At 43.3% G+C, this 576716-nt stretch overlaps 2 protein-coding genes and 1 pseudogene across 13 annotated transcripts; all 3 read left to right on the top strand.

Moving 5' to 3' along the window:
* Positions 1-18110: 18110 nt before the first annotated feature.
* Positions 18111-18994, top strand: LOC124075603 (uncharacterized protein C4orf17-like; annotated as a pseudogene).
* A 97720-nt stretch (positions 18995-116714) lies between these two features.
* On the top strand, positions 116715-189787 carry E2f3 (E2F transcription factor 3). 5 transcript variants are annotated; one of them, XM_046419118.2, is made up of 7 exons: positions 116723-117413; positions 178457-178568; positions 179792-179993; positions 181062-181220; positions 184105-184219; positions 185137-185272; positions 186264-189787. In XM_046419118.2, the coding sequence occupies exons 1-7, from the start codon at positions 117039-117041 to the stop codon at positions 186524-186526; spliced, it is 1362 nt and encodes a 453-aa protein (XP_046275074.1). In that variant the 5' UTR covers positions 116723-117038; the 3' UTR covers positions 186527-189787. The 5 variants fall into 5 exon arrangements, with proteins under 5 accessions (XP_046275075.1, XP_046275074.1, XP_046275073.1 ...); XM_046419117.2 differs by having other exon boundaries at positions 116727-117413; positions 179774-179993; XM_058571221.1 differs by lacking the exon at positions 116723-117413 and adding an exon at positions 118268-118595.
* A 40679-nt stretch (positions 189788-230466) lies between these two features.
* LOC124075612 (threonylcarbamoyladenosine tRNA methylthiotransferase) lies at positions 230467-573361 on the top strand (the record flags this gene model as incomplete). 8 transcript variants are annotated; one of them, XM_046419129.2, is given in 10 exon segments in its annotated part: positions 230468-230557; positions 231436-231479; positions 239793-239964; positions 241593-241705; positions 327032-327116; positions 401207-401303; positions 414188-414236; positions 427412-427532; positions 484725-484828; positions 573195-573361. In XM_046419129.2, coding segments are annotated over 8 exon segments (903 nt in total), but the record flags the coding sequence as incomplete, so codon positions are not given.
* Positions 573362-576716: the final 3355 nt, after the last annotated feature.

Below are 576716 nucleotides of genomic sequence, written 5' to 3'. Positions count from 1 at the left end.
GGGGTAACTAGAGGGAAAGCAGGTCCATCGGGAAGCTTATGGAAAGGTGTGAGCTTTGCACACCAGGGGACATGGTGGATAGAGAGGGCTGGGGGGACTACCCAATGTCCCTGGGAGATGAGAGCTCACGGGATCCAGAGGGACCTTACATCCTCTCCCAGCCCTATAGCTGCCATGACGGCCTTCCTCTGCGTCTCCATATACCTCACCCTCCACCCCTAAGGGGGACCTAGGGTAAGACAGACCCCTCCAGAACTGATTAGGAAGGTGGGGGTGAGTGAGTCAGCTTTTATCACTGTAAATATGCCCGAAGCAATTGATTTGTTTATCTTGGCTCACGGTTTTGAAGGTTGCAGTCGGTGACCAAGTGGTGCCCTTGTTTTGAGCCTCTGGTGAAGGCTGCTCCTCATGGGAGGAAAGGATGGTGGAGAAATCAGCTCATCTCATTAACCAGGAGGCAAAAGAAAGGGAAAGGAAGAGACTGGGGTCCCACAACACCCCTTGTGGACAAGTCCCCAATAACCTAAAACCTCCCATTATGGCCCACCTCTAAAAGGTTGTACCACCTCCCGAGCACTTCCTTGGAGACCAAGCCATTAACCCACAGACCTTTGGTGACTTTCAGTGTCCAAGCTATAGCGCCGCCTGTAGCATCAGACACCTGAGTTCAAATCCTGGCTCCACCACTTACTATGAAACTTTTTTTTTCAAGTTTTTTGAACATTTTTTTTTTCTTTTCTGATGCTGGTCATCAAACCCTGGGCAAGCACACAGTCTACCAGTGAACTACACCACCAGCCCTACTTGAAGTTGTGTGAATCAGTTTCCTATTTAAATAAGGAAGAAAGGATCCGGTGATTCCTGCAGCGAAATGGTTAGCACAGTAACTCTCACTAGAAGCAGTCAGTATCTCACAGCAGACCTGAAGAACCCGCCTCTCTGTTTTACACAGCTATCTGATGTGGCGTCCATCTGCTGCTAGAAGGAACCGGGAGTGACCATACAACCAACCAGCTGGGCAGCGCTGTCCAGTCACAGAATTTTAGAGATGGGCTAAAAGCGTCACGAGAGCTCTGAATGGCTTCTAATGTGCCTTCCTCTAACCATGTCCTTCAGGTAGGGCCTCTGCTGCTCCGTGTGCTGCTCACATCCAAACCACACTGGGAGACAGAAGGAGGACATTCGGGTCTGGAGATGAGGGGTCCCCCAAAGCTCCCATGTTGAGGCTGGAGTGTTCAGAGGTGCCATGATCAGATACAAGGGCTGTACCTGGCCAGTCCACCCTCCTTGGAATGGACTGGATGGTGGTGACCACAGTGGGCAGGCGGCTGTGGCTGGAGGGGAGGGTCCCTGGGGTGTGCCCTGGAAGGGTGCATCCTCCCTGAGGCACCTTCCCCCTCCCTCTCTCTGCTTCCTGGCCACCAACCAGCTGGGCAGTGCTGTCCAGTCACAGAATTTTAGAGATGGGCTAACAGCATCCTGAGAGCCCTGAGCGGTTTCTAATGTGCCTTCCCCTGACCATGACCCTCAGGTAGGGCCTCTGCTGCTCTACTGCTGCTCCTTCCGCCATGAGGCTCTGCCTCACTGGGGCCCAGAGCAGCGGGCTCAGCTGACCGTGAGCTCAACCTCCAAAACCATGTGCCAAAACCGACTTTTCCTCCTCCAAGTTGTACTCGTCTGGTATTTTGGTCACAGCAACAAAACCCTGATGAACACGAGGACAAACTTTGGTCACGACATGGTCAGACGTCCTCCACTGGGGCCAGGCATTGGACCCTTTGCCTCTGAAACACTGGCCTTTCTTCCTGGCACCTCTGAAAATCTAAACGTGACATTTCACAATGTGACAGTTCCCCACCAGCTGGGCGGGCCCAGCACCTTTCCTAAACCCTTGGAAAGGGCTCTCTTGGGTCCTGTGGTAGCCATATCTCCCCAAAGCAACCGGCCAATGCCCAGCAGGGAGGGGACGTGCTCCAAGGGGAGATGGCCCCACGGGCCTGTGGCCTGTTCCACCGCCCTCCTGCCCTCCTGCCCTCCTGCCGTGAGCGAGCCTCCAGGGTGCTGTAGGGAGGTCCTGGGGCCTCAGACTCCCCACTCCTCCACCAGCCCCCTCCCGGCCTCGTGAGTCGTCTGGAAGTTCCAGCCACTCTGCGTGCCATTTCTGTGGTGAGATGTCCCCCTGTTAAGTCAAAACCACGACCCCAGGGTGCACATGTGGCTCATGAAATGGCCAGGTTTGGGGAAGCCGCATTTCAAATAGACCATAAAGCAGAGAGAGAGGAAAACAACAGGCTCCCGCCACCACCCTGCCATGTCACCGTCCTCCAGTTCCCTCATGTTTTCTTCAGACGTTTGAAAGAAAGCATGTTGTCACAGATATGGTTCTGAAAGGTGCAGCTATTATTTTTTAACTTTAAACTTAAAATACCTGGTTTGTGAGCACAGAAGTCATACTTTGAAAACAGTATTAAAAGGCAAAAGGAAATTTTTTTTTTTATGGTCCATGGCCTTTAATTACTTTCAAAGGGCCAAGTTTTCCTTCTCGCTTATGGTACCATTTTTTCTTTTTCAAAGATACTCAAATCCAGAGTTAGGATTGTGTTATAGTATAAACAGAAATTCTAAATTGGCTTTGAAATTCCTTCTTCCTTTAATCTAAATTATTAAAGTTGAAAATGCCCCAAGACATTATGGAGGTCTGTGTAATTTCACAAGTTAAGATAATTGATTTTGTATTTTATTTCCCCCACAGAGTAGCCATTTAAGATTGAAAAATAACTAAGTGCTAAAATAAATAAACAAATGAATAAATAATAAGATAAATAACCAAAAAGCCCCTCTTTATATCTCCTGCTCAGTTGAATCTCTTCTTATTCAACTCATTTTTTATTCCTTTCCATCAAATCTGAACGTTTTCTTAACTACCGATTTACTCAAATTTTTTAAATATTTATTTTTTAGTTATAGGTGGACACAATATCTGTATCTTATTTTTATGTGGTGCTGAGGATTGAACCCAGTGCCTCACTCATGCTAGGCGAACGCTCTACCTCTGAGCCACAACCCCAGCCCCAATTTACTCAAATTTACACAACTCAGGATGAAAACCCATCACACTTATAATGATGTTATTTTCTTGTTATAAACTAAACTTTGGTTCATATCTGAATTTTTATATCCTCTAAGACTGATCATCTAGAAGTTTGGAAATGTTTATCATTCTCCAAGGACCCATATGGAAAATCTAGACTTCCCTTTAAGTCACAAATTAAAATTATTCTTTGATAAATAAAAAACATTTCCATAGCAAAGGAAGACAGTGAAGGTGCTACTTTGGTGATGACCTGACCTTACGCACTCAGCTGTCTGTGGCCAGAGATTTTCCAACCATGTACTCAAACAATGTGAGTTGAGAGTATTTTTAAGTATTTTAAAAAATTTTAACGAAGGCTGTATTAAACATGTACAGACTTTTCCTTGTCATTATCCCCTAACAACACAGGAGAGCAACTCGTTACACAGCATTCGATGGTATTTGATATTATCAGTAATTTAAAGATGGTTAAAGTACCCAGGAATATATGTAACTTATATGCTAATACAATGACATTTCATGTAAGGTACTTGAGCATCCATAAATTTTGAGTATGCACCAAGAATCCTGGAACCGAGAGGGATACCTCCCCCCTCAAAAAACTCAAAACAATAGTCAAGCTGGACATGGCGGCACACGCCTGTGATCCCAGCAGCTGGGGAGGGTGAGACGGGAGGATCGTGAGTTCAAAGTCAGCCTCAGCAACGTCGAGGTGCTGAGCAACTCAGTGAGACCCCGTCTCTAAATAAAACACAAAATAGGGCTGGGGATGTGGCTCAGTGGTTGAGTGCCCCTGAGTTCAATCCCTGGTACCAAAAAACAAAACACAAAACAACAACAAAACAATAGTCAAGGTGATCTTGAGCAAAAAGAAAAAAAGCATCACCATTACATGATTTCAAAGCATATTACAGAGCTATAATAATTAAAATAGCATGGAATTGGCATAAAAACAGACACCTAGACCAATGGAACAGAGCAGAGATCCCGCACAAATCAACACTTTCACAGTCAATTGAACCCCGACGAAGGGGCAAAGAGCACACAATGGAACAAGGGTGGTCTTCTCAATAAAGGGCACTGGGGAAAGTGGGTCCTCACAGGCCAGAGAGTGACACTGGACCCCCATCTCACACCTACACAAAACGTTCAAGAACTGAAACTTAAGACCTGAAGCTATAGAACTATACCACATTGGTGTGGGCAACGACTGTTTGGATTTGACCCCCAGAGCTCAGGCAATAAAAGCAAAAAGAGACAAACGGATCACAGTACACTAAAAAGCTTCTGCAGAGCCAAGGAGACAAGAGTCAAGGGACAACCTGTAGACTGGGAGAAAATATTTGCAAGTCGTACATCTGTTAAGGGGTTGGTATTCAAAAACGTGTAAGAAACTTACTTGTAACAAAACAAATAGCCTGATTTAAAAGTGAGCTAAGGACCTACATAGACATCACTCAGAACAAACAAATATCCAACAGTTTAAAAAAAAAAAAGTTCGACATCATGAATCATTAAAGAAATGCAAATTAAAACCATAATAAGTATCACCTCACACCTGTGAGCATGGCCATTATCAAGAAGACAACCTATAACAAATGCTGGGGATCAAAGGAACCCCCTGTGCGCTGTTGATAGGAACATCAATCAGTCCATGGTATGAAGGCTCCTCAGCAAATCAAGGAGAGGAGTGAAGATGTATCTCAGTGGGTAAGCATGCGCTTAGCATATGTGAGGTCCTGAGTTCCAAATCCCAGCACCAAAAAGCAATCTAAAACCAGAGTTACAATATGTCCCAGCTGTCCCACTTCCAAAATGCGCCCAACATGTTTGAAAAGCTGCTTGAAGTCCTTGCTCCCTACAGCATCATTGACAATAGCAAGTATCAACGCCGTGTCTGCATAAAGACAGTGTATGTTTACACAATGGATACTATTCAGCCTTGAGAAAGAAGGACGTTTTGTCACTCACAGTGACATGGATGAACCTGTAGGTCAGTATGCTAAGTGAAAAAAAAATGCCAGTCATAGAGAGACACCATGTGTCCTCAGTTACAGGTGGAACTAAAACAATCCAACTCACAGGAGCAGAAATTGAAGTGGTCTCCAGATGCTGGGGCAGGAGGAATGGGGAGAGACCCAGCAAACGCGGACACGAAGTTTCAGTGTCATGGGGGAAGTAAGTTTTTTGAGGTCTATTGCACAGCCACATGACGTGAGTTAATAACACCACATTTGGTATTTTAAAATTGCTGAGAGTAAATTTTCAAGTGTTCTTGCCACAGTAAATGACAAGCATTTGATGTGATAGATTCGGTAATCAGCTTGATGTAATCATTCCACGTTGTGTACATACATCATAACCTCACTCTGTACCCCATAATGATGTGCAATTAAAATTTGTCAATATGGAACAAAATTTTAAAAAAACAAATTAGTCTTTGATAAATCCTTCTCTAAGGAAATCACCATCAGCACGCAATCTCTTTCCCCACCTAGAGGTCAAAGAGTAAAACAACTCTTCCTTCCCAGAGTTCTTCTAGAGTGAACCTTCTGAAGTGAATCCCCCGGCCCCCAGAAGCCGTCTTGCTATGTTGCCCAGGCTAGCCTCAAACACCTGGAATCAAGTGACCCTCCTGCCTCCGCTTCCTGAGTAGCTGGGACCTCGGATGCACACCACCACACCACACAGGTTCTTAAACCTGCTGACTTCACACAGTAATTCTGTTTTCCTAGCACAGGAATTCCTATGACAGTTTCTACTTCTTTCGGTTATTTAGTACATTCTATCTTGTTTTCATAGTAGACAAAACAAAAATCGTACATGATTTTTCCTGGAGGGGACATTTGCTCATAAAAAGATGGGAGATTCAGATTCCAATCCAGGTTCTGCTACAGACTGACCAGCTGGGCAACCCTGAGCAAGTCATTGACCCTCTCTGGTCCTTCCTTTTCTCATTAGTGAAATTGAAAAGTCATGTGTATAATCTTTAAGATCTCCTTTAGCTTGGTGATTTAGAAAATCACCAATGTATGTAATGTATATAGATATGTAATTTCTGTATACATGCAATATAATGTATATAATGTATGAATTATATACATTATATCATCTCGGGGTTGAATAATGCTATAATTTTCTTGTCCTTTTTAATTGCAACACAGTTGCAGTGTTTCTGTTTTCTACCCTATAAAAACAAGAATTTTTTTTTAAATCCATGCACATTCAGAGAAACGTTTTTAATTGCCTTTACATGTGGTACCACCCATTGAGCATGTTTTCAACATAGTTTTGCTGAATGAATGAGTGAACGATGCTTTAGTGGATGTTTGCCAAAAGTTCCAAGAATAATAGTTCATATTCCCTTGTAGGTTTGATTCTTTCCAGAAAGCTCGCTTAGATTTTTTTTTCTCCTACCAAAATTGGCCTTGAGTCACTGATATGATTCATAACTTTAAAAAATAGGTTGAACCTGAAATTACCCTGGCAGGAAATGAGCTAAGGAGCAGAGATCAAGTGAAAGGGAGAGGCCCCCTCGCAAAAAAAAACAAAAATCGAGAAACAAGAAGAAGAGGTCATTCTTCATTTCATTTTCTAGCTCCTGATACGAAGTAAGTGAGGAAATGTCAACAAGGAGTTGATTCTCATTTCTTTGACTACGTTGGTTCAAATAGTAAAATCAAATGAAAGAACAGAACAATCACATCTCCGGGATGCACAAGGCGCATTCCCAGGTGTGGTGGCCTCCCCACTCCACCCCCGGGTGAGTCACTCGGCGGGAGGGAAGCAGAAGACAACCGAGTTCTGTGGGCGAGGCCTGGTGCGCAGGGAACCAGGCCGGGCCTTGGGCCCCCCTGCAGATCCACTAATGCCAGACAGGAGAGCCGGTGGGAATAGCAGGGCCGTGGCCGTGGGAGGGCAGGTTACCCAGCGCAACCGGCCTGGCTGGCCTCCTTGGGAAGGGGAGCCATGGTGGAGGAGCAAGATGCCCAGGTGGCCTGAGGGGCCAGGACCGACAGGGCCAGGCCATGACGTGTTTGAAGGAGGCCCCTAAAGCAGTAGAGAGTTGTTCCAGCCTCCTGCACCCGTGTCCTCCCTGCAGCCCAAGCTCCCAGGAGTGTGTGGCTCCCAGCCAGGAAGCTGCCTGCCTCAGCCGGGGGCTTTCCCAGGGGTAACGGCATGTCCTTGTGTTTGGGCCAAAGCGCATAAAAGTCACGGTTCTAGAAAGGTACACAGGGCACCCTGGGAGCAGATGACCCAGTGAGAGGGTTGGGGGGCTTCAGCCCTTAGTTGGTGCGAGGCACCTCCCGGGGTGTGGGTGAGAAGGCTCCCTGCCCTGCACTTTGGGGGCCAGGGGGCCCACGCAACTCACTCTCCTGGGCCATGCTCCACGGACACAGCTACTCAGAGCTCTCCCTACTGGGTCACACTCCATGGACCCAAGAACTCCCCTCCCAAGTGGCCTCCGGGCCTCCTCCAGGTCCCACTCTAGCCTCTTCTCTTCTGGACAGAAGAGCTAGAGTAACCTCCCGGCCCTGCAGGGGGCATGGGCGGCTGTGGGAAGGTGGTGGGGGTTCACAGAGCTTGTCCATGCAGAGCTTAGGGTGCCCCCACGCTGGTCATGGGCAGAGAGGCCTCTGAGGTCCAGGATGGAGCCCATGCAGGGAGAGAAGAGTGGCGGCTGGGGTAGGCTGGGGCTGGACCAGCCTCTCCTGCCATCCTTCGCTAGTGGGCAGTATCAGGTAGTCCAGGAATCCCCAATTGGACCTTGCCTGCCAAGTGTCTTGTCACTATCAAAGGATAGACCAAATGTCACCAATAAGCTATGAACGTGGCTTATGCTCTTAGATCACCGAAGTGTGAGCCTACCTTTGTACTCTTGCCTTGGCCCTGGAAAATGCTGGAAGTGGGTGTCACACGGTGTATTTCAATCCATGTTTGGTTATTTACGGCCCTCATGGTGACAGATTTGAATTTGGTCGGTTTCAATTTGGTCAAATTCAATCAGGAAAGATTGGGTGTTTGCTGCCTACCGATTTTTCAGTCTGTCAAAGAGATTGTTATGTTTCCGTATCCTGGAGCAAGGTTTAGCCCGGTGTCGATAATTCATGACAATTTCAGAAGAGGGGCTATAGTTTTTGGTATAAAGAAAAATGAAGGTGTCAGGTTGAATTATGGTTTCAAGAAGTGACTCTAATGACAGCTTCTCATTTGACTTAAATTTCTACACAGTCTTCCTAAGTATCTTCATTAAAGGACTTGGTGAGGAGGAGTATTAAGCAAATTAATGAATTTTCTGTATTTCAGTTTATGTTAGAGAGAACGCTATCACAATATTTAAGCAAGTTTAATTCTAAAAATATTTTAATGGAGCTGAAAAAATGGCATTTGTTATTACTATGGCAACTGTCCGGGGCTGCTAAGCTCCCTTGTCTCGCTGCCCCACACATCATCAAAACACCACATTGACACCAAAGTCCCATTAAATGCATCCGACACAGACAGGACCGGTTTTGCAGTCTGCCCCCGACACGGGCAAATGGGCCTGGTTGCCAGGGAAGCTCATCTTCAAAGGCTCCTGCTTTTGCTCTGGACCCGACGGCAATCACGGGGAATAGTGTCATTGCAAAATGCCAGTTGCCATGGATAAAGTGTTTCGAAGGTCTTGGAGAGGAGCAGAACATCTTTTACTCTTCTTGGTTTCATCCTCCATATTGATTTGGGTTTTGTGCTTTCCAGAAACAGGGCTGGTGTCCCACCGTCTTGTTGGTTTTACTGGTGCAAGGCCCAGAGGTAAGACTGAGTTCACTCACTCTCCAGCGAGACTCAGCACATCAGGATGATTCTTGGTGTCCTTCCTCACTCCTCCCCTTCCCAAGGAGCCGAGCCCCGGGCATCACCCTGTGGGTCTGCCCTGGCGCTGCTCGCCCTGCCCCTGCCCACCATCCTTGGTGTTGTCACCAGTGGCTCTTTGCTCTCAACCACGTTAGTTCCTTGGAGAAGCTGGACAACGGAATCTGGAGTGGGCACTGCACTCTGACCACAGAGAAATGAGTCCACTGACTTTCTCTGACAGCAGGGTGTGGCATCATCTCTAGAATTCGCCCACGGAGCAGCGGGTAGCCGTCCAGTGTGGGCATGTGGGCGGGCCTGGCTCCCACACCTCCAGGAACCTGAACTTGAGGAGCACGGTGCTTTGTGTCATTGAGTGAGAAAGACACTCAGCCTGGGGTGGAAAGAGAGAGGGCAGCTGCACGGTCCCCTTGAGCCTCCCCAGGGAGCCTCGCCAGCTTATCATGAGTGGGGAGTGTCCCCTAGTGCCGAGTGCACGCGCGATGGCATGGAGTGCGTCCCCACTTCGTGGGTCCTCTCTGCAGCTTTATTTTAGTGACATCTAAGTTAGGTCCTCTCCCAGGCTTGTCCTTACAGCTTTATCTGGAATAAGTCATCTAATCCTATCAACCACCCCATGGAATTGGCACGGTTGTTATTTTAATTTCATAAACAGGGACAGTGATACCTAGGAAGAGTTCTTAGCTAATAAATGAAAGGGTACAATTTGACCCCGGGCTGACTACACACACACAATCCTCCCCCGGACCCCCCAGGTAACTGTCCCTCTCTCCTCCTCCTCCGTAGGGTGTTAGGAATGGCCAAGGTGGTGACTGTCCAACACAACAGTACCTGGTCCTGTCTGTGTGGCCACCCAGGACAGAACCTGCCCCCTCTGGCCCACAGAGGTAGCATGACCCAGGCTGCCTACCTGGCACACAGCTGTACTGAGGCAAGGTATCGACTCATACTAAGTATTTTCAGCACAAGCCACTTCCTGACCACGGTGATAGTCCAAGAGGCGGGCATAAAAATCCAGTCTGGACAGTGTGAGCCGAGTCCTCCCCTAGGAACTTCCCAACCCGGCCTCATGAGCACTTCTCCCGTCTGGTGACACCTTTCAGCAGGTGACACTTGCTGAAGGTCACTCTGTTAGCAGAGAAGGAAGCTTAAGTGAAGCAGAGGAGAGTGAGGGAGCGAGGCAGAGAGGACAGGGACAAGACGAGTGGCAGAGGAGAGAAGGACGGGGAGGGGAGGAGAGAGCGCCAGCAACCATCAGGTCCTTGGTTCCAGTCCTGGGACTCAGTGGCTCTGGATCCTGCTAGTGCCCCCCCCCTTTTTAAATATACATTTATTAGTTGCAGACGGACACAATATCTTTATTCCTTTATTTTGCTTCTGTGGTGCTGAGGATGGAACCCAGGGCCTCACACATGCCAGGTGAGCGCGCTGCCACTGAGCCCCAGCCCAGCCCCCGCCAGTGGCCTCTCAGGCTTCTCTGCTGCTCTCCAGATGAACCCCTCGTTCTGTCCCCCAGTGTGGCTGGGTTTCGGCCCAATCTCCTGTCCCCCACACTCCTCTCGTCATGTGGCTCCTCCGTCCCCGTCCTGGTTCTGAGCCGTCTTCTGAGGTGCTTCTGCTTTCCCGCTGACCATGCGCCAGGCCGGCCCACAGCCTGCCCAGCCCGCGTCCGTCCACGGCACACCTTCTGCGTTCCGGTCTGTGTATTGCAGAAGAGCCTCCGGTCATTCGTTCCTCAAGCTCTCAAGGGCTAGGTTCTTGACCTAGGCACTCACCTTTCCCTTGCCGTCTCTTTAGGTGCCTCCATTTCACAGCTGTTGCAGAAATGGAAGGAGACGCAGAACTACAGAAGGGGCTCCAGGCTTGGGGACCTTCCCCACCTGGGATGAAAAGCTGGACTCCTTGTCACTCAGCAGAAAATGCGTCAATTGCAGGTGGGATGCAGGCCACCTTAGTGGCCTGTCCTCTGAGTGACAGTCTCTTGCTGTGACAACTAGGGTTAAAATCCAGCTACTGTCTTCCTCTTGGGAGTTCCTTTCTTAAATATTTAATCCCCACCAGATGTGACCACACCGTTGGCCTAAAGAGCAGCTGGTGACTGAGAGAGAGGCAGGTCTCCTCTCCCTCGGCTTCTACTCTGCCCCTAAACACAGACAGGAAAATCAAAGCACTTGAAAGTGTAAATGAGTCAGGAGATGAGTCACCATTGAGGGCGGCAAAGATGGGAGTGGCGCTGAGCCTTTCTTGTGTCACTGCGCTCCACGCTTTGAATTAAACCTTAAATCCCCTTGGCTGGTCCCGCCTTTTTCTCTGTGGCTTTGTGTCTGGTCCACCTCCAGCCTCCTCCTCCTTACGAGGACCACATCTGTGATGGCGTCCAGGGCTGTAACCGTGAGCTGTCTCCCTCCCAGCCCTTAGACCTGCCACTCACTCAGCCCTGTCCTTACCTGTTTCTTCATGCAGTCAACAGGCACCAGGAGCCCACCCTGTTCAAACCCTAAGGGGACTCCGCCCTAGGGTGGTAGAGAGAGATTCATAAGTGCTGAGGGCTGATAAGCTGATGGTGGCTGTTATGGTTTAGCTGTGGTGTCCCCCAAAAGCTCAGGTGTGACAATGCAAGAAGGTTCAGAGGAGAAATGCCTGGTTGTGAGAGCCCGAACCCAATCAGTGATTCGATCCCCTGATGGGATTAGCCACTAACGGGTGATGGGTGTGGCTGGGGAGGTGGGACTTGGGGGCGTGGCTTTGGGGGACATATTTTTTATCTGGAGAGTAGGAACTCTCTGCCTCCTGATGGTGTGAGCCGCCTCCCTCTGCCGCCCTCTCCCTCCGTGATGTCCAGCCTCACTCAAGCCCCGAGGAATGGAGCCGGCCTTCCATGGACGGAGCCGGACTCTTCCTCCTCTACAGCTTTGCTCATCAGGTCCTTCAGTCACAGCAGCCAAAGAGCTGACTGCCCGAAAGATCCGCGGGGGAGCAGAAGGCGAGTGCTATTTTTACAGGCTAGTCAAGGAGCCCGAGCTGGCCGGCTCCTTGTCATTGTCACAAGGACTGCCATGACCGACTTCCGGACAGAATCAAGGATTCGGGCTCACGGTGGTGAAGCTTTCGTCTTGTGCTCGACGGCCCCATTGCTTCTGGGCCTGCAGCGAGGGAGCCATCGTGGCGAGGGCACGCTGGGGAGGAGGACACTTACCTCCTGGTGACTGGGAAGAAAGCCCAGAGGCCTGGGTCCACAGTCCCCTCCAAGGGCACAGCTCCATGATTCAAACCTCCCATTAGGCTCCACCCCCTAAAGGTTCTACCCCTTTTCAATGGCTCCAAGCTGGGGACAAAGCCTTAACCCACGGGCTTTTGGGGACATTCCAGGTCCAACCTCCAGCAAAGGCCCTGATGACAATGTGACCTCTGGACAGAGGCACCAGCCAGTGGGGGAGTCACTGTGTGTGGATAAGGAGTCCAGGGAGGACTCGGGCTTCTCCTTCCTGTGAGATGGGGCCCCGGGTGGGGATTGAGCAGCAGTGTGACCTGCACTGAGTCGCATGTTAGCAAACCGCACTGGCTGTCGAGCGGAGAGTGGACTGGTTCAGAGTGACGAGCAGGGGCAGGGCCAGGCGGAGGCCACCACCCAGCTCAGGAGGCAGGTGGAGGTCACTGCACAGGTCATGAGAAGTAGCAAGGCCTGGTGACACTGGAGGTGGACCAGTGGGATTGACGATGGAGGGGAAAACCATGCGTGGGTGATTCTGCTAAGAGGATAAACCACAGCCAGGCATGGTGGCAGCCAGGCATGGTGGCTCCCCGGCAGCTGCGGAGGCTGAGGCAGGAGGACTGTGAGTTCAAAGCCAGCCTCAGAAAAAGTGAGGCGCTAAGCAACTCAGTGAGACCCTGTCTCTAAATAAAATACAAAATAGAGTTGGGGATGTGGCTCAGTGATCAAGTGCCCTGAGTTTAATCCCCTGTACATCCCCCAAAATGTTAATGACCATGGTGGGGGCTTGTATAACCCAGGCGAGCACAGGCAAAATGTGCCCAGAGTGGCTAAACCTATGTCCCCCACAGAATACAAACTCTCTTAGCCCCATGATCCTGAATTTCCTTGCCTCCAAGACTGGGAAGAAAAATAAACCTTTTTACTTCATAAATACCTAGTCTTTTGTTATAGAAACACAAAACAGACTGAGATAAACTCTGTTCAACTCTATGTTCTGAGCTTCTGGGAAAGATCCAAGAATATAAAAGGTGCTCAATAAGTGTAAGTTGAATCAAATTGGGTAAATAGTAAAAGGCTTTACAGAAGGGCTTTTGAGCCAAGACTCAAAGGGTAAAAGGGGTCTTCCTGGTGTCAAATGGCCCTTAGGCAAGATTTATCAACCATCCTGAAACCTCTCCTCATCCCCAGAACAAAATGACCTTTACTTAACAGAAACTTGGAAATGGGGAGGAGGATTTAAGTCCTAGGTCACAAGTTCTGAGATCCTTCCATCAGGAAGGATCCAAATACGTGTTAGGAGAATATGTTTTCCTTCAGGATTAGATGGAAGTCCTCAACAAAAGCCAGAAGCATAAGTCACAGAGGAAAAAGTTGATTCCGTCTCTTGTGTGCCTCAAGCAGAGTGACAAGATGCAGAAAGGGGAAATATTTAGACTATGAAAAGGGTTCTTCAAAGATTATTATAAATTAATTAGAAAAAACAACCTCATAGAAAATGGACAAAGAGTATAAACTGTGGTTACCCCAAAGTTAATTACAAATGACAAATAAACACGAAAAGATGCTCAATTATTAGCAATTAGGCAGAAGCAAACTAAAATAATATGCACATGTCACCTCCCACCTCTACCTAGACAGACACCAGTCTAACGGTGCTCTGCGTAGACAAGGGATCCAGCCGCAGAAAGGGACTCCTTGTCACTGATAGCCTGTTCCAAGTGCTCTGGAGCCCGATTCTGCAGTTCCTGGGAAAGCTGAACACGCCATCCCCGTGGCCCAACAGTCTTACACTTAGCTATGTTACCAAGAGACATTTTAGAAATATTGCACAAAGAAACAACACCAAAATCATCCTTAACGACATGAATGAACATTAATCTGTGATACCCTAATCATCCATTCACAGTTAAATGTATAAATCAATCATAGTTTCTGTTTATAGAAGGATATTCTAAACAGTCATTTCACTGAAAAATTCCCAGGTAATGGACTAATTACAAAACAAAAACTTTTAAAACGTATTGCTCTGTGGTGAAAAGTAAAATAAATACCTAGTGGTACCCTCTACTCCCTACAGCAGAAAATAAAAGGAAAACGTTTCTAAAACCAGAGTGGTGTGTGAATACAGACGCTGGAACTTCCTTGGGGGCAAATGCTAATTCTAGAAATGTCAGCTGCATGGGAGCAATATGCTCAGCCATGGTCCCCCCAGAGGTGATTACAGGTCTCTGAGCCTGGCATTCCCACGTGCTCATAAATCTAGGTCCTTGCAAGGGCCTTGTTCTTTGAGAAAGTATCAACTAGAAGCAAAGCTCCCTGGCCATATAGAAAAGAAGGCAAACCGGAAATCTATCTCTACCAGTGAATCTGGGGGGCGGGGAGTCTCTTATGACAATTTGTAACTTTATTCACATGTGGATGTGAGCTTTGAAATTAAATATTGTTGCAATGGCTCAATCCCCAGGTTTGAAAATTAAATTAAAATAGTCCCCAATTATCATTACCCCCCAGGGCCAAAACCAAACCCATGAAAACCCTCTTTGGAGGAAAACATTCTTATCTCAGGCCTCCCAGGATTCCCATAGATCCAGTTCTTCCAAATACGAGTCCACAACCAATAGTCCTAAGCTCCTGAGGGAGGAAACCCCATAATAAGGTCCTGGAAGCAACGTAAAAAGGAGTTAGAGGGTTGGGTTGTGGTAGAGCACTTGCCTAGCACGTGCGAGGCACTGAGTTTGTCCTCAGAACCACATAAAAATAAATCAATAAAATAAAGGGATTGTGTCCATCTACAACTAAAAACAATATTAAGAAAAAAAAAAGAAGTTAGAGTTGCTGGTGACTTCATGTGCTGGAAGGATGAGACACCGCCGTACTGTCAGAGTTTCAGATAGCTGCATAAAATGTTTAAAGACATAAAAGTTGGAATTTGAAGATGTGGAGGGAGAAAGCCCCATTTCAATACAGCTAGAGAGATCTGAAAAATAACCTCACAGAAATTCAAGAAAAGATGTTGACTGTTGAAAGAAGAAAAAACTAAGTAGGCACATAAAAAGCAGTAATGACGGTTGAAAAGAGAATTAGTAAATTGGTAGATAGGCACGAAGAAATGTCCCATAATTTGGCCCAAAGTAAAAGCAAATGGAAAATGTGGAAGAAAGGTTCAGAAATGGGCAGTTTAGAGAAAGAGAACCTAAAATACATGCAATAAGAGCTCTGAAGAAGAGAATTGAAATTACAGAACTTTCTCTTGAAGAAAAATTAACTAAGAAATTTTTTAGAATGAATAAAAAGTTTAAATTCTTCAATTTGGGAAAAAAATACAAATACATCTATACCTGAACACAATGTGGCAAAAATTCAGAGCACCAAAAAACAGAGAAGCTAGCTGGAAAAAAGCATTCGTCTTGCCGGGGGGAATGTAAAGTGGTAGAGTCACTTTAGAAAATCCACATTTTGTAAAGCTAAACTTACCTTTACCAGAAGGCACTCCTGGATATTTACTCAACAGAAATGAAAACTGGGGCTGGGAATGTAGCTCAGTTGTGGATACCATGCTGAGCCTGTGCAAGGGCCAGGGCTTAATCTTCAGAAAAAGAAAAAGAAAGAAAGGCAAAGGAGAGAGAAATAAGGAAGAAACAATGAATTAAGACATACATCTTAAATATTTCTATCAAGTATTTTAAGAATTTTATTCACAATCACCAAAAACTTTATAGAAACAGCCTAAATGTCTTTCAGCTGAAAAACAGATACACACCTTGTGCAATTCATACAATCAGAAAGGATTTGTCAATAAAGGGAAACAGAATACACTTCTACAGTCACACACAACTGGTTAAGGATGAATCTCAAAACATGACACTAAACCAAAGAAGCCCAACTCAAGGCATATACATAGTACAACATAGTACAATTCCCTTTAAATAATATTTATGAAAAAACAAAACTGTAGACAAAACGGTATTTTGCAGGGCCTGGTAACAGGGGAGAAAAATTGACTGCAAATGAGTAATTTTGTGGTGACAAAAATATCCTATATTTTACTTTGTAAAAATTCATAGAGCTGTACATCTAACACCAGTGTATTCTACTGAAGGTATGAATTAAGACATACTTTGACAATCTAAGTTTGTTTTTCAATGTTTAAAAAAGAGGAGGAAAAGCATCCAAAGATAAATGACAGATCATCATGAAGAAATTAAAATTACCTTTCACCGAGCATTAACAGGGACATGAAAGCCCAAGATCTGCAGACCTGCTCTGCCAGCAAAATTGGTGAAAATTGTTTAAAAGAAAAAGATGATGATTTCCTCTGGGAATGGACCCAAGAACATGGAGTAAATGAAGAACATTTCACTTAGGAAAATCAACTAAAACTCAGAAAGCAAGAATGTGGAATTTGAGCAGAGACCCCCTTTGTACTCCAGCTCAGCAAGCTGAGATCAGTCAAGCTGAGATAGTGTGGTTCAGCCAAGATCACAGGACTCCCGCTCCTCAGGTCCCAGTCAGAGGCCTGTCTTCCCAGAAGTGGGCTGTCAGCACTTCTCATGCTCCTCCCAACCACTCTGTTGGTGAGACCAAGTTCCAGAGAGGAGTGGCTGAGAAGTGAGAGTTGCCTTCTCCCATCCAATCTCCACCTGTGGGTGAGGGCTCCACCTTGGGTATGGCATTGCTGGGAATACTGGGACTGGTTTTCCTTGTCCCAGGTTAGGAAGTAGTGGGACCACTACCTCCTCCCTATCAAGAACACAGATCCTAAGGAGGTGTGTCACTCAGAGAGAAACATGGCATCTTTTCAAACCCCATCCCCAGAGCTAGGTTCAGAGATTTACCTGGGGAGAGAAGCAGGTAAATATATAGAGAGATTGAGGTAGAGGTGTATATCTCCTATTATCTTCCCAAAGGAACAGACTTTATTTACAACAGAATGTAGAGAAGTTCAAGTCTAAGTATGCTCAAAAACAGTGTGAAATGTAATTGGAAGGAAGTTGTTAGATTAACTGGATCTATAGCCTGAACTACAGTTCATATGTTTTCCTCGGAGAACTGGAAAGAGAGCTGGGAGAAGCCTGCTCAGACTCAGAACAAATCTTGAACACTGACCTCAGAAACTTTTCTTTAAAAAAATAAAACTGGGTTTGATTTATTCAGTCTGTGGAGCAGTATATGACCCAGGACATTGTAGGAAAGAATAAATCAGCCAGAAATGAGAATTTAATAGCTAATGGTCATTCATTTTAGGGTGACTGTGTGCATAATCAAAGCTGAGCCCCCAGGGAAAGCATCACAGTCTTAGCACCAGGGAAGAGGTTAAAAATTGCTCCAAAATAATCCAGTTAATCAATAAACAAAGAAAGAATTAAATAATAACAAGCCCTGGAGTATGGAGAGTATCAGTACTAAGAATATAACAATAACATCTAAAAAGCCCAGTTCCAACAAAAAACTACATGACATGCAAAGACATATAACACCATGATTTATATACTGTAAAGAAGAAATCAACAGAAGTGTCTGGGGGAAGAGCATCCAGACTTAGCAAAACCTTCAATGTAGCCATTATAAATTTGTTTGAAGCACTAAAGAAAACCAAGACTAAAAAATAAAGTATGGTGATAATATTATGACAAAAAAACACATGAAAATTCTAGAGTTGAAAAGTACAATAACTGAAATGAAAAATTCAGCAGAGGAGCTCAACAGAAACTTGAACTGGTTTTAAAAAAAAGAAAAGAAAATAATTAGCAAACTTAATGAAACATCAACCTAGATTATGCAATCCAAAGGCAGAGATTTTAAAACTCAATAAATGTGAGCCCTCTGCTTCCTGCTTGCCATGTCCTGTGCTGCTGTCCTCCACACCTTTCCACCATGATGTTCTGCCTCACCTCAGGTCTACGGCAATGGAGTCAGCCATCTATGGATTGAGACCTCTGAAACTGTTTGAATAACATTCTTATTTGTACTGTGAATGACCGTGAGATTGAACTCAGAACATAGTGAGGCATTAGCCAGTTTAACCCCTTAGAGAAGGATGAGATACCCCTTGCAAAATGTATGACCCACCCCAACAGTGCAGCTCTGGAGAGTCCTGTTAGAGGATTGTCACTAGCCCCAAACAATGTCAAAATGCCCCTATGACCTCGTTTAGAGCCCAGCAGGAAAATCAGAGTGCTTCAAAGTTTCCAGTGAGAATCCCTTCTTAATTAAAAAGGAAGAAATCAAGGCTAAAAATCCACCATCACCTCCAACTGCATCCTCTACTGCTGGCTCCCATTCTTCAGAGGGGATAAGAACCAAAACTGACATCAAAGAGAACACCATTTGCCTACCAAACTATCCAGATTAATAAAGAAAAATCCTATTAAAGCTCGGTGGTATTTTATGCATTGTTTCTCTTGCAGAAGTTACACAGTGGCTGCTTCATGCAAAGAAAAAGAAAAAGAAGGGGTCTCAGCTTTGATTCATTCTGAGTGGGCTGAGAGGAACTTGTTGATCCTCCCCAGAAGAAACACCTCTGTGGAACCAGCAGCAGAGACTGGGAAGCCACTCCCAGTTAAATCGTCCCCAAATTCAGATGCAAAGTGAGAAGTGCTGATTGGAGCTAAGATAGATAGCAACCAACCAGGGGCTGAGCACCGGGCCTCATTGTTTATAGAAGAAGCAAGATGAAAATATCTGTTGCAGAACATTTCAGCAAACCAAAGAGTCCTCTCATGTCTAATGGTCAGGACAGAGGGTCAGCAAAACCAATGTCAGCAAGGAGAATACAGCAAAAATACAATCTCTGTCCTCAAAGACTATTTTATGCTTTAACATACCAAAGGTAGAAACTGTAGACTGGAATAATTCTTTCATTTCAACATCAAATTATTATTTTTAAATCAAGCAGTCCTCTTTATGGCGCACACATGTAAATCTCAAAACACCTGTATAAAAGGCCACAAATAAATATTAATGAAAATGATTTTAAAAATCAAGAAAGGTCGATAGATAGGCATTATTTTCTTTAGTTTCCAGATAAATGTAGGCCACCCCTAAACACACTGACTTGAGTGTAATGGGAGTACCAAATGTAGGGCAGAGAAAGGAATTTTTAAAATACTTTGAAGGAATAATGACAGAAAATTTCCCAACTAATTGAAAAACAATAATCTACACATCCATTTAGGAATCTCAGTAAACTCCAATAAGACTGATGACCAGAGATCCACCAACAGACACATCATGGTGAAGTTACTGAACTCTCAAAGATAAGGATAAAATCCTGAAAGCAACAAGAGAAAATTCCTTCATTGATTATAAGGGAAGAGCAATAAGATCAACATCTGACTTCTGAGGAGAAATGATGGAGGCCACAGAGCAGTGGAAGACATATTCTAAGTGCATAAAGGGGAAAGCCCTCAATCCAGAATCCTACCTCCTGGCTCTGGGGGTGCAGAGACCAATGGGGCAGGTGTGAGTCCCTGTGTTTCACCTCCAGCACAGGGGAAGGGGCAGTCTTTTAAAAGAAAGAAAGGAAAGGAAAGAATCATCCATACAGTAAGGTTATCTTTTCATAATGAAAGCAAAATAAAAGCATCCACAGATGATCAAAAATTGAGTATTTGATAGCCTTATAAGAAACACTAAAGGAAATTCTTCAGAGTAAAAGCAAGTGGTTCCAGATCATAATTGGAATCCATTTGGAAAACAAAGGGCAATATTAACACTAATTATGCAATTATAAAAAAAAACAGTGAAAACAGCGCGATGCGTATTTTTCTTCCCCACCCCCTAAATTGATCTATAAAGCAATCACACATGATGACATACAGAATACACTGTTGAGGCTGTAACATGGGTGAAAGCAACACATTCACCAAGAACAGCACAAAGAGGTGGGTGGTAACAAAGCTGTCCCAGGATGAGGAAATGGCTCCAGATGGTAACTCAACTGCACAAGAACAAGAGAAACATGTCAGAAAGGAAAATGTGCTCCTGAGAGCACCACCAGTGACAACCAAACTCACCATAACAAAAGCTGTAGACACATGCTTGTCATGACTTCTTTCCTCAGCTTCCTTAAAATGCAAAGCATCATATGAAATAAGAATTATAATAATATATTGTTAGGTTCATAACATTTATAAACATAATGTGTGAAACAGTGGTACCACAAAATAGGAAAAGGGAATGAGCATAAAGATAAGTAGCAATCATCACCCTAAATCACACTAGAATTAAATGCACAGGTACATGAAAGCTGATTCTGGCAAGGTAGAAATATATATATGATAAGCCCTAGAGGAACTCTTGAAGATGTAAAAACTGTAACGAGACAATTAAGTGAAGGGAATTCAGTGGACGAGGGTAGACCTCTCAACAAATAGCACTGAAGCAGCTGGACCTCCACATGCAAATAAATAAGCAAAATGTATCTAAACACAGACTTTATAACTTTCACGAAAAAATGACTTAAAATGGATCTGAGACCTAACTGTAAAATGCAAAACTGTAAAACAAGGTCGCGTTATGTTTATTTGGATAAATTGTGATTTGACAACTGATTTAAATAAAATATTTGCTTCACTTAAAAAATGCAAAACTATAAAACTCCTTGAAGAAAACATTGGAGGAAATCTAAGTGGCCCAGGATCTGGTGATGATTTCTTCAGGTACAATGACAAAAGGATGTTCTAGGAAAGAAAAAGAAGAAGAAGGAGAAAGAGGAGGAGGAGGAGGAGCTGAGTCAAAGAAGAAATCAAAAGGGATGTTAGAAAATATTTGAAAGTGAATGAAGGGAGACACAGTGCCCCAAACCTACCACGAGATGCTGCTAAGGCCACACTTAGGGGAAGAGCTGTTATCACAAACACATATAAGAAAGAGAAAGATGGTAACTCCACAACCTAACCTTCTACCTAAGACACAGAGTAAGAAGAACAAAGTAAACCTAAAACTAGCAGAAGGAAGAAAATATTCAAGGGTAGAGAGAAGTTAGTGAATAGCAAATATAAGAACAGGAGAGAAAAATCAATGAAACCAGAAACAGGTTCCTTAAACATCTCAGTATATTAACAAATCTTAAGCTACATTGAAAAAGAAAATAGAGAATTAAACTACTAGAAATTAAAGGCATTACAAGTATAGAAAACTAAATAATACCACCTCCTGAGCATGGATACAAAACTCTTCAGCCAAGTACCAGCAAACCAAGTTCAATATCATAGAAAGGAATGATACTCCACAGCTAGGTGGGACTATCCCAGGAATGCCAAGTGGGTTTCACATGCAAACCTCAGTTAATTTAAACACACACACACACACACACACACACACACACAGAATAAAAAGCAAAACTCACAAGGTCATCTCAACAGATGCAGAGAAGGTGTTTGCAAATCCAAAACTGTTTTGTGATTAAAAATAGAAGAAAATTTACACAAACACATAAATGGCATCTACAAAAACAGCTAAAATTACATTTGATGATGAAAGACTGATGGTTTCCTCCTAAGGTCAAGCAGAGGAAAAGATGTCTATTCTTACCGCTTCTATTCCACATGGAACCACCATGCAATTAAGCAAGAAAATAAATAAATTTAGGTTGGAAAAAAAAAGAAGTAAAACTATCTCTTTTCACAGTTGATATGATCTCATATATAGAAAAAAAATCACAATATTCCATTAAAAACATTATAACTAACAAATTAATTTAGCAAGCACAGGATATAAGATCAAAACACAAAAACCAGTTGTGTTTCTATAGGCTCGTGATGGACAACATAAAACTGTAATTAAGAATTCCATTTTGGGGGCTGGGGATGTGGCTCAGTGGTACAGTGCCTGGCAAGCACAAGGCCCTGGGGTTGACCCCCTCCCCTACAAAAAAGAATTCTTTTTACAACAGCATCAAAAAGAAAAAAGAAACAACAGAAGAGGCACAGAATACTCCGAAACTACAGAACAGTGCTGAAAAAATGGAAGAATATGGAACTAAATGAAACTTCTGAGGTTCATGGATTGGAAGATTGAATGGGTGACAGCAACAGTCCTCAAGTTGATCTATAGATTCTCAGCAATATCTGTCAGATCCCCAGCAAATTTCTTTATAGAAATTGATAAACTGGGCTGGGTTTGCGGCTTAGTGGTAGAGCGCTTGCCTAGCATGTGCAAGGCCCTGGGTTCAGTCCTCAGCACCACATAAAGATAAATAAATAAAATAAAGATATTGTGTTCAACTACAACTAAAAAATAAAAATTAAAAAAAAAGAAATTGACAAACTGATTCCAAAATTCATATGGAATTACAAATAACTCAGAATAGCCAAACAATCTTAAAAAAAAGAACAAAGTTGGCACATTCAAATTTTCTCATTTCGAAATGTACTACACAGTAATCAGTCCATGGAATGAAATTGAGAATCCAGAAATAAAAGCAGATACCTAAGGCCAGATGATTTTTGAAAAGGATGCCAGGATCACTCAATACGGTTTCTTTAACAGATAACTCAGCCCCTACTGGGTGGCCATTGGCACAAGAACATCATGGAACCCGGGTCTCACACCACACACAAAGTCAGCTCACAATGGATAATGGGTGTGGCTGCTGTAAGACTTTTATAGCTAAGAAAACCAAAGCACAAGCTGGGCGCAGTGGCACACGCCTATGATCGGAGCACTGGGGAGGCTGAGGCAGGTGGATGGCAAGTTCAAAGTCATCCTCAGCAATTTAGCAAGGCCCTGAGCAACTCAGTGAGACCCTGTTTCAAAATAAAATAGAAAAAGGGCTGGGGATGTGGCTCCGTGGTCCTGTGGCCCTGAGTTCAATCCCTGGTACCACAAAAAATAAAAGATAAAAAAGCCAGGTAATGACAAGGGCTGGTGAGGGTGTGTAGGAACTGGGACCTGTACACTGCTGGCAGGAAAGGAAAATTGGGAGGCCACTTTGGAAATCAGCCTGGTAATTTCAATGACTACACACAGAGTAACCACGGAACCCCGAAATTCTACTCCTAGGCATATATATCCAAGAGGAGTGGAAACGTGCCCACACAAAACCTTGCACACAGAAGTTGATAGCAGCTGTATTCATAGTAGCCAAAAGGTGGAAACCACCCAGACGTGAACCAACGGATGAACGGATAAGGGAAAATGTGCTATATCCTTCCTATGGAATATTATTTGGCCAGAAAAAGAAATGAAGCCCCAGTACATGCCGCAGCATGGACAAAGCTTGAAATCATCAGGAAGCCAAAGCAGCCCAGCACAAAAGGCCACATATTGTACCACTACATCTATAAGAAATGTCCAGAAGAGGCAAGTCACAGATACACAGTGGCTGGACCACGGCCAAAGGCTGGGGAAAGAAGAACGAATGGGGGAAAAGAGTGTCCTTGGGCTGCCAGATGCGACTACTGCAAACGAGATGGCTTAAAACAACAGAAATCTGCAGTCCTAGGGAACCAGAGGCTACAGGTTTAGAACCTAAGGCTTCAGCCCGGTGACCTTCCCTGGCGGTTCCTGGGGAAAGTCTTCCACGTCTCTTCCCACTGCGATCGCCCCTGGCAGTTCTTGGTTCTTGGCATCCCTTGGCTTGTAGCCACCTCTATCACCAGCTGGCCAGGCTGGCCATAGGAACTGGGTTCAAAGGAGTTGGCTGTATCAATAACTAAGAAATCGGCCAAGAAACCACTCCGCACGTGAGCATAAGTTTCTAAGGCAGGACGGCTCGGTGACCCATGGTCAGCTCCAGCACTAGAAGGAGCAAGAGAGCAGGCACACCCCAAACCTTCTATTTACTGGGGAAAAGACATTCGAGAAAGTTCCACCCAAATAAGGCAAGGGAATTAGTTTTGGGGGGTGCCCATCCCCATTAGGTAACGCCCAGGTAGGGCTTGAAGCAGGCTCCCGTAAAGGCCACTTGCCCAGCACAGCTTTTGCGTGCCTGCCAGACGGGTACCCTCATCGCCCCAGGCCAGGGGAGCAAGCTCAGCCCAGGAGCAACAGGTGGCTTCCCACGCACATCCGCACATCCGTCCCACCCAGCTCTCTCTTCTCTGTGTGTCCTCTCCTCTTCCTATAAGGACAGTCATCACTGGGTTAGGGACCCATGCCAATCCAGCACCACTTCATCTTAACCAACTACACGTTCAAATTCGTTATTTCCAAATTCAGTCACATTCGGTGTGCACAGTGGCCGAGTGAAATCAGAGTCAGAACAATGAAAGATCTTGGAGTTCTGAAGTCCAGCCTGAAGACACTGATTCATGTTGGACTTTGTAAGTTAAATATGCAGGAAAATATCTCAAAAGAGTCAAGAGGGCACAACTTCCTAGCTAATTGAGCAAAACCTTGGGAGGAAAAGAAAAAGGGAAACTCAATTGATCCAAGACAACACTAGGAAGGAGGAGAGCACCGATGTAGTGGGAAGATCAGAAAGGAGAGAGAGAGAGAGAGAGAAGAAAAATTTCAAATGCATCAGAAATATATTTTAGTAGCGAAAAGCTTCCATTTAAAATAGAGTTCACCATATTAGATTAAAAGCAAATCCAGCTAAATGCTACTTAAAGATACGTATTTAAAGATACAGAGAGAATCATAAGCTCTGACCCCAAACTGTAGATCCAAATGTGTTTCAAAGTAGATGAATTTTCATTTAAAGGTTACACAGGCCACGAGTCGTCCCTTATGTCACACCCACTGTAGGACTTGAGGTGGCATCCCATAATGAACGGTGATACATTAAGGAGAATAACTAAAGACTGTGGTCTCACACCAGCCCAGAGTAGGGTTTGCTGCCAAAAGAATTATAAAAATAACGTTTTGTTTTCAGAATGCTACGGTTTTCAGAATTCCAGATAGGGGATTATAGACCTGAACCAGGCAAACATTCACCAAAAGAGAGTGGACGTGCCTGTGGCAACATCAGAGAAAACAGATTCTCAGGCAAACTTCATGATTAGGGGTTGCCAAATAATGACTTTTCAGAAAAAAAAGTTTCAACTAACCTGAAAGATACAACAATCCTAAATTTATACCTTCCAAGCAAATAAAGAAAAATTGCTAGCACCAGGAGGCAGATTGAGTGTACCCATGGAGTAACTTTCAACTCCTTACCTCTTGGCCATTGGTGTTGCAGTACGAGTCTTTCCCTCCCAACCACATCCTGGTACCGCAGCAGAGTGGGTGGAGCAGCAGAGGGAAGAGGGATTCACCCAGGCCCTAAGTGGCGGCTGGGGGCAAGGACCTCACATGGCACCTCCTCTGTGCCACGTGGCCAACAGAGTGGGGATTGTGTCTTCTTTTGCAAACAGAGATTAAGTAACGTGCCCAAAGCCACAGTCTTCACTGTCAGAGGCTAGATTTAAACTCAGTTCTGTTTGACTCCAAAGATCCAAGACCTTTCACAAACTAAGCATAAGACATTGTCCCTTGATTAGTGAAATTAAAATGGCAGCCATTATGCAGAATGAATTGAAGCCATGACTATATACACATTTGGTTATTTTCCAGGGGGATATATTATCAAGGGTCTATGCATGATGGGACAGCTTTTAAGGACTTAGCCAAGTGTCCTCTTCACCTCACACTGTACCTCCCCCTGCCCCACCATAAGACAGCTTCTAAATGAAATGAACCCACAATCCCCAAACCTTTGATATTTCTCAGCCTTAAGCACACACTATATTTTTACAAAAAAAAAAATCTAGCTGCTTGGGAAGGGAATGACGTTGAGATTTTTAACTGTGAAGCCTTTCTAAAGCTACTTAATTTTTTCTGCTCTCATTTACTAATTATCCTCCACAAACTAGGAAGAGAAAAAGAATTACAACTAAAATTGGTCGCAGTAACAGCAGTTGGCATAAAAAATATACAAAGAATAAAATCTAGAAATAACAGCAACATATTTTCCCCTGTGCTTGGAGAACATTGGAGGCTGCTGAATGGTGGAAGTGTACAGCCAGAGCTTGTCTCGGGGCTGTCCCAGAGCGCCTGACAAAGCCCTGTCTCACAAAGAGCCCTGGAGCAAGATGGAGACCTGCAGAGTCCCCAGGAGCCACCAGAGGGCGGTCATCAAAAGCGAGAGAAAGGTCACCCTGCCCCACGCATGGACCGGAAGAGCCAATCCAGGTCCTAGGGGGTTGGGAGTATTTTTGTCATCAGAACTGCTGCTACAAGTAGAAAAACCGAGATCTAGATTCAGATTCCCCCCCACCCCAAACTACTTTTGTGTTGTTAATCCCCTCTGGTTAGGGAATTCTTAGAGATCTTTATATAAAGAATAACAAATTGTCCAATCTATACAGAGAAATAGAAACCAAGCAATGACTCCGTAAGACAATCCCTGTAAGCACCAGCATGAAGTGGGTTTTATTTTAAGCAGACTTTACACCCTCCCCCAAAATAAAGGAGAATAAAAGGACTTCAAACTGCATTCACCTTTGTAAAGATGCGATTTTAAACTTTGGATTCCTCATGAACTATAGAGAAGTGAAGATGTTTTGAGTTCAAATTTCACTTTCATTATCTTTCCTGGGTGTTCGAACATCACAGTTCACTTCCAGCCCCTGTCCCTTCCTATGGTCAGTGCTGGGTTTCTTTTGGGTCACTTCACGTGACTTCCATGGCAGGTCCACCCAGGAAGTCTGATCTATTCATAGTCAATAAACTAGGAATCCGCTGGCTCTCCAGCTGCCAATCAAGCCCGAGCAGGGGCTGTTCCCAGGCTCTGGGGGCTGAGTTCTGAATGCCAGCTCCACTTCTCACAGCCTACATGGGTCCGTCTCATTCTGTCTCAGTCTGCACCCCAGTTTCCTTCTCTGTAAATTGGGAACTTACCCATAACACTCATCCGCAAGGCAACCATGAGGATGCCAACACGTCAAGGATGTAAGCACATGGCCAGGGGTGTGGTCTGAGCACACACTCGGGAGTGTCAATCATAGAACCTGGCCTCTACATCTAGCTGCTACTGTAGGTGCTTGGATGTATGGATGACCAGAAGAGCTAAGGTCCCTCCCCCTGGGGGCGTGCATTGGGGGGTGGGGAGACAGACCATGAATAACCTGCCTTCTAGGTGAGGTGGAGCTGGAGTCCCAAGTGGAGAGGGTGTGAGGTGCCACAGGGCTTCTGGGGAAGGGCATTCCAGGCAGAGGGAACCCCCAGGAAGCTCTACAGCAGGTGATTCCTGGCCTCTCTTAGGAACAGCCGAGGAGCCCAGAGCAACTGGCGTGAAGAGCCATCTCCCACCAGATGGTCCCTTCTCACTCCAAACCGCACAGGGCCCAGGACAAGCAGGGTTTCCCCTGAGAATTTTGACACTTCTGAGAAGTTTGTCCTCTTTATGAACAGTAAATTCTTCCAAGATCATAACTTTGAAAATACTGGTATTATTACTACTACTACTACTACTACTACTACTACTACTACTACTACCACCGCCAGGGATTGAACTCGGACATTCGACCACTGAGCTACATCCCCAGCCCTGTTTTGTATTTTACTTAGAGACAGGGTCTCACTGAGTTGCTTAGCGCCTCACTTTTGCTGAGGCTGGCTTTGAACTCACGATCCTCCTGCCTCAGCTTCCCCAGCCTCTGGGATCATAGGCATGTGCCACCGCGCTCAGTGGAAATCACTGTTTTAATCCTTCTCTACTTTATTCCTTCTGTGGGTCTTTGTTCTGTCTTTGCAGGATTGGGTTGAACCCAGGTCCTCGCTCTGCCACTGAGCTGTGGCCCCCACCCTTTGTTTCAGTGTCTTGGGATTTATCCTTCTCTTTCCATTCCCACGGCCATGACACAGATAGATTGGGACCTGGCCTTGAGACTGAACAACATATGGTGCCCTTCTTTATAAGTAGCCACATTGTGTAAAACTAACAAAAACAGGATTCCTCAGGTTTAAGTGCCCCTGATTTGTCCCTGAGTATGTGCCTCAGCTGCCAACCAGGTTCCAAAACCGCCATCCTCCTGTCTGTGTTCTTATTAGTCTCCTCACTTCTAAGCTGGTGTGATTGTGTCTTAAATAGTCCCCCTCTTTGGTACCTCTCAGCCATAATCTAAACAACACAAAACCTTCTCCAGAAATGCTTAGCATGAAAGATAATAAATGTAAACACTTAACACATGTTGGATTGATTGGAAAAGAAACTTGAAAGTAAAAGTGAAACTCACAGTGTCAGGTTCTCTCGGCTGAGAACCTACTGATTTTTTTAATCACACTGCATAACTTACATAAAAACGCACTCTGTTGTGCATACATCTCCTGATTTTGACAAACGCATGTGGTCGTGTAACTATGACCATTATCAAGAGACAGAGCGGTCCTACCCCATGCCCTGTCCCTTTGCAACTAACCCCTCCTCCTGCCTCCAGAGCCATTACTCTGCTTTCTGTTAGGGCAGGGTTTCCTGTTCTGTACGTCATTATGGGATCATCCACTGCATGGCCTTTTGAGTCTGGCTTCTTTCATTTACATAACGCATTTGAAAAATTCCCCGTGTTGCCGCATATATCTCAACGGCTTGTTCTTTTTGCCGAGTAGCATTCCACTCTGTGGATGGGTGTCAGTTTGCTTTTTCATTCATCAGGAAAACTCCTGGGTTGTTTCCAATTCAGGGCAATTATGTATAAAGCTACTATAATTATTCATGTCCAGGTTGTTATAGGAACATATGTTTTCATTTTCCTTGGTAAATACATAGATGTGAAATTGTTGGATCATGAGGTATGCTTAACTTTTTAAGAAAATACCAAACTGTTTTCCAAAATGGCCATAACCATCCTACATTCCCACCAATTCCAGCTGTTATACGTCTTCACCAGCACTAGCTATTATCAGTTTTTAATCATATATATATATATATATATATATATATATATATATATATATATATATATATATAGTACCAGGGATTGAACTCAGGGCCACTCGACAACTGAGCCACATCCCCAGCCCTTTTTTGTATTTTATTTACAGACAGGATCTTACTGAGCTGCTTCCTAAGCCCACAGGCTTGGGCCACCGTGCATGGCTCCACACCCCCCCCCTAACTTTTTTTTATACCAATTCTAATAAGTAGATTTCATCACAGTTTGAATTTGCACTTGACTGATAACAATGCTGGGCATCTTTTCATGTGATCAATTAGCATCTGTATAGTGTTTTTGATGAAGTATCTATTCGAATCTTTTGCCACTTTTAATTTGATTGTTTCTTATTATGGAATTTTGAAAATTTTTCATATATTCTGGATACGTGTCCTTTATCAAATACATGTTTTGGAAATACTTCCTCCTACTCTGTGACTTGCCAGGTTGTTCTTCTCAGGTCTTTTGGTCCCAGCAATGAAACAGCCGACTAAAACAAAAACCAAAATCTACATATGATAGAATCCATGTTGGTGTGCAATTCTATGAGTCTTAATGAATGCTTACGTTCTTTAACGCATGTACAAGATTCTTCTACAAAACTCTCTGTTCCCAAATCCTAAAGATCTCTCAGATTCCCCTATTGGTCAGACCCCTCTCCTGACCCCAACCTCTGGCAACTTGTTTTCTGTCCCTATAGTTTTTCCATTTTCAATATCTCAAAAGAGAAAATCCAGTAAAATGTGATCTTTTGAGATTGGCTTCCTTCATTTAGCATAATTCACATAAGATATGGACATACCATTGCTTTCTGAAGAATGCCTAAGTTGTTTCCGGTTCTTGGTAATGAGGATCTTAGGGGAAATAAATGCAGTCTTCATGTGAGTCAGTGTTTAACATCCGACATTGTTGAAGACAATGGATTCATGCAACACTGTTAAGTTTGAGAAAGTCAGTGAAGAAGAGTCATTGGGAACGTGAAGATAAAGGTCCTGTGGGTCCAGCTCGATTGGGGACAATACCCTCATAGGAAATAAGACCAACCAAAAAATCAGCCAGAAGGCAACCCGGGCGGACTCTGGGCCTTGGCTTGCATTCGAGCTCAGGAAGTGGAGAACTATTGGTAGCATTATGAACCCACAACCACTTTAGATATTTTATATACTCTTTATAATTTCTCCTTCCTACTTCTCAAAGAGCATCCTAGTGAAGAGCTATTTGCACCATGACAACTAAAAAATAAATAAAAAATAAATCAGAGAGAACGTTCAGAAGTCATACCCAGAAAGACATCATGACAAGAATCAGGGGAGAAAGTGTGATGACAAGAATCAGGGGAGAAAGTGTGATGACACTCTTGTTGAGTCCCTGGGCTTCCTGTGGTCCAAGACCAAAAAAGTGATCATTTTTATTCTTTTGATCATCAATTGAAAGAACATTAATTTTTTAGAAGCAAAGTTTTTCCCATCAACAATCCCCAGATAAATGTGTCATATGATTTCTTATGTAAGAAATCTACAGGAAATATTGCTAGAGTTTGGATACGAGGCATCCCCCAAAAGCTCATGGGTGAGACAATGCAAGAATTTTCTGAGCAAATGATTGGATTGTGAAAGTTGTACCCTAGTCAGCGCATTAATCCACCGCTATGGATTAACTGGGTGGTGACTGTAGGCAGGCAGGGTGTGGCTGGAGCAGGCAGGTCCCTGGGGGTGTGCCTTTGGTTTATATTTGTCCCTGGTGAGGGAGTGCTCTCTGCCTCCTGTTGCCAGGTCCTGAGCGGCTCTCCTCCACCACGCCCTTTCCCATGATGCTCCACTTCACCTCAAGCCCAAAGCCATGGAGTCAGCCATCCAGCGACTGAGACCTCAGAAACTGTGAGCATGAAATAAAATGTGCCTCCTCCAGGTTGTTCTGCTCAGGTCTTTTGGTCACAGCAATGAAACAGCTGACTAAAACAAATATCAAATAGCATCCTAAAAAATAAAACCAGTTTCTCAAGAGATGCAACAAATCTCTTCATGTGAAAAATTATTGTGTCCACTTTCAACGTAATCTAGGGGTAGATAATATACAGAAGTTTGGTGTATTCCCACTCAGTTTTCCAATGGTCAGTGGTACTCACTTGGATCAAAGTCACCTGGAGCTACTTGATAAACAAACAATTGCACTATCTCCGAATAACTGAATCAAAACTTGGCGTTGAGGGGAGCAGTGTTCACAGCTCATGAATCTGGTACACAGAGGTTTGAGACCCACCTGTACGGAAAAGTAGGGCTGCTTTTAGGTCATGCAATAATGCAGAAACAGAAGTGGAAAGATCTAGGAAAATGAATAATTCACATGTCCTGGAAGCCACCGCTCTGGATATTAATTGCTTCTGTTGTGTGTTTGGCAGCCCATTAACTGCTGGGTTCTTTGGTAAGTACCTGGGGTGCAGACCTTCGGTATTATTGACTGAACCTTGATCATATAAATACTTTGAAGTGTGTACGTCTACTAAGGAAGCTTTACTGTTGCTCATCTCTTTAAAAAAAAATTCCCATAAGCAAATTAATAAAGAAAATAAGAGAATGCATAACATTCTCAAGTCTTTTTGCACAACCTACTTTAAGTATGTTAGCACGCTGGGTGTCTGTGTTTATGCAGCCTGTCGCAAATGAGACATAAACACAGTCCCGGGGCCCTTGACAGGAAAGCACCTTGCCTGCAGTCTGAGTTTATGTATGTTCCTGAAAGTAATACTCTGCGGTCCTTTAAAAATACCCTCTGGTGTAGAGTGAGCTCCCCTGTTGCTGAAGCATTCCTGTGGATGTTTCTTGAATCTCCTTATTACACCAGGAGATCGCTAGAGGATTTGACAATTTTCTACTTAAAAGCAGGATAAATAGATGAGGTTAACCGGTGAGAAATAAGTGGAAGTTTCAAGTCAAGAAAACTGCACTTAAGCTTAGCTCCGTTGCATACTCCAAGATCTTAAATGCACATCCTTCCTGGGAGAAGATGTGGGCCTGTATAGCAAGCTTCATGGGCATTATCTGCCTCTGGCAGTGAATAGCATTTGTTAAGCCCCTGTGGAGATGTGTGAAGTGCTATATATGTTACAAAGCATCTTAGAAGAGATTATATTTTAGAGGGGTAAATAAACACCACATTCACATTGAAAGGCACATTGAAATACCTTGTGTTTCCAAAAGGCAATAAAAATAGGGAGAAGATTTCCACTGAAAACCACATAATACTGAACTTTAAATCCATATCAGAATGTGCAAGGAAAATTATCAACCACCTCCACTGTTTGCTTTGGGAAAGATAGAAAAACAGAATATGTGAACATTGTATTTGACTTACTGATTAGAACTAAACTCACATCACTAACCTAACCCTTTTGTCTTGTGGGTTAATGTATTCTGGGTATAGATTTCCCATCCTGCAGAAACCATCCCTTCTTTCCCCCACTCCCACTTTTAGATTTCAAAGCATGTATTCCCTAGAGGGATTTCGTGATCTGCATTCTCATTCCCACCCTATACTGTATTATATATACATAGAAATATGTACTTCATGTTTTTGGTCCCTGAAGAACTTTGGTTTGGCTGGATGCCCTAACACTCCATTTCTTTTCAATCATGCAGTTGACAATAGCTGGAAGTTCTCTTAGAGTACCCCAGTTTTTAAACATTAAATATTTTAGACTCATTCCAAGCCATTTCCTTTTCTAGTCCTTGACTCTTTCTTGAAATGACCCCTTTTAGTTCAGCCAAATGTAAACAAAACTGAATTTTAGCTCTGCTCTTATAAGAGCTGTGTTTAGACTATGATTTGCTCCGGACCAGTGCTTTTCAAAGGGGAAATCTTGATCTCTGGGGAATCCTTGAAGGTGAAAGATGCCAGGGATGGGAAGCCAGGATTTAAAAATACATATTTGCTCATCATAACTTACGTTGGAATAAGAAATGACATTTAGATGGAAGCAAAATGCATCTAAGCACAGTAGGCCACTTACATAAATTCAAACATGCAAAATTATCCTGCAATTCATTAAAATAACTATTTGAACCTGCCATCTTATTTCAAAATGGATTTTTATTGCATGATTCCCTTTATAAGAAATGTCCAGAATAGGCAAATCTATAGATACAGAGAGTGGGTTGGTGATTGCCTGGGGCTGGGGGGTGGGGAGGGAATGCATCGCTGTTAATGGGTAGGGGGTTTCTTTGGAGAGATGGTCTAAAATTAGAAAGTGATGATTGTTGCATAACTTTGTAAATATACTAACAGGCAGAGCAGTATACATTTTGAAAGGGTAAACTTCGTGGCATGTGCATTATATCCAATAAAGCCAGTTGTATTTTTTTAAAAATGGGCTTACATAATTCCCATCAGCCAATAGGAAAAATGATATTGCAATAGAAAATGAGCAAAGGTTGGGCAGCGGGAAGTCACCAAGGAAGAAGCCAAATGAAGCAAAGGAGGATAGAAACAGACACAGTCTCAGAGGTGGAGGGCAAATTCAAACCAAAGCAAGCTATTTCAAACCCATTCTATGGGAGAAATTATAATAACGTCAAATGATAGCAGGATGTGAGGAGGAAAATCTCCGATGTAGCTGGTGGAAATGAAAATTAAAATGGCACTTTTGGAGAACAACTTGGCAGCTCCTCTAAATTTTACGTACGCATTCCCTATGACCCAGCCTCCTGTCTCCCAGCATACTCTCCCGTGTGATAGATGCACAGGTACATCCCTTGACATTATTTGTAATTGAGAAAAATGGAAACTACCCACATATCTCACAAAACAAAAAGGGATGGAGAATTAATGCAATGGAATATTATATAGCACCAAAATAAGTAAATTAGATCCACATGCAAAAAATAGCATACTTACAAAACATATGTCACATGACTTTTCTAAAGGGAGGAAAGGGTCCCACTAGGCACAGAGTGAGGTTTGGCTCACCTGCTAGAGCTGGGTCACAGTGTGACTTTAAACATTTAGCAGCCAGTGCAAAGATGGAAATGTTATTAATTACAGAATAAATGTGATATTAAAACATACAACTATTTCTGATACTAAGATCAGAGAGATTTTTTTCCTACAGGGCTTTTATAAAGATTTCACCATGGAAAGTAGGTAATAATCAACATCCTCAGCATCATTCTGTCCTCTGGATGATCATTCTGTCCTATGGATTCTCATTTCTGCAAAGAGGCATCCAAGTGCTACATTCTCTAAGCATCTGAATTTACCTGAAGATGCCTTTTTAAGAACAAGAGTTAGAAACTGCAGTACTCAAGGTATCTGTCTGCCCTTGGTGAGACATTCTCCTTAGAGGAGTTCTGGCCAACGGAAGTTTCCGTGATGATCAATCTGTCCTGGGTCTGCGCTGCCCAGCATGATTGGCGGTCAGTAGCCACAGGTGGCTCCTACAGAGCGCTTGAAATGTGGCAAGGGAGATGGAAGAACTGAACTTAAGCCGTGCTTGACTTTAACTGATTTTCCTTTAATGGCCAGGTGTGGCTGGTGGTGACCCCTTGTGCAGGATGACTGTGGCAGGCCACGGGTTCCCCTACTGTCGGTGACCCGCGTTAGGTTCTTCTTTTTGGTGGGGAACAAGTTTTAATCTGTAACTCATATTTTAAAGTGCTGTGTCTGGAGGGATGGATACATTCTTCGTCCTTCTTTGTTCATTTATTCAATAGATTCTCTTCCACCTGAGAGGTCTGAGGACCTGCTAGGCACAGCGCTCAAGAGAAACGCTCAAGAAAAACCTGACTAGTCCACAGCAGCACTGAACCATGAGAAACGAGGGGGATAACCAGGCTGGGTGGTGGCACCCGCAGGCCCCACCTGACCTCAGCTCCGTGGGACAGAGCCCTCTTGGAGAATGAAGGTCAAGGGCAAATCAGCTGGACTAGAGGTGGGTGGTTCTGGCATGGCCTATTCTAGGAATTTAAAGAAATCTACTACAATGTAGACAGTGGGAGTGGGGAGAGAGTGGAGAATTCGTAAAGATGAGATCGATGCAGGATCTTGTTTCTTTCTTTTTTCTGATGCAATATTGCACATGTTTAGAGAGTGCAATGGTGTTTTGTTACTTTCAAACATGGCATTATGGTCAGATCAAGATATTTGCTTATCTATCATCACAAACACTGACCATTTCTTTATGGCGAGAATATTCAAAATTAAATTCTCTCTTCTGGCTACTTTGAAGTATGTGACACGATGTTGTTAACTATAATCACCTTTCTGTGTAAAAGAGATGTTACTCCTGTGGGGGTGTGACTCGGTACCCCTTAACCAATCTTTTACTGTCCCTACTTCCCTGCCACTTTTCCCAGCCTCTGGTGACCTCCACTCCTCTCTGCACTCTTAAATCATGAGCTATTTGTCTTTCTGGGCCTGACTTATTTTCATGTAGCATAAGATCCTCCACACCCCAGATGTCAGGATTTCATTCTTTTATATGGCAGAGCAGTACTCCGCTGTGCCTAGTGCCGTGCCTTCTTCGTCTGTTGACCCACTGATACAGGTGTGTGCAGTCCGTGTTTATAGCGCTGCAATAAACATGGTGGTGGTGATATCTTTTCAACATACTGATTATATTTCCTCTGGGTACGTGCCCGGTAGTGGGATTTCTTGATATCTTGGTGTTCTTGCCTGTTCTATTTTAATTTTTTGAGGAACATCCATACAGTTTTTCATAGCGGCTGGACCGATTTAAATTTCCGTCAACAGTGCATAAGATTTCCCAGTTCTCCACATGCCCCGTCCCCAGTATTTCTTTTTTCCTTTTGATAATAACCATTCTGGTGAGAACGTGGTTTTGATTGGCATTCCCGATGATGAGGGATGCTGAGTATTTCTTCATCTCCTGAGGCGTCTGTTGAGGTCCTTTGCCCGTGTTGCTCAGGCCAGCCCCAAACTTCTGGACTCAAGCTATCTTCCTACCTCAGTCTCCCTCACAGCTGGGACTCCATACGTGTAGCACCACATCTGGGTTTTCTTTGCCCATTTTCAAAACTGTATTATTTGGGATTTTGTAGCTTGTTATACATTCTGGATTTTAATGCTTTTTTAGATGCATAAATTTGTGAATATTTTCCAGAGACTGACTCTTCACTCTGTTGATTGTTTCTTTAGCTGTGCAGATGCTTTTTAGTCTGATGCAAAACCGTTTGTCTGTTTTTGCTCTTGTTGTCTGAAATGCAGCAAATTTGAACCTTACTAAACTGACTCTAGACTTTGTCCTGAGGGCAATAGGAAGCCACGGAAAATTTTTAAGCAAAGAAGTAGATTCTTGTTATCTCATCTTTCAAAATAAATCCACCAGAATTACATGACCCAGCCATCTGACTTCTGGGTATATATATCCCAGAGAATTGAAAGCAGAGTTTCAAAGAGATACTTGTACATCATAGCAGCATTGTTAAATGGACACAAGTGAAATGTCCATCAGTGGATGAAGAAACAAATGTGGTGCATACATCTAACGGAATATTATTCAGCCTTAAGTAAGACGCAATGACATTCCAACACGCCAAAACACAGATGAGCCTTGAGAATATTATGCTAACTGGAAGGAGCCCATCATAAAGGAACAAATACCATGTGACTCCACTTACATGAGGCACCAAAAGTTGTCATATTTATAGAAAGAAAGTAGAACGTTTGTTTCTAGGGCCTGGGGGGGAGGGACAAATGGGGAGCTTGTGTTTGATGATACAGAACTTCAGTTTAGAAAGATGAAAAGGTTCTAGAAATAGGTGGTGGTGGTGTGAATGTAATGCCAGTGGAGTGTCTGGGAGGTGAAGGTGTGAATCTGTCTCTTCCCAGGACAAGAAATACAATGAAATAAGTCCACGGTCATCTCCTGCTGGAACTGTGAATCAGCCTCCTCACCCATCTCCCCGCAGCCGCTCTCGGGCCCTTACAGTTTATTTCCCACGCAGCAGAGAGCTTGGTCATTTGGAAACATGAGTCCGGTCTCCTTTATTCTGCTGGAGAATAAAGATGTGACCTCCAAGGCAGGTTCAGATTTAAAACTACTGAAAAGCACAGCCATTGCTACCTTACGAGCTGGCTTTCGGGGCGGCCAAGACCTGGCATGGTGGTCTTGCTGGGCCTCCCTGCCTCCGCCTCCCTTCGGTCTCTCTGGCTCCCTCCCCTCCGGCTCCCCTGGCCTCTGTGAGCACAGAACAAGCTCCCACGTGAGGGCCTCTTGCCCTGGAACATTCTCCCTCTGATGGTCATCTAGTTTGCCTCCTCCCTCATCCTGCACAAACACCCCCCCCCCCAGCCTCAACCCCAACCACCCACCTAGAAACCTCCCTTCCTCGTCTTTCTTCGGGGCACATTTCTCTACCTATCATTGGTATAACCCACTTGCTCACTTATTTATTGCCTGTCTCTCCACATTGGAAGCCCTGTGAAGGCAGGGACTGTGCATTGCCACTACCGAATCCCGGGGAACGTCCACCGTACCTGGCATGGGGAACATTCGATCATAGGTAATGAATGGAGGATCGTTAAATTTGCATCTCAGAAGGGTCATGAAAATGGGAGACACCAGGTAGGTGGCTGCTGTCCCAATCACACAGAGTTGGGCCAGGCAGGTTAGTGGCAAAGGCTGCACAGGGATTTCCAGAGACCCAGGGACATTTAGAAGAGATAAGCAGGAGGCTGGGTGGAGGGTCCATTCATAGAATTAGAAAACTCAGGAGCAGGAGAAGCAGGTTTGCCCAAGATGAACTGAATTTTAAACTCCTTCAGCAGGCCGTCTGAGAGATCTGGGCAAGAAATGCAGATTTAACAGCTCATAAACATGATCTTGGTGGAAATGCTGATAACTGTTGAGTAGTTAGTTGGAAGTTCTACATCTGAATGAGTATTTGAACATACGTATTCAATGTTGCCAATTAATTTCAGATTTGTGGGCTTTTGTGGTCTGCCAAGCTGGTCATATTTTAAAATCTATATATAGAATAAAAACTTAAACTTCCATCTTAAAAAGAAAAGATAATACTATTCTTTCTCTTTTCTATTGTGATGACCAACTTTAATTATGATATCCAAACTTTGGGCCAGATATTCTTTAGTTCATTTAGGTAAATATGTAGATCAGTATTCCGCCTTTATGGAAACATCATTATCTTCTCTACTAAAAGAGCTCTCGGGTTGGAGGGTTAGCTCAGTGCTAGAGCATGTGCTCGGCATACGTGAAGCCCTGGGTTCAACCCTCAGTACTAACATCATCATCATCATCATCATCATCATCATCATCATCATAATAATAGAAATAAATAAGGTCTCCTAATTAACTTAATCATTTCACACATAAGAAATAAAATCCCAGAAACATTAATGACCTGCCTAAGGTCATATGATTGGATAGAGGCAGCCCCTGCTCCATTCCTAAGCAGCTCCTGACGATGTGTACACGGCTGCATATTATTTCAGCATATCCTCAGAAGGACTCCTTCAAAACCGCTTATCAGTGCTGCACTGCCATTGACCGGGGCTCCCCGGCTCCCCTGCAGCTACCCATCTGCTTCACGCAGCGAAGCTCTTGTCAGACACTGAGTCTTCCCTCTTCATTACCTTTCAGCAAAATTTGACTCACTGTCAAATATGCAGTGGAACTGCTGGAGAATAAAGATGTGACCTCCAAGGCAGGTTCAGATTTAAAACTACTGAAAGGCACAGCCATTGCTACCTTACGAGCTCAAGCCAGACCTTTGATGCCCCTCGAAGGCTGATCTTTGGGCATGAGTTTCTTGCGTGCTATCAGAGGGTGTCCCTACAGACCAACACGTAGTGATGGCTTTCAGCCATGACAATCTTATCTTAAAGGCAGGGTGATCTCAATCGTGGTGGTCGACCACCAGAGCTGGTAATTTGTCCCAGACCCTAATTGTGATAGACCCTCTCAATGGCTGTCCCCAGAGTCTTCAAAGCCTCTCCACCAGCCTTCCTGCTGGAGACCGGCAGCTGAATACAGCCAAACGACCCAGGTCAGGACCATGAGCAGAAGAAAGCAAGTGCTTGAATGTGGACACGGCCCTCTCCCCCTTCCCTCCTCCCTTGGACAAGATGGCTCCAGGTATAGCAACCATCCTGCAGCCAGGAAGGAAAGGCCGAGGGAGGCCCTGGGGTTGTCTGACTGCTAAAATGAAACCTACCAACTTTAAATCCCTTCCCATGTGAGAAATTATTCCCTTCTTATTTAAGCTGCTGGAGATGTATTATCTGTTTTCCATAACTACCTACCACTCAATTAATGAAATAAACTCAAGTGGAAAGGGATGGGGGTGGGATGGGGACCGTCAAAATATTTGTGGGTGGGGTCCAGGTATATATTTACACTTGAGCATCTCTAACCCAAAACTCTGAAAGCCAAAATGCTCCAAAATCTGAAACTCTTTGATCATTGATGCATAGAAAATTCCACACCTGTGGACTAGTTTCAGTCAAATTGCAGGCACACTAAAAATATTCTACAAATCACCTTCAAGCTATGAATTTCGGGTTTAGACTTTGGTCTCATCCCCAAGATATCTCAATGTGTACAGACAAATACTACAAATCTAAAATCTGAAACACTCTGGATCAGGGATACACATATATAATATATATATAAAAGATCTTTAACATAACTTACATATACATATGTGTATGTATATATATGTATGTATTATATAAATATTAGTCTTTATTATAATTTATATATGTGTGTATGTGTATATATGTATGTATATGCATGTACACACACACAAACACACACACACACACACATTTTAAGGGCCCCCAACACTTGCCCTTGTAATTGGAAACTGCTTGTGTAAGCTTTTCTTAACAATCAATCCAGTTTTGTTTCATTTATACAGCCATGATCAACGATTGAAAAAAAAAAGAAAGAAAGAAACCAAGAAAGTTACTGTCAGGAGATCACTTCCACAGCCATGTAAAGTTTTGTAATTTGGTGACCTCTGCATATCACCCAAACATTGCAGATAATACCCCAGGAGCATGAAATTATGCAAACTAATAGAGCCTTCCTTAGAGAATGTGTGAGGCCCTCCGGGGCTGCGCCCACGTGACCACGTGTTTGGAGATTAGGGGAAATCTGCTTTGCCCAGCCAGGCCTCGGGTGCCAGAGCCTGTCCTCGTGTAACCTTGGAACGGCCCACTCCCTCGTCTGTGCTGCGTGTGGGGCTTCAGCTGACGAAGCAGTTGCAAGCCCTGGGCTCTGTTGCTATTAGCGCCTTGGCCAGATCTCTGTAAACCATCTGCTGGCTTTCCCTGCATCCACAATTCTGCAGAGATCACGGTTCAGTCTGTTCTATGGCCCCCAGGCCAAGGCTCCCTGATCGACAGTGTTCATCAATGCCAAAGTCAAGACTCACCCACAACAGGTTATTTCTTAGATTCTTTGTGCCTCCCCAACTCCCCTTTTTACAAATAACATTGATAGTAGGCCTCTGAAATCCAGAGGCATTTCCTTAGTTCTCAACCTGCAGGAAACGTGTGGGGGGGTGCGTATCCTGAACCATATCTTGTTGTCCTTCTTGGACTGACCACTAGCTCATGGTGAGATGGGTGAGTCCACCTTTCCTGGCTGTAGGAGAACATCCTTGGTATCCTCAGAGCTTCCTCTTCTCCCAGCCACCACCCCTTGTCTCCCTGACTGCACAGAAGAACCCCCTCTGGGAAACCCGACCTCCCCAGCCAGTCACCTGCCACTTTGGAGAATGTGGCCTTTCGTAGCAAGCTACCCAGACTTCAGGTTTCCTTCTGTCTGGACACTGGCTCTTTAGCAACCCCCACCCAAGTCCAAAGGAATGAGCTGGTCGGGCTAATGCAGGCCCCAGCGGCCAACTGCTGGGAGACTCCATGCCATGCCAACCCCGAGCCAGTCTAGACAGCCTGCCTGCATCACGGGCCCCCTCACCGCGGCCCCCTCCTGTGGGATGATTCGATTACTCTAGCACTTAAAAATAGCAAAATAAAAATAAATACAATCTGTACATGTTTTATTTGTCCTCTTCCCACTATCAGCTATTTCTTAAACCCAGACATTTGTTGTTTTTGTTGTTATTGTTGTTGTTGTTCATCATATGAGTAGAAAATGGTGTCTTCTGTGGTTTCAATGTCGCTTTCTAAACTCATGTTGAGGTCAACTGCCACTGTAAACCTTGAGAGGCCACTGGTCATAAGGGCTCGGCCTTCAAGAACGGATTATTGTCATCATCGTGAGAGTGGATTAGCTCTTGGGGGAGTTTGGCCCCTCTCCTTCTCCCTCTCTCTTCCCTGCATTCCCTGGGATGCATTCTGCCAGGTTACGATACAACAAGAAGGCCCTCGCCAGGTAGTGGCCCCTGATCTAGACTTCCCAGCCTTGAGAACTGTAGGTCAAATAGATCTTTGCTGTTTATGCTTTACCTAATCTGTGGGATTTTGTTATAGTAGTAGAAAATGGACTAAGAGTGTTCATGTTCATGGTGGTGGAAATCCTGAATGCTCACCAATTGGCTGAGCTCTCCTGCACCACCATGACCACACAGAAATGAGCCAGAACACAGTGCACTGGGTCACTCTTTTGGGATCAGTGGCTCTGAAGTGTTTGGGGCTGGTCTCCTACAGCATGAATGTTCTCTACTCTGACCTAGACTATACTTCTGTTTCATGAATGAATTTCCTTGTTTATTCTGTTTAATACAGATGAAACATCACCTGATTATTCTCTCATTAAATGCATCATTAGACTCTCCCACTAATTCTGCAAATTATTCTTTTCAGTGGTGTGTGGAAGCTTGCAGAATAATAATAAAGATAATTAATAAGTGACGTGTTGATGTATTTGTCCTGTTGCAGAGGCTTCTGAAGGAAAAAGCATAACAACAACTACCACAATCTTTTGGGTACTTAAGGCTGGTGTCATAACTAATTTCATGAATCTTTATAATAATCAAAATCTCCTCTCACACCTTCTGCCAGAGTTTTTGGGTCCTGCTAAAAGTGCCTCTAAAATCATGGGAAGTAGGTTCAAAGTAATTTAAGAGAACAAACTTTACACCTTTGCAAAAATAGCCCGCTGGGAATTATGGGTGTCAATTCCAAACCCTGGCAGACTGCCTGGTGTGAATTTCACCTGCTACTTGTTAGTACCCCAGGGCTTGATGCAGGGCAGGCTGGGAAGAAAACAGGAGACTTGCGGAAATATAATTAGAAGGGGACTCCTTGTCCCATGAGGTTTCTAAAAATTTCCTTCCTGCTCTCTGTAGAATGGGCCCCCAGCCTTCAAACGCCACCTGATAGAAGCAGCCTAAGAGCCACTGGCACATGCATTCCTGTCTGCCGTGCAAAGCTAGCACATGCCCCTCGCGCTGACCTGGATGTTGTGTTTTAAACCAACTTGTAAATAAATGCATTACCAGCATCTGCAGCCTTGGCTGGAGGTTTCACCTCCGCGGCTGTTTGTCACGTGCCGGCAGGTGCCGAGGTGCGCGTGGGTCCTAGTCTAGGCGCCCTCATCTCCGCGTATCTCCCTGGTGAGTCCTCAGGAGAGGCCTCTACTCTTCCAGGTGTGAAACCAGCACCATGACAACCTCACACATTAGGCATCTTGTCGCGGGGAATGGCCTCAGCCACGTGGCATCTGTGTCTGTGTCCCAGCACTTGCCTGTACCTGCAAGACCCACATGGAGATTTGCGCTGGAGGTGGGGGAGGTCCTGCTTCTCTGTCTCTCTAGCAGCCGCTTTTCCTACTCCTGCTGCTATGCTGTCCCCCACTTCTACTAACCTCCATCTGGCTGCCAACTTCTTCCCACAGACCAGATGGATGACAGCCCAGCACAGCGCAGCCTGAGTGAGGGTCACCCACTGGCTCTGTATGTCCTTCCTGTGTTTGGGTGAAACTGGAATCTTTGGACATCATAAAATGATGATTACCTTTTGCAGTGGTGTGTGTTCAAAGGTCAAGAAGAAATAAAGGAAGGAGAGTCTTTTCCAGTTTCTCTTTTCAACCTTCTGAGTCCCCTCCACCCAGGGGGGCTACGGAGTGAACTTGTAAAAGAAGTAATTTTGCATCGATCGCCTGCTAATCTGGAAACACGAAATAGGGGGAGTGGTAGGGCTTTAATTTAATTAGCTCAGGCTTACCCTGTTCCTGCAGGGCCTGCCTTGTTAGGTCAATGATACCGTCACCTGCTTGGGGATTAGAAAGAAAGTGGCAGCAGAGGAATAAAACCGGGGCTCTCCAGCGCCAGCCCACAGGCAGATTTCCTTACTTCTACTTGTAAAGGGATCTGGGCTCAGTATTATTTTTAAGACCAACTTTAAAAGCAAGGATCTTATCATTGCTCCTCGGAAAACCTTTAAGAAGAAATACACGTACCAATACGGTACTTGGAGGCAGGGTTGCGTGAAAAAGGCGGAGCCGTCGCCCACAGACCCACAGGGAAGTCCTTGCTCTGCTACTCACCCTCTATGTGACCTGGGACAAGCTACCAAGCCTCGGTTTCCTCATCCACAAAAGAAGAGTGAGGAGTTGTTGTGAGGAGTAAGTGGCATTGCCTACATAAAAGAGGCAAAACATAAATAATGGTGCAGAGCCTGGCTTCGCTTACAAGGTGGGTGACTTTTGACAAATTATGCAACCTCTGGGCTGCTGTAGATTCAAAGAGACTCAATTGCAAGGGTGAGCAAGCTTTTCCTTAAAGGGTAAGATAGCAAATATTTTGGTCACAACTTCTCGACTCTGTGTGGTTGCATGAAAGCAGCCACAGACCTGCACATCTGTGCTGCAGTCAAATTCTGCTTACAAAACCAGGTGATTAAAAAAACAAAAACCAGGTGATGGGTCGTATTCTGTCTGTGGCCCATAATGTGCTGATTCCTGTTGTAGTAGATGATTGATAAGTGATAAAACTCTAGCAAGAAATAGAAGCTTTTAAAATTAAGGCCATTGATAAAAGACGAGAGGTAAAGGGAAGGCACTGATGGACTCAATCTTGGTCTAGACCACTGTAAATTTTCCCACCATCACTCCATGTGAGAGCTCCATGTGGATCCCACAAACATCAGTGCAAATCACCTCCTTCTGACAATATCCATTGTAAAAAGTTGGCATTTCTGGCAAAGAGAGAGAGAGAGAGAGAGAGAGAGATCAAGAACGAAGACAAAAAGGCAAGCTTCCAAAACACCAAGCGAATCTAAATGTTTTTATCACAAAAATCAAAAATAATTACCAAACAGTCGGGGACAGCAAAATCACAGGCATCAAGTTATGCACTGTGGAGGACTTGGCCACGTCCCCCAAGACCTCAAAGCAAGAAGAAATGATCTCATGTCCTCTAGGCTGTGCACTTGTTGTTTGTTGCTGGGCTGAGGATGAAATCCAGGGTGCTCTACCGTGGAGCCACATCCCCAGCTCTTTTATTTGTTTGTTTGTTTGTTTATTTGGGGAGGAGATGGAGGCCTCACTAAGTTGCAGAGGCTGGCCTCAAACTCGCAATCCTAGTGCCTCAGCCTCCTGAGTTACTGGGATTGCAGACATGTGCCACTGTGCCCAGCCATGACCTTTTCAAGAATAGAATTGATGTAGCATTGATGATGTTCTTAAGAAACAAAAATCAAAGCTAAATTGCAGTGGTTTTTAAGATTGCAAAAAACGAACAGCACACCGAAAATACAGAACAAGAAGATCCAACCTAAAGATAATAGGGACACTAAAACAGATTAGGCCATACAGAGAAGCACTGGGTGTCAACACGGCTCATCGTCAACCCAATATCCACTCTTGTTATTGTGAGGGAACCGCGTGGAAGAGAGCTTCATGCTGAGAATAGAAGAGTGGGAAAATAGAAGGGAACCGGGCTGTCCGTGGGAATCATGATGGGTCGCATCACAGAGATGCCAGGCCAGCCCAGAACACCTGGCTCCACATGCTTCCTGCCATGTGAGAAAAACAAACTATATTTACCAAATTCAATTTAGTTTTTCTTACACGGAGCTGAATACGATCCTGAACTGATCATATGCTATCAAGCTGTAGATTAAAGAATGCCCCACTATTTTGCACACAACTTATTAAGGAAAAAAATAGCAATGATGCTTCAACACAATGCAAGGTGGTCCTATTAGCTTGGTGGTCATTTGCCATTTGCCCCCCTCTCTCTTCCCAGACCATTTTTCTCTGCTCCGGGCCCTCCCTCAGGCCATGAGACTGGACCACATTTGACTTCCTTGCTTTGAAATGTCATCAATCTGTTCTAAAGGATCCCAGAGGAATGATAAACGAGGCATTCACACAGTCTCAGGGACTAAACCAAATCTACCTGTGTGCACCTTCTTGTTTTAGGTCCCCAAAAGCAGCGTGTGGCTTTGACTTCTCAAGGTCTCCGTGTGGTCATGTGGCCTGAGTTTTACACAACAGCACCTGAGCGCAAGGGTAAAGGGAGCTGAAACCGAGCCCAGCTCTGATCTTTTGGCAACATGGCTGTTACCAAAAGGAGGGAGGGAAGCCTGCTGTGACTCATCTGATTGGCACAAAGGCCCAGTGCGGGATGGCTACAGCCCTGGCACTGAGGATGTGGTGGACAAAGGGAAGAGGGTTCCTGACAGGGTTGCTCCTGCAGTCCCAAGGGGAAGAAAGACGAAGGACAATGGGGTGTGAAGTGGAGGAGGAGATGCTCTGGAACCCAAGGCAGGGACAGGGGCTGGACCCTCCTGTGTGCAGGTGACTGGGTGAAGGGACAGTTTGGGGACGAGGAGCATGGCAGGAAGAAGAGGGCTGGTAGCCTGGGTGAATGAAGGGAACATGTGATTGAGGAAGGAGTGACTCTACAAGAAGATTGTGGGGAGGGACTTTTAAAAATGGGGCAAGAACACATTGATGGGCCGAGGTGAGAAGAGGTAGGTTGTGTGGACCCTGATGAGCCTCAGCCTGAGGCAAACGGAGACCTGTGCAGGATTTCAGCCAGGAGAAGGCAGGATTGAGCTTGTGTTCCCCAAAACAGGGTGGAGAGGGGATGAGAGGTGTGGGCTGGGAATCTTTCGCAGAGCCCAGGTGTGACATCGTGGTAGGCAGGGTTGGTGGCACAGAAGTCAGAGAGGAGTGAGTGGGCTGGAGAAATATCTAGAGGGCGTAACTGAGGAAAACTACGCATGACTCATGTGGAGAGAAAGGAATGGGTCAGAGGAGCAGACAGCCGAGAGAAACGAGGAGCACAGAGATGGCCAGGTCGTGAACTGAACTCGGGGAAGAACATGCACGACTTGGGGGGAGCTGCTTCTGCTTCTCACCCCTGAGCTGAGACACTCTTCCCAGCCACCCCACCCCCGGCCTCCTGACCTGTTCTTCTCCTCCGCTCTTCCCCTCTCCCATGCTCTCTACCTCTCCCGAGTCCAAGGCCCCAAACTTTAGGTAGTCACCTCTCAGCACAAGACAGAAACAGGAAAAAAAAAAGTTTTAGGTTTTAAATTGGTGCATTATAATGATACATAATAGCGGGATTCGTTGTGATATAGTCACACAGGCACATAACGTAATTTGGTCAACTTCGTTCCCACACCTGCCCCATTTTTCCTTCCTTCTTCCCTCCCCAGATACCCAGACCTCTCCTCGATTGGTCTCATAATCCTCTTTTACTTTTTTCCTCCCTAAAAAAGAAAACATCTGGTCCTTGACTTTCTGAGTCTGGTTTATTTTACCTACCTTGATATTCTCTGGTTCCCTGCATTTTCCTGCAGATGACATCATTTCATTCCTTAATGGCTAAAACTCCATTGTGTATACACACCGCTTTTTCTCTTTATCCACCCATCTGTTGACAGACCCCTAGGCTGGTTCCATGACTTGGCCATTGGGAGCTGAGCTGATGTGTGGGTATGCATCACGATAGTTATGCTGACTTTAGTTCTTTGGGATAAATACCAATAAAAATACATGAATGAGAAGGATTAACAAGTAACAAGGATTAACACTTCCCAGAGAAGACACTTAACACGAAGGCATTGAGCAAAGCATTTCGTACCAGAGTCTGAAGCATTGCTGCCATTGGATCTTGTCCACTAGACTGGACATTCCCTACGGTGATGGACGAATAGCCACCTTGCCTCTGCTGAGTGAAAATGGCCTCTAGTGGGCTCCTTGTCAGAAGACAGCGAGAGGGCATTTGAAAGACAGATTCTAACTTCTCTCCTTAGAGCCACCAAGGGTTCTGATCCCCTGATATACCCATCACAACACAGTGAAAATAAATCCGTGGTCTTCTCCTGGCTTTGCCTGCAGAACCCCTTTGTGTTAAGGATGGGCAACACCTGAGATGGGGATTGGTGGAGGAATTGCACCTGCCCTAGAGGAGGGAGGAACACAGAACAGGGCAGGAGGGAAGAGCCGGACAAGGGGTGGTCTCAGCCTGAGCCTAGCTTCATCCAGAGCTTTGGGACTGCTGGCACCAACTGGCTACAGAGACTGAGTTGTGACTCCCAGGGGAGACAGCTCCATGCCAAGGGCAGTTCTATGGATTAAGAACAGCGGTGGGTCAGAAGCAGCTAGAATTCACAGCACAGGGGTGGGCACACCAGGCTTGGGAAAGGGAACCTGACAGAGAAGCAATGGCTTTCTTCAAATCAAACACACACACACACACACACACACACACACACACACACACACTGCTGCCAGATGGTTCTGCCCATACCTCTGCCCCTGAGGCAGCTTCATAAAATACCTTTTGATTCTTAGGAGCTGGGTGTGGTGGTGCACACCTGTAATCCCAGTGACTCAGGAGGCTGAGGCAGGAGGATCACAAGTTCAAGGCCAACCTGGGCAGATTACTGAGGCCCTAAGCAATTTAGAGAGACCCTGTCTCAAAATAAGCAGGGCTGGGGATGTAGCTCAATGATACAACGTCCCTGGGTTCAATCCCTAATGCCTACTCCTCCCCTCCCCCCACCAAAAAAACCCCAAACATCTTTTGACCCCTTATCCCCCCATTAAGAGAGAAAGTTCACCAGTTTATATGAGAAATGTATAGGAGTAAGCTCTGTGTTTAAATACTTAGTGTTCAAAAATCTTATCAAAATAGATAAGATCGTCATCTCAAAAGGAAATCAAGAGTTTAAAGCATACTGTTAAACTCCTCAAATGCAGGAAGAAAGAAGAGCTAAAATAAAGACATATTTGATAAGAAAATGAAAAAAAAAGTACTAGCTCAATTACCAAGCCCAACACATGCTAAGTACTTAATAAAGATTCATTGGGGGCTCAGGGCATCGCTCAGTGATAAAGTACTTGATTCAATTTTCAGCATTAAAAAAAAATCAGTTGAATGGAATTGAACTGAATATCCCCTAAAACATCATATGCCAAATGTTTAACTTCTTGAATTTTTATAAAAACACCCAACACCTAAAGAGATAAGCAAACCAAATGTGAAGCACCGGTTTGCTAGGTCATTCCCCAGCCTTCCCTGCCAACGAAAACGCCCTTCCATGAAAATCACTCCTCAGTTGCAGAACGCACATTAAGGCTTGGGGGGGGGGGGACACATTTGCATATTTTTAAACTGCTATTTCCCAAGCATAGGATTCCAGAATTCCCTTAACTGATTATAAAATTGTAAATATGCTATTGTGGATTAAATTGTGACCCCCTCAAAATTCATGTGCTGAACTCCTAACCCCCCCCCAAAAAAAACTCACCATGTGGCTGGCCATCTTGGGGGGAAAGGTCTCTAAGAGGGAATCGAGTTAAAATAAGGTCACTGGGGTGGGCCCTAATGACCAATGTCCTCCTAAAGAGGGGGGAAATGTGGACACAGAGACACATGGAAGGAAGATGATGTGCAGAGAGGCTTGGGCACAAGAAGCCACCCACAAACCCGGGAGAGTCTGGAAGAGCTCCCTGCCCCACTCCAGAGACTCCCACCCTCCTGGCCCGGCTCTAGACCTCCAGCCTCCAGAACTGCAGACGGGTTCCTGCTCTTTCATGGCCTGGTGGGAGCCCCACTGTGGCAGCAGCCCCACAAAACCAGAGCCCAGGGCCACGGCTGGGAAACCCCGAGGGAGCGTGGCAGCCCTTCTGTCTGGGTGGTGAGGAGTTGCCAGATGGAAATGGAGATGAAGACAGGCTTTGTGGGGTGAGAAAGTTCTAGCAAACAAGGGACCAAGAACAACGAGCCCTGCACGAGGAAGAAACAGGCGGAAACAGAATGAAATTTGAAATGTCAGTGTTCCACGCGACAAATCAAGAGGATCTGTATTTAATGAAGAAAGTATCAAGCTGATGAGTGAAATAAATTAGGTAGAATTAACAGACATGTAGAATCCTAGAAGTTAAAAGACATTTTTTTCCAGTGAAATATCGTCAAAAGTATCCACCAGATAAGGTAAAAGAAATGTCTTCATAGGAAGAAAAAAAAGACAGAGATTCTACCTGATATAGTCCCAAAGTAAGAGGAGAACTGGACAAAGAAGAAAAAAATCAGGGCTGGGGTCGAAGCCCAGTGGTGGAGTGCTTGCCTCGCACGTGAGAGGTACTGAGTTGGATCCTCAGCACTGTCCAGAGCCACAGTCAAGTCGGAATGACTCTTGGCATTTTGCCAGAGGGAATGGTTGAAAGGTGATGCCAGCGAGCCATTGAGATGATGATGGTTATGTTAAGCTGTGTATTCAATTGTAGATAGACCTTTACTGTCAGGCAATAGGGCGCCCACTACTTTGGAGTTCCCGTAGAGTTCTCCTGGGGTTGGGGAGAGTGCGCACGGAGCCCAGTGGAAGGAAAGAGGGTTCCCAGGGAGTGTGTGTGGAGTGCTGGTGGAGTTCAAGCAATAAAGAGTTGCTGTTTGAACATACAAGTGCTTCGTGGCGGCTCGGTTATTTGTGCCCAGCCAGACTGTGGCACAGCACCACATATAAATAAATAAATAAAATGAAGGTCCATCAACAACTAAAAGACATATTTTAAAAAGCTATTAAGAACAAAACCAGAACTCATTAAACATTTAAACTAAGGCCTTGGAATGTAGTTCTGTGGTAGAGCATGTACTTAGTATGTACGAGGCTCTGGGTTCCATCCCCATCACCAAAAAAATGAGGAGGGGGCGCACTGGGGATCAACTCAGGGGCACTTGACCACTGAGCCACATCCCCACCTGTATTTTGTATTCTATCTAGAGTCAAGGTCTCACTGAGTTGCTTAGCTCAGAGCCACTGGGATTACAGGCACGTACCACCGCGCCTGGTTAAAAGTTTTTTAAATTAATCTCTTAAACAATAATCTTCATCACAAAAGAAATCTTCCAGTGAGAGGGGTAGCAAATAAGTATGGGAGGTGGGGTGAGGAGGGGGCTTCAGCTTTTTATGTATAAACATCCATTTCTCTTGAAGACTGCAAGTAAATATATGAAGATACTGGCTAATTCTGGATTGTGGTATATGGATAGCTTGTCTTATTTTTTGTACTTTTCTGTATTTTTAAAATTTCTCAAAGTTAATAAGAATGGGGGTGAGGATGGGAACTCTGTACCTGTAGAAGTTATGTTATAATGGACTAATTCCCAACCAGATACTAAACTTTTTATAGAAAATATTTCTAAAACTTTATCAACAATGAGTGGATGGACTTGCTCTCTATATAATATGAAATTATCTATTTTATTGAAATTGAAATGACAGCAAAAAAGAAAAAGAAATCTGCCATAAAATCCCAATATGTTCTTTTTAAAAAAATCCCAAGATATTGTAGAAAGTATATTCACATTATATAATGTACATACATGATTGACAAGATATAAAGTTGTACATAGAGCTCATTCATAATTATGTAAACAATAAAGAAGTAAATGCATCAAAACAACAAAAGTTGTCCTTGGGTTGTGGAGCTGAGGCATAATTTTTCTTATTTTATGAATCTTCTAAACTACTGGCTTTTTAAAAAAAAAGAAAGTCATTAAGAGAAAGTAGGAAAAGGAGAACTAATAAATTAAGCTTAAGCAAAAAGTAGAGGAAAAAAACAAAAACAAAACTAGAATCATCGACAAGAGATCCCCTGACAGTCTTTTAAAGTGTTAATCATTGAAATGAAAGGAGAACCCAGATTCATAATGGGAAAAGCTATTATCATTGAAACCAACATTTTTTTTTATTTCACTGAAATGGAGAAATAAATTTTCAATTGTATGTTAAAACACTTGATAATCAAATTGAAATGGATGAGTTTTCAAAAACGTAAAATATAAGCACTAACAGAGCTGACAGAAATGCAGGCCTTGCTCCCACACGAGGGGACCTTGAAAGATAGCTCACCAGGGTTTTGTTTTTATGTTTGAGTACCAGGAATTGAACCCAGGGGCATCTAACTACTGAGCACATCTCCAGTCTTTCTTCTTTTTTTTTATTATTGTTCTAATTTGTTATGTATGACAGTAGAATGCATTACAATTCATTTTATACTTACAGAGCACAATTTTTCATGTCTCTGGTTGTATACAAAGTAGATTCACACCATCATGTCTTCTTACATGTATTTAGGGGAATGATGTCCATCTCATTCTACCCCCATCTTTCCTACCCCCACACCCCCACCCTTCACCTCCCTCCCCTTGGTTCTATCTAGAATTCATCTAACCCTCCCATGCTCCCCCGCCAAACCCCATTATGAATCAGCATCTTTATATCAGAGAAGTCATTCAACATTTGGTTTTGGGGGATTGGATAACTTCACTTAGCATTATATTCTCCAACTCCATCCATTTACTTGCAAATGCCATGATTTTATTCTCTTTTAATGCTGAGTAATATTCCATTGTGTATATATACCACAATTTCTTTATCCATTCATCTACTGAAGGGCATCTAGGTTGGTTCCACAATTTTGCTGTTGTGAATTGTGCTGCTATAAATACTGATGTGGCTGTGTCCCTGTAGTATGCTGTTTTAAGTCCTTTGGGTATAGACCAAGGAGTGAGATAGCTGGGTCAAATGGTGGTTCCATTCCCAGATTTCCTAGGAATCTCCATACTGCTTTCCATATTGGCTGCATCAATTTGCAGTCCCACCAGCAATGTATGAGTGTGCCTTTCCCCCCACATCCTCTCCAACACTTATTGTTGTTTGTCTTCAGCATAGTTGCCATTCTGACTGGATTGAGATGAAATCTTAGAGTAGTTTTGATTTGCATTTCTCTACTTGCTAGAGAGGTTGAACATTTTTTCACATATTTGTTGATTGATTGTATATCCTCTTCTGAGAAGTGTCTGTTTAGTTCCTTGGCCCATTTATTGATTATTGATTATTTTTTGTTTGTTTATTTAGCTTTTTGAGTTCTTTATATATCCTAAAGACTGGTGCTCTATTCTGATGTGCATGTGGTAAAAATTTGCTCCCAAAAATGTAGGCTCTCTATTCACCTGATTGTTTCTTTTGCTGAGAAGAAGTCTTTAGTTTGAATCCATCCCATTTATTGATTCTTGATTTTAATTATTGTGCTATAGGAGTCTTATTAAGGAAGTCGGGGCCTAATCTGACATGATGGAGATTTGGACCTACTTTTTCTTCTATTAGATTCAGGGTCTCTGGTTTAATTCTTAGGTCCTTGATCCACTTTGAGTTGAGTTTTTAGCATGGTGAGAGACAGAGGTTTGATTTCATTTTGTTGCATATGGATTTCCTATTTTCCCGGCACCATTTGTTGAAGAGGCTATCTTTTCTCCAATGTATGTTTTTGGCACCTTTGTCTAATCTAAGATAACTGTAGTTATGTGAGGTTGTCTCTGTGTCCGCTATTCTGTACCATTGATCTATAAATCTATTTTGGTGCCAATACCATGCTGTTTTTGTTACTATTGCTCTGTATTATAGTTTAAGGTCTGCTATAGTGATGCCACCTATTTCACTCTTCTTGCAAAAATTGCTTTAGCTATTCTGGGTCTCTTATTTTTCCAGATGAATTTCATGACTGCTTTTTCTATTTCTATGAGGAATGTCATGGGGAATTTGATTGGGATTGCATTAAATCTGTATAGTGCTTTTGGTAGTATGATCATTTTGACAGTTAATTCTGCCTATCCAAGAACAAGGTAGATCTTTCTATCTTCTAAGGTTTTCTTTGATTTCTTTCTTTAGCCTTCTGTAGTTTTTATTGTAGAGGTCTTTCACCTCTTTCATTAAGTTTATTCTAAAGTATTTTTTGAGGCTATTATAAATGGATAAGTGTTTCTCATTTCTCTTTCAGAGGATTTGTCACTGATATGCAGAAATGCCTTTGATTTAATTGGGTGTTGATTTTATAATCCTGCTACCTTGCTGAATTCATTCACTATTTCTAGAAGTTTCTTGTGGAATTTTTTTGTCTTGTAGGTATAGAATCATATCATCAGCAAATAGTGCTAATTTAAATTCTTCTTTTTCTATATGTATCCCTTTGATTTCTTTCTTCTGCCTAATTGCTCTGGCCAGTGTTTCAAGAACTATGCTGAATAGAAGTGGTGAAAGAGGGCATCCCTGCCTTGTTCCAGTTCTTAGAGGGAATGCTTTTAATTTTTATCCATTTAAAATGATGTTGGCCTGGGGTTTGACATAGATAACCTTTATGATGTTGAGATATGTTCCTGTTATCCCTACTTTTTCTAATGTTTCGAACATAAAGTGGTGCTGTATTTTGTCAAATGTTTTTTCTGCATCTATTGAGATGATTATATGATTCTTATCATTAAGTCTATTGATGTAATTAATTACATTTATTGATTTCCATATGTTGAACCAACCTTGCATCCCTGGGATGAACCCCACTTGATCGTGGTGCACTATCTTTTTGATATGCTTTTGTATTTGATTTGCCAGAATTTTATTGAGAATTTTTGCATCTATGTTCATTAGAGATATTGGTCTGAAGTTTTCTTTCTTTGATGTGTCTTTGCCTGGGTTTGAAATCAGGGTGATACTGGCCTCATAGAATGAATTTGGAAGTGCTCCCTCTTTTTCGATTTCACAAAATAATTTGAGGAGTATTGGGGTTAGTTCCTCTTTTAAGGTCTTGTAGAACTCAGCTGTGTATCCATCCAGTCCTGGGCTTTTCTTGGTTGGTAGGCTTCTGATGGCGTCTTCTATTTCATTGCTTGAAATTGTGTATATCATTCTGATTCAATTTGGGCAAATCATATGACTCTAGAAATTTGTTGATGCCTTCAATATTTTCTATTTTATTGGAGTACAAGTTTTCATACTAATTTCTAATTATCTTCTGTATTTCTGTGTTTTTGTAGTATGAATCGTGATATTTCCTTTTTCATCACGTTAGTAATTTGAGTTTTTTCTCTCCTTCTCTTCATTAGCATGGCTAAGGGTTTGTCAATTGTATTTATGTTTTCAAAGAACCAACTTTTCATTTTGTCAATTTTTTTAATTGTTTCTTTTGTTTCAATTTGGTGATTTCAGCTCTGATTTTAATTATTTCCTGTCTCCTACTAATTTTGGTGTTGATTTGTTCTTTTTCTAGGGCTTTGAGATGTAATGTTAGGTCATTTATTTGTTGACTTTTTCTTCTTTTAAGGAATGAACTCCATGCAATGAACTTTCCTCTTAGAACTGCTTTCATAGTGTCCCAGAGATTTTGACATGTTGTATCTGTGTTCTCATTTACCTCTAAGAATTTTTTAATCTCCTCTTTGATGTCTTTTGCAACCCATTTTTCATTCAGTAACATATTATTTAGTCTCCAGGTGTTGGAGTAGTTTTTATTTATTTTATCATTGATTTCTAATTTCATTCCATTATGATCTGATAGAATGCAGGGTTGTATCTCTATTTTTTTGTATTTGCTAAGAATTTCTTTGTGGCATATTAGATGGTATATTTTAAAGAAGGGTCCATGTGTTGCTGAGAAGAAATCGTATTTGCTCTTTGAAGGATGAAATAAATATTCTATATATGTCAGTTAATTCTAAGTTATCGATTGTATTATTGAGTTCTATAGTTTCTTTGTTCAGTGGTGAAAGAGGTGTGTTTTCACCCAGAATTATTATGTTATAGTCTATTTGACCCTTGAACTTGAGAAAAGTTTGTTTGATGAATGTAGAGGCTCCATTGTTTGGAGCCTGCATATTTATAATTGTTGTCTTGTTGGTGTATGGTTCCCTTGAGCAGTATAAAGTGTCCTTCCTTATGCCTTTTGATTAACTTTGGCTTGAAATCTACTTTATTTGATATGAGGATGGAAACCCCTGCTTGTTTCTGCAGTCTATGTAGGTGGTATGATTTTTCCCAACCTTTCACCTTCAGTCTGTGGATGTCTTTTCCTATGAGATGAGTCTCTTGGAGGCAGCATATTGTTGGGTCTTTTTCTTTTTTAATCCAGTCTGCTAGTCTACATCTTTTGACTGGTGAATTTAGGTCATTAACATTCAGGGTTATTATTGAGACATGATTTGTATTCCCAGCCATTTTTGTTTATTTTTTATATTTAACTTGACTTGGTTTCACCTTTGATTAGTTTTTCCTTTAGTGAATACCTCCCTCTGCTGATTTTCATTTCCTCTTCATGGAATATTTTACCAAGAATGTTCTGTAGTGCAGGCTTTCTAGTTGTAAATTCTTTTAACTTTTGTTTCTCATGGAAGGCTTTTATTTCATCTTCAAATCTAAAGCTTAGTTTTGCTGAATATAAGATTCTTGGTTGGCATCTATTTTCTTTCAGAGCTTGGTATATATATGTTCTTCCATGATCTCCTGGTTTTGAGGGTCTGGGTTGAAAAATCTGCTGAGATACGAATTGGTCTCATCCTATATGTGATCTGATTTCTTTCTCTTGTGGCCTTTAAGATGCTATCCTTATTTTGTATGCCAGGCATTTTCATTATAATGTGCCTTGGTGTAGGTCTGTTGTAATTTTGTACATTTGGTGTCCTGTAAGCCTCTTGTATTTGGTTTTCCAATTTGTTCTTCATGTTTGGGAAATTTTCTGATATTATCTCACTGAAGAGATTGTGCATTCCTTTGGTTTGAAACTCTGTGCCTCCCTCTATCCAAATAACTCTTAGATTGGGTCTTTTGATGCTGTCCCATAATTCTTGGCTGTTCTGTTCATGGTTTGTAATTATCTTCACTGTGTGATCGACTTTATTTTCCAGATTGTATACTTTGTCTTCATTATCTGATGTTCTGTCTTCCAAGTGATCTAGTCTGTTGGTGATGTTTTATATTAAGTTTTTTATTTGGTTTATTGTTTCCTTCATTTCAAGGATTTATGATTTTTTTTTCAGAGTCTCTATCTCTTTCTTGAAGTAATCTTTTTCTATCTGTATTTGCTCCCTTATCTGTGTGTGTGTGTGTGTGTGTGTATGATCAATACCTCCCTCTGCTGATTTTGCTGTATTTTCTCTCTTATCTCCTTGTTGGAGAGATCAATTTTTGCCTGTATTTGCTCGTTTAGGTCATTCTTTAGTTCACAGATCATTTTAACTATGAACCTTCTGAGCTCCTCCGCTGACATTTCATCAACTCCGCTGCCCATGGCTTCTGTTATTACCGTGTCCTGGTTGGTTTGGGCACTTTCCTCCCTTGTTTTCTCCTGTTGTCTATGGGGTTTCCTTCCTTGCAGTGTGGATCTGAGGTATTACAGTTTCTACCCTATAATCTTGTAGTATCCTTGCAGATTATCTGTACCTCACCTTGGTGTTGGGCTTCCAAACCCTGATGGTGTCCCACATGGATGCTACTGGAACTAAAGGTGGTGGCGCCAATAGCAGAGGTGACTGGAGATAGCAGTGGAGGTGCCCCAAGATGGATGCAACGCCTGTCAGAGGTGGGGCTGAAAGGGTGGGCCTTACACTGGCTTTGGGACGCCTGCTCCAAGATGCAGATGCTTCTAGGCCCTGCCTGCTGTCCCAAGGTAGAGGCTACTGCAGGGAAAGGCTATGGGGATGGCTGCAGTGTCTCAAGATGAAGGGGGTTAGGCCTGGTCTCCCAGGTGGTGTGGGTGGGGTGATTGGGGTGGACCTGGGCCTATCCTGGGCCTGGGCTCCTGCGCAGGTCGGTGGAGGCGGATCTAGGCCAGGCCCTGAACTCCGGCAGGTAGGCAAGATGGACCTGGGTCTACTCTCTAGTTTTTATTTTGAGTCAGGGTCTCCTGAAATTGCTGAGGGCCTCACTAAGTTGCTGAGGCTGGCTTTGAACTCATGATCCTCCTGCCTCAGCCCCCCGCCCTGCCCCCCCCTCCCCAGGCACTGGTTTTGCAGGCGCTCACCAGGTTTTCTAGGGACTTCTCTACACCATGCCCAGGGCCACCAGCAACCCTGGCAACCTCACCCTGCAGAAAAAAAGCTCATTATTATCATAGGCTTGTTGTAGGATAAAGAAAGCTAATTAGCTAGAGGAAAACAAAAGGAAGGAGCTTGTCCCTGCTGAATCTGCAGGTCTTTCAAATAACAAAAATTATATCAGACATTGATTGTTTCAGAAAACTGAAAAATACAATGTGTTTCTGAAATGATTTGATAAGCTAAGTATGGAATAGTTTTCCAAGCCTAAGGCCCATATCAAAAAAGAAAATTATGATTATCAGTCTAGACACAAAGGAAGAAAGAAAAGAGAAAGAAAGAAAAAAGCAAGAAAACAAAGGGAGAAAGGAAGAAAGAAAAAATAAAATCATTCCAAACACTTAAGAATAAATCATCACCCACAGTCAGGTAAGGTCTGTTCCAGGAACGCAAGGCTGATAATCCAATGTTGAAATAAAACATTACGGAGACAATGCTTCTGATTAACAAGACAGAAAAAAGCTGTATAATTACATGAACAAGTGCAAAGAAAGTACCTATTAAATACGAATGTTTTCTTGATTAAGACTCTAGGCACTCTTTCTTAGTAGTGTGTGTTTAAACCTGACAGTGACGACCACACTTAGCACAGAACACTGGAAAAGTTCAGCTTCCAAGTAGGAATCTGTCACCAGAGCCTCTGTGGTTATCCTGTGTGGTGTCACATCGGGGCTTCCTGAGCTGATGGAGAGCCCACCAGCGTGGTGAATGCTCCTAAAACCCGCTGCACTTTCTGTAAGAAGGGTGCAAGCACCAGCCCACCAAGTGACGCAGTACCTGAAGGGCAGGGTTCTCCATGTACCCAGGGCAAGTGGCTCGGTACACAAAGCAGGTGGGACAGGAAGCAGGTGGCTGTCATGGGCAGACCAAGCCGACCTTCCAGGAAAAGTCTGAAGGTACAGAGGAGGTTGGGCTGCAGCTGGGGTTGCTGACGATGCTGGCCATGGAGAGGTGAGCAGCTTGAACCGCGGGGTTGGGGGGAGTAGGGAAAGGGCGGGTGAGCCAGTCCTGGGCTTCACCATCTGTTATATTATGATGTTGATAAAGTCTTGAGGTGATGTTCACTTCAAATAAATAGACATGCATTCATACATAGGCAGTCACGTAGTTAAATATATGTGAATATACTTACATGTTACTAGAAAAAATGTCCATCATTATTTATAATAAAGAGTTGCAAATATGGAAGGAAAAAAATACTGTATCACTTTTGACAAGATATTTCGAATGAGTTCCACGAAGAAGCAGGTTAGAGAGAAGAGTCGTATATTCTAATAGGAGTAGTTGTTCGTTTCAGAAACCAACAAACAATGAGAACCAAGAGAATACAAACAGGGAAAGGGACATCAAGCAACTATTATTACTGGGATAACTGGGTATTAATATCAAGAAATATGTTATTACCTTATATCATACAATGCAATAAAATCTGCTCTTAGAACTAGAAGCAATAAGGCAATATCATTCTAAACATGGAAGGTCAACAGTCACTGTGCCAGTCAGCTTTCTGTCACTATAACAAATGCCTCAGATAATCAACTTATAAAGAAAAACATTTTATTTGGCTTAGAGTTTCGGAGATTTGAATCTATAGTCCTTGGCCCCCTTGCTTTCAGGCCTGTGGTGAGGCAGCTCACAGGAGTCCGTGGAGAAAAAGCACTTACCTCCCAGCAGAGAAGGGAAAGCAGGAACATCAGGGGCAGGTACCCATGACCTAAGATGTTTCCATAGCCCCACATCTTTTAAGATCCCATCACTTCCCAATGGTGTCAATTTGGGGACCAAGACTTTAACACATAGGCTTTTGGGGACACTTAAAATCTAAATGATAGCAGTCACTATTATCAAAATACCAAAGGAGATGAATGGGTAGCATGAGAAAACAGAGTGACACAATACATACTAACTCACAGCCTCACCGTTGACTATGGAAATCAAGCTTTAAATGCTGGTGAGGATGTGAAGAAAAAGGCACACTCATACACGGCTGGTGGGACTGCAAATTGGTGCCACCACTATGGAAAGCCATAGTGTGGAGATTCCTCAGAAAACTGGGAATGGAACCACCATTTGACCCAGCTGTCCCACTCCTCTGTTTATTCCAAAAGGACTTAAAATCAGCTTACTGTAGTGACGCAGCCACGTCAATGTTCATAGCAGCTCAATTCACAATAGCTAGACGATGGAGCCAACCTAGGTGTCCCTCAATAGATGAATGGATAAAGAAAATGTGGTATATATATATAGTCAATGGACTCAGCTTTAAAGAAGAGTAAAATCATGGCATTTGCCAGTAAATGGTTGGAGTTGGAGAATATCATGCTAAGCACAATAAGCCAGTCCCACAGAACCAAAGGCCGAATTAGCGGATGCTAATTCACAATAAGGTGGGGGGCACTAGGGAAGAATAGTGGTACCTTAGATTAGGTAGAGGGAAGTGAAAGGAGGGTAGGGGAGGAAAGGGGGGGACAGGAAGGACAGTAGAATGAAACAGACATTAATACTTTATGTATATATGTGACTTCATGACCAACGTGAGTCTGCAACATGTGCATCAGAAAAATGAGAAATTATATCCCATCTATGTATGATATATCAAAGTGCATAAATGCATTCTACTGTCAGGTCTAACTAATTAAAACAAATAAAAAAATTAAAATAAATAAATAACCCTAGGATCAACCTTTTAAATCAGGGTGTTAAAGTCAATTGAAATAGATACCAGGGGCCTGGGGGTGTGGCTCAGAGGCAGAGCGCTTACCTGGTAGGTGGGATGCCCTGGGTTGAATCCTCAGTACAGCGTATAAATAAATAAATAAAATAAAGGTATATCGACGACTAAAAAAATATTAAAAGAAAGAAATAGATAGCGGGCCTGAAGAACCCGTGATCAGACAAAGCCAGTCTGCCTCCTAAGTGCCCCTAACCTGGCAAGGCTTTGCCAATAGAAGCTAAACATCACTGGAGCTACTTCACGTAAACCCCTAAGTTAAAGAAAAGCAGAGCTTAAGCTCAACCAATCAGAAGCAGCCAAAAAATATGTCATTACATAACTAGGAGCTTTCCACGGGATGGAAGGCAGCTTTATAGCTGTAGCCAATCACATGTCTTTGTGCTACCCCCAAATTCACTGTTCAAGTCTGACCTTGGTGCTTCTATGACGGAGCCCAAACCCTCTTTGAGTTTGATGCTCCCCAAATTACAAATTACTACGTGTTCAGATAAATGCTCTAAATCTTATTGTGCTTGACGATACCTCTCAACAAGCTGAAATTGATTTATGTCATAAGAGTGCAGTATGTTGGGACTGTGAACACGGAAGTGAACAGACAATATTGGTGAGCTATAAAGCAATGTGCCTTTCCAGGAAGCAACAGGGCAATATTGGAAAGCATTATAAAAATGTTTTGCATACTGACAAGATAATCATAGTTAGGATGTAGAGTCTCATTCTCCCCAAACTCCAAATTTCATACTTTTTTCCCCTCTGTGGTGCTGGGGATTGAACCCAGGGCCTTCTACATGTTAGGCAAGCGCCCTACCAACTGAGCTATAGCCCCAGACCTTCCAAACTCCAATTTTAAAAACAATTTATATAAGAATGTTCGTGGCAGCCCATTAACAGCAAGATGTTAGAAATAGCCCAAAGGTTGAACAGTAGGTGATGCTTATGCAGATGAGAGTCAAGGCCATGAGGAGTCACTCTTTTCTGCCTGATGACTGTGAGTGACAACTGTCTCAGTGAATGACAGCTCCAGCCACCCAGGCACCAACAGAGAAACCTGACACTCCTTCCTTCACTCGTTTCCACCCTTCCCCATTTGTTAGCTTCCTGCTTGGCCTGTGTCTTCCTGCCCTCACTGGTTTTCCACAGTGGTGCCAGACTGCTCATTCTGAAGTGAGGCTCTAGGTCCACCTAAAATTCTATAATGCCCTCCTTCCTCTCCATAACTGTCCCTAAAAGCAAAATCCAAAGAGCATGGCACCCAAAGTCCACCAGGCCTGACCCACCTCCAGGGTCAGAAGCTCTGGACTATCTTCAGGTATTTACAGCCCTGTGTGCACCTGGGCTGCCCGCGTGCCCTCTAGTCCTCCTGACTAATGCTCTCACCTCTCAGCCTTAACTCGGGCATCGAGTCCTCACAAATCCTTCCTGGGGCAGCCGGGTGGAAAGGCACGCCCTCCACTCGGATCCACCAACATATATGACCTTGTTCATTTCCTCTGGATTTTTCCTTGAAGTGGGAGCACCCCACCTGGCCAGTTAAAGGTAATTCAGACTCTTTAGGTTTAAAACTGCTACTTTCAGGGAGGAAGGGCAGGCTCTAGTTTCCCACAAGGCCCGAAGTTCTAACTCTTCTTCCCTTTCAAAGGAGCTCAGGCACCCCAGCGCTTCCCAAGAGGGTGTTTGGAGGCAGGAGGACACGCTCCTCAGTGTAGGGAGGTGGCAGCTTGCGTTTCCTTACTGGCTCTGCTGCCATGTCACTTGCCTAATCAGGCTTCTGGTTATGCCACACTGGTAACCGCCAAGGCCTGGTTGTCTGCCTTGGCAATTAGTCACAATTAGACACCACGATGATACCAGGTGCAGAAACCCTTGGCCTCTGGCACCTGTGGTTGAGAATCCCAGATTCTGAAGGCCCCCCCATTCTGAGCCCAGGAGTCTTTTCCAGTCCCCTCCTGTTTCAGCCCTGTCCTCGCCCTGCACTGACCCCGTGGAGCCTCTAATCTTCTCAGGGCCAAGTGCAGGCTGCAGGATCCTGGTGCACCCTCTCACCCCCGAACAGTCAGATCAGACCCACCCTCTGCCAATGCTGCCTACTGTCCTGGAACCTGGTGGCACATAATCAAGGGATAAGTTGTCCCCCAACATGCCCAAGGATACACAGAATCTGCCTCCAGGATTCTTGGTGCCCACAATGCTACCCAAGTGTTCCCCACCCTTCCCCAACCCTGAAGGTGGAGTCGAACACTCAGGACTAAACTCTTACTGTCCCCTCCCCTCTCCTGGGCACCTCCTTCAGGCGCAGGAATGGATTCCACAGCTCCTTTCCTGATCCACAGGACTTCTTCTACATCAGAGCTTCTCAAATTGACAGCCTCCCTGTCCGTAGAAATCCCTCCGGCACCTTATTAAAATGCAGATTCCAATACAGTGGTCTGGAATGAGGCCTGAGTGCATTTCCAGCAAGTTCCCACGCGGTAGCACCGCGGCTGGTCAGTGACCACTCTTTGAGAAGCAAGGCTGATCAGTCCTCGTCCTTCAGCGGATCATCTTTGCCTCCCCTACCCCCACTTCCAGAGAACAATAATAGCTGACAAGGTGCAGAAAAAGAAAAATAGCTGAGCGATGGGGAAATGCCAGGAGTTTGTACAAAGTGACCTCAGTGACGTGGACCACCGCCTGGGTTCCCACCTCCACGGCACCACACTGTCTCGTGGGGACTGCTTCTGCACCGTGCACATTTCAGTCGCTGCCCCGTATTTGATTACATGTGTTTCTCCCTAAATATACCATGATTTTCTTGAAAGCATAGAGCAGAATTCCCAAACTGGTGGCGACAGGCCGCATATGGCCCCACAGATGTTTTGTTTTACCCTCGCAGTGTTTTAAAATATATGAATCGGTTGCTGAATGTAAAGCACTGATTCTCAGCCCCAACTGCACATTAAAACCACCTGGGAGGCTCTCCCCAGAACGTCCACGTCTGGGACCCACCCTCTTAGCGATTTTCTTTAATCTGTCTAGGAAGGGTCCTAGACATCAATACTTGATTTTGATTTTTTTTTTTTAATTCTAGAGCAGTCATAAGCTTACAGAATGATTGAAAGGATGGGATAGGGTGTTGCCTGCACCTCATATTCAGTTCCCCTCCCGTTGGTGTCTCCCGCTAGCGTGGTACATTTGCCACGATCAATGAGCCAGTGCCGCACATTGTTATTAACTAATGCCATGCCTAATTCAGCACTTCTTGGTTTTCCCCGAGTTATTTCTGCCTGTTGCGGAATCCCACCCAGGACAGCACATCGTATTTAGCTATGTATTCTCCATGGGCTCTTCCTGGTTGACAGAGTTTCTTAGATTGGGCTTTGGTAACCGTGACAGTCCTGGGGAGGACTGGCAGGTATTTGCAGAATGGCCTTCAGTTGGATTCATTTGATTCTTCTCATGATAAGACTGGGGTTTGCATCAATTTTTTTTTTAAAGATTCCAGTAATTCTAACACATCCAGTTAGTGCTTCAAAACCATTTGTTTTAAGATAAATGTGAAGAGTTTGCATGAAAGTTCAGATTCTAGCTTCTGTTAGCGTGGGGAGATCTGACCGTGTTGAGACTTGGGTCTTTCCTGGAAAGGACTGGCTGAAGTGCAGGGCTTGCCCGCGGTGGAGGATGAGCTCAGGGGGCAGAGCACAGGCCTAGAGTAAGAAAGGGCCTGGTTTCAACCCCGGTTTTTCACAACCCACTTCCCTGTTGGCCCTCATCATCCTGGCCTCTGAAATTTCACCCCTGTACAGTCCTTAACATCCTAATCGCTCACACATAGTATCCAACATAGTCCTTATACGAGCATGCACTTGAAAATCGTTCATTAAATGGAAAAATGAATTTATAATGAAATGGATGCATAGTGGCAGTAAATGGCAAATCTGCGGATTAAATGATCAGGTTAAAATATTGGGGTAAATATTGCAGATTAGCTTACTCAACTTCATTCCAATCCACTTCTGTATAATTCAAGCCTCAAAAACTAAAAACTTCATTTCCCAGACTCCTCTGCAGGTGGTTCCCTCTGAGAAAGTGAGTTCCAACAGGCTCACCTCTCCAGAGCTGGAGGGAGGCAGGCAGAAGGGGCCCAGGGGTGGAGACATTTGGTTATTCTGCGATCAGCAGCGTCCTGGTTGGTGGGGAGGGATGAGGTTCTGGGCCTGGAAGCCACCTTGGCAACCCACCTCGGCCAACAGGCAGCCCTGCAGGTGGCTCTGGAAGTTGTCCCTTGAAGCTTGGCCTCCACAGGTCTGCCCTATGGGTCTTACCAATTGTTGTAGGCAGCTTTTTTGCTGCTGTGATTAAAAGATCTAACCGGAACAATTGTAAAGGAGGAAAATTTATTTGGGGGTTCAAGGTTTCAGAGGTCTTAGTCCATCGAAGGCTGGCTGCATTCCTCAAGGCTCAAGGTGAGGCTGAACATCATGGCGGAGGAGTGTAGCAGAGGGAAACGGCTCAAATGATGATCAGGAAGCAGAGGGAGAGGTCTCCACTTGCTGGATACAAATATATATCCAAAGCCATGTCCCCAGTGCCCGCTTCCTCCAGCCACACCCTACCTTCCTTCAGCTGACCACTCAGTTAATCCCATCCGGGGATTAATTCACTGATTGGGTTAAGACTCTCAGAACACAACCATTTCTCCTCTGAACCTTCTTGCATTGTCTCACACCTGAGCTTTTGAGGGACACCTCACATCCCAACCATAACACCAACATTTCTCCTTAACCTTACAAGTTCTGTTAAATTCCTATACTCGTCTCAAGTGAAACGATAATTGCACAGAAGCTGCCGATTACCTACCCAATAGCTATTCTCTTCTCTCATTTCAATATTGGGGAGGTGTTTAGCTTTTCTGTTCTTTCTTGGGGGTTGGAGGAATGGGGTCTCTCTAAGTTGCCCAAGCTGGACTTGAACTCCTAGGCTGAAGCCATCCCTGTGCCTCAACCTCCCAAGAAGCTGAAACTACAGATGCATGCCCGTGCACCTGGCTGGTATGTCACACCTTAAAATCATGGGCTCTACTTCCCTATCCCATTGTGAAATGGAGGTCAGCAAAAGGAAATGGAAGATTTTAAACTTCTAGGAAAGCTCTTCACAGGGGTCCACTCAACTAGCGAGCACTTACCTGCCCTTCCAACTGGGTGAGATGTTTTTAGCTCAGGAAGGTATCTGCTGAGGATGGAAGAGAACACTGAGGACAGAGAGAGGAAGAGCAGGTGGGATATTGATGCGACAGAAAAGCAACATCATCTTGAAGCTACTGTCATCTTGGGGGAAGGAGTTTCAGTTTGCAAAAATTTAAAGAAGTGTTTCATTAATAGGCATATAAATGTAGCAGAATATCCAGCTGAAAATTAAGCTCTTTGAATGTTTTGTTCAGCTCTAGCAAAACAAGGGCCCAGGTACACACCTGTAAACCCAGAGACTTTGGAGGCTCAGGCAGAAGGATGGCAAGTTTGAGGCTAGCCTCAGCAACTTAGTAAGACCCTTTCTCAAAATCAAAAGTGAACTGGAGATGCAGGTCAGTGGTAAGGCACCCTTGGGTTTAACCCCTTCTGCCACAAAACACACAAGCAAAAACCACCAGAAGGTTCATTTGGCTTTTACCTGCACAGTCTAATCTCCTTTGACTCATTATCAAGAATATCTCAAGCTGGGTGCAGTGGTGTACACCTGTAATCCCAGCAGCTCGGGAGGCCGAGGCAGGAGGATCATGAGTTTAAAGCCAGCCTCAGCAACAGAGAGGCACTAAGCAACTCAGTGAGTTGCTTAGTCTCTTAAAAAAAATACAAAATACAAAATAAGGCTGGGGATGTGGCTCAGTGGTCAAGTGCCCCTGAGGTCAATATCTGATACACCCCCCACAAAAAAAAATAATATCTCAGCCTGCATCTTCAGAGCTGGCTTAAGTTTATGGATGCTTAATCCGGGTAGCCAAGGAGGGAGGGTGAGGAATAGCCATGTCATCTGGCACAGAGACTCGCAATCTACTCAGGTTTTCAGAAATCAGACAGAGCCCTGGGGGACACTCGGGGGAGAGAAGGCAGGCTGGGCTCTGGGTTCGTTTGTTTCCGCAGTCCCTCCTACATCTTTGTTGTGTGTCTCCTCTGTGACAGGCACCATGCACTGTGCGGAGCAATGAATCAAAGATCAGGTTCCTGCCTTCAGGGAGCTTCCACAGACTTCTAGGGGGACCTCTCCAAGGACAGTTCGGTAACAATGTGTCACCAAATCAGCAAAGTGGAGGGGACCATGCCCTGAAACTGGCAAGACCTGTCCCCGGACCTCAGCCAGTGAAGCTGCTGACGCCTGGGAGGCAGCCCCTCACCCTCTTAGGAAGGCTCCCTCTCCCCGCCACCTGTCACTCTAATCTGCCCTCCCTCCTGTGATCCCAGCGGACGCCTGCCCCACCAGCTCCCTGTTGCTTTGTAAGTGGGAACAGGAGCTCCTCCCCTCGCAATCTGGGGAGAGAAGGGAGAAAATTGGGGTGCACTAGGCTTGGAGCAGAAGTGGAGGTCTGGCTAATCCTTATACTCTCTGGTCTTGGGAAGGAGCACCGAAGTCAAACAGGATGCGAACGCTGATCATAGCCCTTCACCGTCCACTCCTTCAGGTCAGGACAAACCGCCGGCTCGACAAGCAACATGACAAGCGCTGGATCCCGTTCATTTCTCATAGAAATCCTGGGAGCGAGGTCTGGTCATGTTCATTTCACACATGAGATGATCAGTGTGCAGAGCAGGTCATTATCTTGATTAGGTGCATTAAGAAATCAAAACAGAGGCTTCTGATTCTACAGCCACATCTTTCTACCTCCCTTTTCTGCCTCCCCTGAGCTGGTCTGCTGTCCTAGAGAATTCTGCCAGTCTTTACCCTGCAAGCCATGCAACACAAAACAGCCTCAGCAGCCCTCCACACAAGCTGTCCCTGAAAGCTGACCTCGGCTGCCTGGCATGGAGGAGGACACAGGAGCCAGCGAAACTAGGAATTTGGCGCTTTTCAGTAGATCTTCCTGAAGAGTACGTCTAGCGCTAAGGAATACTTAACGGTGCAATGAGTACAGATGTCTCAGCGGTCTCCATCTCCTTCATGACCTCTCTGCACACTGGAAGGGCCCTCCGTCAAGGACTGCTTCCTAAACCAGGAAAACCTTGTCCTGCCATTTCCCCTGCTTGGTCTGTGACAGTGCCGTCTTCAGCACTATCCACCAGTTAGTGGAAACGCACAGACAGGGGAAACTGGAGAAGAAAAGGGGTTGCCAGAAGTGTTTTCCAGACCACTGGGTCCTCCTAGAACTGATTAGCTGGAGGCATGTGAGGAACAGAGACTGTATGTCTTATGGTCAGTAGGAGTATAAGCTCGTCACCAACTGTCACCCTCCCGGGCTCAGAAGGCTACTCCCCCAGACGGAATGCATCTCTTGCTCTTCCCACATCGAACCAGGAACTCGTGTCTGTGATCTGCCCCCACCACACTGTTGGATGCCTTTGGTTGGTCTGTCTACCACTCAGAATCAGGAGAGCTGTCTTTCCATCTCGGTCTCCGTATCAAAACTCAGTGTTAATGGCAGAAGACATAAAAACTCATGCAAACTGGCTTCGGCTGAGGGGGAGGAGAAGGAAACCTATTGTCTCTCTGAGCACTTCAGGGCTAGTGCCACATTGATCTAGCCTGGATCTTGCAGCTCTGACATCATTTTCAAAACTCTGGGTTTGTTTGTTTTTTTCAATCTCAGTTCTGCTTCCTGCAGGATGGGTTTTATTTTAGGTGCTACGTGGTGGCTCCTGGCCGTTCCAGGCTCATTTCATCCCTTCTGTTAGCAATCTCAGGAGAAAAATATCTTTCTGGTACTTCCCACTTGAGTCCTGGATTCATTTGGGTTTGAGGAACCTCCGTCACCTCTGAAGGAGTCCCCTCTACAGGGGGAATTCAGTGCAGCCATTGGCCAGCCCTGAGTCACCGGTTCCATTCTAGAACTGGGAGTGGAGTGAACGCCACACAGTGGGAGCTCAGAAGTCTTTATTCAAGGCCGGGCGCGGTGTGCACACCTGTGAAACCCAGCGGCTCAGGAGGCTGAGGCAGGAGGATCGCGAGTTCAAAGCCAGCCTCAGCAACAGGGAGGAGCTAAGCAACTCAGTGAGACCCTGTCTCTAAATAAAATACAAAATAGGGCTGGGATGTGGCTCAGTGGTTGAGTTCAACCCTCACTAGACCCCACCACCGCCACCAAAAAAAGTCTTTATTCACGTGCTCTTGGGACAGACCTGGGCTTGAACTTGGCTCTAGGCACCCATCTTGGCTTGTTGTCCTCTGTGTCTCCAATGCCGCGAGGTCACCTGCACGGGGCGAAGTCCTGTTTCCCAGCATGTCTTCTGCTTTCCAGTCATGGTTGGTCTACCCTCTTTCATCCCAGACTCAGTAGATGGCAGGCCAGTCTCCTCTCCCCTGGGCTAGAGAGCTCGGCGGGACCTGAGCATGGCGGTGAGGCGCGAATCGGGCCGATTGCCTTCTACATCAGGATGAAGGACAGAAAGTAAACTCAGTTTCCAGCTCTTTCTTGATAATACAGTTGCTCTTTAACTTAGTTATCCTGCGGATCCCCATTCCATCCTCTTTCCAAGCAACCCATGGTCTCTTTTCCAAGTTTATCTGGATGATACCCTCAGAATTAACCCAGTGCCCTTGCAAGATGGTTGATGCTGCGCTGGGAAATTTTCATCTCACTCTTTCACCAGTTGAGCCCTGAAAAGAGTGTCAGCAGCTAAGCCCCATCTGGCATCTATGAGAAGGTGCCCTTGTTTTCAGGACATTTTAGAGAGAGTCTTCCACAACTCCCAGAAGAACTTGGAGTTGACCGAATCTTCTAATGGCATAAAACTCTTCGGTGAAGTCAGCACAACAAGGTACTGGCAATCCGCTTTATTTTCCTACAATAATGAATTGATTTTTCCAATTTTTTTCTATCTTTCCTCTTAATCAATATTCTCACTAAGAATTTATATAACAATAATAAGTTGTGCGCCACAAGATAAAATATCCAATTTCCTATTTTCAAAACCCATATCCTCTTAAATACATCTGAAATTTAAGACACGGAATTTAGGTAGGTATTCCAGTTCAGGCTTCATTTATAATCCTTGGGGGGTGACTGATTAACTTTTGATTCCTTATGCATTCCAAACAAGAACTACAATAAAAGAGAATGGAAGTCATCATCCAGAACAGGGAACTCGCTGAGAACCTGCAGATCTGTCTTAGAATATTGCTTTAGCAAAGTCTGGTTAGAGAAAACTGAAAGTGAAATCCAGCATGGCTTAGAATGAGAGGAGGAACCGTATCTATCCTGCAGTGGATTTCTTTATAGCATTTTGTAATCCTTATCTTGGTGATCTTTATAACAACAAGGAGAGTCAGGTAGGTGGCTCAATAACTCCATTTTACAGATAAAGAAATTGAGTCATGGAATAATTGCATTTCTCAAAGTCTCATACATCAGAGATAAAGCTGAGAGTCAAATCCAATCCTTTAATTATCAGTCAGTCGAGAATGGCACTAACTCACATTTTTAGAAGCTGAGACCTAACCAGCTTGCTTATTAACCTTTATTCTCCATGTTGTTATTTTTCTGTCTTCCTCGTAATCCTGTTCTTGTTTTCTTCCCACATGTCAATTCTTTTTCTGACACCTGATTTTTTTTTCTAATCCTTAGTTGCTTCTCAGTATAAATCAATTTCCTGTTTGTGTTTCTGAAGCTCACGAAGACATTTATTTTACCAGCTAAAAGACATGTGCTCAAATCCTCATAACACAGATTGTATTGCAGTCAAGTTACTAAATGGAGCATGAAGCACTGCAGAAATCAAAGTGCAAAGGTGTTTGGGAGCCCGGTGTAGAAGTTTTACCTTCTCCACTCCTGACTTCCGGGGCGGGGCGGGGGTGTATGCCATCTGTCCATCCCTGATGTAAGTCTAAAATTGACAAATTGACTTTCTTTTTTCAGCCAATATTAAATAACTATTATTTTTCCTGGAGAATAACTTCCTTGAGGTGCTATAGCAAGATATCTTTGCAATGCCTGTGCGTGCCTAGGTGACAGAAAAGTTGAGTCTCTGGTTTTTTAAATATGCTTTTGACAGGAAATAAGTAAAATGTTCAGAATGCCTCCCATGACTGGCCCTCCGTTTCCAGCTCTTTCTTGATCATAACGGTTGCTCTTTAACTTAGTGCAGTTTCTGAAAAAGGAAGCATTTCCTCAGGGTGCATTGCCTTGTAGGACACTGAACTGATCCAGCCACGGTCTCCCTGATCAAAAATGTACTGTTTACAATTGAATACAGACAGTGAAGGAGTGATATGTGAGCTGGCCTTTGATTGACAGTAGAGGCTTCTGAGAGATGTGGATTCAGAGCTCAGCTCTACTGCCTTGGACTTCCTTGCCTGAACCCTCACCTATAAAACAGTGCTGGTGACACCCACTTCCCAGCGTCGTGAGGAAGCTGAAATAAGAAGATCTACACAAAGTGCTTATTATGTGCCAGGAGTAGCGATTATTTAAAAACAGACCGTGTTGTATACCCTGATCGTATTTAATGTTTGTCGTTGAAAACGTAAATTTAAGTAAAGCTATAAATTTCTCTGGGTACATGAGAATATGCAAGGCAATTTATCCCCAATGACGAGTGGTAGCTTGAACTCTGCACTCTGTCCTGACCATTTTACATAATTGTAGACATCAAGCATAACACAGCAGCCCCTGGCTTGTCTGCTTATAATTTGAATGAATACAGCCAGGCCCTTTCTCGGGCCTGTGTGTAGTTCAGCTTTACGCTAACATAAGAAATGAGAGAATTGATTTTCCATCTTCCCAGAAGGAAGGAAGGAGGGTTCTTCCCACTTCCTCTCAGGTCACAGAAAGGTGCTGTGCCTCCTTGAAGAGTAGAACGCTGAGCTTGTGACCTTTCAAGAAATAGAAAACCTTTGCAGATGTGAATGGAATTGAATTTAGCTAGTTTTTCAAATAGTCTGATTTGAAGCTCCAGGCAAATTGCCCCCCCCCCCAAGAAAGAAAAAACTCTCACCACAAGTTGAGCATAATTGGAGCTTGTCACACGCCCTTGGACACCACTGTAGCCATAAGATGGCTGAGTCACAGGAGCTTGGAGGTAACTCAAACATAGCTTCTCTTCCACCCCCTTTGCGGTCTGGAATATGTGTAAATGAGCAGGAAAGCCCGGGGCCCATGTGCACGGCCTCCCGACCAACGTGGTAGCTGGAGTCGCTGCTAGCTGGGCTTTGCTCTCAGTCCTCTGCTTATTTCTTGAGGCACACTCTGCTGCAGGGCAGCGAGCCCCCAGGATGCACTGCAGGTTGGATCAGGGTCCTCAGGGCGTGAATGGAGCTCATCGGGGCCTCCACTTCCTGCGTGAAAGGGGCCAATGTCATACTGCTCCATCAAGTAGCAATTGACTGCAATCACACCCATAACCATCTAGAAGCCACTGACCCACCCGCCTGTGGACCAGCAGTGCCATCAAAGCGCCATCAGCTTCCCTAGGAAGCAAGTCAACAGAATCCCGCAGTGTTGGGGAGAGGGGCGGTCCTGCTAGAGGAAGACTCCTGACTGTTACTGAGAATAGCAAAGCCAAGTATGCATTCGGAATGAGGAAGGAAGAGTAAGGATCGGGAATGAAGCAGGGAGCAGAAATCAAACATGAGATAATGCTGGTTAGCTATTATTATAATACCTTTATTTTAATACCACGAAGTGTACTGATGTGTCCGTGAGGGCCAAAAATGTCCATCAGTATGTCTTAGGTAACGACTTTGATCACATGACTGAGTTTGAGGTGGTTGGAAGCACATTCATAGCATTTAAATTCTTCCTGTCTTTTAATGCCCAAGTTAAGTCCCAGGGCCTCTGAAGGCCTACACCACAAGAAGAATCTCTCCTTCCTCTGATCCTGCATTCTAGATATCACAAAGATCAGAATACTTATACTTCTTAAAGGTTTCATACTCTTTAAAGCCAGAATAGTCTTTATTGAGGATAAACATTTTGTAGAAACCAATATGAGGCCCAGATATAAGAAGAGGGATTTGGTTGATGTGGCCTCCTGGGCCTAGCCTGAGGAACCCTCGGGTACCCTGTTTGTATCATTTACTTGGCAGTTAATCCTACATTGTCCTATGTTTTCCCTGATTCTTGGAGATTTGCTAACTCCATCACAAATCTCTAGAAGGCTAAGGTTCAAATGAAAAACAATAGAAACAGCAAACGCTGGAAATCGGGAGACGGAAGTTCTGGGTCTGGTCTGACTGCTAGTCAGAGCTTGTGTATAAAACCACACCAGGGGCTGGGATTGTGGCTCAGTGGTGGAGCGCTCGCCTAGCACGGGCGGGACCCGGGTTCGATCCTCAGCACCACATACAAATAAAGGCATTGTGTTGTGTCCATCTACACCTAAAAAATGAGTTAAAAAACACACACACACCAGGAGCTGAACTAGGCAGCTGAACTAGACAGCATACAAGAATCAGGACCAGCCAGGTGTGGTGGCACACGTCTGTAACCCCAGCAGCTCCGAAGGCTGAGGCAGGAGGATCGCAAGTTCAAAGCCAGCCTCAGTAAAAGCAAGGCGCTAAGCAACTCAGCGAGACCTGTCTCTAAACACAATACAGACTAGGGCGGGGGATGTGGCTCAGTGGTCGAGTGCCCCTGAGCTCAATTCCTGGTACCAAAAAAACAAAAAAACAAGAATCAGGACCATACTTTCCAGTTTCCCATGACAGTCCTAAATCAAATAACTTGATGGTTTTAGGAACCTCCTGCTCTCCATCCGGATGATCTCTCTATCCGTGAGGCCTATTTTGACTCCTGATGCTGTGTGTGCTGGGATCAGCATGGGCAAAGGACATAATAAGTGCTCAGTCCGTGTTAAACGAGTTCAAGATAAGACAGTCATCGCCCTAAAGGAGCCTGAAACCCAAGGGAGGAGGTGACTTACAAAAATGAAGCTTCTAGAAATCAATGCAAATCAGCGCATGGTGGAGGCAGGTGGTTGCGAGACACGTGAGAAGAGCCCAGGGAGACACCATGCTTCTGGAACCACAGGCTGTCGCCATTCCCATCAGGGCACGTTGGATTTTGAACTCAGAACCAGGGAGAGAGGGCGGGTGAGGAGCAGCCAGGCCCCAGGGAGACCAGCTCCTGGAACACAGGGATGCAGTCTGGGGTGGTGGAGTTAGGAGGTGGAGAGTGTCACGGAGACGGGGCCCAGCTGGTGTCTGGCCAGCTGGAACCCTCCACGGAGCGAGGCAATGGGTGGTGATTCAGGCAGACAGTTGGTGTCAGTGGGTCCATATGTGGATGGGCCAAGAGCAGGGTGGGCAGCACAGTAGGAGAAAGCAGGCACTGGGTCTGGGGAACCCCGCACAGCCCCCAGACCTGAGTCCCGGTGGCTCAGCCAGGCACTGTCTGAGAGGTGGGTGGATGCGGATGCAAAGCTGGGCTCTGTGATCGCGGCATCCTAGGACCTCCGTCGGGGGTGAGCACCGAAAGAGAGAGCTCAAAATTGGCAGTGACCACGCAAGAGGGATTCATCTGGCTTTTGGCCCAGCCTCAGGGAGAAGAGTCAGCTGTCCAAACCACAGATAGGGCCTGCCGTGGGCGGGGGCCAGCATTCAAATCTCCAGCAGGAGAGGCGGGAGTCTGGGGAAACCTCCAGCGCAAAACTCGTAGGAGCTGGAGTAGGTCGCTGGGCATGGCTGTCTCACCCCGGGCGGCAGTTCCCGTGAGCCAGGGCAGAGACGGGGAGTCAAGTCAAATCTCGGACAGCAAACCCAAAGCCAGGTCATAAATCAAGAGTTTGATTAAGAGTAATTGGGGTTAAAAAACTCAATGGGAGATCATGAGGCTGGGGGGGGGAGTGCAGAATGGACAATCAGGACACAGAGGTTACCTCCCGGGGCAGTTTCATAGCCGTCAAAGCAACATAGGTTTATGATGTGGACCTTCTATGCAGCAGGACTTCATGGGCGGATGGACAGGCTCTTCAGCCCCTTGAAGGGGGCTGGCAGAGGACGAGGAAATGACGCACCACCATCCAGGAAGGGGCCATGAACGTAGCAAAGCAGGAGTGGGGATCCTGGTTCTGGGAAAGCCTGGCCACTGGACACAAGACTCCATCTAGCTGCTGGAGGGACCAGGTCTAACCCCCAGGGAGAGGAAATGGGTGAGCCCCCGATGGATGTGAAAGTCTCAGCAAAGTAAACCCAGGTCAGGGCAGAGCCTAAGTCCCAGTGGTAAAGGTCAGGATCCGAGACAGAACCCAGTCATGTAGACAGGGCGCAGGTGTGGGGGGGAGGCAGGGCGCAGGTGTGAGGGGGAGGCAGGAAGGCGGAGCCTGTGGGGCCACCTCAAGAGTCCTGGACATTGACCAGGGACAGCAGGACTTTGGGGCAGCAGAATTGGACCTGCAGTCTGGACTCAGACTAATTGGGGTTTTCACCTTTATTCTACCACTTAATGGCTGAGTTAATTAACTGGTCTCTGAATTGTGTATGCCTCATCTGAAGACGGGGCTGAGAACACAGACTTGGCAGGGTCACTGTGGCGAGTAAATGGTGTAATGAGTAGGAAGCACCAAGCTTGGAGCCTGGCTCTGGCATGGATGCCCCATAAACAGAACTATTACCATCACTGAGACTGCATCCAAACCTCCTGGGCAGGGAGGGGGCGGGTGGAGCCTGAAGACCCTGCCAGGCTGGTCTGGATCCCAGGAACTGGACGAGGCTGGGCCCGAGGGCAGAATACTGGAGCAGGCTGAGGTATCCAGGTCTCGGAGAGGGCGTGGTCTACAGAGAAGCCAGGGCTGTGTTCCTAAAACAGAAGGTCAAGTTCAGAGAAGGATCACACTTCTGAGAAGTGCTGACTTACTGGCCTTCTCTTCCCGATCACGGAACACCGAGCTACAGGCCGGGTCACCCACCTTTGCAGGAAGAAGGAAGAGAAATGGAATTAGGAAACCAACCAGCCCGACACTGAGAGCCAGTGGATCCTGTCACTCCAAAATTGTCCCTCTCCTGAATTCGGGGGGATGCCGTCTCAGGTTCCAATATTCTATGTTCATTTCTTTGAATTAAATACTGTTGGTCCCCCGTATCCTCTGTGCCACCACCAACAGCAGATCAAAAATATTTTTTGAAAATTGCATCGTACTGAACACGTACCAACTTTTTTCTTGTGATTATTCCCTGAGATGCAGTGTAGTGACTCTTTACTATGTGATATTTACATTTTCTTAGGTGTTTTAAGCCATCGGGAGGGAATTTAAAGCCTGGGGAAGTGGGCAGAGGTTCTATGCCAAATTGTACTATTTTATAAGGGACTGAGCACGGAGAACCTTCGAGTCATGGAGATTCTGGAACCGATCTCCCCGGGGACCCTGGGAAGTGACCGTGTTCTTCTCTCCAGGCATAACTGTTGGGTGGTCAGTGTTGCAGGTTGTGGACCACAGTGGTCCCTCGTGGTTCCTAAATCCGGGCCTTGATTGCTGAAATGCCTGCCATATACCCAGAGGATACGTGTGAGCCTTGACCTTCCCCAGACGCACATCAGTGGTACCCGAGGAGACGGGGCATCTGCAGAACCAGGAGTGTGGGGAAGGATTGGGAAGAGGCGGGAGCTCCCAGGGGACTTCCCTGCTGTGACATCAGGGCTTCAGACGCTGCAGCTCATACATCAGTTCTCTGCGGCACAGAGCGTGCTGGGCAGTGCGGGAACAGCCCCTGGCTGGCAGGAAGATGCTCTTGGAGGGAGGGGAAGGACCAGCCCTCATAAGTCCCCTCCTGGGCCACACCTCTGACGGGACCTGTGGTCTCCAGACTTCCCCTCCAAGCCCTGGGTGTGAGGTGGCCTGGGCCCCAGGGCTGCCCTGAGTCGCAGGTGCTGCTGTCCAGCGAGGGCGCCTGAGCCAGGAGTGGCTCCTGGGCCCTTGAGAAGGGGCCGCTCGGAGCTGAGATGACGGCAGGTGTCAGATACACGCCAGACTCCAGACCCGCTCAAAACGGCACACACAGCGTCTCTTTATTAGCTGTCTACCTTCCTCACCTGCTGAAATGACCGTGTCGAGGTAGGTGGGGTGAAGTGAAATATGAAAATGAACTCCACCAATATTTTTTGGAGGGGTGATGGTTTTATTTCAATGTGACCATTACAAAAATTTCTGAATTTTAATGTGGCTCACATGATATTTCTGTCAGACATCTCTAGTTAAGACAAATGGATGAGTGAGTTTTGCCCAGGGAGCCCCGAGGACTGGCCTCCCCCGCTGTGACTTATCAGCCTGGTGGGTAACTGACCTTCGATCAGTCACCAAAAGTCAGCTCATCTGGGGAGAGGAAGGGGGTGGCTCCAAGGATACTTGGGCAATCCCTTTGTGCCTGCTGTGGGGAAGTCTGTCTCTCTTCTCATCAGACAGAACGACACACAGGCCCCTGAGAACGTCTCCTAGACCCTCTCTCCCCATGGCCACCTCTCGGGCCTGTCTGGTGTTTCCCTGCTTGGTGGGTCCCCAGCTCTGTGCAGTCCTGCTCATGTGCTCGAGCCCCATCTCAAAACTAAGAATCACCCCTGAACTAGATCAGCAAAGGCGCTCACTTCACCTCATTTCTTATTCATTCAACAAACACAAGGTATTCAGATGGCATCTACTACATGCTCAGGGGAAAGAGAGGAGCTAATAATACAGACCTGAAAAGCTTGCTCCACTGGGTCCCCAGACCCCCTTGGCCTCCTCCCTGTCCTCCCTCCAGTCGCTGTTCGGCTGGCTCCTAGTTGCCCTCGGTCCCACCTCATCAACCCCCCAGATGTCACTTTTCTGGTGACTGTAAACACTATCTGTCCCCTGGCAATGCCAGGACTTCCCCAGGACCATCCCCGTTAGACCCCAAACTCGTATCCAGCCCCTCGTCGACATTTCCCCTGGCACGCCTAGTAGGCAGAACGCAACGCACCCACAACCAAACCAGCTTCTCCTTTGAAGTTTGGTCCAACTTGGTCCAGGGAGACCCACGCTTCTGGTTGTTTAGGGGACAACAAAAATCTGGGAACCGCCCTTGACTGCTCCTTCTCTACGTCCCACCTCTAATCTGCCAGAAAATTCCATCAGCTCTACTTCAAAGTTTATCCAGGTTTCTCCTCTCATTCACGCCACGGTCATCTCACATGGGGGGCATTGCAAGGGCTTGCGAGGCGTCTCCCGGGTGCTGCAGCCCTTGCCTTCCCAGACGGCCTGTTCCTGAGCCTTGGAGTTTGCTCTGCCCCCACCCCAAGACTTCCCTCCTACCTCGTGGCTTCCTTCGCGTTGGGGCTTCCTTCCTTCACGTCGCACTCCGACATGGTCTCTTTGAGGAGGCCATCCCTGGCCCCTCATGACGGGGTCCCCGGCCGTGCCTTTCCGCCAGCCTAACCTGCTGCACTTTTCTTCCAGGGCTTCCTCTCCCACCTCCCACCTCCGGCTGGAACGTGAGATCCCTGCCGACAGGGAGCACACCTCTCCTCTTCTCTGCTGTTTTCCAGTTTGGGCACAGTGCCGGGCACACTGTAAGTGCTCATTAAGTGCTTACTGCATGCGCAAAGGCAAAGAAATGGCTCTCCTTTGTGAAGATGATGAGAAGCCCACAGTAAGCAAGTGAAAAAAACTGTGTGTTAAAAACCGTAACGAGAGGAGTGAGTGAGCAGGCCGCAGGCCGCAGTGGAAAGCCTCCTTTAAGCAGATTTTCCACCTTCATTTTGGGATTAGAGGGAAGAGATGGGGCTGGCCCTGCAAATAGGGACAGGCCACAGGCAGCGGGGAGCACATCAGGAACACACCCCTGAGGCAGGACTGAGCTCGGCCCATCAAAGGATTGAAAGGGGGCTGTTGGGAAATGAGGAAAGAGACACGTGCAGTGCTGAAGAGGTACTTAGGGGACCTGGTTGGCGGGTCCTTTAGATTTATCTACAGCCCTATCCAAGGTTAGACCTGTGAGTGGCAGGTGGAGAGGAGAATCTGAGATGCTGTCCAGAGGTGGGATTTGGAGATCTGGACCATTGGTTTAAGCTGCTGAGTGGTTTCAATGTCGGAGCCAGAGATGGAGTGTCTACAGCAGGATGAGGACAGATCGGACCTCCTACAAACCAGCTGCCTAGATACTACTTCCTGTAACACCACAGCTTTGCCCTGCTGTCAGAACCAGCCCTCAGCTGCCCAAGCTCTCCTGTTATTTGTTCCCTCTTTAATTCTATAGCCAGTCTGCTCTCTCACTACCACAAAAATCACCTGACCTATCCAGCCCCTCTTCCCTCCACCTTCATAGCGGCCCCAGGGCCTTTGTATGTGCCGGTTCCTTTCAAAGACCCATTCTGTGCCTCATCTGCATCTCCAAAGCACAGCTCTAGTCCTAACACAACCAGTAGATCAGACTTATAGGCCTGGGTCATGTGTAAAATTTGTTTCATTACTGTGGTAGGGTAAATCTTACCCCCCTCCCTCAAAGATTGCCTCGTTGTACTCTCCAGATCCTGTAGATGTGATTTTCTATGGCACAAAGGGGCTTTGATACAGGGAGGTCATTCTGGATCATCTAGGTGAGTCCTAAATGCAACCCCACGTGTCCTTATGAGAGAGAGGCAAAGAACACACAAATAGGAAAGAAGGCAACGTGGTCCCGGGGACGGAGACCAGAGTGACGCAGCCCCAGCCCAGGACCCCCAGAGGCCAGGAATGGTGAGGGACAGCATCCCCCGCAGAGCCTGCAGAGACAGGAGTGTGGCCCCATGGACACCCTGATGGCAGCCTTGAGGCCTCCGGAGCAGTCAGGGAGTAGACTCCCATTGCCCCAAGCCACCAGGCTGTGGTCCTAGGTTGCACCAAGCACAGGTCACTCACACCTGCTCCCTGGCATCGTGTCCCTGCATGTCACCTTTAGTGCTCCCCTGCTGGCTTTCCTGGTGAGCTGCTGGGACTTCCTGTGCCCCTTCCCTTCTTCCTGTTGCACCCGCTGTACCCACTGCACATATTTTCACAGGTGGATGCAGGTATTTCATTCCTCCTCTTCTCTTCATCCTCCAGACAGATATATTCAGCTCTCTCCAGGACAGTCATTGCACACGGTCAGGGGCCAGAGGTGCCAGCCGGGGGCCAGCTCGGCCTTCCCCGGGGAGGCCCCAGGTGTGCACGGGTGGGCAGCTTTAGCTGGCTGGTTCTTCAAGTTTTGGACTTTACACTTTCCTGGGTCCTGGAATTGTGATGGCTAAAGGCAGGAAACGGGGTCTCCGGGCATTTTTAGAGTCTGGGCTTCGGGGGCCTGAAGTGTAAGGGAAGAGCTGATTGGGCTTCATGGCCGCCCGGCACCCGGGGATGACACACAGAATCACCAGGTTTTGAGCCTGAGGCACTGGGGAAATCGTAGCCGTTTACAGAAACGGAGGAAGGAGGAGGCACTGAAGGTATCAGAGAACAGCGTGGATTCCTTCATTGGCATATTGAGTTTTAGCCAAGTGGAAATGACCGCATAAAGATCATGTCCTAAAGGAAGCTGCCTCCACCCCATCTCCAAACCTGGTGCTTCCAGAATCTTCTGGTTATGTCTTTATCAGAACTGATGAGCTTGGATCACGGGTACAGGTCTTTTCTGACCATCTGTGGGCTCCTCAGGGAAGAGATCATGCCTTATTGTATCTCCACCCTCAGCATATACTACCTGGCACCTAGAAGATGCTCAATAAACACGTTTTAAGTGAATTAGGAACACGACGGAGTTCAGGCAGGAGTTCTCAGTTGCAGATAGAGTCTGGAGTGGGCTCACAGGTAAGAGTTGAAGCCATGATAAATAGCACCACCGAGGGAGATGACAGTTTGATCTATCGTCCACCCATGTTCCACAGCCATGGGAGGTTGTTGTAGCTAAGTAGATTTTAAAACTTTGACCTAATATTCAAGTGTCAGGGATCATGATAATTGAATAAGGAAGAAGATGGGAGTCTGAAACTGCCGTCTCTCCAGGGCTGAAACTGAAAGTCGTTCTTCTTAGGCAGCCAGTTCAAGGTTCACTCACCACTATCAGTGTTGTCACGAAACATTATAATAAGCATCAGTCAACGGCTTAAAGACTCACTGCACGTGCCGCACCCAACTTCTGGGTACTTGTCATTACATCTGGTGCCATATCAAAAGTCTGCTCCAGTGGGAAACTCCAGAGGGAGATCTTAGATATCATTATTTCTAAAAAGCTGCCAAAGGCATGGAAGGTCCTTACAGATGCAGTTTGAGTACCACTACAGGACCCTCTCCCTTGTATTTCCAGCCAGGGGCAGAGTCACATTCTTCTGAGTGAGAGAGAGAGAACAATCCCAGCTGTTTCAGACCCTGTGCTTAACTTCATAACCTCGACCTCTAATGGGGTCTCCCTTGGAACTTTATGACAGGTTGATTGAACCTCAATCAAGATCCTGCTCCCTGTCACTGCCATGGCTGCCTCTACCCTGAGCTATCGACTCAATCCACATTTACTGAGCTACTACTTAGTGAGAGCCCTGGGCTGGGCACCCAGGAGACACAGGGGTGAACGAGACACGGTGCCTTATTTTGCAGCAGGCCACAGTCCTGGAGGGGCTGACAACCTCAGCACCAAGTTTGCCATCTCTTATTGGGCTGAGACGGTAAATATTCAAATTACTTGTCTGAAGCCGTCACGGCTCTATCTACAATCTTGAGCGTGAGGAATACTGACTCACCTGGTCTCCCGTGTCGCAGCCACGTCCTGCACAACACTAATCCAGACGTGGTCTTCGGGGGACCCTTGTTCTGGTTTCTCCTCTTCTGAGCGGCTCTTTGCAGGGCTCAGGAAGACAGGTTGTCTCCCACAGAAACGTGGAACATGCCTTGATGACCGTGGGTAGCTCTTGTTTCTTTCGCTGTAGAATCTCTTTTTCACATTCTCATTACTTGACTTCTGACAGTTCAGCTCGGAGCTGCCCTGGAACTTTGGGCCACTGAAGTTCAGCATTCCTGAGTGTGACTCTCCTGTCCCCAGGACTCTGCCAAGGACCTTGGCAAAGACTCCATGGTGCAGAGTTAACACCATTCACGTTTCCTTCTTGCTCCTTCTTCACGAGAGAGACAATTCTTGCGCGTCTCAACTACTGTCAAGGCTCCGAGCCAAGCATTTAAGAACTGGAGGGGGCTGGAGGGACAGGTTCAGGGGTAGGGCCCTCCCAGGAAGGCACAAGACCCTGGCTTCCATCCTCAGCACCTCAGGAAAAATAATAATAATAATAATATGATAATAATAATCAAGTGAAACTAAGCTTTCATACAGACACCTCTCTACCCCAACCTTTAAGAAGAATGATGTCCAAAGAAAATCAGCTATTTCTCTGAGACATTATTTTACATGATTCTGTCCTATGACTTGAAGGTAATGATACTGAACTTGTGTGTGTGTGTGTGTGTCTATGAAGTTGTCCCTCAGTATCTGCGGGGTGTTGATTCTGGGATGAAACATGAAAATCCATGGACACTCAAATCCATACGTAAAATGCCATGGTATTTGCAATTAAAAAAATGCACATCCTCTTCAATATTTTACATCATCTCGAGATTACTTACAATAATACCTAGTGCAATGTGAATGTTGGGTGAATAGTTGTTAGACTGTATTGTTTAGGAATAAGGACAACACGGAAGTATGTACACGTTGAGGACAAACAAAAACTTTTTCTGAATATTTCAATCCACGTTTGGTGGAACCCACAGACACAGAGACCACAGACAAGAAGAGCAGGCCGCATGTGCGTGGGGGCCCGTGGGTGTGGGGGTGTCTCCTCACGCCTGCATATGCAGTGGGTATAAACCCGTAATTTCAGACTTAGTGGTTATTTTCAGAAACTGCACCCGCAATTAAAGCAGTCTGCAACCCAGCAGGAGGTGCTTGGACTGCATCGCACAGACTTCCAGACTCACACTGGACGTGTGGTCCATTCAGGAGTACATCAGCATGTCTGTCCTCCACGGGTGGGCTGGAGCAGTCCTGTCACCTGTCTGCCCCTTTTACAAATGGGAGCGACAACACCTGCCCTCCTGAACTTCCAAGGGGGCTCCGAGGCACACATATGATGTGGGTGGCGAAACCTCCTCTAAGGGAAGGGGGGTGTGGTTGACATTCTCCAGAGGGCCTCCCCCGCATGGGGTCCTTCCCCATCTCCAGACCAGCAGGCAGCTTAGCCACCGGGTTGCTGGGGCCGGACTTCTTTGTGTCTTTATACAAAAATTACTTGTCATCTGAGACCAGTAGCTACTCCACTCAGTTCTGGTGCTTGGGTCTCCGTTCCTTATGCCATGAGTGCTTTATCAAATGTCACGTGCACCAGGCACAGCGACAGGCCTTGGAGATCCTAAGACAGATCATTTCCAGTCCTCGGGAATAAAGTGCTCGGAACCTGGCAGAAAAAAACAGATTCGTAAATATAATGCAGCTTTACAGGTGCGCCTGAGGCACGTGTGACCAGCAGAGCGCCCAGAGGAGGGACAGGTGGAATCTGACCCTGGTGGGAGGGTGACAAACCCTGGTCGTCTCCCTAGCAAATGTTCCTTGCCTTTGCCCCCTCACCTCCCACTAAGTAGTCTTAAAGGTCAGCTGTCCTCCCCACCCTTCCCAGCCACTCGGCATGTATGTGTGACATGGGTGTGGTCACTGAGATGTAAGAACAGGTTCACTTCAGGAAAGCAACAACATACAGTCAATAGACTGTCTGTCAAAGAGAACCACGGCTGTGTCTCCCCACCCCGTGCGCAGGTCTAACAGTGTAATCCTAAAACTCCTCGCAGGATGAGAAGAGGACAATGTCCATCTTCCTCTTCCCCAGATCCTGGAGTGAGCTTTATCATCCTCTTAAATAGTACGCTAAGGTGGACCCAACACCAAGGGTGACATCTGAGGCTAGATCATGAAAATGCTATGTGTTTCCACCTGTGCTTTGGAAAACTGAGTCTGGCAGTGAGCAGCCATGCTGTGAGGAAGCCCAACCCTGCCGATGCCCTGACACCACAGGGAGGGGCCATGGGCAGATGTGCAGCCAACAGACAACGTCGCCCATCAGAGCCGCGAGGGCGGGTGGCTCTCAGTGGCTGTGGCACCAGCCATCAAGTCCCCCAATCTTCAAGTCTCCCTAGCTGAGACCAGGACATTGCAGAGCACCGTCAACCTCTGCACAAATCCCTGTGCCTCAGAATCCGTGGGCATTACGGGACGGTTGTTTTGTGCACTTAGCTTTGGGGTGATCTGCCTCACTTAGTTATAACTGGGTTCTAGATAGGACTGGCACTGTCCTCTCAACCTTCTTCCATCCTTGACTCTAGGAGCTGGGCAGGTAGGCCATGGGGGCATCTTATACCCACCTGGTGGAAGCACACTGCTGGCTTCCCTGTTGTTGATTCGCTGATCCAACACACACAACTGCCCACCTCCAGACCTCTTGGAATGAAACCAAAAAATAAGCATTTAAATCCCTGCGTGCCATGATTTTCTGCTGCTTGCACTTAGACGCAATCCTGTCGCATACAGCTGGCCCCTACTGGAAGGGTTTGGTGGATTTGAGAGAGGGTAAAATTCCATTTTAAAATGTTGACGATGCCTATGCAGAGTAAGAGGAGAGGTTGCAATGGTTGCCTAGTCTTCTAAGACGTTTGGCTGTGAACTAAATGAGGAAAATGAATTGGTAGCTAGAGGGATCCTAAGGGCAAATTTTATGGACTTTGAGGATCTGGCAGAGCGAAAAGGATTGAGAAAGAAGATCCGCAGTCTCTGTGGCAGGGGCTCCTGCGTTGCTCCTTTCTAACCAGCAAGTCCCAGGGACGGTCTTGGTTTTTTTTAATTTATTTATTTTTTAGTTGTAGATGGACACAATACTTTTATTTTGTTCATTTCGTTTTATGTGGTGCTGGGGATCAAACCCAGGGCCTCACACATGCTAGTCAAGTGCTCTACCACTGAGCTACAACCCCAGCCCTGGACTTGGGGATTTTTAAAGCAGAACTTTCATTTTATTAATATTTAAATTTTTGAATTTTCATGTGCGTACTTATTTATACTTATTAAGTTTTTCTATGGGCTTGTGACTTGTACAGTTGCAGGAGGCCCTGGGTAGAGAGGAACCCCACATTTGATTTAATGCTGTGTGTCACTGTCCTGAAATTGATAATTTTGAATGAGGAGCTCATGTTTTTATTTTGCATAGAGTTCCATAAATAATACTCAATTTAGCCCCAAAATTCCCAGCTCCCATTTATGTGCCATGCTTAGAAACAACCTTGGCTTTGATTATCAATCGCTTTTTGTCTTAAGGCCACTATATTTTTTCTGTTTTTTTTTTTTTTTTGTTCACATGACCTTTGGGCTCCTTAAATTTATTCTATAAATTTATGCAAACCAGCATGGCCATTATTGTTAGAAGCCTATATTGTTTGGATTTCTAATAATGTGGCATATGTTGTCATATTATATACATATACACGTCCTCAGGTGGGTACGAAGACAGTGGCCTTATCCATCTGGGAAGTCTCCCAGCCCTGTATCCTGAGCCATATGGTGAGCCCAGCTAGATTCCCGAATCTCCTTACTGAGGCCCGTGTGTCTCTGGCCAGCGCCTGCGTTACAATAGCCAATTGCACTAGCAGACCTGAAAATTCATTCCTCTAAAACTATGCCACACGTCACCCAGATGACTGGGCAGCTCAGTGGCCCACTGATGACTAACCCTTCCACATGACCAACAGGAATATCCCCTCCACAGTAATCACGGCCTCTCCCATCCAGCCTTCCCACAGCCCAGAACTACAATCTTGCCTAGAGAGTGATCTTGATGTCAGTCTCTGGGATACACTTCATGAGGCAAAGCTTGGTGTGAGCTCTCTAAACAACGCAGAGGGGGCTGACTGTGGGTGCCCGGCTCCTCTCCTCTCAGTATCCAGAACAGGACACGGGTAGCTCAAAAGATCAAGCCAGCCAGGGTCTACTGATCACTACTGATGTGAATGAGCAGAGCAGCCTCTCTGTTCTCCTCCGTGTTCAGCCTGCCAGGACCTTGAACTCCACCGGTTGCTCCTCACGGAGGTGGCACAAGTGGGACGACAGAAGGTTCTGGACAGCTGTCACAGTCAGCCGTCAGGTGTGGGCCATTCTACAGATGAGGGTCCCAGAGGCAGAGTTCATGCTCTTTGTACATAAGAGCAAAGTGGTCGGGCTCTGGCCAGCGGGGCTGTGTTAGTCCTACCGAGAGTGAAAACCAGGAATGGGGACAGGAAGTCCTTTGGGCCACCTATGGTGAGGGTTTGGCTGGACAGAGAGAGGGACTTCAATGGATGTCCATGGGTGGTCTATGGCTCCATCTTCCCCAGAAATAAGATAGTGGACCAACGTCCCTCGTCCTCCCCACACAGGGCAGTGAGCCACCAGTGAACACCACCTGCCCTTGCTCTGAGTAGCTGTAGGCTTGGGTGAAGCTGATGCTATTTCCAGCAGAGAGGGATGTATGCGGTGGGTTGGGGACAGCACAGGCAGGAACTTATCACCCCTTCACTTCTCCCTGTGCTAGGGGACGTGTGGGACGGTGTCCGCCTCTACCTTTGTTACCAGGGCTCAGTGACTTTTTTTCTTTTTCATTCTTGTGGTCAACATAATGTTTGGAACTTAAAATTTAAAAAAAAAAGACTTCCTTTTTTTTAAGAGTAATTTTTAGTTAGCAGCAAAATTGAGTGAAAAGCACGGGGTCCCTATATACCTGTTGTCCCCCACTCTCAACACCTCCTGAGATAGCAGGACACCAGTCACAACTGATTAACTCACACTGACCCATCATTATAGCCAAGGCCACAGTTTATACCAAGTTCATCCTTGGCGTTGTACATTTTGTGAATTCAGAAAAGGCGTGACATGGATCCACAGTGACAGCACCATCAGAGCAGTCTTGCTGCCCTAAAGGTCCCCTGAGCTATGCGGTTCATCCCTCCCTGCCCTGACCTCTGGAAACCACCTTCTGTTTACCTGTGATCCGCACAGGGCTGATGTAAACCAGGATGCCCTACACTTGGGATCACATAGTGTGGAGCCATTTGAGACTGGCTTCTGTCACCGAGTAATTCAAGTTTCCTCGGTGACTTTTGTGGCTTCATATTCATTTCTTTTTACCACTGAGTAGAATCCCATTGTACAGGGGCGCCACAGTGGACCTGTCAATCACCTGCTCTGGGCATCTTGGTTCCAAGTTATGCCAATTGTGAATAAAACTCGGGAACCATTTTTTAAAATCGAATCTTAGCATTGTTTCTTAATTACAAATGGAAAAATAGTATCCGAAAACCAAAAAGTAGAAAGTGGGATTCTCCCCACCCAGAGGAAAAGCCCTGGGTGTCTGGTAGCGTCTTCAGGGCCCCCTCCCTTCTGTGTCTGGAGGAGAGAGAAGCCAGATAAAGGCTGTGTAGCTTGGCAGCCTGAGGTCATTGTGGCCCAGATATCTGGGGGAAGCATGTGACCCACAGGTCCAGCTTTTTTAAATGTCCCTTTTCTTCTCCCACCCATGGTCTCCCACATGACGGCTCAGCTCTGACTTCTCAAAACCCCTCGGAAAGCACCCTCCTCTGACCCTATCCAAGGTGCCTTGACTTTCTTCTCCTTCTTTCTTTTCAATTCTCATAAAAAAAAAAAAAGTCCAAAGAATTTTGTCTGGCAAGGTCAGTCCTTCCACAAAGAATGGGAAAGAAAAAGAAATCTGGTGGGCAGAGTGGAATTCTCTTTCACAGGTGGAGAGAGGGAAAAGCTGAGATCACACACACTGGTGATTGTTTTCTTGTCTTATATGTGTATTTAAAAAAAAGAATGTCTGTTCTACAGTGAATAGTTTTTTACATAATAATTTGAATGGTTTTATAGTATTCCATTGTATAAAGTACAGTTTATTTAACCAAGCCGCTAGTTTATTTTCAACTTTAACATATATAGGAAGGCCTATGACAGATCCCATCATTCCCTAAATATTTGCATGTATCTTCAATTACTAACTTAGGGTAAAGCTCCAAAAGTGGGGATTCTGGTGCATTAGTTAGGATATTTTTTGGTTACGCTTGTGACCAAAAATTATCCTAACACTTGAAATAATGGAGGAGTCTATTGATTCTGTAGATGAAGTCAGGGCTGGCATGGTGATTTTTGTCCCATGTTGTCAAGGACCAAGATTCTTCCCTTATCATGGTTCTGCAACACTGTTACCTCCTGTCTGGTCATCACATCTCTATTCCTGGTGGCAGGAAGGGACAGAGGGATCAAGGGACCACGCGTCTGCTCTCTCAGGACTCAACATATTACTTACACTGCTTTTGTTCTCACCCCATGGACCAGAACTTACATGGGTCCATTCCTAGCTGCAAGGAAAGGAGGGAGGTCATCTTTATTTGGGCAGCCTGGTTAAAAATCCTACACCATGGAAGAGAAAACTAATAAGACTCTTTATACCTATTACCTTATCAGTCCACAAAAAAGACTAGCGATTTACACTTCAGTCACCCTTGACAACACAGGATACTCTAAAATATCTTGCCAAATTAGTAAGTCAAGAAAACCATCACCCTGATTTGTCTTACAGTTTCTTAATTTCTCCTTATGTTTACATCATTCTTTTTCCCACTGAAACACTTCTCAGAAGCGCAGGTGATTCTGAGCACAGGGTTATGTGGGAGGGGCAGATTTCAAGGTTGGAGACCCTCATCGGGTGCATGCCAGTGTGCCCACCAGTGTGCCCAGGGCTGTGCTGCTGCCCAGTCCTCACCCTGGTTCTAGGGTGGGCCCCTTCCTTCCACCACATGTGGACCTACTGTTGCCAAAGATACCAGCTGTTGGGATTTCATATTTCAATGTTCAAATGTCATGGGGTGGCGCCTCCCTCAAAGCTTAGGGGCAAATACTCAGAACTTGAGAGGACTGTTCTAACTCCAGCTAGATCAAGTTCAGTGTTGTCATTGCTCACTTAGTGTTGCAGGCCACCCAGGACCACCAGCCCAACGTCAGACTGGACAGCCTGATCCACATCCACGAAACGCCTGCCCCGTCTCGGAGACGGCTCCTGTATCCATCAGGAAGACTGAGATTTACTGAGGTAGCAAACACTCTCAAATCCCAGTGGCCTAAAACAACTAAGTGGCTTTTTTTTTCATGCTTATGTTATTGTCTATCTTGGGCCCCTGTGGGACAGGGGTCTATCCCAGGTCACCCTGACTAATGGACCCAGCATTCCAGAGCCTCACCAGGGCAAGTTATGCACTCAGTGATACAGACTTGTGTGCAGAAGAAGCGTGTGTTACTCCCGCTCACATCTTATTGGCCAATTCTTTGGCTGTCCCTAATTTTAAAGCAGCGAAGTACAATTTCACTAAGTGCCCGGAAAGAGGACAGAGAGAGCCTTGGGAGTCGCACTCATGATCACCACCCTGTACCCCCATGGAATGGGGCCTGCAGGTCTCAGGAGGAAGGGTTCTGCAGAGTCATCTCACGCGGCTTTCTTCGGAGTCTGGGCACACTCTCCCTGGTCCTCACCAGCCTGCAGGCTCCGCGCCTATTTGACTTGCTTTGAATCTCTAACACCTGCCACATGGCTTGGCCTATGGTAATGGGTCAGCAAACATTTATTGAATGGGGAAAGAGACAGGGGATGCTGTCCCTGGAATAGCCGTGATATAAAAGGAAGAGGAGGCTGAAATGCATCAGATCAAACTATTGGGAAGGGTGGTCAGTGCCTAGGCAGTCCCCATCACCACATGGAAGGAGCCAGAAGTAGCAAGTACACCTTCCACAACCAGGGGGTGTGGGTGAAGTGGTGGGTGGCTGGCTGGCTGGGGTGGAAGGACAGTGGCCCGCTACTCTCCTTGTCACACCCACACAGCCTTCACTCACACACACTCTCAGGGGACCAAGTCCATACATGGGTCAACCAGAGTCCCAGTTGTCACCTGAGGCTTTCCACACACGTACCCCCAGTGCTAGCTGTGGACAATACATCATCCATTCTAAAAGGGGGCGTGGACCAGCCTAAAAGAAAAATAACAGAGGCCTGAAGCTTCCACCGTTTAACTCTTCACAGGCAAGAGGAGAAAGCGAATTCATTTGATCTTTTACCTTGTTATTCTTTTAAGCTAAACAAGTCATACGGTTATATCTGTAAAGATGTTTTTGTTGCAAGCTCAAAGGCTCACTTAAACCAAAGGTAAAACAAATAGAAGAAATGGAGTCACCCAAAAACCAGAGGAATTTCTAAAACCGTCAAGAAAGATAAAAACGAGAGAAATTCCAAGGGTCCCTTTCAACACTACGAACTTAAGACTGCCACCCATCCATGTGTGCCTGTGTCAAAATTCTGACCACAGGAGAGTGTCTGATTCACTGGGTTCACATGGGCATATGTTCACCTTTATGCTAAGTGGGGAGGGAACACAGGAGACGAGAAGGGAGGAATTCTCCTAGTTCACTGGACATCCAGAGCCACATGGACGGGAGATAGCTCAGTTACCCAAAGGAAGGGAGACTGATCAGAACAAAGGTAACAGAAGTTTATGACCTGTGCTTGCATTTGTTAAAAGAAAAGAAAATAAGGGGGCTGGGGATGTGGCCCAAGTGGTAGAGTGCTCGCCTAGCATGCGTGAGGCACTGGGTTCGATTCTCAGCACCACATAAAAATAAACAATGATATTGTGTCCATCTAATAACTAAAAAATGAATATTTTTTTTTAAAAAAAGAAAAGAAGTCTAAGTATACAGGAAGAAAATTGAAGTCACCTACATTCCTCCACATTCATGGTTTGGTATACAGCACACCAGTCATTTCTCTAATTGTGTATAACTTTTTCCAGCATAAATTGAGTTATACTGTATATCCTGCATTATAATTGCATTATAGTTTGTCTTTTTAAAACTTAAAAATATTTTATAAAAACTACAAGTGACAGGATCACAATATAATTCAGGGAGGGGAGACCCAAATGCAAAGATAGTGACCAGTAAACTAGTTGATCAACACTAGAGTGAGAAGTCCCGAGTCTTGATTTCTAGAACTGGAGACCTATCCACAAATAGCACCTACTGTGGTCTGATTCAACATCTGTCTATCTGTATCTATTTATGCACGTGGCCGTCCATCACCTAGCTAGCTACTTCCTTCCCAGAGGTACCGTGCTACATAACGCTCTCCTAACAAACACCCCTGAAGTGCAAGAAGCTTAATAAGTGTGTTTCTCTGTCCTATTACCTGTCAGTGCAGGTGGGAAGACTCAGCTCGTGTAGGCACTTGGGAGCCAGGATAAAGCAGGCTCCATTCCAACCCAGAAGAGGGTCAGAATATGGCAAAGTACCTGCTCCTTAATGCCGCGCCCCGAGGGGGTAGATTCTTACTTCCACTCACAATGTATTGGCCAAAGTAAGTCTCGAGGTCAGACCAACTGCAAAGTGGCAATCATCCCAGGCAACCTCAGGGCTCCCCTGGAAGAATTAGAGTAATTGCTAATGGCCAGGGTGACACTTTGTTGGTTTGTTGGAGTTTGTAAACAATGTCGTAGTAGGAATTGGGTTGGAATGGAGAGGAAAATCTTTCCCAATTTGAAAATCCTTTAAGAGGATCAAATGTTTTAACCATATTAGTCAGAGTTTGCATCATAACCCTTTTCCATTTCTACCTCAAACTCTATTCCATCCCTGCCCCTAATCCCCAGATCATACAATACCAAATAAACCAGAAAGTAAGGAAGTAGACAGCTGGTGCCAGTGTCTTGCGTGCTAGGTGAAGTGGCAATGTGCTAAAAGGCCTTGTGGCGTTCATTCTGTTGGATATGGGTAGTTTTGATGGTTTAAATAGTTCTAGAAGGCTGTATGGGAGAACTGAATGTTAACATCAGGGTGTCATCAGGAGTAATTTAGACCAAGAAACTCTTATGAAAATAAACTCAGGAATAACATACAGCTCTGGCACCAGGTTATTTAAAATGTTGCCTAATGAAATCAACTAACAAAATGTTTGAGATCTTTCTTAAAAAGTAGTATATTACATAAATTATAGGAAAACTATATCCATAGTTTAAAGATTAAATTTACTGATGGGTACAGGTATGGTGGTGCACACCTAAATTCCAGCTATTCAGGAAATTGAGGCAGGAGGATCGCAAGTTTGAGGCCAGCCTGGGCAATTTAGATTCTGTCTCAAAGCAAAATTTTTTAGAAAGGCCAGGGGTGTAGCTCAATGGTACAGCACTTCCTAGCATATACAAGAACTTGATAGTTGTTTTTAACCAAAGATATCTTAGCTTTAAGAAAAGAACAAGAGAATACATCATCATAGAGCAATTGAAACAAAGTCACATTGGTTATCCATTGGAGCCAAAGTATATATAGTAGTCCCTTGGCATCCATCCACAAGATCCATGTAGATAAAAAGATCCACAGAAGCCCAAGTCCCTTGTATAAAATGGTACAGTACTTCCAGTACTTCCATATGACCTGCAACATCCTCCCATATAGTCTGAATAATTTCCAAATGACTTATAATAACTAATACAAGGTAAATGTTATGTAAATAGTCATTGTACTATGTTATTTAGGGTATAATGACCCAAAAAAATTCTATGTATGTTCAGTACAGATACAATTTTTTTAGGGGGGGGGGTGGTCCCAAGGGTTGAACCTAGGGGTGCTTAACCACTGAGCCACATCCCCAGCCCTTTTTATTTTTTTATTTTGAGACAGGTCTTGCTAAGTTGGTTAGGCCTCACTAAGTTTATGAGACTGGCCTTGAACTTGGGATCCTCCTGCCTCAGCCTTCCGAGTTGCTGGGATTACAGGTGTTTGCCACCACATCCAAATCCAGATATTTTTTGATGCAAAGTTGGTTGACTCCCTGGATGCAGGCCCCACAGATATGAAGCACCACCTGTAACTATCTGTCCAGGTTGGAGGCTGAGATGGAAAGCCAGGTAGCTGGCAGGGTCCTGTTGGAGGTCACGGACCTGGGGTAGACAGGCTTCAGGTGACTCTGGGGAGGCTAGACACAGATGCTAGAACCAGCTTCATCCACTCACCTGTGAGCATGCCCTTGGCAATGAGGAGTGAGATGGGAAAGGTGGATGACAGTTCGCAACCCTAGGAAGGCAGAGTGGCGTAGGCACAGCAGAGGACTCCCTGGGGCTCAGGGAGGTGGGCGGAGGTCAGGACAGAGGACAAGGTGGGGAGAAGAAGAGTAGACACAGCCAAGGCTGAAGAGCAGAGTCTGTTGTGGAGGAAAGCTCCTGGCTGGGCTGGGGACTGGGGTTTAGCTGCTTCTCTTCAGTCAGCAGCCGGGGAGGAGACACGGGGCTGTGACACACACACCTGGTCCAGACCTCGCCTACCCGGGCTGAGAGCCATTCTCCTGTCCTGCAGCGGAGGGGCCGGCTGAGGAAAAGCTATGAACAGGGCAAAACTGGGTCCATGAAAACACTGCAAGTCCAGCTCCCCGTCAGCCTCGTCCATCCCCTCTTTTGGAGTCCAGGGGTATCCGTTTGGTGATCCTGCGATGGTCTGAATCTTTGTAGTCCCCCAAATTCACATACTGAAGTCCTAACCCTAAGGGGAAGGCTTTTGGGAGGTGGTGAGGTCATGAACAGGGAGTCCTCGTGAATGAGATTGGTGCCCTTATAAAAGAAGCCCAAAGGAAGACTCAGCACCCCTTCCACTGTGAGGACACCCCAGAATGAGCCTAGAGCCAGAAGGTGGGCTGTCACCCAAATCTGCTAGCTGTGATCTTGGACTTCCCAGTCTTCAGAATTGTGAGAAATAAATTTTTATCATGTGTGAGCTACCCAGTTTATGGCATTTTGTTATAGTCACCCAGTGGATTCAGTTCAGGTTTTTATCATGTCAATTTCAATTCAATGTAATAAGCAAAATGGTTAAGAGCAACTGTTTTTTTTTGATGCAACAAATATATTGAACTATTTTTTTTTTGGTACCAAGTATTGAATTCAGGGGCACTCGACCATTGGGCCAAATCCCCAGCCTTATTTTGTATTTTATTTAGAGACAGGGTCTCACTGAGTTGCTTAGCATCTCTCCATTTCTGGGGCTGGCTTTGAACTTGTAATCCTCCTGCCTCATCTGCTGGGATTATAGGCGTGTGCCATGGAGCCTAGCTAAATATGTTGAACTTTTTATAAATTTTTGTCCTAATCACAAAAGTAATAATGTGAATTGTAGAAATTTGGGGGAGAATAGAAACCTATAAAGAAAATATTTTATTGACCTTAATCTGTCTAGAGATGTTCACTGTTAATATTTGAATATTTCCTTCTTGTCTCTGTCTACACAATTTTTAATAATTCAGATTTTAAGACATTTTAGATCATGTTATACCTAATATGAACCCTACATTTATCATTTAATTTAAAAATAAAAACACTTTCCTATGTATTAAAAAAATTCTTAGCCAAGCATGGTGGTACGTCGTTGCAAGCATGAAGCCATCCATGGGCACTCAGCAAGACTCCGTCTCAAAAAATATTCTTTCTGACATCAATTAAATGGCTTTATGATATCTTCATGGTTTGCCAACATTTATCTATTCATTTTCGTATTCTTGGTCATTAAGCTTACTTCTAGAATTTTATAATTACAAATTCTACTAAAATAACATTTTGGCATTAAGTTTTATTCTTCTCCCCCGCCACACACACTTTGGTGCTAGGGTCTCTGCATGCCCAGACCCTGCTCTACCACTCACCTGCACCCCTAGCTTTTCCCCCTTGTGGATTATTTATTTTATTATGATAAATTCCTACAAGTAAAATCTCTGGATCAAAAAAAAAAGTAAATATGATAGTTTATGAAACTGACCCCAAAATTCCTTGACACTCTTCCCATGGAGGGTGGGGTCTATTTTCCGTACTCTGGAATCCAGGCAGGCTCCTGGCAGCCCCCATGATGGAGTGAGCAGGCCCAACGCTCAGTGGACTCTGAACCTGAAGGGCTGGCTCTGGACCTCTGAGCTGCCGCGGAAACCACGGCCAGGCCGCCATGCTGCCAGGAAGCCAAGCCACCTGGGGGCCACATAAGGCATGGGGGCTGGCGCACAGGGGTCCTTGTCTTTGGGTCATACCAGTCCTGGCACCGGACTGAGTGAACAAGCCTTGCTTCAGAAGGCTCCAACCCCAGAGGCCGAGCAGCCCCAGGCTCCAAGCCTTACCAGCGGATGCACTAGGAACTGTGGGCAGAGGCGGGCTGCCCCTGCTCTAGCTTGCCCAAATCCCTAAGCCACCCAATCTGTGTCCATATGAAACGGTCGGGTTAAGCCAAGCTTCTGCGTAATTTCCCATGCAGCAATGGTAACTGCAGCAGACCCTTTCAGGTTCTTGATCGTCCCTGTCAAATTGTTGCCCGAGCACCTGGTCGCAATTTGGCTTCCCACCTGGAGTCCACCAGCACTCCCATCTCACTGCACTTGATCACACTGGCACATTCCAGGGTGCATCTAGTTTGATTTTTAAAACTTTTATTACAGAAAATGAATATTCATAAAAAGGAGATACTAGTATAATGAATGTCCACGTACCCGTCACCCAGTTTCAATATGGCTGCTTGTTTAATCTGTCACTCTTCCTGATGCTCCTTCTCTTTCTATCAGCAGGACTGTTAGGTTAGATACTAAACAAATGACAAGGAAAAAAGAAAAGAAGACAAGGGTCTGGGGATAGCAGAGTTGGTAGAGAGCTTGACTTGCGTTCACAAGGCCCCGGGTTCAATCCCCAGCACCACACACACAAAAAAGGACTAGCTGTCACAAACTAAATGGGCACAATGAGGCAAGCACCACTCTAAACACGCCATGCAAAGAACTTGGTTATGCTTCACAGGAACCCTAAGAAGTAGAGAAAATTCGTGCTTATCATCCCATTTTACAGATGGGAAAAAGAAATACAGGAAAATAAGGAATTTGCTCAGGTTTTCACAGAAAGCCAGGAAATGGTAGAGACAGAAATTGGACTCAGGCAATCTGGCTCTAAAATCTACGCTGATCATCACTCCACACATCACTGCTCTTGAGGGAGACCTGTTTCTGTGGCTGGTTTTTGCAAATTAGCTTGTGTGGCACATGGAAGCAATTCCCTACTCTACCATTACCTTGGTTATTGGGATGATATTAGAAAGCTGGAAATAAAGTATGATACCATTTGATCAGATGGTTCAAGGGAAATTATGGCTGACTGATGTGCAAAGCCTTGTAAGGAAACAGCCACCCCACCCCTCAAAAGAATCATAGCATAATAAGGTCAGGGTTTCTACTTCATGGGGAGTAGGGTCTCATCCACAGTAAAAGGAAAAAAATACAACTTCTAGATTAATATGGAGAAATGAGTCTGCCTCATAGCGAATTCCTAAGGAAATACAGAAAAAAAGTAAAAGCAAGTCCTTCAACATTGACCAGCAGTCGTCCAATGAGGAAAGGGCTATCATCCAACCTCCAAAGGGTGGTCCAGGAAGAAGAGCCTGTGGAGCTCAGCAGAGCAGCTTCTTGGAGGACCTCCAACCCCAACTTCTTTTCTAATGCTTCACAAAGGCTTGAACATTGTCATCAATATTCTAAAAATCCAAAGCCCCACTCTTTGTGGTCATCCTCATCTTTTCTGTTCTCTGCTTGCACTGAATAAAAATGGCTGCCGGATGTCAATCAAATGGAGGGAAGACCATGGCAGAGAAGCTCCAGGGCCACACTCTTGACTGGAGAGGGGTGCCAAAGCCTGGGAGATGGGGTGCCCCAGGAGGAACCGACCCTGAGCTGGAAATCAGCACCGAGCTCCTGGAGGGCGCACACGGCCTAGAGAAGCCCCCTGCCACATACAGGGGGCAGAGAAACAGCAAACGCCAAGCACACACATCACAGCAGTTTGGGGAAAACAACTGGTCCCCAGTAAGGTGGGAAGGCAGTCACGAAGTCACCCACACTCCATCAGAGCAAACGGGGGGTTTGACAGAGCTGCCCGAACTTGAGCAAGATGCAAAGAACCAGCCCTGGCAAGGAGGCAGCGGAGCCTGGTGCCTGTGGGGCTGGGGGTGGAGCCGGGGGCGGAAGGAACTCAGCCCAACAAAAGACAAACACTGGCGGCCAGGAGAGGCAGGAATTGCCCTTAGCACGTGGCAAGGACAAGGCAGAGCCACCCTGGGATCAGGGCTTTCAAGTGAGAACCACCACAGGGGAGACGCGCAGGAGAAGATGGAGAGCGAGGGAACAGCCCCAGGGGACTCCCTGGGACACCTCTGCAGGACTGGGGGAGTCGGCTCCTGATTTAGGAACCCTTCCAAACAGCCCCTCAAGCACCACAATGAGCAGGGCTTGCAACTCCTTTGGGGCCTCACTCATTCCAGCCTCCAGCAACCCCAAGAGATAGATGCCACTGTCCTCCTTTTTAGGGGACAAGGAAGCTTGCCAGAGAGCCCAAGACTCTTGAGGCCATCTATGCCCCCTGGCTGTCCTGTACTCAAAAAGATGTTTAATTCCCCCTCCAGAGGTGGACCACCCACCAGGTTTACCGGGTAGATAGGAACTAACCACAGGCTGCCCTGCCCCGGCTGAGTCCCTGTATCCTCCCTGCCATCCGTATCTCCAGAAAGGAGCTAGGAGGAGGGAAGGCAGCTCCCATCCAGCTACACTTTCTTTTGCTAGCAAGCTGTATTTTGCGTGTAGATAACCCCTTGAAATTAATCTGATCTCTGCTAAGTGTTAAGATCTTTCTTTTAGGTAAATGAAAATCCCTTCACCAACAGGTTTAGCTTCCCAGGCTGTAGACTACACCCATACATAAAACACCCACACGGGCACACACAGCTTGCAGCCGTGTTTTAACACACACATAATTATGACTCACAAATAAGCATGGCTGGAGCAGAAAGCACTCAACTACAAGTCACGTAAGCATGGAGGCCATCCGTTTTCCACCCGAGCAGGACTGACATGGCGCAGCGTGGCCTGGAGATTGGATTAACAGAAGACAGAGAGGGCCATTTGTTGTAATGAATTCCTGGAGGTGGGAATCTGCCTCGTAATCACTGTTCCGCTGTGGGGATGTAATCGTCCACCAATCAACAATAAACCCAGCCCTAAGCTCAAATGCTGCTTCTATAAAGGCTTCTGGCCGGCAAACCCAGGACTCCAGAAGCTCTCTCTGGACTTCATACCTTGTCTTCTAGAGTTGACCATCCTTCAGCGATCCCATTCCCACTGGGAATGATGGTGCACTTGGATAACTTCAAAAAACATCAAAATGTATCAAACTCTTCACATCAAAGATGAGAAAGAGGAGCAAAGCCCAGACCTCCACTGAGAAGCGTGGAGAAGCACAGCATGCCTATATAAGGCCTCCACATTACCCTCCTCCCTGCTCAGCCCCCTGTCTTAATTGCTCTTTGGTCCTTGTCTACATTTTTTGATGGACGGATGTGTACAAAACTTGCAGGAATAGGAGAGACACAGAGAGAGGAAGTTGATCATGGCCCTACTTCCAATGACGTATTCTTTATAATAATTATTTTATATTGTTAACATCGTTACTTCTTTGTGGCACATCTACCTGTTGGCACATGTAAAGATGTTAACTGGGAAGAGAAGAAGGCAGAGAGAACCAGAGATCTCACATGGAGGTGACAGAGGGCCACAGTGGCCCAGGTACAAGTCACTCTTGGAGGGATGTAGCCTGGCCCAGAGGATAGTTTCACATCTCGGGAGACTCTGGAGGCTGGCCTCAGGCACTCTCCTGTGCTCAGAGTTCATTTTGAGCAAGTCAATAAGCACTACACTGGTTAGGAGCATCGGAGGTGCATGAGATTTTGGGGTGTGCATATATTTAGGGGACAGAAGAAGGAGGAACACCAGGGGAAGAATCAGGAAGCAAGAAAGGAAAGTTTCAAGGAGAAGGAATTCAAAGTGCCCAAACCTTAGGCTCCTTGGATCTTTTGACTCTTTTTTTTTTTTTTTTTTAAATCCTTTCCAGATTCTATGCCTCCCCCTCCCGCTCTCTCCCCACTACTATCTGACTTTGGTCTTCCTAAAGAGTCCTTTCCTCTCTCTCAACCCCTCCCTGAGTGATTCCATCTATAGTCACGTGCCAGATAAGGACACCTGGGTGGTGACGGTGGTGTATGTGATGGTGCCATAGGATGATATCTCCTGGTGACGTCGTAGCCATCTCGGTGCAGGCACAGTCCATGAGGGAGGAGCAGTGACAAAATTGACTAAACATGCATCCCTCCAACGTGCCCCCCTGCACTGCCTCCCCTGCACTCTGGCTCTCTGCCTCTTCCTCCTGCCTGGACCTCTCTCTTCCTGCATTTAAGCCTTTGGGGGGTTGGGGGAAAGCCTTGCTAAGCGATTTCATCCAGATGTTCCGCAGTCCCAACGGAATTTCATTCTCCTGTTGATCTGCACCTCTTCTCTGGACGCGCTATGGGCTAGAGACCTGGGAGCATCTTTGAAGATTCCTCGCTGCCTCAACCCTCACGTCCAATCCCTGAGACCCGAACACCTTTGCCTCCTGAACAGTTCCAAGTTCGTCCTCCCTCTTCAGCCAGGTTCCAGCCTCACGGTCCCCCTTTCCTCTGCCGCCTCTCTGGTTGTTGGTCTCCCCATCCCCAGTCCTGCCTCCCCTAAGTCCATTCTCCCCATGTCCCCAGGGTCATCTGAAGCACAGCTCATCATTTCACCCTGCTGCCTATGTTTAGTGCAGTCAGACATTGAGCTTTTTGAGGACCCGCTGGCCACCATCCCTCTGCGGATCCACTCTACCTCTCTCTCCTGTGGTGCAGGAGGCTGTGCAGGAACCACACCAATGAGCTTCCTCTCGGCAAGGGGAGGAAGGTCAGGGTGTTTGTCCCCAGCTCCCTCCTTGCTCGGTGGCCACTGACTGACCGTGCCATGGACGTAGCTCCCACTCTGACAGGGAGCATCGCCATGCAGCTTGCCGGTCCTTCTTGACCTCCTGCGTTCCAGGGGTAAATTAAGGAGAAAGGGAGTTTGGTATTTGCAATGTGAGGGAAGGTTGGAACAAGTGATATGAGAAATGGGATAAGGAAGATAAAGAAAAAGAACTGTCACTCAGCAGGGTAAGCTGAGTTGGTGTTATTGTTTGTTTACATTTGCAATTATTTCTTGTGCACAGGGCAGCAGTACTCTGGCTTGGATGCAGGAACAAAATTTAAATCAACATTGACTAAACACTCGTGTGGACCAGGCAGTGTGCTAGGATCTGGAGACAGAGTAATGAAAGAGAAACAACTTCTAGCCTCAAAAGTTCATAGCATGGAGGGGAAGATAAACACATATGCAGATTTCACCACCTGCTAAGCACCGTGACAACTGTGTGGAGAAGACCAGCAGCCATGGGAAGGCTCCTGCAACCCCGCCTGAGGGGAGAAGGAGGAAGAAGTCCAGAAGGACTTCCCGAGGAGGGGAGCACTTGGAGGTGCCCAGAAGGAGTCAGCCAGATTGAGCTGGGGCTGAGGATAGTGAGGGGACGGGAAGGTCCAAGGGTCAAAGGACAGAGACTCATACACCAAGGCCAAGGTCCAAATTATGGCCTACTTGGGAAAAAAAAAATCCATTAAAAAATTTTTTTTTAGTTGTTGATAGACCTTTATTCTGTTTATTTATACCCGCTGCTGAGAATCAAACCCAGCGCCTCACACACACCAGGCAAGTGCGCTAGCACTGAGCCTCAGCCCCAGCCCCCTGTTACTGTTTTTTATTCAGTGTTTTTTAATTTCAGAAGATAACATTGAAATATTTTTACAAATAATTCAAAGAAACAAAAAGAAGTTTTCAGAGTAAAAATAGAAAGTCTGTTTTCACTCACTATCAATCTCCTCCAGTCCCGAGCCACAAATGACGCTGGAAGCCAGGCAGATTTCCTCAATTCCCTTCTCTGTGGGATGGGAGAGTATTTGGTTGTATTAATCACTACGATTTTGTATTTAATACTTTTCCTTTTGTTTTTGTGTGTTTTTCAGATGGTCGTTGTTCGTGTTTAGTCGTACCCCACCACAGGCACAGTCAGGAAGGCGGGGTCAGGAGGCACTGGGTAAGGGCGCTGGACAGGTGACTCACAGGCCAAGCTTTGAATTCCAGAGACTCTGGGACAAATCAACGTACCCTTAGTTACCAGATCTTGGTGTTATAGATCAAAATCAAAGCCCTGAAATATTTACAACTGAAAATTTATGGCATGAACAGTAGTTTGGGAATAAAATATGAAGAGAAATGTTCTCTCTGATAAGTGGATGCTGATCAATACTCAGGGAGGGGATTGGAAAAATGGAGGAACTGTGATTGGGCGAAGGGGAAGGAGGGGTGTGATCCAAGGAGTGTTCAACCCTCGTCCTCACCCGAGGCCCACTGTGTGCTGGGCTGGGCTCCTCTGCCCAGGCTGTAGAGTTGTCAAGCTGGATTTTCTCAGTCTGCCCAGTGTGCGCACCAAGACTTGCTTTCCTCCACCACCACCTTCCCGTCTCCTGGTCCACGTGGAGGACCTCCATCTTGGAGGTCTGTGAAGGACCAGGGCAGGAATAGGAGCCTCATCTGCCAGGGAACCAATGGCTGCCAGCTGCTGCCATTCACCAAAGGGCAGCTAGACCAACAGCTAAGGCATTCAAGTGGCTGCAGAACCTCTGTGGACATTGTCTTTGTCCCTTAGGCCACCTGGTGCTCCAACGCAGGAAGATGACTGTCTTCTCTTCTGTCGCCATGGTTACTGCCAGTCCTGCCCCTCACTCCCAGTTGCACAGATTTCCTGGCATGTACTGTCCCACTAAGTGCACCAAGTACATTGCCCTACGTCCTCTTCCTGTCTAGTTTCTGGAGCAAGAAAATTGAGGTCTTCATTTTTTTTTTTTTTTGAGTTGTTAAAAATTTTATTTATGTATTCTAATTGGGTATGTATGACAGCAGAATGCACTTTGATTCATTGTACACAATTGCAGCACATTGTACACAATTCTGGTGCCACTTTTCATGTCTCTGTACGCGACGTAGTGGCACCACATGTGCAGTCACACATGTACCTAGGGTGATGATGTCCATCTCATTCCATCATCTTTCCTGTCCCTGTTCTTCCTAACAGCGTGAGAGTGTCAGGGATCTGAGTGTCAGCAGAATCCACTCTAGCTAGTTTCAAAAGAAATGGGTGTACAACCAGAAATATGAAAAATTGAGGTCTATATGTATAATGTGAATTGTAATGTATTCTGTTGACATATATAACAAATTAAACTTTTTAAATGGATTTATTATTGTTACCTAAGATTACAGATTTGTTTTTTTTTTCTCTTTGTTTCATCTGTGGTGGGGATTGGACCCAGGGATGCTCTCCCATGGAACTACATTACCGCAGTATGGCTGGGCACAAAATCACGAGCCACTCAAGCAGGAACAAATTTTATTTCCAAAAACTCCCGCGAATGCCATGCACGCGGCCTTCTCCCAGGACACACTACCCCAACAGGAAATCCCTCCTCCGGAATTCCACTTCCCCAACCAATGGGAACTCTCCGGGAGTCCCGAAGTAGCAGGCGGACAGCAGGGGTCTAATCTCCAATTGAATGCACAATCTAAACATAATCATTATCATCTCAATGGCTTGCTGGTGTCACCTTTCAACCAAAAATGCCATGCATCATTCCTACTTGGCTATGGCTCTCAGCACTACATCCCCAACCTTTTAAATTTTTTTAAATTTTAAGACAGGGTCCCTCTAAATTGTCCAGGCTGGCCTGGAACTTGGCATCCTCCTGCCTCAGACTCCAAAGTAGCTGGGATTAGCATGCATCACCATACCCTGCTTAGCTTGCAGAATTTCTAAGAGGGTCAGAAGTAAATTTGGTGGCCACACAGCTAGATTTAATTTCATCAGGAAAAATATCTAACCATACAGACCCTTTCCAACACTGGGAAACTTCTCAGCTCCTTCCAAGATCACTGGACACCAAACACTTGTGCCTCCATACAAGGGCCTGGGAGGGATGGTTCACCACCTCGGGACCCTAGCTCTGTGGGCTGCCAGCTCATGCATTCACTTCTCCTTCCAAGTGTCTGGTAGAAGCTTCTTACCAAGGAGTCTAAAAAGCAGCTCTACCTTTCTAACCTCCAAGACACAACCCAGAAGGCATATTCTACTATAACCAAACCCTATGCATATGTCTTTTTCCCCCTATGCATTCAAAAAAATGTTGTGTTCTCACTAGGATTGAAATAAAGTAGAGGAATAATTTTATAAGCATCTCATTTTTTTTCCAAATTGGCCCTTTTATTTTGTCCAGAAATTTAGGCAGGGCTGAGCTATGAGTAAGAATTGAGTATGCCTGAGAGACTCTAGCTGCGATGAGAATGAAGAACAGGACTAGAAACTGGTAAAGATTTAACATGGCCCAACCAAGACAGCTGGTCACCTGTTCACAGAGATGTGTCAGGGGAGGACATCAATGGCACAGTCCACCAGCATTGCTCTTACTGCTTCTGGGAAGTGCATCCCCTGTGGCCACTCCATACCCATGGCCACTATAGGACCTGTCTTCTTCATTGCTGTCTTTACAATCTTGCATGACTACGTGTCCCTGGCCAAAAATGATCACACTGATCTAGGGGTGGCCACATGACCCCGGTTAAGACAATCAATGCCTCCACTGGAGTCTTATTGGAATCTAGAAGATGAAAAATGAGAGAGCCATTGGCAGCCCTGTCCCTTGCCACTTAGAGGAAGCCAGTCTGCATTGAAAAGAAATAAAGCCAACCAAAGAGGGAAGCCAAGGTCATAGTTAGAGTTCCAGTGGTGTCTGAGCTCCTCGTTCAATAACCCCTGAGACCTACCCTTATTACAGGCTTTTCACAACTTGCTCTAAATGGTGTCTCAGACACCATCAGTTTAAAAAAGCACCATCATGTTACATATGTGCTTAGGTAAAATACACTTGCAGTGAAACTGGGATGTGCCACCAGTTGTTAGGCACATTTTATGTCAGCGATATTGAAAAGAAATGTAACGAAGATCTATCATCTGTCTATCTATCTATCTATTTTTTAGTTGTGTATGGACTCAATGCCTTTATTTGTTTTTATGTGGTGCTAGGATCTAACCCAGCGCCTCACTTGCGAGGTAAGTGCTCTATCACTGAGCTACAACCCCAGCCCTGTAACGCAGATTTTAAAATCAATGAAATAGAATTGTTATTCTAAGCCAATCTGAGTTGGCTCGCCGTGACTTACAATCACAGGAATGGCTAATGTATTACGGACTTGCGTATGTGAATATGATGCAGAGAAAATTTCCAACCTGGGAATGGGATAATGTGAAAAAGACATGGCAGTAAGTACTTCTTAAGGGAACAAATGTCTCACAGAAGAATTATTAAGACCATAAATTACCCTGAAAGTAATTGGGACCGCCAGCATCCTCATCGGCTCCAGTATTACTTAGAAGCATCTAGTGATCCATCTCAAGGTGAAGAACTAATGATAGGAACGAGAGTTTCAAGCAGGTTAATCAAGATATTTTCCTATAATTATGAAACATAAAATTTTGAGTTTTAGAGAATATACTTGAGCATCTTCTCCTGAGTAGTGAAGTCCTCAGAATCCATCATCCAAATAACATTCAATTGTATTATAATAATTAGTGATGAAAGGATGATTCGAACTAAAGAAAGCTTGGGAACACTACAAATAAGCTCACTCTTCTTTGGTAACTGAACAATTTGGAAATTAGGATTTACCTCGGCCAGGGCAGGTAAAGGGCCTTGTCTGAAAAACTGCAGACAGGGCTAACTGCTAAAGGTAGAGAGGACTCAGGTGGCCCGACGGGGACTTTCTCTGGTCAGGTAAGACCGTGCTGTAGCCCACTTTTGCTTTCAGTTTGGCCCTGGTCTTGCTTCTGCTGTAACATGAGCTGTGAACTCATGCAGCCTGCCAGATGGCGGTGGGAATCCATTAGTTATGCATCACACATCCTGATCAAAACCAAAAGAAATCATGCTCAGATTGAGAAGAGCTGCTTGGGAGTGCTGCAATGATTAGAATTTTCTGTATTTCTACAGAAAATTTCACACAATCATTGTCCATAAATAAACTCATTCTTATGATATATGGACCCAAATCTGGGATAAATTTCAGAGGAACTCCTCACACGGTTTGGGTCATGATGTACATGTTCCCATGATATTAAAGAACACCATAGAGATGATGCCCTTTCAAGGTTATCTAGAAAAGTCTGAGAACCAGAGTATGAACTAATACATTAAATGTTGTGCCTTTCAGAGAAGGTCCATTCCTTAGTAGGTATCGGGGAGAAAACAGAGGAATTTAGTTACCAGGGAAGCTTATTAGAATCTTCTGGAGAGACCCAGGTTGATGAAAATAAATGGGAAAAATACTGTGTGGATATTGCTAATGAGGAAGCTTCCAAATAGCATTTTGATAAAAGGGCTGAGCGGCCCAAAGTGCATAAAATAACATTAAATGACATCAAGTTTATGATCTTTCAAGTAGAACAGTAGATGCGTTCATGGTTCAACAAAACCATGAGGTTGGAGCGTAATCTATATTATCAGGTTTCTGCTAACTTAGAAGACATTTATGGAAGGGCTTGTTCTAGTTACTCTCCTAAAAAAAAAAAAAAAAGAAAAAAGACCTTTCTTTTTGATGCTTAAGCAGAGCAGACCACTGTAAACCTGCCGGTGGAAGCCAGTTCAAGTTCTGCTTTAAATTCTTTTTTTTTTTTTGACAAGAAGCAGATTAATAAATACTTCTGGTCCTCAGTTTCCCGGTGTATAAACTTAGAGTGAAAATGCCTGTCCCCTTCCGTCCACTGGGATGCTGTGATGGAAAATGAGACTCAGAGAGACACTTCAAGGCGGGGAGGTTTCTAGGATGAAAAGAACAAAACGTTTCTTTCTTCCTTATCCCCACGTTTTCTGAGAAAGCAAGACCAGGTCAACAGACGTTGGTTGAGCATCTATGTTAACTCTGGCAATCCTTAGAGGCAAAGTCAGCTCTGAGGGCTGACTTTTTTTTTCTTTCTTTCTTTCTGGGAGACCACAAACGTATCATTGCAGTGACAGAGGTAGAAAAATTACTGCTGAAATCTCAGGGGAACACCAACTCCAGCTGTGAAGGACGCGACATGAATAGTCCGCGAGCCCAGGGAGCATCTCGGGCCTGTGCCCTGTGGACCCTGAGAGCCGGTTTCCAAGGCCAGCTCTGCATCAGAATCACCGAGGAAGCTTCCCAAGGATACCAGACCCTGTGCCTCTCCTCAGACCCAGTGATCAAAACTGGTGACAAAGGAGGCAGGATGTCACTGGACTTCCCCTCTGGACTTGTGTCCAAGTAGCTCTGTTCAGCAAGGGTTGTTTGAACAGAGAATCCAACATCTAAAGCAAAACAAAAAAACTTTGATTTTTTGAAACACCACAGGTCGAATGGGTGTTCTCACAGACCATGAATTTTTCTAGAGTTTTGTTCATTCAACAAATGAAATTTATTGTGCGCCTGCTGGGGCCCTGGGATGTCAGCAATGAAAAGGACAAAGTCTCAGCTCTTGTGAAACTGTCACCAGCATGCTCTGGACATAAAAAAGCCCCTGGCCTATTTTTCTTTTCCTTTCTTTTGTAGGTTTTATTCTTTAATTGAACCAGAAGTTCTTCCAATAATTCCACACATTCCTTCTTAACCTGCCCCTTCCGGCCACCTTCTCTTCCCTGCAGAAAGCCACTTGTGCTCATTCACAAACACGGATCCTAACGCTGGATGGTCTGAAGCGCATCAGCCCTGCACAGTGTGGTGGGTTCGGGAGCGTCTGGGTAACACATGTGGCTCCCTGGCCTCGTTTCCTTCTGTTTTCTATTCAACATGACAGGTAGGAAATGCGTCCCGGGGCAGGATGTTTACATACCTGGGGTGGATATGGTTTGATGGGCAACGCAGACATAATCAATCAATAGACAAATATTTACTAAGGCATGTCTAAAGGTAGGAAATGGTATCCCCGTTGTAGGGAATGGCATGGAACCTCCAGTTTGAAGGTCACCTCCTTTGGTAATCTGAGAAGAGGAAAAGAAAGGCTTTCAAAGGTGATGGACAAATGATCTCCTGTTGCAGTCCAAAGCTAAAAGAATGACGACACAGGGAGCAACTTTTCCATTAGGTTCTGTTTCTCTCTTTCACTCTTTCTCTTCCTTTCTTCTCTCCTCCCTACCCCTTCCTCCCCTGCCCCCTTGTTAGTCAGCTTTTCATGGCTGCAACAAAATACCTGGGAAAATCAACTTCGAGGAGGAAATATTTGTTCTGGTTCAGGGTTCCAGAGTCCGTGGTTGGCTGGCTCCACTGCTTTGGGCCCGAGATGAGGCAGAACATCATGGCAGAGGGTGTGACGGAGAAGAGCTGCTCAGCTCATGGCAACTGGGAAGCAGAGAGAAGAGACCAGGGACAAGAAATGACCTTCAGGACATGGCTCCAGGGACCTTCCTCCCTCAACCAGGTCCCACCTCCTACAGTTTTACACCTCCCTGTAGTCCATCAGCTATCGTGGATTGACCCACTGATGAGGTTGGAGCCTCAGGGTCCAGTCACTTTCCCAAAGCCCCACCTCGGAACATGGCTACAACGGGGAGATTCTAGTCTCCAACCTAGCACTCTGCCCAAGAGCAGGACCAGTGGGACCGGGAGGACTGAGCTTCTCACAGTTCCTGATGGCATTCTCACCATTTGGGGCAGGAAAAAAATCAGGTCAACTCCAGATAAAACCAACTGGAAGGAAAGATGGCCCCGTGCACCCTTTCTTCATTTCTCCCCTTATTCCCTTCCCTTCCTCTTCAGCCTCTGCTCCGTCGTCCTGCTCCTGGAACTCCCTCCTTGCCAGGGTCTGAGGATGCCGATTTCAGCTTCCTCCCCTGCCTCCAGACATCGACAGAGTGGATGCAGCTGCTCTTTGGTGGGAGGACCTTCCTCCCTCCTGCTCCAGAATGTCCCCCCTGAAGCTGGCTGGTCAGAGGCAGAGGATGATCTTTTCAAATAAAGTCTCTCCAATGGGTTTGGCTCATAATCCCAAAAGACACAATAATCCCAAATGCCATGATCCCCAGTGTTGAAATCCTGAAAGACCCAAATCTCTAAAGCTAAATATATTGCAATCCCAAAAGATAGACCCAGAATGTTGAAATCCTGAAGGCCCAAGTCCCAAGAATCATCGTTCTGACTGGGAGGGATGCAAAGTCATATAAAAGGCAAAGTCACAGAGAGACAGATTCTTGGGAAGGGATTAGTGTATTAGGGTTGTCATTGGTGCTGTGAATTCAGGCAACTGCTTAAGATAATGGCCAGTCAGAAACCAAATTTTCAAATGGTTGGGCTATACTTGTACAATCTCTAGCTCACAACCACTCATCATGGAGCAGTGAGGGTTTGAGGATCACAGAAGGAAAAACATAGGTTAAAAAGACAAGGAATCCCCCTGCCGACTTGTTCAGTCATACGCTACTTCTGCCCTTCGCACGTAGCACTGTGCAACGTCTTCATCAGAGAACAAAAAGAATTCAACAAGCTCAGCGACCTTCTGAACCAAAGATGCTTGCTGATAGAGAGCTTCCTCCAGGGTTACAAAACACATTAAATGGTGAACTATTCTTGGTTAGTGATTTAACAGTTGAAGGAGATAGATTTCTGCTCACCGCTAAATCCTAACATAGTCAAACTCGTGCATGCTTCACCTTGGCTAATGGATGGCACCTGTAAGACTGTCCCCCACTCTTTTTCTTTCACTAACTATATATGATTCATGTCCCCATTGGACCTAAAAAATCTAGAATTTATTTGCACATTTATGTACTGATGACTCGAAAGTTCACAGTACTATATACATGTTTATCTGGATATTTGGTGGACTTTGTGGAAGACAATAGATTTAAACTGGATACCTGAACCATAATGACAGATATGGAATTGGGTCCAATCAAGGTTTCTAAAGTGAATTTCAAATTGTTACCAGTCAAGTTTGTTTTTTTCCATTCATCCCAATGTATTTGGCAGAAAATTCACATGAGTGGATCGGCCACTTGATTTGGCATAGAGGCTGAAAACTAGAGTTTAAAAATGCATCATTTGTCTGCATTGGCATTCTTTCCAACTGGTGAAATTCCAGGAGCTTTTAATGAATTAAAGCCACATTTTCCTTAAGAAGCAGCAAAGTTACTGACTGGTTCAAATATAATTATGTGCACAGTAGGATAAGAAGGCAAGGCGATCTTGATGGTCCACCACCAGTATTGTTCCTACCAAATATGTGGTCTGTGTATAACTGTGTGTGGAACGAATTTGCACGCCCCCCAAAACCTAGAAGTGTGGCAGAGAAGATGGAAACACATAATAGATAATTGTCACATTGGTAGCCAGCAAATCATACAAGAATTTCAAAAAGAGCCACACATGTAGAACAGTGCCCTAAAAAGAAAGGTTGACAGAGACTTGGAAAGATAGTTAATGGTTGCGGCTGGGCACGGTGACACACACTTGTAATCCCAATGGCTCAGGAGGCTGAGGCAGGAGGATTGCCAAGTTCAAAGCCAGCCTCAGCAACAGTGAGATGCTAAGCAACTCAGTGAGACCCTGTCTCTAAATAAAATACAAAATAGGGCTGGTTGAACACCCCTGGTTTCTATTCCCAGCACCCCCCCCCCAAAAAAAAGCCAGGCTTCCTGCAGCTGCCCACTGTCTGAGGCTGTAATACACTTTCTCATATGTTGAATTCTCTTGTTTGCTTTTTCTTTTCATTTTTCTTTACTTAGTGCCCCCCCCCAAATTGTTAGCTTTAGTTTTCACAGTGTGCTAGGCCATGCATTTCCATCTCCACATCACTTTTAGCATTGAAGTGTAATTGTGGACAGACTTTTGAGTCCTAACTGGTTTTGTTTTTATCTGTTTCCTGGTGAGTATAGTTCAGTTGCTCATGCCGTCACATATGGGGGTCTGTGATCACTAGCTAGGGTTTTGCTTGCAAAATTATTACTGCCCATTTTATTATGTAAAGTGATATCTGAAATGTCCTTTCATGTTTTTACATTTCTCAAATAAAACTCCTTTTAAACAATGTAAATCAATGTCTTTGAAATAATTTTCTACATTTTTTTCCCAGAACTATATTTTTGGGCTCTTGATCTTTGTGGATTTTAGATTTTAGAGATTTTGATATTTTGGATTTCAGCATTTGGGATTGCATCTTTTGGAATCAGGCCCCAAACCATTAGTGGAAACAGTGAGAGTATATATTTGAAACTCAGATAAAAACGACTGGATTAGAAATAAACACTCAAACAGCCTGTAGATTTATGCTTTCAGTGTACTAGCCCACATGTGATTAAAATAAAATAAAGAAATATCTTCATTTTTAATTTTTTTAGTATTTATTTTTTAGTTTTAGCTGACCACAATACCTCTATTTTATTACTCATATTACCTGGTGCTGAGGATCGAACCCAGGGCCCCGCACGTGCTAGGCGAGCATTCTACGACTGAGTCACAACCCAGCCCCTCATGTGTGGTTTTAAATAAGCTAAACAGAACTTTAAAATTCAGTTCACTAGCCATACTAGTTATGATTTCCTGTGCTCATCAGCCACATGTAGTTAATGGCTACCATATTCGATGGTATGGAATTATGGATCATTTTCACTATTGAAGGAAGTTCTATTGGACAAACATCACATAAAGTATAGTTGGAGCTGAGTAAGAACAAGGTTGTCTAGGAAGTTTCCCAAGAAGTTAAACATAGAACTACAATATGACCCACAAATCCCTCTCCTGGGTATGCATCCAGAAGGACTGAGAGCAGGGGTTTATTTGTACTCCAGCGATCATAGCATCATTCACAACAGCCAAAGGTGGAAACAACCCAGTGTCAGGAATAAACAGATAAGCAGAACATGCCCGATACGTATATAATGAACACTATTCTGCCATAAAATGGAGCAGAATTTTGACATATTTTGTTACACGAAAGGACTAAGATTGCATGATCCCACTTATATGAGGTACCTGGAAAAATCAAATTCATGGATCAGAAACTATAATAGTGGATACAGATGACGGGGAGAAGCTGGCATGGGGAGCTATTGTTTAATGGGAACACAGTTTCCCTGAGGGATAATGAAAAATCTGGGGGTACGAATAGTTGTGATGCTCACATGATATTGTGAATGTATTTAATTGTACACTGACAAATGGTTAAAATAATAAATGTTACCTCAAATGCATTTAGCCATGAGGGAAAAAAGGTGATCCATGGAAAATGTCTAGAAAAAGAGAAGGAAGAAGAGCTTTTAAAGGAAATAAAGAAGAAAATGAAAACGAGATCCAGAAAGCCCGAGGAGTCAAAAGAGAACCAAGAGGGAGTGCTGTCAAGGAAACCAAGGTAGAAAAGAAAACATAATTTTCTACCCACAGGCCCTTTTAGGATACGCTGCCAACAACGTTCCCTGTTTAAAACCCACAAGAAAGAGGTACAGCAAGACGCCCAAATATGAAAAGGTAGCGTGTTCCTCTGCTTCCTGCTATTCCAATTCTCTTTGCAATCACTGCCTCAGTGAACCCAGGACCCCGACTCCCTTCTCATCTTCAAGTCACTTTTGCAAGTGCTGAGAATCTGGAGAGAAAACAGCTCCTAATTCTCCTCTCTGTAATGCTTGCAGAAAAATCTGCCTGTGTGCCGTTATTCCAATAGGAACCCAACAGTGGGTTCAAAAATCAATGTTTTAGAGGAAAAGAAAGGTAAACCTGAAGATGGCCATAAGATAAAGCCCCAGAAAACTAACCACATAAAAATGAGCAGCAGACGAGCTGTGCCTTGTGCAGGAAATGGGAGGAATCGCAGTGGACTGCACCCAGGAGCGCACAACCTTCCCCACCCAGACCAGGAGGTTAAGTGACCACCGTCCCTTGAGTTGAAAATACTGTAATCAGTTACTTCATATTTCATGATTTGAAATGATAATAATGTGTTCCCTCACATTTTGCAGCCCGTGGAATAGATCCTTCTGGAGTCGCCAGCACTCCTCTCTCCTGGCTGCTGGTGGCTGCCGGCAATCCCTTGTTTCGGATGTTCACACTTCTGCCCCAGCCCCCATTTTCACTTGGCCTTTTCTGTGTTTCTCCTTTTCTCTTCTTTTATAAGGGCTCTTGACATTGGATTTAGGGTCCATCCTAAATCTCCTTTTGCTATCCTAAACCAACTGTTCCACAAAGACCCCCTAAGTAAGGTGAAATTCATAACTTCTGATGGATGTATCGTGTGTGCGTGTGTGTGAGTGTGTGTGTGTGTGTGTGTGTGTGTGTGTGTGTGTGTGTGAGAGAGAGTGGGGGGACATTCAGCCCATTACATTCTCCAAGATACATTGTAGCATAAATAAAAGGGATGGCTGAGAAACCATTGACCAGAGAGACTTGCAAGACTTCTCAACATTTTTTAAATGGGCCAGACTAAATTAGGACTCCTAGAGATGCATGCCCAGGGGATGATGACTGGAAGAAACACAAGGGGGTGAAGGCTATAAATGTCAAGCTAGTACTTACTTTTGGTGGGAGGAAGGGGTTGTGCTCAGGATGGGGTTTATGAAAAGAAGTTCAAGGGGGCAGGGAAAGTTCTATTTTTGTACCTGGCTGCTCATTACAAGGATGTTCATCTTATAATAACCCATGAAGCCATATATTTATTTGGTTTGGTTTTATTTATCTGTATTTTAGGAATCTGTTTCAAAACAACAAGGAAATGCATCCTTTGATGTAATAACTTTCTTTTCCACCTGGTATATTTTGTCTGAATCACATTTCTTGTTAACTGAACAAGAACTTTAGCAAAAGAGGCAACTCCCAGTCACAGTACAACCTGAACAAACCCTTCTGTTAATAATGGTGACATGGGTTGCATAAAAGGGAGTGTTCTATACCACAGTTGCCAAAGAAGCCAATTTGTAGTGCAGAGACTCTACATGGAGGTGTTTCTCAAAGTGTGTTCTGTAGGCCACCTGCATCGAAGTTACCCTGCTCAGAATGCAGATTCCTGGATCCCAACCAGAGAATGGACTCCAAAGCTGGGATCCCAAACATTGCTATATGCCAGAAGTCCATCTCAGGTTTATTGAAAAACATGGAAGCTCTATCCAAACAGGACCTTCCTAGTCAAAGAACTGAAGACAAAAAATTCCACACTGGTATCTAGACCACTGTCTACAATAACTATAATGGTCAATTTTCTAGGATATGCTCTTAGAAATTTTGTTATTAGTGTTTGATGTGGTAATGACTTAAGAATATGCTCCTCTTTTTTCCAAACCAGGAAGATGAAACAGAGAATGTCATTTCATTGTGGGCAACTAACTGAATTGCCATATAAAAGCCTTAAGCTCTTAAACTAGTTTTCTCCACATCTTAAAATTTAAAGCTACATACTCTAAATCTGATGTGGCAAACAGATTTGACTAAGCTAAATGAAAGGCACAATTTAAACTCTTGTTATACTTATGTTCAGTTTCCTTAATCACCTAGAATATAATTTTTCCATCTGACGATTTAATATTGAGTTATCACAGAACTGCTGAATGGGATTGTTTCTTGGGAGAAATTTCTATAGACCTTATGGACGTTGGCAAAATTATATTTCTAAATTGAAAATGAAGACTTTCAGAGAAGATTGTTATACCAAACTTTATTTAGGTATCTTTCTATCTATCTCTGTCCCTGGTCCCTTCCTCCCCCACCCCCTCCACTTTCCGGCTGCTATTAGCTGAGCAGCTTTTCCCTGCCACACCCCTCCACCTGATGTTCTGTCTCATCTCGGATGCAGAGTGCTGGAGTTGGCGGACTATGGACTCTGAATCCATGAGCCAAAATACACTTTTTCTGTACTACGTTGTTCTCATCAGGTATTTTGGTCACAGAGACAAAAAGCTAACACACACACACACACACACTCTGGGGTGGCAATTCTAGTTGTAGCAATGGGAAATAACAGGAAGAAGTCAAAAGTTAGATGAAGGCCTGATCCTCAGTCTCTGGTGCTCAAAAAGAATCACCTAGAAGGGCTTGTGAAATGCAGACTCTTGTGCCCTCCCTCAAAGGATTCTGATTCAGCAGGTGGGAGCTCATGCATTTTCACAGGCTTCTTAGGTGAATCTGCATTTTCCCCTCAGCAGGTCATACTTAGGAAAATCAACAGTGTCTATATCTCAGATTAGCAATTTGTATCATTGGTGTCCAGCAAGGAGGGTATCTTGTTTCAATAAAAATGAAGTGAGCAGGAGTTGAGAGGTTTGAAGATTCAGGTAGGCAGGATAACAGGCTGTGTTGGTTTTCTAGGCTGCCATGCAAATCACCACAAACGTGGTAGCATAAAATAACAGTCATGCATTCTATCACAGCTCTGCAGGCCAGAAGTCCAAAATCAAGGTGTTGGCAGGGCTCTGCTCTCTCCAGAGGCTCTAGCAGAGAATCCGTTCCTCACCTCTTCCACCTTCTGATGGCTTGTACCTGCTCACTCCGATTTCTGCCTCTATGTTTCTCCTCCTCTCTGGGTGTCTGTTTTAAGGACACTGTCATTGGGCTTAGAACTCACTGTGAGATAATTCAGAATAATCTTATCTTGAGATTCTTAGCTATTCCCAAATAATATCACAGTCTCCACTTATGAAGATTAAAATGTAGACATATATTTTTGGGGGCCCCATTCTACCAACAAAACAGGGTAATTCTTGGATAACAAGCTATCAGGGCAAAAGGAGAGAGGCTCTATCTCTAGCACTACAGGAATTCTTTTAAGGGGAAGTAAGGAACACTGAGACTTAGGAAGCAGACAGAAGCTGGCCACTAACAGACTAGCAGGTTGGAGTGGGATGAACAGCAGAACTGACTTTTGTTATTATCCTGAGTTTCTGAATCAGGGTTCTCTAATCCCTACTAACGGGGACATGACTGCACTCCTAGTCTGGGACAAAGCTAAGCTGCTCCAGCAAGTAGACATCCAGGGGCTCTAGGAAGATTAAAAACTGGGAGTCAGAATGAACTACAAAGAGCTGCAAAATATGATTGCACAAATAAGCAGAATCATAAAGCGCCACCTCTTATTGAATACCTGCTACTTGACTGACACTTTACACTTATTATTGCTTCTTTTCAACACAACCTTGCAATATGGGTATTGCAATGTGAGTTCCCATTTAACCTATGAGAAAAGAGGCTTTTAAAGATTAAAGCTACATAGAAAGTAGGTGGCAGGGCTAGAATAGAAACCCAGACCATTCTGACTCAAAAGCCCATTCTCTTTACATGCTACCTCTGGACAAATAGCCTATCTCACATTTTAGCATGTTATCTTCCAATACCTCCTCTTGTCTCTTGGAATGCCTCCCTTCTCCTCCTCACCCTGGAGTTCACAGACACAAAATGCCGAAGCATCTGTTTTTTTCTACCAAAGACCCTACTTTCAAAACATTGCTAAACCAGAATCACGAGTATGGCTCTGGATTGTGAATGCTTGCTTTCTTGCGGCTGTTATACTTTTATTACTGCAATCACTTATGGAGAACCCAAGTTTTCACAAGGTTGGGGTCCCAGGAGTGTTTCTAATATAAGATGCAGGTCTATAACTGTATGAGTGGCACCATCCCTTCTCCATAACTCCCCCCCCCCCTTCCACTGACTGCATACTTCAGTGATATTATGCAGATGATAAGTACAAGCAGCTACACTACTGTAGTGGAAAGCGACACTGATGGAATGCGATAAAGGATGTGCTATTATACCCCTAGCTCAACCAGGAATTCAAGTCTTTGAATACCACCGTTATCTGCCCTGAAGATAGAATCAGTCCTATCAGTGTCAACAAATGTTTGCATCCTAGGCCATCAATCTTCTGCTTGTTAAATCCAAAACCAAAATATTCCTGAGCCTGGTGCAGGGTTTAATAGTACTTTTAATTCATCCAGTATCAGAAAAGGGAACACAACTGATGTATTAAGGAGCCTTAGCCTGAACTGACCTATGTGGTCTGGCCCTTCCTAGGACTGAGTATATGAGTTTGGGGAAAATAATAATAATGGTGAAAAGGCTCAAGATATTGCCATCTTCTTCCTCATGTGTGCACAATTTCAGCTGCTTTACAGGATTCTCGGTGGCTGGAACTGTAAATGATGACGTGGTCTTCACATTTAGGCCTCTCCCCACATTCCTGCAGGGGTCCCTGTTCCCGCTCAGCCTCACAAGAGGCTTCAATTTTAAGACCCTTGAAAACTTGCACCAGTACAGAAGTCAGCTTGATAATCATTTACAATATTTCCCTACTGACAATTTCTAGTTTACTGAAAGAAAAAAAAATATTTCTTAAAGTATTTCGGAATGGGTTTGGGTCACCGTTTTGCTTTCGGTGGGGGAACTTCCTAGGAAACCAAGGGTGTGGAGTGCTGGTGCCGGCGGCGGCTTTCGTGGGGAGCACCACGTCATCATGAAAGCGTGTACTTCTTGGGATTACTGCTGGGGGGATTAGAAGCCTGCAGATCAGTTCTAGGTTAGCCCTGATTAAATGCTCTGGGTGTTTCTGGGCCAGAGGAGTTGCCTGTTGGGATCCAACCAATACGGTGGTAAGATTTCATTTGACAAAGAGTTAATTTTTTACTTAAAACAGATCTAGGCTAACAACGAAGCGAGCAGGAATGATCTGGAATGGAAGCTAAATGGTGCCCACAATCGCGTCAGCCGAACCTTCTGCCCCCACGATTCTGTCTGCCCATATGCTTCTGTCTATCAGCCTCGCCTCGGGTTCAGCTCTCGCTGCGGCATTGGTTGGATTTCAGGAAGGGGAAACCCCACGATTTAAAGGGCTCGGTTCCCACCTGCCAGGCATCGTCCGCATGGTCAGACTTGCCTTTGGCACATATTTGGGAGAATCTCTTGCAGTTTTTCATCGATTACACTGACCGGTCAAAGGAAAGAGAGTTCCCGAAACTGTCCCCTTGGTCACCTTGAATATTTCCAAAAGCGAAACTTGGGCTCCACACTAGATTCACACTGAGTCTGCGGGGTGCGGAGTCCCTGCCCAGGTCAGCAGAGCCGGCCCGGCGGGCGGGGACAGGGGCGGGGCCTGGACCAGGCGTGGTCTTCCGTGGGAGAGAAGGGAAGACTTTGCCCCACCCCCTAAAAACTCTCCTCTGTTCCCCACCAATCAGAGCGACCTATGCAAATAGAGCCCCTGTCGCCCCGGTAACCATGATGCACGGCAGCCAATCGAAACCAACTACTCGCGGCCTTGCTCCACGATTGGGACTGAGGTAAGGAGGTAGAGACCCAATGGGCTGTGGGAACGATCCTCCGCGGGTTGAGGGGCGGGGATATGCAAATATGGTTTGAAAAGCCGGCGGGAAATCCGAGTTTCGCGGGAGGACCTTGGCGCGTAAACCGTATCCCTTCATTCATTGTCAGCAGCAGCTTCCTGGAGCCATTTTTCAGCTGCCGGCCGCAGCACCCGGGCTGCCGCCGCCGCTCAATCCGTTGCATCGGCTGCCCCCGACGCCTCCATCCCCCCTCGGGGCCTGATATCCTTGCGGCCGGGACCCTCCTCTCTCCAGAGCCCCGATTATTTTTGGCTCCCGGGGCTTGTGCGGTGCGGAAAAATAAAAAGAAAAGAGAGAGAGGGGGCTCGGAAGCGTCGGGCGGGGAGGAGAGAAGGAGAGACTTGGAAACTCCGACTGCAAATAATAAAGAAATTGAAAGCAATACGTTAATATTCCATAACACTAAAAAGAGCAGGAGCGAGAGATGAGAAAGGGGATCCAGCCCGCCCTGGAGCAGTATCTGGTGACCGCCGGGGGTGGGGAGGGGGCGGCTGTCGTCGCCGCCGCCGCTGCAGCCTCCATGGACAAAAGGGCACTGCTAGCCAGCCCAGGCTTCGCCGCCGCCGCCGCCCCGGGCGTATACATCCAGATCCTCACCACGAACACTTCCACCACCTCCTGTTCCTCCTCCCTCCAAAGTGGCACGGTCGCCGCCGGCCCCCTACTCCCCAGTGCCCCCGGCGCGGAGCAGACCGCCGGCAGCCTCCTCTACACCACGCCGCACGGACCCTCCAGCAGAGCCGGGTTGCTGCAGCAGCCACCAGCGCTAGGACGCGGCGGCGGCGGCGGCTGCCCTCCGGTAATACCCTCCCTCCCCACCGTCCCCAGCCCAGGCGGGAGGTGGGCTCGCCCCGCGTGGGGTGGTGGGCGCGCTGCGGGCCGCCTGGGCGAGCGCGAGGCCGAGCGCCGTGGGCCTCGGAGGCTGCCCCTCCAAGGCGGGCTCATTGTTAGACTCGTGTGCTTCCCCCAGCCCTGGGAGGACGAGGGGTCTCGGCCTGGCGCGCGGGGCAGCGGGGACCGGCTTGGCGCGAACCACATCAAACACTCCAAAACTTTTCGCGGCCCCCCCTTCTTTTCCTGCACTTTCCCCTACCCCCACCCTCCCCTCCCCTCCAACTCGAAGCTTCCTCTTTCTCGGGCGTAGGAAGGGGTCACGCCCCGGATGGAGAAGGGGTGGGGGAGGGAGTAGTGAACTGGGGAGTCGGGGACCCCAGCGGGTGGGAACTGGGGCACGGTTGGGGTGCTTGACCCCCGCCGGCCTCGGAGGCCCGAGCCCGGCCGGGGGTCCCTGCGGCGCGCGCCGAGCGCAGGGGGTTCCCCCGCTGCGCTCGCTTGACACATTTGGGATCTGGAACTCTGCGCAACAAAGGGGCTGGGGAGGCGGCGGGGAGCCGGGGCCGGGGGAGGTCGGGCTGGCCGCCGGGTGCGGGCCGGGGCGTGGGCTGTCTGGGCTGAGGGCAGGGGGCTGGGGCTGGGGCTCCGGCCTGGGCGCATCCTGGCTGCGGCGGCGGCGCCCGCGTGGCCGGAGCGCCCGGGCCTTCCACGCCGGGCCCGGGCCTGCCCTTGACCCGCCTCTCCCCTTGCCCCTTCCTTCCCCGCCCTGTCCCCCTCCCCGCTCCCCGGCGACGGAGGGCGGGGGCAGCTGGGTTCCCGTCCCGCCGCCTGGGTCTGTCCCTCTCTCCGGGACCCGCCGGTGACGTTTCGCACACGTGCGCGGAGGACGCGCCTGTGACTGGGGAGGAGGCGGCGGCTGGAGGGGGAGAGGGGGCACCCACTTCCTCCTGCTCGCCGGCTCCCTGGCCTGGGACGGTCCCGGCGCCCTCGCACCCGCCCCCGGCACCGCCACCTCCCTCCGCTCCCCACCCCCGGCGCCCGCCCGCGCCCGGCGCCGCCGGTCTTCGGCCCTCGGGCCCCCTCTCCAGCCGGCCCCCCACCTCCCCCCGGAGCCAGGCGGGTTTCGGAAATGCCCTTACAGCAGCAGGTTAGTGACCGGACGGCCCGGGCCGCCGCCGCCGCGGGGCACCGAGTCCTGGTGGGGGCTGAAGCCGCGAGGGTAGGCGGGTGAGCGGGGTTTTGGAGTGGGAACGGGGGGTTGGGTGCTTGAGGGAAATGAGTAAGCAAGAAAAATCTAACTAAGTAAATGCCCCGGCCTCCGGTCCTAGGAACCCCGGGGCGGGAGTGGCCGCCCCGGGGGGTGGGTATGGTGTTTACGTGGATTTTTTGTGGGGGGCCAATGGATGGGCGATTGAAAACCGGAGGGGCTCCTCGCCAATGGCCGAGTTGAGCTCTGTTTTCTGTCTTCCTTCCCTTGTGCTGGAGGGGGAGGGGGCGGGTCAGAGGGTAGGGTGTCTGTAGGGTTCCCAGGCCACCCGCCACCCCCTCCCTTTGTCCCTGTAATTTATAAAGCGCCTTTGAGAGATGATTTAGGTCAGTATGCGGCTTCTTTTTTTGTTGGTACTAGAAAGAAGTATGGCCCGGAGGTCTAACCCTTTTTCCTTTTCTCTCCTTCATTCCCTTCCTCCATGCCTCCTGGTCTGCACCCTCGTGGTGAGCCTTGGCCCCGTGAGGCTAGAACCGAACCAGGCTCCTTAGATAAATGGTTGCTTGATCATACCGGTAGTGGACCTCACCTTGTCTTAGCTCCAAATGGGTTCATTTTTTGCAGAATCCAGGTTTTGCGGGGGTCTGTAAGAAAGTCTGCACACGGGCAGCACTTTGGGAAATGGGGTGGGTGTGGGAATAATTGCAATTTTTATTTTTCCCTTGTTCCTAATTTCTCCCCGGGTTCCATCTGAAGTGCTTTCCAGTACCAGAGATACTTGCCGGGGATGTGTGATACAGTCTCAGTCAAAAAAGCTCATCTTTTCTTTTAGTGACTAGGGTCTGCCAGCAGGGGGGAAGCAGAGTACAGTACCTGCTTACTCTACAGTATTTCTGTGCTGGGTTTTCAGTTCCAAGAATATTCCACGGTTTTATTGGCATTAAATGTCTTGCTATTTGACCTAAACATGCTTGGACATATTTTAAACATATTTCCCCCTACACAGTTCTGTTACTACATCATAAACCTAACCTGAAACAAACAGCTTATTGACATACTTCTTGGATCAGATTGAGATTTATGGGTGGTCGTTTTGATAATGGGAAATTGTGAAACCACTAAATAACTTTTTTTTTTCAAATCTTAGAATGCTAGTTGGACCACGGACTGACTGAATTTTTATGTAGTTTGCTGTTTTTAAGTATTTAAAGTATAAAAATTTGCCTTCACCACCTTCCAAGGTATTTCAGAACTTTATCTCCATTGTGGAGGGGTTATTATTCCAAGAATATATGTTCGTTAGAATTTGTACCACACAATAATTTTTCATTCCATGAATAAATGTACACAATTCAACTTATGAATATTCAGAAGCAGTTTTGTATAAGATTGCAGTGCTGAATAGTTGGTTAGTCTGTGTTTTAATTGCTGGATCTTCTGGGAGTGTTAGGAAGTCAGTGCATATAAAGTCCTAAACACTACACGTAAAGTTTGATTTCTTTTTTTCTTATCATAATTTTATCAGACTTCTATTTCAGTGTTGAAATTTGTTGATATTCTTTCCCTAAGCAGGAGCTACCGGATGGGATAGCTAAGTGATTGTGAATAGCCAGGCCCACCAAAATACTTTCTGTCCAAGAAGAGCTTGAGAATTCTTCATATGGCCAGAGCTGCAGATCCATCTGGTTTTGATTCCAACTTCTGTCTCAAGAACATCTAAGAACTTAACCAGGAACAAATTCCTCACCTTTTTTAATGGGAGAGAAATAGATGAGGGAGGCTTACTGGCACAGCCTCCTGTCATTTACAAGGTGTCTGGTTTAGGCAAATAGCTTAATCTCTCAAAACTAGTTTCCTTTTCTGTAAAATAAGGACAATAACAATACTAACTTCAAGGTTGTTTTAAAGAACTAAATGTGGGATAATGCATTTAAAATAGCACAGTGTCTGGCAAAGAGTAGATTTCTATAACATTATTCAGACATGTAATTTTTTTCCTAACAGTGAAATGGTATAAGACCACATGCCTACTGCCCCTTTGTTTACATGTGAACAGAATAGTTGAAAGTTTTCTAAAGTGGCATGTAACTGATTTATACCTAAATAATTTTAGGTTTTTAAGGAAATAAAACATGGTCATCCTAGCAATGGATAAAACAGGGATATTTCAGTAAGGCATGCCTGTGGTAGAGGTGGTGGTATTGAGCTTCCTGAGTGTTTACTTTGGGCTGTGACAAATTTAGGTCAACTCATCCTCTACTTTTAATACCTGGGTTCCTGCTTCCCATGATTCCATGGGCCTGCCAACTTAGGATGCAGTTTATGCTTAGTGGCCTTTGTGAGAACTGAACTTTCAACCTTTACCACTTTCACTACATAAATCCAGTCTTAGATTTGGAGCTGTTGGAAATTGACGAACTCCAAAGAAACCTCAAGTCAGAAGTGCTCTTTACTGGAGCAGACGGGCTTCATCATTTTCTGCCTCTTCATTTTTCTAGAAAGAAGCTGATAATATTTCATTCTTCCAGAAAATTTGGGATCTATTAATGCAAGAGCCAGTGGCCTGTCATATCAGATTTAATTTAATCCAACCATAGCAACCTGCTGATTATACTTTGGGAAAGAACTCTCGATGCTTGAAATGTTCATCTGAGAAGGGTCTATTTCAGCAGGGTCTCTTTTCCTGCACGAGTATAAAAGAAGAAAAATGCCGGGCCCCTGTGGTTCTGTACTCAATAATCTTGCTGCTGAGATACAAGGTTGATGCCAAGTTTAAGCTGACAGAGAATTTTTAGTCACTACATACCCCAAAATGGAAGTTTTAATATAACCCGTGGCCCAGACTCGGGGCAGTACCAATGACTTCACTATAACCGGTCCCAGGCGCCTCTGGTCATCCTAGGAACAAAGCGCCCTCCACCGGGGCACCCAGCAGGGCAACTCCAGCCTGAGAGCAGGAAAGGAGTTTTTGTTTTTCTATAAATTGCCACCTTGTGTAATACTTGGAAAGGTAGATTCCAAGATTAATGTGGGGCTGTGTAAAGCTAACTTGAAAACAGAAAATAATACTCTAAGCTGAGATGTGAATAAATAACAACACCTGGAGGCTGAGGGGGGAGGCCTGTGGTTTCTCGAATCTGAGGCAGTAGTTTTCCTTTAACTCCTCTCTCCACTGCCATCCTCAAGATGCACCACCCACACCCTAACCCCCTTTCCAGGGACTTGGAACCATTTGGCAAATGGCTTCATATACACAGGTTTATTTTCTGGCTGGTTTTCTAACTTAACCTGATTTATAAATATCCCATGTGTATGACCACTCACATCCGCTTTCCCAAGCTAACCAACTCCCAATCCCTTTTAACCATCTACTTTCTCATAATAGTTAGGATAGGTGAAAATCAGTTGCCTGCACTCAGCAGATCAAGCCCCTCAGAGAAACTACTCCAAAGAGTGCAAGGTAGAAGGGTGGACTTCAGTTCTTATCAGATTCTGTTTCATTTTGTTTCTTAAAGAGGGGGACTTCTCTGAATTCTTGAAGGTACTAAGTACGTGGTTTAGTGCATATTTTCATGCTTGTTAGCAGTTAAAAATAGTGTTTCAGGGGCTGTATTTACCATTGCTAAAGAGCTTTCTTTTCTGCTAATCATTTTTCATGGGACCAAGAAGGGAAGATAACTGGGAAAGCAGTAAATATAGGAAACCACTAATGTATCTCCTTCCTCCTCCCTTGGTCCTGTCTGCCTTCTAAGAGTGACTGAGGAAATGTATCTCTCACGAAGGAAAGTTATGCAATGGAAGGTACAAAAAGCACCCACTGAGGTGGGGGCCCTGAAACTGGCGACTAGGGGCGGGGCCAACAGGGATGACCTAGTGGGTTTTACTTCAGTGGGAAGGAAGTCGGTTTTATTTTCTGGATAAGACTTGCTTGACACACTCCCCTATGGTGTATAAGGATGTGTTCTCAGTCTCCTTCCACCCCAAACTTAATGAAGGTTGGAAGGTCTCTGGCCGCCACAGCTGTCTACACTGTAACTTTGGCAAAGTGGTGGGACCCATGGGTGCCCTGATGGGATCCCCAGCACTGCCTGCACTGGGCTTTGTAAACTAAGGCAGGGGGTGTTAATTCAGCTGGAGCTTTATAGCAGTGAGAACTGACAGCTGATAGAATTTGGGAGGGAATACAAAGAATAATTGGCTTTCCGTGGCAGTAGCACACCTGTCTGGGGCCGTTTGTAGTGTCCAGAAAACGATCTGACAACTGGACAGTCCCTAAGAACAGTACTTGAGGTTAGCATAAGCAACACTTAGTACTCGCCATGGTGAGAAGTCCTCATCACCCCGTCCCCTTCTCTTGCAGGTGAGGAAGTTAAATGCAGTCAAATTGCTTGCTCAAGGTCACTAGTCAGCTTGTGGCAAAGCCAGAACTGAAACGGAACACTTGCATTCTTAGAAGAAGCCTCATGTGCCAAGAGAGGGTGAACCATGTCATAGGGGCCCTATATGGGAAAATTACAATGTCTAGAACACATTTCAGATTTCTGTCGGGATTGGTTACATTTCTTTAATGAGCACATAAAAAAAAGTGTCCTTTGAACAATTGAGTATAGATTGACAACTTATTCCCAATGATACAGAATAAGCAAGGTGACTTTAGATGTTACATGAAAGTGAAGTTAAAATATGAAAGGAATGAGTTGACTTCTAAAGTAATAGTAGTATTTTTGAATTTTTGATATTTGCACATTTGGTTATTTTCTATGGACGTGACACGTCTGCAGCCCCCAAAGTAAGGAATATTCTTGACAGAGAATAGAACCTAAAAGGATTTGTGAAGCTCTTGGAGAGGGATGCAGCACAGCTCTGGCCTTGGAGGTTTTGACAGAGCATGGACCTCCTGAGTGACTGCCCTCCTCCCAGGGGTGACACTGACTCTCTTCCTATGTGGTTGGCTTCGGGAAGATTTCTGCTTTAACAAAGTGGCTGATGAGTTAACTCTTGCAGAGAACATCATTATCCCCTAAAATCCAGAACTAATTTCCTTAAAATGCCCTATTTTGCTTGTGGAACTAACTGGGAAAGCTTACAACAGAGTTGCTTCAAGCCCTGAAGCTTGAAAGTGAAACAGTCCAACATGCAGTTCACTGCCCAGTTAGGGACAGGGATCTGTGGCTTCTAATTCACAGGCCCAAAGGCGCCCTGCACAGATAGGGCCTGGCAGCCAGTAAGGTCACGTAGCTATTGATGAGAGTGTGGTTGCCAGGGAGGCTGATTTCCTCTGGAAGACTTGGAATCTAGAGGCTGTGTGAGGGAGCACAGTTAAAGGCTCTTGGCCTTCCCAATCAGCTCTGGCCTGGCCACCCTGGAGAGCAGTGTGGCTCCTTAGCATGCTCTTGACTAACTACTGTGAGAGGCTTCTTCCTGTCCAGCTCTTCATGATCTGGATGTGTGGAGGATCTGCACTCAGGGCCGCCTCCTCTGCCTGACGCCAAGGAATATAAGAGAGATGGTGTCCCCTCTGCGCCCTTCTGCATCCAGCAGTCCCTTGGAGAGAGAAGGCTGGCGTATAAAAGGCAGAGGGAGTGACAGCTGAGTTAAGGTCTGGTGATGGCCCTGCAGTGAGTGGGCTCTCATTCTGCCTTCACTTACCAGTTGAGACTTTGGGCAAAAGACAGCCACGTGTCTTCATTTCCTCGCCTGTCTCTCCTTGTGGGGCCCAGGGAGAAGAGTAAGTGGGGTCTCACCGAGGAGGGGCTCAGACCAGTGCCCAGCCTGGGAGTTCCATGGATAGAAGGTGAATGTGCACCGGGGCCATCGGTTGCTTGTCTTGGGATTTATTTGCTTAATGAAGCTTTCGTGTGTTTTTCAGTCCTGAATGGCACCTCTAAAAGTGGGGGCAACGGGAGGGGGCCCTGTAACCACGGATTTGCCTGATGGTCCTTGGGATTTAGGGTCTTTGTATTTCTTTACAAGCTGTCCATTGACTTGGGAGAAAAACAGAATAAGCTGCTTCTTGTGATAGTGCTATCAGTGGAGATGGTGTCGTGAATGGAGCCTTTTTCCCTGTGACTCGATGTGCTAATAAATGGCACTCTTGACATAATTTCACCTCTGTGCTGTAGATGCCAGGGCGCAGAGCCCCTGGACCCTGGCACTCATGGAGTCCCCACTGTGTCTGTCTCTCTCCAGGGGCATGGACCTACCTCTAGGCCTCTTTCCCTCCCTCTGCCTGGCTTGAAAGGGTGAGACTTGCAGCCTTCTGTGAATGCTTCCGGAGCTACTGCATTAATCACCGGGTTTCCTGCGGTGGAGGAAGAGCAGCCTCACCTCCTCGGCTTGGGTGCTGGTTCTGGTTCTGGTTCGTGGCTGAGGTTGTCCTCCAGCGCATCTGCTCAGGGGTCTCTCCTCCCACTCCGCATCACACCCTTGCTGTTCTCCTTCCCCCTGTACCTTGAAGGCCACTTTACAGAACCTGAGTCCCATGCACAGAGCCCTGGCTTCCCTGGCTAGCAACTGGTGCCTGGCATCCTAATCTTGGGTGCTCGTGACTCACTCCTCCAACCCGAGCCCTCCCAGTAGCCACCTGGCCTTTCCCTCGCTCCGCGGTACCCTCTGTGTTGTCACCTTGCAGCTGCTTCAGGAGAGGGGCTCCTGCTAGGCATGCTTGGGTCCTGTTGGGGACACATGGAGGCTGTCCGCCCACAGTAGTTGACGCTGTATTTGGGGAGCTGAGCTTAAACACAAGTTGATGTGTGAGCAAGACTGAACAGGAGTCCAGAGAGAACAAGACCCATCTAGTCCTAGGTGTATGGTGTATGGTGTCCACAGGAAGCACAGAGCAGCAGTCACCAGGCTCCCGCTGGGCCATGCAATGGGAGGCCACTGCTCCCTTGGCTGTCAATCTTAGAGCACATCAGGGTGCACATTAGGATCTCCTGGGGTGCTTTGAAAAAATGCTGATAACTGGCACTTCACCCTGACTCTTTAGAATCTCTGAGGGGTACATACAGGGATTTTAATGTCCCACATGGTTTTAATGTGCTTTCTCCATTCGAACCTCTGAGCTAGGCAGAGAGGAGGCTGGGGACAGTTCCTGGCTGGGGAAACAGCCGGTGGTAGAAAGTCGGCTAGTGTAAGGAGGGAAGAATTGGACTGCAGTCACCATGTGAGAGTAGCAAGACCATTAGGACATGTGGGTGAAACTGGTCTAGAGTAGGAGTGGCCTTCATTTAAGGGCCAGGCAGGAAGTACGTGGGGTGGGGGGAGTCTGTGCTTGCACAAAGAAGAAATGGAGCTATCAGTGGGGTCTGCAGGACCTGACCCAGGGGGGTCTGCAGGACCTGACCCAGGCCATGGCTGCCAGAGGGGAAGGCAGGCCCTGTGTGTTGCCAGATTTTCAACCTTCTCAAAATGCCAGAAATCTACCAGTTCTAAAATGTTGGCTCAATTAAAAAGGAAAATGTGCAGGCCAAACAAAATAGGTCTCTAGGCCAGATTTGGCTCAAGGGCCGCCACTCGGCAGTCTCTGGTCTGGGATAATAATAGCTGATGTTTATTGAGTGTCCACATGCGTGGAGGGCCCTGGACCGAGCGCACGTTATCCACATAACAACCCATGAAGTGGGTATTATCGCCATCCTTGTTTGACACCGGAGGAAACAGACAGCTAGGGGTTAAGGGGCTGGCCCAGGGCCCTCCTAATAAGTGGGACAACCAAATTAAACCCGGGAAGTCTGGCTGCAAGGTCTCAGCTTATTCTCTTGTCATCTTCTGGTTTCTGGCCTTGTGTTAAGTATGCAGTAAGAGCCCAAGATACTTGTCAGAAAGAATAATCCAGTGTTTTCCAAGTTCCCCTGATGCAGGGTGAGGATCAGCTATCTGAGACTGAAAAGAAAGGTTTCAGGTTTGGGATTTTTTTGGGGGGGGCGGGGGGGGGGGGGGGGGGGGTGTTGGAATATTTGCATATGCATAATGAGTATTTGCATATGCATAATGAGAATCTTCTGGTGGGACTTGAGTCAGCCTCAATTGCATTTGTGTTTCCTACACAAATAGCTTAGATACATAGCTTGCAGGTCATTTTTATACTGTACTTTTAATAATTTTGTGCTTGAAACAAGTTTCATGATGTGAGAGTTTTACTTATAGGGACATGATAGCACTGAGTTTCTGATTCTAGAGCATTCCGTGGTTTTGAATTAGGTATGCTCAACCAGTAATGGGAGTTGCCTGCGGGCCTTGTTCCAGATGTAGATTTCCAGGCTCCATGCTGAGCCATCAACCTGGTCTGAAACCCTGGAGAGCGCCCCGCAGGTGTTTGAGCACAGGTACAGGTTCTTGAATGGGACTGTGCCGGCCAGGGCGGAGCCTCCTCAGAATCCATGCACCTGCAGCTCCTCTAAACGCTTCCTTGGTTGTGGAGAACAGACCTGTCCCCAGGGACCCAGGGCTACTGCCCTCCCTTGTGGTACCCACTTGATCTCCAGGACATCTCCAAGCACAGCACCCAAAGATGAGTTACTCAAAACCCAAAGGGGTGAATCGAGAAGGGACCCCGAGAGGTACATGCCCTGCCTGGAGAGATTTAGTCCCCTAAGCCATGGGTAGCCTTTCCCTTCTTTTGGATCCAGGTCTACCTGAACCCAGGTGACCAAGAGGACAGAGAGCCAGAAATGTGACTGGGAAGAGAACTGGGGCATGTCATTTGGAGTGTGGGTGCTATGGAGCTGGTGAGCCTGGAAGCGGATGGCAGCGCGAGGGTGTGAAGAGGCCAGGTGGGTGTGAAGCCTGGGTGAGGGAGAGGAGTGGGAGATCCTGTCTCCCAAGATGCTCATTTGCTGAGGCGGAAGAATGGACGAGGCGGAGCTGGGCTCAGTGCGCTGTGCAGTGGGATTTGTTAGATGGGGGTAAGGGATTGGTTGTGACACTGTGGCCCAACAGGGTTTCTGAGGGCCTGGGGCTGAGGCCTGGAGGTTTTAGTGGAAGTCCTAGTGGACAGGAGCAGAACTGATCTCCCTGTGTCCAGGGGAATGAATGTGGTGCCACAGAAACCCTTCATCATTGTCTCCTCTTCCTCTGTAATAAGAAAAGGAGACAAATTCAACAGGTGGATTTTGGGAGATCGATACTGTCAGGGCTCCCAGAGACGAACCACCAGATGTTATTTATTGCATGATTTACCAGGTCTGTGCCTGGCTCCTAGCTGCTCTGACAAAGCCCTAGTTTGCAACCTCTCAAAGCCTGTGCCAGCTGGAGATGCTGTGCATAAAGGAAGGTCACGTAATTATGTCCCAAACCAAGATGGCCCTTTTTACTATAATTTCCTATGCACTGAGTTTGCTGATTAAAAAAAAAAAAAGAAAAAAATATATAAAAATTTATTTTTTTAAGCTCTATCATATTAAAGTTTAAAAATGAGAGTCTGAATACTCTTCTGGAGGAGACAGTCATGTCAATTCTAAATATCCTTATAATTGATTGTTAAAGATGTAACTGTTGAGGCCTCTCCGCGGCCCTCCTGGAATTGGCTGATTTTGTTGCTATATTGCATAGTGACACTTGTGACACCCACACTAATAATGGAGTAAAGTTTCCAGCCTTTCACGTTGCTTTCCCTGTTGGTGTCTCAGACATGCTAGTTCTGGGGGTGGTCTTCAGGGTGCAAGTTTTCAGTCTGGAGACCCAGGGCAGCTTGATGGCATACAGAAAGAGCATGGGACTTGCAGATGTGCCTCTGAAATTGTGCTCTGCTACTTACCACTATGTGACCTTTCACAAATTACATCTGTGACACCAACCAGAAATAATGACCCTGTCCTCTTCACAGCTGGAAAGATTAAATGAGATAGTGTTTACAGGAAATGCACTTTGTGTTCCTTGCTGCCCCCCAACCACCACCATCCACACCCCAGGGTGAGAAGTGGTGAGTGTGGATGGACTCTAAACTCAGGATTTTTACTTTCTTCAACCGTTGGACAACAGTTATTGAACACTCACTTTGTACATTTGTGAAAACTAGTTCCTGGTACCGGGGAGGATTCAGGGTGACTCAGTTGTCCTCTGGCCCTCAAGGAGTTATCTGGAGACAGGAGATGAAACATGTTCTCTAATAATTAAGGTAAGATAGAAGGCAATGCGGACCATAAGGAAACAGCAGTGAACTTTCTTAAGCATTGAGCTTGGGAGAGGACAAAGGAGGTTTCAGGAGGTGTTGATTGACAGCAGGGTTTCAGCTCCATTGATGTCTGGTGTTTCTTTGTGGTGGAGGGCTGACCTGTGCATTTAGGATGTCTGGCTGCATGCCTGACTTCACTTAGATGCCAGGGCACCCCGAGCTAGAACAATTGCAGCCATCTCCAGGCACTGCCAAAAATCCTCTGGGGCAGAACCACCACTGATTGGGAACCCCCGAACTAGACCTTGAGGAAAGGTCAGAAGTAGGAACTACGTAAGCATCTGCTAAATACAGTGTACGTGTAAAGCTTAAATTATTATAAATTTTAAGAACAAATGGTTTCCTGTAGCTGGGTTTGATTACTGAACTGCCCCAGAGCCCCAGGGAACCCCAGAGCTGTGATTCGCTGCGCCCACTCTTGGAGGACAGTGCAGAGAACCTGTGCTCTTTGTGGCCAGCTGAAGCTCTGTCCTTTTTATGGTTGGACATAATATTAATGGGAAGCAAGAAACCTCTCTATAACTTGGAGAAGAAAAGATCAAAGTCTGCAATCCAGGGAATGAAGTTTTGCATTTATCATTGACTTGCCGGGGTCACTGAGAGAGACCTTCTGCTCAGGAGCATCCCAGCTTGGTTCTTCATGCTGGCTTCACCACTGGGTAGCTTGATGACCTGGGCACATCACTGGCCCTCTGAGCTGTTTTCTCTCCAGTTCGAGGCGAGTCCCTGCCCTGCGGGGTTATGATGAGGGTTGGGAGCAGTAGTGCCCATTGGTGCCGGCTCAGCCTGGCCCTGCGCTAGGCACTCGGATGCCAGTGAGGACTTTGCAAATAGTATTGGGCACCAGGTGTACACCTCCTCCCTCCTGGGTGCAAGGGACTGGGTTAGGACAGACAGAATTCCCTGCCATTGTGTGGTTTTGTCATCATTGATCGAGATTTTGCTGTCTAATAGATACCCAGTCTGGTCTTTGCTGGGGTCTGGTCGGGTTGTTCTTGTTACTGTTGTCACAGCAGTGGGTTTAAAATGTGTTCCCTCAGACCAGCAGCATCACTCGGGAGCCTGTTAGCAGTGGAAGCTTCCAGGTGGGACCCCAGGCCTATGGAGTCAGAAGCCCTGGTGGTGCGGCCAGCGTGTGGTCTAACAAGCCCCGGGTCATTCTGATGCACCAGGTGTGACAGCCTTGGGGAAAGAAAGGCCCAAGGCTTAGATTGGGCTGAGTGCTGTGTGCAACCCTGTGTAGCACTCCTGCCAGGTTCCAAGCAGGGCTGTGTCCAGACGCCCAAGCCGGCAGCACCTCTTGATCTCCCCTGGGCTGGCCCTTCCTCCTGAACGTGGGAGGGGATCCCAGTCGCACAGCCTGGGTGTCAGAAACTCTCAGCCTTGGCTTTCTGTCACCCGATGAATGCGGAAACTGCCTCTTCTACCCCTTTTCTCCAAGGAATTTGGATATGTTTGTTTGACAGTCAGTTTGCTTCTTTTAATTCCTTTAAATTGTCCTTATCTAGTGCCATTAAAAACCTTTGATTCCGGGGCTGGGGTTGTGGCTCAGTGGTAGAGTGCTTGCCTAGCACGTGTAAGGCACTGGGTTCAATTCTCAGTACCACATAAAAATAAATAAAATAAAGGTTTAAAAGAAAAAAGAAGAATGCTTAAAAAAAAATCTTTGATTCTGTGATCGAATTGCCCCTGAGACTGGGAGGCTTATCTGGAGATGAAGCCGTGCCTCTCCTTGCCTGTCCGGGCTTTGGTCTTTAAGGATCCTGTGAGGAGTAGGTGGAGTGGTAGACCAGGGGAGGGCATCCAGCAGGAACAGGGCTTGGAGTGGTTGGTGCCTTTCCTGCCCCGTGCAGATCGTTGTTAAGACCCGGGAAGGCATCACGTAGGCACCACGGTTCCCTCTGGAAGAACTTTGGGATTATTCAGAGTTTGAGTGAGTATGAATAGCCACCCTATGAGCTAGAACCGAAGCTATAGAATCCGAAGCCTAGACGGATTAGAAATTCTGTGGACAAAGAAATACAAAATCAAATAAACTTAAAAGCATAAAATTATAAAAAAGTTCCTGGATATCTTTCATGATGATGGATTAAAAAAGAAAAAAAAAAATAGAAAACTCATATCAGATTGGTAGAAATACTTTTCTTTGCTCTAGCCCCAAACCTGGGTTCAGTTGTAAGTAACTTTTCCATTCAGCGCCACCACTTAATTTGCAAACACTGATTATTAGAGCCACATTCAAAGAGTGTCCGGACCGTTTGTAGCTCCTTCTGAAAGAAGACTGCGTCCTCAGGAGGCTTGAGGGGTTTTAAGGCTCTGCTGTGGTCCAGGTTTGTGTTGATTCTCTAAAAATGCCTCCCTAGGTACGGATGGGCATTTCCTCTTTCTCTGTCCACATTCAGCCCAAATGGCTTCTGGTTGCGCGACAGTTGTAAGTTGCCTGTTGTGGTTGATGGTGCTCTAGAGGTTGGGAAGGCAGGTGGCAGAGCTCATTTCTTCTTCCTGCCTTGCTTCACAGTGTTGGGATGAGCTTCTCTCACCCCGGTTTTCAGTTCTCTATTTAGTAAGGGTGGCCTGGGTGTGGCCCAGGACACCGCTCCCCCCCAATCTGGCCTGACTCAGCGGCTGCCATCCTGTCCAAAACCAGCTGTGGGAACCCACATGTAGCCTTCCCTCTGACTTGGGGAGTACAAGAAACCGGAATCTTAGAGCAACTCTGGCCGCTGAGTTTCATAAATACTTGTCAGAAGGTTCTAGTAAGGTCGTGTCACATTTGACAGTAACAGGTGGCCAAAGGTTGAGCTCTTCTGAGTTCTACTCTTTGTTTCCTGTCAAGGAAGAGTCTTGGTGCAGGTAGGTCTCTGGCAATGTCTACACCTTAGCGAGACCTCCCTGGAATAGCAAAGCCTTCAATTTTGCAGGTTCTGAATTCAGATCTGCTGCTTTGGAAGACTGCTTTGTGGTAGGTGGTTCTGAGGGCTGATAAACTTATTCATTCATCCCGAGAAATATAACTGTCAGGTGGAACTGCAGAAATTGGTATTATGAACAGAGTCAGAATAAGTGAGTGGCACGATCCCATTAGACTCCTCCGGCTGTGACGATGGCTCTCTTTGGAGTGGACCTGCCCAGGGGGGACACTGCGGTTAAGGAACGCATGGACATTACCGTTTACTTGGGTGTCCAGTTCCGTGGCTGGCAGGAACTGACTTTGTCTCCTCTCTTTAGAGAAGGTACTTATGGTTAGCATATGCTTATTTAATTTTTTAAATCAAAGAACACGAAGTGGAATGGAAATTAAAACACCTTCTTCATTCCCTCCTAGTCCTGCTGCCTTCCCAGAGGTAACCACAATGAAAGCTTGGCCTCTTCGAATCCATTTGCAAATGTATATTTTATGTAAAAGTACAGATGGTTTTAGAATGCAGGAGGAGGGGTGGTGGCTTGCGGGTCTGGCTGGGCAGGTAGGGGGCCTAACTCCACATCAGTGTGTTGGTGCTCAGGAGTCTGTGTGGGTGTGCCCAGATGTGCTCAGTCATTTCCCCTCTGACGGTCCTCTGATAGGGCTGACTTTAACTGTTTTGAACATTTCTACATTAGACAGCCATGAATAGTCACGTGTCACCTGGTGATGAGGACACATCCTGCGCGAGGGGTCATTGGGCAATACAGCAGTAGAGATGGTGGCAATACAGTAGAGATGGTGGATTGCGGGTTTGACTCCATAAGCCTAGGTGCTGTAGGTGGGCGGCCTCTTGATGCCTCAAGACCCCGTAAACAGGAGATGCATGAAACTGCAGCTGCCACAACGTGGCATACGGTTGGTTCTATGGTCTGCATTTTTTTTTATAAGTTGAAGGAGTATGTTCTAAAATAATGATAAAAGCATCATATGGCTACTGTGTCAATTGCATTGTCTTGTTCATTTTCTGGTACTGGGGACTGAACCTGGGGTACTTAGCCACATTTTATTTTTTATTTCAAGACAGGGTCTCACTAAGTTGCTTAGGCCTCACTAAGTTGCTGAGGCTGGCTGTGAACTTGTGATCTTCCAGCCTCAGCCTCTTGAGCTGTTGGGATTACACGTTGTCGTTTTATTATCAAGTATTACATTCTGTCTGAAGTTGTGCATGATGTATAAACTTTTAAACTGGCTATGCAGTAGGTTTGTTTACACGGGCATCTGACAAAGATGAGTAATGCTGTCTTAGGGTGGCCACACTGTCACTAGGTGATAGTGCCTTTTCACCTCCTTATTACATTACGAGACCAAGGCTGTATATGTGGTTGTTACTGGTTGAAACTTCGTTAGATGGCATATGACTGTATATATTTTTGGTGCTTGTGTGTATTTCTGGAGGCTGTATATATATATATATATATATATATATATATATTTTTTCCATTGCTGGGGATGGAACCCAGGGCCTTGGCGTGTGCTAAGCAGGCACGCTAGCACTGAGCCACACCCCAGCCCTGCGTGTTGCACTTTTGTGTCTTCAACACATATGCTAAAGTGCAGGTAGATTGGTAATAGGGAGGGCCAAACTGTCCCCAGGGGAGGGCTGAACCAGCACAGGGCCTCTTTTTGGCACTTTTGCCAGTGGTGGTTTTGTTGGTGATGCGAGGCGGGATCTCGTGTTTGTGTTTTCTTCATTATTCCTGTTGCTGCCGCCACTGCTGTCGCTGCTACTGGCGACATTGCTATTGAATGTTGATAAATGTCCAATAGTTTTAAGCACTTTATGTGAAGTTCACCAATTTAAACTCCACTGTCCCTATGAAGTGGGTGTGATTATTGTCATCTTTTATAGGTAATGAAAGATAATAGGTAAGTAAATTAAAAAGCGTCTTGCTTCCATTTGCATTTCTCTGTTTTCTGTTGGCAAGGCTATTTATAGTTTTCTTATTGAGTTATTGCAACCTTCAGTGAATTGTAGGTACTGGGCTTTCTGTGGTGTACATGTGTAGTAAAGATTTTTCCCCTAGCTTGCCATTTCTCGTATAATTTTGTATATGATGTGTTTCTCTCTGTAGAAGGTTGTATTCATTCCATAGATATAATTACACCATTTTCAGTTCATGGGTTTGATGGCTTGCTTTGAAAAAAACTTTCCTAATCCCCAAAGTAGTATAGCAATGTTCTCCTGTATTTTCTTCTTGACCTCATGATTCTATTATTTTGACCTTTAACTTCCTTGGAAGGGTGTGTGTGGGTTTCAAAGATCTGACTTCATGGTTTTCCCATTTACAAGAGTGCTCTTACCGAATGGTGCAGGCCACTCTTCAATTCCAAATGCCACTTTTCACCATATTAAAGTGCGTGTGCTTGCGTGTGTATGCGTGTGCTTGCGTGTGTGCATGTGTGCTTGTGAGTGTCTACAACTCACTGCTTCAAGTAGAGTAGCTCTATAAACAGGGAAAATCCACCTCCTCATACTATTTTTTCAGTGAAGTTATAGTTTTCATTAATATACTTTCTTGTATTTTTACAGAGTGGGGCTCCCTCTCTCCCATCCTGTGTGAATGTAGGGTAATAAGGAGGTTAAGAACTGCCTGCACTTAGAGGGTATTTTCCTGCACTGGGAATGGCAGTAAGCATTTTGTGTGTACTATTCCTCTACTAGGGCAACCCTAGAGGACTGATGCCAACGTCCCGGTCTGTAGATGAGGACAAGGAGGCCACTTGTTGATGCATGTGTCCAAAGCTGCACTTCTGAACATGGTGGCCAGGATTCCAGATCGAGTCCGGGTGATTCTTGAACTTTGACCACTGTGCTTGATTCAGGAGCCTCGTGGCACTTGTGTTCCTGGACATGGAGTCTTCTCCTAGGACACAGACAGGCCCCAGGGTGGGTGATCGGGGTTGCTCCATGTCCTGTGGCAGTGAGTGGCATTAGCAGAGTTAGGTTTGCCTTGGGTAACAGACAACCTAACAAGACCTCTGCTACATTAGACAGCTTTCTACATTAGACAGCCATGAATGGTCACGTGTCACCTGGTGATGAGGACACATCCTGCGCAAGGGGTCATTGGGCAATACAGCAGTAGAGATGGTGGCTTGCGGGCTTGACTCTGTAAGTCTAGGTGCTATAGGTGGGTGGCCTCTCGATGCCTCAAGACCCTGTAAACAGGAGATGCATGAGATTGCAGCCGCCACAACATGGCATACAGTTCTTTGGTCTGCATTTTTTTAATAAGTCGAAGGAGTATGTTCTAAAATAATGATAAAAGCATCATATAGTTACTATGTCGATTGCATTGTCTTGTTCATTTTCTGGTACTGGGGACTGAACCTGGGGTACTTAGCCACATCTGCATCCTTTTTATTTTTTATTTCAAGACAGAGTAACATGGGGCTGGGGATGTGGCTCAAGCGGTAGCGCGCTCGCCTGGCATGCGTGCGGCCCGGGTCCGATCCTCAGCACCACATACAAATAAAGATGTTGTGTCCGCCGAAAACTAAAAAATAAATATTAAAAAATTCTCTCTCTCTCTCTCCCTCCCCCCCCCTTTAAAAAAAAAAAAAAGACAAGAGTCTCACTAAGTTGCTTAGGACCTCACTAAGTTGCTGAGGCTGGCTTTGAACTTGTGATCCTCCTGAGCCGCTGGGACTTACACATCAGGGCAGCAAGACATGAAAACTAGCCTTGCCGAGGAGGCTTGCTCAGACTTAGGATATGAGTCCAGGTGGGACTCCGATGTGAAATTCAAGTGGCGCAGGAGAGAGGTTGATCAGGTGCTGCTTCGTATGCAGAGGCTGCTGAACCCTCTGTGGCCCTGTTAGGAAGGTGGGTCTAGGTGTGGTTTGCAAGACAGCCAGCCCTCCATGTCTGTAAGTTCCATATCTGTGGATTCAACCCACAGGATACAAAATGTTATCAAAACACTGTGTGTACTAAAGGGGCACAGACCTTTTTCATTTCATTAATACAGGTAGCAGCTGCCACCATGGCATTCACATTGTATCGGGTACTGTAAGTGATGCAGAATGATTGCAGGTGCCCAGGAGGAAGCAGGCAGGCAACGGCTACACCATTTTACACAGGGATTGAGCATCCTTGGATTTGGGTGCTCTGCGTGGTGGGGTGGTCCTGTGACCCATCTCCCAGCCCAGACACTGAGCAGGGAGCTCCCTGGCAGAAGCCACACCCACCCTGCCCCAGGAGTTTTCTACCACCTTGAAGAAAACGCAGCACGTGTTAGTGGTCTAGTGGAGGAAGAGGTCCCCGGAGACCCAGAGTCTCCAGCTCTGCTGGGGAGGTGCCTTTAAGCCGGGGCATTATTCCTGTGTATTTAAATCAATCATCCCGACCTCTAAGCCTCTTCCCCTCAGGTGGTTGCCTCTTGATTTAGATTCTCTCTGGTGCCTTCGCTTGATTCTTAGGGACGAACATCAGGAAAGTAATTTTCTTTGGAGGACTTTGAAGGCTGCCTCCCCAACAGAAGGCCCACTGAGCTCCCACCAGGAGCCTTAGAAAACTAATCCTATTTATTAGTAGTAGTATATTGATTTTGTGTGTAAAATGGACCCAGAGGCCTGTGACAATGAGTCCATTTGAAATTATAATTTAAAATATCTAACAGAATAGCTGTGCGGAAATACTACTCTAGAATATAAATGATTAGACGCTTAGTGAATTTCTTGTGGTCAAATAATTAATTGGCAAGTTTGTTTTCATATACTAAGTCCTTTAATGTACCTTTTCTTCCACAATTGCTGGTATAAGTTAGGGGAATTAAATCTTAGAGGCCTTTATAAACATATGGTTGTGTTTTGCTGTTCATTTATTTATCGGCCTCCATCACCCGATCTTGTCTTGTACAATAGAAGACACCTGATCGAAGACTTCTCACTTCTCATGCATGACTACAATCTTAGTTTTGTGAAAGCCTAGAAGGTTTCCTTCTAGAATGAAGGGTAAGTGGATAATTATTTTGTCGTTTATTTAGCGTGTTTCTTCCTGGCCGGGATGCCTGCTCCATCCCCAGCCCTCCCCACTGATGGTGCCTGTCTGGTCACCTGGTGTCACTTTGGGTTTGTGGCTACACGGCAGCCCAGGCTGCATGGGGAGTGACCGCTGGTGCCTGTGACCCTGAAGTCTTGGCCTGGCCTCGGCCAGCAGGCTTTCCCTCCTGCCCAGGCCTTAAACTTGAACTCAGCTCACTGTTCTCAGCTTTTCTCTACGTTTCTTTAAAAACAGACTTGGGCTTCTTCCTTTCCACGCCCCCCCATTACAACTGCCCGGCACCCTGGCTTTTTCCATTCTTGACAAATGATCTGTCCACTGTAACTGTAGCCCTGCTGTGCTGATATCTGTTGAAATTAGACCTAGAATCTAAATGTGGCTTCATGAAACTATGGGTGAGACATTTTTCTCTTCAAATAGTCACATCTGTTGGCGCCCAGAGTCACCTATCAGCAGCTTCTCCACGGGGACTTTGGGGGAAGACAGTGGGGGTGCTGTGTCCGAAACTCCTCTAGAATCAAAAGTTCTACATGTGGCAGTTTCGCCTGTTGGGGTTTGGTTTGGTTTTGCATCTCTGGTGAGGTAGAGAGTTTCCCCCCTGCTGCCTGCCTCCCCCATGGATCGAGCCGACTCCGACCCAATTGCATTTCTTATCATGTCATAGGAATCGTGACCCCTCCCTGTGTCTGCTCCTAGAGCTACTTCTTCCCCCAATGAGGCTTTGAAACCCGAAGATTGTTTCATTTGTGCTTTCTTGACTGAGTCACTAGAGCACTTCGTCTGTGGCCCCTTTTCTCTTAGAAGTTCAGAACAGTAGTTTGGTTCTGAAAGTGCTAATACAAAATGCAGGTCCGTGACAACTGTGAGTTGGTCTGAGCTGTACGCAGGCCAGACGGCGCGGCACCCAGGGAACTGGAGCCTGCTCCAAGCCACAGGCACTCACTGAGGCCATTGAGTTCTTGGGGACGCTGGGGAAGTTTTGCTGCCCAAGTGGCCGGTAATTCTGCTACTGGGTGCTGGGACTCTGGTCCCTGTCCTTCCACACCTAAGTGAACCGCACTGTGAGGCACTGTTATTTCCAAGTTAAACAGCATCAAACATTTAGTGATCCCTGCGCCACACACACACACACACACACACACACACACTCACACACACACACTCAGGTGAGGGGTGTGGCTAAGGGCTTGGACTTTGGAATGGATTGAGTTTAAAATCTCAAAAGCTGGGAAAGCTCAGGGCAAGTTATTTCACTTTCCTGGACCTGAGTGTCCTCAGCCGGAACATGGGGCAGTTAATGACCTACCTCTCGGCTGAAGGGTTGGGCCAAGTGAGCGCCCCTCTGGAACACACAGGGTGCAAAAGGTTGGCTCCTCCTGTGTGCAGTGCGCATCCGGAGAGTAGGGCCGAGACACAGCTTTTCTTATATAAAGAGAACAAAAGGCACCATTAGGAGATAGACCTATTTATTTTAATCATCCTGTAAGTATATTTAGGACAGTTTTGGTCAGTGCGGATTTGGTGCAAATTTTGTTGTTTCCTTGTTATTTTAAGCTACCCTGCAATTGTGTTTTTAAATATTTCTGAGAGCTCAGAACTATATAATTGCCAGGGCAGATCCAAGTCATTAAAGCCCTCTTGGGTCAGTGGTTTTCCAGTGGGGACACTATGTGCTCCAAGTGATTTGGCGACGTCTGGAGACCTGTTTGGTTGTGGTGATAGGGACGGGAGGTGCTGTTGGCATCTCAATGGGAGAGCCCAGGGAGGATGTTGAGCATCCTGCGATGCACAGGTCAGTCCCTCCCTAAAACAGCCAGCTGACCCCAAGTGTCAATGCCCTGTCCCCTTTATCTGCAGTTTCACTTTTCCCAGTTCCAGTTCCCTTCATTCCAGAAACAGATGGAAAACTCCAGAAATAAACAGTAAGCTTTCAGGCGCACACCGCTGGAGTAGTGTCATGGATTCTCTTGTCTTCCTGTGGCCTGCCCCTGCTGCCCACCCATTGGTCGCTCCGTGGCCACTCCAGTCACTACCCCAACCATCAGCTCTGCGACGCGTGCTCCTGTTAGAGTAGCCCAGGTTTCAGTTAATGGGCTCAGAGCACAGAAGTGGCACTGCTGACAGTCTGGATTTGCCCAAGAGAAGCTGTAGAGTGCTTCCTGTGAGTGAAAAGGTGAAAGTTGCCTGCTCAGTAAAGGGGGGAAAGTGTGCTGAGGTTACTAAGATCCACAGTAAGAGTGGATCTTCTGTCTGTGAAACTGTGAAGAAGGAAAAAAATCTGTGCTGGTTTTGCTGTCGCACCTCAGACTGCAAAAGTCCTGCCGCAGCGCGTGGGTAGTGATCTGATTAGAAGGAAAAGACACGGGCCTGGTGGCGCGTGCTGGGAGGCTGAGGCAGAAGGATCATCATCAGCCACGGTGAGGAGCTAGGCAACTTAGTGAGACCCTGTCTCTAAATTAAAAAGGCTAGGAAAGTGGCTCGGTGGTTTAGCACCCTGAGTCTAATCCCTGATACCAAAAAAAAAAAGGAGGAGGAGGAAAAGGCGTTGGAGTTGGGGGTGGACCATGAGAAAAGAGCACATGTCCTGACTGATGACCATGTGTTGCCCCAGAAGACATCGAGCTCATAGGATGACTTCAGCCAGGGATCCCCGGAAACCAGTAATGCCCAGACATTGGCTGCCAGTAAGGGTGGTTACAGACTCAGGGGTAGACTGGGACACAGAGAGAACATTCCCATAGCTAACTGTTAATACCTGTTCTATTTAATATCGGATACTGTAAACTGTTTCATAGGCTTCTGTGTATAGGAAAATCATAGCGTATACAGGGTTCGATTCCATCTTTGTTTTTAAATGTCCACGGGGGTCTTGGGACGTATCCCCCAGGATACAGGCCCGCTGTGGTGCGGAGGTTAAGAAGCCGGACTCAGGTGGTCTTCCTTGCAGGCAATCTTTGCCTAATATCACTGGAAAATCTAGGACCATTTCTCAAACTGAGGGGAGGAGGAAGACGGAGAGTAAGCCATTTCTCTTCTCCTATGTAGTTTGAAGTATATAAAAGTCTGAGATCAAATCAGAAATCTTTCTCCACAGTTTTTTTCCCAGGATCATAACCCACACTGATGTTTTAGTTTCTGTAAGTGCTAAACAGTGGAGGCTCTACAAATGAAATGTGTTTCTTACTACATTTTAATTGCTCTTTTCTATACAAATAATACATGGCTTTTGTTCTTATAAATTGATTCCTGGGGGAATTTTAATATTAGTTTTTAAGCAATTTAATTTCTTTCAAATTGAACTACCCCAGCTGCAATGAACCATCAGTTATGAAATGCGTGTGTCCTCTATGTTAAGAGGGTAGGGTATGCTAATCAATCCTGCTTAGAGCATTTTGCAGTTAATTGAATTTAAAACAGAAAGTCTTATTGTAAATGTAAATTCTTTTAAATTCTAATTTTGCTGATTTTTCTTCTATTCTGAAATATTGATAGGGTTGCCAGATATAAAATATAGTACACTGAGTTCAATTTGAATTTCAGATAAACAACAAATAACCTTTTCAGTATAAGTAGTACCATCCAATGTTTAGGATAAACCTATTGAAAAAATTTTTGTTATTTGTCTGAAATTCCGATGTAATGTTCCGTGTTTTTAGTTGCCACATCACCCTAAAAATAGGACTCGGCATAATTGGGAAACCCCGGGAAACCCCACTCCTGTGGGATATCTCCCTGCACAACTGTATGTCAGATGTTGTACTTCACACCAGGCTTAAGCAGTAACTCTCAGAGAACTGGTTGCCATACAGAAGGAAATGAGTTTCAGAAGGTAAAGTAGAAAATTTGTTTTTCAGTCATATTTATTTGTCTTAAAGTGTAACTCCAGTAAACTAAAACTCAGTGATCTGATGTGACATTCAGAAGTGCCATGTTTGACCTGTCACCTTCATTCCAGAGGGATAGCTGGGAGGGAGAGAATCCTTTTTACAGGTGGGGTTCCTGGGGCTTACCTAGAACTTCAGCAAAGTGATCAGACGCCTCCCCCAGCTCTTCCTAAGGGGGAGAATTGACTCTAGAGCTGAGGACCAGGTAGCAAGTGGGACAGGTTGATGGCAGTATGATTGGATCAGCGTTGGAAACTAGAAGAACAACAACAAACACCCAAGCAATGAAAAGCCCATTTAAGGCACAGATTTCTCCAGAATGCTGACGGGGGTGTGCCAGAGAGCGGCTCTCTTCAGGTCCTCGCAGTGACCCAGGACACCGGGATCATCTTTGGGGAGGAAGTCAGCTGTCGCTGGAGGCCAGCACCCCACCTTATGGTACAGAGGAGCTCATTGCAGATTCTGGCTGCCGTCAGCCACCTTAGAGACGGTTGGCCCCTGAAGTGTGGCTTTCCGCCCACAGGCCCGCCCAGGGAGCTGAGGGTGGCCTCCCTGAGGGTTGTTCCTTCGGGCATCACCACCCCGTGTGGTGCCACCGCACACCCACAGCAGCCTGGGTCAGGAGTGGCTGTCCCAGGGACAGCCTCACCAGGGGGAATGGGAGCCATTGAAGAGATGACCCTGGCGCCCCTGGACAGTTCGGCGGGGCATGCAGGGTGCTTCCTGGGAAGCCCCTGTTACCTGTGGTCCTGGCCTTGTTCAGAAACCCCTAGTGACCAACCCCTGCCTCTCAGGATCACTCCACTACCCGCACCCAGGTCCTCCTCGTGGTCTCTGCTCTTGGTGACATTTCAGTGTAGACACCTCTTCTCTAGGGAAGCAGTAGGGCTGCTGTGCAGAACACTGAGTAGGTGGCCCAGGCAGCAGAAATTTATTTTCTCACTGTCCCGGAGGCTGCAAGTCCAGAATCAGGGTGTGGCAGGGTCAGCCTCTCTCCTTGGCCTTTGGAAGGCTGTCTGCCTCCCCATGGCCCTCCCTCTGGCCACACATGGCCTGCACTCTCCTTCTCTTGTGAATCCACATTGGATTGGGGGCCATCCTGATGGCCTCAGTTTAACTCAGCCAGCTCTTTAGAGGCCCTGTGTCCAAACACAGTCACATTCTGGGGCACTGGGGTCTAGGATCCAGTGTGAGGATCCGGGGAGGGCACACTCGGCCCACAGCACCCGTGAAGAAGAACTTGATCTAAAACATCAGCTCCTCCAACATGATTGCTTGGCCTCCAGATTGCATTGCTTCCACAACCTTTCTGAAGTCTGTCTCCAGGGCCTTGGGGAGGCGGGTCTGTCGCATTAGTTGGCCATCTCCCCCAAGTCTGGCGAGCGGCCTCGGCAGCTCCCGCTGCCCCATGCGTCCTGGAGAAGTCCTGGACCCTCGCAGGCCCAGAGCGGCTTTGGTCACGTGAGAAGACAAGACCATGAGGCGTGTGTCATATGAGGACAGTTCCGGCCTGTGTGACACAAGCAGTATGACACGGACTAGCAGAGATGAAGCGGGGAGTGCTTCAGGGTGAAGCTGTCACCGAGGCGGTGGTTGAGTGAGATGACGTGGAACAACTTCTGCCCTGAGTACTCGGCCACACCAGTGGCCTGGAGGGTGGAATGCGGGCAGTGGAGGCAGGGGGTGGGTGGGGAGAAATGCAGGGTCTACTTGGGAGGTGAGGAGCCTTGCACAGGGTGCCTGGCGTGTGGGGAACAGCAGGGACCCGGGGTGCAGAGAGGTTGGGAAGGTAGCAGGAAGGAGGAGGGCCAGGCCGGTCAGCAGCTGCCCATCTTCCTGCCCAGCCCTCTGCATGGCCCAGGTGCTGCCCGGATGGCCGGCCCAGTCTCCCCACTGTGTCTTGGTGCCCTGTCATCCCGGCTCCGCCATCACCTCAGAATACCCCTGCTGCCCTCCACTCTGTGACCACTGCCCTGCGTCCAGGTCTTCTTTTCTAATCTTTCACCACTGTTGGACGTCAGACTCATGTTCACCCGGCACCTCAGTGTCACCAGACACGGGTGATGTGTGAATGAGGAACTCGACTGGCCTTGGATTTGGAAGTTCCTTGAAGCTGCCTGAGCCACTTCCCCATGTCTTTTTTTTTTTAATGCAGACTCCTTGTGTACGGCTTAGTTAAATTCACCTATTTGCCGATGAGATCTCAGGAATCGAAAATGAGCCAGACCTTACCTGGGTCACAGACCAGTTCCATAGTCCAGGTTCTTAACATGGATCCCTGGGTAGAATTAAAGATATTCTTTTACTACCCTGTAACTGGGATTTAGCGTTTCCTTCCACGCACGATGAATGTCAGCGGTAACCCCCAGAATTTTGACATCATCACCCATAGAAATATAGGTGTTTTCATCGCATATTATGCTTGGCTACAGGGATCTTGACATTCTGCTCACGCTCATTGTGACTTCCTAACCACAGTAATTTTTTAAAATGTTGTTTATATTCATCGTGATTTCAAAACTACAGTTTTTGACCTGCGACTGAATCTTTTTTTTTTTTTTTTTGGTACCAGGGATAGAACTCAGGGGCTCTCAACCACTGAGCCACATCTCCAGCCCTATTTTGTAGTTTATTTAGAGATAGGGTCTCACTGAGTTGCTTAGTGCCTTGCAGTTTTGAACTTTCATTAAGGCTTTGAACTTACAATTCTCCTGTCTCAGCCTCCCAAGCCGCTAGGATTACAGGCGTGCACCACTGCGCCCAGCAGCAACTGAATCTTTTTATTTGTGTACTGAGACACAATATCACTGCATCATAAATTTCTGAACTGTGAAGAGGTGGATGTCAGTACAGAGGGTTTCTTTGGAATCCTGTGTATTTTATTTTAGATATATGAAAATGTCAGGCTGAGAAGGGCCCAGAGTCCCCACCAGAAGCCAAAGGGGAGTCTATGCACAGAAAGGCTGAGAGCCCTGGTGGAATCTGGATAAGAGAGGCCCTGTCACCTGTGTCACGTGTCCTAACCGATGGCCGTCGATCTCTAGCAGAATATAGCCCCATCCATGCTCTGGGTCTCCCATATTTGTTAATTTCAGGGTGGCCCTTTTGAGAAAGGCCCTTCTTGGAGGTTGGTTGGAAGAGGACTCATCAGACTGTGAGAGGACATAGCAGGGTTTGATTGAGCAGGAAAATCCTGGGACAGCCCTCCCTGGTGGGAGGGACAGGGCTTTCCAGATGATCTTTTGGTTAAGACTTTAATTAAAAACAGCCTAGATTCACTTGTGGCAAAAATTTATTAAAGGAAAATAACCACAAGCAAATCATGTTATTGTTTAAAAAAAGAAGTGCCCCTGTAAGAGTCAGAGGCTTGAATTCTGGAGAACTTCACATGGGCTGGGGGAGCCAAGAAGCTATGGACTGGTTGCTTAACATCTGTGTGATCAGGGGGTGGATCAACCTCTCAGACCTGGGAATCTCTCAATTGAAGATGCTAGAATTTGTGGCTTCCATGTGTAACCTGATACTGAGGTGTGAGAAGAAAGATGGATAGTACCCCTCGGCTTCTTCTCTGCTGTGCTAAATCTCAAACCACGGGCAGCATCTAAATGTAACTGGATTTTTCACCCTTGCTGAACATATCTTGTTTGTTCTTTCTCTGTGAACTATGGAGAGAAGTAGGTTTCTCTTAAAATACTTTTAAAATAACTGGTGTACAGTTGTGCTTTGCTTTCTTAAGGACCAGAAGGGGGCTGGACAGCTGAATGCCCACCCCCCTTGCTGGTTCCCTGCCTGTGCCTTCTGATGCTCCTGACCACCCTTGGTGTGGATGAGCACCAGGGGCAGCACCACAGGCAACCCCGCGCAGAGACAGCTTGGCAGATGGAGGGGGCTGGGAACTGAGAGAGGGACCAGCTCCAGGCCTTGTCATCGGGGAGAAGGGCTCAGGAGCACAGGGCCAGAACCCTTGGCACCAGCCCCAGTTGCAAATGGGTGTGGCCCCGGACGGGTGAGGTCCTGCTAGATTATTAGGCATACTTCATGTTGATTTCTATCTGCAGTTGTTCTTTGAAGTCATTTGGAGGTACATCCCTCTTACAGAGGAAGGACTAGAGGCCCCGGTGGGTTGCAACGTGCCCAGAGTTGTGTGAGACCAGGAGTCCACCCGGGTTTCCTGTCCGGAGACTTCACGAGTATTGCTAGGCCTTTTGATTTGAGAGTGGGACCAGACCACTTTAGAATAATGAGGCGTGGAGGAGGTTACCAAGCCAATTCGTTAACGTTTTTCAAAAAGAGGGAACAATAAGCATTACTAAAATTAATTGAATTATTGAACACACCATAATTAAAGAGCTGCAGGAGGTAAGAATGGCTCTTTTTGTTATAAGAGTAGTACTACTAGTAGTGGTAGTGACCATTATTATTATGGCTCTTTCCTGGCTTCTTGTCCCTCCCTACCTCCTGGGAAAAGAATTTTTCCAAACTAAGACACTAAAGGATTTTCTTCATGAGGGTTACTCGGCTTAACTCTTAGTGTATTTATGTTGGAGTGGAGATTCTAAATTTTCCTCCTTTACCTCGTGTGCTGGATGATTTCCCACATTAGAAGCCCCTTAATATTTCCGAGCAGGCTGGGAGCAGTGGCTCTCGCCTGTAATCCCAGTGGCTCAGAGGCTGAGGCAGGAGGATTGCAAGTTCAAAGTCAGCTTCAGCAACTTAGTGCAGCCCTAAACAATTTAGCTAGGTCACGTCTCAAAATAACGTATTAAAAGGAGGTGGGGGGCTGGGGATGTGGTTAAGTGCCCCAGCCCTTCCTGCGTCTCCCCAAAAGCTTGCCAGGCAGGGTTAGAAAGCGTAAAGACAAACGGCCACACTCCTTGTGATAAAGCTGCGGAATTCCAGTGAGTTTCTAATGTGAAGAGTTTTGTAAAGTTGGGTCCGTTTAGGGAGCAGGAATGTTTTCCATAGGTGAGCACAGCCTTCATGGAATTCTAGGCAGCTCAGGTGGGCAGTGATTTGAGCAAAATTCAAAAGCTTTGGAAATGGCATCCATTCGAAAGGAATGGTTCTTGTCTCTCGGTCCAGGGCAGGACTAGTCTGTCGTCTTACTCCAATATCCTTGATCTGTGCAAAGGTGTAAAGATGGGCTGATGCCCATCAGGTTTGGGATGGCACTAAGCAATGTAATAAACACAGAAAACATTAAATCCTTCCCAAACGAGTTTCTCCTGAAGAGCTAATGTATTGTCTTCCTGATTGCATTGGGTGAAAGTTATTGGAAAGTGTTTTAGAACCAAGCTTTCATTTAGTTAAGGAGGATGGAAGGTCACTGAATTGGAGAGGCGTCTGGCGTCCAGAAGAGGAAGAAAACTAACAAGCCCCCTTCCAAGTACCCGTGAACAGGAAAACCTGAAGCCACCAAGTCTCATAATCTGCTTAATGTGGAAGGGACATGGGTGAAGTTCCTTGCCTGGGATCAGGTAGGGCCGTTGGGAAGCAGCCTTCTTCATTTCCACCTTCCCCAGCCTCAAGCTGCTCGGTGGGAAGATTTATTTTGTGACATGTGTGACTCTAAGACTATTCGTGATGGTGAGTACCACAGGTTTGCCTGGGTAACGTGATATTTTTTATTTGCTTTAAGTTAACTTTAGCCTTAGGCATGGTGGGACGGAAAGGGCAGGAAGCTTGGATCAGAAGACCTGGGTTCAAGTTTCACTTTGACTTGATTTTTGCCTGAGCAGATCGGAGGGCTCTGTTTTCTTAATCCATGAAATGGGACAGACACTCCTCTCGCCAGCTCACCTTGCACAGTCTTCTGAGGTTTTGTGAAAAGTATGAAGTGCTCTGTCAGCCAGAGGGTGTCAGTCTCATGTCTTTGGTGACAGGCTACAAGGACAAACTTGTTTCTAAATTCTAGCTACTCTATTTGCATGATCTTGCACATTCCCGGTACATTTTTACTCAGTACATTACCTTTTAGGATGTCTTGGTGTAGAGCGCTGTAGTATCTCTCTCCGGCGTGGCTGTGTCAGAAGCAGGTACACTTAAAACATCGCTTCCAGCTCATTTTTGGGCCCCGGGGCGTATTTGCAGCTTTTGATGACTATATTCAGTGTGTGAAAGCCGTGTCCTGTAAGAGCACAGGGCACTTAGGCAGGTGTTAAAATTCGTACTGTGAAAACCCTGCTGGTCCTTCAGGGGGGTCAAGGATCCAGGATGGCTTGTGGTGCAGCCACCCCCTTGGAATAGCCCACCCAGGTGTGGCCTGGCCGCACATCAAAAGGGGACTTGGCAGCTACCCTGTTCAGCTCTCCCATGAGCATACCCAGTCTGGACGATTGGGGTAGCAGAGTGAATTTTTAGGCATGAATTATCTGGTTAAGTTAGCCAGATAATTGCCACATGTCTCCTTTGCGCTCTGCTTCGAAGACCCCAGCCTGAACAATCGACTTCTCTTGACTCAAGCAAGCAAGTGCTCGTGTCCATTTTCAAAGGGAAGCAAGTGCCTGTTAGAGTGGTGTCGTAATGGAGCTGTTCTTGTTGCTGATTCAAAGGTTCCACCCCCCCTTGCCAAGATGAGAACCCACTACCAATGCTGACTTGGGGTTACCCTTCTTGACTCTGAGGAATGAAGGACAGGGGATTGGGAAGCTGATGGTAAGGAGGTTTTGTAGAATGGTCAAAACTTATCTCATATTCTTACCAAATATTTTTCTACTAATTTTCCTAACCAAATGGAAACTCCAGCTGTATAAATAATGATTTTTGTTTGAAAATATTTCTTCCCTTGTTTTTAAAGCCATCGGGGGAATTACATTATAAATAAGTAGCAGCAACAAACTGCTTTGCCAATGTGAAGCAGAATGCAAACTTACTTGCATTGTAATCTGAGTTGCAGGGTGCAGAGGCCAGTGTGGACACGGGTGGACGAAGCTAGCTGCCCCTCAGGGAGGAGAGCCATGCGCAGATGTTGCTTTGCTCACCCCTTTATTCACTGGTGCACTCGTCCATTTCTCTCTGATCTGATTTTCATTCTGCAGTTCTTTCCATGTGCTCTTAACAAGTGCGATGGCACGTCCCCAGCACCCATCTTTTCCCCTGTCACTTTTTCTTTAAAAAAAAAAGAAAAAGTAACTTACATCTCATTTAGCTCTCAAACCTCATCCTATTTAAGATTATGTAATGAGAGACTGGGGATAGAGCTCAGTTGGTAGAGTGCTTGCCTCGCATGCACAAGGCCCTGGGCTCAATCCCCTGCACCACATGCACACATACAAAATTGGCAAATCTTTTTTTTTTTTTTTTAATTTTTTTTTTAATTTTTTTATTGGTTGTTCAAAACATTATAAAGCTCTTGACATATCATATTTCATACATTAGATTCAAGTTGGTTATGAACTCCCAATTTTACCCCAAATACAGATTGCAGAATCACATCGGTTACACATCCACATTTTTACATAATGCCCTATTAGTAACTGTTGTATTCTGCTACCTTTCCTATCCTCTACCATCCCCCCTCCCTCCCCTCCCATCTTCTCTCTCTACCCCATCCACTGTAATTCATATCTCTCCTTGTTTAAAATTGGCAAATCTTACTGTATGTTAATTGTACCTCAATGAAATCAACAAAAAAATTGTTTAAAAAAAAGTTTATATAATGAATACTTACATTTATGACGAGTATGGATCCTTCTCTTCCTTTAGGGTTGTGTTTTGGTTATAAACTCCAGTGGGGAAAACAAGGGTACCTCCTCTGGCCAGGGTACCATACCCAGCACCCCCTTACCTCCCACACAGAAACCACCAGTGTCACGTGCCCTCTGACCCCTTTACTGCTGTGCTCCTCACTGAATAGCCAGGCTTTACCCAAGTTATTGAACCGCAACTTTCTTCACGTTTTGATCTCAGCTTTTCAATGAGGGGGTTGTTTTTACTATAATCTTCATTCCACAAACACTGAGCCAACACATTTCACGACAGGTGCCTTACAACCAACTCAGTTAATTGGGACAATTACTTAACTCAGTTGTCCAGAAATGTTGTGACAACTTCGGTCAGTAGTGTCAGCATCAGCTTACTTTGAACATGTTTCCAGAACGTTCCAAAGCATACAAGATGCTATGGGAATTTTTACCTTAGTCCTAATCTACTTCCAGACTAGGCGGTTGTCACTATAGAAATGTACCCATTGGTCCAAAGAGAGAGGGGAAAGTCCCCCTTCCTGTCCTGTGCAGAGGCCTCGTGGTGTCTGTGGAGGAAGGCCTTTTAACTTGGGCTGGGTCTCGTCCTCAACCCACTGGGTGTTTTCTTTCCATAAAGATCTCAAGTGATGACAGTTACCGTCTTTGACGAACTCGTGGAGAATGACCTGTTTTCCTTTGAAGGGGGGGTCAGGCTGGAGCGGGCAGTGGGGTATGGGCACCCAGGACTGTAAGCCTGTGCCGTGCCTCGGCTCTCCAGGTTTGAGCCCACCGTGGCTGGGACTGAACTCAGAGGACGTCTCAAATGAAGGAACGCACAGATGGATTAAGGAGGGGAAAGTGGGCAGGGTGGGGCAGAGACACCGCCGACCAGCGTGTGCAGGTGGGCAGCTCCCACCCTTCAGGGGTCTTTATTTTACTCATTGTGGAAAGCGGACATTCCATGTGAGTTAGCGGTGTGGCCCTTGGGGGCGCCCAGCCCAACAGCACTAGGTACACTTCTGTGTCATGAGCCATCATCACCATTTCCAGAACTTGTCGCCATCTAACAGGAGCAGCCCTTCCTTTCCGCCGGGCCCTGGTGACCTGTTCTGCTCTCTCCTGAACTTGACGACTCAGAGAGGAACCTAGAGCCTTGTCTCCCACGTGGCTTGCTGCTCTGAGCCCAGTGCTCTGCCCTCACCGTGTCCCAGCGTGTATCAGGATCCCCTTCCCCCTGTGACTTAATAGTGTCCCACTGCATGTGACCCCGCTGTGCTTCTCCACCCTGGGGTGGGTGGGCCCTGGGAGCCTCCACCTTCTGACTGTCCTGAGTGATGCTGCGGCACGTGTCGGAGGAGAGGGCCTGAGTCCCTGCTTCAGTTCCTGTCCCCACCATGCTGGCCGCGTCATTGCTGTGTTCAGCCCTTTGAGGACCTGCGGAGCTGCTCCCCATTTTACATCCTGCTGGCCGCACTGGGAGGGCAGGGGCGGGGCTGTTTTGACCCCCCTGGATGCCTCCCCCTGGTTTGCTGACCAGGCTTCACCCTCATGCATCCCCGCGTGTCCTGGACTCTTGCTCCTGGGCGAGTCTGCCTGCCGGTCAGGGCCTTGGCTGGAGAAAGGAGCAGGTTTGTTTTGTCACTGACCTGGCTGGATGTGCTGGGCAGGCGCTGGGGACTGTGTCCTTAGTGTCCACGGGGCCCTGGTGACTGCTTCTGCCTCCTAATAGCTGCAGCTTCACCTCAACTAAAAATCGATCCACTTCTGCTTTCCAGTGAGCGGCTCTTCCCGTGTCAGGTGTCATTTCACCATTATCCTGGTAACTTGGGTCCTTCTTAGTCCCAACGCCAGGCTTAGAGTGCAGGGAGGGTCTGCAGCAGGCCACGCTGATGGCTGCTGACCGTCATGCAGTAGCGGGAAGAGGAGCCAGGCTGGGAGGTGCTGGAAGTGCTCCTGGGTGTCCCTCACAGCGGGGCTCTGGTCCTCACTGGCCATCGCAGACGAAGCCTTCACTGAACACCTGATCATCGTTTTTATAGACGCCTCAAATCCTTGTTGGTGGTTTATTTATATATTTTTTAACCTTTGAAACCTCGGGTACAGCAGGTGGCTCGCGGTCACTGCCATCTTCTTTTGGTAGATAAGGAAACCGAAGCAGGTCTGTCAACAAGGAAAGCTGGACCTGCCCCGGAATCGCTGGCAGGACATGGGGAGGAGTGGTGCCCGGTGCTGCCACCCTGGGCAGAGCACAGGTGGGAACGGGAATGTCTGACTTGCTTCCTGGGCCTGACTCCCTGGACCCTCAAAGTCCACGCGGTCCCCGTCAACGCATTCCTTTGCTCTTGGTTGGGTTCCTGGGTTCGATTGGTGCGTTCCAACTCAGGACTTTCCCTACCTTACTCTTTGCAAGGTCATGCTGTTTCCGTCGGAAATTCCCAGTTTGGGATTAGTAATGACATTTTTTGAGAACCGTGGTGCTCAGTAGCCTTTAGAAACGGCAAGAGCTGCCCGCGTGCCTGTCGCACGTCTTCCTCAGACTAAACGTCATTTCACGTGAATTATCCGGTTAATGGTTTGGTTTTCAGATCAAGCACTTTATCACTTTTGAGCATTGCCAAGCTCTTCAGGGGAAAGACTGACTTGTCATTGTCCCCGTGGTGTCCTGTACATTGTGGGAACCGTCCACATGTGTAGGATGAGTTACTTGCTTATGTGCCTGGAGACTCCTACCAGTCCATTCTCATGAAGTAAACTTCCTTTCCATCCTTGAGAAGTCCATCTCTCATGGCAGCTGGAGTGGACGCCTTCGACAAGTTCTGTCTGTTGCTTGCTCGTTCCTTCAGAAAACAGGAGTACACAGGATCTAGCAGGATTCCTAGTGGACCCTGGAAAAACATTAGTGTCCTCTCTACTGAGATTGGGGGTGGTCACTCTCATCTCAGCCACTGGGGGTGCCTGGATCTGGAAGGACAGGCAGGAGAGTGGCGTGGGCCCTGACCTTGCTCTACAGCCCCATTTAGAAGCAGGATCCTTGGAAATGAGATGTTAATGTCAAAAACACACAAGCAAACAAACAGAGAAAGCCTATTTTCTTAACCATTTGATTCAAGAGTTTGGTATTAAGTCTTGGAAAAGGCTTCGAGTTGATCCAATGGTCCTGGAAAGTCCCCCTGAGTCATGGCTGGGTGTGGTGGGACTGGGATCTGGGGCTCGGACTCTCTGGGCTTAGTTCTGAGGCTGGGTGCCCCAAAGCAGTGGCCAGACTGAAAGAGTCGTAGGTGCCCGGTGCATCTTAAGCGAGGCTGTGTTGGCCTCGATGCTTCTTGGCCCTTGGACAATTTATCTTCTAGGTCTCAAGTTCCTCCTCAAGGGAGAGGGGAGCGGGGCATGATGTGTTGTCCTTCTGCATAAGAATCCCTGGTGACAGCAGCACCCAGCCTTAAAAACACAAGTGCCCACCTCATCCTCCTCCCAGGAAAGCAAGCCCTTGGAGGGTCGTTGTCCTCAGCGTCCATGGTTACAGGACCCCCCTCTGGTACTACAGTCCACATGCTGTGGCTTGTATCTGCTGTCCCTACAGACCACTTGCTAAAGCTTGGTTGCCGGTCTGTGGCACTAGAGAGGTGGTGGAATTTGAGGAGATGGGATCTAGTGGGGTCTTGCTTATGTGCCTGGAGACTCCTACCAGTCCATTAGGTCGCCAGGGGCCCCCAATGGGGATTTGGGAACCAGCCCTTGCTTTCTCAGCTGCCAGAAGGTGGAAAGCTTTGCTACCCTGCCCTCCCCACCATGCCTGGCCACTCACCACAGGCCCAAAGTGTGGGGCCAGTGCCCATGGACTGAGCCCATGAGCCAAAATAAGCCTTCCTCCTCACAAGTCGACCACCCCAGGCATTTTGTCACGGCAGCAGGAGGCTGACGACACACCACAGATGATCAAGCCCCTTGTATAAAGTGGCACGATGTTCACGCAACCTACATGCTTTTGGTTATCTCTGGATTACTTCTAACTGTACTCTGATTGAGGCGGTGTTACACTGTGTGGCTCAGGGAATGTTGATTAGGAAGAGTCTGAACCTGTTGGATACAGACACCTGTTTCCCAAGTATTTTCAATCCTCCGTTGGCTGAATGCTTGGATGCGGACAGTCTCCATGTTTCAAACGTGCATTTTCCCTCATTTGTACATGGGAGTCATAACATGGGCCTCTACGTTTGTGAGTGAGACTGCGGTGCCTCTTGTAATCAGTGCCTCCTTTCAGCGAGGGAATGCATTTTCACTCTTGGGGCACTACAAATTGGGCGTTAGAAGGGCGCTCTCCGCTTGGCCACGTTCTAGCTGACGTTCAGTTTCTCCTCGGTGACTTAGAAGTTTGGGGAAGGTGAAATGACGCAGGTCAGCACAGCAACCTGACTTACGGTGGCAGCTCAGTTTGTGTTAACTCTAATTCTTTTCATTGAATGATTTCACGAGAAGCTTTGGGACCGCCCTTGAAGGGGTTAGGGGTGCCAGGGGGCGGGCCTTGTATGTGACTCCAGTAGGTGGCTCTGGAGGTCAGAATCGCTGCTAACTCCACCGTAAAATGCCCGTTCCCAGACTAGGAAATGGAAAGCGAGATTTGTGATCCACCCTCGTATCATGTTTGATTGGAGCGACAGCTCGACATGGAGAGGGAGTCAGAGAGTTTAGAAGTAAAAACATGTGGTCTTAACAAAAGCCGCTGGCCCGCCACTGCCTTGCTGCTCTAGGTAGGGAGTGCAGCCGCCCTGGGCCCAGTGACGATCGCCTCTTTTTAATTGTCAAGTTAGATCAACGCACGAGCTTGTGTCTTGTCAGGGAAACCAGGCAGGAGCCTAGAGGAGGAAGCAAGCTCCATGTTGCCCTGTCCAGTCACACTGAAGGGGACAGTGCCCAGCCAATGCTCGTGGTAGCAGGTGTGGGGGACAGGCGTGGCCTCTCCTGAGAGGTCTCCTGCCCAAGGGACAGATGAGCTGAGCACTACTGAGTTACAGGGCGTGTGTGTATGGGAGAGATACAGAGAGAGCCGCTAGGTCTTGCCATTTTGCTTTTTATGACTGCATTCATAACCCCAAGCCACTGTGTTCTCTGCCTGGGCCTCTGCACTTGAGCAGGTGTGGGAAGCAGTGCCACGGCCCCAGACTGAGACCCGTAGCAGTCCAGGCAGGTTCCTCCCACCGCCCGGAACGGCACTGATTTGTACCCATCTGGCGTCGAGGTAATGGCTGGGATGAAATAGTTTGTGTCTGCGTTGTGCTGTCCCATGCAGAGACCCCTGTACACTCAGGGATCGGATGTAAAGGATCGGGCCATGAAGCCGTTTGCCCGCGAGCTGGGTCACAATGCATTCCTTCATCCTAGACAATCAGCAGCAGTCACTGCCATAGTTTATTCTCGCCAGTCACCGGGTTTTCCAATGACAGCAGGCTGTCAGAATCGCAGCCTGGGTTTCAGCACAGAGGGCTGGGGAAGACCATCCTGAGGCTCGTCTGGTGAGGAGGCCCAGAGAGGAGAGGTGACTGGCCCAGGGACGCCGTGAGTGAGAGCCTGCCCGGGCCTGGAGGTGGTACGTGACCACCGCATTTCCACTGTATTTCCTGGTGACACGTGGATAGGCTTTTACTCAATTCATTCCTGGGGCTGATGGAAAGGTCTTTGCCCCTGCCTATCCCCAGCCTTTCTCCAGGTAGGTGACCCCGGCAGTTAGGAGCTGGCCAAGGCACTGTGAATGCCAGTGTGGAAAGGGCTCTTTCTGCTTTGGTCCATGCAGAGCCTAGAAACAGCTCCAGAGAGATGACCATCAGCTCTCCAAGGAGCGTGGTGTCGCTGGGCCTGCTGCCTTGTTGCTGGTCTGTGCTCCTGGAGGCTCCTGGGGCTGGGGTCAGCGTAGGAGCACCTGCACCTGCTGGCTTGCTCTTGGGCCCTTTGCATGACAGTCCTAGAGATGGGCCTCTGGTGCCTTGTCACATCCTGGAGCAGGTCATGTGTTCATCTTTATTTTATGTGACATGTGACATCTGAACGTGGGAGACACTTTTAAAAATAGGATCTTTTGGGGGATATTTGAAAACCAGCATAGGGACGAAGAACCTGGTCCCCTGCCTCGTGTGATCCTTATTGTATTTTAGGTCCTACGCTAGGGGGGTTTCCTCATTTGAATTGAGTAAGAGACAGGTCTGAGCTGAGGGGAAGGGTAGATTGCATTTCTTGTCGGATCTGGGGTATTTTATATTCCTGAAGTGGATCACTGGGTGCCTACGTTGATTGTCTGTTAAAACAAGGCTGGGGGTACCCCACGGTGGAGAACTCCGTGTCAGACATCTGAGCTTCACTTAAAAGCACCGACTACAAAGAAATGTGAATTCATGGGCTTAATTGGAAGAGAGTATTTATAGAGATTGAATGATCCAGTAAATGGTAAAAGCCTGGCTTCCTTCATCTGCACAGACCTGCTGTAGTAACCGCGGTTCTGGACAGCCCTGCCTGGGAAGTGGAGTTTGCCGTCTGATTTCTTCCCTCCTGGAGGCCTGCGACTGGTAACCCTGTCACTTGACTCGTGTTTGCTACGTACTTTTTTTTTTTTTTTTTTTTTTAACTTTGGATTGTACAAAAAACATATGTAAAGAAAAAAATGTTGATGTAACTGGTTTTCTCATTTTTATATAGTTCCATAATTTGATTTCAATAACTACTATAAAGATACTTACAAGAGTTCACACTTTGACAAATTTTGCTGTCTGACCTGCTCCCATCCACCTGGGTCCTCCCCTGACTTTTAACAGGTCACACTTCATTAAGTTCTCATAGGTTTTATTCCACTGTTCACATGAATTCAAAAATTGATATTTCTTATTTTCTTCTTACTTAGAGAAGATGACAGCTAGATGTTATTGGGTACTTTGTTTGATTTTTCCAGGTGACTGTAGAGGTTTTTTTTCATATCTTTAAAGACCGTTCGGAATTTTGTTTTGTATGGATGGCCTAGAGTCATTAAACCAGTCCCTCTGAACAGACTCTTTGGTTTTCTTTGCTTTCTTCTGTTACAGAGTTGCAACTTAGTGTGGTGTGTAGATGTACCTTTAAGGTAGTCCTGTGAGGGTCGTGTCGGGGCTTGGGCTGGCGGCATGTACACCGGCACCTGTGACCATTGCCCTTCCTGTGGATTCTTTCATTTTGCACTTGTAGGAGGGCTTCACTAACAGAGTGAGTCAGCACGCATTTGGGGGTTTTGCCAATCTCAGATGCAAAATACATTGTGTCAATATGTTCTAGATTTGCATACTTAAAAAATGCATGGGGCTGGGGCTGGGGCTCAGCGCTAGAGCACTTGCCTAGCCATGTGTGAGGCACTGGGTTCCATCGTCACACCACATTTAAAAAAAAAAATAAAGGTATTGTGTCCATCTCCAGCTAAAAAAGAAATTCTTTTTTTAGAACTATGTCCACTTGCCCCGCCCCCCTTCCCATGCTGGGTGTTCTGTACTGGCTTTCCTCTCCTGCTGGTTTGCTGGTCTTTTTGTTGAACTGGAAGAGGAGCTCTCAGTCTAATCTCCAGTGTTTCCCCGGTTTATCATTTTCTTTAGACTTTGAGGTTTTGGTTTGCCTCTGCAGAAGTTAATTTTTATGTAGCATTGTCTCATTCATTCTTTTATTCTTTTGGCTTCCGGGTTTCAGGTCACAGAAGCACCTTCCACTGTCCCCCTCCACACACACATAGAAGATTGGATTCCTTTTCCTTCAGAATTCTATTACTGTTATTTTTACTGAAGTATTTGTTCCCTTTAAGTTGATCCTGCTACTCTGTAAACTGTGGGTTCAACTTTCTTTCCAGATGGCCACCCAGTTGCCCTAAGTAGTTAGTCAGAAAGCCCATTTCTACCCCCACTTAAATGCCACCATTATAACACTTTGTAAAAGAAAAATAGCCAGTGTCCCTCGTAAAACAAGAAGTCATGGGTCAACAATTTTTGGAAAGAACGCTAAGGTCCTTCTCTAACTTAAGACGCCTCTTGCACTCTCGTCTCCGAGGGTAGTGTGTGTTCCTGAAGTTAACTGGACCCACCTGTGAGTTCCTCCCTAGGGAGATGACAGAATTTTGCATCTTGGCGTAAATCCCAAGATTCACCTTAAGACAGTATCTCACTCCACTCGGAGTAGCCATGTCTATCACAAAGCGTGAAGCTGGGTGTGAACATCTCTTGGTATTTATTCAGGGATCGTGCCTTCTGTGAGCTCTGCAGATGAGGGAGGGTTCTGTGTGACCCCCACACCAGCAGCATCGACGTCAGCTGGGAACTTATCCAAGATGCAGACTCTCCTCTTTGACCTCCAGAGTCAGAGCCCTAGTGCGGACAGGCCCCGCAAACCTGAATTGAACTCCAGATCATTCTGGGTGTGCTCCACCTTGAGCCCCAGGACCTTGGAAGTTACCTTTAATTTTGTAATGGCACGTCGCAGCCCTCTAGCACTGCCTTCTGAGTGGATAGGATTTGTCCTTATTTTCTTGACATGTAAAAATGTAAAGATTACCAGGAAACGACAGTATCTGTTCTTTGACACTGGCATTCTTAGAGTAGGAAAGGTCTATGGGTTTTTTCACAAAAGTCACTAGTGCTTGGACTAGTACATGTTCCATCCAAATTTCTGCGGACTGGATCGGTATTTTCCTTTGTCATATAATTAAAAACCAGCAAAACTGGTTTCTATAATATGCTAGGAAGTTTTGCAGCATTGGAGACTTGTCTCACCCCACAAAAGCATCATTGTTCCTCCCCATCCCTTTTCCCTCTGCCGTTAAAAATAATTTGATACCAGAACAGAATCCGTGTTAACCTCTGCCTGTTAGTCCCACCAGAATGGGACTTAACATTTGGTGGGGAAAGGCAGAGAACCCAAACACAGTGGTCACCTCTGACCCTAATCGCCAGCCCGGGTTCAGTTTTTCAGGACATTAAAACTCCTGATGGCTTTGAAACTTTGGGACACAGGGATGGGTATTTTATTTTATTTTTTTAATTCTTCTCATTGATTCCAATAACTTTTTTTTTTTTAAACTAGAGACTGGAGGCAGAGTAAGGAACTTGGCCAACTTTCAGATCCTTCCCTGAGCCTCAGTTTCTTCATTGGTACAAAGTGAAGGAGGACTAGAAAATTCCCTGGAATGCTTCCCAGGGCTTGAATGCCAAGCTTTGAGAACCAGGACTTGTGCATTTGATTTAAAATAGCTTGGTTATTATAACAAGGACCCAAAGTACCACATGCAAAACCGGTCCTGAATGCCAGCCCAATCCAAACAAGAAGCGCGTAGTTGAGTTAGCAACTTGCCTGAAGCTTACATCAGCCCCTTGCGGATGCCTTTCTTGTCTTTTGAAGAACCCACGTTGCAGAACGTTTCCATCCGCATCCTCCGTATTTCCTTGTAATAGTCTTGCTGATGGGTTTTGTTGGCTGCAAGCAAAGCGATAAAATGCCAACGGCCATCTGTGCCAGGGGAGGTCAGGGCTGGACTTTCCAACTTGGCTCCGTTTGGATGCAGTTAGCAGATTGATCCGAACTTCTTTGAGCCTCTGCTGTCGGCAGCTCCTGGGACAGCAGTGCGCTCCCCCACAGCAGCACTGGGTGTCCCCCTCACAGGGTCCGTGGTTTTATTCACTGGTTGTGCGCAGTCTTCCCTGTGGTGAGTTCTATGTAGTTGGCTAAAGGGAAGATGGGCACTGGGTGAAAACCTGACGTCCTGGTTCTCCCCAGACAGGCTCTGCTCATCATAAAGCCAACATTCTTTCACATGGGCCCTGAGGCAGGAGTGGCCCAGCCACCTTGACGAGGGTGCTGGTGCCGGTGCCATTTGGTCCTGAGCTGTGTGGTAACAGGGTGGGGAAATACTCGACTTTCATCCCTTTTACAACTCCAGCCACTTCTAGAACCCAGCCCTGGGGAATCGCGGCTTGAACTTCAGGCTGTTCCTGAAGTTGAAGGAGCTGGGGGAGGTGCTGTGTGTGGCTACAGACTGAGCCCAAGTCAGGAGCCTCTGGGTGCTCTTCAGTGTTCTTAGGATTCTGTGACGGTCGTTGAAGTACATTTTCCTTACTTTGTGTTCCCAACATGATCTGGGCAAAGTTTCTGGCCAGTCTTGGGGTATGGCTCAGTGGTAGAGCGCCTGCCCAGCATGTGAGAGACCCTGGACCTGGTCCCCAGCACTGTGCAAAAAAAAAAAAAAAAAGTTTCTGGCGAATTAGTGCTTGCCGAGTTCTGGTCAGTCTTACTGAGATGGAAAGCATAAAGAAAAAAAGCGGGAAACTCGTTAACTTCTTAGCATGCGAGGCTTCAGGCAGCGTGACGGGCACTCAAGCCCTGGAAAGCATTCCAGGGAATTTTCTAGTCCTCCTTCACTTTGTGCAAATGAAGAAACTGAGGCTCAGGGAGGGCTCTGTAAGTTGGCCAAGTTCCTTACCATTCTTCCAGTCTTGGTTTAAAAAAAGTATTAACTTATATTTTGCAAACTGACAAGAAGAATTATACGCTAATACCCATGGAAACGACATGCTTTTGAATGTCTCTGCCCTAGGTGTATCCACCTGTGTAGACCAGTCTGAGGGCATCAGCAAGGGCATTTCCTAACCTGGAATGTGGTTCACACGGTCCTGTCTCTTCCTCTTGCGTTTTATGAAACGATGTGACAGCCTACATGCTCGTGCACACATCCCACTGAGCAACGTTACACACAGGTGCAAACACAAGCATATTTTGGGGGAAAAAAAAAAGAGATGTCTGCCGCAGTCCGGCTGCAGCAAAATAACTGGGGGGTGACGTGACGAGGAACTTGTGTAGATTGATACAGCAGGAGTGGGAGCCGTTTATTGCAGGACAGGAGCAGTATTCATACATTCCACACAGCTTATCTAATTAGCATAAACTAGATACAGCAGTCAACCAATAAGGAATCTCCACACTTAATGGCTCGCTGGCGTTACTTCACAAACCACTCCCTCTGCAAAATTCCAGGCGCCATCCTGACTTGTTTACAGATCCTAACAGATGTCAGTCTATTGGTTGAGGAAAAAAAAAAGACCAAAGTCATTAGCCATATATCTAATAAAATTCTTGGCCTTTTTTAATTAGGTGGTTGTAATGTATAAATAATGTTCTCAGATCTGTGAACTTTGTGGCAACCATGAAGTTTCGTTTACCACCAAGATAAGTGATTTGTAGCTTTAAAAATAGCCTGATAGTTACTTTACGTTTCTAATGACTCGCTGCGGAAAGTTAAGTTGGTAGTGGGCATCCCCAGATGAATTTCTAGGTAAGAGCACTTGCAGAGTTCTTTGAAGGTCATTTGGGGTCAGCCATCAATGAAGTGCGTTTCAGGGTGATGAGCTCACTTGGGCACAGGTGAGCGGTTCCAACTGAGAACCAGAGGAAGAAGCTGTAGGAGGATCTCATGGAGGCAGCTTCAGAGATGATGGGAGTGTTTCTCCTCCGCACCTGCCTTGTCTACATCTAGAAATAAGTATAGCCGAGGGAGAGACTGTTTTGCCACTTGTGAGGTTCCGCTAGCGTACTTTCTGAGGTCCTTAGCTCTCTCTTCAGCCTCCCGACTAGCAAGCAGCTCTCTGTTGAGCAGCATCTAATAACTGGAACTATTGTAGGATGGTGAAGAGATTATCAGGTGCTACCTTCACGCATGCCAGTAATCCTAGCTACTTGGGAGGATGAAGCAGGAGGATGGCAAATTTGAGGCAAGCCTCAGCAATTTAGGGAGACCCTGTTTCAAAATAAAATTTTAAAAAGCACCTTCGATGCTGGATAGAGCAAGTGTTCTAGACAAACTTCTGGTTTGCTGTTGATTTTATCATTAGTGTAACTTCTATCATTGGCCCTTTCCTAGGAAACACTGTTGCATTGTTTTTTCTCCAAAATTCATTTGAAAACGTTTTTGTCTGTACATGTTCATCAACTTCAATATCATCAGAGCTAGGGATCACTTGGCTTCCTGTCTACATTTTCCAAACGTTTTTTTCTTAGTGTGTTTTCAAGATTTTTTTTTATGTGCATTTGAAAAATGAGCATGGTTTCATACGTGTTCATTAGCGATCGTGGCCAGAGGCCTTTTTCTTTGGTTTTTCTTCTGACCCTCAAAGGTAGTGGCTCATTATGAAGAAGGAAAAGAAAGATCACAAAGACCTTGTCCTGATCCCTTCGTGGTGAGAGGCTTCTGAGCCCTAATCTCTATCAAAGTGTTTGCCCGCATTAGTGTAATGGAGTTCAAGTCCCACTCGTGTGGCCATTCCCTGGGAGTCGCAAAGTTACAAAATGTGAGCGGAGAATTTTGACTCCTTTCAAGGAATCATGCGTTTCCTGCTTTGATGGCTGTGTTCTTTGGCCCAGAAGATCTAAAAGAAGATCCATTTGTTGCGTCCTCAGATAGAGGGGTCTTGAGGTCCTCCTCCAGCAGGAATCTGCCCCCAGAGGCTTCTGCACTTCCTCAGCCTGTAAGAGAAACTCGGGTGGAGTCAGAGGTCACTTTGTGTTCTTCGTTGGATGTCGTTTTTCAGGAGAGCTGAGTTTGCATCCTGGAGCCCAGCTTGTCTCAGTGTAGCTCACCTTCCAGGGGTCCCCGTTCTGTCCTCTGCCGAGATAGCACAGCAGCTGGTAGGTCTGTTGGTCACACTGCCAGGGTCAGTGGAGCGGGGCCAGGGTCTTTCTCTGGAAGTTATTGGGAAAAGCAATTGGAGTGATGGAGATCCTATGCCTTCGCCCCACTCTGGGTGTTCCAGGATGGTTCTCCCAGGTCACGTTTGCTTAACTCTGCAGGTGCCTTTGGGGACCACATGAAGTGGGGTCTGCGGGAGATTGCCCACGGTAGTTTGCTCTTTAGGGACAAAACCAGGAAGAACTTCAGTGGGAGGAGGAGCAGCAGGGATGACAATGTAGGGATCTTCTGCAGAGACGTATTGATCCAGAACCCTGGTGCCAGCTGTGCCAACCGAGAACCACTCTGCCTTGGGGAAGAGAATGTTCCCGAGCTCCGGTTACCAACATGTTATGTCACTGCTCATAAATAGTCAATGCATCTGAGGATTGACATCTTGACTGCATTGATATTTTTTTTAAATAAAAAGAAAATTTTATCTTAACAAATCAAAGATTTTTTTCCTCTAAACTAATAGAATCAATATGAAAGTACCCAGTAAGCATCAGGTACTTTTTAGTTTCCTTTCTGAAGATTCGGGGTTACCTAGCTATGTGCAGGGACGATACTGAGGGGGAGTCCAGTGGTCCCACACCGGAGGCAGCCATTGCCCCCCGTCTTGCTCCTGCTTCACTAGATGCTGCTGACAGTTTCCATGGAGGCCATCCAGAGCTGGGCTGTCCAGTGGCCCTGCCTGCCTTCCCTCTCCCTCACCTTAATTTCTGGTTCCTCTAATATTTCGTAACCTCTCTGGTTACTTTCTTTCAATGTGTGTTTCCTCCGTGCATTTTTTTTTTTTTTTTTTTTTTTTGGTACTAGGAATTGAACCCAGGAGCACTTAACCACTGAGCCACATCCCTGGCCCTTTTGTTATTTTGAGACTGGGTCTGCTGAGTTTCTTAGGGCCTTGCTAAATTACCGAGGCTGGCTGGCTTTGAACTGTGTTCCTCCTGCCTCAGCCTCCCAAGCCTGTGGGCTTATACGTGCGCGCCACCACACCCTGTTCACGAGTTTTCAAAATGAATGACAACAATAATATATTTTCACATACATTCCACTAATTTCCTTGCCCTCCTCATGGGTGGGCTTCCTTCTTAGCCCTGTTCTGTGTGTTTGGACCATGGTCGTTTTTGAATTTTGTTTGCATTCTGGGCGTGGAACCCAGGGCCTCACACAGGCTTGGCAAGGCCTCTACACAGAGGTACAGCCCCAGCCCCTCTGCCTTTGTGTTTATGTGTGAAACTGCACTGCACATAGCTAGCACTTGATTTTTTTTTTTCTTTTTTCCTTGCTAGGTAAAACAGAGATTTACTTTAGCCAAAGAATACCAGATCTACATAATATTCTGTAATAGGAGAGCATATATAGAATGGTTTATGTAACCATTCCCTTACTAATGAGCAAGTCATTTGGATGGTTTTTAACTTTAACTGCACGGGCCTCTGTCTACGTATTTCTTAGTACCAACTTCATTTCTCCCCTCCTTCCCTTTGTACTATTGTGGACGTGCCTTTTACTGAAACATATGTTGTGATCTCCACAATACAACTTACTATGTATATTTTTAGAGAGTTGTCTTTTAAGGAGATTCAAATACCAGGGGGAGAAAACTTACATACCTACCCCATGTAGTTACCATTTCTGATGCTCTGAATTCTTTCTTGTAGATCTATATTTTCATCTTCCATCATTTCCCACTACTCAAAAGACTTCCCTCAATGTTTCTTCTAGTGCAGGCCTGCTGGTGAAGAATTCTCTGCAAATGTCTTATTTTGCCTTTGGGTTTTAAAAGATATTTTTGCAAGGCATGGGATTCCAGTTTGACAGTGCTCTGCAGTACTTGTAAAGGTGTTGTTCTACTGGCTTCCTGGTAACATTGTTGCAAATTAGAATGTGCTGTCATCTTTGTTTCCTTATTTGTAAAAGTTTTGTCTTTGTCATGGTTTTGAGCAAGGCTTGATGTAACTTTCTTTCTGTTGGTTTGGTTTTGGATTCCTGGAGCTTCTTGGACCTGTAGGTTTATATTAGCCGTGTCTCCACTAAAAATCTTGAAATATGAGATGCAATTACTTAAACTTTTTTTATGTCCTTGTGTACTAAGTCTAATGTTGTATTGTTTTTTGAGCAGGTTTCAGTTGATTGATTGATTATTCTCGTGAATATGGGTATATTTTTTATGACCATATTGAAAGGCTGCTAGTCATTGTTGGATACCAGCCTTGTCTTTCTATAAATATTTTTCCCGCCTTTTTTTTTATTGGTGCATTGTAGTTGTACATAGTGATAGGATTTGCTGTTACACATTCTACACACACACACACACACACACAATAGAACAGGGTTTGACTTATTTTGCTCAACATGAAGGACTCATTTACCTGAAATGCCATAATTTCATTTTTTCTTTATGGCTAGATAAAATTCCATTGTGTACATATGCCACGTTTTCTTTATCCATTCACCCAAGGATGGACACTTAGGCTGCTTCTGTAGTTTGGCTGTTGTGAATTGTGGTGTTGCGAGCACGGGTGTGCATGGATCACTGTATGTAACATGTGACTTTCATTCTTCAGGATACATACTGGGGAGTGGCAGAGCTGGTCAGACCGTGGTTTCATGCCTAGTCTTTAGAGGAACCTCCATGCTGATTTCCATAGCAGTTATACTAATTCACAGTCCCACCAACAGTGTAAGAGTATTCCTTGTTCTCCACATCCTCTTCAACACTTTATTATTGTTTGTATTCTTGATGACTGCCATTCAGACTGGTGCAAGATTAAATCTGTGTACTTTTGATGTGCATTTCTCTATTAATGATATTGAAAATTTTTTCATGTCTTTGTTGGCCATTTGTATTTCTTCTTTTGAGAAGTGTCTTTAATTCATTTGTCCATTTATTAATTGGGTTATTTGATTTTTGTGTGTGTATGTGTAAAGTTCTTTGAGCTGTTTATATTTTCTAGATAGTACAAATATTTTCTCCCATTCTGTAGGTTCTGTCTTCACATTTCCAATTGTTTCCTTTGCTGTGCAGAAGCTTTTTAGTTTGATGCTGTACCATTTATTAACTCTTGGCATTCTTTTCTGAGCTTTATGGGTCCTGTGTCTGTATGCTGGAGTGTGGACTCTACCATTATCTTCTAGGTATTGCATAGCTTCTGGTCTAATTCCAAGGTCTTTGATCCACTTTGAGGTTTTTTTGTTTTTGTGCAGGGTGAGACCTGAGGCCTGGGGGCTGGTTTTATTCTACATATGGATAACCAGTTGCCCTGGCACCTTTGTTTAAAAGGCTTTCTTTTTGCCAATCTGTTTGTGGCACCTTTGTCAAGGATCGGGTGATTGCAGGTGTGTGGGTGTGTCTCTGTGTCTTCTATTCTGCACCAATGCCTTATGTCTGTTTTATGCGGTACTGTGCAGTTTTTGTTACCATAGCTCTGTGGTATAGTTTAAAGTCAGGTATCATGATGTCTCCAGCATTACTTTTTTGGCTTAAAATTCCTTTGGCTATTCTGGGTCTTTTTTGTCCTTCCAGATGAATTTTTAGGACTGATTTTTCTAGTTCTGTGAAGAATGTCATTGGTGTCTTGATGGGGATTGCATTGAATCTGTGTGTTGATTTTGATAGTGTGCCTATTTTAACAATATTAGTTCTGCGTGTCCATGAACATGGAAGACCTTTCCATCTTCTGAGGTCTTCCTCAATTTCTTCAGTGTTCTATAGTTTTCTTTGTAGAGGTCTTTCACCTCCTTGGTTAGATTCATTTCTAGGGTTTTGTTTGTTTTTTTGAGAACTATTGTGAATTAAACTGTTTTCCTGACTTCTTTCTCAGCAGATTGGTTGTTGGTATATAGGAAAGGCATTGATTTTTTTTTGTATACTGATTTTCGTAACCTGCTGCTTTGTCATTTTTTTTTTTAAATTAGCTCTAGCAGTCTTCTGGTGGATTTTTCGGACCTCCTAGATATAGGATCGTATCATCTAGCACTCTATTAAATAGGAGTGGTGAGAGTAGACATCCTTGTCTTGTCCCATATTTTAAAGAAATGTTTTCAGTTTTTCCCTGTAAACATTCTTGAGTGTCATTCCGACCTGCTGTTAGGAACCACTTGATGTTAGATTTATTCTGGGCTCTCTCGCCTCCCTGAAGGGCCAGCACCCTCCCAGCACTTTGACCTGTCTTGTGGTTCTTTTCTGGTCTGGGTGCAGTTCCTGTCCCTGCAGGAGCTCTGAGCTCCCAGGCTGAAGCGGTCTGCTGTGCCCAGTGCCCTGCGGGATCCTCGAGGTCCCAACAGCTCTCCAGGGTCCTCTCTTCCTCCCGGTACTCTGTGGGTCTAGCCATGTTGACCTGCCCAGACTCTGATCTCACTCCTCAGCTCAAGAGGTTTTCCAGCTCCGCCACAGTTGCTCCTCACGGTGCTGCAGCCTGGAAACTCCAGCCTCCAAAGCCGGGATTCCAAATACCGGAATAGAGTTTGCCACTAAGTGAAGGTTGAGTGAGCAGGAAAACAGCACCCTGGGCCCTCAGGTCATTGTGTAAGTATTGTATGTCCCTGGCATGGGGTAGGACGGCAGATCCCAACTTCCTGTCTTTTATCTTCCCTAAAGCAACATTGGACTCTCTAAAAGTTCTCTGTTCATACGTCTTCCAAAGGTATCATTACTTCTTGGAGTTCATTTTTTACGCCCCTGCCACAGGGGATAGTCTGCAAAACTGTGTCCACCAGGACAGAGATACCTGCCCTTTTGAGCCACACTGGTGATTACCCGCATGTGCTTTGCTGAGGTTTAATGCACGAGTCCTGTGCGTAAGCCATTCAGGAACTCCATGCTGAAGCATGCGCCATGAGCGGCTCTGGGTTAGCTTCAGAAATCTCCTGCTGCGTCAAGAACTCCTCACTGAAGGAGCCGGGCTTGGTGGTGCTCATCTGCAATCTCAGCTACTCCGGAGGCTGAAGCAGGAGGACTACAAGTTTGAAGGCAGCCTGGGTAACTTAGCGAGACCCGGTCTCAAAATAAAAACTGAAAGAGTCTGGGGGATGTGATTCAGTGGCGAAGGCCCCTGAGTTCAATCCCCAGCATAAGGAAGGAGAGAGGCGGGAAAGTCTCAATGGAAAAAGAGCTTGCTGAAAGTCAGTGTGCTGGTGCCAGAATGGAGCAGTTCAATAGCTCCTCTAAAATAGAGCTGTCAGCCCGTAGTAGGACCTGTTCACAGCTCCTCGTTGTACCCAAACTACCATTTTAGCTCTGAATGGGCGAGGACATACAAAGGAGTCCACTCATTGTTCTCTGCAGGATTGGGTCCAGCTCTTCAAAGGGATTGCTCAGTGTTGCTTTTATTTTTAGTCCATGTTTCTGGTCCTCAAAGGACTAAGCATGACAGGGACTTGTAATTCCAATACCTGAAAAAGTGATTGGCTTTCTCGCTTTATAGAATTCTAGAATTGGGTATGAGCAGCTCGGTAAGCTCTCAGGAACACTAAACCAGCTGGAGAAGGACTTTGTCCCCAGAGTCCACAGACTGGTCCGAGGGCCACATGTGGCCTGCTGCCTGTGTTGAAGGTTTTGTGGGAACGTGGCCAGCCCACTAGTTGACACCCCAGTCTGTTCTTGCTACACGGAGGAGCTACAGCGCCGTCTTACCAGGCCCCACTTATTTACTACCTTTCCCTTTATGGAAAATGTTGCCAACTCCTGGGCCCTCGTCCTGGAGATGAAGCAAGATAAAAGACCGAAAATCAGGGCTCAGAAGGCAAGTGCCGACAGCCTGAGTAGCGCCCGGCTAGGAGCGCTGAGCACTGGGGCAGGGGCGGGCAGCGCTGGGGCCCCCGCTTTCCTGACCACCCGCCTGGGCTCTTGGGTTGAGATGCCTGGAGGAATCTCACAATCCATTTTATAGTTAATATCTACATATTAAAGGTTAGCAGCAATTTTAGAGAAATGACACCATACAAATCTGATAATAAGAGTACATTTTAAACCCACTTTTAAGTAACCAGTTTAAGTGCACAGTTTGTCCTGCAGTTTCTGGAAAAGCATATGAAATTTAGGCATCAGATGATGAAGCTCCAGGGTCCTATGGGGTATTTCATTCCTGGGCCACTCTGATATCGAAACCACGGACCCACAGGTGCAAAAAGGGTCATCATGACATTTTCAGATATTTTTTACTTTTTAAAATATTATTTATTTTTTTAAATATTTATTTCTTAGGTGTAGATGGACACAACACAATTCCTTTATTTTTATGTAGTGCTAAGGATCGAACCCTGGTCCCGCCCGTGCTAGATGAGCGCTCTACCGCTGAGCCACAATCCCAGCCCAATATTTATTTTTTAGTTATAGGTGGACACATATCTTTATTTCATTTTTATGTGGTGCTGAGGTTCGAACCAGTGCCTCATGTTTGCTAGGCGAGCACTCAACCTCTGAGCCACAATCCCAGCCCCAGAGGTTTTTACTTTTTAAGATCAATATTCAGTTGTTAGGGTAAAGATAGGTAGGAGAGATATTAGCAATTATTTCATGCAAAAAAAAAGTGTCTCTCTATGTAAATTCATTTATTAGTATAAAGTGCCTCCGAAGTTCCTTACCTGTAGTGGGCAGTTGGTGTGATTGGCTGATGAATGAGACTCAGAGGGATGCCTCTGCTTCGGAAAAGCAGCTTGCTATACATGCTGCGTCTTTTCCCTAGAGACCCCATGAAAAAAATAATAATTTTTTTTTCTTTTTTTTAATCTTTGGAAACAAGAGATTAAGTGAACAAGGTTCTTCTACAGATCTCTGGGACACCAAAAATAGATGCAGGAAACATTGAGTAGAACATTGGGAGCTGTGGCCACAGTGTCCATCTGTCCTGGAGAGTCATGGAAGCTCTGGGGTAGAGCCAAGGGCACGAGGGGCCTTGTGGAGGTCCTTATGGAGAATAAATGTTCAGCATCTAAGAGTTTTTCCCTCCAAGACGTAATTGTTGAGAAATCTGCAAATAAGGAGATTGGTTGCATTCTGGCCTTGAAGGACACCACCCCAACTTGAACTGTCCTCTTTCGGGCACTTTAAAAGTATATAGACTGACAAGACTTGTCCACATTCATATAGCTGCTGGTTGTCATTGTACTGCTTTATCTTTATATATAAACAGACAGGAAGCATGACTTGACGATTGTTAAGACAGGGAAAGACGGGGAAACCTGCTCTCCACTCCCCTCTCGCACTGTGAGAATCGTGTTCACGTTTCATAAATCCTGTTCCTTTAAGCTTTAAAAAGATAGGGAAAGATGACTGGAGACAAAGTAGATTAAAAGGAAACAAAACACTTGCATTTTTTTTCAAGTGTTTGAAAAAAATCCAATCAGTGTGAACAGAAAGAAGATACTTTTTTCATGAAACAAGAACAGGGTGTATAGAAATAGCTCAGTCATCGAGCAAAGCAGCTGCCCTTGAGGACTAAATATCTAACTGCCTAAAATAAAAAGGGGGAAACCAAATTTGATGTTAAGACAAATAACTAGTACAAGAAGACCAGGAAATAGACCAAAGAAAATTAGGAATTCCTGACAGATTAGATAGACAATAAGAGAGAATGATTTACAATATAAATATTGCTCATAGCTGAAGGCCAAGAGGGCCCATGTGTTCTTCACACAGTGGGAAATAATGCTTATCTTTGACACCTGTAGTAAATTTTTACTGTAAATGTTAGGCCTAGAAGCTTCTAGAGACATTTAAAATCAGGGCTGGGGATGTAGCTCAGTGGTAGAGCACTTGCCTAGAATGCACAAGGCCATGGGTTTGATGCCCATCACCAAAAAAGCAAAAAAGCAAGAAATGTCCATATGGCTTCCAGAGAATGCAAATGCAGTGGGTTTCTCATCTTCACTAAGTATAAAACCAGTGGAGCAAACGCCCTCTGCATCTGAGGCCGCTGATTTGCAGCCTCGAATTCCCAGTCAGACTACTAAGTGTGAAGTGATAATAATAAGGACTGAAGATTTGTCTTCCATACTACTGTTCGGATGTGTCCTAGGAAGGCAGCTGATTCACCGTGGGGTCAGGAAGCCGAGTCTGTTGCAAGCAACAGGCACCAACTCTGGCTCATTAAGGCAGAAAAGGGATTTATTGAAAGGCGGCAGATCACTCCCAGGATCAGCGGGAAGACGAGAGCCCTGCCTGGAGACCGGGCAGGAGTGAGAACCTCCGAGGCTGGGCCCAGCTTCCACAGCCCACTGCCACCCCAAGCTTTCTCCACTGCTGTGCTTTGCAGGAGCAACGCCAGGTCCAGGGCCACTCTGGGGCTGTGCCGGGCCCACCCGGGTAGTAGGCCTGGCTGAGCTTCCAGGAAGCTGGCGAGAGGGGGTTTCCAGCCCTATGGGGGTGGGCTTGCCCTCCACAAAGGTGGGTGAAGTGGAGGTTTTCCAGTCTTAGGAGAAAAGGCTCAGACACTGGACAGTCAAGTGACAAATGTCCACCCCAGGCGTCAACCCTGTGAGCTGTGAAGGGAGATGGCAGAATGGCAGGCGCACACAGGCCTGGGAACAGCTGGCCAGGAGCAGCAGGAAACGTGGGGACCTCATGGAATCTCTGAAAAGGAGGGGAGTTGGAAGAGCTGGAGGGTGTGGTGGAGCCAACGAGCAGCAAAGAATTGGAAACACCACGGAGAACAAGAAAGGCGATGCGACTCCCGTGCATTGTTCCCCTCTGTACAATCGTGGGCAGCACGGGCTTCTCATTATTCTGACATGATGATGTGGCTCAGGAGAAAGGGAGGAGGGGAGGTGTGGGTGATGTTGCTGAAGGACAGCTGCACATCATAATCCAAGCAGCGGAATCAAGAAATACCCGGCCAGGCGCAGAGGCGCACACCAGTAATCTCAGCAGTTTGGGAGACTGAGGCAGGAGGACTGCGAGTTCAAAGCCAGCCTCGGCAACTTAGCAAGGTCCTGAGTAACTCAGTGAGACCCTGTCACTAAATAAATTACAGAAAAGGGCTGGGGATGTGGCTCAGTGGTTGTGCACCCTGGATTTACTCCCTAGTACCAAAAAAGAAAAGAAATGTCTATGTGAGCATATTACTTAGGGACACAGAGGAAGCCACCAGGAGAAATGGCAATATTAGTTCCTCTGGGAACATGGCCATTGTAAGTCCTCTGAGATGGCCCAGCTTTTAAAAAACGGGTCAGCCTAGCATGGTGGTGCACACCTGTAATCCCAGCAACTCTGGAGGCTGAGGCAGGAGGATCAAAAGTTTGAGACCAGCCTCAGCAACTTAAACAAGACCCTGTCTTAAAATAAAAATGGCTGGCGTTGTAACTCAGTGGTAGAGCACCTCTGGGTTCAATGCCTAGTTTGATGATCTGCTTCCCGCAAATCATTTCCATCGATTTATGTTTAAACTATATTAAATGATTCTTATACATTGCAGAAAGGAAGACACTGGTTTATAAGTGAATGGTTTCTTTTCCTTTAGAAACCTACCTACCTTTCTCTCTCTCCCCCCGCCCCACCACCCCAAATTAGCCCACATGTAGAATTTATAGTGACATTAAAATGCCCTAGTTAATAAGTCAAGAGAAGAAAAATGACCGCACGTGGGATCCACCCCAGTAACCTGAGTGAGAAACGGTGGGGAGGGCTAGCTGCTGCCTCCTGAGCTCGGGGCTGGCTCTTCCTCGTGGTTTGGTTGGGGACAGGTGCCTCACCCAGGAGCTCACAGGTGCTGCCCGTGGGGAGATTCTGAACCCAGCCTCTCACAGAAGAAGGCTCAGAGAAGACCTGAGGTCTCGCCTGGGGAACTCACCTCTGCTAGTTGGCCCTGGGAGTGCAGTCTGGAGCTTGGCGTGTAGGGGACCGTGAGATGTCCCCACCTTCGTCCTGGTGTGCCAGGGCCCCTTGCTGCCCACGAGGACCCCCACTCCAGGCCTCTCCCAGGTCTCTGTGCTCGGTGCAGGCACAGCCCGTGAGATGACCCTGCTTCACTCCCTCCTGCAGGACAGAGCCGACTGCCATCAGAGGCCCAGCTCCAGCCTCGCCACCTCCTGCGTCCTCTTTGATAAGCAGGGACCACTGTGCTTATCAAGGGACCACTGTGTGCCCATCCAGGGCCTGGCACACAGCAGCACTTACAAAACATTTGAATGGGATGAAAAATGGCAGATTGAGCTGGCATGAGGTCCCATCTAGAAACTAGGTATTCTTGAAATCCCATGCCCTTGCCCAGTGCATGAAGTCCAAGTGCCACCCTGCCGCGGTGGAGTCCCCTCCTGTGGATCCTTTCCCTGGTGGGCTCACCCTGTCCTCGCTCTCTATTTTTCTTTTCTTTTCCTTCTTCTGTTCAAAGTACTCCATCTCATCTTTGACTTTGAAACAAACTATATCATCTGTTCAGTTCTAGCCTGGCCCAGATCTCCTATTCACTGGGGAAAGGGAATTTATTTTAGCTTTGGTCTGTTAACACACGGTAGGCCGTGCCTTGTTCTTGATCTAATGTTTTTCCTAGGGCTCAGCTGCGGGGTGGATAAGGATGACTTGGGTTCCACCCTGACGCAAGGATGCCCTTTCTGTTACATGTCCCATCCGTTTTAAACCTGCACACACTGAGTGGTACCTAAACCTTTCGACAGTCCAAGAAATAAGCCAGCAGACTTCTTTTGCTTAACCCCAAATGGAAATGATTTTTGCTTTTCTTGTTATGCACTTAGCCCACGTTTACTTTAAAATGATTTTGAAGTATGAAAAGGTAAGAAGAAAGTGAAATCACCATAAGCCTACCACTCAAAGATTAATGCTTTCATACTATTTGGTGTAGTATCGGTCTTCAGATACTTGGTTTCTATGCATATAATTTCCCCCACCAAAAAATTGTTTCACTATTCACAGCTACTTAAAAAAAAAACTTGCATATGTAGATGTACATCATTATTAATTACATAACATTCCATTATATAAATGTACAATGACTTAGGGAATTTTTCTTCTGAGATTGGGCATTTAACTTAGACGTATGTGGAAAAATACAGATATTCAAGTAACTGCTGTTTTTAATAGACAAACTCTAGAAACAATGTGAATGTTCAGGACATACTCTGGAATTGTTAGTTTGAGTGATATAGATTTAATGTATATAAATGGACATGATACTTTTAAAATGCAATAAAATGTTTCAAGATTATCAAAATGAAGTTGTCATCCATATTTAATTTTACTTCCCAGAGATAACATGGCCATCATTACTTAACGTTCTATGTGGATCCTTCCAGAATTCTTTCCTCTATGGATATGTGGAAAATTTATTATGAGATTTACAGTTTTTACCCCCAGAGGATCATTTTTTTACATATCTTTTTCCACCTTTAAGTCAGCAACTTTAAATTTTCCTCTGTATGCTTTTTAAAAATCTTTCCAAGTCTTAAGTAGAGATTAACTCCAACATACACACACGTACACACACATCTGTTCCCTGAAGGTGGGTAATGTTGGAGCCTTGTGGTTTACCCATCAAAGAACTCCAGGAATTCCTTGGTTCATACAAACTGAATAAGAGATACGACTCCATGATGCCCTGTGTAAGGCTCTGGGGAATCTGAGCCACTTAAGACCCGGGCCTGAGGTCTGACAGGAGACCTGGAGCATGTGTCATTGTGAAATCATGCAGCGGAAGCCTCGACACAGCCATAAAGCAGAGGAGGGACTTCTCGATGAGACCAAGGAAGTCACGGCCACTGACAAATGCTGAACAGACCACAGTTCAGATGCTGGTCCTTGTCACTTGTTAACTGAATCCTCAGGTAAATCCTGAACCTCTCTCTGGCTCGGTGCAAGATGTGTACATACGCCACAGAGTCATATGAATATTTACAGGGAAATGGTTATAGTAGAGGAGTTTTGAATTTCCATTAGTATATTTATGGTTAAGTAAAGGGACCAAGTGTTGAATCAAAGCAGCATTCTATGAAAAGTAAGGTCCTTCTGTATGTACCAACAGGCATTAAACCCTTGAGATGGGTTATTTGGTGGAATAGTATGTGGCTTGCTACCATTTGTGTGAACCTTTGTTTGAAAACTCGTGGTGTTAGATGTCTGTGTACATACTTACATTAACATAGACAATCAGAAAGAATAGCCAAGTATCTTAGTGATACCTATCTTTGAAAAAGGGAGCTAGAGATCGGGAATAAGAGCAACACTCTCTTTCCATGGATACCCATTCTTGCTACTTAAACTGTCATGTTCATTTATGGTATAAAAAAGTCTTGTTTTTTTTTTTTAATTATGAATGCATTTTTTTTCAAATTCTTTGTAAACACGGTATCAATTTTATATAGCTTTCCAAATGTTTTTATATAGCAATTTTCCGCAATCATCTTTTCAGTAAGGTTTTTTTGTTTGTTTTTTGTTTTGATATTGGGGATTGAACCCAGGGGCGCTTAACCACTGAGCTACATCCCCAACCCTTTTTTATATTTTTATTTTGAGACAGGGTCTAGCTAAGTTGCTTAGGGCCTCACTAAGTTGCTGAGGCTGGCCTTGAACTTGCAATCCTCTTGCCTCAGCCTCCCAGGTCGCTGGGCAGGAAGTGGTTTGCAATATAGACTTGAGCAACTGTACTTGCCAGCGCTGGGTCTTGGCAGATTGTTTTAGATGCTCTAGAGGATAGTTTTCTCCTGAATAGGAAGTAATAATAACAACAACAATCTCATGGAGTTGCCTGAGAATGAGATAATCCGGTGGAAAGCAGTTAACGTGATGCGTGGTGGTAAGCACTCAGTGTTGTGTAGTAATGAACACTAACAGTCCATATCCGTCAGGACTCTTGATCACAAGTGGGAGTGACCTCGCTCACTTGCCTCGTGCCCCCAAAGGGAATTACAAGTATACTGTCCACCTTGGGGCTGCGTGGAGCACCTCTCTCGGGCATTGGGCCAGCCTCTCTTGGGCTCTGAGCGAGGCTTTTCTTCTGTGTTGACTCAGTCTCCAAGTGGCTTCAAGCTTCCATCTTACCAGCATTTTCTGGCAAAAAGAAGCCAGTGGTTCTGACACAGTCCCAGGCTCGACTGGATGATGGTGTGCTGGTTATGGGCCCCTCCGTGGACCAGACGCTCGGGCTGTGCGACTGGTGCCTCCACATCACCGTACTCGCCTCTGCAGCCTTGGCGGCAAGGCTCATCCTGAAATGCTGAGCAGTCGCGGGCCTTTTGCCCTTAGTCTGGAGAGTCAGAAGCCTCCTGAACTCGATGCTGCAGAAGAGTCACCTCCCCAAATGAAAAACTAGGAGCAACAAATGCCCGGCAGGCAGAAGCCAGGTGTCGCCCTCACCCATGCAGCAGGGCCTGTCAGGACAGGGGCCAAGGTTCCAAAGTCAGCACGAGCCTCGTTTACAGTAAAAGTTGCCCTTGAAATTACTGCAGGAAGGTGCCCTGGGAGCTCTTCATATCCAGTCTCTACTGCTCATGGGACTAAGTAGCACCAGACAGATCACTTACGTGCTTACAAGAGTGCCTCTTGTAAGAATATCGAGGGACAAGACACCATCAGTACTCACAGTCAGCTCAGAAGACCTCTGTGACCAATTGTGGGGATGGTGTCCCTGACACCCAGTGGGCCAGCAGCTCTGCAGTGGTGTCCTCTGGTTCAGCTCAGTCCTGACTCTCTACCTGGAGGTACTGTCGGGTCCCACAGGTGGAGGCTCAGTCCCAAAAGACTGACCCCTCTCCCAAGGCAACCACAGGCCCTGGGTTGCTGGCCCAGGGTTGCTGGCCCAGGCTTCTGACCAAACAACTATAAATCAGGGTTTTGTGAGCTTTCTTCAGGGTACAACTGCCATGGTCTAGCAACACACAGAACTCAGAAATACTTAATTGACTGTTTCTTATAAAGACATTGTGAAGGAAATAAATGAAGAGATGCACAGGGTGAGACGGGAGGACCGTGGATGGAGTTCCTCCGTCTCCAGCTGTACCACCCTCCAGGACCCTCCCTGTGGGCAGCCACCCAGGCTCTGCGAATTCCGTCTTTTCAAGTTTGTGGAGGCTTCATTACTCAGGCGTGATTGTTTAAGCTCTTGCCACTGGTGATCAATTCAACCTTCAGCCCCATCCACATCACCACCTTGGGGTTGGGGATGGGGCCAGAAGTCCCAACCCTCAGTCATGGTTTGGTCTTCCTGGTGACCAGCCATCTGTCAACTCATTAACATATTTTTTAAAAATCACTTTGAAGAGTCCAAGAGTTTTAGGATTTGTGTGCCAGAAAACTAGACGAAGAACAAATGCATGTCACCACATCACAACTCTCCATTCTCACATTCTGGGCAAGCAAAAGTTGATATTTCCATGGGCTCTGCTGCTCAGCCCAGAGCCGGGCAGCGTAGGCAGAGACCACCTGAACTATTGAAATCCTGCCACCTCATCCGTGTGTGCTTGGATCTGCTGAGCACTGAGACGATCCTGCTCCACCGTATGTCAGTGCTCAGCCTGTCCCCCAAAGGGACTTCAGTCAGCGCACCCCGTTCAGACCCAGGACCCAGGTAGCCTGCAGCCCTCAAGTCCAGGTCAGCCTCCCCGTCCACGAAGCAGCGGAGGGAAAATAAAGGACGACCCTCCAGAGAACATCACTCACCTGCCGTCGTTGCTCACATTCTCAACGAGCACCAGCCACTGGGCGGAGATGGGCCTGGTTATGGAGCCACTGTGGTCGCCCCGGTTCTCCCCCGGGAAGGACTTCCAGGGCTGCCCTTCTTTCACGCCTCATTTAGTTCCCGTGTGCACTTATGGGTGGGCCTAGTGATTGATTCCCTCGAGAGCCTGGGACCTCAAGGGCCTTTCTTTTCTGAACTTAATGATTCTCTGGCAGTGAATCTGGTGTTTAGGTTTAGGTTTGGTCATCTCATCTGGATGCTTAGTCACCAAATCACACCTGGAGTCTAGCCATGGTCCTTGAAGTTCCCAGCCTCTGAGCAGCAGACCTCTGGGCATGTCCCTAGCCTGTGGCTTCATGCGTCTGTGAGCCTCAAGTCAATTTGAACCACTAGTGTGGGATGGAGGGAGAGACTGACAGGGGCGGTTCTTGAACTGTGGGCTTGGTGGAGAATATAGTTCCAGGGGCCCAGGATTTCTAGGTCTCAAATCCTCTGCCAACTCTGTCCGTCTTCTATTGACTGTAGCTTGGGCAAAGGATAAGCTGCGTGTCCTCTTGGATCGCCTTCTTCAGAGAAGAAAAGACTTCCATAGCGAAGCCATTGATTCACTTTTAGGTGGTATGGCCACTGAGCACGGGAAGGGACCCCCACAGTCCACTGCTCTCCCCAGGCCTGCCAGCTCCCCTCGCAGCCCCGCCTGCCTGGCTCAGTCTGTGCAGCCGCCGTCCAGGTTCCATCTCAAAGCTGATGCAAAAAGGAGACTTTGGGGGCTGGGGATGTAGCTCAGTTGGTAGAGAGCTTGCCTCGTATGCACAAGGCCCTCCGTTCAATCCCCAGCACCACAAAGACAAAAGGAAGATTTTGTTGGCCATACAACTGCAACTGGGGAAGACCAGCAGTCACCCCACGTACGGCCCTAGCCCCGTGCTCAATCCCAGCCTGGAATGGCCTTCCATCTCCACTCTGCCTCCCCTGCGGGCTCCCTTCCCAGGTAGCCTCTGGCTCCTGGCTTATCAGCCCTACTGGAAAGGACACAACTGCTTGCCAGTGGTTCCAGGAAAATTCCTGGGGTTGTCCCTTGTTCACCCAGCCTTGGCCACGTGCCATTCACCAGGGGAGGGACAGGATGGAGCACAGTGATTAGCCAAGCCTGGGTCACTGTGTGCAGGTGATCTGGCTTGATGGGGAAGGTCAGCCCCAAAACAAAGCCGGAGTGTTTGCCAGGCCACCCAAAACAATAGTGCCCCCCGACCCCAGGATTCATGGCAGAGCTGGGAGGGCACAATGACGTGGAGAAAGCAGCTTGCTGGGCTGGGACAGAGCTCAGCAACAGCACTTACCTCACGCTCAAGTGTTCAATCCCTAGCACGGCCCCCTGCCCCCAAAATAAGAAAGCAGATTACCAAATTGCCCTTATATAGAGATAGCTTCATAGCTCGGCACTGTCCAGATCTAGTGGACAGAGAATTTGTGCCACAAATGGAGGCCACAGGGCAACATGTAGGAACCAGGTGAAGTAATCACTAGTAGGGCTGTACTTGCTTAATAATGTTATAAAGCCAAAGTTCATTTTAATGTGGAATCAATGTCACGTTATGGAGATTGTACTGTTTTTTTTTTTTTTTTTTTTGCAAAATGTCTACCACTAAACCACATCCCCAGCTCCTGTGTCCCTTTTTTGTACCATGTCTTTGGAATCCAGCGTGTATTTTACACTCACCGCCCATGTGGATTCAGATGAGCTAGTGGCAGGGGTTGCTAGAGAGGACAGTAAGGTTTAGTTGGTCATTTTTTCATTCGGGAGCTGGATATCTCATCTTCTTGTAAGTCATTACTGTTCTTCCGTATCATGTGGAGTGATTAGAAGTGTCTTCCCCACAATGAGCCCAAGTACGCCATTTCCACACTGGGGCTGGTTGGAGCCACTTGGGTCGGAACACACATCCTGGCTGTGCAGTTGGTACCTAACAGTCACCTGTTAGTCATCGGTAAGCACCAGGAAGACAGGGACTCTCATCAGTCTTGCTTACCTCTGTACCCTAAGCACAGTTCCCAGTGCATAGGAGACACTGCCCAGATATTTAAAAGTGGAATAGAATTAAGTTAAAAACGTAGGGCTTCTCATTTGCCAGGCTCAGTGATAAACCGGAGAAAGTAACCCTGGTTTGAAGCCCACGGTTGCATATTTGCAGTATTTGTTTTTCTGATGCTGGACCGTTTGTAGTCTGTGGCTAGTTGTGTTACCACTCAATCACTCTTTTGATGAATAAATAGAGAATGATTGAATGCCTACAGAAACCCAGGCTCTGTGCCAAGCACTGGGTATACAAAGATAAATGGGAAACAGTCTCTGCCTTAAAATGAAAAACAGATAAGTACAGTAACTTCTGCAGTAAAACCAATAAGTGTTACGATACAAATAAACCGTGTTTGGGGAGCATACTGAAGGGGGTCCAAGTCAGGCCAGAGCCTGTGATGTTCGTAGCCTCCAGCCCCATTCCTGGGACGGATATTGAATTAGTTGCTCAGTGAGCCAAGGGGCACCTGAACTGTTGACGAGGGTTGCCAGTTCTGCCCATCGAGAGAACGCACGATCGCTGCGGGTGCAGAGAGCGCTCTGTGCGGCCTGGCCCCTGGAGGCAGCCCGGAGGGCTGAGAGCTGGCAGAGCCTGCAGCATTTGGCAGGGCAGAGCGCGGGCAGCCTTCTGTGGCCGTTGGTGTGACTGGTGACGATCACTGCACTCTCTCACTACAGGCGAAGCGAAGGCTGGAGCTGGGAGACAGCGGCCATCAGTACCTCTCAGATGGTTTGAAAACCCCCAAGGGCAAAGGAAGAGCCGCACTGCGAAGTCCAGACAGTCCAAAAAGTAAGGGTTCTTCCCCATCCTTCCTCTTCTCCTCAGTGTGGGGTCCCAACTGCAGAGCTTGTGGCTGGAAGGTGGCAAGGGGTGGAAAATTCTGGCATGATTGGTTCATTTTCCTCTCTTTCTGAGCCTGTCCAGACTGACTACATTGCCTGCAGAACCTACGTTCACTGTAGCACACCAGTACTGACTCGGGGTGGGGAGACTTCTCTAGCAGAAGGCAGTTTGACTCTCCCCTCGGAGACAGGCTTTTGGCCTATCTTTGTTCTATAATCAAATTTTATTTTAACTTCCCTTGATGGGCATTACTGCAGACGCCGAGACTAGCTGGGTGTCGATGAACTGTGCCTGTCAGTCATGTCTGTGCCGACCTCCATCTCGGCCTCCCACGTGGTGCAGAAGAATCGATTGCACCCAATACACTGCCGCCAGTTCCCATTTCCATCAAACACTGTCATCATTTCTTTGGGGAGAGAAAGAAGCCAGTCGGTTAGAAATAGCCAAGTAGCCCCTTTACAAATTATTGGCATTATTTAACGTGAGAGCTACTTTACCCTTTATTCTGTAGCTGCAGTCTGTGCTTTAGGCCGTCCGCAGCGTGCACCCACTGCTGAACATAAACCTCGGTCCTGCACCTATACCATGATAAAGACAATATTCAGTAAGGAAATTCCATTTGCAAGAGATGGAGAGAGTCGATGAAAGACTTTTCCCGGTGTTCTTCATCAACATTTGAGAAATGTTTCAAATACTCCACACACACACCAGAGCCAGCAAGGCCAGTTGACATGTGTCTGTTTGAGACCCTGTCCTGGAGAAAGGGTGGCCCTGTCCCTCGGGTTCAGCCCACAGGTGCAATTCCCAGAGACTACAGAGTTTTTTCACTCACTTAACAGATCGTTTTGAGCACCTACTGTGTGTGAGATGCTTCATTAGATCCAGGGAGTGGGGTAAGCCAAAGTAGAAGCCACTTTAAAAAGTCCAGGGAAAGTCTATGATCACACACAGGAATTTATCAGCTCTCCTTTTTCTAATAAAGCAGTCACATAGCTTTCTGTAACCCCACCCCCAGCCCCAACAAGAGCTTTGCTTCAGATGCTAATCCTTGGGCTGCAGCGGGACGTGGGCTTGCTGAACTGCAGAGAAACCCTTCATTTCTTTACCTCTCCCCCTATCCCCCACCCGTTCGGGTTTTGTTTTTCTTTAAGCTCCAAAATCTCCCTCAGAAAAAACGCGGTATGATACGTCCCTGGGTCTGCTCACCAAGAAGTTCATTCAGCTGCTGAGCCAGTCTCCCGACGGGGTCCTGGACCTGAACAAGGCAGCGGAGGTGCTGAAGGTCCAGAAGAGGAGGATCTACGACATCACCAACGTGCTGGAGGGCATCCACCTCATCAAGAAGAAGTCCAAGAACAACGTGCAGTGGATGTGAGTAGCCCCCCGCTCCCAGCTCCTCCCTCCTCTCTTCCTGGGCAGAAGTTCAAAGTCTTGTGCACGCACAGCTCCCGTCCCGATACTGTCAGGGGTAGAAGGATTTCCGCTTGAATTGCACCAAGCGAGGGACCCTGGGTCCAGGAGGCAGTTGTTAATGGAACACTGTTCCTCTGTCACATTGAGGTCTGCCTCTTGCGTGTGTGATCAGATAGAGCTCACACGTGTCTCTAAGAGGATTTGGAGATTAGGGCTGTACAACCACACTGTCACGTAGTGTGTGTCCCCTGGTTCTGGTGGGCCGACTCCCATTCTGTATAGATTAAGCGAGACACACCTGTCCCAGTCTCTTCTGTAAAGAAGGATGGTGGCCCTTGTCCCCAGTACGCCCACACGTCCGTCATCCGTGAATCCTGGGCAGAGCCTCTTATCAGCCAGTTTTTTGTAATTACAGCTTTGAACTGTCACAGCACATCAGCAGGAATAAATCTGTTTTAGGGTGGCTTCGAAAAAATAGATTTCACGCATTATAAGATGAATAGATGACCTTTTGGTGCTTTTTGGAATCGGATGATCTGGTGACCCATTTTGACCTGTGCTTTAGAGAAACCTGTTGAGTGCTGGCCTTTGTTCCTACAGATACTTAGCACATCTCTTTCCCTTACCTTCTTTTTAGCTGCTGGTGTAAGACCCCCAGAAATTACCTGGGTCTTCTGTGCTTATGGATGATGTTTTTTTGAATTTCGAACCATTCCATCTTACCGTCTGTCTTTTTATGCTTTTTTCCCTCATTCTCTCCCAGGAGGCCTGTAGTGGGTGGGGACAGTTGGGAGCCAGGTGGCTGCATTCTTTTTGCCCTCTGAACTTCTGCCTCTTCACCTAATCTCTATGGTATGAGGAGCGCAGGGCTGTGTTTATGAAAACCATATCTCAGGTTCTCACTTTAACGATTGGTTAACGAGCACTGTGATCTCCTGTGGTAAGAGGGGACATTGACCCGAAGGACCAACTCTCCCTGTCCTCTCTCTCCTGAGTAGCCACAAAGAGTCTGTGTTTGGGTTTTAGGGGCTGCAGTCTGTCTGAGGACGGGGGCATGCTGGCCCAGTGTCAAGGCCTGTCCAAAGAAGTGACCGAGCTCAGTCAGGAAGAGAAGAAATTAGATGAACTGATCCAAAGCTGCACCCTGGACCTCAAACTGTTAACCGAGGATTCAGAGAATCAAAGATATCCTTTGTGCCGCCGGCTCACGGGGCTGTGCCCTCTGGACTCTCTCCAGAGTTCACAGTCTGACTTATGCATAAGGTAGATTTTACTGTGGTTTTGTGCAATGAGTGTGTATGCATGTGTCTGTACACCCTTGTGTGTGCAAACTCTCTTAGCTTTGCCTCCAAAGTCAGTGTTTATGGTAAGATAGTCATCCGACTGGATCCTGTCATTATCTATTTTGATAGCCAAGAGGGAACTGTTTTTTAAAGCATTATATTCATGTGTGGCTGGAACATATGGATACGCTCATAGCGTCATGCCACACTATTAAAAGATACGTAAAGTGTCAGTATTAATATTAATGACAACACTCAGCAGATTCGTCTTTGGCTTCCCAGATTTTTGGTGGGTGTTAGCTGTCACTGTTGGGGTTCTCACATTCTATTTTCTTTCCATCAGACATTGTAGCAATTAGAGTTTGGTGCATCTCTCCGCTTGGGCTATAGTGGAAGGGTTTGGAAGAGAATAGAAAAATTGTACTCTAACCCTGAAAGTGCATTATGCTGATTCCAAGAACTGATTTCACAAGCACCCCAAGACCTGAGAAATCTCAACTTGCCTGTTCCTCTTCAAACATTAGTCCTCAGAAATAAAAATATGAGAAGCCAATTCTTATTTTCAACTTACTGACACTTTTTTTGACTGTCAAAGGAAAACTTGTTCTTCATCATCTGACCACAAACAAAATAAGGGAGTTTGCTTCATTATGTCGACAAGATTTGCCAATATTCTCGGTGATCAGATAAAAACAACAATTCATATGTTACCTCATCCCTATAACTTTAGGTTCAATCTTCTGATGACTCCACATTTATCTTTGCTAGAAAATAAAATGTGTCCTGCCCATATTCATCTAGGGTCTCATTTCTAGCAGACCCTGTTTTGGAGGATCTGGGGACATTCATTTTTCAATCCAGGCAGGTTTTTTTTTTTTTTTTTTAACTTGCAACTGTTCACTTCCTGTTGACCAAAGGATTGACCTTGCTGGCTGATCATTTGTGAGTTGGAGAAGAGGGGTGATGGTTTGAAGCCCCAGGGTGACGAGTGGGTTTAGGGAGAGACCAGTAGTGAGTTTCACTCCTTGTTCAGTCGGGCACCCCGCTGGGCAGTGCTCTGTGGCTGCACCTGATTGGCAGCTTTCTGGAACATGTGGCCTGTACCACTGTCACCTATGTTCGCCTTCTCTGGGGCCTTTATTGCAGAAAATAAAAGCTTCCTTGCAGGGGACGGCTCACCCGAGAAGCAGATTCGGGAGGGAGCCACAAAGGAAGCACTTTCAAGTTTGGAAGATTAGAAAATGTGTTTGCACAATTTATTTCAGTTCGCCATTCATTTCCCAATTTGGAGCAGCTTGTTCACAAATGTGTTGAAAGTTTTCTTCCTGCATCATGTTGAGTAATTGTAGATGAATTTTCATTTTAATAAGTTCTCGTCACCTTGCTTTCTGACAGTGGGCTGTAGCGTGGGAGCCTGGTTGTTGGCTTCCCTGGGGCTCTCAGAAAGGACCAGAACAGTCTGGTCTTCTACAAAGGCCCCATTTGGCTTCCTTGGTGGGATAGTGATGACCCAACACCCAGACTCTTGAAAGGGCAGTCACCATCCAGCTCACACTGACCCTCCTACTGTTCGAACTGCTGAGAGTTGAAGAGGAGGGTCCATGATAATTGTCCCCACGTGCGAGTGCAGATTTTATGTGGCTGTGCTTCTTTCCGGGACATGGACGCATACTTCCTTCAGTGTATGAGAAGCTACAGTTCTCAGGGACACCATTTGCCCAGGCTCCCTAAGGCCCCAACATAGGTTGGATCACAGACACTATTAGCTATATTGCCTGCAGAAATGCTTTACTTGATTTTGCTGTTTTATCCTTCCCATATTTTGTGGGTTTATATAAGAAGAAATTGGCTAAATACACTGTACATTAATTATGTTCCTCCATGTCCCTTACACAGAAAGCCATGCAGCCTGTTCTCTGACAGTGCCAGGTAAAAGTAAGTGCCGTATTTTGTCACCATGTCTCTTGAGGCTTGGCTTCCAGGACACTTAAAAAGATTTGTGCAATATTCAGAAGTTTCTCCCAGGAGTAGTGAAATTTTCCTCCGTCAGTGTTTCTCCAATTCATTCAGGTTGTGAGCACCTGGGAGCTGCTCCCTCCTTATGAACACTGAAATATCTGTAGAGTTCATAATATCACACAAAGGATAATTTTTCTAACAGAAATAATGAGACTTATCTGTAGGTAATATATAATCACAACCAGCCCAGGTGCACTTAAGAAAACAAGCCGTCTGCCTGAGCAGCGTTCGGAGTTGTGACACTGATAACGTTTGCTACTTATTCATTCACTTGGTGGCTGCTGACACTTACTAATAGCATATAGAAGTGATTGGAGCTCCAAAAACATCATGATTGGTAGACCTTAAATTTTTCCTGCAATTTGGGATCAGCCATCATTCAATTTGAGTGACAGAATACTTTATTAGAGTTCATGGAATACCCTTGGCCAAAGGGACCTGGCTTTGAAATCCCTGACCTAAATGAGTTTTGATTTTTTATTTGATGATTTAACTCTTCTGTTTCTGTGTTTATTGTAATACTTGAAATAGCCATAGACTTTTTTGAGAAATGGGCAGGGTAAAGTATACATTTCTTTTGTTGTCTACAACTTCAACCAATAAAGATTCATTGGAGGAGCCCCATATATTGAAGATTCGCAAGAAGAGACATATATATTCTTCCAAGTCACACAGTGGTTTGAATTTTTTCCATGTGTCTGTTTGTCATATTTCATGATGGCTGTGTTCGAGGCAATTAGACGGAAGATTTCCTTAACGCTCACTACGTTAGCTTATGTTACATATCAAGATATTCGAAAAATTAGTGGCCTTAAAGACCAAACTGTTATAGTTGTGAAAGCCCCTCCAGAAACAAGACTTGAAGTGCCTGATTCAATAGAGGTAAGGAGCCAGCATCTGTGTGCTTCTGCAGAGGGACCTCTGCGGGGCCTGGTGCTCAAGAACCAGTGACTCTGGTTGGCGTCTGCCCCTGCTGAGCACATGACAGTTCCTTCCCGTTTATTTTGCTTAACCCTAAATTTAAAAACATTTTAACAGTTCACTGTTTGTTAAATATCCAAAAAGTGTATTTTCAACCTAGCGGGACATTTAAGTAGCGCTGTTAGGCACCTTGTCCCTTCCTGCTTTCTTGTTCACAGTCGACTCTCTGCTGGTTCTGATCAGTTAGAACCACTCGGGAAATTCTACATCGATTCCCCTGTGCGTGGGCCCCCACCATGAACAGAGATACACGTGTTTTCAAGTATCTCCGTAACCTAGCACATTTTAAGATTTTTTTTAAAAATTATTCATAGTTTTAAAGAACTTAAACATGACTTTGGGGAAATGGAAAGATTTAAGAAAGTAGGGAGTATATTTTTGTGATTGCTTTTGGATATTCTTTGATAATATAGACCTAAACTATAAGACAATATAGACCTAAACTAAAGAGACTGTGGTCTAAGTGCCAGATGGTGCCTGGCTTTGGATTCGTGAGTCGTGCACCCTCTGTGCCGGCTGTTGGCTCCTGAACTCTGCCGCTGTAACATGAAAACAGCCACAAACGACTGGAACCATCTTGATTCAGTTCCAGTAAAATTTTATTTGCATGGCTAGTCGGGGGTTGGGATTCGGCCCTCAGGCTGTAGCCCACTGGCCCTGCTCTAGCGGTTGACAGTTGTCCCTGGAGTTAGACCACCATTGAAGACCCAAAAAGAACCATGAATGTTACCCTCACAGTCCACTCGTAGATGAAAATGGCTAAAGTCTTCATTTCTCAAAGAGCTTCTGGGTTGAACTTCTCCCACTTCTGTTCCCAGAGCCTACAAATACATTTGGCAAGTACCCAAGGACCCATTGAGGTTTACTTGTGTCCAGAAGAGACTGAAACCCACAGTCCAATGAAAGCAAACAACCAAGACCACAATGGGAATATCCCTAAACCCACTTCCAAAGGTAAAGACCCCTTTTGTCTTTTGGAAACAATGTTAAGAATGAAGGTAACTAGAAGGATCCTGTGTGGGAACTTCTCCTGTTACTAAGGGAGAAGTTTTTAAAAGTCAGGCTGTTTACAGTTCAAGATAATGACCTTGGGCACATGGCTCCTCCTCTGCTACCAGAGTCCCTCGGGCTTCTGTATCAGCAGAACCATTTCCTCAGCGCTCTGGGGGCTGCTGAAGTGAGGACTAGGTCATGCCACTCTTGGAGGGCATCAGCTACACCTGGCCAGGCACCTTTGAACCCTGTACAGAGACTCAGGGACGTGAAAATGTGTGGACAGAAGAGGCTTGGCTGTTTTTGTCTTATCTCCCTCCCGTGGTGGGGACAGGATATGGGGGAAAAAATGAACCGATCTTCTCCTTCCCCCTCTGTGGCTAGGACAAAGCTTTTTGCATTTTTCAGCTTGGGAATATGTATTTAATTTTCTCCCCTACCGTCTCCCAATATAGCAGCAAAAATAGGAGTGATTTCAGTGAATTGGTCTGATTTAATACTGAGCAAATACACGGCACCCGAGCTGGTAAAACAGAAGACCACCCTTTCCACCATGGAGATTCCAAATGGATGTGTCTTATTCTATGCAATATCTCTAATAAGCTGGTCGTTCAAAAAAGAAGTTAAAATTAGTGAATTCCTCCTAGGGAGCCGACTTTTAACTGTGTATGTTTTGTTTTTCTCAAAACAATGAGTAGGTACTGGAGAGAAGTCTTTGAACTCGTTAGCCTCCAGTCTTTGAAGCTGCTGGGTTCTTGTTTTCTGACAGTGGGTGTTTGAAAGGATGAGTCAGGCTAGGATACACTCTTCCATGCCTGTTAGCATAAAAGGTGATCCGAACCAGAAAGCCATCCTGGGGCGAGCAGAGCGACGGTGACCTACTCATTCTTCCAGAAAAATGAATTTGATCTTTCTCCTAACTCTTTGTTTACACCAATTGTTTCCCTTTCAGACTTGGCTTCAAACAACTCAGGACATAGCGATTGCTCGGTTTCTATGGCAAACCTCTCTCCCTTGGCCTCCCCCGCCAACCTCTTACAGCAGACTGAGGACCAGATTCCTTCCAACCTGGAAGGACCCTTTGTGAACTTGCTGCCCCCCCTGCTCCAAGAGGACTACCTGCTGAGCCTGGGCGAGGAAGAAGGCATCAGCGATCTCTTCGACGCTTATGATTTGGAAAAGCTCCCGCTGGTGGAAGACTTCATGTGTAGTTGATCATGCTTTGTGTGGACTCTCCTGATAGACCGATATTTTTTTATCATGGAACCAGAGCGTCTGTCATGCAGTGTTGACCCTTCCCACTTTCTTCCTCTAAGAGAGTATCATGAAGTAAACTACAAACTTCGGAACAAAGCTGACATTTTAATGAATTTTTTTTTTAATTGTCTAAGCGCACAGTTGCAGGCTCCCTTGGGAAAGCCCTGCCTTGTCCCAGGCTCCAAAATCTCCTGGACGAGTCAACAAGTGAGAAAATGTGCAATCAGGTGTCTCTCACCTGTCCTCTTCCTCTCCCCATCCCTCTGCCCGCCCCCCCCCCCCATTGGCTTGCTGTGCCTGACGGATGGGCTGTAGAATGGGGTCTGGCCACCTGGCCCGCTGGGAAACAGCAATCTTCCTTAACAGCATTTCAAGCCGTGCCTTCTCTGCAGAATGCATGTCTTTGGGGTCTGCTAATCTGGAATGGAACTGCAGCCAATGCAAACTTGAAGTTATGCAAAAGTATGAAATGGATTTCTTCAGCTCTTCTTAGGAATATTTAAATTACTGTCATAATTCAGTTTAAGCTATGGACTGTGTGTCCCACCAGGAGGTCGCGAGATCCTCCGCAGCCTCTCGGATGAAGAACCTGTTCTCAGAGTACTTGATGCAGACACAGAAGCTCTTGGAGCTCTGGCACTCGAAGCTGCTGTGGGTTTTCCTGCCTCCACACACCACTCCCACCCCCGTCCCCAGCGTATTGTGAGTTTCCAGTTGATTTGTAGCAGATGCCTACTTAGGTGTTCTTTGTGGATTGTTCTAGACTTTTGATATTTTTTAGCTGCCACTGAAGCATTCCTGTGGCACCCATCACCATTCAGTTTAATTGTTTACTTTGAAGCAGTTTTTGCAAATTCGTATTTCTTTAGCAGAGGGAGAGAACCTCTATGATCAGAGCACGTGAGCCTGTGTGACCTGAGGTCCACCAGCCTCTGCAGGAAGCATCGTCCCATCTTGCTTCCTTTCCCGGGAGGGGAGCCCAGGGCACGTCGGCCCTGGAGCTCGCTGACACGCGAGGCTGTGGGGAAGGACAGCAGGTCAGACGACGAAGCAGTCCCAGGGAGCAGCAGGCATGGACCCCTCCGTCCTTGGGCTTCCCGGGCCCCTGTGCCCGGGGAAAGGGCTCTTATGCCACACTCAGGGAGACCACTTCTCAGGGTGGGGTCAGATGGAGAGGCCTCTGGGGGGAAGGCATCCCGGGAGCGGCCTGCTGCAGGGCCCTTCCGTCAGCTGGTGAGATGGGGCCCCGCTGTCGGGTGGATGGTCCTGGCCGAAACCTGCACCCCTTCTCCATGAAGGAGTGAGCTGGATGAAGGGGCGCAGGAGGGTGGGAAACCCGGCGCTGGAGGCCAGGGCGCCTCCCTCTACTCCTCAGGAACGGTGTCCCAATCACAGGCCTCCTGTCACTGCACATCCTACCAGTCATGTACGTCCCAGATGGCCTTCCTGGGGACAGGTGGCCGTGGCCGCCCTGTCCTGGGAGTGTGGCACAGTACCTCAAATCCATCCTTGGATGCAAGGGCTGCGGAAATGAGGGGTCTTGAGAAATAAACCTCCAAGCCAACAGCTGAATGGAAACGCCGTGTGCCCGGTCCGCCCTTGGGCACATGGTGGGCACTCGACGCGTCCAACCGAATCGAAAATGTCCCTTAGGAAAACCTTTTCCAAAACCACAAGAACCCCGGCCAGTTTACTCTAGGTAGATTTCCCCAATATGCAAAGTGGTGGTGGGGTCGAGACAGACGACACCAGCACTTTAAGCTCTGTGTGTGGGTATGCGTGGTGTGTGTTTGGGAAGAAAAACCAAGGTGCAGACTCTCTTCCTCTCTCCTCCTCAGCCTCCATCCCCGGCCTCCCTCACACACACTGGACTTGGTACGGAACAGCCGTGTGGTCCGAGATGCAGCATGGGGTGGAGGAGGGCGGGGACTCTGTGTTAAGTGCCTACTGGAAATGCACTGTGGGGATTTTCCTGTGCGGGAAACCGTTGATGCCAAGCGTTCCCCATTTCCCGTGTCTGTGTCCTCCGGTTAGCTGCCTCTGCCTCCGGCTTTGTGTGATTCTCCTCGCCAGCTGCACAGAGCTGATCTTTTTCCCCAAAGTCTAAAGACTGAGCTCCCCCGGCTGGGTTGTTGTGTGTTTTGTTGACTTTCTCGTTGAACCTCTTCGTAATGTAATGCCGTATTTATTGTTTAAAAAAAAAATGAAAGGAATACTAATAAGTCTTAAAAGTTCCTTCATGCATAAGATTTTTCCCAGTTATGGGGCTTGCCTGGTGTACGTTCATGAGACGTCCATCCTGTCTTTCTGTTTGCATTAACCCCTTTCTTTTCACATAGTATCTGGCACACAAAGTGGGTTGGTACTACAGTATTTGTGTTCCTTTTAAGTACTGAGTATGCAGGTTTCCTGGTACCATTGAGTTGCTGCTACTAAAGCTCACACACGAAATGGCTAAGAGTAATGAGTGCGGATTATGACTGCGTGAGCCTTAGAAACTAGAGTGTACAGCGGGCGACACATGAGCTGTCAAACAGTGTTAGGTGTGTGTTCATATGTACAGACTTGTGCATAGCAATCGCTTTATTTAAGTGGACATGTAGTCGACTCACCTTTTTCATTATTTAGCAATTTTGTACAAAAAAAAATAGCAATTAATTTGTAAACACTGCCAGAATATTTTCTAGCTGGTTTGTAATTTTTTAAGAGTGTGACCTTGTTTTCGTTTTTCGTTGTGGTTCTTGTTTTCGTTTTTGTCGTCCGTGTAGATCTGTAAATAGAACCGCAGTATTTAAAGCTTTAGCTTTCAGGAAAGAGGAGGGAAGACCTCTGCGTGCCTGGCGGGCCGAGTGGGCAGCGCAGCGGCAGGAAGGGGCCTCCCGGAGCCGGTCAGGTGGCACGCGTCAGGGTGAGGGGGCTTCTTCCTATGGGGTACGCGATTTTGTAAAAAAAGGAAGTATTTCTCCCAAGATTGGGAGTAGGCAACCTACTAATCAGTTTAGCTTTGTGTTGTACCCTAGTTTAAAAAAGAAAGTATGTAATATAATGTAAAAAAAAAAAAAAACCAAACAACAACAACAAAAAGCTTTTATGATGGATTTTGTAAATAGATTTGTTACAGGGCGACCTGTTCTCTAGCTGTGATCTTACCACTTCAAATGGATGTAATTTGAATAAATTTTGTATGGTAAAGGATCAATAAAATGATTTTTTTTAAGAGTTGAGACTTGTGGATGGCTTTTCTTAGTATTGTCTTGTGCTCCTGAACCACCGTAACTTTTAAACTCATTCTTTACAAAGCCAGGGACCGGTGGGCAGAGGTTTTCCACCAAGTGCCTGGCCCTTCACCAGGACCCTGCGGTGTCAGGCACCCATGGGGGACTCTGCTTCTGAGCAGCAGACCTCGCCTTGTCCCCGCGGCCTGTCTGTGGAACCCACTCCCCAGGGGGATTTTTGCACTGAGAAAATGACAACAGGTCAAGTTTATCCTCTCGTAAGGAGCGTGAAGCCAATACATTTTAGTTCTCAAGTCTGGGAATTACCCCCCCTGCACTCGATTCTGCATTTCTTATAGTACCTCTGAGTAGATCAGGATGCTTGACTGCGGGTCCCAGGGTTGACTCCGAGTTTGTCATCCAGAGCCTCAACGTGCTGTGACTGTTCACCCGGAAAATCCATGTAGCAGGAATGAAGTTCATAACGAAAACATTGCCTGCTCCTGACCTTCAGCCTGGAGGTGACCTGCTCTCGTTGGCCCTGTGCTGACCTCCAGTCCTGTCACTTTCCAGACACGCATAAGCCTGTGTCCGTGGACATGTGTGTTTTAACATGGTTTCCTTCCACTCTGCGTCCTGGGAAGCCACATGTTAGTATCTTGTTCATGCTCTTAAAGGCTGCATAACCATCCCAGTGGTTGAAACCTGTGCCATCATTACCCACGTGGTCTCCTGTTTTGAGAGACATCTTTATTATTTCACTATAAGAAATAATATAGAAGGTTTGTGGGATGGCTGGCATATGCCAGGAACTTTTTATTTTTAATATAGTAGGTACAAAATTTACCATTATGATGTTGAATACATGAATAATATTGTACAAGCATCACCTCCAGGGCCAGAATTATTTCCTCGCCCCAAAAGGAAACCTTGTACCCATTAAGCAATGGCTCTCTTTCCTGGCTACTGGCAGTCGATAATTCGTTTTCTCTCCCTCTGGATTTGCCTATTCTGGGTTTTCCTTATGAAAGAAATAATACAATATGTGACCTTTTGTGTCTGGTTTTATAGCTTACTGATTTCAAGGTTCATCCGCATCAATACCTCATCCTTTTTCATGCCCAAATAATAATCCATCTGTTCATCCATCTTCAGCTGATGGGCATCTGTGTTGCTTCCACCCCTAGACTAGAAGAACGCCAGGGACCATTTTAAGTGCTTTCTGTGAGTCCTCAGTATTTTTCAAAGCCTGCATTACTACTTCATACTATATACCTGTTATCTCTCTCCTACATAAGCTCAGTGAGGAGAGGTTCTTATATTCAGTGTTGTGACCTCAGTTCCTAGAACGGTGCCTGGCATGGAATGAACATTTAATGAATATTTACATGGGATATTCCTATTTTGCCAATGAGTGCTCTGGGGTTTAAAAAATGACTGGGGTGCGGGGAGCTGTCCAAAGGCAGCACACAGGGACGCAGACGTAGTGGGCACTGAGGCTTTTCCCTGTGTGCTTTCCTGCTCTTCCCCCACACTTTGCATTTCAGTTATAGTTCTGGGAAGAGTTCTGTTTGCCCCGTTTGGAAGCCCGAAATCTGTCATCCTACCCAGCGATCTGCACGTCGGATCAGCAGGTGTTCAAGCCCATAGTCAAGCCAGTGATAAAAACTGACAACAGAAAAACACAAAAGCAATACAAAGTCCTTCTTCCGGGTGGTCTGCCCACGGGGGACAAGGCTGGCAAACAAAAGAGAATCGTCCACCCTGGAAAGCAGTTGAAAAATTGGACAGGGTGAATTTGAGCTGATCACATAGGGCTGCGTTCTTCAGCAAGATGGATGCAGGGCTGGGATGGGTCAGTATCCTAAGAACTCAGCCTACTTGAGTATTGTTTAGAAATGGGCTCTGTGCAGAGGGAAGTTTGGGAAGCAGTTCTCAGCAATCAAGGCAGAAAGTAAGATTCTTTGGGGAAAGTTAATTGCGTTTCCTCCTCCGCAGTCCATGAAGGGAAAGACTTGTTCACCTATTCCGCTGTTCAGTCGCTCTTCGAACATGAAGTTTTGACTATATGTCGGGCACTGCTCTAGGTGCTGGGTTCCAAATTTAAAAAGGCATCCTTCCTGTCAGAGAGGAAGTTTGCATTACCTGGGGGAGAAACGAGTTGAGCTAAGAGAAGCAAATACGGATGTCTTGAATGACCGACTTCTCTTTCTGATGCCATTGGCCAAGACCTGGGAGGACAGGTGGGCGGATGCAGCCTTGCCGCTGGAGGCGCCCTGGAGCACCAGAGGGTGCTGCAGGAGCTCTGAGCCACTCCCAAGCTCAGACTTGCACACCTGGAGGCAGGAGCTGTCGCAGAAGATTCCGGGGTGGGCATGACCCCATGGAAGAAACCACTAGATCCGTTCCCTGGGATCCAGAGAGGAGGGAGCCCCAACCTAGCACTAGGCTCCAACGCTGATGGGAAGGCAAACGACAGGACTGAGTTGTGGGTCAAGCATCCGGAAGTCGGGAGGAGGCCCAGGATGTTAACAAGAGGCCCGACAGCGACTGCCCGGAACCGCCAGCTGGAGTCCATCAGAAGTCACAGTAACAGGCCAGCGGGGGGTTACAAAGAACAAGCCGAGCGCAGTGGCCTGAGCCTCCACCCTGGAGACCAAGGCAGGGGGATCCCAGGTTCAAGGCTAGCCTCTGCGACTAAGCAAGGCCCAGTTTCCAACTAAAACAATAGAAAGGGCTGAGTGTGCCCCTCAGAAGTAGAACGTCCAAGTTCAAAAAATACCAAGAGCAGCAGCCTTTGACCAGGCCCTTACATCTGGATCTCAAAGTCGGAGGGATGTGAGGTGTTCCCAAGTTCTGTCGGAAAGCCGGGGAGGCTGGGTGGTGGCTCAGTGGCGGAGCGCTTGTCTGGCCTGTGTGAGGCACGGGGTTCGGTTCTCAGCACCACATCTAAATAGATGAATAAAATAAAGGTCCATCAACTAAAAAAAAAAAAGGCTGGGGCGTTCCCGACAGTGACGTGTCTGGGACGTGCCGTGGGGGTAAATCCCCAGCTGGCCCGTGTTGTCAGGGACTTGCCGTGGACGCAGCTTGGGAACCCAGGATTGCTTCTGCTAGGCCGCCCCAGGACTTGGGCCTGTGCCCTCACAGAATATGTCAAGCTTTGCCTAGCCCAAGGACAGGGCCTCTCTGTCCTTGTCACATTAGCTACCGAGCCTGACTTGACATGGATCCGGGAGACAGAGCCACAGGAACTAAACCCAGGGGACTGAGAGGAACCAGCAAAACAGGGTCTGGCGTTCCCATCCCGACTGCGGCTGCCATGATCACGGAGTCCCAGAGTCTGAGTGGGAACAACCTCACATTCCACAACGGGCCTTTTTTTCTTTTTCCTTTTTTCCATCCAGGAGAGGTGCGCAGACCCCTCGTTCAACACTCTTCTGCTGCATCTCCAAAGGCTGCTGGTCCTCTGCTCAAGCCTGCTCACCGGAACCCTGCCTCCTCCAAGCCTTCCTCCCGGAACTGGAGCCTGGCTGGCCTCGCTCATTGGTCACTCTGGAGTAACCCAAGCTTCTAAAGACCCTGGTCCTGTCCCTTCAGCTCTTCACCAGCTTTCCAAGCGCATGGCCGTCATCCCTCAGCCTCTGTGCACAAGAAGTGGGGGAGATGAGAACCCTTGCGAAGAAGAGCTTTGGAGGACTTGGTGTTTCTTTTGTCGTCAGTGTTGGATAAAAATAGACATGTTCTGTTTAAATAGAGAAAGAATCAAATTGGCAGCAGCTTCTAAATAAGATACTCTGTTTCCTCCTTAAAAGACTTCTTTTCCTGGATAGACCACTTTCTGGCTTCGGAAGTCTTCAAGACACTTTTTCTGTATAATCAAAATCGGGGGTTTTTGCCTAGCTGCAGCCTGATTTATATCATCTCATTCCTGAATGGTCCTAAGCATTGTAGGGGGCTTTACGGTTTCCAGAGTAATTTTATGTGCCTGTCTCTTCCTTGAAAGCCATTGTAACTGATGCAACAGCTGCAGAATAACTAATCCATCCGAAAAACGACAGAACAGTACACGGGCAGCGCTGTGAGTAAAGAAAGAGAAGCATTTATCCTTGAGCAGACCCTGGAGGCCAAAGGAACAAGAGAGAGCATCACAGTTCCACAGGAGAGATCTGAAATAATGACATGGGGCTCCAAAAATTAAAGCCTGCCACCAAAGAAAGCGTGTGGCGATGGGTGGGAATGGGAATTGGGCATGGGGTTGGGGTGTGTTTACAAGGGGAAGGAGACCCCAGAAGTTAAGAAGAGCCAGGAGCTAAGTTCTGTCCTTGGCAAGAAACCAAAGAATGAGAGTTCCTTTAGTCAAAGAGGAAGTACCAGCACCGCTGACTCAGACCTGGGTGTCTGTTAAAGGAAGAGCAGATGCCAAGGAGAGGGCAGGCCTACAGGTGGGATGAAGGGAGCGGAGGAGGCAGAGAGTGCAGGAAAAGTCCACACACGGTCCTGGGAAGGAGGTCAGCCAGCAGCTGGGGGCAAGATCACTTGTAAAATAATAATAATAACAACAACAACAACAGGAAAAAAAAGAACTGGAGGGAACTTCAACTTCTGGCAATGGGGCAGACAGCCAGGGAGCCCTCCATGACAAAGCATCTGGTAGGAACAGAAAACCTGATTTTTGTTTGTTGTGGAGGTTACAGGAAAAGGGAAGGTTGAGAAGCACACACGGGAGAAGAGAGAGACTCCTCGGCACAGCTACCAGTTCCATGGTCAGTGTTGCCACTGGAATGAGAAGGAAGGTCACGGGCAGCAGAGAAAGGTCACAGAAAGGACCTGAAGACTCCAGCACTCCAGGTCATGGGCATCTCCCTGGCTTCCAGCAAGAGCAGATGAGTCCTGTGTGGACAAGGCGTTCCCAATGTCCTGCCACAGACTGGACCCACCAAGTATGAGCTGACCAACAGAGGTCACCGAGTACCTCAGGAAACGAGCCACAGCCATCGCCGAAGCAGCAAAGAACACATTTCGACCTTCAGGAATTCCAATAATGGAATTATCAGATGTGGAGCGTAAAATGAACATATATGAAATGATTAAAGAAATGTCACCACAGAAATGAGTGAGCAACAAGAGATGATCACAATTTGCCAGATAGGTTAGAAAAAGAATGAAAGTGAACAGTACAAAGTAAAAATGCATCTGTTGAAAGAAATTCCAAGAAAACAACTGATGACCAAATCAGTAGTTTAGATACGGCGAAAGAAATAATAATAAACTGGAAAATATATCTGACAAAATTACCAGAATGTAGCACAGAGAGAAAATGAGATGAGAAATATAAAGAAATGTTGAGACATGGAGCAGAAAGTTGGAATATTTTTTTTTCTGGGAAGAGCTAGGAAATAAGTATTTTAGGCATTGTGGCCCATAGGTCTCTGTCAAAACTACTGTATTCTGCACCCGTATGTGAAAGTAGTTATAAACCTTATATAAAGAAAAAAGCATGGCTATGTTTCAATAAAACTTTATGGATGTTAAAATTTTATTTTCAGGTAATTTTCACTTGTTGTAAAGTTTTATTCTTGTTTTGCTTAGTCATTTAAAAAGTACAGAAATCATCTTAATCTCACGGATTGTACACAACAGCTGGCAACAAGGGGAAAACTCAGCCATCTGAACCCCGAGAGCTGTCCTGTAGGTGCATCTGAGAAGTGAGATGCAGACCACCACCTGGACACGGAGGACAGGTGGCTCCCATGAAGCACAGCTCTCCAGGCAGAGATTGCCCCCGGCACCAACACTTGGTAGGAAAACCTAAAGAGTAAGCGATTGATAGTTAGAGCCTGGACAAGACGACTTGAGAGAGAAAAATCTGAGGACCAGATTTGGGGGAAGCCCGCACACCATTGTGAACTTTTCTTCCACCAACTCAACCAGGTCCTCAGGGTGGAGATTTGAGGAAATTTCCATCATGCTTCTGGTGGGGCAGGGGTCAGGGGGAAGGTAACCAGAGTGTTCTGGTCTCCTTACCAAAGGCCTGCCCTCCAGAAAACTATTTTACCATAACCCGCCAAGGTGGGAGAAAGAAAACACCAAATCCAGCCCCGGGTAACCCAGCCAGCCCACCCAGTGCAGCAGGTGGGGACATGAGAAGGTCACAGTCCAGAGGCACAAAGACCGAAACCAGCTCAGAGGTTCTAGAAGGCCTCCCTCCTCTCCCCACATCTGACCACCACATCAGTGCGTCTGTCTGATGACCGGGAAAGAACCACAAGCCTCAGGCTCTGTAGTTGAAAGGAATCTCTAGAAAAGCCTAAAACCTCATGCTAAAACCCCGCCTCCTTCAGTTCCTTTTACCCAGTTCATAATGTCTGGTTTTCAGCAAAAAATAAAAGGCATGCCAAAAGGTAAAACAGTCTGAAGAGTCAAAGCAAGCGTGAAAATCAGATTCAGACGTGGCGGACGTTTGAGAATCGACTGGGAAGTCAACTGTGATTGACAGGCTAAGGGAGCTGATGTGAAATGTGGGCTTTCTATAGGAACAGATGGGCAACATAAGCAGGCAAATGGAAATCCTATGGAAAAAATATGAAGAAAATCTATAAATTAAAAACATGGAAACAGAAATGAAGATCTTGGTTGGGCTCATCAGTAGACCAGACGTGTTGAAGTAAAGAAAGAATCAGTGAATTTGAAAATCTGTCAATAGAAACTTCACAAATTGAAAACCAAAAGAGAAAAGAGGCTGCATAAAAAGACCCATAATATCCTAGTGGGAAAAAGGGTGGAAGAGAACAAATATTCAAACTATTAGAGCTGAGAATTTTCCAAAAGTAGGGACAGGAATCAAACTACAGACGCAGGAAGCTCACAGATCACCAAGGGAGATAAATACCAAAAAAATGACATGTGGGCATCTCATAGTCAAACTGCAGAGAACCAGAGACAAAGAACCTTGAAAGACGCCTCCTGGGGGTGGGGTGGGGGCAGGATAGAGGAGCAAAGAGAAGACTTCTATCAGAGCTCTTCTCAGAACCCATGCAAGCAGGGTGGGTTCCCTGAAATATGTGAAGTGTTGAAAGATAGAAGCCACCGACAGAGAATTCAGTATCCAGCAAAATCGTCCTTCAAACATTCATGGAGTTTGCTGCCAGTAGACCCACCTTGTAAGAAAGACTAACAGGGGCTGGGGCTGGGGCTCAGTGGCAGAGCACTTGCCTAGTACACGTGAGGCACTGGGTTCCATCCTCAGCACCACCTAAAAATAAATAAATAAAATAAAGGTATTGTGTCCAACTACAACTAAAAAAAAAAAAGAAAAAGAAAAGAAAGAAAGAAAGGAATGAAGGCAAAATAAGTTTTTTAACCTAATTTATCTAATAGATAATAGTATAAAATAATAATGGCAGTGTATAAGAAGATTATAATTTATGGATAAGTGAAGAAAATGACCGCAATGTTACAAGAGATGTGAAAGAGAATTAGGATACACTTTTGCACTACCAGTAAAGCAGAAGACAGGTTGCATATCCCTTATCCAAAATTCTTGGGACTAAAAGTGCTTCTGATTTCAGATAGTTTTTGGATTTTGGAATACTTGCATATCTACAATGTGATATCTTGGGAATAGGACCCAGGTCTAAACATTAAGTTTTTTTATGGTTTATATATACACTGTATGCACACCCCAAAGGTAACTTTATTTTTTGTACACATGTGCTTTTACATTTTTTTTTGGGGGGGGGTGCTGGGGATTGAACTCAGGGCCTTGGGCATATGAGGCAAACACTCTAACAAATGAGCTATATCCCCAGCCCACCTGTGCTTTTACTGTGACCTTTCATGTGAAGTCAGATGTGGAATTTTCCACTTGTGACATCAATCATGCCAGCACTCAAATTTTTCAGATTTTGGAGCATTTTAGGTTATCAAGTTACCTATAGTGTTTCTATAAAGTAGATCTAGACTAGTTGTAAATGTCTACTGCAAACTGTATGTCAAATACTAAAACTCTTTATGAATAAGCATGCTAAATATTTTATACTTACTTATAAGCAATATGCTAAGAAAGGAAGAAAATGGACTCATCCAAAATGCTCATTTAAAATTAGGAATGAAAAAAAGGGTTAAAGAAAAAAAGAACAAAGAGTGACTTTGAGAAAAAGTAACAAATATGGTAGGTATTAATCCCACACTATCAAGAATCACTTAAAATGTCGGTGGTCTAAAGACACTAATTCACATGTTAAGAAACTGTCAGACTGACGGAGCTGGGCTGGGGCTCAGTGGTGGAGCACCTGCCTGGCATGTGTGAGGCACTGGGCTCGATCCTCGGCACCACATATAAATAAATAAAATAAAATAAAGGTATTATGTCCACCTACAACTAAAAATATAAAAAGGAAAAGAGAAACTGTCAGGCTGAATTAAAAAACAGGAGCCAACTATGTTACCTACAAAAGATCCACTTTGGGTATTGGGAAAGGCTCACAGCCAACACCATACCCTGGTGAGAAACCGAGAGCTTGTCCTTCAAGACGAGTAGCAAGGGGAGGCTGACCCCTCTTGCCACTTCTGTTCAATATAGCACTAAACGTTCTAGCCAGAGAGAGAGGGTAAGAAAAATAAGTAAAAGAGATCTAAATCAAAAGGGAAAATCATTGAAACCGGTTTGAGATGGAACCCGATTCTCTGCTTCTGTTAGCGGGTGGAGTCTGTGCAAGCTGCAGGCCTCTGCTGCCAAGAAAGCCCGTGTCTTCCCCGCTACCCTTGAGTCTGCAGCTCTTTATGGTGGGCCATGACCTCCGGTGCTGGGGCAGACTCCCTGCAGCTCACTGACAATTTCTTCTTTCTGGGTTTTTATCTCAGGAGTCCCTCGAGGATGAGTGGTGAGTCTGAGAGCAGAATTGATCCCAGTGTGAGTAGAAACAGAAGTCCCCAGGGTAAGGGGGCACCTGCCAGAGGTCGCCCCCTGAGTGTGGTAGTCCAGGGGTTATGTAGCACTTGGGTAAAATACACTCGGTCCAAGTTTTTGCCAGTCCGGGTTTGGAAAGGTGCTGATGCTGTTGGTCGCCCACTTGCATTCTCTCACTGCTGGCCAGGAAGGGAAGGCAGAGGTCCTCGGATGGTGGAGGCTGTGGTAACGAGCTGCAGCGCTGTGGGCCTCTGCAGCAGGCGGGCCACTGAGATGCAGCAGACCGGCGTGCCCTCGGGTGCTGTGGCACTGGCTTGGAGCACCTCAGGTAGGCCTGCACCTGTCCGGCAGCCCGGTGCCACAGCCTGAGCTGTCCACGCTGCTGTTCTGCAGCGTCCTGACGAGGACTTGGCTTCATTGTCTCTGTTTGTAGATGACATGATTTTACATGTAGAAAACTCTAAGGAGTACACACACACACACACACACACACACACTTTTAGAACTAATAAGTTCAGTAGAGTTTCAGGATGCCGAATCAACAACACTAATCAGTTGTATTTCTGTACACTGACAGCAAGGTATCTGAAAAGGAAATTAAAACAATCCTATTCACAACAGCATCAAAAATAAGTAAAATACTTAGAAATAAATTAAACGAAGGATGTGAAAGCCATGGACACTGAAAAACTGTACAAAACACTGACGAGCCAGGCATGGTGGCACACACCTGCCATCCCAGCAGCTCAGCCGCTCAGGTGGAGGTTAGGACTGGCTCAGAGCCAGGCTCAGCAGTTTAGCGAGGCCCTGAACAACTCAGCAAGACTGTCTCAAAATAAAAAAGGCTGAGGATGTCAAGTGCCCCTGGGTTCAATCCCGGTACCAAAACAAAACAACGACAAAAACTGATGAAAGGAATTAAATAAGACATGAATTACTGGGAAAGCCATCCTGTGACTATAGATTGGAAAACTTAATATTGTTAAAATATCAATACTACCCAGAGGAACCTACAGTTTCATGCAATCCCTATTAAAAATACCAATGGCATTTTTATAGGAATAGAAAAAAAATTCTAAAATGTATTTAGAAACACAAAGGACCCCAATTGAAAAAAAAAAGGAATAGAGAGGGAGGCATCACCTTTTCCAATTTCAATGCACATTACAAACCTAGAGTAATCCGTCAGCGTGGGACGTCATGAAGACAGAGAGCGATGGTGCAGCAACTGATCTTTGATAAGAGTGCCAAGAATACACACTGAGGAGAAATATTTCCACTACCAATACTGGGGAAATTATGTAATCACATACAAAAATGACACATCTGGACAGTTGACCTCCACCAAAAATCGATCCAAAGGAATCCAAGACTCAAGGGTGAACCTTGAAACTGACATTCCTAGAAGAAAGAGGAGGGAAGGCCCCGCGACCTGAGTCTGGGCAGTGGTTTCCCAGAGATGACGCTGGAGACACAGGTCACCAAAGCAAAAAGAAACAAGTGGAAACCACTCTAAACAAGTAGTTTCTGCATAGCCAAGGGAACACGCAGCGTGGGGGAAAATCTTGGCAAACTCCCTGTCTGATAAGGAATTCTGTCCAATGTGTATATAGGACTCCCTTAACTTAATAGCAAAAAAATAAATAGATAATAGAAACCAAATAATTGGATTGTTTTAAATGTGCAAAGGACTTGAAGAGACATTTCTCCAAAGACATACAAATCGACAACATGCCCGTGAGAAGGTACTCAGTGTCACTCGTCGTTTGGGAAATGCAGATCAAAGCCACTGTGAGGTATCACCTCACACCTGTGGGGATGGCTATTATTAAAAGTGAATGATAATAAACGTGAGTGAGTCTGTGGAGACACTGGAACCCTGAGACACTGCTGATGAGAATGTCAGATGGAAGGATTGCTATGCAAAACAGTATGGCAGGTCCTCAAAAATTAAAAATAAAGCCACCATATAACTCGGCACTTCTTTTTCTTGGTATTTATCTGAAAGTGTTGAAATCGGGCCTTCAGAGAGATGTTTATGACCCATATTTATGGCAACATTTTTCACACCAGCCATGATGTTGAAACAACTTCAGTGTCCACCAATGGACAAATGGCTAAAGAAATATGACACACGCATACAACGGAGTATTATTCAGCCTTAAAAAGAAGGAAATCCTGCCCTGTGTGACAACCTGGGTGAATCTTGGGGACCTTAGGCTATGTGAAATAATCCAGTCACAGAGGGACAGAATGAGTCCAACACTAGAAGTAGGCAGTAGAATAGTGACTTCCAGGGGCTGTAGGAGGGGGGATGGGAAGTCACTAGTCAATAAGTCTAACGCTTCAGTTATAAAGACGACTAAATTCTGCAGATCTGCTGTAAAGCTTTGTGCCTATGGTTTCATGTTGCACACTTATAAATCTGTTAAGAAGGTACATCTCACGTTAAGTGTTCTTACCATGATAAAATAAGTTTAAATAAAGAAAGTAGAGAGATGGAGAAAGTTATACAAGCGCTAGTCAAAAGAAAGCTGGAGCCAGGCACGGTGGCGCACGCCTGTCATCCCAGCAGCTCGGGAGGCTGAGACAGGAGAATCATGAGTTCAAAGCCAGCCTCAGCAAAAGCGAGGCACCAGGCAACTCAGCAAGACCCTGTCTCTAAATAAAATACAAAATAGGGCTGAGGATGTGGCTCAGTGGTCGAGTGCCCCTGAGTTCAATCCCCAGTACTCCAAACCAAAGAAAGCTGGAGAAGTATATTAATTTCATCAAAACATACTATAGTGCAAAGCAAGTATCAGGGATGAGGGCCATTACACAATAATAATGGGGTTAGTCCTCCAAGAAGACATATTGATGCTTAATGTGTGTGCACCTAAACAGCAAGTGTCAAAATATACAAAGAAAAATATATAGCAGTGTGAGGAGAAACAGATGCATCTACTATTACCGTTGAAGACTTAAACACTCTTCTGTTAGCAATTAGCAGATTCACTAGGCAGAAAATCAGCAAGGACATAGTTGAATAAACAGCAACATCAACTAGATCTAATTGACATCTCTGTTCCTCTAAAGACCAAGAATAGACATGCCTTCTGAGCACACATGGAACATTCGCCAATAAAAACAACCCTGGAAATCCATGATAGATAACTGTAGACGGGCCGGTGGTACATGCCTGTAATCCCAGCAACTTGGGAGGCTAAGACAGGAGGATCACAAGTTCAAAGACAGCCTCAGCAATAGCGAGGCACTAAGCACCTCAGTGAGACCCTGTCTCTAAATAAAATACAAAATAGGGCTGGAGATGTGGCTTGGTGATCGAGTGCTCCTGAGTTCAATCCCTGGTACCTCCCACCCCCCACCAAAAAAAAGATAACTGGAAAATCCATAGAGTTAGAAGTTAACACACTTCTAAATAACACATGGATCAAAGAAATCTCTAGGGACATTAAAAAGTATTTCCACTAAATGAAAATGACAGTAAGACTTAACAGCATTTGTGGAATGAAGTCAAAGTTATGCCTAGAGGGAAATTTACAGAATTGAATGTGTACATCAGGTCAGAAGATAGGTCCAAAATTAATCATCTAGGTTTCCAAACTTAGGAATCTAGAAAGAGAAAAACAAATTAAATTCAAGGTATGCAGGAGAAAAGAGCTAATGAAAATTAGAGCAGAAATCAATAAAGTTGGAGATAGGAAATCAATAGAGAAAATCAATAAAATCAAATTTGGTTCATTGGAAAAAAACAACAGTAAAAGAGGGGCCAGCAGTACACACCTCATGGTCATTAGAATGATTTAAAAAAGGAATATTATGAACAAATTTATGCCCACAAATTTAATAAACTAGATGGAGCAATTCTTTGAAGACATAATCAACCAAAACTTACACAAAGAGAGAGAGATGATCTGGATGGGTCAAAATCCATTCAAATTATTGACTCAATGTTTAATAAACTTCAAAACAGAAAGCACTCGGCTCAGGTGGATTTACTAGTGAATTCTACCAGACACTTAGGGGAGAAATTACGCCATTTGTCTAAAATCTTTTCCAGACCAAAAACATAAACAAAGGAAATGCTTCCTAACTGTTTCTATGAGGACCACATCACCCTAATGCCAAAGTCAGACAAGACATTGTAAGAATGGAACACTACAAATATCTCTCATGAAGATAAATGCAAAAATCCTCAACAATCTATAAATAAATCAAATGTAACAAAGAATTACACAACAATAAAGTGGAGTTTACTGCAGACATGCAAGGCTGTGTCAATATTCAAAAATCAATTAAAGTAATCCATCATATCAACAGGCTAAAGAAGAACCATCATGGGATAATACCAATATATGTAGAAAGAGCAGTTCACTGAGTTTAATGCCCATTCAGGAAACACTTTCAGCAAACTAGAAGTAGAAGGAGCTGCCTCAACTTTAGAAAGAAGATTTATAAAAAAAAAAAAAAAACTGGCAAATCACATCATATCTAATGGTGAGAAACTAGATGTTTTGCCTCTATAATTAAGAACAGAGAAAATGATATTTCTTTACATTAATCTATTCAAAATCATACTGGAAGTCCTAATGCAATAAGACAAGTAAATAAAAGGTCAACTGACTGGGAAAGAAGAAATAAAACTGTTTTCAGATCACACGATTTTCTAGGCAGAAAATCCCAATGAACAACAATGAAAAACCTACTAGAACTAATGAGTGATCACAGCAATACTGCAGGGTACAGTTTAGTATACAGCTTCAGTTGTATTCCTATTTACCAGTGATGAACAACTGGGATTTAAAATAATAATAATAATAAAAAAACACCACTAACATTTTCACCAAATAAAGAGAAATAAGTAAGTATGAACCTAAAAAACTGTACAGGATCTAAATCAGGAAAATTACCACCTTGGATGAAAGGAACCCAAGGTCTATATAAATGAAAAGCTCTTTCATGTTCCTGGATGGAAAGAATTCATCTTTTGACACATCCGTTCTTCCCTACATGAGCTATGTATTTAATCTCAGTCAAAATCCCAGCAAGTTATTTTGTGAATATTGACACACTCTGAAGTTTACATGAAGAGGCAGAAACCCAGAATAGGCAACCAAATATTGAAGGAGAACAATGCTGGAGCTGGAGGCCTGACATTACCCAACTTGAAGACTTCCCGCAAAGCTTTGGTCAAGAGTGCATGGCGGGGCTGCGACTGTGGCTCGGTGGTGGGGTGCTTGCCTACATGTGTGAGGCCCTGGGTTCAATCCTCCGCACCATATAAAAGAAAGACTAAACAAATAAAATAAAGTTCTTTAAAAAAATGAAAAGACTGGATGGCATTGGCAAAAGGATGGTCCATGAAAAAATGAATTTACAGGTTGGTCACAGTTTAATACAACAGTAGAGATGGCTTCTTAAGTGGTGAGCTCACGGGTACTTATTCTATCATCACTTACATTTATACTACATGTCACCTTTTTGTGTGCTAAATTATTACATGATTAAAAATGATTTTTGGCGTTGGACCCCCAGATGCCAGAAGGACAAAGTGAGGGATTGACAGGTTCTTGGGCAACCAACTGGTCTTTAGAAGGGCGAGTACGATGTCTCATTAGCCAGTGTGCTCTGATTTAATCCTGGCCGCTATCTAAATGATCTGTCTAGAGGGGACCACCCTGCTCCCTCAGTGCTTCTGATAGAGATAAAAGTAGAGAATGAGTTGAATTAAGAGAAAGGAAAGAGTTCATTTTTAAAAGAGTCAGACACAGAAAACCTAGAAGAGGAGCAAGAAGACAGAAGAAGGCAGATTTTTACTGTGCCGACTCTGTCCACTCGACTCGCGCCTCCTCGCAGGAGAGATGTGCGCAGAGAGGGTCAGGAACTGCCTTGATTAAAGCCGCTTTCCTCCAGGTCCTGGGTCGCGCTGCTCCATGACTTTCCCCCCAAAGCCTTGGGCAGGATGGGCTGGTTGACAGGGGCCAACCTCGCAGGCCAGGGAGGAGCAAAGGCCCGGAGCACGAGACGTCACTGACCCTTGGTGGCGCCTTCTTCCTTCTGGTGATTTTGTGAAGATACTAGGAAAAAAGTCTGGCGTAAGAAAGGCCTTTCTGGGCTATTCTTGCTGATTTTTGTTCTTTGGTTTTCGTCTTTCTCTCTGTTAGCTGGGCGTGGCCCCAGGCCCTTGGGCTTGGGCAGCCCACGGTACCAGTGAGGCACACCCCGTTATTACCCCTTGACTGCGTCGGCTGCACATTTCACCGCCCTCTCCATGCCCACTTTGCCCTCCCTCACTTCTCCCCTCTCCAGTGAGTGTGGCGTGACCTGGAGACACCTGCCCACTGCCCCTGCGGCCGGCCATCCCTGCTGCTGCCACCCAGAGCTAATACTTGGCACCAAAGGCCTCAGTGCTACAATGCTGGCCTTCACAGCCCACAGTTAGTGGAAGAGCCGATGATCAAATGATCTTCCTAATAAATATTTTCTGGAAATAGCCACCACTTAATTCAGTTTAAGACTTTCTTTAGGCCGGTGTTCTTTTTTTCCCCCCCATTTATTGTACTTTGAGGGAAAATGTATTCCATAGACATTCCCATCCTTTAATTATTTACCTCCTTAAGTTAAAATCACAAAGGTATTCTCTTTGGTAAAATGACCAACTTTCCCCTCGCATATTTCTTCGGGCCATTTTGTGGCATGACTGAAATAGGTCACCCGACCCTTGTAGCCAGCAGTGTTCTAGATCACCTGTGGAAACTTCTGGCTTAGGGCCGTGTTACAGTCAGCTTTTCTGCTGCGGAGGCTGAAAGCCCTGACAAGAACAATCAGAGGAGGAAAAGCTTACCTGGGGCTCATGGTGGGTTTAGAGGTCCAGTCCATAAGGCCATCTCCATTCCCCAGGGCTGGACGTCACAACATAAAGGAACAGTGTGGTGGCGGGAAGTGGCTCAGGACATGGCCACCAGGAGACAGAGCATTTCCCTCCACAAGGACTAAGCCCCAAAGGCACACCCCCAGGGACGCCCCTCCTCCAGCCACGGCCCACCCATCCACAGTCACCACCGGTCAACCCCTCCCAGATTCATGCCCGATCAGGTTGAGGCTCCGTAACCCGCCATCTCACCTCTAAACCCTCTCACGTCGCCTCACACATGAGCTTTGGGGGACCTCTCCCATCTGAACCCCAACAGGCTGTGTTTTCCTCACTCAGGCCAGAGGTGACCTGATAATAGAAAAGGGGGTGCAGAGTCTCCTCTGCCGCCTTCTGTCTCGGCCTGCCCTGTGGGAAGCTGCCACCTGAGTCTGTTGGTGGGACTCCACATGGGATGTCACAGAGAGCCCCGCTCACGGTGACGCTCTGTCTCTTCAGCGGCCACCCATACAGCAGATGGCTCCACTGCAGCCTTCCGTGCCCCTCAGGTAGCGGCAGAGGGAGGAGACTTTCCAGAGTGCTCAGGAAAACTCCTCTCCAGCCATGTTGGTTGGACAGTTCAGATGAGATCATCACGTCTCCTCCTGAAGCCCTGGCTGCCCAGCAACTCTGGTTTGCGCCTGGCTCTTCAGCTTTGCCACCTCTGAACAAAGGGCCCTGTTAGAAGTCAGCATTTTTGAAGATCTGAGATAAAGAGCATATGTTTTAAGATGGTAAGAGAAGAGCAATTTAGACTAGTTTAAAAAAAAAAAGTGCCTGGAAGTGTTTGACAGCACATTGCAGCTTGAGCGCTTGACTTTCCTTGAGCTGTGGTGAGAGGTTGATGGCACGCCCTGAGTTCCTTTTAGAAGTGTAAACAGGAATTCTGGAAGGGAAGGGATGTGGGAATCAGATCATATGACGACTTTTTAAAATGCCAATTGTTCATTTCAGCATCATTAAAAATGAAAAAGTTTGGTCTTTGCTGTATGAAAAGAACAAGAATTTTGACAACTGCTTTCTCCATGTATTCATACTCTTGTCATAAAGGGCTGTTAAGTAAACTTAAAAACAAATTAGTGAGGCAATTAAGAAATGGAAAATGAAGGTAGTTTTAAAGATGATGTGTGGATAGGAATGAGTTTAGTGTACAGAATGGAAGTTACTTCGCATTTGCTAAAAAGGCAACACTTAACTCAATTCCAACTTTTTCTTGGGGCACAGGGGGAGGGTACTGGGGATTGAAGTCAGGGGCACTCGCCCACTGAGCCAACATCCCCAGCCCTGTTTTGTATTTTATTAGAGACAGGGTCTCACTGACTTGCTTAGCACCTTGCTGTTGTTGACACTGGCTTTGAACTTTCGATTCTCCTGCCTCAGCCTCTAGAGCTGCTGGGATTGCAGGTGTGCTCCACCACACTGGTCTCAACTCCAGCTTTTTAGACCCAATACGAAGAGAAATGAACCATTCCATGATTTAGGTTGCACCAGACGCAACAAACCAGGGCCCAGGAGAATGCCTGACCATTTCTGGTGCTGAGATCCCTAATCACAATTCCTCTGAGGGTCTTCATAAAGAAATGAGAACAAAGGTGGTTCAACCCAACTATGGGGACAAGTGCATGGAGTACTGCATACATGGCATACGTTAAGGGCATCTGAGTGACAGGCCACTCCCCCCGCTAGGCGTGTGAGCAGCAGGCCGCTTACCCTGTAGCCACAGTCCTGGGCGTGAGGCCATGTGTTGCGGCCCCTGCGCCTGCTCCACAGCCCACTCCTCGATTGGTCGCTGCAAGGACAGTTAGCAGACATTGCATTGGTGGCCGCCTGTAATCTGCTTAGCTCCTGCCTGAGGATATATACATGTAACTGTGCAATAAAATCAGGCCTGCTTCCTGCTTGGTCTCCGGAGGTCTTGATTAGCGACTCTGCAGCCACACTCTCCTCTACCCTGTTCCAAGGACCTCCTCACTGGACGAGAGAGAGCCCACATACCCAACTACTGTTTATCGAGCACTGGAATTATCTTCTGTGTGGATCTCACTGGACCGTGGTGCCCAGATGCATGGTCCAACAGGAACTGGGAGTTTCTGTGAGGATGTTTGGGAGGAGCTTAACACTAGAATCAGTGTGGGTGAGCCACATACAATCTGATGAAGGACTGAATAGAAAAGACTGAGCTTAGAGCAGAGGGGATGCTGCCTTTGGACCTGAGCTATGTCAGCCCTTCCCTGGGTCCCCAGTTTGTTCATCTACCCTGAAGATTATGCACTTGCCAGCCACCAGAGTTACAAGAGCCAATGCCTTAAATAAACCTTTTCTCTCTCTCTCTCTCTCTCTCTCTCTCTCTCTCTCACACACACACACACACACGTACACACCATTGGTTCTGTTTTTTTGGAGAAACCTAATACAACAATCTATGTAGCAGAAACCTTCGCAGCACCTGGCCTTCCCCCACTATCAATCCACAGGAGCCCCTGATGTGACATGGCCCTGGCTTCCTGGGCTCAAATGATTGCACACAGCCCAGGTGCAACCATTCAAGAGGGTTGCTCAGTCCTCTTCCACGTGAACCGAGCAGCCGAGAACCATGGCAGCGAGAGGAGAAGGCAGCCCAGTGGGGACAGAGGCAGGGAGAGACGAGTCAGCCACAGCAGATGACTGTCCGGAGGCCACTCTGGCCCCGGAGTTCTCCTTACAGGAAACCCTTCATTGCTGAGTCAGGCTTGAGTTTGTTTCCATTACTTGCAGCCAAAAGATCCTAAGTCACCTGCCCTACTGAGTCAGACCACTTGCCAGCCACTAGGAAACCAGAGATGGCCGGGGAGGGGAGACATGGTCCCCACCCTGCCGCCCTCCCAGCAGCTCACCAAATCATGCCACAGCCCTGCCCTCAGGGAGCTCCCAGTGGCTGGGGACAGGCACACGTGCCAGCACACGAACTCTGTGCAGGTGGCCGCGAGGAGAAGCAGAGTGCGGCCACATTTAGAAAGCAAAGCCTTTAAATGACCTCATTTTGTTTGAATTTCAGATCAACAGGGAATCATTTTTAGAGCAAGTTCATCCCAAATATTTCCCTTGACAATCTCTGAGATACATCACATACAGGCGTTAGAAAAGGGGGCTTTAGTCAGGCTGAAGCATCCGAGAAATTCCATTTATCTACCTATGTATTTATTTAGTGATTTCCTGCAGAAAACAATGTTACAGTCGGTCGAGTTTTAAAGGATGTGTAGGAGTTCAGCAGGTGGAGGAAGGTGGAATATTTAAGGAAGAAACAGAAAACAACAGACTAGTACAACACGAGCACAGCAGTGTGAGTGTGTGTGCGTGTGTGCGTGTGCGCGCACACACCTACTGGGAACTCAAGCACATGGGTGTCTAACGCTCACAACAAGTACCAGGCAATGAGATAGCAAGCGCCAGTGGATGAGTCGGGATTAAGATGTCGTGCTAAGCATAAAGATGAGTCCCTCCCTGCACACACGCCTGCTGAAGCATCAAGAGGGATCCTGTAAAAGCAGCCATTCATGATGACCCTAGAAGTCTAGAAGGCTTACGCAGCATGTCAGAGATCTGGAGACTCCTGGAAAAGGAAACATTTACAGGGTCAGATCTGCAGGGAAATTGTAAACAAAACACAAAGAGCAGAAAGTGGCTTCAATGCTATTTCAAAGGTAAGAATGAATTTTTTCTAAGGAAACTCCAAGTTCACTGTCAACAAACAGGAAAAAGGAGAAGAGCCCAGAGGGGTCATCATGACGAGGGCTAAAAGTCTGACCTGGAGCCCAGCCCTGCTGGTTCCTCCCCAGCCCCACGTACTGCGCATGGCTCACTCCCAGGAAGACCCGAGGACGTGCTCTTCTGAGCCTAGTGTGGAAGGCGAGTTAGGCTTATCTGGATATCTGGGTGAGAGAATAAATCAAGGAGGAGCCAGGGGTGACTTTAGACTTTGGCAAAGACTACAGAGGGTGAAAAATGAAAGTCATGATCACTGCTCTCCAAAGACACAGCCGTGTCCTTACAAGATGGCAAGAGGGCCCCAGGGAAGAGTGAGGTGCTTCCCAAAGTCTAAGGCGAGAGCGATGGGGGCGTTGTGTGTGTGTGTGTGAATCACATGTGTACGTGTGCATTGTACATATGCACATGCACACACGTGTGTTTTATATCTATGTATTCATATATATGTAAATAATCCTCATACTTATATGCATGTATCTATATCAACCTTCTGCCTTGATAGATAAATGCCCCTTTATAACAACAAACTTTTTTTTTCTTTTTTTTTTTATACCTTTATTTCACTCATTTATTTTTTACGTGGTGCTGAGGATTGAACCCAGGGTCCCGTGCATGCGAGACGAGCGCTCTACTGCTGAGCCACAACCCCAGCCCCAACAAACATTTTTAAAGTGTGCGAAACTGTGTTCTGGCTTTAACCAGAATTGCACCTGTCTGGACATCTATGATGGACCTATTGTGTTTAGATGAGGAAAAATAATAAGCATAGACATGTAATTCATAAATTTTGTAGGTTTATTTCATAAATTTTATTTTTCTTGACTTATTTCACCAAAAACACTAATTACATAATAATAAAAATTCTCACATAATTTAGGATCTGACAGTAATAGCCTGAGATTAGAAATAAAACGTAATTATATTTAATGGGCACAAAATTCAAGTTGTCTTTATCAAAATGTGTAAATTAAAATATTGGGAAATAAAATCATTTTTTCAGTGGGGCATGGTGGCACACGCCTCTTATCCCAGCAGCTCAGAAGCCTGAGGCAGGAGGATCAGAGGTTCAAAGCCAGACTCAGAAACTTGGCAACGCCCTAAACAATTTAACAGACCCTATCTCTAAATAAAATATAAAAAAGGGCTGGTGGGGCTGGGGTTGAGGCTCACTGGTAGAGCAGTTGCCTCCAATGTGGGAGGCACTGGGTTCGATTCTCAGCACCACATATAAATAAAAAATAAAGGTCCATCAACAACTAAAATTAATAAATATAAAAAAAGGGGTGGGAGCTGGTGATGTGGCTCAGTAGTTAAACGCCCTTGGATTCAATCTCTGGTACCATAAAAGAAAAATATTTTTTATACAAGGTTTTAGGAAATGTCGTTTTCTTCCAAAATATTTAAAGCTATCTATTAAATGACCGTATACAAATTAAATTTAATAAATAATGAGCTTTCAAATCATATCTTTTTAAAATTTTTTTTTAGTTGTTGATAGAACTTTATTTTTATTTATTTGTCTGTGGTGTTGAGAATCAAACCCAGTGCCTCACACATTAGGCAAACGCTCTGCCACTGGGCTACAACCCCAGCCTCTCAAATCAAACCATTTTTAAATTTGAAATTCAAATTCAACTTTAGTCATGTTCAGATAAATAATACTAAAAACTGTTCACAAATTTATTTTTCCATGTTCATGGAAAGAATCATGTTACAAGCCTATTGTGTTTAGACCTATATGGCTACAAAATGTAAAGGGTATGAATTAGTTATTCCACAAAATTTTGTACAGCTGTCATTTGCTTCAAATATCGAGCTAGTTCAAGAGACCCTCCAGATCTGAGGGACATGGGAAAGTGGATGCTCAGGCCCCTCAGGGAAGGTGATTTATTATCAGGAACCTGCCACATTTGTCTCCAGAGGAAGGATGTGTCACCATGATGAATCTGAATTCTCTCTCTCCTCAGTGTCTGCCCTCAACCTGTCCCTGCTGAAGCGGTACCCACTCCTGGAACTGATGGGGCACAACCCCCAAACCTTCATGGCCTCTGGTCAGGATATCTCCTTTTGTTTCAAGGTCATGGATTCGGGGTAAGGACACGTGCTTCTCTGGGGCGTGAGCAGTGCTAGTCTGAGAGCAGATGTTTAGGGATGCAGTCTGCTGACGTGGGACTGAGAGCTGAATCCCCAGTGGGAAAGGCTCTGAGGTCACCTTTAAACCTGCATGTCCAGGTCTGAGGGGGTGACAGCTCCTACTCTCCACTGGCAGAGTGACCCAGCTGTCACCTGCATCCTCAGGAGTGCTCTCCTGTGGTGAGATCTTGGACTCGCTCATGGGCAGTCGGATAGTTTCCTGTGGGTGGGGCTGTTTGATCTAGACCCACAGAGCAAATATGAACGAGAGATGCCGAAACAGAGCAAAGCCCACCAGACCTCGCAGGACAGCAGCCCTCCAAACAGGCCCAGATGCCACCAACCAGGGCGTTGCAGGAATGCACCATGCCTGGAGTCCACGGGCCATACTGAGGGAACTGGACTTCCTGCAGCTGCGGGGGCCAGAGTGAGGATTCTGTGAGGGGAATGCCTCTGCACATGTGCCAATGGGCCACTGGCTGCAGGGTGAAGAACAGTTTCAAAGGGAAGAAGATTAGAGGCAGGAAACCATTTGCGAATCTATTATTTAATAGCCTAGAGGGGAGGTGATAGAGAGCCGAACCACAGCAGTGGGGTAGAGAAGAAGAAAATAATCTAAAGTACCTGGCAGATAGGATCATTAGACCGTAATGACCAGATACGGAGAGTGAAGGAGAAAATCCGTCCAGGACAATGTCTAGGTGTGGGGTGTTCTCACAATCCGGATTGCTATGCCACTAAATGATTTTGAAAAACAGGAGAAGCCGATTTGGTTAAAATTGAAATATAAAAATAATAGTAGTAACAGTAATAGCAACTAATGATGATAATGGGTGACATTTACTCAGCTTCTACTACACGCTATGACTTCATTTCATGCTTTAAAATATCGATATATATTATTTCATTTAGTGCTATATAAGCATTCAGAGAAATTTCCATCATCATAGCAAAGAGGTTACTACAGTTGTTTCTTTTTAATGGCTGTTTTAATCTGTTGCTGGATAACAAGATACCCCAAAATGCATTTCCTTGAGACAACAGCAAACCTTTATTCTCTCATGGGGCTTCCGAGGGTCTGGGTTTTGGGAGCTGGGCTGGAGTGTGCCTTGCCCGAGGTGGCTGTCAGGTGTTGGCAGGTGGGGTTATCTGAAGGCTGTCTGGGGGTGGGGACTTGCTTGAGCTGACACTCAGCGTTGGCGCTGGCTGTTGGCTGGAGGACTTCCCCATGGACTCCTTCACAGAATTACTTAAGTGTCCTCTCTACAGGGCCACTGACTTCCCCAGAACAAATGACCCAAGAGACAAAAGGGCAGATGCTCAATGCCCTTTAGGACCCGGCCTCAGAAGTCATACATTTCATTCCTTGGTCTCCTACTGAGGACGCAGGCCAGTGTCACTGTGGAAGGAGAATACACAAAGGTAAGGATCACTGGGGGCATTTACTTACTAGCTGCCACATGTCCCTTAATCTGGCCACATGGCACCAAGTCCCAGAACCTTCCATCAGTGCAGGCCAGCTCTCTGCTCATCTGACTTAACCCGCTGATAGATTTCTAGAGACAAGCATGCACTCCATACCCTTAAGGCGATCCTCTATTAATATTGGATCTGTCAACCGAGCTTTAGTCAATGTGGAGCATTGGGAAATTTGACATTGTAATCCCTGGCAAATTCCTGGAGGGCAGTACGTATCTCTTGCTGATTAAGGGCACGGAAAGCCTGGCAGAGCTGATCTCTGCCTGAGTCTAATTCCTCCCCACGCAGCCCTCTCCCTCTGTGCAGCAGGCTCCTGGCCCTCCCTCCTACCCCGGGGCCTGGCTCTGCCCTGCCCTGCACCTGGACGGCTTCCCCTCGCAGCCTCACACCCTCCCTCCCTTGGTGCCGCTCATCCCAGGCTTCTGCTTAAATGTCACCACCTCAGAGAGAATTTCCCTGCTCTCTTGGAATATAATTGGGCCCCTGAGCGACATCCTGCAGTGCAGTGAGGGCAGAGGAACCCGGTCCCTTGTTCCCTTGGTCTCTCGGAGGGAGGCTCCTTCAGCACCCTCGCAGGGAAGGCAGGGGCCATTTGTTGTCTCTATCGTGACCGATGCCACTGAACACAGGTCTTGCTTCCACTTGTCAGGGCCTAGAGAGCAGCTGGATCCTTGGCCCCCATTTGTTCAAGAATCTGCTCATATAAAAACATTAGTGAATAAAGGGACCTTCCCAAAAGCATAAAGGAAAGAAGAAGAAACCCCCAAAACAATGCTCCCTTCGGTTGTCATTGTCCAAGCCACTCTCGGCGCAGTTCTGACCTGGGAGTGCTTTTTTCAGTCATGCTGGTAAGTGGTCGCCAGTTTGTTCCTTGGGTTGTGGGTGGGGGGACGTCAGATCTGTAGAGCTGCCAGGTTCTGTGGTGGGAACATTCCATCTCCTGTGGCTGATGCACTCTGCCAACCACCTGCCATCTGAGTGTAGGGTTGGGAAGAGTCACCACAGACCAGCCCCGGAGCCCACGGGAGCCGCTCCGACTGCACCCTGCTTGTCCGTCAGCACCAACTTCCTCCGTTCTTTCCCTCTTCTCCCAGCCTGATTCGTCCTTTAACTCCCACCTCTCCAAACGGGCACACACAGACCTGTCCACTCTGAGGAATAAAGAGGCGTAGTGAACAGGATCGACCCTCCTGTAAGTATCTTGATAGTAGAACTTCACTCCTGGAGCCTTAGCCCCAAGAAACACATCAAAGCATTTTTCCCATATTGACTTATTAGGTCATAAGAGACTTTCAGAAAGTGACATAGATTCTGTCTCCTTATACAGACATCACATTTATACTCCTCACAACTCTCATTGGGATAATATTATCCCAATCTCTTAAATTAAGAAATTAAAGGTACACACCTGTAATCCCATCAGCTTGGGAGGCTGAGGCAGGAGATTTCAAGTTCAAAGCCAGCCACATCAACTCAGTGAGACCCTGCCTGTAAATAAAATACAAAAAACGGCTGAGGATGTGGCTCGGTATTTGAGTGCCCTTGGGTTCAATCCCAGGTACTGAAACAAAAAACCAAAAACAAAGCAAAGTTCAGGGAATTTAAGTGATGCGCCCCTTCACTGAATTAGAATGTGGTACGTCATAGACCCAACCTGATTTTCTTTTTAAACTGGGAGCCATCTCGCTGGGGCCTCCAAAATGTTAGACCAAGATGCAAGAAAAGACCTCTGACTCCAATTAAAATCAAATTAAAGCAAGCTTATTATTTCGATCAGCCGGGCTGTCTTGTTCCCACGGTTTGCTTTAATTTGATTTTAATTGGAGTCAGTGGTCTTTTCTTGCGTCTTAGTACAACTAAGATTCGAGGATAGGACCAACTGATTCCAAGTCAGGCTCTTAACCCTGACCCTGCATGACAGGAGCCTGTGAACCAGTTCTGTGACAGGGTCCTGATGGGGAAGCCCTGCTGGGGGCATTTCTCAGTCAGCCAGAATGTTGCTGGGGAATGACTTCACATCAGGACAGATAAAGAATGGGTTGAAAATGAGGAAATTCAGAAACTCGTCTTTTGTGTCTAGTACACAGGAAACCAAGGGCCAGGTAGAGAAGTGGATATAACCTGGGACCAAGCCTTCTTCAGCGTGGGTAGAAGACCAGCGAATAAGGTGTTTTAAGCCAGGGTCTCCAAGAAGGGCCACCCAGGGGTGACTGTAGACTCTACAGAACTGTAGCTCTCAGACCCCTCAGGTGGCTTCCTGAGAAATCAGCCGTGCTGTCTAAACTCAGTTTGGGGGGCCAGCCCCCCTCTGCCTTCCTGTTCTCATGTCACTGTACTCTGGGAAGCCAGGCCCTGCAGGTGGTGCCACCCCATGTCCCATACTTCCAAAGAGTTCACATGGTGTAGAGTATGATGTATGTGAATGATATGTTAATACACAAACATGTTCAGGGACAGCTATGTGCTCCAATCAAGTGAATAAAACAAGTCAGATAATGCCGGGATTACTAAAAGGCACACTTGAATTTTTTTTTTTTACCGAGTTGAATCAGGTCACTGTAGGCTGTCATCTTGCTGTCCCTGGAGCTGGAAACCTTCTCAAGACACAAAATCAATGGCATTTCTGTTTAACCTTCATCCCAAACCAGCCTTGATTGATGTGAGATGAAAACCAAGGTTTTTCAGTTACATAAGCCAGTAACATTCCTTTTAAAAAAAAAAAAATCTATGCCAGTTCAGATTGTGATTTCTGTTATTTGTATCCAAGAAGAAGTTCTAAATGGTGAAGGATTTTATACTGGAATTGGGCATAAAAGGCACCAAATCATAGAATCATATAAACTAAGGGTAGTTTCAAGAAGAATGAGGACCTTTCTGTCCTAGGCTGAAAGTTAATAATCCTAACTTTTCTTATGAAATAGGAAACAGCTGGCCAAATGACTATCATGCATTTTATCTTGGGGACTAGGACCATTTTTTGGTAAAAGTCTGAAATGTTAGAGAACATAGTATGACAATGTCTGAATTTTGGAGCGTGTTGACTGTGTCTTGTGGCCTGTGTCACAGCTGCAGAAGGAGGCCTTGGTTCAAAGTGGCTCTTCTGAAATCTAAGAGCTGGCATCAATATTTTTAAAACACTCCTGGTCCCATAGGTCTCATCCAGCCACCTCCCTTAATGCAGTTCTGCCTGACAAAGTGGCCAATTACCATTTACAAAAGTGTGGCTGGAATGCGGGCCTGGAGCAGACTAGCCTCTCTTCCTGGCCCCAGAATGGCATTTTGAATTGCCTCAAGACAGATGTGGAGATGAAGGCCTTTATACCTAGGGCTAGAAGAGATGGACAAAGCATTAGAATCCACTGCTAAGAAACAGAAGCCCCTAGAGCCAGGTCTATGGCTGGTCGTCTGACTTCACCCAGAGGATTGCATGGAGGTGAATACTAACCAAAGTTCAGGTCTGGCAAAAAAGAATGAAAAATAATCATTAGTCCTTTTTTTTCCCCCTCCCACTTTGTCAGCTTTCTGTTACTATAACAAATGCCCAAGAAAATCAACTCATCATTAGGAAAAGGTCATTTTGGCTTGTGTTTTTAAAAGTTTCATTCCAGTATCACTTGGCTCCAAGGTTTCCGGGCCTGTGCCAAGGAGCACAGCGTGGTGGTGAGTACGTGGTGGAGCAGAGCAGCTCACCTCATGGCCAGCATGCAACAGAAGAGGAAAAGTAGGAGGTCCCACTGTCCCCTTCAAGGACACGCCCCAGGAAGACCTCCCATCTCTTCAAGGTTCCACCACTACCAACAGAGCAAAGTTGGGGACCAAGCCATTAACACTGGCCTTTGCCACACTATTGGAAAAGGAAGAGTCCGTAACAAAGTATTACCTTTTCTTTCTCTTTTTATTTTTTAGGTACTGGGGATTGAACGGAGGGTACTTAACTACCGAGCCACATTCCCCTGCCACCAGCTCTTTTTATTTTTTATTTTGAGACAGGGTATTGCTAAGTTGCTTAGAGCCTCACTGAGTCTCTGAGGCTGGCCTTGAACTTGAGATCCTCCTACCTCAGCCTCTGGAATCACTGGGAGTATCCAGGTAGGTTTTTTTTGTTTTTTTTTTTTTGCCAGACAAAAAATAATTTTTTTTCACAATTTTTTTTTTTGCAAGCACCTATAGTCTTAGGTAATTGGAGGCTGAGCCCAAGAGTTTGAGTTTAGCTTGGGCAACATAACAAGGCTCCATTTCAATTAAAAAAAAAAAGTTTGGTTTCCTTAGTTTTTCTTTTGTTCCAGATTTCTGTTTAAATATAATTTAAAATTTAGCTGGGCTTGGTGGCCCATAATCTAGGCTTAGGAGACTGAGGCAGGGTTACAAGTTGGAGGCCAGCCTCAGACAATTAGTTGCAAGGCCCTAAGCAACTGAGTGAGACCCTATCTAACAATAAAAATTAATATATAAAATTTGAATTTTTGTTGTTATAGTAATTTTTTTTAAATAAAAACTTTTTTTATGGGGCCAGGATATAGATCAATTGGGAGAGTGCTTGCTTAGCATGCATAAGGCCATGGGTTCAATCCCTAGCACCACATTAAAAAAAAAAAAAAGAGCACAAAAACTGTTTTTACTCATTTTTAGCATTATTCCTTTTGTGGGGGGTAACTGGGGATTGAACTCAGGTGCACTCAACCACTGAATCACATCCCCAGCCCTATTTTATATTTTATTTAGTGAGACAGGGTCTCACTGAGTTGCTTAGAGCCTCAGTTTTTTGCTGAGGCTGGCTTTGAACTTGCGATCCTCCTGTCTCAGCCTCCCAGGTCGATAGGATTACAGGCATGCACCCCTGCGCCTGGCTAGCATTATTCTTTAATATTTTTGTCCATTCAAAAAGTTTTAAAGTTAGGTTTGTTGAAGTATAATTTGTATACATTAAAATCCACTATTTAAGAGTTTTGACAAATGCATATGCAGTCAGGCAACAAATACCATTACCAATACAGTGGAGACCGTGGTGGGGAAGGCAGAGGAACTTTGCTAGTCAGTCCCTCCCTTGTTCCCAGTTCCTGTCAGTCTCTGTTCTGTTTTAGATTTTACCTTTTTTCAGGATGTTGTGTACTGTGAAGCTACTGGAATGTGGCTTCTTTCATGAATCACAATGTGATTCCCCCACATTGATGTATGTATAAGTTCATTTTGGGGGGTGACATGCCATTGTATTTATGTACCAGAGTTTATATATTAACTAGTTGAAGGACACTGGGTTGTTTGCAGGTTTTCTTGGTATTTTTCAAAGTGAATTTTATCAACGTTTCCTATTTCTATAGAAGCTCTCTTATGATTTTGTTTCCCTTGTAAGTTTATGTCCCTTTTGACGTTTGCCATATCTGCCTTCTCATTTTTAAGTATTGTGCTTTTTCTTTTTATTGTGTTACATTTATCACTTCTTCATTTTATTAGTCTTTTTTTTAAATATTTTTTTAGTTGTAGCTGGTACAATATCTTTTATTTATTTATTTATTTAATGTGGTGCTGAGGATCCAACCCAGTACCTCACATGTGCGAGGCAAGTGCTCTGCCACTGAGCTACAGCCCTGGCCCCTTCTTGGTCTTTATTTAACAACCAGCTTTGGGCTTTCTTTGTCAAGTGTTTTTAATTGTTAATTTACTTAATATGCTTTTAGTTTTATTTCACTCAGGGTTGAGTGAATTGATTGATCAACAATCAGTTCAATTTATTTTACTTTTCTAAGATTTTTTAAAAAAATATTTGTTTTTTAGATGTAGATGATACAACACAATGCCTTTATTTTTATGTGGTGCTGAGGATCGAACCCGGGTCCCGCCCGTGCTAGGCGAACTGCCGCTGAGCCACAATCCCAGCCCCCTTTTCTAAGATTTTAATGGAACGTTTTAACTAATTATCTTTCTGTTAATAATAAAATAATTTAAAGGCATATATTTTCTTCTACAGAGTTTTCCTGCACTTGGTGGTTTCTGAGACATGTTTCCATAAAGGTATTTTCTTTTATTTATTTATGTATTGTAGTTGTAGATGGACAGCTTGTCTTTATTTTATTTTCATGAGGTGCTAAGGATCGAACCCAGTGTCTTACACATCTAGGCAAGTGCTCTGCCACTGAGCCCCAGCCCCAGCCTCACAAAGGTAATTTTCTCAAACTATTATTTTTAAATGTATTTTTATTGTGTTCTTAGTTTTTTCCATGGTAAGTCAATTCTTTAGAAAGAAATCAAGGTTTTTTTTTTCATGTAATTTCTTTTTTTCTTATGTTTTCAGTATTAAATTATGTTTCCATGGCAAGTTGGAGGGGGAGTTAGAGGTTACTTAAATGCATTATAAATACATATCCTCTAGCTCATTTAATTTATTGCAGCTATCAACTAATTTTATATATGTTGGTGTCAGGACCTGTTATACAATTATATTTCATCTACTCAGTCTCAATTTATTGACACTGAGAATAAACTCTCCAATATAATTTGATTCTGTCAATTACCATGTTTCTAGAAAACACGTTCTTCTCTACCTGACTTCAGCCACTTTCTTAGGTAACTTATACATTCCATTTCTTAGCCTCACAGTCCGCACCTCTCTCCTGCAACGACTGCTTCCTACAGCGACAGTCCACTCTCCCAGCCACATCCTGGATCTTGTTACAATTTAGGATTCATCTACTTTGCCATCTCACTCTTAGAATATATCCTGCTTTCCTTCCTCTCAATTTCTGACACCCACAGGGTGGCAGACTCATACTGCCTTCCAAATCAGACCTGTTCTAGTTGCATTTATTCCATTTTGGATTCTCTTTCTTCTCAACTCAACTTGACCCCCATTTTGAGCCACAGAAACTACATTCCCAATGGTCTTTTCCATTCCTTCCCTTCCTGTCTTTTTACTCCCAGAATCCCAACCCTGGATCAATACATTCATCTGACTTCTTTGACAACACCTTCAGGAGCTGCAGGATTAGTTAAGGCTCTTGACTGACAATAAGAACCAACTAGAGCTGGCTTCCAGCAGGAAATGAATTTGAAGGGTCAAAGGTGAGCTCTTAGAGAACCAAGAACGGAGGACGCAGCCTGGCCTCTGGAATCAGAATCAGGAACGCTCCACTCATTCTCCCACAGGGCTGCTCTCTGCCTGCTTCTTTCTCCCCCCACTCTCTCTCTGGAACAGCGTTCTCTCCTCCCACAGCCACACGGTATTTTCCTAACATACAATCTCTCTGTTAGAGCGAGGTACTGGTCACTGGGCATACACTGCAAGGATGCTGGACTCTCAGTCCCAATTTCTCATCCATGAGGAAAGAACTCTGGTTTGCCCACATTGGTAAGAGGTCTAGTGTAGACGGATCAGTCAGGGTCAGAGGGCACGGCTGTGTCGGATTACAATGGTAACTAGGGACTTGGGGCCATTGGCTGTGCTCATCCGTGGACTCTCTTCCCGGGAGGGTAGTGTGGGTTGAAGGGGCCAGCCAGGTCGTATGTACTCACCAAATCCTCTGCAGTGGCCGGAGGATACTAGGCTCCAGGAACTCGTCTTAGTTACATGCCGAGGTGGCACATCCCTGTCCAGAATCGAGTAAGTAAGAGGAGGTCCTTCCCAACAGGAAACCGAGCACCGTCCCACATAGCTGTACAATAGATAAGGAAGCTGGGAAACTTCCAGATGATCGATTCCCACGCGGTTATTGCAAGGTCAGTACGTGTAAGACCTGGCTCTGAATGTCATCTGTCTCTACTCCGTATGTTCTCGTTGCTTTATTCGAAGATTTTAAGATCTTATATCGTTAAAAAATACCAGGATTCATTCCTATCTGACAATACTTTCTTCAAAATCAAATATTAATGGCATCAGATTATTTTGGATTAACCACACCATTGTTTTCTTCCATTAGTTCAGATGATCAACAATCAATTCAATAAACTGACATATGTCATTTGTATAACGATGCATCATAATTATGTAAAAACCAATCAACTTCAGGGAGTAGTTTTGCTGGGAGTAAATTCATTTAGGATGTGAATTCTGCCCATATTTAGACATAACATAATCAAATATGTGCTTTGAAAATAAGTGCTGTAACAAGTTACTGTCTTCGTACCACTCATTTGAGAAATTGTAGAGGATGAATATAAGAACACAAAAAAATTAAGACAAAAGGTCTCGTTTCCTTTATTTTCTCCTGGCTTGCATTTTCTTTGATCTCTGCTCTTACTCTCCTATTGAATGGACAACCTCAAAGAGGCTCTTCAAGAAATTTAGAATAAGCAAATAAACTGAAACTGAATACTCTCCTCTGCTCTCTCCTCTCCCAGCTGTTGCAATTTAAATCTGCTTTTTCTGTAGGTTCAGGGAGTAAATTCTCATGACATCAGTTGCTGCGAGGGTTCTGTTCTGTTCTCTGACAAAGAGTTTCTCACTAGTAAAACCCTCTCTGACCTTTGTTATTCTCCTCGCTCACTCTCAAAGAGATTTGCTCTGGGTGGAATTGCAAATCTCTGAATTTCTCCTACAGATTCATCACTTGCAGGGAAATATTTGGAAAGAAGCCAGTGAGAGATGTAACCAATAGAGATCATTTAGTGAATGTGTTTTATCCCCAAATAAAAACCATGACTGCTCTATGTGGGGGGGGGGGGGAGAGAGAGAGAGAGAGATTTTTCTCTTTCCACATCTTCCTGGCAGTGACCACATGCTGATTCTTGCCAGCAAAATATATTTCCAGTATATTATAGTTGACTATTGACAGTCACTGCTGTCTTTCTAGAAAGCTCTAGTTTCTTAGGAAAATGACATCTTTAAATTTGGATTTGAAAATAACATCAGCCAAAGGTATTCGATTTTGAAAAGTAAACAACTCTCATTCATTTCCCACGCGTCTGTACCTACAGTGGTGTGACACGGTGCTTTGGAAATAAGTGGGGTAACAAGTCACAGAGAGTGGCCCTTCTCAGGCATCCCCCTGCAGCCCTTCCCCCCCTCGCCCTTCGTCCATCTCCCATCTCCACAGGCCGTTCCTATTTAGCATATGAGTGGGTCCTGGTCCTCCTCTCTTAACCCCTTCTGAACCCCCTTCCTCCGTGCTGTACCCCCATGTCTGCTCCTCTCTGCAGCAAACCTTGAAGGAGCCATCTGCACTCCTTCTGCTGGATCCCCTTCATCCTGGAACCCCTCCTCTGGGCTCTCACCCACATCACTGCTCCAGAACTGCCCTTCCAGGTGGTTCACTCTCACGACAGTGCCCTCTTCATGTCACGTGGCCTATCATTGCCACCCGCCTGTGATTCGCTTTCATCACCTGGCTTCTGGGGCCCCCAATCCCCCACAGAAATATTCCTCCCTCCCTGGATGATCTTCTCAGAATTGTTTCCGGGCTTAACACTGGGTGCCCTAAGCCTCAGTCTCACTCCATCGGTGATCTCATCCCCTCTCCTGGCTCTATAGGTCACCTTCATGCCAGTGACCCTCCAAGTTCATATTTTCAGCCAAAAGTTCTCCTTAAAACCTCAGAATCAAGCTGGGCACAGTGGCATACACCTGTAATACCAGTAGCTTGGGAGGCTGAGGCAGGAGGATTGCAAATCCAAAGCCAACCTCAGCAATTGTGCTGAGGCCCTAAGCAACTCAGTGAGGCCCTGTCTCTAAATAAAATACAAAACAGGGCTGGGGATGTGGCTCAGTGGTTGAGTGCCCTTGAATTCAATTCCTGGTACCCAAAACAAAAAACAAAGCAAAACAAAAACCCTTAGAATCATCAACCCAGCCACCAAGCTAACCCATTCTCTTGGATGCCTGATGGACACCTCAGGTTTAACATGATTGAATCCCAGCTCCTGAGGCAATGACCCAGACAAGCAACGAGCATGTCTGGTGCCCATATCTTGGGCATTTCCAAATGCTATTTTAAACTAATGGGAACCATGGATTCCTGGAGAATTGCCTGATGCCAGGGTTGGGGCAGAGAAGGTGCCAGATGAGCCTGGAGCCTCTTGTGGTTACAGAATAAAAGGGAAATGTATATATATGTATATTTATATCTAGATTTTTTTTTTTGACATGGAAAAAAGAACACAGAAGTCAACCTAACTATGGCCAACTTTGGAATAATACCGGCAACTAAATAATGCTAGTGGTGGATTATAAATCATAGCATAAAATAAACACCACAAGTCCATCCTAATATAAATAATTACTAGACAAAGTGAGAAGGAAAGCTCATTCAGTAGTATAAGTGGGGGTGATGTAAATGGAAAAGCACCATTTGGCAAACACCACAGTAATAATCATTGCCTACAAGTATCATTAAAGGATGCCTCAATTAGGGGGCGATAACTCACTATGGCACTAGACACTTACATAATCTCAAAGTGTCCTCCCACCAGACCCTTGTTAATAACAAAGGGAGCAGTGGTAATGTGACAGGGGAGAGACCACGTTCAAAGGGTGTCCCGGCTCACAAGACCCAGCTGAGCCTTTGATCTGATTGGTGGAGAGGGCTGAGCATCACTTCTGTGGGTTCTTGTCAGAAATCCACAACCTGAGTTCAGCTGTGAGGGACCATCAGATGACTCCCAGGGAGGGACATTTTATAAAACAACTGGTCATTTTTCTTCAGAAGTGTCCAGTTCATGAAAGATAAAGGATGAGGACCTGTTCTGCACTGGGATAGTGAATAGCATCCTGGGAATTCCCTGTGTGGATGACTGTGCTCCGGCTTTATAGAGCCTTATCATCTGGGGAAGCCGGGTTAAGGACACAGGTGAATCAAGTGTAATATTTTTGCAACTTTTATGAACTCTGAAATTAAATTTCAAAACGAAAAGTCAGGTAGAAAGATTAAAAAGCTTCCAATCCTGAGTTCTTGATCTCAACCTTCCCACTCCCAGATGATCTCTGTCTGCGTCTTTTCAATTTCTGTTTAGGGAGATCTCATTCTTCTTGTCCAGGCCTAGACCTTTAAAGTCATCTTTATTTCTCTTTTTCTCTCTTATGTCAAATCCAAACTACAGAGAGTTCTGTGGGTAGTGTCTTTAGAGATGTCCCCAGTCAAACCACTTCTCTCAACTCTCTTGAGTTCTCTACTACAGGACACTGTTGGTGCTTGCCTGGATTATTATTATTTTTATTGGTGCATCATAGTTATACATAATGGTGGGATTTATTATGCCATATTTGCACATGCACATAATTTGATCAGTCTCATTCTCCAGTACCTTCCCTTTCCCTCCCTGATCTGCTTGCTCTACTCTTCTTGTCTTCCTTCTATTATTATTATTATTACTATTTAATTAGTGTATTATAGTTATATACAAAAGTGGTATTCATTGTGCTATGTCCATCTATTACACATGGACATAGCACAATTCGGTAGTTTTTGTTCCTTTGTCAGCTGTTCTTCTAAAGGGAATTAATATCCAGAATATATAAAGAACTTACAATTTTTGTTGTTGTTTGTTTGTGATGCTGGGGATTGAATCCAGGGCCTTGTACATGCAAGGCAAGCTCTCTACCAACTGAGCCATATCTACAGCCCCAAGAACTTAGAGAATTTCACATCAGAAAAACAAATAACCCAATCAATAAATGGGCAAATGGTGTAAACAGACATTTCTCAAAAGAAGAAATGCAAATGGTTAAGAAGTACCTGAAAGGCTATCCAACACCCTTACTGATCAGGGAAGTGCATGTCAAAACTGCACTGAGATTCTGCTCGCTCCTGTTTGAATGGCCGCCATCGGGATTCAGACAGCGTCTTGCTGCGAGGCTGTGGGGGAAGGTGCACACCTACATTGCTGGTGGGACTGTGACTAGTGCAGCCACTCTGGAAATCAGCAGGGAGTTTCCTCCAAAGACCAGGACTGGAGCCACCATGTGACCAGCTGCCTGCCCTCGCGTGACTGAACAGTCTTCTAAGTGACCTTCTTCTCATAACCTCTACTGGCTCCCGAGTTTCTTTTGCCTTTCTTTCTTTCTTTCTTTTTATTTATTTATTTGACACAATTTCTTTATTTTCTTTATTTATTTTTAGGTGGTGCTGAGGATCGAACCCAGGGCCTGGCACGTGTCGGGCGAGTGCTTGATGGCTGAGCCACAACCCCAGCTCTGCAATTCTTTTCTTTCCTGAGTAAAAGCCAAGGACGAGGTCCTCCACCATCTGGTTTCTTTCACTGTCTCCAGCATCTCCTTTGACCTCCTCTGTTACTACTCGGCCTCACTCCATCCCAGGCACTCTGGGCTTCCGCTGCTCCTCAGCAGGCCAGGACTCTCCTATCAGGGCTCTTTCACCAGCTGGACTCTTCTTCTTGAATGTCCAAGAAAAAGACTATTCCTTGGCTCACTCCCTCACCCCTCCAAGCCTTTTTTTTCGAGGTTCTTTTCTCTCAATGAACCTACTCTGACCTCCATCCTTAAAAATCTCAAGCTCTGATTCTCGGTTCTCTGTAATCTGCTGTCGTTTTTTGGCCATCTTTATCACCACTGAACATGTAATGCGATCTTAACGTCATGTTTGTTTGGTCCGCCTCTTCCTGCTAGCATAGAAACGCTTAAAAGGGCAGGACGTTGGTATGTTTTGTTTCCTGAGCACTAAGAACAGTGCTTAGTATACTGCATATGTGCAATAAATGCGTTATTATATAACTTAACGAATTTGTTACATATTGAGTCACGCATTGCAGAAAGATAGAGAAAACATGTTTCCCACTGACACTTATAAGCAATTAGAGAGTTAGACAACAGATTCAAATTATTATTATTCCAGGGATTAACCACTTAACTGCTAAGCCACTTCCCCAACCCTTTTTATCTTTTATTTAGAGACATGGCCTTGCTAAGTTGCTTAGGGCCTTGCTAAGTTGCCAGCTTTGAACTTGGGATCCTCCTGCCTCAGCCTCCAGAGCCACTGGGATTATAGGCGTGCACCACCGCACCTGACTCATATTGTTATTTTTAATCTTTGAGAGAATAGGAGCTTTAGCCAGAACTCTTTTGGTTGAAAATCATAAAAACACACTTTAATTAGCTTAAGGGAAGAAAAGTGGAGACTTTTATTCACAAAACTGAAGCGCTCAGCTCCGGGTACGCTGGGTACAGAGGCCGTGGTGGGTCGCCTTTGGAACTCGCTGACCTCTCTCTCGTGGTCACCCCTGCTTTCCTCTGAAACAGCTTTGGTGTCAGGCATCAGTCCTCCTCATGCAGGCCTGGAAACTTCAGCCTCGGATTCTTGCAGTTGATGTGGAGCCCAGTATGTGCTCTGGTCTGGTGTGGGTTACATGCCCTCTGGCAAGAGAATGTGGTGCTCTCATTGCAAGGTCCTGGGCCACGGGCCACTTGTCCAGCGTCTACACCACTTGTACTGAGAGTGGGAGAGTGAAAGATAGAATTAATTATGGAATTGAACCAGTCAGGTTTGCATAAACTGATAGGATGGCTGATATTAGAAGTATAGCACTCTGACCCCTAGTGGTCACATTACAAGGAGCATACTCGGCGCACATACAAAGGAGGCGATTTCATGTCAAGCTTTTCTATTACCTTCCATCAGTTTATTTAGGAACAGCAGCAGCCTTCTCTTTTACCCTCCACATTGACGCATTCATCCATTTCATTCATTTTTCTTTTGACCTAGCTATTACATTCTTCTTTATTTTCTTCTGTCTTTACCATCAACATCTTTCTTCTTGGATTTGTGTAACACACTTGATAAATCCTCCTAGAAAAACTACTTTAGTTGTATGGTGTCCAGGTGAGGAACTTTATTCTGACTCCCAATTTATTAGATTGAATTCAAATCACTATGTAATGTACCACTGATTGACATGTGCCAAACTCACCTCTTACATAAGAAAAATTGGAGCTGGGTGGTAGCATGTGGCTCAGAGATAGCCTACTTGGGTCTGTCTCTAGCATGGAAAAAACATTAGGGCTGGATTTTTGTCATATGCAGTGAAAAGCTAATATAAATAACAATATACTTGCGCATGCACAGTGACTTACTGAACTTTAACAACAGCATTATTACTCTTTCCATCTCTGACAGAAGAACTAGATTAACCTATTTTAAATCTTATTCTACTGTGTATCTAATATTCCACACTGAAAATTTCATGTTAACTTTTAAAAAATCATTTTTCAATAGTGAATTAAACACATGAATTATTCATCATAAAAGGATATCGATTGGCATACATTCATAAGTACAATGGCTAATTGCTCAAATCATAAGCAAAATCTAAATACATGTTCCTACTTTAAATTTTTTCTTATTTTATTCTTGCTTGATTCGTGTCTGAGATAGTAAGGATTCTTTAATTTTATTATTGCTCACAATTCCCTTCAATTTTCATTGTCAGACTAATATAAAATATCAGATCATTCTGAAGGCATATGGGTTTTATTCCACACATTCTCTATCATTCCTTTCTGTTTTCTTGCCAATATTTTTTTTATTTGAAAATTTTCATTACTGTTAATGGAAGTACACAGCTTCTTGTGAAGTACTCACATAGAATTGTTAAAACAATTGAAATTGTTAAAACAATTGACAGCACAGCCTAAGAGAGAGGATGCTAAGAAGACAGTATTCCTGATATAAGAACTAGACCTAAGTAGGGCTACTTCAGAGCTCTAGGGATGAGTAAGGATGGTAATCCGCAAAGAGGGCTTAACATGGTTACCAGCACACATTTAAAAGTGTTCCCCAAATTTAGCTTTCCCCATTATTTTATAGGTTCATTTGCATTTTAATGTGTCTTTGTCTATACTGGCTTGCCCACTGCTAAACATTTAGTAAGCATTAGTGTAAAATTGTGGGCTGAGAAAACAACGATAAAATGAGGTGTATTATTTTTGGTGTATCTATTTTATAATCTGATTTGAGAAATAAAGCATGAAAGTTTAAAATTTATTAAACAAAATGTAGTCTATACCTGCAATGGAATATTATTCAGCCTTAAAAAGGACGGACATTCTGACATGTTCCATGAACGAACCTCACAGGTATTAGACTGAGTGCAATAAATCAGTTGCAAAAGGACAAATAGTGTTCGAGTCCAGTTATATGAATCACCTAGAGTAGTCAAGTTCATAGAAACAGGTAGCAGAAGGGCACTTGCCAGTAGTTGGGGAGAGGGAGAAATAAGAAGGGTGGGGAGATGAAGAAGTTCCAGAGATGGATGGTGGTGAGGGTTACACAAAAATGAACGTACTTAATGGCACCGAATTGCCTACTTAACATAATTAAAATGATAAATTTTATGTTAAATTTATCTCACCGAATTGGAGATTTAAAACTTAAATATTACTGTAAAGTTAAATGTTATTTTAATTTATCAAATGTTATTTAAATTTTTCTTATAAAATCTGTTTTTTTATCATTCACTTTTTGGATAAATAACACATTTGCAAAACATAAAAGGTATGAAATGATAAAGGAAGGAAAAGAACATTTCCTCTGAGCTACCTTGTTCTCTTAGTGCTTTATCTCAGGGACAACCCCATACCCAGTTACTTATATATCCTGCCAGAAATAATGCGTATATTTACTTCAATTACTATATACAACCCTGCACTCCCTTTCTTGCAAGTTGCTTTTTCCATTTAAGAAATTATTTTGTGTCGCACATTAAAAGCATCTCATTCTTTCCCAACAGCTGTGCAGATACTATAAATGCATGTAGGCAATCCTCTGTTGAGGAGCTGGAGAGGGTTTCTACTCTTGCTATTATAAGAGATGCTTCAAAAACACTTGGAACATATGTCATTTCTGTAAGATAGATTCCTAGAGGCAGGGTCCCTGGCTTTTCAAATGATTTAGACTAAAAGTATCTGAAGAGCAGATTTCGTGGAGGAGGAATCTGTGTTGGTTGCTTCAGCCAAAAACCTGGAGACATTCTTGCATCTTCTCCTTTTACAACCAGAGATCACTAAGTCTCGCTGATTCTACCTCCTCAGTAGCTCTCCTGGTCCATCCTCCCTCCCCACTCCTCACAGTTAACAGCCCACTTTAGGCCTTCGCTATTCCTCTGTGCCTGAAGTACTGTCCTCAAACCTGTTCTCCTGAGATAATAATTTGCTCAGATACTGCATGCTGCCTAATAAATCCACGACTAGGGCTAATGTCCATGGTTTACTGCACAAGGTTCACCTGAATCTGTTCCTGCACTGCCCCTCTCCAGCTGACCTCTCCTGTCTCACTCGTTCTGCTTTATAGTGTTGAACCGTCCACAGTTCCAGGCCTCCTTGGGTTTGCTCTCCCCCATCCTGGAGTGAATCTGCCTATCTCCCTCACTACACCTTTGTCCTGTGCGCAGCTCTTTCACAGTGATTGCCACTCTCTACCAAAACTGCTTCTTCCCAGTAGCCTACAACCACCATGGAAGTCTCTTTCTTTCTCTGTAGCTCCAAAGCCTATCACAGTGCTTGCAGTTAGGGGGCGCACACTCAGTACAATTTTTTTTTAACCCAATTCAATTAGATCTTGGGGAAAAGAAGTAGAATCATTCATTCATTCATTCATTCATTCAACAAATATTTATTGAGAGGCTATAAATCCAAGGTCATGTGTTAGGCAGTGGAATTACAACCAAGATAAGCCAGTGCCCACTTTTGATGTAATGAAAGAGCCAGAGTAATTTACACATGCATAATTCTAGCAGGTAAGGGCTACAGGTGGGTCCCAAGTCACAATTGTCTTGTGGGCATGGATGAGCAAAAGGTGGCATTTGGAGTAGATGAGGAATACTAGGAAAGACGTACTAGGAGAGACATTTGCAAAATAACTGCCTCAAATCGTGATGATACTCAAAGTGGGGCAGAGGACACGATTTCTGACTCCTGTTAACAGTCGGCTTCCTCCACTTTTTAAGCTGGAGAAACTTTTCTGGTAAACAAAGTCGAATAAATATACTGTCTTGGGCAAATACTAATGAAGTGAGATAACTTATATAAAGGTCAGAATCAGTACACTCCATTGGAGGGACGTAGGAACTGCCTTCTAAGTAAAGAAACCAAAACAAAACCAAAAGATAACCAAAACAAAACCTCTCAACCCTTGCTTGGGTGTTAAATGATTCATATTAGATTTAATCTTCCAACTCTTCTTTATCCTTCCTACCAAAGTTTGGGAAAACTACCAAAATACAGTGAGGACAGCAGTTTCTCTGGGAGTCAGAAGTGGATTGGGCCTAGGGAGCCATCACTCTGGTAGAGGAACTGTGGGTGTAAGCCAGGAACACTAATAATAAATAAATTGAGAGATAATGTTTATGTAAAGTGCTTCGCAGAGTTCCTGACAAGTTACAAGAGCTCGGGAGTTAGTCAGTCGGCGATTCTAAGAACTCTGAGGACTTGGGGACTTATTTTGGCTCTTGCAACCAAAGGAATTGGAAAGTCAAGCTTTACTAAGTAGAGTTCAACCGGAAGTCGCGCTTTCAGCAGTGACGCAGTTTGACCTCTCAGGGCCACCGTCGCCGAGCATGCGTACATAAACGTGGCGGGACGTAAGTGTCATGGCGCGCTCCTTGTAAACCCCGTGCAGTTTCCGGAAAAGCGGCGGGTAGATTTCCCCCACTTTGGAAAGGTGTGTTATTCCCTACTGAGGTCAGAATGTGACCTGCACCACTTCTGTGGCAGAGCCTCGTTTCCGCGGTTGTCGTGGTCGCGCCGATCGCTCTCAGTCTCTGCCACCAGCTGGGACCGGGGTCGGCGGGGATCGGGTCTTTGGCTGCAGCGGTGGCCGGCGCGTCTGGCCATCTAGATCCCGGGTCCGCAGTTGGCCTGCTTCATTTGTCCTCCCACTGTCTGCGTGGCTGATTCGTGGGCGACGGGACGTTCGCAGGTGTCCGGCTGACCCGCCGGGGACCGGAGTCGACACCCGGGCGCTCCCCCGGAGCCCCAGCCCAGCCTGTCCGTTTCCTACGGTGAGACGGGGCCTCGCCAAACTGCAAGTCTGGCCTTGAACTTGGCGATCCTCCTGCCTCAGCCTCTGTCGCGGGGATGACAGGTGTGCGCCACTGATCTGGGCTTATCCTTAGTAAGGATTTGGACTCAGTCGGGCAGAGGGCCAGGTGCCGCCTGTTCACTTTGTGTCCTTTACTCCATACCCACCCACCCCCCAACCTCGGGACACGTCTCCTTGGTGTGATCTGGAAGGCGATCTGCACGCCTGGTCGGTACCTGCTTCCTGTGTGTAGTTGTGGGTTACTGCGACCGCCCGAGGTCTTGCAGCAGTGGGTAGCATCTTGTCAGAGGGCCAGATGTCGGCGGCTCGCAGGTAGGCAGGTGTCTGCACAGGCAGCCTCTGTAAGCAGCAAGCCAGGAGTGCAGCTTCATTAACCCCGCTGTACAGAAAGCCTTCCTAGGCAGCGTGATTCCTTTTAGGTAGTTTTGAAGAGTCCTTACAGTGGTTTTGTGAGCGTATTGAGGACTTGCATTTTCTAATCAGTTTTTATTTTCCAGACTCATCTTTCAAGAGGACTTGAGACTAATTGCAAATAATTAAGGTACTGATTTACTCTGAATCTTTTATGTTTGAGTGCCATATTGCACATTAGCAGTGCAGAAAGGTAGCCCAATTTCTTAGTAATTTACCATCATTTCATGAAAACACGATGATTTCTATATCACTAAGTCCAAGGGACATTTTCATTTATTTTACTCTTTCATTTTTATTCAACAGTGTTGACCATATTCACCTCCTTCACATGTTCTCTTCTTTTGCCTTTCTGTGGCATGCTTACCTTCTTTGGTAGCTGCTGCTTGGTTTCTCTTATAGGCTCATTTTGCTCTGCTTGACAGTGAAATTTGGAGTTCCTTGAGGTTTGTTTCCGTACCCCTTCTACCTCTGTTTTTCTCTCTGGGTGATCTTACTCAAGTGTTGACAATATTGTTAATCTGTTCATTTTATTCCAAGTGGTTGATCATTGTGGTTTTAATTTGCCTAGTGGCTAACGGGATTACCATATTTTCATGTGTTTATCAGCCATTTGTGTATCTTTTTTTTTTGGGAAATGTCTGCTCAGATCCTTCGCCTATAATTTATTTTGGGTAGTTTATAATTTGGGTTGTTTGGCGATCCTCCTGCTTCATCCTCTGTTGATGGGATGGCAGGTGTGCACCACTGATCTGGGCTTATCCTTAGAAAGGATTTGCCTGAAATCGGGCAGGGGGCCAGGTGCTGCCTGTTCACTTTGTGTTCTCCTCTACTCCATAAAACCCCTCCCTGAACCTCGGGACACGTCTTGGGCTTAGTTGTTGGTAATTTTCTTTTTGTCTTTTTTATTGGTGCTGGGGATTAAACACAAGTTGTTGCTAATTTTCAAAAGCTACTCAGGTGGCTAGAATGAACACTCAAAGGGCTTCTACCATTGCTGAAGGAGAGCTGTGTGGGTTTTTTTTTTTTTTTTTTTTTTTTTTTGGTACCAGGGATTGAACCTGGGGTGCTTAGCCACTGAGAAACGTCCTCAGCCTATTTTTATATTTTAAATAGTTAGAGACAGTTTTTTACTGAGTTGCTTAGAGCCTCTCTAAGTTGCTGAGGCTGGCTTTGAACTCAAGATCCCCCTGCCTCAGCCTCCTAAGCAGCTAGGATTATGGGAGTGTGCCTGCCTTGATGTGGTTCTCAGTTAGGGATGATTAGGGGCAGCATCTGGGAGGGATTTTTTTTTTTTTTTCCACGTGGGATGATTAGGAGCAGCATCTGGGAGGGATTTTTTTTTTCCACATGCTGGGAATTCATCCCCGGGCCTCCAGTGTGCTGAGCCTGGGTGGCCGCTGAGCTCCACCCCCAGCCTTACCTGGGCGGCTTTTAAGTTCTTGTGCCTCTCTTCTTGGAGATTCTGAGTCAGACCGGAGCCTGGGTGTGTGATGTTCTGAAGGCTCCGTAATAACTCTCCCAGGTAAGTGAACGCTGTTCTAGGATAGTGTCTGTTGTCAGTATTTCTCCTTTTCACTGACTGACTTTATTCCCTTTATCAGACTTGATTGCCTCTGCCTTTGAGAAAAAAATTTCTTATGATTCTGTTGCCTTATTCGAATGTTGTCTTCCTTTCCTTTTATACCCAAACTTTCATTTTTGTTACTTATTAAAATTTTTCTTGAGGGCTTAATTCCTTCTATCAGTTTGTTTGAGGTAGAAACTTCCACTTACTCATGGTGATGAAAGAGATTGTGTATGTGTTCATGATATGCAGCCAGGTTTAGGAACCTCTACGTCACATTATAGTCATCTCCTTTGTCCCCAGCTAGAGGGAATTTCGGAAATAGAATTGCTGGGTCAAAAGATACACAAGTTTCAAACTTTCAAATGGATTGCTGAGTTGCCCTGCAGACCCTTTGAAACCCATTTTATACATGTTTTCAGGTAAAGGCCTTTTGTCAGTGTAATCTGTGAAGTGGAGGAAAAATATCAAGTATTGAAACAATCAGCATTTAGTTCGGTTGTATATACTTTCCCATTTTTACTAGCTGTTTTTTTTTTCTTGTGATCTGGGAACCTGGTCTGAGACTTCCTATTCCTGAGCTATATCCTTGGCCCCTCTTATATTTTGAGATGGGGTCTTACCAAGTTGCCTAGGCCGGCTTGGAACTTGCAATCCTCCTGCCTCAACTTCCCAAGTTTTGGGGAATTACAGGTGTCCACCCATGTGTCCCGCTGTCTGTATTTAAGTGAATCGCCTGTTTTGCCTTTTCCCATTTTCTGGCACGTGTTGCCCCTTGGTGATACATTAGATTCTTGCATTGTTCTTGCTGGTGAGGCCAAGCCATAGGGGAAGAGCATGGTATTTCGAGGAAGCCTGCCTTCTGATTTTAGCTCCACTCTGGACTCCAGTTCTGGAACGTCAGGAGCTTAGCAATACTCCCTGCTTCCCTAAGTCTGTAATGGCGTGGCGTGTCTCCTGCAGTAGAGTCCTTCCACTCCTCTTTCCATTCTGTTTCCCTTCGGTGGATCTGTACACAGTTGTGTATGGATGTAAACATTGTATACTTTTTACAGAAGTATTGCTTTTAATTTATCATTTGGTTATTCGTGGTCCTTCAGTAGTTCTCAGAAACTCTGAAAGGCATGACTTTGCCCTCTATTTAAGCAAGCTTGGTAGTCAGGTAATGACTGTTGCATGCTGCTGTGTGCTCAGCGTCCTTAGGTGTTGGAGAGAGTGGTGGAAAAGAGGCGACACCTGTGTCTATGGAACGTGAGCTGTAATGAGACACGAGGCCTGTGGAAGGTGTTGGTGAGTGCCGTGAAGAAGCATGGTGCAACAAGCGGGGGTGGGGGGGTGGGAGCGTGAGGACGCCTGGGCGGTGCAGGTGTTTAGGAAGGCAGCCAGTGAAGGCCGAGGAGGTATCAGCGATAGAGAAGCGGGCAGCAAGCCATGCAGGGACCCGGGGGCTGAATGTCCAGGGGAGGGAGGACACGTGTGAAGGCCTCGGAATCGGAGGAGTTTGGCTTACTCAGAATACCCAAGCCGGGCGTGGTGGCTCATGCCTGTCCTCCCAGCAACTTGGGAGGCTGAGGCAGGAGGATTATGTGTTCAAAGCCAGCCTCAGCAGATTAACGAGGCACCTAGCAACTTGGCAAGACGCTGTCCCTAAATTAAAAGGCTTGGGAAGCGCCCCTGGGTTCAATCTCCAGGACCTCCCCCAAAATTTGAAATAGTGGGAGGTGGAAGAGGGAGGTAGCCAGCTCCACATCTTGTAAAAAAACTGTTGTCTACACTAAAATATTTAGAACCTGGTGCTGGATATAGTTGCAGGCTCCTGAGATAAAGCTGTGAACAAAGCGTGCAAAAGCCCTTACCCCCACGAGTAAATATTCTAGAACAGAGAGGCAGCAAAAGCACGTAAGCAGGTGATGAAGTATGTGGTTAAAGAAAGGATTGGGAGGGATGGGAATTTGGCAAGGGCTGCTTGCAAAGGCCTCACTGGTGACGTTTGAGCAAGTACCTGAAGGGCTGGAGTGAATGGCTGTGGAGGAAGAGACCTCCAGGCAGGAGCGACTGTGACAGGGCTCTGATCACAGGTGGATTCTGAATATACTTAAAGGTAACACCAATAGGATTTTGCTGGTGGATTGGACTTGGGGTGAGGGAAAGGAAGGAGTCGGACAATCGTATTGGTATGAGGAGGTTGGGGCCGTTTGGGGTGGGGGAAGCTGGGAGAGTCGAAGTTCTGGCTGAGTGTTGAACTTTGAAATGGCTGATAGACATTCAGGCAGGGATGTCCAGCAGGCGGTCAGACATCTGAGTCGGAAGAGCGGGCTGTTACATAAGCACACAGTTGGTATTTCAAGGCCACAGGACGGGGTGAGATCACCAGGGAGTGCCTGTAAACAGAGAAGAGCTCCTGTCAGGGAGCCATGGGCTTCGCAGTGGGGACAGGGACTGAGCCAGCAAGCCCCTGGAGGAGGAGAATGAGGAAAGGGCATCCTGGGGCCGTGGAGAAGAGGGCTTTGAGGTGAGAGTGGTCGGCATTGCAGATGCCACAAATGGCGTCTCATCAGACGGCCGAGTGTTGGTCATGGTCTGTATCATTGGAGGGTTTCCTGAGGGCTGTTTTGGTGGAGTGGTGGGTGTAAAAGTCTGGCTGGTGAGAATGGGAGGGGGAAATTGGAGACAGTAAATACAGGGAGCTTCTCTTTAAAGGTGAGCTGAGAGGAAGAGTGGCTTCATGAGAGGGATCTTTTAAATGAGAGAAGCAGTAGAAACAGTGTCTCTCGCTAGATCTTGATTCCATGGAGGCCATCAGTGATGGGGAAGAGGGAGCGCGGCCGGAGGCCAGGCTGACCTAGAGAGTAGAAGGATTGCCTTCAGGAGTAGCGGTTGGAAGGGAGAGTGCTGGGGTGAAGAGCCTGCGTCCCCGTAAAGGCAGGAGGCCACCGTCTGGGCAGGGGATGGAGGGGCTGCGCCAGTCGGGCCTGCTGTTTCAGTGCCATCTTTCCATCTAAGGAGATCTGTAAGAAAGGACATCTTAGAAAATTCCTAAGATAATGAGTTTGAAGTTTCCTGACTGCAGCTCTCCACAGTTCTTAATCAGTACACAGTGCATATAAAAGGAGGCAGAATTTCCCAAATTCCGCTGAAGACTTTTTTCCCTCAGAGTTACTTCAAGAGTAACTTGGTAAAGACTAACTGGTGGCTGGGGTTATGGTCAGGAGAAGAGCACTCCTCTAGCATGCATGAGGCACTGGGTTCGATCTTTAGCCCACATTAAGATAAAGGTATTGTGTCCATCTTCAACTAAAAAATATTAAATAAAAAAGCCTGAAACTTGGTTCATTTCACTTTACCTGGGCTGTACCTGGGCTCTTGTCTGCAAGACCAGGAAGCCCAACTCAAACTAATTTAAGCCCCAGGGAATTTAGCGGCTCACGTGGTTGGGCAGAAGTGGGCTGCACCAGGGTTCAAGCACTGGTTGGGTCCAGGTGCTCAAATGGCATCAGTACGGCTGTTTCTCTCCCTTGCTCCTATTTGGTTTTGTTCCTTCTCGAGGCTTCCTCCTTGTGACAGGCAAGATGGCCCCTGGGATCCTAGAGTTGACATCCTTCCCATTTAGTCACTTGAAGGAGTAGAGAAGCCATCTTTTCTATTAGCTGTGGCTCAGAAGACCTTGCAGTCCTTTCTGGTTGGCTGGGCTTGTCCTGACCAAGCCTGAGCCGATCACTGTGGCCAAGGAGACAGGTGACTGTCAGAGTGGGGTTTGGGTCCTGTGCTTTGTTCTTGCTTTAGGGAAGGAGAGGGCTGGGATTGATAGTCCTACTTTGACCATGGATTATATATGTCGATTACATCCAGGCCTAACGGTGGACATTTGGGTTATGAATCTGTTTCACTTTTATTTCCCCTTAAGTAATAACACTATTTCAAGAAGTCTGCTGTATCAGTTAGCTATTGCTGTGTAACAAGTCATCCCAAATCCAATAATAAGCTTTTACTGTTTATTCATCTGAATCAATAGTCTGGTCTACTGTGCCTGCTCATACTTCTGAGATCAGTTGAACTTTAGAGGATGATCCTGCTTGGCTGATGTCTCACTTAATGTGGTTTAGGATAACTAGAATGTCGGCACGTGCCTCCATGTGGACATTCATACTCTGGTTATTTCTTACTAACAATAAAACTAGATGAGTTTCAAGCACTCATGTGCTGCCCATCAGACAAACAATTTGTGGTAAAGAACACTTTACAAGGGCACAAAATGAGCCTGGCTGGAAGCCACTGTTAGTTGAGTGATATGAATGGAAAGATGGGAATCTGGTGTGAAGAGAAGGGACCTTCATCAGGAAGCCTTGAGGCACCTGAGAACACAGGTTCTGGATGCTGCTCCAGTGACACCGCTGAGAACAGGTCAGCAGGTGGTGGGTGGGCGTGGACGCATCCAGATTGGGAGCCCTTGTCTTCTGTGGGCAGATTAGCCCCTGTGCTTCCACTTGCTCACCATAGAGGGAGACTAGTGCTGCCGTGTGCCTCCTGGGCTGTCTGCTGCGCTGACCCTGTGAAGGGCTCCAGACTCGCATTTCAGTCTGGTCTACACTGACAACTGTGGGCCTCATTGTTGGTTGGTTCGGAAGTCGGGGTCCCTGCCTGGCCTTCTGTGACTCTACTCTCGTGGGGCATGTCAGGGCATCTTGTAGGGGGGAAGTCGGCTCCCCACTTGACCCTATGACTGCCTGCGGGTGGCACTACAGTGCGTGTGTGGGGCTGAGGCGGGAGGAGAGCGGCGATTATCCAAGCTTCTGGTTCCTGATGGGAGGCCGACTTGTTGGACCTGCGTTGTCTGCACCTGTGGGCATCCTGGACTGCTGGCTGCTTCGGCCCGAGTTTGGATATAGGAGGCAAAAGGGAACCCAAAGAACTCGCTGACCTTTTCCTGGGTTCTGAGGTCTCTAGCCTTCTTTCTCCTTTCATGTTTTCTTTTACGTATGATTCCAAAGTTGTGCTTTGTGTGAGGAATGTGTGTCTACCTGGAAGCTGTGTCCACATCTTCTTTAATTCTGAAAAATTTGGTATTCATTATATCGGGTGTCATGATATAATGAATACCAAATAGCTGTTGTTGGGCTGCAGGTGTAGTTTTGTGGCAGAGTGATTGCCTAGCATGTGGAGGGTCCTGGGTTCCATCCTCAGCACCACAGAAGAATAAATAAATGAAATAAAGGTATAAAAAGTACAATAACATTTAACAGAAGAAACCTACCTATTTTCTAGTTTTAAGAGTTGTAAATGTTTTTAATCTTTTATTTTTTTGGTACCAGGGATTGAACCCAGGGGCACTTAACTACTTGAGCCACATCCTCAGCCCTTTTTTCTGTTTGATACAAGGCCTCACCAAGTTGCTTAGAGTCTCACTAAGCTTCTGGGGCTGGCTTTGAACTTGTGATCCTCCTTCCTCAGCCTCCTGCTGGGATTACAGGCATATGCCAATACCCCTGGCTAATCTGTTTGTTTGTTTTTTTTAACCACCCTGAGGAAAATCTGAGGTGGATATATATATATATATATATATATATATATATATATATATAAAAAACATATAGTTGTAGATGGACACAATACAACACAATTTTACGTGATTCTGAGGGTTGAACCTGGTGCCTCTGCTGTGCTAAGCAAGTGCTCTACCACTGAGCCACCACCCCAGCCGCCTCCTGAGATGTTTTAAAATAAATTATAAACATGGTATTTCACCTTGAAGTGTTCAATATGTATCAATAAAAATAGTTTGAGGGCTGGGGTTGTGGCTCAGCGGTAGAGCACTCGCCTAGCACGTGCAAGACCCTAGGTTCGATCCTCAGCACTGCATAAAAATAAGTAAAATAAAGATATTGTACCCAACTATAACTAAAGAGAAAATAGTTTTGAACATAAGAACAATAATGATTTATAATAATATCCTCATCTAATATCTAGCTCATGTTCTGATTTTTTAATTAGTTCCCAAAGTTTATCATAGTTGGATAACATAAGAACATGAGTTGCATTAGTTGTTAGACCTTTTTTTAAAAAATTAGAGGAATGATTTCTTAGCTGACCCAGGTCAGTGAGAAACTTCCATGGAACTCGATTCAAAGAAATTTTTTATATTTAAAAATCATTCTTCACCTTGAAAGACAGTGGCCTTCCTCATCGCCTTTCATGCAGTCATAATTTCTGTAGACACCTGCATGTGCCTGTCTTAGCCACAGTCGCCATAGGGACTGGCAACCCCCAGGGACACAACATGAAGCTGCCGAGGCTTGGCCTGAAGGCCACTGAGTTTTTCCAACCCTGGAGGCCATGGTACTTATTATCAACAATGGTCGCCTTCCTAAGCTGGTGGAGGTCTTGAGCTTTTAAATCTTTTAAATCTCCTTTTATCTTTTTTTGTTGTGGGGGTGGGGGAGGTGGTACCAAGCACTGGACCACTGAGCCACATCCCCAGCTCTGTTTTGTGTTTTATTTAGAGACGGTCTTGGTCAGTTGCTTGGCCCCTCAATTTTGTTGAGGCTGGCTTTGAGCTCTGTGATCTTCCTTTCTCACCTTCTGAGCTGCTGGGCTTATGGGCACTTACCGCCATGCCTGGCTCCTTTCCTTTAATCTTGAAGATGTCCTGCCTTACTTTTTTCCCCATGGAGTTGCTTTGTTGAGGAAATAGTTCTGTTGAATCTTGGAATGTCCCATTATCAGTGTGACTTCTAATCGTCTCCTTGTGTTGATCCCCTGCATTTTCTCTAAACTTGAAATTGACTTAACAGGCTTGATTAGTTTGCTGAAAAATTTTTTATAGGTGATGTCGTGTTAAGTAGATTTCATAAGCTTGTGCTGTTTATGACTTTGTGATAGAAAAGATGCCTTCTGCATCCTGTGATACCCTGCTGGATGACATAGAAGACATTGTGTCCCAGGAAGATTCAAAGCCACAAGACAGACATTCTTCAAGAAGGCAGGTTGTTCCGAAAGTGCGAAGGCGCAATACCCAGATGTTCTCGGAAGAGAACGGCCCGCCAAGTGACAGGTAAGCTTTCCTGGAATTGTGTGCAGCTTAATTTCTGGCAAGATGCTGGCAGGACTAGTCTGTGTGATCTGCATAGGGTTTCTTTTTTGGGCTCTTTGGACTTTTGGTAGAAACATGAGGGTCCCCCCACCCCCACCCCCCATTTCAGTGGCTTTGAATTTGGCAAGGCAAGGTGATTGGTTAAAGAAAAGGATGTCCAGTTGGATGTTCTTGGATGGCAGGGCCCAGAACAATAGAAACCTCTTTCACTGCAATTGGTATGTAATTCTGTGGTACTTGTAAATTAAAATTTTTATTGAGATTTGTGATTCTTATGAGGTGTTTTGGATCTTTGATAGTGAATACTTACAGACCAGCCTAAGGCATTGGGCACAAGAGTTATTACCATTTCCACTGTTACGGTGGGACCGTGGTCAGTAAGATTCTAATGCAACATTGCCAAGAAGGATTGCCAAATTGTAAGATTTTAAGGAGCTCTATAATTGTTCAGCGTATTGTTGAGAGAGTTTTAATATAGTTGATTATTTTTGTCTGGAACATTAAGCTTTTAAGCAATTTTTAAACTTATAAATTCTATTTTATGACTGAAGTTTATAATATTTGTCCTGAACACATCCTTAAGGTAGTTTCTTTTTACCTGAAATTATTAAAGTAACATAAGTTCTTTTTTTCCTTTCTAAAAATATTACATTTTAAACTCTATTTTTATAGATGGAGTACTTTTTAAAAACTGCACTATGGGGGATTGAACCTGGGTCATTCTACCACTGAGCTGCATTCTACCCTGTCCCTTTTTATTCTTAATTTTGAGACAGGGTTTTCTTAAATTGTCCAGGCTGGCCTTGAACCTGTACTCCTCAGCCTCCAAGTCGCTGGGGATTATGGGTGTGTGCCAGCACACCTAGATGGAATACTTTTAATAATGGTGTAGGGTGACAGTTTTTAATTTTGATTAAATTGTTCATTTTTAAAATAGATAATGATTGCAGCTAATATGTAGGAGTCTGAAAAGATATATTATTTCATTTGCTATTGCTGCTAGATTCAGTTTCTGTGCTGTTATTGTGTGTATTTTTTTAGAAGTTAAATTAATGGTAGTATGGTCAGTAGTAGGATTTAAAAGCACAATTCAGGGGGCTGGGGTTGTGGCTCAGAGGTAGAGCACTCGCCTAGCATGCGTGAGCCACTAGGTTTGATCCTCAGCACCACACAAAAATAAAATGAAGGTATGTCCACGTACAACTAAAAAATAATGATTAAAAAAAAGATACAGATCAGAGGGGCTGGGGTTGTGGCTCAGTGGTAGAGTGCTCGCCTAGCATGCGTGAGGCCCTGGGTTCGACTCTTAGCACCACATATAAATACATGAATAAAATAAAAGGTCCATCAACATCTAAAAGATATTTAAAAAAAATTCAAACACTTTTTTTTTTAACGTAGAGATTCTTGAACTTTTGTGGTTGGTTTATCTTGATTAGTCGTCTTGTAACAGGTTTTTAATTGGTGCATTTAATGAACAGCCAGTGAATTAATTGTAGTTTGCTTTTTTGTGTAATATGCTCTGAAATCATCCATTACCTTTTTTTAAAAACACTTAATGAGACTGCTTATTTATTTTTTTAAAACAGCACTATTCCAGGCATACAGAAAATTTGGATACGAACATGGGGTTGCTCACATAATAATTCAGATGGAGAATATATGGCTGGACAGCTAGCTGCTTATGGCTATAAAATTACAGGTAATGTGTTCTGTAATGTATTAAAAGTCTGTTACAGGTTTCAAAGAGTCTGGTTGCAGCAATCGACAGGTATTTTCGCATAACGTAATGATTTTAAGGCAAAATAATGATAGCTACTATACCTAGAAAACTAAGGATCTTTAAAGTTACTTTAAAATATATACATTTATTTTGAAGTAAGTTTAGAATTTGAGAAGTAGCAAGCTGCAGAGAGCTCCCGTGTGCCCTTCACCCACCTTCTCTTAGTGTTGCCACCTTACATAACTGTTATGTAATTAATAAACTAGGACATTAACACTCCTGCAGTACTCTTCTCTAAACTGCACAGCCTTTTAGAGTCTTACCAGTTTTTCCTTTAACTACTTTTTCTGTTCCAGGGTCTAGTTCAGGTCCCACCTTACATTATTGTCATGTCTCCTTGGTCTTTTGAATCTGTGACAGTTTCTCCATTTTTGTTTTTCCTCTTCTTTCATTACCTTGACACTTCTAAGGTAACTGACCTATTATTTAGTAGAGTGTTCCGAGTTTGTCTGATTCCTTGTGATTAGGACAAAATAAAAGGATCTGGGGATGTAGGTCAGTGGTAGAGTGTGCCTGGCTGGGGGCTGGGTTCAATCCCCATTACTGCCAAACAAAACAACAAAACCCCAAAAAACAAAAACAAAAAAAATATTGTATTCATTAGTAGTTTTTACTCTGGGCATGCCTTAACACATTCCAATGGTATGGTTTTATTATTAAGAAAATAGCCTAATACATTAAAAAGATATCACATGTTGACTTAATATATTTTGATTTAAATTTAGTCCCTTTGTTTGGTCTGATGATGGCTGTCTTCTGTATAAAAGAACAGTCCTCATATGTTTAAGAATGTTAATCGTTGCTTTGCACACATAATTTTGATTTTTTATTTGGGAATATTTAAAAAGTTGTTTGAATATAAAATTTTCTTTTTTGCTGATGAGTATGTTACTCTTACATACTTGCATTATCTACACTTGTTTGCGATAATCATACTGTTGACTGTGCCTGCTGCAGACGCTCACAGTCCGTCTTTCCTTCTGAGGTGGCTGATGTGTAACAGACTGCAGGACTGCTTCCTCCACTGGTCCAGGTGCTCGAGGCCTAGGAAATACAAACCAGATCACTTCTGTTAGGAACTTGGAATGAAATCTTATTATTTTTTTTTTTTTTTGTGGTGGAACTTAGAATTGAACTCGAACTTGCTGATTCTAGGCATTGAGCTCCACCACAGCTCTCTGTAGATCTGCTATTTAGATAAATGAGTTCTGGATTACCTATGTCTGTGTTGGTTTCATTATTATGGAGTAGTAAGAGTTTATAGAAATTAATAATTTGTCTTTGTTAATAAAATGTGGACCTAAAATAGCAAATGTGTAATTGATATGCATAATCTACATTTTGTACCTATTTATAACGTATACAGAGATTATTGAAAAGAATACACAGAAAATTAAATCAAAATTAGCTCTCAATTGCCAGTTACAGATCTTTGCACTATTTTGCAAAGAACAGTTGTGTGGGTAGTTACTTGAAGTTGCTTTTACTGTGAGTTGAGAATAATTCATAGTAAAACTTCATAAAGGCTCAGGGAAGTTGGCTGCTATTTTCGAACTTTTTGGTTTTGAAGAAAAAGCTGGTTCATATCTTTTGGATTAAGTATTAGAAAACAGTGCTTGCTTACCTCTCATCTCAAAGAATGAAACTTAGAGGAGAAATGATATTAGTCCCTAAAACTCAGGATATTGTGGATGCATGGAAACATGATTAAATTAGAATCATGAGAAGTAGTAAAACTTCCCCTGCAGATAGTATTGCTTTTTTAAGAAGTATGCTCTGAATGCACACATTCCAGGAATGTATTCTTCAAGTAAACCACTTTTGTGGGTGCCACTGTTTTCCCTGTAATGCTTTCGTTATTGCTTTTGAATTTTTCCTTTGGAGATACTGGCAAATTATTTTTGGTGTGGTCATTGGTGGCAAATTTCATATTTTGAGAGTATATTTAGTGTTAACAGTAGTCAGGTCAGAGGCCAGATCTGGTGAGTGAGGTATGTGATGTGTTGAACAACATTACTTTAAAGAATTTGTCACCAGTCCCTAACCCAGTAGTGAAATAAAGGCTCAGTCTTCCAAGGTGACTACTTCAGGGATCACTCTCATTTGGATATGGCTGTGGTAGATACAGCTGTGTTAGGTGTAGTTTTTAGTTACCTGCTGTGAATGATAGTACTCGTATTTGGTTAGTGGGGGGAAAAAGTCCATCTCAAGGACACTGAGGCCCTACCTCATAAACAAGAGAATAACGTGTGCAATGCATATGAAATATTTGTGGACAAGCTTAGCTAAGTCAGAATTGTTCATTTTGGAATCCCTTCATTCCAGAAAACAATCATTTTAAATTGCTGGCTGTTAAAATTCTTGATAGTTTTTTTGTACAAGTTGTATATAGTTCATTCATTCAGTAAATGTTCTCTGAACCTGTCACATGTCACAGGTCTAGGAGGTGTAGAGATGTGAAATGAACTAGCCGTGGATTCTAGCAGACAAGTTTATTTGGTTTTTGGCAAAGGAAAAGCCTCAGATTCCATGTCAAATCTAGAAATTATTTTAGTAAATCTCGGGCTCATAATTATTTTTCCATTGTACAGTATGGTAGCAGGACCTACTGTCTTTTAAAGGCATTTTTATGACCTGTATCTTCTGAATACTTTGCAATGATGTCAAGTGAGAATGTAGCATCTTGTGTTTTTGAATTAAGGAAAATTTCTCTTCATAAACAAGTAAATACTAGTTTATTGGGTATAGAAGTTACTAAAATTGAGTGATTTAATATAGCATGTTCTTTAGTTCAGACCATTTAACTTGAGGTACCATTAAATTTTTTTAACTGAGGTCAATGGGATATCTGTATGGAAAAGTCTGCACAAGAAAAACATCCAAGAACCACACTAGTCATCAGAATTTGAAGGATGTTAGAGCAATCCTTTTGTGTTTAGAGAAATCATGCTTGTTGCACATAAAGTAGGAGTGTATGTAGTTTTTAAAAAGTGACAGATTTTGCCTCCTTATGTCAGTATTCTTTAAGAGTTGGCAACCTTGACATTTCAGACTAATCATTTTTTTTGAGTACTCTCCCGTACTTTTTTTTTTTTTTTTTAAGTACTGGGGGCACTCGACCACTGAGTCACATCCCCAGCCCTATTTTGTATTTTAGAGATAGGGTCTCGCCGAGTTGCTTAGTGCTTTGCTGTTGTTGAGGCTGGCTTTGAACTCGGGATACTCCTGCCTCAGCCTCCTGAGCTGCTGGGATTATAGGTGTGTGCCACCACGCCCAGTCTCACACTAATATGTTGAGTTTACCTTTATGATAAAATACAGTGATAAGTTAATTTTGTGGAAAGTGAGAAAGCAGTAGACTCCAGCTTCTAAAATGCAACTAATTGAGAAGCTTAAGGCATGTTATGCTTATCTTGGGCAGAGCAGTTCTCAGTGGGGCAGGATTTCTGTATACATTCCTAGGAGGGGCATTGATTTGGTTGTAAGGCAGCGTGTGTTGGGCATTACTGTGTATTGCAGGAATCGGCTGACATAACTGGCATGAGGTACCTCAGTTTTAGAGTGAGATGGAGATTGGAGAAGATGGTGGACTGTGCCACTTCACCCAGCTAGCGCATGCTTGAACTGACACTGGACACAGGTGTGTCTGCCTATACAGCCTCACTTCTTGTGTTAGACACCTTGTCTTTGTGCAAAAGACGGAAATCTGTCAATAGTAACAGCTTTTATCAGAGTAATTTTTGCTGCCCAACATTTTTGAGATTTTGTCCTTCCTGAGAACCTTACATGTGACCCTTTATTAGAAGGCTTTCAGTCCTGGGAGGGGAAATGGGGGTAGATACTATTGTATTTGCACCACAGGAGCATGCTCATATTACTCTCATTGCCGAGTTAGGAGTTGGAAGTGAGTTTTTTAGTGAAAGGTAGTGTCAGCTGAGAGCTGCCTGGTCCATCCCCACCTCCTTAATAAAAATACAAAGTCATCACCAGTGGAAAAATACATGGAAAAACCTTGAATTTTTTTTTTTTTTTTTTTTTTTTTTTAAATTCTTCTTGAACCTTTTGTGGAAATCGGTGGGAATAAAACCATTGGCTTATCTTAGTACAGGGCTGTTAACTTGCTCTTTAAACTTCTTTTCCTTTATCTTCACCATGATTATATTGAATCATGTCATACAGTCTGAAAAATACTCCTGTATCTTGAAAGTTTTATGTATCGTGCTCTTGAGGATAAAGGCCCAACTTTGTTGTCTTAAAAAAAGTTATTTAAAAATATCCTGACATTTTGGGTGTTGATTTCATATTATACCATATGTAATAGTAACGAGTGTTGATAATGAGCTATTTAGTTTTGTGTTGAATAGTATACTAAAAAAAAGGGGGGGGGGGCTGAGGTCATGGCTCAGTGGTAGAGTGCTTGCCTAGCATGCGTGAGGCACTAGGTTCAATCCTTGGCACCACAAGGAATAATAAATGAATAAAACAAACAAAAATAAGCTAGGGTACATTTGCAGAATTTCTTTTGGAGATCAAAGATGATGCCTTATAAGATTCTGAGATCCATCTGGTATTATAGAAGAAATAAATTATACTCTGATCACGTGCAGAGTGTCTGAAATAGTCAGCTTATAGATGTAGTTGAATCTTAGCATTATTAAAAAATAAAGTTTTTATTGGGAATTATAATCATGCGTAACAGGCTTCCTCGTGGTACATTCTCACCTGCCCGGAGCATAATTTGGTTTCCTCTTTACCCTTGTACCTGACCCTTCCTTCCCCCTGATTCCTGTTTTCTATACCTCAGTGGTCTCCCTTCCCTTTTCATGAGATTCTTTTTTTCCTTTTTTTCCTTTTTTGTCTAGCTTCTGAATTTCAACAGTGTTTTAAGGCTTAAAAGTTGGACGTAATAGGGTTATATAAAGATAAATAAAATGTTTCATGCTTTAAAATAGGAGCTGTATCTGCTGGTGTGTAAATTGCCCTTATGTGGGTATTCAAGCTAAATTTATAAGCTTTTACTTAATATACTTAGATTTCTGTATTCTATTTCTATATTCTATATGATATTTATATATCTGTAGATATATATAGAACAAAGATACACTCCTGTGTATGGGAAGACTGTAGACTTGAGCTCGTTATTTAAAGCACTTGCTTGACTTGCAGCAGCTCGCTGGCTCCTCTCCTGGTTCCTGGGAGTCTTCCTGTATTAACTTGTATGAACTAAGGTCGTTCATAAGCCTCATGCATTTCTAGTTCTTGTCCCCTTTCTCATGTAGAAAGCTGAGAATTTATTCCAAGCTGCCTAGAGAGGATCTGGTAACACAGGGTGGTGGAGGTACACACTGTTCCAGGAGGTGACTCTGGAATTGTGGCAGGGGACTTTCTGACCATTCTCTCCAACTTTCAAGGAGAAAAGTCTTAGAGGGGTTTTGTCTTTCTGGATGAAAAAAAGAAAAGAATTCACAGTATTGGGATCTGGGAGAGAAAGTACTTTGGAGATATCTAAATGTAGGATGAGACTTTTCTAGCATGTGACACTGTGGCATGTCTAGTACACAACTAGGGTTAAAAGAGTAAATGCAGCCTCTTTTTGACCGGACCTTGTCTTACAGGTGAATGAAATTTGGGAATCCTGTACTGGAGTTCTGGAATGGCTAGCCTGAGCCAGGAAAAGTCCCTTTGTGATCTCAGAAGGAATTTGAGTTAAGAGGATTTGCTCTTCACACCACATTTCCCTCTTATTGAGGAAAGCAGATTGGAAATAGACAAAGTAAAAGATGGTTGACGTTGTGGAAGATGAGTCTCAATATATGGAGGTTAAAAGACATTTTTAAAAGTGGAAATTACACAGAACAGATTTGATTTTTCTAAGTAAAACCAAAGACAGCAATGAGACGAATGTAAGAAAATTAGAGCATGGTGTGTTTTGTGTATTAACGATGACCCCTTCATTTGGAAGGATGTGGGCAAATGTAAAGGAAACCATTTATAAAGTTGGGTCTTAAAATGCTGCGATTCAACAGGCCATTGACACATAATTGATTGCTACCTGATACATAACTTTGTGGAGAACTCACTATGGCCTTTGTGGCCTCAGGGATAAGTACACCTTGAAGAAGTGTGATGACATTGTTAGGTGACTGCAGATAGACTTGAATGAATACGTTTCTTAAGAGTGCTGTGGTAAAGATACTACATCGATTTGTTGGCATATTGTGACCAGTATTTTTCCTAATGAATCTTCAAAAAAATTTTAAGGTGCTTTTAAAACAAATTCTTAAATATAGTTTACATCAGATTTACATAGAAACTTACCTTTTTTCTATAAGACCTTTTAAGGACATTATTTTGAAGTGAGTCCAAGATGACACAGAAATATGAGAAAAGTGGCTTTTTATAATATAAGGAGTTATATTTTATATTACAAAAACTGATTCAAATTCCTACAATAAGATCTATATTGAAGTTTATTAATACTAGGGATTGAACCCAGTCCTTTTAAAAAAAAATTTAAAAATTTATAGTTGAAGATGAACAGGATGCCTTTATTTTGTTTTATGTGGTGCTAAGGATTGAATCCATTGCCTCTCATATGCTCTGCGAACGCTCTGCCACTGAGTACAGCCCTATCTCCCACGAACCCAGCCTTTTTGAGGTGGGGTGTCTCTAAGTTGCTGAGGCTGGTCTTGAACTTGGTGATCTTTCTGCCTCAGCATCCTGAGTGGCTCACCACTACACCCAGCTTACTTTATTTTAATAGTTTTCATGTTCTTTCAGTTTTGTACTACTAAAGTTCTGCGAAAAGTTCATCTTTTTATTTTTTGTGAACTCAACATTTTTTTTATCCTGGTCAAGTTTGGCCTGACCTTTTCAGTCCCTCACACTTCTGGTTTGTAGTTTTTGTAACGTGGTAGTAATACTTCAGTTTGCACATACTTGTGTTAATTTTTGTGAGTAAACTTTGTGTAGCATTAAACTGTTGTGTCTAGTCCTTCAAAAATTGCTTGCCTTCTGAAATTGAACAACCTAAAACATTCTTTTGTATTAGAATTTTTGTGAATAAGTCAACATGCCCATAAATTTTCAGAAGCTTGATATTTAATTAATCACTGAGTAATTCAAATGATTCTTGGAGATTTCATAAAACATTTTTAGATGGTTCATTTATTAATAAACTTCAATACAGACCTTATTAAGATTTAAAATTAAATCTTAATTTTCTTTAAAAAAAATGAGCAGATATGCTACCATGAAGGTGTCATTTAAAAATTATCTTACATCGTCTTTAATTCTGGGGGGGCAGGGGACCCTTCAGGGATGATAATTGAACATGTAGATATTGCTGGCTCTTCTGGCATTCAGTTTAAAATGAAATGGTTTGCGTTGAAGATGCGATGATTTTTAGCTCTTGAACAATAGATGGCAGTGTTGTACCACACGATCACTGCTGTGGTCAGCACTGTTGTCTGAAAAATGAGTTTCATGTCACAAATAGTCTCATGGTAAAGTTATCAGAAGTTGTTAAAATAGTTGATGCTTTATTTTTTTTCCTCAAAAATTTTGAGCAGCATTTATAAGAATTGGACAAATTCGCCTTTTCTGAGGCAGCCTGATCCTGTGCAGACACCTGCTGCCATGTGTGGTGCAAGCCAGGTACAGGAAGATTCAAGACATTGGCTTGCTGCTTGATGCCCACTGCTCTGTTGCCCTGTTTGCCCTAGATCTTGTCAGGTCACTGTCCATATGATCATATTAAGGCAGGGCTCTTGAGTCTGAGGATAGTATTTATTCCCTTTACCACTGTTACTTCCACACATAGGAAATAGCAACCTTTGCATAGGATTTGATGTTGAGGAGCTCATTGATTCTCAGAAGCACTAGCATACTCCAGTTAAAGAGGTTTAAAAGTACAACAGAATGGATTACGCTGCACTTCAAAATGCTGCCCCTCCCTGCTGTACCAACTTGTGTTTGGTGACTAATTTGAGAGATGATTTGAACATCAAGCATCTGCAGGGACTTGCTTTTGCCCCATCGTAGCTTGTTGATGCTCAAATGTGGGAGTTTCTAAGGTGGCCTCCCGCCCCCTTTAGTCTAAGAGGTTGATCCCTGAGGTGCTTAAGCACTGAGCCATATCCCCAGACCGTTTTATTTTTTTATTGAGATGAGGCAGGGTCTCCCTAGATTGCTTAGGGCCTTGCTAAGTTGCTGAGGCTGACTTTGAAGTTGCAGTCCTTCTGTCTCAGCCTCCCAAGCCACTGGGATTACAGGTGTACACAACTACGCCCAGATCCAAAGAATTTTTATATAGTATCAGACTTTAATTCCATAGGTGCTGTGTTTATGCTGATTTAAGGACTTTTTATTGATAATTGTGATAATATGTGATGATGATGATTATTTTTTTGTCCTAACCTGATCATACTTGTTCATTTGCCATTCACCTCTTTCCCCGATTTGGAGAAAGTAACTCTTTCTCCATTTCCTTTTTTAGGGTAATTGATCTGTTATGTTTTCTTTTTCCTATGGTGAGTTGTTTGTGTCTTGCTCATCTTTACCTTTGACATTTTAGAGACACTGTTGCTCAGTGATTAAGAGCAGATGTCAACCAGTTGTTAATATTAAGCCAGACTGGAAAACTACTGCCATTGATTAGCCATGTAATTTTGGGCAGATGACAGTATCTGTGCCTCAGTAATGAAGATAACGGTCCTTTCTGAAGAATGAATGAGTCAGGGTATGTAGTGTTCACTGGCTGATATTGCTGGCATCATTAAAAATGGCTCCTCATGCAAAATCGGAATGTGGGTGTTTGTGAGCATTAGTGAACAAGTAAAAAACACTTATTTGAATATAATGTATGGAAATAACTTTATTTTTAACTTTAAAATAATGAAAGATTGAAGTATATCTAAGAGGTTCAACGTATGGTGTGTGCGCGTCCCTCGGGGTGTTCAGGAGCATCCTGTTGAGGTGGCTGTCAAGTCCATTCTGCAGTCTTGACATGTCTTGGATAAGATCCTTACACCATCACTTTTCCTGACAGACTACAAATTATATGTAATCAGAAGTCTAGTTTAATCCATTCCTATTAAATTGGAAGCAGTGATTTTGCTTTCAATTTAATGGGATTGAATTTGGTATTAGAAATTCTGATGTTCCTTTAAAATTAATACGGTAAAGTTATATATTTCAATTTGTGTTCCTGTAACCTCCCAGAAAGAGAAAAGGTCTGGGAGCATTTCTTGTATTCAAAACTTGAGTTACTTGCAGTGATTGGTAAACGGCCAGTATAAAGATGGGAATGAGAATGACATTTTTCTTTTCTAAGGGAATACAACAAATCTAAGGGCCTTCAAAATGGAATTTTCATCTACCCAGAAGTAGGGGAAGGAAATGAGTCCCTAGAAAAGATCTGTAATGCGATTTGCTCCTAAGTGTGAGTACCCAGCCCTCCTAAAGGTGGAAAAGCTTTGGGGTCCTTATCTTAGGATATTATTTCAGTTTTCCCACTAAATCACATTTAGTTTGCCAATTTCCGTGTCTATGCTGTGCTTTCTCTTAAATGTGCTGTGAAGAAGTTCAGGCCAGTCAGCCAACCAGGTAGTTTGGAGTCAGTGTGTAATGACTGCCTTTGATCCTGGGTTGGGCTTCAGAGGAGATGTGTGTATAGCTTGCCGTCGGGCTCTCTGCTGTCACCCTTTTGGTGAGTTCAATGGCCATTTTGTCTTCACGTGATGTCTTTCTGATCTTTTTGCATTATTGTGTAACTTATGGTGAAATCATATGTTTAATCTTGATTTTAAAACCTCAAAAAAGAATTTGACTGTGATTTGAGTAAAATTTATAGTAATAGTTGAATGAAAGCTAAGGATAGATGACTGGGAATAGTTTCTCCTTTCCCTGTGAATTGTTAGCTGGTTTACAAAAATGAAGGAGCTGTGAGAATGTTCTACTACAAATGTTACGGCCTGCTAACCCTACTCAGGACATCACTGAAGAGTGAAAGTGGGAGACAGTGAAAATGGTGTGTGGACAACAGCATGAGGTGAAATTAAGCAAAGAAGCTGCAGGGAGAGTATTGGACGCTTATCATTTCTGTCTCATTTGTAGCAGTTTTTTTGTGACTTGGACAAGGTGTGAATTATGAAAGCCATAAGGAAGGACTTTTGTTTTTAAAGAAAGACTGTAGTTTTTCATGAAAGTTTTCTCTCTCATCGACATAGATAGGAATACTGTATTGCACAATTTTTTTTTGCATTTGTAAAATGTAAATAGCTACGTGAATGCAGTCAGGGTTTATGTATTCATGTAATAGTTTAAGCATAAACATCTTTCCTTGCCAAATGTATAAAAGAAACATTGTAAAAACAATAAAACTGTTTTGCAAAATCTTACGCAATATAGAAATGTGTGCATTACTTGGAACATAATTATGATTTGGCTCATTACATAAATCTAATGAACTAATGTTGGAAATTGAAAAGAGGCAGTTTGAGCCAGTAGTGTTCAGCCATTCTTAACTGAGGGAGTTTTGCATCAGTCATTAACATTTTCCAAACCCGGTTAAGATGGGATGATGACCTAACAACCTCATGAAACTGAAGTGAAAACAAGGTAATAGTTTTTGAACATATTTATAAGTTAAAATAGCTAATCTTAAGTTTAGACACTCTAACGTTAGTTCTTGCTGTATCTCCTTTATCTGTGCACATTAAAGATATTTTGAACTTAGTTCCTAAATATGCCAAAAGATGGCACTGTTGACTCATGTTTACTATTTTAATTTGCTTTTTGAGGAAATAATGTGTTGGATGTCTTATCTGCAAATGTCTTAAATTGAGGTTATATTTTTTACATTTAATTTTCTGTTTTGTAAATGGGTCTTTAATTCATGTATGGTTTCCTAGGACTTTTATTTTTATTTTGAGATGGTTTGGAAATTCAGTTACTTAACAATCATTTTGTAGACATAAACTCATGTTTAATCCAGCATAATTAATGATAAAACCTTGTCTTAATGTGACAGCTAATGTGTCATGGAAAACATAGTTGCTTTTGTGTAGCAAAACCATTAATTTTTTTTAAGCCTCTAAAAACAATCCTGTGATTAAAACATAACAGCCATAATAAATGATTTGTGTGGCTTTTAGGTCACACTACCTAGGTTCATCCATTTTGGAAAGTCATTTTCATATTAAAGTACCTTTGAAAATTTAGCAAAACCTTTCAGAGCTTGATTTTCCTCTGGCAGTTGTGTGATTAAAAAGGAGAACCTAGGTTCTACGAATAGCTTTTCTAGTGAGAAATGCAAGAATGAGATAATACGAATTTGACTTGAAGTGAGGATTATTTATACAGCAGGATGTGCTGAATCCATCTCCTCTTTAAACCTCCTGTTGGCTGTTCTTGGAGCATGTTACCTCTAATACAGTTTGTGACCCAAGCAGGATAATACAAGTAAAATATTTCTATGTCTAGGACTATCTGCAGTTGTTTTTTTTGTTTTTTTCACTGTAAACAGCATTTGCCAGTGATTTTTTTTTTTTTTTTTTTTTTTTTTTTTTTTAAACCAGAAATAGAAAAGCACAAACCACCTCTTCTTGCATAAAATTCTTGACTCTCGTTTTGGGGTTAAGGTTAGAAATACAAGATACTGTAAGGTGTGCTTTATTTCCTTTATTTAAAAGTATAACTTGTATATTCAGCTTTTGCTCTAAAAATCCTCTATTAGGATACAATGCCTTGGGCACAGTTGTGTCTCATCCCATGAGAAGCCCATCCTCCTACCTCTGAGGGGCTGCCTCAGTTATCGTGTGTACGCACGAGTGTGCCTGCGCACCCGGGGGACGTGAAAACACACTTGGCAGTGAGGTGGTGGTTTTTGGTTCATGGAGTATGTGTGCTCACATTTGAATGTTCACGCTCCTTGCTGCCTTTGTTGATGTTAGTAATGTGATATGTGTGTGATGTGACTGAGTTGTTGAAGAATGCATAATTAAGAGGATTTGATTATTCAGCAATAGTTCAGTAGCTGAAGACCGCCTTCTAGATGTTTTCTTCCAGTATTTGACAGAGGTCCTGTGAGCTGGGGATAACATGAGAAGTATAAAGATTGTATTGTGACATTCAGTAGTTCTGAGGCCACATCTTGAGTTATTCCTGGTAGAGATTGAGTGGTGTTTTGATGATTGAACAAGAAATGAGTCTGCGATTGTGCCCCCTCTTTTTGTAGCTGTAAAATTCTACAGATTTGGTAAATAACAATGATGTATTTTCCTAGGTAGCTTCATGTTCCCAGACTTCATGGCCCCAGATTTTTGTAAGGAAATTAGAAAAAGCAAAAATGTATTCAGTATTTTAAAAAATATTTCGTTTTGGTTTTAGGTGGACAAAATATATTTTACATTTATGTGTTGCTGAGGATTGAACCCAGTGCCTCAAGCATAATTGGCAAACACTCTACTGCTGAGCCACAACCCCAGGCCATATTCAGTAATTAAAAAAAAAAAAAAAACAACCTTTGTTCTGCACAAAATGACAAAGATAGTCAAATATCTCAAAAGTGCTTTCCACCAGTTTCTCCCACCCCACTCTCCCTGAGCCTCTCTGGGTCCTCTGCATTCTCCAGTTTGCATCTTGGGGTAGGAGTTAAAGTAGTAAAATACACTATATTTTTTTTTTTCCAAATAATACTTGTGATTAAAAGAAATCCAATCAAACAGCATTATATATTCCTTATGAAAAAAGATCTATCTTGCAGATTTGGTCTGGCTCTTTTAGATGCCTTGTAATGATGTGTTAATTTATGCTGATGATCTTACCTCATGACCCTCTGTGTGGCCTAGATATGCTAATATGTTATAGCTTTTTAATTTCAATCATCTGTGTTGGTTGAATCTGCTTGTTAGTCCATAGTACCACTCACCAGTCTGTGTCAAGGACTGGAAAAGAACAAGAAAAATGTATCTCAGAATCAATTTCTTTAAGCATGCATTAGTAATAGAGGAAATTATAAAATAGACATAATTTTAATAAGACTTTTATGTCTGAACATTCATTGCAAATAGTAAGTACTCCAAGTACTGTCAGCTTTTAATTAGGAAAGGGAGTTGGGTCATTGGTTTTATTAAGCAAGGGCTTATTAACATCTTCTGATTTAAAAAAAAAAAAAAAAAAAATTTAATGCCAATGAGAAAATCTCACAAGAATGAAAGCTGGATGTCATAGGCAGTTTTAAAGAGGTAAACCACTGTATTACACCCAATTTTTAAATTTCCTGAACTTTGAGGTTTATGTGTTTAAAAATCCCCATGGTACGAAAATGGTATATAATATGTGGTTGAGAAATTTAGGACCTTATGTGGAAATGGGATAAAGGAGACCAAGCCCCAAAACAGCAAGGAGAACTCAAATATAAAAAATCTGTTAAAACAAAAATTCAGTAGAAGTAATTTATATTTATTAAATATGACTAATCCCTTTCTTATAAATTATTTCTGTCCTTTCTATAGAAAATGATTATTAAGAGGAATATTTCTTTGTCTTGGCCCTGTTTGTGAAAGAGGTAATACTATGTCTGTCTTGAGATTGTTGTCTCCCAATTTTAGGTCTAATTTTGCTTTGAAAGACACTGTTAACTCAAATATCAAACTTGGGGCGATTTTTAAATTGGCATACCTGACATGATCAGAGAGATATTTCTAAAGACTCTGAGCCTGTGATTCTTGATCTAAAGTGGATTACAGTGTGGTGGTGGTTAATGAATAGGTGGTAAATGATAGCTATTAAAAATTAATGAATTTGAGCCTACCCAGGGACACCAACAAAAAAGATTTGTTATGTGTCAGTGTTTTAAACTTGAATCCCTGAAACAAACTGGTATGCTGATAAAATCAGATTTAAACAAATTTTTAATCCATTTTAATCTATTGAAATGTCCTTCAGATTTTTGTTTCTTTTCTGCACAACTTTTTCTGATGTCGAGTATTAATTAGGAAGTGAGGCAAAGTAGGATATTTAGCAGATGGCTTTTTTTGGTAGCCAGCGAGGCCGAGTGGAGTGATTTCCTAAAAGGAGAGTAGGGCTGGGCGTGGTGGCACACACCTGTAATCCCAGCGGCTCTGGTGGATGAGGCAGGAAGATTGCAAATTCAAAGCCAGCCTCAGCCATGGTGAGGTGCTGAGCAAATCAGTGAGACCCTGTCTCTAAATAAAATGCAAAATAGGGCTGGGGGTGTGGCCCAGTGGTTGAGTGCCCTCAAGTTTAATCCCCAGTAACACCCCACTCTTGCATTTTAAAAAAAAAATTAGGAGTTGCAATTTTTGGGGGGTCTCTGGGGGTGGTGAACGTTTCTAACTGTTCCTCCTTACCATGACCCCTCCTGGTTGTGCTCTTCCTTGACACCACTGTGACCTACTCTGTCCTCCTTTCTTCTTGGCACGTAATAGCTCCTATACAGCCGACTGTATGTTTGTCTCCTATTAGCTTGAACCAGAGTGCAGACAGTCCCCTTTTTTCTTGAATTCATAGTACCTACTACTCCCTTATTTTACCACGGTAAGCATTCAATTAGGTTATTTTAGATGAATTTGTATCAGTATTTGTCACTTATGGGAAACAAAACTATACAGAAGTGGTTTCTCATTTGTGTTGCTGTCAGTTTTGCTGCTGGGTACACTACATGGCATGAGTTAACACCTGGAAGAATTAAATGTAGCACTTTCTACTTCAAGTTGTTCTTTGGTCAGGCTCATAAAAAGGCCTCAAAAACTAAAGTAAGTGGCCTTATTGGCGCTTTTCAAGCGCTGTGATTCATGGGCCCTGTAAGTATACATTTCATGTTTGAAGTGATGGAATAAAATAGGCACATTGTTCTTTGTTAGTTTCCTCAATTGGTTCTTTTCACGTTGGGGTTCTTCCTGGTGGTTCCTTGAGGCGCCTGGCCGGTGTGGAGTGTTTCTTCCTGACTCATCGTTCCTCTGCCACCTGCCAAGGAAATGCTTTTACTTCGGCCAGGAACAGTTGGAGTCAGTTAGACTTCATTGTTGGTGCAGATCTTGGGCCACTGAGAAGTCTAACCATGTCATATCAATTGGCACCAACTGCCTGCCACCAGAGTGCTGAGTGCTCGTGGTGTTTTAAGCTTAAAAGGTGTTACTGAGTCTGGAAAACCCCTTTATCCAAATATGAAAATAGCTATTAAATTGGAACCCCTCCTCCAGGCAGTTTTCCTTTGTGTGGATTCCAGTGGGTCGTACTATATTTACTTCTACAGATAGTTTTAGAGTGATTAAAGCTTTCTCCTTTGTAGCTAGGTGGCCCATTTTTTGAGACTTAGAAAAGAGGAAATTGAGGATTGGGAATTAAAGAGGGGGGAAGTGGCTGATAGAATACGTGTAGAAGTTGGAACTTTTCAGCCTAGGAGAGTGGTACTGGACCCTCGTACTTGGGTCAGAGTTGAGATGAAGCTATGTTGGAGGGTCCTGGGGCTGGCAAGACCCTAGAGAACGGGAATCTGATAAAACAAAGCCGATTGCACTTAAGGTTCAGTTACTCTGAAATCTTTTTAGAATGCATTTTATCTGCTGCAACTCAAAGAGATGCTTTTGAATGAAACTGTAGCAGGGAACTGCTGAATTTTGTAGAAAGTGAGGAATGGTTAGAGAACTTGACAAGTGCAGTAGCCATTGCTGTGGACTGAAAAGGTAAAGCGTCACCTGAGGGTCCTTATATTTGGTGTGATGTTTGGTTAAAATGTTGATACGGGCTTCCATAGGTGGCCCCTATGCTTCTGTCTTGCATGTTCTGTCTCACCACTAGATCTTGAAATTCCCCCAAAATGTATTCTATTGGCTCAGGGATTTTCAGAAATATAAGCCCCTCATTGGGAAGGGATTGCTCCCCACCATGTTTCTGGAAGGGGCAGCCTATCTAAATTTCCACAGAATTATGTTGAACTTAAGAAATCAACACTGCAGATAGCAGGGAGAAGGAAGAAAGAAAAAAAAAAAAGAAGCTCAATGGTTGAGGAGCATCTCTTGACCTAGAGCATGCAAGGCTGACCAATTTGCCTTGGGATCTGAACCAAGCTGTGTAATCTTCCAGCACCTGTTTAGCATCAAGAAAGTGAATGAGTTGAAAGTGGATGTTGGGTGGTGCTTTATGAGTTCATTTATTAGGTATTCATCATTTGCCAGTTATGGTCTGCATTCAGAAGTGAACACTACAGTCTCCCCTTGTGAGAAGACCTCTGTTTTTCTCTCTGTCCACCTGTCCTCCTCTCTGTTCACTTACCTGGTAGTTGGGTGGATAATGAGGAAGTGAAGCAATGTGAAAGGATTAATTACTAATCCGGGGGGACCTGTCTACTTTTATGTACACAATGCATTGAATTTTTTTGGTGGGGGGAACTCTAAAGAAGATTGTATTACAAATTTTATTTAAATGAAGAAGCACTACAGATTACGGCAGGTACAAACGGAAAGGGCAGATCCTCGACGCTGGAGAGCAGTTCCAGAGGATATCTGAGCATCTGGGTGGTAGTTACTTGAGCTGCTTCATGTTCTGAAGGTTAGATGGAATTCTGTTTTTGGAAAATAAACCTGTTTGGCATAAGTCAGGTCTACTATCTTGAGCTTTTGATTATTCAGGAGGACTGAAATTTATACTCCTAAAAAATGGAAAAATAATTTGGAGTTATTAAAAATGGAAGGACTAATTTAGAAATTCAGTGAGGCATCCAAAATGAAGATGGAACCCTTACTTGGCCTCCAGGTCTAAAAAGAAGCTCCAGATGGTAGGCTGCTTCAAGAGCAGTTGGCTCTGGAGCAGCCTGGTTAGCTTCAAGCAGTTTAATTCTGACTTCTCCTGAGACACTGATTAAAGCAACTAAATTCATTGGTTCCTAGGTAGCAAGTTTTCTCCAGACTCAAAGACAGAGGTTGTTCTAGCATACCTCATGCTTCAGCCTCAAGGCAGCCCCATTTGGGAGCTATTTTGGGGAGGTGACCTTGTGACACAATTTTTTTAAAAAATATATTTTTAGTTTTCAGTGGACCTTTATTTATATGTGGTGCTGAAGATTGAACTCAGTGCCTTGCACATGGTAGGCAAGTGCTATATTACAGAGTTTCAGCTCCAGTGAGCACCTTCTGTGCCTGCGGAGGGCCACTTGGAGTGACTACCAACCTGCATGGAAGTCTGCATTCAGTATTGGTATGGTAGGTCTGCCTCCAGCCTGCAGCCATTTATTCTGTTGAGCACATGGAGTAAATTAATGGTTAAATCCTGAACACCTCAGGTTCAGCCAGTGCGCAGGCTCCGTCATAACCCTTCCGAAGCAGTGTTCCTAGATGTGCCGAGTGCTTGCTTACACTTTATCACTCATGTAGATGGGTCCACATTGTAGTGTTGGCAACAAACTTGACCTAGTCCTGGTTTTGCAGTCACAGGTTTCAAAGTGGCCAAGGAACTTGACTTATTTTTGGACTTAATCTTTGCATATTTTAAGTAAACTTGGCACTTCTTAATATATTCCTGTGCCATGCAAGGCAAAACTTGTTATATTTTTATATTTTAAAATGAAGCTAATGCCTCACTTTATTTTTGTCAAATGATCCCAAAGTTTTAAAAATGTAACGTTAATTTAAAAAACATTGGCGGGGGTGGGGAGTAATATATGTTTGTGATTATGTAACCAAGATGTTCTTGAGAGGATTTTCCTCACATACCACTTGTTCTTTATTGGTTAAGAAACATTCATGGCAGATGTAGTAATGGGGAAATTATATTAACATTTAAGTATTAAATTAGAGTGTAGCCAGAGTTTCCTCCTAATATGATGACATTCAGTAGGTTCAGGATTGTAAGGACTACATTGTATAAATCATTGTTGCACGTTTCCTGTTTATGGCTTTTTTTTTTTTTTTTTTAAGATCTTTTTCAGATTGGAAATTTCCATTATGGATTTCAGTGTTAGTGTTTTACTGTGCTTGTCAGTGTTTGATATTTATTGAGAGTAAGAGTGTAGTGACCATAACGAGAATAGCATGTGATTGGTGCTGTATGTGAGCAACAGTTTTCATAATGTTTGCAGTTTCATCTTAAAGAAAATTCTCAAGTTATATTTATTAGCAAACATATTTCAACTATGGACTTTTCATGTTATAAAAAGATGGCAGATGGAAGGGAACCTAGTATGTGTTTAAGAAAATAGATTGCTTGTTTTTACTTACCTCTTCTATCAAGGATGCTTTGTGTGTCCTCTTAAAGTCAATGCCATGGTTTTGATGTAAAAATAAAAATCTGATTTCTTTTATGTTGGGCAATTTATTTTTCTGTTCAGTAATACACTATATTAGGTTTCAGATACAGAACATCAAATAGCCACTGTTAGATTATACTTAATACACTTAGCATTTTCTGAATCTTGGGTATACCCAACATCAGAAGAAATATGTGCTTTCCCTGTGGTACAGTGGCTTTAGATTGGATTTGGAAACGATGTACAGAGAACACCCTATTGTTTCCATTGAATGATGTATGCCCTCCAGAGGTGAGCTTTGTGACCCACCACTCTTCCAGTAGTAATGGATTCGCACTGATTTGAGCACAGTCTCCTTCTTGGTCCTGTAATAGCTGGCTAGCACAATCAAACATCTGCTTTGTGACTCTGGAAGGCAGTACAACTAGCTGGCTCAGACTGGCAATTTTGACTTGTTAGTGTTTGCTTTTGACACCCAAACTAACTAGTTATGTGTAGATAAACTATCACATGAATGTATTCATTTTGGTTCTGCATGGAGAATTTTGGTGGTCCTGAAAGATTTTGGAGAATACTGTATTAGCAAGGATTAATTGGAGAATAAGCATTTTAATACCACCTGTCCTCTAGTCAGAGACTGATTTTTTTTTTTAAACTCAAAGCTAATATGTAAGAGATGAATGGGGCTGTTATTCCTGATCCAATTTTTAATTTGCTTCTATAATCTGCCCCCCCCCCCCCACCACCATGTTATGCCCCTCAGGGGTAAGAGGATGCCATCCGAGCTGGTGTAGGATGGAGTCCTCAGGGCTGTTTTAGTGGAAGCTTCCCCTGTTCCTCCATGGATAGAAATATGATGGCAGACATTTTCTTTGGTGAAAAGCAGCTCAGAGCTGACCAAGATCCGCTTCTTGCAGCCTTATAGATTTGCTTCTGAAGTCTGGTTACTCAGAGCAAAATATGTGCATGATTACATATAATCAAGGTTAATTTTTATCAAGGGTCACCATGTTTTTGCTATGGTCTGACAATCATGACCTACATTAAAAGAGCCCTGTGGGTCTGTCTGGTGTATTTTTGCTTGATGTCTGGGTAGTTTATTTCAGATGCTTGTCAGTTTCATTATATATTATCATTTGGGGCCCTTCCTGGATTTCCAGGTATACCATAAAAACAGTGTTCTTTGCAGTTAGATTGTCAGGAGGGAGCTTCTGTTTTATGGTGTGTAAACATTCTTTAATCTTAAAGGCTGAGTAGTTGGGACATTTTCCATTTGGTGTTATGTTCAGTTGGTAGATTATTTTGAAATAGAATGGACTTTAGCTCTACAACCAAGATTCTAGATTTGGTTCCATTAATTTGTTCTTTAGGGTGCTTTTCTTGGGAAAATATTTTGGAATTTTCAATTTGAATGTATTTTCCTTAAGAAAAGCCCAGATGAACAGTTTGTTTTAGGATGAACCAACCAAATAGAATTTAAAAAGACAAAAAATTTACAAATATTTCCCCCTTTGGTGCAAAAGGAATGGAGGCTATTTTTTTTTTTTTTTTTTTTTTTTTTTGTGATTTAGGAATTTTGGTATCTCAAAGACAAAACTTAATGGCTGTTAAACTGGGTATTTGGTTTTGTAGTTTTAAAGTCACATTTAATTTTGGCCGTATTTATCTTATTTAGTAGTTTAAAGGATAAACAGTTCAAACAGTAAGAAAAAAAGCAGTTTAGTTTGTGTTTTGTCAGTTTTCAACTTTAGATATCAGTAAATCATTGCTGTAGCCTTCTTTATCTTTTGTTTGCACAAAAAACCTGTTAGAATTATGTCTGGGGGAACCATCTGCTGTGGTTCCCAGTCTTGTCAGTGTGATAAGGGATAAGCTGTATAAACAGGGCACCACAGAAAGCAAAAAAAAAAAAGGTTGCTTTTTTTTTGGTGGGGGGCGGGGTGGGTGTATGTGGATTCAATTTTTAGCATTGCCACAGCAGCTCGCTCGTAGCCCATGAGGATTGAGGTTGTAATGTATATATTCAGAAACCACAGGTCCAGGTCATTTGTATGGTTTACCTTTGTTAAAACTGTGTTTTTCTTTTTGATTATAGGAGTCCTATTTTGAAGGTCAGAGCTTTTAAAAGTTCTTTGAAAATATTTCAGTGCAGTGCTTGACATTGCAGTATTTTTCAGATTGTGTGTTTAGCTTTTGGATCCTTTTTTTCCTAGCCATTAATTTTTCTCTCAGTCGAATCCTCAGAAATCATCCTTTTCCGTTTTCATTTGCAGTGAGGTCATGGTGCTTCATGAGGAACAAGCCAGTCGTTTCCATGGCAACACGCTCTATCAAAACATCACAAATCTGTCTTGCCCCTTACCTTTAAACTCTCCAGTGTGTGCAGGGGGGAGGAGGGGCGTGAGCAGTAGTATTGTTCTTACAGTGGGGAACTGTGGGATCTGAGAGGAGAGAAAGCCCGTGTAAAGCAATTAATCTCTAAAGTACCTTAAATTCACTTAGGTATTGATGTAGGTGTGTAAGGGCTTTATTTTATATTGTACTAAATAGTATTTTTTCAGGATGGAAAAAAATGAAGATTTCTAAAGAATTGATTCTAAGACCCTTGTTTAGTAAGCACCGCAGTAAGAACAGAAAAAGAGTAAGTTGCTGAGTTAACTTTTACATGGGAATGTCTTTCGCTCCAGCCACAGGAGTTGGCCTTTGCCTAAAGGCTCTGATTGTATGTCAGTCATTTGGGCCTGAGATAATAGAATTTTAGCCTCCTACTGGCACTCTGACATGAGTTACAGAAAATTATTCTCTTTTCTTTACCCCTTTAAGTTGGGGCTGGTGAGATGGTGTGATTTCTTATTTATGGAATAGAATAATCTTATTATAGGAGAGAAATCTCATACCAGTTATTATAAAGTATCTTAATTTTTGTTTGTGATTTTTATGGTACATCAATTACTATTTTATTAACTGTTTCAGACTTTTCAGCATTTCATTTTATGAATACTACTCTACTGTATCTATATCTATGTCTATTTTTTTTTTTCCTGGGAGGTGCATCTATTAGTGTGGCCCATGAGGGTGCCGGGTGCCGCCAGCCCTTGCTGCCTCCCCGTGCTCTGTTCCATGCATTGCAGTGGGCTCCGTGCTGCATGCTGGTCCTTATCGCCCCCCGCCCCCCCGCCCTTCCATTGAGAGTGTCTGTACTGATTACCTCCTGCCTCTAGACCAGCCTGGCATGGAGCAAATGTCTGATAAATGTCCATTGAAATAATGGTCAGCGGGAGTGGAGTCCATTGTTTCTGATAAAACTCTTTCTCCTGCAGAATATCTAACCTTCTGTATATGTATAAAATGAAATTGAAATATGTTCTGCATACCTGTTCTTTTTTTTTTTTTTTTTAAATTTCCTACGTGTTTTGATACCTTGGGGGCCGGTCTCCGTGTACCTGTGTAGGCTTCAGGCATGGCTGTTATGACAGGACCCTTCAGCCCGTCAGTCCCCCGTTTCCCCTCATTTCTGGTGAGCTAACACTGGCATCTCTAAAGCTATCTGAGGGAGATGGAGCTGCTGGTGAATGAGGCTTTCAAAAGATACAGATACTGTGGCATTAAAATTTTTATTATGAAATGTTTGAGAAAAGCATTAAAAAAAATTAGAGAAGGCACAGTTGTATACCACCTACCCAGATTTAGAAATAAAGCATTCTCCTTATAACCGAAGCCCCCATGAATCCGGTGGAGTGGGTGGGTGTATATTTTCTCATTTTCCCTTTCTGCCTTTTTACACCCGAAAAGCTCTAACCTTCAAAGGAAATCTTGCCCTGCTCTGGGCTTTCATGGTACTCCCCAGACCTCTGTGTACTATTGAACCTGCCAATGTATTATAACCATCTGTTCAGATGTCTATCACCTCCAGCAGCCTGGGCTTCTCTGTGTTCTCAGCATTGTACAGAACAGCTGGATGGAATGTGTGCTCAGTAAGTGCTTGTCATGAGAGGGAGTGAATGAACCAAGAGGTGCAATTCTTTTTTGACAAACACCATTTGATCGCGGGGTTCCGTTTAGCAAAACCGTTTCCTTGTCTAGCCATAGTTAGAGGGCCTTGCTGCTCTGATGTGAACAAATTGAATTAAACATAGAGTCCTGTAGAACAGATGCATTTACAAGTCTCTGCTCACACAGCTGCTGGTCTATTTAATAAAAACATTGCTGTTTTGATTGGGTATTCATAGTCTTGCTCTTCGTTAACTCCATTAGTATCGTGGTCTAAGCAGCGACTGCAGACTAGGAGATAAGTGGAAGAAGGAACCGTGATCAGGCCTGAGCGACACAATAGGAGGATGTAAAGACGATGGGTAGGGACAGGGATTTGTGCTTAGCTATAATAGAATAGATAAAAATATTCGTCTTCCCTGGGCCGCAACTCATAAATCTTTGGCTCTGTATTTCTCAAGCAATTACTGTAATCTTCTCTCACCTGAATTGCTAATTGTGTATGATATATCTACACTACATACAAAGTGTATATACGGATGCATTTGCTATTCAAATTTTTAAAAAATTCAGGTGTAATTATGTTGAAATGCACAGATCTTAAGTGTTCTGCCCCTACTCATTCTTGTGAGACACATAAATGGAGTTCTAGTACATGCCTGTATGTCTGTGTTCTTTCATCAAAAATATTTTGGACATGTATTCATTTTGTTACATCTATAAATTCCATTTGCTTCTAGCAACAAAAATGTATGCTAGCAGTCAAATACAAGTTTATTTTTTGCCTTAAAAGTAGAAAATTGAGTGCTTTATTTATTTATTTTTTTAGGAGGGGTGTTAGTTGAATTAGTAACTCACATTTACAGTGTGCCAGCCCTGAAACAAAATTCTTGACACACATTTTTTTAATTGTGTTCCGCATTATTTGTTGATTTAGTTCCTTTTGGCAGACACATTGGGTAAGTCTTGACATCCAATGAAGGAATTAACATTTGCCAAAAGCAACTTGCAATACCAAATTCTGATGGTTGTCTTTAGGACTAAGTGCTGTTCACGGTGGGTGTTGATGATCTAATGTCAGGAACCAGGAGATGAATGTGGAAGGGCAGTGGCAGGAGTAGTTGTGTAAGAAAGCCAGCAGCTCTGTGGCCCAGCCAAGGCTCCACTCGGGCTGGTGGGGAAGACGACGTCTTTGTACATATATGTGAGGAGTCATGCTAAACGTTTCAACATCTCTCAGGCAAGGCCCTTCTCTGTTCAAAACTGTATCAGCCCAGCTTTGTATTTGGATGTGTGGCTTGTACATCGCCTACCGTGTGCCACTCCTAGCTGCTGCACATATGTTCATTCTCGCAACTTGGAGAATTGGGAATTTTTCTTTTCCATTCTTGTTTTTCCAGTGGCCTCTGAGGGATTTAAAGGGTAAAGGACTGGGCTAGCTCGGATAGTAAGGACGGAGCTGGGGACACTGTGGTTTCAATCCCTGTGGTGTGACAGTCTCCCCTCCCTGTACCTGACATGCTTGTACTGGTACTCCATCCTGGTGATGAGGTAGGTTGAGCATTTTGAGGGTTTGTAGGGATGGCGGTGTCAAACGGATTTAGTGGTTGAAATGTTTGTAACTTGCATAACTCACAGAATAGGTATTGAAATGCCATCGTTCTCTGGCGGGGGAGGAGGGTATCTAGGATGGGATAATTTACGGTTTGAGTCTGCTGTGGTCTGCAGTGTAAGTACTTCCGGCCTCAGCAAAGCTCATTGTGTAAAGAATTGGTGCTTTTTCCAGCCTGCGATCACAGCCCTGGCTAGTTGGCCCTGGGACTGCAGGCCTGGGTGTGGGGTCTCTGGGTGTGGGTGTGTCTGAATTAGTCAATAGCAGTTGAAAGTATTATATTACCATGTGGGGTCCCCGTACTCTGGGAGACTGGGCACACCTGCAGTAGATCCTTGACATTTGTGAATTTAACATTTGGGGCTTCAGTTGTTTTCAAGCACCCGAAAGTCCATGACATTTGGTGGCTTGTTGTGAGAATAATATCAGTTTCATAGAGTGGCGTGGTTGTGAGAATTAAATAAAAACTAAATAAAAACAATGCCTGTAGGACTCGGCTGCTGGAGGGATGGAGCGCAGGTTCCAGTCCCTTGTTCGTGAGCAGTGGTTCCTGTCTTCTTCACTTGGGAAGGAGATGAATTTGGGAGGCCTCAGAGTGCATCTTCACTGCCAAGGGCCTGCTGTGCTGTTGGGCCACTGCTGTTCCTGCTCACGGGCCGCCCACTTCCTCTCTCGACCTGGGCCTGCAGGGTGGCCTAGGGCCCCTGTCTTCACAGTGCTGCTTGTCACTTCTGTTTAAAGATGACGTTCCTTTACTTTGTCACCTTTCCCAGCTCTGTGATGAGGCATTCTGGATGCATCTTTTTGTTCCTGGGCCAGGGCCCATGTCTTGCCCTCAACTCATGCTTAGGTGGTTTTGCTGGCACTTGGTCGTCTTTTACCTTTTGCATCTTCAAGTCAATTATCAGTTTTCCCAAGAGAAGCCAAGATGTATGTGGGGGCCCACCCTTGATGTGGTAGAGCACCCCCTTTCCTCCTCCTAACCTGCATCTTGGTGTTGTGAAACCCTGAGTGGGATTCTGATGAGATACACTTTTTAAAGTCAGACTTCCATTATTCTGTACTATAATTTGAAAACTCGGTTAGATCACATTTATATTTGAATAAAGATACCATAGACTTTCTCTTTGAAGCTTGTTATCATTTCACAATGTTTTGTAAAGGAATACTTTCCTTTGACTAAATCAAAGTATTTGTATTTGGTAAGAAGAATTTCAGTGTCACCTTACTACGTAAAGGATACTGAGTTAGATGCTGTGGGGCCTCAGATGAAGCCCTGTCTTTTCCTCTTATAAAGCGGTCATCCTTTTAAGACCCTTGTTAAAATAATGATTTGGACAGATCAAATTCCTTTTGTTATACTTCAGGCAAACACTTGAAGAAAAATTCTCTTATTCCGTCAAAGTATTAATTTGTCACCAGTTTCGTTAGCCTTCGTTTTTAATGCTGTTCCTCATTAAATGTCAGTGTTGAAGTGACCCTAGTAGTATGACAGGCATGGGGTCAGCAATGATGGCTTCCTTAGCCTTCAGAAGCGGGGCGCGTGGAGATTGCCAGCCAGTGTAGACTGCCTCTTGGTGACTGCGGTGCCCAAGTCCGGAGTTCCTTTACTGGTATATAATTTATAGCAAATGACTTGAAAGTATGAGTTTTGACTTTTGCAATAAAATGCAAGTCAGTAAATAATGTCACAACCTTTGACCCTTTTTCGGTTGAGTAGTTCATGGCACTGTCTGAAACTTCCTTGGCTTTTACCACGGGCTGGGCATTGTTCTGAGCGCTGCACAAACATGAGCTTTCTTGCTAAGGATCAAGCATGGTCAGAAAACAATAGTTTTCTTGTGGACTCTGGGTTTAGAAAGCCCATTTTTTTTTTTTTTTATAGTGCACATCCAGATGCATAGAATAACGTATTCAAAAATGGATATATAGAAAATTCACAATTGGGACTGGGGATAGAGCTCAGTTGGTAGAGAGCTTGCCTTGTATGCATAAGGCCCTGGGTTCAATCCCCAGCACCACCAAAAAGAAAAAAGAATTCACAATTGGTTTTTGAAGTCGTTCCCCCCCCCCCTTATGAATCTAACCTTGTAAACATCAAATTTTTTTTCCCGCAAGACATGGTGATTGTTTTCATTTATAGGAAGTAAAATATTAACTACCCAACCTTTTGAATATCTGCTCAAGTATGAGATTATGCTTTATGCTGGGGAATATAAAAAAGCAGAAGATTCTTTTTTCATACTTGCAGGTGGCAAATATAGATGATTCCCAAATAAGGTGATGCCCTCACTCTCCCAAGGAGAAGATTAAAGTGTTTTGGCTGACTTGAATACGTAAACTTAGGAATAAAGATGGAATTGTCAGTTATCCGTACATGTAATTAAGTTACATGTACATGTTTAAAATTTCCTTAAGAGAATTTTTTAATGTTTTCTCCTGACTTACTGTGAAGCAGTCTTATTTAAATCCTATAGGTGCATCTTTAACAAATTAAAAAACTTTTTTTTTTTTTTTTTGGTGGTGCTGGGCTTGAATCCAGGGCCTTGTGCATGTGAGGCAAGCATTCCACCAATGAGCTATATCCCCAGCCCAATGTAAGGATTTTTTTTTTTCTCTTTAGAACAAGCTTTTGGTTGTTTTCTAGACTTGAGATCCATATGATTTGTTTGGAATCCAGCATATTCTGAAACCATTTATGAAGTGGTCATTTGTGATGAGTTAGTTCTCTCCCAGGTGTCCATGCTCCTGAGTACAGAATGGGTGGTTTTGTCTTTGCTTCTGTGGAAGCATATATGTTGATCTGGACAGTGTAACCACTTATTAGTGTTTCTTAAAGTAAGTTTGGAAAGGCTTGTTTGCTGGGAAATCTGACATTGGCCAACGTGAGTCTGTATCTCTAGGGTTAAGTTGGTGATCAGTCTCTGCAGCATTTGTTAGTTTTTAGTGAGTCGGGTGATGGATGCCCCTGGAGCTCCTCTAGGCTGCCAGAGGTCCTGCTGCTCAGGGTGGTGTCTGCCTCAAGTTTCAGACATCCTTCTATTTAAGAATATTTGAGTCTCTCCAAGTGATGCTCTTTTTGGAATAAGGTGATGGAGAGATTAAGAGCTCCTGGGAAGGAATAAGACTACTTCATTTGACATGCAGTATAGTTGGGAGTGGGGTACACATCTGACTCCCCGCTCCCCACCGAAACACACACTTGGAGACTGAGGGAGGAGAATTCCAAGTTTGAGGCCAGCCTGAGCAACTAAATGAGATCCTGTCTCAAAAAGGGCTGGGGCTGTAGCTCTGTGGTAGAGTGCCCCTGGGTTGAACCCCAGTACCAACCTGGGGGATACAGTTTTTGGGAAAGTCTGCTTTGCCTTGCCTTAGGGCACTGTTTAGTGGCTAACTCTCCTGGAGGATAGATACGGTGTATTCCAACCAGGCTTTGTCGTCTTGGTGTTCTCTTCACCCTTGCGTACTGCCTTTCCTTGCTATGAATTTAGCCACCCCTCCCCCCTCGACATTCTTCATTTTCACATGGCTGTTTTACATTACCCGATTAGATTTTTTTTTTCCCTCCTTGAGTCAGATTTATCAATATTGATGTCGTCAGTATCATAAATATCTGTAGTTCCTATTTCTGGTGTGAGAGTAATTTCAGATATAATGTTAAGATTGTATCAAATTGACTTCCAGTACATACTGATGTATTTCTGGAAAAAATGATCCTGTGATCCTTGCCTGCACATTAAAACCTTCATGTTTGAATCAGACCAGTACTAGGTGGAAAGACAAAATACACTCTTGAAATATTTGCATGATAATCTGCAGAACAAAAACATTTAGTGGGAGTGGTGGTAGGAGGTTTTCAGGATCAACACTTGAATGCTGTGGGAGAACACTTTTTTTTTTTAAATGGATGGCAGGTGGCAGAGTTGAAAAACAGGTTTTTATAATGGAAATGCTAAGAGTCTTAGTTATAGTGGTGTGAATGGTATTGTTTCAATAGATATAATAGATGTATTGCATTATCTTGTCTAATCAGACACTTTTGTTAGTAAAAGCCCCCTCTCCCAATTAGTTTCAGCACGCTGTTGTAGAGAACTCCTTTCAATACTTCTTGCTACTCTCAAAATTTTTGAGATTAAAGATTTTGTATCTCTGGCAAATTTTTGATTTAATAAGCATAGACTTCGCTATTGAAAATGAAGTCAGGAAAGTACGTTTAGGAAGCAGACTGGAATCACTGCAGTAGAGGGTCTTGATTGGCTCCTTTAATGAACATCAGTTCTGTTGAGATGTTTGCTGGTTTCCCTTAATGCAGCTACTCGCATTTCACATCTGATTTGTTTTCAATATCCTTACTCTTTGAATGGGGCTCAGGAAATTGAATTACGTTTTATATAGTTAGTTCCTAATCTCATTCTTATTTTAAAAATCTACAAATTGTAAAGGCTTTTTGTGAATAAGGGTCTGTGGTGTCTGTAAGTCTGGGGGGAGGAACACACAGGGGTCAGGTCTGGTCACAGTGGATGAGGCCCTCTACAGTGGGCTTGAAGGCAAAGAGGATCAATTATATTCTAAGGAGATCAGAACTGGGCAGTCTGATCTGAGGAAAGAGGGTGGTCAGTGTCTGGGAGGTCAGTAGGAATAGTGGCTAGTTGCCATTTTGGGGTTTTAATAAAATAAGCAAGAAGTCATTTTGGGGCAGGGCGGACACACCCAGCCCTCCTGCCCCACCCAGGAGCAGTGCAGTGCAGGAAGAGGATGGGAGAAGGGATGTGGTGGGTGATGGCCGTGACCTTGTTTCCTCTGTGTAATGTCGGGGTTCACAGTTCAGAGCTGACACTAAGTCCTACATGGGTTGAGGATTAAACCGAGGTCCCTGGGTAGTTGTGTGTGTGTGTGTGTGTGAGAGAGAGAGAGAGAGAGAGAGAGAGAGAGAGAGAGAGAGAGAGAGAATGAACACTCTTGAATAATTTAGTGTGTGGCAGCTTGTTAGCACCAAGATGACTGAAGCAGCTCGCTCCTTTGAAAAGCTGTCAGTGTGGGAGGTGCTGGTGGTAGAGCCACACCCGCTGGACTTGACTGGGTCTGCTTCACAGGCTCTGGGGACTGGTCCCGGGTGCTCCCTTGGAAGCCAGCCCCACAGGCCGCTGTTGCACTTCCCGCTCACCTGCTCAGGGCCCCTGCTCCTGCAGTTCGCTCCTTTCTCTGCTGGGCGGTTCCTGTCCACTATTGCGTTTTCTTCCTTTTCATGGCAGGACTCTGTGAGGAGTTGCTATACTTGCTGCTGCTCCTTCTCTCTCCACTCCTCTCCTCTCCCCTCTGTCCCTCTACTCAAAATGCCCTGCCAAGTTCACCAGTGCTCTCTTTGTGGCCAAATGCGATTGCCATTTTTCAGTCCTTATCTTTTTTTTTTTTTTTTTTTTTGGTACTGGGGATTGAACCCAGGGTGCTCGGCTACATCCTGAGCCCTTTTTATTGTGAGACAGGACCTCACCAAGTTGCAGAGGCTGGCCTGGAACTGCGATCCTCCTGTCTCAGCCTCCGAAGTCTCTGGGTCACAGGAGGCACCGCTGCCCTGGCTCTTGGTCCTTGTCTTCTAGGCTCTATCTGTTAGCTTTGGCCACCTTGGCCACTCTTTCGAGAACGGCTGTCTCATGGGCCTTCTGACTGCTCTTCTTCCTTGGCTGCTGGTTCTTTTCCTAGTTCACTGGCTGCTCCTTGAAGCCGCTTTGGGTCTCCTTCATTTTATGACGTCTACATGTTGGAGGGCCCCAAGGCACCATGCTTTACCTCTCCTCCCTATACTCATTTAATTTGGAATTTTATGGCGCTCCATGGCTTTTAAGTACTTTATATATGCTTATGCTTCCCAAATATTTCCTTCGAACTCTGGAACCTCTGCTTCCATACCATCTGAATTTGGGTCTTAAGAGGTACAGACACTTAGCTTGTCAAAAACTGTTAAACTCCCCCCTAAATGTGCTCCTCTATACTTTCCTGCCTCAGTAAGAGGAACCTGTGTCCTTTTGGTCGCTTGGGCCAGAGGCTTTGGGGTTGAGGCTGACTATTCTTGTGTTCATGTCACACATCCGTCTGTCAGCACATCCAGCCAGCCCAGATCCCCTTCTGTTTCATCACCGCTCTTGGGCTGTCCCCTTGGTGGCCCAGCCTCATCTTGCCTAGTGTAGAGTAACCCCATTGCCCTGCTTTTCCAGTCTGTTTCCCACACAGTAGCCAGAGAGTCTTAAAACCTCAGTTGGGTGCTGGGATTTGGCCTCATAGTAGAGCTCGTGCCAGGCCCTGGGTTCCATCCCAAGCACAGGGGCAGGGTGTGAGAAGACCTGAGTCAGATTATTTTGTTCTTCTGCTCTGTGCAATCCAATAGAACTTTCTGCAGCAGTGGAAATGCTGTTCTGGGCTAACATGGTAGCCTCTGGCCGCGTGTGGCCTGCCTAGTTCAATGAGGAATTGAAAATTGTACTTAGTATAAGTAAATAAATGTCAATAGCCACGAGTGAAAGCCGCAATTTTTTTTTTTTTTTAATGATGTCCTGAGGTGGTGTTGGATGAGCTGAACCTCTCTTGGCTTCATCTCCTGCCACCACGCTCACTCCTGATCTCCTCCTGTTTGGACTTACTGAGCAGGTGGCTGCACTCTGGCCTACGCCCTCCCTTCAGGTGTTTGCTGGAGTGTTACCTTATCAGAGGCCTTTCCTACCTCTGTATAAAATAGCCTTCTCCATCTCAGTTTTTGTATTTCGTTTGGATACTGATCCCCACTCAAGTGGAGGTTCCAAGAGAGCAGGGGCCTTGTCTGCTGATACTGCTGTAGCACAACCTGGAAGTGCGGCCACCCTGCAGTAGGCACTAAATAAGAGTGAGTGAAGGAGTAGCAATTAGAGTCAAGGAGAGAGGCTCTTGTGGGCCAATCGGCAAAGCTTCCTACCCAGAGGAATTAGTAATGGCTTGCCTTAGGGCTCAAGGCTTCACCTTGAAGAATGAGGGGAGATACTAAAGTCATCTGACTTCACTTATATTTCAGCTTTACTTTGTTTTAAATACTGCCCATGCTTAGGCAACAAAAATGAGCATATGAGTTTCTTAGCATGGGGCCCTGGGTTCTGTCCTGGGCATTGCAGAAAACAAACACAAAAACCAATGTACCCCTCCCCCCGCCCCAACCAAAAAAATAAACCAAACCCTCAAAAAACAAAAACCCAACACTGCTGAAAAATAAGGTAAGATGTTCTTGCTTCTTTCAGGGAATGTCATATTTGTTATATGATGTAATAATGGTATCCACTGATTGGAAATAAAATAGTGAAAATGTCAGTATAGCTGTTTTAGCACTTTAAATTTGTTTAATCTTTCAGAGATTAATATTTAAAAATAAGAAATGTGTCTGATTCCAATAGCACCTATGCGGACATGTCTTTCAGTAGATGACTGGCTGCAAGCAGCTGTTGATGAGGATCGAATGTTTTCTCCCTTTTCACCCCCCCCTCCTGCCTTTCTCGTGAAGGGATGGGCATTCTGTAGAAAGCTAACTGGGATAATAACACTCAGCAGTTGTCTACAGACTTTCCAAAGTTGAAAATGTGAACTGAGGTCTTCAGAAGAGAGGCCTAACTAGGCTTATGTGCTAACCTTGGGCTCATGGCACAGCTGCTACGTGCACGTTTGATGACTGAGGCTTGTGGAGTCCTAGTGGAGGTGCATGAGGCATCCCTGGTCCTGTTTCACAGTGCTGTGGTTCCCTTAGGGGCCCCGAGTGAGGACCCGGCCTTCCATGCTCTTGCCTCCCCATAACCCAGAGGATGCTTTCCCCAGCTGCCTTCTGCACTCAGGACTCCTTTCCTCTTGCTGCCTTATGGTACTCTGACTGCTTTGAGCCCACCTTTGAATTTAGGACTTGAAAAATGATAAACATTTATAAATGTTTGATCTCTATGTCCATGGAACAGCTTTAAAAATCTTCTTTAATCTCTGAACTGAGGTAGTCGAGAATAGGCATCTTCGATCACAGAATCTCTTTGAAGTTTTCTTTCTTTTTTGGTTTTTCCCTCTAGCACTCCTACTTTCAGTGGCTATGAGGTAAAATTGTATTGAAAAAAATTTCCCCTTTTGCTTAGGTCTCTTTGGCAGTCTTTCAAAAGTTCAGAGGGAAAATTAGTCCAATTACACTTCGATTGAACCTTGTTTATTGTTTTCTATCTCCTTTACTGACTTGCATGGGGTGGGTGGAGAGAGACTGCCTTTTAAAACATTTTCATGTACTTTGCATTTTATTGCTGCTTCTGTCATGGATACACTCCTGAGAACCAGCGGTTATTTTTCTTGTGGTTAATTAATCAACATGTCTCCAATCTAGTTTAGCAATTATCCATTTTTGTTTTATAGGATATGTACTCAAGTTTTATTTTGTGAAATAAAGACTTTGAAATCTTATAATGTAAGTCTTTCTTTTCAGGTTTTACATGAAAAGGTCTTGTTCCTGGCAATGTAAAAACTTGACTACAAAAAGACGGTATCTTATTTTTCCTCATTGAGGTAGTGCTGTGTGAAAGTGTTGGTGGTCTTTCTGTGTCTGTGGTACCCAGCAACATCCGAGTTTCCTTTGCCGTTTGTTTTCAGATTCACACTTCAAGAATGCTCAGGCTGGGAGTGGGGGTGTGGCTCAGGGTCCTGTTGGCCTAGCATGCTCAAGGCCTTGGGTTGGATCCCCAGCACTGGAAACAACCTCAGCAAACATTCAGGCCAGATCGCATTAATCAGAACCACTAAAATACACTGTCACAGTGCCTTGCATATAAATGTTGCTTTTTTACTTTAGTAGTGGTTCATTTCTGTTTTTATATTTGTGTGTCTCTTTCATACGTGTTCTGAGAAGAAAAGATTTCAGATAATTTTGTTTGATTTTAGGCGTAATCAGTTCTCTTACTGAAAGTCAAAGAAATTGAAAACCTTAACTTTGCAAGTAGAGTTGTTTCTAATTCTGTAATTGATGAGTGGTTTTCGAGGTTTTCTGTGGTGGGTGTTCTCCTGGAGCACCCCAGGATCTTACTTCCAGTTTGATTAGATCATTGTTTGTCATCCCCTCAGCTCTGTAAGGGTGTGTGTGGTGGGGGATGCTCCTGATTCACAGCATGGAGCCCAGGTTTCAGGAAGAGAATATCCTGCTGATCATTTGGCTAGGTAGTTTTCCTCCTAGGGAAGTGAAGTGTTAAGAATTGAGGCCCAGAATGATTTATTTATTTATTTTTTTTAAGATTAAAGTTTCACAGAGTTCCTCAGGACTGTGGACTTGCAAAGCTTTTTTGCAGGGATTGGAGAGGGGTACAGGGTAGCAGCTAAGAGTTTGGGTGAGGAACCCAGGCTGTTTCATGCTCTGTGTGACCTGGAGCAAACTGTTCAGCCTCTCCCCAGATCCTTCATCTACAGGAGGGTGACAGCCTCTGTTCCATGTGATTGTTATGTGTTGCAAGTGAATTTAAAATATTCAAGGCACTGAAAGTTCTTCCTATGGGGAAGAAACAGTGGATACAAAACTAGTGGGCTTCTGCTGCTTACTGTTGTGGCTGGTCCTATGAACATCAGCGGCCTGTACCTGAATTCTTGCGTGTCATTTAGCCGTTATGAGACTGCTCCAGCCCACTGTACTTTGAGTCTGATTTTTCATCTTTAAGGTGAAGATTGGTATGTTGTACTTAGTAAGGCTATCCTGCCCATTAGACCAGGTATGTGAATGACCTACTCTGGGCAGAGTAGAGGTGCTAATAGTAGCCTAGTTTTTATAAGTTTTCTCCTGAAGCCCTGCCTGATATGTTTCCTTTTTTCTTTTTTTTTTTTAATCTATATATATTTATTAGAACAGTTGATTTTTTTGTATTCCAAAATCTTCCCACAAAGAAAGCTCCAGGGCTAGATGGATTCATTGGAAAATTATATCAAACATTTAAGAAAGAGATAATACCAATCTGATACACATTCTTCCAATAAATGAAGAGGATGGTAATATTTCTCCTTATATTTGGCTGCTATTCTGATGCCAAACCACAAAATGTCTCAAGAGAGAAAACTCATAGGTCAACACTCCTCATAGATAGATAGATTCAAACATTTTAAAAAGATCAAATTAGATTCAATAATTTGTAAAAGGAATAATTCATCACAACAAAATGGGTTTTCCTTTTAGGAATACAAGGTTGGTTTAACATTAAATATCAATCAATATTGAGTAACATAAGCAAAAGCTGTATTTGTAGGGTAGTGAACTCCTCAAGTCCATTCCTCCACAAAAAACAGTGAAGAATAAACAAAATATGTCAAGATCAACTGTTTTTTTAATCCTCGAAACTAATTGAAATCTTGTTACTTACCAGGGGAGTAATTACTACTACAACTATTACTACTAAATCTCTAAATCTCTGGCACTTTAACTTACACTATTTTTTTCCTTACCCCGTTTCCTATCTTGTTGGCAGGTTTGTTTTTGGTACTAGGGATTGAACCTGAGGGCACTTAATCACTGAGCCATATCCCCAGCCCTATTTAAATTTTTTATTTTGAGACAGGGTCTCACTAAATTGCTTAGAGCCTTGCTAAGTTAGTGATGCTGGGTTTGAACCTTCTTCTGCCTCAGCATCCAGAGCTGCTGGGATTATAGATGTGTGCCATCATGCCTGAATGGTTTTTTTTTTTTTTTTTTTTTGGATTGATTTTGATACTGGGGATTTGGTTCTGGGGCACAGGGGTTCTTTACCACTAAGAAATAGCCACAGCCCTTTTTATTTGAGACAGCATCATACTAAACTATGGAGGCTAGTCTTGAACTTGTGATTCACCTGCCTCAGCCTTCAAAGTCTCTGGGATTAGAAGCATGCACCACAGTGCCAGCTTGGTGGCAACTTTAAAGATAATAATTCATTTTCCAGTATAAGTACCTAGTACCAGAGGGAGAATAATGGATATTATTCTCAAAGAACTGTGGTTTTGCTTGGGTGGCTACACGAAATAATAAATTATAGTGTTTTCCCTTCTTTTGTCTAACTCAGAACTTTCTCAGAATGGCTACTCAGGAGGTGTTTGTTGAAAACATTTAGAAGCGATTTTATTACTGCCACTTGGGGCAAGACATAACAGTTGAAACAAACAAGAAAGCATCCAAAAAGCACAGAAAGACTAAGGAACAAGATGTTGTGACTGCAAATTGGTGTAACCAATATGGAAATGAGTATGGAGATTCCTTGGAAAATTTGGAATGAACCACCATTTCACCCAGCTATCCTATTCCTTGGTTTATACCCAAAGGACTTGAAAACAGCATACTACAATGATGCAGCTCTGTTGTACTGTTTCAGTGTATCCTGCTAAATGGATACCTAGCAGGGACTGTTTTGGGCGTTGAGGGTTTCAGATGTGATTGGAATGTCACAATTGCAGGGTGAGAGGAACGTGGTGGAGACCCATTAGGGTTCCACCACTAGATTTAAAAGTGGGGGGATGCTGGGTTACTTCTCTTTCCCTCGTCTCCCATCATTCCCTCCTCGGTGGCCTCTGGTATCTGCTGCGAGCATGGTAGCTGGAGCTCGGGTGCAGACCTCAGCCTACCCTGGGAGGAGCAGCCTGTATATTGTAGAGTCATGGGGGTGGGGTGCATGGAGCCCGGGGCTCGCCAGGGTTGCAGGGTTTCAGAAGCATTGTTAGGTGAAGTTGCATTTCCTTGAATCCTTACGTTTTGATGGTTAGAGTTGCAGGAAGCATGGAAAGTAATTTGGAACCTGGGGAAAGCAGTGGCTTGGGCTAGTTTTGTGTCAAAATTTGCTTTTGTTAATGTCACACACCAATTTTCTTTCTCCCCAGAAGGTAAAATTGTTTTATAACTAAAACCTCAGCTTACTGAGCTTAATATTGATTTTGAGGACTATATAGTGATGACTGAAAAATAGGTTACAGCCATTTTTTACAGCCATCTTTGAGCGTTTAATTTAAGTGTGGCATGTGCTGTATGTCAGACACATCTTGCTAAAGCGGGTCACTAATGACATGACCTCCTGTCATGAGCGTAGACATGTTTGAAACTCATAAAAGTGGCCTACTGAGAAATGTCTGTGTTCATTAAAATATACATATGAAACTAGAATCAAATTGAATATTTCAAATAGCTAATTTTATCAACTCAATAATTAACTAGTTTTTGGTACTGAGAATGAAGGTAATTAAAATAGATTTACTACATGCTGTAAGATTTCTGCCCCAGGAAAATGAAGGGGACATTTATTTTTCATAGACCTAAAACATTGGCTTTTCTACTCATACAAAACTCTGGGGGTTTTGTATATAACGAGAACTGAGTTTAATACTATAAAATTACAGGATAGCTTCAGTGCCTTTTGGTTTACTCAAATTTAATTGTAATCTGTTGGAATATTAAAATTCCATTTTTAACTTTTGTAGTTAATAAGTCTTTTCTGTGATACTGTCATATCATTTTATTTACATTTTTATTAATATTAAAGTGGGCTATCTCATTACATGGTTTAAAAATACTTAAAATATAAAAAAGATTACAAGATTTATTTTGATATGAATTTATCTGCCGTTTTCATGCCCTTTCCAGGTTAAAACGTTAGTTTCTTGTGTCCTTCCATATTTTACACAAATGCTAGCATGTACAAATATTTAAAGTTTTCTCCCCTTCATCACATGTTAACTAATAACTCTGGACTGATATTTTTAACAGATAATAAATGTTAACTGACAATTTGCAAAGAAAAAACTCATAGCATTTTAAACTTGGAAATAAATTCTTTCAGCTGTGTGTCTTCCCCCGATTTTCCCCAGGTGCTTCAGGTTGAAGGTGCATGTTTGCTTCATCTTCAGAATGGAAAGTTTCTGGAGAAGACCCGCCCTTCCTCCACCCTCCCTCCACCCTCCCTGGATCCGCTTCTGTCTGACCCATCCTATGCAAACTGACTCAATCATGCAAACACTGGGTGCTTTATTCAAATACTACCACCTGTATTTTTCATTTGTGTTTCTCAAAGGAGTTTTGTAAAATTTGCATAATGACTTAGCTTATTTAGCTTTGTATGTTGTTAAGAGTTCAAATGCTGTGCATATGAAAGATTACACTGTGTGCCAAATAAAAAGGGGTCTGGCAGGTCAGGTTCCCAGGATAACTGTGTCTTAGGTATTTAAATGAAATTTGCATGTGGAATCTAGACCTATGATTATTAACCCAATTTCGTTTACACTTGATGAAAATTTGCATAAAATCAGTCTTGATAGCTTAAGGCACAGTGAGTGAGCAAATGTTAAGTCTTATGTAGCATGTGTGACTCTGGAATTGCCTGGTGGGATGGAAAGCTAATCTCGGCACATCTGGTTTACTGGTTCTCTTTTCTAGAAATTAGCTGAGCGTCCTGTCAGGGTGTCAGCAACATGTCTGACAGTTTACCTTTTCAACTGGAGATGGTGGGTGGCATGTTTGAGGTTCCGGCAGCTGTGCTGTATCAGATCCTGTCCACAGGAATCCCGTTCTTGGTAGTTAGATCAGAGGGTCCATGCCTGTGACTTGTTCTCTAATTTTGACACTAACAATATGCACTTCATGTTGGCTCTTGCGTTTTTGGAGGTTTTATTTGTGGCATTAATGGATGATTTCCCAATCCCTTGGTCCTTTTTGTGGTAATGGTTGTGTGGATGTGGCAATTCTTTTTGTTAGAGATCATGTGTTTACATGGGTGTTGGACAGCTTGCTGGGACATCGAGCTGATGCAGATCTCCTTTTCAGATGAGGTCCCTGGCTGTTGACCTCTGGGATTTGCAAAGGCACCCTGTGTTTTGCCTTCTGCTATCTGTGAGCACACCTATTGTAAATACATCAGTAAGAGTTTTAGGCATTGAAGAGACCTCTGTGTTTGAGCAGTCTGATGCTGTCATTTTCATTGAAACCATTATTGTTGGCAGGCTCTCAGGATGAATGCCACTTTTGAGGTGGTGACTAAGCATTATTCCTTAAATAGTTTCCCAAATGTATCTCCTTTTATTATGAGTGCTCCGTTTGCCTTTTGAAATATATTTTAAATAAGATGGCAATTAAATAATACACAACGTATTAATATATATATAGTATTTGCTGTTATTTTTTTATAAGGTTTTGTTTGCCTTGAGCTAATCTAAAGATGGTGTTTAAAAAAAAAAACCCGAATAGAGGGGAATATTGAAAGTTTGTGTATGATAAATTATTCTGTAATAGTCTATACATTCTTTATTTCTGGCTAGCAAACACCCTTAGTTTATTTAAAGGATTAGGTTTATAAAAATCACTTCCTGTACAGTGTTGGATGGGGATGAGTATTGCAGGAAGCGAGGCATGCCGTTTCAATGTCTAGTGTGTCCTTATTTCTGCATTTTGTGTGCTGAATGATTCAGGAGTGCCATTGGTCAGCTTGATCCAGGATCCCTGAGGGCGCTGGCAGTTTCCTAGATGGTTTTGCTGAGTCTTGAGTTTCTTCCTATCTTGTTCTCCCCAGGGCCCACACTTAGGTCAGATTACTGAGAAAATCACTGTTATTGATGAATGCCTTGTACGTGATTATAAAAGCCTCAGTACCTCTGAGAAAGAGCAGAAACATACAATTAAATGTGAATGGTGTCAATTTGTTTAATTTTGAGTTAATGTAGGTTGATCCGATGCTATTGATCACTTGGCAGTAGCACTACTTGGGACCATCTAATAAAGATCATGATTTTTTTTTTTTTGCATTAGCCAGTGAACCTAGGGGTGTTCTACCACTGAGCTACATCCCTAGTCCTTTATTTATTTATTTTTTATTTTGGTACCAGGGATTGAACTCGGGGATGCTTAGCCACATCCCCAGCTCTTTTTATATTTTATTTTGAGACAAGATCTCACTAAGTTGCTTAGGGCCTCACTCAATTGCTGAGGCTGGCTTTCAACTTGTGAACCTCCTGCTTCAGCCTCCCAGGCCGCTGGGATAATGGGGGTATCTCTGTGCCTGGCCAGTTTTTTAAAAAATTTTTAAATTCTGAGACAGGGCCTCACCTGGTTGCCCAGGTTGGCTTTCAGCTTGTGATCCTCGTGCCTCAACCTCCCGAATTCCTGGAATTAGAGGTCTGAGCTACTGGATGAGGCTGGTTTTTCAAATTCTTTTTTTCTTATAGGAAAGTTAATGTTTGAATTTGAGGATAACATTTTTATTTCAGAAATAATGCGTAAGTTTTAACTAAAGTTTTTTTGAGGGGGAGAATAATAAGTGATAAGTTAAAAGTTTTGAATTGAATGGATGGAAGGAAGAAAAATTGGGAATCGTACTTATCTTCAGAAAAGAGGGGATTGAGTACTCAGCTCTTCTCTGGTATTGAGCTGCTTATGTAATAAAATTTGAGAGGACTGATCAGAAGTATACTAATAACACAGAACTTAGAAATTCAATATGTAGTTATTGCATTGTAGACTCATGAAGGAGGAAAGAAGTCGTGACAACATTTAGCTTAAACTTGTTTTATAATTAAGATAATGGAGGCACATAGAGATCGGGAGACTTGTGCCAAGTTATTGAATGAGTTACTGCAACCTGGCATCCAGGTTTTATTTATTTAATCTAGTGCCTTTTTCTGCACCATTCTTCTTTCATGTTTGTTAGTTACACATCATTGTTACTGGGTTGCCAGATGGTTAAGTGTGATTGGGAAAGGAGATAGGCGTACCTAATGGAAAAGTTGATTTCACAATTCTGCTGAAGGTCAGGGCTGCTGACGGTCAGTTGATAGTAGTATTTGCAACTTTGAGGACTTGCTGTGTAAGAGGCACCCTGCAGAGAGCTTTATGTGTACTTGCATGTAATCCTCGAGAGATCTGGGAGATAGATGGCATTATTATACTATTTTATAGACAAGAAGGCGAGTCTCAAAGGGCTGCAGTGATTTTGCTAAAGATACCGAGTGTGGGAGCAAAAACAGGAAGTTCTGCCACATCCCTGCTCCCCACTGTGTCACTCAGCACCTAAGGGATGCCTTGTGGGCTCTGATGTCCAGTGACTGCTAAGTCTTAGCATTGAAACTTTTTTCTGGGGCTGGGATTGTGGCTCAGTGGTAGAGCACTTGCCTAGCACTTGTGAGGCACTGGGTTCAATCCTCAGCAACACATAAAAATAAAGGAATTGTGTTCATCTGCAACTAAATAAATACATTTTTCTTTCCCGATTTTCAGTTTTCATTTTCCATTATAATTGGAAAGGCAGCTAACTCGTAAGATCTCCAGCTTCGAAGGCATTTGATGCCTCCATGTGGTGTAGTTAATTCCCAAAGGTCTGCTGGCTCTTGGGAAGGGAGGCATGGGGTTAGCTCACTGTCATTTGGTCCTTGGAATTTCAGGCTCCCCATTGGTTATTGGTTTGCAACCATCTTTAAAGAGGCGGGATTATGGTGTCATGAGGATCAGTGGCAAACTGCCAAGTTACTGATTCTCTTTTGTGTGGGAAATTGGAGGACTTGCCCTTCCTGTCCATGTGTCCTCCTTCCTCTGATTCTTCAGAGGATGCTTCCTGAAAGGTCCAGCTGCCTCATCTGCTGTTTCTCTTATTTCCTTGGGACATCAGTTTTGTGGGCTGGGTGTAAAGCAGCGAGGTTCTTCATTCTCGCCCATCTTGGCTTCTAATTCCTTTTAATCATATTCATTGTATGTGTGTTCTAATATGAAGAAGAGGGTCACATCCAGTTTCTCAATGGCAAAAAGCTCACTGATGAGCTTTTTTATTGAACAGGACTGTAGCCCTACTGTTCCATTTCAACCTTAGGAGTGTAGGGTTAGGGAGTGGCATCCGATACATCCCACTGAGTTTGGAAACGAGACATGGTACTGTGAGTGAAGATTGTAGTCAGTGATTTTTTTCTCCTACCTTTTCCTTTTTCTGCTTTTAATTGCCTTTGGCAAACACCAGTGGAGATTCACGGTGGAGACATTTAGGAATTTTGGAGCAAAGCTGCGCCCTTTTCTGTGAATAATGGTTCTCCCTTTGAGAAACAGTTCCTGGTCTTCTGTTGGCCTTGCTAGAGGCTGAACACCTAATCCGGAGATGTCGGGTGAGCCTGCCATCCAGTTTCCCATCATGAATTAGTGGTGTTTGACCCATTTAGCCTTAGGTTGTATTAAGAGCAACCTGTTATCAATTGGAAATGATAAACAAGTGAGCTTGGATAGGTGCAGAAGTGAAGATAAGTCCTTGAGGACATGGCTCAGACTCCTTTGATGCCAGCTTATACTTCCCCCTTTCATTGGATTCATGCCTGTGGCTTTCTTGGATGACACTTTTCACCAGGTGAGTGACGAAGAAAGAAACTTGAGCCTGATTTACAAATGGGTCTGGACAATGCTGGTACTACTGACAAGTAAACAGCACTAAAGCCCCACCCAAGACTGACCAAGAAGGACAATGGCAAAGGAGAATCCTCCCAGTGGGCAGGACTTTGAGCAGGATGTTTTGTTGCCTGTTAGTGTTTGAAGTAGGAGATGACCAGAGACCGATATCTGCATTGCTTACTGCCAGTGGCTAATGTTTTGCCTGGATGGTCATAGTCTTGGAACAAATGGGATCTGAACACTGAGGACAAGGACATCTAAGGAAGGGGTGTGTGCATGGACCTCTTTGAATGCCCACCAGAGAGCATCTACTGCAGAGAAGACTGTTCCTAATGAAGCGAACAGATCGGCCTCTGTCTAGGCCTTGAATCAGTGGACCAGTGAAGAAATGGCTGTGTTGGCGGTGGTGAAGGCTATTCATGGGTTCCAGGAGCAGGACTATTGTTGGTGTGTAACGAGGCTCACCTAGCTAATGTTACTGCTGAGTGCCTGGCCTGCCAACCGTAGAGTCCCAACACTGAGTCCCTGATGTGACACTATTCTCCAAGGGAACCAGCCAGCCATCTGCTGGTCTTGGGTTATGGACCTCTTCCTTCATGGAGAGGGCAAAGAGAAATATCCTCACTGGAGTAGCCACACATTCTGGACACAGATTTTAATCCTCTACCTAGGATGCTTCTGACAGCAGCACTGTCTGTGGATCTGGAAAACCTTATCCACTGTCTAGATTTCTGCACTGTGTTGTTTCTGGTCAAGGAACTTGCTCCACAGCAGAGAAGTGGTAGCTCTGGGCTCATGCCCTTGGAGAGACCTGGCCTTGCCATGTACCCCGTTACTCAGAGGGGCTGGTCTAAGTGAGAGGTGGAATGCTCACTGAATGTGCCATCACAGTGCCAGGATAGACAAAACCAGGAAGGGACCAGGTTCTGTTGACAGGGTGTAGTATACACTTTAAATTGGAGCCATTACCTGTGCTGTTTCTCTAGTAGCCGTAGTTCATGGCTTTGGGAATCAAGGGGTGGAAGAGAGTGGCTCTACTCACTGTGATGCCTGGTAACCTCCTTGGGGACTTTTGCTTTTCTGTCCTGGAAACACTGATGCCTGCCAGTTTGGAGGTTGTGGTCTCCTCAGTGGAGACTGTTTCCATTCGTGGACACTCAGTGGTTACATTGAATTGCAAGATGGTGGATACTTGATCATGTGGGGTCCTTATCCCACTGAACCAGTGGGCACAGGAGCCAGTTTTCTTGTGGGAGTGACTGTGATTACCAAGGAGAAGTTGCGTTGTTACACAGGGAATGGAGGAGATGCTATCTGGAATCCAGGGGATTCTCTGGCCCACTTGTAGTAGTTCTATTGCCACTAGTAAAGGTTAACAGAAGATGACATCAGCCACACAAAGGGCAGGGTGATTGGTGACTCGGATATCTTGAGAAGGAAGGTTTTAAGTCTCAGGTGAAGAACCCAGACTGAGATGGTTTCATTTCTAGAACTTCATTTTGAGTCTTTTGTTTTTTCCCCGTAAGGGGAAAGATCTTCTAGGTCAACACTTAAGTTTTGAACATAGGTAATGTAGTTACAATAACTTGCTAAAGTTTTTGTCGACTTCTAACATCTGTCAATTCTGGGTCACTTTTGATTTACTGATGTTTTTTCTTTTATGATCATATTTTCCCTTTTTTTTTTTTGCATGCCTGGTTATTTTCGATTAGATTCTAAACATAACAAATTTTTCATAGTTGGATGCTGGATTTTCTTGTGTTCTTGTAAATATTCTGGAGGTGTGTTCTGGGTCACAGTGAAATTCCTCTGAAATGGTTAGAACCTTTTGAGCGTGACTGGAGCCATGCTCAGTCAGAGGCTAATCGTTCCTTGGCTTTGAGGTAAGGTTCCTTTGTGCACCGTGCCCAGGGCCACATGAGTCATGAACTTTTCCCATCTTGCTGGAAAGAACAGGCATTTCCTAGCCCTGAGGGAGCTCTGGGCACTGTTGCCTTTATTCTTTTGAGGTCACCCTCCCTCCAGTTTTGGGTGTTTTGCTCACACGTGGGCACTGATGAGTGCTCAGTGGATGTTGGGACTTTGTTGCAGTCTGTTGCCGACTTTGATTTCTCCTGCCCTTCACTGTGTCTGCAGAGACCTCTGGACTGCCTTGATCAACTGCGGAGGAGTCTGTGGCTGTCATGGCAACAAGGTGGCCCAGTGTGAGACCCACCTCATTTCTTTTCCACCTTTCAGGGGTTATTTAATTATGTCATTGAGTGTTTTGAAAACCATCATTTTGTGTGTGTTGACTATTTTGATTATTTCAGGTGGGAGCTTTTAATTTCATATTTGAGACCATGTATTTATGCAGCCCTTAATGGGTTAAGATCATACAAACCAAAAACCCCCCATTTTTGAGTACTTAGAAAATTAAAACCTTTCTGTGTGATGGGAACCTGTTTTTAGCCATTTGGAACCATTAAGTGATCCCGATGGATACTTTGTTTCCATGAGAGATCTGTCTCCAGGTTTTTTCCATCTAAACAGTCGAACACAGGCAAGAGAGAGGCAGGAGAGATGCACCTGACTGCCTGGCTAGGGTTGGGCCCAGAGAGAGGCCGAGTGTGTGGACTCTCAAGAAGGTCCCAGAAGTTGGAGTTGAGTTCCCCAAAGAATTGTTGGTGAAAAAATGCAAGATGAGAAAAGTGAAGAATCAAAAAGAAGTTTCTGAAGCATAATACCTGGTGTCACAATGTCAGCACTAATTCTGAATCACAATATGTCTTAAGAACATATTTTTATGCTATTTATTGAATTTTGAGATCTTCTTGGAGCCTCTTGGAAAATTTATCAGTCAGATAAGAGTTGATCCTAAAACGCTGAACAGAAGTTACATGTAAAATGGGAAAGAGAACTCACTTTCCTGAAGTGCTTCATAAAATCTGTTCTAGCTCAGGGTGAAAACGTCTGCTGAGGGTTTGATGGCTACTCTGGCTGTTGTGATCCTTATGAACTGATGCATTTTACTTTTTAAATTCCTTTTGCCTGACTCGATGCAGGCACTTTACGTGCATTAGCTCAGCTTGTTCTCTGACCAAGTCCTGTGAGGTACGTGGTGTTGGTGTCATTTCAAAGATGGAGATTTGGACTTCTAGACTATGGTTGGTTGATGTGGGATGTGGGGCCACTGGCATTCAGCAGGGATTGTGCCTGGGACTTTGACCCCTCAGCGAGTCCTTCACGCCTCGCCACACATGGGTTGTAGTAGATGAAGACTTTCTTTTTCTGGAGTGAAAGAGCAAAAAGACAGGAAAGTAGTTCTTAAGTTATCAATCTCTTCCAATGACCAAAAAAGGGTGAAGTGTGGCCCGAGGAACCATGTAGCCCAGGTTTTATGTTCCCCCTATTGTTGGGCTAATGTAATTCCATTGAAATGCCCAAACTTATTTTGTTGCAATAATCATACTTGATCCTAAATGAAATTGTTATGTATTTTTAAATGAATATTTTATCAATTTTGCCTTTATTAAAGGATCCGTCGATTCTTAGATTTTTTTTTTTATATCATATGATACCTGGTGTCACAATGTCAGCACTAGAAGAAAGATTCAGAGTTCCATTTTTCCAAATAAAATCATCTGCCCCTGAAGCACAATTTGACACTATAAAAGCAGGATTGATGGGATAGCTATTTTGCCCATTTTTCTTGGCAGGGTTTCATAAGAATACAGATGAACACTTTGAATCCCTGTTAGTATTTGTTTAAACCTTTTTCATTAAGAATGATAAGGGTTTGTTGAGATAGTGCTTAGTAGATACGGAGATAGCTCAGGATATTTTAAAAACAGCCCAGTGATAGCCAAGTGTGTTCTGTTCCTGAAATGAATTACCATGTGTGTAGTGTGGGCTGAGATACTGCTGTTAGGACGGTAAAGTTGTGCAGAAGAAAGAAGGCACTTGGTGTCTGTCTTGTGAACAGTGTCATTACTTCAAGCAACGTCTGAAGCCCATGGCCAAAGTTGAGGCAGTTTCTGAACTGCATAAATTCTCATTGATTGAGAGAGTGAAATTAGTGTGCCTGCATTTACTTTTGGAAATTAAAAGTTTAAAAAATTGAAAGTAGAATGAATTGGCTATAACTTTGCTATGTCCATACATGAATACATGGCCAGTGTAACTCCACATCATGGACAGCCACAGGAATAGGAAGTTACTTTCCATGTTTGTGTAATATGTTCAGATACATTCTACTGTCACATATAACTAAAAAGAACAAAATTTAAAAAGGTGAATGTCTGTTTCTCCTTTAGTTTTTTTCTTGGTTCCAAGTTAGCATCAGTTTGTTTAGCTACACGGTACTATGTTCTCGATCCGAAAATAAACAAGTCAGTAAAACCCCGTGTGATGCTTCCTTGACAAGCAGCCTGCCTCGGGGGTGACATATGGCTAGTCATTAGCTGCATTCAGTACCTACCTTCCTCGTTTAATGGCACCATCTGCTAGAGCTGTGGCTGGCACCAGCAGTGAGCAGGCCAGTTAGCTTTTGGCTTCTGAGCATGGGGCGAGAGGAGGAGTGTCTGAAGCTGCCTGCAGTCCGTTCTTTCAGCTGGTTTAGTCAAACAGTTGAGCTGGTGCACCTTGGGCAACCCATCAGGATGCAGCACCCTGGTGCCTGTTTGGGGTCTTCACCTACTCGCAGCAAGGATGATGTGCTGTGGCAAAAGCACATAAGTGTTGTTAAAAAAGATTTGCGTGGTGTGACTTCGATATAATGGTATCAAACTGCTGGTGTGTGGTTTGTGACCACAGCTGGCAGATTGAGAGGTGGGGAAGGCTTTTCACGGAGGCAAAAGTTTTACAAGAAATATTTTTCATAGGCTTTCTGGTTTGGGACAATATTATTATAAAGAGGATCTTAAAATTTTCAGACATTTATAATGAATTCCTTTTCATGTCTGTGACTCCTTGCTCCCCAACTGCACTGAGAAATAGTTTTGCTCTGTATGAGTTGATGGCAGAATGCCTGGCCTTGGGACAAGGGGTCTTTGCAGTCACGTGTTGCGTGTGGTGGCAGTGGGCGTGTGTGCTTTTGCTCTGCAGCTGTCTCCACCTGGGCTCTTGGACATCTTTGAAATTATGTGTGGGTATGTTTTCCTGCCCTCTCCCCTCGCCCCTCCTCAGGCCCAAACTCGCTGTGGGTCAGTAACCTAGAGGTCCGGCTTTCACTGCCTCCCGCCCGTGAGCACACTTTACCTGGATGAAAAAATACAATTGAAATCCAAAAGGAAGGGAGATGTAGCAATGAACTTCACTTTTGTCCAGTCTAGTCCATTCTTGAATGATGCTTCCAGAAAAGCTCTGTGGTAGTCAGTTCTCTTTCATGATTGAGAATGTTTTGTACTTATAGTGATGTCTCAATTTTTTGATTAAAAGTAGTTTTCTTACAGCTTTGAGGTTTTCTTTCCTGTTATATTCCAAATTTTTAAATATATGAATGAATTCAAAGTTTCCCTCTCTATGTGGGGACGTTTTCTCTATCAAAAATTCTTCAGAACCTGGTCTTTAGACTTAGTCACCATAAATATTAGAAGAGTATTTCCATTTTTTTCTTTTTTTCGGGTACTGCTTAGGGCTCTGAAATTCTGTCAGTTTGAAAATTCCTGTCTTAGAGAAGTTTTCTTGTTTTGTTTATTTCCAGGCCCTTATTTTTTCTGTGTTGTTAATCAAGAATATTCACATTGCTTTGAATGGATAATTTATTCATGTGATACAAAATTCAAAAGAATCAAAAGGAGGGGCTTGGGGTTGTAGCTCAGTGGGAGAGCACTTACCTAGCATGTGTGAGGTCCTGGATTCAATCCCAGTGTAGGGTGGTTGGGGAGGGGTCAAAAGTATGTGCGGCAATGACTCCAGAGGTCCTCTTTGCCTTTTAACTTTTCTTTCATATTTTCTGTTTGCCTTTTTACTTTGCTTTCTGGAATTTCCTCGACAGCAGTAAAGTATCCATGGTAGCAGTTAATTTTACTGCATGTTTAATCGTCCATGTGTGCACTGACTGCCTAAGGAATCCGTGTTGAGCATTCCATGGTTTCATGCAGACTAGCCCTGCATTCCTGACACCATTTACCTGTAGTGGTTTTATGTGGTAGGTGACTGTCCCTGTTTCCTCAGTAATTTCTGGGCTCGTCTTTCATGCCTGTGAAACTTCCACATTTTCTCTGTTGGTACTTTTTTGTTCTTTAAAATGTTTTAGTTGTTGATGTACCTTTATTTTTTTATTTATATGTGGTGCTGAGGATCAAACCCAGTGCCTCACACATGGTAGACAAGTGCTCTGCCACTGAGCCACACCCCTAGCCCTGGTTACTTTCTTCTTACTACTTGCCTTACCTTACTTCTTTTTGTCCAGATATGTCCAAACTAACTGCTCCAGAATAATTTCCTTCCATCGATGTCTATCTAATCCTCCAGACAAACTGTGCATTGTTTCTTGGTAATTTGTACCTGTAAATATATTGATTGTGCCTGTTATCTCTGTAGTCTCCAACTAGCTAATTACAGATTAAAGGTGATTTTAAAATGATAGTCATTTTTCAGGAGCTAACTCTATTTTGGCTATATATTGGGTGAGGAAGATTCTCCCTGTGACCTAGCACCAACACATTTGTCAACTAGTACAATTTACTAATGTATGTTCTCAAGACTCTGTGTCTCCTAGCACTGCCACAACTTTGGGCTAAACCAAGAATATGAAAAACATTGTTTTGAATGGACAATTTATTCATGGAATAGAAAATTCAAAAGAATCAAAAGGAGTGGCTCCAAGGTGGATGCAGTGGCACATGCCTGTAATCCCAGCCGCTCGGGAGGCAGAGATGGGAGGATCGTGGTTTCAAAGCCAGCCTCAGCTATGGCGAGGTGTTGAGCAAGTCAGTGAGACCGTCTCTAAATAAAATAGGGCCGGGCATGTGGCTCAGTGGTCAAGAGTCCCTGAGTTCAATCTCTAGTACCTGCGGGCCCCCACTCCCCCCCAAGAAAGGAGGGGCTCGGGGTTGTAGTTCAGGTGTAGAGCACTTACCTACACGTGTGAGGCCCGGGTTCAATCCCAGTGCAGGGTGGGTGGGGACGGGTCAAATGAATGTGCGGCAATGACTCCATCCATCTGCTAGCTACTGTTTTGAAGAGACCCAGTGTTGTGTGTGTGGGTTCAGAAGAACAAAAGTACAGACACTTGTTTTTGCCTTCTCCTTTTTCACAGAGGTTGGCATTCACAGGCTTTGTGCTTTGCTTCTTCATTTAATAATACAATTTAGTGACCACTTTGGACTAGTTCATTGCAGATTCCTTACTCCGTTTAGGTGGCATTGCATTGTGTTGCCTGGATGCAGGGACAGTTCATTTCACCGGGCTTTCATTCTGGACATTCAGTTGCTTCTTTTGGCTGTTCCTGACAGTGCTGCAGCGCTTCCCGTGACCTTGTCTGCATGTATGGTTTTGCACATGTGAGAATAAATATACCTTTAGAATAAATACCTGAAAGTGTAATTACTGGGTCAAAAGGGTGCGAAATTTATAATTTTAATAGGTATATTGCTGAATTGCCTTCTGTGGAGATTACATTAATTTATACTCCACTGCAGTGTACAAACCTGCTAGTTCCCCTGAGCCTCGCCAACATATTACATTATGAGCTTTTCTGATCTTTGCTAATCTGACGAATAAAAAATGGTAGCTCAGTATCTCTTAATTTGCATTCCTCCTAAGAGCCATTTTTATTTCCTTTTGCATGACCTGGCCATATCCCTCCGTTGTTTTTCTGTTGGGTGACACTAATTTGAAGGTAGTCTGTCAGGGAAATTAGCCCTTTCTGACACATCGCCCCCTTTGTTCTGTTTATGGTTACTTTTGCTGTAAAGCAAGTACTTTTTCATTCAGATGAGTTTATCAAAGTCTTTCCTATTCCATGATGGTGGTAATTCTCATTGCTTCTGCTGTTACTTTATTGGTTTCATTTTCCTGCATTTGAACCTTTGTCACGTGGAATTGATTTTGGTCTATGTGTGATGGATGGTCCAGCTCGGCTTCCCCCTCACGACTAACTGGATCTCCTGGTGCCATTAACTGAGTAATTTATCTTTCCTCTGCTAATTTGAAATGCTAGCATCATCGCATACAAATTCCTAAATATGGTTGTATTCTTTCATATTTAAGAGTTTATTATGAAAAAGTTCAAATATGCACAAAAGCAGAGGGAATAGTTGAATAAACCTCCAAACCTGTCAACAGATTGAGTAATTAAAGTTATCACTTGTTTATTTTTGTTTCTGCTGAAGACATTTAAAGAATCTTGGATACCTTGTCATTAGTCCCTTACATTTTTTCTGCATATAACTCTAACAAGTATGGGCATTTTAGAAGGTAAGTTAAATATTTTAATTTCATAAATAAGAAAAGCCCCTTGGAGGTAACACGTGGTACCTCTGCTTTTATTAGAAATTAGTTGCTTCAAGCTGGGCGTGGTGGTGCACACCTGTAATCCCAGCAACTCGGGCAGCTGAGGCAGGAGGATGGCGAGTTCTCAAAGTCAGCCTCAGCTGATTAGTGAGGTACTTAGCAACTCAGTGAGACCCTGTCTCTAAAGAAAATATAAAAAGGACTGGGGATGTCGCTCAGAGGTCATGCACCTCTGGGTTCAATCCCTGGAACCCCCCCCCAAAAAAAAAAATTTATTATTATTTTTTTTTTTTTAGAGAGTGATACCCTGTTAGCCCTTTAATTGCATAGTATTTGGTTTGCACGAGGCTCCCTGCACTTATTTCTAGGGAGGCCTGCCTCGGTGTCCTTCCTGTGGTGTTGAGCATTTGGTTAGTAGAGCTGTCAGATGACCTCACTAGTCGGCCATGCGATGAGCCTGTGGTGTGGGCTGTGACCCTAAGACTGAGTGGTGGGCTGGTCCAGCAGAGTGCGGCTAAGTCTGTCTCAAAGTGGGTAGATGGTGCAATGCTATAAATTGATATTTTAATCAAATTTGTGGCTTAAAAATATGGGTGTCAAGGCACATGTTGTAGTTGAGTCTAGAATTACACCACCAAACTGTTCAATTTATTGGTCTCATCGGAGAAGATGCTTCCCCATACTTCCATGACATTGATGAGTACAAGTGTCTTACATTGCTGTAAATTTCAGTGTAGATCACATTTGTAAAGTCCGTGAACATGTGTTTCCTTTCAATTTAATCTATAATTTAGCTACTCTCACAGTGCTCGATACTGATAGCTGGGATATAGCCTTAGACTGGAATTCCAAATGCAGCTTCAGAAACTTAAGGCACGGTTCACGTTCTTTTAGTCTATAAAACTCTTTTGAAGGTTCAGTTAGATAGGAGGACCGAGTGTGGAAGATCTGTTGAACAACGTGGCAATTATAGTTAACCATATATTCTTGGAAAACTCCCAAAGAATCAAAGTGTTCACAAAAACAACTATGTGAGGTAATACATGTGCCAGTCAGCTAAACTTGGTTATTTTACAATGTGTATACACTAGGCTTCAAGACATCACATAAGGACATTTCACCTGTCAATGATAAGCCATTTTCATCAAGTAGCCCTGGTATTCACGAAGTATTTACCAAATAATTGAAGTCTGTATTCACTCTATAATGCTGCAAGTTATCATTTGCATGATTTGCATGTCCAATTTGAGAATTCTTCCTTTTTTGAGCAGATTGAGTTGGAAGTGTTCTGTGTCTCCTGTGCATTGTGTCCACGTGCCTTGTTAGTCTGTTGCAGTCCAGAGAGTTCCATGGATATGGCTGCTAAGGTCTTCTAGAGCTGGGCAGTTTCACAAGAATCTGAGGAGGCACTTCTGAATCAATCTTGACAGTTTTTGCTGTCTGGTCATTTGAAAGCTCTTACATCTTTTAAATACTCCTGTAATTTCTGCTTGTGTTCAACTCACTTGGAAAGGTCACAGCACATTGTCTTAATAAATGGCTTAATGTGGGCTGGGGAAGAGGCCTTGGTAGTGCTTATCCGCCATGCCCTGGGTTCCATCTCCAGTACCAAAAAAAGGAAAACAAAATAATGACTTAATACCTCTCTGTTTTGACTTTGTGTAATGAACTGGAGTAAATTTTTTCCCTCCCTTTCATTCAATATATAGGCAAATTGTCTGTGGCAGCAAACTCGGTTTTCCATGTATAGACAGAGTTTCTCAGTTTCCTCCTGGTACGTGCTTAGCTGTACTATTCACGTGTGTTGGTTAATGGATGAAACAAAGTTTAGGATCAAAAGCTTATTTTCTGTGAATGTAAAATGCTAACGTATCAGCTGGCCAGGCTGGCGATATGAACTGGTTTCAAGGAGCTGGCTGTATTGATAGCTAAGAAATCGGCGAAGAAACCATGCTGCACACGAACATAAGTTTCTAAGGCAGGATGGCTCGGTGACCCATGGGTCAGCTCCAGCCCTGGAAGGAGCAAGAGAGCGGGCACCCGGATTCTGTTTATTTCTATAGGGGGAGACACAAAAAGAGGTTCAATGGAATGTTCCATCCAAATTAGGGGAATTGAGTTTCAGGGGATTGCCCATCCCCATTAGGTAAGGCCCAGGTAGGACTTGAAGCGGCTCCGTTCACAGCGAGGGTGAAGGCCACTTGCCCCGCACAGCTTTCAGGTAAGTGCCAGACCCACCCCCACCCCCCACACTCAAGGGGCGGGAGCAAGCTCAGCCCAGGGGTGACGGGTGGCCCTGTGTATCTGGGGTGGGGCACAGGGAGGAGAGCTCCTCAGTCTTTAAGGAGGGAGACGGTAAAATCTGGAATAGTTGGACCAGGTGATAGATATGTCCTTAACAGGATGGTGGAAGGCGCTCCATTTCCACATCTGTGACGTCCTTTTAGAAATACTGAATTTAGAATTACTGAAAATTTTTCTATATTCAAGACATTTAAAGGACCTAAACATCTGTAGCCCTTGTTAAGCTTTTACACAGGCTGGATCCGTTGTAAAGGCAGCTGTGCTCCTTAATCTTCACGGCAAATCCACGGAGTCAACATTATTCCCATAGGTAGGTGGGAAAGCGGGGGCTCCCCAGGTCAGATCTCTCGACAGTCGCCTCCCATCTGGGGTGTGACAGTGAGGGCTGGAAGGCTGCGTTTCTGAGCACAGTGTTCTCTTCAACATTCGATGGTGTCTGTTGGATTCATGGAAAGTTGAAAAATTAGTGCCCTTACTTATTGTGTCTGTGATGGAAGGAACTTCAGATTTTAATGTTTTTTTCCCCCTTTTAATAACTTCATTCTTTGGCACAGATGCAGACGTGAAGGACCATGGAGTGGACGCTGGGGAGCGCTCCTCTGTGTCCCTCCCCTAGCTTCTGTTAGCACCTGACATCCGAGTGATGGTTTGTTAAAAATAGTGAACCCCAGTGAAGCACCCTTATTAACCAGGTCTGTGGTTGATTCGTATTCCTCTGTTTTTGCCTACTGTCCCTTTTTGGTTCCAGGATGCCATCCAGGATGCCACATGACATCTACTTGTCTCCTCCCCGTGGGCTCCTTTCCCTGTGACAGTTCTCAGACTTTCTTTGTTCCTGACACCTTGTCGTTCTTAAGGAGCACTAGTTTTTGTTGTAGAATGCCCCTCTGTTGGAGCTCCTCTGGGGTCGTCTTATGACTGATGTGGTTTACAGGTTGTTTGGAGGATGAGTGCACAAGTGCCATTTCATCTCCCTCCTCCTGGGTGTGTGCTGTCAGCAGGCTTCGTAACCACTGCTGTTAACGTCAGGTCTTTCCTCTGTAAAAAGTCATCCTACCCCTTTCCAGGCTGCACTTTTTGGGGAGCTAGGTCCTCCTTCCTTTGGAGTGGACTACCTACATGGTGTGTGTGGACTTCTGCACAGGAGATCTGTCACTTCCTCTCCTTGTTTATTAGTCTTGTATTTACGCTGCTGTACACGCGTTGACATTATTTAACACGGTGGGTTATGACGTCGTCCTGGTTGATGGTTCCGGCTTTGGCCATTGGGAGATCTTTCAGTTGCTCCTGCGTCCCTTTGATATATCCCCATGAGTTTTTTGTTTTTGTTTCCGTTCTGGCCCTACTAAGTGCTCTAGACTTACCTTGTATGTTTCCTGCCCCAGCCCTAGAAACAACCATTTCTCCAAAAAGCCCTGGGTGTTTGATTTTTGTTTGTTGTTGGAGAATGGAAGTGCAAGCCAAGACCTGGGTGCTAGGTGTACTTGTGACTGGGTGTCATTTCTTTTAGACAATCTTTAAGTGGCAGAACGAGAAAATGTGTGTGTGTAAGTATGCCTGTGCGTGAAGTTAAACAGACTCTTTCTGATGTTTCCAAATTCATTACGACTGCTCTACTTGATTTGTGTAAATCTTCAAAAATTTGTGACAGTTTTGTCCTAACCTATAGCAGACGTTTTGTTGCCCAGGCCTGGCTCCAAATTTGGGGAGTCGGTGTTCTTTCTGGGTGTGTCCTGTAGGCCGTCCCCATTCCCGAGTTGTCTGTCGTCTTCCATGAAGTACCTGGTCTGGGCAGGGCTTGCTCACCTACTCCTCCCCAGGACTGCTTTTAGTTCTGTTTCCTCTTCTCTCAGGACGTCATTTTCCTGAAGAGTATAGAGTTGGGTCCCTTCTCTACTTAAAATACATCTGTGGCAATTTTCTTTTTTTTTCTTTTTTTGGGCCAGTTTTCTTCCGTCGGCCCTGCTGGGCGCTCTAGCTCACCATGGGTTCAGTGAATCTGTTGTTTTGCTCTTTTCCTGGTGATTAAAGCCCTTCCCACTCTTACTGCCTCCCCAGTTTACTATTCACTTTTAAGTGGAATCATAATATCTGATAGCTTAGCTGTCGTCTAGCACAACTCTGATTTTATAAATGAAGGAACATAACTGGCTTTTTTTTTTGCATTAGAAAATGTGTTTTTTAGACTAATAATCTCAAACAAAAAGGAAGCCATTTATTGTCATTGCCAGCTTTTTTTTTTTTCAATAAAATGCCTTTGCGCCTAGCATATTTAGGGAGACTAGTGATGCTGTTTTTGTGTGGATTTGGGAGGAAGAAAATTGTACGTTAAGAGTGTTTTGTTGGTTGATAAGATAATAAAGTACAAATCTTTATTTCCAGGGTTAAGTGAGCGTAGGTTCTCTTTAAAGGAAGTGTTCTAGTCAAATTTGGTTGTTACAGAAAGCCCACTCATTTTTTAGTAACAGAAGAAAAAGAGTTTAAATTTTGGGTAAAATATATATCCTTATATGAGAAGAATAACTTTTGTAAGCTAATTTTATAAACCAAACTGATACGTTTATGCACTGATCCATTTGGGATTTGGGGAATAGGATGTATGTGATAGATTTATGTCATGCCAGCCTAGACTTATTTGTAGCACTTACTTCAGAATATGAAAGGTTTAAAAAGGTGATCCTTGCTGGGTATTATGGTGCACGCCTGTGATTCCAGAGACTTGGAAGGCTGAGACAGAAGGATCAAAAATTTGAGGTCATCCACTGAGGGAGGCCCTAAGCAACTTAGTGAGACCTTGTCACAAAAATAAATAAATAAATAAATAAAAAGATCTGTGAATGTGGCTCAGTGGTTAAGTGTGCCTGGGTTCAATCCTTCCCTGCCCCCCCCCCCCCCCCAAGGTGATCCTTTTCAGGGTACTTTCCAAACTTGGTAGGAAAGCAAATTTCTATTTTCACATATTGTTAAAATCCTATTGATACATTTTATAGAAAGGGTGTGGCAATTTTAAAAATGTTTGTATGATGCAGGATGCTTGCTGTATGCTTTACAAATGAAGCATGTGTGAGTTAATAGGGAAGAATTGTTTTCTAAGGCAAGGTGCTTGACATGAAGAAAAACTGATTTACATGACAGCTCCTTATTTTATTACTCATCTATTTCTTGGTGCTTTTGAATGCATTTAACAGCCTTGGTGACTAAGATTGCAGAGTCTGGAGCCAGAGCATGAAATTCAAATGCCTGTCCCACCTTTTTGTAACGTGTGACCTTGGTGAGTTATGTAGGCTCAGTCTCCTCATCTGTAAAATGGGGATAATCGCCGTGTACCTGCCTTGTAGAATCGCTGTACAGATTGAATGAATTTCTGCAGGGACTCCAAGATGGCTGCGAATAGAGTGCATTACACCCCGTGTACCGCGCCACTGCGCAGGTGAATAACAAGTTAGAATGACAAAAAACTATCTTGTTAGGAACTTACAGCAAAATGGGGGTGCACCGAAACCTAGAGGAAGGATTTCTAGTACCGAGGTCCTGTAATTGGGTCTCAAACACGAGCCAACTGTGCGACCAGAGATCCGGGCTGACTGATCCACGTGGCCCGCCCCGCGGCTACAGGGCGGGGCGCTGCCCAGAAACGACCAGCAAGCAGGGAGAAACGTTGCTGCGGATTCTGTGGAGTCCTGCCGGCTGAGCCCTCACTGAGCCCCGGGCTGAGTTCGGGATTTCAGACGGGGAAGGAAGCGGTACAGTTCTATCCCCCACAACGGATACTCCACCAAGGAAACCAGCGGCCACTATCTTGGAGAGCTGAAGTAACCACCGCCACTCTCCGACAGATTGCAACAATAAAACAGGTGTGTGTTACTCAGCTCATCTCCCATACAGCGGGGAATTCGCATAAAATCTCTCCTAGGCTTTCCGGGGGAGGGATTATCAGAGCGAGCCTGCATGGAAAACTAGAGACACCTGACCTTCAACTCCCCCTCCCATCAGCGGCGAAAAGGAAACCTGTCTTGCTAGCGCTGGGGGAGGGGCAAGCGGAAAAAAATCAAAACAATAGAGTGCCAGGGTTCCCAATAGCCACCCTCCACACCCAACAGACGGCAGGCCCAGAGTACAGTTTGAACTGCCGAGAGGCATCACTCGGGAAATCTGGTCTAGCAGGAGAAACCAGGGGACTAGAGGCCAGGCCCTTGTGACTGGGCGGCTGGAGACCGCACGCCCGCTGGCGACAGCCCACCCGCTGCCCGCGTGACTGGGCGGCTGGAGAACGCCCGCCCGCCGGCGACCGACCGCGTGACTGGGTGGCTAGAGATCGCCCGCCTGCCGGCGAGAGCCGGCGACCGACCGCGCGAATGGGCGGCTAGAGATCGCCCGCCCGCCTGCGACAGCCCACCCGCTGCCCGCGCGACTGGGCAGCTGGAGACCGCCCGCCTGCCCGCCCGCCCGCGACCGGGAGCTGAAACCAACCAGAGACAGTCCAGTCCCACCCCCCCATTCGGACATCCCAGCAAGAAGCCTGGGGCCCGCCATAACAGAGAGGTGACATCACTGGAGCTCGGCCGTCGGAATTCCTTCCCAGCGGAATCCACTTTAGCAGGCATAGTCTACCAACACAAAGGAGAGACAGAGAGATACAAAACCAAAACAAATCTATAGAAGAGAGCAGAAACACAGCAATCAAATAGAGCTGGAAAGTAACGTGAACATCATGAAAAAACAAGGGAAAAAAGGAGTACAAACAATGCAGGACAACTTAATTCTACAGGAGGACCTAGAAGCATCAGAAACATGGATAGGGAAAGAACTCAAGGCATACCTAACTCAGATGGAAAGGAATATTAGAGAAGACATGAGACAGCAAGTCCAAGCAATAAAAGTATATTTTGAAAATGAATTAAACAAACAAATTCAAATGGCAAAGAACGAGCTTTACCAGGAGATAAATCCTAGAAATGGAGGAAACTATAAACCAAATTAAAAACTCAAACAAGAATATTACAAATAGATTAGATCAAGTAGAAGTCAGAACATCAGATAATGAAGACAAAATTTATCAACTTGAAAAGAATATAGTCAACACAGAAAAGATGCTTAAATCCCACGAGCAACCTATTCAAGAGATATGGGATGTCATAAAAAAACCAAATTTGAGAGTCATCGGGATAGAAGAAGGCATAGAGATTCAAACCAAAGGAATGGACAACATATTAAATGAAATAATTCTAGAAAACTTCCCAGAGATGAAAGATGGAATGGATTGCCAAATCCTAGAAGCCTACAGGACCCCAAACATTCAAAACCGTAATAGACCAACTCCAAGACATATAATTATGAAGATAGCCAACATACAGAACAAGGAGAGAATATTAAAAGCTATGAGAGAAAGGAGGCAGATTACATTCAGGGGTAAACCAATTAGGTTAACGACTGATTTTTCATCACAGACTTTGAAAGCGAGAAGATCCTGGAACAATGTATTTCAAACACTGAAAAATAATGGATTCCATCCAAGAATACTGTATCCAGCAAAATTAAGCTTCAGATTTGACAATGAAATTAAAATCTTTCACGATAAACAAAAGCTAAAAGAATTCGCAGCCAGAAAAACAGCACTGCAAAGCATTTTGAGCAAAATACTACAAGAAGAGGAATTGAAAAATAGTGCCCAAAACTAACAGCGGGAGGTATCTCAGTAAAGGGGGAGGAAAATAACCAAAAAGTAAAAACTAGCCAAACTAAAATAAATAAATAAACATGACTGGAAGTACAAATCATATTTCAATTGTAACCTTAAATGTTAATGGCCTAAACTCGCCAATCGAGAGACATAGGCTAGTAACCTGGATAAAAAAAACAAATCCAACAATATGCTGCCTTCAGGAGACTCATATGATAGGAAAAGACATACACAGGATGAAGGTAAAAGGTTGAGAAAAATCATACCACTCACATGGCCCTCGGAAGCAAGCAGGAGTGGCCATACTCATATCGAATAAAATCAACTTCAAACCTAAGTTAATCAAAAGGGATAAAGAAGGACACTATATACTGTTAAAAGGAACCATCCATCAACAAGACATAACAATTATCAATTTGTATGTACCAAACAATGGAGCTGCAACGTTCATAAAACAAACTCTCCTCAAGTTCAAGAGTCAAATAAACTACAACACAATAATTATGGGGGACTTCCACACAATGCTCTCGCCATTAGACAGATCCTCTAGACAAAAGCTGAATAAAGAAACTATAGAACTCAACAGCACAATCAATAACCTAGACTTAACCGACATATATAGAATATATCAACCATCATCAAGTGGATACACGTTCTTCTCAGCAGCACATGGATCCTATTCAAAGATAGACCATATTATGCCATAGGGCAACTCTTAGTAAATATAAAGGCATGGAGATAATACCATGCACCATATCTGATCATAATGGAATGAAACTGGAAATCAATGATAAAAGAAGGAAGGAAAAATCCTACATCACATGAAAATGAACAATATGTTACTGAATGATCAATGGGTTACAGAAGACATAAAGGAGGAGATAAAAAAATTCTTAGAGACAAATGACAATGCAGACACAACATACTGGAATCTGTGGGACACAATGAAAGCAGTTTTAAGAGGGAAATTCATTTCTTGGAGTTCTTTCCTCAAAAAAAGAAAAAAACAACAAATAACTGAACTCACACTACACCTCAAAAACCTAGAAAAGGAAGAGCAAAACAACAGCAAATGTAGTAGAAGACAAGAAATAATTAAAATTAGAGCAGAAATCAACAAAATTGAAACAAAAAAACCATTGAAAAAATTGATAAAACTAAAAGTTGGTTCTTTGAAAAAATAAATAAGATCGACAGGCCCTTAGCCATGCTAACGAAGAGAAGAAGAGAAAGAACTCAAATTACTAACATACGGGATGAAAAAGGCAATATCACAACAGACACTACAGAAATACAGAAGATAATTAGAAAGTATTTTGAAACCCTATATTCCAATAAAATAGAAGATAGTGAAGATATCGATAAATTTCTTAAGTCATATGATCTGCCCAGATTGAGTCGGGAAGACACACACAATTTAAACAGACCAATAACAATGGAAGAAATAGAAGAAGCCATCAAAAGACTACCAACCAAGAAAAGCCCTGGACCGGATGGGTATATAGCGGAGTTTTACAAAACCTTCAAAGAAGAATTAATACCAATACTTTTCAAGCTATTTCAAGAAATAGAAAAAGAAGGAGCTCTTCCAAATTCATTCTATGAGGCCAACATCACCCTGATCCCAAAACCAGACAAAGACACTTCAAAGAAAGAAAACTATAGACCAATATCTCTAATGAACTTGGATGCAAAAATTCTCAATAAAATCCTGGCGAATCGAATACAAAAGCATATCAAAAAAATTGTGCACCATGATCAAGTAGGATTCATCCCTGGGATGCAAGGCTGGTTCAATATACGGAAATCAATAAATGCTATTCACCACATCAATAGACTTAAAGACAAGAACCATATGATCATCTCGATAGATGCAGAAAAAGCACAGCATCCCTTTATGTTCAAAACACTAGAAAAACTAGGGATAACAGGAACTTACCTCAACATTGTAAAAGCTATATATGCTAAACCTCAGTCTAGCATCATCCTAAATGGAGAAAAACTGAAGGCATTCCCTCTAAAATCTGGAACAAGACAGGGATGCCCTCTATCACCACTTCTATTCAATTTAGTTCTTGAAATACTAGCCAGAGCAATTAGACAAAAGAAATTAAAAGCATAAAAATAGGAAAAGAAGAACTTAAATTATCGCTATTTGTGGATGACATGATAATATATTTAACAGACCCCAAAGGGTCTACAAAGAAACTGCTAGAGTTAATAAATGAATTCAGCAAAGTGGCAGGATATAAAATCAACACGCATAACTCAAAGGCATTCCTGTTTATCAGCAACAAAACTTCTGAAATGGAAATGAGGAAAACCACTCCATTCACAATATCCTCAAAGAAAATAAGATACTTGGGAATCAACCTAACAAAAGAGGTGAAACATTTATACAATGAAAACTACAGAACCCTAAAGAGAGAAATAGAAAAAGATCTTAGAAGATGGAAAAATGTACCCTGTTCATGGATAGGCAGAACTAACATCATCAAAATGGCGATATTACCCAAAGTTCTCTACAGGTTTAATGCGATGCCAATCAAAATCCCAATGGCATTTCTTGTAGAAATAGATAAAGCAATCATGAAATTCATATGGAAAAACAAAAGACCCAGAATAGCAAAAGCAATTCTAAGCAGGAAGTGTGAATCTGGAGGTATAGCGATACCAGAGTTCAAACTGTACTACAAAGCAATAGTAACAAAAACAGTGTGGTACTGGTACCAAAACAGGCAGGTGGACCAATGGTACAGAATAGAGGACACAGAAACCAATCCACAAAATTACAACTTTTTATATTCGATAAAGGGGCTAAAAGCATGCAATGGAGGAAGGATAGCATCTTCAACAAATGGTGCTGGGAAAATTGGAAATCCATATGCAACAAAATGAAACTGAATCCCTTTCTCTTGCCATGCACAAAAGTTAACTCAAAATGGATCAAGGAGCTAGATATCAAATCAGAGACACTGCATCTGATAGAAGAAAAAGTTGGCTACGATCTACATACTGTGGGGTTGGGCTCCAAATTCCTTAATAGGACGCCCATAGCCCAAGAGTTAATAACAAGAATAAACAAATGGGACTTACTTAAACTAAAAAGTTTTTTCTCAGCAAGAGAAACAATAAGAGAGGTAAATAGAGAGCCTACATCCTGGGAACAAATTTTTACCCCTCACACTTCACATAGAGCCCTAATATCCAGAATATACAAAGAAGTCAAAAAATTAAACAATAAGATAACAAATAACCCAATCACCAAATGGGCCAAGGACCTGAACAGACACTTCACAGAGGAGGACATACAATCCATCAACAAGTACATGAAAAAATGCTCACCATCTCTAGCAGTCGGAGAAATGCAAATCAAAACCACCCTAAGATACCATCTCACTCCAGTAAGATTGGCAGCCATTATGAAGTCAAACAACAATAAGTGTTGGCGAGGATGTGGGGAAAAGGGTACACTTGTACATTGCTGGTGGGACTGCAAATTGGTGAGGCCAATTTGGAAAGCAGTATGGAGATTCCTGGGAAAGCTGGGAATGGAACCACCATTTGACCCAGCTATTGCCCTTCTCGGACTATTCCCTGAGGATCTTAAAAGAGTGTACTGTAGGGATACTGCCATATCAATGATCATAGCAGCACAATTCACAATAGCTAGACTGTGGAACCAACCTAGATGCCCTTCAATAGATGAATGGATAAAAAAAAATGTGGCATCTATACACAATGGAGTATTACGCAGCACTAAAAAAATGACAAAATCATAGAATTTGCAGGGAAATGGATGGCATTAGAGCAGATTATGCTAAGCGAAGCTAGCCAATCCTTAAAAAACAAATGCCAAATGTCTTCTTTGATATAAGGAGAGTAACTAAGAACAGAACAGGGAGGAAGAGCATGAGGAAAAGATTAACATTAAACAAAGACGAGTGGGGGAGAGAAACGGTGCGAGAAGGGAAAGCATATGGAAATGGTACGAAACCCTCAATGTTACACAAAATTACATATAAGAGGTTGTGAGGGGAAAGGGGGTGGGTAACAAGGGAGAGAATTGAACAACAGCAGATGAGGTAGAGAGGGAAGATGGGAGGGGAGGGGAGGGTGGATAGTAGGGGATAGGAAAGGTAGCAGAATACAACAGTCACTAATATGTCATTATGTAAATATGTGAGTGTGTAACTGATATGATTCTGCAATTTGTATTTGGGGTAAAAATGGGAGTTCATAACCCAATTGAGTCAAATGTATGAAAGATGATATATCATGAGCTTTGTCATGTTTTGAACAACCAATAAAAAAAAAAAAGAATTTCTGCATGTGAAAAGTGTAGGCCATGGTACGAGGAACACTCTCAATTCAGAGCAAGGATATGTATGCATCTGTACTAGGGAAAAGTGTGGCTGTATTGTTGTTGATGTTTTAGGAACTTGTTTTATTGGTGCATTTTCTTTGAAAGAGTGGAGAGCTTCTGCCATACAGCTCTTTTGGAGTTCTTTTCTTGATACTAGATCCTGTTGCAGTTTGGAAGTTCACTACCTAATTCCAAGGATTGGGCTTCAGACTTTCCAAGTAGGTGTTGGGTATTTTGGAGTGCTCCCGCAGGTGAGGGACGTGCAAGGGGGCTGCTGTCAGCTCTCTGCTCTGTTTATTAACCTTCCAGTGGAGGAGGCTGTTCAAAACTGAGACCAATGGCATCAGCCACCAGCGCGCCCCATCACGCCGTGTTCACCCCTTGTCAGTGAAGGGGGGCCGTTAGATATGACAGGTTTTTTTAATTGTTATTTATCTGCTCAGTATTTTCTTCCTTCCTGAAGATGTTTCATGTCACCAACCTCCTGCTTGGGACAGACTTGGCAGAAGATGGGTGTGTAGCTGACGCTGCATCCTGCATGTGCAACGTCAAGGTCCTGCCTTTGTGATTCGGTCCTTGCTTTCCTCATCCTAATGCCTTCTTAAAACCCACCATCACCCTGCGCCCCACAAACTCGCACAAAACTTGGACGCAGTCTCGCAGATTATATCTGAGGGCTAGAATGAATCACAACCATCCGTTTCTACAAATGAAAGAAAAAGTGGGGAAAAACTGAGATATGAACATTTGAGAAGTTCAAATTACGTAAGATTGCTTAGCACTTCCCCCCCCTTTTTATATATGATTCTGTGTTCTATGTATACTGAAGTTTTACAGAGTGTACAGAAGCCCAAGTTTCTGGAAATTTAATTGAGTTTATTATATTCTTATCAATGGGTATGAATATACTATGGAAGAGAAATGGCCTTTTTGTCATAATAACTTTGTTTGAATGAGGTTCTGTTCATAATGTTTTATACTTTTTGGCATAGACCACATAGATTATGGTTTATAACTTATTCTCTTTTCATCTGTTTTCTGAGTAATAGGATGATTTCCTGGAATATCTTGCACACCTAATTCAAAAAGACAATATTTGTCTATGCTCTGGTTACAATAAGATAAAAGTTCAAAGCATTCTAGATAAAGTTATTACAGAAAGTGAACTCCTAGGAAAAATTATTCTGATTCTGTGGGGGAAGGTCTATCTTTTTGTAAGAATATACCTTAGATGAGACTTGTATCTGTCTTTATAACTAATCTTACATATTCTTTTCTACCTCAACAAACTTCTCTTGAATATATTGCAAAGCTATCATTATCTGTATTCTTTTTTCTATGAAATATAAGAAGGCCGTCAGAGAAAATCTTACTGGTAATGTTAAAATGTTCAAGCAGGATACAGCCATTTTACCTTTTTCTTTTCCATTTTTTTTTTTTTTTTTTTGAGGGGGAATACAAGGGATTGAACCTGGGGGCACTCAACCGCTGAGCCACCTCCCCAGCCCTTTTTTTATATTTTATTTAGAGACAGGGTCTCACTGAGTGCTTAGATCCTCACCATTGCTGAGGCTGGATTTGAACCCACGATCCTCCTGTCTCAGCCTCCCGAGTCACTGGGATTAGAGTCATGTGCCACTGAACCTGGCTCATTTTACCTTTTTGCAAAAGTTAAAGTCAAGGGCTGGGGATATAACTCAGGGGACCGCTTGCCTTGCGTGCACAAGGCCTTGGGCTCAATCCCCAGCACCCCACCCCAAAAGAAAAAAGAAACTTAAGCTTGAATTTCAGTAGTGTGTGTAAGTCTAGTGTGGTTCCCACAGTTCTCACCAGGGAAGTAAGTGCAGTTCACCAAATTAATTGAAAGCGTTTGAATGTTTTGAAGTTTACAATCCTTGAAAATTAGGGCCTTCTGATGACTCCAGTTATATAGTATATAAAAAGGTCAATATATTGCTATAAGGTACAGTTTAATAAGCATTTACTCTTTTTGGACTGAGATGTGTTCTGTGTATTTTAACCTTCTTGAGTGATTTGTAATATTTAGATTCATTGTCCCTGTGGGCTTAGGCAAAAGTTAAGCATCCACAATCAATGAATTGCTTCTGGGTAGAGCTCAAGGTAAACAGATTTTGTTGTAGTAAAGATTATAAATACCTCAAAAGAAAATGTAGACTGTCATATAAAAAAAAAAATCAAGTCAGATTCTGTGAAACTGTAGTTGGGAGACTTGCCTCTTTGACCAATTTTAGGTTTTCAGCTTTTCTTGGGCTTGAAACAACAGCACTGTGTGTAAACCCTCTTAGCTGTGCTTTTGGTCCCCAGCCATTACAGTCTAACTTGGGATCTGTGTTTTCTTTCCTGTAGGTACCTTGCATGGGTGGTACAAGGGCTCATAGATGTGAGTGAGCGTATACATTTTTTTCCTACCCCTTGTATTTTGTAGTAGTAGTAGTAGTTGTTGTTATTTTGGTACTGGGGATTGAACTCGGGGACACTCAACCTCTGAGCTACATCCCCAGCCCTTTTTTCTGTTGTATTTAGAATCAGGGTCTTACTGAGTTGCTTAGGGCCTTGCTTTTTGCTGAGGCTGGCTTTCCATTCATGATCCTCCTGCCTCAGCCTCTCAAGCTGCTGGGATTACAGGTGTGTGCCTCCGTGCCTGGCTTGTAATTATTTCTAACTTCATTTTTGTTCCTTTTTCCCCCCCTCCTAAACACAGTCTAACCATTCAGAAGCCTCTACCTTTATTTCCTGATGTGTGGAGCCTAGCTTCAGTGCCTTGTAAGCAGTAGTGTTAGTAGAGGTCATCTCCCATTGCAAATAATCTTCTGATTAGAAACTCTCCGGGAATCCCCGCGAGAACTCCAAAGTAGCAGGCCCAGGCGGACAGCAGGGGTCTAATACACACAGCTTAGCATAACCATCATCATCAATGGCTTGCTGGGGTCACCTCTCAACCACTCCTTTCTGGCAAAAATGCCATGCGTCATTGGGACTCGGCTGTGGCTCTCAGCAGTGTCTCTTGGTGCTCACTTTGTTCCCATCACACTGATCCTATTTTACTTCTAGAGAAGATACTTCCATGTGGCGAAAAGCCACGCTCCTTGTTTTAGGGTGCCTTTCATTCCTTTCCTTTTCTTTTGTGGGGGGCAACTATGTACTCTTACATTGAGAGCATCCTGTCTGTCCTATCTCTTCTGTTTCACAAATAAAACTTAAGAGAAAAATATTTACAGAAAATTATAAGAACAATTCAAATCATTTTTCCCTGAGCCATTTGATGATCAACCCGTCACTCAGTGCCATATCATCCCAAACACTTCAGTGTGTATTTCCTATAAAATCATCCAAAAAACCATACCGCCATCAAAGATAGGAGATTGACATTTAGGTAATCCTCCTACCTAAGGCTCAAATCTTGTTCATGTCTTTCCCGTAGTGTCCATTATAGCGAGAAGTCATGTTTTGCTTTGAGTCACCACGTCTTTAGGATTCCTTTAATCTGGACAGGTTTCTCTGTCTTTCCTTTATGCCTTTGACATTCGTGACATGTTCGGGCAGCTCTTGGAGTGATCATCCTGGACTGGGGTTGGCCAGCTGTCTCCCGGTGAGTAGGTTCACCTGTGCATATTTGGTGGGACCATCTCCAGAGGTGATACCGTCTTCCTCGCAGTGCATCCTGTCAAGTGTTGCCTGCCTTTGATTGATTCCCTTATTGATGACATTGACCTTGACTGTTGGTCAAGGTTAAGGTGGTGTTTGTTTTTTTTTTTTTTCTTTTTTTAAACTGTAAGAATTATTTTCCCCCTTGGTAGTTAGTTTGGATTTTATGAGAAGGTTCTTTGAGGCTTGTAAACTTCCTGTTGTTCTAGATTTCACCCCTCTTGGACGCCTGTGGTCCACAGGTGCTGCCCCTCTAGAGGGGTTGTGGTGGGGAGGCTGTCTCGAAGCCCCAAGGCCGTTCTTCTGCATGGGTGCTCCCTCACCCCGTTCATGTTTCACAGTGGACACTGGGCAGCTGCGACCTCCTGCCCAGCTTGGATACTTTCTTTACCTCCTTGGGCTGTGACTGCCTGGGCCAGATGACGTTCATGCAGATGCTCACTTTGTTGCACTTGAGCTCTGCCAACCCATACTGGCTGTCCCTGCATGCGCCCATCTGGCCATCTTGGCCTCTCTGGCCCTGTGATGGGCACCCTGTGCTAGTGGATGCTTTCACCTTGCTCAGATGGACATCTCGTGCCAGGGTGCTCCCTTTTGTGGCCACCCCACCTTGCTTATTCTCAGGCATTGATGCCCATGTCATGCCTTGCTCCTCTGTTGTGTTTTGACTCCTTGTCCCTTGGGGTCTCTGGTCCCTTTCCTGAAGCTGCCTTCTTCAGCTCCTCCCGGTGACTTGGTGGCTTTGTACTGAGTTGGTGTGGGAGGGGAATGTGAAGGTCCGCCAGGCTCCTCTGGGTTGGTGACCTCATAGTTCCCTGCTGATAGCTGCTAGATCTCTTCATGAAGAGTAACAAGAGGAAAACTATAACATTCCAAATATAAAAATAAATGAAAAAACAGATGAAAAATATGCATAGCCTGGTTGTTTTGGACATTACAAAAGAAATAATCCCTGTACTTGGGCAACGTCAGCTCACCTCACTGGACCTAACCTTGGGCGGGAAGCAGATGGAGCAGCTGAGCGGGCTTCATCCCTCCTGGGGAGCCCAGGCTCCCTCCTGGCCTTGCTGCCTGGCTTCTGGCTTACCATACTCACCTGCAAGTCACAAGATCTCTTTATGTCCCTGTTTCCTCACCCATGAGATGGGGATTATAAATATCTCATGGGGTGGTTGGGGCCCTCAGAAGAGACATTATATTTTAAAATGCTTTGCAAGTGGTAAGATGCTGTGCAAATATGGCTGTTGAGTTCTAACTTATTCCACAGTCAAAACCAAAATGTATAGGAAATTCAGTGTTTAATTGTACTAAACTTCACCACCTCGGAGTCGATTGTCCTGTTGCTCAACCAGCAGGCGCTCCTCTCTGAAGTCCTGCCCACCCCTTATTCCTCTGACCTATTCCACCTTGATATTTTTGCCCCTGGTGTGCAGTGGTCCTTGCCACCCTGGTGCCTGCTGTTTGACGTCTTTGGTGACATCAGCATTCTTCACCCAATGTGACTTCTCTTGTGCATCTTCAGTGGCTTATGGTGCAGTCCTGTCCGCATGCACACAGCGCAGGGATCTTGGCACCACTGTAGCTGACCCTGGAGTCCTCTCTGAACCGCTCCTAGAGATTTCATTGATGTCATTGGGGTCACAGTTGTACTGGCCTTCTACATGGGAACCATGGCCTTGCCTCTTTGTTGATGGCCATTTCTACTCGGTCACCACATTATTAGTGTTAAAAGAACTTTAAGTATTAGGTCTTGAGCATCAGTTCCTTCCCACTAGAGCCCCCGTTTCCCACAGTCAACAGCGTACCTCGGGCCCTCGCTGATCTATTGATGTAGGCTTTTTCAAGGCATATGTAAGAAACACAGCTCTTTGGGTCCGTGTGGGTCTCTGTTGTGCAACTGGATGAAAAAGACCCTTGGCCGTGAGCCAGCTCTCCAGATCAGCCAGGCAGGTGATGCTGAGCATGTTGCCAGAGACCTGTGAAAACCTCTAGGTGGTAGGGGTCAGACTTGGGGGAAAAGACTGGCCTTTCTGTGTCCAGATTCATGCCTAGAAGCATCTAGAATCTAAGAAGGCCAGACTTCAAGAACTCAAGTTCCATTATCTAAATATAGGTGCTGTAAAGATTTCGGTGCTTTTTCTTCTAGTCTGTTTTTAATGCAGTTTCTTTTCTTGTGCTTTTTCTATAATTACACAAAGTTACAAGTTTTCATAACATCCATTACACAGAAGAAGCATTTTCCATGAGCTTTTATTTAGTATGAATTTTTTAATTCGTACACAATATCTCGTAGAATCCAAGGTTGCTCTCTTCCTATAAGAAAAAGAAGTTCCCTTGGAGGAAATAGTCTCGATTAGAGCTTGATGTTTTCTAATGAAAGTGTTTCTCTAGTTTGAATTTTTGAGTTTTTTCCCTTTATCTTTTTACATGACAGAATGCATTTTGACACATTGTACACAAATGGAGCACAACTTCTTCCTCTGGCTGTATATGGTGCAGAGTCTCACTGGTCGTGTAATCATACATGTATATAGGGGAATAATGTCTCTTTCAACCATCCTTCCCATCCCCACAGGCCCCCCTCCACTCCCTTCTACACAAACCAAAGTTCCTCACCCCCCACCCCCCCACTGTGGATCAGCATCTGCTTATCAGAGAATACATTTGGCTTTGGTTTTTTGGGATTGGCTTGTTTCACTTAGCACAATATTTTTTAGTTCTATCCATTTATCTGCAAATGCCATGATTTCATCCATTAAGGATAAGTAATATTCCACTTCGTATATGTACTACAATTTCTTTATCCACTCATCTGCCTGATGGGACTGTACATTGATGCAGCCAGTATGGAAAGCAGTGTGGAGATTCCTCAGAAAACTGGGAATGGCACCACCGTTTGACCCAGCTGTCCCACTCCTTGGTTTATACCCAAAGGACTTAGAATCGGCATACTACAGGGACAGCCACATCAGTGTTTATGGTGGCATGATTCACAACAGCTTTTAAACTGTGGAACCAACCTAGTTTGAGTTCTTGATTCGGACGGCCGGCTGGCCGGCCTGTTTCCCTGCCAGCTCGTCTTGTCTCTGCCTCCTTGGTCTTTGCTTTTCTCTTCACATTCGTTTGTTCGTTCATCAATAATCAGAGCACATAGTCTTCCAGTTCTGAGCCTGCGGGGATTTAAGGGTCCACAGACTGAGGGACCATTTATTTATGGAGCGATGCCGGGATGTGCCTCGAGCCCTTCTGTGTGCACAAGGGGAGCTGCGCTTTCCTCTTTCTGAAAAGAGGAGAGAAAGCTGCTTTTGGGAGGTGCTGTGTAAACCCATCTATGAGAGATGAGTCAGTTTCTATGGCAGATGCTGGGAGAGACCTTAAGGCAGCAAGCACAGGAAGGGGAGCCGTGTGACCGAGTGGCCCGAGCTCGTCCCTAGGTGCTCTAGATTTTAACAGCGCGATTGAGGTTCTCGTTCAGGTGCCGTGCAGGTCATCCACTGGATATGTAATTCAGTGTGTCTGCTAAGATCACTAACATTGGTCACCAGTTTTAAAACATTGCAGTCACCACAAAAAGAAGTTCCACCTTCTTTAGCTGTCCCCCTCTGTCCCCTGTCTTCCCTAGTCCTAGGCAGTCACCAGTTTACTTTGGCCTTTGCATTAGTCTCTTCTGAACATGTCATTGAGATGGAGTCACATAGCATGTGGTTTCTGGCGGCTCTTTCTCTTCACGTAATGTCTTCAAGATTCCTCTGCATCTTAGCAGGTATTGGCCTATCAGCCTGTCATGTCTTCTTCGTGCTGAATAATATTCCATAATGAATACTACTGCATCGTGTTTATCCATTGAACACTGGATGGACATTTGTTTTCACTTTTTGGCTGTTGGGAAAGATGTTACTGTGAACATCTATGTGTAAGTTTTTGTGTGAACACGTTTTGATTTCTCTAGGGCATGTACTGAGGGGATGAATCGCTGGACCATGAGTTAACTCTGTTTGAAAATCTGGGGAACTGCCAGATTACGTTTTGATCAGCAGTGGCTGAGGGTTCGTTTCCCCACGTCCTTGCCAGCACATCTGTTTTTATGAAAAGTGTGTAGCTCTCCTGGTCTGTGTGCAGTGCTATCTCACTGTGGTTTTGGTTTGCATTTCCCTGGTGACCAATGATGTAGACCATATTTTTAATGTGCTTATTGGCTCTTTGTATGTCTTTGGAGAAATATCTATTTAGATCTCTTGCCCATTTCTAAAGTGGATTATTTGTCTCTATCAGTGAATTGTAATATTTCCTATTGTGTGCAGTTTTTTTTAAGCCAAATTAGAGATTTGGAGTTGAGGGTGTCAGCATTAATGAAAGGGTATTATCAGTGCATTCTAGGGGTCAAGTTCCACTTAAATGATCTTGGTCATTTTATTAAGATAATTCTCCTTCCCTGTGTGCAGGAATGTCAGATAATTAAATGTCCATTTCTTTCCTCAACAAGTGCCCAGCTTCTGTGACATGTGTCATGTTTTCTGATAGTTCTTCTTTCCCAAATGGGTCTTTAAGGCAATATTGTTCCTTTGTGGCTGTTTACCTTTGTCTCAAACTGACAAAACATTTTTGTAATTTTAGAAAGCTTGACATGGTGTATGGTGATATTGCTTGTGAATGTCTGTCAATCAGTTTGTAGCGTTGGCACTGCTGGCTTGCTTTGCTTCTCTGCCAGGGCCAGGTCATTTTCAAAGTCTCTCGCGCGAGTGTGGCATGACCACTGAGACCAGTCAAGGAGGACACTGGCCTCAAGCTACCTTGTTCTTTGTATTCAGTGTTGTCGTGTTACTCATTTGATCTTTGATGTTATTTTTCTTTGCACTTTAGAGTCAAAACTTTATTATTGACCTGGATCTTCTTTGTCTTGGTAATTTCCTATAGTTGTCTTTTCTTTTTTTAAAATTACCAAATTGGTCATTGTTTTGATCCAGTAGGTTTGCTGGGTTAAAACCCAGAGTGGCTTTTGCATTAAAGATGCTATTGAGCAGATAATCTACCCTTCCCTTTATCTAGAATTTTGGCTGATCCTGGAAAAGCACATTCTGAGCAGATCAATTACTGGTCTGTGCTAAACAGCTGAGTATAATCTGACTAGAAACCAGATGTTTGGCAGTTTACTAGTGAGTGAGTTTCTATGGTTGTTAAGATTTGCTCCTTGGTTACATAGGATTATTTTTGGTAAATCACTTCTATAATATTTGAATAAGAAAGGAGATTTTCTGTGCAGTCCACAGGTTAGAGGATATCGCCATATTCTGGAATTAACATTTTAGGTCCCAAAGTCTGTGTGGCAGGAAAAGAGCTTGCAAGATGGTGGGCTGGGTGAGCTGTGGCTTTGGATGGGGAGGGGTGGTGGCTAGATCATGAGTGGCTTTGTAGCATACATTGAAGTATGTATCGATTCTTGGTTTATAAAACCTGTTTGATATATAGGTGTCCGATTTGTGATTCTTTAGACACAGTAACATCTCAAGTAATTACATGTCAGGATCAACAGATATTTAATCAGAAATGAAGATGGGATTATTAGTAGTGTTCTTATGTAGTAAGTACAAGGTCTGTTGTACACTCTCTTCTTGATTATGAGCAGGATTACTTAGCTATATAATGGATTTTTCCGTAGTTATTGGTAGAACTTTGCCTGCTGTTATTTTTCACATTAAAAAAACTTTTTTTTCTCCCTACAAACAGAGTTCAAGTTGATCCTCAGTTTCCTTATCTTATTTCTGTGAAGTGCTCAGCAGGACTATTTTAAAAGAGCAAACTCATTATGCAAGTAATCCCCGAGAAAGACTGCTTCCCTGTGGGACTGTGTGTTCCGCCTCCGCGACTCCCCTGCAGACCCCACCGCCCAGCTGAGGGCATCCGTACTGGAGAGCTTCCGACTGGGGCTGCAGGTTCCTCAGGCCCCCTTTCTCCCTTTCCTCCTCCTCCCACTTCTTCAACCCAGGCTAGCTAAAGGGAGAATCCTCCCTTTCCTCTTTCTCTCCTTCTTCCCTTTTTAAAATTTATATATATTTTTTAGTTGTCAGTGAATTACCTATTTATATGAGGTGTTGAGCATCAAACCCAGGGCCTCCCACCAGCCAGGCAAGCGCTCTGCCACCGAGCCCCAGCCCCAGGCCTCCGTCCCTTTCTTCCTTTCCTTCTCTGGGGATGGGACCAGGGCCTCCAGGAGGCTAGGGAGCATTCAGTCACTGCCCGGGAGGGAGAATACTTCCTAATGAATCGCTGTGACTGCTCTTGGAAAAGAGATTCAGACAACACGGTCGCCACATGCTCCGCCTTATATAGTCCCATAAATGAAATCTAGAGTAAAAAAATTTATTGACCAGGATTTTTATTTTGTCTTGTATTGGTTTCAAGAAGTTATTTTTCTAGATACACCTTAAAGGTGCTTTTACTTCTTTATGAGAACATACTCTATCCTCTTCAGTTCTTCGTGGGCTGCAGTGATGTGTGTTATGTAAACAAACTCGCTGGGCATGATTCAGTGGAGTGGACATTTAAACTGGTTGGACCTGACTTGTCCTCCAGCAAGAAACTCAAAATACGCCCTCGGATCCAGAGCCTCAACCTTTCCCTCTCTGTGGTTGGTGAGCTTGTGTTTGAGTCGCCTGCTCACCTCCCGGCTCAACTCTACCAAGAGCCTCCCTTGCTGTCTGTGCTGCCTCTCTGGTTGGCTGTCAGGAGAGTTGTGTGTTCCTGGGGGAGCTGCTGGGAGCCAGGCAGAGGCCTGCGGGGAGCGGGGCGCCGGGGGTTGTGAGGCCCCCTGTGCTTCGGGGTAACAGTCCTGCCCCCATCATGAACTGTCCCTTTCCTTCCTGTCTGCCATTACCATTGATTACAGAAGGACCAAGGGCTGACAGAAATTTTGGTAATAGCAAAACAGCCGCTTTTGAAGCCTGATTGTTAGTCTTCTGAGAAAGACTCCGAGACACCCTCAAGGCCATGCGGTACTTCTCCGTTTTGTTTTCAGACATCATCTGCATTATGTTTGATCAAGGGACACAGAGCCACTAATGAGGTCTGCTAATTCTCCGAGTTCTCGGGCTGTGGAGTCAGTTTGTCTGGACTTCTAATCCCAGACCACCCTCACACTGCGTGATTTTAGGCAAGTAACTTTCCTTCCTAAACTTTAGATTCCTCTCCTGTAAAATTGGAGGAGTGAACCCGTGTCAGATTGGGGGCATTACAGGAAACAGGGCCTGTGACATGGTCAGCTCACCACTGGACATGAGGTCTACTCAGTAATGTTGGCGATTCCATTACTAATGAGGTTTTTATTGCTTTGGATTCAAGTATAATTTGTAGCATATGAGTTTAGGAAGTTAAGTTACTTCTGGTTAAGACAAATAGTAGTTTCTCTCTTCTCCCACTCAACGTGGCTGGTTTGTTGATGGCCCTCATTTTCTTCGCTCAGTGAATCAAAAGCTGTTAGCATGGGGAGGAAAGTCCCTGGGAAATGCGCACCAGGCCACTGTTTTTGTGATGGATCACAACAGGAAATAGTTCATGTCCTCACCTTAAGAAGAAAGGAGCTATTGATTCCTAAGCTCCACAGAACGCAAACTTCAAAAAGGAATACATGCTTGAAAATTCAAACAATGCAGGTGAATATCAATTTAGTATCCTCATGTCCCTGTTGAGGATTAAAATTAAAAAAAATTATAAAAGCGATGCCCATGCAAAGCTTAGAAAAAGAAAAATGTAAAATGGCTCATAGGAATAGACCACTGGAGGATACCTGGTACCTCTGACTTCCAAGAGGCAGATAGATGCCTCCGTTGTGTGCATGCTTCTGAGATTTTCTTTACTCACAACAGAACATGCCTCTCTCCCTGTTCAGAGCGCAAGCGAGATGCTCGTGTGGTCTTCCATCCCTTGCTTTGTTGCACCCAGTGATGTGACAGGTCATTGCAAATTGGCATTTAGAGACCACACTGCTTTTAAGGTGCGATGTGCTATTCCAGCTGCAGTCCCGTATTTATTAACCCATCTTTTATAATGGACACATGGGCTTGCTGGGGTTTTTGCTTTGTCAGTAGTCTCCGGTGAGCATTCTGACATTTCTGTCTGTGGTATGTGCGTACCCATGTGCATGTGGTGTATGTGCCCAACCAGGGTGCCGGAGAAATTCCAGTGTGCCTTCTAGCACTGGTGGCTGTTCCCCCCGCGACTTTCAGTGTATGTCAGCCGTGTAGACCGCCAGGAGCAGGGTAAAAGGGTGGCTGTTCCCCCATGACTTTCAGTGTGTCACCGTGTAGCTACCAGGAGCAGGGTAAAGGTTTTCACCTCCTTTCTGTGCTTGATGTAGGTAGCATCATGCTTTTAAATGTTTTCCAATTTAATGTGAGAAGATGGGACTTTGTTTAAATTCCTAAAAGATGACAGATCTAAATGTAAAACCACATGTATGTTAGAGGAAAACATGGGTGAGTTCCTTAGAAGAAATGTTGCTGGCAGCTGGAAAGCAAACTTCCAGCTGCCAGCAAAATGTCATGAGTTACAGTTCAGAAGCAATAAAAGCCTGATGAACTTGATACCTCAGAAATAATAAAGTTCAAAGAATCTATAAAAAGGTAAAATGACTGCCCGGAGAAATACTGTGACTTCTATGACTGATATGGAACTAATGTCCTCTGCGATCTGTCCACATAAGTGAACTGAGGCTGAAAATATCATTAGCCTGACAGAAAAACAGGCACAGCATCAGAACCAGCGAAAACGGTGGGAAACCCAACAAACCAAAAAACCCAGTGCCAAGAGCTGTTGCTCGGCTCAGAGTACGAGAACCGCATTAATCCTGCCCTGGGTCCTGCTCCCTACCAGACTGGCAAGAGTCCTGGAGTTGGATAACAGCAGGCAAGGCTGAGTGTGAACGACACTCAGGAGCCTCATTGGTGGGTGGGCACAGGGACACACCCTTATGGAGGGGAATATGACAATAGGATTCCTGTGAATTTTTTTTAAATCTATTTTTTTTCTGATTAGTTGTACATGACAGCGGAATGCTTTTCCTTTCATTGTACACAAACGGAGCACAATTTTTCATTCCTCTGGTTGTACACAATGCAGAGTCGCACCATTTGTGCAATCATGCCTGTATCCAGGGAGTGAACTTGCTCTTTGTCTTTGGACTGAAGTCCAAAAAGATTGGACTGTTGAATCAATCTGGGAAAAGATCAAAATGTTGTGTGCACAGTGCTGTTCATTGGAGTGCCACTCATAATGGTGGACTGGGAAATCGGATCTTGAGGTCCCCTCCGGCCAGCCTGAAGTCACAGGCTTCCAAGCCAGACGGACATCCTGCTTGGCACTGGCGACATTCTGCTCCTCAGCAGTGAACAGGCTCATCAAGGCGGCAGGCCGGACCCCGCCGCAGGTGGACCTCTCGGGTCCGCATCAAACCTGCCCCCAAGCCTTGTGCCTTCTACCACCTGTCTGTTCATAGCCTTCCCTAACTGCTCTTCTCTAGTATTGCTCCTGCCGTGGCCCTGGGAGGCCCTCCTAGGTGCTTGACACAGAGCATGCGGGTCCACCTCTGAGCCTGTCCTCACACAGCCAAGTCATCCACAGGTGGCAGGCTGCTTGCAGCCGTCTTGGGCTTTGGGCGTGGAGTCCTGAAAGACAGTCTCCCAGTGTTCCCTGCTTGTTCTGTATGTGGTCACTTCCAGGTGGACGTCAGTTGGTGGCTTCTTCCTCTCCAGGTGTGTTTCCGCTGCTCCTCCACATGGGTGTTTGAAATGGGGACGTTTCTTACAACTGGTAAGAACATGAATGTAGCCTCCCACCTCTCTGGAAGAACAGTCAGATTTGATAGTGTGGACACCATCTACCATCTTAGAAGCTAGTTCATAACGGGGCAGGCCACATGGAATCGCCACTTTATTGGCGAATAGCCACACACAATTTTCCTCTCTACTTTCCTTCTGTAGTGAGTTTTCCTGTTATCTGGTAAAAAGGGCCATAGATAGATGATTTGGGATCAGGCAGAGTAATCTAATACTCGAAATTGAGAATGGAAAATGAAAAATAGGAGGTATTGTCCTGTTTTATCAATAGTGTAAATATTTATCCCTAGGTTGTTCTTGAACTTGTGTTATTTAACATAATTCCTCTTCAAAGGACTTTCTTCTTTGGACTTCTATGACATCATGCTTCCTAGTAGCTTTCATTCTATCTTGTTTATTTTTTGGGGATGGGTTTCACTGTGTTGTGTGTCTAGTCTTGACCTCCTGGGCTCCAGCGATCCTCCTGCTTCAGCCTCCCCGAGTAGCTGCCTGTTTACCCCTGCACCCAGCTTCGTTCTCATTATTAACTTTCCTACCAGACCTCTGAATAACCCATGATTCTGCCTCGTACCACTCCCACCCGTTTTTTCCGTACTTTCTCACTAGGTGAATTTGTCCATTTCTAGAACTTGAATTATTCAGGTGTCTTTGGTAGACCGTTGATCCTCTCAGTCTGTCTTTAGTCTGAGACTCCCCCATGCTTCCATTTATGTGTGCAAAAGGCTGATGTGTGTTTCCAGCCGGATGTTCAATAGGGATCTCAAACATAGCACGGCTGAAACAAAAGTAATGATTCCCTGTTCCCCAAATCCTGCTTTCCACACCTCCTTCATCTCAGCAAAGGGCGTTGCATATGTCTGCTGCTCAGGCAGAATCCTTCCTGTGTGTTTCGGAACCTGACTTGATTCCTCCTGCGGGTCTCCTGTTTAATCTGGCTTCTCGTTACTGTGCTCTGGTTTGGTCAAATGTTCCCTGAAGGCCCGTGTGTGAAAGGTTTGGCCTGCAGGACGGTGTTATTAGGATGCGGTGGAGCTAGAGGGAGGTCAATGGACTGTGGACACTGGCCTCTTTTTCTTCTGCTTCCTGGCCATGAGTTGAACGGTTTTGCTCTTCCATTTCCTCCCTCCTTGATGTGCTGCCTAACCAGAGGCCCAAAAGAAGGGGACCAATTGGTCATGGACTGGAACTTTAAAAGCTGGGCCAAAATGAACCCTCTCTTTATAAGTCAATAATTGTAGGTATTTTGTTAGAGTGTTGGAAAGCTAACACTCTATTTTCAAAATATGCCCCCCCTTGTCTTGCCATAGCTGTGATCCCAGTTACCATGGTGTTTCATGTACTCCTAGGAACAGCTTTTAGCTGTCTTACTGCCTTTACTTTCTTTCCCCCACTGCCTTTACTGTTGTCCGTCTACAGTCTTCACAGTGCAGCCAGAATGTTCTTCCTGAAGTAGAAATTAGCTCTTGTTGGAAATCCAGTGGTGACGTTGTTACACTTAGAATGAAATCCTAAGTTCATTTGCCACCAGACTCTGGGCCTTGCCTGCCTCTGACCTTTCTTCCCTACTCTGCAGACATCCACACACACCGGTCTTTTCCCTCTTCCTAAGACACAGTGAACGTGGTGCTGCTTCAGGGCCTCTGCGCTGTGGTGTGCTCTTCCTTCTCGTCTTTGCATGGCAGATTCCTTCCCATCATTTCCACCCCTGAGGGAGGGCTCTTGGAGTCAGCACCCCCAGTTTTCTCTGCTACCCTTCTTAATCATCATCATGGGTTGGCATTTCAAATGATTCTGTTTATTTCTTTGCTTTTTGTTAAGTTTTTTTTGGAGTACCAGGGATTGAACTTGGGGGAACTCAATCACTGAGCCACATCCCAGCCCTATGTTGTATTTTATTTGGAGACAGGGTCTCACTGAGTTGCTTAGCGCCTCACTTTTGCTGAAGCTGGCTTTGAACTCACAATCTTCCTGCCTCAGCCCCCCCCCCCCGAGCTCTTGCAGGCATGCACTGCCATGCCCGACTTAATTTAAATTTTAATGTTTCATGTGTCAGACACCAAGACTGTGAGGAGGGTCTCTTCGCAGCCACGTTCCCGGTAGCTAGTCTGGAGCCTGCTCCTGGGAGATCCTTAGTGTGTGCTGACTGCGGTGTGACTGATTGAAGCCTTTCAGTAGAGCCGTCTTGTGACAATATTCAGTAAGATGTACTAACTCCAGATTGAGTTGAGAAAAAATTAGGAATTTCCTGTGTTCATTGGAGAAGGCTTATTCTCTCTTGGGCGGGGGCTCTAAAAGTGTATGTAATTTTGCCTGCATTTGGTATATTCACAGGGTTCTTGTTGATTGCAATTACTGGACCATCAAGCATAATATTGATGATCTTTATTTCGAAAGCCACCATTGGCAAAATTCCAAAGTAGGCTAATTTCTCTTATTTATTGCTGGAGTTTTCCTTGAGTGCCTGTGGCATGAGTTTTCTAATAATTTGAAGGTAATTGGATGGACGGATGGACCAGGAGGCAAGCTGGCATCTGGTACAGTTCTGTCGTTAGTGTGGCTTTTTTTTTTTTTTTTTAAATGTGCAGTCGCTACATGTTTTCAATCCTCAGTTAACAGGTATGCACGAGTTTTTCTTGTCTGCATAGTGCATTGCTCATAGTAGTGATGTGTTTTAAATCCAACATTTATTCAGTAAATATTTAATAAGCGACTGCCATGTCGTAAGTGGTGGGGATCTAGCTGTGAACAAGGGAGAAGTCCCGTAGTAGACATTTAAGTACATCAGACTTCTTTGAAGTTATTTCAGAAGTCCACGTTGGCCTCCAGAGCGTTGGGAGGCTGGTGGGAGTTGGTGGAAGTGCCCTGTGCACGTGGCCCCACAGCATCCCACCGTCCCCCATCGCGTCCTCTACGTGCACCTCGGGTCTTCCATGGCCATTTGAGTGTCTGGTCTGTACCCATCTCAGCATTGGGATTTGGACTTTGCGAGAACAGCGGGTTAAAATACAGCCTTCAGTATCTAAGAGCACGAAGACAGCCTGGAAAGGTGGATGATCTTAATACAGAATTTTAAAGTGGAAGAATATTCTCTGCACGGTCAGTGATGGGACTGCAGAGCAGAGGCAGCCCACGAGCCTGCAGCTGAGACTGGAGGCTGGGCCGAGGGCCCTGGCTGGACTGGGGCTGTGGGGAGAAATGCATATTGAGTGGGGACAGCAGGTGGCTAGAGCCGGATAGGCCGAGTCTCTGTCCTGGTGTTAGAGGAAGGACCTTTCAGGTGGCTTTGAGGGGAGAACTCTGAGGGACCTAAGAGGACATTGGCGAATACTCTTCTTTATCTGAGTTGGGAAGTGACATCAGATTTGTCTCAGAGAAAGCTAATTGGTGACAAAACAGACCATGGGGTGGTGGTGGGGGTGTGAGAGGAAGGTGTGAGATGAGATGGAGGATTCTCGTGGTTGACGTAGAGTAGTAATGCCTTCGCCTTGCTTTTTGTTATTTCAAGAATTTTTTGATCCTGCCTCTTTATTTAAAAAAAGAAAAGACTATCATTTTTTAAAATTGAGGGGAAAGAAGTTCTTACTAAGTTGCAGCCTTTGCTCAAATCTGCCTTCCTGGGTAGGAGTGCACGGGGACACCTGTCTGTCCTGGCAGTCCTGCAGCCATCCGACCCGGGCTTCGGGTCTTACTGCAGTGCTGTTGAAGCACTCTGGGGCTCGGTTTTCGTTTTCCTTCCTTTAAGTCATTCTCCTTTAATGTGTAAGGTTTTGTTGGGAAACAAAAGTATCTAAACTAAAGGTAGAATAGGAACAAAGTTGTAGGTATTTGTAAATTCACTTTAAATTTTTTTAGTTGTACGTGGACACAATACCTTTATTTTGTTTACTTTTTTACGTGGTGCCGGGGATCCAACCCAGGGCCTCACACATGCTAGGCAAGCGCTCTGCTACTGAGCCACAACCCCAGCCCGTAAATTCACTTTAAATAAGCATGAGTTTGGATTATTTCTTGTGTTGCCAGTGAGAGTATTATAATAGTGATTTATATACATGTATGTACACCCCCATATATAGTGTGTAACTATATTTAATCAAATTGGTGATAGTAATGAAAGACTCATTTTGAGTGACATTAATTTTTAAGGCAGACAAGTTATACTGTTGAGAGCCACAGCCAAAGGGGCCCCAGCAAACTTCCAGCTGCCAGCAAACTTCCAGCTGCTGGCTGATGATTGGCTCACAGTGGCCCCAGCAACATCTAGCTGATTGGCTCCTCGGCCCCAGCAACATCTAGCTGATTGGCTCCTCTGCGGTGATGCTCATTGGACTGTCTCCCTGCCCTTTCAGACCACGGAGCTGCTCATTGGGGGACTTTTTTGGCTCCGCCCACGTGACCCAGCCAATCGGCCTCAAGAGCAGGAGGATTGTGGGAGGTGGAGAGAAGCTTGTGTGGGAGAGAGAGGCTTGGGGAAAGCCGGTGGTGGCAGTTGAGGCTCTGAGGGTTTTTCCTGAGAGACTATTTTGTTTGTCGTGTGTGGTTCTAAAAATAAAGTTAGTTTCTTTTGACAAGTGGCTCCTGATTGTGCCCAGCCAGACTGCGGCATTTGGTGGCTCGCACGGGGAGCGACTGAGGGTAAGTGAACTGCTCGCCCCTGAGGGCAGGGCGAGAGGATGGGGAGCCATTTTAAGATTCTTCTTTTGTTATTTTGTTTCACTTTTGTGTTAAGTTGCCTGTCCCTGGAGATGTGTAAGATGGAAGAAAAACCGCTGACATCTGAGGAACAGATAGGGAGAAAGGACAGATGGACATTTCAGGAGGCTATTATAATGATTTTGTGTTGTTCCAATTTTGTTTCAGTTTCAGTTTTGTTAGGCATTATCTTGTTGGGTTGTATTATAGTAGAAATACGGGATCAGAAATTAGTAAAAAACAAACTGAAAGAGTGTTAAGTAAATTGTTAGAGGAAGGAGGCATCTCAGTAAAATCAAGAACAATCAGGGCATATGTTGATACAATACAAAAATGTAGCCCATGGCTTTTTAAGGAGGAGTTGTTAAATATATCACAATGGAACCATCATGGTGAAGATTTAAAAAGAATAGAAAAGAAAAGCCCAGGGACTCTGCCAGTTGGCACATTGCCATTGTGGACATTCGTATCTTGTTTGCTTAGTCCAAAGCCTTCAGTTCAGACAATGGTAGAGGAAGGAGAAGACATAATGATTCAAGTAAAAGAGAAGGTCTCTCAAGTTAGTCAGACAGAGGAAAAGATTCAAGTAAAAGAGAAGGCCTCTCAAGCTAGTCAGACAGAGAAAGAAAGTGTAAAACAGAAAAAGCCATCAGGGGGAAAGTTACAACAGGAGACTGCTACTAACACCTTTCTATCACCAGAGGGTGTAAGTGTCCAACCAACAGCACCACCTCTACAGGAGACTGCTACTAACACCTTTCTATCACCAGAGGGCGTAAGTGTCCAACTAACAGCGCCACCTCCATATGCTGGGAGGCCCCCAACCCCCGCAGTTGATAGTTGGGATCCTGAGACAAGGTCTCAAATATTAACATGCCCTGTATTTTGAGGCAGGAGGGCAGCGATTTTACCAAGTTTTAAATTTCAAAACAGTGAAGCAGCTAAAAGAGGCTGTAACAACCTATGGTCCTCAAGCACCCTTCACTGTAAGCTTGGTGGAATCCATTAACAACTTGAACATGACGCCAGCAGATTGGGCTAATATGTGTAAAGCTGTGCTAAATGGAGGACAATACCTGTTATGGAAGGTTGCCAATGAGGAATTTTGCAAGGAGACGGCTAGGCAAAATGCAGCAGCTGGTTATCCTCAGAGAAATCTAGATATGATGTTAGGAAAGGGACCTTATGAGGATCAGCAGCAACAAATTGCATATGATCCTGGCGTATACGCACAAATTGCTGCAGATGCAATTAAGGCATGGAAGACTTTACAAGGACATGGAGGTTTACAAGGTCAATTATCTAAGGTAATACAAGGAGCTAATGAACCTTATGCTGAATTTGTAGATAGGCTTATTCAAACAGCTACCAGAGTTTTTGGGAATACAGAACAAGCAATGCCATTACTAAAACACCTGGCTTATGAGCAAGCGAATCGTTGGTGCAGAGATATCATTAGACCATGGAAACATGAAGATTTAAACACATATATTAAATTATGTAGAGACATTAATGAACAAGAGCAAGTCGTGGCAGCTGCAGTCAAACAGGCTTTAGATGCCAGAGACATTAATGAACAAGGGCAAATTGTGGCAGCTGCAGTAAAACAGGCTTTAGATGCCAGGCCAAGAACATGCTACAATTGTGAACAAACAGGACATTTTAAAAGGAATTGCCCCATTGGAGGAGGGTTTAACAAAACTAGGTATCAAAGGAGTAGAATACCAGGTATTTGCCCACGATGCCGTAGAGGGAGACATTGGGCTAATGAATGCCGTTCTCAAACCACCATAGAGGGTACTCCATTATCAAAAAACGAACAAGGACCAGGTGTTTATCCACGATATTGTGGAGAAAGGCATCGGGCTCCATTGCCAAAAAACGGACAGGGGGGCCCAATGCTCCGGGGCCCCAAACCACAAATATACGGAGCACTGGAGGAACCCAGCAACCCCATCAGGGTAGTGCCCAGGACACATTGTCCATCAGATCCCTCATCAGACAAACCAGAGGGAGCGCAGGGTTGGACATCTGCGCCTCCGCCAGAGCAGTACTAACTCCAGAGATGGGAGTTCAAATCATTCCCACAGGGGTGAAAGGACCTCTTCCCAAAGGAACAGTAGGCTTATTATTGGGACGCAGCTCTTCTACTCTAAAAGGACTTATGATAAGTCCTGGGGTAATTGATCCCGATTATGAAGGTGAAATAAAAATTATAGCCAGTTCTCCAAAGGGTATATCAGTAATTTCACCAGGAGATAGAATAGCACAGTTACTAATAATACCCAGCCTACATGATAAATTTTCCAGTCGTACTGTAGAAAGAGGTTCCAAGGGATTAGGCTCCACAGGTGTAGATTGGGCTATGCTTTCTTTAAATTTAGATTCTCGCCCCATGCTAAAACTAAATATTCAAGGACATGAATTTAATGGGCTACTGGATACAGGTGCAGACCTTAGCATCATCTCTCGTCAAGAATGGCCAAAACATTGGCCATTACAACAAGCCACTCAAACGCTTCGAGGCCTAGGAGTGGCGACTAATCCCCATAGAAGTGCAATGGTATTAGATTGGAAGGATCCTGAAGGATGTGAAGGAACTATACAGCCATATGTATTGGATCATCTTCCCGTAAATTTATGGGGACGAGATGTCCTAGATCAATTAGGTTTGACATTAACAAATAACATCAACCAAAATGCACCCACTATTATGACTAGACAAGGTTTTAGGAAAGGAAAAAGATTCGAAAAACAAGAACAAGGTATAGCAGCACCAATACAAATAGATCAAGGGAGAGACAGACATGGGTTGGATTTTCAGAAAGGGCCACTGAGACAATAAAAATTACTTGGAAATCAGAAAGACCAGTATGGGTTCCTCAGTGGCCCCTGACTAAAGAAAAGATACAAGCAGCCCATGACCTGGTCAAACAACAATTAGCAGAAGGACATATACAACCTTCTGTATCTCCCCATAATACTCCCATTTTTGTCATCAAAAAGAAATCTGGTAAATGGAGATTATTGCAAGATTTAAGAGCCATTAATAATGAGATGGTTATTATGGGACCTGCTCAATCAGGGATTCCTCAGTTGTCTGCTTTGCCAAAAACCTGGTATGTTTTAGTTATAGATATTAAAGATTGTTTTTTTTTCAATTCCAATTCATCCTGAGGATAGTCCACGTTTTGCATTTACTATCCCTGCACTGAATCATGAAGGTCCTGATCAGAGATATGAATGGAAAGTACTCCCTCAAGGGATGGCTAACAGCCCAACTATGTGTCAAATTTATGTTAACAAAGTAATCCAGCCACTTAGAAATCAAAATCCTGAACTACAAATATTTCACTATATGGATGATGTATTATTAGCACACAAAGATAAAAACACATTGCCAGAATTCCTATCTTCATCCCAGTGCCGGTGAAGACAATGTAAATTGTTAAGAAAATTGTTTTCTTTTAGTGCCTTCTGGAATGTTACATAATTTTTTCTTTAGCCATTATTGCCAGAATTCCTATCTTCATCCCAGTGCCAGTGAAGACAAAGATAAAACCAATCTACAGCTTCTACAATAGCCATCACTGAACTGCTTGCAGAACTTGCCTGGACACTTTGTGAGCTCACCTGTATGCATTGTGAACTATCTGTTGGTACAGCGAATTGTGGTAGTGCTGGAGTATTTTTGCTGATGGTGTCACCGGTGGTACAATTTAGGAGCCCTCAATTGGCTTAATGTCATGGCATTTTGCATCCTCCTCTACTAGTGATGGTCTAAAATTTGGGGGCCAACAGAGGTGAGGCAAAGAACCTCACCCCCCCACTGGTGCAAAGGCCTATCCACAAGGATGGCTGTATGCTGGACCGGTAGTCAGTGACGGGCATGATCCAATTGCAGTGGTACCAACCTAAGACAGGAGGCTGACGCCTAGAGGTCAGTTCATCCGATGACGGGTAAGGGCCATATGTTGAATTGGACTGCCTAACAGGCACGGTCCCTAAGCCACATGCTTGTTGTTTAAACAGAGAGGGGGAGATGTTGAGAGCCACAGCCAAAGGGGCCCCAGCAAACTTCCAGCTGCCAGCAAACTTCCAGCTGCTGGCTGATGATTGGCTCACAGCGGCCCCAGCAACATCTAGCTGATTGGCTCCTCGGCCCCAGCAACATCTAGCTGATTGGCTCCTCTGCGGTGATGCTCATTGGACTGTTTCCCTGCCCTTTCAGACCACGGAGCTGCTCATTGGGGGACTTTTTTGGCTCCGCCCACGTGACCAGCCAATCGGCCTCAAGAGCAGGAGGATTGTGGGAGGTGGGGAGAAGCTTGTGTGGGAGAGAGAGGCTTGGGGAAAGCCGGTGGTGGCAGTTGAGGCTCTGAGGGTTTTATACTTTTAATAACTTTATACTTTTAATAACATTATACTTTTAATAACTTCTCCAGCAACAGAATACACACTGTATGCTGATACCTGTGCCTGAAAAGTGTTGAAATTATAAATCAATGACAACTAAATTTTGTCTTGGTACCGTGGATTGAACTGGGGAGCACTTAACCATTAAGCACATTCCTAGTCTTTTTTTTTTTTTTTTTGGTATTTATTTAGAGACAGGGTCTCACGGAGTTGCTTAGGTCCTGGCTAAGTTGCTGAGGCTGGCTTTGGACTCACGATACTCCTGCCTCAGCCTCCTGAGCCGCTGGGATTACAGGCGTGGGCCACTGATAACTAATTTTGTGTTCAGGGATCAGATTGGGCCCGTTTCGCTTTGGGTCGGAAGTTGTGGAATGGAGCTCTCCTGGAGACGAGGGAGGGGACTGCTGTGCTTGATACGTTGACATGCCCATGCCGAGGGGCCGCACAGAACACAACTTCAGGTCCACTGCTCCCGATGGCTGCCCACCCACCTCCTACCTTCTTCCCTCCCCAGCAGTCCCATGCCACCGGTGAACACTTGGGTGTTTTTGATTTGATTAAAAGTGATACTTAATTTTTCTTTTGTGCTTGTTTTTTAAACCTAGAAAACGCATCAGATGCAGATCTGTGGCTCCTGAACAGTTGCACTGTGAAGAACCCAGCTGAAGACCACTTTAGAAACTCCATTAAGTAGGTGAACTTGTTCTGTTTTACCTGTGGTGTTTTTTTTTTTTTTTTGATATTTTTTAGCTGTCAAAGAATCTTTGCTTTATATGTGGTATTGAGAATCGAACCCAGTGCCTCCCACATGCTAGGCGGGTGTTGTACCCCTGAGCTACATCCACAGCCTGATTTTCCTATTTTTAATAACTAGGGAAAGAGTTAAAATCAGTTAACTGGCCTTGAAAAGTTTCCGGGCATCAATATAAATAATTAGACGGTGTCAGCGTCCGAGTTGGGCTTGTCAGATTTACTGTTTTGAATTTGATGAAGAATGAAGCTTTCGTGGGGACCTTTCTGATGTGACGTAGGTGTTTGCGGAGTCACCCAACGGGTGGTGGAAGTGCATGGCTGTGGGTCCTGTGGTCCTCTTGGAACCCAGTGATTGTGTGGAGTCGCCAGGTCCGGGTCCTGCTGCTCTCCTAGGCCCTGCCTGCCAGCCCTGCTCCTCCCAGGGAGTGGCAGGGCGTGGGGCAGACGGGTGCAGAGGCCCTGCCTGTGCCATTCCCTCAGGAACGTGGCAGGGGCGCTCTATCTTCATCCCACCACCTCCTCGGATGCCTCTTCCCTACTTCAGCCTCTCCCATCCACCAGTGCCTTTCATCAGGGTTTCCACCACCCCCCAAGTGCCCCGGGGCCTGTGGGCCTGCCTTCCCGTTCAGACCTCCTCAGGTTCTCTGCTTCTTAACTTTACCCTCCTACTCCCTCTCCCCTCAGTGGCTTTACTATGAAATCTATTACACAGACACAGCTTAAAATAACACGCCACACCTGTGTGTAAACCACCCAGCATGAGAACTGTATCGTTTCAGAACCATAGAAACTGCCCTGTGTCCCTCTTTCAGCAACACCCCGAGAGTCGTCCTTCTCCTGCGTTCTGAGTCATTGCCTTCGATTGTCTTCCCAGTGTACCTCTAACCCCACTGCCGATCCCGTCTTGAACTTGATTCCATGGACACTCTTCTGAGATTTGCCTCTTTTCTTCACATTGTACTTTGTGGTTTATCCGTTTTGGTGGGTGTAAAATGACTCGGGCTGTTAGCAGCATTTCCTTGAATGAATTTGCCACTGTTTGTTTCTCCATTGTACCATCGACCTGGTTTTCATTTTCCCTGGTGTTTGCTTTTCCTCTCCTCCCTTCCCTTGTCCCTTCTTTGCTGGGGATTGAACCCAGGAACCCAGGAGCTTTCTACCTCTGAGCTACAGCCCCAGTCTTTTCTTTCTTTCTTTCTTTCTTGAGATAGGGTCTTGCTGAGGCTGACCTCAAACTGTATGATCCTCCTGCCTCAGCCTCCTGAGTCACTGGGATTGCATGCAGGTGCCACTGCTCTGGCCTGGTATTCCACTTTCCCGAACACTGCTGCCATTGAAACATTGCATCTGCACAAGAGTTGCTCTAGGCAGTGCACTGAGTCCTTGAACTGTTGGGTCACCGTGATGGATGTGTATGTTTGGTGTTCTCTGTTCTTGTTAATGATGACACAGTCAGGTTTCTAAAGTTTTGCAAATCTGACGAGGATGGTATCTCAGTGTGGTTTTAATTCGCATTTTCATTATCAGTAATGAGCTTGGGCATCTCTGTGTGTTGGCCATTTGGGTCTCCCCTTTTTTGTGAAGTGGCTTTGTAGGTATTTTGTCCATTTTCCTGTGAGTTTTTTCTTTATATTTTGTGGCAAAAATACATCATCCAGCATCCTGTGAGTCCCGAGACATTGCACATGGTGCAAGATGTCACGCGTTTCCAGTGGTGCTTTTCACTCTCGTCAGTGATTTCATTTGTTGAGAAGAAATGCTGGTTTAAAATTTGTTCATTCTTTTACCATACGATTTATTTTTATTTTCTTTAGTCATACATGAGAGCAGAATGCATTTTGATATGTAATACATACATGAAATGTACATACATCAATCATAATATCTATTCTATTCTGCCCTTCCTATCCCCCCTACTCCTCCCCTCCTCTCCCATCCTTTCTCTCTATCCAATCTAATGTGACACACTTTTTTTTTCTTTTTCTCATCACAACATCATACATGTATTCCGTATAACAATGAGGTTCCCCTTCCATCTTCTGTGCAACTCCCCTTCTCCCTCTTTTTCCCTCCCACCTCTCTTCCCTATTTAGTGATAGTCTTCTTCTCATGCTCTTCCTCCCTATCCCATTTTCAGTCACCCCCTTGTTGATTCTTTTGGTCTGTGTTCTTAACAAGTCCTTACCGTGAAGCTGCTAAGACATTCTCCTGCATTTTCTTCTTAAAAACGTTTCATGATTTTAACCCACATTGAGATCTGTACTATCTGGAATGGTTTTTTTCTGGTGTGGTCCTGGGAAGTGGTCCAGTTTTATTTTTTTCTTTATCCATACAGGGGCTCCAGTGTCAGTTTTGTAAATTACGCTTTTCCCTTTTACCCATGTATTACCCACTCTGACGAGTTGAGTGTCCGCAGTTGTGTGGGTCTGTCCCTGGGCTGTTTCGTTTCATTGACTGACTTCTTTATTCAGGTTCTTGTTCTCACAGTCCTAAGTGGTAGGAATCTGTATGAGGTCTAGGTGTTTGGTAGTGCTAGTGCCCTTATATGTGTCTTATCTTTCCCTGCTCTTTCCTTCCAGCAAACTTAATGTCGGTTTTTAAGTTCAACAGGGAATGCCATTGGGATTTTAATTGTGAAGACACTGAAGTTTTAGATGACTTGGAGATCTGAACCTTCAATTTTGTGTTTTCCCCTCCATGAGGAGGTACAGTTCCTGGTCACTTAATGATGATAGGTCTGAGAACTGTATGGTTAGGTCACTGCATCTTTGCAGGATCATCCTAGAGTGTACTTAACACTGCTCGGCTAAGGTGTCACCAAGTGCTGTCATCTCATGGGGACATTGCTATGTGGACATGTCTATATTTAGGTCTACTCTGACTTTCTAAGGATTTAAAAATTTTAAAATATTGCTCTTGTGCATCTTTTAGATCCATTGTAGTAGATACTGAATTGCTTCAGTATTATTTAAAAAGAAACATTCGTTCTTTTGACTTTGATCTGGATAGTACTTTAAATCTTTCTACTATTGTAAATGGTAAACTTATTATTATTTTGGTGATTCTGTGTTTGCTCCCTTGGACTCAGGATTGTTTCTAGAAACAATGTGAGGGATGCTTGGGTGTAAGGAATAGGGTAGATCAGTCCTGTTAGGCCTGGGCTGTCGTAGTTCAGGATCTGAGGGGAATTGGAGGAGGAGGAAGGATTTCTTGCACTTCTCAAGTTGAAGGTGACTCCAAGGTCTGTGGCTACAGTGCAGTAAGGAATTTCAGAAAGGCCGTTCAGCTGAGGGAGGACTTGTTTTGGTTTGGAACGTGCTGTATTTGTAATCAAGTGGAATATATTAACAGGATCATGACTGTGCTTGGCTCTTCTTGTGTTTTCCTGTGCGTGGCAGGCGCCGTTCCTTGCACTTTCATGAGTTGTGTATTATGTAGCATAATTCTTGCAGCTCGTCAGTGGTAGACTCCATTTTTAGTGTTGTTTTAGGGATGAAGTAACATCTGTCTGACAGATGAAGTTCTTTAAGGCTGCTCAGCTCATAAACGGTGGAGGTGGGATTTTAACCCAGGCAGTCTGACTATTGTGTGGGTTTAACCATTTTATTTTCTCCACAGATGAAGATGTCGCTAAACAGTTGTAGTCTTGAGGCAGCCATCAGTGAATTGGACAGATTTAAATCTGCAAAGAAGTGATGGCTGGGTACCATTCTTCCTGAGCTGTGGTGGGAGGCGAGGAGGTCGGTGGAGCAGGGAGGCCGGGTGATGCTGGGAGGCAGGAGAAGGGAGAGTTTCACTGGGGCAGAGACGGCATCCACTAGATGCTGTTCACTTTGGAGAATGCTTTTCTTACTTTTTCAAGTGAGAAGTCTTGCTATATTCTCAACTTATGTATTTTCCCCATAAGAAAGAACAATTAATATAGAGATATTTTATTGCTATTGCTACCCCCTAAGAATAGAACCCAGAGAATATTGTTTCCCATGTTTATTGTATAAGGTAGCTGGAGAGTATCTTCTAGACCATTTTTAAAAGTTTAAGTGTTCGCATATTTTGGGTTGGTTGTGTAGCATGTGTGAGCTGTGTCAGAAACGTGGTTCACAGTAATGACACGGTGGTTGAATGATTAAGGGAAGTAGGAATGACCTATGCAAAAAGCTTGCAATTAAAAAGAAAATTTGTAGTTGTAGATGGACAGCATGCCTTTATTTTTGTATGTGGTGCTAAGGATCGAACCCAGTACCTCACTTGTGCTAGGCAAGCGCTCTGCCACTGAGCCACGGCCCCAGCCCAAATGCTTGTAATTTTACTACTAGCCTAGTGGTGGCAGGAACAGGTTCCTTTGGTCTACTGTTCTGCTTGATTGAAAAATCAAAAAGAATTTTATTTTTTATTTTTTTTTTTAAAGAGAGAAAGAATTTTAATATTTATTTTTTAGTTTTTGGCGGACACAACATCTTTGTTTGTATGTGGTGCTGAGGATCGAACCCGGGCCGCACGCATGCCAGGCGAGCGCGTTACCGCTTGAGCCACATCCCCAGCCCTAAAAAGAATTTTATGTGTGATTAAGTATATTTTAGTGACTTTGAAGATTTTTGATCATTGCAACTAGTTCTTTCTAAGGTAACGCTTTAGTTAACCATGGATTTGTTTCCCGAGTAAATATAATTCTGTAAAAAGGTACAATAACAATTAACATTGAGAAGACATTAGATTCCAGTGACGGTGCTGCCTTGGAGGCGCGGAGTGATAAACTGCCAACTCTTGTCAAGCACCTGGATTTATTTAGGTGTCTTCGCGCTTCTTGCCACCTCCTGGCAAAGAGGTGGACGAGCTGATGAACCTCGATGCACCCGAGTCACTCACACATTTGTCTGCAGCTCTGCCATCCCCTGCAGTCTCTCTCGTAGGCATTTTATATTTTTTCTTCCTTTCCCTAGAGGGAGGTAAAACGCAATCAGGAAGAGTGCAATGGTATGGTCTCCTTCCTCTGAAGCACCTGATCCATTTTGCCCAAATTCATTTAAAAAACTGCACTAGTCGGTGGGCCCTGTGTTTTCCTGTCCTGGACCGCTTACCCAGGATGCTCGAGTTTGCACCCTCTTTGGGCTGGGTGGAGCCCAGGGCTGTGCCCTCTGGCGATCACTCTACCTTGGCGCTTGGCTCTCCTCACCTGTCTGCTTCTCTTTCTTTTCCAGAGTACTCTCAGTACTTAATAGTTGTCTTTAGTTATTTGTCACTTTATTTTACCTCTTGAGCCACCAGGCAGAAGACCCCCTCTTTGTCGCAGGAGCAAAGAAAAAGAACTGAGGGATTTCTGTGTTTCGTGTGATTGACAGTCTCTTTGATTAAGATCCAGGAATTGTGAATTCCTCAAAAGACAACCATGGACTGAATTTCATTCATTTATATTTTAATATTTTTAGTTTTATATGGGCACAGTACCTTTATTTTGTTTTTATGTGGTGCTGGGGATTGAACCCAGTGCCTCACACATGCAAGGCAAGCACTCTGCCACTGAGCTATAACCCCAGCCCCCATTCATTTATTTACTTTTCCTGAGGTTTTGCAGTGCCTTCTTGTTCAGATTAATAAGAGTAGGAGTTTAGCAAAAATAGAGGTAAGAATGACTTTGTGGGGCCCCCTTTGAACTTGAATGCGTTTGCCTGCACTCGTTTAGAAGGAAGTGTGCAGGGCCCTGTGCTTTATCAGGCAGACCATTTCCTCTGGAGCATTTCTCAGGTGCCCTGTCCTCCTTTTCTCCATTATTCCAATTTGATTTAGACAAGATGGCCTTTAACTTGAGGGGCTCTTGAGTAAATGGAAAAGATCAAAAGTTTTAAAAAAACAGAATTTGCTCCTAATGAGAGTATCAAATAAGAAAAGTCCTTTGACTAGTGCTTTATAGAAATGTGGGATCTTTTCCATGCCACCTACAGGAGGTCATTCAGAGGCTGGTAAAAATAAACACATCCTGTGTGTTCTGTATAAATGACAGAAAGAATCACCAGCTTGCTTTGATCATGAACTGACAACCTCTGTTTGACCTTGTGCATTATTAACCCAGTGGGCACCGTGGTTCAGCCATACTGATAGTGGATAGACGAGAGCCACTCGCTCTCTGAACTGCCTTTGCCTACAGAAGTGAATGGTGATGCCAGGGGGATGGTCAGGGTTCCTGGCAAGAACAGTTGAAAATCAGGGAGAAGTGAATCTAGAGGGAAAGAGTGTGTCTGGCAGAGGAGACCTGCTTTTGTAACATTGCTTTTTATAGTTTCCTGTAAATGCTCCTTATAGAACATTCCATTGAACAAACTTGTAAATTGTTGGATGCTCTTTTCTACTGTGAGAATATTCTTGTTTTATGTCCATTTATCTTTGAGTTCTTATTTATCTTTTGAGTTCTTATTGATAATTTAAAATTGGGGAGGTACAGGAATATTATTCCAGCTTGAATTTGTAAAATAAATTGCCTTCAAAAATGCTGACTTAAGAATAGAGAAGTGAATGCCCTTTCAGTCAGTAATTATGGAGTTTAAAAGCAAATAAAACCCCCAGCTGATTCTGTTAACCAGACTCACTAGTAGTCAGGCTATTTATTTATAAGTAAAAACTCTTGGTTAATTTTTAATTAAAAATTTTTGGCGTTGGAAGATAAAAGCACACTGGGTTTTAATTTGACTTTGGCTAGATTTTTTTTTTTTCATTTGTACTTTTTTTTTAAACACTGTTTGGGGAAGGTTGTGTTTTACTTGGTTATTTCCATTTAGACTTTCCTCCTGTGTTGTGGAAGTGTCAGTAGCAGCTGCAGCGGGCAGTCCATGTTTTGTGGTCATTATACTTCAGCCACCGTCCCCCAACAGTTTCCAGTACGGAAAGTTCAGAATGTTGTACTCTTTCACTTAATATGCATTATTGATCAGGTATTGCCTTTAATAAGATTCTTTTCTCTCCACAGCCATGCTGAAATGTCAGTTGTTTTCTTACTGTTTCTGTGTCCATTGTTCAGATGCTGATGGATAGATTTCTTCCAAGTATGTTTGTGACCCTTGTCTTATGAGATCCACAGTGTTCCCTGGACTTCTTCATGTGGTGACCTGTGGAAACCTCAGCTCCCCATGTCTGAGCCACCTCCGGGTCCACCTTGACCTGTCCCCAGCTGGTGCTTCTGCTGTCGCTGCCGTCTTGTTTGAGGCCAGCTGGGGGTTTTCATGGATTGGTATTTTCTGTCCTGTCCTTTACCCATCCTCAAGGCCTCCTCCTGTCCTTGCACCCTCCTTCCCCTTCTCTTGGGCCCTGGGTTGGCGTTGCACTGCTGCTGTGCCTGATGAGTGTTCTTGGAACCTGCAGTGACAGACACACTGTGTCCCTTTGCTTCATCAGATGGTCGCAGCCCAGGCACATGCCTGTTGAACCTTTCTTCCTCGATCTTGCCCTTGCTGGGGTGCGGTCCCCATTATCCTCCACTCTTAACATTTCAGTAAGTTGGAAACTTATTCTCAGCGGCTTTTCTGTCCCAATTCATGCTTTCCTCATCTTCAAACCTTTCACTGTCGTCCTTCCCCCTCAGCTCTAGGATAAAGATTGACATCTTGGTACAGCACGGTGGTTTAAAGTCTGTTACTTGCTTATGTCTGCCACCTTTTCTCTTGCTCCTCCCCTTAGGATTGTATCCTCTCTCCCAGGCATAAAGTCTCCAAGCACCTGCTGTGTTGGGTATACCCTTCCTTTGTCCTGGATGGTCCTCTTCCTCTCTCCCAGATGTGTGATGCGCTGTGCACACCCACAGCCACCTGCTCATTCACCCCACCCGCCTCCTGTAGGGCACTTTGGCACTGATGTCACAGGCAGTACCACCTGGGAGGCATTGCCCCGCCTCCAGGGTCCACAAGGTGAGCACCCCTGGTTCTGGCTGCATCCCCCCCAGGCCAACATCTATTGTTGCGTGTTGCATTTTATTATTTTAGCATTTGGCTCTTTTCTAGATTGTGAGTGTTGATGTCAGGGGATTGACCTCAGGAAAGCCCTTTTCTACAGAGTTTGACTCTCAGACTACTCTGTATGTTTTTCTTTGTCCTGGGAAACAGAAGATTAACAGACTGCTCGTTGACTCTTCTAAGAATGATCTCCCAAGATTACTGTGAGTCCCTTTTCAAAGACAGTATGCATATTTCCAAAAAGAGGAAGAAACATTCTAATTTTCAAATATCAAAGGGTCTTCTTAAAAAGCAAAGCAGGACTTTTTTTTTTTTTTTATGTTTTGCTTATGGAAGAGAAAGAAACCTGCCTCTCATCCTAGATGAGGTGAGAAGTTGTGTTTGTTACCACTGGTCCAACTTACCTTCCGAACGAAAGTTATGACAGGGCACAGCCCCCTGGTCATGCTGGCAGAGCAGGGCTGTGAACAGCAGGTGCTTACTCTCCCCACCAAACTGAAGAGATGGGCCAGCTTCAGAATCACCATCAGTTGGATTAACAGAAGCATCCCATCATGAGTCAGCGAGAGGGAGGGTGGATGAAAACCTGGTAGCCTTTGGCCTTGAGTTTGGCACACAATTATAATTACTCCATGCATGTTTGTATAATTAGGTTAAATGGATTCTTTCTTTTTTGGGGGGTGGGGGAAGAGTTTAAAAACCATCATTCTGTTGTTGCATCAACAGGTTACAGCTAATGTATCGTTAGGAATATTAGAATTTGTATAACTATATTGCTACATTAATATCATAACATCGCCTCACATCTGAGTATCAAATCGCTCACTTTTGATAAATGAGCGAAAAATACCAGATATACCACCAAAATTGAAAAAAAATAAAAAAATCCACAAGCAAATTAACCAGCTGTTGCGAGGGAAGAAGTAGTTGATCTTTGGAAAGATCAACTTGACTTAGGAAGGATCTTCTGAGAGGAGACAGAGTTGTAAGGCTGGTGAGGTTGTCCCTCTCCTTCAGGGATGTATCCGTGGTTTCTGAACAGTGCCTGGTAAATAGGTAGCATAGAGCTGTTCTTCACTGATCTGAAGGAGGCCAAATCTGTCTGGACAAGTTGGTATCATGGGTTAGGGCTTCTGAACTCCCTTTATTCACACGTGTTTGTTTGTCGCAGTTGTGTTGAATCTGCTTTCTGGGGTAGCTGGGACTTTGTAGTCTTCCCCACCTGCAGGAGCTCATTTGGAGTTAACAGTGGTATCACTGGAGCAAGAAGCTTCTTGGAAACATTCAATGAAGAGTTTTGTTGTCGATTCCTGAAGCGAGGGGCAAGAATTAGGTGTCCAGTGCAGGTTTTGGCTCTGTTTCCTCTGTGGGCTTTGTCCCCAGACGATGGAAAGTGAGAGGTGAATGGATGTGGAAGGAAGGAAGGTGGAAGATGATCACATGCCGTGTTCCAGGAAGGAATCTGTCTGGAAATAAACTGGGAAGTTATATTTCAGAGTTGAGTTCATGGTTGACTTTTAAAAAGAATAAACACAATATGAAAGAATAAGTTCACAGTTAAAAAAAATTAGTAACTTAATTTGCAAATCAGGAACAGAAAAGCAGTTCAGGGGTAGTAAATCATTTAAAAATGCAAAATTAAGTTTTGTAGTTATCTCCAGTCTTTTTTGGAGACTAGTACTTTGCATATTTCATGATTACTGTCACATCAACAGTTGCTTTGTTTTTGCCATTTTATGCAAGAGAGTGAGTGAAAGAGGTCAGTGTATTATGTACTGGCAACAGCTGGCTGATAGCACTGAGTACTTACGTAATTAAATATATGTGTTGGCTGTTGTCCTAACAGCTCTGTAGGTGGAGGCTCCGGAGAGCGTGCAGAAACTTGCTCTAGCAGGATTAAAGAAGAAATCAACATGATCTAAGTCTGTTCTTTCAGCCAAGAGTGATTTCCTATTGTTTTGGTTTGAAAGACATTCTACTTATTCTTGGTGTGTGTGTTTATACAACAGAGAGAGAGAAAGACTCTTGGTTTTTGCCTCCCCTTAGTCTGTGCTCCAAGTGTGACAACACAATTTTTCTTGATTTTTAGTCACTCCATAGTGTTTAATAACTGATAATAAGTGAAGCGAAAATGTTTCCTTTAAAACCACAGTGCGCGCTCCTGAAGTATAAATATTAACTGTTTTTGCTCCTTACTCCTGGTTGCACTCAGCTTTCCTGTTCTCTGGGCCACATTCATGAGGTGGCTTGGGTTTTAGAGGACAGTAAGGCCTGGTTTTCTGAGAATGGAAAGCTGGATAGGGGTTGCAGGGCTAGGAGAAATAAGATCCATAGGTGTAACACAATTCTGCTCTCAGCCAGTAAAAGTCCTTTAGTGCTTTGAGGAGGGTTTTCATCCATAGTTACTTCCGAAGAGTTATGTTTACCTCTTGCACTGTTTTATGTCTTTAATGTTGCAGCCATTACCTGAGGCACATTTGAAGAAGATGGGGTGCTACCTTTGGGGTGTGAGTGACACAGTCCACAGCTGTTTGACTGCCCTATATAAATAATCTTATTTATTATTTTTGGTACCAGGGATTGAACCCAGGGGTGCTTAACCACTGAGCCATATCCTCAGATCTTTTTCATATTTTATTTTGAGAGAGGGTCTTGCTAAGTTGTTTAGGGCCTCTCTAAATTGCTGAGGCTGGCTTGGAACTTGCAATCCTTCTGTCTCGGCCTCCTGAGTAGCTGGGATTACAGATGTATGCCACTGAGCCCAGCAACTCTGTATTTTAAAAATCTCTTCATCTATCTTTTTCCCAAGTTCCTTGGGGGCAGCCACTGTGTCTTCGGTCTGTATCTCTGCACTGAGATGGAAGGTGACAACGATAGGTACTAAGATGGATGCGCCAACTCATGTTTGCTCTCTGTTCATTTATGCTCCTGATTGTCACCACTGCTGCCTCTGTCAGAACTAATGCCTTTCCTCCTCTGTGGATTTTCAGGGAGACTTTTTTGTATTACTTTCTTATTAGATTGTATTACTTTGAATTTAAGTTCAGTTGTGTGTTACAAAAAACCTAAAAAGTAGAGGCTTTAGTAAAGATTTAGTTTTCTATTATGTTGCCAAGTGCACACTTGCAAATTGCTGGCCTTGGTTTACAGTTGAGCCTGCAGTTTCTGTGGTTTTATTGGTCTTTACCTTACGGTTGCTACTCTCTGGCCATCGCATGCACCTTGCCAAGAGGAGGAAGTGGCAAAGGGGGAGGCCAGCTGAGACTGCCCCTCTGTGGGAGGAGCTGTACAGGATGTCCTGTGCTGGCATCTCATTGACAGGAACCACCTCAGAGGACTTCTGCTGGGAAATGGGTTTCATTTGATTTGTCCTTGTGTATTGTTGTATCCAATAGAAGTGGAATTCTGTACTGAAGAAAGGGATGATGTTCCAGGGACTGACTTGATATCTGTGTTACTGGTCTAAAATTTGGGGCAAGAAGTCAGAATGGCAGTCATTCAGAATACAAACAATAGGGGCTGGGCTTGTGGCTCAATGGCAGAGTACTTGCCTCACACATGTAAGGCACTGTGTTCAATCCTCAGTACCACATTAAAAAAAAAAAAAAAGATGCATCCAGCCAACTAAAAAAAAATTAAAAAAATATAAACAATAAATGCTGGAAATGATGTGGAGGTAAAAGAAACACTTTTATACTATAGGTGGGATTATAAAATAGTACAATCACTGTGGAAATCACTATGGAGGTTCCTCAAAAGACTAGGCATGAAAACACCATTTGACAAGCTATACCATCCCTGGTATGTATCCTGAGGAATTGGTCTTACTACAGGGATGCATGCATGTCCCTATGGATAGCAGCACAATCACAAGAGACAAACTATGGAACCACCTAAGTGTCCATCAGCAGATGCATGGATAAAGAAAATGTTGTATATACTCACGATAGTTTTGTTCAGTCATAAACATGAAATTGTCATTTGCAAGAAAATGGCTGGAACTTGAGACCATTATGTTAAGCAAAATAAAGCAGACATAGAAGGTTGAGGTTCGTGTTTTCTCTGAGGCAGAAGCTAGGGAGGGAAAAGGAAAAGAAAGGTGGTGCTGATCGCATAAAGAGCACAAGGAGATCAGTAGAGCAGAGGAGAGGGATCAGTGCTGGGGAGTGGTACTGAGTGATTATCTTGTTACGCTTCGTGTCATCACCACATATACGCGTGTGTATAGTTGGTCACCAGGATGTACCGCGGTAATCACCAGTCCATGTAAAGAAAGGCAGGAAGGTTGAAATAGAGAAACAAAAATAAACTACTTAGAAAATGATAAGCAAAATGGCTGATGTAAAATCTCATACATACGCATTTAATTTTGTGTAATATGAACTCAAAAATTTTGGGGCAAGATATACGTTTTATTTATCACTTCACAAGATCAGTGAATTGGAGGAGGTATTCATCATTTGTGAACAAAAGACCCTCCTCCCCGATTTAAGAAATAACAGTTGACACTTGAAATTTTCTTTTTGTTTACTCCGATTAGTCTTTGAAGTAACAACAAAATACACTAAAGTTCATGGCTGAGATACTATAAATAGACTTTTTAAAAAATTGGGAATTGCATTTACTTTCTACTCTTAAGTGCAGTGATCTTATTCAAAATGGAATTTATAAAGAAAGGATATTTCATTGTTTCTGAGATCCAGCTCCTTGAAGCAATAATTATAATCCGGGTGTAGAAACTAGAAGTTTTAAAGGAGTTGATACCATAAACCAATTGGAAAAACCGGTTGAATGAAGTTAAAATCATTTTGTAATTAAATGGTAGAAAAGAAGATTTTGTATGATTGCAAGAAGTTTATTACAGCTGAGAACAATGTTTTCTTTCACTAAGATATAAATTTAACCTTTTGTGTTTAACCCGAAGGAAATAGAGAATGAGATGAAATCGGTGAAAATCTAGCCAACGGGAGGGGGTTGCTGTGTGCTTTGTCTGGGCTGGTGCAGTTGGAGCTATTGGAGGGGGTCGCAGGTATCAGGTTGCCCTTAGAGTGCATCGCCTGTTCCTGTAGAGTTCTACCACTGGTCATGAACTGCTGGGCGGGATTATGCTGTAATGGCCCTTGCTTGGGTGTTTTTCTCACAGTGACTGTATTCCTGTCTGCTTTTTTTCAGTGTAGGTACATTAAGAAAGAAACTGACATAATCACATGATAGAAGCTGTTTTAGGAAAAATACAAATTAAAGTGGATGTCAAGGATCTCCTTAACAATATGTTTTAAAAGTCAACAGCTCATCCTTTGTGCCAACCAATGATGTGCTTTCAAGCTCATAAATTTCTTTTCTATTACAAGAGGGATCAGATAAGCAGGTTTATAGCAAAACTAAAAAGTTTAATTTGGTGCTTTTTTAAAATGCCTTTCAGTATTTTATGATAGTTTCTGAAAGGAAAGACATGTTTTTCTTTAAATGAGAAAATGGTTCGAGTCAACATATTTTCTAATTTGGTCACCCATAGTTTAAACATTAACTAATTCATTGTTTTAATGTTTTCACCATTTTAATGACTAACAAAGAAATTATGTCAATGATCAAGTAAATTTAAAAAAATGGAAATTATTCAAACACATGAGAGTGGAAAATTTTACCACTGGGAAAATTCTAAGAAACTTTAAGCTTCTCTTCTAGATTGCAAGCTTTTTGTTATTTACCTTGGCATTTCAGATTATTTGTATATAGAGAAATGTGAAATAAACCTAGGTGGTAATAAGTAATGGGGGACTTGAATGGTATACAGTATAACTCAGACTTTCACAACTCGTAGTGATCATATCATGGTCCAGTGGTGCCGCAGTTTCTGACCCTCACTGTCCCACTGCCTGCAACCACTGGAGCCTCGGGCTTGGTCTTGGGGAGCCTTTGAGCTTGGTCTTGGGGAGCCTTTGAGCTTGGTCTTGGGGAGCCTTTGAGCTTGGTCTTGGGGAGCCTCGAGCTTGGTCTTGGGGAGCCTCGAGCTTGGTCTTAGAGAACTCGGGTGCAGCAGGGATGCTGGGTCCTGGGCTGCAGATGGCCTGGGTTGGTGGACATGGGGGAGGAGCTTCATCTGATTTAGTGGTGATGCAGGGGAGGGTCAGACACCTAGAATCTGATGGGAAAAGTCGTCGTGTTTCAGATCTGGGGAAGTGTTTTTGAAACTGATCAGAGCTATTGATCCCCTTTATAATAAGTACTTTGCAATATACCTTTATTATTCCTAACTGAAACCCATGAGAATGTTATGATTTACCTAAGCATTAATTACAAATCGGTTAACACAAAGCTCTGAATGTAATATAAGAAGTAAAAAAGCAATATGATATGTATTTCAAGGCGGAATGCTCAGGCATGCCTACTCCAGAAGACTTGATGACATGACCTGTGTGGAGAGCGACAGGGAACATGCGAAGGTACTCTGATGTGGGCGGAGCCTCAGCAGCTTAGCCAAGAGCCCAATGCCAAAGCCCATGCGCCCTTCCAAAAGGGGTAGCCACTCTCGCTGAAGTTCTTAATAAAACAAAGTACGCTCTTCCCTGTTCGTTCCCAGAAGTTGGATTCCTGAAACTCTACAAGAAATACTTGGTAATAAAATGCAGTTGGGTTCCAAGGAAACGTCGTAGACATGTTTTTTGTTTTCATGGTAGTGGGGCTTTAGAACCCGTGCAGTAAACGTGGAACTCTTCATACAGGAGAAACCTGTGCAGTGGGAGATGCCTTGCACCTGACTTGAACACAGAGTGGCAGTTGCAACCTCAGTTTCACAGCCGGAGAGATTCAATAGGTTAAAATACCTAATTAAAATTTCTTAAACTACCTAATTAAAATTTCTGTTTGGCCTGACCACCCTCAGCAAAAAAACTAAAACCCCCACAAAACCCAGGAGAATAGGGACACCCTCCCCCCACATACATATGTATACAGAGATATACATGACATTATATACATGTTAGATATGCCACATATTATAAATAATGTTAAAGAGCTCCTGAAATTTGGCAACTTGATTGAAAAAATATCCAAAGGATATAAAGAAACAATTTATGGAAGAGGAAGTGCTAGTGGCAAATAAAATTGTGGAGATTTCCGTTTTTACCAGTAGTCAGGGAAAAGCATGTTAAAATGAGATGCTATTTTTTTGGCCCACTAGATTTTTTCAAAATGGGTTATTTGCTCCCGAGGTTGTGTAGAAATGGGTCTGCCTGGGTACATTGCTGGTTGAGGTGTGAATTGCTATGACCTTCTGGGAAACCAACTTTTCAATAAATACTATAAAAATATGTATGCTCCTTGAGCTAGCAGTCCTGTGTTTCATGCCTTACTGGTAGGGAAATCACCTGTCTTCCAGGAGAGGAACATAATGCCATTTGTCACAATGTTGTTTCTAGTATAAAGTCTTGTTGTGGGTTTTCCTTTCGCTGTTTTAGGCCTTTGCCTCTGTGGGCAGGCATTAAGGCACCGTGGAGCTGCTGATCTTAGAATCTGCTCACACCCAGTTGCCTGGGTGAGAAGCAGCACGAGGACCATCCACCCTGGATTTCAGAGCACTTTGGACTTACTAGTGATTGTGATGGCGTTACTCTTCATTGACTTCCTTAAAACACACAAAAATGTGCCTGTGATGTTTTTAAGGTGTCTGGATTCTATTTGTTGCTGCTTAAATATTAAACTAGCTCATTTTGTCAATTAATATTGAACTATGAGAGCTTCATCTTACCACTCATATAACAGATCACTTGGCTCATCTTTCTATTTTAGGGCTGGTCAGAAGAGACAAATTTCAGATATTAGTGTAATGGGATTGATGCTTTTATCTAAAGTAAATGTTTATGTACTCTGGCCACTGCGTTAAATATGTATGGAGTGCTTTCCCATTGGTTGCAAATAGTTTTTGCATTTGATTTCAGTTTTCACTGTCCTTAAAAATGAAATGTACTTGTCCTGAATGACGTTCTTAAGGATTTTCCAAAGCAATGATGATTGGCAGCACACTCAACCAGCCATTTTTATGTGATACTTTGATGAGCATGGGTATTCATTAATTTGATGAATATTTGTTGAATGCATGCTACATGTTACAGGCTTTGGCAATTCAAAGAATGACAGGATGCAATCCCTGATCTCAGGAGTTGGTGGGTTAGTAAGAGGAGCAGGCTCAGCCAGATGGTGGTAGTGAGGTAAATGTGGTCGGTCGCCCTTTGGGGCAGGGATTCCTGAATTGAGAGGAATGTGCTTCGTTTTTTAAAATCTTAGGTCTTATTCCAGTTTGCACTCAGGCTGACTCCGTGTATCTCATTTTACAACTCTCTTAGCCCACCAGTAAACAGAATTTATTATCTCAGAACAAGAACCTTATTATCTCAGAACAAGAACCTTCACGGAAGCACAGCTCCACTATTGATTGATTTTTTTTTTTTTTTTTTTTTTTGGCCGCTGGAAGATGTTATCAGAGATCCCGGTGTAGCTCCCTTATTTTCTCGGTTCGGCTGAGTTCAGGGTAACGGCTTGGTCTTGGGTGAGGTTGTGAGGTTACCAGCTTCATTAGAAGGTGGCCTCAGTTTCACATGCCATGTGCAGAGGCCATTTTTTTTTTTTGGTGTGTTTTAAATTTCAACATAATTTTTGTTTTTGGTACTGGGGATTGAACCTGTGGTGCCCTGCCACTAAGCTGCATCCCTTGCCTTTTTATTTTTTATTTTGAGATAGAGTCTCACTTAGTTGCTGAGGCTGGCCTTGAGCGTCTCAGCCTCAGCCTCCAGAGGCATTGGGGTTGTAGGCGTGCACCATCCTGCCTGGCTCAGTGTGGTTTTGAACTGAAAGAAAAGTTACAAGATGGTACACTGAAATTTTGTATGTATATTACCCAGGTTCCCCAGATGCTAACATTTCACTACATGTACTTTTACCCTTGGTGTAGGTAATATAGTTTCACAGCTGAAATTTCAAAAGAAACAGCTTTGTCACCAACCATTCTGTACCCGCTATCGTAGTATATACAAGTGGGAATGGGTCCCTCCCCTCCCCTCCCCCTGTTTCCTCCTCTTTGTCCTCCAGTTCCCTGTCTCTCCCTGCCTCGCTTTCTTCCTCCTTCTGTAGATATTGGAATAATTCAATACGGGTAAAATTTTCCCTCCTGTTACTCGTGTGTCCATGCTCCTGTGTACAGATTCACAGTGTTCTAGGTTTATGTACGTGAAATTTTATTTAGCCACCTGTCTGTCGATGGATGTTTGGTTTTCTCCCTAATAATTGGCTATTATAAGTATCATTTATTAAAAAAAAAGTCTTGGGCTGGGGATATGACTCCAGCGGTAGCACGCTCACCTGGCATGCGTGCGGCCCGGGTTTGATCCTCAGCACTACATACAAACAAAGATGTTGTGTCTGCCAAAAACTAAAAAATAAATATTAAAATTCTTTTTTTTTTAAAAAAGTCTTGTTGGAACTTTAAATAATTTTTAATTTGCATGTTGAAATAATATATCTACTGAAAATTGCAAAAAAAAAAAAAAAGGACAGAGCCTTGCTTAAACTTCTTGCCTTGCTTAAACTTATTCCCCACTATTTAAAAGTTTTATATAACCATTGTGCAATTATCAAACCAGGAAGTCAGTATTGATACGATGGTTTTGGTATGAACCCTATTCAAATTTTGTCTTTTCTCTGGTGTAGGATCTGATTTACGGGCCTGTATTTACAAATGGTTGTCATGTCAGTCTCCTGTGGTCTGGGATGGTCCCTCAGTCCTTGTTTTTTATGACCTTGACACTTTGAAGAATATTCAATAGCTAGGTTCTAGAATATTGCTCCATTTGAGTTGGCCTAACATTTCCTGTGACATTCAGATTCTCTGCGTTGCCTTAAGTACACAGGTGTGGTGAATGTCCTGTTAGTCTTGGTGTGTGTCACACCAAGGAGACTCGAGCCCTCTATGCATCTCTGTACTCATTAACTTTAATTAACTTTAACATGTAGTAATCGGGTGTTAATTTTACTTAGGATGGTTGACTGTCATTTTTCTCCATAAAATTAGCCATCTTTGTTTTTGAAATTAATGTGTATTTTATGATTCTTTGGGAACCATCTTGCTTTCACCCTTATAGTTTTGGCACATTGATGATGATCATAGCAATCAAAACACTGCTATTCCTGTAATAACTGAAACCATGGGACTTACCAAGTGGTGATTCGTCTACTGCCAGCCTGCCTTTTCCAGTTGTTAATTGGAATTTTACTGCAAAGAATGATTTCTTTTCTCCATTTGTTCTGTCATTCATTTATTTATACCAGTATGTCTTTAAGATTACTTATTTTATGGGATGTGATCCATTACTATCCTATGATTGCTCAAATTGCTTCTAGTTTGGCCAGTGGAAACTTCTTTAAGTTTCTGTATGTTTCTTTTCCCCGTCCTGAGATGGAATTTTAACAACAAATTGAGCTTGGCTTACTATGAATGCAAACGGCACAAGGTTGAACTGCTTTGTAAAGCCTTCTCACCCATTTTGAAGTGTGTAATTGGATGAAGTTGAGTCCGTTCACACTGTAATGTAGTGCTTCTGTGTCCTCTAATACACTTGTGTCTTTGGGACATTTCCTTACTTGTTGACTCTGAAAGATTAAATCTGGGCTCATCTCATTTTCCTCTATGGCCTGCATTGGGCCATTTCTCCAAGGAGCCCAGGTTCCGTTCATGGGTGAATTGCATCAGGAGATGTGCCAAGAGCTGGGCGCTTGGCATGTCTTTGCTGCTGAGATGCCCTTGTTTCTAAGTAGTAGTACTATTACTGGACGGAGTTAGGTGATGTGTGTGTGTGTATAAAAATCTAAAGGTGTTTTTGTTTTATCTCTGTATTTAGAAAAACATGATGTTGTATTTTTCCCTCTGATTGTTTCAAGTTCATGAGACTTATTCTTCCCCTTTTCCTTTTCTTAGATGTATATCTATTCTGTATCAGTGAAAAACACAAATCATCTCATATGCTCAAATGTTTGTTTAATCCTGTTTCAGAATTACCCATTCTCCTGTGAAAAATAAATTTTGCTAGTGAGAATATAATATGTATGCCCCCCTCCTTTTTTTTTTTTTTTTTTTGGCTTTTTCCCAGTTCGATGGATTGAAACTAGGAGTACTTTATCACTAGTAACATCCCCAGCTTTGTTTATTTTTTATTTTGAGACAGATTATTGCTAAATTACCTAGGCTGTCCTCAAACTTGTAATCCTCCTGCCTCAGCCTCCTGAGTCATTGGGATTACAGGGGAACACCACTAAGCTCAATTTTTCAGTCCTTTTGATAAGTTATTTAGGTTAGTTCATTCCTTTGTCATCCCAATGTGATTTTTTTTCTTTTTTTTTGGTACTAGGGATTGAACTCTGGGACACTCAGCCCTTGAGCCACATCCACAGCCTATTTTGTGTTTTATTTAGAGTCAGGGTCTCACTGAGTTGCTTAGCACCTAGCTTTTGTTGAGGCTAGCTTTGAAATCGCAATCCTCCTGCCTCAGCCTCCAGAGCTGCTGGGATTACAGGAGTGCAACACTGAGGCTGACACTAATGGGATTTTTTTTTTTTTAATTTGCGATACAGTTTTGATCTGTTATCCCGTGTATTGCCAGTATGGATTCTGCCCACTTTCTAGCTGACTTTTGTTTTTGAGAATGTGAGTTGAGTGGTGGTTTTCTGTTTTGATCATAGGATTTACATTTATTAGAATTTTAATATAAGGAAGGATTGTCTCATCCCTTATTTACTTATTCAGTCACATATGTCAGCATAGACTCATGGTTATTTTTAATAAATGGACAGATTTTGTATAGAATCTATGTAATTAAAAGAATTTCCATTTGATCTTAAATGATAGTATGTTTTGTTGTGGAAAACCGCTCTATCAAGTGGGTGCATAATGTTTTATTTAACTACTTCCGTGTGGGTATTTAGGCTGTTTCCAATAGTTTGCAGTTCTTAATACTCCAAGAGCAAACTTTTTTGTATGTATTTTTATATTAGAGATATATCTTTAAGATACATTGCTAGAGTGAGGACGGGTGGATAGAAAGCTAAATTCACTTATAGAAACGGTAGTTGCCCTTCATCAGTATTTTCTCATTCTGTGGTGGCAGTTATCCATGGTCAATCATATTAAAAGGCAATTTCAGAAATTAACAATTTATAAGTTTTAAATTACATGCCATTCTGAGTAATATGATGAAATCGTGTGTAACACCATTTCATCTTACCTAGGATGTTAATCATCCCTTTTCCAGTGTATCCACTCTGTATATTCTACCCACCTGTTGGTCCCTTATTAGCTTTTCCTGATGGACTCCCAGGATATTGCATTGCTTGCATTCACATAACCTTTACTTAGTAGCCTAACACTGCAGGACAGTGTCTGCATCATTCTCCTCCTTTCATCTCCCCATGTTGACATTGTCGCATCATTATGAGAAGAAAGGTGAGTCCAGGTGAGTAAGATACTTTGAGACAGAAACCTCATTCTTTTAATTTTTTTGCATCCTATAGGTAGAATTATTCCATTTTGTTAGTTGTTATTCATTACTGTTACATCCTGTACCTAATGACTTTATCATAGTTATGTAAATATGGGAGGAAAGCATAGTATATGTAGATTTTGAAACTCTTTGTGGTTTGAGGCTTCCACTGGTGGTCCTGAAATGTATTCCCTGCAGATAAGGCAGTGACTACCATTCTGTTCTCTTAAAGGGTTGTAAAAACTTGTATTCTTACCAGCAGTATGTGAAAATGGCATTTCCTAAATCTCTCAAATGGAATGTCATTGTTGTCATACTTTATAGTTTTCACTATTCAAGAGTAGAGAAATGGCATCTCAGGGTTTTAATTTTTATTTCTCTAGTTGTGAGTTTGAACACCTTTCATATGGTTGGCGCGCGTGTGCATATAAAATATATATTTATTTATATAGATATAATCATGGATCTGTTTTTTTAACCTGTTTCAATTTTTACAGGTTTTCTTTTTTTTTTTCTTTTTTTTCCCTATAGTGCTGGGGATTGAACCCAGAGCCTTGTGCATGGGAGGCAAGCACTCTACCAACTGAGCTATATCCCTAGCCTTGATTTTTACAGGTTCTTATGTTTGTTATTTATGTTGCAGACCAGGCTTAGTCATAACTTTCTTTACAGTGAAGCTAAAAGGAAGTTCCTTCATGTTTTCTCCTAGCACTTTACTTTGGAGGCTTGGTTACAATAAAGAAAACCATGTGGAGTCTCAAGTATGGTGTGAGATAGGGGTCTGCCTGTGCCTTTGTCCAGCTGTCCTAGCGCTCTCTAGTGTGTGAGAGGCCATCTCGATCGTCCCACATTTCCCGTTAGGTCTCTTTTGGTCAACCTGTTGTACTCCACACGTTTGTTTATCTGTGTTCCTTTCACACTGGTGTCTGGAAGTTCTATTTATATTATGATGTGACATTTGTTAGGAGTCATTCTGCCTTGAAGTTCTTTTTAAAATATTTTTATGATTATTCTTTCATGTCAATATTTTTCAAAGGAACTTTGATGTCTTGTCACAGTTCATGAAAAATCTAGTTGTTACTTTTATGGTAAACTAGAAATTACAATAAATTGGGAGAAGTGACATTTTTATGAAGTCGGGTCATCCTTTCCGAGAACAGCAGGTAGCTTTGCATCTATTCAGGCCTACTTTTGAGTCTTTCAGCCGTGTTTGATATTATCCCAGTTCAAATTTATGATGTATCTTGTTATAATTATTTCTTTGTTCTTTTGTTTCTGTAGTAAATGTTTTTGCTACCTCATATAGAGGTTTTCTCTCTCATTGTGACTGGTTACCCTTTTCTAAATAAAGACTAGTGTTTCTTTATGTTCATTTTATATTATCCTACTTAACTGAAGTTCTTTATAGTTTATTTTTTATCATCTTTCCCCTGCCAGGATTCTTTAGTATACTGTCATTTTATCTGCAAAAAGTTCTAATTCTTTTTCACCAATTTTTAATACTCCAACCTATTTATTTCTTGTAAATTGCTCTGGAAAATACTTAGAGGTATTAAGGTGGTGGAGATAATGGATAATCTTGGTCTTGTGATTCCTCTTACTGGAGGTGACATCAGTGTGTTCTTCATTAAGTAACATGTTGGTTTTGGAATAAAAAATTGTGTGTGGGTGTGTGTGTGTGAGAGAGACTTTCCACAAATTTCTGTTTTCTTAGTGTATCGGGTGTGGGTGAGGAATTGTGTTGAGAGCATTTTAGAAACAATTATGAATGAATGTATAATAAATAAAAATAAATAAATCTTCCCCCTTATAGTTATTCATATGATGTATAATATTAGCGGGTTTTCTAATGTCAAAGCAACCTCTCACTATTGTTATGAATTCCATTTGCTTTGATTTCTCTGTGCAAAAATACTAAAAATATTAGCATTGACACCCATTTATATTGGTGTACGTATAATTTTTTCTAAAGTCGTTATTGAGTTCAGGTATTAATACTGTACTTGCTTCAGAAAAAAAAATTAGGACATTCTTCATATTTCACATTCTGGAACAATTTATAGATCATTGAAACTGTCTGATCTTTGAAAACTTGGTAGAATTTCTCTTGTGAACTTACCTGGGTCTTCTGCTTTTCTGTGGGATGATTATTAAATAAATTTTTATCTTCTGTGGAAATTTGTCTGATCTATCTCTAATGAGGACAATTTTGGTACTCTGTATTTTCGTAAGCAATGACTTATGTCATCTTAGTTTTAAGATTTGAGTAGAAGTCTGTTAAAGTGATCTTATAATTTTAAGTTTCTTCTTTGTTATGCATATTTCCTCTGTTGTAATTTTGATGTTTTTGTTTTTATTTTCTTTGTTGCTTTCTTGAGTTTTTAAAATTTTTGACCATGAAGTGTTTCTATCATAGTGAATCTTTTTTTTAATACTGTTTTTTTTTTTTTTTAAATGTGGTGCTGAGAATAGAACCCAGTGTCTCACATGTGCTAGGCAAGTGCCCTACCACTGAGCCACAACCCCAGCCCCTCCCTTGAATTTTGAGCTAAGCAATTAATATTTTATTCTTTTTTAATGGATCAGTTTGATCAATATTAAATTTCTTTGCTTAAAGTGTTGGAGATTCTGATGCATAGTCTACTCAACATAATTTTTAGAAATTTTGTAATTTCAGTTTACATTTCCCTTTTCACCCAAGAGTTGTTTAGAGGAAGGAATTTTTTCCTTTCTAATTTTCTTTCTCATCTTACTGTCTTGTGAGCAGTGTTTTAACATTTTCTGCTTAGAAGACCTTCGTGATATGGGGATATTTTCTTTGTGATTTAGTGTGTCATTAATATGGAGAGTACTCAATGGGTGCTTGAGAGGACAGTGTACTCTCTTGCTAGGCTGTGCTGGAGATCCGCCTCACCCACTTGTCTACCACCCCCACCTGTGCTGCTTGAATGTAACACATGGGAGCGTGTCTCCTCTTGTTAGTGCTTTTCTTTCTTTCTTCTTCCTTCCTTTATTTTGGCACCAGGGATTGAGCCCGAGCCACACTCCCCAGCCCTTTTTATGTTTTATTTTGAGACAGTATCTCCCTAAATTGCCCAGGCTGGCTTTGAACTCATGATCCTCCTGCTTTAGCCTCCCAAGACTCTGGGTTTATAATTGTGTACCACTGTGTCCAGCAGCTACTGCTTTTCTTCTGCAGGTTCACTTTTGTTTTGTGGAGTTGGCTCTGGTGTGTGTGTGTGTGTGTGTGTGTGTGTGGGGTCATTGGTTGTTGATCCTTCATAGTATGCTTCTGTTCATGCTTCACTCTCATTGGCTGGAGTTCTAGTTTGTTCTCTTGCCTGCCGTACCTTAGTTAGTACCTTTAATTGTATATATTCTGAATTGCTTAGTTTTAGGCATGTCTGTCTCTATAGAATAGTTGTATCTTTGTGAATTAAATTTAAAATGTTTTCCTTTTAATACACAAGTTAAGATTCTTTATATTTACTGATATGACTGCAATATTTGATCTCAACTCTATTGTATATATTTTTATTTTCCATATTTCTTGATGATGTATTCTCTTTAAATTAATAAAATGTTATTTAGAAAGTTTTTGTATTAAAAAATTTCTTTAGTTGTAGATGTGCATAATGCCTTGGTTTTATTTATTATGATTTTTTGTGGGCACTGGGGATTGAACTCCGGGGCACTTGACCACTGAACCACATCCCCATTTTGTAATATATTTAGAGTCAGGGTCTCACTCAATTGCTTAGCACCTCACTTTTGCTGAGGCTGGCTTTGAACTCATGATTTCCCCTGCCTCAGCCTCTGAGCGGCTGGGATTACAGGCATGTGCCACTGCGCCCAGCTTTTATGTGGTGCTGAGGAAGCACTCTACAGTTGAGCCACAACCTCAGCCTTGAAAGTTTTGTATTTCTTTCTTTTAGTCCATGCTTTTTGATTGCCTATATCTTGTTGTTTATTTCACTGTTCACTGTAGCTGTGTCAGTGTTTAATGATAATCTGCCTAACTTTGGCTTATCATTGAATTTTTTATCCCCCTTTTTTTTTTTCATATTTCTGCTTTGTTGCAACATACATCATTTGCATACCCATCTTCTCCTTTATCTTCACTTTTTGATACATTGTAAAGTATCTTCATGAGTTAAAGATTAATGTCCCCACCTTTTAGTTTTAGATCCACAGTTACATGTGTGAATGAGCTCATCTACTCCCTAACATCTGCTGACTGCATTCGGTTCATCCTCTGGGAGATTCTTTAAGAAGCAATCATGGATTCTTCTATATTTAACTCTTTTGATACTTAAAGCAGAGCTTAGTTGGATGCAAACTTCATTATTCTTAATTGAATTTGAAAAAGAGCTGTTTCTCCATTGTACATTGCATTTCATTTTGTTTTGGATAACTCTGATGCTCATTAAATTTATTTGCAAAATAATGCTTGCCTTCCCCCCTCCCCCCATTTTTTTTTTTTTTGAAGTGAAGCCTAAGAGTTTACAGGATGTGCCCTGGAATGGATTATTCCATGTAAAAATTCTCCCAGGTTCTGGTTAGCCCTTTCAATATAGGTTTTTTTTTTTTTCCCACTTTCTGGAAAGTTCTCTTGGATTATAGTTTTAAATACTGTTTTTATTTTTGCTTTTTTTAAAATGTTTCCTCTGTGAATTCTAATTGTATGATTTTTTTTTTCTAATTCCACTAATTTCTCTTTGACTTACTCTTTCCTATGTCTTATTTTTATTATATTGATGGCTTTCCTGCATTTGTTTAATACTCCCTATTAAATTTTTATTAGAGTTTTAGAATGGAACTCTGTGTTAAATTGGATAATATTGTGGTAGGCCTAGTTGGGAAGGTTTTTTTTTTTTTTAAAGGCAAAAGTCCAAATCCAGGTCTCCAATGAATTCTAGGATCTTCATTCCCAGGCACTAAAGGAGAAACACTGCAGACAGTAGGAAACACTCCAAGAACACTTTTGGCTCCAGCTGTTCCTTCCATGCCTCTCTGTTTCAGCCCTGCCCTTCCAGGTGAGGCCTAGATTAGTACTGGGGGTGGAGATAATGTGAGCAGTGTTTGACTCTTTGAAGCCAGCTCACAAAGGCTCTTTTACAATTAGCAGCAGTGGATAGAGTTATTTTCCTGTTGGTAATTAGATTTTGTGGCTAGGAGGTAAAGAGAATGCCATTGTTATCCAAGCCCTGGGCTACCTTGAGTTCATACTGCTCTTTGGGGAGACCATTTGGCCATTTGTTCAAAAGTCCGTCATTTTGGGTTGGTTGGACACTGCTAGGCACTGGAGATGTGCATCACTATGCTCAGCTGTAAATGGCACTTTTTAAAGGAGGGCTTCAGGTCTAGTTCTACTGTGTTGAATGCTTTATGCAGAGGTGCAGGTTGCATAGCTCCTGAGAAATTAATGAATACCACTTTTGAAATGTATTGGGAGAATATATTTTTCAGAATATAATCATGTTAGCAATGTTGATTCTGAATGAAGAATTTTAATTTTTTTAGATTAGATTCCCAAGTGTTAGATTTTAAAGTTCCAACATTATGTTTGAAGTCAATGTTTTAATTTTTTTTTAAAATAAATATATATCAAACTAAGGAACACCGAGGAAGAAGAATTTCCTGCCAGTAGAACACTGTTAGCAATGTCCAGTTCCTTATGTTCACTTGTTTAAACCACAACATTCTGTACTGGTCCTTTTGAAGGCTGGAATAGAGCTATAGGTTGACATCCCTCTGGAGTGGTTCTTTGTGTAAGCAGGATTTTGTTAATAGTGAATGCTGTCTCCCTCTGAGTCTGTGTTTCTCTCGAAAGCACTTTATTCTAATTAAAAGATAATCTTTGCTTTGTAGATACTGCTCTATATACAAACGTGGCATGACAGGTCACTTGGATCAAATCTTGAACATTAAAAGACATTGAAAAACATACAGATTATCAGTGCTGCCTCTGTTCAGCAAGGTGAAGCTGCTTTATCAGGCTAGAATTAAAGTCTGCTCCTTGCTTGCTGTCCACAAAGAGGCATCTTGTTTTCTGACATCAGGATGTGAATTTTAAGAAGGCAATATAACAGCTTTTGACACCAAAGATACTAAAGTATTTAGTACCTTAAAGGAACAGATGGTATTCTGTGGACAGTGGAGAAATGGGGTGGGAATGACACAGGACTTGAGTTCTGCTTATGGCAGCACATCCTCTTCCCTGCCGGCCCACTTTACCTTAGCTGTTTTAGGGTGGTGTGAATGTATTCTCAGATCTTCTAGAAGGTTCCTCTGCATGGAGATGCCTCCTGCAGAATGTATTATAAAAAGCTGTGACAGTAACTTCCGAGTGCGATCTGGACTTCAGAAGTCTCTAGGCAGCAGTGGTCCTGTGCCTGCCTAACCTTTGGGAAACCCAGTTCTCCCTTCTGCTTGTCTGTTGGTTGGACAACCCACCCGCCTTGTGCCCTGGCTGACTGGGATCAGACTCTGCCTGAGTTGAAATTTTGTGTTCTTTCCATTATTCTGAGCTTTACAGACTTATCAAGTAATATTTTACCCCTGACATTGTTTTAAGGGCCATGGATCAAAAGATGAATAGAGCAGAGTCTCATGTACTCTTGATGGGAAAGACGGCCCACAGTTTTCATTTCTCACTTCTCACCACTCCTGATCTGCCTTTGCCTTGCTTTAGCCCTGGACCTGGACCTAGCCATGAGACAGTTGTCCTGGTAACTGGTGTACCGATTGCTTTGTAGGTAGAGGGTGTCAGGGGGAATCTGCAAGGTGGGTTCCAGCAGAAAGGCATTTCTCTTCAGGGTTCCAGTCCTGGTCAGTTTTCATTTGCTACAGGAGTGAGGGATGGTGTGTGGGAGGGCTGGTGGAGCTCATGGGATAGTATTGATCCTGCCTCCTTTCCAGTGACATTGCAGGCTGGCTTAGTCTGCTAGAGCTGCTGTAACAAAATCCCATAGGGTCGATGGCTTATAGAAAATGGAAGTTTATTTCTCAGTTTTGGAGGCTGGGAAGCCTAACATCAAGATGCTTTCGGATACAGTGTCTGGTGAGGACCTGCTTCCGGATTCCCAGAAGGCACTATATAGTTTCTTTAAATAATAGAGATGGCAAGGTAACTCTGTGGAACCTCTTTTATAAGGATACTGATCCCATTGACAAGGGTTCAGCTTCATGACCTCACCACCTGCTAATATCATCGCGTTAATGATTAGGTGTCAGCATGAGTATTTGGGGGAAGGTGGGCACAATGATTTAGTCATAGCAAGAAACTTTTTTTTTTTTTTTTTGTTACTGTGAATTGAACTCTGAGGCACTCAACCACTGAGCACATCCCCAGCCCTATTTTGTATTTTATTTAGAGGCAAGGAGGTCTCATTGAGTTGCTTAGTGCTTCACTTTTGCTGAGGCTGGCTTTGAACTCGCCATCTTCCTGCCTCAGCCTCTCCAGCTGCTGGGATTACAGGCGTGCACCACCGCACCTAAAATCTGGTTTTTGCCATAACAGTCACTGTCCTTAATGATCTTCCATTCCTTCTCTGCATGACGCTTACTTTTTATCCAGATTCAGCAGCATGTCCCTCTTAAAGCCTTCCCTAAATCTCCAGCCCAGGCAGTCAGCTCACTCTCCCTTGACGCATCATGAAGTTCCATAGTTGTACGACACCCTCTGTGTTTTAATTTTTGGTTAGGTTATATTTCCTCTTAAAAACTCTGAGCTCTTTTTTATTTCAGTATCTTCAGGCTTAAATTGCCTCTGAAATACAGAATGAATGGATTTAAGTCTATTCCCTTCTTTACCCTTTCTTTCCACTTAGTGAAACAGTTTGTTTCTTTTATTGAGCAAAGTAAGAGGCACTTTTATGCACTTTACTTATTTAATCTCAAGTTTAGAGAAGTGTCAGCCCTTAAGTTTATGTGGCTAAGAAGTGAAGGAGTTGATTTTTAAACTTCATTTTTGTTCCAAAGATCCTTAAATATCCAGAAGAGGTTAGAAGTTAAGTAAGTCTTGGGAATATAACCCTGTGGAATATTTCCAAAGTTTGTTGTAGTGATCCAGCATTAATTTAAGGAGCCCTAGTTCTATTTATAAAGCCTACTTGCCTTATCTGTGGGTTCTACATCTGGGATTCAATCAACCGTGAATGGAAAGTACTCAAAAAATTGTGACTTTACACGTATAGGCTTTTTTCTTGTCTTCATTCCCTCAACAATTAGTGTAACTATTTATATAGCGTGCACATTGCTCAGGTGTTAAGTAAACTAGAGTTGATTCATTTTATATGGAGGGATGTATGTAGGTTGTATGCAAATACTTCACTCTTTCATGTAAAGGACTTGGTCATCCACAGATTTTAGATTCTTTGGTGGGTCCTGGAGCTAATCCCCACAGATAACAAGCAATGACTGTACTTGTAGATTGATTTATTAGCAGAAAATTGCTTATTGATCGTATCATCCTCTTAAAAAAAATGAAATTAATAAATGATTCTTTCATCTTTTCCACAGTGAGTTCTTTTAAAGAGATTTTCTTTTTTTGAGAGCAGTTTTGGGTTCATAGCAACATGGAGAGGAAGGCATAGAGAATTCTTACAGGTCCCACGTCCCCACACCAGCACAACCTCCTCCATTGTCAGTATCCCGGGAGTTGTCCATTTGGTAGCATTGATGAACCGACATGGACACATTGTTATTACCAAGGTAGTTTCATTAAGGTTCACTGTTGGTGTTGTGTGTTCTGTTGGTTTTGACAAATGTGTAATGCCATTTATGTACCAGTATGGTATCATGGAGTAATTTCTCCGCCCTAAAAATTCACTCTTCTCTTTTGATCCCTAGCCCTTGACCACCACTGACATTTTTACTCTCTTCATAGTTTTGCCTCTTTCAGGTAATCAAATAGTTGAAGTCTGAGTTTGTACCCTTCTCAGACCTGTTTCTTTTACTTAGTAATGTGATATAAGTTTTCTCTGTCATGATAGTTCCTTTTTAAATTGGTGAATTTTATTTTTTATTTTTTTTAAATTTATGACAGCAGAATGCATTAAAATTCTTATTACATACATAGAGCACAATTTTTCATATCCCTGGTTGTATACATAGTATATTCACACCATGGGGCATGGGGTAATTAATGATGGTGGAATATAATGATCATTATTATCCAAAGTACAGGTATGAAGACATGAAATGGTATGAATATACTATGATAGCTCCTTTTTAAAAAAAATGTTGAGCAACATTCCATTATCTGATTGTACTGATTTATTTATCCATTTACTCAGTGATGGACATCTTGCTTGCAAAATTTTAAGTATGAGTAAAGGTGATATAAACCTCATGTGTGGGATTTTGTTTGGACATAAATTTTTAACTCTGAGGTAGATACAAAGGAGGTCAATTGCTAAGTCTTTTGCTAGGACTATGTTTAGTTTTAGAGTATGTTTAGAAAAATTGCCAAATTGTCTTGCAAGTGAGTATCATGTCCCATTTGTAGCAACAATGAATGAGAGCTCTTGTTGCTCCACATTATTGCCACATTTAGTATTGCCAGGGTTGTGGATTTTGTCCATTGTAAAAGGTGTGTGGTGGTATTTTATTGTTTTAATTTCATTTGCATGATGATATATGATGTGCTTACTTGCTTTATTTATATGCTTGGTGAGGAGTATGTTAAGGTTTTTAACTTCTTTTTAAATTATGTTTTCTTTGTTTCATTTTAGGTTTTTTGTATATTTTGGACTAGTCTTTCATCAGATATATCTTTGCAAGTATTTTCTTCTAGTCTGTGGCTTTTTTTTTTTGCTACTGAGGATTGAATCCAGGGGTGCTTATCTGCTGAATGATATCCCCAGTCCTTTTAAATATTTTATTTAGAGATAGGATCTCACTGAGTTGCTAAGTTACTGAGGCTGGTTTTGAACTTGCAATCCTCCTGCCTCAGCCTCCTGAGCTCCTGGTATCTGTGGTTTGTCTTTTAATTTCTTTGAGAATGTCTTTTGAGGAGCAGATTTTTTTTTTTTTTCCTTTTCTGGTATTTTGTTTTGTGTTGTTTTGGATTAATGATCTCTTCCCAGATCATGCCTTTGGTGGTGTTTCTAAAAACATTATCACACCCAAGGACATGTAGATTTCCCTCTCCTCTGGAGTTCTGTGGCTTTGTGTTGTACATTTTTGTCTGAGTTCTATTTTAGGCTGATTTTTGTGTGGGTGAAGTATTGGTCTATTCCTTTCCAGAGGTCAGTTGTCCATATGTACGGAGTCTGTTTTGGGCTCTCTGTTCTGTTCCTTTAACTAACAGTATGTCTAGATTATTGTACTTTCGTAAAGTATTAAGTAGCTCCATTCCTCTGAATTTGTTGTTCTCCTTCAGTTTTTTGTTTTAGTTCTTTGGCCTCTCCATGTTAACTTTAGAATCAGCTTGTTGCTATCTATGACACAACATGCTGGGATTTTGATAGGGATTTCATTGACTCTCGATGTGAAGTTGGGAAGAACTGACATTTGGAAACTATCCAGCCTTCCTATCTATGAACATGGAATATCTCCTCATTTGTTCAATTCTTCTTTGATTTATTTGTCAGAGTTTTGTGGTTTTCTTCATTTAGATCTTGTATATATCTTATCTCCCTTATCTATGTCCTAATTGCAGTTGTCTTTTCAATAACACAGGGATTGAGGAGCCATCCCTCTCCCCAGTCAAAAATTCATGGACAATTTTTGTCTCCTAGAAACCTTACTGGTAACGAACAGTGAATCAAAATATTTGTTGCATGTCCTATATGTACTGTGTATGGTGTAGAGTATGCCACATTTTACTGCAGTACAGTTTACCGGAGAGCAGTGCTGCTCATGTGGCCATGAGGAGCGTTACAGTGTTCCCAGTGAACCCTGCACCACCTCGGTTAGGATCTCACTTAACATTACACTTCTGCACGCTTCTCTCCATGGCAAATGGTACCATGCATTGTCTGTTCTGCGTGCAAGTTTTGATGATTTTTAATTTTTGGTAATAGGTTTGTGTGTTTTATGGTAATAAAGGATAAAATATAGCTACATATACTTTATGCATTCATAACATGTAATTTAATTTTTTTTCAGTATTTTTAGGTTACATGCTTTATCTGCAGGTTCCCCCCCTCCCCCAATTGTTACAAATCTAAGGGGGGGAAAATGTGTAAAGTGGACCCTGCACAGTTCAAACCCCTGTCATTGAAGGACCAAGTGTACCAATTTTTTTTTGAGTGTTACTGTAGAATATTGTAGTTTTGATTTTACATTTCACTTGTCCATTGCTGACATATAATAAAGTGATTGACTTTTTGTATATTAACTATGTATTTTGCAACATTGCTAAAATAGTGAATTGCTCTAGGAGTAATTTTTGTCAATCCTTTTGAATTTCTACATAGACAGTCATTTTATCTGTGAACAAAAAGTTTTAATCCTTTCTTCTCAATCTTTTCTTGTTGAATAACCTAGGACTTCCAGTATGAAGGTAAAAGGGAGTAGCGAGAGGGGATACCTTTGCTTTGTTCCAGATCTTAGTGGGAGAAAGTTTAAGTCTCTCACCATTGAGTATGACAATAGCTGTGAGGTTTTTCTTAGTTTTTTTCCTCCTGTTGAGAAACTTGCTTTCTATTCCTGGCTTGCTTAGGCTTTTTGTCATGAATGTGTGTTGGATTTTGTTGAGGGTTTCCCTACATCTATTGATAGGCTCATGTGATTTTTCTTCCTCTGTCTGTTGGTGTGATGAATGCACTCTTTTCCAAATGTTGAACCAGGCTTGCATACACCTTCCACAGACACCACTTGGTCATGGGGTGTACTCATTGTTGTTGTTTTTTTTTTTGTTGTTGTTGTTTTGTATTTTATGGTTGGGTTTTTAAGACTTATTTTTATGTGGTACTGAGGATCGAACCCAGTGCCTCATGTATGAGGCAAGTACTCTGCCACCGAGTCACAACCCCAGCCCCCTGGGTTGGATTTTTTTGTTGTTGTTGAGAATTTTGCATTTATGTTCATGAGAAGTGTTAGTCTGTTGCTTGTTGTCTTTGTTTGCTTGTTTTGTTGCTGGGTAATGCTGGCCCTCAGAATGAGTTAAATTATTTTTTTCCCTTAAATGTATTGTTGAATTTACCAGTGAACTCACCTGGGCACTGTGCTTATTTTTAGAAAGTTATTCATTATTGATTCAGTTTCTTTAATAGATTTATGCCTATTCACAGAGTTTCCTGCGTTCAATATGTAGTATCAAAAAGTATTCATTAATTTCGTTGAGTATTCTCAAATCTTTTTTAAAAATTTTTAATATTTATTTTTTAGTTTTAGGTGTACACAATATCTTTATTTTATTTCTATGTGGTGCTGAAGATCAAACCCAGTGCCTCATGCATGCTAGGCAAGCACTCTACTATTGAGCCACAACCCCAGCCCTGAGTATTATCAAATTTATGGACATAAAAATTTTCAAAAGCTGCCTTTAATTTTTTTTGCATTCGTAGGATCCATAGTGATGTGCTTCTTTTATTTCAGATAGTCATATGTCATTTAATGAAAGGGAAGCAGTCTGAGAAATACCTCACTATATTGATTTCATTGTAATGTGAGCATGATAGAGTGTACTCACACAGAGATGGTACAGCCTGTTTCACATCTATGCTGGGGCATGAATGTACATACATGGAGCATATATGCATACATACATGCACACCTGTTGAATATGCACACACATTTCTTGTGTGTGGTATGTATGATATAGCCTACTGCTCACAGGGGCACAGCAAACAAAACAAGATTAAATTAGGCACAAGAGAGAATGTTGCAGTCAAGAGATGGTAAATATGAGATGCATGCTGTTGGCATAACATGCATATTGTTTTATGGTAATTAAAAAAATAAACAGAAGCTGCACACTCAAAACTTGTGATCTAAAGTGTAACATGGTTGATACATAAACTGGTAACATAGTAATTCATTACCATTATCAAGCATATGCACTGTGGATAATTGTATGCACCCTTCTTTTGTACAAATGGTGATGCAGGAGGTTTGTGTACTCTGCCATCACCGTGAACCTTTATGTAACATGCGTGTTCTGGATTCAAAAAGGGATGGGGATTTTCAGTTTTGCTCAATGTTGAGGAACCTCCGCCATATGTATGGTTCATCGTGTGTATGGTCTTTTGTTGATCAAAACATTACATGTGTTTCGTGACCACTGACCATTTGCTTCCACTGTTTTTTCTTAGTTGGCCTTGGAAGAGACTTGGGGATTTATGATCTTTCCAAAGACCCAGCTTTTACTTTCATTGATTTCTCACTGTTGATTTACTGTTTGAAATGGTATTGATTTCTGTCCTGATTTTAATATATGTTCTCTTCACTTGGGATCTAATTTCCTGTTTTCTTAGTTTCGTAAGGTGAAAGCTTAGATGATTGGTTTTAGGTCTGTTCTGTTGTGTGCATACGAGGCTATAAATGTCCCTCTAAGCACTGCCTTTGTTGCATCTCACAAATTTTGATAAGTTGTGTTTTAATTTTCATTTAATATCTTTAAATTCATCAAGAAGTTGTCTTTGACTCGTATTATTTAGAAGTATGTTGTTTAACTTCCAAGCGTTCTGAGATTTTTAAGCTAGCTTACTGTCAAGTGATTTCCACTTTTATTCTGTCGTGGTCTGAGAGCAGACATCATGTGATTTCTTCTCTTTAAAAAGTTTAAGGTATGTTTTATGGCCCAGAGTATGGTCTGTCTTGGTAATGTTTCATGTGATCTTGAGAAGAATGTGCACTCTGCTGTTTTGGTTGATGTAGTTTATGGATGTCAATTGTATCCAGTTGATTGATGGTGCCATTGAGTTCCACTGTGCCCTTAGTGAGATTTTATTTACATATATATATATATATATATATAAATAAAATATATAGTTTGCTTTTGCCCATTTCTGATAGTGACAAAATGTCTCATAATACTGGATTCATTCATTTCTCTGATATTTTTCCTTGATCTGAAGTTTGTTCTGTTGGAAATTAATATATTTACTCTTGCTTCTTTTTTGATAAATGTTAGCATAGTATATTTTCTCCAACTATTTACTTTAATATATTTCTGTCTTCATCTTTAAAGGGGTTTTTGTAGATGGCATATAGTTGAGTCTTGTTTTTATCCTGTTTGACAAACATTTAAAGTCAGTGTCAATCTCTTTTAACAGTTTAAATGATCATTGATATTCAAAGTGATTATTGATGTAGTTGATATAATCATGTGGTTAGTTCCTTGATAGCTTATGTGGCTTCTGTAGAGGATCAATTGTGATTTCTATCTTTGCTTCTGTGTAGGTAAAGTATTTCTCCCCTTGGATTCTTTCAGGATGCTTCCTTTGTCTTTGGTTTTCTGTCATTTGAATATGAATTTAAATGAATTCATATTCATTCAGTGAATGACTGTGAACTCATTGTTGCGGAACATCTCCAGGGTTTCTACCAATCCTTTACCTCTCTTTCTGCACTGGTAACCCAGTGTATGTTGTGCATTTTGTTTGCAGCCCTCCATTTTTTGCATATTCTGTGGTTTTCCAGTGGGATAGCCTCAGTCCCACTTAGCGCAGACTTGGTGTCTTCACTAAGCCATGCCTAGTCTACTGAGGAGCATCAAAAGCATCCTTTATTATAGTGGCTTTGCTCTTGGGTGTGTCTTTTTGGTTAGTTTTTAGAATTTCCATCTTTCCATTGCTCACCTGTTCCTGCATACTGTTTTATATACTAGAGCACTTTGCATCTTGATCATTGTTTTAAATTCCTGTTCTGATAACCCAGCAACTCCACCATATCTTTTTGGTTCTGGTGTTGGCCGTCTCTTCAAATTGAGTTTTTTTTTTTTTTTTCTTCTGTCTTCAGTAGCCTTATAATGTTTCCTTGGTGCCTGGACATGGTATCCCCAGGGGAAAAGGAACTGTTCTCAGTAGGCCCCTAGGAATGTGGTCATGAGATGCTGGGGCAGAGAGGTGTGCTCTGAGGTCCTATGAATGGGCCTCAGTGTCAGGGTGAGCTTGGCCTCTGAACTGTGACCTTCATGGTGCTCTGGTTCCCTCTGGCAGAGAATGGATGCTAGAGTCAGCAAAAGGTGGGTATGCCCTGCGGTCAGGTCTCTCAGGCTTTGAGCAGTCTCAGCAGGTTTGGCTTTGGTTGGTTTTTCCTGGGTGCAGACCTTGTTCAGTAGCAAGTACTTGCTGGGCATGGTGGCATACACCTGTAATTCCAGGAGGCTGAGGCAGGAGGAACGAAATTTCAAAGCTGGCCAGAGCAACTCAATGAGGCTGTGAGCAACTCGGTGAAATCCTGTCTCAAACAAAAAAGGGCTGGGAAGCTGGTTACTGGGACCTCGTCTACACTGAGAGCAGAATGTGCAAGTTGATCCAGTAGTTAATGTTTTAGACTTGTGTTTTCCCATTTCCAAATTACATTTTTTGTTGTATTCAGGCAAATCAACATGAGGCCAAGTCTGCGGATGTTTGAAAACTTCCCGATGGTTCCTTAAGTTGTTCATTGTCGTCCTAATCTGAAGATGCCTATGTTCATGGACTATGTTGTATACTTTAAAAGTGTTCCAATAAAACCAAGTGTTCTGACAAAAAAAAAAAAAAAAAAAGTTGGGGGTGGGGACTGGGATGTGGCTCAGAGGTTAAGTGCTTCTGGGTAGAACCCCTGGTACCAAAAAAAGGGGGGGGGCAGTACTGTGATATATTTCCAAATGGCCCCCTTTCCCTTTTCCCTCCTGGGAGCCTGAGGGGTTTTTCTCAGACAATGAGTTTGAGAACCAGATCAAGATCCTGAAAGTAAAACTCATGCAAGTGTGGGGCCACCATGAGGAGCCACTGTGCACTGCGGAGTATTAACCCTTGGAGTTGTCCCCGGGAGCTCCTGTCACCCATCAAGACAGCTTGGGCTTCCTGCCCCAGCGCTGCTCCTGTGCAGGTCCGCCTGGGTGCACCTGTTCCACCTGCCTCTCAGTGCGCTCATCCTAAGGGCAGTGCCCGTTCTCTCACCTCCTTTCTGTAATGTGGCTAAGAGAGTTAACTGATCCCAGGGTGTTTAGATTTTTATGTAATGGGAAGAGGAAGCCGTATCTTCCAGGCTTCCTACAGGCTGATCCAGAAACGTGATGTCCCCACAGTCGTCGTCAGAAGAGCAAAAACCACTGGGGAAACCCATAATGCCCATTTCCTGAGTACTGTTGAAGTTGCTTGTGGTGCTTTTACCATTGTCTGTTGTTTGCTAAGGTTATTTTGTGACATTGATCTTCAAAGAAATTGCAGAATTATCCAGAAGTGTATGATAAATTGTTTTTATTGTATGTGGCTTGTGTTCCATGAAGCTGGTCCTTGTGTTAAAAATACTCAGTTTTCAAAAAGTTTGGTGTTGATTCATGGATTTTAAAACTTTTTTCTTGCCAATTATAAAATAGCATACAAATTATAGAGCTTTTGGAAAATAGTTTAAAATTCATCTGTATCCTCTGCTGCTGTGGCTAACATGCCACAGTCTGCTTTTCCAACCATCTGTATTGGTTTCTCATTTTAATTTAAAATTTTTTTTTCAATTTATGTATGACAGTAGAATACATTACAATTCTTATTACACACATAGAGCACAATTTTTCATATCTGTGGTTGTATACAAAGTAAATTTACACCAATTCGTGTCTTTACACATGTACTTTGGATAATAATGACCATCACATTCTACCATCTATACAAAGGACTTAAAACAGGGACACAGCCACATCAAGCAGCCCAATTCACAATAGCTAAGCTGTGGAACCAACCTAGATGCCCTTCAATAGATGAATGGATAAAAAAAGTATGGCATATATAAACAATGGAATATTACTCAGCAATAAAAGAGAATAAAATCATGGCATTTGCAGGTAAATGGATAGAGTTAGAGAAGATAATGCTAAGTGAAGTTAGCCAATCCCCCCAAAATCAAATGACAAATGTTTCCTTTGATATAAGGAGGCTGATTCATAGTGGGATAGGGAGCCGGAGCATGGGAGGAAAAGACAAACTCTAGATAGGGCAGAGGGGTTGAGAGGAAGGGAGAGAAGGGCTATGAGGTTAGAAATAGTTTCTTTTTATAGAGAGAAAATTGTTTCATAAATACTTCTGTATCTTTCTTTTAAAAAGCCACTTAAACTTATTAAAAGATATTTAAATTACTATGTGATATTTCATTTTAAGGATATAATATGTAGATATCCTTATTGCTGAGTATTTAGATTTTTTTCGAGTTTTCCATTTGCTACTATAAATGTAATCATCAATTAATTGAGCATCGTTAGGCATAAACCTATGCCATCATTTCTGAGTATCATTTTTTTTTTTTTTTAAGTGTAGGTCAGTTTCCTGAAGGTGTAATTTTGGGTCAAAAATAAAGCACTTTAATGACTGCCCCATTGCTCTCTCGAATAGACACATGAGTTAGCCTCCCTACCAGTAGTGTGATAATGTGAGGACACCCTTCCTTCGTGGTTTTGTATTACCATCATCATTTTTGCTAATTTAATGGCAAATAGGATGGTAGCTCATTGTTTTAATATGTACTTTTGATTATAAGTGAAATAGAATATTTTACATTATTTGGATTATTTTTCATTTCAATGTCTTTACTATAGACTTCATACTTTCAAGTGTGCTTATGTGAGTTGCTCGTATGTTGAGAATTAGCCACCAAAGGACTTCTAAAGTGCTCTAAGCATGCTTATGAAAACAATCATGAACGAATTCAACGTACAAGCCTTGAGAGTAGTTTTGCAAATGTCATGTGAATTCATCAAGTAATATTCTGTTGCCAGTATTGCCTGCTTTAGTACCTTTATTACTGTAAAAACAAATCAACGATTGATATGAAAAAAATCGGATATGAAAGACTAATATTTTGCTCTTGTATAATCAACATACTTTAAGATGAAATGTAGATCAGGTACAATAATACAGATTTTCAGAAAAGCAGGAATTACCCCAAGTAATAGATGATAGTGGTTTTGAGGTTCTTAGGGGATCTGGGTGGGTAAAATGTTGCAGGTCCCCTCCTGCCAAGAGATTAAGTGGCTTGCATTTGAAAGCTGCCATTTCTTTTCCTTCTTTTTGGCTTTCTGCAGCTCTTCTTCCTGCAGGAAATATGAATTCACAGTGCTGCCCCGGGGCTGGGTGTCTCCCTGGGCAGTCCTGCTGCTGGGAGCAGGTGTGTGCAGATGTCTGGGGGCCAGCCTGCCTTCTGCTTGGTGATGCTGGAGAGGGTGATTGATAATGGAGCTTGCTCTGAGTAATGGCCTGAGACAAGGCATGCTCGGGTACCTTGCTAGGTGACAGAATGAATCCAGACAATGTAGTCTATCGTTTAACTGAACTTCCTTATTAGTGTTCTTGGCCAGCAGCCTTGCTGCTGGTGGTTTGATCTCTTTGCCTCTCTCTAGTCCCAGTCTTCGAGGAAGATGATGTCCTAGGTACAGAAAGGGCTGAATGCAGTGCTCCTGAGCAGTGAGGGTTTTCAGTGGCTAGTGCCTACCTAAGAGGGTTCCAAGGCTTTTGGGAAGGAAAGAATCTCTGCCTGGTGTTGTCTTTTCCTGTAGTTATCTCCAAAGTGGGGTGCACATGTCCCTAGGCCAGGTGAAAGAGTACATGGCACAGGCCGAGAAAATGTTAAAAACTTTATTTTCAACTCAAAGTCAATTTGTGCAGTAATACAAGTATCTTCTTTACAAATATACATAAATTGGGCACACACTTAAGTGTTTTAAGTTTTTTAAGTTTTTCTTGTGTCCCTTCTAAACATGTGGTAGAAGCCTGTTTTAGGGATTTGTTGGAGAGGTGTGGTCGCTTCTGCTGATCCTGAGCACTGGGACATCTGGACGTCCACATAAGCTGACTCTGATTTTTGCAGACTTTCTAGCGTTCCTGTGAGGGACACGGAGCTGAGGACAGTTGTCAGTATCCTTTGCTGGGATTTTAAGTTGAAGATTAATACGTCAAAGTGACTGAAGGTTTTACGATGGCCAGCAGAGGAGTGGTCTCCATGTGTTTCTTAGGCTCCACGTTTCCTGACCTCCGTGGGTGTGCTGGTCAGCTTTGCCTGGAGCCTGGACATCATGAGATGATATGAATCGTGCAGTGAGCTTTCCTCAGTCGTCGGTTGTCTTCACATCTTTTCGTATGCTTTGCTTATAGAGTTTGAAACTGTTCGGGGCTTTTGATTGCAGAGAGCACAGGATTCCTTCTGGGTTTCCTTGCTCTCTGAAACTTCATTCCTTGTTTCAGAAATAATGAAACCTCAGGTGAAAGCAGGCTGGGAAGCTTGTAGGGGGCATCATCTACGGGACATATTGAATTGAAAGGGGTCCTTGTGGATTCCAGTTGCATGTTACAGAGGATAGAATGTGATTAGCGCTGAGCAGCCCTCTCCTTAACTTCTGTAGCCACCCAGGACCCTGCCTGCTGCTTCCTTCCAGATTTTCCTGGTTAGACTTGATGCAAGCTGTAGGTATTAGAAATGTCGCATGATGCTGATACGGGGCATTCATTTTTTTTTTTCCAATTTTTTTTTTCCTTTTTATTCTAATTAGTTATACATGACAGTAGAATGCATTTTGACACTTCATGGAGTATAACTTCTCATTCTTCTGGTTGTACATGTGGCATTCGATTTTGACAACATCACTTGTAATCAGTCTCAGCATTTTTCCATGTGTGCTCGGGGGGATTAAAAAAAAAATCGTATGTGTTGCTTTATCAGAACTTATCCACGAAGATAATCTGACTTCTAGCAGTGCTGCTGGTGGCTCAGTAGAATGTCATTTCCTTGTGCCAGTTCACTCAAGGTGAAAAAAACCTCAAAAGAATATTGGCTGCTCCCTAGCACTGGCTAGATTGGAAACCACAAAATGTTTGGCAGACTTTTAGTGTGAAGGGGCTGTTGAATATGACTGAAATACAATGATGTTATTTTGGGACAAACTGAGAGGTGCAGACCATTTGTGTCTCTAGGTAAAACAGTTTGAAATCAAAAAATGCACCATGCATCAGCCTGACTTCCTCAAGACAGTTGATTTCTGATTTGGCTTATCAGTTCGAAATGTCAAATTGTTTTCTTCTAATAGCGATCTTATCGGTTTTTGTTTTTTTGTTGTTGGATCAAAAGAGGAGCCAATTTTTGGAAAATGAAATTGCGTCATCTAAGGAAAAATGAATTTAATTAAAAAAAACTTTGCCCATTAATTTGTAGGAATTTCTTTTAAGTAACCTACAGTTGATCAGAAGGGGATTCATGATAAAAATAGAAGATACTAGAGAGAAGTGGGGAATCTAACAATGCCTCTGGAACTAATGATCATAGCAAAAAATGTCTTCATGTGAAAATTTTGCTTTTGACGTTTTGGAAAACTAATTTTAATTAAAAGCAACTGTTGCTGCTTGAGAGTTGTTGTTAAGGGCTATGTGGTTTTGGGGGATGTTTGAGTCAGACTATTTTAATAATTCCCCACCCCCAAATCACATTTAAAAAGAATAAAAAAATTTCAAACAATTACATTTGGTTTCTGTAAGGCCACACCTGGATGTCAAGTTAGAAATACTTTCAATAAAATCGGACCTAAATTCAGTTAGCTTTGTTATTTGCAAAACTTAGTTTTTGCTAAGCAAGTTTCAGACAGGTGAGCTGCTTTTCCTCAAGACTCAGGCCCCATTCTGCTGTACAGAATGTGATCAGTCGTTGGTTGCTCTGGGCATGGAATTCTGATCAGAGAGCCTGGGGCCCACCTGCCTGAATGCACTAGAGTTGAAGAGTGGACCTGGACACACATCTCATTCTTACTCAAGGATTTTAAAGTAACTTAGAGCTGTTGTGACAGAAATAACTCAAACAGTTGGTATCACTGAGACTTCTTGTTTCAGACCGACGTCCTTTAGCTGTGTGTCTATACGTGGAGAGCTTCTGCCCAGCATTATGATGCTGCCTCGGGTGTTCACCTCCACTGTCATGGTGCTTTGTATTGTTCCTGGCTGCAGCATAGTGGATTTTGGTTGAAGAGACATTCAGAATTTCACTAAACATTCTTTTTTTTTTTTTTTTTTGGTACGAGGTGTTGAACCTAGGGGTGCGGAACCACTGAGCCACATCCCCAGCCTTTTTTAAAAACTTGTTTATTTACAAAGTCTAAGTTGCTCAAGGCCTCATTAAATTGCTGAGGCTGGTTTTGAACTCATGATCCTCCTGCCTCAGTCTCCCAAGTTGTTGGGATTAAGGTGTGTGGCACTGCACCTGGCACTAAACACATCTTTAGGCAATCTTGTTATTTTAACTTTGGATTAAGTGAAAAGTTGCAAAGATGATGTAGAACGTTCCCATATATCTATACTCAGTGTTTCTATTGTTATTAATACCATGGTCCTTTTTTTTTTTTTTAACAAGAAATGAGCGTTGGCCTGTCACTTACTATTAACCAAATGCCATACTTTAGAGAGTTTACTAGTTTCCTAGTTAAATGCCTCATCGCATTTAATTGGTGTGTCCTCTTAGTCTTCCCTATTCTGACAGTTTTCAGATTGTTTTTGAGTTTATTCTTCAGTTTGGGGCTGGTCAGCTGTTTGGTAGGAAGTTCCTCAATTTGGTTTTGTCTGATGTTTCTCCCGTGTTTAGAGTAGCACTAGGGGTTTTTGGAAGGGAGACCACAGAGGTGACTTGCTGTTCTCATTACATCTTATCAGGGGCATATGCTAAGTAATTTTATTTTTGATAGTTCAGCCTCACAGTGGAGAGATGGAAAGACAAGGAAGTGAAATTTATGTTAGTATTGCTTGGGTAAAAAAAAACTGTGGTAAAGATAAGGGAAAAGAACTGAATCTAAAAGAAAGAAAACTCGATCTGGAAGAAGTCGGTCCTTGGTGGTCTGTCATGCCTCACTTTGGCTGTTTATTTTTTGCAGTACTGGGAACTGAGCCCAGGGGTGTTATCCCACAGAGCTACATCCCCAACCCTTCTTATTTTTTGAGAAAGGGTCCCACTAAAGTTGCTGAGGCTGGCCTTTAATTTAATCCTCCTGCCTCAGCCTCCTGAGTAGTTGGGATTACAGGCATGCACCACTGTGTGAGCTTCACTTTGGATGTTTAAATGATAGAAGGGAAAATGAAAAAGCTGTTAGTTTCTAGACATACATCAAGGCAGAACTGCAATGATAATTTAAAGTCTCTTAAAGTCAAAAATTTTCAGATCCTTAATTGGATTTGTATTCCTGTTTCTCTTCTGCTATATATTTTTTTCTTTCCCTGTGTTCTTTTGCATCAGAGTTTGTTTTTCAAGTTGAGTTAATGATATTGAGAAATATTTCAAAGCATTTGTCACCAGAGTGGTTTATTCCTTAATTAATGGTGAGGCGGTTTTGCAGACAGGTGACAGGCTTTAATTTATTACACAGACTAGTCTTGTTAGTTATTGATTAGTGATGAATAAATTACTGCCATTTTTAATCTTAAGAAATTTTCTTCTGGGGATAATTAATCAGAACCTGCTCTTAAGCAGTGCAGCAGTATCCTCGTTAGTTACAGGAATGAAGCTGCCTGCCTCTGCCCTGGGTAAATTCAGGGCAGAGGCAGACAGGTTTCCAGGTTTGTATTTTGATCTTTACTTTTATTAAGCAGACGAGAAGTGTACTTGCTTAAAAATTGCTTCAAACTGCCTTTCCTGTTGAGTAGGTTTTGAACTACCTGCTTGACAGATGGTGTTGGAACTAATTACTGAAATCATGTGTTTACCTGCTCATGGACATGTGTTCACCAGATGCACCCTGTTTACCCAGGGCTGCTGATTTCTTAAAGAAATATGCACCTTCTGGATAGAGTTGCATAACTTAGGATAATAAAAGCTCAGCAAAGCAGAGCTTTAAGTCTCTACTTGGCAGAATGGGCTAGGGTGAGAAGACTCATTTACACTTTACTAAGTGGTCACAGAGCTATTCTCAGTGTTGTTTATGCAGCCTGCTTTTGAATGAGGTGGACTTTCATTTTACCTGCCCACTGAATTATTTAACATCTAGCCCCCCAGGTTGGATTAATTTGTAGTGATAATGACTAAATAGTCTTTTAAGATGACGGTGTTGGCTTATTATATTTTTGTATTACTTTGTAAAATGTGTTTTCAGACCGCAAGTTAAAAATGTGTCATCCATCGCCTTCATTTCTAAACTTTGCTTTGAGGGGTCTGGTTTTTGGATTCATTAATCGTTTGCATTTTTTTCTTTTTAAGAATTCATGGGTACTTCCTTTGGTCATGAAGATAGAGATTGGCTACTTTAATATTTTACTGTCAAAATCCAGTTTACTTTTTCCACTCATTTTTATTTTACTTCTGTTTAAAAAAAAAAAAAAGTTTAGAGAACTGAGTGATAGTGAGCCCCTTCATATGTGTGCCTTAAGCGTTGGTTTTGAAACACTTAAGTTTGAATACCGTCTGTAAACCCCGGGAAACAAGGGGAGTCATTGTTGCAGAATTTTGACAGGTGCAAACTCTAAGTAATTACAGGTCCAGGCAGAAACTGGAACAGAAGTTGCACGGCAGCTGGCAGGCCGGACCTGTGACAGGTCTGACCTAAGTTAAGTAGCCCAAATTTCATGGCAAGCTCAGATTTGTTTTATAGCATGAAATTCACCTTCTGTTGCAGGAAGAGTCTACTGATGGAGGCAAGATAGCAGCTGAACAGGGAATAGCATATACAGTGGAGTGGGAAAGAAAGCTGCCCACTGAGCCTCTGTTGGTGTGACTTCAGGGCCAGATGGGACTTGTGTGGATGTATTTCAAAATGATTTACACTTTGACTGAAATCACTCAACACCAAATGGTGTACAGTGGTTACATCTGAGATGGGTGCTTTAGGGGATTTTTAAACCTTTCGTGTTATCTTTTTCTAAAAACGTTTGTAGACTTATGAGCATGTCTGGCTTTTGTGGAGAGGAAAGCAGTTTTAATTATTTGATGTTGGGGATGGATGTCTGAATAATTCTTTTCCCAGTTTTCATAGCGTAATGCAAATTTGTAGAGATGTTATCACTTGTGGGTTCCATTAGAGAGCTGCCTACCTTCAAACGTCAGATCTGTTGCTGATCCATGAAGAAACCTGCTCCCTGCCTGCGGCTTTTACCCACGGCTTCTGCCCACACATTGCCGCCACCCTGGAGAACTGCAGTGGGTAGGACAGGGTCTCGCTGGAGCAAGGATTAGATGATCCTTGCTGATGACTTGGGGCCCAAGTGAACCCATATGAGTTTTCTTTGGCTTGCACATGATTTAAGAATCTGACAGTTTCACATTTCAAAATCTGTTTCTGGCCTAGAATAACTGTCCATATGCCCCGTCCTGCGTTCCTGCAGTTGGTAGGACCTGTGGAGTGGCTGCCCCTTCCGTCTCCAGTTGGTCCTGACCTCGTTCTCTGTTGTGCGTTCACTCACTTCCCTTACTTCCCTACCCATCTATGAGTTAGTGACTCTCCATGACAGATATGTGGCTCAGAGGTGGGCAAGTGTGTTAAGGAAGGACAGACCTTGGGAGTGGACCAGAAGGCTCCTGCAGGATTGGTGGGCTGTGCTGTTTGGGGCCTCCCCTCCACGCTCTCCGCTTCCCCCACATGGTACAGCCCTGGGACTGTGTGTTTTGTCACCTCACCACCCTTATGAAGTGCCTGGGCAGAAGTTGTGCCAGTTAAAGGACAGAAAATGTTCACAGGTTAATTATTTAGTTTAATTGGTTTTTCTCCTCGTTTCTTAGTAGAGATCAGCTTTATTAAAGGAGAAGAGATGCAGAAACGGAATGCAGACATCTTGAAAAGCTCCAGGCACTTGGGAGTGAGGGCGGATGGTGGCGAGTTGTCAGGGTGGGTGATGAGGAGCGGCGGGCAGCAGTGGGCTCTGTGAGAGTGGCCAGGAGCAGGGGAAGGGTGCCAGCAACCAGCACCCCGGGGGAGGCAGCGCGTTCGCCGCCTTCCGTCTCTACCTGGTGCGCTCTGGTGTCCGAGTCTTGGGACCCGGGTCTGTGGAACGCGTGTTCCTTTGTGTTTGTGGTGGGGGCAGCGGAGGAAGAGGGAGGAAGGACTGTTTATGTATCTAGAATCTCTCAACTAGTTGTTACATAATTTCTGTTGGAATAAATTTTGCAAACGTAGTCGATGTTAAAAACAAAATTGACTTTTGGCACGTGACCATTCCAAAGTTGGGTGGTTCTGGGCTTAAATAAAGTTACTCCAGTGTAAGTGATCAAGACCAGGGATTTGGCAAACTGTGACCCTCAGGACGAATCTAGCTTGCTGCTTGTGTGTGTAAATTAAGTTTTATTGGAACGGCCTTGTACCGGTCAGCTAATATGCTCTCTCTGCTGCTTTCATACTGCTAAGGAGGTTGCGTAGGTTTAACAGGGACTATATTGTCCTCCACATCTAAAATGGTTAACTGGCACTTTGCAGGAAAACCGAACCCTTGGTTTAGTTGGCTCTGTCCAGAAAAGAAAGGTGGGGGGAAGCTCCTACTGGTGCATTTATGCTATGTAACTACTTTTATTTAGCCGTTTAACTACTTAGCCATATAATACTTTTCCGAACCCACGTGACTGTTTGATGATTTTGAAAATATTTTAGTTATCCTATTTGTAAATTTTGAAATAATTGATTTAAAAAAGTACTAAAATGAGTTAATGGTAAAATAAAGTACAATCGTTTTATTAGTACTGTTTATTTCTAAATAATTATATGTAGATTTACTTATGTACTTAAATTTAATTTCAGGGTTTTTAAATTAATGTGCAATATTGTACATATTAACGAGTAGTATGATGTTTCTGCACAGGCAAAAATATGGAATGCTGCCAAGCGCAGTGGTGCGTGCCTATAATTTAGCTCCTCAGGAGGCTAGGACCACAAGGTCAAGGTCAGCCTGGGAAACTCGTGAGACACTGTCTTGAAATTAAAAAGGCTGAGGATGTTGCTCAGTAGTGGAGTGCTTGCCTCGCAAGTGTCAGGCTGTGGATTCCATCCCTGGTAATCACCATCTCACCCCGACACCCCGTGCACACACACACCCCAAACAAACAAAACGGAATGCTTCATGAATTCGTGTGCCATTGTTGCACATGCTAATCTTCTCTGTCAAAATTTGAGAGCATTTATATCCCATTGAAGAAAGCACTATCCCACTTACATACAATAAAATTTTTTATAATGTCTTGTGCTACAGTTGGTCTGTGTTAGTCAGCTTTCCATTGCTGTAACATGGCCCAAGTAACACATAAAGAGAAGGTTCATTTAGGCTCAGAGTTTTATGGGTTCTAGTCCGTGATAAGCTGGACCCCTTGCTTTTAGGTCTCCGGTGAGTGCTGGATGGTAACAAAGGGGAACAAACTGTTCATCTCATGGGCAGGAAGAGGAAGGGGCTAGAGCCCTTTGAGGGCATACCCAGAATGACCTAAGGATCTCCTGCTAGGCCTCAACTCCTCAAGTTTCCATCATCTCCCAGCATCATCACTAATACATTGACCTTGGGAGTTGTTTAGTGGGCTAGAGTTACTGTGTTGTTGAGGCCAACTTTTTCTGGTGAAGATTATAGTAGTGAATAAGAAAACATAAAGAACTATTAAACAGTCAAAATATCGTTGGTGAAAATCATAAAATAAAAATTTTGTCATCTTTTTTATAACATTTTTTGGAAGGAAGAATATAATTATAGTGTGAAAACTTGATACTATATAATTTCACATATTTTCAGGAATAATTTTAATGTACCAAGTGCTCACATATGGCTCACTATGGTGTTAACAAACATTTAGGAAGTTATCAAAGTTTAAGTTATTAGTGAACTTATATGATCAAGATTAAACACTAAAAATTATTTTTTATTGTTTTTAATTTGAGAGCATTTAAAATAGCAGGCCATCCAGGAGTCATGGTGCATACTTGTGATCCCAGTGACTCGGGAAGCTGGGGCAGGAGGATCACAGATTCTCAGCCTGCCTTGGCAACTTACAAAGTCTCTAAGCAGCTTAGCAAGACCCTGTCTCAAAAAATAAAGTGGACTGAGGATGTAGCTCAGTAGTAGAGTACTCCTGAATTCAGTTCCTAGTTCAAAAAAATAAAAGGCCAGGGACTGGGGGTATAGTTAAACACACACCAGGCCCTGGTTTCAATCCCCAGCACCACCACCAGGGACTGGGTTCCATCTCTAGCGCCACCATCAACCATAGTGATCAGAAGTAGCAGGCCTGTATTGTGGTTATTTAGTGTCTCAAATATTAAGCACTATTTTAGGCACCATGATTTCAGCACTGAATAAAATACAGTACTTTTTACTGTGGGGAAGGAAACAAATGCTTATGGGACTTTTTCAAGTACTTTTAATCCTTGGGATACAGCAGTGACCAAAGCAAATTTTTTGCTTTCATGTAGCTTGCATTGCAGTTGAAAAAGGAGGGCAACATAGGTAGCAAATGCTGTGAAGAAGTGAAATAGCCTCTTGAGGGATGTGGGATGTTATTCTGCGAAGCTTGGTCAAGAAAGCCTTCCTCGATGAGAGGACCTGATGGAGCAGAGACCTGAATGAAGTAGGGACAGCAGCATTTAAGAAAAGAACTTTCTCCACAGAGGAGTAGCAGTGGAAAACCTGGAGGAGTGTGCTTGGTAGCTCAAGAAGCAACAGAGAATCTCGGGGGTGGAGCTGAAGCAGCCAGAGGGGCGTGGTAGGTGAGGAGCTTCTTCTAGACTTAAATGAGTGGCTCTGAACAGGAATCAGTTCAAGTCGCCTTGGACCAAGTTAAGTTCTATGTGAGGGGACAGCAGTGTGAGCAGAAAACAAAGATCCAAGGAAGAAGTCCCTAGACAAGCAGCCAGGAAGACAGTTAATCTGCTCGTTGTTCCTCAAATTAAACCTCACTTGTGTCAAGATGGAATTCTGAGTGAGATAGTGCAGTGCCCTGAGCCTGTGTATGTTGTTGGATTTATGGTATGCAAGTACCCATTGTGCACGGGTGGTCATCTGTTTAATTTGCAACAGAACACAAAGTTTGGAATCAATGGGTCAGAAAGCCTGACAAAAAGGAGAATAATAATTCACATTCAATTAAAATGTGTGTAGCCTGCAATAATTATTCATCGTACTAGGCTAAAGGGGAGAAAAGGAGGAGGATGATAATTAATAGTTGTAAATTTAAAAGTCAGCTTTACTCCATGTGTTAATTTTTCCTGGAAGTGTGGTACAAAACGGTCAAGTTCCTGAACTTGTAGAAACAATGATCCTGGAATTTGTAATTGCCAGGCATGCTAGGTAGCAGACCTCAGTGGGAACTAATGAACCTAGGGCCTGTGTAACGTATGTAAGCAAAGGTAGATATTTAAAAATAAACTGACTTTCCCCCCTCATTTTACAAATGATAATATATTTATGGCATTTTAGTTTTGTTTAATATCATTGAGCACATATTTTTATACGGTGTTTCTTTGTTATAAAGCAGGTATATATTGAATGTTCCTAATTCAAAAATCTAAAATGCTCTGAGTCAAATATTTGGAACTCTGACATGATATTAAAAAACTTGGATTTTGTAGTGTATTGGATTTCAGATTTTTGGATCAGTGCATAATGGGTACTTGCATACCATAAATTTCAAATTTTTGGTAAAGTCTCTACAAATATTCCAAAATCTGAAAAACTCTAAAACCTGAAATACTTCTGGTCATAAGCATTTAAGATAAAGGATGTGTATCAATAAATGAAATTTTGTTTCTGGCATAGTAACATAATTACTTAAGCTTTTCCACAAAACATATGTTTTATAAAAAATAGCACCAGTCACAACTATTATATAGCTACTGTTTTTGAAATAGTATAGACTGTGTGACATTCTGGGTTAGTGATAGTAACTGAAATACCACACAAATTTAAGACAAATGTAGACATTCAGACGTTTAGAGAAGTAGTCCCAGGAAGGTCCCCACTTATAAACAGTTCAGTCAAAACTCTTTGCAAATATTTTTTGGAATTCAGGACACATTTTTTGCTCGGTAGTAATAATATGATATTTCAATTCTCAAACCCAAAATGTATCAGGAATCTATATAGAGTTTGTGCATTTTAGTGGGGTCTGTTACCTCCTTGGAGAAAATCTGAGTCTGCGTGAAAACCTAAACCATTTTCCTTGGTGTCCGCGTGTCTGCAGTGCCGCCTGGTGCAAGCCTGTTTAGGGTTTTTCTGTTGGTGGTCTCTGTCTCTGTGCCTGGTGTGTTGAGTTGTACGTGTTTGCAGAGGAGCTGCTCTGTGAGTGGGTCTGCAGTGAGGCATTTAGTAATGTTGCCAAACATTTAGGCCACGTCTCTCTCATGGATGTCCATGCCCAGGACCAGCAGCCACCAGAAAGCACACATTTTGCGCCCCCCCCCACTTCATAGGACAGAGCGAGGTGGGACAGACCAGGCCCCTGAGGCTGGGACAGGTGGGCTCTTTGAACAAAAAGCCTTAGGGTGCTACCCCTGAAGACTCCTCTGTCATACATAACTCCGCTGCTGGGGCAGGATGCTGTGCCCTCACTAACCTTGTCTGGTCTCCCATGTGGGTAGACCCTGGCTGTGGAGGGTGTGGTGGACAAGGGAGACAATGAATCATCTGATGTCTTAACCGGCCCCTCTTCTTTTTGGATGAATTTGATGTGCACTGGTCTCCTTGGTCCAAGGGGAATAGTTCCAAGACTCTGGCTGCCTGAAACTCGATGGTACTAAATCTTGTATATACTATGTCTTTTCCAATAGAAACAGACCTATCATAAAACTTAATTCATAAATTAGACACATTAAGAGATTATCAGTAGCAATAAAACAATGATACCAATACAATGTAATAAAAGTTATTTGGAACTCACAGAGGTGTATGTGTTGGGGGGAGAGAGCTGTTGTAGTGATCAGAAGTTCATTGGCTGACCCAACCAGCTTCTGCCCACTTCGCCCTTTTAAATTTTAGTACAAATATCCTACAATTCAAAGCTTAAATGGCATTGGACACATCTTTCTCTTCATGGTCTTTATGATTTGTAACATGTTGCTTTATTTACTCAAACCAAAGTGCTCATTTAGTTTGGCTCCCTAACTTTACAATTGGGGAAATGGAATACCATCAAGTGCCTGCCCACACCCGAGTACATCTGTGTACGTCTGTTTGCACGCATCGTTTGCACGTCTGTTGTGCCAAGTCATAAATAACCCAGGAGCGCAGCATCTGCCTCACCTGTTCTTTATGATGTGAAGTGATGAGTCACATGAGTGATCGTCCCACTTGCATGAAGTACTAGGAGGACAGTTGCACTCGCAGAAATCCTGTGCCGTGCGTCATAAAGATGAAAAGTTGGAGCCATCTGTTACTTAAAAAAAGGACCCTGGTATACCACCTGGTGTTTAATGAGGCCTCGGGATTGTTCCAGATACTGCACTGCTTCATTGAACAAATACTGGAGTGAGGGTGTTGGGTCAGTGCCACATCTGGGTCTTGGGAGGGGCCCCTTTCACTGTGTCCTCGGCAGTATTCCTTGGACCATTGTTTTTTCCTGTTGGGGCTTGTCTGTCATTAAAAATGATTTTGTCCTAATTTTGAAAATTGGATATGAGGGGTTGTATTACACCCAGTATTATGCAGTGAGGGTGGTGGTGATCTGTGCAGCCTGATCTCCTTTGGAGCAGTGGATGGCCACCTGCTAGGCCTTTGTTCCTGTGGCAGCCTGGCAAGTGGCCCCAGTGTTTTGGTGCCTTCTGTGGTCACGTGGTTGTTGAGATCTGCCCGGGTTAGTTGCAAACCATTAATCTGGTGGCACAGAATGATGGAATATTTGACTACTGGGCGTTTGAATTATGAAAACAAATCCCTTTTAAAGTTATTATTCGGCAATCACAGAATGCTTTTATCATGTTGATATAACATCGGAGTCTTTACATTTTATCTAAGGGTAGCTTATTCTTATCTACAACATAAAAAAGAAATCTAGGCAATATTTGGCATTATGGTAACTAGCTACCATACAGCACCTGTCTGCTTACCCACCTTGGCAGGGTGACCATAATTCAGTGACTAAGCTGGGACATTTTTCAGAGTGACAAAGGGCTAGCTTCTAGTCACATGCTGGGATGAGAGGTGCAGACAAGGACAGTTTTCCTATGTAGGAGCCACGGCCATTTCACTGTGCTCTTGAGCCGAGCCTAGCCAGTGTTTCCGGGTGTTTGACGGCGATTCCTATGGTTAGTGCCCCCCATTGGTGGCTTCCCCCGTGGAGCCACCCAACTTGGGATTGAAAAACCAATTGCATTTGTACTGAGCACACACAGTCTTTTTTCCTTATTGCATTTTTAAAAAACGTAGTTGTATCTCTCTATATAACACTTAAAATACATCTGCAGCTATTTCCATGGTGTGTGTTATTACAAGTAACCTGGAGTTGACATGAAGCATGTGGAGAGTGTGCAGGGGTTACAAGCAGGTAACGAGACATTTTGGGGAAGATGCTTTGAGCATACATGCGTTTTGGTATGTGGGAACCTGGAACCAGCACCTGAAGATACTGACGGATGTGTGTGTGCGCATGCGCTTTCAGTATTGGAAATATAATGCTGGGACTTGCACGTGCTAGGCAAAAGTTACACCCCCAGCTTGACAACTGTATTTTAAGTGGTATTAATTGTGGCTGGTATGGTGTCTCTGTGTATACAAAGTCGACACTAAATAAACATTTGCAAATCAAATAAATGTTTATAGTTTTTTTTTTTTAAAAGCCTTCTGCTAGATATCTTTTCAAATGAACATTTCAGAAGAGCTTTGGATAAAAATTCTCTGTTCTGTGGATTAAGGCTTAATCTCACATCCCCATGGTGATGTTACCATTGATCTATGATTTGAACTCCTGAACCATTTTACTATGTAGAATATTAAAAGTGCAATATCATAGCACTTAAAAATCGCAAAGACTTATTTTTTCTAAAATAAACTACACATTAGAAGGGCGACCTATTAGTTAGATCCTCTCCTGATAACTCATTTACTTTACTTTTTACTTAAAGTTGTTTATTTTAGTGGCTACTTGGTGATTATATTTCTTTTGAGCAAATGAGTCCAAGTTATTTAATCTAATTGCCTAATAGCACCTGTCCGAAACTTGCATAGTAAGGAAAGACTGAAAATCTAATTTTTTTTCTGTTAATTAAAGAATTTGTCATCTAGCACCTTAGAATTTTTGTTTCTTAAACAATTTCCCTTTCTGCTTACAAGCCCTTATTTCCCATGAAATAGAAAAGGTTGCAGGAATCTGTCTTTTTTGGTAAGGCGCACTGTTCCTTGACTTCTCGGCCCGCTCACGTGACAGGTGGACTTAGTAGCAGTGGGCCACTGTGGGTGGCCTAGGCAGAGTGAGCTTTGGCTTGGAGACACCCGGGTGGGCTGGGGACCTGATCTTTTCTCATGCTCTGAGAGTCTTGAAAAGGTGTTGGGAGATCTCAGGTTGGAGACCCCCTTAAGCTGATATCCCTCTGCCCCAGTTCCTGCTTCTGCAGTGGTGAAACTGAAACATGCTGTTTAACTTCCATCTCTTTATTTTGGGAAGGTGAGTGTGTGTGTGAGGTGACTTTGTAATCTTGGTCTTTCTGTATCTTTCCTTCTTCTATACTTCTCGGTAGTTTTGGTTTGATTTTTTTTTTTCCCCCTGTTCAGATTTTCTTAATCTCATGGCTTTTTTTCTGTCTCTTTCACCCTACTTGAGTAAAAAAGTTCACCAAGACCATCTTGTTTATGTCTACCCAATGGGTCATAATTTCCAGATACTAGAACTTGCCTGGGTGCTTCATGCTTTTTATACAGTGAGAACCAGATCCACGAGGAAGCTGCTTATGTTCTTACAATTGTGTGTTGGCCCCAAGAGCAGGTACTGTGGTCAGTGCACCGCTCTATCCCAGATCCCAGAGCACGCTGGGTGCTGATAACTATTGGTTGGGGGGAATAGAAAAAGAATGAATGAATGAATAAATAAATAGAATTACTTTTTAGTTTCTTGACAGTTTGCCAAATCAGATTATTTGCATACGACCTGATGCAAAGCCCACTCCTGGGACCAGGCATTCTGTTGTTACTTGCCGAATCAGATATTATTTAGGGAGAGTGTTGGAGTCCCTCATGCTCTATAGAAAACCCATGCACTGCAGCGAGTATTTGAGCCATCTAGTGAAGGAGAAGTACTTTTGTAGGGTTCCTTTGGTAATGCTGTAGGTCTATAGTCTTTCCTTTGGAGGGCTTGTTGTCCCTAGGGTGGAGTTTACTGCTTGATCAGTGAAGATGCTTTTTGCTTCAAGTAATAGAAGTCTGAAGGGAAATTTCCTCAACAACGAGGAAGAGGATCACGTTGCATGGTGGGAGGTCCCAGGAGGCTTCAGAGGGGGTTAACTGAACTCAGTGTTGTCATAAGGGACTCCGATTGGTCCCCTGCCTTCTCTGTCTTGGCTTTTCCTTTAAACCTGGTAATTTCTGTGATCTGAGGATAAGAGCAACAAGTGTGTCCTCATTTTCCTTGTTTACATCTCCTGGGACCGAGACTGGCCTGCCTTTCTTTGAAGAGTGAGAGAGTTTCTTCATATTCATTGGTCCACAGTGACTGCAGGCTGCTCTCTCCTGAATATGGGCAGAGGAGGTGAAATTACAGTGATTGGCTTGGGATAATCATCTTGAGTGACATGGATGTTGGAATCAACTGTGACATTCACTAAAATCCCACATGAATCAACCTTTATAAATAAGTTTCTAAAGACTGTTGATTTCCTGAGCTCAAAGTTAAGACTTCCCAGAATAATCAGGTTCATAACCAAAAGGCTGCTGGGTGAAATCAACATTACATGATAATTACTTCATTAAGGCAATTACAGCATTTAGCTTAAAAAAATGCAAGTTTGATCTCTTTAAATTTAATAAATCTGAGATGCATCATTGTTTTTGAAAAGTAGAAAGTAGATACATAAAAATCAATTGGTACTGTGACTCCACTAAAACACGTTTGAATAGGTAACACATATTTAAATAAAATGCAGTCATCCTGACTGGAAGAGAAGAGGTAAGTAGGACACAATGAAGCTCACTTACAAAAATAAAAAGTCAATGTATAGGGCAATGTGTGTAATGTGCGTCTGTCTTCTTGCTGAAAGGTTTTTGATTTACTTGAATATACAATAATGGATTATTTTTTGTTTGGCCAAGCTTGGAAGCATTATGAGGTTGTGGAGAAGCCCTGAATTAGGAATTGGAATCCAGATGTCTGGTTCTGGCTCTGGCTGAGTAGCTGTGATTTCTAATAGGACATTGGGTCTCTGTGAGTCCTTGTTCCTTTACCTGTAAAGAGTTCCCATGTGGTTTTCTAAACGTGTCTCTCTCACTGGCTGTCACCACTCCTTTCCTGGGAACTGGGGGCTGTGCCTCTAGAGGTGTGGCGTTTAGTGGAATTAAGGTCGCATGTGAGGTGAGTTTATTTGAGCAGGGCGGGGCGGGTCAAAGGTGCGGCAAGGTTGTGCTCTGGACATGTCCCCTGGCACTCAGTGATGGCAGACAGCTTTAGTTTTGAAGCATGTCAGTTCATCCAGTAGGGGTGTGCCTGTAACATCCCACTACCTCAGTACCTCAGAGCCAAATATGAGCTGCGGTGGCTCCTGGTCTCGGAGCACTGTCACAGTAATAAGTGTGCAGATAAAAGATGGCAGCGTGGGTTTCTGGGACCACCCGAATACCATCAAAGGAGGCGTGGTGGGGAGCCTGGCCCCACTGGCTAAGAAAGCCTGATGGCACCATCGTGATAAAGGGCACCAGAGTTAGACGGGGTGTCCGCCAGTGTGGTTTCACAACTTGCTTTGCTACGTTTTGATGACAGGAAGTGATTTCAGCTTGATTATCTTTGGCTGTACCTAACAGACGACTCGACTCGAGCTTGACCCATCAGAGTTCATCATCTGGCATAAGGGGAAGTCCGGAGACTGGTGGTCCTAGCTTGATGAGCTCCGTGGCTCCGTGAAGTTAAGGTGGCAAGGGGCCTTCTGCCTCTGGGTTCTGACATTCTTACTTGTTCTGGAATCTTCCTCCATGGTGGCAGTAGTGCTGCAGTAGCAGCAGTTTGATGACATGTGCAGCCCCGAGGACAGCTGATGAAGAGGTCCCTCCCGTACTTGTCGTCCTAGTTCAGAGGAAGACCATTCCCCAAGAATGGACTGCACACCAGTTGGCTGAGTCGTATCCTGGAGCTCCAGACTCGGGCAAGAGCTGTTCACTAGCCAGGGAGTGAGGACTCATGACTGAGTTAGCCTACTTTTTTTTTTTTTTTTTACCCACCTTTGAACTTTGGTGTGGGGAGGATTCTCTCCTGAGCACAGTGCCTCATAGGACAGATGACAAAATGAGATCTCTGCTAGGAGGAACCAGGTGTGTCGAGGAGACAATCAGAATTGCCTGGAGTCTAGTGCTAGAGAGGCACATAAACCAGGAGAATTGAGGAGCAGGGCTAATACTGTCTAGAGGAGCTGAACAGGGGCAGCAGGAGAGCAGAAGGGGACATCTCAAGTCCAAAGCTGCAGTGATTGGGACTAGAGGAAACCCCCCAGTTATTACCTGAAGACCGAGTGGGCTTCAGGTAACCCTTCTTCCATGGTTACCAGAGTGCAGAGCCAGGCTGTGCTGGTGTGTCAGCGCCAAGTCAGTGGAAGGTGTAAAACAATGTTGGATTCAACACTCAGTCAGAGTTAAGCCCCTGGATAGCGAACACTATAATAGCCAATGTTCAAACTGACACTTGGTCTTCAAGAAAAAGTTAGATAATTCTAAAAGTGCTGTGTATTTGCAGTATGAGACGCTTTTTCCTGTGTAAGATTTTAAGAATCAAAGACTTTCAATTATGTGGCTCTTACCTCTTCCATACAGCTTGATGCCTGTAGTAGAAAGAGCATGTTTAATTATTTCAGGAAGCACAGGTAAGAGGCTTCCCTCTGGCCTGATGCAAAGCCCACGCCTGGGACCAGGCATTCTGCCGTTACTCGCTTCCTTTAAAGCTGTTTCTTCTGGAGCTTTGGTTGGATTAATTGTGGAACATGGGTAAGAGCTCACTAACAAAGGTTTTTCTTTTCTTGTATAGAAGTGAGTTCCCTTTTTCTGTCCTCTACTGACATTCCTAGTATCTTAAGGTTTTTTTTTTTTTTTTTTTTTTTTTTTAAGAAATGATGGGGTGTTTTTAAGATGGGAATGGTGAGGATTGTTCTTGACTCCTGATCCTCACCCTCTAGAGACATCCTACCACGTCAGGAGGTTGACCACCTTTTTCATTACTCGAATAATTCATGGGCAAGTACATTCATGGAGAATGTTTGCAAGGCTAGCCAACAGGGTTTTCAGGGTCCCCAGAAAGAGGGTGTGGTAAGAAGTGGTTCATGTAAATACTAGAACTAGGGTTTATGTAAGGTATGATGATCACATTTTTGTGATTAACTTCAACTTGTGCGTATTAACTTTTCTCACTAAAAACAAAGCAATCTAAGCTCAAGAAATGTAATAATTACAGTTGAAATACAAAATTCAGACATACCCTCTACCTGTAGAGCTTTTCAGTTCAATACGTTATTACACAATAAATGTGTTTGAAAAACGATTCACCTGCTTTGTTTGGTTTTGTCAAACCAAAATGTGAGAGAGAAGTTAACTTGGCCTTCAGTTTTTTCAGGGTATTCAAGTAAGCCAGTGATGTAAGCTTTGGTTGCATTTGGACTCCCAATAAAGTTACCCTGTTTTTCAAAATATAATTTCAAGGAAAACGATTCATGGCGTATTATTTTAAGAATTTAAAAAATGATTTTATTTTTACTAATCAGTATTTTTTTCACTAGCTTACATATATTGCTTTTGTGAAAAATAAGCATTAAAAGAGATTTCATATTGGAAAAAAATTGGAGGTGTTATGGAACGTGGCATTTTGCTGTGGTATAGGTTTATTTTACCATTTCATTTGTAATCTTTAAACTGAGATGTAGAATGTGAGGCGAGGGCAGGCTAGAGCATAATCATCTAGATGGGAAGGGATTTCCTAGACTACCATGCGTTTTTATTTGGCATCTTGGGAAAGGGTGGCCCTGTTCTGGCTGTGTGTATACTGTGATGTTAGAGTTTCTCACCGATGTGGGGGTGGGAGATGTAAAAACCCAAACACTTAAAAAGTATCTTTTGGGTTTTGAAAAGCTCATCAGGCTTAAACTATGAGTGGTGGAGTTGAAGGGGCCTGTGTTGTATGGAGTGGGCAGGGCAAGCCTTCTCAGGGTGGCCACATCTGACATGAGACTAATGCGGCAACAGCAGAAATTTGTGAAGACCTGGAAAATAAGATTTTTGTTTGATTTTTGGTACTGAGGATTGAACTCAGTGACAGTCCACCACTGAGCCACATCCCCAGCCCTATTTTGTATTTCATTTAGAGACAGATCTCACTGAGTTACTTAGTGTCTCACCTTTGCTGAGGCTGGCTTTGAACTCAGGATCATCCTTCTTCAGCTTCCCAGCCCCTGGGATTACAGGCGTGTGCTACTGCACCCGCTGAAGAATAAGATTTTAAGATCATTCTGCTCATGACTGGAGAGCCCAAGCCAGAGACGACTGTCTTCTGGACAAGCGTGGTAGTGGTGGAAGGGCTTTCTGTTTTAAATGGAGTCAGTGGCCTTTAGAAGTAGTTGGTGGGATATGAGCAATGCAGGGTGACTTCTAGTTTTGCTTTTGGTGGCAGACAAGTTGATATTGGGCATATGTTGGTGTCATTCATCTGGGATGAAAGAACAGGGGGGAGTTTTTCCAGATCTTGTGTGGGGTGGGATGAACATGGAATGGGAACCCAAGAGTTCTTTTGTGTCTACTGCTTGAGCTGCTCACTAGGTAGCTCAGTTGATATGTTATTTGTGGTCGGAGTTTGAGATGCAAATTTGGGAAAAGTCATCTTGTAGGTGGTGTATAATGCCGTGGGACTAAAGGACATCATTAGGGAGTCGGGGTGGGCAGAGAGACAACCTACACCGAGAACCAGCAGAGGCGGCTGAGGAGCACTGATCTGGAGGCCAGAGTGTTAGTGAACGATGTTTCCAGAAGAGGGTGCATACAGCTGTGTAATATGCTGGGAGACTGAGTCCGGTGAAGGCTGAGCATGATCTATTGCATTTGCCAAGAGGGCTGGTGGTGGTCCTTTATGAGCAGGTTTAATGGAGAGGTGGGGATGCAAGACTGATTTGAGTGGGTTTGAACAGAATGAGGTGAGGCTGTACTTGCATTCAGAAGAGGTTTGCTACAATGGCAAGCAAAAATGGAGCTAGAATTGGGTAGGGAGAGGCGTAGGATCAAGAGGGAGTTTTTATTGTATATTTTTAAGATGGATATTTGTATACTGTTGGGTGTGATCCATTGTAGAGGGACAGAATTCCTAGTATAAGGACAGAGGGTGATTACAGGAACAGTATGATCAAAGGGCTGGAATCTTGTGCACAGGAAGAAGCATCGGGCTTCCAAGGAGTAAGGGCAGGTGATCTGTAGGAGATCAATTAGTTTGTTAGATACGATGGTGTGTGAAGAAACAGCAGCTCCTTCCATTTCTGTTTCTATTTCCTGAGACTCTTAACTGGGGAAGGCCATGTGAGAAAGAAAATGTTTTATTTTCAAAATGATACGTTGGAAGCATTCTTCACGTAGTTATAGATTTTTTTTTTTTTTTTTTTTTTTTTTTTTTGGTGAGCAATGTGCACCGTGCACCCAAACACACCTTACTGAGAAGGGAGACTTGAGTCTCACTGGGCCATTTATGGTCTAGTACAAGCCCCTTGTTTTTCATATGGCTTGCTGGAAATCTAGAAGCTGTGCCATTTGCCTTCTCCTGGTTCTATGTGAGCTATCATGGTAGAGTAGCAGACGAGGCCTTGAGAGTTGTTGAGCTTCACCCCCAGATGGTGAAGTGTCCCACCTTCATGAAGCTCTGAGGCCTCCTGGTTCTGCACAGGTGACCTGAATCAAGATTCTTTTCTCATGTTTTAATGTGAAGTCCTATCTTTCTGTGTCAGCAGGGGGGATCCCTTCCCCCAACCCTGGGGTGAATCCTCCAAGGATCCCATTTTGCTGGTGATGGGGCCCAGTGTTGGTTCATCTCTCATTCTTGCATCCCGTGTCCGTTCACGCCCCTGGCCTGCCCTTACCTGGTGTGTGAAGTACGTGTCCCTCCTCTAACTCCGGATTCTGCCCGAGGAGCTCATGAGGGTCCGCGTGATGCCTGTGAAGATGGTTGTGGCAGAGCCTGAAGCAGTGTAACGAGTGCAAGCCCGACACTGGGTCCTTGTTATCCCTCTCTCGGAGACGCTGCTGGTTTCACAGGACCACTCTCTAGGGCCTTGCCTTTGATTCTACAGAGACATTCGGTTCTCATTTCCTGCTTTTCTGTTAGGGCCTCAATGTCGTGACTGGGGATTGTTGAGGGTCTGATGTGTTCTGTTGACATTGGCACAACACAAACCCCAGGCAAAAGGAACGGAGCTGAACTCATTGCCTGTTTTCTTTTATTTTTAGTTGTAGATGGGCACAGTATCTTTATTTTATTTTGATGTGGTGCTGAGGCTCAAACCCAGGGCCCCGCACGTGCTAGGCGAGCACTCTACCGTTGAGCCACAACCCCAGCCTCATTGTCCATTTTCTAATAGCATATTCTTTTAGCTTTTAAAAACCATTGCCTCTTTTACAGATGGATATATGAAGAAAACAGAACTCAAGATGTTAAGATGACTTTTGTTCTTACATTTTGTTTACTAATTTTCAAATATACTAAGGATTGTCTCAACTGGATGTGGAGAAATTATACACAGATTGCAGCTTTTTGGGGGTGGGCTCAAATAAATTCTACCTTTTTCTACTTAAAAAACATTACTATTTGAAAATGAAAAAAATTTAATAATGTCATTTGCTACTGTGATATTTCTTAGTCCTATTTGATTTTGGTGGCAATTATTGCCCGTGGGAGCCAGTGTTTCCTACCACAATCATAGATTCTTCAGTGCTGGAACAAGCTTCAGGGTTCATCTTGTTTAATCATTTTCATTTAATCTGTGAGAAAACTAAGACAGAAGAGATTTGCTTTTCTGTTATTTCCTGGCAGCGTCAGGATCTGAATTGAGGTCTTCAGATGGTCAGTGTGGGCTTTTCCTTCTTGAAATGTGCCGAGCCAGCTTCCCACGGCTAAAATGAAACACCCAGGACCTTCAACTTGCAGCTAAAATGAAATACCCAGGACCATCAACTTACAAAGAGTCAGTTTTGATTTGGGAGGCTCCAGTCTGTATGGATTGGCCCCCTGCTTTAGGCCTTGGCAGCGCATCATGGAGGGAGAACCTGGTGCAGCAAAAGCACTTCCACCAGGAGCTGGGAAGGGTGTGTCCCCTGTGACCCAAAGGCCTCTCACAGGCCCCTCCTCCTCAGGATCCACAGCTCCGCCCACTAGAGCACCCCCTGGGGCTGAGCCTTTCATGTGCACCTTTGGGGTAACTTGGCATTACAACTGTAGCACACCTTGTCTTTGAAGCTGTTTTATTTTCAGAAAGAGCACCAGTGACTTTGCCCAGGCACACACACGGCGTGGAAGGAGAGCTCCTGAGCTGTGGGCCATGAACACTTTGTGCGTTTGCTTTTCCTGACAGTCTTCTCAATAGTGTAGGTTTTAATTACCACCGAATATAGAAAACAGGCAGGTTTGTGGTGCTCCTTGAAATCCCCGTCGTGACAATTCTGCATTAGTTGGTCTCTTCAGTGCCATCCTCGTCACTTCGGGGATGGTCAGAGAACCCAGTGCAGTTTCTGTGCCTCCCAAGAGTGTGCCTCAGGGTTCTTCCAGCTAACTGTGACATCCTGTTTATATGCCATGGGCTGAAACCACGTCTCTGTGGGTTCTGAGATGCATAGGAAGGTTCAAAAGACTTCGGAGGCAGGTACCACAGCTTATTTCTCTTCCTCTTTTTGTTTTGTGGGAAGTCTCTGGTTATCTAGTTTTAGAGTATTTTTTTATGAAAGTATTTCATTTTTAAACTTGTATTATGATGTGCAATAAAAATTTAAAGTCCCCCAATAATGTATAGTCTGGTGAATTATTTTAACTCAAACACCCGTGCAGCTACTATTCAGGTCAAGAAGTAAGACATTGCCATGACCCCTAACCCTTCTGAGGTCCCATGAAAGTCACAGCTCTGTCCCGACCTCCACAAGTGGCCACTCTTTGATATTTATTATAACTATTCTTTGTTTCATTTTGATTTTTTTCCCCTAAATGTTAGTTCTTAGGCAGTAAAGCTAAATGTTGTTGCTTAAAAAACCTGCCATATATATTGACTCTCTTAATCTGCAGGTTTTCTTCCATTTTTTTTTTCCTTTATAATTTACCTTTTAAAGACCCGTGGGCTTTTCCAAACTTTGCCAGTTGCATCTCCAAAGCTGGCAAGATCCTGGGATAGGAGATTGGATGGTCCCCGAGGTGTGCTTTTGAGTCCTGAAGTGCGCTGACGTCATGTGGAGACGCTCTCCTGCTCCCCTGGATGCAGTGCTCATGTTCAGGGACCTGTGTGTGGGCGCTTCCACTCCTCTGTTGGGAGATGCACTTGGGCGCTCAGCGACTGGCTGATTCTGTAAGCTGCTTGCTGTGAGAAGGGGACTCCAGTAGTCCCCTGTCCATTTGTAATCATGGGTGTCAGCTTGCTCATCCCCTTTCACCTTTGATTTGTGGCTTTCTTTGTAAATATCACATTTAAAAATCTTATATGAGTTGCCCTGTAATTTGGGCTGCTCACAGTCCCTTCCCCCTAGTTTTCTATCAGTGTCACAGAATGGCTCCTACTTCTGTGTACCTTTTTGTCTTTGTAATTTTGGGAAGACACAGGTACTTACTTGTGTTTATTTGCCTGCCACTCCTTTATAAGTTCAGACCATGTTATTTAGCCTCACCTTTTAGAAGGATTGAGAAGCCAGTCCCCTGCACCCTTGCGTGTGTTTTCAGTAAGGCTATGGTTACAGGGCCACTGTAGTTCCAGTTATAACTTGCTCCATCACAGTAATTCCTGTGGTAACTCTGAGTGTAATTCCCCTATTTCTTTGAAAACTCCATTACTTTTATTTCTAGCTTCAAATTAAGAATTTTAATGTCATTTATATGGCTGTTGATTTTTTATGTGTGTAGAAATGAAAAAAAGTGGCCCCTTACTAGTTATGGGATTAAAACAGTGTTCAGCAATAGTGTCCATTCTCTCTCTCTCTCCCTAGGTCTTGTGTGTGCACGTGTGTGTGATGTGCCTGTACGTGGCGCTCACTTCTGTTCACTAGTAGGAAATGCAGTTACTTAAAGGACACGTAATGATTAATGTCAGTAGAATTCAGAGAAAAATCTCCAGAGACAAGTGGAATTTTTAAATCAACCACAGATGTCAGCTAGTCCTAATAATTAAAAAAGCATCATCCCAAGAATGACATGCTTTGTTTGCTTGGATAATTAATAGGATTGTGTAGTTAAACCAGCTCTTTAATCTTATCCTTAGCATACATTTTGTTCTTCATGTGGTGCTTGTGGTGCTAGAGATCGAGCCCCCTGGACACTCTTCCACTGAGCAGCATCGCCGGTTGTTTTTTTTTTTTTTGACACAGGGTCTCATTAGATTTCCTAGGCTATTCTTGAACTTGGCACCATCCGGCCTCAGCCTCTTTAGTCCCTGGGATTCCAGAGGTGTGACATGGTGTCCTAGAGCATGTGTGATTTTTGATCCTAAATATCATGCCTTTCCCACAGGTATCACCAGTAACTGTTATTGACCAGGTAAAAACATCCCACTTGCTGCATGTGGATGTGGTGGGCTTCTTACTGTGGCCACTGCCCAGGGAGGTGGGAAATGGAACCCAGAAGAAGCCTTCTCCCTGGTGTTTGTCTTCCAGAGCTGCTGGGGCCGAGGCTGATGCCTTTTCTGAATGGTCGCTGAGCTCAGTTCCTTCTGTGGTGGAGACACGGGTCTTACTGAACCTGGTGGGCAGTGTGTCCTACGTCATGCTGCCGAGTGGTGAGTGCAGCCGTCTTGGTTACTTCAGTTGGTGCTTTGAACTGGTGTCTGCGTTGGTCCTTCGCCTGGCGTTGCCAGCAGACAAGCTGTGTGTCCATTCATGTGGACAAAGGGACATTTTCACACAGTGGTGGGCAGCGTTTCTTTAACTAAAATTGCTATGCTCTCTGGGACAGGGGTGCATGGTGACACTATTGCTGTTAAACGAACCCTTTTCCTTCTCTGAGGTTACAAAAATTTGCATTAAGTCACTTAGCTTGTGACAAATGACTTTCTGATCTGAGGACAGACTAGTCATAACCCGTAGTTGTATTACTCTTGGGACGACAAAATGGAAATAGTTTTCTTGTGTTGTTAGGGAAGGGAAAATGGAAGGAGCAGAAAGAAGAGGATTGGGGTGAGGTGGTGTTTAAACATGAAGAAAATAAATTCTCAAGAGTTCTACAGTAATTATAAACTATTTGTGAAAATGAAGGTGAAGGATTTGCTGTAAGATTCAAATGTAGAAAAATGAGGTTGACCCTAACCAAATAAATTTTCTTTCATTGGAATCCTCTCTATTTCAAATGATGAAAAAAATGGATTTCTCTTTAAGGGTGACCTTTTTAAAAAAAATTGTTGATTTGTTTTAATTGTTATACATGACAGTAGATGCATTTATGCACTTGATATATCATACATAGATGGGATATAATCTCTCACTTCTCTGAGTGTACCTGTTGCAGAATCATATTGGTCATGCAGTCCTATGTACACATACAGTAATAATGTCTGTTTCATTCTACGATCTTTCCTTGAGAGACAGAACACAGCTGTTAATCACAACTTGAGTTAATAATTCTAGTTTTATTTTCTGGTCATCAGCTTTTCTTTCATTTGTTAAATTGCAAATATTCCTGGAAAATGTACTGTAAGGTGAACTGTCTAGGCCTTGCCCTTAAGGAGCTTATGGTCAGGTAGGGGAGAGAAGCCTACAGAAAGGGCCAGTGAGCCAGGGGTGGTGACGCATGCCTGTAATCCCAGTGGCTCCAGAGGCTGAGGCAGGAGGACTGCGGGTTCAAAGCCAGCCTCAGCAGTGTCGAGGTGCTAAGCAACTCAGTGAGAGGTTGTCTGTAAAGTACAAAATAGGGCTGCGGATGCGGCTCAGTGGCTGAGTGCCCCTGAGTTTAATCCCCTGTATCATGCCATCTCCCCCAAAAGGATGAGTGTTCTGAATCAGTGCAGAACCTTTCAAATGATTTCCTCATAACAAACGTACTTTCTGAATTAGCTAGTTAACCAAGAACATGTTAAAAATGAGTTTTAAAAAGTGTCCTAAAATATATGTAGCCCTCAGTGACACCTCAGTGACTCCTGCAGCAGTGGTGGCTTGCTGAAGGGGGGTTGGTCTCTTTGCTCCTGTCCAGTAGGTGAGGGGTTTCATGGTTAGATGAAGGAGCCAAGGAGACCATACCTGCAGATGCTGGCCTTTCCAAGGAGAGGTGACTTCTGGGAGAGGCTTGCCTTGTGACTTTCTAAAGCACTTTAAATAACAAAGGGCTTTTCACTTACACTTTCTCCCGAGGGATCAGCTTTTACATTAGTACCTCTTTGGAAAAGTGACTTTGAAGAAGGATGTGAAAAACTGAAAGTTTTGCTCATAAATTTCTATGGGTTTTAAACACATTTTAAGTTCTAAATTTGGCTGAGTCTTCCACCAGAACCTGGACCGGGGTTTAATAGTCCTCCAACTCATGCAGTATTCAGGTAGGGGGAGCCAGAACAAAGCCCAAGTGTACATTTTCCTTCTAGAAAACATTAGAATTATCTTACAAGCTTTATCCTTTTAATTCAAAGAGCCAGAACTATAAATTTTCCCCCTAAAATAAGGTAGACTGATGCCTTCATTTAACTGTAGTCATTCTTTTTTTTAAATTGGATCAGTTTGCCCAGCAATTCTAGGAAATTGTGTAGAGGTTTATACACGTATGGTTATTCCGAAGTTTTTTTTTTTGTTGTTGTTGTTGTTGTTAAAGTAACAGGAGTCTTTTTGTCTTCATCAACAGACAGCTAGTTACATATAAAATGTCATTCATTCCATACATTGCCATGCAGAGGTAAAAAGAAAAGTACCCGTACAATGCGCTGGTCTGGGAGGATCTTGAATATGTATTATTTTAAGATATAAACTGAGAATAGCTGAACGTATACGGGCTCATATTTGCTTTGAAAATAAGCATTAACACACAGACCCAGCTCTCCTTTTCATAGTGAGAACAGTGTTCCTATAACCTGTTCCGAGTTTGCCTGTCCATTTGCAGAAAAATAAATGTATTGGTCGTCTACTGCTCTGATTCTGTTCAACAGTCAGTCAATCTTATTGTCAGATCAGAACAAGAACATGGTCCTAGCCCGGAAGCTTGAAGGAGTTGCTGCTTTGGTGACGTTAGTCATTCTTGGCGATCGTGGTAATTACTGTAGAATGAGATGTGCGAGTTGGATGATGAATTCAGTAAACGTGGCAGTTAGACCCAGGAACAGGGACCTGGGCTTGCTGAGGGCTTGCACTGTGGAAAAGTAACTAAATTGGGGTGAATCGGGGTCATGGGAAAGTTTTATTTTTTAAAAACCAGATTAACCTTGGTCTTGAAAGTATTCATTTGTATATCTGGATTCTTATCCTTTAATTTTTTTTTGGGGGGGGGTCTCCTCAACTTCATGTGTTCCTCCAAGCACAAATTCCCTTGGCAGCTGGTGGGCCTCTAAGCATATATCGCATGTACTATAACCAACAAATAAATATTGGGTGATGAATTTACAAATGCAGTTGTTGATTTGCACTGTTTACTCTGGAAATTTCCATGGATTCATTGCATAGCAATCAGGAATGGTGACATAGATTAGAGAGGTTAGAAGTTGGCACGTTGAGGAGAAGGACATACACTTGGCTTACTGAGATGAGCTCTTATGGGGCCGTAGAGCCCCGTGGCTTGGGCAACCCTTGGCTGAGGGCATCACTACGTCGAAGCAGAGGGCCAAAATGGCGGACTCCAGGCTGACCTTGTCTTCACTGAGGCCTCTGGCCGCCTAGTTAATCTTTGTGATTCTCAGCTTCGTTTTCATTAAATGAAATGACAAGACTAGAAAGGGTTCGGGTGCCTCTTACGGAGGGATTTCATATGTACAGGAATTATCTGAGGTGATCGCCCACAGGCCCCTTGGGCTCACTGTGCTGTCCCTGAGGGGAATGGAAGCTCAGTGGGGTTGCAGACATTTCCTGTAGAATACTGACATTTTTTTTTTCCTTTTTGACTAATGATGAATTGGGATGCAGCTGAGTGCAGGGGATGAAGGTATTTGATAAATCAGTGGAAGCTCTTTGGAGGTGGAGTTTAATAAAAGAACGGTTTCCACTGGTTCACCAGGAAGTTTTGGGTAAGGAGGACTCTGCCTCTGAGGAAGGGAAGTAGAAGCCTCATTATTTCTAAAGGATATTGTGCAAAATGTGGACCGGGTCGAATCTATTCAGTTGGCCAAGCTTCTTGCCAAGAGCAGCTCTGGGAAAACTGGGTGTTGGAGGTTCAAGTCTGTGTTGCTCACTAGCAAGGTGGACGGGGAGGCGTATGACTCCTTGGCCTTCATAGACTGGTCTTGGTCTTAGGATGATGCCCATGGAGGGGCTGTGGGATGGATCTCTTCACAGCTGCCAGGACGTGTTTCTCTTGTTTAAGAATGATGTTGAGGTGTCGTCTTTATTTTCTTAACCTTATGGTGGAAATAGTTATTCACAATTTAGAGTATTTCCTGTCACAGTTGATCCTATGTGTCCACCTTTTTGATACCTTCTGTATAACAGTAAGACAGTGTGCGTCCTGTGCTATAATTAGCTCCTTTCTCATAAGCATGTACTGTCCAACTTTCCCTGTTACCACTTGATCTCCACGATTCTCTTAAATAACAGTGAATGTTGACTAAGCACTCCCCAAGTGCCATCCCCTTCTAAATGCTTTTCATATATTAGCACATCAAGCTCTAAATGTATGAACTTTTATTGTAGATGAAGAAACAGAGGCTCAGAGCGGTTAAGTAATTCTCCTGTGGTTACAAAGTAAATAGCAGAGCCGCTGTTGGAACCTTGGTGGTCTGGCTCCAGTCTGCAGTCTTACCTGCTCAGTTACCCTGTTGCTCTTCTCAAGGACCATGGTGTTCCTTGCTCTTTTTTCTTTTTTTTTCCCTAGGGATCGAATCTAGTGGCACTTGACCCCAGTACTTTTTATTTTTTTTGTTTTGAGATAGGGTCTTGCCAAGTTGCGGAGGGACTCACTACATTGCTGAGGTTAGCTTTGAACTAGTAATCCTCATGCCTCAGCCTTCTCAGTGCCTGGGATGACAGGTGTGCACCATTACACCCCGCAAGAACCTTCCGTTAACCTTTGTGAGACAATGAGCTGTAAACCTCGAGGGGTGGGGTGCTGAATTCTGGCTTCTGTCTTGGCAGGACTCCTCTGCTGCTGCATGGGGACTGCCCTCTAAGGGCACAAAGGTGGCAGCTGGCAGGGTGGGGACATGAGTGCCTCAGCCAGGGAACTGGGGGAAGTGGTTGGAACCTGCCCTTGTTTCCAAGGTACCATCAGTGGGATTTCTTGGTGGGCCAAGTGGGAGGGAGCAGATATGTTGGGAATAATTCCGAGAGTTGGGAAGAACTGGAAGGATGACCTGCTGTTTGCTGGTTTGTCTTTAGTTTGCACAAATGTGTTACTGCTGAACGTCTGAATCGGAGAAACCCACGGCCATCAGCTTTTCAGAAACGGTTGTTGAGCTACATTTCGAAGGTGGACAGTCTGCACACTTCATTATGAAGGATTTGGGGTTTCAGTTTTGGAGAAATGGAAACGCATGCCACAGAGGCAAGCTGACTTTCCAGGTGACGCAACTAGGTGTCACCAGTATTTTTCCAGGGTGTGATGCTGCAGGTTCCGAAACTTGACACTGTAGGGTTACCTAGAGCTAAATGAGCCCAGGCACCAAGTCACCAGCCTCACCACTCACTAAGTTGTGGGTGCCCGTCTGACCGTTGTTAGCCTCCCAGAATTACGTGGATTTCCCCCTGATTTTGGACTGCCAGGGTATCTGGGGAAGGTCACGTTTCTGATGTCCAGGGAAGGTGACCTCCAGTAGCCATCCTGGCAGGCTTCAGAGATGAGCACCGTCCCAGAAGCCCAAAGAATCATTATTGTTATCTGCAGTGGGTTCCCTATGGAGCCCCGAGGCTGCCTGACCCCTGGGGGCTCCTCATCCACTTCATGTCTGTCACCCTTGACCAGCCTGTAGGCACCGCAGTTCATATTTTCTGATTTCTCAGCCACATGTTGCCACTTCTTCCCAGCTCTCCTGTCTCAGGTCCAGTCATTTCCTCTCCTCTGTCACTTTCCCCTGTAACTGTAACTGCTTTTAAAAACCTTTCTGTGTGTCATGTTGAAGTGCCTTCCTAAAGTGAACCAACTAAACCCCTTCACAGAAAAGCCACAAAATCCTTTCTTCAAACAAAGTATTTCACAGCCCCTTGCTACACCAAGTGGGCAACAGCAGTGACCGATTGTGCTTCTGTGGAACAGGACTCTGGTCTCAGCCCCTCACCGCTGTCCCTGACCTGACCTTAACTGGGAGTCTTCACTTCAGGGAAGCCTCTGTCCATAACCATGCTACCCTGAGGTCTGGACAGTGGTGTATGCGGACTGTCGCCAGGGCTACTTTTAGTCTTCCTTGCTACCTTTGGGTATTCTTTCTTTCTTTCCTAAGTTTTTTCCCAATTGTGAACATTATTTATTTAATTTATAGATGACAGTGAAATGCATTACAATTACAATTCATATTACACACATAGAGCAGTTTTTCATATCTCTGGTTGTATACAAACTCTATTCACACCAGTTCATGTCTTCATACATGTACTTTGGATAATGTCCATCACATTCCACCATCATTTTTTTTTAAAAATATTTATTTTTTAGTTGTAGTCGGACACAATACCTTTATTTATTTACTTATATGTGGTGCTGAGGATTGAACCCAGGGCCTCGCACATGCTAGGCGCATGCTCTTCCACTGAGCACAACCCCAGCCCCTCCACCATCATTTCTAACCCTTGCCCCTCCCTTCTCCTCCCACCCCTCTGCCCTGTCTAGAGTATGTCTATTCCTCCCATGCTCCCCCTCCTACCCTACTACGAATCATTCTCCTTATATCAGAGAAAATGGTCTATACCCAGAGGACTTAAAAATATAAAGCAGCATACTACAGGGACACAGGCACATCAATGTTTACAGCAGCATAATTCACAATAGCTAGACTGTGGAACCAACCTAGATGCCCTTCAGTAGATGAATGGATAAAAAAAATGTGGCATATATACACAACGGAATCTTACTCAGCAATAAAAGAGAATAGAATCATGGCATTTGCAGGTAAATGGATGGTGTTAAGAGAAGATGATGCTAAATGAAGCTAGCCAGTCCCAAATAATCAAATGCCTTTGGGTCTTTCTTGTCCTTCAAGTGAGGGAAACAGCTTCCAAGCCCATTTCTTCTTCCTTCCTCTAAACTGAACTTGATTTTATTGACTCTTAATCTTCATTTTTTTTTCTTGTATCTGGCATGAAGTCCACAAATGAGTGGTAGAATGAAAATAGAAATGCTGAATTACTTTTTAATAAGCAATAGTTCCTACAGGTGTTGGCAGTAAGCATAATAAAGGAACCTGGTTGAACTGGGAATCAAGGGGGAACTTCGTCCTCTGTGTGCATGCCCACATGAGCACTGGGGATTGACCCCAGCGCCATGTGCATGCTGAGCTCACACTGTACTCCCAAGCCACACCCATGTCCCCCAGGGGAACTTCTTCACTGGTTCATGTGGCCACTTCATCAAGGTGTGGCAGTTTGTTCTGTTCAGCACAGCAGCCATTTCTTTAAAAGTGAATCTAAGAGGACTGTCTTGATCATCTGTGGGGGGCACCATTTAGCTGCCCTTGTCACAGACATGGAGAAATGACTACCTTTGGGGCTCTTCTTTGGACACAGACTAATCCCCTTACTATTACAGTATCTTCTCACAGAACACAAAATATAGAATTATGTTTTTGTTTTGTCAGGTGTAGCATTCAGTCTTGTGATCCTGAGATTCGGTCCTGTGATCTTGGGTTTGAACAGAACCCCAGTTCTTGGGTTTGAACATGCACCCCAGTTACATGTATAAATGTAGGTAAATGGAGTTTTTCAGATGGAGAAACTCACCAAATCCTGTTGTGATTTTTATTTCAACTGTGGGCAGTTCATAGCCTAACTCTTCAGCTTCTAGAGCAGAATGCAGTGGCAGGCAGTTGCATGAATGTCAGTCCCCCCTCTGCCCCCAACTGGTTCCAGAATTCAGAGAGGACTCCATGCCCAGTCCTTACCTGCTACTTGTAGCCCATGCATTGACCACTCTGTTAGAGTGTTGTTTTGTGAGCAAGAGCTGCCAAAGGTTCCACTGCGTTTCTTTCTACCTGAAAGTCAAGGCATGTGTCACAGTTCTGTTGATTTCTGTGCTGCTCTGATGAAATGATGTGTCTAGGAGGTCTCTAGGAGGTCCTGGGTGTTCTTCCCTGCTCTAGTGCTGACCACCTCCATCTCTCTGCATCTTCATTTCCTGACCTGTAGAATAAGGGGATGGTATTCGGGCAGCATTAGGTAGTTTTGCCATGAGTTTTAAGATTCACTGCAAATTATTTGTTACATGTGATGCTTGGAAGAGGAAAAGCTTCTTTATTTCTTCTGTTATTCGAATTAGTGCTCATAACAAGGGTATGCCATATTTTTATTTGGAAATGTTTCGAGAGAGTATGAAACATTAAATTAACTATACGTTCAGTTTTCATTTTAATTAGCGTTGGGGCCTTATAAAGGGAGATATGGTAATTTGTATTGTTTTAAGCTTTCTTAAGGTATTGTTCTTATCAACATTCATATTTTGAAGGATAAAAGCTTTTAAAAATGTTTCTGCTGGGTACCTATCTAAATAAAAAAAAAATCAGGCTTTTATTAACCCAAACAAAGCTCCTAAAGAAAAAGAATAGGATGTATGAAGAGAATGTTTAAAGGAAGACTCTTCTGAGAATTTGCATTTAAACTTCTGCTGCCCTGCTTGGTCCCATATACAGTGTGGCGTTACTGCTCCATGACTGGGCTGTGATTTTTGGCTTCATTATAGTTCTGGTCTGCCCTTCCATTTTCAAGCCAAATTCAACAAAAGCCTGAAATAATGTTTTAATAAACTGTGAAGTCGGGCATCTCTGTTCCGAAGCTCCCTTCCTGTGGAATTTCTGGTGGTGTCCTTCCCACCTCCCAGTCAGCCCTGACCGACTGTCCCACCACCTGATCCAGGCTCCCAGGGGCCTGCTTTCTGCCTCGTGTCTTTGTCCCTGTGGCAGCACCTCCCTGGTTGGCCTTCGCCTCTGATAGACGCCCTCCCAGGTGTCTCCACCAGGCTGGTTCCTGTCTTCTGGCCGCACAAGTCTCGTCCCCTCCCTGTTGGTCACAGGTGTGGCCCTCTGTCACTGAAAGTTCCTTCCCTGATGCTGTGTGCTGTTCCTTGTCCTTTCTCTCTCATCCACTCTGTGCCACAATTCACCGGGCACCGGACCTCTTCTGCCCTGTGTCCTCAGACACTGAATACTTAGGGATGGACCACTTCACCTTCTAGGAAGCAGGCTCTGTGTGTGGGTTTGTGGGTGGTCAGCGTCTCCTTGGCTATTTGGTGGTGACTCTGGGTGGCATGGCTGAAGTTCCTGGGAAAAGCACCTCCTCCTCATAGAGATTGTTAATGAAGATGGGAGGAATGTTCCATTTGTGGTGCATTTCACATTTACTGTAAGGAAAGTGTGTGTATGCAGTGATGTGCTTCATTCTGATAAAAAGGTAGCAGAACAGGCAGTGATTCTCTTGGATGCTTTATGCAATCTACCAAAGTTGGATATTTAAAAACATCTATTAACAAGATTTCTCAGAATTCTAAATGGGAAAATTTTATCAGAGTACTCTAAGAAGCTACTGAAATGGAACTGTCACAGGTGCTCTTAAAGTAGGACTTTGCTCTCTCTTTATTGAATTTTTCTCTTTGTACTTCCCAGATTTTGGTGGTTCTGTTATCACAAAGAGCTACTCCGCTAGTCCCAGTTTTGGTTGACTTGCAGTTCCGAAGGTGTGCTCCTGAAGAGGTTCACACAGTGTGCGAGGTGTGTGATTGGCCATTTCACAATAAAATCTCACGTCCAGAAACTGGGCTTAGACACCCCCAGCTTTCTCCTGGGTTTCAGGAACCTAGAGCGTGCTTGGGCACTAGGAGACACAGATTGGTGCAGAAAACACAGAGATTAAGGTAAACACCCCAAAGCTCACATTCTCACAGAAGAACTGAAGATCTGAAAGTTTAATTTGAAAGTGTGTAAAGGATATGAATCGTTTCTAGGAAAAGATAAAAGCTCTGCTGGGTTCCCTGCTGTCTCGAGCCCCAGAGCAGTGTTTGCTGGGTGCAGTGTGTATCAAGGAGCTATGTCCACTCCAGCTCCCTGTGCAGTGAAGGAATTTTCAACAGCCAGACATGTACCCCTGCGAGCGACATCGTACTTAGAGTTTGTGCTAGGGAAATGTGTGACTGATCGTGGATTTCACATCCAGGTTTGTGTATCACAGAAATCCGTTCTGAAATAGTCAAGTGTGCGCGTGTATCAGTGTTGAGTGTGGATATGTGTGTATGTATATGTGTTTGTGTGTCTGTATCCCACAGGAATCTGGTTATGGTGGATGCTGGTGTGGACGTGGGTGGCAGGCTGGCAGGAAGCATAAGCAGTCAATAACTGTAGGTTTTCTAGGGAGCAGAAATGGGAGGAGGGTGTCGGAAAGAAGTGGGAATTTCCAGGAGAGGGGATGTTACACCTTCTAGTTATTCTGCTCTCCTGTTTGAATCTTTTGAGATGTAATTTACTTTGATATTAATCTAAGAACTAGGAAAGATGATGTATGGTTTTAGGCCCATTTTTATTAATATTTAAAATAGGTACCTAGTTAGAAGTGTCATCATGTGTACCTGGAAAATGTGGTTTTCAAGGATGGTTCAAATCCGTGTGAATTCTGTGTGATCGTTGTTTGGTAATGAGACGATAATGGTGCAGGCCACTGCCAGGTGGGTCTGCTCTTGTTCCGTAGTGGTGTGGTAGACAGTGCAGAAGTCTGCTATGTTTTCCTCAGCAATTGTAAGACAATCCTGGGTTCAGGACAGCCTGTTATTCTTGGGGACCTACCTGTACTAAGAGCGGTTTCAAGGATGTATTTGTCAGCCAAAGAATTCACACTGTTCTTTCCTTATCTTTTAGAAAAGCTCAAGAGGAGAACAAGAAAGTCGTGCTTGCCGGGTGTGTGCCCCAGGCGCAGCCTCGCCAGGACTACCTCAAGGGACTGAGCATCATCGGGGTGAGCTGGTGCTTTGTGGCAGAAGCCACTCTTCTGCTGTGAGCAGATCAGAGCCACATTCCATTTCCTGTTATCCTAGACATGTTTCCTTTATTGCCTTTGAAACTTGGTCACGTCTTTTTCATTTTACCACAGGAACTTTCTGGGTTTTCTCATTAAGAAAGAGTAGCACAGTATAAAACATGGCCATGGGTTTGTGTCCCTGAGTGACCTGGTCTCTGTCCCTTGCCATCTTTCTCCATATCCTTCCATTTCCCATCTTCTGAACTTACCTGTCACCTCTAGTGCTAGGTGCCTTTCTGGAATGCCCCACCCCACGTCTTGGCTCCAGCACGACTTGTCCTGCCCTCTGTGTGCCACCCTGCCCCTGGGCCCCCCTGCTGTGTGTGCAGTTACCTGTCATTTGCCCTCACAGCATGCAGTTAAGAATTTTATGTTTAGAGTCGTGCTTTTAGGTTTACATGTGATCTTTTAAAGTCCAAATCTCTATGGGAATTAATTACTATCCTCATGAGGCCCACTTTTCAGTCCTCCTCGTTTTCCTCCCCTCTTTCCCAGCCCTCCCCACAGTGCTGGCACAGTGGGCGTGCATGCTGTGCTCCCTGGCTGCCACCTCCGCCTTGCACTGTCCTGCTGCCAGCTTGCTGTCCCTGACAGCAGTGGCTCTGTAGAGCCTGCAGCCTGCCCTGTTTTCTCCCTTCTCCTTCGGAGCCTTCTCTGTTCACAGAAAGCCATGTGTAGTGGGCAGTCGGTCAGTGTTGGTTTACAATGGTGGCACTTCCTTCCAAACATTCTAGTAGGCAGTGCTCTGTAAGCTGACCAACGATCCTCTTTACCACAGGCTTTATTAACGTTTTGAAATATATTAAAATACCGTATGTACCTAGAAAGCGTTCACCTGGGCAGCTGGCATTGAGGTTGCTAATGGGGATTCCTCTTCTGACACCCTCCTGACAGGGCTCCTGTTGGGTACTCAGTGTAATGGGCTGGTTTTCTGCTGTGAAGCCCTTGCCCCCCTAGAAAATGTAATAATCTTTGAACAAACCTTCTCCCTTTAAACAAACAGCCTGAATGTTTGGTGACTCTAGTTTGTTTTCACCATTTGTCTATTTACATTGTGATTTCTCCTGGTTTAAAGAATGAAATGAAAATGGGCCTCCTTAGTTGTCTCTTCATGTTGCACTAACTCTGCAAATAGAATCCTGCTGTGGTGGGGAAATGGGAAATAGAGCTCTTTCTTAGGATGGAATATGTACATGCTTGGAGTTCATCTTGGGTTTTATCCCAAGGAATTACATGGCTGGAAAAGCAGACTTTCTGGGGAATAGAAAAAGCCTCTTCTCTGTGTACCTTAAGGTGGTGTTTCTGAACTCTGTTGTGTGCAAGGAAGAGCTTCCTGTGTTTTTGGGTGCAGGGGACATTCTAACACGGTGTGGGGGTGCTGGGAGTGTATCTCAGTGGTGGAGCTCTTGCTCGAGGTCCTGGATTTGCGCCCCAGCACCGAAAGAGAAGGAAGAAAGTAGAATCCCTAGCATAAGGGAGGGTGCCTGGTGCTGTTTGTGGGAGGCAGTTTGCAGTGCTGAGACACAGCTGTCTCCCTGACATTGCTTGTCTTGTTCAGTAGCACCCCTTTTTTCTGTCTCATATTCCCATTTCATTGCCATTAGCATTCCTTGGATTTATTTTATTTGGCTCCTTTATGATGGGAGAAATAACTGAAGAACACATGTTTTGAAAAGTGAGTGTAAAGAAATTCATGTTTCTATACACAATTATTATGACTGTTTATCCCTGTGAACATTTTAACCTTTGCATCATTTGCTTAATTGCAACCTCGAATTGTTTTGTTGTGTATATTCTGTTTTTCACATGAGCTTTTTAACTATTGAAGTCCTGCATTGATGGTCTATTGAAGGGCTTGCCTTCACTTATTTCTTTATTGTTCGATATAAACATTTCCTGATATTTAGGAAATACACAAAATACATTAATTCCCACAGTGTGCTTTTTATTTTAACTTAGCATATTGTAAAATGTTTCCACAATTATATATCATTAACATTTCATGTAGTAATTTGATTTCATACTCACCAGCATGAAGTATTATCAAAGTGTTTCTCTGTCAGTACCCTTTCATAGAACTTTTTTATTGTGAAAACTGTATGACATCTTATTTGTCATCACTGATTTTTTTATATATGAAGATTGGATACACAGGACTGAATTTAAAAAATTAGGTTAGGATACCAAAACTATCTTTAATTGGATGCCTGTAGAGGACTGTTTCTGATTAGAATTCTTAGAAATGCTGCAAAATTAGAAACTTTCTGAATTATAGTAAGTCACAATAAAATGAAGAAATGAATCACATTATTTTGTGCTAAGGAAGAGTAGTTCTTTTTAAAAATATATATTTATTTTTAGTAGTAGATGGACACAATGCCTTTATTTTATTTATTGTTTATATGGTGCTGAGGATCGAACCCAGCTCTTCAGATGTGCTAGGCAAGTGCTCTACCACTGAGGTACAAACCCGGCCTAGAAAAGTAGTTCTTAAGTATTAAAAAGTTTACTTTCAGTGGCATGAGAAGCTGTTTTTAGCAGGATGCTTGGGGTTGTATTGCACAGTTGATTTGCAGGCCGAGTAAAGAATGAGACTTCTTCATACAGCTCCTGTGATGGAAGGTATTAACAGGTGGTAGGAGAAACAGCTTTAATTGGATTCTGCACTTCTACAAACTTCCACTGAGACTTTCCTGTGTCAGTGCAATCCCAACACGGCACCTGTTCCCCAGGTGACCAGATGGTCTTACTGCATGCAGACCTGGTGGTTGGAACCTTCTAGGTGCTGGTTGTGCAGCTAACATGAAACAACCAAAGGTTCCTGTCCTCAAAGAGCTTGCATTCTGGTTCTGAGACAAAATGGCTGGTTTGAGTCCAGAACTTCTCCAGCCTCCAAGAGACTTTAGTGGGATGATCCCTAGAACACATGGAATTGCCTGGAAATGTTGGCTGGTCAGGAGCAGTTAGTTCTTCCTAGAGTGGGGCTAATTCTCAGGTATGCAGTATCCACGTTAATAGAGAAGGCGTTGGTTAATGACAGAACTTCCAGACGCGCCAGCTGTGTGCCCTGCAGGCAGAGGGCCTTGTCGGGAGAGTGCTGAAGTGTGCAGAGCACAGGTGTCTGCTTGTCTCGGGGACCGTTCTGGGTTGACTTGCAGTGGTTTCGACATCCTTTCAGGCTGGCTGCTGGAATCCTGAAGGTGCAGACTGTGCAGTAACTGCTTAAGTGTGGACACTTGGATTCTGCAAATCACGTGTGTGAGGCAGTCAGCGTTTGAAACGGGCTGAAATGCAACCTGTCTCTGCCACGTGCCATGCTGCCAAGGGTGAGCAGATCCAGGTCAGCCTGGCACATTAACAACGGTGTGGGTGCCAGGGCAGAGTTTGGGAAACTATTTCTGTTCATCTCTGCATTGTCTTCTAATAGTTTTTCTGTCATATTCCAGATTTTGACCCTCTAGTTACTGGGGAAAAAGGGGGGGGTGGGTGTCAGCACCATATCTGAAGGACACGTAAACTCGGAGCCCATTTAAAAATGTCACTCACATTGTGGCTAAGAGAATGGATTCGGGGGCTGGACTGCACAGGGGTGTCCCCCTGCTGTACCACTTCCTAGCTGAGTGACCTCACACAAGGTACTTAACCGTCGCTCTGCTTGGTGCCTGGAACGTAGTGTTGTGTATTGCTGCTGCTGCTCAGTGACTGCCATGGACTTCCTCAAATATAACGGATTTGAAAATTCTGTTCTCTTCTGATATCATTTAAGGTAGGGACTTTCCTAACAGCTTAGAGCAAAATTTTTAGAAATAAAACATTTTCTCTAGAGAAGTGAATATCAAACTTTGACCTGCCTGATGCTGTTACAGGTTCAAATCCCCGTTATGGTAAAAGTGAAAAAGTTGAATATATAATTGATGGGGAAGACTTTTTTACATGTATAATTCTTACCAAAGATGGACGTTATTTCTTCCCCTTTTACCAGACACATTCATAATGTGCAACATGTGGATCTGGTACACGTAAATGGAGAAGAGTCAGGGTAGCCAAGCAGATTGCCTGTCCCTCCTCTGCCGTGATTGTCATGGAGTGTGCATGTAGGGGAGCACCTCTCCTCCCTCTTAGCAAATTCATTGTAATATGACGTCACTAACCACAGTTCTTGGGAGGCCCACCGGGTCTCTGGTCTTAATCATTGTGTATGACTGAGTTTTCACTCTTGGACCTACTTCTCCAAATTTCCTTCCCACCTCTGGTAACCCCGGGGCTGTGCCCTGTTGCCGTGTGTTTGGCCGTTTTTCATGTTTAGCTTCTACCTATGGCTGAGATCATGCAGCACTTGCTTTTCTGGGTCTGGCTTATTGTCCTCCGCAGAGGGTCCTGTAGGTTCATCCATGCCTTGGCCATTGGTGGTGTTCCTTTTTATAGACCGAATAGTACTCCATCATTTATGTTTACTACAATTTCTTTTTCCATTCATCTGCCGAAGGGCACCTATTTTTTTTTTTTTTCTTTTTCAGAATGGCTATCATGAGTGATGATGGAGTGATCAGAGACCCGGGCGTCTCTCCCAGGTGCTGATTTCCCTTCCTTGACTGCATATCCATAGGCAGGCTTGCAGGGTCCTGTGGCGCATCCCTCCTTAGTCTTACAGAGGAGCCTCTCCAGCTCTCCCACGGGGCTGCCGCAGCCTGCACTGCCCTTGGTGGTGCGCGGCTCCCTTCCCTCCCACCCACCCCTCCAGCACGCCTTAGTTCCTGTCTCGCTGCTGACCATCCTAACAAGTGTGCCCTGGCATCTCACAGTGGCTTGGCTTTGCATTTGCCTGGAGATTGGTGACCCTGGGTACCTTACATGGACTTGTTGGCCATCTGTGTTCTTTGTTTAGAAGATTGTTATTCTGACTCTTGCCCACGTTTTAACTGGGCCCTTTGGTTTTCTGCTACTGAGTTGTACGAGTCTTTACAAGTCCCAGTGTTCTGGATTTCCCAGCCCACTCAGTCTTTTCGGTTGTGGATTGTTTGCAAGCCGCAGGAGCTTTTGAGCTGGATGTAGCCCCCTTTGCTTATCTTTGCTTTCGTTAACGGAATCTTAGGTGTGATACCTCAAAAGTCTTAGCCAAGGTCAGCATCATGACGCTTTTCCCCATATATTCTCCTGGAAGTTTTATGGTTTCAGGTCTGGTGTTTAAGCCTTTAACCTCTTTTGAGTGGATTTTTATGTGTGTGTAATACATAGATTCGATGCAAGTCCTATCAAAATGCCAATGTCAGTTTTTCACAGTAATCGTAAAAACAATTCTAAAGCTTACATGGAACCACGGAAGATCCCAAGTTGCTAGGATGATCCTGGCAAAGAAAAACAAAGTTGTGGGATCACACTTTCTGGTTTCAAATGTTGTACAAAGTGACAGTGATGAAAACAGCGTGGTGCTGGGACAAGGAGACGCACAGAGCAGTGAAACAGAACAGAGTCAGAAGTAAGTTCACCACATATGCTTCTGTTTGTCTTTTGTTTTCAACAAGAGATGACTTTCACCAAGAGCACCAAGAAGACCCGAGGGGGAAAGGACAGTGTCTCATAAGTGGTGCTGTGAACGCTAGAGCTCACGTCTAAAAGAATGAATCTGGACCAGTTTATTCTTTAAAGAGACCTGAATTTCTGGGTGGTTTTGAAGTTCTGGTCTGGTATTTCTTAATTAGATGAAAATGACAGATTTTTTAAAAAATTGATTTAAGATTAAGAGAGCTAAGAAATTTCTTTTGTGTGCATTTGTGTGTCTATGATGTTGTAGCCCCTTACTTCTACAATAATTGGAGACGTCTTGGGATAACATCAAGAGACTGTAAAGCCCCAGCTAGATTCATACAAGTATGAAGTGAGTCGCGCATCGTGGCTAAGCACCAGTCCCCGCAGGTTCTCAGTAAACTGGTCTCGGCAGTCTTCACGTTGCTCTGTTAACTCCCAGTGGCTTTCTTTTGCAAGCAGACTTGAATCCGGACTGTGGGATTTACGATGTATCACATCATCTTCCTCCCCTGGGTGTCTGGCCTCATCTCCTACCACTGTGTCCCTCGTGTACTGGCCTTCTAACCTCATAATCCCTCATCATTTCTCTCTGGGTCCTTGTCTCTCCCCCACCCCCTCCACCTCTCACTGATGCCTGTGCTGTGTGGTTTAGGATTAATGCTGCCTGTTCCGATGTCACCTGAAACACTGCTGCAGAGCCGTCCCGCCTACCTCTCATCATTCCCATGTCGTTCTTCTTTATAGTATCTGTCGGAATAGGAAAGCACAATTTTCAGTTATCTGCATCTGTCTCCCCAGTTGGAATGTAAGGTCTGTGAATGAGGACTCCGTTTTTCTCCATGATGCCCCCAGTTTCTCTAACAGTGTGCGGTGCAGGGTTAGCTTCTCAGGTGACTGCATTCATACCGTGAGAGTTTGTGGGGAGAGTTTAGGGGGATGAGTGTTGTTGGGGTACCTGGAAGGTCTGGGGCCACTTAGATAGCATCCTCCCATCATTTGGATTGGCCTCCGTGTTCATAGGGAAAAGCAAGTTCAAAAGCAGGCCACCTGTCTGCCATTCTAGACCCAAGATCTGAGACTCTGGGGCAGAAATCTAGCTGGGTATCTTGTACCTTAGTCCCTCCGGCCTTGAAAATAGCAGTGTCTTCACTAGTGCATGTGAGGACCCATGGTGACAGTGCTTGTGAGGTATCAGCAGGGACCCTGAAGCCAAGCCGCTGTTGAAGAAGCACGGCTGTCACTGTGTTCTTACAGTCATTCACTTATCCAGCCCCTATGCTTTTGGTGTGTGGGGAGAAACTTCCAGTGGATGCTAGAGTGGAATCTCGGACAGGAGAAGGGCATCCGCTTGTTCTCTGATGGCCTCATGTGAGTGGACTTCTTTTCTAACCTAGTTGGCAGAGTTGTGTTCCAGATGTGCACTGGTTTCATGGGTGGCCAGAGCGAGTACTGCCATGAGCTACCTAGCCACAGGCGACGATTCAATCCAGATTTCTGTTGGTAGAATTTCAGCTCCTCAGAGCAGCCTGCCTCAGGTCTGTGCCACCCACGTGTGGCCAGTGACCACTGGGAAAAGCCCAGCCTGGGGACGTCTCCACCACTGCAGAGGACACCAGGGACAGCCCTGCTCCCAGCAGTGAGGATGTTTTGGAGCAGCACTCTCCTGGCTTTAGGCGCCGTTGTTTAGCCTTGTTTCTTCAATACATGATCAGCTATAAATTTGGAGTAGTTGATAATGGTGGGATAAAATATTTTTATGAACTTCTTTTTAAAGTTCCTCGGCAGAATGAGTCATGAGCGTTATTTATGAGTTGTTTATTAACTCCTTTCCTCATTGTTGAGAACATATGGAGTCAGTAATGGCGCACACTGCCTGCTTTTTTTCTGTGTATTTATAACTAAGTGCCTGAAGGACACGAGATATGTTTTATTTATTTTATTTGAATTATATGCCAGAGAATAAGCTCTTGTGTATTCAGGGCTACAATTTATAGTATTAATTAAGAACAGCTTTCCTTTTCTCCCAGAATGAATTCGGGCTGTTCTTTGCAGCGCATGTGAATTTGGGGCTGTGCTCCTGCTCACATTGGCCTTTCCTCCTCTCCTGCCTCCCACCCCCATCCACCTCCTGAGCTCTCCTTCCACTCCCGCCCCTCCCTACTTCTCTCTCACTCTTGTCCTTTCTCCTTACTTTTTCTTCCCCCACCGTTTCTTCCATTGCCCACTTCACTGGAAATGCAAATGGACGTAGTATGTTCTGGAAATCGTCTAGTGAGCTTCAACCGTTCTGCTGCTTTTTATCAAGTACTTACTTGTTTTTTTGTTTTTGTTTTTCCAGCGCTGGGCATGGAACAAGGGGCTAAAGCATGCTAATCAAGTGCCCTACTGCTGAACTAGGTGCCCCCGCCCAACTTTGTGCCTGTTTAAGTTTTGTGGACTCTTAAGCCCTAGAGTTTCTCATAACAGCCAGTAATTATCATGTGTGGGCAATACAGAATTTTTCACCTTTAAGACAAATGCTATCGAGTGCTTTTTAAAAATCAGAATATATTTTCAGCTATATTAATTGAAGCATATTCTGCACAACCAGCAGGTTAAAAGAACTGCCCTCATTTCCTCTATGCATATGTAAACATACACCGTGAAACTTTTAATTTTGATATAATGTCATACTTACAGAAAACTTGTAAAAGTAAGGAAAGATTTCCCATATGCCCTCCATCCAGAATTCCCCAGTACTAATATTTTAACAGATTTGTTCTGTTTTTATATGCATGTGTTTTTTTCCTGATCCTCTTGAAAGTAAGCTGCAGGTATGGTGCCTTTGCTAAGTACCTGTGTGTTTTAAAAAGGCAGGTCATCACCAAGATCATGAAGTGAAATACAATAAGCTGGTATACAAACTTTTTTTCATTATAGTTATTGTCACTTGCCTCAGTAATGTCCTTTATAGGAAAAGGGGTGGGGAGCACATCCAGGTTTCCACAGTAACATTTAGTTTTCAGGTCTCTTAGTTCTTTAATCTAGAAAATTTCCTTTGACTTAATGACATTGACACTAGAACAGGTGACCACCTTCTTTTTTTTTTTTTTTTTTTGGCCACATCACTTTATTGAGATACAATCCACACACTGGACAGTGCCTCCAGTTATATGGGTAACATGGTTTTAGGTATGTTCAGCGTTGTGGTCATAAAGGAACCCAGCACTCTTCAGCACCTCATTTCTCCCTAGGCAGTCACTAACCTCTTGTCATTTCCCTTTGTGAACATTTCGTATAAGTGGAATCATGTCACCTTTTTTGTCTGGCCTTTTCATTTAGTGTAATGCTGTATCAATGCTTCATTCCCTTTTATGACTTGATACTTAATTTTGTAGATATGCCACGTTTTGTTTACCCACCTATCAGCTGAAGGGTGCTTGAGTTTCCATCTTTGGCCATTCTGAATAGTGCTGTGAACATTGTGCACTGGTTTTTGTGTGGCTGAAACTGTAATTGCTCTTGGGTGTATGTCTGGGATTGGAATTGCTAGGTCATAGGGAAACTGGTCAGCCCTCTGAGGAGCTGCAGACCTGTCCAAACTGGCTGCATTGAGTCTAGCTCCATTAGCAGTGCTTCCCATCCTCACCATCATTGTTATCAGCGTTTTTTAGGATACTGTCTCAGTGGGTGTGAAGTGAGAGCTCATCTCGGTGGTTTTTCAAAATTGTGGTAAAATATGCATGATGAAAATGACCATTTTAGCCATTTTTAAGTGCACAGGTCAGGGGCATGAAGCATGATCATACTGTTTTGCAACCTTCACCACCATCCATTTCCAGAATGTTTTCATTTTTTTAAATTGTATGCGCACAAAATCCCAGTCTCCTGCTTGTTGTCACGATTCGCATCCTCTGGTTGGCTTAATGGTGCTGAGCATCTCTTTATTGGCCATTTGTGTATCTCCTTGGAGAAGCGTCTGTTCAGCTCCTTTGCTCATTTTTAATTGATATTTCTGTTACTCTTGAGTTGTGGGACTTCTCATAATTACAAATATCCCTTGTCAGATTCATGATTTGTAAAAGTTTTCTTGCATTTTCTGCATCTTTTTACTCTCTCTTAATGGTGTCCTTGGATGGACCAAGAGGTTTGGCTCTTGGTGATGTCTGGTTTATCTATTTTTTTTCTTTCATTATGCATGCTTTGTTGTTATATTTGAGAGATCATTGTTTAATCCAAGGTTGATATGGATTTATGTCTGTTTTCTTCCAAGAGTTTTATTGTTTTAACTCATCGTGCTTGTAGCAGACTGCTCCTCCACATGTTCTCTTCCTTGGCAGTATGGCCTCTTAGTTGAGGTGGTCCAAGGCAGGGTGCAGTGCTCCCTTGAACTTGTGTATCTCCAAGTGCATAGGAGAGCACTCTTGGTCTGGTCCCGCAACAGAGTTATCTCATATTTTGCTCTTTTCATTCTTATTCTTCAGCTAATATTATCATTTGATATCTTGGTTGTTCATCTACATTCAGTGGAAAATTTGGACAACTCTTCCCTGTCCTGCCCAGCTGTCTGTCACCCTGGGCAGTGTCAGTGTCGTCCCTTATTTGATGTCTCACCAAACTTTAACCTTACCCCTCCTTATTTCTCAGCTCCACTGTTTTTCAGCAACCTGTTTCTGTGAGCAGATCTTGGAACTTGGGATTACTCAAAAAGACCAAATGCCTGTATCCATACTCTGGATTGTACCCTCTGCTTGACTTTCTTTTTTTTTTCTTTTTCTCTCTTCTTCCTCCCCTTCTTGCCCCAGCCCTGCCCACTTCATCTCTTCGTTTTGGTTGTACTTCTTCACCTATTTTCCAAACTTCATGTTATCCAAAACGCATAGTCAGCTTTTACCTTCCATTTCCCTCTGGTCTTTTCCATAACCTCTTAATGCTGCTTCTCTACTCCTTTGGATCATGTGGTACACATCAGATATCAATCCAGTGATGAGTGAGTGATGGAATCAGCAAGTTTGAATCGGCCTATTTGCCTCCTACACTGAAGCCGCTAGGCCTTGAGAGTCAGCTGTAGTGAACTCACTGCTGGAAATTTTCTTCTTAGTCCTGACGATTTTTACGAGTTCCTAGTCGCCACTCGCTCCTGCTCTTATAACAGGCGATTGTGGACATTGACTCCGTTCTTATTTCCTCACGTTTTCTCACTCTTAGCACATGAATTTCTTACTCCGTTGAGACAGACTGAGGCCAGCAGACAAGAGCTTGCTTGGCCTTCGCCCTCATCCCACGGGAGCACGGCATTGCTCCCCTGCTGTGTTCTGACCTCTGCTTGCACAAGAAGCCTTGCACCCTGTCCCCCATTCTCGGGGCCCTTACGCCATCATTTTTTTCTGCTGTATTCAACTCTTCCTTCTCTATTTCTGTTCTTCTGTTAGCATATACACCAGAAAAACAAAAAGGGAGAAAAGAGAGAAATGGACTAATCCAAACAAAAACACATCGAGTCTCAATTTCCTCAACTACCTGGAGTCTCTCTCCTTCCCTTTCTGCCCACAGCTTTGAGTGTCTCCATTTTATTTATGATTTGTTACCACAGAGTTAACTTATTCCTCTAAGTTTGTCGACCCCTAAACACATGTTCATTTTGGGCTGTGTGTTACTTACCATCTGAGCAGCCTTTGACACTGCTGGCTCCTCCTTTCCCTGTCACTTTACCTCTGGCAGGGCAGGGTTTATGCATGCTTGTCTTTCCCTATTTTCCTGTAGGACACTGAGGGTGAAAGGAGAGTTTTAGGAGACTTGCTATTGTATTTATAATAAAAATTTTTGAACAGGTTCTTCTCAGTTAAGTTCTTCATAGCATTATTGTAGAGTGATGACATTCTTTCATCAGTAGGATTATGGATGAATACATTTTGCAACATCCATGCAGTGAGGATGAACAAAGAAAAAAGTAGAGAAAAGTCAAGGGGCAAAGCGCGCACACACACGTTTCCACTGTCATTTTTTAAAAAAGAATAGCACTATAGAAAGATTCAGGGGGAAAAAAAACTTAAGAAAACATTTGTAGTTGTAGATGGACAGAATGCCTTTATTTTATTTCTTTATTTTTTATGTGGTGTTGAGGATCGAACTCGGTGCCTCATGCGTGCTAGGCAAGTGCTCTGTCGCTGAGCTACAGCCCCAGCCCAGGAAAATACTTTTTATATAAATGTTCAGCATGAGAAAAATACCTGGTGCCTCATCATAAAGTGATTTTATCTGTGGAGTGGAAATAGAGGAGGGGAATGTTGCTTGCTTTTTTTGGGGGGGGAGTACTGGTAATGAAACTCCTGGGGGCACTCGACCACTGAGCCACATCCCCACCCCTATTTTGTGTTCTATTTAGAGACAGGTTCTCACTGAGTTGCTTAGCGCCCTCCCTTTGCTGAGGCTGGCTTTGAACTCGAGATCCTCCTGCCTCAGCCTCCTGAGCTATTGGGGCTACAGGCCTGCACCCCCACGCCCTGCTGCTGTTTTCTTTTGGTAGTCGTATTTGGTTTTAACTTTTCCAGTGCACATAAGATTCTTCTGTATGAAGACAATAATAATTTGAGCATCTTTAGAGAATCAGCCTTGACCTTTTCCTGATTCTTCCTCTAGCTTCTTGGATCATAATTTTACTTTGCCTTTTCCATCTTCCTTCCGACCTCGAGCCATCCTTCTGCAGTCGGCTTGGTAGGCTTCTCCCGTCGTCACTCAAAAGTCACTTGGGTTCCTTTGGTCTGATTTTATTATCTTTGTCCTGTGTTTCTTTGGCACCCTGGGAGGGCTCCTCGAGTCACGGGCACATGGATCAGGAGCCTGTTATTCAACCTTGTATTTCATGGACTTGAATGCCTGGTAAAATTCTTAGGGTTTTAACAATTAAAACAATATAGCACAGCATTTGGGATAGCACTCCTTAGTATTAGCATGTCCTTTTGGGTAGATTGTCGTTTACATCCTTTTTGCTTAAAGCTCTGTGGGAGGAGACATTTTTTAATTAAACTTAAATTTATATCTCCGGTTACATTGAGACATAAATAGTCTATCCAGGCAGTTTGTTTGAATGCAGTACGATTATTTTTTCAATTATCATTGGGGGAGAGGATGGTGATAATTTCATACTTCATTATTACACAAAACATTAGTATAGAATTTTTAAATAATCTCTCCAAATGTGTTAATTAAAGAAAACCAACATTGATGTGCTTAGGAAATACACATCGACTCAGGCAGAAGCGTGAGTACGTTTTTCTTCTCCATTACCATTGCTGTCTGTCTGTTTTTTCTTCTAGGTTCAACAGATAGATCGCGTGGTGGAAGTTGTGGAGGAAACAATTAAAGGTAATTGTTGAAAGTGTGATAAGCAGGCACATGTATTTTCTGAACCATGTTATAAAAACACTTCTCTGTTCACACTTATGGGCCATCTTTATAAAAGTTATTTTACATCTAAAATCATTCAGTTTTGTCCTTGACTTCATGCATTGACCAGGAAGTGTATGTTTGATTGCCGTACAAATGAGTCAATGAAGTAGGCTCTAGTCAATTTTTTTTAAATTTTATTTTTCTATATAATGGATTTAGTTTTGAATCTTAGATCAGAAGACAGAATTTAAACAGTTTTAAAATAGGGAAATGTTTTTATTCACATCAGATAATTACAGTTTCTCATTTTAAGAGTACTATTTTATAGACTTTCAGGTATAAATTTGGTAGTAGCACTAGAAAATAGAATTGTGCTTTGATTATTTCATTAGCCAGTGCTCACTGAAGCATGTCCTGTGTCCAATGTCTTCCATATGTTTTTGTGCATTAATTTTGAACTTTTGTTTATCTGGGATTGATGATTAATTCCCAGAACTGGAAAAAAAAAAAACATGCTTAAAGAAGACGAGATTTTTTTCATATCTTTTTAAAATGAATTTCTACTCTTCATATGTGTTATTAAGCACCTGAAGAGGTTATGCTTTTCATTTACAGAATCTCCTATTTTCAATTAGTAAAATGTAATCATAATAGATGAGATTATGAACTTAGGAAAAAATGCTAGCAAGCTTAACTGCAGTTTTCAAACGGGCTGAAATAATAGGTGCACTGTGGTGTTTTCTGTTTTGACCATTTTAAACAGTAAGTTAAATTGATAGTTCTCCTTTAGTACTTTATGTCTGAGTGCTCCAAAAACAAATGGAAACCAGGTCCTCAGTATCTGAAATTTTGGTAGGAAGATAAATATACAAAAAAAGTTATAATTTATAAGATGACTTGGATGTTTCACTAACTTCTATTTGGTGCACAGTGTGGAATAGACTCAGCCATGATTTTATTGTCAGGGAAATAACTTATTTCACAACCAAGTGGGTATAAAACTTTTCAGCTTAGAGTAATTTTACAGTTTAGATGTGGCTTTATAGTAAATTTAAATTCAATTTTCTCTCTAAATAATTTATACTATTAGAGTAATCACTTGTGGGATGGACCTTTATTAGAAAAACCTAGTACTGAAGTATTATTGGCACATGTTGACTCTGACATTTCATTTGTAATATTTGGCTGATTTACACGTTTTCTTCATCCTGTAACACACTAAAAGCATTTTACAGGTATGTTACAATCACTTCTGAGACCATGAGTAAAAACCAGTTTCACGTACTTACTAGTTTGAGGGGGGGGAACTCATTTGCAGAATTTGTAGTTAAGATATCAACTGTGAATGGATCTTAGGTAGAAGTTTATGGATTTTAGGTAGAAATTTATCTCAGTGCCACCATTTTGTAACAAAGTATACATTTTATTGAGTAATAAAGGCATAGTAATTGAAATGTCTTTATAAAAAATGGCCTTGAACACATTAAGTCTTTATTGTAACTCCAAAAATGCAGGTGCACCGTTTCTTAAAGCCACTCTGAAAAGTCAGCTGACGTGACAGACCAGGGTCCTAGACTGAGCCTGCAAAGAGCTGTGTTGACACACTTGTGTCTGCCACCGACAGGGTCATTGCCAGCAACCCACACAGCCTCATTTGCTCTCGGTTTCCTGGGTGGTAAATTGTATGTCATGGAAGGTCCCTTTACTCTGAAGTTCTTGAAGTGTGAGTCTGTAATGGAAGATTGAGTTCAGAGTTTGTCATTGGAAATGAGATGCTGACATTTTGGACAGTGATCTCTAGCAAAAGGGATTAGGATGTGACTAGAGTTTGTCCCACTTCCCAGTCCTTATTTGCCACATTTTACTTCTTCTGTTCCTTCCTGTTTACAAAATGAAGCTGTGGTGGGCATTCTGTACATTTTCTGTGGGCTAGCTCTGCATTGAGCTGGTGTCGGGTGGAGCCCGGCTCTTGGATTCTTTTGCCTTCTCTGGGCTCAGTTGCCCTGGGATTCTGCACAGCAGGACGCTGTGAACTGCTTAGTGTTGCTCAGGAACTTCCAGGGCAACTTTGATTTCCATCCAGGGCCACATTTATTTTTAGGACTTTGAGATTTATTTTGGGTGACAATTTTTAAGGAAAAAGGTACTTTGAGAAGATAAAAACAGAATCATCACCTGGGTGGCCATGGTGGTGCATACCTGCTATCCCAGTGGCCTGGGAGGCTGGGGCAGGAGGATTCCAAGTTCAAAGCTAGCCTCAGCAACTTTGCAAGACCCTGTCTCAAATATAAAATATAAAATGGGCTGGGGATGCGACTCAGTGGATAAGCACCCTGGGTTCAATCCCTGGTACTTCCCCAACCAAATACCTATTACCTGGAGCAGTGATTCTCCTGGGTGGTTGCTGGTCCCCTGGCCAGAGAGGGAGGACAGCAGGCTAGTTGATCAGAACCTGGAGAAACTGTGGTTGGTGAGTCTTTCCTGTGGCCCTCCACCTAGACTCCTGGCCATGTGAGCCACTCTTACATCTGGGTATTGTTGACTTCACTTAGGTGTGCAAGGTGGAATAGCCATGGTCCCTCACCTTGCCCTGGAGTGCACACACCCAGCTTACCCAGGATCCTGTGCCACCTCAGCCTCCTTCCCTCCTGTCCATGAAAGCACATCACAGAGCAATGGAGCAATGGAGCCATTTCATGGGAGTGAAATGGCTTTTTTACATATCCAGTCTTTTTTATATATCTAATAATTATTCACAAATATGATTGTTATCAATACAATTATTTGTGACCCATTTCTTAGCCCCCCAAACTTTTAAAAGATATGGGATTTGACTTTAACTTACAGTGTTTAAATGTTTTAAAGGCCTACTTGCCTTGCTTTAAGCAATATCATTAGGGGCTGGGTGTGGCGGCACACACCTGTAAGCCCAGGGATTCAGGAGGCTGAGGCAGGAGGAGCTCAAGTTCAATGCCAGCCTCAAAATAAAAAAGTAAAAAGTCTGGGGATGTGGCTAAGTGGTAAAGTGCCCCTGGGTTCAATCCCCCAGTACCACCCACCTCCCCACTGCCCCCACCAAGTCATTGTCAGTCTCCCTGGGAGCCCAGTGGCAGTCATTACAGTGGCTGCTATAACTAACTTCCATTTACTCCTCTGGCTAACCCTCCATGTGCTCTCGCCCTCCATCTGTACACCGAAGCTCGCTCGGCCTTACTGGCTGTGCAGCCAGGCCTTGGCTTAAGGTGAGGGGAACCTCGTCCTCTGGTTCCAAAGCCCATGTGCCTTCTCTTCTGTGAAGCTGCTTATCCTGAACAGAGGGAAGGGAGACGGGGAGGCCCCTCCACTGTAATACCCTTCCTCGCACATGTCGTCTAGGATGCTGCTTTCTCGTTCTCTCCAAGTCCTCCCGAGCATTTGCCTGGTCACACATCTCATTTTCTCTCTGATCTCTTTCTCCCTCTTCGGGTTTTTCTTGCCATCTAATTTTGTACCAGTGTGAAAACATTTTTTTGGTAGGAAAGAAACCCCTTTTCCCCACACAACTTTATTTATAAAGATTTTTTTCTTTAAAAGTCTGGAGTAGAATATTTGAGCCTTCTCTTGCTGTAAGGTGCTTAAGTTGGGAAATGAGTGGGTAAAAAGTATTTTTACTGTAGTCAGCAATAAAAAAAATGGTTTAACCAATAAAAAGTTAATGAGATTCTACACAGGAAATTATTTTGTCTATGTGTGTTTTTAAGGGTAATTTTTGAAATTTTTATGTAAAACACATAGGTTTTTATTGTCAAATGGTTAGGTCAAGAAAACCGTTGCACATTTTTTAAGAGAACGGCCTATTTTAAAATTCTTGTTAGGCATTTAAGCCAGGTAAGTATTACAGCTCTAACCAGAAGTATTTTAATACAGGTAGTTTTTAAGTCTTTAACAGTTCATATTCATCAGTTGTCAATTCTTAAAATTTTAAACAATTTAAAACAACATTTGAGTCATCTTTTGACCAGACCTCAGAATCCTGAGCCCATGTAATTTTTGTAAATTATTTTGTAAATAAAAATATTTGGAATATTTTTATTTTCAAAGGTGTGCCTTTTCTCTGTGCAGCTTCCTGGCATGAAGAAGCTGCACAGAGAAAGGCAGTCTGGCTTTAGTGAAAGGCCCTGAATTCGATTGGTTTTGAAGAAGTGGAAAATGGGCAACAACAGGAATTCTGGCAGACACTCTGAAGTACACACAGTCCTGTATAAACATGGTGTCCTGTCACCTCTCCTGGAAGCTTTGCTGATTTTATTCCTGTGAGAGTCCATGGCTCCCTCCTGTGTCCCGCTCTACCTGGAATCCTTGATCAGATCTTCTGTCATTTACCAATTGATTTTCCTGGAGATCTGAAGTTCCCCGAGGGCAGAAGTCAGTGTGGTAGCTCAGGACAGAATTTTTTAGGGGAGCCATGGGGGTTTGTATTTTGGCTGTCTGTATTTTGCATTTAACTTCTGAAGAATTTCTAAGTACCACTTAAGCTCATGTGTAGGATCATGAAGCTTTGGCTTCGGTTATATGTACTCATTAATATATCGCAATATAAAATTCACATCGTCTTTGTTTTTCTTGCATTTCTAAACTTTGCTTTCACCATTTCTGTAGCAGGGCCTCTCTTCCCCAGGGGTGCAGGAATGAGACTGGCTTGAAGGCCCCGGGAGCTCCTTCCCCGTCCTTCTGCTCCTGTGTGTCCTGCCCACAGTACAGTGGGCAGCTCTTGGTGGTGATGTGTCAGCTGTGGATCGGATCAGGACTGAAAGGCCATGGGAGACTCAGGCCCATCTTAAGATGCGTGGATGGGACGGCTCCCCAGCTTCCTCTCCTTCCTGTCTCACACCTGGGGCTGGCTAGACTGGAACAGTAACAGGAGGGGGCTTGACATTTTCATGTGTGGCTGACAGTGGGAATCTGAGCTTCTGTTTGGAAGGTCAGCACGACTTGCAGGCTCCAGGTTTCTTGTCTTTTGCGGTTCTCATTTTCAGAAGGCTCGAATGCCACCTTTTGTGTGGTCGGTTGCTGCTTTTCTCCTTTGGTGTGGTAACTAGGGGAGTGTAGGTTTGAGCATGAGCAGTGCTGCTGCCCTTTATTGCTGTGTGGCTGCTTTAGGTACCGACAAGAGGCATTCATAGTTTTGTGTTGTAGGCACTGAAGTTTCGGAGCTGTTGAACAAATTTGGGATTGAGGCCAGTCTCTTGCAGTAAGGCAGAGTGATCGAGGAGCTCCGTGAAGGTTCAGTACTAATGCTGAGTTGCTGATGGGAGTCCTTTGGCTTGTGACTATGTCGATGCACATTTGGTTTAGATTCCGAGAAGTAAGTTGGTACTGCAGAAACCTCCCCGTCATAAAGGGTACATCTGCTTTTACAAAATACAATAGAGACATAAAGCTAACTGCTCATTGTAATTTGCCTCTGGAAGGCATCCTCTTTAGTCTGAGGGCATTTGCTTATGTGATTGTTTATTATATGACTTTTGTTTACAAATAACTTATACCAGCTGTAACAAGCCAATGGAAGGAAAAATGCTTAAGAACCTTCCATTCCAACAAATGCTTTCCTCTTTCCATGTCCTTGTTCATAGGCAGATTTCACATTTTTGTATCAGTGTGGGTGCTTTTTTATGTGCAGTAGGAGTTTGGATACTGATCCTCATGTTTCTAGAGGTATAAGCTGTACTGTGACCTTACCTTGCCCTCCTCCCAGCCCACCTGCCTGTAGGTGAGCTGTTGGGTTCATTGTCCTCAGCCTGGCTCTGGAGACAGCAGAGATGATGTGAGTCCCATTGTGAGTGGCCTCTCTTCGCTTGCATTGATTTGCACTTGGACTTTAGTCTCTTTGGACAGTTTATTTTTATTGTTCTTTTCTCATTTTAAAATCTTTTTCTAGATGCTGTTGTAGCTAACGTTTAAAGCTTTTCTACTGGCTGAAGGAGAAGCTGTCTAATCTTAATAGCTAAGAATTGGGGCTTGAATCGGGAAGATGTTTTTGAGTCAATTCTGACGTCAATATGTGTGAAGTTTTGAAACCCAGACCTGTGACAAACCTGCTGCTTCCATTCAGCCCAACTTTTTGTTTCATTTTTCTTCTTTAAAGATGTTAAATACTTCAAGGGAGGTTTTCACTTTTGCATGGAATCAGAAAATGTTTTTTTCCCCCAAGAAGTACTGGAAGTGAGGACCTCTATTGAATGGAGTAGTTGGAGAACAACTTTTGCTTTTCTTTGAAATTGGAAAGATATGTCCAGTGACAATGCTGAATGTGTGGTTAAGAATACAGATTAAATTGATCACTCTCATCTGGTAATCTCAAATGGTAGTCCAGTTGACCAAATTTACATGAGAGTGGATGTCCTCAGTGTGTTAATTACTCTTTTCGCCTGAATTTTCTGCCAGTCTACTCCTGCCCTCTGCCCCCAGCATCGTGTTGGGTTGCTTTACTGGGACGTTTTCCAACAGGCTGACCCAGAGCTTAGAGTTCAGCTGGGTCTTCTGGGTATGTACCCTACAGGGCGGAATCTGTGCAGTGAGTGCCGTTGGCAAGAGACCAAGATGGCCTGGCAGGAGCGCTTTCTGGTGGTGAGGTGGGTGGTCACATGAAGGGAGCAGTGAATGGCCTTCACAATTAGGCAGATTAAACAAAGTCCTGGAGGAGAGGCTGGCCATTTTAGAGATTCTTGAGGAAGGGAAAAAAAGTAAATGGGAAAAAATCAGCAGGATCCCATACTGCCAGAGGAGAAGGCTGGTGTTTCTATGCCCAGTAGTGCAGCCTGGGGCCAATCTCCACCACCCCCTGGAGCTTGGGGGATCCAGAGCAGTGAGTGTGTGTGCAGAGGCCATCACGCAGTCACTAAGCACAAGGGTCGTGGTTAAGCATATTTCTGACCTTTAGCTGGTGCACGCATGCTCCAGGCCCGGCTTTCTGGCTTCCTGGGTGACAGCAGGCTGCTCCGCGGTGCACATGGGGTGGGTTCCCTCTGCACTAACAATGTGCAGTGCGGCCGGCTCTGTGGGGTTCAGGAAGGATCTCTGCTCTCAGAGGTTTACGGACAACATCAAACCTCGATTCGACTGGCACATGGCGATGACTGCAAGTAACACCCAGTGCCTGGGTACACTTCATGTAGGGTTCTCAGCATTATGAGTTCAGGAACGTGGACACAACAGGGAATTATAGGAACAACTAGAGTTTTGGTACAGAGATTTTCAGTAAATGATAATTTCAGTTGATAAAATGCTTCAGTGACATTCTTTGGTGGATTAGGTCAGATGTACAAATCAGCATGGAATCGGGGCTTTGTATCCGATTTATAAATACCTGCTGAAGGCTTTTGAGGTTTAAAATAAACTTAGTTTCATCAGAGTTGGATTTTATGTGATGCAAGTTACAAATTAGGTGTTTATTAAACTTGGTTTTTAAAAGCACTGAACTACCATTATTTAGATGAGAAGAGACATGAATTTACGTTTAAAATGGATGAGATAAAAGATCTCAAAGATGCAGCGTCAGAGCGTTTCCATCTGTGTACCAGCAGCCATGGTGCTCATCCTGCTATGGGAATTGAGTGTCTCCATTTCTGTCACTTCCACCTCCTCCTGTTCTCGTGTTCTCAGTGTCAGTTTGTCACACTGAACACCCTTCCTCCCTCTCTTCCCACTAGCACTTCCTCCTCCAGGTTCTCCTCATGTGGAATGGAAATGATGTCAAGGGATATTTCACTCTTTATTTCCTGTCCCTTTCCTCAGCCAGAGGGGTGGTGACATTCACAGCAGTCGGTGCTTGCTGAGCTGCCATCCTTTCTCCATCTCAGCTCTGGGCCTCGCTGGCTACGAGAAGGGGTCAGACAGCGGGGTGTGGGTGTCTGGCGGTAATAACGTGAAGTGCATCGCATGTCTGTTTTGAGATCCGTTTGCTCCCACACTCCTTTTTACCCGAATTCTGAATCCCTCAGTGTGCTTCTGGCCCTGAGCCCTTGTTTCTTCTCCTTTTCTTCCTAAAGAGATGCATGCTTTAAGACATTGCTTCAGTTTTATTCCTCATCTGTCAAGGTGGTTTGTTTAGGTGGCTCCAGGATTGATAGCTTGCACATGGCTTAGATGATGTTCACAATATGTTCTTCTGTGGTTTCTGGTTTTAAGGAATTAAATTGAACCAGGAATTTCATATGAAATAGGATTTCTGAAAGAGGTGGGAGATCACAGAAGTTTTGTTTCATTATTCCATTTTTTAAAAAAATGATTGTTATATGGATGAAATTCCTTCCTTTTGTCTTTGGCCAGATATGACAAGCAACTTTTATATGATTTCCTACTTTGTCTTTAGGGTACTGTATTTTTCAATTTAAAAGAGAAAAAAAAAAAAGCCTGAGACTCATTGTTAGGTCTGCTGCTCTCTAATGAATCATTGGATTGGAAAATAACTCATTTTATCATCAGGCAGAGATATGTTCCTTTACTTGCATGTAGATAGTGAAGATGAATAATTTATCAAATGTTATTAGTGCAGGCTGTATATTACTGGAGTCTCAGCAGAAATATAATGAAATTTGTCTCATCCTACTATGAACATAACATGCCTTTGCACAGCCATGACCGCACCTTGGGCATCTCTCAGAAAATTGTGGTATAGCCATGCCAGTCTTGTTCACCTGCCCAACCGCTGGACTTTTGATTGAAGAGTTCAACTTTTCTTGAAAATCTCTGGAATTTGGTTTGCCAAACACTTGCTTGACTCTAGCTGTGTTCTTGTGTCAAAGTAAAACTTTCCAGAATGAGTGGATTCCTTAATGTTTCTTATTAAAGTGATTACTGCAAAAAGGCTGTGACTGATGGTTTTATTACTTCTGGTTGTGAGAAGCTGTCTGTTCAGGAGATGTTTAAGCAATATGTCTTTCTGAAATGAGGGGTGATGAGACGTGTATATAATTGCTTAGAATCTTATGTCTGCACTAATTATGCATCTGCAGTTATTTTAAATGATTGCCTTATAAAGGTTGCCTTTGATTTGCCTTTGGCATGATTGCATTGGGAGCTCAACAAATTACCCCCCAAAAGTCACAATAAAGGTACAAATGGTCAAAAGCAAATTATGCCTTATTTTTGAACTTGACTAAAAGCATTCAACAAATTGAGAAATGTATTCATGATGACAACTGAAGTCTCTTTAAAAAACAGTGTAAGTCTGTGGTGTTGTGCCGGGGCTGCTCCTGTTTTCTCAGCTGATGGACAAGTTCGTTCAACCAGGGGGTAGCGGGCTGTGAAAGTGAGTAGCTTTATTGCTGCTACTGAGATGGCTCAGTTGATTTGGGGAACTGTCAGTTATGGTGGAGATTTTGGTGGCAAGTAATAGGGAAGGTCTGCAGCTCTACTGGACCTAGATTGCTGGCATTTGATATACAAAGCATGGACAGGCGAACTAGCCTGGATTTAACAGGGAATTCTTGTACATGAAACAGTGATAGGAAGTTTGAGAAGCTCTCCACGTACTTTCAGTTGACTGGAGCGTCTACATGAACAGAGCAGAAACTGGAGTGAGCCCAAGCTACCCACCCTTGTCTGCCTGATGGAGCCCGCCTGCACATCCAGAGGACCCAAGGGTGCCCAGGAGAAAAGACAAGATGGGGCCAACTGGAAAATGGCCCTAACGTGAAATGCCCCCACTGGGTCACTCAGAGCCATTGGTAGAGAGTAGTTATCTGCCTTGCTCAAAGTGTTTAAGAACGTGTATGATCAGTCTTTGACTTCACAAAACACTGTCAGTACATTCTCGAAAAACATTAAACAGGGATATCAGCAACCATTCATTGTGGAGAGAGAGAGCTTCGTAGATTTAGTCTCCACGAATCAACTATCCTTGGGGGGCGATGTGAGTTTTGACTTGCTATGATATGTAATCTAAGAGGTCAAGTCTTCAGACTTCATTTAAAGAAATCAATTGTAACCATGTTCCTGATGAAGAATAGTCCATCCTTTTTCCTCAGTGACCAACAGTGTTGGATTTAGAAGACAAGGATTCCAGAGAGTAAGGGAAAACATAGTGGAAAAATGCAAGGAAAGGATTGTGATAGTGACTTGAAAATAGAAATTATGAAGAGGAACATGTGGAGAATCTGGAGTTGAAAAGCGCAGAAATAGATGGAAGCCTTCGTCGGGGCCCCGCTGCAGGTTTCTAGGTGGCTTACGGATAATTACCAGTCACGTTGGAGAGTGACTAGAGAAATGATCCTGTCTGAAGAGCAGAACTAAAATGAGCAGGACCTCTCTCACTGCTGACTTTAGATGTCACCCTGACTGGATGAAGGTGTACTCAGCTATCTGGTGAAGCATCTTTACTGTCAATGCTGTGACAGGCACTGAGCCTTCTCCCTCTGCTGAAAGGGAAGCTGTGAGGTTTTGATTTGATGGGGATGCCCTGGGGGTGTCTGTGATTTGCTTCCTGAGGGGATGGCCTTGGGGGTTGGTGGACTGGGTGGTGAAGATTTGCCCTCAGGGTGGGTGGGGAGTATCCAGTCACCTGGAGACCCCTGGACAAAATTGTGGAGGAAGGGTGCATTCTTATTCTCTTTTCAAGAGCTGGAATACTTGTTTCCTCTTGGCTTTGGACTTCAGAACTTCAGATTCTTTAGCCTTTGATCTCTGAGACTGGTACCAGTTGCCTCCAGGGCTGTTAGCCTCAGCCTTGACTGCAGATTTGCACCATCCACTTCCTGGGTTCTGAGGCTCTGTGCTTGGACTGAGCCACGCTCCTGGCTTTCCTATTCTCTGACTTGCAGATGGCCCATCGTGGGAACTCTTGGCCTCCACAATCAAGTGAGCTGACTCCCTAGTCAATCCCTTCTCATCCCTCTCTGAATCCTCTCAGTTCTGTCCTTCTGGAGAACCTTGAGTAGACAACCTCAGAGACCTCTGTGGCCACATCCAGCACACTAACACAATGTCATGGGAGCCGCAGAGGACCAGGACAGAGAAGAGTACAAAAACTAAAACAAAAACCTACTGGTTGAAAACATCGTAAACCTAAGGAAAAACTTTGTGGATCAAAAAATCTAACTCACTTGCATATGGAAAAATCAGAGATCTCTGCCTGGACTCACCATCAGCAAACTGTTGAAAGGCAAAGTGAAAATTTTGAAAGGATAGGAGAAGTAGTAACACTTATCAGGGAAACAACAATGAGATTAATAGTTGACATCAGAAGCCAAAAATGTCAAAGGAATGTGGCATGTTCAAAGAAAAATCTGGCAATTAGTAATGAATTAGTGAAAATTATCTTTCACAAATGAAGGAAAATATATTCTCAAAGAATGATTGTTGCTAAATGACTTGATTTAGAAGATACTAGAAAATTCTTTAGGCAGAAAGGAAGTGGTATCACATGAATTTCAAGAAACAATAGAAAGTGTTAGAAATGGTATACAGGTGGGTTAGTATACTCCTACAAGTATGTATTTTATGGTTTTTTTTCTCTTTTAAAATGAAAATTATAGCGCTGTTTTTAGCTTTGTGCAACTATGTACGTAAAGTGTGATAGCAATTCCATAAAAGAGGAAGCAGGAAGAGAAACAGCTCTCAGCTGACTGAGAAGTGATCTCGGGCCCCTGTTGTACAGAGAAGAGGCAAAGTAGATCCTAGACCTCAACATAAGCACATAAGAAGAAAACACAGAATCTTCACGTCCTTGGGATAGGCAGATCTATGAGTTCTTAGATATGACACCAAATCCATGAGCCATGGAAGGAAAAATGGAACAATTGGACATTGAAAAAGCATTTACTTTTATTTATTTATTTTTTTTGAGAGAGAATTTTTTTAATATTTATTTTTTAGTTTTCGGCGGACACAACATCTTTGTTTGTATTTGGTGCTAAGGATCGAACCCGGGCTGCACGCATGCCAGGCGAGCGCGCTACCGCTTGAGCCACATCCCCAGCCCAAAAAAGCATTTACTTTTAAATAGAAGCTACCATCATGAAAATGAAGCTTTAAGCCACAGACTGGGGGAAAATATTTACAAATCTCCTGATGAAGGTGGGCATACAAAATCGTATCACCACTGTGAAAAACATCATTCTTAAAAAGGTAAACATAGATTCACCACTCGACAGTTTTAGGAATATGTGCAAGAGAAATGAAACATGTCCATAGAGACATTATTGTAACGGCCATTCTTTGAAACAATCCAAATATCCATCATCTGGTCAGTGAGTCAGCAAAATGTGCTGTATTTGGTATGGGACTATTTTGAGAGGTGATAGAAATGGTCTAAAGTTGGGTAATTGTGTTGATTGCAAAACTGTATAAATTCACTTACAATCATTGAATTGTATGCTCACACTGGGTAAATCTTATAGGATACAGCATAAGCTCAATAAAGTTGTAGAAAATAGTACTGTACATAAAAAAACCAAATGACAAATCTGGTAAGATAAATGAAGAATGTGAAAGGAGTATGCAAATTCTTAGTACTGTCTTTTGTATAAGCCTTAAGTTATATTAGTATTTAAAAAGTAATGAAATTATAATGGCTCTTAGTATTAGTCTGATTATCTTATGTGACTTTTTTTTTTTTAACTATTTTATTTATTTTTTAATTTTCGGCAGACACAACATCTTTGTTTATGTGGTGCTGAGGATTGAACCCGGGCCGCACGCATGCCAGGCGAGCGCGCTGCCGCTTGAGCCACATCCCCAGCCCCTTATGTGACATTTTATAAAAATAAGTTTAAAAAGTTGTGTTTTAAAATATCGTACCATAAAATGCAATTTTATCTTAGCTTTGATTTTCTGTTTGCTTTGAGGGGCTTCTGATTTTGTTTTTTTAATAGAGCATTCATACCTGTGGGACTCTATTCCGAGGACATGCCTCTTTCTGTTTCTCAAGTATACAGCATAAGTATGCAACTTAGCGTAAGCAAAATACTTTTAACTGCGGACCTAGAACACAGCTGTTTTTCTTCTGACACTTTTTTCCTAGGTTCAAATGACCACACCTTCTCTAGGGTGCTTTTTTCTTTTTCCTCATAAAAGACAAAACTAAATGCAAACGTTAGCACATTTGTTGAAAGCGGAAAATTAAAGTGGAGTTGTGTGACTCACTGATGTGTACTTATGTTCTTGATTTGAAGGCCACTCTGTGCGACTTCTGGGCCAGAAGAAGGATAATGGAAAGCGGCTGGGGGGAGCTCGGTTGGATTTGCCCAAGATCAGGAAGAATCCACTAATAGAAATAATTTCCATCAATACCGGGTAAGCATCTCTCAATCTTACTCATAAAATATTCAGTATTCTGTATGCTCACCTTTTTTTTTTTTTTTTTTTTTTCCTGGACATGTGATGTTGAAAAGTAGTTGAACATTTTCTTGGGAAAGAAAAATCACAAAAGTTCAAAAGTTGTGGATATAAGATTCTTCTAAAATGTTTTCTGTCTGCAGATCACACGTTTTCAGTAGGATTTTATGTCTTTGATATTCTTTTCATTTTTGGTAGTAAATATAGGTTTCATTTTCTAGCTATGTCCTTGGTTAAAATCTTTTGTAAAAAGAACATTCTCTGGAAGAGCTAATGACCCATCGGCTTTGCTTACTTGTTCAATGGATCATGGTAAATGTGCCTAAAACACAGGCTTTGATTATTAGTTATTTGAAGGGCTTATTTTGTTAGGTTACTTTAGTAGTGCTGGGGTGGAGCCCAGGGTCCTGCCCACTCTTGGTAAGTGCTCTAGCGCTAAGCTGCATCCCAAGACCTGATGCCTATTTTAAAATGTCATTCTTTTATACTGGAAAAAAATAGCCACATGATTATGATTATCAAGTATATTTTTAATTTCCACACCTTTGTCTAAAATCCTTCTTGATTATAACTTTCTCTATCTACTAATTCTTGGTTCTATTTGCATTGATTTAATTTTGGTTTCTTTCTTGAAAGAGCTAGACTTTCTCTGAAAGTCCGAGGAGACCTGGGGCTTCTGTTCTGGGAAATGCTGGGAGCGCCCGTGTTCCCCAGGGATTAAGCTGGCCTGCTGTCTCCTGACTGCCACTTGCCTCCTGGCCTTGGGCCCCTTTCCCCCTCCTTTCCCCTGAGGACAGGTGGGCTGAGCGTCCTCCCCTGTCTCCTGTTCTGCGACAGCTGGGTTCCTCGGCTCATCTCTCTCCAGTCTCACTGCAACGTGGTTCATCCTTCACTCTGTTGGCAAAGGCCAGAGAAGGCTGAAGGAGTCATCTGGTCTTCAGTTCCAAGCCCCGTGGGGTGGCGCCCAATTGGCCTGGGGGATTGGTTGTAGCCCAGCCTCTGGCCTTTAGCGCTGAGGATCAGAAACCCAGAGTTCAGGAGCTGGGAAACCAGAGACTAACCAGAGTGAACAGTGAGAAGCAAGGTATCTCCTGGCCGCGCGCCTGGCACTCTCCCCTGGCTGCAGCCACACTCCCGCACAGGGGTTTCTGTTCCCTTTCGCCGGACATAGTGGTGCCTGTTACAGCTCCTGAGTTTCCTATTTAAGATTGCCGTGTTCCTGTTCGCTTTCCCCGTATTTGCCCCATTTTCCTCTCTAACTTTCATCACCCTATAAAAAATACACGTATGTTCATTTATGTTTTATCATTGCTCTTCACTGGTGTGGTGCCCCATGAGGACAGGGACCTCTGATGGCTCTGTTACCACAGGACAGTGTACCCAGTGTGGCCCTCCTAAATGCTGATTACTGAAGGATTGGTTGAGCTATAGAACTTGAAAGGGATTATACTAAATTTTCTTCATAGTGTGGATTGCTTTGCCCATTGGACAGTAACTCTTGACGTTTGTAATTCTTTCAAGTATTTGGAAGTCGTTCTTTGAAGTTTGCTGCCTAAGCATGCTTTCTCCCAACAGTGCCTAGAGGGCCAAGTCACAATGTTTTTGAGTCATCTTTTTTTTTTGTACATCAATTCCCTTTTGGGCAGACATTCCTTTATCTGTGTTACCATGTCACCGTCTGTCAGCCCCTATTGACCAGGATATGTGTGGTGTCTTGAAGACAGCTTTGCTCCTGCTTTGAGCCTATGACGTGCCTACCTTATCTGTTTTCTAGAACCCCTGTGCTTCTTCATTTTGTCTGCACACGTTGCTCCCCATGGTTGGTCACCCTGAGGACCCTGACAGTGTCCCATCCAGGCCTTCTCTGTCTTCATTCTAGGCCTTTCTGTACTCTGAAGGCTTTGTGCGCTTGGCTGTCCTTTCCCATGATCCTTCAGTGCTCAGTCATGTCCACTGTCTCTGGATGGCTGGACCTGCTCCACGACTGGGTAACTCGCTCTCTACCGTTGTGCACCAGAGCCTTTCCTGCTTAGCAGACATGGCCCTTGGACCGCATCATTTACTCTTGGGTGCTGGCAGTACTCCAGTTATTTTCACCTTCTTACCTCCAAGTTCAGTTTCTAGTACAAATTTAGTTCTTAGTAAATATTTTTTGAATAAATGTTTTAAGGCCATTATTTTCTGTTGCTAGACACTAAAATAAAAAAATAAAAATTTATTTTTTAAAATGTTTAAAATTTCAAATTAAAAAAAATTGCTTCAGGCTAACCATTTAAATAGCATTAGATTAAAATTTTTCACATAAACTCTTTCAATTTTCCTTGTGGATTTAGTATTTTCTACAAATGGAACTGTATTCTAAAAAAACTGTTTAGAGCTCACTGCGAATTTGCTGTCCCTCTCATATTCTCCTAGTACCTCATATTAGAATGTAGAATTGGCCCTTTACAATTGGCCCATTAGCAGACATACCTGGATATTGAGAGACCTCGATGCACGTAGTCTTGAATTGGGATGCTAAGCTGATGACTGCTCCTCCTCCTCTCACATTAATTGCCACCCACTCACATGCTTATGCATGCAAGCAGCCTCACGAATACTTGTACACAGCATCTTGACTTTCTAGTTTTCTTTTTTTGCTGCCAGTGGAGCTCTGTCCTTTTTATTTTTTTATAAACACTAGCTTTTAAGTACTTTAAAATTGTTATAAGCATAGTTAATTTTTCAATAGAAAATTATCCTTAGGGACTGGGGTTGTGGCTTAGCAGTAGACTGCTCACCTAGCACATGCAGGGCACTGGGTTTGATCCTCAGCACCACATAAAAATAAAGGTTAAAAAAATTATTCTTATTACCACAATCCTAACACTCTTCAATAGTGAGATAGCTATTTCATACAAATTTTTCATTTAAGAAGAGCATCCCATTTGCAGGCAACTTTTATTACATGCATTGGTGAATTGTGAAGCTACCATTAGACTGCACAGAGCTGTGATGCTCCACTCTATTTCTAAGTGGAAACTATAAAAGGAATATTAGTTACTGTCTTCACGCAGAAGTTGAACATGTGGATGGGCTGGAGAGACTGCTTATGTGATCATAGTATGTATAATAGGTTTGCTAGTCTTGTTTTCAAATTATTCCTAGCATAAAGAAAGATACAGAAAACAATTATATGGGCCCTTTTAATTTTAAAATAACATCTTTTTTGCTTCATATTCTTCCTTAATTTTTTTCATTGATCTGTTTCTATTTGTTTGCTATGTTGACTGTATATATTGCTTCCTGTACTTAATCCTCACAACACCTTAAAAGATTTTCTTTTGTAGACGAGGAAGGTAAGGTACAGAGGTTAAGTGGCTTCACAGCTGTGTTAGCAAGGAAGTGACAAATATGGACTTACCTACTAATGCTCCCAGAAGGGATTGAGAGTTCTCAGGAACCTGGAGTCCTGTTAGTATAGTCAGCAGACAGGGCTCTTGTGGGAACAGAATAATCTTTGTATTTTAATGACCTCTCAAATGGTTCCTAAAAGATCCGTGGAGCTTTGGTAATTGCTTATAGAGCTGTATTCTATGTTGATGGCTGCTGTAATAAATTAGCACAAACTTGGTGGCTTAACACCAATTTCTTATTGCATGTTCTTTGAGGACAGAAGTCCAGCATAGTTCTTGGTGAAATCGGGTTGGCAGGACTCCGTTGGGAAGCTCTGGGAAGAACAGGTTTCCTTGCTTTCCAGCACCAACAGGCTGCCCGCATTGCTCCGGGCTCTCTGCTTTGCTCTTAGGGCCACAGCACTCTCCTCCCTTGGTGGCTGTTCCATGTTCCCTCTAGCTCTTCTACTTTCAGTGGCTTCCTTGGACCACTGGAATCATCCCGGATCATTGGTTTTCATGTCAGCCCGTTGGCAACTTAATCCCATGTGCATCTGAAATTCCCCTTTGCTACGCAACTTCTAGAAGTTAGAAGGTGGACATCTTTGGAGGCCCATTGTCCTGCTTATTGCTGAGGTTTGAAGAGAAAATATAGGAAGAGAGAAAAAATAAAGGCATGGAAGTAGAATATGTGAGTTTTCTCAATTATTATATGAGAAGTATGATTTTTTTCCTCTTATCTGGAGTTCCCAGCATACAGAGGAAAATTGAGAAAAGTATTTTTTATGTAGATAATCTAGGTGCCCCAGCGTGAAGCCATAGAGGATGGGGGAGCCACTGTAGCTGGGGCAGGTGGCAGCCATGATCAGACAGGCATCAGGAGAATCATCCTGCACCAGTCTGTAAGGTGGGCTGCTGTAGGGGGAGAGAGGTGCAGGAAGAGCGCTTAGCAGCCATCGTGGTCACCCAGCAGGGAAGGAAGGAGGGCCAGAGGGTAGTTTGGGGGTGGAAGCATATAGATTGTACTCCGGTGGAGTTTACAATAGTGGGTTTGGCAATTCAAAAGAAAAGTTGGCGGTAGGATGGCAAGGCCAGAAAGAGGCTTCTGTGGGAGCCCAGTGAGCACACAGGGTGGCTCGTGAGTGTCTGGGTGGGAGCAGGAGGCAGGAGTCCTGCTGAGTCCCCCAGTAGTCAGAGTTGACTGCCTTGCCTCAGGACATGAAGGGTGTTGTAGACTGAGAAAGTGAGAAATCCAAGTTTAGAGGAATTCCACCATGGAATAACAGAGGTGGTCTTTAGAGAATAGAAAGCCTGCCTGCCTCCCACCCTCAGTCTGAGCTTGTTGGGGAGCAGGTGGACAAGGCTCAGGGGTGCCCTGCAGGAGGAATAGTTTATGTGGGATCCAGGGCCCAGGAGGAGGAGTCGGCCCTGGTGGGAAGGGCTGTGTTCCTGCTCCACAGAGATGGGAATTCAGAATGAGAGGAAGCACAACAAGTTGTCAGTTTGTTTTTACAAAAGGGTCTTCAGACAGCAGATCAGTGCTTTCATGATTCCAGGCCAAGTGAAGGGGAGCATTTCAGTTTAGATCTTTGATGACACTGATAAGACAGGGCTGGTTCTCTGTCACTGTCCCTATCTGGATTTGTCAGCTTTCTCCCCCCCTCACTTCCTTCCTGCCTTACCTGCTTCTATCCTTCTTGATTTGGTGGTGAGGGTCAGCTGTCTTTCTATCCTATGTATTTTCTATGAACCGGAAGCTATATCTAAACATGTTGGATTCTAATTAAATACTTGGTAGAAATAATCGAGTTTCTGCAATGGAGATAGGAAACTTGAAGATTCATGCAGGAATGTTTCATTCTTATTAAGTTAGCAGGGTGTGGTCATCGTTCTGAAGCGTTCTGAAGCGTAACAGGGTAGGGTATGTGTAGATATTTGTGTAGACTTAAAAAAACAAAATATCAACCAAGTGCTGTGGTCCACATAATTAGGAATCAACTTGTGCCTCGTGGAAGAAGTGAGATGAGGTTGAGAATCTCAATTTTTGTCAGAGGCCCTACTAGTGTGCTTTCTTTATTTTTTCTAGCAGTGGGAATGGAGTGTGAGACAAGGGTAAGGGTCGGTGCAGGGGACAAAAATAAAAAGGTGGACATTGGGAAATCTATGTTTTACTTTTTCTATCATTGTTAAAGTCATCTTTTTTTTTTTGATAATCCCTTGGCAATTTTCATCTTCCAAAGTCAAGAGTTGGGTGCTGCTGAGTAGTTGTTAAGTTCTGTCATTTTTTAGATACCCTTACCAGATTATCCTTAGTTGGGAGATTTGAAATCCTCCCCTGGGTTCAGCACACCTTAGAAAGTCCTGCCCGCCTTGTGATACTTACTTTCTCTATTCAAATTCATCTTGTCTGTCTGCTTGTTTGCTGTTAGTGAGATGATGGGACATGGGGAATAATGGTGTATGGGGACTTTTCAGAGGAATTCAATTTTCCTTGAGAATACATACTTCAGTATCATTTGAAGAGCATCTGTGCTCTCCCCTCATATCATCTTAGCTGTGGGAACATTCTAACTCAAATGTTTACACGTTCTTTTTGAAATGTGTAGAATTTAGGCATCTCTGTTCTAGTCCTGGATATACAGGCTCTTTCTAAATGTTTGAATAGGGTGAAAGAACAGAATACAGGTTTATTCCATGTAAATGAAATTGTTTAAATATTACTGTTAATAACACTTTGTTAATTTTTTGGTTCTAATGATTAAAATACATAAGAGTTATTAACAGATGTGTTTTATAGTACCTTTGAAAATATAGCTACCAGGTGCCTACAACATTACCAGCTACCATGTTAGGCACTGGGGCACCTACAGAGATGAGCACTTCCCAGGCCAACAGGTAACTAACAGGGACCCAATATTGAAACTTGCCTCTGTAAACACAGGGCAGCCTGCAGCTGCCCGACCACCTGATCTCATTCTGCATTTGGGAACGTGCTTTTAGGTCCCCACACATCTATCTTGGCCAGGGAACCAGCAGCACCACCTAGAGCTCTGGATTGAAGAGCTGTTAGACATTCAATGTCTCGTTTCTGCGCCTCCCTGTGATTCGGTGGCAGCCACACAGTAAAACAGGCTGCTTCTGCTGGCCCTTGGTCCACTTCTGTCAGCACCCTTGTGGAAAACAGGAACCCCTAGTACTGTCTTTTTATGGTAATCCCAAATTACAATCTTCAGAAGTTCACATTCTGTGGAAGAACTTCTTTCGAGGTATTTAAATACAAATGTTCTTTAAAAAGTGGAGGTGGCGAGGGATCCTATGGTAGTTTGAGTATATGTGATGCTGCGCTTGAAGTTATCCTGGGGTGACACTTCCCCTTTTGTTTGGGACCTCTTATTTGGAGAGGACTGTGCGACTTAGTACGTCAGACACTCATTGGTTAATAACACCTGCCTTCCGTCTTAATGTGGAGTCCAGAGCAAAGAGCTCCCCGTGTTTCTGTTCACTCCAGACGGTTGCTTAGCTGTTCTCACATGAACCACGGGTCTGTTGTAAGTCTGCTCATGTGATGGCAGGACATTCAGCCTCAGTACTGTCCCAGGGACAACTGTTTGTGACACCTTTGTCTAAGGCAACTTCTCAAGATAAAACATTTTCTAAAAATAATTTAGACTTTATTGTCACTCAGAGATATAAAATTGTGGATCGGGATCACTTTTGTCTATCAGGCACTGATGGCTGCAAATCAGCCTAAGCCAAGTTTTCTCACATACAATTCCTAGAGTTGTTGGGTGGTTGTGAGGCTCTCGTGAGCCAGATGAGTCATGGACTGTGTCGCTGTGGACCACCTGGCCTCAGCAGCCAGAATTCTCTGCCCAGTGAGGTGAGAGTGGCTTACACCCTTAATGGTTGAGGCCAGTGCTGCCCCATGTGTGTACCGTGGACCAGTGTCATGTCACTAATGGTGGATTGCTGGTTTGTGACATGGACAGAAATTGAGAGCAGGAATCTTAGAACTTTTTGGCAGTTGAACACTGCTACAGCGTCTCGTCATTCATTCTTACTGTATTTTACGCAAATATTAGTTTACAAAAGGTTGGAAGTAACAGCCCTGGTCTGTCAGTGTAGATGGTTTGAGAAACAGTCTAAGCTTGTGTGTTGTGAGATTCTTCACCCTATTCTGGAAAATGTTTCAGGCAATCCACTTATTTAGAGCCCAGGTGATTTCACTACTAAGAACCTGTCTCATCTTTTGTGCCATTCGGTAACTACTATGGTTACTAGTTAACCACTACTTTCCAAAATGAAAATTTATTTATCATTTAATAGGTTAATTAGCAAAGCCTGTGGTATTGACCAACAGTAAAAGATGGAGAAGCCATACAGAGTTGGAAAGAGCGTGACTGTTCTTAGAGTGATAGCCTAAACCAATTTCTGGTCTTTATCTTCTGTACGTTAATTTTTTTTCAAAAGTCTATGAGTTGGTCTAACATGGCACTTGTGAAACGTGAGATCTAGAAGTTATCACTGTAATCTTGGCACCTCCCTAAGAGGAGTCCAGAGTTGCTCTGGCTCATGTTCCTCTCTAGGCTATGCAGGGCAGGAACTGTGTCTTGGGCATGATTCTGGAGTGTGACACCACCCTATTCTGGACAATTCAATGGTCTGCGGTACAGTGGAAGAGCTCTGTGTTTGGGGTTAGGAGTCGAATGCTGGCCAGATCCCTCCAGTTAACAACCTCTTAGGGCCATCTCTTTCTGGACATGGACGGGTCCTGCTTACTGTCTGTAGCCTCACATAGACTAGTAAGTATTTCCTTAGAATTTCGATGCTGCTATATTGTCTGGACTCTGCCGACATTCTCCAGGATCTTATCTGGTTTCACCTCTTCTCATCCTTTCTGCTGGAACTAGTATGTAGGTTTAGGACTTTTCCTGTTTACCGCCCTCAGTTCTGTCTCCTGCTTCACCTCTTCTGTTGTAAGTGGTGCTTGACAAAGGTCATTGCAGAAAACCCCGTCTTGTTCTTTCCTGTAGCTTCTAGTCTACTGTCTCACAGTGTTTACTCCATAAATATTTGTTAAGCATTTCAATGACAGCAGGGTTACTCCAATGCAGGAAAACTTTTCTGGCTGAGTTGGGATATAATTCTAATTACTTTTCTTGCTATGGATAATTGTTTCGTTGAGAAAAAAAGAATGTTAATTTGGACTATGAATGGAGTGAAACTTAATTAAATCTGTGAAACTGTACTATTTATGGCCATTTTGAACTTGTTGCAGTTTTTTTTACCCTTTTATCCAAAAGTCACTTGTCCTGAAATTTGCAGCTCTCTTGATGTCTTCCAGGGAGTCCCCAAATGTATTTTCACTAGACAGCATATAGATGGCAGTTGAAGGTACTGTTTCTTTGTGGTGCTTTATAAAGCTGTGTTGGGGAAGCTCATTCATAGGACAGTGGATGGCACTGTTGGCTCAACCTGTGAAGTCATCCTGAGTGTCACAACTCCCCAGTCCAGCCTTGGGAATGTCTTCGAAGCTAGTGGCTCAGTTAACAAGGTTTAGACAGAATCAGGATTGGGATTTAATGTTAACCTTTGTAAATTTTCCTTTATGAAATCATTATTTTTTTATACTTTGAAATGCACCTTTAAGTTTCCTACTAGCACTGAGTCAGAGACCCATTTATATTCTGTCGTATTAGAGGGGTCTGTTGGCCTCACTAGATACATGTTGCTTTTAACTATTCTGACAAATCTATGTAGTTTGAAGACTTCAAATTTGGTTAAAAAAGACAGTCAAATTTAGGCACACCAACATAAAAACCTCAGTTTAAAGTTGAATAGAATGGTTAACACCTTCTTCAGTTCACAGTCTATGTGGTATGGGCACACGTTAATAGAACAACTCAGAATACTTTCACAGTTTAGCGAGTTTACTGTATTTGTAAATTTAAAAATTAGTTTATTTCACATGTAAAAGTTGTTTGGATTTGTTTTTTGAGAAAATTGAAGTGCTTTGCATTTGGACATTTATTCTATAAAGGTAGTTGAACATTTATTAATTTCTGAGACTATAATATAGGTTCATTTGGTGAATGCCTTTGAGAGTCGTGGGTAAATGGGAAGTGATACATGCACAAAGCAATTCAATTGTTACATTGTAAACAAAGTAATTCTGGAGTGAACAAAGTTATCTTAGCACCATGATGGATGGTTTGGATGAGTTAGAGGGGTTTCATTGGAAAGTAATGGTTAGGCTGTGTATTAAAATTTGTCTCTTAAGTGGGTTCAGAGGTCAGTTTAAGCAAAGGGGGAAAAAAACCATCCAAACAAAAAACCAAACCCCAAATGACACCCAGTAACAGTGGTGCTGAACTGTGAAGGCCACGTCATGCCCAGGAATGAAGAGAGGGTCGAGGTGGTGCTGTTTTGTGAGGGGACAGAGCAGGGATGGGAAGGCTAGAAGGTTGGAGGAGGTCTTGTGGATTCCCATCTGGCCATGATCCTTTCATCATTCACAGGGACACTGTGTGGGTTTCTGTACCCCTCATTGATTTCAACTTCTTCATTTATAAGCCAGGGACAGTAACAGTGTTGTGAGAAGAGGTCATGTTAAGGTGATTAGCATAATGTCTGGTGTAGTATCTCTGCAGTACATAATTAAGGTCATTACTCTGGCCACTGTGTGCAGTCAAACCTCAGGCTTCGTGACACTGCAGTTTGCTTGGGATCACAGAGCCAGGAAGTAGCAGAGTTGTGATTCCAACCGCATCAGCTGACCAGGCCTTTTCTATTAAACCACAAGGTCAGTGGCTCATACCTGGTTTTCTGTGCACAGATTGGTTCTATGGTAGTTTAGCTAAAGGTGAAGTTTGAGACTTATCTAGCAGGTAGCCTATTAAAGCTGAGAAGGATGTCATAGGCACCAGATTTTTACCAAGAAGGGAGAACTTGGGCTACTGGATTGAACTGGGCAAGCTGAGGTGGACTGGGGGAACGTCTGCTACATGTTCAGCCTGTGCTGTGTCAGATGCTTTTGAAATGCAGTTAGCTCATCGGTGGAATGAACTTGAATTGCTTACAGTGATGATTTTTTTAAACTATGGGACTCCTAAATCATGCAGCTTTACACAGAGAGATAAGTACTGTACCCTCCTGTCTTATTTTTCTTTTTGGGCTCTATTTGAGTTTGGGATGCATGAAAAGAGTTGCACGTGGAAGGGCACAGGAGGTGTGGATGTGTCCAAAGAGGCACCATCTGTCAATTTCAAGAAAACTACTTTTCTAGCTCTGTCATTAGAAGGGGGGAAAAAATACCCCAATTTGTGCAGCCCAACTTTAATTATGTTTAATTGGCTACACATGTAATTTTTGGATGGCGGCCTGTCAGTTTTCTCCAGTCAAGAATAATATGTATCTCATTTATTTTCCAAATCATGTTGCTTTTATTTTTCTGCATCTCAGCATGGTAGCCTAGTTGTTTTATTTTTTCTAACACTGACAAAGCAGAATGTTTTGTTTGGCTTTTTAGAAAGGCAATAGTGCATGCAGTTAAGACCTCATTTGCTTTATCTGATGAAATAGTCTCTGAGGAATGTCTGTTTTTCTATAAATCCACTAAAGAAACTTGAAGACAGGGTCACTTTTTAAAAATCTTGGTTTTCGTTTGAAAACAATGTGAGGTGAGATGTGTGTTTTTGCAGTTCTCTCCAGTCTGACTGAAATAAGCACAAACTGGGAGGTCATGTGGGTTTGGGAATGGCCTCTGTCCTGTCAGATCCCCATTAAGTCTGGTTCTGTGGTGCCCTGGGGAGTCGAGCTGTTTGAGTGGCTCCTCCCCAACTCCTATTCCTCGCCTCTGACATCTATGTAAGCTTATGAAAGAAAATAGTGTTGTTTTACTTGAGGAATAGGCTCTTTTTGCTTGTGTGGGAGTTCTGTGCCTGACCACAGATAAGAGAACGGGAGAGCTTCGCCCATGCTGTGGAGCCTGGTGACGAGTCTTGTGTCCTGCACACAAGTGCCTGTCCCGTTAGCTAGTCACCTCCACTTTGGTAATTGACTGCCACTGAGAATTTACCTACCATTATCACGTACTGTTTTTTACTCTAGAATTCAGGCAACACATGGTCCTTAAAACATTTTTTCTGTGCACATTCTGCCAAAATAAGCACCTCTGAGTTCACTTCTACAGAAGGAGATTGTTGAAGCCCTTTTATGCCTACTGCAACTTTTTCTCATTGTTTCTATTTTGAGGTTGATTTTTTTTCCCACCCCATTTTCTTACCTTAATTTTTCATTGTCTGCAAAGGAATGCAATGAAGTGTCAGTGGCCCTTTTGATGTGGCACCTTGAATGAATCTTGAGATTAGAGATGTTCCTCGTCAAATACCCACGGGAGGGCAGTGAGGCTGGTTTTGTGGCTGGTGAAAGTGGGTTGGTTTTCAGGGTGCTCCGTGGGCTACTTGATGGTTGGCTGTGAATGAGTCGGCATGAAATTATGTATTTTGCTTTTTTAGTTATTTTTTAAATGATTAGCTGTTAGAGTCTGTAAACAAGTCAAAAATAACACCTGGCATTTTGCCAGGGGAATGTTAGAGTTCGTAAACAAGTCTGGATGGTGCCTGGCAAAATGCCAGAGGGAATGGTTTGAGAAGTAACAAAAGCGAGCCATTAAGTGTGGAGATTCCTTATTGGTTGACTGATGTATCTAGTTTATGCTAATTAGATAAGCTGTGTGGAATGTATAAATACTGCTCCTGTCCTGCAATAAACGGCTCCTACTCCGGCTGTATCAACATACGCAAGTTATTCGTCACCCCCCCCGGTTATTTTGCTGCAGCCAGCCGGACTGCGGCAATTAGCTTTCTTGGGCCGGAATGGTTGCTCAGTGGTGGAGTCTTGCCTAGCACATGTGAGGCACTGGATACCAGCCTCAGCACCACATAAAAATAAAGGTATGAAAATTATTAATTTTCTTAATTTTTTGGGAGCCTTGTTGTCCAGATACTCTATTTGGAATGTAATGGACATATTGAACACACCGTTAACTTTCAATTCTTAATGTAGATTTTCAAGGGTGAGTGATGGAAGATCGAGAATAGTGTAGATGCTTTGGGGCTTGTCTTTAATTTTTCATTCGACCAGCTTGTTTTCCTACACCCTAATCCAGAACCCAGCGCATGGTGCCTAGGGCTCCCTCCTAGGCACGTCCCTGAGGTGGTTCAGGAGAGCTTATTTGAGCAGTAGCAGCGCTGCGCCCAATTAGTTCGTCCCTCCCTCCCTCCTAGTGCTGCTTGGCTTGTGTCTGACAGGTTGCGGAAGCTGGAAGCCTCCAGATCCTGGGCAGCTTGGATGGACGGGTGGTCTCAGGCCTGTGTTTTCTGTTGTCTTTTCCTTGTCTTTAAATCAGTGCTTTGTTTCCTTCCCATCTTCCCACCTTCTGCACCTCCAGACTTTTCCTTTTAAATCCACTTTTTGGACCTTGCTGTCGTGTGGTAGATGAGGAGGAAGTAGGTGAATTTGAGCATTTCTGCTGTAAATATGTGGACTCTGGATTCTTCCTTTGTGATGTTTCCTTGGCAAGTACTTGGATGGGCAGAGGGGAATTCGATAGCTCACGTTGTTAGCAGAAGTTTGGTTCAAGCCATTTATTAAGGGGTTGGGCTGCTTAAGATCTTTTGCCAACCAATGAGAATAGTCTGAAGCCTTTTTTAATAAGGGATGGAAAAAAAGCCCTTTTAATTAGGGATAGCTTTTACAAAATATTCAATAAGTTCCTTTATTATTTGTAGCCCCCTGGCCATATCCCAACTGCCCACACACCTTCTTAATACAGATCTATTCTTAGATAATTAAAACCCCTTTGGCATAGTCACACATTCATAGACTGAGCTGGAAAGGATTTTAGAGATCAAAAATCTTTCTTTCATAGGCCCTCTGGGCTTCAGGGTCATCACCTGTCATCCCCTAGTTTGGTGGCCTGCATATTGCTATCACCTTTGGGAGAAGGAATTGCTCGCACAGGTGACACACCTTTACTTTTAGGGGTTTGGGGGCTGGTGGATGCGTTAGAAGCTTTCATGGTGTTCAAGACATGGTTAGAAGACGTTAGCTAGCATTGAGTGTATACATAAGTCATAATACTAGAGAATGGCATGGCCGTGCACGTAGTGTTCAGTCATTGTCTGAAGTGTGACCTGGATCACCTGGATAAAGGGCTGTCCTTTTGCTGTTGTATGTCTTCACAAGAATTCCAGTGTTCGTGCCACTTTGGTGTCCTCTTCCTGAGAGAATTGGTTAGTGCTTTCCGTCTCCCTCTCCGTCTCTGTTTCTGGACCCACCATTGTCTTTATTCCTATAATTTCTTGTCTTTTCATCTCTAGCCCTTAATAGTGACTAGTGCCTGGAAGCTCTCAGTAAAGAGTTCTCATAGCTCAGGTTCCAAGTGTCAGTGATGTGGGTTTGTTCTGAAGTCTCCTGCTGTTTCCAGAGTGTTGACCATGTCAACACACAGCCTCTCCCCGTTTGTGTTCTCCGAGAGAACTCAGCTTAAACTTACACCTAAGCCACTCTTTGTAGTGAAATAGCTGCTCTCCCAAGCTTCTAGAATGATACCATCCTTGGAAGAATTGGAAAATAGCTGCTCAAGTTCCCTTCTGTTGGCATAGTTGGCTTGGAGCACTGGAGGTAGGCTGATGGGTGCACCTCTCCAGATAATCTTAAGAAACACCATAATTGATTCGTTTCATGTTAACATTAATTCTTCTTTTTTGGTACATAAACTTAATTTTCACTCTGACTTATTGCCAAGTTGGTGTTTTGCTAAATAGCTTACAAGTAAATTTGGTTTATTCTTTGAAAATAAACAGAAGCAGTAAGTATGCTTTCTTCTCGCGTTGCTGTGCTTTTCTTGTTTAAGGAGTACACTACCTGAATGTCGAGCTGGTCTTTGCCTGGGTGGGCTGCGTGTGGGACATGCTGGGTGGATGGGAATGCAAGCTCCAAGGGAAAAGGAAAGAGACTGAGTTGAGAGGGGTTGAGGGTGAGTTGGCCTTAGAGCCAGCCTGTATTTATTTAGGGATGGCATTTGAGAGTAGTAACTGCCTGAGTTCTTATTCCTGAAGAAGTCTATACTAGTTATGTCAGTTATGTGAGAAGAAAGAGATAAACATGATACCTCTTCACTGATGTCTACGTAGCAAATCCCACGGAGTTCACAGTAAAGCTCTTAGAACTCAGTCTGCTTAGCATACTATTTGTATATACTAGCAATACATAATTGGAAGCTGAAATTACAAGCATTTTGATTCTACACAGCTCCAAGAAGTGAAACATTTAGTTACAAATCTAACAAACTATATAGGATCTGTATGTGGAAACCTTTCCAACCTGAGAAAGCGACGGGACCTAGGCAAATAGTCCGTACAGTGTGCGTGAATTGGCAGTGTCAGTGCCATGAAGATGTCACATCTCCTCCAGTTCCTGTATGGAGTTAAAGAAGTTTCCATGTAGAGTCTAACAGGGTTTTTCTTGAAGAAATGGAGAAGCTGATTCTAAATTGTACATGGACATTATAGAAAATAGTTACCTAATACAGTTTTGAGAAAGAATGAAGATGGGAATGTTATGCTCGAATTCGGGACCCCCAAAGACCACCAGAGACCCAAGATTGATGCAAGCAGCAAAGAGGTGTTTATTGCGAGCTAGCTCGGTCCTCCGCACACACACAGCAACTGGTGAGGCTGAAAGGCCCTGAGCCCAGGGATTGCAGCAGTTTTATACACTCTTTGGGGAAGGCAGGGACTTCACATACATCATAGCCTCTTTTAGCAAATCATCACACACCACGGGAAAATCAAATAACAACTCTAAAACATGATTAGCACATTCACTGGCGGGAACAAGTTGGGTAGGGGTGATTGGTCAGTACAAAAGGGGTATTCATTTGAACTGATTGGTTTAAGCCAAAGGGGTGTAAGTGCTGAACTACATGGTTTCCCAACTTGTTATCAGCCATAAACTACTGGGAGGGTTATCTGGCATCCCAGGTATTTCCCTGTCTCATGCTAATTGGTGGCTGCTAGGGGGCTGCTATGGATTCCCACCTAGCCTGACTGAGTCAGGGACACCTGGTGCAGCAGATCTCTCCTGTTATTTGTAGATAAACAACTTAGCAGGGTGGGAATGTGCTTAGGAGTGCTGTATGGGTTTTTCCAAGGACAAAGGCCATGTCCCTTCCTTGGACAGGCTTTGCTCTGAGATAGAGGCTGGTTTTTCAGGAGGAATCACACTTTGCTATTTTGTGGTTGAGAGGATGTAACAGTTCGGGACGACATGGTAGCGCTCAGGGAATGGGCACAAAAGTCACAGAAGCAGGTGGTGAGACCAGAAGCAGACATGGTCAGTGCCAGAGTCCTTTCAAGGGAGAAAGTAGTGTTTTGCCAAATCACACAACAGTTCTGGAGATACACACACACACACACACTCTTACATATGTAAAGCTTTATCAATTTCCTACATATGTGGAAAGAGATCGAAGATCAAATATAAAACACCACAGATTTATTCTTTTTCCATTTCATATTATAGTATTAAAACAGTATTTCTGCAACTTGTGCTTAAGGCAAAGAGTTCGTGCATAGGACTCCCGAAGCACAGGCTAGAGAGGGACAGAAGATGGCCTTTGTTACAGTCAACCCTGGCTCTGGGAGCCATGTTGTTAGGAGGACAGAAGGCACACGGCCTGGTTCAAGATCTTATTTACAAATCTCATATGCAGTCTAGGATTTGTATCCCAAATTCACAAAATAGTAGAATAATAACTCAATTAAAAAAAAAAATGGAAGACTTGAACAGACAAGTCTACAAAGAGAATGTATAAACAAGCATATGGAAAGCCTTTTTGTTCACATCATTACCACGGGGGATTCTAAAGCCACCTGTTGAGAGCCACAGCCAAAGGGGCCCCAGCAAACTTCCAGCTGCCAGCAAACTTCCAGCTGCTGGCTGATGATTGGCTCACAGCGGCCCCAGCAACATCTAGCTGATTGGCTCCTCGGCCCCAGCAACATCTAGCTGATTGGCTCCTCTGCGGTGATGCTCATTGGACTGTTTCCCTGCCCTTTCAGACCACGGAGCTGCTCATTGGGGGACTTTTTTGGCTCCGCCCACGTGACCCAGCCAATCGGCCTCAAGAGCAGGAGGATTGTGGGAGGTGGAGAGAAGCTTGTGTGGGAGAGAGAGGCTTGGGGAAAGCCGGTGGTGGCAGTTGAGGCTCTGAGGGTTTTTCCTGAGAGATTATTTTGTTTGTCGTGTGTGGTTCTAAAAATAAAGTTAGTTTCTTTTGACAAGTGGCTCCTGATTGTGCCCAGCCAGACTGCGGCAGCCACCTTTTAGATTTGCGAACAGAAGACATACTGAGGCTCCGGTGCTGGTAAGGGGGTTGAGCCTCTGGAATTCTCGAGCTCTGTTTGCTGAGGAGGCCAAACGTACAGCCATTTTGAAATGGTTTCGCAGTTTCTTTAAAAAGGTAGGCATATACTATGACCAACATCTCACTTTTGGGTATGAGAAAGGAAAACTTAAACTCTCACACAAGTTTAAAAAAAAATAAAGCAGCTCCCTTTCTGATTGCCCTAAGGCAAAGTAAACTCCCACATCCTTCAAGGGGTGAGTGGATAAATGAACTGGTTCATCCATTCAGTACAATACTGTTGAGCCACAGAAAGGAAGGAATGAGCAAGGCCCTCAGCATCTTGGATCAATCTTGCAAGCCTTGTGATTGATTGATTTGATTGATACCAGGGGTTGAACCCAGCAGTGTTTAACAACTGAGCCACATCATCGCCCTTTTTTAAATTTTAATTTTGACACAAGGTCTTGCTAAGTTGTTTAGGGCCTTGGTTGGCCTCTAATATGAGATCCTCCTGCCTTGGCCTCCTGTATCACTGGGCTTATAGGTGTGCACCACAAAGCCAGTCCCATGATTTATTTACATGATCTTCCCTAAGAGATAAATCCTAATGATGGAGATCAGTGGTTTCCTTTGGTAAGAAGTGTGCATGTGTGGGGCAAGGACAGAGTTCCTATGAAGGAATGGCGTGAAGGATTGTTTGGGGTAACGAAACTCTTCTGAGCCCTTATTTTGGTGGTAATTATATAATTCTATACATGTAGAACAGTATGCTGTCCAGCAATCAATCTTACTATGATAGTTTTAAAAATGGATTTAAAATTGATTCTCTCGTGTGTGTGTGTGTGTGTGTGTAAACATCTTTACAAATGATTAGGTGGAGAACCAAGGTAGATTGAAATTTATGCAAAAGTCTGTTCCTTATTTAAATAGGAAGCAAAGTTACCTGGACTGAGACTGGTTCTGGGTATCTGAGGTGAAATGAGCTTTGGAACAGTTGCTGAGGGCAAATGAAGGATGACTAGATTTATCCTCAGTAGCGAACGGAATATTGTCACCTCTAGTAATACAAGAATAATAATAATAAGACAGTGAAATGACAGGGCTGTGCCATGATTTATTAAATAAAACTTTTTAATTACATTGTGTCATTTCCCATTAACAAAAGTACTTCCATTTTGGGAACTCTTGCCAATCTCCATTTGTTCCTCAAAAGACAACTTTAAACTGTTCTCTTGCTGCCAGAGGTAGGAGCTGGAACGGGTAGAATTGGGTTGGAACCAGCACGTCACGGTTGCACACGGCAGGGTCTGGCCTGTAGGCAGGCTGACTTGTGTGTGACTCGCACATGCGAGTCCCCTAGCCTGGCGGCTTCCTTGCTCTGCACAGCAAAAGATCACAAAAGGCCTTGTGGTCTGTGCAATAGGAGGGGCAAACGTCCGCAAGTCTGCGGCCATTTTTATTCTCAGAACGATTTGTTTAAATTTAACCTTTTTCATTTGAAAAGATACTGTACAGCCCTTCTTCAGGTTTTGGTATTCATTGGGATTCATCTTGACCATGTGGTTGGAAGAGTGACCCCTATTACTGTGTGTGTGTGTGTGTGGCACTTGTCAAACTGTCATGAGCAGCCTCTTTAATTCTTTTGACCCTCAATAGGAGTTTTTTCCTGTTTTGATGACATCATTCTTTCCTCTTTTTCCCTAAATGATATCTATCTTCACCCTCCACCATCTATTGTTCTTAGAAAGTGAAGATGGGCAGAGGGGGAAATTGCGGCCTGCGCCCGGATCTCCCAGTGCTGCAGGCCACTAGAAGCAGCTGCTTTTGCCATCCCTGGCTGCAATGTGTGCGCTCCAGGTTTTGTGTCCAGTCCCCTAAGGCAGTCAGTGGCATATAGTAGGCACTCAGGGGTAGCCCAGCTGTTAGGAATCTCCAAATTTCTGACATTTAACTGACTCTGTTCACAGATACCATTCATGATTCAGTTAGTGCTTGTCACTGCTTGTTACGGGTGTAAGAAACGGGAAGGGTGGACAGTCACAGTGTAGCCCCACTGTGTGTCAGTAGGGCATTACTAATGTCATCCTTATAACATGCTGCTTTTTGTGAATATTTGCATCAAGGTATACATTGCTTTTACTGATTTTTCCCTAGTTTTAATTTCTGATGACTGGGCCCCTGTAATCAACATTTCATTTTTGAGTATTAGAAAGGAAAACTTAAACTCACACACAAGTTTAAAAAAAAAAGTAAAGCAACTCTCTTTCTAATTGCCCCAAGGCAAAGTAAACCCCCCTCCCACCACCACAAAAGGTTGGGGGAGACGCATACACATAGCACTTTAAATGTTTCTGTGTATTCTCCTGGCAGTCACAGAATCTTTGAAACCCATATGGATACCCTTAGGGATTCAGGAACCCATATTAAAAACCTCTGGCCTTGGAGGTGATGCTTACTGACTTCCTTCCTCCTCTCCCATTCCCTAATCCCCTGGGCTGGAGGTCTAAGCCCAGGGATTATGTGCTCTCGCTCTGCCGGTTCTGTTCCCTGGGTGGGCTGCCTATAAAGGCTGTTAGTTTCCTGTTAATTTTCAACGTAAGGCATAGTAACTCCTAAAGGTGCAGAAGAGAGTCACAGCAGGTGCCCTTTGCAGCCCTGTCCCTTTGTACCTCCCTGGTGTCATCAAATGGTATCTCAGCCTTCAGCATGTCAGACGTATTATCAAGGCTCCGGTGATCCTCTGTAGGTAACAACTTGGAAATTAACTCGGAATCGCAGGAAATGTAATGGAACAACGGAAGCCGGTCAGCATGAAGGGTGATCGTGAGAGGCACTGTCTTGCTGATGCTGTTGAGTGGTTTAGGCAATAGTTTATCCTGCAGTACTAGCTGTTAGGTGTGTGGATGACACCAAAGCAGGCTTGTTTACATTGTCCTGGCATTTTATTTGGAAAGATTCCACATGGCAAAGGTGAAAGGATTTTCCAGTGTATACCTGATATGCACTGTAAAGACCCTCTCTTTAATATTTTGCTATCCTTGTTATATCACAGAGGACACCTCAAGCCGTCCCTTTCCGCCTGCCCATCAGCCCGTTGTGTTTTTTCAACTACATCTTCACATGGCAGGCGTCAGAGCCCTTAGCTCTAAGTCCTTCATTAGACATGATATTAATTTTAGTTCAATGTTAAGTTTTTATGTAACAATAGGAAACGATGCAATACATGTGTCTTAGCAGAATGTTGAATTTTGAAAAAAATCATATTCGGTATTTACTGTATTGAGGGAAAAGCTGTAAACACACTTTCTCTCCCACTCCCTCTACATCCTTGAATAATGGAATGAGATTATTTTAGTAGCCTTCTTAAATGTGTTAAACATATTCAAGCTTGCTATTATAGCAGCATACTTAATCAAATAGTATTTTCTTCAAAGATGTGTTTCCTTATCACTTGCAATATTTTCTGTTTACCCTAAAAAATTGAGTTGTTTTTCTTTTCCAAATGATTTGTCTTCATGTTAAAATACTTTGCTTTTAGTGTTTGAGAAACATAAAGACATACACATGTCCTTCTATTCATCCAGTCCTCTCACAAAAGGGAGGAAAATGAAAATATAATACTTCCTCAAGTATTCTCAGCCTTTGTCATACTTTTTAATTTTTTTTTAGTTGTAGTTGGATGCAATACCTTTGTTTTTAATTTATTTTTATGTGGTACTGAGTATTGAACCCAGGACCTTGCACGCGTTAGACGAGCGGTCGAGCGGTCTACCTCTGAGCCCTAGCCCGGTCATATTGTTTTATTAGTCAAACAAAAAGACCTTTATAGTCTGTGCACGTGTATACACGCACACGTGTTCTCTCTCTCACTGAAAAATAACCATTCTTTTCAATTGGGTGATTACAAAGGGTTACCACAAAGTCAGACTTGAGAGTCAATTTAAAAATACCTCAAATCACAGCCATTTATAAACAGCTTAATAGAAATTTTTGATTTTTTTTTTTTTCTTTTACCATGGGCTTTCACAGTATGGAGGGCCATTAGCATCTGACTGCTGAGGTTGGTGGGTGGTGGGAGCCGGCAGTCTGTGGTATGATAGAGCACCCTGATGGGAAGCTTTTTCATTGGACAGCAGGAGAGGAGGGCACTGCCAAAGGTGCTTTATAAAGTGCATTGCAGGCGTCTTGAGGTGCTGTTCTTCCAGAGGCAGGAATTACTTGAGGCCATTAGTGGGCTCAACCTCCAAATAGCTGATAGTGTCTACCCTCAATCTGGGGGAAAAAAAAAAGAAAGAAACAATATTGAACAAACCGATGCAAAGCCTATTGCGTTTGTCACTTGTATGCGATTAGAATTGTGAAAAAACCCTCACCTAATATTTGCATGGGCATGCCTTTGGAATGGAGGTCAGAGAGTTCTCAAAGAAGTTAGAGGAAACGTTAGCAAGACTGCAGCCAAAGCCCCACGGCTCCCACGGCCCCTCTCCTCCCTGTTGTGCGTGTGCTCGTGGGTGCTGGAGTGCAGATGTGGGCCTCTGTTCTGTAGCGCGTGTCGATGGCTTGGCTTGCTGCTGTGCATGCTTGCTCTGCCTTGTCTGCCTGGCCAGTGCCACTCGTCTTCCAAAACTTGCTCTGCCTTCCCTGTGTTGAATTCTTCCCTCATTCTCCAGGAAGGGCTCTTCTCCTCATTTGGGCTATGTGTATGTAGTGCTGAAGTCTCAAGGATGCAGAGTGGTGAACAATCGATGGGAACTTGAAGCCATTGAAATGGACGGTAAAGAGTTCATCAGAAACCTACAGCAGTTTCAGGAGAAAGAAGTTTGTGCTATTGGGAGAGTCGAGACAGGGCTTTAGATTGGGACAATCAAGGGAGCCAGTGTTATTGGTGTGGTTTTAGTAATGAAGAAGACAGAAGATAATTTTACATTTGGGAGAAATAAGAAGACTATATGGAGAAAGTACGACCTGTTTAGAATGGTGTAGCACCAAGGCAGAGCACTAGAAAAGGATGGATGGATTTTAATTTCAGTTCTGCTTAGAGAAAACAAATGAAATGTGACATTTAGATCATTTGTCAAAAAAATTTCCAATATTTTGAAAATTATTTTCTCATTTATGGACATCTGTGGTACTTTTGTAGATCTGAATACAACTGTACTCTACTATTTTACAATGACCTAGGACAGATTTCAAAAATATCTTCAGAGGTTCAGGGATTGCAGTACATGTTGAATATTACTTATCCAAAATGCTTGGAAACAAGTAGTTTGAATTTAAAAATTTTTAAGATTTTGAAGTATTTGCATATGAATAATGTGAGATCTTGGTAACGGGACCTAAGTTCAAACATGAAATTCATTTGTTTCATGTACACCTTATGCTTTATGGTGTGGAATTCTCCACACTAGCATTGGCTTCACGTCAACGCTCAGTTCTGGATTTTGGAGCAATTTAGAGTTTGGATTTTTCGTATAGTCACTCAGTAAAAACTATCTTGAGGGCCTACTGTGCTACTATAGTAAATTACAGGATACAATGATAAAGAGTGGTGAATTTTAAATTTCAGAAAACAAACAATGATAATGTGGACTCGGAGAGATAGTAGAAGGTGAGAGGCAAGAGTGACTGGGTTCCGGGGCACAGGTAACTGGTTAGTTCAAGAGCTGGCACGCTACAGCCTGAGGCTGAATCTAGCCACTGCCTGTGTTACTACAGCTCATAATTGGAGTGGGTTTTACATTTTTAAATAGCTTGGGAAGAAAGTCAAAAGAAAAATTTGTGACACATGGAAGTTACATGAAACTCCAACTTCAGTATTCATAAATAGTTTTTTTTTTTTTTTTTTAATTGGAGCATAGCCACACTCATTTTAACTCGTCTTTGGCTGCTATGGGGCTACAGTGGCAGAGTTGGACAGAGCAGCAGAGAAGGCACGTGGTGCTGCTCGGGAAAGGGGTTATGAAGCAGGTTTGCAGCTGTCAACTCTAGAAGGATGGGCCTGGGCTTGAGGCTGTGGGAGTGAGGTTGATTCTTGGGTGGCACCTGGTAACCTAGCTTGTAGAATTTTCATTACGTTTTTAAGACGGGCTTGCCTGCTTAGGTTACAGAACATCTGCTTTCCTTCTGGGGTCTGCCATTCTGACGGTTATAACTAGACATTGTACCTTTGTGACCAACTGAAAATAAAATTCCTGAACTGAGTCTGGATTGGGCTATCTGAAGCTGAAAAATCCCATATAGGTGTCACTGCATTTCACTCCTAGAAGAAGTAGTGTGTTCTCTGTGGCACCTCCTGAAAGGAGAAACAGAAAACTGTGCCTAGACTCCTGGCCTTCACTGGGTGCATTTTCCCTCTTGCTGATAGCTGTGCATGCAGCTGTCTCCCCAGCACTGAGTCTTGTGAATTGCTGAACCTGTGTGTGGTTTCAGGACTCCTGAAACAGGGGCTCTCAGTATTCATATTGCTTCTTGGCCCACTAAGAATCACACTTAAAACTAACTAAACAGCGTTTTGAGTGGATGTGTATCTCATTTTTTCATTTTACTTTTCGTGAGCAAGGCATACCCATTAAGCCACAACAGAAGACAGCTATAGGTGCTAAAAGAATACAATATGCTTTAGAATTAGCAGATTAAGCACTCATCACGATACTCCCAATTCAGAGGAAAGTAACAGTCAAAAAAATTTAAAAAATTAAAGTTGAAATCACAGAATTCACAGCAGAGTATCTTGATAAAAGTAAAAAAAAAAAAATGAAAATAAGACTACAACCAAAGTAAGTTTCTGACTGGCATATTTGATAGTAAAATGAGGAAAGCTGTAATATAATTAAATTATGTTTGTAGCAATGAAGTGGGTCCATCAAAAATAAACTAAGACTATTAACTTTTAGGTGAGAGCACTTACCCAAAGATTGGAGCACATAGGAAGCTACAGAAATAGTTAATTTGAAAATAAGGTAAATGGTTTCAAATGCTTGTCTTTGGAACTTGATTAGTCAACATACGTTTCCAGTACTACTCAGTTGTTTACTAGAGAAGTCAATGCCAATTTTGAAATTAATGAAAATTAGCTTCTTTGAATAGTCTCTGTAGAACAGCTACAAGTAAGAATATTTACAAAGAGGTTAAGAAAGCACTAATTCAGTTCCAGCTGAAGTGGAATCTGCTAAGATGAGCTAAAACTAACGATGGTAGAGATGTGTCTGGAAAAAGTTGTAAATTTGCAAATTTGTAAACATGTAGGATATTTAAAGAATATATTTATTTCTTGTATTTGTTTATTTATTCAGTTATTCATTATTTATACTCATGGTATTATTCAAATATTGATGAAAATATTAGACTGTCATGTGTTGTTGAACCAATAGTGTCATTGGTGGATTCTGTTTGCTTTTGAAGACTTGTCCTTTGTCAGTTCCATGAATTGTTAGAGACTAACACTAAATATCTTGAATTGACCTTAAGGTTCACCATTTTGGTGTCTTACCAGTGCCAATGTTTTACTGTGAATTTTTTTTTCCCCCACTGAGGGAGAAGAAGCACCCTCAACTACTACTTCTAAACATTACATAGCTTTGAAGTCGGATTTTGCTGAAGGCTTAACAATATTTAAGTATTATTTTGCTTTTTGGTTTTAACTTATGTGTAAAACTTACTGGAAAGTCATTTAAACATTTCTATCATAGGTCATGTCAAGCTGCTTGCTATACTTAATGCATTGCCGTTGTCTTCCAAATTTGTAGCAGATAAATATTCTGAACTCAGGGTGATATGGTGCACTCTTGTAATCCCAGTGACTTGGGAGACTGAGGCAGGAGGATAGCAAGTTTGAAGCCAGTACTAGCAACTTAGAACCTGTCTCTCAAAAAAAAAAAAAAAAAAAAAATTTCAAAAGGGCTGGGCATGTAGCTCAGTAGTAAAGCAGCCCTGAATTCAATCCCCTGCACCCACCTCCCAACAATTCTGAGACCAAACTTGAGTCCTAGAAGCATTTCTTTGGAACTCAAGAGAAAAGAAAATTTTTATATTTTAAAACTCATTTATGTGTTCAATAAGAAACTCTCACCTAGCCTTCATTGATGTTAATAATTCGCATTGTAAATACATGTTAAAAGACAAATGTGAAGAATTCTACACTTCCAAGTGATGAATTTGTCCAGTGAAAATCACATGCTTGTGAATTTTTATTTTATTAATATTTGCCATCTGTGTGAAAAGGCATTTTTATCTCCTTCCACATTTTTTTATTGGTACGTTATAGTTGCACAAATGATGGGATTTGTTGTTTCATACTTGTACAAGCACACAATATAACAGTATGATTTGGCCAATCTGACTTCCCATTTCTTCCCCATCCTTCACCATTTTCCACCCTTTGGTCCTTTTCTCTATGGATTTTCCATTGACTTTAGTCAGATATCACCCCCCACACCCCCACTCCCTGCTCCCCCCCCCGTAGCTTCCATGTGAGAAAACACATGTAATCATTGATTTTTCTGAGTTTGGTTTATTTCACTTAATATGATGGCCTCAATTTCCATCCATTTTCCTGCAAATGATATAATTTTTATTTTTGTTTATGGCTGAACAAAACTCCATTGTATATATGTACCACATTTTCTTCTTCCATTCAGTCATTGATGGACACCTAGACTGGTTCCATAGTTTGGCTGTTGTGAATTGTGCTACTTTAAATGTGGATATGCATGTATCACTATAGTATGCTGACTTAATTCTTCAGGAAAAATACTGTGTAGTGGTATACTGGGTCATATGGTGTTCCATGCCTTGTTTTGTTTTGGGAACCAGGGATTGAACTCAGGAGCACTCAACCACTGAGCCACACCCCTAGCCTTTCTAAAAATTTTATTTTATTTAGAAACAGGGCCTTACTGAGTTGCTTAGCACCTAAAGTTGCTGAGGCTGTTTTTGAACTTGTAATCCTCTTGCCTCAGCCTCCCGAGCCACTGGGATTACAGGTGTGCACCACTGTGCCAGCCCATACCTAGTCTTGAACATAGATTTTAAAAGATGAACTAAAAAAAAGTCTCTTTACATATCACTATTAACAGATGAACATTTTTAATCCATTTTACTATAAGGTTCATTACCTTTGAACCTAAATTAAATAAAATTTTTTTACAAGAATAAATATTACCTTCTTATTAATAGGCTTGTGCTAAAAATTAGTATTTGTATTAAAATTTTGTCAATGAAAAGCTTATTGTAATTTGTTTTCTCTCATTACATAAGGAGGTACATAATAACCTTGATACTGCCTTTTGGCATGGAAAGCTTGGCCTGCAAAAGTATTTACTATGTGTTTTGTTTTTGGTACTAGGGACTGAACTCGGGGCACTCTAATACTCTGCCATCCTCAGCCCTTTTTATTTTTGAGAAAAGGTCTCACTAAGTTGTCCAGGGTGGCCTCAAATCTTCCATCCTCCTGCTTCAGCCTCCTGAATACCTGGGATTACAGGTGTGTGCCACTGTGGTCAGCCTGTGCAGTCCTTCATAGAAGAAAAAGGTATCCTCCTATTGTTAGTTGATGGGATGTGGAAAGGAGAGAAGTGATGGAAATAGGGAGAGATGGTGCTCACAGTTTCTGGCTGGGAAATTTTGTCACTGTATTATGGCCAAGGAACTCTGAAGGGGAGATCAGGGTGGGACAAAGGTAAGTTAGTGAGTTTTGGACCTGTATGTTTGAGATGCTTATGGGCAATTTTTAACAGGCGATGATTTGGATCTGGGCTCAGTGAATGAAAGTGGACCTGGATGTGTTGTCATTAGTACAAGACTGTAATAGGTATGGTTTATGTGATCTGTATTCCTGCAGAAGGTAAATACAGAGGGCTGGGAGTGTAGCTCAGTGGCAGAGCACTTGCCTAGCATGCATGAGGCTCTGGGTTCAATCCCTAGCAGTGCTTCCCCCCCCCCTCCCCCCGCGCCAAAGTAAAAATTTAAAAAATACACTGATTTTTCTCTTACAAAATAAGGCTAATTTTTAAATTGACCTCCTGAAATTCAGACTCTGGTCATTAAGTAGCTACTATTCTTTGATTTTTATGCTGAGGGAGATCTTTCACATTCTCTTCTTGACTATGTGATTGGCTTTCACTATGTATAACTTCTGTAATACTTGAAGTTGAATCCAGAAGAACTTTTTCTGAAGGCAAAGAGCATGCATGCATTCCAACTCTGTTAATGTTGCTTACAGAAACCACAGTGTTTTTATCAGAGGGAAAGCAAAAACTTGTTTACAGTGGAAAGCATAACAAAAATCTATGATCTTTTTGCCTGAGGACTCTTTCCAAAACAACTTACTGTAACAGACATCTAAGGTCAGTATTTCCTAATTAAGAGTGTGCAGCTGGAGCTCCCAGTCCCAGCCGTCACTCTGGGGCCATACCTTCCCTGACTCAGTGTGCACTGCATGTTACTCATCAGCATCAAGGGCCATATCGTTTTTAGTTTAAAATAATATGAAGAATTTTGTTTTACTTTATGTAACTAGTGATTTTCAACTTTTTGGGGTGTCTTTTGCTGGTATCAAATTCAGTAATGCAGCATTCCAAGTAGGAATCTGTCTCAGCCAGCTGTGAACAGAAAATTTGATGTCAGTACATTAGTGCTGTAGAAATGGTGGGGATGAGATACTTTCTTCCTGGTCTCTGAGGAGACAGCATACCTTTGTCCTTTTTTTCTTTCTTGTTCTTCATACAGTAAATACTCAATAAATATTTGTTCAATTGTATTAAATAAAATCAGCCAAACAGATAACCACCAAGAATAAATAAGCTTAGGAAGGAAGAAGGTACACATGTACTGCTCCATTCTCGAATCTACCAAGTGACAGAATCGGGCTGATTGGCCTGTTTCTTTTTGCTGTATTCTTAGCTGATTTTTGTCTCTTTTAAGATATTTAACTCTTGGAGAACAATTTGTTAATTTTGATTTTATTTAGGAAATTTGTTTCATAGTTGTATATGGACAGGATGCTTTTGTTTATTTTTATTTAATGCTAAGGATTGAATCTAGCGCCTCACATGTGCTAGGCAATGCTCTGCCGCTGAGCTATAGTCCCAGCCCGAACAACGATATTTTAATTTTGATGTCTTAGGAATAGAAATTGTTCAGAAATATTTACTATGTTTTTAGTGTTGAAATTTTATAATGTGAAAAAAGTTTTGATACATGAAAAGAGAAGTAGCAGGTTGGTTGAAATGGACATTTCCAGAGAAGCACCGAATCACATCTAAACTTGTGTGTGGACAGCTCCACAGACTGACCTTGGTCATTTTTTGTCCACGTTTTCTACATATTACTATTCCACATCTTTTCGTCCCCTGTTTTCCTTTAAAATTAGAAAAACGATAACAAACTCTAGACATTTTGGAAAGAGAAGATAGTATAAGAACCCTCAAGTACTTAGCAAGCCCCAATAAGGGACCACCCACATTATTTCATCTCTCTTACCGCACCTTTCCTTCTCCTGTGTCTTCAGCCAACCAGGATTGTTTTGAAGCAGATTCCAGGCACTATGCTATTTAATTGTAAATATCAGTTATGTGTCCCTAAAGAAAGCATCATCTTCACTCTTTCCTTTGACTCGTTGCAAATACAACATTACAGGGCAATGTCCTCGTGTTGGAAACAGTTTCTTTACCATCATCCAACACTGGTCAGGCTCTTAGTTTCCTTGGCTGGTTCTCTTGTTCATTTCCCCTCCACCCCCTGGTCTTCACAATTGATTGTTTTGTTTCAAGACCCAGGTGAGAGCCACAGGGTGCTGTGGTTAACCCTCCGCACCAGCACAGCTCTGGTTGTGCATCCAGGTTGGTCATATGGACTCCCAAGGCTCAAATGGCTTGAATGCTCTCCTATTGAGATTCATTTAAAGACCATGAGCAGGAGACAGGGCAGGTGCCGCTTCTTTCGTCTTGGTGGGAAGGTGGCTTCTTTCAGCCCCTCACCTGCCTTGAGTGTTCTGACTCTCAGGGATAAGAGCTCAGGTATGTGGAGGCCACCCCCCAACACAATGAGGTCTCGGCCTTCAATTCTGGAAGTTTCTGTTTTATATATTTTAAAGCTGTGATTTTATTGACACACAAATTGAGGATTGTTATTCCTCTTGATAAATATGCGCTTTCTCAGTATGAAATGTTACCTTTAATCTCTGATGGTATTCATTGCTCTGAGATCTGTTCAGCAGATCCTTCAGATTTCATTACCTTGGTAAAGGCACACCTCGTCCTTCTACACTGAGACTGGGACATTATGACCATAACAGATTTCTTTCAGAATTCAAATGCTCTGCTCTTGTTTTTCGTGGACTCTGGCCATGTCTGCTTTTTATTGCTATCTTGAGGCCATTTTGAAATTTAACGTGGATATACTTGTGTTGGATTTACTTCTCCCACTCTGTTCTGTTCAGCTCATTTGACCTCATTTCTCTTTTCCTCTTCTGCCTGGTGTGCATTAAGTGTGTATTTTTATTACTCTAGTTTACCTCTTTATTTTGGTCCCGTTTCAGTAGCTGCTTCCCCGTTGACAGCGTTTGTCCTCAGCTCTGTGGTCTTGGGTGTTACAGTGTCCATCTCGGGTGTCCTTGAAGAACCCTGCAGCCACCCGGGCACTCCTTCCGCTCGGCTTCACTTCTCTGTATCGTGGACCACACAGTTGGTATGATTTTTGTCCACAGCAGACAAATGTTTATTGAAGATCTTTTCCAAACAGGCTTTCAGCTCTTCTGCGTGAACTCACCCCCTTCTTTGGTCCGGGCACTTGTCATTCCTCTCCGAGGCTCCAGATCTGCTTGTGTTATTACTTTTTCTTTGGGAAGTTTTGACATTTCTGTGCTGGTCTGTGGCTGCTGAATTCCTTTAACTTCTGCAGGTCTGAGAACATCTTTGCATCACTTTATTTTTGAGTGATACTTGCAGTGAGCTCAGGATTCCAACTTGGAGGTTGTTTTTTGTGGAATACTTCAAGGACGTTGTGCCATCTGTTACCCCTTCATTACTTCTGATCAGAAGTCAGCTGTCATTTAGATTTTTGTTCCTATAAAAATGGTCCATTTTTTTTTCCTTCTGGGTGTTTTAAAGTTTTGTCAGTGGCTGTGACGTTGTAACTGGGATTGTTGTTGTGGTTTCTCTGGTTTCTTCCCTGCATTTCGCTGAGTTTCCTGGTTCTCCATGAGTTCTGAGTTGGGTCAGATTTCAGGAACTTTGGACGGGCGAGTCCCTGTCCACACTCCCCCCCGCCATGCTCTCCCCCACGCCCCTCCCAGGACTGGGGTTGTATGGGGCACTTTGCCTGCTTCCTGGGGTCCCACAGCTCACAGTTTGTCACTTCTAGCCTTCTCTCTATATTTCATTCCGAGTTCCTATTTTGTCTTGACAAGTTCCCTTAGTCTTTTGGAGTAGTGTTGAATGTGCTGATTTTCCCATCTATTTATTTTTCTTCTCTATTATTCTCTTTTTAATCTCTAGAAGCTCGACTTGGGTCTTCTCTGCATCTTCTGTGAATGTCTGTTTCTCTCTTGGATCCTCTACCTTTGGGACACATGGGATGTATTTAGCTGTTTGCACTCTTGCTGACTAATTTTATCGTCTGTGTCACCCTCGTTCTATTTCTATTGACTTATTTTTCTCTTCATTATGGGTCACATTTTCCTACTTCTTTGCAGGTCTGGCAATTGTCTGTGAGGATCCAGGCTGTAAATTTTGTGTCATTGGGTGCTGGTTATTTTTATTCCCTGTGTTTTGGGCACAGTTAAGTTGCTTGGAAACAGTTGGTCTTTGCTGGGTTGCTCTTAATTTACAACAGGCAGGTACAGCCTAGAGGGCTGTCAAGGACACCGACTCTGCTCTGTCCTGTGCCCTGGGAGGTCATTTCTCCCAGTGGGTGAGAGGCGCTCTCTGTTTCCAGGCTTCCTTCCTGTGGGCCCTTTGGTAGGTAGCAAACCTGTCTGGAGTTCTCTCCAGAGTTCCCTCGAAACTTGCTCACCTTTGGCCCTGCCACCACTGACTGGGCTGACTTGGGCTGTGCGCCTCTTCTCATGTGGACAGGGTGCCTGCTCTAGTTGGACACCCGTCTACACTCTGACTTCTGGAAGCCATTACACAGTGTGCTGCAGAATTAGAAGACCTGGGTCATGTATTTCTCTTCTCTCCTCTTACCACTGATTGGCACTGCCTTTCGTCCAGTAGATGTTTTTCATCTATCTTTTCTCATTTTTTAGTAATTTATTGAGGGAGGGTAAATCCAGTCCCTCACTCCTTGGCCAGAAGCAAAAGTCTTTTTCCAGGTTTTTATTTAGCACTTTTATATTGTTTTTTTCTGCAAATGATAGCAGTTTTCTTTTTAGGTTTCTTTGTCAGTTTTTAAAATCTTACAGAAAGAAAAGTTTTGGATATTATCTTTCCTGTTTTTAGGAATAGTTTATGTAGCACTTAAATCATCCAGTCTCCAAGGGTTGAGTGGAAGAAGTTTTTAGATTCTCTATTTCTGTTATGGTAATTGGACTTTTTTGACTTCTTGTCTTTTCTGGGATCAGATTTGGCAAATTGTATTTTTTCTGCAGAATTACCCATTTTATCTTGATTTTCAAAATCGTTTACTTAAGTTAGAATAAAGTAGTGTCTTATTTAAAATGCCTTTTTCCCCTCTATTTTGATGTTTTTTTATTTCGTATCCTTTCTGATTTTGCATGTTTCTTCTTTAAGGCTTGCATGCTGATTAGCTTAGCTCTCTACTGTTGTTTATGGGGTGACCATTATTGGCTTTTGTTCTGATTATAAAAGTAAATATGTTTATTGAAAAAAGGTTTAGAAGATTTGGAAAGAGCATAAACAGTAGGATAAAAGTCAGCCAGACTACCACCCAGAGATAATCACTGTTAGCAGTTTGGTAACTTGTCATGTTCTTGAATGCACATCATTGCCTGCTAATTTTAACATGGAGATCGGTTTTCTGAGCACATACTTGCTTGTATTAGTTTCCTATGACTGTCATAGCAAAGTAGCACAAACATAGTGGCTCAAAATAATGGAACATTGGTCTCTTACAGATCCAGAGTTTAGAATCCAAAATCAAGATGTAGGTTAGGGGAACAATCCTTCCTTACCTTGCCCCTTCTGGTGCCTGATAATTCTTGGCTTTGACAGCATAGCTCTGGGTTCATCTTCACGTGGCCTTTTGTTCTGACTTGGATCTAGAATGTCCCCTAAAGGCCAATGTGTTGAAGTCTTGGTCCCCAGTGCAGCAGTGATCAGAGGTGGGGCCCTTGGGAAGTGACTTGATCAGAGGCTCTGACCCCAGCAGTGGATGAGTCCACTTTTGGGTTAATAATCTGATAGCATTCTTGGGAGGTGGCAGCAACTGCAGGAGTTGGGACAAAATGGAGGAAGGAGGTTGCTAGTGGTGTGCCCTGAAAGGGTGTACTGTGTTCCTGTTCCATTCTTGCTGGCTCTCTGCTTTCTGGCCACCATGATGCTCTGCCTTGCCTCAGACTCAAAGTAATGGAGCCAGCTGACCATGACCTGGAACCTCAGAAACCATCAGCCAAAATAAGTCTTTCTTCCTGTACTTTGTTTCTCTTAGGTTTTTGGTCCCAGTAATGGATAACTAAGGCACTTTCTTTGCATCTGTGATCAGATTTCCCTGTTCTTTGAAGGACACCAGTGGTTGGATTAGGGCTTGCCTCTTAGTGACTTGTAGCTGACATAGGTTGCATGTAAATGCAAATTTGGAGGGAACTGCTACTAAAACCAGTGCAGTTTTTGTTTGTCATTTTCCTTTAGTGATTTCAAGGTATTCTATTCTGAAATGAACACTGCTGCCAGGCAAAATCAGCCCTAGAGTTTATCAGTGTTAAGATGTGCTAGTAACCACCTATACTTACAGTTTACCCATAGATGCAAATTTTTATCATTACCCAGCAGAGCTTCAATATAGAAAGGGGAATCTGAGCTCAAAATTTCCTTAGGGTTTGTATCTCAGTTAATATTAGAAGATGAGAATTTTCTTATATCATTCTAAAAACTAATTTCTTTGTATCTTTAAGTCAATAAAATTAATGAATATGGTATCCTCCCCCCCCCCCAACTCATGTATCATAAAAGAGAAAAGGTAATCTAATTGCATTAAAAAATGCCAAAAATTAATGCTGGCTTGAGATTGCTTTAACTAGCCATTTCTAGCCCTTGTGATATTCATGTAGGTCCTTACATAATTTGCAACAATTGTAACATTCTTTAGACATTTTCCTCCTTTCTTGAATAAAAGTTTATTTACATCATTATTTTTGTTATTTTAAGAATTAATAATTCTATAGTATTATGGTGAGTTAATTATTTTTGTTGTGGTGGTCTTAACACTTTGCATTTTTAATTAGCCTGCATAGTAGATTGTGGGGGCAGGCTATGGGGAAGGACCCCACATTCTGTGAGGTCTGTGGCATCATGTACTATGCTGTTACGTACCATTCTTTTATTCTTGAAACTATAAAAGCTAGGAATTAGAATTATTTATGTATTAGAAAATGAAGATAAAAATCATGGCATAGCTATTGGTATAATATTGGAACCAGACCTTAGGGCTTATTCTACTATTCTGCTTGTAGCATTCATTATTTCTGATAAAAAATGTGTACCTGTAGACTAAAGATAGGAGTTCTGTGTGAACAGCCCATATAAACTGTTCTCAGGCCACTCATTTTTAAAAATTGAAGTGGGATTTTGCTCAGTCTTTAAGTTTTCATTCATATACCACCTCTTCAGAGTAAATCACAGGTTTTTAAATGTTGTCTATTTGTTAGATGTGAAATTTTAAAGTGGATGTGAAATTTTATGCTACTGAATGTTTTTCATTAAATGAGATGGGAAATTTTTATGCTACTGAATTAAAAAATTGAGATGGGAAATTTTAGGTGTTCTAAGAATACTTTCTGGAGGGCTGGGGTGTAGCTCCAGGGGAGAGCTGCTTGCCTAGCCTCCGCCAGGCCCTGGGTTTGATCCCCAGCTCCTCTCTCCAGAAGAGTTAGAAGGGTGGTTGGGTCATTGTTGCTTGGCCCCGGGCAGCACAGACACTCCATTTGTCTCAGCAGCTCTTTGTGGTCCAGGAGCTCACAGATTTCCTATTGGTGGCTGAGGGTTTTCCTGATTGATATCACCAAGGAGCTTTTATCAAGGTTTAATGACAAGATGGCACGGAATGCTTATGATGGTGCCAGTCTGTGCGAGTGTGTCTCAGCCCGAAGGTCCGCCCTCCGTCCTCCTGATCTTGAGGAAAGGTCTTCACCTGCTCCAGGGCTCTCGTCCCCCTCGCCAGCCCTTTAGTCCTCTCCACCCTAGTGTGGGGCCAGCTGTTCCAGAGCTCCCTCAAGCTCATGAGTCATTTCTGAGAGGAGCGCTGACCTCAGAGGTTTCATAATGTCTTGTTTGGTCTGTCGGGTTAGTTTATGGTCTTGGCTAACGTGTCTCACAGTGGAGTTAGCAATTTCTTCACCTGAGATGTGCTTCAGGATTAAATCCTACAAATTGCACATTAATCGTAATGTCATGTGTCTCACACTTCAGTCATTACATGCTGTGGAGCACTGAACTCAGAATATTATAGCATTGTCAGATGGTGTTATAAATATCGATTCAAGTATCAACCAATTATCTCTTTTGTCTGTTTTATATTTAAGAAAATTGATGAGTCGTCTTACTAAAATTGAGCTACCATGACTTTCTTGTCCCGTTAATTGAATCAATGTTTAAAAAAGTTATGGATTAAACAAAAAAAAGTTGTAGGACTGTATCCTGACCACTGAAAACAAGCATGATTACACAATTACCCACTGTGGCTCAAATTTATAAGGCCTCGTTCAGAATCAGGGAGGAGGCTGTGTTAGAACAAATACTTAAAGTTAAGCAAACATTTAAGAATTTATATAAGTTCATAGAGATTAAAGTTCTCTTAAGTATGTTACACCATACCAGTATGGTATTTCTTTTAAAGTGTTCTGTTCCCGTGAGGTCACAGAGGGGATATGGTACCCTTGAGGTAGTGAGAGAAGCTATTAATCCTAGTGAGACAGGTTGATAATTGCATGTGTTTAGAATTCAGATCAGATGAAATGTGTTTGGGAAAGCTCCTCGCTCCCGTGTGTTCTTAACTAGCGTATGGATGGGACAGGTGCCTGCCAATTTGTACTTTAATCATGTGGTTGAAGTAGAGTTATTTGTGTCTCAGAAGGAACTCGTTTCATCTGGCTCTACGGTACAATTTCTGGTCCTATCATTTTCATAGTATATTTTCTATATTTTCCTGTTTCGTGTAGCTAACATATGTTATTACAAATCTTTGACTTAATGAAGGCTGCATTACTTTTCCATTATCTGGAAGCTTAAATGCTTTAATCTAGAATTATTTTTTTGACCCGTGTTAAGGGATGATTCTCACTAAGATGACTATCTTCTGGGCTGTTCTGAGAAATTTCAGTTGACTTTTAAGCAAGCATCTCATATTGACAGGCAAATTGATTAGACTATATCTTTTAAGAATATCTGATAGGTGTGAATTGCAAACATCCCCTGACTCCAAAGTTCTAGGAGTACAGTGATTTTCTATCTTTAAAATAAATCACAGCATATACATTTTTACTGGCAATTTTTTTTTTATTTTGGGGGGCCGGGGGCTCTATATTCTGTGCTCCTGATGGTCAGACTAATGTCTGAACTTGTTTCACAAAACTTTAGTTGCAGAACATTTAGCCCAGTAGGCTAAGAGGACCAGGTATCATGGGTGAAATCTAAAGAGCATGACATATGCCATCTTGTGCTACATTAAACGCTTGTGTCAGTGATCATATGAGGCTCTTTTTAAAATACAAAGTGTGAAGTTTTTAAAATGTACATAAATTTCTTTATATTCTACTTTACAAAAGGATGTTGAGTATAGGAACAGGAAGATAGAAGTATATGTGATACCGAAAAATATCAGTGATCACTTTTGTTAAGTACTTAAGGAGTTCTCTGTGGGCCACCCCTTACCAGAAGCCTTGTGCAGCAGAGCCAGCCCCATCAGTGAGGCCACACACAGAGACACATGCTCCCTAGGGCCCTGGGGCTCCATCCAGAATAGACTTTCTTTGCCTGGAACCTGTGTAGACTTAGGACACCCTTTGTGTGCCGAGTGTCCTAAGTGTGTGGACTGCCAGGGGGTAGGGTGGATCTTAAGAGCTTGTTCTTGCTTTCTTTGCTCCCTAGAAGTCCCTAAAGTAAGCAGAGCCTCCTGGGCCCGAAAATATGTAGGCAGCACTATTGCCCCCCCCCCCCCCCCCACACACACACACACATCTCCTCCCACGGGAGCACAGCAGGTGGAGAGCAGGTGGGCTTCTGATGCGAGTCACTCCTCTTCTGCTATCCTGGGTACACCTACCTGCACTTCAGTCTAGTTGGGGTCAGGTTGTCATGCCTGGGAGCCATTTCAGTTCAATCATCAAATCAGTCAAGTCAACGAAAATCTATGCTGTTCCGGGTCTTTTCTAAGCGATCGACGGATATTAACTTCTTTATTCTTCCCATCTACCCTATAAGGTTAAGAACTTATATTATTATGGACTTATAGATGAGGCAGTTACAATTAGGTAATTCATTTGCTTATAACAAAGCTGTGAAATACCAGGCTGGTGCTCTTCAGCAACAGGTCACCTGCTGTTAGAGTGACCTGGTCCGTCCCAGCATGTGGACTTCCTGATGTCTTCTCTGTCTGCAGCTTCCCAGGGCCAGGCCTTAAGAGGCTGTTGGCGAGTGTCCAGCCGACTTAAGCCTGAGGCCTGGTGTGGCCGCTCTCGCCGGCCGCATGGTTTTGGGATAGCTTTAGTTCTTCTTCTATAAGGTAGTGCCTCTTTCCCTTGTTCATAGACATTTTAATTCAGAAGTGTGTATTGAGGGCTTTCTATGTGCTGGGCACTGTTGTTGGAGGTGTTAGGAGGCTGTACTGGGAGCAGGGTCTGTCTTCAGAGTTTGGATTCTAGAAGGAGAAGCAGGTGAACACATGGCTACTATCTAGAAATGTCAGCAGCAGAACACATAATGGGGAAAAGTGAAGCGGGCCTGGGGAACATAGGGCGACAGAGGCCCTGTTTGGAGGACAGCCTTTGGGGTCGTGGTATTGAGATGTGAAGGGGTGCCGGAGACTGCCACGTGGATGTCTGGAGAAGAGTGTCTGAGACCATGGCCAGAGGCCTGGGAGAGGAAGGTGCGTGGCATGGCTCAGCGGAAGCCTCTGGGTGCAGGCCACTGTGCGAAACCAGCCTGAAATGAGAGGGGAGGCCAGTAGGGTCCCAGTGAGACTGCTGGTGGGATTCACTGCTCGTGGCTGCCATATGAGGACACTTGGGAATAGATCAGAGTGGAAGGGGAGAGAGCAGGCCAGCTGCTGCAGCCCAGAGGCTTGGGGAAGCCCCTGCCCAGCCTCCTCTGGAGCAGTCTTCCTGGCCACTGGAGCCTAGCCTCGCCTCCCCCAACCATTTTAAATCCCCTCCCCCTTCCCTGGCACCGCCAGCCCACTTTTTCTTCTCCTTTCCACAAAGCCCATGCACTGACTTATCAGGTTTACTGTTGTGGACATTATCCCTCACCAGAATGCAAGCTCCCCTCGGTCAGGGGTTCTTTGTCTTGCTCTGTTGTGTCTGGGGCACCTTGAACCTGTCCAGGCACAGAGTGTGTGTGCTTGGGAGTTGTTTGCTGAATGAGCAGCTCGAATGCTAATGGTGGAGGTGAGAAGACGTTGGGTTTGATTTGAAGACAAAGCTGATGGGATTCTCTTTTCTGTGTTCTTACCGTTCATTTCCAAGAGCTGTTGTATTCAGTTGGAGGTGATAAACTTAACTTGGTACCTGGCATACAGCTCACCCTCCAGGAAGCATGACAGAATCAGATCATGAAAGGCCAGTGTTCAGAGAAGGGTTGTGTTGTCCTCTTATGGGAAGGAAATCAGTGGAAGAAAAGAGGGATTAGGGGTCACCCGTGTATGGCTCAGGCCAAACCCTTCCCACTGACTGGTTTTGTAAATACCCACCCTTTGGTGGGGATGTTGACCCTAAAACTTGACCTACTTACTTTGCAGAGAAGGTGTGCTAGCCTCTGATAGTGAGCTGAGTTTATAATGTAATGCCTTTTAGATCATAATGCCATTTGAAAAGTTGTTCTAATGAAGTGATGTTGATGAAAACAAATTTCGAGCAACAAAAATACATTTGGTGATGATTAATGCTGACTTATTTTCACTGAAATGGTTTATTTTCAAAACGTGAAGAGGCACAGTGGGAAAGGGGGCTCTCCATGGGATCAGCCAGACGGAAACATTCCTGAGTGTTAGGGTCCTGTTCAGTCCCACTCTCCATGCTCCTGGCTGTGATGACATCAGCCTAGCCCTGGGGATGCTGCTCAGATGTCACTTCTAGACTCTCATAGCACCAGGCTACCTGCACACAGCACCCCATTCTTGGGCCTGGTGTGTTTCAACTTCTGCTCTGGATCTCTAATAAACAAAGCAGATGCTTGTCAGCCTTGTTCGGCGGCCTCTGCAGTCTGATGAACAGTCCCTGCTGGGGACACGCAGGCAGGCTCACATTCTTCTTTTCTTTCTCTGCTGCCCCTTTCCCTCTCTGTCAGTGTAATGCGCTGGCTGTTGACTGCAGGAGGGGGTGTCACTCCTGGCCACGGCCCTGGACTGTCTGTAACATGCTGCCTTCTTACTCGAGGGAGGCCTGTCTGAAATCCCCTTCATGGTGGCCCCCTGGATCTACTTAGGGCTCCTCCTTCCTTTGGTGGCTCTTGCTGTGGTCCTGTCATGTTTTCTTACATATGGCTACGAGTGCATGTGTCCTTTCCCACCTCTTGGATCTTTCCAGCTGATGATGGGTTGCCAGCTGAGTCAGTTGTTATAGAATTGAACTGAGTTGATACAGCGAGTGTTTACAAGGGTGCACTCTGGTATTTTCTAATCTGTTTTAACATTGAAATGTCTACCACAACTTACAGTTTAGCAAATGGTGCTTCAGGTCATTTTTGTGGCTGGCCATGGTGATGGCTGAAAGTTGCAGGATCACTAGTGTGTGTACCTTCCAGTGGGTCAGTGTGGGAGGGGCCAGCAGAGCCACAGCTCCTCTTTCCCCTGCCTTAGGTAGTCAGGACTGCAGCGAGGCTAAGTATGTGACTGTGTCCTGACCCTCAGGTGATCATACAAGTAGAAGATGTGACAGGTCTAGAAGCCCTGTCATAGTTTTTGCCAGTGTATGCGATATTCCCCCAACACAGCTCTTTCAAACACGCTTCCCCACACCTGCAAGTTGGGAGTCTGTGCACAGGGTTGGGTTTTTTGCCAGGCTGCAGGCACGGTGTCTGAGAGCTGAGGTTTCCTCTGAAGTCTTGGCCAGGGAAAGAGGCTTCTCCAAGTTTCCATCTTGGTTGGGTGTGTCCTTATTGGTTTTTGGATCTCCTTGTCAGCCAGAGGCCTCCCTCGGCCCCTTGCAGTGTTGCCTGAACAGAGTGGCAGTTTACACTGTGACAGTGACATCTCCAGAGCCAGAAAAGGCTAGCTCCCTCACACCCGGAAGCTGCAGGGCTACAGCATGTATTGTCCAAGTGGCCTTGCGTCACCTTTCCCAAGGGCTGTTGGCTAGAAGTTAAGTGTCTGCCACACTGAGGAGCAGGGACTACAGGGGCATGAATTCCAGCAGGTGGGATTGTGGAAGCCGCTCGGCAGACGCAAGAATGCCGTATTTGTATTAGCGCCATGGAGAGGGACTCCGTCTGTCCCTTCTGTTTTAAAAGGCTACTGCAGTGGCATGTTTGTGATAATTGATAGAAGAGCAGCGAGGTATGCGCTCGTTCTAGGAGAGGGTTTGAGTGGGGTAGTGAGTGGAGATAGGTTAGTGTGTGTATCTCTGCTGTTTCTTGCCAGTGTGTCTCGGGAGCTGGCTGCAGAGAGCAAGTACCAGAGCTCGTCTTGGGAGGGTCTGGAAACGCAGTTACTTTCCTGCCATCCCCCCTTCACTTGGCTTCTGCGGAGCCCCTCTCCCAGTTCTCCTCCTGCCTTCTGTTCCTGTCCATTCTCCTCTCCCGGATCATACTCTTAAAGTCATTGTTTAATCACTTCTGAATTCTGCAAATACCCTTCATATGTTCAGTGATTGTGTGTTGAGCATGATTTAATTGACAAGATCACCTGAAACCTGGTTCAGTAAGCCCGAGTTCTCAGACTGAGTTCTGTTGAGTCTGCAGGTTTCCCAGTAAGGGGTGCAGGTGAGAAGCTACACAGAGAACCTACCCAAAATGGGGATGTGTGGGTTTGTGAGAGATCTCTGCTGGTCTAGGACAAGTACATACAGAGGAAAGAGTGTTTAGAAACTTTGGTTGGGTCTTACTTTGTTTGGCACTTTAGTTGTAAGTAATAATATTGTGTCACACCCTGTGCTTTTAAAGCAGCTCTTGTGAACTCTTAAAGCACTGCCTGATTCCTCTTGGCACTGTGTGTGACATGAAAGCATATCCCTTAGTGACAGGCTGTATTTACTGTAAATACTTTAAAACTGTTGCTGACAATACGAATGTAATTAATGAATCTTAAATGGCTCCAATTTACTGATATAAAGCCTCTCTGATTATTAGTTCTGACTTAATAAAATATTGCCAAATTCCAAATATGGGCATGCTCTATAGATAGCCGCCCCCCCACACTGCAATTTTCTTTTTGTTTGTTGTTGGACTTAGGTCTTTTCTCCATCCTTTTTTTTTTGGTGGTGCTGGGGATTGAACCCAGGGCCTTGTACATGCTAGGCAAGCACTCTACCAACTGAGCTCTCTCCCCAGCCCATCTATTTTTTTTTTTTTTAATTGGGACATTTTAAGGAGATTACATTTTAGAGACATGAGCTTCTTTGTCTCTATGCATAGAGAAGTACTGAATTTGATTCCATAAAATGTGGTCTTGGTACGTGTAGTTATTTCATGTTGTCATCTTGAAGCAGAATCCATGTTTAAATCTATGTGTCCACCCTCAGTCTACTTTGAGATAGGAGCTGGGGTTTGAGGAAAGGTTTTTCTGAGACAGTTGTCAGCCAGGGAGACTTGGGGAGAGATGTTTGGCCTTTTAGAGTTCCCTTCCATACAGGGAGGAGAACCCACTCAAAATAATATAGCCAGGGTGACCAGTGTTTTTTTTAAATCCCTAAACATAAGCAATTTCTTACTACAATATATTGTATCCTCTGACTTACATAGGGTCAGTCTCTTTTCTTTCTAGCTTGTCTTGTGAAACTTGCTATTTTCAGATGTTTTGAAATATTTTGGGAAGTTATAAATGGAGTTGTGTACTTCACAGAAGGTCAGATTCAGAAGTGCTCTCTCATCATGTGCCTTTCTCCCCTTCTTATTTTTAAATGACACACGAGTGTCTGACTCGCACATGGTATTTCTTGCTTCTTAGGCTGGTGCCAGACTCATTGTCTTTTGTTTTTAAGAGATAAATGTCTGGTGGTTTTTGTTTTGCTGGGAGATGCCTGTGAGTCAGACTTATCGTCAGCTCTGTCCTTCCTCCACCTCTTATTTTGGACAATTTACCTATACCTCAACGTCTTGAGGCTAAGATGTTGAAAATGTTGACCCTGCGTTCATAAAAGTTCTCATTAGTCACCTGCCTTTTTCATTTTCTGAAAAGTTTGTTTATTCCTTTGCTGTCTGAAGTACCGGATTCCTTGGCTTTATTTTTATATTGTGTATCGATTGCAAAATTAGGAGAAGATTTTAAAGAAGTAGCCCTTCATCTTTATGACTTACCTTCTCCTTGATTTTGGACAATACCAAAAAAAAAATCTAGATTTTAATACTGTCTAATCCTGTGAATGATACTCTTCTAGTACAGTGCCTCACAGTTACAAAACAAACAATAGATCCCCAAAACTATGATCAAAAGGTCAGCTGAACTATTTTACAGTGTATCATAATTACAGAGCTTGTTCAGTGTTATCAGAATCGTCCATTTCCCCCAGTGGGTTCCATGGCTGGTGTGTGCCGAGGTTGAGAGTTCGGACACTGCAGTCTGACCATCTGGGCTTTCCTGCTTAACCAGGTGTGTGATGAGTTTGATATTTGTGCAATTATTTTTGTTCTCCATGCCTTAATTTCATCTCTGTGAAACAGGAAATGATATTAGTACCTGCCTCTTGGGCTGGATTTCAGGATTAACAATCCATCATGTCCCCTTTCCCATTTATGGAATTGAGCAACAAATATATCACTGATGGTAAGTTTGAAATATTTGTTTTTATGGTTCTATTCTTTTGAGAGAATATGCAAGTGGTGAGGGATAATATTCATGAACATTGGTGATGTCATTAATATCATTAATGGTTATAAATTATATAATCCCTACATTTTGATTTCCCAGCTGTTTTAATACAGCTGAGTCAGTTTCATTGAACTGCTTGTGGAATTGAAAACTCAGGACTTCATAGGTTAATTCACACAGGTAGAGTACTTTTAGCAGACCCTAAGTGTGCTGTCCCTGCAACTTTTGTGGTTCATCTTTGTGACAAGCTAGTGCTACAGATGGGTTTTTAGCAACAAAACTTCTTTATGAGATATTAAAAGTATTTGCTAGGGTTTAAGCTGTTTTAAGCTTCACATTTTCAATAGAAGCCAGTTTTCTACACCTCTAAGAAATGATCCATGAAAGCTAAACACTTTTATTATCAAGGGCAAATTCAAAGTAGTTTTTAAACTATTTTTTGAAAAAGTTCATGAAATTATGAAATTGCATGGAATACTCAATAATCCCCCCTCCTCTTTTAAAGCATTTTGGACTTTGAGTTCTTTTATCATTTGTGAAGTTCCTAATTGAAGACATAAGGATAGGCGATTTTTCCCATGAGGAGCTACCAAGTTTTGCATGGCTTACATCTAGAACTCAAGTTTCACCAAGTTACATTTTCCAAAGACTGTAGATGCCCTTCCACATTATTTTTTTAAATAGCCTTTTTATTGAAAACATTTCCTTGAACCTTCACTTAGAGTATCAAAAGAAGTTTTGTTTGTGGTTGGGAAAAAATGTGGTCAGCTTGCCAACAGAACTTAAAGTTGCATAAGAAGATGGGTGTTGATGCTGAGAAGTGGTGTGTAGGCAGCAGACCTCTTGTTCTGTCTAAAAGCAGTGACGAAACACAGCAAATGTGGAGTTGCTCTTGCTGTCTTTCAGTGTGGGAAAAACAACCTTGAACTAGGAAGAACAATTTCTGCTGTTTCAATGAACTTTTATTATATTTATACATGGGATTTAGTTGGCAGTCATTATAGGATAACAGAGCTAATTTTATAAAAAAGACTACATTTCCTCTTTCATCATATTGTGTTGAAATTTAGCAGGCATTTATAATATGGGGTTCATTGATCGTTAGGTGATCAGTGAACTCTTGAAGTATTTATAGAATTTTCTTTAGAAGTTTTTATGGTGCGAGTCAGTAACCAGTCTTTACTGTTTTTTTTTTTTTTTTAATTGTGGCAAAATATGCATTATATAAGGTTGATCGTGTTTACTGTTTTCACATGTCTGGCTCAGAAGCATTAACTGTGTTCTTGTTGTGTAACTGTCACCACCATCCATCTCCAGAACCTTTTCATTTTCTCAACCTGAAACTTAGTCTCTTGAAACTTGGTCTCTTACATACCATTCTGCTTCCCATCTCTGAAATCAACTGCTCTTGGTACCTCGAAAGTGAAATCATTTAGTGTTTGTCTCTTGGTGAGTGGCTTTCCCACTTCACAGATGTCCTCAAGATTCACCCAGGATATGCTGTGTGTCAACTTCTACTTTTTAAAGCCAGGTGCTGTTACTTGTATATGTGCACCACAATGTGCTGATGCACACCTCCCCTGGGCGGCACTAGGGTTGCTCCCACAGCTTGGCTACTGCACGTGAACCATGCTGTGCAAATCTCCAAGTCCCTGCCTCCACTTGACCAGGAGTGGAATCCTGGGACATCTGGGAGTTTGACTGTTTGCTCTTCGAGGAGCTGCGCGGCTGTTTGCCACAGCAGCTTACCCTTTGCTTTCTCGCCATCTGCCACATTTTATTTTGTCCACTGTTCTTGAGAGTCTGTCATTATACTCCAGCAAAGCCTGAAAGGAATCCGCTCTTCTAGAACAGTCCTTAGTGATTCATTTGGATTACTGCATACTTCATGCAGTGAGTGCTATGGGTGCGAGTTACCTTAGGCCCTCCACTCCTTTCCTCATTTCACCAACTGTCCCTGAATAGGTGAGACACAAGGCATTGCCCTGCAGCTTTAGTCATACTGGTGAGTGAACAAGGCTATGTAGGTGAACCCTCGACTTAGGTAGAATACTGTGAACAGGAGTCTTAAACACTACTATGTTTACAGTCTACAAAAGACTGAAATAAGGAAGTAAAATATAACATCAAATGTTTTATCTGAGGTCTTGTACTGAGAGTATGGAACAGATTGGCATTAACACATTTCATTTCTGAGACCCATAGAATTAATGATTATCAACAAATTAATAGTAGACATGTGACTACGTTTTTACTTTCTCCAAATAAAGGTGACCTAGTTACAGAGAAAAGTACAATGCCATCTTTTGTTCCCAGGTCTCTGAAGCACTTTACAGATATTATTTAAGTTGAGAACAGTAATCTTAGGTTCTATTCAATATTCCATTTATGATGCTTTGTTTTCAGAGACGGTGAATTTGTAAGAAGATTTTATTTTAATAAATTAAATTTAGAATCATGCATTTTGGAACTGAATTTAAAAACTAATACAAACTAATAGAAAGTGACAGAGGACACCTGAAGTAGTAAGATCACAATAAAGAAGCTATTTTTCCACCAACATTGTGAATGTTCCCCCTGCCCCCTTCCTCTCTTCCTACACTGTTGTGGGTGGGACTGGGGCACATCTCAACCTTATCTTTGCTGTGGAAGATAGGTTAGTGTGGAATATCAAACTGCGTTTCAGGAAACCTGGGCTTTTTTTACTAAATCAGTTAGCTGAATCACTTGGTTTTCATTTCTTATTTATAAAACCAGAAGGTTGAGTTAGAATAACTTCAGTTTGGGGTTCTTTCTCTGATTTTTTTTTTTTTCCTTATGATTCTTAAGTCTTAGCAAACCCCAGAATTCAGGAAAGCTAACCTGTTCCCTGCAGAATATATTTTATAGAGTTTTGGGGTCATGACGTTTCTAGTTTGAGGACAAGGATGCTCTGTTCATCTTGTAAATCTCATATGACCCAATACTTGGCATTTCTCAAAGTTGGCACATAGATTGCAAATGCAAAGAGAACTGTTTAGGTTAAGAAGCATGTGAGATTATTGTGACAAGCACCATTTAGTAGGCTCTTTGAGGGTCTCAGTGGATTTAGTGAATATGTTGCTTATTTAGTTCCCATCTTTCAACTGCAGGTCATAGATGACCTGATGATAATGGGATGCAATGACAGGTGTAACTTGAGATTAAAAGCTGCACCTAACTCAGCGCCTTGACTGCATTCTTCTGTGGTTTCTGTGGTGATAGCTCTCCTGGGTATAGTCTGAGGATCAACTCATCCTGAGTGCAGACTTGTCACCGTCTCTGAAAAGAAGGGACTCTGTTTTGAGACTAAAGCACTGTTTTCTCACTGTGATTTTATTGATAGGAATCCTGTCCAGCATTTCTTAGCTGATTCCAGGTTCCATGATAATGTCGCATGTTGATTGGCATGGGTCTGAGTTCATGGACTCGCCACTTATCGGAAGAGGAAAAGCATGCTCTATGCCAGAACTGGTGCCAGGTTTGTTTCTCTCAAGCTGTCTAGTCCTGGAGAAAACCAGTACTCAGTTTTCTGCTAAGGGATTATCTTAACAACACGCAGTACACCTTTAATTCCCAGATGACCACATACACTGTTCCTCCTGTATGTGTTCTTAACTAAGACTTACCCTTTCCTGCCTCCCCAAACAGGGACACCCAGAGTCTCATCTGGTGCCAAGACCAGGATCTCTGGGTGATACACAGTCTATCCTCCCTGATCTGATATCTCTCTTCATGTTCTTGCAGCTGATGGTGAAGGATGACATGTATGTCTATTCATAATGGTGAAGAAGGACAAATGTGTCTCTCTTCATAATGGTGAGGCAAGTGCAAGATGAATGCATGCTCCCCACCCCTTTGGAACTGGGGATTGAGTCCCGGGACATTCTGCCAATGAACTACATCCCAGCTTTTTTTTTTTTTTTCTTTAAACACAGGGACTCATTAAGTTGCCTAGGGCCTCACTATGTTGCAGAGGCTGACCTCAAAGTTGGTGTTCTCCTGCCTTAGCCTCCTGTATCACTGGGATTATAGATGTGCACCGTGTGCCTATCTAAGAATTCCCATTTTTAAGAGGAAGATAATGTGACTGGAGGTGTGGCTCAGTGATAGAGCACCTGCGTAGGTAGTATCCATGAGCCCCGGGTGCCATCCTCAGCACCACAAAAATAAAAAGTTAGGGAGGATGATACAAAGCAACACACGCTGGTCCTTCTTTCATACTCCAGGCATGTTGAGTACCTGTACTGGCAGGAGGTTAATGTCACCATTTCTTAGTGTGGTGGGAGAACCCAGAGTGTATTTTCTTTCCTTACCCTCTGTGCCACACCCCAGGTGACCACCCTTTTGGGAACTGCAGCTCCACTTGGAATGAATGCAAGGCTGACCAGCAGGGCCCACAGGCTTGTCCACACAGCAGGGCCCGGCAAAGTTTTGAATGTCACCTCTGAACTCCTAAAGTGCTACAATCTGTGCTTTGATCTCTCCTCCCAGTTTAAAAACCAAGACTGGGGTGCAGCTCAGGGGTAGAGTACCTGCTTTGCTGTGAGAAGCCCTAGGTTCTACCCTAGCACTGCAAAAAGTAAACAAGAAGTACTGACTTAGACATTGTGCATGTGATTTGGGGGAGCTCCCCTTAAACCCAGGTGATGGACTACAGTGGATTTGCTGTGATCAGTTCCATTTGCAGTTAGCATACCAGAGCCCCTGCCGGCCATCCTGTCTGATCCTGGAGGTTTCTCGAAGAGTGAGCGGGCTCCATTGGTACTCCTGGTCCTTGTGAAGAGTCCCTGGCCCCACCTCAGCCTCCGATGTAGCATCTGGGCTGCTTCTCAGTTTGGCCTGCCTTGCTAGGTGGGGCATGCGTTCCTGCAGGTGCTTGGGAAAGGACAGTTGTGCAGAGGGGGCTGGCTGTCTCTTCCTTCCAGTCTCGGCTCCTGTGAATCTCTGACTTGGCCAGCTTCTGCTGTCACAGACCTAAGCTTGACTTCCCCATTAGGCTTTCTGTTCTGTTGACTTTGGTTTGAACCCCACTGGAGCCTTAGTGGTTTGGGGTTAGAAAGGCCAAGAAGGCTGTGCTGTCACAGTGCCGTTTGCCCTTCTCTGCTGTCAGCCTCAGCTTGTGTGACTCTAGAGGAGAAGAAGCAGGCTGCACCTTGAGTCATTCTTCATTTTTTTCTCCACTCGAAGTTCTTTTCAGTGAAGCAGCTGTAATAACGGTTGGCAGGATCATGAAATTTAAGGCATAGCTCATTGGTTAAGAGTTGTGATGTTAGATTCTTTTTCACCGTTTGAAGGTGATGTTAGATTTTTCCCACCTTTTGAAGGTGAAAACTGGTGTTGGGAATTGCGGACTGGAGAGACGTGAGTGTAGCTCATGGCAGGCACCTGCTTCGAGTATGCAAGGCCTTGGTTCCCTCCCCAGCACCCAGAACTAAGAGAGGATAAGCAAGATGGAGAAAGCCAGTCCCCTCTCATATCCAGGCCCTCTGTCTCCCTTTGTCCCCTCTACTGTCATCGCTTTGGAGGGGGCGGCCCGCAAAGCCTGGTGTACATGGAAAACACTCACTCAGCAGGAAAATGGAACAGACGGCCGTGCGCCCCACAGATGATGCCCTGTCTCCTCTCTTGCCCTTTTCAGATGGAAACATGTCAGCGGGTCTCTCCCTCAGGCCTCCAGACACCCCCCTCCATGCATATGGAGAGAGCAGCCAGAGTGTAGCACTTACGGAATGGCTGCAGATTTTGTTAGTGAGTTGGTGGAGTAACCGTTTTGAAGTTGAAGATGCCTTCAAGAATTGGCAATGGGGGTAATTGCAGGTATTCAGGAAGCAGAGGCAGGAGGATTCCAAGTTCCAGGCCAGCAGCCTGGGCAATAGAGTGAGACCCTATTTAAAAAAAAAAAAAAAAAAAAAAAAAGAGTGGTGAAAGAAAAGCCTTTAGGTAAATCAAATTGCTGCGGTACAAAGTCTGTTTGATACACCGAGTTTTAATCATATTATCAAAAATACACATGTACATAGTATAAAGTGCTATCATTAAAAAAACATGGGGGCTAGGGGTGTAGCTCAGTGGTACATACTTGCCTAGCATGGATGAGGCTCTGGGTTCGATTTCCAATACCACAGAGTAAATACAACTCCATTAAAAAAAAAAAAGGGCAGCTCAATGAGGCAGTGAGGTAATCATATAAGGAAACGGCGTTGCAGTTGGAAAGACAGTGATCTGGGGAAGCCAGGGCTTTCTGGTGAGTCACTTTGCCAGGATGGCTTCTCTAGATCAAACTGCACAGGGGCCACCAGTTCCTGGTAAGGAAGTTCCCCTCCCTAGACATCTTGGTTGTCTCAAAGGTGTTGCCATCAGTGTTCATTTTGAATTTTTTGTTGTTGTTGTTGGCTGGGTGTTGGGATGGAACCCAGGACCTCAGACATCTTAGGCAAGCCTTCTCTTGCTCTTTCTGAGAATCCATGGTTCTTTGTAAAGGACAGAATTGTGCATTTAATGGGGTAGTTTTGACCTCTTCCCTCATGCTAATAATGAGAGAGCTATTACAGAGTTAACAGATCCTTGCAGTCAGTCAAGGAAATAGGGTGTGGCGTCCCAGGGAGAAGACACATTGGACCACTGGGCAGCAGAGGCCTGTGGGAGAAACTCTCCCGTCAGTGACCTTTGGGAATCAGCCTGACGGCCAGGGGGCCGCTCAGCAGAGGGCCTGCTCTCTCCCTCACGGGTGTCTCTGGTAAATGGCATTTGTCTTGGCCCTGCTTTTGGTGGTAGTCTCAAAAGGTGGAGACAGGGATTTGAATTCTGCTTGCGTTATTATAGTGCTTGCAGAAAGTGTACCTCAAATTTGGAGTACTTGTTGAAGTAAAAGTGGAGGGCAGTTGTGTAAGTGCTTAGGTAGTGCTTTCCCACTGAAGTCTCCATTGGTCTTCCTGATGTAATTACACCATTATTCGACCAAAACAATTTCAGTCATTTTCCCACACAGTTAGGAATTTATCTGAATTTAGCTTTATAGTTCCAACACTCTTGAAATATAAGTTTAGTTTTCGCCCCCTTTTCTCAGGATGTTTTGACCAGTGTTAGAACAATACCTTTTATCCCAGGCGCCAAAATAGGGCACCTGTTACATGCTATAGAATTAGCTCCAGCCAGTGTTTCCTGTGAGATTTCACCTTGGCAGACGTCAGTCTCCAGAGCCACTGAGGAAGCAGAGACAATAGCTCTCCTCGCTGATAGCCCGTGCTTTTAGGCCATTATTTTAAGATCCGTTATTCAGGCCTTTTGGTTGGTATAGTTACTTATGGCCTCCTCAGATCTTTGGGTTGACCCCTAGGTTGGTCTTTGCTACGGGTTATTTCCCACGTGTTGACTGTTGCAATATTTGGAAATGTAGTTTTGGTTTAATAGCAGATGAGCGTCAACTATTAATTCACAGGAAATAAATGTTAATTTCTAGTATTATCACAAAAATTCAAGCATATAATGACTCAAACATATAATAATAATGCAAATATGTGACTTGTATATATTCTTGCAGACCCTGATTCACTATATCTGGTGAGTGGGCCAGGAATCTGTACCTAAAAAGAGTAAAACCAAGCCTAAAAGCCAAGAAATTCTTAGGCCTCAGGGATAGCTGCGGTGGAGGTGGAAAGAAGAGTGAGTGCAGGTGCACTTTTGTGGGTGATTTACATGTGTGCAGACTTCTACCTGGTGGTCTGTGTATATTTTGTGTGTGTTAGGGATTGAACCAGGGCCTTGGGCATGCAGAGTGCATGCTGTGCCACTGAGCTTTTTAACTGCACAGTGTACAGACAGTTCCTTTAGGATGCTTTGACTTTAGGACCCTGTGAAAGTGATACATTCAGTAAGAACTGTTACTTTGACTTTTGATCTTTCCCTGAGCTAGCAGTATGTGGTAGAATCCGGTCTGGGGAGGCTGGCCAGCTCAGTGAGCCACAGCTCCCAGGTAGGCCCGCACCCTAAACAGGAGACCACTGACCCTCTGAACTGCGCTCTGCTCCTGAGCCACGGTGCTCCATAGGTAAGTGCATTGACTGCATTTTAAATTTACAATGTTTGCAAGGTCAGGTTCTCAGGGTATGACTCCAGTGTGACTCGAGGATATTAGGAACATGTCTGACATGAAAGAATCATTTTTAAAGGATAAATCATATGTTTATACATGATTTATATGCCCACTGTGTAAATGAAATCTCTGGCTGTGGTAGGAGATAATGTTCTTGCTGTGAAAATTCCTTGATTTCCAGGTTGGACATTCCTAAACTAATTGAGATCTGCAGCTTTCTGTGGGCTCTCCAGCTCCAAGGACCAACTTTATCAGCAAATCATATTTGGCAACTGCAGCTGTCTCTACTGCTGACTTTGGAAGGGACAGATAATATCTTAGCCTTAATTCTTTGACCTGTTGCTATTGTTTTAGAAAATTAACAGTGTAGGTGGAAGAGGTTAAAATTTGGAAGGGTTGACAGTTCCATCTTTTATGTTGCTGTTCTTGTAAACACATCCAGAAAATGGGTCTTCGTGTTAGGGGTAGTGGAGCTCCAGTCAAGGATTGACTACCAACAGAACAATTTAAAGTTGCTGGTGTTGTCACTACTACCTGTTAATGCCTTTACTCTACGTCTCTACCAATAGAATATCAGCTGATTCAGACTAGCCTTTCAGTTACAGGTAGCCACTGTTTTGCTCATTTTTTCCTGTATATCTTTGGTCCAGAGATTTCCTTAGAAATGTAACACAAACACGTAATTGTTCAGAGTCACCATAGCAGTCGGTTCTGGGGACCTTGGTGGTTTTTGCTGGACTGTGGTGAGGTGAGACATGTGGGGACAGCGGATTGGGTTTCTCATGAAGCTGTGTGTTGGGGCTTTCATCATGACCTTCCTCCTAACTCGATGCTAGGCTATTTCTTATAAAATAGGAGTGGTGTAGTATGAGGTCATCTAACTTCTGAAAAAGAATGTCCTCACTTGGCAAAACAGAGAGTTCATATCCTATTTGATGTCCTGTGTGTGCATTTTAAATGTGTTACTTGGTGTCCCAAGTTCTGGAAACCGACGGAAATGGTCAAGACTGAAATGGGTGCTCTTTGGGGGACCCCCAGGCCCTTCCGTTTCTCTGTCTCGGCATGCTAGACAGATCATAGTGTATTTCTGGGTAGGGTTTTTGGTCTCATAGTCTAGTTTTCACACTTCAGTTTCCTGTTCCCAGCTTCCTGTCCTGGCCTCTGTGAGGGAGTGTTGATCTTTTTGCCTGGCAAGATCCATATCACTGCCCGCGCCTTCTATCCTCCTGACTCCCTGTCCCTGTCTCCTTGTGGCTCACTGCTCACCTTTTCCCTTAATGCTTCCTGGCTGTGCATCAGAGTATTGGTTCAGAAGTTGATGTGGTCCATTATGAATTCACCAACAGCTTCAAGTGTTTATTGTCGTTTTAATAGTATATAAGGTATTTTGATAAATGCTATAGCAGATATTAAAACTGGTAAAAATATATACCTGTTCCTTAAGTAAACTGTAATTTTATAATGTTAAGATAAGCACACACTCCATGTATTACACACCGTGAGTCATTGTGACTAGATAAGCACAGAGTACAATTGGTGCTGAAGGAGGTTCAGCTAAGATTGATGAGGCTCTTTGACTCTGTATAACTGTCTGCAAGTTTCTTAGTCTTTTAGAGCCTCAGCTTCCTATACAGAAGACGAGAATAAGAATATTTTTATCAAGATTGTTGCAATGATCAATGAAACAGTTAACATAAAATGTGTAATTGACGCGTAATTGACAGTCTGGCGAATATTCAGAAACTGTCTTTTACTACTATTAACCTCCCTTCCTCCCAAAGTGATTTTAAAGTTGGTGCTGAATTTTATAAGCACTGCTGGGTCCTGATAATCAGAATAATTCTTTTAGGCAAAGTGAAAGAGAAACCAGGGGAGTTCAAAATACAAGGGCACTTTCAAAGCAAAAAATATACCAAGTAGGAAGAAACAAAGAGAAATTCCAATGCAAATGAAGTTTTATTTCGCATAGATATTCTAGTAAAAGAGGATCTAAGGACAAACCAGAGTATATTACAAATATTCTAGTGCAGGAAAAAAAAACTCCAGAAATGGCACAATTAAAGATAAAATTCAGTTATGAAGATAAGACTGTGGCGTGGGGAGAGAAGCCTGAGCCTGACAGGGAGGGGTTCCTGGCAACAGTCCCTGAGGAGTTGAGGGCTTGGAGCTGTATTCTGCTGGCTCACCAAGTGCACTGTCCTCCTTTGTTCAGGATTTTGATCTTGGTGAAAAGGTTTCAATGAACTATCACTTGAAGATCTAATCATGTTCTGCTGATGTGAGTGTCTCTTGCATTTGTTTGAAAGGTCAAAAAGTTTGGACTTTTCCTGGAAGAACTTAAAACCAAGTTGAGGACTCAACAATAGGCTATATTTAACGGTGTAGCCTGGCGCAGCCTGGGTTGTGTGAACTCTTTGTGTCTTGGGTTTCAGTTTTTCCTTTGCTGGATGACGCCTCAATATGGAGAATGTGGCCAGATTACAGTATGGTTTTTGCAAGATTTAGCTTACTGAGGACTTATTGTTTTGTAACATTTGAAGCTTTGAGAAAGACTTTATATTCTGTCGGTTGATTAAAAGTGAAAAGAATATGCCGGTTTTAAGTATTAATGCTTGAAATCAAATAATTTTTACACATTCAGATACATCCTTGACTTGCAGTAGGGGAGAAACAGAAGCCTGAGTCATATCAGCCACCCTCCTTCATTTAAAAAAAAAAAACAAAAAAAAAACAAAACAAAAAAAACCAATAAGGGTTACTTTTTTTTTTTTTTTTTTTTAAGAGCGTAATTCTGGTTTTTAAAAAATTATTCCAGACTTGTGATATCTGAAGATGCACTTTAAAAAACAAAAAACTAAATATGTAAAAGCTTAGTTTTTATTTGCTTTATGTACTTGTGTATTAAATTGATGTATAACATGTTTAAAATCCCTGGGAACATTATAATTTGTGAATTTATTGTTATATGTAATTTAAAAATATTCTTCCACAAATGTGTTTTTAAGACCTCAGGGTTATACTACTTCTAGGACTCCTTACTTCCTGGCTGGTGGCCTCACAGCAAGGTTGGGAGGCTTGTGCCCGATTGATCCTGGGGTCCCAGGGGCGTCTGCTAGGACTCTGCATCTTCTTGTAGTTCAACAGCCCTCTCGTTTTGGTTTTGGCTTTCAACAGTCAACCTTGAAAGATCTTTTGTTTTCTGAAAGTTGAAGAAACTGGCTCAGTGTTTTGACTCTTAGACAATTATTTAATTGTTTGCTGATAATAGGAACCCTTAGTAGATAGTTTCATTTATGAAGTTCTTTATTTTTAAGGGAAGCTTGACATGTTGAAACGATGGGTCAACACAAATCCTGGTTTTTGAAAAATTGTTTTTGAGCATCAAAAAGCTCATTCTTTCTTTTCTGATTTGGCACCGTGTGTTTTTCCTGTGCATTATAATAAAGCTCTGTCCCTTTTTAAAAGGAAGACTTAGCAGATTTAATGCTTGAGCTTTTCCTGTTATGACATGCTTAAAGAAATGTCCACTTTAGAAACCTTCACTTTAATATGACGGAATAAACACTATAAAAGTATATTAAAAATTCAAAACATGATTTTGACTATCACGGATAAGAATGAATTCCTGTTATATGATAAAGAGTAGAGACTCCAAAACTACCATGTCAACAACTTTAACCCCTGGGAAATAGTTTAATGAAGAATATTTTGAATTCTCATTGTAATATTTACACTTCCTGAGTTATTTTGAATGTGATGTTTTAAACTATCGGCTTGTTTTATTTAAACTTTTTAGTACATTTTAATGAGTGATTCCATGAGAATATCTTTCTACCTTTATTAAATGAGACAGTAGGAAAATATGACTTGGTTTCCACAGTTGACTTTTAAGCCAGGCTATCAGCAGCACATCTGTTCCACAAAGTTGGGAACATCACGTGTGATTGCCATGTGTGATTGTCTCCTCACAGCATTGCTTAGAGCAGTCACATTGGACAATGAGTGGCCAACACCTACAGACCACCTACTAGGGGCAGGGACTCTTCTAAGTGCTTTACGTTTATCAGTTTTTGTTATAAATGTTCAAACATGTTCCCCTTCTCTTCCTGCTTTCCTTCTGCCGTCATTCCCTTCCTGCCACTGGCATCCCATGGGACAGAACATTTTAAGAAAAACAGAAGTCAGAAACAAGAGCAGCTGCTGTGAAGACGGTCCACTTAGTTTATGGAGCTCTTCACTGATAAAGGGACACGTGAAGAAAGGGATCAGGAGTTCTGAGGTGGTGTTGGGAGGTGGAGAGGCCACAGCCCAGGAGGTGCCCCTGCACTGAGCGGCTGACCTCCGACACTGAGGAGGGTCTTCTGTGTGCCAGCTCAGGGCTGCTCCAGACAACATGGCAAGTTGGATGAGGAGACATGTTTTGCTGCAGATCCAGCAAGAGGATGGGGAATAGTCATTGGATGAGATCAGCTAGGGTGGAAGTGACCAGTTCAGCTGGTGAATAGATAAGAGGTCTGGCTTTAGGAGAGAGGCACACCTGTGTTAAATAAATAGCTTCACCCTGGAAGGATCAGAACCTCATACCCTGGAGGGTGTGAGCAGTCTGCCATCTTGCCTCCTGCTGGGCAATTGCCTTATCTTTTGAATTTTTGCATTTGTATGTATCTAGGATTTGTTGTTGCTCTTGTTGGTTTTGGAATTTTTTTGGTGCTGGTGATTGAACCCAGGGCCTGGCACTTGCTGAGCACATGGTCTCCTGCTGAACCACACCCCCAGCTCTAGGGTAGTGGACATACACTTATTCTGGGTTCTGTCATGGCTTCATTACAGGAACTGTGTGGCATCTAATATGTGGCCGGCCTGGATTTGAATCTCAGCTGTTGGGTGGCCTTGAGTGGGCTCTTGACTGTGAGATGGTAGCAGTGGCCTCTGGAGGGGCTGCAGGAGGTAGTGTCTGTATGTCAGTGTCTCCAACAGTGTCTGGGACAGGGGCTAAAGAGAAATGACCACAGAGGCGGCAGTGTCTTCCAGACCAGGGAAAGGCCAGAGATGAGATGGAGAAGACCTGCGGCAGTTAGGGTTAGATCCTCCTGCCAGATGGCCACTGTTTATGTTTACTAAATGTGAACTGCTGAGGAGGGAGGGGGTGCTGGGAATGTAAGGTGGGGTGGAGGTTCAACAGGAAGACATGTTTTGAAGTGTAAGTGTCACCTTCCTTACAAGGTCCATGCAAAGGTTTCCAGAGATTAGGCCTTGTCTGTTTCTGAGGACAGGGATTCCTATGTATTTTATGGTTATGTATCCGTAAAACCACATGTTGTTCAGGTTCAATTATTAAAACTCCAGTTTTTCTTGATAGTAAACTCAAAGTGTGTATAATGATGGTCTTTAAAAAACTTTATTGCTCCTTATGAAAATTGAATCATCAAAAAGATGTTCCTTTTTGTTCAGTGTTGTTGAGCTTCATCTTTTTGACATAGGACAATTTTTTTTATGTTGTCACTGTTTATTTTGAAATAAGAAATTTACTTTTAGAGTTATAAATGTAGAATCAACATTGTCAACAGAAAGACAATCTTTTAAATCATGTCTAAAAACTCCTGGGAAATGCCTATTTTTAAATTTCTAAAAGTAATATTATCATTCTATTTCATTGTGTGTGTTGGGGGGTGAATGTGTGTTGGTGCGGTGCTGGGGACGAAACCCAGGGACTCGCGTGTGCTGGGCAAGCACTGTACCACGGGGCTGCCCCAAGCCCTCCACTTCTTTACTTTGACTAATATAATTCCAGAGAATGATCACTGAATGTGTTTTAATACTTTGTTTTTATTTCAAGGAATGAAAATTTTCTAATGGCATATTTTCTTTAGAGAATGCTATGTTGCCTGTTCATATATATATAATATTATGTAAATACACATAAATTGCATAATCTATATAACAAATGTATGTGTATTTTATATATACGTACTTATGTATATATCTCATTACTTAAAAGCTACATGAATTTGCTTTATCATTTCTATCTTTGTCGCTGTTTTTGCCACTGTGAACAAAAGACTAACAAGAACAGCTTTAGAGGAGGGAAATTTTATTTGGCTCATGGTTTCAGAGGTCCAATCCATAGATGGTCCACTCCATTCCTCTGGACCCAGGACAAGCCAGCACATCTTGGCAGTAGGGTGTGGAGGAGGCAAATTGGTCAGCACATGACAATCAGGAAGCAGAGAGAGAGCTGCCTGCACCAGGGACAAGTTATAAACCTCAAAGGCACACTCCAGGTGACCTGTCTGTCTCCTCCAACCACACCCACCTGCCAGTAGTTACCACCCAGTTAATCCCTATCAGAGGATTAGTGCACTGATTAGGCTAAGACTCTCATAACCCAGTCTTTTTACCTCTAAACTTTCTTGAATTTCTTGCTTTATTGGACACCTAATATGTTTATAATATACCAATGCATATAATATATTAATATATGTATAATATATATTATATATTTTGTGGACACCTAATAACAATGTCTAATAAAAAAGTATGTATAAGAAATACTAAAATATTCTACTTATTTGTTCTGAAGAAATATCAGGGGCTTACAAAAAAGTGTGTTGAATTTCTTTTGACTTATAATTGTAATATTTTAATGAACTTTGTTTCTCATGGATATTTGTATTTTAAGATAATACTAGGGTCTGTAAAAACCATTAAACTAAGACAAATTGCAACTTGCTTCACCTGGTGGGAATAAAATAAACTCGAGACATTCAGATATTCGTTGTTTATGTCTGTCCTATAAAGTAAGTGAATGTTATTAAAGTAGGACTAGTTTGTCCCTCTTCATGTTATGTACACATTGTTTTTAAAACTTTGAGTCTTATCTGTTGCTATCATTTGAACAGGTGTCTCAATGCATGTACCTACTGCAAAACTAAACACGCCAGAGGAAATTTGGCCAGTTATCCCATTGATGAACTAGTAGATAGAGCCAAACAGTCTTTTCAAGGTAAGTGTTTCTAGAATTGTGCGTGACATTAGTCTTCTTATTTGAAACAGTATTTTAAGTATTATTCACTTTAGATATCTGCTGCTTCAGCTTTCTGAAGTTGACAAATACTGCGGCTTAAGTAATAGATGTTATTAGATTTAACCACTTAGGTTAAATCTTATATTTTTCTGCTTTACTGTTTTCTTTTTGCTTCACGGTAAAAAGAGCCTTTACACCCCATCTCTAGTCTCCATGGAAAAGAAAAAAAAAAAAAAGTTAAATCCTTCAGCTTCTGAGATCTGAGAGGAATACTCGGATTTCCTTTTTTTTTTTTTTTTTTTTTTTTTGGTGATTTTCTTGACAATTTAGAAAACAGAACTAGTAGGGTGTCCAGGAGTCTCTGAAGGAAAACAGAGGTTGCCCATCCAGGGATAGAGGAGTCCACTGTTCTTCTCTGTGGGACTGTTGGTTCAGGGAAGAACGGTCCTGACGGGCAGATCTGAGGGACAGAGTGCTCTTGAGTTGTCCCTTGCTGGCAAGTGTGATTGGCTGGTATCTCTGAGCGTGGAGGGAGACTTATCTTTAACATGAGTAACTGTGGTATTGACACATAACTGCTTAGACATGAACTTCCTCTTCTGTCCTTGTTTATAATGTGTGTGTGTGGAACAGTGGTGTGTCTTGTCATCCTACATCAGCTAATCTATTGTCTTATAATCTTGTGGGGTAATAGTTATTGGCAATGTGCTTTTCCTTTAAGCAAGTGGCTTGGAGGGCTGCTTTCAGTACCTCATACCCTGTATCTCAGAAATTGTGCGTTCCAACCCCTTTTCTATAAAGTCTAGTCTAGCCAAAGCTTTTATCAACACTAATTTGAATGTTTCTTTTAGTAGAGAGAAATAGACCCTTCGTTGATTTATTGACTCCTCCCTACATTTTTTTTTTCTGATTTTTATATCCTTATTCTTACCTTGAGTGTTCATACTGAGCTTATTTTGAATAGAAACAGGAGACACAGTGAGTCTCATTGCCAGTCAGAGGAAGGCCGGGATGAGTGTCTTCTCTGCAACATGAAGACTTGAAGGATTTTTTCAGAAGGGGCAAGAATTCACCTAGAAACCTAATTTATGCATCTGGTGTTTTTGCCAATGTTCTTATCTACTGCTTATTATTCCATATATCTGTCAGTTTATGAGGATATTAAACATAGGTGATTTATCTACTAACTACTGCAAATTAGAAGGCATACAAATTAGTACTTTTTCAACATTGTGTGTTTTCAAGTGCAACCACATATAATTTTTAGAAACTTTCTACTTTATTGTACTTGAAAATTCAATTGATAAACCTGATTGGCCAAATTGTTATATTGTATATATGTAAGAATATGGAACAACAAATCCCACCACTATGTAGAACTGTAACATACCACTAAAAAGGGGAAAAAAGGAAAAAATTCCAGAAAAAAACACACCGTGAGTTGTGAAAATCATGATTCAAATTCAGTGTTCACAAGTAAAGTTTTGTTAGAACACACACACAAAGAAAAATATAACCTGTACAGTGGTGGTCTAGGGAGAGAAACTATTTTCTTCATTTCCTGGTATCTATCCTTACTTGCAACTGAAGCTAACATTTGATATGATGGCTTCCTGACTTTTTGTGGACACAGTTATGTTTTATATATATGATGGGGGCGAAAAAAGGAAACATAATTGCTTTGACCCAGTTGGAGAATTCTTCTAAAGACATCCAGTGTAACCCTCTGTTTCTTTAGCACTGTCCTCTGGGCAACAGAGGTATACTGTGTTTCTTCAGGAGATGTCAGTTATGAGTTAAGGTTTTCGAGTTCAAATGAGTTGGGCCAGTTAAGGCGAGTGATTCAAAGAACTTGCCAGAGGTTAGCAGTTGTGTGTTGTACTACACATGAGCCTATTGAAATACCCTAAGAATGACATTAGTGATGATCATAAAATGACAGCTTTCTCTGTTACTTCTAAAATATGTTGAATGAAAACTTCTCTGTATATAAACTAGGTAGTATGACAGTTACCCTTCATTTTCTAAATTTGGGAAGCGCAAGTTCATGATAAGGATGGGCTTATCCCTTACCACTGTAGGAAACATCAGTCTATTAGCTCACATTTTAAAGATACCGAGTTGCTAGCATTATCCTCCCTCCCTCCCTCCCTCCCTCCCTCCCTCCCTCCCTTCCTTCCTTCCTTCCTTCCTTCCTTCCTTCCTTCCGTGGCTGGTCAGTCCCGGGACATTGCTCGTGTCCTTCCATGGAGCTACAGCCCCAGTCTGGAAGAGTTATCTTTTTTTTTTCCCCTTCATAGACATTGGGATTTTAATAATCTTATAAAAATTCCTGTTTGAGCTTTAAAATTGTTCAGCATAATTATAAAAGTAAATATGAGAAATAACGCATTTTCTTGTTTTTGTTTTTTCTATATTTAGTTCTTTAATAATTCAGGTGTTAATGGTAAAAACCCCTTGCATTCTGTGTTCTACCATGACTAGCTTGCCTGCCTATAATGAGTTCACAGCATGACTCTGTGAAAGTTGCTCAGAAATGAAAAGTCTAAATATGTCATCAGCAAATTTTAGGACTGTTTCAGGCCCCACACTGTCAGTAGTAGTTCGAGTTCCTATCCTTATGGTGGCATTTTCTTTTCTAAACTTTTCAAATTGCTACTATGTCTGCTGCACACATTGGTCTTTTTTAAAGCTATGAAAGTGTGTGGAATATGGATTGGAACTCGGGTCTTCTGACATCATAGAATGTGCAATAAAATCACAATTTCCTATAGAGAAGCATATTTATAAAAAGTTTTTATTAAAATTTATTTTGTAGTATAATGCTCACCAAGGCACGTGAGCATTCAGTAGAGAGGGAAACAATCACAAAATTGCCCTGAATGTGAAAGGGCTTCCAAGAGAACTAAGATCATGCCAATCATGCATCCAGCTGCCGAAAATGAGAAAGAGTTCAATAAAGTTGAATGGATAGCATCAAAGTGAAACAAATTTCTAAAAAGAAACCTTAGTTTCTCTCATATACATATATATGTGTGTGTGTTTTTTAAGTTTGACATATTACACATACACGGAGTATAATTTATTCTAATTAGATTCTGTTCCTGTGGTTTTTCACGATGCGGAGTTTCACTGGGGTACATTCATATTTTAGGATAGAAAGATGGTAGAATGTATCTGATATAACTCCCCCTTGGAATTTCAACAACTACTTTTTTCCTCGTAGTGTGGTTTTAATTTTTGTGGCCCGACCTGCATCTGAGTGCAAAATGCAAAATCCAGGTCACTCTCTGGATGTCATCTTAGTCCCACTGGGAGTGATCCTCTGCCCTCCTGACCGACCTCCTCACTGCCTCCCCTCTTCTGATGCTGGTTTAAAACATGCCTGGCCTTAACCGTGTTCTGGGGCCTAAGGCTGCAGGGTGTGACCTGGCTGCATTTCAGATAGCTGGAAAAACATGTCAAATGGTGACCAGGACTTTGTTAGGGCCGGAATGAATTTGCAAGCTGGTGTTTTCTAGGATATTTGTATTGATTTTTCTCCAGCAGCTAATCAGTCAGTTTCAGTTGTGGAGGTGGCGGAGCAAGCTTCTCAAGTGTGCTGGGCGAGTGGTGTGGAAACGCCACCTTTCACTGCTGTCTCTGGAATCAAAATGGAGAGATGATGAATGAGTTGTTTTTATAGCTATCCTGTGCGACTCTAGAGCTCATTTGTGTGCTGCTGCTTTTTGCTCTCTGGTAATCTGAAAATCCTCTGCAAGATAGCTGGCATAAACCAATTATGGGATGGTCATGTAAATTAAGATGAAATGTTCAGAATAGGAAGAAAGTATCCAGATGCCCAGGGATTTCACTATTAATGTTGGAATTAAGACAGAATTCTCTTTCAAGACTTGAGAAGAATGCTGTCCATGGAATACAAGATGAATTACAAAATGGAGCTGGAAACATTGATTATCCTTTTAGATAAGGAAGGACATGAGCAGTATCTGGTTTTCCATGGTGAAGCTGCAGATTGTTGGATTGTATGGTTCGCGCCACGCCCCATTTGACTCATCACCTTTAGTCATTAGTATATGAGGATTTTGATCCAAGACCAAAGAGAGGCCAATAATTGCGTTCTATTAGTGTATATGGCAGTTAAATTCAATGTCTTTTTAATTCCTTTATCTTTTTCATTTGGGCTGTGTTCAAATAAAATTGAGAAATCCATTTCTTCTGTAGGATGAATGATGTTAATTTACATGTCTGTTATACATTGTCAACTTCCAAATCGGATTTTGGGCAGCTTGTATTAAATAATTACATGTAATAGACCATGAAAATAAAAGTTGTGTAAAATGCAGTACTGTGTTTTGAAAAGGGAAGATAATTTTACCAATTGGTGAATTCAGGTTCTACAGAAGAATGGAGAAATAGCATGGTTTACATAATTTTATGTGAGCATGTGAAAGGAAATAGGGATTACCACGAGAAGCTTCCTGTTCCTATGCTCCGAATACTAGGAGGAATGTTTCATACATCCTTTTCTGAGCGACATTGAATAATGCATTAGACATGCTTTTAACTGGTAACATGTGGAAACTCTGGATGTGTTGTCTATATGGCTTTTTCTTCCATTGTTTTTTACAAAATCCAAGATATATAAAAAAAAACCTAACTTTTAAAAGCTATTCCATACAAAAACATGACTTCAAGTAGGCATTTTTAGCCAGGCCTGGTGAAGCACACCTTTAATCCAGTGGCTCAGGAAGCTGATGTAGGAGAATCATAAGTTCAAGGTCAGTCACTAAGTTGCTGTGAGACCCTGTCTCAAAAACCAAAAAGGGGGCTGGGGCTGTAGCTCAGTGGCAGAGCGCTTGCCCAGCACTACATAAAAATAAACAAATAAAGGCATTCTGTCCATTTATAACTATAAAAAAATAAAAATAAAGACAACAAAAAAGGACTGAGGATGTGGCTCAGTAGTTAAACAACCCTGATTTCAACCCTGGTACCACAGATAAATTTAAAAATAAAAAAATATTATGGGAGAGGTGAGAAAATGTACATATTACTTGTAACTGGATGGGGGTGCTGTGCTTAAATGGCTGTTTATCAGATAGTTTAAATGAGTGGAGATGAGTAATCACTTTGATTTCAGGGAATGTTTGTGTAGGCTGTCCACAAGAAAACCGTGTCACACTTGACTTTTACCTATTCAGATTTCTGAGCTTCTGTCAGTGGCATTCAGATTTTCTTAGCAATAAAGGGAATGCTTTCTCCACATGACGTTGAAGTCGAGGCACAGCTGCCTCCACTGGAGGAGAGGTGAGGCCTCATTGAGCGAGGCCTTTCCTCTGACCCCTTGGGTTCCAGCTGGAATCTGCCTGCTAACTCAGTGTTTCTCAAGGTGTTTCGTATCTCACAGATCCAAGGGTAGTAGACATTTTCTTAAAAGGCCGGATAATAAACATACTTGGCTTTGTGGGCCACACATTCTTTATTTAACTATTCATTTTTAAAAGTATTTTTTAGTTCTTATTATATTTTGACATACATATGTGCAGTATGCCTTTTCATTCTTCTGGTTGTGCATGGTGTAGAATTCCATTGGTGGTGTAGTCATGAATGCACGTGGATAGTAATGTCCCATTCATATTATCTTCCCTATTCCAATTCCCCCTGCTTTCCCCTTTGTCTAATCCAAAGTACTTTTGTTACTCCTTAGCATCCACAGATCAGAACCGAGTTAGCTGAGTTAGCATTTGCAGATCTGAAAAAACATTTGGCCTTTGGTTTTTTGGGACTGGCTTATTTCATTTAGTATGATATTCTCCAGTTCCATCCATTTAGTGGAAAATGCCATAATTTCATTCTTTATGGCTGAGCAATAGTCCACTGTGTATATATATCACATTTTCTTTCTCCATTCATCTGTTGAAGGATACCTAGGTTGATTCCATAGTTTAGCTATTGTGAGTTGAGCTGTTATAAACATTGATGTGTCTGAGTCAATATAATATGCTGATTTTAAGTCTTTTGGGTATAGACTGAGGAGTGGGATAACTGGGTCAAATGCTATATCCGTTCCAAGTGTTCAAGATTTTCTATTTTATTACAGTAGTAAGTTTTAAAATAGGTTCTGATTATCATCTATTTCAGTAGTGTCTCGTGGTATTTCCTTTTTCATTATAAATTTTAGTAATTTTGAGTATTCTCCTTGTTAGCTTGTCCAAGGGTTTACCAATTTTATTTTATTTTCCCAAAGAACCATCTTTGTATTTTGTCAATTTTTTGGATTATTTCTATTTCAATTTCATTGTTTTCATCTCTGATTTTAATTATTTCCTGTCTTCTACTGATTTTGGTGGTGATTTGTTCTTTTTCTACGGATTTGAGATGCAACATTAGGTTATTTATTTGTTGACATTCTATTTTTTAATGAATGAACTCAATACATTGACCTTTCCTCTTAGCACCGCCTTTATAGTGTCCCAGAGATTTTGATTTGTTGTATCACTATTCACTTATTTACCTCTAAGTGTATTTTCATCTCATCTCTAATTTCTTCTGCTATCCATTTATCATTCAATTGCATATTATTTAATCTCTAGGTGTTAGAGTAGCTTCTGTTGTAAATTTTCTCATTGATTTCTAATTTCATTCTATTATGATCTGATAGGATGCAAGGTATTATTCCTAGTTTTTGTATGTCAAGAGTTGCTTTGTGGTATAAGATATGGTCTGTTTGGGGGTTGGGGTTACGGCTCAGTGTAGAACGCTTGCCTCACATGCACAAGGCCCTAGGTTCAATCCTTAGCACCACATAAAAATGAATGAATGAATGAATAAATAAATAAATAGACATTGTGTACAACTACCGAAAATCGAAACAAAACCAAAAAGAGAGAGAGATGATCTATTTTAGAGAAGGATCCATGTTCTGCTGAGAAGAAAGTGTATGCAGTCTTTGGATAAAATCTTCTGTATATGTCTGTTAAGTCTAAATCATTAATTGTATGTTTTAATTCTATAGCTCTTTTTAGTTTTTGTTTGGAGGATCAATCCAGTGGTGAGAGAGATGTGTTAAATTGCCCAGCATTATTGTGTTGTGGTAAGTTTGCTTCTCGAAATTGAGTAGGGTTGTTTGATGTACATAGATGCTCCATTGTTTGGGGCATAAATATATGCAATTGTTGTCTTGTTGATGTAAGATTCCCTAAGCAGTATGAAATGTTCTTTTTTGTCCCTTCTGATTAACTTTGGCTTGAAGTCTACTTTATCTGATATGAGGATAGAAACCCCTGCTTATTTATGAGATTCATATGAATGATATGTTTTTTCTCATCCTTTCACCTTCAGTCTGTGGATGTCTTTGCCTGTGAGGTGGACACAGCATATTGTTCTGTCTTGTTTTTTAGTTCAGTCTTCCAGCCTGTGTCTTTTTATTGATGAGTTTTAGCCATTTACATTCAGTGTTATTATTGAGATATGATTTTTATTCTCTATTATTTTGATTTATTTCTGGTTTTTAATTTGAATGAGATTCTCCATTGATTCACTGTTCTTTTAGTGTAGTTCCTCCCTTTGCTTTTTCACTTTTATTTTTCATTTCTTCTTCATTAAATATCTTGAGTTTTGTAGTGAATGCTCTCCAGTTGTGAATTCTATTTAACTTTTGTTTACCTCAAAAGGTTTTTATTTTTTTATCAATTCTGAAGCTTAATTTTGCTTGGTATGTTATCCCTACTCAATTTCAAGAAGCAAACGGACCACAGCACAATAATACTGGGCAATTTTAACACATCTCTCTCTCCACTTGATAGATCCTCCAAACAAAAACTAAATGGCATCCATTTTCTTTCCGAGCTTGGTAAACATTACTCCAAGACCTCCTGGCTTTGAGGGTCTGGATTGAGAGATCAACTGAGATCTGGATTGGTTCCTCTAAATGTTACCTGTTGTTTTTCTCTGGAGGCTTTTAAAATTCTATCCTTATTCTGTATGCTGGCATTTTCGTCATAATGTGCCTTGGTGTGGGTGTGTTTTAATTTTCTATATTTGGGGTCCTGTAAGCCTGCTGTATTTGATTTTCCACTTTATTTTTTAGGTTTGTGAAGTTTTCAGATATTAATTCATTGAAAAGGTTGTGCATTCCTTTGGCTTGTATCTCAAAGCCTTCATTTATCCCAATAAATCTTAAATTTGGTCTTTTCATGTTATCCCATATTTATTGGAAGTTCTGTTCATGGTTTCTTAACATTATTTCTCCACAGTCAACTTTGTTTTGACTATATATTTTGTTATCTTTGCCTGAAACTGTCTTCCAAGTTATCTGTTGGTGATGCTTTCAATTGAATTTTAATTTGCATTATTGATTCCTTCATTTTGAGGATTTCTTTTTTTCCCCAGAATCTCTCTTTACTGAAATGATGTTTCATTTCCTGTATTTTCTCTGATTTCACTCCTTATACTATTCATTACTTCACAGATCAGTTTAACTATGTACATTCTAAACTCCTTCTGTGACATTTCTTCTACTGTTATTGGAGTACCTTGGTTGTCTTGTGATGATTTGTTCCCATTTTCATGTTTGTGTGTCTACTTACCTAATAGTATGGGTCTGAGGCAGTAGCATTTCTATCCTGTGGACTTATGATGTCCCAAAGTTTTCCACTACTTCAGTGGGGAGCCGAGATAACCATAAACAATGCCAACGGTATACAGCATTATTTAGTTAAGGATGGTGAATATTGGTGTGATAGTAATTCTCCATGTAGAAGTGAGTTTTAAACTTTGCTGTCTCTTAAGAATAACCTGTGGATCTTTGGAGAGAGTACTTGAAATGCACGTGTCTGGCCAGATGCTTCATGCAGTAGTCTTGCTGTAGGTCCAGGAATGGGCATTTTCGTTGAGTCCTCCTACATGACTGGGAGGCACTGGATACACAAACCACTTCTAGAAATTTTTGTCTAGAGAACTGTCTTGATTAAATACACCTGCTCATTTGCTCAAAATGTTCAATTGTGAGCAATAATACATTTATGCTATTTGCAATATTACTTAGTCTTGGGATGTTTCGTTATAGCAGCTTGGACAGATGAGACAGCCCCAACTGTGGGATTGTGAGGACTAGTTTTTTTTTTTTTTTTATTCTGTATTGATTTTTCACCCCCATCTCATTTTTAAGCTCCCACGGTACCTGGATTCTCCATCAGCTCCTCACTGTCAATGCCAGAAGCATCTTAGACACCCACAGGCTGTGGGAGGAAAAGAGCAGGCGAGGAGACAGCATTTAAGGAAAGGGGCGGCGAGGCCTGAAAGAGCCAGCGCAAGGCCTGGGGAGAGGACCACGCCACAGCCCTGTGCCCCAGATGTCCTCTGCCTCCCAGGCTCACCTGGTCACGCGCTCTGGTGTGACAGCACTGTTCTTTCTTAGTGCCCTGAATGCAGCATGCCCTTCCTTTCCTGGGCAACTTTGCCATGTGGTCATCGCTCCACCAAGGCCTCAGCTTAAACATGGCCGCCTCACCTTGCCCTTCTGACACTCGTGAAGGGAGCGTTTCCCTCGGATTCTCCTCATTCCCTGTTTATTTCCGTCTGCAGTTAAAATGTGCACTTTGTATCTTTTTTGTTGGTTTGTTCATTTGTTTCTTGTCAGTTCTGAGATGTTGGTGAATCCAATCATCATTGGATTCTGTGAGCTTGACATCCTTCAGGGCATACAGTTGGTCTCTAATAAGTACTTGCTGAATGAATACATGAAGGAAGTGATAACAAGTTGATAGAATTATGTGGAATTCAGTCCTGTTTAAAAACACTTTAATGTGTTCTGCTATTTTCTTACAGGGTAAAACATAAATGAAGTCATGTAAATGCTTGTATCCCTCCCTCAGATTATTAGGAGAAACATATTTGCTTTTCCCGAAGACTCTCCCCAGTGGGAGTGGAGTGACAGGCTTCAGTGATGAGGACAGGTGGACTCGCGGCATCTCAGGAGTCAGGTCTGACGTAGGATCTGGGTACACACATGTGTACCTGACATGTAGACTTGATGGAGCCCAGAAACATGGTGGCATCCTATGAAGGAGGGCCAAATGAAGAAAGAGAGCCCAGAAAGCCTTCGTTAAAAGAGATGAAAGTCAGAGCTTGAAGCCAGACTGTGAAATCAGAGAAGTAGAGAATAAATAAATAAGCACCAAGCACATGGATGATAGGTGGCCAAAAGTTCCAGCTAATTGATTAGAATGGGCCATATTTTTTGCCATTTGCAGAGTGCTGGACTCGACTCAGGGTTTAAACACCATGTGTATAATGGGAAGTATTTGAACTATTAAAACTTAGTTCATTTTATGTATCACATAATTATTACATAATTCATTAATATATATTTTAAATAATAAAATCTTGAGACAAATTCTTGTTTCCTTCTGTACAAAGTGGGCACTTGGTACTGAAGATTCCAGGCAGACTCTTATTTGGAAGCCGCCATTGACTACCTAGAAGACTCTTAGCTTTATCTTTGTGCACATGTGCCCATCTGTGTGGATTGCTGGACCTCGTCTTGTCCTTCGATGGAGCATTAGGAAGAATGAAGCAGAGGTTTGATGGGTGTGTTAGTTGACTTTTCATCACTCTAATCAAAATACCTGACAGAACAGACTAAAGGAGGAAAAGATCATTTTGGATTGCGTTTGAGAGGCTCAGTCCTTGGTCAGCTGACTCTCTGCTCTGGGCCAGAGGTCAGGCAGACCATCATGGGGGAAGGGTGTGGCAGAGAAAAGCTGCTTAGCTCAAGGCAGCCAGGAAGCAGAGGGACAAGAAGATGGAACACTCAGCAGGCTACTCAAATTACTAATCCACCACCTGGATTAATGCACCCATGAATTTACAGCCCCCATAATCTAGTCGTTTCGCCTCTGAACATGCCTGTATTAACACAGGATTTTCTGGGAGCACAGAATCGAAGCATTTTAACCACTTGTGGTCTGGGGTCTGTTCTTGTGGAGTGTTGTTTGGAACTTTGAGCCACCTTGTTAGGAGGTCCGGCTGTCCCTACCAGCAGTGATGCCTTAGCCCAGAGACATTGTAGTTACCTAACCGAGACTCTGGACACATGAATAAAGAAGCCCTGGTGAATGTTCTGGCCGCCACTTTGGTTAAAAGTCCTGCCCAACCAGGCTTAGCTCAGATTGTAGAATGCCAACAAGTTATTTTATGCCACTGACTTTTGGTATGGTGAATCATGTAGCAATGGATGCATTGTGTTAGGTATTTTTAAAAAGTCTGTTGTCAGGGTAAGATATCCTTATGCCTTTCTTATGTTTCTCTTGGCTTTTAAAATTAGAGAAATGTGGACTTGTTTTCCATTAAACTAAATATGTGGTAATATTCAGATCAATGTTCTAAGAATTACTGACCTATCAGCAGTAACTGTGAAGTATAGAGAAAGCTAACGTCACAGAGCCAATGGCCGGGTAGCAGATGGCCTGAAGCCTGACACTTAGACCACTCCAGGATGAGAGTGGTTTTTCAAGTCAGCTTATGGAGCCTTTTCATTTTGATTAAGAATAGGAGAGGCTCAGTTCCGTTTGCATAGTTTGTTAGCTCTGTGACCTGCACAAAGTTAGTTATTCTCTCTCAGCCTCAGTTTTCCAATCTGAAAAATAAGGATAATGGCATATTTACTAGATACTCAGTATGGAAACTAAATGTTTAGTGCTAAGTCTGTGACTCTTAGAAAATGCTGGGAGATAGCGACGCAGGGATACAGCGCTGCAGTTTCTGCCAGCCGTGCAAGCACCGTACTCAGGGCTGAATTCTGGGTTCGAGACGGGGGAAGGAAGCGGTCCATCTCGGTTCTCCACACTGGTCAGACCACAGAGGAGGCCAGCAGCCACCATGTTGGCAAACTGACGTCACCTTCCCTGTTTTCGACTGACCGCTTCTCATTCAGCCATAGATCAGGTAATTTCAGGCTGCAATTCGTCTGCGGCTTGCAGGCAGATTGCTAGGGTTCAGCGCCTGGGTGCTTCTTAGAACCTGATCTTATCGGAGCGAACACCGAGCGCGGGGCGGTCGAGTTCCGGCTCCTGGAACCGTCCCGGAACCGCCCTGGCCCAGGGCTGCAGAGCCTGCGGAGGCTGCTTCTTGGACCCTGCTCCTATCAGAGCATACACCAAGCACTAAGCAGCTGAATTCCGGCTCCTGGAACTCAGCCCGCGGGGACTGCTTCTTGGAGCTTACACTTATAGGAGCTTACACCGAGCACGGAGCGGCCGAGTTCCGGCTCCCGGAACTTCCCTGGACCGGGGCTAGGAGCCCGCGGAAACTGTTTCTCGGTCCGGGTCCTGCTGAGGGCCGGTCAGGACTCACCCGTTGCTTTGGTTGCCCGGCAAGGGGAACGAAATGCTGCCATTCGCATAGGATACCAACATGGCAGAGATCTGATGTCAGCAGAAAGTGGCGGAGGAGAGAACTTCATCAATACCAGCGGTGACATAAGCAGTTGGTCTCCTGGTAGGGGGGGTGAGGCACAGTCACCCGAGTCTCCTCAATTTGTCGTCGAGCCAGAGGGGAGGAGCCGGGCCGCCGCCAGCGCCCGGAGCAGGCCCAGCGGCTCGCCAGCGTGGCGACCGCGTGACCCCAATTGGAGAGGGGGCGGAGCGGAGCCGCCACTCGCACCCGCCAGGTGGGCAGACCCGCGACCCAGTGGTACATGGGCGTGGTAGGGGGGGCAGGGCAGAGCCGCCCTTCGCGCTTGCAAGGTAAACAGACCTGTGACAGCCTGGCGGGTCAGGCCCAGTGGCCTGCCAGTGTGGTACACACGTCACCCCAACTGGAGTAGGGGCAGAGCAGATCCTTCTCCCACGCCCGGATCAGGCCCTGCCGGTGTGGTGGTCACGTGACCCCAATTGGAGTGGGGGCGGAGCGGAACCGCCACCCGTGCCCGCAGGGTGAGCAGACCAGTGATCAACCTGCAGACCAGGCCCAGGGGTCCGCAGCGTGGTAGGAGGGGCAGGGCAGATCCGCCGCCCGCGCCTCCAAGGTAGGCAGACCTACAGCAGACCGGTGGATCAGGCCCAGGAGCCTGCCAGCGTGGTACAAACACCACCCTAATTGGAGTAGTGCCAGGAACAGGCCCAGCGTCCTGCAGGCGGGGTAGTCACGACACCCCAATTGGAGTAGGGGCAGAGCAGAGCCTCCACCCGTGCCCGAAAGGTGGGCAGATCTGCGACCGACCAGCGGGACAGGCCCAGTGGCCTGCCGGTACGACAGACACGTCACCCCATTTGGAGTAGGGGCAGAGTAGAGCCGCCGCCCGCGCCTGCAGGGTAGGCAAACCTGCAACCGACCGGCGGATCAGGCCCGGTGGCCTGCCGGCGTGGTACACTCGTCACCCCAATTGGAGTAGGGGCAGAACAGAGCCGCCGCCAGCTCCCAGAACAGGCCCAGTGACCTGCCGGCGTGGTAGCCACGACACCCCAATTGGAATAAGGAGAGAGCAGAGCCGCCGCCCGCACCTGCAGGAAAGATACGCAAGCAGTATGAAAAGACAAGGAAAGAAAGGACCATAAGCAATGCAGGTCAACGCAACTTTAGAAGAGGTAACAGCTGCAGCAGATGGAATGTCAGATAAAGAATTCAGGGTATACACGCTTCAGATGATCTGGAGTATCAAGGAAGACATTAAACAGCAAAATCAGACAATGAAAGATCACTTCGACAACGAATTACGCAAACAAATCCAGGAAGCAAAGGATCAACTATACAGGGAGATAGAGGTTATAAAAAGCAAGCAATCAGAAATCCTAGAAATGCAGGAAGCAATAAACCAACTTAAAAACTCAATGGAGAATACTACCAGCAGAGTAGAACACTTAGAAGATAGAACATCAGACAATGAAGACAAAGTATTTCAACTGGAAAAGAAGATAGACAGCTCAGCAAGACTGTTAAGAAACCATGAGCAGAACATCCAAGAAATATGGGATAACATTAAGAGACCAAACTTAAGAGTCATTGGGATACAGGAAGGTACAGAGCTCCAAACCAAAGGAATGAGCAGTCTATTCAATGAAATAATACAAGAAAACTTCCCAGACTTGAAGAATGAGACAGAATCCCAAATCCTAGAAGCCTACAGGACGCCGAATGTGCAAAATCATAAGAGATCCACACCTAGACACATTATAATGAAGATGCCCAACATACAGAATAAGGAGAGAATTTTAAAAGCTACAAGAGAAAGGAAGCAGATTACGTTTAGGGGTAAGCCAATCAGGATAACAGCTGATCTTTCAACACAGACTCTGAAAGCTAGAAGATCCTGGAATAACATATTTCAAACACTGAAAGAAAATGGGTTCCAACCAAGAATTGTGTATCCAGCGAAATTAAGCTTCAGGATGGAAGATGAAATTAAAACCTTCCACGATAAACAAAAGTTTAAAGAATTCGCAGCTAGAAAACCATCTCTTCAAAACATCCTCGCCAAAGCATTACAGGAAGAGGAAATGGAAAATAACAATGAAAACCAACAGTGGGAGGTAGGACAGTAAAGGGGGAATAATCAAAGAGGAAAACAAACCATGTTTAGTAACAGAAATAAACAAATATGGCTGGAAGAACAACCCATATCTCAATAATAACCCTAAATGTTAATGGCTTAAACTCACCAATTAAGAGACACAGGCTAGTAGAATGGATCACAAAACAAGACCCAACAATATGCTGCCTACAGGAGACGCATTTGATAGGAAAAGACATACATAGGCTGAAGGTGAAAGGTTGGGAAAAATCATATCACTCATATGGACTTCGGAAACAAGCAGGCGTGTCCATACTCATATCAAATAAAATAGATTTCAAGCCAAAGTTAATCAAAAGAGATAAAGAGGGACACTACATACTGCTTAAGGGAACCATACACCAACAAGACATAACAATCATAAATATTTATGCCCCAAACAATGGTGCAGCTATGTTCGTCAAACAAACTCTTCTCAAGTTCAAGAGTCTAATAGACCACCACACCATAATCATGGGAGACTTCAACACACCTCTCTCGCCAGTGGACAGATCTTCCAAACAAAAGTTGAATAAGGAAACTATAGAACTCAATAACACAATTAATAACCTAGACTTAATTGACATATATAGAGTATACCACCCAACATCAAGCAGTTACACTTTTTTCTCAGCAGCACATGGATCCTTCTCAAAAATAGATCATATATTATGTCACAGGGCAACTCTTAGACAATATAAAGGAGTAGAGATAATACCATGCATCTTATCTGATCATAATGGAATGAAACTGAAAATCAAAAGAAGGAAGGAAAAAGCATACATCACTTGGAGAATGAACAATAGGTTACTGAATGATCAATGGGTTATAGAAGACATCAAGAAGGAAATTAAAAAATTCTTAGAGATAAATGAAAACACAGACACAACATATCGGAATCTATGGGACACATTGAAAGCAGTTCTAAGAGGAAAATTCATTGCTTGGAGTTCATTCCTTAAAAAAAGAAAAAACCAACAAATAAATGATCTCATACTTCATCTCAAAATCCTAGAAAAAGAAGAGCAAAACAACAGCAAAAGAAGTAGAAGGCAAGAAATAATTAAAATCAGAGCTGAAATTAATGAAATCGAAACAAAAGAAACAATTGAAAAAATTGACAAAACTAAAAGTTGGTTCTTTGAAAAAATAAACAAAATCGACAGACCCTTAGCGATGCTAGCGAAGAGAAGAAGAGAGAGAACTCAAATTACTAGCATACGGGATGAAAAAGGCAATATCACAACAGACACTTCAGAAATACAGAAGATAATCAAAAACTATTTTGAATCCTTATACTCCAATAGTGAAGGCATAGATAAATTTCTTAAGTCATATGATCTGCCCAGATTGAGTCAGGAGGATATAGACAACCTAAACAGACCAATATCAATTGAGGAAATAGAAGAAACCATGAAAAGACTACCAACTAAGAAAAGCCCAGGTCCGGATGGGTATACAGCAGAATTTTACAAAACCTTTAAAGAAGAACTAATACCAATACTTTTCAAGCTACTTCAGGAAACAGAAAAGGAGGGAGAACTTCCAAATTCATTCTATGAGGCCAACATCACCCTGATACCTAAACCAGACAAAGACACTTCAAAGAAAGAAAACTACAGACCAATATCTCTAATGAACCTAGATGCAAAAATCCTCAATAAAATTCTGGCGAATCGGATACAAAAACATATCAAAAAAATTGTACACCATGATCAAGTAGGATTCATCCCTGGGATGCAAGGCTGGTTCAATATACGGAAATCAATAAATGTTATTCACCACATCAATAGACTTAAAAATAAGAACCATATGATCATCTCGATAGATGCGGAAAAAGCATTCGACAAAGTACAGCATCCCTTTATGTTCAAAACTCTAGAAAAACTAGGGATAACAGGAACATACCTCAATATTGTAAAAGCAATCTATGCTAAGCCTCAGGCTAGCATCATTCTGAATGGAGAAAAACTGAAGGCATTCCCTCTAAAATCTGGAACAAGACAGGGATGCCCTCTCTCTCCACTTCTCTTCAACATAGTTCTCGAAACACTGGCCAGAGCAATTAGACAGACGAAAGAAATTAAAGGCATAAAAATAGGAAAAGAAGAACTTAAATTATCACTATTTGCAGATGATATAATTCTATACCTAGCAGACCCAAAAGGCTCTACAAAGAAACTATTAGAGCTAATAAATGAATTCAGCAAAGTGGCAGGATTTAAAATCAACACGCATAAATCAAAGGCATTCCTGTATATCAGCGACAAATCCTCTGAAATGGGAATGAGGACAACCACTCCATTCAAAATATCTTCAAAAAAAATAAAATACTTGGGAATCAACCTAACAAAAGAGGTGAAAGACTTATACAATGAAAACTACAGAACCCTAAAGAGAGAAATAGAAGAAGATCTTAGAAGATGGAAAAATATACCCTGTTCATGGATAGGCAGAACTAACATCATCAAAATGGCGATATTACCAAGAGTTCTCTATAGGATTAATGCAATGCCAATCAAAATCCCAACGGCATTTCTGGCAGAAATAGAGAAAGCAATCATGAAATTCATATGGAAAAATAAAAGACCCAGAATAGCAAAAACAATGCTAAGCAAGAAGTGTGAATCAGGCGGTATAGCGATACCAGACTTCAAACTATACTACAGAGCAATAGTAACAAAAACAGCATGGTACTGGTACCAAAACAGGCGGGTGGACCAATGGTACAGAATAGAGGACACAGAAACCAATCCACAAAACTACAACTATCTTATATTTGATAAAGGGGCTAAAAGCATGCAATGGAGGAAGGATAGCATCTTCAACAAATGGTGCTGGGAAAACTGGAAATCCATATGCAACAAAATGAAACTGAATCCCCTCCTCTCGCCATGCACAAAAGTTAACTCAAAGTGGATCAAGGAGCTAGATATCAAATCAGAGACTCTGCGTCTGATAGAAGAAAAAGTTGGCTCCGATCTACATATTGTAGGGTCGGGCTCCAAATTCCTTAATAGGACACCCATAGCACAAAAGTTGATAACAAAAATCAACAAATGGGACTTACTTAAACTGAAAAGTTTTTTTTCAGCTAAAGAAACAATAAGAGAGGTAAATAGGGAGCCTACACCCTGGGAACAAATCTTTACTCCTCACACTTCAGATAGAGCCCTAATATCCAGAGTATACAAAGAACTCAAAAAATTAGACAATAAGAGAACAAACAACCCAATCAACAAATGGGCCAAGGACCTGAACAGACACTTCTCAGAGGAGGACATACAGTCAATCAACAAGTACATGAAAAAATGCTCACCATCTCTAGCAGTCAGAGAAATGCAAATCAAAACCACCCTAAGATACCATCTCACTCCAGTAAGATTGGCAGCCATTAGGAAGTCAAACAACAACAAGTGCTGGCGAGGATGTGGGGAAAAGGGTACACTTGTACATTGCTGGTGGGACTGCAGATTGGTGCAGCCAATTTGGAAAGCAGTATGGAGATTCCTGGGAAAGCTGGGAATGGAGCCACCATTTGACCCAGCTGTTCCCCTTCTTGGTCTATTCCCTAAAGACCTAAAAAGAGCATGCTACAGGGACACTGCTACATCGATGTTCATAGCAGCACAGTTCACAATAGCAAGACTGTGGAACCAACCTAGATGCCCTTCAATAGACGAATGGATAAAAAAAATGTGGCATTTATACACAATGGAGTATTACTCTGCATTAAAAAATGACAAAATCATAGAATTTACAGGGAAATGGATGGCATTAGAGCAGATTATGCTAAGTGAAGCTAGCCAATCCCTAAAAAACAAATGCCAAATGTCTTCTTTGATATAAGGAGAGTAACTAAGAACAGAGTAGGGACGAAGAGCAGGAGAAGAAGATTAACATTAAACAGGGATGAGAGGTGGGAGGGAAAGGGAGAGAGAAGGGAAATTGCATGGTAATGGAAGGAGACCCTCAGGGTTATACAGTGGAGGAGGTAGAGAGAGAGGAGGGGAGGGGAGGGTGGAGGATGGGAAAGGCAGCGGAGCACAACAGACACTAGTATGGCAATTTGTAAATCAATGGATGTGTAACTGATATGATTCTGCAATCTGTATGGGGTGAAGGTGGGAGTTCATAACCCACTTGAATCAAAGTGTGGAATATGATATGTCAAGAAATTTGTAATGTTTTGAACAACCCACAATAAAAAATTTAAAAAAAAAAAAAAAGAAAATGCTTAATAGGTTCTTGTTGTTGACAGTGTAAGAGTGCAAGAAAGGGGGAGAACAGGAGAAAATCGGTACCTAAGAAACTACTTAGTTCTCTGTGACCCAATTTTTCATGTATGTGCACATATACATGTGCTTACCAGCTCCCTTTGAAGAAGCAGCAGTGGGCCACGCATGAGCATACTTCTGCATTTTAAAGTCTATTCAGACCACCTGGGGATTTTGCTCACAGGCCAATCTTACCTTGCTGGGTCTTGGGTCTGGTCCCAGAGTCTTAATTTTTAAGGTTCCAACTGTGCCGCTGCGGGTGTCCTTGGAGCACACTGAAGGAAAGGGCCTGAAGGATGACACTATGTCCCTTCATATTTTGGTCATCTCACATCGTTTCTCACCACATAGTCAGTTCTCCAGCCACACAGAATTTTTTCTCTAGTCATCTGTGGCAGTGCTGAAAAGATTTAAAGTGATTTATTTTGTTTAGTTTTGCTTTGTTGGTGCTAGGGATTAAACCCTGGGGTGCTCAACCCCTAAGCCACATCCACATCCCCAGTCCCCCCCCCCCCCCCCCCCCGCCACACACACACACAGGATATATTTTATTTGGAGACAGTCTCACTAAGTTGCTGAGGCTAGCTTTGAACTAGTGATCTTCCTGCCTCAGCCTCCTAAGCCACTGGGGTTACAGGTGTGTGCCACCACACCCAGGTGATTTATTTAATATTTATATCCTATACTCCACCTTCTTTGCACTAAGGACTTTGGTTTTATTTATTTATTTATTTATTTATTTTTGTAGTTTTAGATGGATAGCATGCCTTTATTTTTTATGTGGTGGTGAGGATCGAACCCAGTGCTTTACATATGCTAGTCAAGTCTTTGCCATTGAGCTACAGTCCCAGCCTGGTTTAGTTATCTTGATGTCACAGGGAATGTTCCGTGAATGTGTTTTAAACGAATGCCTGTGTGTCCTTAGGATCCGCAGAACTGCAGAGTGGGCAAACTGTATCTTTCCCCTTCCCTACCAGGCTTGTGAGTGTTCTCAGAACCAACCGTGTAAATGTCTGGTTGTGGCTCCTGGATGTGGAAGCCATAGCCAGCCTAGTACCCTTGACTGGTAATGAGGGAAAGACGGATTGTTCACAGATGTGAGGTAATTTTGGAGGACAGTCTGGTTTGGGCACAATTAAGACTGTTTATTTTGTGGATAGTAATGTATACCCATCCATATTATGTAAGCAAATAACGGCAAGCGAGGCAGTATTTGAAACAAAGTGACTCTTACACAGGAAATGTTGAAAAAGCCTGAAATTAAAAAGAAAATGTTTCTTTTGAAAAACGGGGTTGCTGCAAATAGTGTTTAAGTGATTTATTCTGTTTTATATCTATTTGTTCACTGTAACAACTGTGCTTTATTTTTCCAACTTGAAATAACTTATATGCAATTGTCTGACCTTTGGTTACCATTGCACTGACTTTAAAATGTAATTCACTATGTAATGAGTTTAAGAAAAAGGGGTTAGAGTAGGAGAAACTTGGCAGAGTGTTAAGTAGAGAATAATTTGAGTAAAGATTTTTGAATAACTTCTCTAACAGTATTAGCTTGATATTCGAATGTCTCTCAAACAATATTTTTGAAACTAAATTTTCAAGTAGTACTTGCTTTTTGTAAATTTACAAATGTTGTAGTCACTTGGAAAATACCCATTCCCTGTAAATTTTAAAAATCTGTTTTTGCTCAGAATGACTAGTAGTTTGCATTTATTTGTATGTTTCTTGACTTAAATTGATGACTTTTCAGATAGCTTACTTTGTATAAATAGCAGAGAATGGTTGAGATTTTTTTCCTGAGCACATTAGCCAAGGTTAATTTACACGTTAATCTTGTTTTTACTATTATTTGTTTATTTAACAAATGTCTGTCAAGTACCTATTAAGTAGGGGGTTTGTGATAGTGAAATGTTTCTTATACTTTCTGTAGTTAATGTTGGAACATTAGAAGTAATTTGCAATTTTTAAATATGACTTGGTAGCAAGTTTGAAACATTTTTTATTTACTGAAATATAATATTGCCAAAACATAAAGTGCTACTCAGTTTTGACCGTCTTGTTCTGAATAAAGGACACACAAAATGGAAATCTGGACCATGTCTTTCAGGCAATAAGATGTTTCTGAAGTCAAATATCAACTAATTCTTGACACCATATATTCAGGCAGTATATTGCTGATTTTTCTCAAATGTGGACTCCAGCAATCAAAACTGCTATCCCTAAATAAATACAAATTGATTTCGTATGCCACATAATATTCATTATATTTTCTGCCAGTGAATATAAAACAAAAACCTTTGCACATTCATGATTTTGTTCCTCGTTTTATTTTCACTCTTTTCTTATTTGTGATGATTGTTTTTGATGACTGAAAGTGTGATTATAATATAATTCAGACATGATGCTGTTTTGTGGTCCTTATATTAATAAAAATGTCTAATGCAGTGAGTATCAAATAATGTCCTTTGTGCTTTTGCCCCTAGTTTCCCATCTCATCCTTCTCTTTACTGGTGAATTGCAACTGCTGGAACTTGTTGTCCCTATTTTACTGAAGCAGAGAGAGGTTATACCTCAAGTCTGAGGAGGAGCATGGAGATAGAGCGTTCTGATTGGTGGTTGGGTGCACTTTGCCCTGTGGCATGCCCCCTGTGGGGCAAACGTTGTACTTACAGGCTTGGGGTTGCAACCATGTTGGTTGCTATGGTGCAGTTTACTTTAAGGTGATAACTAGGGTCATCTCATCAGTTGGGATCCTTTTTGAGGCTATCCTTAGTGGGGTTGCAGTCATGATGTTCTTGAAAGTTCTGATGTTTTCCCGGGACTTCCCTTTTGTCCTCCTAGGGTGTTTGCAAAGATCAGATACCTCTTATAAACAAAATGCTGAAAACCAGACCCAAGCTATAATTGTATTGTCTTGGAACCTTAATACACAAAAAGTGTTTTAGTGTATCTGATAGTAAGTATGACAGCATTTAAATACACAGTACTTAAAGCACAGTGAGTAGTCCAGTAGGATACATTTTAAAAATGCTGCTGAAATTATAAAAATGCCTGCCAAGTTTGGACATTGGAAATGTTTAAAAACCTTTTATTTCATATTTTAGAAACGTACATAAAATGGATATAGTAATGATATTAATGATGTAGAAAGATTAGTTCTGCTACATGGATCTATTAATTTAAAGCTTGGGATCCATGAAGTCTCCAGTCAACTCACCAGAGTAGCCTGATTGCCTAAAATCTATGTTCTCTTCATGCCACAGACTTGCATTAAATGAACTGTGAATTTTAATTTGAAATGTATTTGCAAACCAATTTCTATTTAAAAATGGATTCATAGCTTGAAAACTAGGTACATCAGAAATACTGAATAAATCCTGTTCATCTTCAGTTGCTGGTTGCGCCTGGTTTTAATTTTAGGCAATTGGATTTGTGATCTTCTCTTATTTTGCTTTACTTTTTGAGAACTAATACACAGAAGAAAGAAAAAATAAACGCACTTTTGTTCCTAGTATATTTGCAGACCAGGTCAGACGCCCTTGATTAGCTCTCAGAGGATAATTTGAACCTTGACAGATTGAACCCAAACAGCAGGGTTTCTCTAGTCTGGCCAGCAGATAAAATAAAAAATAAAATAAAAGCTAATTCCAGTTCACAAGCTGTACAACAGGCCTGAATAAATGTGCAACTGTTAATGAATAGTTATTTCAAATATTTACAAAGAGCCCAAGAAAAAAATAAAAGATTAGCATCTTAGGCAGCTGTTTTGAGCAAAACCTATTAAAAATAAACATGATAAATGACGCTGAAGAGCTAATATATCTGTCAAATATCAAATACACTTGAAGAACTGTTTCAGGGGGGAAAATCAACTATTAATACCCTTTGGTCATAAGAGCTGCTATGTGTTTTATGCCAGATATTTGTTTTCATTCTTTTTTTAAGTTCATTTTTTAATTCCTCAAATATTCATGCAGATATATTTTTTTTAGATTGTAAGACCACGTGATAATAAGTGGAATCACTCAAGTTGTGTCCTTTGTGATTCAGTTGGTTAGAAATACTTCAGTTTGCCCATTTATCATTTGAATGAAGTCGTGCTATTAATTGCTATTTTATGGGATTGCAGATTATGTGATGGTTCATATATGATAGTAAAACCATTTTACCATCATGGCTATTTTGCTGGGAAATACTACGTAAAAATGAAAGCTATTATAGCAGCAGAGTAATATAGACATGCTTATATTTTTTAGAGATACTTGGCAATGCTTCCACAAACCTGGCTCACTCTCCTCATGCAAAATACCTTTTAGCATTTAGGTAAAATTAACATAAACTGGACATAGGTAGACGGTTGACATTCAAGACATACTGTTCCTATTTTTAACTGTTTCTTGATACCTTGACAGTCTGTGGGAAGAAGCCAGTTTAATTTTCAGAGGTTTGAATTTGTGTTTGAATAGCTTAAACTCAGAGGCCCAAATGGAGGATCAGCTCATTTATCTGATGAGTGAGCTTAGCCAGCAGCTCAGCTTTTATATCTTAGTGTATACAGAGTAAGCCCCTTATAATTTTTTAGTCATAAATTATGAAGTCTTTGTTTCCATGTGCAAATTGTCACCTGAAAGAAAATAGAGTATTAGTGGAAGAACAGTTTACTTGGATACTTGTGCTTGAGAACAATCTAATGCATTAGTATTTGAAAATTGGTCAGTACTTAGCGATTCAGATTTGAGTTCCTTTCAGTTTATAAAAGTGTGATTCTTCCCTTGCAGTATAGATGGTGTCATTTTGTGAAACTTAGGAAAGTATGTTTGTGCTTGAAGGACGTTCTGTTGTGGACTCTTGTCTCTGGTGCAAATCTAAATCTCAGCTAGCTGCCTGGCCGGGTAGATTGCATTATTAGGACCACTCTGTCTTCAGGGCAATTTCTCAACTAATGCAGGAGTGTGGCCATCCTTGGCCTCTTCTAGAGAAGATAAACATTAACCCAGAGACTGTGGCCAAGCTGGGAGAATCACAGGACTTCACAGTCTGGCTCTGACCTATTTTTCTCCCCTTACATTCCATCCTCCTCCCTGGCCTGCACTGTTTGAGCAGGATCTTTAATGGATGTCTGTCCTCTACCCACTTCCAGACTGGAGTGGTTGTAAGCTCCATAATTACCTGTCACCTAGAATAGCTTTGGATCACCATTAATTCATTTCCCCTCACTAATGTAAAAATTACCAGATGGAAGGAAATGAACACAAAATGCCATACAGAGAGGGGCATGAGTGAGCAGTAAGTAAGCGGATGGGGAGGGAAGCTAGCCAGGTTGTCCCTTTTAAAGACACATGTTGCATCTTTGTAATAAGCAAGGCTGTTGTTATATTGTATTTAATTAATGGAAAGGCACACACGTGCACACACTTACCTGAGGGGAGTTGCAGGTGGTACCCATGAGCAAGCCAGTGTCTACACTGCTGTTATTTTTAATGAAGACTTTCCTATTTCTTCTGTGTCGAAAGGGTACTTAAATATCGCCTCCATTCTGGAAGTGGTTTTGGTGAAATCTGAAAGGGTGAGCTTCTTATTTATTAGACCTGGACTCCACTGATAACGCTGAATTTCCACAGTGTTGTGCAGTTCTATTAGACCCTTAAACGTGGACTCTCTTTGTGCTTCATCATTGTAATTTACACACTGGGTTGGGGCACTCTCTTCAAGACAGTTTGTCTTGTGCTTCCAGCTGCTCCCCAATAGCCATTGTGCTGAATAAGCACTTATTTCAGTATGGCCTTGATACAATTAATGCAGGCATCTGCAGAAGCGGCCTGGCAGCGGCAGCTGCCTGCCTTATGGAAGCCAACTTCTGCTTAGCATTGTGATAAAAGAAATAGTTTTGAGCTGGAAGCTAATGTTGGCTTATTTTTAGCATAAAAAGAGTTGCACCTGCCAGGGCTAGCAGAGGACTGAGGTTTGTTGATTACACGTTCTTGTTAGTGCCATTGTTATTGGTAAAATGGGCATGATGTCATCCTTATCAAACTGAATTGGCACCCTGTAGAGTGACAAATAATTTACCCTATGCGGTTTTATCAGCATGGGCCCTGTGTTAGAAGTGACTGGAGTGCTGAGTTTTCACAGTTGAATGCTAAGGAACTGCAGAGGTGTATGAAAATGAAAGGGATTGATACTTGTAATCAGTGCGCATAGTAATGGCCAAGGTGTAATGAAACGTAAGTGCACATTTAGGGTAATTATGCTGCTACCAGGTGGGGCCCTGGGGCTTTGCATGTATAGAAGCTGCTTGAGGTGGCGGATGTGCAGCGAGCAGTGCTGAGGCACCATCTGGTAGGTTCTCATTTCCTCATTAATTCTTCTGTCCCCTAAGTCTGGGCTGCATTGACTTTGAACAGCACTTCATCTGTTCGGTATCTCATCTCATTTTCGTTGGGAGTCACTCTCCACAGTGGGGTTGATATGATGTAATTTACAACCCTGGCAATGTGAAACAGATTAAAACAAATCATCTCGTCGATTTTTTTACTTAGTAATGCCAACTACCCTTGGTAATATTTACATCACCACCTGATTCTAAGTCGCTTACTATTTTTATAGTTATTTTTTAATAAAATAGAATAACTGTCTAGTTTACATTAGCCAAATGAACTTTGTCCGGCAAAATAATTTTTAAGTGAAAGTATAATACATGACTAAAAGAGTAAATAGTTACTAAAGTGCATTTTCTTTGGGCATTTTTTAAACTGTATGCCTTATTTCTGCAGTTCGGAGTTTTTGTATCAGATATAACAAAAACTTATTTTTCGGTCGGGTTGCAGAATAAGAAAATATAGTGACAGTTTACAATAATATGAAGATTACTAAGTGCCACTGAACCTAGGCACATAAGAATAGCTAAAATTTTGCAAAAGAAAGAAAATATGGTTTGTGGCTTTTTGTTGTCTACGGAAGTAAAATGCTTAGAATTTGCTGAATTAATTTTAATATTTTCATATATTAAAAATAACATATTGAAGGCAGCAGCCAATGTTGGTACATAGTTTATATATGACTGCTTTATTAATCTTAATATGAAATATTTGTAAGGGACCTGTAGTACATATCTATAATACAATTAGCGATAGTAAAGTAACATCTGATAGTCAAATTTTTATACACTATTTTATAGCAGTGCAGTGTGTCAGAAGAGCTTGGGTAGTGTCCCTAGAGTCTGTGCCATTAGTGATTTCACATTCTCTTTTCCAAGCACAAGTGTACTATATGTACAGTCTTGGTGCTCCCAGAAGTTTTCTGTAAATAATAGAAATGCCCTGATAAAATTTTTTTCTGTAAAAGAATTCCCATTCATTTTTCATGTCCTTACCATGAATGTTCCTAAAATGGAAAATGCAAAAATATATGAAAAAATATGCAAGCTTCTGGTAGAACTTACCTGGCTGCTTCCAGTGATGAGGTAGGTCCCTGAGGTGAGTTTGCCAGTGCAGTGCTGCCGTGATGTGGAGAGCTCTTCTGTTGATGGACACAGCTGCCACCTAAATGTCCCAACCTGGTGTTCAGACCCCTCAGGCTTTGGGAAAAAGAGTTATAGGCTTGTCTAGTACCTAGAAAGGCCCGGCTAATTGTTTTTTTAAACACATTTGTATTGAATAAGTCTGATAGGTGAATAAAATGTATTTCAGCCCCCCTCCCTCTTTTTTAAAAAAAAAAAATAAATAAATTCATTTAGAGCAGCAATGGGAAGTGGCTGAAAACTCCTTTTAAGTTGCACGCTGTGTAGTAAGGGAATGTGTTTCAGCAGTACTTTCTCTCCTGAAATTACTCCTTTATGTTTGTCATTTAAAATATCAGGACTATTTCCTTGTGTATGTGAGAGAGACTTGTAGATGACCTGTCCACCACACTTCTCGTGTGTAGTGTGGTGATAGTAACCCTTTGCCTTACACACCTGGGAGGATTCACGGGAGTGCACTCAGCGTAGGGCTTGTGCATGGCCGTTCATAGGGGGTCACTGCAGCTATGGCTCATGTTCATCAACAGAAATTTTGTGGTACAAAAATGGCTTAAGACCCATGTTCTCATGTTTAAATTATCTTCATAAGAAATCATATGCAGGGAAGGCACAAGGATAAGTGCTTTTCTCATATTTACTGGAATGCCTCTTCCTTTAGGCAGAGAAGGCCTTCTACCCTCCGTTCTAGGTAATGGAAGAGAAAGGCCGGCTGACTGAGGCCATGAACCAGTTAGGAGAAGACACCTGTGGAGCTCTTTTCATGGAGATATTTTTAAATGCCTATGATGAAATTCATACGATTAAAAGAAAACATTGGAATATTATTGCTACATGAAAACTGTATTTTGCTATATAGGAATATGTTTGCTTCCTTATCACTACATTAATAACAAGATGTATTTGCATGGCTAATACTTACCATATTTTCAAAGTAGTGGATGGTATTTCAGGATAATCTGGAATGACTGTAATGTGATGTGAAAGTGTTTCATTTCTTATGGACAAAAATCACAGGTACTGCGAATATCTGTAACTTATCACCTTTATTCATAGTTGTAGAATTGCTAAATTTTGGCAAGAAATATGTGAAGGCAAAGTTGTGATCTTGTTATTCACCATCCATGTTCAGGCTTTTCCCCCACATCTGTCCATGAATTCTTCAGGGTTTCTGAACCCAAGATAAGGAACTCTAGGGAATGTAGCTAACTCACAACTATCTTTCTTATTGAAGTAGATACAAGCAACAATAGTAATGACAAAAACGAATAAACACACTTAGCAATATTGAGGGGTTTGGTGGTAGAATTCTGGCCTAGCATGCATAAAGCCTTGGTTCTACACCAACACTGCAAAAACCCCAATAAAAACAAATAACAGATTAGCAGGATCAGACCAGTGGGTTGGTGTTGCTTGGCCCTTGACCATGACCCTGGTTCATTGTTCTCTGGTACTTCCTCTGTCAGTCCCCCTGGAAGGTGGCTGTGTCTTAGAGGGACAGATATCAGGACAATCGGTTTCATTCACTTACTGTTTCATTTGAACCAGAATCCGAATTTTCCATGAAATTGATATCATCGCTGTTGAATTTGTATGTCACAGCTCTACACCATTCTCTTAATTTATAAAGAATCTGCCCCTTTACCTGTGAAGAAAGAATGTTTAATATACTAGAGTTGGAGCTCACAAATGATTTGATCTGTGCTCAAGTAGATGCCTATACTAAAATTGTTTTGCCCAAACATGGAGCAAGAGAACAGACTTAAGAATATTCCTTTGAGACTGTAGTTATAACTTCTAGATATCTTTAGTTATAGAAGGGAATGGCCACAAAAGTATATTGTGTCTGAAAACTTACTCAACAATTTATATTGTTAAATATTTTAATTTAAAACGTATATATTAGAACAGCAATATTTTCTTTATTACTCTGAACTCTTCCTAATGGCTCTTTCCTGATTATCTCTTCAAAAGGTTAATTTACTGTAGTTTTGATGATCAAAATTGTTCTCAGAGCTAAGTAGTGATTTAGCAAGGGTCATCCGTGTGGACAGAGATGAATTTTGGTTTTCGAGCTGTTACTGGGTTGTAAGAGGTAACCTTTACACTGGTTTCAAAGGTCCTGTGGGATTTGGACGATGGTAATATGGGGAAGGATATTCCTGTCCATGGCTAGGGAAAGGGTGTGAGCAAATTCTGAACAGACACACATGCGCGGTGTGGCAGGGAGTACCGCCCATCTGAATAGCTAGGTGCATGGCAGGGGGCCCAGGACTCCTCAGGGTCATGCTGTTGAAGCCACTTGCCAAGAAGCTTAACTGACCTTGTGTTTATTGGGGGGGAAAATCAAGGCCTCCTTCTTATTTTTTACTCGGAACACATGACAAATCTGTAGGTTGTAATGTAAAAGACGATTTGAAAAGGGAAGACTGGAGATAAAGGAGGTCGTTAAGGGCTGTCACAGTGTTACAGGTGACAGACTTACACTTCAGTAATGGTTAATGGAAAGGAGGCTGAACCAAAGGATATTGTAGACTCATGGATTTTAAAATATTGGAGAATGAGGACATGAACCCAGTTGCAATTGACATGTTGGAAACCTGAGTGATCTGAAAAAGGTGTGTTAGTAACAAAAGAGGTCAAGACGGAAGCAGCTTGCTGGGAAGGGGACTTTCAGCTGGAGTTTAGTGTCTGGTGTGCCAGGTGCAAAGGTCTGAGCGTGCCCCTCCTGAGTCTGCATGCTCAAGTCGAGCCCCCGATGTGCTAACATTGACAGGTGGGCACTGTGGTCAGGAGGGCAGAGCCTTGGCGGAAGGGATCCAAGCTTTTAGGAAAAGAGACCCAAGGGATCTTGTAGAACCCCCTCTTCTCTGTTGCCATGGGAAGACACAGAGGTGCTGCCATCTACAAGGAAGGAACTCTCTCACACTCCTCACCTGCTGGATGGTGTCTTGCTCGTGGACTTCCCAGCCTCCAGAGCTGAGCAAAAAGCTGTCGTCTTTATAAATTACCTGGTCTAAGGTATTTTGTTATAGCAACCTGAATAGATGGACATGTTGCCTTTTTCTTGTGGAGGTGTCCGTTCCAAATTACCACCTGAATTCAAATTTCCAGTTCAAGTTCAAGGGAAGGTTGGGTGCCAAGCACCAGAGTACTCTGACAGCTGAAGAGGGCCGAGTCTGCTGTTTTGCAAAGAGTTAAGAAGGATGCGGTTTCCAGAGTGATCATTTGATATGACAACTAGAGATTCATGGATTATTTTGAGAAAACCGTTTAATCAGTTACTCTGGGGATTCTAGGGTGCATAAGAATCACCTAGGAGGCTTGTCAGAGATTCGGGAACTTTATCACAGGAGACACAGGATGATGATGAAGATGATGATCATCATAATTGTAGGATTGTTATGTGCCAGGCACTAACTTGATTATATGTACAATCGTGGTCTCCCTAAGGTCCTTTTTAAGTATGGCGTCTAATTTGCCTGCTTTGCAAATGAGAGATACTGTGTCACAAAGAGATGAAAGAACTTTCCCAAATTTCACATAGCCATGAAATTATGGATCTGCCACCCATGATTTTTTTTTTTTAATGGTACTAGGGATTGAACCTAGGGACTGTGCATGCCAGGCAAGTGCTCTACCACTGAGCTCTGCCCCCACCCAGCCCACAATCATGTTGATTCTGTTATTCCCATCGAGTGCTGGGGATCGGCACCTTTGAGCAGGGCCACTACAGGCGATCCATTGACCCAGTCTCACATCTGCCATGGCCTTCAGTCATTATATTTATTTCTGTGAATTTTTAAAGGCACTGCCTTGTTTCATAGTCTAATTCTTATAATGCTGTCTTGACCATGCTTAATTTTTAATATTCTTTGAACCTTAAAATATGTAAGTAACCTGGCTTTTTTTTTTTTTTTTTTTTTTTTTTTTTAAAAAAAAAAACATCCAGGAGGCTCTAGTGAGTAACTGCAGAGCAAGTTGAATCATAGTGAATTGGCTAAGGTGCGGCAAGGAAATCCATGGAACTAGATGTCATGGTGGGGCGTAAGGAACAGTAGTGGCAGATCCAGAATTGTGTGTAGAAGGGGCTTACGTGTAGCAGCCCCGAATGGGGAAGCTCTGGTTTGAAAGCACGCTGGCTTGACTAGAGTTGTCTGTACTGACTTCACGGGCATTGGGCTATAGGATGTGGAGGGAAATCATTACGCTTGGGATGGGGTGAACCTTGTGCTCCCAGTGGACCTTGCCCCATTAAAAACTACCTTTTGGTGCCCCGGCGAGTGGAAACGTGGTGGTGGTTGGTGGAATTCTGTGGAGGAAACGGTGTCTTGATGGCGAGTTATTTACGCATTTTCAGGGTTCTAAGGAGCAGGGAAGGAGGAGCAAGCCAAATTTGGTATTCCTGGATGTGAGGCCTCTTAATTGGTGAGAGACTGATTTCAAAGGAGATGGGAAAGGATGATAATGATATGGTTAGACAAGCAAAAGATTAGGGACATTTCCTATTCTGGCACAACAAGGAAAAAGGGGAGTTCGTGTCAAAAAAATTGAGGGATTTTGAACTGATGGGAAGAAGGCTAAAGACTTTAAAAATGAACGTTCCCTCCTTCTCTTAATAAGTGGGTAGCAAGTTTAACTGGGGATTCAAGAATCGTCATTCATGACCTGATAATTGTATATCTTTATAGACCTTTGAATTGATAGAGAATTCTAGGAGTTTAATTTTTCCTTCTATCAAATGTTTCACTACTTGGAATTAAAATATCTCATGTTGCTATTGTTTGAGATGTGGTTGGGGGGGTTGGGTGGCTGATTCCAGGAGGGGGCAGCAGCGCTGTAAGCATTTGATTTGGGTACATGCTTTTCTCTCTTCATTTGGCTTTTAGAAATTAAGTAGTAATGTGCTTTCTGTCCCTATTACCTTAACTAATGAAAAAAGGGTCTATAAAGCTATTTAATAATCTCACAACTTATTAATTTATTAGTCTCACATTACTGAACATGGCAATTGTGGAAAATACAAAGGTACTGAACATTATTCTCATATATAATAGTTCTATTTGAAACATTTGGCATGATTTAGTCCTAATTTTGTCCTGTGTGTGTGATCTGTATCGTAAGACATTCAGAAGAGGCTCACCAGCTTAAATAGCTTTTAAAATATAAACTGTGGGAATATAGGACTAATTGGGCTTGTTGAAAGAATTTTTAACATATAAACATTAATTTTTATTGAGCACGGACTGAATTGAAAAAGGCTAAACTTACAAGTTAAAATAATTTGACAATCTAACTGCAGATTCAAAATTTTGGAAAATGTAAATAAATGAAAATGCTGTTCGCGTTTTACCATCTGTAATGAATTAGCTTCCCATTCCTACCAGCTGCTGCTGGGGTTTTGAAGCTGACTCAGGGTCAGAACACACTGGTGGGTTGCTGCCGATGAATCTGAGAACCTGTAGTTTCAACCCGGCAGAGCTGGACTGGTGATCACAGAAGTGTCTGCAAGTTCAGAAGCGGATTCTTCCACTTAGAGCAGGAATTAAGTGTATCCTTTGTGTGAAGATGTTGCCAGGCAGTTAGGGTGAGCTGCTGCTACTTGCCACCAGCACATGAAAACATCAGGATGCCTCTTCTGCCTCGTGTAGAGTCATCCTGAGCAAAAGCTCTTGAGCAATTGTCTCTTATGATGCAGATGTATTTTAGGAAAAATGACTATGTTTATGTTGGCGGGAAATTTCATACTCTGGATTAAGTGGATTAATATTTTTTTCATTTCTAAAGCTTTTTTATTTTGAGCATGTGGGAGATAATGATTTATTAGAAAGAGTATAAGTTTTGAATATATCCAGACTCAGATATGAATTCAATTCTGTTGCTTCTCAGCCATGTGATCTTATGAATCAAATTTCTTTAACTTTTGAGTCTCCTCTTCCTCATCTATAAAAGAGCGATAATAATATCCTCCTGATAGAGTTGTCGGGACAATTCATGTTCCTTGGAGAGCCACCTCGGCCTGATGCTGCTTCTATGGGCCTGACATGTGTAAATAAAGGGAGAAGAGCATTGGCCTGCATTGTCCCAATGCCATTCATAGGGACCAGCGCCCACCCGGGTGATCTGTTGAAGTCTCACAGTGCTACCAGGTGTGATCCTCTACTCATAAGAAGTAGATATGAAGGTTAGCCTGTTCTCTGTAATGTGTCTGAGGGGGCAGTGTACTGATTTCAAAGATGAGAAATTACTTTCATGTTTTGTTTGCTTTCATTATTTTCCCCTAGGTGTAAACTTATTAAAATGACAAATTTATAGTGAGTGTTTTGCATACTTTAAAATTCAGACATGTTGGCATCTTTCGTGCTTACTTTGTCAGTTTCTTGTAAACTAAATATCTTCTGATTGTTTAAGTAGTAAGAAACAACCTTGGAATCTACTGTAGGATTATCGGACATTTTGTTTCTTTCCTTATTTTGATGAGGCAAGTCATTTTCTTTCTGAGTATTTTGCTTTAGCATATCCAAGTTGTCAAAACAATTAGTTGAAGGGTTGACCAGGCCCTCGTGTGATACACATACAGGTCAATGTCTTTCTCTCTCTCCTCTCCTCTTTATCACCAGGCCTCTCATTACAGATTTGGAGTTGTAGATATTATAACTTTATGTGCTAGCACAATCAGCTGGCAGCAGCCAGCCCCCTTACTCAGTCGACAGTGTAGTTAGCATACGCTGGGATTGGAAGTCATGCTGGCGACAGTGCCATCCTAGCCTCCTGGAGTGCATGTCTAGTGGACGATGGTGTGACCACTGTGAACACAGGAGAATTGATAAGCATTTGCATTGTGGCCTGATCGGCCCTGTGATGGGAAGACCTGCATGGTTAGGAAAGTTTTCCTGCAGGCAGTGATGTAAAATATGGAACACTTCACCCAAAATAGGTTTGCAATAGCAGTTATGACTCAGAGGCACGAACATACCTCAGCTGTTTAATGAGCATAGCGATGCTGACCCTGACATATCTGTGAATGTCACACACAGGTCTTTGTCATCTAAAGCCTGAGGAGGTTTAAGGGGTTGTTCATCTAGTGTCTTGAAAACATCCCTGGAGTTTTGGATCCCTCTCTCTCTGTCAGTGCTGTCTGGAATCTTCAGAGTCCTCACAGGCTGACCAAACCGAGAACTACTGATCTAAACCTTGAACAGGCCAGCCTGAGCTTTGTCGCAGGGCTGAGACCCATGTCACTGATTGACTAGTGACTCACTGTACATTCCCTTGGCTGGCTCTGACCCTGCTTCCTCAGCTATGGTTTGGTTTGAACTCAGAGAACCTGTTTCTCACTCTGAGTAAGTTCTGCGTGCATTTCTACCATTGCTCATCCATGCACAACTCATGACGTGGCCCTGGCTTTAAAGTTGGGCACTGGGATCCCACTTAACTGAGCATTCCTTCTCTTGGAAGCAGAACCTCTTACTCAGCCATTTTGACTTGCCCCCCTGAGTGCTTGAAGTGTCTGTGGTTGGCTTGGTGTGGTTGTGATCCCAGCTCCCTAGGAGGGGACGTTAGCCACATGTGGTCTCTGCTGCCGGCTTTAGCCCTGGCCACCCCACTTCCTGTTGCTCCTGACAAACGCACCTGCCCACACTTTTCCATGTGTCTCAGATTAGGTTTGGAATTTGCTGATTTCTCTCACCAGAAACAGTCTCCCTTCTTGACATTGTTGGGTATTTAATGACATTTTACTTTTTCCACTTGGTGTTGTAGTTGTTGTTGCACCTTATCACCACTACTAGGTGGAAAGGTGTCTGTATACCATGTAGTAAATTTTGCTAGTAGAATAGAGTGGGACTGGGACTTTGGGAAGTAAGACGAGCAGGGCTGAGTGCCCTTCTTGTCTGTTTTTATCTTCTCTCAGCTTTGACCTACAAAAGCCTTTTCTGTACTGGGAACCTGCCCTGCCCATGTTCCAGCATACTTGTTTTGGCAACTTCTCTTGTCATTGTGACCAATACACTAAACAAGAACAATGTAGAGAAGGAAAAGCTTACTTTGGTTCATGGTTCACAGGTTCGGTCCGTGGTCGGCTGGCTCCTTGGCTCTAGGCCTGAGGTGAGGCAGAGCATCATGGTGGAGGGTGTGGAAGAGGAAAGCTGCTCTGGAAGTAGAGAGCTCCGCTCACCAGGGGAAAATATAATCCTCAAAGGCCTGTCCCTAGTGACCTACCTCCTCCAGCCACATCCCTCCTGCCCACAGGTGGTGACTCTGCAGCAGAGACACTCGTGAGTGTCGGGAGGGCGCAGTGGGAAGCTCCGGTTAGTGGGGAGTGTTGCTTTCCCTGGTCAGAAGTAGAGCTCCTCTCTGGGATTCAGACTGCTCCCAGGTGGTTACAAAACACTCTCAATACAAAGACACTTCCTGCTTGTGAGGGAATGTAGCAGTTTTTATGCCATTTACAGAACACCCCTTTTGTGTATTCATTATTCCTACTTTGGATGAAAAACAGGAGAGATTCAAAGATTCATTCAGAAGGCAGAAATGTACATCCTGGTCAGAGTTGCTTAGAAAGTTAACTTGGTTCTCCTTTGACACTCGGTGGCAGCAGATGCTTCCTGACCTGCAGCCCTCCTCTGACTCTTCTTACCTGCCTGCCTCGGAAAGCCACCCCTGCTTCCTGGACTCCTGACCCCGACCCTAAGCGTGACCCCTGAGGTGTGCCGCCCACACCGGGGTGATGCTCAGTCCCAGAAGCAGCTTGCCCAACAGGAGGTGGACCAGAGCCTCTTCCCAAACACAAGACCGCATTTGTGATAAAGATCTATTTCCAGCTTTTCCTTATTTTCTGTTTCTTTACTTTTATCCCTTCTCCCTATTTAATTCTCTTAATAGCTGAATGATTTCTAGAAAACATTTTTATAAATAAATTCTGCCTTCTGCATACCTTTCTGACTTTCTCTCAGAGAGAGAGAGAGAGAGAGAGAGAGAGAGAGAAGCATAAAGGGATATATTTTCTCTTACTGGAGATTCTGTGAGTAATTCCCTTGTGCATCAGCATGAAGATGTTTGCCAAGGTCTCCAGAATACATACAGTGGCAATGTGAGGTAGTAGTAAGTACTTCTGCATATTTTATGTTATCAAAAAGCTCAATACTTTGTTTTCATAATTTAAAAATATGTAGCCAAATGCCGAGTAGTCATATATTTTATGGTTAAGAATACATTCTTTCATGATCTTTTCTGTCTTTTATAAATTTCATTAAATGTACAACAGAGCCTCCTGAATTTAAAATGTGAGTCAGAAAACACATTTGAAAGTTGATTATCTAAACTTCAAATAATGACCCTTGTGTTACAAAGGGGAATGGTTGCTGAAAAGTCCCCAGAGGATAAAAAATATTAACTTCCTGTTCATTGACACTTGAGCAGCCGAGCAGACTGAAGAGAACACACAGGTAAACTGGTGGGTGGTGAGGGGCTGCCGTGCCAAGGGACCTTTAGCTCTGAGGAGACAGGAGATGCCTACCGCATGTCTATCTTTCCCACTGATCCATTTGCACTTAACTCTGTATACATCTGGAGCTTATTTCAAGACAATGTAGATGCACGTGGAGAAGGGAGGCTACTATGGATCTAGTGCATTGTCCTCCCTGTAGCCGGACATTCCTTTGACTGTTCTCTAAATGTGATCCTTAAACCAACAGCACCAGTGTCTTTCTCCTGGAACTTTAAGGAACACCCCCATTACCTGGCAGGCTTGTTAAAAACAAAGGTTGCTGGACCCCATCCCCAGAGTTTGATTCAGTAGGATTTGTAGTGGGGCTTCAAAATGTCCATTTCTTTGAGGTTTCAAGATGATAATGATGCTGCTAGTCCAGGTCTCCATGAAACAAGTTGGCTTAGGATTCCCTCTTTGCCTTATATGCTCATAAGTGTGTGTTCTGTGTATGTGTGACACATGGACAGACTTTCATAAGTTCCAAGTATTGCTCATTTGCTATTGAGAGTTTCTTTTTTAGCTCACTCTTGTGAATGGACTCCCTTATATTTTCTAACTTGATCACTTATAGCTAGGAAAGCTATTGATTTTGCTATATTCATCTAGATGTTTGATTGAACTTTCTTGTTAATTATTAATCCTGTAGCTTTTTAGTTGATTCTTTGGGGGTTTCTAGGTGAACAACCATGTTAGTTCTACTTTTCTTTGGGCTCCACGTACCCTACAGTGGCTGTCTGAAATGTCTTCTCTATCTTCCAGCACTTTGCTTTTTTTATGGTTTTGTTTCTGGGGTCTGTCCTCCTCAATCCATTTTTATGTAATCTCCAGTTTTCTATTTCTGCCTTCAAAAGAGTTGTAAAATATTTTTAATCATATGCTTTAAAATATCTTCTTTTTGGAAGCTGTATCCACAATTGCAGACCAATCATATCACCCAATAAAATGACATTCTTGTCCTTTATACCTAAACCCTCTTCTCTCCGCAAAACTTGCTACTTATGCTTGTCTTTGTGGCTTTTCTAGGTGTTATATTAATGGAGTTACATGGTATGTAGCCTGATAGGGTCCAGAACATGCCACTCCAAAATAAGGTATCTTGAAATGTCCAATAGCTGAAGGAGTTTGAGAAGGGACAGTTATAGATAGGACTGTGTGACCTTGCCCTGGAGCAGGACATAAGATTGTCATGCGAACTGCCCTCCCTAAACCCAGAGGAAAGGAGCATCCTCATCTTCCAAGACATAGGCTTAGTGCAGCACAGTGGATTGGCCTTGCTGGATCTCCCCAGGTCCCTGCCTCCAGTCCAAACTTCCCCATGAGTTCACATTCTTCATCACACCTACGGGACAAACTCAGGTTTGCCTTTTCTTGGGGGTCTTCATTTCCTTATTAAGGATCCCTTGTCACAAATACTATATTAAATACACTTGTTTGCTTTTTTTTTGTCTTTTGCTAGTCTAATTTGGAGGGTCCAGTGAGAGAGCCTAGGAAGGTGGAGAGAAAAGATTTTTTGTTGTTCCCCTAAAATCCCTTTCTATCTGGCTTCTTTCACTTAGCATCAAGTGGTTGAGATGCGCCATGTTATTGGATGTGTATTGCTTTTCGTTTCTGAATGCTGTTCCACCATATGCACATACTATAGTTTGCTTATCTATTCATTAGTTGGAGGACCCTTCCCTTGTTGCCCATTTGGGGTGATTATGAATCCAGCCACACTAAATATGAGGATACAGAAGTCGTGAAAATATGCCTAATGGACGTTCTGATTTTCCTACCAAATTTTTCACTTTTGTATAAATGTGTTACTGTGTCATTGTCTTTCCATAATAATCTCCTTTAATTCCTAGAATCAGTGTTTTATTTTATTTCAATCTACACATAGTAATTGTACATATTTGTGTGGCACGGTTTGATTTCAATGCATGTATAGTGTGTAATGATCAAATTTGCATATCAGTGTGCTTTTGAATATCAAGAACAAGATTCAAAACCTGAAAAATATTATCTTTTCTATTACACTTTATATTGACGAGAATTGATGTCTTTAGTACCTTCATTTATTTCCCTCTTTCTGCTAAAACTTTCCTATGCTATACAATCATTTTTCTGTTCATCTTTCATAATTTTGTTCATCCTTTGTAAGAGAAGTCTGTGGTCACTTTTGAGGTAGAGGGAAAGTTAGGTGTTACAAGTATTGCTATGAGTTGTCACGTGCAGTAGGCCCTGTCCTCTTTCCAAAAGGACCTTCCTAAATCCATCTTGAAGGAAATCATCAACCTTGACTCTTGATAAGTGGCTGGATGGGAAGGGGTACTATGGGGAGTGGGATTTGAACTACAAGCCTGAGCCTTCTGTCACCTGCTCCGGGTGTGTTCTCTCTCCCTCTTGTTTCGTTTTTAGCCAACACAGATGTGACTGATTCCAGGCAGATGCCCCTCTTCTGCTATGGTGGGGGGAATTCAAACGTGGATCCCCCAGTTCTCAGCCTTTGCTCTATGTACCTTGTGTAATTCCCTCCCTCTGGATGTGGGTGTCAGTGGATATGATGGGCCATTTCTCCAGTGGTTATGGAGCCACAAGATGCATGTGGCCCTTGAGCATTGAAATGTGGCTGGTATGACTGAGCAACTGTTTTCTTTGTATCATTTTACTTAATTTAAAAGGAAATAGTCCCATGTGGCTCATGGCAGCTCTAGCTAACAATGTGCTTGCCAGAGTGTTTGGGTGAAAAGTGTGCATCCTCCTTTGAAATACATAAAAGAAAATCTAGATGGATAGTTATGTGGTAAACAAGAGTGGTGCCATGTTTATTGTAGAATCCAGGTGGTAGGTATATAGGGTTTGTGGTAAAATTGTTACATTATTCAACTTCTTCTGTATATTGGAAAAGTTTTATAATAATATGATAGGAGGAAACCTTTCAACAGACTTTAATAAGAAAGTAATTGTACCAAATAAAGTTCAAGACCAGATGGTTTCACTGGTGAAGTCTGGCAAACATTTAAAAAATTAACACCAGTTTATCTCAAAATCGTCCAAAAAAAATGCAAGAGGAGGAACATTTTCTGACTCATTCTCTGAGGCCAACCTGATATCAAAGCTAGAAAAAGATATCAGAAAAAAATCATAGATACATATCTCTTATGAGTACTGATGCAAAATCTGCAAGGAAAACATTAGCTACTGAAACTTAATAGTATCTTAAAAGGATTGTATACACCATCCCAAGGGGAATTTATCCCAGGAATTCAAGGGTGGTTCATGTAAGAAAATCAGTTAATGTCATATAGCATGTAACAGAATCATCTCAACTGACCCAGAATAAGCATGTAAGAAAATCTAAACATCTCATCACGATAACAATAATCAAACTGTAAATACCAGGGAACCTCCCGAGTATGCTCAGGGCATCTCTAAACGGCTCAGTTGAGGCATCTGCTCACTTGAGGAAGAGTGAACAAAAGCTTCCCCTTAAGACCAGGAACAACCAGGGCACTTGTTTCCAACATTGGCCTGGGATTGCTGATCAGATCACTCAGGCCCCAAAACGAAGGAAAATGTATCGAAAATGGAAAGGGAAAGTAAAATTGTTAAGAAGTGACATGATCCTGTATATAGAAGATCCATAAGAATTTTTAAGAAAACTGGTAGAGTTAAGAAATGATTAGGCAAAGTTTATGTTATAAACACAAAAATCAGGTGTGTTTCTCTACACCAGCAGCAAACAACCTAAAAGGGAAATTAAGAAAGCAGTTTCCTTAACATCTGAAAGAATGAAATGCCTAGGAATAAATTTAATACAGGAGTTGAGAAATTATACACTGAAAACTATAAATTTTTTTTTATTGTTGGTTGTTCAAAACATTACATGTTTCTTGATATATCATATTTCACACTTTGATTCAAGTGGGTTATGAACTCCCATTTTTACCCCATATACAGATTGCAGAATCACATCAGTTTATAAAAATTTTTTTGAAAGAAATTAAAGAACACCAAAATAAAGGCAAAGACATTCGTGTTTGGGGATGGGAAGGAAGACTTCATATCGATGAGATGTCAGCACTGCCCAGTGTTCCACACTTTCAAGCCAAACTTCCAACAGCTTTTTTTGAAGAAAGAGAAAAGCTTGCCCTCAAATTCCTGAATAGCCAAAGCAGCCTTTAAAAGAATAAAATTGGAGGACTCACACTTTCCAACAAAACTTACTACAGAGCTGTGGTAATCTAAATAGCGTGGCACTTGCCTAGGAGTGGATGCTGATTAGTGGAGTTGAACTGACAGTCTAGATAGAATTAAACCCATTCACTAGTGGCCAGTTGATATTTGATGAGCACCTTGTCCATTCAGTAGGGAATGTGGTTTCTTCAGTGGACGGTCCTGGGCCAACTGGTTCCACATATAAAAGAATATTGTTAAACCCTAGCTCATACCATATACAAAAACTGGATCAAGGACCTAAATATCAGAGTTCAGCAGTAAGACTCTTGGAAGAAAATATAGGGCTAAATCTTTCTGACCTTGGATTTAGCAATGGATTTTTAAATATGTCACCAAAAGTACAAGAACCAAAGAAAAAATAAATTGGATATCCTAAAGATGTAAAACTGTCATACAGCAAAGGACATTATCAAGAAACCAAAAAGATGATCTATAGAATGGGAGAAAAAAATACCAAATCATCTAGTTAGAAAATGGCAAAGGACTTAAGTAGACATTTTAAAAAATTAATACATGAAAAGATGCATTGGTCTATCCAAAAGAATTTCGAACAGTAATTTAAATACTCATATACCAGTGTTCATTGTAGCATGTTTTGTAGCCAAAAGGTTGAAGAAAACCAAGTGTCAATCAACAGCTGGATGGAGAGACAGACTATTCTACATGGGTCTGAGGGTAGTAGCAGAGTAAGCATTTGCCTAGCATGCACAAGGCTCTGTATTCAATCCTCATTTTGCCCCCCCCCCTTAAAAAAATCTCATATACTCATAATTTAGTAGTATTCAGCCATAAAAAGGAATGAAGTTCTGATACATGCTGTATTGTGATAAACCTGAAAAACATCGTGCTAAGTGAAATAAGTGAGACACGAAAGTCTTATATGGATATTGTGCGATATAAAGGCTGATGTTGTGTAACTCCACTTCTGTGAAACATCTTGGATAGACAAATTCATTAAGACAGAATGTAGGTTAGACGTTACCAGGGACTGGGCAGAGGAAGGAATGAGTGTTGAATGGATTAGCGTCTAATGGATATAGAATTTCGGTTAGTGGTGACAAAAAGTGTTTTGGACATAACAGTGATAGCTCCACATTATTGTGAATAAAAAGTGTCATCAAAATAGAAAAATTGAAAAGCACTGTGACAATGGTCAATAAAGCCATAGCCTGGGAGAAAATATACCTAGTGTATTGATACGTCAAAGGACTGATATCCAGGATATAAAGAATTCTTACAACTCATTAATAAAGACAATGGGTGAATTTTAAAATAGGCAAAATATTTGGACAGATATATATATGTATATCCAAATAGTACATGAAGTTTTCAACATTGTGATTCACAAGGGAAATGCAAGTTGGAACTGCACTTCAGATAATGGCTGTAATTGGTGCAGTCACCAAAATGACAAGGTCGGCAGCACAGGAGGTGGCCTTAGTGTGGGTGGTCAGCTGATTCGCACCATCTCCTTTGCACACTGTTGTTGGGAACTGAGCCTTCTAAGCACTTTGGAAGAAGGTCTGACAATTTCTTAGACAAATAAACAGATTTATTATGTTATTCACTAATTCTATTAATTGACCAAAGAGAAAATTTTTAAAGGGTCATAAAAAGTCTTATATGCAATATTTATTATGACCAAAACTTAGTCTGTGTATCTCTCAATTGAATCAAGAACAAGTGAAGTCAAGTTTATTCTCACAATGAAATATTTTTAGTAATTACAAGGAATGAACTATTGTTTTCAACAATACCATGAATTTATCTCTGTATTCAGTCAAACATTGCACAGCAAAGCACATGATGTGGTCCCTTCAGGCAGGCCTCTGGTGGCCAAAGCCACCCTTTTGTGGGAGAAGCGTCACAGTATTTCTTGCCTCCATGTGTGGGTGTGGGGGATGGTCTGATACCGGGCTTGGGTCACTTTACCGGACCAGCGTTGTTCTATTACTTGAGAGTATTTTGAGTTACACAGATGTCTACATGTGTCAGAACTCAAGATCTGTGTGTTTGATTTTATGTAGATTTTTCAAATAAGCTAGTGAAAAGTACAAGGAAAGCAGATGATAGCCATGCAGACTTAAAACACCTGCATGTTTCTGCGGCCCTTGGCACTCGCCTTGGGCAGCCACCCTGATGTTTTACAGGGTACCGGCCCCGTGTTACTGCCCATAGGCTGTATCTCGAGGTTGCTTGCCACTTAATGATCAGATTGTAGACTCTAAGCAAGATGCTCAGGAAGGAGGAGTTTCTTCTTCAGAACTTCCTTTCTAGTGAAGGAGTCTCTGGCGTCCAGATTCGAACACTGAAGTGTCATGAGAAAAAACGGGCTCAGCAACATATGGGATGGATCAGTGTGCAGTAAATAATTCCTTGCATTTTCAGGGAAGAGGAGGCATTTAGAAATTCACGTTTTCCTGTTAACTGCCATGGTGATATCAAACAATCTGATGGAAAATAAATGTAATGCATCTTAGAACCTTCTGGTGACATTCAGGGTTTGTTGGGCTTTAATGTTCCTTAAAATAAAGTCATCTGGAATAATAGTTCTAAATGTATTTTCTATATTCCTCCCCTGCCCCAGTGGGTCTGGGATGACATCTTTAACAAGTGCACAGGCGACTCAAAACAAGTTGTTTGGGAAACACTCAGCTTGTGGGAAGCACTCTGGTAATTCATAGTGGACTCCTCCACCACCACCCAGAAAAGAACAGACCTTACTCAAAAGCTAGGTTTGATCAAGGTGATGCAGACAACATGGGGTCATGCAGAGCTAGGCAAAAGGCAGACTGAGAGACTTCATAGGCCCCAGGACAGTTTCTTCAACAAAGAGAAGTGAGGAGCGGTTAGGAGGGAGCAGGGAGAAAGTTGGGGGTTCTGACAGATTAAAAGAGATTCAATAGGGGATTGCGACATGTTGACCTCATGTGGATCTTTATTCAAAGAAACTTTAAAAAGTGCACAATTACAAAATTGACTATTTTGAAACTTTTTTAGGTGTGGTAATAATGAAATATTTATAGATGAAAAGACAGATTATTAAAGCTGTTCTCATTTCTTTGGTGCCAGTGTTTTCTGTCAGTGCTTTTCTAGATAAGCCAAACTTTCTGGAAGCAGTTGCCTTAAGCATCTGTCAATAGAGTTTGATCAGATTGGTTAAATTGAATGAATGAGACTGAGGCCAACTCAAGTGGGTGAGAACCTCCTGGTCTTCCGCCGAACATCTGCTCCTCCTGACAGGCGCACAAAGGTCGATCCCACGGATGTACCTGAGCTGCATTCAAGGGAGCAGGTGCAGAATGTATGCTTCTTTTGTCTGCACCTGCCCCACCTCAGGTAAGCAGGAACAGCTGTTGGGAGCAGCACAGCATTACCCTGTGGGTGGGTCTGGAAGGAGCCCATGTGAGGCTGTGGCTGCTGCACTTCTTATAGTGATACTTTTGACTTGGCATCACAAAAGCAGCACATGGGGACATCTTCATAACATACTAAGTTCTTTGGGATTTTACCTGTCGGTAAACGGGGCAACTGGGGGCATTGAGTTGCTGCCCTGAGTGTGGCTTAGAGCCTCTCTGCTGGTGGGAGGTGCTGTCTGGTCTTTGCCTCAGAGCAAACGAACACTGGCTTTCAGGGAACCTGGGTCCCCCACCCTGAAACTGAGTGTTTCTTGGCATATTCGATTTAGCTTTATGCCTTCAGCAACTGCTTTTCCACAATCATGCTAACGATTAGGGGATGTATGTTCAGGAACATATGCCTGAATTATTTGAGTGAGAGGGGCTGACCATGGGGGAAGATGATATGAATGTTGCAGTGTATTTGTCTCGTTGTTCAAATGTTTGTTCTAGCCATAGCTCTACTTATTTATATTGTTTTTAAGGTTTATTGTCTCTGTCAGAGGAAGCATTTTCTCCTATTTGCAAAATCTGTGTGCCTTGGGATAGGATAGTTACCATCTGTATCCTCAGTTGCCATTCTGCAGTGTGAGGACAGTAATAGTCACAGAGGTACAGAAGGGATCAAGTGGCTGACCATAGGGCGAGGCATGGTCTGCCTACTCAGTAACTGATGGCTGTTGCTGCTAGTAGCAGTATTGTGCCGGTTAGTGAGGAGAAAGATTGGGATATCACTTCGGATGTTTCTTATTAGAACAGAGATTCACATTTCTCAGGCTGATACGGTCCTTGTCAAAGCACCCAAGTGGTGTGGGTATAAATGAAATTTAAACACATGGAAGAGAAACATTCTTTAAACTTTGGGTTGTGTAATTGTATGCTAAGTACATTTCCTGGGAGGGAGAATGGAATTGTCAAGGGTGGTACTTCATTCATTAGCTTTTGCTTAGGATTAAAATGCTGGTCGGAAATTAGTCTGGTGGGATCATTCCCAGTCCACCATGCTGTTGACCTCAACTATTTCTAGTCAGTTGTTTTTGGTAAACAAGCATATTTAAGAAAAATTATTTTTTCTTATCATACCAGTTGGATTATCGTTTTAAGTAAGCGGTGATAAATTTAGTAACATTAGTGATTTGTAATTCAGTGGTCTATACCTTACACTTTTTTCTGTGCTTTCAAACATAATATATAATTTTTTTGTGACTTCAGGGGGGAACAAAGGCTTTGGCACCTTAAATTTTCAAAAACTGTCCAATTGTGCTGCTTTGTTTTTGAAAGAAGTTTGAATGATACTCTATTTTACGAAACCCACTCTTCTGAATCAGAGATTTTCCATGTGGGGAAGTTGGAAGAAGCCTTTTATCTTGTGTTTGAGTGTTGCAGGCATAATAACTGCCCCTTGTTCAGACAAATAGCTGTTGTTTTTATTTTTAGACAAGATTATGCACTTTTTAAACTGAATTTTGGGCAAATAGATATAAGCACTAGGTTATGTACTCTGGGGTCCAGGGTGTGACTCAGTGGTGGAGTTCTCGCCTGGCATGCATGAGGCGCTGGGGGAAAGTTAGGTACTTCTAAGCTTTGGTCTTGGGCAAATAAAAATAACATCTAAAATATAGCCACACTCACTAGTGGATTTTCCAGAGAACGAATAAGTGTTGATTTTTGTCACATGCTCCTTAGATTCTTTTTTTTTTTTTTTTTTTAACGAATCTGAAATGATATGCTACAGGTAAAGTTGGGGTTGGCTCCCTTTCATCTTGTACCAGGTTCTGCTACCTGTTGCTTATCAGAAACAGCTGCTGCCGTGAATTAGGTCTGTATTGAGGGGGAGAAGGATGTAAGTTTGATGTGAAAAATGGTTTTGTACTCTCAGATACTTTTCAGCTTTACTCTTTTCACTCATTTTCTTGAGTTATCCATGTTGCTCCATTTATCAGTTTCTGTCATTTTAATAATAATTTATAATTTTTTCATCTGGTGATGGACATCTGGGTTGTTTCCAGCTATAAATGGGGAATTGCAGGGGCCATACGAATGTTTACTTCCTTTAGTGCACGTGTGAGTTACTTTAGGTTAATGAATATACTACTTGCAGTTTTGCTGCGTTTTACCTAAATGCTTTTACAGATTTCTTCCAGAGGCGTGTTTCCGTTTCCCCATATTACTTAGCTACTCACTTTTAGAATTCTTCTCATTTTTAAAATGTCTGTCACAAGGATGAATTCAGTGCCTTCTGTTCCTGTGTGTAGATGAGAGCTAGATGGATGCATTCATCCAGTAGGTGTTCATCACGACTCTGTTGTTAATTCTGAAACCCCCTAATGGAAATTAACAAGTCACATCTACATTGGCAGTTGTGAGAAGCCTGTCATGTCTCCGTCTCTTTAACATCGTTAAACTGCCACTATTCATGATCATTCCTGGAAAGAGTGGAATGACTTCCCATAACAAGCTGCCCCACGCAGGCACCACACTGCCTAGACTCACACACTTGTGTGTGCTCCTGAGGTGGAAACGTGCAGATTGTGATAGGCGCTCCTCAAGTTTTGCCCTTAACTTTTGTCACTCTGTGGCCCTTTTAATAAGCTAGAAACCTTATTTTCCTCTGTCCATTGCAGCCTCTGATATGCTGCCACTTACTGCTTTGTCTACAGCATCATTGGAGCCGCATTAAAAAAAAAAAAAAAACAATTAACATTCTGGGCAAGGACTGAAAGGGAACACAGACAAATGAAAACGAAGGGATTGGCATTGAAAGTGGCTTTTTTCTTTTAGAATCATTTTGTGCAATTTAAAAATGGTCTGAGAGAAAAAATAAGAAAGTTGTGATAAAATGAGTACAACATTTGGAAATAGCCATTTGATGTAAAAAGCATATTTTTGCATTTTCTTAAGTGCAACCGAAAGAACATTTTACATCAGTAATGACAGTTTGAATTTTGTGGTTTAGAAACAAATGTATATAATGGTGTTTGGTTCGTGAACTCACGAGGTTGATTTTTCTGTTAACATTTTCTTTCGTTTTGGTTTTTTGTCCCTGTCTTTGGAGACAGGCCACTACTAGGAGGGGACACCAGGTTTATGCTTCCTCTCTTCTCACCTTGGTCAAAATAAACTTCTCAAAAAGAACTGTGGCCATCAATCATGTTAAAATGATCTTGGGTTCAGAGGGTAGTGTCGCATTTTTCTACTTGGACCTGCACCTAAGTCCAGTTGGGCTGCTACAACAAAACACCTCAGACGGGGTGATTATCACCAGCGTAAATTCACCGCTCACAGTTCTGGAGGTTGGGAATCTAAGATCACGGTGTGGGCAGATTCCATGTGTAATAAGGGCTCCCTTCGACTTCATAGATGCCTCTGGTCGAGTCTTCCCTTGCAGAAAGAACGAGGACGCCCCTCATGCTTCTTTATTCACAAGGACATTAACACCTCCTCCCTCAGGACCCAATGGACTTCCAAAGGTGCATCAAGAAAACCCCAACTTTAACTAAAGATAACTCAATGATAGGGGTTTGTTCAGAAGTCAGTTGGGTCACATGGGTGAAAAAGAACAGAGGCCACGTTTTCTAACCCCCAGGAGATGCAGCGTTCAGGAGTGGGATAGGAAGATGCAGCACCAGGGGAGGCTGCCCTCCGGTGTCATGCCGGAGTGAGCCGGAGGCTGCACGTCCTGCACGCAGCCTCCATGGCCTGGGAATGTGGTGGTCGGCCTGGTGCTCTAGACAACGTACCTGTACATAGGAGAAAACAAATGTGCTTAGGAAAATCTTCCAAGAAATAGTTCCGATTTTGTGTCTCTTTTCCACCAAATCTTCAGCTTTGCATTCAGGATTTTTTTTTTTTTTTGTATTGGGGATTTAACCCAGAAGCCTTTACCACTGAACTGCATCCTTGGGCCTTTTTATTATTTTGAGATGGGATCCCCTACACTGCTAGGGCCTTGCTAAATTGCTGAGGCTGGCCTTGATCCTCCTGTCTCAGGCTCCCCAGTTGATACATTATAGGCATGTGCCACCATGCCAGCTATGTTCAGTTTTTTTTTTTTTTGTAAGGAACTAAATCAGTAATCAAATGTAGAGGAAAGATATAGTTTCTTTGTGACTATATAGAAGAATAGACCAAATTAAAATAAGTTATTCTAGTTTTATATTCAATGTGTTTTTATAGTGAGTGTTTATTATTATTTCCCACAATTAACATGAATTAGCTTTCTTTTGCTAATCATAGTTAAAAATACATTTAATGATTTAATTAAAACACACTTTAAGCAATTAAGACTACATTAAAACTCTAAGATGGGGTCATGGAACAACTCGGAGGTCAATCGAGCTGACGAAATGTTTCTGGATCTGCAGAGAAGACCATGGAAATGTGTCTGCTCTTCAGGGAATAGATTTGCTTCAGCGAAACTTTCTCATTTGCCCCTGGGCAGGAGTGTGGCGCAGCTCCTCTGGGGTGAATGTGGCTCATGATGGCTGTCTTCTGTCATGGCGGACTTCTTGGCTCCTTTTACTGTTTGACCTTGGCCTGAGTTTTGTTTCATTTGCTCTTGTGTGTCTTCCTGTCCTGCTTGTCTTTACCCCTCTTCTTGGTCTCTGGGTCTGGAGTTGGTATGTTTCATTCTGCCTGCTCATCTCTCTTCCTCCTTCTCCCACTCTCCTTGTTTGGGGTGGGTTCTCGTTCCTTATGACTTTTGAGCCCTCTCTAAGAGTGACCTCCTGCTGAGGTTTCCCCTAAGCTCTTCTTAAGTGTGGGCTTGTTTTTATGACGATACTGTAGTTCTAAAGTGACCCCTCTTGACTTTTGATTGACTCTTGACTATTCTTGTCATCTGAAGTTGGAGAGATGGAAACCCAATTCCTCTTTCTAAACTCTGTGGATTCAATAGGAAAATGAATCAGTGCAACTTTAATCCAATCATCGTTTATCTCATCATGAAGATCATTGAATGAAATGATATTTTAAGTCAATCATTATTAGGGTTTGGATATGAGGTGTCCCCCAGAAGCTTCTAGGATAATGCAGGGATGTTCAGAGGGACACTGACTGGATGCTGAGAGCTGTGGCCTAATCAGTCCATCCTAATCTGGGCTGACTGGGTGGTCAGTGTAGGCAGATGGTGAATGGTTGGAGGAGATGTGTCCCCGGGTTGTGCCCTGGGAGGGGTCAGCCTCTCGGTGCCCCCTCCCCTTCCCTCTGGTTGCCTTGAGCAGAGCAGCTTCTCTCCCGCCGCCCTCCGTCGGCATGCTCTGCCTCCCCTCCCATCCAGAGCAGTGCAGAGGCAGACCATGGACGGAACCTCTGAAACTGAGCCAAAGTAAGTTTTTCATCCTAAGTTGTTCTTGTTGGGTATTTTGGCTACATTGGTGAAAAGCTGACACAACTGAACATTTTCTTATTTTCATTTTCTTTTCATTTCATTTTTCTTATTTTCATTTATACAGTGAGATTCTGTTTTTAAAATCTTATTTCATAAAAATAGCATTCTATTAGAGCATTTCCTCCTAATTTATGTGTACTCAAGTAGTCTACACTGAAATTAAAGCCCTCCAAATGTCTCCTGTGTACAGAGCAGTGGTGCCAGGAAGTATCTGGAAGTCCGTGTTGCTAAGTTCCACATTTCCTCTGTGTAGAGAGAGGCAGGGCCATGGGTACCTGCAATCAGGTGTCGCTGGACAGGGGGAATACGTTCTGACAAGTGTGTGGGAGGAGATTTCATTTTTGTGCAAACATCATAGAATGTGCTTGTATACGCCCAGTTGGGAGAGCCTATTGCATACCTAGGCTGTGCGCAATGGACATCTTCTTCGGGTGCGTCGTTGCTGAGGTTGCATTGTGGGGTGCACAGTGCAGCATTTGTGAGCACAGGGCAACCTGGACAGTGTCCTGCGTTCTCTGCTGGTTCTTGACCCTGCGTCACGGGGTGTTACTGGTAGAGGATCGTGTGTGCTTTCTTGCTGCAGTGAATCTTGTACTGCTTTTGGGGACCGTTCAGTGAGGATCTACTGCTGACCAGGGACAGGGCTAAGCAGTTGCTGCACTGCTAGTGTTGGTTGTTAGTCACAGTACTCCGTGAGTCGTTACTGGGACCCCCACTTTGCTGGTGAGGACACCGAGGCATAGAGGCTGAGACCTGAGCACAGCAGCACAGGCGTTTGCTTTCTCCAGTGTGCTGGGTGAGGTCTGTGACGGGAGATGCTGCCGGGCCCCTGCTCTCCCTGCCCTTGACCCTTGTGCGCTGCTCATCCTTCCATTTCTACCTGCAGCAAGGATTATTCAGAGAAAAAATGAAGTTCAACAGTGGCCCCCCTTCATTCTCTACCACAAGTATCCTCCTTCAGACAGCAAGTGTGCACTGCAGGCGCGTGGAAAGTGGTGAAAAACGCACACCTGGAATCACACAGCAGATTTCCCAGGCCAACAGCTGAAGCAGTAGAATGAAAACCATGATGATTGCTGTGCCGTTGGGGAGACAGCCCCACCTTTGCTAGTGCTGATCATTCTCCTGCATTGAACAGCGAGAAGCTCCTGGCTTCTGGCCTGGTCCTTACTGTCTCGTGACCTCTCACGTGGCTCCCACTTTCCCCCTTAAATATGCAGTAAGCATGTTAGAGCACAGCCCCTGAAGAAGGTACCGCTGGTGGCACATCACTCCTTGTGCCTTGGGTGGAAAGGGCTGCTCTTAAAGGTGACCATGAGAGAGTGTCGTTCCATTGAGCTGTTCCAGGAGCTTCCCCTTGTCACTTTGAACACCATCCCATCCGTGGGGGAGAGTCCTTTCCAGCTTTCTCTTTATGGGATCGCCTGTTTTTCAATAACGTATTTCTTAATAAAGGGGGGAACACAAACTTGGTTCCTTGAAATCTTACCACTGTGTCTCTAAGAAATGTGCTGGGAAACGTGAGGAAACGGACAGCATCCCTTAAGGAAATCATCTGTGGACGTGTGAGCATATGTTATCATTTGTGTAAATTTTTTCCTGGAAGTTGAATATTAAAATTAAATGGAAAATCTTTATCATGAAGGGCTTGTGTAATTCATAATGATTTTTATTTATAGCCATCAAGTACTGAAAATCATTGGGACATGTCGTCTTTCATATTTATGACAAGAGATAATGTCCATTTGCGTTCAAGTATTAAAATAGGAGCATCTGTGCTCTCTGAAGTCCAGAGGGGACAGCCTTGCTGGGCTCACTCTGTGACGGAGAACCCGCTGCAGCAGGCTGTGTGAGAGCCCCAGCCATGCTGTCACCTTTTCATAATGTCCTGTGTATACGAGATGGCATTTGATGTGACTGTTGCCTTTATTTGCAGGGTCTGGTGGTGTTCCATCTGTGATTTTTTTGGTTTCATGTTTTTATTTAATCATAACATATACCCCCCAATCCGCCCATCTCAAGTGTGTAGTTTGGTGATTTCCATAGACCCGAAGCAGTTCCTGGCACTCAGGAAGACAGATGCTTCTCACTTCCGGGCACCACTAGTGCCACCACTACCCTGACTTCTTGCATTGGAAATAGCAAACGGCCTTGTAGGGATTCTGAATTTTATTCCAAGAACAATGGGAAATCACCAAAGGCTTTGGGCAGTGAGATGACATCTTATTGACATTTTAAAAATATCTATAGCCGTGTGGAGAATAAATTGTAGGGGCCCAGGTGTAAGTGGAGGAATCCGATAGAAACCTACTTGACGAAATCACTTGTGGTTGACTTAGCACCGTGGAAGTAGAGGTGGGAGAGAGGAACGCTCAATGCACCCCGCCATGCGCACACCCATGTGCACGAGGTATTTAGAAGGCAAAATAAACTGAATTTAGAAATGAGAGGGGAGCAAGACAGAGGGAGGCATGAGAAGTTCCAGGTTATGTATACTTAATATGGTGAAATATACTTAATATGGAAGACGGAAGAGGCTAGCATTCAAGTGAGAAGTTCTGCAGCTTTGGTTTGGACACATTACTGTGAAATGGCCAGGAGATAACAAACAGGTCCCTTTGAGGAGGCTGATAGCTATACTGACGTTTAGGCAAGGAATCTCTGCTGGAGATCTCAATTTGGAATTATTGGCATGTATGTTACATTGAGAACCACAATGCCAATGAAATCTCAGAGATGGAGTGCAGAGTAAAATCATGGTGATATTTAAGAATGTATGGCATACAAAAAGGCACAAAAAGAGAAAGATTTCAAAATGGCAATAATAGAAGAATGGTCCCTGGTGAGGTGTGACAGCAGGTCATTTGGGCACCTAAACTGGTGATGTGTGGAGCTGAAACCCACCTAGTGAGCCGGGATGGGTTTGGCTGTGACCCACCTGGGCTTGCGCACATAGGTGGGAATCCTTCTTCACTCCGCTGTCACTGTGTTCTACATGGGGACAGTGTTCAGCTGATGGGAAATCAGTGACTTTTGAAGGAAAATGGGCACACTTCAATTTGTGACTTCAGGGTGAGGAAAACAAATTATTTTTTAGCCTATCTATCTGCCAGTCCTGTTCACCAAGTCTGTGCCAAATTTCTGTATTCAAATAGCCACACTAAAAACCCAGCCTGCCCACTTGATGCGCGCGTGCATACACACACACACACTGTTAATGCTGAAAGTCTTAATTTTGATTTCAAAGCCTTTCTGGGATGTTAGTCTTTGAAACACTACCTCCTTTAATCTTGCCAAGCACCCTCCTTTGGAGTTGTGTTCTTGAATGGAGTGCTGTGGAGTTGGTAAGTGCATGTCCGTTACTTTACTCAGCCTGAGTTCCTTTGAGATTTTATAATTGAACATTAGTAATATGCATCATTTTAGAAGTCTGCAGAGATTGGTCTTGATGTTCCTTTTAGCTTTGCTTTTACAGTGCTTCTTACATATTTATTGGAGGAGATGAGATGATTTTCTGCTCCTGTATGCTTTAGTTTGATTGCTTAATCATAATTGTATTTTTCCATATACTTGAACATGGTAACTAAGAAGAGAATTCTGGTCAGGAAAGTGCTGCTGCTTGAATAGAAAATGTTTTATTTGAAAGTGCTCAAAACCACCACTAAGGAACGAAAGACTTAGAAACCTGTTTGAGTTGGGCTTTCTTGCTCTCATCAAGATGAACGTAAATCCTTTTAGGGTTAGTAATTATAAACCAAAAAAAAATGAATATGAAGAAGAGATCCTAGTAATACAGAACAGTTCAGTGCCACAAGAATTTGTTTCCCATATATTCAGCAAACTCCCTGGAGAACCCATTTGGTGTAATTATTTTGAAACTCTGGAATGTGTTGAGGGCTTGCAACTTCTAGGGGGAGGCTTTGATTGTAAGATGTGGTTAATTTTGGCTAATTTTAGTTCTTAGCAGAGTAGCAGCTACTCACCCCCACCCTATAGCCACATGGCAGGCAGGCACTTGCAGAAGGAACCTGCATGTAGCTCTCAGGAGCAAGAGTGGGCAGCAGGGACTCTGTCCTCTCCTGCTGGAAATACGCACTTCTGAGTGTTAAGCAGTTTACAGTTTTCATCCCACACCCCGTCCCACTCCACCCCCCAAATCCAACTGAAGTGAGTTCCAGGGAGTTGAGAGCCTGTGGCTGTTTTTCCCCCTTTCATCTCTTCTCCCTGTTTGCAAGCCAGATATGGAAGGCTGTTCAACAACCATGTGCATGCAGGAAATGGGAAAATCACTCCACATGGACAGAGAAAGATGCAGCCCCAGAAAATAGAGTCCCAGGCTCAGGTGGAGAGTCGGCGCCTCTGCCTAGCAGCAGCTTCCATATGTGTGTTTGCTGCCTGGTGTGGGTGCTGGGCTTCAGGCTGATGTTGGTCAGCAGGTCAGCTGGGGCAGAGGAGGGGAAGCCGGGTCCCTTAGCATCTCAGCATTGCTGTCACCTCCTCTAACCAGGACAGTTCATTCAGAGGGCGTTGGCTGCTGCCTGGCTTCTGCTTCCCAGCCTCCTGCAGGTTCCTCCTTACACTGTGGAGGAAAGGGCCTTCCGGAATCCAGCTGAGCCATTTGAAGCAGGCCAGGCACCACAGGTGGAATCTGAGAAATGTGGCTTCTGCCTGCAGCTCGGTGGCATGGCACTTGGCTAGCACGTGTGAAGCCCTGCTTTGAGCCCCAGCAACCCCCACCCCAAATCTGTAATGGGGCTCCTGAAAGTTGATGTGTTTTTCCCTATTAATACTAGAACTGTTAAACGGAGGTAAAGGCCAGTGTAATTTTCACTAAAAGGCAAAAAGTGAAATCTTAAAAATGCAAAATCAACTTAATAAGAATTGAATAGTGTATTATTTTATCACATTTGGATGAGCTTAAGTGGATTTACTTGAAAATATTTAGTGTTGATTTATAAAAGTGTTGTTTAAGATGGATGGGGGAACTGGGGTTGGAGCTCAGTGGTAGAGTGCTTGCCTGGCACCTGTCAAACACTGGGTTTGATCCTTAGCACCACATAAAAAATGAATAAATAAAATAAAGGTATTCTGTTCATCTACAACTTAAAAAAAAAGTTAAAAAAAGATGGATTGGAATTGTTCAATACAAATTTAAAGAAAAAAATTTTTTAGCTGTTGATAGATCTTTATTTATTTACATGTGGTGCTGAGAATCGAACCCAGTGCCTCACTCTTGTGAGGCAAATGAGCTACCACTGAGCCCCAGCCCCTCAATACAAATTTAATTGAACAGTTACAAAAAATTCCTTTCCAAATCTTGTTTGTAGTCAAATGGAAGCAAATTGGCCTGGATATCACATGATCTAGATTTTAATAGTGGCTCTATCACTTCACATAAATACTAATTTTTCTCATCCTTCAATTCTTTATGAATACTAAAAGAAATAACATATTTACACAGTATGAAGCAGAATACAATCTTCAGATGTTGCCATGTCTGTAGGGAAAATTGTTTCCTCCACTTGACAAGAAATTGGCTCCTACAATAAGCATTTTTATCCCAAGTAACAATCCTCTAATGAGTAGACTCCCTACAGTCTATGTTTTCTTATTTTATTGTAGTCTATCTCAGAGCAATTGTGTTAATGTTTTTGTAAAAATTTAAATAATTCATTCTTGGCTGTTCTTTCTGAGAGAGAACCATGTATACTTTTGGTGGAATACTGGTCCCACTTCATTCCTGAAGAGGGCTGTTCTTCCTGTTATCCTCGGGTGTCCTGCCCCAGTACGTCCAAGTGAGCGCTGACCTGGTGTGTTCTGATGAGTCTTCTAACTTTCTGTTGGATCTTCTTTATGGTTGTTTCATCCTTTCCTAGTAAGCAGACTATATAAAATAAAAATGCACAGCGTCAGTTAAAATGCAAAACTAAAATAAGCTGTAATACTTGATGTGTGTGATTTGTGTATATGAAGTGAGACATAAAAAGTGTTCCTGTTGAATTTAAGCCTCTGTAGGAAAGTGTTCAGCTTACACAGAGCTCAGAGATCTTTCCAGACATCCAGTGCAAGAGGAAAATGGGATTAGGTAATCAGAATTGGTAAAGGGATCAAAAATGGCTCAGGTGTCCAAAGAACATATCTCAATTCAGCATCATCTGAATTAATCCACAAGTCTACTTATTCACTGTGGTTTAGCTTTTTAAACCAGTGACAAGCCTCTAGTATTGTCTATTATTACTGCCTATGCTGTCAATGAATTTTATTTAATGCTGTAGGTGCTTTGGTTGAAGTCAGTTTAGGGCACAGCTTTATTTTAACATGGCACTTGCCTGGCTTGGCTTGCTAATGGGGTTGGACACATATTTCAATACTTAGAGCTGCAGACACCACCCACAGTGGGCCAGCATTCTGCCCTCACAGTCTCCACCTGTAGGGAGAGGTTGTTCCCCTGTGCCAGGGGTGCTAAGCATCCTGAGACCCTGGCGACACCCTGATACCCTGCTGGGTGGGTCTCTGTGGTGGCAGAGATGCAGTGCCAGGGCCCAGGCAGCAGGTCCCCACCCCCCAACCCCCGCCTCCCTACTGGGGGTGGGTGGGGCTTGCTTCAGTGTGCTGGGTGCTGCCTGTTTCCCCTAGTGGCATGAGCTCAGGGGACAGACCTTCTGGAGCAGACTGTGTGTGCCGTCCACGTTTCCTGTGAGTTCCAGTGCTCCACGTCAGGGAGGTAGTCGCTGTCCCCGCCTTCCATTTCTCCCTTTGGTTTCCTGGCACTTCTTGTTCTAACCACTCTTGAGCCGTTCCTTGTCCTTGCTGATCCTGTGTTTCCCAGCTGTCCCTGGTAAGAATTACCAGGCTCCTGGTGACACGTACAGCTGTCCAGAGCTACCCTCTGCAGTGTGCAGATCTGGGTCTGGGGTGGACCTTGGAGATTCGAATGTAGCAAGTACATCTGGTAATTCTTATGGGATGGTGGTGGTGGAGGAGGATTTGGGTACTGCGTGTGACTTTGAGGTAGATCTCAGTGGGACTATGCATTTCCCCTGTGGGTGGTATGCCAGTGTTAGCCAGCACAAATACAGGAGTCTCGGGGACATGTTTATATTGGAAAATCAGTTATTGTTGAAACTTGAATCTAATGTGGAGTCCTACGGGAAGGAAGCAGGGTTACCTCTGGAGAAAATAGTTTCACGCTACAGAAGCAGCTGTTTGGACTTGTAGCTTGGGCCAGATGAGTACAAGGTAGGAGTTCTGGACTTACAAGGTAGGTATCATGTCTGACCCTCGTGTGCTCTGGTTACTGGCCTCTGGTGAAGGAGCCTGGTCTTATGGGTAAATCGTTCTCCCGTATTTGTCTTTTGAAGTTCTGACCCCAAATACCTCAGAGCTGGATCTTATTTGAAGCTAGAGTTTGTCATCAAGTAAAGGTGAGGTCAGCTGGGGGGCTCTAAACCAGCATGACTGTTGTTATTCTAAAAGGGGAAATTTGGAGATAGGCAGGTGGGGGATGGCCAGGGGGTGCATCTCCTAGACAGGGAGCCCGGAGACTGCCAGCAGCTTGCCAGAGCCCCGGCCGAGGCAGGCAGGCCTTTAGCTTCCAACCAGGAATTTCTGTCCTCAGAGCCACTCGGCTTGTAGTGCTGTGTTTGGAAAACCCTGTTGCTGCATCAGTGACCAGCTGAGCCAATGCAGCGAGCCATCCATTAAGGAGTCCTTGTTTACCAACATGTCAACATACGATTCTGGAGTAGTTGTCAGTAATAAAAGCTTTAGTAGTGACGGTCACATGCCAGGTACCCAAGCGTTGTCCGACTTGACCTTGGTAGCCGGTTAGACACTGTCTTAGACCATTTTGCCTCCTGAAACAGAAGAGCACAGACTGTAATTTATGAACACAGAAGTATATTTGGCTGCAGTTCTGGAAGCTGGGAAGTCCTGTTTCGATGGGCCATGGCTCACGAGGGCCATTGTGCTGTATTACTACATGACAAAGGCACCACGTGGCAGAAGAGAGCATGAGAAAGGGCCAGAGAGAGCTGAGGTGCCTTCCTAACAGACCCACTGCTGCAAGAGTGTCATTAATTGTCCACGAGGGCAGAGCCTTCGAAGCCTTTTCACTCTTAGGGGTGCCACCTCTTAACACCCCAACCCTACAGATTAAATTCCCAGCGTGCACGTTTAGGGCGGCGTATTTGAACCATAGCAGCCCTGGTCACTAGCTCTGCCTTGCAGGTGAAAACTGAGGCTCTCACGAGGAGAAGTTGGGTGCTCGTGAAGTCGTGGTCACTAAACTGTGAAACCGCGAGTCAACTCGGGTTCCCAGCCCCATGTGCTGCTCTGTGCTCCTTCTAGAACAGGATGCTGCCACCACATATTTACCTCCACAGAGGTTTGGAAGAGGGAAAGGGTATTTGTTTTTGCTCTAGAATTATCTCCCCCCCACACACACACACATTCTAGCTTTGCATGTGTGCATGTGTCAGTCATCTTTTATGTGGACAAAGTCGCCTGCAATGTATTCATGAATTTACCAATAATAAGAGAATTGATACCTTGTAAGTCAGGCTTGTGCATTACTGTAAACCTGTTATTCATGCTCTTTTAGTTTGGTCTTTAGACCAGAAGACACAGTTAAAATTTAATTTCTGGATTTTACATTCTTGGTTGTACCTAACAGTTTCCCTGAAGGATTCCTGGCAATAACATCTTTCTGGTATGGAGAATTCTGTAGATTTTCTCTCTCCTTCCCCCTTCCTGTAGCCCGCCCAGCCTTGAGATCTGTGGCTGAGATCTGATTTCTTTGGGTTTTCCTGGTGGTGTTTCCAGCACTGAAGCGGTTAACGTTTGCTGAGGGCATTGACAAGGATGATTTCTCACCAGAGGTGCTTTCTGGCCTACAGTGTGTGGCTTCTGAGATTTATTATTTTTATTGGGTGGAGAATTTTCTCCAGGCTATTTCTGTGAATGAGAGATCAAAGTCAGATGGATCTGACGACTTTCATCTGAGAGAGACCACCCAATAGTTTGATAGCTCTTATATTTTTCTACCACACGGTGACTGATGTAACCGTGATCCACTGCCATTTTGTTTTGAGTGAAAGTATATGAAGAAGACTCTGTTTCTGCTGTTGATTTTTCCCAGTCAGTTTTATTATTATTTTTGTTTCATTCAGATTCATAAAAATTTCCAGTGTTCTTTTCCCTCCAACCCCCCAATTTTCTGTTAAGCTATTATTTGTTTCTTCTTCCTTCGTCTGAAGTGGAGTTTAACTAAACCCATTTGACTCTCCCTGCCTGGGTGGGAATAGAGGGCTTTCTTGGATGGGATCCTGGGTGAAGGCCAGCCCTCTCTGGAACTGAAGGCAGTCTCCTCGTTTCTGCCCATAACAAGGGTTTGAGGAGGGTGGGCTTTGGATCAGACCTTCAGTTCCTAAGGAGGGTGAGGCGTGCAGGAGTCTGGACGTGGACGTGGTGGAAGTGATGTCCTGATTCAGGAATTGCTGAGCGAGGCCAGTCATCAGTGGCGTCAGGTACCTGTGACAGCCAGGTCGCCCAGTAAATTAGCTGGAGGCCCAGGGGTCAGCCTCCCTGGAGAGAGTTCTGAGTGTCTTGCTTTCCGTCCATCCCTGTGGGAAGCCAGAGGTCATCCCTGCCTTGAAGAGCCCAGATTGTACCAACACGTCCCTTTCCCATGGAGTCTTCCTTATCCTCCTCTCTAAAGTGGCACCCAACATCATCTGTACCTCCATCTCTTAATCTCCTTCCTAGATTTCCCTCTCAAGAATTTACAATGAGTGACTTTATTATGCATTTGTGATTTTCCCCTCACCTGCCTCTACTCCAGCCCATTGTAGATTCCGTGAGCTTTGGGGTGGGATAGTGTTTTCACTGTTAAACCCCCAAAGCCTAAGGCAGTACCTGCAAGTAATAGAAGGTCATTAGAAATTTGTCATTAAGGTTTGAATGATTGTTATTATGACAGAGTTACTGCCTTTACCTAGGTATTCCTACGTCATCGTTCTAAAACACTGAAGCAGGTTTTTTAAAAACTCTGCTACTGTATAGAATATATTAATAATTTTCTTATCAGTGACATAGCCCCCTGAAAGGTCTTTAAGACTACACGTTATGGTACCACTTTAATAAAGTTTGAGTTTCATTTGTGTCCCTGAGGGGTTACTTCTAAGCTTAAGTTACAGGCCTGAACATTATTTTTCATTAGCTTATCATGGTGGGTATAAAAGGAAGCATATGGTCACTTATTTTTAACTCCTTTTTATAGAATATACTTGCTGAAATACATTGAATTTCAATTTTAATCTTTGGCTAGCCAATATGCAGATACGTAAAAGAAATATCAATTTCAAATTTGTTTAAAGTCATATATATTTACATAATGGGGGAAAATTAAAAATGATGAGAGTAGTCATCCCTATTTTCCAATCTTAGAATACTGTATTAGTCAAAGTTCTCCAAAGAAATAAGACCAATTCAGCTGATTATCTGTGTGTGTACACATACAAGTGTGCACACAGGAATTGAGGAATTGGCACACATAATGGTAGAAACTGGGAAGGCAAGATGGGCTGGAAATTTCAACAGGAGTCATCAGTATTGCCTTCTTGAATCTGAGGCGTAATTTCTTACTCTTCTAGGAACCACAGTCTTTTTTATTTTAGATCCTTCAGCCCATTGAACGAGGCCCACATACATTATGCAAGTAATCTGCATTACTAAAAGTAAGAATCTACTGATAAGAAAATCGTGGTATATCCATGTGATGGAGTAGTACCAAGCTATAAAAGAAGCACGTATCAATGTATGTAGCAACATAATCAAATCTTAAGAACACTATGTTGAGCTTTTTAAAAAAAAGCAAATCTCAGATGATTACATTCTGTATGAACCTGTATATCATATTACAAAAGTGACAGAGTTACACAAATGGAGACCAGATTAATGATTGACAGATTAGAGTTGGGGGTGTGCTGACTATAGAGGCGTAGCTCCGGGGACTCGGGTGGCTGTGATGGAACAGTCTGTGTTAACTGCCGCATGGATCTGTAATGCAACGAGATACACAAAGTTGTTCTCTTTCCTTCTGGAGGAGCGAATTCATAGGAAAACTGGTGGAATCCAAATAAGACCTGTAGTTATGAGAATTGTCCGTGACCTGGTCTGATGCTTGATACTATGGTTACGTAAGATAACATAATTTGGGGAACCTGAATAAAGGATACAAGGAACTCTGTTATTCTTACAACTTTTATGTGAGTCAAACTAATTCAAAATTAAAGATTTTTGAAGGATGGAAAAAGAAATGGAAGATCTACATACATTGGAGAGGCCAATGGTAAGTGGCAAATAAGTGGGCAGATGGGCCAAGAAACAACCGCGCAGCCCCGAGTCGGACCAAAAGGTTGTGAGTGTGAAAGTCAGAAGAAGGAAAAAAAACCTGATTAAAGAGAAGTTTGAGTTGAGAAGAAGCAGACAGACTATTGCCTGCACAGGGTGGGGCCTTCTTGCAGATCTCAGCTGAATACTTGAGACTTTCGAAACCTTATTGTCAGTGGGTGGAGAAATCGGGAGAATTCCTCGATTTTCCTCTAAGTTAAATCTAGTGTGATCTAAAAGGACATTTATATTTTAGGGCTGAAAGAATGCAAAGCGTTAAGAAGTCTAAGAGATTGTGTTTAACCAGTGAAGTGTTGTGTGTGTGTGTGGGGGGGGGGGGGGCGGGGGGGTTTGTCCGTGTGTCTGTTTTGATGGTGCTCAGGTAGACCTCGGTCCTAACAGTCGGGCCCTACCTGGCAGGTCTTCTGTGAAGGAGGGACCTCTGCTGCTAATTAATAGAACGCAACCAGTCTACGCAATATTTTGGAAGTCATTTCAAGTAGCAGGCTTTCAGATATGTTTATTGCACTAACGAGCGAGCAAAAGCATTTCAGTGCAAATGCACAACGAATGCTCGTGATCATGTTTTTATCAAACGTGTTTTTAGGAGATTGAATAGGACTCCTGTGGTCTGAGTTCTTGTGTCCCTCCCAAACCCATATACTGAAACCTGATCACCAAAGTCACAGTATTAGAATGTGGGACCCATGGGGAGTGACCAGGTCCTGAGGGCTCTGAAAAGAGGCCTGAGGGAAGGGCCCCATCCTTCTTCCAGATGAGAACACACAGAAGATGTCATCCATGGGGACGGCACTCACCAGACACTGAATCCCCTGGCCAGTTGATCAAGATGTCTGGCCTCCAGAACTATGTGGCATTATTTCTGTCAGCCCTGAATGACCCAGTATGAGTATTTTGTCACAGGCTGAATAGAGTAAGACAATACCATGCAAATATTGCAAACTTTACCTGATGTGAACTTTCTATTGTACATGTGCTCGTAAAAGGTTATTTTAAAAAGCAAAATGAGGATCCTCCTAATATTGAATTTATATTTGTTGGAAGATAGATGAGTTCGTGGTCTTGGGGTTTGTACTCCAGTAAAGCAGCCTGCTGATGCTCACTCTTTTACATCACCTCACACACACACACACCCACACACCCACACACCTAAAGAAGAGTGAGACTTTGGCGTTCTATCATCCAGCCTAGATCTAAGCACTGAGAGTCTGTCCTGATGGTTTCTCGGGCGTATGAAAGCAAGCTTTCTGTCTTGGCTGCAGGCGATCCTTCTCTTGATTCTTTGTTTCTGCTTCTTGGCTCACTCACATTCCTGTCCCTAGGTACGGTTTGCACATGGAAGGCACATACAGCCATGTTGTGGTGGGGCCTGAGGAGACCCTCCGTCAGGCCACTTCACTGGTTTATGCGTGGGAGGAGCAGTGGTTGGCAGGAGCGCAGCCCTGGAGTGCCCGGCATTTCTACCCCTGCTGTGGCCAGGAGCAGGGATGCGCCCCTCGCATCCTGGAGTTCTGCCCTTCCTGACCAGTGCTCGTAAGCAAAGCGGGTTCTGCTTAGGTGCATGTGCCTCATGAGGACAGGGGTTTTCTCAGAACCACCGAGAAAGCCTGTCAGTGGGCAGTGGGTTCCTGTGGCCAAGGGAGGAGGAAGGCCATAAGGCCACAATCAGGGACATCAGTGAGCAGGTGTGCGTGAGTCAGTGCAGGGTCAGCAGCACCTCCAGTACTGCCTGGCAGGTTGAAACTGAGAACCCTGTGGATCACCTGTCGTCACTATTCTTTGTGCACTTACACCAGGATAGGAGGCTCTGCTGTGTCTGAACCATATTTCCTTACAATGTTTATGATTTAATTATTTGCTTTAAAAGCCTGTGTCTTTTTCAGAAGAAATGGACACTGTTTTCTTAGGCTGTTTTCAGTTGGAATTACCTATTTCATGTGACAACCCTGTACAGTGGGCATTAGTGGTATTTTGGCTTCTTGGCAGTTTTTAACACTTTTGCTATCATGGCATTTCCAGCCTTAGGACAACCAACTCCCTACACTAGAACTCAGATAACTGATCTACAAGAATGGGACTTAGGAACTCTAAATCCAGAAATGAGCTAGTGGAGGACAGAGTCTCTACCTGGAATCATTTTTGCTGGCCCCAGTGGTGGAAGTGGCTTTGGCCTTGGGGGTGACAGTGTCTGCAGGAGGGGATTCTTGTACAACAGGAATGTTGACACTTTTCTCTTTGGGCCTGTGGTGTACTGTGTTGGGCATTCTCTGGAGCTCGGTGTTGAACCGCATCTCGGTATCCTTTGAATTCCTTTTCCATGGGATTAGCCAGAATCGGCTGCTACCGCTTACAAACAAGTCCCCAAAGGAGATCAGTTAGCAATTAGCCTAAGAAACATCTCGTTAGGGTGCACAGACTACATATGTCTAGCTGTGTTTTAGTGACAGGGGCCAAGGGCAGGATCTGAGCTCAAAACCTGAATGATGTCATTTCCAGGAAGATATTGAAATGTGGAACCATAAATGAAGAGTGAAGACCAGATTAAAGGTGGACTTTGGGGTGGGACCCGGAGTCCACACTTGGGAGCGCGAGCCCCAGGATGAGGTGAGGCACAGTGAGCGACCGGGGAAGCCAGGAGGTTCCATTCTTGATTGAGAGACAAGGCACAACCTGTGGTCACTGTCTCGGTGTTGGGAACGTTCATCTTTCCTTACCATTCCTGAATTCTGACTTCCCTTTGTCATAATTCCAAGATCGTAAATCTTAAAATAGGTTCAAACAATCACAGTTTTGTTGACTGTATATGGAAGTAACTAAACGAAAACTACTTTTGTTGTTTTTAGGGTTATTTACTGGCATCCACAGTTCCACTTAGTATTTAAAGAGTGATGCTAGTTTATCATTGTTTATTGACCATGTGCCCAAGAAAGCACTTAGAATGAAAAAAACTGCTTCTAGAATCTGTGGACCTCTGCTCATTGTTTGCCTTTCCTGAGCTCCATATAGTGGATCTATAATCTAAAGTATTCTTTAAATTTTCTTATTGAAAATAATGCAACCAGCTGGATGTGGTGATACATGCCTGTTATCCCAGCAATTTGGAAGCCTGGGGCAGGAGGATTGCAATTTTGAGACCAGCCTCAGCAACTTAGCAGGGCCCTAAGGAACTTAGCAAGACCCTGTCTCAAAAAATAAATAGGGCTGAGGATGCAGCTCAGTGGCAAAGTTCCTTGAATTCAGTCCCCAGTATTAGAAAAAAGAAAATATGTAGAATAATGGGGCTCAGTGGTAAAGCTACTGCCTTGCATGCTCAAGGCCCTGAGTTTGACCCCCAGAACTGCAACATAAACAAATAAATAGTGATGATAATGGCTTGACTTTATGAAGAGTTGACTAGGTATGGGTGTTGGTAGATGCCTGACATCAGGATCTTTCAGCCCTTCAAACCCCAGCAAGACAGGTACTTATTCCTGTCATGTGAAGATATGACTAAGGCCCCAAGATGTCATTGCTTTTGGCTTTCCAGGTCTGTTTTAAGCTTATGTCTCACAGTAATTTCAAGTGAAATGAGAGGAACCTGAATGCATTTTCTAGGAATCTTGACTTTTTACTTTTTCTCAACTTGACCTCAGAATCAAAGTTGGAGGGCCCTGTGGTCCATCATTGCCTATTTTCCTCCAGACAGTTGTCAGCCTTAATCTCCTGGCCAGCTCTGTGACTTGAGTTCAAGGTCACCTTTTAACATCTGGCAACAACTACTGAGAATCACTTCTTTTCATTCCTGTTGGTGAAGTGACTTCTCGGGTTTGAGCTTCACCTTCTCTGGTCTCTGTTCCTCACACGTGGCTCAAACAGCACCCAGGTGAGAGAATGCTCTGGGAGACTCAGTCCCTCTCTCACTAGCTGCTCCATAGCTGCAGACTTCAGCTGTTTTCCTCGTTTAGGCAGGAAGAGTAAGTCAGACCTCTCTCCTCAGACCAGGAGGCGCTGGCCCTGATGTGCAGCTCCTCTGCAGGCCTTAGTTTGTTCGAATGCTGTGGCTCTCGGTGAGGTACCTCCATGGGCTTTCCAGAGCAGGGTTCTTCAAGGCACTTTGAATAACGTGTAACAGGATATTTGCACATATTTCAAACTGGTTTTGCGTGAAGTCATACCACCTTAGCCAGTGGTGGTTGGGGGGGGGGGAACAAAACCTTATCAGACTTAATTCAACCTTGTGGTACTATTTGAGGAACAAATTTTATATTCAGATGAATCACTGCCCACTAAAATGCAAAGGGTGTACTGCACTTCCATCATGAATCCACGTTCAAAACCAGACAGCAGGAATCATTATAAAGCCTTTTGACATTTTAGGCTATAAATAAATCCTGATTTGAAAGTTTACTTTTTCTTAGAGTACTTTCAATTGTGCAAAGTTTGGGTTGATGAGTCTAAATAATGTATAGAATGAAATGTCCATCATTTACCAAATACTTTATAATTTAAACTGCATCTGTATATCATTTGAGATGGCATGTTATGATAAGTGCATAGTATTTAAGGCACATGCCTTCAATTAAGCCTTAGGCATAAGTTCTTTGTTAGGAGGGATGGTATTTGAGTAAAATATACTTTATTGAGACAAGCCAGAGGTTACAGAAGAAAGAAAGTGACTTTAAAAGGTATTGGGTGTGGGAGAGTATATACATATAAACTCTTAGGTATTTAAGATGTCCAAAAATTCTAACAGTATAATTTAGTAGTAGATTGACCTGTGTCATGTCAATAACTCTGGAACTTACATTTTAAATACCGTGTTAGTATGCTCAAGGATATAGTTATTATAGAGCATTACTATTTCACAGCAGAAAATTAGAGCACCTTGTTTAATAAATTCTAGGGTGCACTTATGTTTACATCTAAATGAAGATGCATCTTGCAGTTGGTGAAATTTATAATTACGTGAAAGCATTTTTGTCATTTTTTCCTTAATGCATTTTGAAACAAAAGATTTATTTTGCATTGATGAAATCTGTTCCATGAAATACTGTATAGCAAATGGGAAGTTACTAGACCCTTTACTAGTAATCAAAGTATCTAGCTGAAGATACTAGTTAGAAAGTTCTACAGCATTTTGAGGAATACTTTACCCAGCTTTGTTTTCTTCTAGAAAGTAGTGATGGTCTATCTAAATGAGAAGGAAGAAGTTAGTGTTAACTATGTAGGCATAAATAAAAGTCTTGATAAGTTTCAGCATTTTCTTCCCATAAAACTTTTAGAAAAACGAATCTATGAATGTTGCATGGTATCAGAGCTTGTTAGCAGGCTGAGGTTGGTTTTCTGCAGATGATTTTAGACTGGAACAATGTTGCATTTTATTTAGTAAATGGAATGAAAACATACAAAGGGTATTGAAGCATGACATGAATATAGGAGAAATTGGAGGCATCAAGAGAATAGAAGAATTAAATTAGCTGTGGAAAGTTTGGTCAAGCACATCAATAGCTCTATGGTATGTTGAACTGAAGAGTTATTTATGTAAAAAATTGGGGCTTGGCACTCACCCAACAAGAGAAATAAAATCTGGGTAGCACACATAGATTATGTTGAGAAGATATTGTTCTTGAAAGATTTAACATTACCCTGGGGTATGCAGTGTAAATGTTGAGAAATAATTTTTCTGTTACACCCTGGAGAAAGTCATTGAAAATGGGTTAGGAAAGAGACCTGAGAAAATTTAAAAGATGATGAAATTATTTGATTGGACAGAAAATTTAAATGATCAGGACTTCCAAGGAGAAGAGGTGCCAGTTCTTCATTTCTGTTGAGGTGGAGTTAGAACAAGGGGGTGTTCAGCAGAGTGGAAAGGATGCAAGCCAGCTGCCGGACCAGATCCAGGAAGAAAAAGAGCATTTCTCCTGAGAAATTGTCAGTGCAACCTATGGTTGGACCTGGTAATAGCTGCACACACTCATTTAATTAATGTACATCGAATGTCATCAGTACAAATGTCCAGTGTTAAATGTCGTTTCCTTTTGAATACAAGAAACTAAAACCCAGGCCTCGAGATCCGTGCCCCACTACTTCTGTGACTCTTCTGCATATAGGTAGTAGGTGGACACTTCTTGAGAGCTGGAAAGCCAGTGTCAGCCTTCCCAGTGGAACATTGTACCAAGAGGGCATATGCACCGCTGGAATGGTGTGGCTCTACAGAGTTATTCACCCTGTGATGTCAGTTAATTCGACCTTCATACCTAAGTGTCTTCTGAATATTCCTTAAGAAATGTCAAGAGAAGCGAGATTCGTTTAGTAATGCTACTCATATTTTCTTTGTCATTATTTATGGTGTATTATGTATACAATGTAATCCATCAGCCAACTTTAATTTCATAAGCTATTCATTGTGTTTAAAGAGTGCCTTTCTTATTTTAAATATTTATGGAAGTCTTTGGGAAAAATACATTAAAATGGCAGATGGGGGTCATTTAAAATATGTCCTTGATGGAAGGCAAGAGACTCTCTTGTGAATTTATAGTCTGCTTTCAAAGAAAGTTCACACTGTCTGATAACCCAAGGAGGCAAGAATACCACCAATTCCCAGCACTGTGATTTCAAATCTGATGGCTGCAAACAATCTTCATGCTTCGGCGCCTCCCATTTTGAAATTGTTTGCAAGGGCAGTGAAGAATGGTAAACAAAAACATTGACAGTTGTATTGCCTATTAATAATTCAATTCCAGTACTCTTCTTTTGCATTAATATTACTTTTTAATCGATTTTCAACTGCACTAGTATAGCTATGTGGAAAATGAAAATTTTTGACCTATGTTGGACAGGAATGTGTGTTGTAGGCTCTAGAATTTTGGACTATGAAGGATATTTGACTAATTGCATCCTGGATTTTTTAAAATCGGAGATGTGCTTTTTTGCTTTACTATTTTCTCTTTGCCTTGGTAACTGGTAGGCCTGAATCCAGGGATAAGAGTTATTCTCTTCTGACCCTGGGGTGTTTTCATAGTTTAAATTCAGAAGAACTATACATCCTAATTACATTATTATTTTCTTTAATAGTCATCTTGACCTTAATATAATATTTTTTGTTAATTTTTATTAAAATCTTAGAAAATATTAATTGAACTATCATCTATTGGTAGTTGGTTCTTAACCAGTATTAACTCTGTTTTGCAAAGTGAATAGCTTGTGTTTGATGTAAAAGGGGAATAATTTGTCTCTGAAGATCTTATTTAGTTTTCATTAGCTGTGTTATTAATGTTTGGTGAGAGCTTTGAAAGTCTCGGGCCAGGGAAATTATGTAATACTTAAGACCTATGCCAGTCAATACTGGCCATCCTTGCCTGATAGAGAATTATGTTACAGTCATGCAGAAGGAGTGCGTGGGAGCCCTAGGCAGGCTGTGAGGAAATAGCGTCTTGCAAATGATCCTTCAACATTCCTGAAACGGGCATGTGAAGAAATTCAGTATGCCTTTGTTTTAAAAAAATGTTTCATTAGGCACATTGATCATAACATCCTATTGGAACATACAATCCAGGAGTTTTCCACAGATTGTTCTCTGAGGATCCATGAGTCACCTGAAGCATCAAGCCATGTGTTACGTGGGGCTTGTTTTCAGAAGTGGACCCATTCCCTATGTCCGTGTCAACGGAATCTTGAATCCAGAAACCTTGAGTAGATAGCCTGGTCTACACTCCTTGGTTTTCAGATGAAGAAACCAAGATCTGACAAAATCAAATATTTTATTTAAAGTGTGGCAATAATGGAAAAGCTCCAATTAAAATCAATTCTTCTATAAATCAGATGCTGAGAACCCAAAATGGGTGGGGGGCAGGGGAGTACCTTTTTCATAAAGAAATCTGTTCAACTCAAATTATGCTTGAACTTGAGTCCTGATTCATATTATCTTGGGATATTGTTTTGAGTTGCATCTGAGCTTGAGGATAATATCAATAAAGCCGATATGTCAATATTCATGACATCTTCTAATGAAAATACACCGACCCCAGTCTTAGCACTGTGAAGTAGGAGTGAGCCTCTCCTTCCAGCCGTTGTTAGTTCCTGGCAGTTCCTCCATATGGCGGGTTCCCAGTGGTGGCAAAGATCCCCACTCGAAGGTCTAAGCTGAGTGGGTATCTTCCCTGGGCAGATGGTGGCAACAGATGACTTTAATGTATGCAGCCATTTGTCAGCTGGGTTTTCTTTGGGGGAAAGCCAGGTCTTCCCTGAGGAGGGGGCATGTAAAGATAGTGCCCCATTCTTCCTCTGGTACAGTCTCACCTGGGAGCCAATGGGAGCATCTCCTGTATGGCCCAGCGGAACAGCAATTGAAAAGGAGAACAGAAGTGGTACCCCAGGGGCCGCAGGGCGGAAGGCGAGATGGTGGAAGGGGCAGGGACGAGACTTCCTGTCTGGGCCTTGTGTGTTTTCATGTTACTAGCAGGAACATATATTTAGCTTTTTCTTTCACATTCATGATCATCAAGTTAGGCGTTGTTATTGTTTTGAGGCCGGCAGAGAGCAGGCCAATGTATTATTTTTAAGTTTTGCTAGATGACATCTGAAGATTTTCCACCTGTCCACCTCTAGGGCCACTAGCAGACGTGTCCACCCACTGGCCAGGGGCCCTGATAACCCCCTTTAGGGCTCATCAGCCAACCCATGACTCGAGTCAACACCTCCTCCCCTTTTATCCACAGAATCCAAAGGAAAAAGGCTCCAAGCCTTTGTACATTGTTTTTTTAAAGGGTATCAGTTTCTGATTTATGACTCCAGGGTTTGTTTAAATACTCTAAAACTGTGTTTTCTTATTAGTTTTAAATTATTTTCATAAAGTTGGTTTACAGGGTAATTTCTTTATCAAGTTGATTTGCATTTTCTGGAGGAAAAGTGTAAGTACTTTCTGAACTTCTCTCTTGATCACAAAAAGTACCAAGAGAAACTGCATTCAAACAAACAAAAATCTAATTTTGTAAACACTTAATGACTTAAAAAAGATTCAAACCACACTAATGAAAGCTATTTAAGAGAAGTCAGTTGAAGTGGTTTAAGCATTTATTTCATTGCTTTTTTAACTCCTTGACTGTTAACACCATAAATGTGAATTTGAGAAAAATTAACTTGTTTTTGAACTCTATAAAAAGTATTTTTTTTCTTTTAATTAACTTTATTGTTTTTCAAGCCCTGCACCCAGCTCTATTTCTGTGCTTGGGTAGTTCCCATTTGCAGACGGGGCAATTTCTGCCTATAGGTCTGAACAGGCTATGCCACAATTATCCCTTTTATTGTAACTTTACTGTCTAAGAAGTAGTTTTCTCCTCCAAATTGCAATTCCAGAGTAACTCAAATGCCTTAGTAAACAAATTGTCATTTCCTATTTCCAAAAGCAATGATCCCAGGTCCTGCTAAGAAGACCCATGTTGTAACCTGGAAGGGATTCTTAGCCCCTCCTCGTTCTTTGGTATCTTACAGACTAAGGACAGTGGCTGACGTTTGTTGTTTACATGAGTGATCTCATGTAACCTTTATATCCACTTCTCCAGGTGGGGTATTACCATTACTGTCATATCACAGGTGGGAAGACCTAAGTCCAGGTGGTCAGGGCTGCCTAGGCTACTGACCTGGTAAGTGTTCAGGCCAGAACACCCACCCCCATCCCCATGCAAATGCTAAAGCCTGTTCTACCCTGAATCACCGGTCCACAGGACATATAGGAATGTGCATTCCTTCCCATCTGTGAGGTGTTTTCTAGTTACAGTTCACCCTTGAAGTCACTTCCCCTGGGAAAGGGACTGTAAGACCCTTGGCCTTGTGCAGGTACCAGGCGCTGTGCTGTGTTGTTGACTTGCAGACTTGTGGGCAGTGAAGGACAATCATCCAGTACCACTGTGCCCGTAACAGACACATTCACAGGGTGTGTGAGTGTGTGCTCTTCACTGCCCAGGAGAGGTAGAACCAGGAGTCGCCCTCCACATAAACTACACCATTGCTGGTAAGCACCCTGCCAGCATGCTACCAAAGGGAGTAAAAAGTGCAAGGGAGCTCTCTTTTTACATGTGGTGGCGTTTGTCTCTGGGACTCTGATTACTTCTAAAACGTGATTCCTTAACCACAGTAATACTGGGGAAGAACTTTAAGTGCTTTTTGTGCCAGGTGAAGTATTTTAGTGTGTCCCTCGCTTCTGCCCCTTTGCTTTCCTTCCTTTAGTGACAGTAGTAATGAAGCTCCAGAGTCACCGTGCTAAGAGCTAGGTGACCTGCAGTGGGAAGAAAAAATGACCTTCACCTGAGGGGACTCGATATGTTTTTGAACAACTGTCGATTGCTTGCTTTAAAGTTACAAATGGAGTAAAATTCATAAGATTCTCAGTGGATTGATCTTACAATATAGATCATCTCCATTTATTTATTTTGCATCTCAAACATTGGGGTTTTTCTGCTTCTGTTTTAGTGCCCACCCATAACCATAATACGTGGCATCATGTACCTCTCTTTCCAATTATTTCTTCCAAATGTAGTAGAAAACATCATGGTGACATGTGAACCAGTTCCAAGCCATGACAGTGGAGGGTCAATAATAGGGAAAATGAATTCATAGTATGAAAGTTAAATATATTCAAGGAGGGAATTTTGAAAGGTTTTGAAAGGAATTAAACTTTTTTAGGGTTTCTATGACTATAATTAAGTTGTTGTATACTCTCTCATGAGCCCCAAACTGCTCTGTCAAGATGTGGTTGTCAGGATCACAATCACCCCAGATGCCTCCCACCGTGGCCTACTCAATCTTGCCCACCCAGCCCCCATCTGAACTTTTTAACATGCTCTCTACATAGGAGCACCCGGCCCATTTCCTGTCATTTTTATTTATATTTAAGTAAGTAGAAAGAAACTTTGGGTAAAAGAGAAACTGGAGAGGGTTCCTGATGACCTGTGAGCACTGAGGGAAGCCTCCTTGGAGTCCTGAGTTGAACTGGCACAGGCCACCTGCCCCAAAATCTGCCTTCCTGAACAGAAGGGAGTGCTTCAGTGGATCTGAACTAGGCCGAAGCTCGATTCCTCTCATACCAAGTTCTGGAGTCCCGAAGTTCATTTTAGAGAAATGAATTTTCCCACCAATCTCCAAAAAAAAGTTTCCTGAAAGAAAGACGTAGGAAGGCATTTTCAACTTAGTTCCAGTGAGAGCACGTTTTGTGCTGAATTCATGTGGTCCACACGGGCCTCTCCTGGGGAACCCCCCGACAGTATTGTTACATCCTGGCCATGCGCCAGACCTCGATGTTGTTTGTGTTATTGAAGTTAATTGCGTTATTGCATCCAGCAGTCAGATGAGATGGTTAGTATTTTCCCTCAGGTCCACTAAGTGACTTGCCTGGGGACCTGAGTTAATCAGCAGAGGAGCTAGGAACCAAACCCTGCTTGGCTGGATTTCAAAGTTTTTTGCTTGAGGTGGGGCTTGGGAAAGAAGACAGTTATTATATTCTGAATCTCAAAAAATTCACCCCAGGAAGCCCCCATCTTTCCAGACGTCAGCAGCAGAGTAGCATGGACTGAGAGGACTTTCTTCTGCCATCCTGAAGAAAGAGGGCCACCTTCTTTGTGAATGTGATTGTCCACCTCCTGCAGGAGCATACTGTACCCTTGGCTTGAGGGCAAAAAGATACTTGTTTGGGTTTCAAAGGTCTTTCCTTCTGATTCTTATAGGACTAGAGTATACCAAGGTAAAGTTTATATTGAGAGCTATTTAGCCAAATAGGTGACATTATGAGTTTGAAAGCTGGTGGTAGTTGACTTAAAAAGGATGAGGTAGTCATGAACTAAAACCAGAGGCCTAAAATTAAGAATGTCTGCAACTGTAACTTTAGCACATTTGCCTGAATGTTATAATATATTCACTGTAAAGTCTAGAAGCCTTATAAATATATGACTGGCAGTTGCCTCAGGCAGAACTCTTTTACTGATGCAATGAGATAAAAGTAATTAAGCTACATGTAGACTGATGGGTAATTAAGTCCATGTGAAGCATTTGTGACTAATTGCCATGTTCTGATCACAGACTGCTTTCTATTTGTCAAGGTAAGTGTGTGTAATTGCACAGTCCTTATTCTCTTTAATCTGAAATCATCCCAGTTGGGTGAATATTTTAAGCACTCAGAATCTTAGACTGTTCGGTACATTGCTGGTATAAAGGTAATTTGCATATTTTGTAATTTGAGGGCCTTTTTATAGAAAAATAGCTCTGGTGTCCCTGACAGCAATTCTGTGGTCAACAGCAAATTCTACAATTCAGGCTAGTTTGTTTGCGTGGTAAAAATACAGTTGGTTAATGTGTGAAATACCAGTAACATTCCAGGCATTACTTGGACTGTGGCCTTGATCCCAGTGGGTAGACAGAGACCAGGAGCAGGAGGTAGACTCCCTTGACCTCGGGGGTGAGGCCAGTGAGTGACTTAGGAGGGTCCAGCAGAGCAGCACGCTGAGCGCATTCTTCAAATCAGAGGACTGGAGTGGATTTCCTCTCTCCGTGGAGGAGTGGAATTATGGTGGAGACACCTGTTCAGACCTGAGCGTTTTTGATACAGTTGCCTCTGCTGCTGTGTGACACTGGCAGTGGCCCTGCCCTCTGTGCGCAGGGTTTCTTCCCCGCTGTGCTCTTGCATGGTGCCCAGCACGAGGTGCTCACTGGGCTATTCATGTGTGGAATCTCTAATGAGTAAAGAGCAGACTACCAGGAAGTCGAAGGTCCTTCTATGCAGATTTTCTCATTTGTGAACTTTCCTTTCTCATTTCATGAGGCTATTTTCTGACCTTTAGGGCTTATTATCAAGCCATTGTAATATTTCAAGTCCTGAATTTCTTCCTGCTTTCTACATACACTTTATTAAATCAAATGTTTCACATCATTTTTATTGCTAACGACTTTTGACAGCTTTGCAGTTTATAAGGAATGTTCTCTAGATGTGCTCTTCTTTAATCAGTAGTTACCATGGATGCCTGGTTGTCTCAGGCTGAATCGTGTTGCATTTGTTAGGTAGTCAGATACTCTCCAACCCCGCCTTCTTCCCTTCTATCCTGTGACCGTTAATGTTGCCCTGTGTGGTGTGTGGACTTGGCATTATGTTCTGCTAGCTGCATGCTATACGTCCCCATGTTTTCCATGAAGAAATGTGCTGCCAGCCCGCCAGTGATTGGGCTCTCCCTTTGGAACAGAGGAATACTGTGTTGACTCCTTCACACCACCACTTCTTGTCCCCTGCAGTCTCGTTTCTATGAGTGAAGACATAAGATGTGGAGATGTAATATGGTTTGTATTTACTGTGTCTCACCACCTCAAAAACATGGAATGCCTCATTTCCTACCTGCTAACATGACCACTTTCTCCTCTCTGGCTCCATGTTTACAGTGTCACTTACCTAGTTTGTAAATATTTAACTTCAAATCTTGTGCAGATTCATTTTCTTCAGTTCTGTGTTGTTGAAGTTGTATCATCCGCGTGTAAGTGTGTGTACACTTGGGACAGTTCACATGGGGCCTGGGGGCAACTGCTTCAAGAACCCCATCTGCTGGTGATGATGATAGTACTGTGATGGCTTTAAAGGGTGGTCTTTTAGTTTCTATTTGTAGATATGGAACATAAGAATTCTGTTTTGTGTGATGCTTCTTATTTGAAGAAGAATAATTTTTTTTTTCTTTTGAAAATAAGGTGGTAATTTGGGGAAGTGCCGTAACAGCTGCTTTAAATCGAGAAGCTTTGACTCAGTGCTGGGATATGAATTGGGAAGACTGTTGGGTCTGTGCTACTCGCACTTTGCCTGCAGCCTTTGGAGTAAAGAGGAAGGGGAAGGTCCATGTCCTCATGTCCCTTCATCTAAACCCAGTACTCAGCCTCCTCCACTTCTATTGTGTAAAAAAACCCAGACTTCCAAAAGTGGTGCAAAAAAAACAGGTGAAGAGTCTACATTTGCCCTTCCTCCAGCTTCCTCGGATGTCAGTATCTCACATGACCTTGGACAGTTGTCAGACCTTGGCATTGCAGCATGCTGTTGCATCATCTGCCACCCCTGTCCCAACTCTCCTGCTGTCCCACTCACATCATTTCTCTGGCCCCAGACCCAGCCCAGGGTCCACTGTCATGACTGAGTCTCCTCACCTCTAGTCTAAATCAGGTCTTTTCTCTTACTCTTTTATAATGTTGATATTTTTTAAATGTATCAGCCCATTATTTCATAGAACCTCCCTCAACTTGGGTTCCTCCGTGGGTGCTTCCATGTGACTAAATTCAGATTGTGCGTTTTTGACAAGTGCTGCTGAAGAGCATGTGCTTACCAGCTTCAGGGTCCATGATGTGCAGGCACTTCATTTCTGCTGGGCTTGATGTTCATCACTTGGGTAAGGTGCCCAGCTTCTCCGTGTGAATTTGTGATTTTTTTTTCTGATTTTATTAAGTATTTTAGGAGAAAAAACTTAAACACTATACAAATGCCCTTTCTCTTCACTCTTGCCCACAAACTTTGACATGCATTGCTGATTCTTTTCTCCTACAAGTAATTACTGGGATATTTGCTGACAGCTATTTTTTTAATCTTTTCTTTTACATTTACTAATTGGAATGATAATGTGGAAAAACTGTGCCCTCACACTTTTGTTTTCGAATATTTATTTCTGTAAGTGTGGACTCATAAGTATTTATTTTGTTCTATACTTGATAGTCCATTACTATTGTGGTTGATTTTATTGCTCAGATTGTCCCAGACTTACCATTGAGAGCTTCTTCAATTTGGCTCCTGTAGTCTTTTGATTTCTTTCAGAGTTTTCAAGCACTTTCTTACTTTATCAGCTAGAAAATATTCCTGGCTGGCTTGTAGTCTTCCTACCTTGATCCCTGGGATTCCTTATTTTTCTAAGGTACACCTGTACTTTTTTTGAGGAGGGTGGGAAATTAACCTTGATATATAGATATACAAAACAACAGATATATTTTAATTGTATTTACAATAAATCATTCAAATAGTATGGTAAATAATTTTTTAACAAAAAATTTCAACAAAAATACATATTGAGTTACAGTAACTTTGTAGAGTATACTTCACTTGTCAAAGCTGATTCAACAGTTTGGGAACATCGATTGACTTACACATGTGACATCAATTAGATGAGTTAAAAGTTACCAAACCTTGAAGAGTGGGTCAGGAAGTGGGTTCCAATATGTACAAAAGAGAACAATTATTAAATTACTAAATTACAGACTTAGTTCAAAGTATTTTCTAGATACAAAGGTCGATGTCTATGAGACAACCAAAGGTAATAATGAAAAGTATGTTGTGGTCAATTTACATAAAACATTTAAGCTTCTGGGTTAGTGTTTTTCTTTTTTTCTCCCCTTCAAGACCAGTTAAAAGTTTCCCCTTCTTTTTTCCAAAGTTTTTTTGCACTCCACTTTCATTGCATCTTGAAAACAAGCAGCTTTAGGAAGAACAGTTTGTAGGTGAAGTACGCTCTAGGGAATACTAGAAGGTAGGGACACTTGGGCTTCCCATCAGGGATGGGGTTTCACATCTGGCTGCTGGTTCATTGCTGCTGAGTTTCATCTTCTGAATGGATCCTTTAAATGTCATATTCCTGGGTATCTTGGCTCTTTTGCCACTGTGCCCCAAAGGCCTAACAAAAGTAATTAAAGGAGGAACGTTTATTGGAGCTCATGGTTTCCAAGGTCTTAGTCCTTAAACGGCCAACTGCATTCCTCCAGGACTGAGAGGAGGCAAAACGTCAGTGTGGTGGAGGAAAGTAGCTGGGAATGTGGCACCAGGAAGGAGGGAGAGGGGAAGCGGGAGAGGGAGAGGGAAGGAGAGACTGCTCACTAAGGAAGAAATACAAACCCCAGAGGCAGGCCCCCAGTGACCCACCTCCTCTAGCCATACCCTTCCTGCCTATAGTGACCACTCAGTTAACCTAATCAGTGCATTAATCCCCTAAAGGGATAAGACTCTTATAACCCTATCCTCTTACCTGTAAACTTTCTTGCATTGTCTTACATCTGAGTTTTTGGGGGACACTTCACACTCACACCTAAACACTGGAGTTATGTTAGAACTGCACTGGCTACTATTTTGTTCTGTCTAGACTGTCCTTCAAGTACTTGTCTAACAAATCTCTTGTCTTTTTCCTACTCAAATAAATTTTCCCTCATTTCAGGGGGAAAATTGATTAGTTCAATGGCTAAGATCGTCTCAGTTTTTCATATTTCTCAGAAAACTTTTTCTTACTGTTTTGGGTCTATCAAAGATGATAATTAGTGCATAAATAGGAAACGGGGATAATAGACAATTTATTTCTACAATGTCTTTTGTGTTTAATAAGTACATGGTAGGCATTTTCTGATTGTGATTCATTCTGTATCAGGAATAAGCATTTCTGTCTTGTGTTCTGGTTGTAATACGATGACTCTCCTGTGTCCCTGCTCAGTGAACAATCCCAGAGCTGCAGCTATAGGCTCTCGCTTCAGTGCCGCTGGTTCTGGTCCACTGTAGTCTCTTTCTGCAGTCCCTCGTGCTTTTCTTCCTTCCCATCTTTTAATTAATTCCTGCATTCAGTCAACAAGTCCTCACTGGGGCCCACAGTGTTGCATTGCAGGGGACATATTAGTGAACAAAACTGACAAAAATCTCCGTCTGTTGAAGCTGTCACTCAGTTGAAGATGAGATGAAGGGTCCCTACACAATCAACACCACCTGAGGTCAGTCACCCAGCGCCATTTCCCCTCTGCCGACTCCTCCCTCCTCTGCATTCACTGAGTGATTCTCCATAGGACACTGTTGGAAATCTTCAAGACAAATGATGAATTATAGAGACCCTCTCTAGGACCTCAGCTTACTCCTGAACCAGCCCAGGCGACATGAAATAACACAAAACAACTGGGGAGTTGCAGAATATACAATGAACTTTGTTTTTTTCCACAAGGTTTTTGTAGAATATTTAAATGAGCTCAAGTTTGCAGTATCAGAATTATTTTTTTAGAAGAGAATTGACACACTTAACAAAGGTAAATAAACATTTTTAAAACACAATCAGCACTCTTACAAAAGAAAAAAATGATTTTGTTGTAATTGGCTAATTTGGGGCCAGAGCAATTACCACAAGTACTCAATTTTCTTTTAAAATTGTGGTGGGAGGGTGTCACAGTAAAATACTGGCTGCAAAAGAGGAAGGAAAGGTAGAGAGTTTCCTTGTAATGGGTTTTAGGAGAGGGTTGACAGATTGTGAACTCTGAGGTTTTATTAAGTCAACCTCAGTGCTTTAATGATATTTATTTTTTTCTGAACAAGACAAGTTAAAAATAATACACAACAAGCTTATTGTAGAGCCAGAGATTTGTTTATGGAGTATTTTTATTTATTAACTCTGTAATTTTCTGAATTTCAGTAAATGTCAACAGTCAAGAAAATAAAAACTAATATCTGTGAATGGCGTACAAATTCTTTAAAGTATGTAGCTTATGTCAACTAGTCAAATTATTTAGCCATGAAGAATTTTCTGGTTTTGTGGGCTAAATATATAGAAGGAAGTATAATTTATAATACAGTTCTAACTTATAAGTTAAAATTTATTTAATTCTCTTTGATTTTTAAACAGAGATTGAATTAGGGACACTTAACCATTGAGCTACATCCCTAGCCCTTTTTAGTTTTTGAGATAAAGCCTCACTAAGTTGCTGAGGCTGGCCTTGAACTGTGATCCTTCTGCCTCACTGTCCCAAGTTGCTGAGATTACAGGTGTGCACCACTGAGTCCAGCTCATGTTAATTCTTAGTTCTTCATCCGAGGGTGTTGTACAATCTGTATAGTGCTGTCCAGTAGAAATACCTACAAGCCATGTGTGTGACTTAAAATTGTCTAACAGCTATATTAAGAGGTCACAAGGTACAGATGAAATTTATTTAGGCTAGGCATTTTAATTAACCCAGTATATCCAAAATGTAATCATTTCAACTCATAATCAATATAGAAAGACTTAATCAAATATTTGGCGTTGGTTTTTTCATAATTCTGGTGTGTGCTTTCTACCTAGAAGAACCTCTCAGCTTGGACTGCTTGTACCTCACGTGCTCAGTAGCCCATGTGTTTGGGATTTGTGAGGGCTAGTGCTGGTTTATGCTTTTATGTGCTTCATGTTTTTACACATTGTTTTGATTTTTCATCAGTCATTTTCTTATTTTTTTCTTATTAAATCTGTCTTCTGAGCCTTTGGTTGGTTAATCTCATGTCACCATAATTATAGCTGATGTTTTATAGATGTTCTCCTTGAGTCACTGAATTGACATACGAAGAATTATGTTAAAGATCCTTCCAGGAATTAAAAGACTAATTTTAATTTCTGCTCTGCTACAAGGTACTATATAACTTTGGATAAATCTTTCAGCCTTTCCGATCCTCAGAACTGGTGCTTGTAAAATGAAGTAGATAAAGCCTTTTGGCATTTTCTATCTGGTTAATTCTGATTTTAAAAATTATCTCTGAGGTTAAGCACAGGGGTGCATGTCTAGTACTCTCAGGCACTCAGGAGGGTGAGCCAGGAGGATCACAAGCTTGAGGCCAGCGTGGGCAACTTACCAGGACTCTGTCTCAAAATTAAAAATAAAAAGGGCTGGGGATGCAGCTCAGTAGTAAGATATCCCTGTTTCAATCCCCAATACCTCTCCCCCCATAATTGTGTGTATATTATTCAAACACATTGATGAATTCCTCCAATAAGCATTGCGTTAGGTGTAGTGCCAAAACACGTCTATGCAACAGAATCTATTGTTAGTGAATAGGGTGGTAAACCCAAGAGACGTAGCTTCCCTTCTCTTCCAGGCCCAGAATTATTAAAGTTTTACATCATCTCCAGGTGCACACCGGGGAGCCCTGGATGGGCTAAGGTAAGGCCTGGGCCAGGCCATTGGTTTGTTGTTTCATTGGTGTCACCAGGCAACTGTATTTGACCTTTCTTTGAGGAGTTGAATTCTTAGTGGTGAGAAATTATCATTTTTTCCCCTATGAGGGAGTTATTTTAAACTAGCATTTTGGTTTCCCCTTGGGCTAGAGGAGAGTTAACATTCTATTTTCAGCATCATATAGTCAAGTTTAATAAATGTGATTACACTCAATTGTGCTCATAGGGCCAATCATCTCAATGCACACTGACTACATTTGCCGGCTTAGTTCTTTTGAAGCATTTTATGAAATAGGAAAATGAAGATCACTAACATTTGTGTAATCAGAGATTATTGTCATTAAAATTTTAAGTTAAAAATGACTTCAACAGGGCTGGGGATGTGGCTCAAGCAGTAGCGCGCTCGCCTGGCATGCGTGCGGCCTGGGTTCGATCCTCAGCACCACATACAAACAAAGATGTTGGGTCCGCCGAAAACTGAAAAATAAATATTAAAAAAAAGTTTTTAAAAAGTTTAAAAAAATTGACTTCAACATAAAACCTACAAAAATTGGCACAGTTTAATTTAAAAAAACGACAGTCTCTATCATGTCTTAACACTTTATCTGCACGTGTGGCTCTTTGGGCATGTATCTCTGTGCTCTTTTCTCCTCTCTAATATTCCATCCTGTGAATCGTTGCCTTCTGAGCTCCAGTGTTGACCTCATCAGCTCAACAGGGTCAGCAGGCTCTGCTCAGCTTCCCCCTTTCTGCACTGGGCAACACCTCCACACAGTAGTGGGGAAGTCACTGCTCACTTTGTTTCTCTCTCTCGAGAATGGCAGCTGTGCACCACCGGCTGCTCTTTGTCTGGTTGTTGGGTCATGGACTTTGCCAGTTGTTCTTTTTTTTTTTTTTTTTTTTTTTTTTGAGAGAGAGATAATTTTTTTTAATATTTATTGTTTAGTTTTTCGGTGGACACAACATCTTTATTTTATTTTTATGTGGTGTTGATGATCAAACCCAGCGCCTCGCACGTGCCAGGCGAGCACGCTACCGCTTGAGCCACATCCCAGCCCCTTGCCAGTTGTTTTTATGACTCACGGTATTGAAGTAGTTCTTGTAACAGTTAATCCTTTAGGTGTGCAAGTGGAAGTCCTCACAGTATTTCCTTTTAATTAAACTATGTGTTGTCGTCATTGTGGCTAGAGCCAACAGTTTGCACTGTAGGTAGCAAGTAGGTCTGCAGATACCACTTTGGTTAGCATAGCTTTGGACAAGTTATAGAGCTGGTTATTGGAGTGCATGCTATTCTATTGTAATGAATATTTTTTAGAAACTAATTTTAGTTATAGATGGCACAATACCTTTATTTTATTTATATTTATGTGGTGCTGTGGATTGAACCTGGTGCCTCATACAAGGTAGGTAAGTGCTGTACCTCTGAACCACAATCTCAGCCCCTATTTTAATAAATATTAAAAGCACCTTTCATTAATCCATCTGCAGGTGTTTATAGTGCTTTGTTCTTGGAGATTTTACATTGAAGAGGCAAGTGATCCAGTCCTTGGGAATGGGATATCATGATAACCCTAACCTTCCTATCTTGATGAGTCTTCTTTTCCTCAAAGGAGAACTACTTACTGTTTTGGAGAACGTTCAGACTTGACTGATTGTTCTAGAGCTGCTCTTTGCTCTTGCATCGTATAGGAGCAGCACGTGCACATACACACGCCTGTGGCCCCTCACCTTCACCACCTCAGTTAGTTCGGGAGAGTCAGTGTGACCCGAGTTACTGTTGCTTGGTGTGTGGTTAACAGGGGCTTGAGGACGAGTCTGCTTTCCTTTCCTTTTCCCACCTCCCAAGAGACCTTCTGTTGTACAAATTCTGATTTGTCCCTCCAGAAGCTGTAGCTGTGGCTCGACCTCGGTGAGACTCTAAGTTTGTGGCAAGTGTTGGTTTATTTGTGGGTTTTCAATGTAAATGATGCTAAATGTGCACCTGGGGCTGTGTGCCGGGAAGGAAGAAGGAAAAGGAGAAACAGACCAGCACCCCTCCCTTTGGCTGCGGTGACACCCTCGGGAAGGCAGGAAGGTGCTACTGGCCGGGATTCCTTCTACTCCTACCCATTTATGTTTGTCTCTCTTGTTTCATACATTTTGTTCAATTTTGCTAAATTCACTGTGCCTCCCCCCATAAAATTTAAAGAAACTAACATAATTTAGGAAGACTGCGAAGCTCCGTCCTCTTCTCCCGCTCCCTGTAGTGCAGAAACTGCATTCAGTGTTCAGGAGTCTTTCCGAACCTGGAGTCACTGAGAGCTTTTGCTCGCGGCATAGTAGACGGTGGCTGCTTTATTACGCTTGACCACACAGAGCTTATCACCTGTCCTTTTTGCTCCCCTGGCCATCCCAGTGAGGCTGACCTCCTGTAACGACTTCTTTAACACAGGCTCCCACTTCACACTTACCTTCAGCCCAACCCAGCCTGTCGCTCGCTCGACCTAGCCACGCTGACCTCTTGGTGTGGCGTGGGAACTGCTGCCATGTGTCACTGGGTCTCGGTCCTGATAGGCCCTCTGCTTGGAGAGCTGTTCTTTTAGCTTGCTAGTCTGGCTGGCTCCCTCGGGTTTTGTATCATCACCAGTCTTTCTCCACTGTTCCTGTCACAAAATAACAGTGTCTTCCTCAATTCCTTTATCACCCATACCTTTTATCTTTTAAAATTGAACTTTTACTTATTGCCCTTCCTACTTAAGTTTCATGAAGGCAGATTTTATCTCTCAAATTTAGAGCAGGGTCTGGCCCATAACAAGTACTCAGTTTTGCTTGTCAGAGGAGGGAATGAATGAATGAAAGACATTTTACTTGTATGAGGACCTAAACTGTATACCTGATGCCCCTTCAAACTGAACACAAAAGAATATAATAAAAAGCAGAAAACAATACTTGATGTTGAGTTGAACGTCCTTAATTATAAATAAAGAATATCAGGATCCATTTATACTTTTGGTGGAGGTCACTTTTGAGAAAGACCTTCAGGACCAAAAAACGTGAGTCATAAAGAAGTTGTTCTTGAAAATTTTCAGTTCTATTCTTCATTTTGTAATGAGGTTTAATAGTCCAAATAATGAAAAACCCTTTATATCTTTAGTTTTCTTTGCTCTTTAAATTATTCTATAGCTGTTTAAGTTAGTGCTAAAACTGGAGTAAATTTGTGTACATTACTGATCTACAGAAACTACCAGCTCCTGTGCTGGTTTTCTCACGGCCCATCCCGGCACCTCCTGCACTCCTGTGCGCCCTCTCTGTGTGTCTACGTAGGGTTTACATGTGTTTGTCTGTAGGAGGAGGGACCTTTCAAATGTAAGTTGAAGTGAACTTAGTTGATCCGAACACATGGATTTTTTTTTATAGCAAGCAACCTCATTAAATACATTGATGGAACCAAAATTCAGCAAGAGCTTACCATGTGGTAGGCACCACTGTATACCCCAGGGACGTGTGTTTTAGCAAGAGTTTCAGGTCTCTGCCTGTGGGATGCTTGTATCCTGTTCAGGACAGACAAACCAATCACTGCAACATGTTGGATTACAAAGTTATAGCCAAGGTGGGAGAGAGGACGGGAACCGAGCATTTAAACTGGTCTCAGTGGTCACAAAGGTATTAACTATGCAAATAAGAGTACAGAGGCCTTTTAGATAGAGAAGACAAGATGTGCTTAAAGCATAGAGATCTAACTGCAGCGACTGTCTAAGATTATCTGAGTCCCAAGGGACATAGGTATTCTGGCTGCAGTGAATTTTCCCCACTGTTAGGCTTGCTAAGAGCAATGTGGGGTTGTGCTTGTGAGGGAAAATGCTCTTGATCATAGAAGATATATGTGACACGTTTAAAGTGCCATAATGTCCACATCTGTTCTCAAATGGTTCAGAAAAAGGGTACCTACATATGTGGGTATGGAGCAGGGGCTCACAGCACAGCAGAACCTTACTGAAGGCACTGGTGACGGAGGTGCAGGTGTTCATGGCTCTATTGAAACTTTTCTGTGTTTCACATTATTCAAAATGAAAAGAACTACAGGGCATGTAGCTCAGTGGGAGAGCTCTTAACCTAGAATGCAGGAGACCCTGGCTTCAATCTCCAGAACCGTGGAAGGAAGGAAAGAAGAGAGGGAGGGAGGGGAAAACTCTGATGTCAGTAAGACTTTTTAAGAAAGTTTGTAAAGGTACTATAAACATATAATTGGGGAGTTTGCTAGTTAACAATTATCTTGTATGGGGGCCTGTGAGATAGGTTACTGTCAGATTTACCAATTATATAACAGCGTAGTTTGGTTCTATTATGATATCATTAATAATCATTAATATTTTTTTTATTTAGAAAGGGCGATGCACATTCAGGGAAAATTAGAGCTGTGTGGAGAGTGAGCAGCCCCACCTTGGGCTGGGTCCGATGTTTTCAGAAGGGCTGTATCAGGAGTTGGGCTGGAGGTGGGGCCAGGTGGAGCTGCCCAATTTTGTGCCTGTTTTCCCTGCACTTACCTGTGTCCCTCATTTTACAAGGGCATGGGCCAAGGGGATGTTGCTCAAGATTTATAACTGGGCCTAAGAAGGTTATCTAAGTCCTTTTTTACCTACAGAACAGCATGGAAATTTTGAGTGTCCACTAGTATTATTAAAAGGGACAAAAAGGATTTTATTATCTAACTTGCTATTAAATAAGTAGGCTGAAGAGGCACCTGCCTCTGTGTGTGTGTGTGTGTGTGTGTGTGTATAACATAGAAGTATATCTTGAAGAAAATTTCATGACCTTTCAAATAGAGGGTCATATTTATTTCTGGAATCTGTAAAGTTTTAAAAAGAAAAAGCCCATAAAGTCTTTTTGTATTCCTTACTGGGGGAATGAAGAGTGGAGGAACTGGGAGAAGGGATTGTGGATGGGACTGAGAGGAGGAATGGACAAGCTAAAGGTGGGAATGGAGGACAGGAGTCGGAGGCAGAGGGCGAGAGTGAGCTGGAGAAGGAAGAAGGTTTCTAAGGATGTTTGGTCGTCTTGCCATCTAGTGCCCTTTAACTGCCGCTTTCTCGTGGCTTGATGCTTTTATATTTTTGCAACCCTTACTTTCAGAAACTCGTTGAGGAATAATTAAACAACTTATGGTGGAAGCTTTCCCCAGCCATAAACCAAGAGCTGCCAGAGAAGCGTAGCGTTTCTAACCAGTTGAAACCAGTCTTTACCTGTATTTTAATTTATTACAGTGAAGCGCATACATAGGAAAAGTTGTAGTCAGTCATAAGCTTTTGAAATTGCGTTTTGGCAAAGTGTGATTTTTTTTGTTGTTATTGTGAGACAATTTTATTGAATATTATCTTTTATTATTTACCTTTTATGTTTTCTGTTTTTTCCATTTTCTGCCATATCAAATTACTATGGAGCACAGATTGGAATCCAGCTGTTGAGGTTGTTCTCTATTCAGGGAAAAGTATCCTTGCCTGGGCTGCTGGCTGATCTGCAGTTGCCCGTGTGAGAGGAAAGTGGAGCCTGGTAACTGAACTTTGCAAAGGGTTTCTCCTGTACCGTGCATTTCTTGCCTTCCTCGTATTTGCTTCTTACCAAAATTAAGGCCTCAGAATGATGGATGATCTGATGAACCTCATGGACATTAGAAAAGTCAGGAAGACTGGACGATTTGGAGAAAAATGAACCAAACTGGAGAGATCAACAATTTTCAGAAAATGATATATCTTCTTTGAATGGAAAGCTAATTTCTGTCTCCCACTTTCCCATCCCATCCCGTCTTTGGATGCATGTATTTATTTCTTTAGTTGGACCTTCACTTTGCTTATCTGAGTTTTTCTTGTACCTCTTTTTCAATTTCATGTGTTCATTTTTTTTTTTTTTTTTTTGACACGTATTAATCAAAGGCCAAGTTACAGTGCAGGTTGGGCCCTCTCCTTGGGACTGACATCAGATGCACTTGAGGGCAGCCCAGCTGGCTCACATCTAAGTCTCTTCTCCAAGGCCACCTCCTTCCAGCCCCACCACCAATAGGGCTGCACACAAGGTCCCCTGTATGACTGTCAGTGTCTTCTTTCTAGCTCCTGGATGACAGTCAACCTGAGATAGCAGAAGTTTAGTGGCAAATCGACGTTTAACATGAGCTGAAAGAGCTGCAGGGCACATAGTAGGTAAGGGCCTAATAAATATTTGATGGATGTACAAAGAAATGAATGTGCAAAGGAATATAGCTGCTAACTGAAGTCCTTCAGGAACGAAGCTGTTGAGGCGAGAGCTTCTGTCCGTAAGTATGGCCAATTAAGTGTGCAGATTTAAGCATGAGTGTGTCCCAGTGTGTGTCCATTACTGATTGCTGCAGCCCGCAGGTTCCCCAGTGAAATCATATGCAAGCCTGCCCTGACAGGAACTGCTTGCCAGATGAGTCATCACGGGACTCCCCAAGAAAAAAGGGTGTCAGCCTGGGGATTCCACACTTAGCTTTACCTTTAGTATGAAAGGCCTTCTGTGACCCAAGGCTTGGAAGAATGGAATCTCATTAGAACTGATGCTTGAAACCTGGGCTTCCTCCAGTTGATTAGCAGCAAGACCTACTGGCACACTTTTTTTGGATTGAATTGGCAGGGTTCTCGAGTCCAGGGCTTCCCACTTGCACAGGCTCTCGGTTCTTTGTTTTCCACCAGGTCCTTGTCACACGGAGTACTTCAGCAGCCTTGATGAGAGCAGTAAAGACTGTTGTTTCTGTGGCTGCTGATTCCCTGTTACAGCTCTTCCCCCTTCTGTGATTTGATCTGAAGTCTCAGCCCACCAGGGGCCGTTGGTCCCACCTCTGCCCTTCCCAGAGCTGACTGGTTTTCTGCATGGCTGCTGTTTCCATGCTCTTCACGGTGACTTTCCCTCTGTATTCCTCTCCAGCAGCAAGGCACTGCTCCAGAATCTCGCTCTCCACAGAAGGCATAACATGGAACCATTTGGATGGAAAAATTATAAATTAAAATTATTCTGTTCACTTTAAAATATTCATATTGTGTTGCTCAAATGCCAGTAACTGGAAAATCATGGATAATGTCCTGTTTTCAAAACATCTTTGAGAATGTTTGAGATCTGTTTGTGTTGTTGCTCGCCATCTCTCTTCCTGGAGTGGATTTTATGATAAAGTATTTTTTTAAAAGGTTGCATGAGTCCAGAGTCTGATGGCATATATAATATTAAGAATTTAAAATGACACCATTAATTGCAGTTCATTTTTACATAGAAAAATGTTTCGTGTACAGAGCATGTTTATAAAAATTTTAAGACTTACAAAGATAGCCAGTAGACATGCCAGCCTCTTTCTTGGTAGCCAGTGATACGCCATACTCTTCTTATGAAATGATTAAAACTAAGCAAAGATTGATTATTTCCGGAGCTTATATACTTAAACAAAGAAAACCTTTATATTCACAACACAACTGTTATTTTGTTTGTTTTTTTGTGGGGGGGGAGGGGATCTTAGGGTTTGAATCAGGGGTGCTTTATCACTGAGTACATCCCCATCCCCCCCTTTTTTTATTTTGAGATGGGGTTCACCTAAGTTTCCAGGGCTGACCTTGAACTTGGGCTTCTCTTGTTGGAGTCTATAGAGTAGCTGGGATCATAACATGTGCCACGAGGCCTGGTTAGGATTTTTATACTAAAAATATCTCTTTTTTTTTTTTTTTTTTTAACTGGAGCCCTCTTTTGAGATCTTCTGTTCTCATTGCTAAACAGTGATCCTTTAGTTTGGGAAACTAAAATTGTATTTCTATCTTTGTATTTTCCATGTTGTGTGGGTGTGGGGGGGGCTGTGTGTGTGTCTCAGAAAGCTAGGGAAAAGCTGGGGTGTAGCTTAGTGACAGAGTGTGTGCCCAGCATGCGCAAGGTCCGGAGTTCAATCCTAGCACTGGGGGGAAAAAAAGATATGACCATTAGAAGATTAGATTTTTTTTAATAAAGTGAATTTGTCCCTTATTCTAAAGCAAAGAATTGTGATTAGAAATCTTAACTCCAAGCTGTGGAAAAATCTTGATTTTTGGGTTTTTTGGGTTTTTTTGCCTTTTTATGCTGTAAATTTTATCCATGTTCCTGTAAATGCCATATGTTGTATTTGTTGTCTCTCTTGGCTCGGAAAATTTAAATGTAGTTTTGAAACTCTTGTGTCAACTAAAGTCAATTTAAAATGATAATGTCAAGACACTTTCTAGAAACTTCCACTTTGGTTTGGACTGACGTCCTAGCTCGTGCGCCTGCCTGTGTGTTGAGGCTCTTCAGAGGCAGGAAGTCACTGGAGCATGAACGTTTTCACAGGCTGGTTCCTCTGTGTTAGCCTGCGAGTCACTTGGCCTTCTGCAGTAGGCTGATCCTTTAATTGAATATGGGTTCAAACATGTTCTGTGTGTGCACCAGGAAACCCTGGGTGGCTCTCCTTCACTCTGTTTTATTCATTTGAAATGGCATTAGGTGATCCAAAGGATTTCCTCTTGATTTTTGGAAGGATGTTTTTGCAAGCTCTAATATTTGACGAGAGGATTCTTTATGATAACAAAAATATAAATGCACTTTCTTTAAGTCTGACTGGTGGGAAATAGGGGGCATGCAGTCTGGGAATGGCCTTCCAACACAAACACCGTTTATGCTGCGACCAACATTTTTGGATACGGCAATAAAATGAACAGTATTTTTAACTGAATAAAGAAGAAAGATTAGAATAAACTACTACAGGGAAGTAGTTCCTTGGAATTAGTAAGTTGACAGTTTTCCTTGGGTTGGTGATAGGCTGACTGCTGACAGTACCTGTTCTCTCCAGGGACAGTTTCAGTTCCAGGGCTCCTGGTGTTCAATAAGCTGGGTATTCTCTGAGGTGGGCCTGAAGCCCTAGCCCTGACCAGAGTGCTGGGAAGGGAGCTCAGTTGAACCGATTGGCTGTGAGCGTCAATCACTTCCTGGGACACACTGACAATTTACAACATCGGGTAACTCGGTGGTGTTCATAAACCGAACTTAATGACCCCTGCCACTAAGGGATGGCTGCATTTCCCTGCAACTGAGGACCCAGACTGCCTGCGTCATGGTGTCAGCGGCTGCATTAGGAGGGTGAGCAGCTGTAGGGTGCAGCAGCTCTGAACAGATTTGTTCCTTATCTCCTTTGATTCGCAGAGGGTGTCTGTGAGATCTGGTTGACCAGTGAAGACACGGGGGCCTACGGCAGGGATATCGGCACCGACCTCCCCTCGCTCCTGTGGCGCCTGGTTGAAGTCATTCCCGAGGGAGCGATGCTGAGGCTCGGCATGACGAACCCCCCCTATATCCTAGAGCATCTGGAGGTAAGGACAGTGACCTGGTGACACCATTGCCCGCCCAACCCTGAGGCTGCCCAGGATGGTCTCCTCAGCTTCACTGGAAGCCATTTCACCTTTGTGGTGGCCCCTCACAGCGGCGAATCGAGTCTTTCAGGTCCCCTTGTGTCAGTCCACGCGGTTTGTTGCTGCTTCCTCATCATCAGTGAATGCTCCTTATGTTTTTCAATACTTGACACCTTCTCCTGGGTGCTTGTCGGCTCCTTGCAGTCCTTCAGTTCCCCACACCTAAGGTCCCCTCCACCCCACCCTGCCTACTTCAGAACTGGTAATAAGTTGTATTAATTTTGCAGTCAACAGCCAATATGATGTCATCCAAACTCCGTTAGCCATGTTAGTAAGAATACTGCACCCTGTGTTTAGGGGTTATTGAGTTTGTCCCTTTGTCCAGGGAAAGAGTGGAATCAAACAACACAGAGTGATGCCCTTCCATTTGATTCATCTTGATCACTGAGAGCAGAGAAGGAGGCGTCCCTCAGGCCGCTGGTTTCATCTTTATATCCACAGACCAGGACGTTCGCCTTACATAGCTAGGTGTCAGACTAGAAAAAACAGCAGCTGTTACAGATGACAAATGCCATAGTAAACTGAGCCCACATGCCTGTAATCCCAGCAACTTGGGAGGCAGGAGGATCACAAATTCAAGGCCAGCCTCAGCAATTTTGGGAGGTCCTAAGCAACTTAATGGGACCCTGACTCAAAATTCAAAAAATAGAAAGGGTTGGTGATATAGCTCAGGGGTAAGGTACCTCTGGGTTTAATCCCTTATGGTGTTGGTGGTACTACTACTGCTACTACTACTAATAATAATAATAATAATAATAAGAGAAAGAATATCTGAGCAAAGAGTGTGGACAGGGGAACAACCATGTAAATGAAATGAGCCGAGTGTGGTGGTGCAGGCCTATGATCCCAGTTACTCTGGAAGCTGAGGCAGGTGGATTCCAATTTTTAAAGCCAGCCTGGACAATTTAGCCAAACCCTGTCTCAAAAAACTAAAAGGTCCACAGATGTAGCTCCCTTACCTGGGAGCATAGTCTGGTATGTGCAGTGGCCTGGATGCAGTGCCCAGCGTGGCAAAGAAGTGTGCATGCTAGGATGCAGGGCGTTTGGAGAGGCGATTGCCATAGGTTCACGACATTGGACCTGAGTCCAGGAGCTCTCAGAACGTCTTGTGAAGTGGGGAAGGAAGTCTCTTATTTTTAATCAGGTGTGACCTTTGCTGTACGTTTGTGCAGAAAAATAACAAATCAGCCAAAATTTCTGAAAGTTAATGCATAAATGCAAATACATATTTGAATATTTAAAAGTTATTCATGTTGATTTGATTTTCGTTCTACATTTGTGAGGTTTTTGTTAAATAGCCACCTTAGTATCCACAATGTAATTTAGAAATTCTGAGAACAGTGTTAATAACAATGATTGTTAATTGCAAATATATAATGAAGAAATATAGCAATTTCAATTGTGTTATTTACATTTTCCCAGCTAGGTCTTTCTAGTAAAGGGTATAGGAATTTTACGGTAAGTTTGGTCCCTCACAGCATGTGGGATGATTCTGATTTGCTTTTAAAAATAATTCACAGACATGTCAACTTTCGCTTAACACTTTGACTCAACACTTGAAAAAGCAAGTGATTCTGTGTAAAAATGAAATATGCTAAAAGCTGTGGCAGTCTTGCCATGTTTGCAGTAAATGTGGAGCATGCATCGTTGAAGACCCAGCAGCGTGCTGGGTACGTGGTTGGTAGGAAGGGAGCTGGGCCCCTCCAGTGTGTGGTTTATGATGGCGTGGTGAGAGAAGAAAAAAACACGATTATGGATTCAGGGACAGTGCAAGCTGAAGTCGGAGAAGTTCAACTGTAAACACAAGGGGAAAAAATCACGTTCTGGCTCTGAGGTGACTTCAAGTACTTCTTGGAATAAAGTCAGCATTTTAATGATTGCAAGATTCAGCAGCCCTGCTGCGTCCAGATCCAGTCCTCCTGCTCACCACCTACAGGAGTGACCGTCGCTGGCCTCCCACAGATGCTCCAGGAGAGCTGCTCAGAATCAGCCCGAGGTGCTAAGCATGACTGTATCCTTCACCTGGAAAACACTGCGTTGAGTTCATAGAGCTCAGAGAGTCTGGGAACAAGTCGATAGTCACATGTGATGGTTTCTAAATCCTTGCCTTGAATTGGGTGTGATGTTGGCCTTCCCTCTCACAATGTTGTCGTCTTGAAGTGAGGACACACATGGTCCTGTCATCCCTGCGTCTACCCTTCCCAGTAGTTCTAGAGAAATGAGTGTAAAGGAGTGAATGAAGGAGGAAGCTCCTTCCTAAAGTCCTTGTAGGGCACCCAGCCCAGTCAGCAGCTTTGACCCCTCAAGTTTCTGACCTTGACAGGCAGCAGAAGATGACGGAGAGTGAGAGGTTTCCCCTGAGCAAGCGGCCAATTCCTGTGTGCTTCACAGGCAGGGGTGGGGCCCGCCATTGTGCCACCTGGGGGAAGCCGGCACCCAGAGGTGTGCTGCAAGGAGCTGGGCCATCTGCACCCAGAAGCTTTGCACACCCTCCCCCTCCTCCCCCTCCCCCTCCTCCCCCTCTCCTCCCCCTCCTCCCCCTCCTCCTCCTCCCAGGTTTATTGCTGGGACTGTGCTCCTTGTGTTCCTGGAAGAAGCTTCACCAGCAGACTGTAATCACAGAGCACTTTGCTGGCCCTGACCTCCTCTGTCATTCTGTTCACTGCACATCCCTGACTCGCAAGATTTTTTTTTTTTTTTTTGGTTAAAAAAAAAAAAAATACACACACACAGTTTAAAGTGAAATTATTTAAAGGAAAATTCCAACTTTTCTATTGTGTTATGTTAAAAGAACAGTGTAGAAAAACATGAGTTGAGGAAACGTTTTACTAAATCTCTGTAGGAATAGAAGATGGTGACTCTACCCTCAGGATGTGCTTTGAAGGTCTCGTCCAGCGTCAGGCATTGCGTTTGCACTCTGTGCAGGAGCTATTGCATACATGCCTACTGAGTAAAAGGCAGAGCTCCCCATCACCGCCGGCAGCCGAGAGTAAAGTAGCTTCTGGAGCCTTCACAGTCCTCATTTCTACCTCCTCATTGCCTTAAAGATACACAGGATTCATTTTAATGGTGACATAGGTGACAGTGTGTCAGACATAAATATGCTGGCAACACCAGCAAACCCAAGGAACAGCCACAAGCCTGTGCGATACTGGACTGATAAAATAGTAGATCAAAAGTATTTACTGTCATATATATCTAAAAAGACCAAATAAAAAAATATTTGACCTTATCCTAAAGTCTAGGGCCTCTCCAT

The sequence above is a fragment of the Marmota monax genome, unplaced genomic scaffold (assembly GCF_021218885.2).
Source record: "Marmota monax isolate L192 unplaced genomic scaffold, Marmota_monax_Labrador192_F-V1.1 WCK01_AAM20220418_F8-fsc00259, whole genome shotgun sequence".
Lineage (NCBI taxonomy): Eukaryota > Metazoa > Chordata > Mammalia > Rodentia > Sciuridae > Marmota > Marmota monax.
The sequence above is the reverse complement of the archived record's forward strand: the minus strand, read 5'-3'. Positions and strand labels throughout refer to the sequence as shown.

What these genes read in the sequence shown, in the direction of transcription:
- E2f3 (XM_046419117.2), top strand. Translation starts at nt 117,039, where the DNA reads ATGAGAAAGGGGATCCAGCCCGCCCTGGAGCAGTATCTGGTGACCGCC. An exon ending in GAGGATTCAGAGAATCAAAG is followed by an intron (nt 181,221 to 184,104) that starts ATATCCTTTGTG and finishes AACGCTCACTAC; the next exon opens with GTTAGCTTATGTTACATATC. An exon ending in CCCTAAACCCACTTCCAAAG is followed by an intron (nt 185,273 to 186,263) that starts GTAAAGACCCCT and finishes TTTCCCTTTCAG; the next exon opens with ACTTGGCTTCAAACAACTCA.